This window comes from Eptesicus fuscus, chromosome 6 (assembly GCF_027574615.1).
Source record: "Eptesicus fuscus isolate TK198812 chromosome 6, DD_ASM_mEF_20220401, whole genome shotgun sequence".
NCBI classification, from domain to species: domain Eukaryota; kingdom Metazoa; phylum Chordata; class Mammalia; order Chiroptera; family Vespertilionidae; genus Eptesicus; species Eptesicus fuscus.
Genome location: NC_072478.1, coordinates 72,320,292 through 72,850,207, shown reverse-complemented (window position 1 = coordinate 72,850,207; position 529,916 = coordinate 72,320,292). Strand labels below are relative to the sequence as shown.

General features: G+C 40.8%; 5 protein-coding genes, 1 long non-coding RNA gene, 1 other non-coding gene and 2 pseudogenes across 11 annotated transcripts; 4 read left to right on the top strand and 5 right to left on the bottom strand.

Annotated features, from left to right (window-relative positions):
- Window positions 1-7,174: 7,174 nt before the first annotated feature.
- Window positions 7,175-57,880, top strand: MEIKIN (meiotic kinetochore factor). The gene is made up of 12 exons (XM_054716993.1): window positions 7,175-7,307; window positions 7,442-7,535; window positions 7,945-8,035; window positions 10,523-10,580; window positions 12,470-12,607; window positions 22,168-22,287; window positions 23,102-23,169; window positions 30,106-30,270; window positions 33,047-33,127; window positions 33,762-33,881; window positions 44,035-44,158; window positions 57,682-57,880. The coding sequence occupies exons 1-12, from the start codon at window positions 7,175-7,177 to the stop codon at window positions 57,711-57,713; spliced, it is 1,224 nt and encodes a 407-aa protein (XP_054572968.1). The 3' UTR covers window positions 57,714-57,880.
- LOC129149336 (ferritin light chain-like) lies at window positions 20,509-21,610 on the bottom strand (annotated as a pseudogene).
- Window positions 34,759-36,571, top strand: LOC103286981 (glutaminase liver isoform, mitochondrial-like; annotated as a pseudogene).
- A 9,109-nt stretch (window positions 57,881-66,989) lies between the features above and the next one.
- FNIP1 (folliculin interacting protein 1) lies at window positions 66,990-174,439 on the top strand. Of its 2 annotated transcripts, XM_008142635.3 has the most exons (18): window positions 66,990-67,150; window positions 102,489-102,615; window positions 109,001-109,135; window positions 112,747-112,847; window positions 113,109-113,183; window positions 120,925-121,016; window positions 124,713-124,796; window positions 125,967-126,038; window positions 130,638-130,773; window positions 137,004-137,205; window positions 143,789-143,874; window positions 148,669-148,815; window positions 150,810-150,979; window positions 155,078-156,491; window positions 157,145-157,313; window positions 165,385-165,582; window positions 168,349-168,464; window positions 171,668-174,439. In XM_008142635.3, the coding sequence occupies exons 1-18, from the start codon at window positions 67,059-67,061 to the stop codon at window positions 171,744-171,746; spliced, it is 3,495 nt and encodes a 1,164-aa protein (XP_008140857.1). In that variant the 5' UTR covers window positions 66,990-67,058; the 3' UTR covers window positions 171,747-174,439. The 2 variants fall into 2 exon arrangements, with proteins under 2 accessions (XP_008140857.1, XP_008140863.1); XM_008142641.3 differs by lacking the exon at window positions 124,713-124,796.
- LOC129149473 (uncharacterized) lies at window positions 150,814-178,115 on the bottom strand. Its single transcript, XR_008556376.1, has 3 exons — window positions 177,832-178,115; window positions 171,567-171,740; window positions 150,814-150,889 (listed from the first exon to the last, which is right to left on the bottom strand). It is a non-coding gene; the product is annotated as an uncharacterized LOC129149473 (long non-coding RNA).
- Window positions 178,116-178,494: 379 nt separating this feature from the next.
- On the top strand, window positions 178,495-360,120 carry RAPGEF6 (Rap guanine nucleotide exchange factor 6). Of its 2 annotated transcripts, XM_008142669.3 has the most exons (28): window positions 178,495-178,771; window positions 190,431-190,501; window positions 192,385-192,441; window positions 199,006-199,089; window positions 214,477-214,546; window positions 232,930-233,073; window positions 254,205-254,336; window positions 273,222-273,399; window positions 275,827-275,963; window positions 277,092-277,250; window positions 277,813-277,965; window positions 283,303-283,467; window positions 285,863-285,970; window positions 288,363-288,566; window positions 292,409-292,517; window positions 297,471-297,711; window positions 306,290-306,447; window positions 314,226-314,466; window positions 315,020-315,403; window positions 321,888-322,099; window positions 326,471-326,594; window positions 332,925-333,145; window positions 338,226-338,417; window positions 341,039-341,173; window positions 347,191-347,419; window positions 349,448-349,950; window positions 355,404-355,718; window positions 356,797-360,120. In XM_008142669.3, the coding sequence occupies exons 1-28, from the start codon at window positions 178,703-178,705 to the stop codon at window positions 356,820-356,822; spliced, it is 4,821 nt and encodes a 1,606-aa protein (XP_008140891.2). In that variant the 5' UTR covers window positions 178,495-178,702; the 3' UTR covers window positions 356,823-360,120. The 2 variants fall into 2 exon arrangements, with proteins under 2 accessions (XP_008140891.2, XP_028004819.1); XM_028149018.2 differs by lacking the exons at window positions 347,191-347,419; window positions 349,448-349,950; window positions 355,404-355,718; window positions 356,797-360,120 and adding an exon at window positions 344,196-344,755.
- A 12,442-nt stretch (window positions 360,121-372,562) lies between these two features.
- Window positions 372,563-372,665, bottom strand: LOC114233502 (U6 spliceosomal RNA). The gene has a single exon (XR_003619647.2). It is a non-coding gene; the product is annotated as a U6 spliceosomal RNA (small nuclear RNA).
- A 10,717-nt stretch (window positions 372,666-383,382) lies between these two features.
- CDC42SE2 (CDC42 small effector 2) lies at window positions 383,383-459,132 on the bottom strand. Of its 3 annotated transcripts, none has more exons than XM_054717799.1 (6): window positions 459,037-459,131; window positions 431,105-431,272; window positions 416,649-416,976; window positions 390,893-390,994; window positions 386,922-387,032; window positions 383,383-385,800 (listed from the first exon to the last, which is right to left on the bottom strand). In XM_054717799.1, the coding sequence occupies exons 3-5, from the start codon at window positions 416,700-416,702 to the stop codon at window positions 386,934-386,936; spliced, it is 255 nt and encodes an 84-aa protein (XP_054573774.1). In that variant the 5' UTR covers window positions 416,703-416,976; window positions 431,105-431,272; window positions 459,037-459,131; the 3' UTR covers window positions 383,383-385,800; window positions 386,922-386,933. The 3 variants fall into 3 exon arrangements, with proteins under 3 accessions (XP_054573774.1, XP_054573775.1, XP_054573773.1); XM_054717800.1 differs by lacking the exon at window positions 383,383-385,800 and adding an exon at window positions 385,868-385,885 and having other exon boundaries at window positions 459,037-459,132; XM_054717798.1 differs by lacking the exon at window positions 383,383-385,800 and having other exon boundaries at window positions 386,752-387,032.
- Window positions 459,133-504,917: 45,785 nt separating this feature from the next.
- LYRM7 (LYR motif containing 7) lies at window positions 504,918-529,397 on the bottom strand. The gene is made up of 5 exons (XM_008142711.3): window positions 529,332-529,397; window positions 520,464-520,536; window positions 517,990-518,060; window positions 512,892-512,973; window positions 504,918-506,837 (listed from the first exon to the last, which is right to left on the bottom strand). Exons 1-5 carry the CDS (start codon window positions 529,347-529,349, stop codon window positions 506,767-506,769), a joined length of 315 nt encoding a protein of 104 aa, XP_008140933.1. The 5' UTR covers window positions 529,350-529,397; the 3' UTR covers window positions 504,918-506,766.
- Between the last annotated feature and the right edge of the window lie 519 nt (window positions 529,398-529,916).

Here is a 529,916-nt window from a genome sequence, read left to right as displayed (position 1 = left end):
TTCTTAAAATTAATGTTATATTTATATAACATGTCACAAAAATCTTTAAATATTTTCTCATTTATAAGCTCATTAAAACATTCAGAAACAACCTAGAAAAAATGTAATGTATAACTACTTCAAGAATAGTATGTGTACATTTTTGGACTTCTTACAACATTCTAAAAGCTGTCTGTTGATGTTGACTCTACAATGAGTGGGCCTGTGGAGAAGACTTGGGAACAGAAACTCAGAATTATTTCTCAGGGTGGGCAGCAATTAATCTAACTATGTTCCTTGCTGGGTTCTTGCAGTCTTCCATGTTCAATATGTCCATGCTTGGCCTGGGAAACCCCAAATGACTAAAATTCTGAACAATTTCACTTTCTTTCAGTAAGACTATCAAGGCACGATGTCAGGAGGAAGGAATGTTATTTCCAAGCAAAGTAATTTTTCCATAACATAATTTTGAATAATCTCTTCAAAATACCCATGGAAAACTTTTTTAAGTCCATCATAGATAAATATCTTCTTGGGGCATAATTCCATTAATAAAATCTGAAATGCTTCTAAGCTCAACCACAAAAACCTCCTCTCTTGCATTATGTATTTAGACACTTCTTGCACCTGGGTGTCAACAATTTCACATAATTAAAGCCCTGCATGAGCAGCAATTAAAGTCGAAGCTACAGATGCTCCATCTGAGAGGGAAATGTCCCTAGGAAAGTGTTTTATTTTTTTATGCTTTATTTTATTTTGTTTATTTTAGAGAGGGGGAAAGGAAGAGAGAGAGAGAGAGCAAGAGTGAGAGAGAGAGAGAGAGAGAGAGAGAGAGAGAGAGAGATCAATTCGTTGTTCTACTTATTTATGCATTCATTGGTTCATTCTTATATGGGCCCTGACCAGAGCTTGAACCCACAACCTTGGTATAACGGGGTGACGCTCTAACCAGCTGAGTAACCCGGCCAGAATGAAAGTGTTTTCTTTAGAGACAGAACTCTGAAAACAGAGATGGGGCAGTGTTCACAATCCAGAAGCCCCTCTCCCCTGGAACAAATCTATACTGTAAGTTACACACTGTGTAATCACACAGGCCCTGTGCATCAGTGATTATACACGTCCAGTTCATTCTTGGCAAAAGTGGACCACGGCTTCATTGGATGTATTTGTCCAATTTTTATATATATTCCTTTGGCATATTTTCTTTGCATACCCACTACTTATACTTACAAATCTGACTTTTTGTAAATGAGCTAGTTCTATGCACATTAATTTTTAAAGGCATTTCTAAATAAACAAATACTAGAAAATGCCCAGGGCCACATCTACATAGCATTGTTGTTGTTGTTGTTTTTTTTTACATTTAATATATATTTGACTAATTAAAAGGGAAAATCATTACCTGTATTGAATATTCATACTATTTTAAAGGCAAATAGCTTCACATCTTGAAAAAAATGAAGCTGTTTCTCATTGTCCTTCCATTTAACATAACTACATAATTGGCTTTGTTCCCAAAAGAATTTTGACAATGTCATAGAAACGAAACAGTATGTATTAATGGAAAAATTCTTCTTGCTTCAGATTTCCCAACTTTATTTAGAGGAGAAAAGTTTGTATTTCTCTTTAACCAACATAGAAAAAGGCTATGTACTTAAGACATTCATCTTCACAGTGGATGTCAGACCAATTTAAGTCTAAAGGTATAACAGAGATCAATTCCTTAAGCATAAACATGTTCTTAAACACTTTTATCTGTTTCTCATTCAAATGTGTTAGTAATTCACACATTTTACAAATGAATCTTGTGTATATTTTAAAATAGAATATGCACCAATTTTTTTCCTTTTGCCATAAAAGACATCTCTATATTATACCATGATTCCCCCCAGGTGAGAGGAAACTGACCAGGTGTGGTGTGTAGGCCTAGCTCCAACAGTTAGGAACTCACAAACTCAGGAGTCCAAGGAATGAATGAATATATATATATATATATTCTCCCTCACATGAGCAAGTCAACCTTTCATTCCTAATTTAGGTAAAACGGCAAGCATGAGAAGAAAACAGAACTTTCCATTGCTATTTTTATAGTCGGGTGATATTTTAGCAACTTGAAGTTGGCACTTAACTTGATTGTATTACCCATCAGAGAACCAGTAATCTTAATTTTCTGCAGTAAAGAAAATGAATTATTCTTTATTTTCCAAATGTATAAAGCACAAATGTGATCTAGTTATTTAGAATACAAAATGCTACAAAATGAATGTAAAGAATGGAAAAATGTATTTTTGCATGAAAACAGACTACTTACAAACCTGCTTAATTATCTCAGGAAAAAAAATGAGTAATCATATAAAATTGATAAATTATATGTTGAGCTAAGTTGCTGCATTTTCTTGCCTGTTTTTATTTTAAAGGAGCGTATACATGAAAAGGCAAAATGATCCTGGTAGTCTGAATTTTCTCTCAAGTATGCTGCATAGTCCTTTCTGTGAATCTACAATCAACTGCAGTGAGAATGGGATTAGCCTCCAAGTGAGGACAAAGTCCCAAATGGGGAACTTCAGTTAGACTATAATATAGTCACTATATGCATGGTTATCACCCGGAGGCAATAGATAAATATCTGGCATACAAGCATTTCTAAACCTGGTCCCAAACTGAAAAGGTTTTCATGAGGTGACAGTTGCTTTTAAACATCCATTTGACTGGTTATTTTTAATTTTCCTTGTTAAGTCATTGCAACAAATGCATGAGGGGAAAAATGGATATTTTTTGAAGAATTGCTTATTCTACTTTCAATTTTTAAAAAGGAGATTAAAATATTACTTTTTAAATATGCATAAAAGTATCTTAACTATAGTTATATTTTAGTTGCTTTGTTATAATAGCATGCCTAACAAATATAAAATGCATTTATGAAAACTTTTGTAAAAAATAAAGATTTTTTTGTTTCTCAAAGTTGCTTATAATTATTATTTTAAGTCTGAAGGTATAACAGAGATCAATTCCTTAAGCATAAACATGTTCTTAAACACTTTTATCTGTTTCTCATTCAAATGTGTTAGTAATTCACACATTTTACAAATGAATCTTGTGTATATTTTAAAATAGAATATGCACCAATTTTTTTCCTTTTTGTATCATATAATGCCATGATGTTAGTATATTTGGTAATCATCAGTCGTAGTACTTATGGCAAACATAGTATCAAGCCGGTCACTGGTCTGCATCCTCCACATCCTCCAGGGTCCCCAAACTTCAAAGCCTTCTGGTTCCCCAAGAGGCTCTCTTGTTTTGTACATTTGCTGCTACCAAATGTATCCTGGATTTAAGTGTGTCCTGGATTTAAGTCACTTTTATAATTTTAAAAGAACAAATATGGTTCACTCCCAGGTTTGGGCACAAAAAAAAGAACGAAGAACTGTATTCAGATTTTACATCATGATGGACCATAAACAGTATTCCCACAATGTCTTTAACCCACATACAAGATAACAGGCACACTTTCTTAAAATGGTATGTTCTGCCATTCTAAATGATGCAGATTCTGCCTTCTCTAGATTTGCTGAGCCTCTACTCCTCTTTATTCCCACAGCTTTTAGTGTAATTGGCTCTATGCTCATCTCTTGTCTGGAATATTACAATGCTTTCTTAATTAGTCTTCGTTTCCATCCCATCTTCCTCAGATTTTGCCATCCATATTTCACAGTGACCTTTCTAAATTGAAAATCTGGTCATGCCACTCTCCTGCTTAATATTCCTTCAATGACTTCCCACAGTTTCCAGAATAAAGTTCAGACTCCCTGGTTCCGCACACAAGGCCCGGAACCTCTTTCATGCCCTTCCCCCACAGAGCCTTGGCTCCAATCATAGCAACTACTTTCTGTAGTGTCCTGAAAGCATCATGTCCTTCTGTGCCTCCTATAGTCCCCTTTTTGTAGAATGCCCTTCCCTTTAACCCCTCTAACTCCTACCATTTATCTCTTAAAACTCAGCTCAAGTCTTCTTTTCTCTGGGAAGCTGGCCACGTGGCTGACTGGTTGATTGTCCCTCTGCCCACTCCCACTCAGACTGTGAGTTGCTTGAGTTTGTAGCAGAAAGTCTGGGCCATAGTGGATGCTCAAGTCTATTGAATGAAGATACCCTTGTCCTTTTATTTTTCCCCCATTTGTTGCATAGCATTAAGAGTGTAATGCTTGAAGGTACATTTCATCTAACACCTTTTTTTTTCCCCATTCTTGACAAGTAAGTCTAAATAAACTGGTTTTCAGTTGGACCCTAAAGCCTGTGGATGGTACCACAATTGAAGCTGCTCAGTGGATCACTAAACACATACACACACACAAACATTATTCATAAAGATTTCCTCTGGGTTCCAGGGAATCCTAAACCCACAAACTGGCTGTTTTCCAAAAACCTTTCTTCAGAAATCTCTTCAAAATTTGGAACTTGTTTTCCCATGGAAGGTAGCATCTCCATGACTGTCCCAAACCTAATCAAATCCATTACATGACTGAAATGAAACACTGAGAGCAGAACCTGAGTCTAGTTATGGGAGCAGTACAACAGGAAAATAGCAGAGGTTCAGTTAACACTCATGACTGAATGCCTGTATTGGTGTTTGTGTATTTGGGGATGGAGTGAGAGGACATCTATAATAATAAAAGGGTAATATGCTAATTAGACCGGACATCATTCTGGACATCCTTCCGGACGAAGCCGGGCTGGAGGGAAGCCCAGGTCCGGGTGACAGAGGGAAGCCGGTGCAGGCAGCCGGGGGACGGAAGGCCTACTCTTACACAAATTTTGTGCATTGGGCCTCTAGTAGATAACTGAGGTGAGATGTCTCTGCCCTACCTCCCCCTTTTGTAGGGGCCACATTTCCTTCCCCTTTTATAAGCCAGCTCTAGGTGAAGTTTTAAGCAGACCAAGTCTGTCTGTAGTCCCGACCCCTTCCCTTGCTACGAAGGGCTTCAAGCTCCTTTCCTTGCTCCCCATCCCTTGCCCAGCCATGTGTTAGGAGGAATTGGAGCATGACAAGCCAAATGCAAGGAGATCCATGCCACCTATGCTAACCATCTTTCATAACGAGCCTCCCTAGGCTGTGGTTTCTTCAGCTGCATAATGAGGGGCAACTAGATCATCTCTAAGGACCCTTTTGGTTCAAGAAATCATACCAAAGGTTATTTCCAGTTTTGAAATCCTATCCATTAATTTCATTAAATCTTTACTTGATGGCACTTCAGTGAATGAGATTCAGAGTTCCAGGAATATAAGACAGAGTTCTAGGGAATCGGGCCACCAAAGGACAGATCAACCTTTGCTTTAAGATGTTTTCCTCTTTCAATGTTTCTTCCATTTCTAGGCCTTTCAATGTTTCTTCCAGTTCTAGGGCATCCAGGACCCAGACCTCTCAAATGTCATTTAAGAAAGGGGGAGAGGGGAGCCGGGAGACTTGGCTTATAACTAGAGACTGGCTGTCAGCATATTACGGATATGACTAAAGAAAGGATATTGAAATACAATCATCATTTTATACTGCAACAAAACTGTGAGATCTTGACTGAAGGGCCATTTCTAATTCACCTCTATCCCCAGGACCTACCACAGTGCCTAACACAGAGTAAGGTGCTGAGTAAGTGTTGATTCAGTGACTCAAAGCCCTGTATCTAATCTGGTAAGAAAGACTACCCTCTGTTCTTTACGAAGTTAAGTTTTAATGGATTAATTATATATTAAATCGATTGTCATAAATGACTTTCTATGAGCAGATTTGAAAGAAAAAATTCAGACTGATATAAAAATATAGTGGCTATATACACTGAGTGGCCAGATTAACTCCTGGTCAAGGGGACAATTTGCATATTAGTATTTTATTATATAGGATATACACTGAGTGGCCAAATTATTATGCGTTCAGAGGTCATAATAATCTGGCCACTCAGTGTATGTGTTTATAGTCACACAATATTGAAGCATCATAGAAAAGTCTTTATAACTTTTGTAGTTTCATCTCTTCAGATGTCATTTTAATATTGTGAAATGTCATTTTTTTTAAAAAGATGGTTTTTATTTTATTTTTTGTTTTTTAATTTATCTTTATTATTGAAAGTATTACAGATATCCCTCATTTTCCCCCATTGACCCCCTCTATCCTGTACCTGCATCCCCAGGCCTTCACCACACTATTGTCTGTGTCCATGGGTTATGCTATATGCATATAAATTCTTTAGTTAAAATAAATAAGTAAATAAAAGCCATAATTAATTCATGTTTGTTGTGATAACATCACAAGATCCACATAAATAAAAAGAAAGAAAATAGAAAAAAAGAATAAAGTGTTATTATATTTCTAAAAAAAAAAGGTGGTTATTATGTGCACAGTATGCTTATCAGATGCAGCCAGATGGTTCAATCTAGGTGTGTGGAGAGAGAGGGAGGTCATTCCTATGTCCCTCCAATTAAGCAGAGCAAAAGAGCTGAGCCCCAGGAACCAGGAGGGGTGTCCCCTGTGGAATTCCCCACCTTGACCCCAGGGGCTAAGGGATGCTGCTTGTCCTTGAAAAGAAACTTCTGGAACCCCACATTTTCAAATGCTTGGATACATTCCCAAGTACCGTGGCCCCCAGATGACTGAAGCTGACTGTTCAAGAGGACACTCCCTGTGGCTCTGATGTGCTTTCGCTCCCCTCTGACCCTCCTGCCCTGAGCCAGGCTGACCGCTAGGCTCCCTGGGCTCAGAGACCTAACCCTCCATTACTGCAGGTGGGTCAGGGGGCAGCGGGGCCGCGGGAGCACGGGCTGGCGCAAACTCCAGGGGAAAGAACACGTTCTGTCCCGTAAGCATCCTGTCGGAGGGAGCCTGCGTCAGGGCCCAGGAGCCGCCCCACCCCCCACCCCCGTCAACCACCTGGGCTCTCCCAGGAGGGCGGGCGCCCAGCGGCCTTCTCACTCCGTCTTCCCAGAAGCCTCAGCGCGCGGCGCGGCCGACAGAAAAAGGCGGGAGCGAGGCGGGCTGGCCGGGCTGGGCTGGCCGGGCTGGGTGTTGCGACCTTTTGCTCTTCTACCCCGCACTCCTCTCAGGCTGTGTTCTACCCCGGACGTGGACTCCCCCCGGCAGCGGCGCAGTTCCTCAGGAAGACGACACAGGCGTGGAGGGCCGAGGGGCCCCGAGGCCTGCGGGTGGATGGCAATGTGGCCGCTACGGGTCTACACCCGCAAGAAGAGGACCGGCCAGAGGCTCAACCTGACCCCGGCGCCAGACCTAGGCCCACCCGTGATGGCAGAGGCACTGCCAGGCCCGAGCCGACGGCTCGCTGCCCACTGTAAGCTCTGCCCGACCGGCCTGGAGGTGCGGGTCGGGGAGGGAGTTGGTAGCTGGGCCTCGCCCCCGGGGACCCCAGAAGCCAGAAGGCCGGCCTCCACGGCTTTTGCCCTGAAACGACCCGCTCTCCTTCAGGCCCGAGAGGAAATGGCAAAGCTCCCGGTTTGCGGAAGATCGCCGAGAAAGCCGAGCGCAGTGGGCAGGGCGGGAGCAGCTCTGGGCTGCCCAGGTGCGTGGAACAACCCTGTGCGTTCCGGCCTCCTTCTCAAACCTGCAATCCCCATTTCCTGACAGCGAATGGACTCTCATTCTAGGAGTCCACAAAGAAAATAAGTAAACGGAAACTCTGATTTCGTTCTTCTCAGAACATAGACCCAGAAACTTGACTTCAGAAAATAATAATTTTTTAAAAGAGAAAATTTTGCCAACTTACCTAAAAGCAAGTGAGATAAAACACCCAGGAAAGCATTCATGGCATCAGCTGGGTATGGGTGCAGTTCACCAACTCTGCTCCTTCCTTTTCCCTAACGATGTCCCCAAAAGAGCCTTTCAGATTCGGAACAGGGTGCCAACAGGGGAGAGAGACATGGAAAACCAAGTCCAGACGGTGCCAACTAATCGTGTTGTTTGTTTGTTAGCTCTCAATTAGGAGTTGCAGGAGAGAAAAGCCTGCGAGAAAGTAGCACTAGTGAAGAAGAGACTGAGGATGAGAGGATGGCTCCATTGAGCGTATGTATGTTTCTCCCATGACCCGTGGATACACTTAGCGGACAAACCAGCAGTACCTGATGTACCTCCAGATGAAAGGATGATGTGGTCTTTGTTCAATAGAGACTACATAGCTTTTTAATGTTTTTATGAACATTGATGCTTTGTCTTCAGACAGAGCCTTGAATTTCTGATTCTGGCAGATTCATAGCCATGCATTTTTGTTTTTTCTTTCCCTTGACAAAAATTTCAGAATAGTCTGTCACTGGCTAATTTTCTGCATGACAGATATAAAACCTTTCTAATGTTTCTTGTGTTTCTAACTCGCTTATGTTTGGTAACCCTTAAACATTTTAAAGCCATTTTCATGTTTTCCCATTAACAACTAGAAACAGGATTCATTACCTTTAGAATGTTATATAACTTTTTGATCTACTGCATTTAATATAGACTGTTCAGTATTTTATGTAGTAGCAGTAGTTTGGAGAGACTCAGATTTAAAAACTTATTTGTGACTCATCTGACATAAGCATTAAAGATGATAGTTATGTTCCAGTATATATATATTTCAGAGAGGAAGGGAGAAGAGAGAGATATAGAAACATCAATGATGAGAGAGAATCATTGATCGGCTGCCTCCTGCACGCCCCCTACTGGGGATGGAGCCCACAACCCGGGCATGTGCCCTTGACAGGAATTGAACCTGGGACCCTTCAGTCTGTAGGCCAACGCTCTATCCACTGAGCCAAACCAGCTAGGGCTCTTTGGTCCATTTTGAATTAATTTCTGTACATGGGGACAAACTGTATAATCCAGTTATATTCATTTGCATGTGGATTTCCAGTTTTCCCAGAACCATTTATTGAAGAGGCTATCTATTTCATTGTGTGTTTCTGGCTCCTTTGTTGTCCAGTATTTTCTCTATAGCATGTTGTTGTTGTTTTATTTTTATTGAAGGGCAGTTTCAGCAATTATAACTATTAAGTGTTCCTTGTAGATGATTCAAACTACTCAAAAAGTGTTTAAGCAGTTTCTTCTATTTTTTATACTATTCTGATTGTGTGCCTTTTTTCATTGTACAAATTATGTTACTGTATATTCCTTTAACATTAAATAGTCTTCAAAAATATGCTTTCTAACGCTGACTGGTGTGGCTCAGTTGATTGGGCATTGTCCCATACACTGGAAGGTTGCCAGTTGGATTCCTGGCAAATGCCTGGGTAGCAGGCTAGATCCCGGGTAGGGGGTATGCAGGAGGTAGCCAATCTATGTTCTGCTCTCATATCAATGTTTCTCTCTCTCCCTCACCCTTCTTCTCTCTCTCTCTAAAAAAAAAAAAAAAATCAATAAAAATATTTAATTTTTAGTGTCTTGCATAATGCTTTGTTTTATAGATAGATATATTATAATTTGAGTAATTGTTCTCTTGTAGTTGGAGGAAAATTGTTTCCAAGGTTTTGCTGTTATAGATATCAGTGGATATCTTACTGCAGAACTTTTTTGTGTTCCTCGATTGTTGTCCCAAGAAAAATACTTTCCAATGAGTCAAAGGTTGGATCATGCTTAAATTTTTTTATTCATGTTGATAAATCAGCACCATCTTACCTGAAACTTAAAATATATATATGTGTATATTTATATTTATATTTATATTTATATTTATATTTATAAGCCTAAGCAACCATTCGACCCTTCGACCATTAGCTATGATGCACACTAACCACCAGGAGGCAGATGCTCAATGCATAGGCATGGAAACCTGGAACAGACTGATGAATCTCAGAGGGAAGGGGGGAGGGAGGAGAGTAGGAAGAGATTAACCAAGGATCTTATATGCATACTAGAGGCCCGGTGCATGGATTCGTGCACCGGTGAGGTCCCTCAGCCTGGCCTGCGTGGATTGGGTCAAATTTGATAGTGAAAAGTGGAACATTGTTTCACTTTCCATTTCTTTGAATGCTAGTAAAGGTAAGACGTTTTTCTCTTATTTCGTTGGCCATTTGTGTTTCTTTTTTGTGAAATAGTTGTTCATTATATACTGAAGATAGTTATACTTTTACACACTCATATGTAACAAACATTTCCATATTTTTTTGGCCTTTAATTTTATTTCTGGTATTTTAGACTTATCTGTCAATCTTTTGATCTATTTTGTTTCATATGTAGAAGGAAAAAAGCCCTTCCTACTTAGGGGATCAGAAAGATATTCACCTTTATCTTCTGGTTGCTGGGCTATCCCGTAGTAGTTAATTGACAGTTATTTTGTTGACTCCCTATAGATATGTCTATAATATTGTATTTTAATATTTATTTTGAGATTTAATATTAAGTACCAAATTATATCTGTGATCAATAAGCTAAGAGAATCTATTATACATATGAAACTAATATACAAAGTTGACATTAGTTTTTCATTTTCACAATGACCAAATCAATGTGATACAATATTATAATATAAAAATACTCAATCTCATAATTTGTGTTATCTTTAATTCTTATTTCACATAGGATTCAGTGGCTGATGATCTCCAGGTTGACAGTTCATCAACTGGTGAACTAGTATCAGGTAAGACTGTCAGATGTGAATTCCCTCAGTTTTCTTTCTTATAAGCATATGCATCGGTTTGTATCTCTGTCATGTCATTTTCCCATCTCAGTGAAAGAGGTGTTTTTCTCCTAGTCTAAGATGACTCCTTCAGCCTGGGCTCTGGCCCTCATGTTCTAACAGACCAGTAAATTACAATTGTGATGAGTGGTACAAAAAAGGGATTGACTTTAGTGTAACTAATTCAGTTTTGGTTGGTAGATTAGGGTGGGCTTCCATGAGGGAATAGCAATTTAATTTATATCTGAAGAAGAGTAGAAATTACATATTCAAAGAGATGAATAGAAATTAACTGTGAAAAGAGTTCTATCACAATAATTTATTGGAAAATTCTTTATTCAAGTCCATTCTCACAAGAATGACTTTAAGACCTCTGAGTATGGGAAGTTCTGTGTTAAAATATTTTGCCCATTTTCTTACTGAGATCCCACCCCCCTTATTATTGAACTAGAGGCCCGGTGCACGAGATTCGTGCACTGGGGGGCGGGGGTGTCTCTCAGCCTGGCCTGTGCCCTCTTGCAGTCTGGGAGCCCTAAGGGGATGTCCACTGACAGCTTAGGCCCACTGGGGAGTCAGACATCCTTAGCGCTGCTGCGGAGGCGCTCGCCAGCCTTGAGCCAGCTTCTGGCTGAGTGGTGCTCCCCCTGTAGGAGCACACTGAACACCAGGGGGCAGCTCCTGCATTGAGCGTCTGCCCCCTGGTGATCAGTGCACATCATATCGACCAGTCATTCCACCATTCAATTTGCATATTACCCTTCTTTTATATAGGATTCTTTTACTGAACATTTATTTTTATTGATTTCAGGGAGAGGGAGAGAGAGATAGAAATATCAGTGATGACAGAGAATCATTGACTGGCTGCCTTCTGTACATACCCCACTGGGGATCAAGCCCAGCAACTGGGCATGTGCCCTGACCGGGAATCAAATCGTGAGCTACTGTTTCATGGGTTGACCCTCAACCATTGAGCCACACTGGCTGGGCCAGTTCTTTATATTCTGAATTCCATTGCATTTGCAAATGTTTTATCTTAATCTGTGACTTGTTTTTCATATTAACAGTCACTTTTGAAGAGAAAATTTTAAATTTGATGAAGTCTAATTTATCATTACTATTGTTTTTAATGACTCATCTTTTTATTGTTATATCAAAGAAATCTAAACCAGTATCATGAAGGTTTCCTTCTCTGTGTTTTTTTTGTTGTTGTTGAAGTTTTGTAGTTTTAGGATTTATATTTAGATCTAGGCTACATCAATAGTTAATTTGTTATATGATTGAACATATGAGTGCAAATTTTTTGTTTTGTTTTGCTTTTGCATTTGGGTATTCAGTTCTGGCATAATTTTTAAAAAAAGAATATTCTTTCTCCACTGAATTGCCTTTGCATCTTGGATAAAAATCAGTTGCTCATATATATGTGAGTCTATTTCTGGGCCCTCTCTTTGGTTCCTTTGACCTATTTGTCTACATTTAGGCACATTATTTTCTAAATGGAATTACTAGAATCGCCTTTCTTCTCTTCAGCTAGTTAGTGGGTAACTCACATATAAAATTTAGATTTTTGAGTCAAGAATTATAACTGAACCAAAGTAGGGAAGGAATAAGTTATAAAACTTTGAAAAACAGTGGAAAAGGGTTATAATGCATTTTCTCTACATCAAAAATAATTATTTTCTAAGATGAAATTAAAATGCTTTACTAATAGTATATTTTTTCAGTTGTATGTGGAAGCAATTTCACATTCTTAACATACAACTGCAAGTACATTTCTACAAATTTGAATTCTTAAGATTTTTAATTTGTTTACTATTTAAACATTTTGTCCTTTTTGATTGTTTATTCTACAGGACTAAGTTTGCAGCATGATATTTCTAGCTCTCTTCTAAGCTATTCAATCACAGATTCTTCTACAGAATGCAAGGGTTTTGAAGAGAATTTAAGTAGCTTTCCATCACCTGAACTCTTCAGAGGATCAGATTATTTAGGTAAGAAAATAATATCAATTTTAAGTTGCTCCACTATAGAAATTGTTCCTTTGTCCACAATCTTCCAATGAATAATGATCTTTTTGAGAATGCATACTTCCCTTCCTCACCAAAACCTCCTTTTCACACTTTGGCTTTGGAGTTGGCAATGTGACTTGCTTTGGCGATATGATATTAGTGAATAAAACATATGCAAACCTTTGAAATATGTTTAAATGGTCAGCTTGTCCTCTTACACGTTTGCCATTAAGAGAAGAATATATCCTAATTAGCTTCTGTGGGACCCCTGAATAACAGGCACAGAGCAGAATGGCCCACGCAGTCTGCAGAGTGCAGAAGGCTGCCCAGTTGATCAGCAGACCGTAATCTAAAGCAGAGCTGTCTGAGCCAACCAGTAGACACGGGAATAATAAATAAATGCTTTCATTTTATGCCACTGAAATTTTGGAGTTATTTACTAGTATTATACAGAAAAAGCCAATTTCTTCAGATAATGTATTGAACACAGAAGAGGGGGGATTTATTTTTTTTAATTTTTAAAATTTTGTTAAAATAAATCTTTATTGTTCAGATTATTACAGTTGTTCCTCTTTTTCCCCCCACAGCTCCCCTCCACCAGGTTTCCACCCCACCCTCTGCCCTTACCCCCCACCACACTGTCCTCATCCATAGGTGTACGACTTTTGTCCAGTCTCTTCCCGCACCCCCCACACCGTTTTTCCCCCAAGAATTGTCAGTCCACTCCCTTTCTATGCCCCTGATTCTATTATATTCACCAGTTTATTCTGTTCATCAGATTTTTTATTCACTTGATTTTTAGGGTCACCTGTTGATAGATATGTATTTGTTGTTCATAATATTTATCTTTACCTTTTTCTTCTTCTTCCTCTTCTTAAAGAATACCTTTCAGCATTTCATATAATACTGGTTTGGTGGTGATGAACTCCTTTACCTTTTTCTTATCTGTGAAGCTCTTTATCTGACCTTCAATTCTGAATGATAGCTTTGCTGGGTAGAGTAATCTTGGTTGTAGGTTCTTGCTATTCATCACTTTGAATATTTCATGCCACTCCCATCTGGCCTGCATAGTTTCTGTTGAGAAATCAGCTGACAATCATATGGGTACTCCCTTATAGGTAACTAACTGTTTTTCTCTTGCTGCTTTTAATATTCTCTCTTTGTCTTTTGCTCTTGGCATTTTAATTATGATGTGTCTTGGTGTGGTCCTCTTTGGATTCCTTTTGTTCAGGGTTCTGTGCACTTCCTGGACTTGTAAGTCTATTTCTTTCACCAGGTGGGGGAAGTTTTCTGTCATTATTTCTTCAAATATGTTTTCAGTATCTTGCTCTCTCTCTTCTTCTGGCACCCCCATAATTCAGATGTTGGTACGCTTGAAGTTGTCCCAGAGGCTCCTTACACTATCTTCATATTTTTTTATTCTTTTTTCTTTTTGCTTTTCTGTTTGGGTGTTTTTTGCTTCTTTGTATTTCAAATCTTTGACTTGATTCTTGCGATCCTCTAGTCTGCTGTTGGATCTCTATTTATTATTCTTTATTTCAGTCAGTGTATGCTTAATTTCTAGTTGGTCCTTTTTCATATCCTCAAGGGTCTCACTAAATTTATCGGCGGTTTCTAGAAGATTCTTGAAAAACCTTATAACCGTGGTTTTGAACTCTATATCCAGTAGTTTGCTTTCCTCCATTTCTGTCATTTGTGACCTGTTTCTTTGTCTCCACATTTTGGCTGCTTCCCTGTGTTGATAGCATGGCTTTGTGTGCTAGGTGTCCTATAGGGCCCAGTGGCTCAGCTTCCACAATTACCTGAGGTGGACACTCTTGGTGCACCCCTTTGTGGGCTGTGTGCCCAGTCTTGTTGTAGTTAAGCCTTGATTGTTGTTGGTATCCCTGGGAGGAATTGACGTGCAGGCCAATCAGCTGTGTCTACAATGGGAGAACTTCTGTGCAGGAGACACCCTTATGGGGCAAGACTTGCTTTAGGGGAGCTATGGTGCTCACTGAGTCTGCCCCTGAGTGTGTCCCTTATGGATCTGAGGAGTTGTAATCTGGATGGTCCCACTCTGATCCATGGGTACACTGGCTCTTGGATCTCCAAGGAGGTGCTAATTTAGCCTCTGCCTGAGGCCACCTAGCAGGAGCTGCGGAGATATCTGCAGATTCCTCTTCTTTGTTTGGGTTTGGAGATGCCCACATGAGGCCCAGCTGTGAAGCAATGCAAACTGCTGTGGGGCCTTGGGCCTTCTTTTGGAAGTTCTGGTGCTCTCTGACCCAGCTGCAGTTTGTTAGGTAATTTTAGATTGCAAAGGGCTAGGCCATTCATATGCAAAAGCCTCTGTGCACAGCTTGGGTGGGGCAGGGTCTCAGGGGATCAACAGGGCGGAGCAAACAGCTATGGGTGATCCTCAGCCCTGCCCTAAGAGGCCCCCAGGTCTCAGTGTCCCGGGGTAATCGCTGCAAGCACCTCTAAGAGAAAGCCGCCCTCCAGTTCCGCCCGCTGCCAGACAATCCAGTTTCTCCCCGTATGAGTCTTGGTCCCCAGAGTCTCGCCCGGAACTGGAGTTCAGAGCAGTCGGGAGCTTGTGTCTCCCTCCCGATTGAAAAAGACAACCTCGTCCTCAGTTGCCAGCCCTTTCTGCATGCGTGCCTCCGTACCTCTGCACTTTACTTCTGCAGCTCCTGTGAGTCTCAGTGTGCTTTTCTCTTTCCTTCTAGTTGTAGAATTTCCACTCAGCCAGCCTTCCTGTGGTTCTGGATAATGTCCATTTTGTCTTTTAGTTATAGTTTTGAAGTGGTTGTGCGAGGCAGCAATTTCAGGTGTTTACCTGTGCCTCCATCTTGGTTTCTCTGAAGAGGGGGGATTTAAATGAAACTATAGCTCTAACCAGTTTGGCTCAGTGGATAGAGCCTGGTTCGATTCCGGTCACGGGCACATGCCCAGGTTGAGGGCTTGATTTTCAGTAGGGGCCATGTAGGGGACAGCCGGTCAATGATTCTCTCTCATCATTGATGTTTCTATCTCTCTCCCTTTCCCTTCCTCTCTGAAATCAATAAAAACGTATTATAAAAGAGTAAATGAAACTATACATTCTAAATTGTGGAACCTGTTTATCAATGCCTATTCCCATCCCAACCCAACAGCTCGTTTCTCTGCTCAGTTTCCGAAATACTAGCACCCAGACTTGAACCTTCCAGACTGAAGAATGGAAGACACTTTCCTAAGAAATCTGAGCAACCCTAAAAAACATATTTAAAGATAGTGACTACAGTAGTCCTTTGATGAAGTTGACAAGAACACCCTACAGCAGGGGTCCTCAAACTTTTTAAACAGGGGGCCAGTTCACTGTCCCTCAGACCGTTGGAGGGCCGGACTATAGTTTTAAAAAAACTATGAACAAATTCCTATGCACACTGCACATATCTTATTTTGAAGTAAAAAAACAAAACGGCAAAAACATCCGCATGTGGCCCACGGGCCATAGTTTAAGGACGCCTGCCCTACAGTGAAGCCAACCTTGTGACAAGCCACAGTTAGGCCTCAGAGAATCCACTGAGGCTTTTAGGGCTCCCTCTTAAATATTAGCAGAGAGCCAGAGATCACCAGACTTCTGTGGAAAGTCTCTAGTATAAAACATAGAGATAAAAGCAAAGCAAAATACGGGAGTGACATCAGAAAGGTGTTGGAATAGGAAGCCATGCACCCTCCTACCCTCATGGACACACCAGTTCAACAGCAATACATAAATTAATCCCATTTGTGAGAAATACAAAAACTAGTTGAGGGGCTTCTTAACCCCAGAAAAGCATGAAACCAGCTACATCAAAGCCAGGAGGAAAATTCAAGACATCCACCCACCATAAACCCCACTTCCAGCATGGTGCCATATAATTGGCATGGAATCCCTAGCTCCAAGATTCTCCCTGCAAGTGAAGGAAAGGACTGAACCATGTATCAACCATTCTAAAATTTTTGGAGCTACCCAAAGGATTAGATACTGTCTTGCCTGTTCCAGAATACTGATGGGACCTGACATACTCTAGAAGCCTGATGAATGCTGAGAACAAAGACAGCAGCTTGGTCTAGCATGCAAATTTTCATCTCATTTACCTAACAGAGAATTCAAAATAATCATCATTAAAGATGTTCAATGAGCTTAGGAGAGCAATGCATGAAAGAAGTGAGAATTTCAAGGAAGGCATAGAAAACTTTTTAAGAATCAAACAGAAGTCTAAGAGCCAAGGAATATAATAAATGAAATGAAAAATCTAATAAAAGGATTCAACAGCCAACTAGATCAATCAGATGAAAGAATTAGTGAATTCAGAGTGAAGAGTAAAATCAAACAGATCAAAATATTTATTCCAGAGAGAGAGGCTTATTCACAGGAACAATGGCTAAAAAATCCCAAATATGGAAAAAGAAATGTGTATTCAATTCTAGGAAGCCCGAAGAACCTCAAATAAGATGACTCAGAGAAATTTACACTAGGACACATAATCAAATTGTCAAAGTCAAAGAGGATTTTAAAAGCAGCAATAGAAAAGTGGCTTGATATGTATATGGGAACCCCATGAGACCATAAATATATTTCTTAGCAGAAACCTTGCAGACCAGAAGGTAAGGAAATGATATAGTCAAAGTGGGGAAAGAAAAAACTGTCAGTCAAGAATACTATAGCTAGCAAAACTATCCTTAAAACCACAATGAAGTGATAAGGACCTTTCCAGACAAAAGCTGAAGGGGTTAATCATCATTTCTTGACATGCCTGATAAGAAATGCTGAAGGGAGTTCTTCAAATTGAAACAAGATTCTAAACAGCAACATAAAAGCATATGAAAGCATAAAACACTGGTAAGTATGTAGACAAATACAGAATAGTTAATACTATAATTGGTATGTAATTCACTTTTAATGCTAGTATAAAAGTTAAAAGATGGTATTTAAAATAATTACATCTATAAAAATATGTTAATGATACACAATGTAAAAAGATGTAAATTGTAACATCAATAACAGTGTGTGTGAGGGGAAAAGTAAAATGTAGAGTTTTTGTATATGATAGAAATTTTTATTAGTTTTATGTTAAAACTAAGTTTCATGGTAACCACAAAGAAAATACCTATAGAAGATACACAAAAGAAAAATAGAAAGATGTCAAAGCATGTCAGTATGTACATCAATAAAGCCCAAAGGATAATGGCAAGACAGGAAAAGGGGCAAAGGGACTGCAAAAACAAACAGAAAAACAATTAACAATATAGTAATAGTAAGTCCTTTCCTATCAATAATTGCTTTAAATGTAAGTGGATTAAACTCTCCAATCAAAAGACAGTGGCTGAGTAGATTTTAAAAGACTGACTCACTTTATACTTAAGGACACACATGTTGAAAGTGAAGGGATACAAAAAGACATTCTATGTAAATGGTGACCAAAATAGAGCAAGAATGGCTATACTTAGATAAAATAGACATTAAGTGAAGAAATATCTCAAAAGACAAAAAAGGACATTTTATAATGGCAAAAGGTTCAACTCACCAGGAACATATAACAATTTTAAATAAATATACACCCAACATCAGAGTATCTAACATATAAAGTATACACTGACATAACTAAAAGCAAAAACAGGCAATAACATAATAAAATAGTAGGAGAATTCAGATACCTCACTTTCAAATAATGGACAGAATGTCTAGATAGAAAATCAGAATTTCTTTATTTCAAAATATATTGCAAATTATATTTTACAGTAATCATATGGTACTGGTATAAAGAGACATAGACTAGCAGAACAGAATAGAGAGCCCAGACATAAATCCATGTGTATACATTCACCTAATTTTCAACAAGGATGCCAAAAATACACAATTAGGAAAGAATAGTCTAACAAATGATGTTGGGAAACTGGATATCCACATACAAAAGTGAAATTGGACCATTACCTTACATAATACACAAAACTCAACTAAAAATGGATTAAAAACTTAAACATAAGATCAAAATCTATAGGGTTTAATCTCCAACATTTACAGGGAACTCATACAACTTAACAAAAGGAAGATAAACAACCCAATCAAAAAATGGGCAACGGACCTAAATAGGTACTTTTGAAAACATGCTCAAAGTCACTAATCATCCGAGAGATGCAAATCAAAACGACAATGAGGTACCATCTCACACCTGTCAGAATGGCTATCATCAACAAATGACAAGTGCTGGCGAGGATGTGGAGAAAAAGGAACCTTTGTGCACTGCTGGTGGGAATGCAGACTGGTGCAGCCACTGTGGAGAACATGGAGTTTCCTAAAAAAACAAAACTAAAAATGGAACTCCCATTTGACCCAGAGATCCCACTTCTAGGAATACATACCAAAAAACTAGAAACACCAATCAGAAAGGATGTATACACCCCTATGTTCATAGCAGATATTGGATATGACACCATAAGCCCAGGTAATAAAAGCAAAAATAGACAACTGGAACTACATACAAACAAACAAAAAAAGCTTTTGCACAGCAAAAGCAATGAACAGAGTGTAAAGGCAACCTACAAAATTGGAAAACATATTTGCAAACCTCATATATGATAAGGGATTAGTATTCAAAAATATATTGCCCAGTCTCTGAAATCAATAAAAATATATTTAAAAAAATATATTAAGAAATTCCTACAACTCAGGGGGGAAAACACAAATAACATGATTAAAAATGGGTGAAGGACTTGAATAGGTTTTTTTCCTCCAAAGAAGACACAAGCAGACAACAGATATATAAAAAGACATTCAACATCACTAATCAGGGAAATGCAAATCAAGACCACAATGAGATATCACCATATCTGTTGGAATGGTTATTTTTAAAAAGATGTGTTGGCAGAGATGTGGAGAAATTGGAACCCTTATACCCTTTTGATGGGAATGTAAAATGATACAACTATTATGGAAAACAATATGGAAGTTCCTAAAAAAATGGAAAGTGGAACTACTATAGACACAGCAATCCCACTTTTGGATATTTATTCAAAACTAGAGGCCCAGTGCACGAAATTCATGCATTTGGAGGGGGGGGTCCTTCAGACCAGCCTGTGCCCTCTTGCAGTCTGAGAGCCCTCAGGGGATGTCCGACTGATGGCTCAGGCCCGCTGTCCATGGGAGCGGGCCTAAGCTGGCAGTTGGACATCCTTAGCACTGCTGCAGAGGTGGGAGAGGCTCCTGCCACTGCCGCTGCGCTCGCCATCCGTGAGCCTGGCTTCTCGCTGAGCACCGTTCCCACTGTGGGAGCACACTGACGTTGAGCGTCTGCCCCCTGGTGGTCAGTGCACGTCATAACGACTTGTCGATCAGTCCCTCAGTCATTCAGTCACTTAGGCGTTTATATATATAGATAGCGAAGTATGGAAATAACCTAAATGTCTATAGATAGATGAATGCATAAAGAAAATATAGTATATACATTTAATGGAATATCAGTCAGCCTTAATGCCTGGCCGGTGTGGCTCAGTGGTTGAGCATTTGGCCTATGAACCAGGAGATCTTTATTCTTGTGGTATACTCTCAGTATACCACAAGAATAAATAGCGTTTTTTTATGTAAACATTATCATGTCTACGTTGAATGTTCATCTAATTAAATATGTGATATAGTAATATGAGGACAATGGAAAGAGTGGGAAAGGTGGAAACGGATGTAAAAAATAATAGCCTCATTTTTCTTTCTCTTTTTTTTTTCTGCAAAAAACTTTATTGTTTCATTTGGTCCAATGCATGGGAGAGGGCTTCAGGGTGGTTAAAAGAATGGCTAGTAGTTTTGGGGAGAGGCTCAGGTAAAAGCCAGACACCAGGGTAATGCAGAGAGCCCCTCAAAAGCCTTGGGGATCCAAAGGCTCCTAGTTGTGCTTGAGGGTGAGCCTTTTGAAGAGATACTACTCAGCCTAGCCTGGGGACTGGCCAGCCTGCTGTTAGTCAGGTGGTTGCCCATTTTCTTGATGAGTTTCACCTCCTCATCCAGGAAGTGGTTCTCCAGGAAGTCACAGAGATGAGGGTCTGTGTCGGTAGAACCCACGGCAAGCAGCTGCAAAAGGGCCTGGTTCAGGTTCCTCTCCAAGGCCAGGGCAGCTTCCATGGCATCCTGAGTTTTGCCCACTTATCCTGGGGAGGCTACAGCACATCCTGGAAGAGAATGTGGCCACTGTGCTTGTTTTGCAACTTTAAGAAATGGAACTCCCATTTGACCCAGTAATCCCACTTCTAGGACTATATCCCAAGAAACCAGAAACACCAATATGAAAGGATATATGCACCCCTATGTCCATAGCAGCACAATTCACCATAGCTAAGATTTGGAAACAGCCTAAGTGCCCATCAGTAGATGGGTGGATTAAAAAACTGTGGTACATCTACACAATGGAATACTAAGCCGCGGTAAAAAAGAAGGAATTCTTACCATTTGCAACAGCATGGATGGAACTGGAGAGCATTATGCTAAGCGAAATAAGCCAGTCAGAGAAAGATAAATATCACATGATCTCACTCATTTATGGAATATAATGAACAACATAAACTGATGAACAAAAACAGATCCAGAGACAAATGGCAGGGGAGAGGGGGTTAGAGATCAACCAAAGGACTTGTATGCATGCATATTAGCATAACCAATGGACACAGACACTGGGGTGGTGGAGGCATGCCCTCAGGGGTGGGAGTGGCCGGAGGGTGGGTCAATGGGAAAAAAGGAGACATGTAATATTTTAAACAATATAAATAAATAAATAAATAAATAAATAAATAAATAGAAATGCTCCACGCCCCGGGATTCTTCTCCGCCAACTCGAAGAAGAAGTGGCCCACGCCCTCGAGAGCCACATTATCATGGTCAAAATAGAAGCCCAGAGAGAGGTAGGTGTAGGAGGCCCGCAGGTGCAGGTTGGCCAGGTGGTTGACCACAGTTTCCACCTCAGTGTAATAATTCTGCCAAATTTGGGAGCTCATGGTTGTTCAGCAATGAGGAGTTAAGGTAGAAAAAAAACACCCGGTGAGCTGGCTGGTCTTGGAGGTGGTTCTGAAGGTGGTGACTGGATAAGACATTGGAGAGTGGCCAGAGGCTGGAAGAAGGGGCGTCCCTGGGTCTGTTCTGTCCCAACACTGTTGAAGCAAGAAACAGATCCATGACTGCAGAGGGCACTGCCAATAGCCTCATTTTCCCATAGTGGGGAGTCAATGGAAAGTTTAAAACTGACATCAAGTAATAACACTGTTATTTAGTGATATGATAGTTAATGGGACATAGGTATACATAAAATATGACACGGAGCTCCCATGTGTGCTGTCTGTCCCTTAGATCAATAATCTTCTTGGGGCAAAAGTCTGAAAGAAAGTGGGTTAAAGCACGGGGATAGGCCAAGACTTGCCTTTTTTCTCTTTCTCATCCAAAATTTTAGTTATCAGAACTGCGCATGGGCTGGGCACCTAAGCTGAAGTAGGAAAGGTAACCTGCCATTCGCGTGCTATTGTTCAAAGTTTTGTGCCATTTCTCTCTGCTTCGTTAGATTGGGAGTATCCCAAGTTGGATGAATACATGCAATGCAAGAATTCTACTCTTCTGGATACCAGTAAAGCAGTAGCAATAGAGAAGGCACCACAGTTTTCAAACCTCTCTGCAATTTTAGGTGAGTTTTTATATATATATATTTTTTCATATCACAGGAGAAAACCTCAGTACTTGATTAAGGTGGTTTCTGTTGGTTTTCTCCATTATAAAGTTACTAGTTTTTCTTTGTAGTTAATAAATATTTAGAAAAAGATAGCTTGAAATTCTGAAAATCCTGTCTCCTCAAACTTTCATTCACTGATATTACCAGACATCAGAGGAAATTGACTGCAACAGTTATTTACATTTCAATAAGTAGAGAAAGTGTATGTGATTAAAATTCTTCATTAATTATCCTTCCATTTCCACTTTCCTGAGATTTTCAGGCTCTCTCTTTCTTTATTTCTTTAAAATATATTTTTATTGATTCCAGAGAGGAAGGGAGAGGAAGAGAGAGAGAGAGAAACATCATTGATGAGAGAGAATCATGGATCGGTGCCTCCTGCATGGCCCCTACAGGGGATCAAGCCCACAACCTAGGCATGTGCCCTTCACCGGAATCAAACCTGGGACCCTTCAGTCTCCAGGCCGATGCTCTATCTACTGAGTCAAACCAGCCAGGCCAGGCTCTCTCTTTCTACTGCAACTTTTCTGTCAGCATTTTATATAGAGTTTATTTACTCCTGTGAAACCTGGAACTCTTGAGATAAAGATATTTTAAAGAATACTTTATCCTACCATATCTGTCAGATTATTCAACATATATATTTTTTCTTCTAAAATCATTACAAAGTCAGTTATTAAATTAGTGTTTTTTCATATTTGAGTTTTTTGTACTTATAGTGAACAATAAGTTAAATAATTAAAATTCTAAAGTATGTTTTTATTTGTAGATAATGCGGCTTGTGAAGTACTTGCTGAGAAAACTTACCCTTTAACCCCTGAAAAAACAAAGAAAAAAGCAAGTATTAAAGCAGAATAACTATATAAACTGTAAATTTTATTAACATAGGACATACTTTTAACCAACACTTTTATAGGAATAATTTTTCAGCTATTTAAGTCAATAGTTCAAAACACTTTTTGAGTTCAGCAATTATATTACATTATTGTTACATGAGTATAGTATAACCTATATAAGTTTAATGGAAGATAATTAAAATTTATAATTTTTCCAACTTCATTTTGGATAATTGGATGTCTATTAATCATTAAGGAAAAAATAAGACATTTGCTATGTAGCCAGAGCAGTGCTTTAGGCTGAGGAATACGTGTGAATTACTACATTAGGCCTGGAATCTACAGGTCTTTGGACTTTATTTAGATAGCAGGAGCTACTGTCTACATGGCTACTCGATGCTAAGCATTATTGTAAGCACTTTTCATTAATTATATCTCTCTTTATGCATTCCTATCAGGTAAGCTCTTTGTTTGCTTGCTTTGTTTTTACCTTTTTATAGCTGAGAAAAATGAGGTTTACATGTTAACCAGTATGTTTAAGAAGCTGTGGCAGGTCTTTCCGGATCTAAAACCTGTGTTCTTTCCAATACACCATAATGTCATTGTATACATTGGGGAACAAATTGAAAGAGGGCAAGAGTGTCAGCAGGAAGATTCATTAGTATAAAGTTACAAAGATTTTTGGTGACTAGGATGTAGAGATGACAAGAAATATGCATGGACTTGATAATTTTGCCTATAAAGTTCAAGGATTGAATATAGAGGATGGAGTGAGAGGTGTCAACAAAGACTGTTAGATTTCTGTCTTAAGCAGCTTTGGTGGATAAAAGTGCTATTTAATGTGATAGGAAAGGCAGGAGGTCTGAGGGCACACGGAGATGAAAATGTTAGAAGAGCCATTGGCTATAAATGTGTAAGCCAGGAAAACAGAAGAGGAGTGTATAATATTATAGATACTATTAAGTTCATGGAAATGGATAAAATCACCTGAGGAAGAATATAGAGTTCAGAAGAGAAAGGGGTCCAGGATCAATCCTTGGAAAAATCTACATTCAGGTAGAAAAGGAAGAGTGAACAGAGAGAAGGAGGGAAATAAGCAGAATATGGTCTCACAGAAGCCAAGAAAAGAGTTTTTCCGGAAAGTGGGAGTGGTCAACAATGTTGAATGCTACTTGGAGGTCCAGTTTTATAAAGGATTTTGAAAACTTGGAAGACTTCCAATTTCCAGTCCAGTATGTAAAGAATTTAGAAGTCACCACTCTGTCATAATAACAAGTAAAAACCTGAACAAACTGAAAAATCAACAACTCATTTTTTGTTCCATCAAATAAGTAAAGTCACAGGACATACTGCTGCACCAAAACTTGGAAAGACAGACAGGTGGATACAGAGAATCACACTTTCTGGTGCAAAAACACATGAACAGAAGCCTCCTTAAGAACCAGTGCTGGGGTAGGAAAAACAAAAACATGATTGATAAATTACTGGAAGTTCAGTGTGGAAAACTCTGAAAAATAAAAATTTAACACATTGCGGACCAATAGTTTTATTGCTAGCTTTACCCAGTGGCCAGATAACTTTCTATTGAACGAGTACAAAAAACGTTTTACATAAACGTTAAAGGCACGCTTTAAAATTAAATACCCATTGCATTTTGAAGTTATTTATTACATATTCTTACAAGCTAATATCTTTTTAAAGTATGATACTTTGTAAAACACTGTGTAATATAAAGCGAGAATTCTCGTGATCCGTCCACAATGTGGGGCTGGGCCGATGTGGGTCAGTCATTGAGTGTCGACCTAGGACCCAAGAGGTCACGGTTCAATTCCCCGTCAGGGCACATGCCCAGGTTGCAGGCTTGATCCCCTGTAGGGAGCATGCAGGAGGCACCAATCAATGATGAATCAATGCTGTTTCTCTCTCATCAATGTTTCTATCTCTCTATCCCTCTCCCTTCTCTCTTTCAAATCAATAAAAACATATTTAAAAAAAACTTAAGGGGGAACCAGTCATCAGGTGCCCTTCACATTTTTGTGAATTTTGCCTCCTGGAGCTCAACAAGATCCTGACAGTGAATATCTGAGAAAAATCCCCGCACTAGGGAGAGTGGAAAAGGAACCATTTTGAAACACACCATAGTATTCTTTTTTTCTTAAAAAAAAATTATTTTTTTAAATTTCAGAGAGGAAGGAAGAAGGAGGGAGAGAGAGAAACATCAATGATGAAAAAGAATCATTGATTGGCTGTCTTCTGCATGACCCCCACTGTGGATCGAGCCCACAACCTGGATATGTGCCCTGACCAGGAATCTAACCATGATCTCCTGGTTCATAGGTCGACGCTCAACCACTGAGCCATGCAGTTGGGCTATTCTGTTTTTCTTAACAAAGCATGCCCTCAGGAGAAAGTATTTCACTAGAGCCTAAGTTGCTAGGGTATCATCCGAGCCTAACCCATCTAGGAGAAGGAAAACAACCTCCCAAGTGGGGGAAGGAAAATACTCAACTCTAGCTCCCTCTAGCCTTCCACATTGGGGAAATAGAAATATGTCACTTCAGTCTCCTCTAGCCATGCTGTCCCACCTAAGGGGAGAAAAAACTGATTCACACTGGTGAAGTTCACAGTTGAGGGGCACAAGCTAGATAAAAAACTAAGACCTAATTGCAAAACTATAGACTGCTTCCTGGCCCCGCCCCCACCTTACACTGCTAAAGGCCTGTTCACCACAGTTCCTATTACCCAGTACATCATGCCCACTTTTTAGCAAATAGTTACAAGGCATGCTAAAAGTAAAAAACAAACAAACATAAAACCCACACAGTTTGAAGAGACTGGATAACATCAGATCCAGAGTTATCAGTAGTGTTAGAATTATCAGAAAATAAATTTAAAATAAGTATGATTATTATACTAAGGGCATTGTAGAAAAAAGTAACCTACATCCAAGAACAGAGAGATGGATAGTATGAGCAGAGAGATGGAAATTCTAGGAAAGAATCAAAAAATATATTATAGAGATCAAAAACAAAAAAGAAGAAATTCTAGATATTAAAAACACTATAGCAGGAATGAAGAATGCCTTTGATGGACTCATTAGTGGATTAAACACACTGAGGAAAGAATATTTGAGTTTTAGGAAAGAGAAAAGGATAAGAAGGTAATTATAAAGAGAATGGGATAAAAAAGTACTTATGATGGATGGTGGTAGAAAAGGAAGGAATATGACAGGAGAAGGATCATGGATGATGATTATTGCATAATGAAGACATATTTAATGTTTTCTCTAAGACTTAGTTTTTTGGTTTTTTTTTTAATAAATCTTTATTGTTCAGATTATTACAGGTGTTCCTCTCCCCCCCACCTGATTCCCTCCACCTGATTCCCCACCCCACCCCATACCCTTACCCCTCTGCCACTGTCTTCATCCAAAGGTGTAAGGTTTTTGTCCAGTCTCTTTCTGCACTCCTCAGACCCCCTTACCCCGGAGAATTGTCTGTCGCCTCCCTTTCTATGTCCCTGATTCTATTATATTCACCAGTCCATTCTGTTCTTCATATTTTTTTATTCACTTGATTTTTAGATTCACTTGTTGGTAGGTATGTATTTGATGTCTTTTTGTTGTTCATAATTTTTATCTTTACCTTTTTTTTCTTCTTCCTCTTCTTAAAGAATACCCTTCAGCATTTTATGTAATCCTGGTTGGGTGGTGATGAACTCCTTTGGCTTTTTCTTGTCTGTGAAGCTCTTCGTCTGACCTTCAATTCTGAATGATAGCTTTGCTGGGTAGAGTAATCTTGGTTGTAGGTTCTTGCTATTCATCACTTTGAATATTTCTTGCCACTCCCGTCTGGCCTGCATAGTTTCTGTTGAGAAATCAGCTGACAGTCGTATGGGTGCTCCCTTGTAGGTAACTAACTATTTTTCTCTTGCTGCTTTCAAGATTCTCTCTTTGTCTTTTGCCCTTGGCATTTTAATTATGATGTGTCTTGGTGTGGTCCTCTTTGGATTCCTCTTGTTTGGGATTCTGTGCGCTTCCTGGACTTGTAAGTCTATTTCTTTCACCAGGTGGGGGAAGTTTTCTGTCATTATTTCTTCAAATAGGTTTTCAGTATCTTGCTCTCTCTCTTCTTCTGGCACCCCAAAAATTCAGATGTTGGTACGCTTAAAGCCATCCCAGAGACTCCTTACACTATCCTCACACTTTTGGATTCTTCTTACTTTCCGCCTCTCTGGTTGGGTGTCTTTTGCTTCCTCATGTTCCAGATCTTTGGTTTGACTCTTGTGGTACGGTGATCTACAGTTGAGTTTCTGTATATTCTTTATTTCAGACAGTGTATGCATAATTTCTGACTGGTCCTTTTCCATTTTTTTTTTTTTGTATTCTCATTAAGATCCTTGAAGGTCTTTTCAAGTTTATCAGCAGTTTTTAGAAGATTCTTGAGTAACCTTATAAATGTGGTTCTGAAAACTGTGTCGTCCATTAGATTACTTTCCTCCATCTCTTCTATTCGTGACCTGCTTCGGTGTCTCCGCATTTTGGCTGCCTCCCTGTGTTGATGGAGTGGCTTTGTGTGGTCAGTGACCTATAGGGGCCGGTAGCTCAGCTTCCCCAATCTCCCTAGGTGGTCGCTCTTGGTACCCCCCTTTGTGGGCTGAGTGCAAAGTCTTGGTGTTGTTAAGCCTTGATTACTGTTGGTACACTGGGAGGATTTGACCTCCAGGCCAATTGGCTGTGAGGATCAGCTGTGTCTACGCTGGGAGACAGCCTTATTCAACTAGACTTGCAAAATTGTAAAAGCCTCTGTGCTCAGCTTGGATGGGGCGGAGTTTCAGGGTGGAGCCTACAGCCTTGGCTTCCCATCAGCCCCGCCCTATGAGGTTCCTGGGTCTCAGTGTCCCTCTGTACTCCCTGCAAGCACCTCTGAGAGAAAGGCGCCCTGGAGTTTCGCCTGCTGCCAAACAGTCTAGTCTCTCCCCCAATGAATCTGGATTCCCAGATTCTCGCCCGGAACTGGGTTTCAGTGCAGTCGGAACTGGGGCTCAGCGCGGTCCGGAGCTTTTGTCTCCTTCCCGCTAAGGCAATTCAGCGGCACAGTCAACAGTCCGTCCTCTGCGCACATTCACGTGCGTGCCTCCGGAGCTCTGCCTTTCGCTGCTCCCCTGAGTTTCCGCCTTACAGCCCAGATTCCCCCAGTATGAGCCTGGGTCCCCAGGGTCTCGCCTGGAACTGGGGTTCAGTGCAATCGGAGCTGGGGTTCAGCGCAGTCCGGAGCTTTTGTCTCCTTCCTGCTAAGGCAATTCAGTGGTACAGTCAACAGTCTGTCCTCTGTGCACATTCACGTGCATGCCTCCGGAGCTCTGCCTTTCGCCGCTCCCCTGAGTTTCCGCCTTACAGCCCAGATTCCCCCAGTATGAGCCTGGCTTCCCAGGGTCTCGCCCGGATCTGGGGTTCAGTGCAGTCGGAGCTGGGGTTCAGTGCAATCTGGAGCTTTTATCTCCTTCCCGCTAGAGAACGCTGGCCAGGCACTCAGCCGCCCCATCCTCTCCGGCTCCGTCCTCCCCGCACGCGCGCGTGCTCATGTCTCCGCCCGTGTCTCCATACCTCAGGCTTTTACCGCTCCTCTGATTTTCCTAGTGGTTTTCTCTTTCCTTCTAGTTGTGGGCATTTCAGTCAGCCAGCTTTCCTGTGGTTCTGGATGATGTCCGTTTTGACTTTTAGTTGTATTTTTGAAATTGTTGTGTGAGGCTGCAGTTTAGGTGTTTACCTATGCCGCCATCTTGGTTTCTCCCTAAGACTTAGTTTTAAATATTGAGCAATAGATAGATATAATTATCATTTGTTTTCTTTTAACAGAACTCTTTTTGAGAGATGTTGCCTTAGATGTGGTAGGGAAATTTTTTGAGCTGAGTATATTGAAAACCATTTTGTCTTGCAACATATTTTTGTATAGAAAATCTTACTTAAAAAAAATTTTTTTTTATTTCAGAAAAGAAGGGAGAGGGAGAGAGAAATAGAAACATCAATGATGAGAGAGAATCATTGATCAGCTGCCTCCTGCACGCCCCTTACTGGGAATGGAGTCTGCAAACCAGGCATGTGCCCTGTCCGGGAATCGAACTGTGACTTCCTGATTCATAGGCCAATGCTCAACCACTAAATCACACCAGCCAGGCTAGAAAATCTTAGATTAAAAAAGCCCACGATTTTAAGTTTAAAACTTTTTTCAAATTGAGGGCATAGATAATAGGATAATATATATCTTAATTGTAACAATTATATACTAGAGGCCCAGTGAACAAAATTTGTAGAAAAGGAAGGAATATGACAGCCCGCCTGCATCCTCTCACAATCTGGGACCCCTCTGGGGATGTCTAACTGCCAGTTTAGGCCCAATCCCACAGCAGGATCAGGCCTAACCTGGCAGTCAGACATCCCTCTCACAATCCGGGACTGCTGGCTCCTAACCGCTCTCTGGCCTGCCTGCCTGATCACCCCTAACCACTCTGCCTGCCTGCCTGGTCACCCCTAACCCCTCTGCCTGCCTGCCTGATCACCCCTAACCACTCGTCTAACTGCCTGATCGCCCCTAACTGCCTCTGCCTGCCTTCCTGATCACCTCTAACCACTCTGCCTGCCTGCCTGATGCCTGTAACTGCTCGCCTGCCTGCTTGATCTCCTCTAACCACTCTGCCTGCCTGCCTGATCACCCCTAACCACTCTGTCTGCCTGATTGCCCCTAACTGCCTCTGCCTTGGCCCCCACCACCGCGGCTTTGTCCAGAAGGATGTCCAGAAGGTTGTTCGGCTGTCCAGCCTAATTAGTATATTATGCTTTTATTATTATAGATTACAACAACAAAAAAGGCATCTGAGAAGTGCTACAGATTTTTTTATAGCCTGTGGATGGTATTTCATGATTATGAATTTGTTTCAGCCTGGAAAAGATCCTGAACCTAGAGACACAAATTTTCAAACAAAGTTAAGCTCTCATCTAAAAATCAAGGTTCCATCATCTCAACAGAGTTCTGTTCTTGAAAGCAATGCAGGCGATAAATCAGTTACCAGAGTTCTGCTGCCTCAGCCCCTGGAACCTGCATTGGTAAGCACTGGTCTTTTACTATTTCCTGAAAAAAACTATGAAAAGAAAATGTACTTATTTGGATTTAGATATGCATAATTTCTTAACAAATCTAGGGGGAAATGCAGAGATACTATACTTAAAGCTGTATACAGGTAAATGTTTTGTAATTGGACTGATAGTTGACAGTTATGTCACTTGGTACAAAAATATTCAGACAGAATTAAGAGTTTACTAGTATATGGTGTATTGGAGCAGGTAATACATGAGAAATGAAAGCAGGGAGGAAGCAGGATTGGGCAGGAGTAGCCTCAGTCTGTCTCTTTTTTAATGCCAGATGGCAGAATTTTATGGTTTTATTAACCCAAATACAATGTGCACACAATCTGTCTATTCATTTTCTTTACTGCACAGCCTGGCATTAGATTGGTGACTCTGATGGCCAGCTGGGCTGCTCCCCACAGTGGCGTTGCTGTTCTTGAGGGAAGCTGTGAGCAGTCTCAGCACAGTGAGAGTTGTTGCTCATCAGCAGCACTTCAAGCTCCTTGATGTGGTGGACCAGGAAGCCACTTGGCAGCATGTGCTTTGTTTTCCTGTTGCTCCCATAACCAAGGGCATCAAGATCTGGCCCTTGAATCTTCTCTGCACCCTATTGTCAATGCATCTGGTTTTCCATCAGTTACACTTAATTTTGACATATCAGTATGACTGGTGCTGGATGAACTTCTTGGTCCTCTTTTTTATGATCTTGGGTTTCACAAGGTTCTAAGGGCAGCCATGGAGCTGAGTAGGAGATGTCTGCCACCTCGTAGGCAGTGCTGAGGAAAAGAGCCCCAGTCTTCACTGCAGATCTGACAGAAGCTCTTCCAGTGGGGAGGTCTGGAGCAAAGATTGCCCATTATAGGAATCTTACGTTGGGCTTTTGTGCTCAGACGTTGGCTGAGGTTTGCCTAAAAAGATAATGGCCTCAGCCGAAAGCTGAAGCAGATTCTAAATATGCTGCAGCAGGGGACTAAGAGCTAGCTGCACTCCTTGCAGTGGAACAGCAGGTTCTTTGTTCAAGGTCTGAGCAGAGCACCTGCATGGCTGCCACAGTAATAATAATAACAGCTATCATCAAGTATCTCCTACTCTCCAAGCACCAGAGGTTCTCTATAAATGTTTTATTTGTAACCTTTGCACAGTAGTCCCTAGGGGTAGAATACTAGTAATCCCTATTGTTCAGATGAAGAAATTAAAAGATTATATAGCTAATAAATTAGAGAGCTGTCATATTCAGTGTACCAGGTAAATATACTCATAACATTTTTGTTCTTATTATTTTTTAAACATTTATATATGTGTGTGTGTGTATATATATATATATACACATCGATTGGTTGCATCCTGCTCCCACCCTGACTGGGCCTGGGGATTAAATCTGCAACCCAGGTATATGCCCTTTACTGGGAATCAAACCCAAGACTTTCCAATGCATGGGCCAACACTCTAACCACTGAGCAATGCTGGCAGTTTCAGAGATTTTTAATCCTGAAAGAAAGAAAAGAGGAAATAAAGGAAAAAGAAACCTAATAAACTTTCTGTTCAAGTTTTATCTCTGAGTTTGCGTTTCAGACTTGGCAGCATATAATAGACACCTATTCAGAGATTTATCCGGGGGATACGGTTGTTTCATGGAATCTAAGAATTGAAAGGCAGTTGATGGCTAGAAAGGAAGCGTCCTATCTTCTCTCTTTTTGACTCTATCACTGTTTTTTTCTGCTTTGCCTCTCTACTTGTTTCTTTGTCTTTGCTCTCCCTGGTTTTGTCTCTCAGTCTCAAGCTCTGTCTCTCTTTTCTCCCAATCTCTGTTTTGATTTCTCTGTATCTGTCCTTTGTGTCTCTGATTCTTTCTTTTACTATCAATCTCAGTTTTTCTGCTCAGTCTCTGTTCTCTGTCTTACCTTTCTTCTCCCTTCCTCTCTCCTCTTAATCTTCCTTTATTTTTCTTTCTGTCTTTTATCTCCCCATCCTCCCTTTCTACCCTTCCCTCCTCCCCTCCTCTTAATCCCCCCTTCTTTCTTCCCTCCTTCCCCTCTCTTTTCTCTCCCTTTTTCTTTCCCTTCTCCCCTCTCTCTCTATCCTTCTCTCCGACAGTCCTTCCCTCTTTCTTAAACTCTTTAGCCTCTGATCCTGTTTCTTTCTCTTCTCTGTCTCTCACTCTTGATTTGTCTCTCTTTACCTCTGCATCTTCAAGAAATAGAAAATGAAAACAAAAAAAAGAACTAGAAAATTAGTCTGTATCCTACTTTGTACTTTCTTTAACTTTGATGTTCCATAAATGAAAGTATCTATATGCATTTAAATGTGTGTATTTTAAATCAAGTATCCTTGCTACATGTTTTAATAGCTTCAGAAATAACTTATAATCTCCTTCCATAAAAAGTACAGTATATACTAGGAATTAAACAAATGCTATAAGTAAAATATCTTTCTTAGCAGTTAACGAAGATAATCAAAGCACCATTTCATAATTGAAAACTTTAATTAGCCTTTCTTCATAAATTAGTAGTGATTTCAACCAAAGTATTCTCAAATAGTCGTTGCACCACATAAAGTTCTTTTGGGAGTTGTTTGACCTAGCTCAAGCCAGAAAATTCTTTAGTTACCTGTCTAATGGTTTAAAATGTAATTAGCAGATTAAATTTTTATTAGTATATTATGATTTAGTCTACTAATTTTATATTGTGTTTTTATGGTATTAAAGTAGTTTATTTCTTCCTGCTATTCAATTCCCTGTTTCACAAAACATTGATAGAACACAAATCCCACTATTCTTGATAAGAAAAGCAGAGGCCTGTTAACAAGTACTCCGACTTCGCAAACAGCTGGTTTAGAGGTAAGTATTAGTATTTGCACGTGTAGAATCTATTTTCTTGCTCCCCTTTATTCTGTTTCTGTCACATCAGGGGAATATTGCACACAGACAATAGTATTTTTATTTTTCTGTTGCACAAACATACTTTCACTGAAAGTATTCTATATATTGCTATACATAATATAAAAAACATTAGAATACTGTAGCACCAACCTGTCTTGATCTCTCTCTATATCTGTCCTTTCCTGTCTCTGACTCTGTTTCTTTGACTGTCTATCTCAGTCTTTTGGCTCACAGAAAGGGTAGATGGATTTCAGTTACTAATCCCCTTATAAATAGTAATTGGATGAAGAATAGGAAAAAAATTACATGATACTGAAGCTAATAAAAATACCTATTTAAATAATAACTTTAAAGCTAAAGAGTATTATAATCTTCTCTATAGATTGATTTCTCCCCAGTTGAGCATCCATCTTTCGGAGAACTATTTCCAAACTATCAGCAGTTATATTAACTCAGATAAAATTGTTCATATGTCAAATTCTATATCACAGTGCTTCTAATGAAATAGTATGTTTCAATTTTCCTTTAATTATTAAAAAAGCTGGTTTTGCAACATTTAACTTCTACAAAAGAGTAGTATATTCTTTTATAGATTGATCTGTCCTCAGTACAAAAATCATCTTTGGAGGAACTATTTCCAAATGTCAGCAGCTGTGTTAATTCAGATGAAATTGTTCCTGTGTCAAGTTCCCAAGAAAATTCTTCAAATGAGGTAATAGTTTCAATTTCCCCTTCAAATACCAAAAGAAATACTTACTATTATATTAGATACTTTGTATATGAGACTTCAAAAAAATCTGTAACTCAGTTAAGGTTAATATCAAGTACATGTGGAGTAAGTTTTCAGTTACAATTCCAAAGAAAGGATATTAGGCTGCCACAGCCAAAACATTTTGCGTCCTCAGGATCAAGGGGTATTAAATAACCAGAAGAAACAGTATTAATCTACTTTAATCCAAAACTCACTTTTTGTCTTTACATATAAATTGTGGTCACCAACTTCATTATGTTATTTGAAAGTACTATGCTTTGTTAATAAATACATTAAACTCATTATTCTAAGAGCCATGGGGGTGTGGGTGGGAGTAGAGAAAGGGGATGAATAGAAAAAGAGAGAACAGAAAGAGAGAGGTGGAAAGAGAAAGAGCCAGAGAGAAGAGGAAGGGATACAGAGAGAAAGACAGTAGGACGGAACAGAGGCAGAGACAAAAAGAAATAAAGAGGGAAAACTTTAGGGTTGTGTAGCCAGACCTCTCAGTCTCACTCTGGGGTGAGAGTGGGGATCCAGGTGATGAGGAGAAAACTAGAGATGAGTTTGTAAAGATAAACAAGGGCCAACAGAGTAATGGATCTTGTAATATATATTAAAATTTTTGGATTTTTTTCCTAAGGGGAGCTAATAAAGGATTATGAACAGGAAATGATATCAAATGTTCTTGTATAAAGTTTATTCTGGATTGAGAGGCAGAGAACAGATTGTAAAAAGCTGAGTCTAGAGGCAATTAGAGGGATAATAACAAAGAACAGAGCAGAAATAAATGAAATAGAGACACCCTGGGTGCTCTGTGGAATGGGTGATGTGCTGGGAGATGCACTCTATGAAGGCTCTGCAGAATGCACTGAGCAGGGCCAGCAGTCACTGCTGGAGGGGAGACTGGGATCACCTGAGCTGGACCCCCCTCCTTGGTGAGGGCATCTGGCACCATCTCAGAGAGGCCGCAGGACAGGGAGACAATGCATAGCCACCAGCTTCAGCACCAGGATCAGTAAGGCTTGCGGGACAGTGATTTGTCAGAGTGGCATGCTATCCAGGTTGGGTGATCTGCTCTTCTACACTGTTGCTGAGGGACAGGAATGAATCCTTATCCTCAAGTTCACTACTGCACTGAAGGCTACTGGACTGCAGACATCAGATCCCCCGCTCTGGGATTGCATGAGCCAGATGCACCACATGGTTCTAGAGTCCAGCAGTGGTGGCCTCTTGGACTGAGATCTCTTCCAAAAGTGTGTGAGCAGCAACATTGTGCTCCTGACCTAGGCATTCTGAAAGAAGATTGTCATTCCTGATTTTGAGGAGTTCACCAGCCATGAGGATTGCATCTTTGAGGATGCCAGAGAGTTCACTGGAGGCAAAGTGGCAACCTACATCCTTCAGCTGTCTAAGACAAATCCAGACCTGTGGGGCATCTCCCTGTGTACTGTGGATGGTCAGCGGCACTCCGTGGGCCACGCAAAGGTCCCCTTCTGCCTCCAGTCCTGTGTCAAGCCCCTCACCTGTGCCATCTAGGCACTGACTACCTGCTCAAGTTTGGGGGCAAGGAGCCCAGTGGCCTGCGCTACAACAAGCTCTCCCTCAATGAGGAAAGAATCCCCCATAACCTCGTGGTCAATACTGGAGCCATTGTCGTAAGCTCCCTGATCAAGATGGACTGTAACAAAGCAGAGAAGTGTGATTTTGTTTTGCAATATCTGCACAAAATGGCTGGAAATGAATACGTGGGTTTCAGCAATGCCACATTCCAGTCTGAGAAGGAAATGGGATCAGAATTATGCCATCGACTATTATCTAAAGGAAAAGAAGTGCTTTCCTAAGGGGGTGGACATGATAGCTGCCCTCGAACTCTACTTCCAGCTGTGCTTCGTGGAGGTGACCTGTGGTAACCTGTGAATCAGGCAGTGTCATGGCAGCCACCCTGGCCAATGGTGGGATCTGGCCCATCACAGGCGAGAGCATGCTGAACATTGAAGCAGTGTGCAACACCCTCAGCCTCCTGCACTCCTGTAGCATGTATGACTTCTTGGGCCAGTTTGCCTTCCACGTGAGCCTGCCAGCCAAGTCAGCTATGTCAAGAACCATCCTCCTGGTGGTACCCAATGTCATGGGAATGATGTGTCTCTCACCTCCACTGGACAAGCTGGGGAACAGCCATAGGGGCATCAGTTTCTGCCAGAAGTTGGTATCTCTTCAATTTCCACAACTATGACAACCTGAGGCACTGTGCTTGGAAGTTAGACCCACGGAGTGAAGGGGAGAAGTTAGGAACAAGACTGTGGTAAACCTGTTATTTGCTGCCTATAGTGGGGATGTCTCAGCTCTTTAAAGGTTTGCCTTGTCAGCCAAGGACATGGAACAGAAAGACTATGACTCCCGCACAGCCCTGCATGTTGCTGCAGCTGAAGGACACATTGAAGTTGTTAAATCTCTGATTGAGGCTTGAAAAAATGAATCCTTTTGTGAAGGACAGTTGGGGCAACATTCCCTTGGACGATGCTGTGCAGTTCAATCACCTGGAGGTAGAGAAACTGCTTCAAGATTACCAGGACTCCTACACACCATCTGAGAACCAGGCTGAAGTAGTAGCTGAGGCTCTGTCTAAAGAGAACTTAGAGAGCATAGTGTGAGCATGGAGCACGCATGGTCCCTGCTCAAGATAAAGCACAAACTAGCCACACATTTAACCCATAACCACCAAACACATGCTATGGAGAGCTGCACTGCTTCAGTGCAGACCAAGGCAGGCCAGTGCTTTCTGTGAGAGTCAAAATACCCCATTTACCTTGGCAGAGTAAAGAGAGAGACACACACACACTTTGGTGGCTCTAGGCACCATACACATATCTATATCCACAGAGCTGTGCCCCTGGTTTTAGTTGTCTGGAGAGATCTGCATCCCTTGGCCAGGAAACAGAAATTTTATAGACAGAGAAAGTATTTTGTGGTTAAATAAACTTTAATTATACAAATGAATAAATAAATGAATGAAATAAATGAAAAAATCAAAGGAAAAGATCAATGAAACTAAGAGCTACTTTTTGGAAGGTTAAACAAAAAGTACAAACCTTGAGCAATACTTAATAAGAAATAGAGGACTCAAATAAATAAATTTGGAAATGAAAAAGAAGACATTACAACGGATACCACAGAAACACAAAGGATTATAAGAGACTATGAACAATTACAATCCAAAACTGGACAACTTAGAAGGACTGGATAAATTCTTAGAAACATACAGCCTACCAAGACTGAATCATGAGGAAATAGAAAATCTGAACAGAACAATAATGAGTAAGGATATTTAATCAATAATCAAAAATCTCCCAAAAACAAAAGATAGCTTCACTGGTGAATCCTAACAAACATTTAAAAAAGAAAGAATACTCATTCTTCTCAAACTCTACCAAAAGCTAAAAGAGAACACTCCCCAAATCATTTTACAATGGCAGTGTTACCTTGACAACAAAACCAGACGTGGACCCCACAAGAAAAGAAAATTACAGACCAATAACCCTGTTGAACATAGGTGCAAAAATTCTAAACAAAATGTTAGGAAACCAATTTAAAAAATATATTAAAAGGTTCATACACCATGATCAATTTCGATTTATTCCAGGGATGCAAGGATGGTCCAATATTCACAAATCACAAGATGTGGTATATCTCATTAACAAAATGAAGGATAAAAATCATGTGATCATCTCAATAAATGCAGAAAAAGAAGCCCTAGCCAATTTGGCTCAATGGATAGAATGTTGGCCTGCAGACCAAAGGGTCTTAGGTTCAATTCTGGTCAAGGGCACGTACTTGGTTGCAGGCTCCTCCCCAGCCCAGGCCCTGGTTGGGGCTCATGCAGAAGGCAACCATTCAATGTGTTTCTCTCACATTAATATTTCTCTCTGTCTTTCCCTCTCTCTGCCTCTCTTTCTAAAAATCAATGGAAAAATATCTTCAGGTGAGGATTAAAAAAAAAATTAGGAGGACAGTTTAAGGGAGCTTTGGGACGACATGAAAGGTAACAACATATGTATCATAGGAGTACCAGAAGTAGAAGAAAGTGAGCAAGGGAAAGGGAACCCGCTTGAAAAAGTAATGACAGAAAATTTCCCTAACCCAGTGAAGGAAAGTCACACACATGTTCAGGAAGCACAGAGAGTCCCAATCAAGATGAACCCAAAGAGGCCCATACCAAGACACATCATAATTAAAATGCCAAAAATTGCCCTGGCTGATGTGGTTCAGTGATTAGAGTATTGGCCGGCACACTGAAGGGTTGTGGTTTTGGTTCCTAGTGAAGGGCACATACCTCGGTTTCAGGTTTGCCCCCTGCCCCCTGTTGGGGCACATGTGGGAAGTAAACAGTGGATGTGTCTCTCTCACATTGATGTTTCTCTCTTTCCCTCTCTCTCTTTCTCTCTCTGTCTCTCTCTCCCTCCCTTCTACTCTGTCTAAAAAAGCAATGGAAAAAATATTCTCAAATGAGGATTAAATAAATAAACATATAAATAAATAAATAAATGACATCCAGATTGGAAAGGAGGACCTAAAACTGTCATTATCCGCAGGTGATTTGATATTATATATAGAAAAGCCTAAAGAATCCACAAAAAAACTACTAGATTTAATAAATGAATTTGGCCCTAGACGGTTTGGCTCAGTGGATAGAGCATTGGCCTGTGGACCAAAGGGTTCCAGACTCAATTCTGATCCAGGGCATGTACCTCGGTTGTGGGCTCCTACCCCACCGGGCCAATAACCCGATGTGTTTCTCTCACAGTGATATTTCTCTCTGTTTTTCCCTCTCTTCCACTCTCTCTAAAAATCAATGGAAAAATGTCTTCGGGTGAGGATTAAAAACAAATAAATAAAAATAAATGAATTTGGTAAAGCAGCAGATTCAAAATTAATACCCAGAAATTGGTGGAATTTTTAAAATATATATTTTATTGATTTTTTACAGAGAGGAAGGGAGAGGAATAGAGAGTTAGAAATATTGATGAGAAAGAAACATCGATCAGCTGCCTCCTGCACACCCCCTACTGGAGATGTGCCTGCAACCAAGGTACATGCCCTTGACCGGAATCGAACCTGGGACCCTTCAGTCTGTAGGCTGACGCGCTATCCACTGAGCCAAACCAGTTAGGGCTGGTGAAATTTTTATGCACCAATATTGAACTCTCAGAAAGAGAAACCACGAAAAACAATTCCATTACCATTGCAGCAACAACAACAAAAAGATACCTAGGAATAAACTTAACCAAGGATGTAAAAGACCTATATTCAAAAACTTTAGGTCACTGAAAAAAAGAAATAGAGGAAGATACAAACAAGTGGAAGCATATACCATGTTCATGAGTTGGAAGAATTAATGTCATTAAAATGTCCATACTACCCAAAGCAATCTATAAATTCAACACAATCTCTATAAAATACCAATGCATATCTCACAGACCTAGAAAAAATACTCCAAAAATTTATATGGAACCAAAAAACCCCCCAGATAGCCTCAGCAATCTTGAGAAAGAAGAATAAAATTGCAGAGATCACAATACCAGATATCAAATTATACTACAGAGCCATTGTAACCAAAACAGCCTGGATGGCAGAAGAACATGCATATAAATCAATGGAACCAAACAGAATCCAGAAATCAGCCCAAGCCATTACACTCAATTAATATTTGACAAAGGAGGGAAGAGCATACACTGGAGTAAAGACAGACTTCAACAAATGATGTTGGGAAAATTGGATAGCAACATGCAAAAACAATAGCAACTAGACCATGACTTTATACACAAGAATAAACTCAAAATGGATAAAAGACTTAAATGTAAATTGTGAAACCATAAAAATCCAAGAAGAAAACATAGGCAGTAAAATCTCAAGACATCTCTCAGAGCAATATTTTTGCCAATATGTCCCCAGGGGGAAAGGAAAGAAACAAATGGGACTGCATTAGACTCAAAAACTTATGCACAGAAAAAAAAAATCATCAACAAAATGAAAAGGGAACCAACTGTATGGGAGAACATATTTGCCAATGATTCATCAGATAAGGAGTTAATCTCCAAAATATATAAAGAACTTATATAACTCAACACCAGCAAGACAAATCTATATATATAAAAGCCTAAGTGACCGAATGACTGAACCACCAGTTGACCGGTTGCTATGACACGCACTGACCATGGGGCAGATGCTTAATGCAGGAGTTGTCCTCTGGTGGTCAGTGCGCTCCCACAGCCAACCTCCTGTCCCTCCCCGCCACCCCCCACGGCCGACCAACCTCCCACACCCCTGCTGGCTGACTCCCATCAGCCCTGATTGCCAGCCAGGCCGAGGGACCCCACCTGTGCATGAATTTGTGCAATGGGCCTCTAGTAATCCTATAAAAAAGGGGGCAAAGAACCTGAATAGACACTTATCCAAAAAGGACCTGCAGATGGCCAATAGACATATGAAAAAATGCTCAAGGTCACTAATCATCAGAGATGCAAATAAAAACTACCATAAGGTTTCCACCTCACAATGGTCAGAATGGCAACTATCAATAAATAAAAAACAGGGAGAAAACAAGATGGTGACATAGATAAACACCTAAACTGCTGCCTCGCACAACAATTTCAAAACTACAACTAAAGCCGAAACCGGTTTGGCTCAGTGGATAGAGCGTCGGCCTGCGGACTGAAAGGTCCCAGGTTCGATTCCGGTCAAGGGCATGTACCTTGGTTGTGGGCACATCCCCGGTGGGGGGTGTGCAGGAGGCAGCTGGTCGATGTTTCTCTCTCATCGATGTTTCTAGCTCTCTGTCCCTCTCTCTTTCTCTCTGTGGAAAATCAATAAAATATATATAAAAAAAAACCAAAACTACAACTAAAAGACAAAACGGACATCATCCAGAACCACAGGAAGGCTGGCTGAGTGGAAATTTTACAACTAGAAGGAAAGAGAAAAGCACACTGAGACTCACAGGAGCTGTGGAAGGCAGAGGTACTGAGGCGCGCGTGTGGAGAGGGCGGGCAACTGAGTACAAGGCTGGTTTTCTCAAGTGGGAGGGAGACAAAAGCTCCCGACTACACTGAACTCCAGTTCCAGGCAAGACTCTGGGGACCCAGACTCATTCGGGGAGAAACTGGACTGTCTGGCAGCAGACAGAACTCGAGGGTGGCTTTCTCTCAGAGGAGCTTGCAGCGATTACCATGGGACACTGAGACACAGGGGCCTATTAGGGCAGGGGTGAGGGGAAACCAATGCTGTCTGCTCCGCCCTGAGACTCCACCCCATCCAAGCTGAGCACAGAGGCTTTTGCAAGTCTTGTCTCATAAGGGTGTCTCCAGCACAGAAGTTCTCCCAGCATAGACACAACTGATCCTCACAGCCAATTGGCCTGGAGGTCAATTCCTCCCAGGGATACCAACAACAATCAAGGCTTAACTACAACAAGACTGCACACAGCCCACAAAGGGGTGCACCAAGAGTGTCCACCTCAGGTAACTGGGGAGGCTGAGCCACTGGGCCCTATAGGACACCTCACACACAAAGCCACTCTATCAACTCAGGGAAGCAGCCAAAATGTGGAGACAAAAAAACAGGTCACAAATGAAAGAAATGGAGGAAAGCAAATGACTGGATATAGAGTTCAAAACCACGGTTATAAGGTTTTTCAAGAATTTTCTAGAAAAGGCTGATAAATTTATCAAGACCCTCAAGGATATGAAAAGGGCCAACTAAAAATTAAGCATACACTGACTGAAATAAAAAATATTATACAGAGATCTAACAGCAGACTAGAGGATCGCAAGAATCAAGTCAAAGATTTGAAATACAAAGAAGCAAAAAACACTCAACTAGAAAAGAAAAAAGAATCCAAAAATATGAAGATAGTGTAAGGAGCCTCTGGGACAACTTCAAGCAAACCAACATCCGAATTATGCTGGTGCCAGAAGAAGAGAGAGAGCAAGATACTGAAAACCTATTTGAAGAAATAATGACAGAAAACTTCCCCCACCTGGTGAAAGAAATAGACTTACAAGTCCAGGAAGTGCACAGAACCCCAAAAAAAGGAATCCAAAGAGGACAACACCAAGACACATCATAATTTAAATGCCAAGAGCAAAAGACAAAGAGAGAATATTAAAAGCAGCAAGAGAAAAACAGTTAGTTACCTACAAGGGAGCACCCATACGATTGTCAGCCGATTTCTCAACAGAAACTATGCAGGCCAGAAGGGAGTGGCAAGAAATATTCAAAGTGATAAATAGCAAGAACCTACAACAAAGATTACTCTACCCAGCAAAGCTATCATTCAGAATTGAAGGCCAGATAAAGAGCTTCACAAATAAGAAAAAGCTAAAGGAGTTCATCACCACCAAACCAGTATTATATGAAATGCTGAAAGGTATTCTTTAAAAGAGGAAGAAGAAGAAAAAAGGTAAAGATAAAAATTATGAACAACAAATACGTATCTATCAACAAGTGAATCTAAAAATCAAGTGAATAAAAAAATCTGATGAATAGAATAAATTGGTGAATATAATAGAATCAGGGGCATAGAAAGGGAGTGGACTGACAATTCTTGAGGGGAAAGGGGTGTTGGGGGTGCAGGTAGAGACTGGACAAAAATTGTACACCTGTGAATGAGGACAGTGGTGGGGTGGTAAGGGCAGAGGGTGGAGTGGGAACTGGGTGGAGGGGAGCTATCGGGGAAAAAAGAGGAACAATTGTAATAATCTGAACAATAAAGATTTATTAAATTAAAACAAAAATAAAAAACAAGTGCTGGAGATGATGTGGAGAAATGGGAGCCCTAGTGCACTGTTGGTGGGAATGCAGACTGGTGCAGTGACTATGCAAAGCAATATGGAGTTTCCTCAAAAAATTAAAAATTTTAAAAATGAGTTGGGTGTCAGTCTGGGACCACTTTAGTCCCCTTTAAAGATTTTGGCTTAGTGGTCTCTGTCATACTTTCAAGGAATCTCAGGTTCAGCATTTCTTTCTTTCTGCTGGCCCATTTATAGTGTCCTCGTCTAAGCCAGTCACTGTGTCCAAGGGCATGGAGTACATTGATTGGCTAGATTGGGTCTTATGGCCATCCTCAGGCTTAGAAGTATTATCAGCTCCACTTGATCCATACAGAAAGTATGGTATTCAGGCTGGTAGAATAAATAGGTTCTCCTAAGAGAACCAGAAGTTCCAGAAGAATGGAAAATGAATGTTGGGCAGGAAAATTTTAAATGTCCACCAGAGAGGATGATATGGAATTTTACAGTGAAAGAAATTTCTCTATAGGCTTTATTTTAAATGAGAGGAGCCCTTGATAACTATATGTCTATATTTTTGTGTTCGAAGAAACAGCTATATCACTTCTGAAAGATAAGATATTTCTTTATTCTAGAGATTGTCTACTTGATGGGAAATTGTCGAAATTACATGAGTTGGCAAATCAAGGACACTTAGTGTTTGACTCAGAATTAAATATAAACTGTGTTTTAATTCAGTAAATCATGTAACCACTCTCTCCAACTTTGGAATGCTTGAATCTCAACTCTATCATTATTTTCTCTCGGTCCTTAAATAAGTTATCCAACCTCTTGAAATCTAAGTTTTCTCATTTTACAAATGGGGATAATATAATGTGCCTTCCCTGGTTCTTGTGAATATTAAATAAGCAAATGTTTTAAAACCAATCAGTGTCCGCCGAAACCGGCTTGGCTCAGTGGATAGAGCGTCGGCCTGCGGACTCAAGGGTCCCAGGTTCGATTCCGGTCAAGGGCATGTACCTTGGTTGCGGGCACATCCCCAGTAGGGGGTGTGCAAGAGGCAGCTGATCGATGTTTCTCTCTCTCATCGATGTTTCTAACTCTCTATCCCTCTCTCTTCCTCTCTGTAAAAAATCAATAAAATATACTAAAAAAAAAATTAATAAGATTAAAAAAAAAAACACCAATCAGTGTCCAGAGTGGATAAGCATTTCATAAGTGCTTTTACTAATATTTATGAAATATGGATATTAAGACTATTTGCCTTTGAAATAAAATAACATAAATATAGTATCTGGAAGAATTATGCAACGTCTGTTCTTCTTTTTCAGGTTCCTTTAAATACATCAGCAATATGTTGTATTATTAGAGCATCACCGGGAACTAGACAAGTGAAAAGTAAAGGTGTTATTGTAAAGAAGAAGAAATATTCTCTTCCTAAAGATATTCCTCAAGGTACTGTAGTATGAATGCAGAAACTACTTTTAAAAAGCTATAAAACACATTTCATTGCAAATTCCTTATATACATGGGAAGTTCAGTTATAAATTGTATTCTGAGAGTTCTTGCACAAGTGGAAATAGTAAAATTTTAATAGTAAGTTTGGTCAGGTTTCAGAACCTCATTAAAATAATTTTTTGATAGTCAAATACTTCATCTCTTGAAAAATTAGCTAATGCCATTGAATTAAAATGTATTTAAGATGATTCCTCTTATAACTATTTGAAATTTAGTGTTGTTGGGTCTTATTTTTAGTAGCATTCTTTTTAAAGATATTGAGATATTTTTGCGTTTACTTAACAGTGGTTGAGCACGTTTTCTGTGACAGGCATTGAGCTAAGCCTTATTATATCTCGTTTATTTCTCACTATGACTTTATGATAGACAGGATGTGTACTGTTATCCTCACTTTATATATTAAGAATATGAGGCTTAAAGTAGTATGCAATTTGTCCAAGAACATATTCCTACCAAGTGGTAGAAAGGAGTTCAATCTTGCCATCTAAACTCCAAGTTTAGATTTTTCTGTACTTCCCTCACTCCATATCAGTCCCCATTGATCCTTGTCGAAGTTTCTTCCACAGAGCCTGTCCTGAGCACTCCCTAAATCCACAGAGATATTTTTCTTTTCTAAGTTCCTTGAATACTTAATTCAGTGCTACTCATTTTACACTTGATAATTTACTACTCTCTGACATAATTTTTATGCTAACTTTTTATATTCTTTAGGTTATGAAGTTTTCGCAGACAGAGACCACATAATAGACTTCTATTTCTATCTCTGATAACAGCATAGTGGTAGGGAATAGTAGATGTCATATCAGTCAGGGTTCTACCAAAGAAACAGAACTAATAAGATGTAAATACACACTTCAAGGATTTGACTTAGTGCAATTATAAGGTATGGTAAAAACTGTAGGGCAGGCTGGAAACTCTTGGGCAGGAGCTGATGTTGATGCAGTCCTCAGGAGGAATTTCTTCTTCCTCAGAGAAACCTCAATTTTGCTCTTAAGGCTTTTCAATTGTTTGGATGAGGCCCATACACATTATCAAGGATAATCTCCTTTATTTAAAGCCAGTTATTACAGATGTTAGCCACATATACAAAATACCTTTGCAGCAACACCAGCTCCTAAATTAGATTAGTATTTACTATAATTGGATAGATAGCCTAGCCAAGTTGATACTACAACTAACCATCTCAGTCCACCTGTGTCAACTACACATTCATACACATCTCCTTAAACCATATTTAATATCCAAATAAAAACAGTAACAAAGTCATACTTCTATGTTCTAACATAATGTGACTGTCCTACATACAACCAAAAATGTGTTCCTTCCCCAGAACAGGATTCAAAGTCCTTGGGTGATGTTTGTTCTTCTCCTTGATATTCTGTAACTCAAGTTCTGTATTATGAAGCTAACTATTATTAATACATCTTATATAGGATGATAGAGTATAAGAGAGGGAAGGAAACAAAGATATTTGCTTAATTAGTCATGTGGTCATAACTGGTATTTATAACTACCTTTCTCCACTACCCATTCCATATTCCCTCTGCCCTCAATAAGTACCTTAGCTGGTCATGATTCTTTAACTGGTGGGGTGACATAAACTCTTATTTTTGAAGGATCTAGTCCTGTTTGGATGGGTTATAGTTTTCCATTGACCTTAATCACAGGGCATGGTAATATTAAGGGATGCCCTAAGGCTGTGGTTGGCAAACGCATTAGTCAACAGAGCCAAATATCAACAGTACAAAGAAATTTCTTTTGAGAGCCAAATTTTTTAAACTTTTTCTAACGCCGCTTCTTCAAAATAGACTCTCCCAGGCCATGGTATTTTGTGGAAGAGCCACACTCAAGGGGCCAAAGAGCCGCGTGTGGCTCGCGAGCCGCAGTTTGGCGACCACGGCCCTAAGGGATCTTCTGTATTGCAGACATACTCTTCCATTGTGGAGTAGTAGTCCAATTTTCCCATGGTATTCAGGATCAGTCACCCCAACCAGAACAGGAACTTTCTTCTTTGCTTGTTGACCCAGAGGCATGAGGAGCCTAAAGTGGCCAGTGGCAGCCTTTACTCCCAGTTCAATGGAATTATTGTTGTATCTTCTGGTGAAAGCTTTCCTCCCTTTGGAATTAAGGCTTCTAGGCCAATAAAGCATAAAGTCATGGGCACAAGAAGCAAAAATTTTACTAGTTGGTCACCAGGGGTAATATTGAGTGGTCCCACTTCCATTTCCACCCCCTAAATTTTTGGACCTTTGAATTCTGGTTATGGGATAAACAGCACTGTATATTGGATGCTGATCCAGAGCAATACAACCGTTTACCTTATGGAGAACCTTGCCCCAGTCCTGCAAGGTATTGCTGCCTCGCTAGTGCTGTAACTGTCTTCAAAAGACCATCCCATTCTATTAAGCCAGCTGCTTCAGGATGGTGGGGAACATGGTAAGACCAGTGAATTCCATGAACACGGGCCTAATGCTGCACTTCTTTTGCTCTGAAATGTGCCTCTTGATCAGAAGCAATGCTATGTAGGATGCCATGATGGTAGATAAGGCATTCTGTAAGACCTTGGATGATTGTTTTGTCAGAAGTTTTGCCTACAGGGAAGGCAAATTACCATCCAGAGTAAGTATCTATTTCAGTAAGAATAATATGTTGCCCCTTCCGTGATGCAAGTGGTCCAGTGTAATCAACTGGCCACCAGGTAGCTGGTTGATCACTCCAAGTAATGGTGCCATATTGGGGATGGGGTGTTGGTCTCTGCTGCTGACAGATATAGGATACTCAGCAGTGGGTATAGTCAGGCTGACTTTGGTGAACAGAAGGTCATGTTGCTGAGCCCATACAAACTTCTATTGTGGTCATTGGGCAATCACTGGAGCAAAAGGCTAACTGGTATCCACAGAACAAGTCATTGGCTTGTTTATTAAAATTCTCCTCTGCTGAATTTACCCTCTGTTGAGCATTCACATAAGATACATATATTCATGTTTTTTTGCCCATTCAGAGAAGTTGATCCACATGACTCTTCCATAAATTTTGTTGTCATCAATTTTCTAGTCCTGTCCCTTCCAAGTCCCTGTCCATCCAGCCAAACTATTGGCCATAGTCCATGAATATAATTCTAACAAAGTGAAAAATGAGGTGCACTGTTCTAAGTTCCGTCCCACTGGGAGGATATCTCTTTGCCTGTTTCCTTCAGAGTTGCCCCAAGAAGGAGCTATAGGTACTATAGCAGTCTACTTTCAGGTGGTACTTGAATATCATGTAGAACCATATGTCAACCAAGCCTGACTTGTATTTTCCTCAGTCAGCTGATTGTAGAGAACTCCCCATAATGCCATAAGTGCAGGCTGAGAGAGAGGTTATGTAGCAGGAGTACGGGCCATGGATATTTGGGCCACTTCCTCATATAACTTATGTAAGCCTTCAGGGCCTGCTCAGCCCAATCTTGTATATACCATTTGCATTTGATAATGGAGTGTTGCTCTTCACAGCCAACTTTATGGTATGGTACACCAGACAACACTCAATTCATGATGGGCAACTCATCTCCTGTTGTAGCTTGGTGGCCCATAGTTAAATATTCAGTCTCTACTAATGCCCAATAACAGCCAAATACTTTTTCTCAAAAAAAGAGAGTAGTTATCCACAGAGAATGGCAGCGCTTTCCTTCAAAATCCTAAGGACCTGTGCTGTGATTCATCAACAGGCTCCAAACAGCATCTCTATCCACCACTGACACTTCAAATACAATTAATTGTGTTGGCTGCATCATATGGTTCACGTGGCAGAGCATCTTGCACAGTAGCCTGGACCTGTTGCAAAGCCTTCTCTTATTCTGAGATCCTCTCAAAACCAGCAGCTTTTCAGGTCACTTGGTAAATGGGCTGGAGAACTACACTGAAATGAGGAATATGTTGACTCCAAAACTAAAAAGGACCTTTAGGCATTGTGCCTCTTTTTTGATTGCCTAAAGGGCCAGATGCAACAACTTAGCCTTCACTTTTGAAGGCATATCTCTCATCTCATTGGACTTCAGGAAGTTTCACTGAGGTGGACCCAGCAATTCCATTTCCCTGGAACCTGGAGACCTAGTAATTCTACTTCTGGGACTATATCCAACTATAATATGTACATATGTTCATCAAAAGATCTATACTAGAATGTTCATAGAATCACTGTTAATAATAGCCCTAACCTAGAAATGAAATAATCCAGATGCCCACCAACAGTATAATGGATAAGTAAACTGTGGTACATTCATTCATTGAAGTGCTATATAGCACTGGGAATCAGCAATATACAATCACAGTGTACATGCAACAATATTGATGAATCTTACATAAAGAGCCAGGTGCAATAAAATATATTTAGTATTACTTATATTTAGTACAAAACTAGGCAAAGGTAAACTATCATGGAAATCACCATAGTGGATGCCTTTTGCGGACAGGGATAGCAACTGGAAAGGGTTTTGAGAGGGAATTCTAGGGTGCTGGTAGTGTTTTGTTTTATTGCCTGGATGCTAGCTATGTTGGTGTGTTGTTTATGAAAACCCATAAAGTTATACAGTATACATATGTGTACATTTCTGTGTGTATGCTATACTTCAATAAAAAGTTAAAAATAAAAATAGAGAAACTTCTCTTAATTTGATGTTTTTGGCCTGTCATATTAGTTTCTGACATCAGGTAATGTCACAATTCTGGATTTAAGTATGCAACAAATCAAAACAAAAATGTGTCTGGGAAGTTCTTTTGAGTGTTCAGACCAAAATTTTTAGTTTAATTCTCAGAGACCTATTGATGCATGTTGAACCAATTGTGCCACCTTCTGGCTTCTTCCTAGGCCCTCACCTCATTTAGCAGCCTCCTCGTTTAAGTAATTTCCTTTCAACCCCTGGCCACTTGTCTCTGCCTTGTCTTCAGTAAAAATAGCAAAGCCCCAAGCTAACTAGTGATCATGTTATTTTAAACATGCAGCAGCCTATTTTTAGTCCTGGCATTTAACGTTTTAGCTAGTTTGGCAGTAATCTAATCAGCACTACAGGATGAAGCTTACTTTTGATGGACGAGGACCCTTATTCTGTATGATGTTTGTTCATTGGCTGGCACTGTGCAGATTAAAGGAAAAATGTGGTGAAAGTGAACCAGTAGAGGAGTCCAAAAGAGATGTGATAGAGGAGGTAGTATGGGTAACTTGAGATCCAAGAATGGTGACAACCTGGATAGAAGAGGCCTTACAAAACATCTAGTCCAAGGTTTCTCTGACCTGTAAATTATACTCTCTAGAACAAGCATGTCAAACTCAAAGGCTAACATGGGCCAAAGAAACAAGGTTTAAATTTATGTGGGCTGCAAAAAAAACAAGTTTCAATTTTCATAGAAACGTAGGTTTATTTTGATAGAGACATGCTGAATACAAAGGGCTAAAATAAATGAGTAATTGTTAACATAAAAAATAGGACATTTTAATAAAAATTATTATTTTTTCTTGAACATTAACTTACCAGACACTGAATAACTGCACAAATTAATAAGTGTAATGCAAGTAAACCTATTTTTCTTGTTCTCTGAAAGCGAAATATTTCCTATTGCGCACACCAAACAAGTCAGTACAAGACTAATGACATGGCCTTAGCTGGTTTGGCTCAGTCGGCCTGCAGACTGAAAGGTCCCAGGTTCGATTCCAGTCAAGGGCACATGCCTGAGTTGTGCTCTGGATCCCCAGTAGGGGGCGTGCAGAAGACAGCCAATCAGTGATTTCTTCTCATCATTGATGTTTCTATCTCTCTCTCCCTCTCCCTTCCTCTCTAAAATCAATTAAAAAAATTTTTTTCTTAAAAGACTAATGACGCCCTAGCTGGTTTGGCTCAGTGGATAGAGCGTCAGCCTGCGGACTGAAGGGTCTCAGGTTCGATTACGGTAAAGGGCACATGCCCGGGGTTGCAGGCTTGATCCCCAGTAGGGGGCAAGCAGGAGGCAGCCGATCAATGATTCTCTCTCATCATTGATGTTTCTATCTCTCCCTCTCTCTTCCTCTCTGAAATCAATAAAAATACATATTTTTTAAAAAAGACTAATGACGTGGCAATTGGCTGCTAAAATATTCGCTGCTAGTATTAGTAGAGAGAAATGATGCGCCTGCGCATAAGACACATAAGGGAAATGAATGCAACATGATTATAGTAATCAATCATGAGCAAACATTGTAGTTCATTATTAACAATTATGTATAACAGGATATTGTAAAAATTAAGTTAAGTTTTTATTAAAACATTTCTTACATACTGTTATATTGGCTGGGCCACAAAAATATTCGTGTGGGCCATGGGCCACGAGTTTGACATGCTTGCTGTAGAATAAGGCACAGGAATCTGCAATCGGTAGGTTCTCAAAGTGATTCCAATAAGCACTAAAATTTGAGAACTATATAATTGATTCTCTTTTGCTCATTTTACATAACAAAAATAACATTGCCAGATCAATAAATGACTGTCCCAAGTTCCTACTGCTGGGGCTGACCAGCAGACCCTGAGCGACGGATGAACAGATTACTCTGACACAGGTTTCTGTGACAGACAGGGCTAAGGGACTCTTTTACTTCAGTAGTAAAAGCAGTTCCGTTCTCCTGCCTTGTTGGCTTTTTATTGTAACAACAGCTTGAACTCAAATTAATCTCTAGATACAATCAGCCGAGTAAGTATCCTTGAGAAAGTATATGCTTCTACAAGGTCAGGTCTTTAAAGACTAAACAGAGAGATTCTAGCAAAACACCCCCAGGGGATTGGACTTTTTTGGAAAAGTCAAGGTAGGGGCTGCCGCCTTCAGCAAGGTCCCCTCAAAGGCCCCAGACCTTTCAGAAAATCCTCCTTACAGACATTCCAACCAAGTCCCATGCTTCCCCACACAACTAATTACTGGCAGAATAAGCACTAGAACTTAGCTTTCCTGATTATCAATAGTTTGGATAGCTGAAATATAGGGGATGAGGGAGGTAGAGTACATAGGGCTCTGAGTTTCATAGTTCATCTAGACCAGTGGTCAGCAAACTGCAGCTCACGAGCCACATGTGGCTCTTTGGCCCCTTGAGTGTGGCTCTTCCACAAAATACCATGTGCAGGCGCGCATGTACAGTGTGATTGAAATTTCGTGGCCCATGTGCACAAGTCGGTTTTCGGCTCTCAAAAGAAATTTCAATAGTTGTACTGTTGATATTTGGCTCTGTTGACTAATGAGTTTGCTGACCACTGATCCAGACAAAGCAGTTTTACTTCTTTTTGCTTTATGCACTGGGCTTCTGTATTCTATTTAAACAGATATTTATTTATTTACTAGAGGCCTGGTACACAGATTTGTGCACTAGTGGGGTCCCTCAGCCTGGCCTACAGGGATTGGGCCAAAACTGGCTCTCCTACAACCCCCAAGAAGTCTCAGATTGCGAGAAGGCAGTTCTTGGGTGACACACCCTGGAATCAGGCTCCCTCCTCTCTGGTCCAGGTGTGTCACCAGAGAACCACAGTTGCCAAGTCATCGGAGCTCGGCAGCTCCTGCGTCAAGCATCTGCCCCCTGGTGGTCAGTGCGCATCATAGCTACTGACCGGTAGGCCTGTCGCTTAGACTTTTATATATATACTAGAGGCCTGGTGCACGAAATTCGTGCCGGGGGGGAGGTGTCCCTCAGCCCAGCCTGCACCCTCTCCAATCTGGGATCCCTCTCACAATCCAGGTCTGCTGGCTCCCAACTGTTCGCCTACATGCCTTCCTAATTTCCCCTAACCTCTTCTGCCTGCCAGCCTGATCACACCCTAACCACTCCTCTGCCAGCCTGATTGATGCCTAACTGCTCCTCTGCCAACCCAATTGCCCCTAACTACCCTCCCCTGCAGGCCTGGTCCCCCCAACTGCCCTTTCCTGCAGGCCCAGTCACCCCCAACTTCCCTCCTCTGCCGGCCTGGTCACCCCTAACTGCCCTCCCCTGCTGGCCTGATCACCCACAACTGCCCTCCCTTGTAGACCTGGTCCCTCCCAACTGCCCTCCCCTGCTAGCCATCTTGTGGCAGCCATCTTGTGTCCACATGGGGGCAGCCATCTTTGACCACATGGGGGCAGCCATCTTGTGTTGGAGTGATGGTCAATTTGCATATTACTCTTTTATTAGATAGGATAGATTGCCAATAGAGGTTTGAACAATCATTGCTTTGTCCTTCTTACAATTTTAGCAATGGACGGGTAAAATATTGGCACTTTAATTTGACCAATAAGCATGTATTAGGCACCATGGTATTATCTGGGATATGAGTTAGCCCTCCAGGGCTTACAGACTAGTAATAAGATGAACCTCACAGTCTTATCTGTCAGGTGATAAGCTAGAAGTGGAGCAAGGCACTGTCAAAGCATAGAACTTTGCTCTGAAGTGTCAGGGAAGACTTCCAGGCTAATAACTTTTGGAAAATCAAACAAAATCTGTGGCTATCCTTATTGTAAGATTTTAAGATTTCGGTTTTATTTTGATCTTCAAAAGAGATAATAAATCGTGTGTTATCAATTTTTATCTCAAGCTAGTAATATGAGAAGTTTGAGTTTTTAGATAATAATAGCAGGCAGAAGTATTAAATAGAAATGAGATGAAAAAAGATTTGAGTATCTGAGAGTGGTAGAAGAAGTCACTTAAGAGTAGGACATCACTAAGTTCAAATATAGCTGTCATATGAACAAATTCCTTAAATCCTCTGAATTTTACCCTCCTATCTGTAAAATTGGCATAATAGTAGCTCTTAACTTAAGGGGTTGTTGCAAGGATTAGAAATAACCTGTGAAAAGTGTCTGACATATAATAATCACTCGTTATGCAATGATTATTATTTGCTTCTACAGGTTAGGTTAATTACTCAAATCTAGCTCACTACACTTTCCTTTGAAAACTTTGATTTCTTTGTTTTCATTAAATTGCAAAAGCTTGAAATATATTGTGTGGTTATTGTATTTGATGATAAATTTGGTTATGCCATCTCATATAAAGTGTGTGGAGTCTTTGACACAGACCCATTGATCTGGTACAAATACAGAGATGAAGTATGCCAGTCACTTCCTTGGGGAAAAAGAAATCAAACAAGTTTGACATCATGAAGACCTTTTAAGACTTTTGATTTGGTGTCATGTAGCTATAAAATAAAAAGAGGAAGTTCTGTAGTTGATTGTTTCATTCATTCGGCAGACATTTATTGATCTGAATGTCTATGCTAGACACTGTTGCTGATAATTTTGAGATAAAGACGTAGTTGTCTTTATGAAGTTTGTAATCTCATAGAGGAAGTCAGATATATAAAACAAGTCCAATGGAGGTATATATGCTTTCATAGAGCTCCATGTAGGACCCTTTTGGGGTACATAGGGAAGGTGGGAAATGCACTGAAGGATGATCTGAAGCCCTCAGAGGCATCCTGAGCATAGGCCTCTAGGCAGAGACACCAGCATAAATAAAGGAACAGAGTTCTAAAGCAGCCTCAGGTACTTAAGGAACTGAAAGTAGTCATGTTCAGCTAGAATGGAGACTGGACTCTCTCTGAGAACTGAGTTGTGAGTAGTAATCAGGGTTCAGATCATGGAGAGCCTCCTCAGCCATACTGACTTTTGACTTTATCCTGGTCAAATTGCTTTTTATTTAGATCATTCTGGCTAGAAATTTGGAGGTGTCTTGAAAGAAGTGAACCTGGAAGCCGAAAGATCAGGTGGAAGTTTTACAAAAGTCATGATGAACCAAGTTGAGAAAATAAGGATCTGAGCTAGTGTATCTCAAAGTATGGTACTCAGACCACCTGGGGAATTTATAAATAATGCATATTCCTGGGTCATTGTTTCAGCAATCTGGTCAAGAGTTCTGGGATTTGAGAACCAGTTTAAACTGAAAATATTTATTGGTATAATTGCCAGGGCTTAGTGACTGATTAGGTACTGGTACAGGGTAGTGAGAGAAAAGGACAGTTAGAGGATGACTCCCAGGTTTCCAGTACTGTAAAGTTTTAGAAATGATACATTCTAGGAGATGTCAGGGGAAAACATAGGACATGGCTCTGGATGTATATATGAAGGCTGAGGAAGGGTAGGTGGGATGTGGTTGGGTGGGATGATTATCCACTTGGGAAGTTATTCAAAAGTTGGATGGAGAGGATGACTGTGGTCTAGTTTCCAAATTCTTTAATAAATGTGCAGATAGTGTATGAGGTCAGTAAAGAACAAAGTAAGGAGGAGAAGAAGGTAGAATACCCAGTGCTTCCCAAATTTAAATATACTTATGAACTACTTGAGGATCTTGTTAAAAATGGAGATTTTTATTCAGTAGGTCTGGAATGAAGACCAAGATTCTACATTTCTAATAAACTTCTAGGTGATGATGAAGTAACTGGTCCATGGAGCATTCTTTGAATGACAAAGGTATAAGGCTCTGGTGGTCAAACTTAGCTACACATCAGACTTTTCTGAATATTTGAGTCCCTTGTCCAGACACTCTGACTGAATTGTTATGGAGTATGACCTGGATATCAGGACATTCAAAAGCTCAGTGAATTCTAAGGTAAAACGCAGTTTGAGAACCATTAATGTAGATAGGCTGATTAGGTCAGGGGTGAGGTGACAATAGGAATAAGTAAATCTGGCTCCACTCTGGATCTCCTGGTACAAGATATTGGGGGAAAAGGGCCCAGAATCCTCTATTGGGAAAAATCTGGGCTCAGTTAAAACAAAGAGTAGGAGAATGCAAAGGAAGGGTGGACAGGAAAATGTGAGGGACTTGAACTTGGGTTGAAGTAGGACAGGGATGAGTTCCTCCAAGTTACAAGGCTGGGGTTAGAGGCCTTATGATGCCCACTGACCGCTGTCTTTGCTGGGCTTTCCACTGGAATGTTTTTGAGCAAGTCTCTTTGCATCTCCAAAGAGTGTCCTCAGCTTGTCCCGGATGGAGTAGGCCAGCTATTCCTTTTTATTATTATTATTATTTTCATTTTTAATAAATCTTTATTGTTCAGATTATTACAATTGTTCCTCTTTTTTCCCCCCATAGCTCCCCTCCACCCGGTTCCCACCCCACCTTCTGCCCTTACCCCTCCCCCCCACTGTCCTCATCCATAGGTGTATGATTTTTGTCCAGTCTCTTCCTGCACCCCCCACGCCCCTTTCCCCCCGAGAATTGTCAGTCCACTCCCTTTCTATGCCCCTGATTCTATTATATTCACCAGTTTATTCTGTTCATCAGATTTTTTATTCACTTGATTTTTAGATTCACTTGTTGATAGATATGTATTTGTTGTTCATAATTTTTATCTTTACCTTTTTCTTCTTCTTCCTCTTCTTAAAGAATACCTTTCAGCATTTCATATAATACTGGTTTGGCAGTGATGAACTCCTTTAGCTTTTTCTTATCTGTGAAGCTCTTTATCTGCCCTTCAATTCTGAATGATAGCTTTGCTGGGTAGAGTAATCTTGGTTGTAGGTTCTTGCTATTCATCACTTTGAATATTTCTTGCCACTCCCTTCTGGCCTGCATAGTTTCTGTTGAGAAATCAGCTGACAATCATATGGGTGCTCCCTTGTAGGTAACTAACTGTTTTTCTCTTGCTGTTTTTAATATTCTCTCTTTGTCTTTTGCTCTTGGCATTTTAATTATGATGTGTCTTGGTGTGGTCCTCTTTGGATTCCTTTTGTTTGGGGTTCTGTGCGCTTCCTGGAATTGTAAGTCTATTTCTTCAAATAGGTTTTCAATATCTTGCTCTCTCTCTTCTTCTGGCACCCCCATAATTCAGATGTTGGTACGTTTGAAGTTGTCCCAGAGGCTCCTTACACTATCTTCATATTTTTGGATTCTTTTCTCTTTTTGCTTTTCCAGTTGGGTGTTTTTTGCTTCTTTGTATTTCAAATCTTTGACTTGATTCTTGCAATCCTCTAGTCTGCTATTGGATCTTTGTATATTATTTTTTATTTCAGTCAGTGTATGCTTAATTTCTAGTTGGTCCTTTTTCATATCCTTGAGGGTCTCACTAAATTTATCAGCCTTTTCTAGAAAATTCTTGAAAAACCTTATAACCATGGTTTTGAACTCTATATCCAGTAGTTTGCTTTCCTCCATTTCTGTCATTTGTAACCTGTTTCTTTGTCTCCGCATTTTGGCTGCTTCCCTGAGTTGATAGAGTGGCTTTGTGTGTGAGGTGTCCTATAGGGCCCAGTGGCTCAGCCTCCCCAGTTACCTGAGGTGGACACTCTTGGTGCACCCCTTTGTGGGCTGTGTGCCCAGTCTTGTTGTAGTTAAGCCTTGATTGTTGTTGGTATCCCTGGGAGGAATTGACCTCCAGGCCAATTGGCTGTGAGGATCAGTTGTGTCTATGCTGGGAGAACTTCTGTGATGGAGACACCCTTATGAGACAAGACTTGCTTCAGTGGGGCTTTGGTGTTCACTTCATCTGCCCCCTGAGTGTGTCCCTTGTAGATCTGAGGAGTTGTAATCTGGATGGTCCCACTCTGATCCCTGGGTACTCTGGCTCTTGGATCTCCAATGAGGTGCTAATTTATCCTCTGCATGAGGCCACCCAGCAGGAGATACGGAGAGATCTGCAGATTTCTCTTCTTTGGGTTTTGGTGGTGCCCAGATGAGGCCCAGCTGTGAAGCAATGCAAGCTGCTGCGGGGCCTTGGGCCTTCTTTTGGATGTTCTGGGTCTCACTGACTCAGCTGCAGTTTCTTAGGTAAGTTTAGAATTCAAAGGACCAGGTCATTCATATGCAAAAGCCTCTGCGCTCAGCTTGGATGGGGTGGAGTCTCAGGGCAGAGCAAACAGCTATGTCTTCGTGGGGCGGGATCTCAGGGCAGAGCATACAGCAATGGCTTCCTGTCAGCCCTGCCCTAAAAGGCCCCGGGTCTCAGTGTCCCACAGTAATCGCTGCAAGCACCTCTGAGAGAAAGCCGTCCTTGAGTTTCGCCTGCTGCCAGACAGTCCAGTTTCTCCCCGTATGAGTCTAGGTCCCCAGAGTCTTGCCTGGAACTGGAATTCAGAGCAGTTGGGAGCTTGTGTCTCCCTTCCGATTGAGAAAGCCAGCCGCGTACTCAGTTGCCCGCCCTCTCTGCGTGTGTGCGCCTCAGTACCTCTGCCTTCCGCAGCTCCTGTGAGTCTCAGTGTGCTTTTCTCTTTCCTTTTAGTTGTAGAATTTCCACTCAGCCAGCCTTCCTGTGGTTCTGGATGATGTCCATTTTGTCCTTTAGTTGTAGTTTTGAAATTGTTGTGCGAGGCAGTAGTTTAGGTGTTTACCTATGCCGCCATCTTGGTCCCCCCCCCTTTTTTTTTAAATAGACTTTGGATTTGTGCAACTAGAGTGGCCTGAGCATCAAGAGCTCTCTTCCTAATGTCTAGTTATTAATAATTATTGGACACCTGCTTGTGATGTATATGAAGTAATTGATTTTTATATCTTTTCTCCAGATATTATAATAAAAACAAATGGCAGGATGTAGCAGCTGTGGCTGAATTTTCAGTATTTTGAAGACATGAATGTGAAGTCAAAGCCATAAAGCAGAATGTCTGCCTGAAATTATATGAAATTCAAAAATCAAAATTCTCTAATTATTTGTGATAATATCCTGGTGTTAAAATTCTACTGAGTTTCTTATAACTTACTATTAATCAGTTAAGAAAGAAATATTTTTCTGTATGCTTCTTAAATATATGTATTTGTATTGTAAAATAAGAAAAAATAACTTATATTAGAGGACTGTACACTAGATGATTTCAACTATTTATAAAGAGCTAACACCAGAGCTCTATGTAACTTCCTTTGATTGTTTTTTCCTTTGTATCAATTAAAATTAGTAAAGTTGTTAAAGCCCTAAAAGTGAAAATGCTTATATTACAAACTATTTTTAACAGAACTTAATTGAAACCATGTGAACAAGAGACCTAATTTCAGGTCTGACTGAAAGAAACTCTACACTCAAGATTTGCTAAAGCAAGGAATGTATATGTACAATAAATCATACACTAAATATTTTATATATTACCTCATCCCCACACAACCTTCTTTAGCTAATACTATATGTAGGATTTTTTTTTTATAATTAACTTGTCACATTTCAACAATGTCCTTCTTACAAAGTAGATATTCTGTTGTCAGTTAACAAAGTACAGTTGTATAACTGTTAGTGAAATTTTAACTCTGATGGTTTTACTGATGTTATTGTACATAAAATAAGAGTAAAACTTTCAAAGTTGCTTCCATAAGAATGAAAATTCTAATATCAATGGATTAATTTGAGGTTATGTAACCTATACAGTATTTTTATTTTTAAATGAGTCCCATAAAGATAGTCTTGTAAATGATTTGACAAGGCCTTAAGCTAATAACAAACTATAATTTTTGTTTTACATTTTCATCTGCAGGTGAAATATGAGAAAGTAGTTAGGAAATGAAAAGAGATCATTAAAGATGGTGGCTAGAACCAAATTTAGATCTGAATTCTAAATCGGTATTCAACTAAGTCATTAACTCTTGTGGTAATTTTAATAGCAAAAATGTGATAAGCAGCAGGGGAAGGAGAAACTAAGTAAAAGGCCTGTTTCCTGCCTTCAAGGAGTTTATAATCCAAGGGCAAGGGGAGAGAATGAGAACAGATTATTTGATAGTTTAATCAGGTGGTAGATTCTTACGAGAAAGTATGATACCTGATTCTTAGACTGAGCCTAATGAGGCCGGAGGATATAAACATTTGAGAGTCTCATGTTGCTGTTAAGGAAAATACAGCTCAGAGAAATAAATACTTGGCCCGGATCATGTAATTTAGAAAGTGACAGAGTCAGGATTTGAAAGCAGGACTATGTGAGTCCAATATTTTTTGTTTGTTTTTGTATTATCAGCTAGAGCACAGGAAAAGGTGTGAAGAAGGAAGGAATTACAATTGGTGTTTAAGGCTTAGGGGTGGAGGATGTAACTTTAATTATGATTAAACTGAAGGAAAGTAGAATAAGCCTGCTTACTGTTTGGCATATGTGAGAAGTCAAAGAGAATTCCTGCTGGCAAATCCTAGGAGAAGGTGTACTCTTACCTCATACCTATGGGTAGGTCTCAGAGGTCTTTCAGTGAGCCTCCTGGAAGAGCATCAGAAAAAGGAGTTCATCTCTTTCTGGATGTTCTCATCACATTTTCAAAGTGGTTTGTGATCATTAAAAGGTCAACATTGGGACTGGGCCTCTTTACTTCAGAATATAACTAATTAAATTTAATTTTTAAGCATTTAAAATTATCGTTTCAAATTATACTTCATGAAAAAATATCTCAGAACATAAGTACCCTGAAAATTCAATTAAAAAGGTGTAAAAGGCCAGGCATGATGTAATTTCCATTAAAATATTTTTAAAATAATTTTTTATTTTTAATTATAGTTGACATACAATATTATATTAGTTTCAGGTGAAGAGCATAGTGATTACACATTTACATAACCTAAAAAGTTGTCATCCTGATAAATCTAGCACCCATATGACACCATACATAGTTATTATATTACTAGAGGCCTGGTGCACAAAATTGGTGCACGGGGTGGGGGGGTATCCCTCAGCCCAGCCTGCACCCTCTCCAATCTGGGATCCTTCTCACAATCCAGGACTACTGGCTCCCAACCGCTCGCCTGCCTGCCTGCCTGATTGCCCCTAACCACTTCTGCCTGCCAGCCTGATCACCCCCTTAATCATTCCCCTGCCAGCCTGACTGATGCCTAACTGCTCCCCTGCTGGCCAGATTGCCCCTAACTGCCCTCCCTGGCCGGCCTGGTTGCCCCCAACTGCCCTCCCCTGCAGGCCTGGTCACCCCCAACTGCCCTCCCCCGCTGGTCTGGTCCCCCCCAACTGCCCTCCCCTGCAGTCCTGGTCATTCCTAACTGATCTCCCCTGCAGGCCTGGTCCCTCCCAACTGTCCTCCCCTGATGTCCTGGTTCCCCCCAACTGCCCTCCCCTGCAGGCCTGGTCCCCCCCCCCAACTGCCCTCCCCTGCAGGCCTGGATCCCCCACCCATCTGTCCTCCCTTGCAGGCCTGGTCCCTCCCCCGCTGGCCTGGGCACCCCCAACTGCCCTCCTCTGCTGGCCTGGTCACCACTAACTGCCCCCCCTGCTGATCTGATCACCCACAACTGCCCTCCCCTGCAGGCCATCTTGTGGTGGCCATCTTGTGTCCACATGGGGCAGCCATCTTTGACCACATGGGGGTGGCCATTTTGTGTGTCGGAGTGATGGTCAATTTGCATATTACTCTTTTATGAGATAGGATTGATTATATTCCCTATGCTATACTTTACATGCCTATGACTATTTTGTAATTACCAATTTGTACTTTTTAATTCCTTCCCTTTTTTTGTCTACCCTCCCATCACCTTCCCATTTGGAAACCATAAAAATGTTCTCTGTATCTATGAGTTTGTTTCTGTTTTTTTTGTTGTTCTTGTTGTTCATTTATTTTGTCAAGAAAAAGTTAAAGGAGTTCATCACCACCAAGCCAGTATTACAAAAAATGTTAAAGATAAAGATATGAATAGCCGAAACCAGTTTGGCTCAGTGGATAGAGCATCAGCCTGCGGACTGAAAGGTCCCGGGTTCGATTCCGGTCAAGGGCATGTACGTTGGTTGCGGGCAAATCCCCAGTGGGGGATGTGCAGGAGGCAGCTGGTCGATGTTTCTCTCTCGTCGATGTTTCTAGCTCTCTATCCCTCTCCCTTCCTCTCTGTAAGAAATCAGGGCTGAAACCAAGATGGCGGCATAGGTTAAACACCTAACCTGCAGCCGGGCACAACAATTTCAAAAATACAACTAGAGGTCAGAACGGACATCGTCCAGAACCACAGGAGAGCTGGCGGACTGAAATGCCCACAGCTGGGGGGAAGGAGAAGGCCACGGGGACAGTCGGGGTAGCCGTAAAAGCCTGAGGTATGGAGAAACGGGCGGAGACACGAGCACACGCGCCTGCGGGGAGGATGGAACCGGAGAGGAGGGGGCGGCTGATGACCTGGCCGGAGTTCACTGGCAGGAAGGAGATAAAGGCTCCGGAGTGCGCTGAGCACCGGCTCCGATTGCACTGAACCCCATTCCGGGCGAAACCCTGGGAAACTCACTCACTTTCGCAACTCCGCCGCCCCCGCAGGCCGCCCGGCCCGGGACGCTGGGGACGCCGCCGCAGCGGCGGCGCCCGGAGCCCGGCGGCCTCCCAGCACCCGTCCCCGCCGCGCAGCCCCCGCGCGCCTGGTCCCGCGGGCAGCGCGCCCCGCACACCGGACGGAGGCCCGGGCGCCCTCTCCGTGCACCTCCCGGCGGCGCTAGACTTCAGTAGAGTTGACTGAATTCAAGGGATTAAAAAGTATAAATTGGGGGGACGCCGCGGCGGCGACGTCCGGAACACGGTGATGGCGGTGCCTGGAGCTCGGCGGCCGCCCAGCGCCCGTCCCAGCCGCGCAGCCCTCGCGCGCCTGGTTCCGCGGGACGCGCGCACCGCGCACCGGACGGAGGCCCGGGCGCCCTTTCCGTGCACCTCCCGGCGGCGCTAGACTTCAGTAGAGTTGACTGAATTCAAGGGATTAAAAAGTATAAATTGGGGGGACGCCGCGGCGGCGACGTCCGGAACACAGTGATGGCGGTGCCTGGAGCTCGGCGGCCGCCCAGCGCCCGTCCCAGCCGCGCAGCCCTCGCGCGCCTGGTTCCGCGGGACGCGCGCACCGCGCACCGGACGGAGGCCCGGGCGCCCTTTCCCTGCACCTCCCGGCGGCGCTAGACTTCAGTAGAGTTGACTGAAATGAAGGGATTAAGAAGTACAAATTGAGAAGTTTGAAAAAGATGGCGGCGGAGGTTAAAGGCTGTTCTGTTGCCTCGCACCCAGCGAAATCGGAGGGGATGAGGTGTGGAGGTGCGTGGGTCTGGCTGGTGGCGGGGGAAAGGGGCTTTTGTTCCAAACCTAAGGGAGATTAGCTCTCCATCACCCTGAAACCCATCTTCTGGCGAACCCCGGGAGACCCAGATGCCTGCGGGGAGAGGCGGGACTCTTGCAGAGGTGCGCCCAGCAATCAGTGTTTGCTGCGCTGGAGTGCGGAACGAGGGGACTTAGATACATGGAAGGCAGAAGGACCAGACTCACAGCCATCGAGGCTCGCCGCACCATGGCCTGTTGGCGCCCTGAGACCCCGCCCCGCCCTGGGACCCGCCCCGCATGTTTTGAAGACCTGCCCCGCAAGTCTTGCAGGCACACCTGCGCCCCAAGCAACGGCTTATGCATGTGGGTGGCCTGCCCTCTGGCAGCGGACCAGATGATCTGCTGTTCTAGTCGGACTGCTCCAGGGCCACTCAGACAGGAGGAAGAAACTACAGTTTTTGCTGTAATCCTTGCTGAGTGCCTAAGGCAGTAGCTGATCTACACCCCATTGGAGACCCAGAAACGAGGGCATCTAGTGGTCTGTGGGAGATGACACCAGATTTCAACCACGTGCATAAGGGACACATTCAACAGGAATATTCAGTGAGCGTCAAAGCTTTGCTGCACCAAGACCCGGCCCATAAACGTGTCTCCTGCACAGCAACTCTTCCTTTATAGACAAAGAGAGCCCCCCCAGTGACACCAACAACAATCAAGACTTAACTATACAAAGGAGGACCAAGATGGAGGCATAGGGCGGAAGCCTGATTGTTGCCTACCACAACAACTTTGAGATTACGACAAGAGAGCAGAGCAGACACCATCCAAGACCACCATAGGGCTGGCTGAGTAGAAGCTCTACAACTAGAATAAAAGAGGGGTATGTGGGATGATGCTGATGCCGGTGACCCAAAGACCACACTTTAAGAACTACAGCTCAGGCGACACAAAAGAACTATGGCTCAGGCGATACAACAGCAGCCTGGAACGTGCTCGGCGCAGTTCCCCCGGCGGTCTCCGGCTGAGGGGACGGCTCCACTGGCAGCCAAGCACGGACAGACGAGCCCCTATGAGACATGGGGTGGGAGACTCCGCGCTTGCTGACCTCCGAGTCCGTCAAGAATCTCAACGCCCCGGAAGCGGCCAGGTGCGCATGCTCGGCGACCGGCCACCTATGCAGACCCAAGGGCCGACGCAGCGACGCCAGACCGGCCCACCGCCATGCACCGGGCGCACCGGAACTTCGCCGAGCCGCCGCCCGACGAGTTCTGCAGCAGCCATACTGGAGCTCTGGAAGGATGGCCAGGGGAATTGCTGAGGGGGGATTGACCGGCAGGAATTGGGATCGGGAAGACGGGGCCCCGCTGAGGCCCGGGTGCGGGCGGGGTTGCGCGCCTCTGGGCTAGGGTGTGGTCACACGCCTCTGGGTATAAGTGAGGCCTCACGTCCCTGGGTCTAGGTGAGGCCACATGCCCCTGGGTCCAGGTGAGGCCGGACTCCGGGTCCGGGTGAGGCCAAGTGCCCCTGGACCCGGATGACGCTGGATCCCATGCCCGGGCGAGGCCAAGCGCCCCTGGGTCTGGGAGAGCCCACACACCCCTGGGTCCAGGCGAGACCATGTGTCCCTGGATCCGGGTGAGGCTGCGTGCACCTAGGCCCGGGTGAGCCCAAGTGGCCCTGGGTCTGGGAGAGGCCAAGCGTCCCTGGGTGCGGGTGAGACCATGTGTCCCTGGATCCGGGTGAGGCCTCGTGCACCTAGGCCCGGGTGAGGCCACGTGCCCCTGGGTCTGGGAGAGGCCAAGCGTCCCTGGGTCCGGGCGAGACCATGCGTCCCTGGATCCGGATGAGGCCTCGTGCACCTAGGCCCGGGTGAGCCCAAGAGGCCCTGGGTCTGGGAGAGGCCAAGCGTCCCTGGGTCCGGGTGAGACCATGTGTCCCTGGATCCGGGTGATGCCTTGTGCACCTAGGCCCGGGTGAGCCCAAGTGGCCCTGGGTCTGGGAGAGGCCAAGCGTCCCTGGGTGCGGGTGAGACCATGTGTCCCTGGATCCGGGTGAGGCCTCGTGCACCTAGGCCCGGGTGAGCCCAAGTGGCCCTGGGTCTGGGAGAGGCCAAGCGTCCCTGGGTCCGGGTGAGACCATGTGTCCCTGGATCCGGGTGAGGCCTCGTGCACCTAGGCCCGGGTGAGCCCAAGAGGCCCTGGGTCTGGGAGAGGCCAAGCGTCCCTGGGTCCGGGTGAGACCATGCGTCCCTGGATCCGGATGAGGCCTCGTGCACCTAGGCCCGGGTGAGCCCAAGTGGCCCTGGGTCTGGGAGAGGCCAAGCGTCCCTGGGTCCGGGAGAGACCATGTGTCCCTGGATCCAGGTGAGGCCTTGTGCAACTAAGCCCGGGTGAGGCCACGTGCCCCTGGGTCTGGGAGAGGCCAAGTGTCCTTGGGTACGGGTGAAGCCAGATCCTGGGTCCGGGTGAGGCCGTGCGCCCCTGGATCCATCCGGGTGAGGCTGGGTCCCAAGCCCGGGTGAGACCACGCGCCCCTTGGGTATGGGTGAGGCCACGTGCCCCTTAGTCCAGGTGACGCCGTGCCCCTGGGATCGGCCGAGACCAAACCAGATGGAGTCAGACCTCCATTACCACCATTTGTCCACCATCCAGAGCTGAGGGGTCAGTGCTGACATGTACACATAAGGAACTACTAGACATCGAAATTGGGTCTCAAAAGAACTGTTGGTGCAGGGGGAAGCTCGCTACAGATTGATTCATTTGCCTGTCAGCATAAATATTATTGCTCGTCTCACATTCAGTTCTTATTAGTATATATCTAGTGACATTTGATCTCGTTCATCTAGAGGAAATGATGAACAACATAGACTGAGGAACAAGAACAGAACCAGAAGCAAGGAGGCATCGATCGGACTATCGGGCCTCAGAGGGAGGATACGGGAGGGTAGGGGGAGGGTGGGGGGGAGGGGGAGAGTCCAACCAAAGGACCTGTATGCATGCATATAAGCCTATCCAACGGTTAAGTTCAACAGGGGATTGGGGCATGCGTGGGGAGAGGGGTGGGATGGGAATGGGGGGATGAGGACAAATATGTGACACCTTAATCAATAAAGAAATTAAAAAAAAAAAGAAATCAATAAAAAATATTAAAAAAAGATATGAATAAAATAGCAATAACTACATACCTATCAACAATTACTTTAAATGTAAATGGATTAAATGCCCCAATAAAAAGACATAGAATGGATAAGAGAACAAGACACTTTCATTTGGTGCCAACAGGAGACTCACTTCAAAACAAACTTGAAAACAAAGGCCACAGGCCAGCCAGTGTGGCTCAGTGGTTGAGCGACTCATGAACCAGGAGGTCATGGTTGGAATTCCAGTCAGGGCATGCAAGAGGCAGCTGATCAATGATTCTCTCTCATCATTGATGTTTCTATCTCTCTCACTCTCCCTTCCTCTCTGAAATCACAATTTCAGTTTTATTGCCACCTTTTCCTATACCTGGCAACCAGAAGAGTCTGCCCAGTCTTTTATGCTATTGGAAGCAAGTGGACAGAGACCCATAGGCTCTTGGGGTTGTGGGGGAGGCTGAATCTTCTACTCCTGTGTAAAAGTGTGGGCCTTGGATACATGGAACAGACTGACAGCTGTCAGGAGGCGGGGAGGAGAGGACTGGATGAAAGAAGGTGAAGGGATTAGCCAAATAACATATGCATAACCCATAGACACAGACAACAGTGTGGTGAGGGCCCGAGCAAAGGGGTGGTGGGGCTAGGTGGAGTTGGGCAAAGGGGCAGGAGGAAATGGGAACATCTATAATGTCAACAAGAAAAATAAAAACAAATTATAAACTAAAAAAAAGTATAGGCCTTATGTCTAATCTTTCTAACTCAACAGTTCCACATTCATATAACATTAGTGAATAATAATTTTTTTTCCCTCACATTTTCTCCTACTTGACTCCCTAAACTTAAGAAGGCAACTTTAAGACACCTCCGCCTCTTGGGGGAGAGAGGTAGTGTTAAGTAAAAAGAAAAAATATACCCCATTATTAAACTTGAAAATATTTCCGATTTAATCTGCATAATTAAGTCTAGTTTTATGTCATGTTGGTGGCGGGTGTCATGGCAGGGTCCTCCATCAGACCCCATGAGCCAGCCCCGCGCTGTCAAGCTCTGAGTCCACCCTTCCCGCGACGGGCCTGAGGCCGCGGGGGCTCAAGGTCCACCTACGCCGGCCCCCGGGTAACGCTCGCGCGCTTTCTCTGCTCCGCGGGCCATGGACTCCGCCCGGCGCCCGGTGGAGGTGCGAAGCCACGGGGGCTGAGCTGAGGACGACGAGGGAGGGTTGACTGCCCCGGGTGCTCTAAGCATCTCTCTCGGTCCGAGGGTGAGGGGAGCCGAAAGCTTCTGCACTCCAAAGTCCCTGGCGTGCTCCCCGCGCCACCCGCCGGAGCCTCAGAGAGCCACTGACCGAATCACGGAGGAACAGGACCCGCGCGCAACCCCGCTCATCCCCGCTCGGCTTCCCCGGCCATCACTCCTCCCTGCCCTTCCCCTCCCCTCCGCTCCGCTCCGCTCCCCATCCCTCCCCGCCCCGCCCTTCCCCTCCTCCCCTCTAGCTTCCGCGCACGCCCCGCCCCGTGAGCTGCCACGTGAGGGAGCCTGCTCCCCAGCCTATGGGCGCCAGCTCCGCCCCCCGCCCCCACCTGGCCCCCTGCTCCGCGCGCCGCCACGTGACGCGGCGCACTGCCAGCCAATGAGTGCGGGCCTCGCCTCGCGCCCCGCCCCGCGCGCCGTGGCCGTTTGAAGTGACTAATTTCTGTCATATGACTGAGGCGCCCATGGGGGTGGTAGGGCGGCTCTAGAAGCGGGGGCCTAGCCAGGAGCGACCCCGGTCCGGCCGTGGCCAGCATGGCCCCTACGCTGTTCCAGAAGCTCTTCAGCAAGAGGAACGGATCGGGCGCGCCCGGTCGGGACGCGCGGGACCCGGATTGCGCGTTCAGGTAGGGCGCTGCGGGGCTGGGGGCGCGGAGCCGACGGCCCGGGGGCTCCGGGCTCCAAATGCGCTGGGCCAGTCGGTGTCCACGTCCACGCGGCCACGCGGTGTTGGGGAGTGGGACCCGGGTCGCGGTCGGAGGGGCCGGGCGGCTGCGGGCCTGCGCTGGAGGGTCCGAGCGAGGTCCTCTCTCCTCCCCACCCCCCACCCCGGGTCGCCCCTTCCCTCCCCTCCGGGTCGGTTTGTTTACGTCCTGCTCCGGAGCGACGCGCGCCTCTGCCCCTCCGGACCGAGCGCCGCGGCCTGAACGTAGGGTCCGCACGCTTTCCTGGCGGCGAGCAGAGTTGGGCGCGGGTTGGATTGGACCTCAGCCGCCGTCCTCCAGGCGGAGAAGTTCTCCCCTCCTCCCCGTGACCAGTCGCCCTCTGGGTGCTCCGTTCCAGCTTGGTTGGTGGTGTGGCGAGAGCTGCACGTTTTGGCCAACCGTCCGAGGGTAGGGAAGGCTGGAGGAGCGAGTGGGCAAGATGCCGTTTCTTGCAGGTTTCTTGGAAACTAAAATTGGAGGTGTGCGGTTACCGGACTGAGCGGCGTTAATGTTTTCGAAGGAAAAATGTGAAACCAAAGAGATACGGTTACTACTGAGCAGACTGAAGCAGGAGCGAATCAGATGAAGCATGGCGGTAGAAAGGAGCATAGAATCACCCCCTTAGAGCGGTTACTAAAAGGAATCTTTAAAAATGGAAAAGGGTAGCAAAATATTTTGTGATACTACAGGCTTTGTTAGTTTTTGGTTGCCAAACCTGTTGCTGGTAGAAAAACTTTTTAAAATTGTCGGACAGTGTAATAAAAACCTGACTGAGTTCAAGGTAGAATTTAGTCGCCAATCTGCATTTGAAGAAGAGATTAGGTCTTTCAAAACAGCCTTCATACTTGGGTGGTGTGGAAACTTGTATATATAGCTAGGCTAAATGTCAAATATCACTCATACCTGGTAGGATAGTGGAGAACCCAATTGTGCAGTGGTAGTAGGAAAAAATGAGAATCTGTTAAATTTTGCAACAGGCGAAAGTGTGAAATGACTACACTGGCTTAAAAGTTTTGACGTTAAAATTATTCACTCGTGCTAATGCAGGTTACATTAGTAAATATTCAGTAATACATGTGGAATTGAAGTAGTAGATGGAAAAATTTAACTGACTTTAGGGGAAGAAAAATTTCAGTTGTGAATATTTTGGAAAAGTGCTCAATATCAGTTTTCTAGCTTTTGGCCTTTTCTACTGGGAAACAGATGTATTACCGTAGTCATTTAATGACTTTAAAAAAAACATTTCTTTAGTGTTTTCTTTTTGAAAAATGAAAGTGCAGTCTAGATAATACTGCATTGAGTCGTCCAGTAAATCAAGAGTCAGTAGAAAGCAGAATTAGGAAGCATATTAAAAAAGTGACCATTGTATAGGCTTTCTATTTCTGGGCAAAGATTGACTTTGGGATATTCAAGTTTCCAAAGGTCTCAAGTCATTCATGTGAAAAAACATTTTCATGTCTGTTTTCTAAAAATGTGAAGTCTACTATAAAGTTGTGTAATACTACTTTAGAGTTGCCAAAGCACTTTCTCAGTGGTTATCTCGTGTGGGATTTCACAACAACCTTGTGAGATAGGACAAGTAGCAGTATAGGTAACTACAGGGTCCTTTTTCTAGTGGAAGTAAGAATTATGTGTAAGCCCAATAACTGCAGTATAATAAAGAAATGATTGCTTTACAAATAAAGTGTGTATGAGTGTACATGTGAGAAAATGAAAACTGGTTAATGTCACACAGCTAGTAACCTGCAGATCTAATTAACCCACATCTTTTTAAAAACAATTTCATTGAGCTATAATTTACAGACAATAAAACCGAGCCATTTCAAGTACATTATGACTTGTATACAGTCATGTACCCACCACCTGTGGAGTTTTGGAACACTGGCCTCACCCAAAGAGTTCCCTCTTGCCCCTTTGCAGTCAGTCCTTAACTCCTCACCTAGGGCAGTCACTGATCTGCTTTTTGTGTAATGACAGAAGTTTTGACTATTTTAGAATTTCATATGGATGTAATCATAGTGGTAATCAGGCTTGGACACAATTAACCATTAGCAACTAACTATACCCCCACCTCTAAGAAATCAGTTCCTAGAGGAAGTAATATAATACAAGGCCCATTGGTGATAAGCTGCAATAGGACTCTTGATAGGACAGACTTTTGATAAAGAAGCCTTGGTATCCTGTTAATATTGTCTTTCATGGTTATCCCATTGGAAAAGATGGTTAGGGATCATCCCATTCCCTTCAGTCTTCTTCACTCTTAAGATCCTTCCTGCTTGTTTTATCTAAGCTACTTTGAGTTGGAGGTGAGTGTGAAGGGTGTCACAGGGAGGATATTTCAGTCTTTTATAGAATTGAAACAATAGTTTGTTTTTATCCCTTAAAGAATTTTGGGTAGAAGGTGCATTTTAGAAGGCATTGCTTTATGTTTTCTCCATCAGGCTGCTTTCCAGTGGAAGTAAGAATTAAGTGTAAGCCCAGGAAGTACAGTACATATGAAATGATAGTTTTAAAAGTAAAATTCTTGAAAAAAAGTTTATTTTGCTGAAGAAAGTTGTTTCATAGTTAAATGCCTGGAGGACATAATTCATGTTTTGTTCAAACACAATTTCTATATTTTTGTTTTATTCCTAATGCATCAACATTTGCTCATATTGTCTGTAGCAGGAATTCTTAACCTGTTGCAACAACCTAATTGGTCTTTGCCATCACTTTTGCCTTTCTCCAAACTATTCTTAATACTTTACCCTTAAAAAAGTGCAAATTCTGATCATGATCAGCAGGCAAAATGGTATAGAAGTTAATACCTTCATTTCAGTTATTTTAAGAATTCAGAGAGATAAGTTACATTAACTACTTAATGCAGTGCTTGCCACAAGGCTTTCAGGAACCAGAAGTCGTCGTTAATATGATGATCTCATGCTTATGTAAAACCATTCAGTTTAGGTTCAAACTCCTTAAAGTGGTCCTGTATGGTGGTGCGTGGCTTTTCCCAAGTCTCTAGTCTTGACTTAAAAAAAAATTTCCATAAAGTAATTTTTTAAAAACATAGCCGTTATTCTATTATACTTAACAAATTTTAGATATCTATTCTTAGTCTACATTCCAATTTTCTCGATTGCCTCAAAATGTCTTTTTATAGTAGGTTTGTTTGAATCAGAATCTTAAGAGTGAATATTGCATTTGCATTTATGTTGCTTAAATAATTTTAATTCTCTAACATCCCCCTGTTCCCTTTAAATGTGATTTGTTGTTGAAAGTGGGTTATTTATCCTGTAATATTTCCCACACTGTCTTATTTGGTTGTTTGCTTCCTTATAGTTTCCTTTAATTCACTGGTTCCCAGCAAACTGTTTTAATAAGCCCCTTCCAGCTGATTCTGATGCTCAAGTATGAGAGCCATGTGAGAAAATAGCCATGTTATAACCTATTTTCTATTTCCTTCAGACTGGTAGTTAGAAACTTTGTTAGATTTAGATTCAACTTTTTTTTTAAATAAAAATATTCCTTAGATGATGTTGTACACTTCCTATCCATCAGAGTTACATAATGTCTGGTTGTCCCACTGTTAGTGATGCTAAGATTGATTAGTGATTTCAGCCTTATTCTTTACTATAAAATTCTCCTTTCACTAATGATTTTACCATCTTTTGTTGATTTTTGCCAGAATTCATATCTTGTTGGGGGTTGTGACATGGTGATATCCTGAATCTTTAATAAGAACTTTTCTCTTATTATCTACTTGGTTACTCTTTGCCACAGGAGAGACAGCATAAAAGTGTGATTGTTTTCCTTTATCATTTTTTTCAGAATAGTTTATAATGAGTTGTTTAGTGAAGGTTTTCATTTTAATAATCATTTTATTATCATCATGAGTTCCTAGATTTTAATGTATTAATCCATTATAGTCAAATTGTCCCATATTTGGCCATTGGAAGACTTCAATTTTATGTGCCCTTTTGATGTGATCTCATTAGCCTTTGATAATGTCTTGCTTCCTTTTGGCCTTAATTCATCCCTCTCCCTTTCCTCTGGTTTTATTACCTGGGACTTACTTTAGATTCTGGGATGTGCCATGCTGTGCTGTTTCCCTGCTCTTGTTATAGTCTTTGGTACCTTTTCACTTAGCTTTTTGTTGTGATGATCTGCATTTATCCTCCTTATCCTTCTTTCTCCAGGAAGCCTTTTCTGATTTCTCCCAGACTGAGTTAGGTTTCACTGTAATTTCTTCCATAGCTTATTTCCTTCTGTGACATTTATCACAGTTATCATTACTTGTTTGCATCTCTCTTCTTTGCTTGAGAGCTCCCTTCAACTTCAAGGTGTATTTTGGAATTAGAACCCTTTGGAACCACCTGATGGGTTGTTTGTGGGGAACAGATACATACGTTTCTATCTGGAATAGTTACGTGGACACGATTTTCTGAGGGAGAATATAATATTGTGGAAGTCTCTCTTGGAACACCCTATCAAAAGTAGCAGCCCTCTTTCCTATTTTCTATCAGAGCACACTATTTATATCCTTCATAGCCCTTTTTACAATTTATCTGTTTCCCCTGAGCGCATATTGTTGTGCCAGTATACACAATGCCTGAGTATATGCTTAGTAAATATCTGTAGAATGAATATATGAAATTATTTTGAGGGTAGGTGGAGAGAATCGAAAGTTCTATTTTGGACATATGGTCTAGTTTTACTTGCTAATGAAATGCCCACTTAGAGAGATCTACTTGACAGATAATAAAGTGAATAGGGAGTTCACAATAGAAGTTGGGACGGGATAGTAATTGGGACTTACTGTCAATATTAAAACTAAGGGAATGCATGAGATTATATAGGAAGAGGGTGTGGACAGAGAATTGGAAAGAACAGGACTTTGCTCTGAGAAATGAAAAATGTACAGATGTGGGAGAGGAACGTCCATGAAGAAGGAATGGAGGAGAGGGGGAGAGCCAGGGGTGTGTGGTATTAGGAAAGCTTAGAAAGGTAAGTGTTTCAAAAATGATGGAATGATGAAATGTTTTGTATGCTGATTGCTGATAGGTCTTGTGAGATGAGCAACAGAAAAGTATCCATTGGATTTGTCAAGTTGGAGATAATTGGTGATGTTAATGTCTTGTTTTGTGGTGGTTTTTTTTTTTTTTTAGGAGGCATATTTGGGGAGGGAGTGAGATAGATGTGGAATAAATGAGAGCTAAGGAAATGGCTTCAGTTTTAAAGCATTCTATTTCTGTAGGAGAAACAGTCAGTAGTGCTGAGTTATTTTTTTCTCTTTCAGTATTCTGATTTTATTTCACATTTTGAGCTTCTGAAGTTCTTAAAACTAACTTCTTTTTTAAAAAAATCTTTATTGTTGCAAGTATTACATGTCTCCTAAAAGCTAGCTTCTTAATATTGTCATTATCTGTAAGAATCATATTTCACAAGTTTTTTTAAATTCTCTATTGTTGAAAGTATTACATAAGTCTCTCTTTTCCCCCATTGACCTCTCCCCAGCTGCTCCCACCCTCTAGCACATGCCCTCACCTCCCCCCCCCCTCTGTGAAAAGTTTTGTATTTTCAATGTGATTTTTAAAAATATATATATTTTATTGATTTTTTACAGAGAGGAAGGGAGAGGGATAGAGAGCTAGAAACATCGATGAGAGAGAAAAATCAACCAGCTGCCTCCTGCACACCCCCTACGGGGGATGTGCCCGCAACCAATGTACATGCCCTTGACCGGAATCGAACCTGGGACCTTTCGGTCCGCAGGCCGACGCTCTATCCACTGAGCCAAACCGGTTTCGGCTCAATGTGATTTTTATAAAGACTTTCTGCATTCAAGGGTTTTTATTATTTTTTAAATACTACCCCTTCATAAATTACACCTTTTAATCTTATATTAGGAATAATGATTATAATATTCTTTAGAGAGAATCCTGTATCATATTAAAGTGGAAAATTGAGAATTATAAGTAAACACATGCCAATGATCTGTGGTACCAATATTTGTGTTTAATTTTGCAGTTAGAATTGCAAATACATTTTGTTTGATTTGCTTTTCTATAAGTAGTGCTGTTAAATTTTTTAGAATTATGTTTATTGAAAGAAAATAGGTTAGTGACAAATATAGCTTCAATAGTCAGTTTATAAAACTTGGACCTCATTTCATACTAATATAATAATTATTGTCTTAAATCTGATGAGTTTAAATTATCCTTTAGAAAATACTTGCCTTAAAAAAAGCCTTCCTGTATAAAAAGTAACAGAACTTCTTTATTTAAAGGAGCCCTAAACCATTCTCACATGGTCCTCTGTTCCTGTTCTTGGCACCAACGTGCTGTTAGTCTACCATGTTGAAAAATGATAGAATCATCTTTTACTCCTCTCTGATTGCCACATTTGGTCATTGTTAAATCCTGCTGATTGAAATTCTGCAATATCTTATGTCTTTTCCATTTTTCACTGTCATCATCTCATTTAGGCCTTTAATGCTTTTCATAAAAACTTGCCACAATTTCCCCACTTTTTCTGTGTTCCTTTCTACATCATTCTACTTGTTGGTTTTCCTAAACCATGATTCTGACCAAATCACCAGAAATTTCCATTGACACCGTATTGCTTAACTAGAGGCCCGGTGCACAAAATTTGTGCATGGGGGGGGGGGTGGTGTTCCTCAGCCCAGCCTGCACCCTCTTCAATCTGGGACCCCTCGAGGATATCTGACTGCCTATTTAGGCCCGATCCTGGTGGCTCCCAACCGCTTGCCTTCCTGATTGCCCCTAACCGCTTCTGCCTGCCTGCCTGCCTGCCTGATCACCCCCTAACCACTCCCCTGCCAGCCTAGTCGATGCCTAACTGCTCCCTTGCCAGCCTGATTGCCCCTAACTGTCCTCCCCTGCATGCCCGGTCGCCCCCAACTGCCGTCCCCTGCTGGCCCGGTCACCCCTAACTGCCCTCCCTTGCCAGCCTGGTGGTCCCCAACTGCCCTCCCCTGCTGGCCATCTTGTGTGTTGTTGTGATGGTCAATTTGCATGTTACCTCTTTATTATATAGGATAGGGGATTACTTTGTGCCAAGTACTATTTTAAGTGCCTTACACATATTCATTTAATTCTCACAATAGCTTAATAACGTAGGTCTGATTATGCTCCCTGTTTTATAAATGAGGTAGTGGAGGCACAGAGAAGTTAAGAACCTTGCTTCAGGTCACACAGTGATGAAATTAAGAGTTCCAAAAGCCTTTGTTTTTAACAAAGTCCAAACTCCTAAACCTGGCATGTCATTTTCTTCTGGAGTTATAGCTTTGTGTGATGGACCAGAGTTCAGATTCCTGCCCCGATAGTTTCTGTAAATATAACCTTGGGAAGCAGTATTGTGTTGTCATTAAAGTTTATATGTACATGTCAGTGAGGGAGTGGATGCTAGAGACAGTCCATCTTATCTTAGAGTTTTTGTGATTTTGAAATCCTCACAGAGGATATGTTTTCACTGATTTGAGAGAGAGAGAGAAAGAGAGAGAGAGAATGATAACGGTTGCCTCCTGTACAGAGAGAGAGAGAGAGAAGAGAGAGAGAGAGAGAGAGAGAGTGATAACGGTTGCCTCCTGTACTAGCCCTGACCAGGAATCGAACCTGTGACACTTTGGTGCAGGGGACGATGCTCCAGCTGAACCACACTGGCCCAGGCTAGATTTGTTTTGAGGATTAAATGGCATGGGAGGCACTCAGATGTTAGAATTCCTTCTCAAACTTCCTTCTCCCTCAGTTTATCCTTTCTGGTCTTCTAATTTTTCCTCTAGTTGTGGATTCTGAATCAGACTAACATTTCTTGAGAATAATCTGGTTCATGTATTTGCACACTACTTAGAATAATATGCTATGACACATCTTTTTAAAAATAATTTTTATCTCAATTGTTGAAAGTATTACACATGTTTCCCCCCCCCCCATCTTTCCCCCATTTATCCCTTCCACCACACAACACATCTTTCTTTAAAATCTCAATAGAATTCATGGTTTCTCTGTATTTCCCCATCATGGCAGTTATTTTCTTACGTTGTAGTTGCTTGTTTATGAATCTACTAGAGGCCCAGTGCATGGATTCATGTACTGGTGGGGTCCCTCAGCCTGGCCTGCAGGGATGGGGCCATAACAGACTCTCCGACATCCTCCGAGAGGCCCCAGATTGTGAGAGGGTGGTTCTCGGGTGACGCACCGCGGAATCAGGCTCCCTCCTCTCTGATTCCAGGAGCGTCACCCGAGGACTGCAGCTGCCAAGTCATTGCAGCTTGGCAGCTCCTGCATTGAGCATCTGCCCCCTGGTAGTCATTGTGCATCATAGCTATCAGTCGGACAGTCGAACAGTCAGATGGTCGCTTAGGCTTTTATATATATACTAGAGGCTTGGTGCACGAAATTCGTACACGGGGGGCGGGGGTAGGGTTGTTCCTCAGCCCAGCCTGCACCCTCTCCAATCTGGGACCCCTTGAGGGATGTCCGACTGCCTTTTTAGGCCCGATCCTAAACGAGCAATTGGTCATCCCTCTCACAATCCAGGACTGCTGGCTCCCAACTGCTCGCCTGCCTGCCTTCCTGATTGCCCCTAACCGCTTCTGCCTGCCAGCCTGATCACTCCCTAACCACTCCCCTGCCAGCCTGATTGATGCCTAACTGCTCCTCTGCCAGCCTGTTTGCCCCTAACTGCCCTCCCCTGCAGGCCTGGTCACCTCTAACTGCCCTCCCCTGCAGGCCTGGGTCCCCCCAACTGTCCTTCCCTGCAGGCCCAGTCGCCCCCAACTTCCCTCCTCTTCCGCCCTGGTCACCCCTAACTGCCCTCCCCTGCAGGCTTGATCGCCTCCAACTGCCCTCCCTTGCAGGCCTGGTCACCCCTAACTGCCCTCCCGTGCAGGCCTGGTCACCCCTAACTGCCCTCCCCTGCAGGCCTGGTCACCTCTAACTGCCCTCCCCTGCAGGCTTGATCACCCCCAATTGCCCTCCCCTTCAGGCCTGGGTTCCCCCCAACTGCCCTCCCCTGCTGGCCTGATCGCCCACAGCTGCCCTCCCTTGCAGGCCTGGTTCCTCCCAACTGCCCTCCCCTGCTGGCCATCTTGTGGTGGCCATCTTGTGTCCACATGGGGGCAGTCATCTTGTGTGTTGGAGTTACGGTCAATTTGCATATTACTCTTTTATTAGATAGGATAGAGGCCTGGTGCATGGGTGGGGGCTAGCTGGTTTGCCCTGAAGGGTGTCCTGGGTCAGGGAAGGGTGTCCTGGGTCAAGGAAGGGGGTTCCCTTGGGGCGTGGGGTGGCCTGGGCGATGGGCCTGTGGTGGTTTGCAGGCTGGCCACGCCCCCCGGCGACCCAAGCGGAGGCCCTTGTATCTGGGATTTATTTATCTTCTATAATTGAAACTTTGTAGCCTTGAGCGGAGCCAAGCCTCCTGCTTGCTCCGTGGCTGCAGCCATTTTTGTTGGGATTTATTTATTTTCTATAATTGAAACTTTGTAGCCTTGAGTGGAGGCCTGGGCCAGCCAGGAAGTTTGGCTTCCTCCATCGTCGGGGGCAACTCAAGCCTCCTGCTCTCTCCAGCTCCGTGGCTGCAGCCATTTTTGTTGGGGTTTATTTATCTTCTATAATTGAAACTTTGTAGCCTTGAGTGGAGGCCTGAGCCGGCCATGGCGTGCGAAAAGTTTGGCTTCCTCCATTGGCGGGGAAACCCAAGCCTCCTGCTTGCTCCATGGCCCCGGCCATCTTGGTTGGGGTTAATTTGCATACTCTCTCCTTATTGGTTGCTGGGCATGGCTTGTGGGTATAGTGGAGTGATGGTTAATTTGCATATTGCTCTTTTATTAGATAGGACTAGTAGACTAGAGGCCCAGTGCACGAAATTCATGCATGGGTAGGTTCCCTAGGCCTGGCCAGCGATCAGGGCCAATCAGGCCCTTCTGACTGCCCGCTGGGGCCTTCATTCCAGCTGCTGGCTGGGGCCTTCCTCCCAGCTGCCGGGTGGGGCCTACCTTCCCCGGCTGCCGGCCAGGGCTTTCCTTCATTTTGTGCTGCTCCCTGTTGGTCAGTGCACGTCATAGCAAGCGATCGAACTCCCGGTCTCCCAGTCCGAACTCCCGCAGGGCCAATTTGCATATTAGCCTTTTTATATATATATATATAGAATATATAGATACCCTTCACTAGATTATAAGTTCCATAAGAGCACAGTCTTTATCTCACTTGTTCAGTGCTATATTCCTGGTGCTTGGTTCACAGAAGGCACTCAATAAATATTTGATGAATGAATGAATGAATGAATGAATGAAAATAATCACTGAGCCCTGGCCAGGTGAGCATTGTCCCATGCACCAAAAGGTCACTGGTTTGATTCCCAGTCTGGGTACATGCCTGGGTTGCACGCATGATCCCCAGTAGGGGTTGTGCAGTAGGCAGCCAATTGATGGTTCTCTCTCATCAAAGTTTCTCTCTCTCTCTCCCTCTCTCTCTTTATAATCAATAAAACCATATTTTATTTTTATTTTATTTTATTTTTTTTATCCTCTGGAGCTTAACACAGTGGTTCTCAGCCTTCGCTAACCATCAGAATCATCTTTTTTTTTTTTTAATTTCTTTATTGATTAAGGTGTCACATATTTGTCCTCATCCCCCCGTTCCCATCCCACCCCTCTCCCCACGCATGCCCCAACCCCCTGTTGAACTTAACCGTTGGATAGGCTTATATGCATGCATACAGGTCCTTTGGTTGAATTCTCCCCCTCCCCCCACCCTCCCCACACCCTCCCCTATCCTCCCTCTGAGGCCCGATAGTCCGATCGATGCCTCCTTGCTTCTGGTTCTGTTCTTGTTCCTCAGTCTATGTTTTTCATCATTTCCCCTAGATGACCGAGATCATATGTCACTAGATATATACTTATAAGAACTGAATGTGAGACGAGCAATAATAGTTATGTTGACAGGCAAATGAATCAGTCTGTAGCGAGCTTCCCCCTGGACCAACAGTTCTTTTGAGACCCAATTTCAATGTCCAGCAGTTCCTTATGTGTACATGTCAGCACTGACCCCTCAGCTCTGGATGGTGGACAAATGGTGGTAACGGAGGTCCGACTCCCTCTGGTTTGGTCTCGGCCGGACCCAGGGGCACGGCGTCACCCGGACTAAGGGGCACGTGGCCTCACCCTTACCCAAGGGGCGCGTGGTCTCACCCGGGCCTGGGACCCAGCCTCACCCGGACGGATCCACGGCCTCACCCGGACCCAGGATCTGGCTTCACCCATACCCAGGGACGCTTGGCCTCTCCCAGACCCAGGGGCACGTGGCCTCACCCGGGCTTAGTTGCACAAGGCCTCACCTGGATCCAGGGACACATGGTCTCACCCGGACCCAGGGATGCTTGGCCTCTCCCAGACCCAGGGGCACGTGGCCTCACCCAGGCTTAGTTGCACAAGGCCTCACCTGGATCCAGGGACACATGGTCTCACCCGGACCCAGGGATGCTTGGCCTCTCCCAGACCCAGGGGCACGTGGCCTCACCCGGGCCTAGGTGCACGAGGTCTCACCCGGATCCGGGGACACATGGTCTCACCCGGATCCAGGGGCGCTTGGCCTCTCCCAGACCCAGGGGCACGTGGCCTCACCCGGGCCTAGGTGCATGAGGCCTCACCCGGATCCAGGGACACATGGTCTCGCCCGGACCCAATAAAACCATATTTTAAAGAAGTAAAAAGTGTCCTGAACGTTAGATAAAAAGTCACTAAATTGCAAACATTTTCATTCATTTAACAAAGGTGTGTTTCTGTTTTATTTGCCTAAAGCAGTGTTCGGCAAACTCATTAGTCAACAGAACCAAATATCAACAGTACAACAATTGAAATTTCTTTTGAGAGCCAAATTTTTTAAACTTAAACTTCTTCTAACACCACTTCTTCAAAATAGACTCGCCTAGGCCATGGTATTTTGTGGAAGAGCCACACTCAAGGGTTTTTCTGTGAAATTTTTTCATACATACTTAAATTTAATTACACAAATGTGTCTACATAAGTAAAAACAGGTAAACTAACTTGTCAGTTTTTTAACATGCATTAGGAAAAAAATTGGACTTTTGGCTTTAACGGACATCCCCTCGCCCCAATTAGTCCATTATATCAAGGTTTACTGTATTTATTTTTACATTTACACATAATATGAGTGTACTGTTTGTTAAGACATGTATTCATCTTAGGCATTATGTAGTAATATCCTGTATTGGTAAAGGTTTAGGTCTTAAACATATATACATGCACACACTCACACATACCCTTCCCCCTTCATTCTGCCAATATTACAATGTTTGGGTACCTTAAGTGATTAAGTTTAGCTATCCTTCCTGTGTAATAAAGAGCTAATATGCAAATGGTTGTCATACCCTTGCGCCGCGCCCCCTGCCTGGCGGGGCTTGATGGGTGACCTGAGGCTGCGACCCCCGCCCGGCGCCAGGCCAGGGGACCTGAAACTGCACCCCCACACTGTGGGGCTTGACAGGGATGGGGCCAGCTGGGTCTGGGTCTCGTGCGATTTCGAGGCGCGCGCGGGTGGGCAGAGACTTGACTCTGGGTCCTGCGGTGCGCCCCAGACTCTGTGACAGGAGGGAGATTTTCATATACATTTTACTAATTTTCTTTCATCTTTGACACTTCTATTGTAGAGAAAGGGCAAATAGCAATATCAAAATATTTCCTCTAATTAATTCCCTTTTAGTGTGCACAGATTTCATGCACTGGGCCACTAGTACTATTATATTGTAAATGTTCATTACTGAGCTAAGTATATTTTATGTTTTCTTGTAGTTAACTGCCTTTGAGAGGGTTCACCTTGGTTTCTTTTAAAACTTTAGCCAACTATTTCTACCAACACTTTCCCCCAAAATACCTCTCAAAACAACTTAACTCTTAGTTAAACCTATCTGATACTTGATTAGTTCACTTTTTCTTTCTTTTTTTTTTCTCTCCTGCATATGTCCTTGGAACCCTTTGCCTTTCTCCATCTCTGGCTTGGATTGCTTGCCCTGTATTTCTGCTCCAGAGCATTGTCATGAGGCTTTCTTTGCCTTCCTCCTGGGAATTCCTTTGACCTTTTTTTCGTTAGACTCTGTTGCCTGGCTTCCATGACTTTTTCCTCTTTGGATTATTCCCTTGTTTGGGGTGCATATTTCCTCTAGGAGTTTTCTGAGAATGAGTGCTTGGGAGGTAAATTTTTTGAGACTTTCTTTTTATGCTTGGTTGGTAGTCGGGTAGATTCTATGTTGAGAATACTTTTAACTCAGAAATTTGGAGGCTTTGCTCCATTGTTTTCTGGCTTTCAATATTGCTACTGAGAGGGCCAAAACCATAACTCTCAATCCCCAGGAAGCTTTTGTTTCTAAGTCATAGATCAGTTAAGTGGCTGTGGTAATGACTTAAGCAGAAAATGTGCAAACCAATGAATCCAGGATATACTCCTCATCTACCTCCTTTATTGTGCCTTTTACACTCCTGGGCAACTATCCCCTTGCTTTAATCATCCTAGGGCCAACTACCAGCCAAGGGGTTGTTCCTATACTGTGGAGACCACTGAAATTATTTCAAACTAGCCAATCCTAAACCTGCCTAACCTGCTTACCCTTACTCTGCCTTGCCCATCCTTTCCTGTGAAAACCACACTTCACTGATAGATTTTTCTCTCCTCTCCTAACTCCTGACCCACTCTGGTACTTCTTGTGACCTGGTGTATTGTGGCTTGCCTCCTGTTTCTATGGAACTGTGAATATACTAGTAAACTCCTTCCTTCATGACAATCATATCCGTGTCTGTCTTACCATATCCAGTTAATATAAACAATATAGTTTTGTGAGTCTTGACAAATGTATGCACCTGTATAATGACACTACAGTGAAGATACAGACTTTTTATCACCCCCAAAGTTCCCTTGTTTCCCTTTTGTAGTCAGTAACCAATGCCCATTTCCCTTGACCCCAGACAACTTCTGATCTGCTTTTGTCGTTATAGATTAATTTTGCCTATTCTAAAATTTAATGTAAACATCAGTAGAATGTTTTTGAGATTCATCCATGTTTCTGATTGTTTCAGTAGCTAATTGCTTTTTATGGAAGACCAGTATTCCATTATATTGATATACTAAAATTTGTTTATCCGTACACCAGTTGATAGATATTTGGATTATTTCTGGGGCGGGGGTGGGCGGGGAGACTATTACGTATACAGCTGCTATGAACATTCATGTATAAGTCCTTGTATCAAAATGTTTTCATTTCTGTTGTGTAAGATACTTAAGTGGAATTGCTGGGCTATAAGCAGGTGTATGTTTAACTTTATAAGAACCTGCCAAACTATTTTCCAAAGTGTATGTACCATTATACTTTCTCACTGGCAATGTATGATAATTCTAGTTATCACTAACACTTGGTATCAGCCTTTTTAATTTTAGCAATTCTAGTGGTGTATAGTGGCATTTCATTGTAGTTTAATTTGCCTTTCCCTCATGCCCAGTGATGTTGAGCATATTTTTGTGCTTATTGGTTATTCATGTATATTTTTTTGTAATGTGTCCAAATATTTTGCCATTTAAAATTTGGATTCTTATTGTGAGTTGCAAGACTTTATTTTATATATATATATATATATATATATATATATATATATATATATATAATCTAATAATAGACAAATATGCAAATTGACCGCACCTTCGCTACACCTAAGCCACGCCCACCAGCCAAGCCACGCCCACCAACCAATCAGGACGAGTATGCAAATTGCCCCAACAAAGATGGCGGCTGATTTGCATATCAAGACAGTGTCGAAAGAAGCCAAGAGCTGCAAAGGGGAGTAAAGCTTCGAAGAAGCAAGCAAGCCAGGGGGGCGGGGGGAGGAGAAGGGAGGAGCGAAGTCAGGGCCTTGGGCGAAGGGAAACGAAGGCGGGCTGGAGGAGAAGGCGGGGCCGGCGGCAAGGGCGGAGCGGAGGCGGGGCCGGGGCCGAAGGGAAACACGGGCGGTCTGGAGGAGAAGGCGGGGCCGGTGACAAGGGCAGGGCGGAGGCGGGGCCGGGGCCGAAGGGAAACACGGGCGGTCTGGAGGAGAAGGCGGGGCCGGTGACAAGGGCGGGGCGGAGGCGGGGCCGGGGGTGAAGGGAAATGCGGGCAGGCTGGAGAAGGCGGGGCCGGTGACAAGGGCGGGGCGGAGGCGGGGCCGGGGGTGAAGGGAAATGCGGGCGGGTTGGAGGAGAAGGTGAGGCGGGCGGCAAGGGCGGGGCAGGGCGGAGGCGGGCGATAATGGCGGAGCAAAGGGAAATGCAGGAGGGCCGGAGGAGAAGGTGAGGCGGGCGGCAAGGGCGGGGCAGGGCGGAGGCGGGCGATAATGGCGGAGCAAAGGGAAATGCGGGAGGGCCGGAGGAGAAGGCGAGGCGGGCGGCAAGGGAGGAACGGAGGCGGGGTAGAGTGCAGCAGGAAATCCCATTGCAGGAATTTTCCTGCAACGGGAAAGCTAGTATATATATATATATGTGTGTGTGTGTTTGTGTGTGTATATATATATACATATATATGTATATATATGTATATATATATGTGTATATATACATATATATACATATATGTATATGTATATACACACACACATATAATTTATTTTAGAGAGAGGAAGGGAGACAGGGAGGGAGGGGCAGAGGGAAGGGGCAGAGAGAGAGAGAGAGAGAGAGAGAGAGAGATATTAGTTAATTGCCTCCTTTAAGTGCCCAGAATGGGGATCAAACCCACAACCTGGGCATGTACCCTGACTGGGAAACAATCGGGACTGCTGGCTCCCAACCATTCACCTGCCTGCCTGCCTGATTGCCCCTAACCGCTTCTGCCTGCCAGCCTGATCACCCCCTAACCACTCTCCTGCCAGCCTGAGCGACACCTAACTGTTCCCCTGCTGATCCGATTGCCCTCCCCTGCCGGCCCGGTCGCCCCTAACTGCCCTCCCCTGCAGGCCCGGTCCCCACCAACTGCCCTCCCCTGCCGGCCATCTTGTGGCAGCCATCTTGTGACCACATGGGGGTGGCCAGCTTGTGTAAGGGCGTGACGGTCAATTTGCATATTACCTCTTTATTATATCGGATGGCAAATAGTGGTGAAGCAAGCCCTATTTTATGATTGTGTGAGTGTATATGGGTACTACTATTTGGGAGAGCATCAGTTGTGTAAAGGTAATATAAGCACATTCTGATAATTCATTGAAGCATTATTTGAAGTTGTTTCCAATTTAAGTTGTTACTGTATCCATAATTAGGAGATTGATTTAATAAATTATGGTACAGCAGGACCTTGAATAATGTCATTTCATTCTGTGTGGTTTCATTATACTGTTGATGAGATGCCTAGGAACTTAACTTATGTATATCAATTAGCCTGTGGCAGTGGTCGGCAAACTCATTAGTCAGCAGAGCCAAATATCAACAGTACAACGATTGAAATTTCTTTTGAGAGCCGAAAACCGACTTCTGCGCATGGGCCACGAAGTTTCAATTGCACTGTACGTGCGCGCCCGCACGTGGTATTTTGTGGAAGAGCCACACTCAAGGGGCCAAAGAGCTGCATGTGGGTTGCGAGCCGCAGTTTGCCACCACTGGCCTATGGTAAATTGGTTTTGTTACATTATTTCATTTAAAGGTGCAGACCTTTACATACATTGGAATACTGTGTAGCTATTAAATAGAATATGGTAACTCTATTCCCTGGTAGATATTTCCACATACATTAAGTTTAAAAAGTTGCAGGATAGCCCTGGCCAGTGTTCTCAGTGGTTAGAGTGTCGGCCCACACACCGAAGGGTCAAGGGTTCGATTCCTGATCAAGGGCATGTGCCTGGGTTGCAGGTTCCATCACCAGCCCTGGTCAGGCGTGAATGGGAGGCAACCAATTGATGTGTCACTTTCACATCAGTGTTTCTCTCTCCCTCTACCCTCCAGCCCCGCTCCCTTCCTTTTACTATCTAAAAAATAAATGGAAAAATTATCCTCAGCTGAGGATTAATAACAACAAAAAGTTGCAAGGTAGTATACAATATGATCATACTTTTATTAACATAGTCATGATAAGTATTAACCTGTTTATCTGTATATGTGTTGAGAGTGGAGAAAGATTGATAAGAGGGTTTTTCACATTTTATACTTGCTGTTTATATTCCCCTGGCAGTAAGTCTGTTGTTTCTATAACTTATAAAATATAAATAATTAAAAATATAACTTGCTCAAGATCCACACAATTGGTAAGTGGCAGAGCTAGGACTTAGAATTATCAGGCAACAAGGGTGAAATTTTGCAGAGGAATATTTATCAGTGAAAACTGATTTGCAGTGGAAAAACATTTAATTTTTTTATTTTTAAAATTTACATACAGTAAAATTCCCTTTTGTTCTGAGTTTCTTTAAAATAAGCTACTTATGGAAGAATAATGTACTTAAAAATATACACACATTTTAACTATTCAGTTGAACAGATTTACACACAGTGCCAAATAATTAGTACTCAGCTCAAGAAACAGAACTTTGCTTGTGCCCCTCTTGATCCCCACTATCCTGACTTTTAACTCTAGGGATTGATTTTGCCTGATTTCGAGCTTTATGTAAGTGGAATTATAGGTATGCATTCTTCTTTGTCTTTTTTTTGCTGAACATTTTGTTTTAATTTATCCATATAATCTGTGTGGTCTAGTTTATTCTCATTGCTGTAAGCCAGGATTTCTCAAACTTGGCCCTTTGACATTTTTGATGGCATAATTCTTTGTTATGGATGGCTCTCCTGTGCATTGAAGGATGTTTACCAGAATCCTGACCTTTACTCACTAGATGCCAGTAGTACCACGCCCCCCTCCCCCCCCCCCCCCCGAGTTGTTACAACCTTATCATATCCAGACATTGCCAAATGTCTCCTGGGGGGACAAAATCATCCCTGGTTGAGAACTGCTGCAGTACAGTATTCTATTGTGTGAGTAGGCCACAGTTTATTTACCCAGGCTGTTGTGTTAATGGATATTTGGATCATTTATAGTTTGAGCTTGTAATGAATAATGCTGTTATGAACATTTATGTACAAGTTTTTTTTTGCAAGATATATGTACCTTGGATTGAATTTGTAAATTAGATGGTATGTATATGTTTAACTTTATTATATTTTGCCACATTATTTTTTAAGTTGGTTATACCAGTTTTAATTCTACCAGTTATATATCAGAATTCCATTAGCTTCACAGGCTTTAATTTGAACTGTGAATTTTTGAAGTTTAGGGCCTGAGTTAATCTTTTTTGGTGTACTCTGGCACAGTAAATGACACACAGAAGATACCAGTTGCTGAGCAAATAAAGGCATGAGTTCTGGCCTTTAATGTCCTATGATCCTTGTGACATATGGCTTAACTCTGGCAATTGGCAAGCAGTTAGTTACCCATTAGGGCTTGTTCTTTTCTAAGTTGGTGACAGGGTCTTTCTCCCTGCCAACAATAGCAGTTTCTGGGCTTTGTAGATGAGGCCATGTTTTCATTTACTTGGTGAGTTTCATATCTTTTTTATCCTATATAATAAAAGCCTAATATGCTAAATGTCCAGTGGTCCATTCAACCAACCAAAGCATAATATGCTAATGATATGCTAAGGCCGCTCAACCACTCGCTATGACGTGAATTGACCACCAGGGGCAGATGCTCGATAGGTTAGCTTGCTGCTGGGGTCCGGCTGATTGGGACTGAGTGAGATGGGCCAGACACGCCCTGGAGCCTTCCCGTGGTTACTCCCCAGCTGGCCAACCTCCCGCATCCTTCTTCGGCCCCAATCATGCACCAATGGTGTCCCTTGGCCTGGCCTATGCCCTCTTGCAGTCTGGGCTGAGAGGTCCCCCCACACCCCGAATTTCGTGCACCGGGCCCCTAGTCTTACCTAATAATAGACAAACATAAATCGACCGTACATCCGCTACGCCCATAGCCAATCAGAGTGAGTATGCAAATCAACCCAACAAAGATGGCAGTTAATTTGCATACATAGGCACCCAGTGCCTGGGTCCCCGGAACATCCTGGTACCCAGGTCATTCTGAGGTAAGCCCCACGTGGGCCCTGAGCAGCCTGGGAAGGGCCTGAGCCAGGGGGCTCCTGGGCAGGGCCAAGCCTGCGATCAGAGCCGAGAGGGCAGGGGTGGAGCCAGCGATCGGAGGGAGCTGGGGGTCCCCTGCTTTAGGCCTGGGCAGGGGTGGAGCCGGCGATCAGAGGGAGCTGGGGGTCCCCTGCTTTAGGCCTGGGCAGGGGCGGAGCCTGGCGATCGGAGGGAGCTGGGGGTCCTCTGCCCAGGCCTAAAGCCTCGGCCAGTGGCTTTAGTCCTGGGCAGGGGCAGAGCTGGCGATCAGAGGGAGCTGGGGGTTCCCTGCTTTAGGGCTGGGCAGGGGTGGAGCCAGCGATCGGAGGGAGCTGGGGGGCCCCTGCCCAGGCCGAAAGCCTCAGCAGGCCTGGGCAGGGGCGGAGCCGGCGATCGGAGGGATCTGGGGGTCCCCTGTCCAGGCCCCGAGGCTTTAGGTCTGGGCAGGGGCAGAGCTGCCGATCGGAGGGAGCTGGGGGGCCCCTGCCCAGGCCTAAAGCTTCGGCCAGAGGTTTTAGGCCTGGGCAGGGCCCAGCCGGCGATTGGTGTGAACTACAGAGGAAACACCTTTTCTGACTGCTCATTGGCTAAGCTTCCTGTATGCCACTGGTAATACTCTTAGTAACTTGGGTAATAAGAATCCAAAATGGTGATCTAGGGTTTTTCCACCACACTTCTGGGGGAAAAAAACGAAGGTCCGCTGCTGGAGGGCTAAGAAATGTCATGTCCTGCCCTAGCCGGTTTGGCTCAGTGGATAATGCCTAGGCTTGCCGACTGCAGGGTCTGGGTTCAATTCTGATCAAGGGCATGTACCTAGGTTGCAGACTCCTCCCTGGCCGGGGCCCAGGTCAGGACTCATGCAGGAGGCAACCAATCAAAGTGTTCTCACTTTGATGTTTCTCTCTGTCTTTCCCTTTCTATTCCACATTCTCTAAAAGTCAATGGAAACATATCCTCAGGTGAGGATAAAAAAAAATAAAAGGAAGAAAGAAAGAAATGTCATATCCTATGAAAGACACATCTTGAAAATGCCTAAAGAAAGTTGTCATTTTTTCATGGTGAAGGGACTGGAATCCGTGTTGATGAAAACACCTTGGTGGCTGTGGTGACTGGCAGTGGCTGCAGCAGTGGGGTGATTGGGCTGGTGCCTTCCCCTAATCAGCCCGGTCGCCTCCCACAAAGGGGAGCGGGCCTAAGCCATCAGTAGGACATCCCTTGAGGGCTCCCAGTATGTGAGAGGGGGCAGATTGGGCTGAGGCACCCCCCACCCCCTAGTGCACGAATTTCGTGCACCAGGCTCTTAGAATATATATAATTTTATTGATTTTCAGAGAGGAAGGGAGAGGGAAAGAGAGATAGAAACATCAATGATGAGAGAAAATCATTGATCAGCTGCTTCCTGTACGCCCCCCTACTGGGGATCGAGCCCACAATCCAGGCATGTGCCCTTGACCGATATCAAACCTGGGACCCTTCAGTCTGCAAGCTGACGCTTTATCTACTGACCCAAACCAGCTAGGGCGAGAATTTCATATCTTGATAGAACTGTCAAAGACACATGTCAGTAACGGTGATTTCAAAGGTTTACTGAAATCAGTCGTTTTTAAGCTTTGTCATTCAAACAAGATTTGCCAGTCAAATGAGAATCTACTTTTCCTTTTATGCTGTGACTATATTTTTACAGAGGGATGTCTTTTGTGTGCCTATGAATATATTTAACGTTTGCAGGTATTGTGCATATTCCTTAAATGTTAAAGGCAGATGCTCTGCCCTTCCTAGTTTTTCAAAAGCGCATATCATTACAACTGTATCACCACTACCATCATTATTACCATGTTGCTTACATATGAAGTTTCATATATTGTATATAAGCATATATGTGTATACTTTGAGATAAAATTCATATGACATGAAATTAACTATTTTTAAGTGAATAAGTGGCATTTAGTACATTCATAGTGTTACACAACCACTACCTTTATCTATCTATTTATAACTAGTTCCACAACATTTCCATGACTTCAAAGTCCTCCTTTCCTTTCCTCTCTGTCCCTGGCAATCACCAATCTGTATTCTGTCTCTTTGGATTTATCTGTTTTAAATATTTCATGTAAATAGAATTATATAATATATGACCTTTAGTGTCTGGCTTCTTTTACTTGCATATTGTTTTCAAGGTTCATCCACGTTGTAGCATGTTTCTGTATTTCATTCCTTTTTATGGTTGAATAATATTTCATTGGATGTATATACCTCAGTTTGTTTATCCATCCACTTACTGATGGTCATCTGGGCTGTTTGCACCTTATGGCTATTGTAAAAGCTGCTAAGAACATGCATAAACATTTACTTATTTTCATTTCTAACACATAGCTAGATAATTACAGACACTGCCACCCTTACTGAACAATTCCAGTGCCCCAAAGAATTCCTTCATGCTATCCCTCTGCAATCAGACCCTTCTCCTCCCCCCTAACTACTGGCAACCACTATCTCTTCTCTGGCTTTATAGCAGTAAAAAATTTTAGTATCACAACTATGTCGTCTGGCTTTCCTTAAGAGGAGGGGTCCTCAAACTTTTTAAACAGGAGGCCAGTTCACTGTCCCTCAGACCGTGGGAGGGCCGGACTATAGTTTAAAAAAAAGTATGAACAAATTCCTGTGCATACTGCACATATCTTATTTTGAAGTAAAAAAACAAAACGGCAAAAACACCCGCATGTGGCCCGTGGGCCGTAGTTTGAGGACGCCTGCTTAAGAGTATGTAATGGAGTCCTCAGGAGTTAAATTTTTAGAATTAGAGATAATGTTTTAGGGACTAGAAATACTTTATATGCATTTACTAAATTCAGTTTTTCCAACTTGCTAGTTACAATAAGAACTAAATTAAAAATACTAGCGTACATGTTTACACTTATCTGGAGAGCAAGCTATCTTAAAATATTTTATAAATTCAATGTAAAATTACTAGATTAGATAGGTATTTAATTTTTTAGTCAACTAGTTTTTATCCCTCACTCTTTTGTTTTATTTGTGTATAAAAGATGCTTTGGGATTTTTCATTTTCTTCTAAAATCTTCAGTTAAATATGTATTAATGTGTTTACATATTAATTATAAAAGCTTAGAGCAAAGATTGTTCAGTGTTCTGAAAACATAGCATGCACAATAAAATAACTGTTTGCTAGGAGGGAAAAAAGCCCTGTTGTCTTCTAGTACCAGTTGGTATTACGTAGGTTTGTTTGGTGTCTCATATCTTATTTATAGTACTTTGGAACTGGAAACTAGATACTAAACAAACACTAATGTTCCACTGTAGCTTAACTATGCATTAGAATCTTTCTTTGTTCATAATTATTTTTACTTGGGTAATATACCTCTATGAAATTAGGAACTTCCGAGAAACTGGCAACTTGCTTGAGTCAAATTCATTTCTTTATTCCTTAATACAGAAGCCGTATGTAGCACATCTACCAGTACTCATTTGAGTACTCATTTGTTACAATAAGTAACATTTGAGTACTCATAAGTTACAAATTAATTGATGATATTTAATGATCCTCAGTAGTTAGAGCTTGAGGAAAATTATCAATATTGTCTGTCTTGCTGTAGAAGCTTCCCAGTCTCCTTTCAGGCAGAGAGCTTTTGTTGGAAGGAATCTCAAATCCAGTGACTGTGTTTCTTAAAATATTTCAGACATACTAAATGTTCTAGATCTCCAAAATTAAAGTCACATTTCTAGATAATTTTAATTGTGTGTATATTCTTTTCTTAATATTTAACCATTGTCTAACCTTGCTTATTACCTCCTTCAATATGCAGACCTATGAATCTAGGTGGCTTTGTTTTATACTGGGAATGACCTTTATTAGTTGGCCTGATTACTCCTTCATAATGACAGAGCCTTTATGAATGAATTCTCCAAAATCTTATAGGAAATAATAGAAATGGATGAAATAAAAAAAAATTAGGCATCAGGTTTATGGCTTTCAAAAATTGATCTTAAAGTTAGAGCTCTTATAAATCTACAACCGCCTTAGCTGGTTTGGCTCAGTGGATAGAACGTAGGCCTGAGGATTGAAGGGTCCTGGGTTCGATTCTGCTCAAGGGCACATGCCTGGGTTGCAGGCCCTATCCCCAGTAGGGGGTGTGTAGGAGGCAGCTGATCAATGATTTTCTCTTATCATTGATGTTTCTATCTCTCCTTCTCCCTTCCTCTCGGAAATCAATAAAAATATATTTTAAAAAATCTACAACCGAAGACTTCTTTAATGTGACTCTTTTAGAGGTAACATAAAAGGTGGTATTTGATATGCTGCCTTTACCTTATTTAGAAAATAAAGACTTTTGACTTTGTTTTAAAAATGCATAGGAGTTTTATTAGTTCTTTATATATTTTGGAAAGTAACCCCTTTATCTGATGTATCATTGACAAATATGTTCTCCCATACAATAGGTTTTCTTTGCATTTTGAGGATGCTTTCCTTTGCTGTGCAGAATCTTTTTTAGTTTGATGTAGTCCCATTTGTTTATTTTTTCCTTTCTCTTGTTCTAGAAGATGTATCTGTGAAAATTCTGCTGTGTGAGATATATAAGCTTTTGCTGCCTATGTTTTCTTCTAAGATTTTTATGGTTTCACTGCTTACAATTAAGTTTTTTATCCATTTTTAGTTTATTATTGTATGTGGTGTAAATTGGTAGCCTAGTTTTATTTTTTTGTAAGTACTTGTCCAATTTTCCCAACACCATTTATTGAAGAAACTGTCTTTACTCCATTGTATGCTTTTGCCTCCTTTGTCAAGTATTGATTGAGCATAATGGCTTTGGTTGATTTCTGGGTTCCCTTGTTCTGTTCCTTTGGTTATATGCCTGTTCTTATGCCAGTACCAAGCTATTTTTGATTACAGTAGCTTTATAGTATAACTAGAGGCTCGGTGCACGGGATTCGTGCACTGGTGGAGGGTGTGGCCTGTGGGGATCGGCCTGCTATGGGAGCGCCGCTCATCCCGGTCAGCCAAGCAGCTGTGGACCCGCCCTCTGAGCACTGCTCCCACTGTGGGAATGCACTGACCAGCAGGGGACAGCTCCTGCGTTGAGCGTCTGCCCCCTGGTGTTCAGTGCGCGTCATAGCAACTGGTCGACTGGTTGTTCTGGTCGTTCTGCCATTCGGTCGCTGGGCTTTTATATTATAGTATAATTTGGTATCTGGTATTGTGATTCCCTTCAACTTTGTTTTTCTTTCTTAAGATTGTTGTGGCTATTTGGGGTCTTTTTTGGTTCCATGTAAATTTTTGGAATATTTGTTTTAGATCTGTGAAATATGCCATTGGTATTTTATTTTATTACTAGAGGCTCAGTGCATGATTGAATCATGCATGTGTAGGGTCCCCTACACGCTTTCGCTTTTCGATCGCGGGGGAGCTGTGTGCCTGTCTGCTGGTGCCGGAGTGGACAGGCACCCAGCTCCCATGCTTTCGCTTTTCGATCGCGGGGGAGCTGGGTGCCTGTCCGCTGGTGCACCAGGCCTTTCGGAAGCCTCCAGCTCGGCGGAGGCTTCTGGAAGGCCTGGTGCCGGAGCAGACAGGCACCCAGCTCCCCTGCTTTTGATGGTCCGCGGCGGGACGTGAGCTCGCTGCCCCAAAGGCCCCTTCTGTTCCCCAGCACAGCCATGGCGTAGACGCTGAGCTCGCGCCGCCGCTGGCGACGTGAGCTCAGCTTCCTGCTGGCCCAATCGGCACCCCGGCCACCCCGAGTCCCCCCCCTGTGCCTGCCGCTGGCCCAATCGTGGGCGTAGCGGAGTGATGGTAATTTACATATTACCATTTTATTAGGTAGGAATTTAAAAAATATATATATTTTTATTAATTTCTGAGAGGAAGGGAGAGGAAGAGATAGGAACATCAGTGATGAGAGAGCATCATTGATTGACTGCCTCCTGCATGCCCCGTATTAGGGATTGAGCCTGCATCCTGGGCAAGTGCCCTGATCTGGAATCGAACCATGACCTCCTGGTTCATAGGTTGATGCTCAACCACTGTGCCAGGCAGGCCAGGCTTTTGTTTTTGTATTTTAAATAAATTCTCTGGAAGTTTAAAAATACTTTTTCAATATGTGTAACCAAGTTGAACAACTTGGATACTGGTTCTCTCAGTTCAATTCATTTTAACGTTCTTTCAGTGTTTCACTGAAGTTTCTTAAGCTCTTAGGTATACAAAAATAATGTCAGAAAGTTTAAAGCCACATAGGTCAGATACAGAATTCAATTCGGTGTATGTGTTACTGAAAAACACTAAATATGATAGCAGGTATGGTATATGATCTGTTATGTTCTCAGGGCATATAAATTTGTTCCTGCATAGGTTTCATTTCACCAGGAATTCATGTTACAGATTAATCCCCTTCTCTGAAATATTGTATGTAAAATTTCACTTTGTGCATATGATTTTATACATGCTAGATTATGAGATCAATATAAATGGATTTTGGGGATCTCTAATGAACACTGGTAATAACTTATCTTTTTATTTTATAGCATTTCACGTAAATTATCTAATTTGATTAAATGATAGTAATCCTACAGCCCAATAGCTAACTACGCTTGTCATTGAAATGTAAATGACAGTCATTAGGATTTTATTAATGTTCTGGGTATAATTGAATTTAGTATGACTAAAGATAAACAGACTAAAGATTATCTGGTGCTGATAACAGAGTTCTTTGGAACTGAGATTAACATAAATAATGGGATTATTTTTCTGTCAGGTTAGAGAATTATAATTCCTTAGTGAAATAATTACTGTACGTACATAGAGCCTATATATATAGGCTTCCAGGATTAAAGTGCTACCCCCTGAAATAGCCATTCATTCACTCACTTAACAAATTAATTGAAGTTCTGTTATATTCATTATCTCTTCCAGCTTCTTCCTGTAGTACTTAGGAAGATACTGAAGCATGAACAGGCAAAGTAAACTATGAACTAAAATTTGTGATTAATAAGTTGTCAATTTGGGAGGAATTTCCATTGTTTATAAAACCAGTTTGAGTTATATTGAAAAGCAAAATTGCTGCAATAACAGCACATTGTTAGTGACGATCCTGCCTGCTTAGCAAAATTTCTTTTAAACACTTGCTTTAATGTGTGACTTCTAGCAGAAATGCCATGAGAGATACTTTAAATAGTGATGTATATTTTTTCAATACTTTAAACACTTGCTACAATGCAATTTTTACATGTAGTTTATGGTTCCTCTACTTTTCTGTAAATGGTTTCTATAATTTTGTGTATATTTTGACCTAAGGTCTTTTGACCACTAAGTTGGGGAAAAGTTATTGAATTGGGTCCTTGCCTCGACAAAAAATTGAGTTTTTACTGTCTATAAACTGAGTAAATGATTGTCTGATGCAAATGTAGTTCTGTTTCTCATGCAGATATAGATGTTTTGATTAATTTCAGTCAATATCTGTTACTGGATATTAAATTTTTTATTAAAAGTATTTTTTTACTAGAAATGATTGGAAATTGTTGATATGTTCACAATTAATTGTTTTTTTTTAAATGCACAGTAAATAAAGGGAAAATAAGCTGTCTTATCTGACAATTGGGACTTCCAGATTAATGGAAAAAGTCCAGTGAAGTGAGAATTAAAAAAAGCACATGTAACATTTTTAGCTTAAAATACATAAAGATACATTCATTTGTCATCCTTTGCTGGTTATTATGTTTTACAGAGAGAATGGTGAATGTTGCGTTGTGGGGCAAAAAATTAAAATGTTATGTTAAAAGTCTTATAAGACATATACTTTACTTTCAGGAGACATATTTAACATTGGCTAGTTAACATCAGATTTCTCTAAAGCAAAATCCTTCTACAGGTTTTTTTAAAAAAAAAACTTGGATCACTTTCCCCAATGTAGAAATATTTTCCCCAAAATATTTCTCCAATTGAATATGATGCTTTGGGGTTCTGATGGTGACCAGTCCTTGGCATTTTGGTGTTATGTTGGGAAAGCTTTTTGCTTATCTCTTCCTCCCTCACTTATCTCTCCATCATCCTTCCCGTCCTACCTCAATAATTTATCCTTTACCCAACTTAGAATGTTTTCCAGTACTGGTGGCTCTTTCTCTAATTTTGTGTGCGTAGCTTTTGAAACTTGGCTGCCCTCTCTATTTACTGCAGGAGCTTTGGGTGTTAATAAGTTCTCAGAGTAGTCTATATCATCTCGCATGTATTCATTTAAGGGAGACAACAATGATGGATAAGGCTCAGGAAGGAAAACTAGCATAGTACCAGGTACATAGTAAGCACTATACAAATAGTTATTGAGTGAATGAACTTAAAAATCTTCAGTTGTGATGAGTGTACTGTATGAGTCAGAGGTTATTCCAGACTCCTTGATGCTAAGTAAAAGTGGAAATGTATGGCTAATCAATTGGGAATAGGAGTAGAGGAAGAGAAGAGACCAGTTGGTTGGTATTTATCTACAAGTGCATAAAATTCAATTTTAAGATGATTGATGAAACAGAAGAGTTGGTCAAATAGAATAAAAAGGTGAATTATTTAGGTGTTTTCTTTAAACATGACAGTTTTTAATGCACTGAGATGCAGACTAGCATTTAGCCTAGTGTTTCTCAACCTTTTTAAAAACATTATTATCCCCCTAATGATCTTTTCTTAGACCGTTTTTCTCTTAATGTTAACCCCCCCCCAGCCCCCTACCCCCAAAGTCCTAATACCACAGATACATTGTGTATTTGCTTATGTATTGTGGCCCTTTGGAGGCCACACTTATTGTAATATCTTAAAACATTTTTGTTTCTTTCCTCCCTCCCCAAGAACCAAATTTGGCTCATTGGAAGCCACCTTGTTTTCATTGAGAATGAATGATTTAGCCTTACTTTAACAGTTAGTAACATATGTTACAGGAATTCATATAGTCTTTTGAGTTGTTAGTGTGTAAAGGAGGTGTCTGTTCCAGCATGTTTACTTTCTGTTAGCATTCTTTAAGGTGTGAGATAAAAAATATGCAGAGCAAATAAGCTGACATAAAGTATAAATGTCTGTGTAGAGTTTTAAAATAGTTTGTGGTTCATCATTGAGTAGTTTTCTTACTAATGTTTAATATGCTGAACACAATGGCTTAATATTGAGGTAAGTTTTACTATAGTTTATAGATATTTTTTTGTGAAGGTGATGGTATACTTACCTCTGTTAATGATTTGGCTTAGTTATGTCTTCAGTTAAATTTTGATGAAAAGAGGCAACACGATGAAGTGGAAAGCATGGTGGATTAGATGTCAGAAGTGCTGATTAGAAGTGAATACCACTAGAAGATTAGAGTAGAAGATTAGAGTAGAGATGGGAGTGAAAGGAAGGGGAGAGACCAGCCAGCACTAACCAGAACAGTGACTTTAGTTAGGTCATTTTTGCTTCTCTTTCACTTGAAAAATGAATAAATCTAGGGTGACTATTAACCATTTAAAATGACTTGCCTAATAAAGGAGTCACTTTAGGGTTCTTGTTTGTTTTTATTTAATATCATACTCTCCTAGTGTATTTGAAATAGAATTAATTTGCCAGGCAACTTTTTTGGTAACAAATTTATTTATACTCAATTTCATAGGTCTATAAATTTCAGAATTTACACTTCTTTCCATTGTAATGTAAAGGGAATTAAGGCTTTAAAAAAACATCTCCATTTCAGGTACATACTTTGAAGATGTGGAGAATAACTTTGACCAGTTATTTTTTTTTTTTTTAATAAGGCTATGTCATTTCCATCTCTATTCTTATCTTATTCAGGCCTGTCCTAAGGTCTAAGCTCCTCTAGGTATTGAGCCTTCTTTTTTCCCCCCTGATAGATAAATAGAAAAAAATCTCAATATGTCTCTTCCCCCACCCCCTAAAGAAAATAACCTCTTGTAGCCTCAACTCCTCTTCTACCTGTCAGGGTGACCATAGATCTTGGTTGCCTAAGATAATCTCAATTTACTCCTGTGTGTTTAGGGCCCCACTTTACTTTCAAACCTTTGCGCTGCTATTATATGTCAGACTATTCTTATGTCTTCCCCTTTCACAGGGAAATCTTTCCCAATGGCATATAGTTACTATCCTTACTCTCTCAGCTCTTATCCTTCAATCCATTGCTATTGCTTTGTGACTGACCCCCCATCCCCACCCTACTTCTCCACAGAAATGGTTCTTGCAAGAGTACCAAAGACCACCACATTGATAAATTCTATGGACACTTGTAGTTTTTATACATTTTGGCCTTTCTGCTGCCTTTGGCATTGTGCACTATTCCTTTTTTCACCTTCCTTGATTTTTGAAATGACATTTTACCATGGGTTTTCTCTTTTGTCTCTTTTTTTTAATAGAATAGTTTGTTGATTTTGAGAGAGAGAGAGTTACATCAATGTGAGAGCGCAACATCGATAGGCTGCCTCCTGCACACCCACTTACCAGGGATTGAGCCAGCAACCCATGCATGTGCCCTTGACTGGGAATCAAACCAGCAACTTCCTGGTGCATGGAACCATGCCCAACCAACTGAACCACACTGGCCAGCACTCTTATGGTCTGTCATTACTGATGTTCCTTAGAAGCTTCTCTGCTTGTCTTCTCTCTGTCCTTAAAATATTGTTGTGCCCTAAAATTATAGTGTATTGGTCCTTCACTTTCCTTTTTCTTTTCAATTAATAAGTTCTCTCTTAAGTGACTTCATTAGCAACTATGGTGTCAGTAACTCCTGTGTCTAGAATTCTAGGCTCAGCCTTTATTCTGAGACCATTGTTTGTCATCAGTCTATTGGACATCTTTCTGCAGTTGTCTCAGGCCCCTTGAACTTAGCCTATTAACATCCTTATACCAAACTTTCTCTCTCCACCCTCACGTCTTGTATTCTCTACCTTTATTATTGATACCTGTTTAAATCAAATCTGAAAACTGAGAGCCATTCTCTTTCCTGATTTCACATATCCAATATCCATGGTATCATGGCTAACATGAAATAATCCTGGAAAGGCAGAGCAGGACCAGATTTTAAACATCTTTACATCTAAACAAAGGAATTTGGATTTTATTCTTCGGGTGTCTTGGGGTTTGGATGAATGAAATGAGGGTCTGCAAAACCCAATTTCTCTTTCTCTACAGAATTTTGTTCATATAGGCACTTAAAAAAAGTGACTATACCTCTTCCACTTCCATACCTATCATCTTACTATCACCTACCTCTATCATAGTCTATTGATTTCCTGTTTTGATTTATTTCATCTACCACTTATCTGAAATTACTGTGTTTATTTCTTTTTTTTAATTTTTAAAATTTTTATTGATATCAGAGAGAGGGAGGGAAAGATAAAAACATGCAAGAGAGAAACATCGATTGGCTGCCTCCTTCATGCCCCACCCCCTACTGGGGGTGGAGCCTGCAACCCAGGCCTGTGCCCTGATGGGGACTCCAACAGGCAGTCAAACCTGCAATCTTTTGGTGCATGGGACCATAACCAATCAACTGAGCCACACTGACCAGGGCTATTTATTTCTTTAGTTAGCTATTGGTGTCTCTTTGCTTCCAGAGCAGGCTCTTTCTTACCTCATCTTAACCAATGTTTGGCATATAGTAGGCACATGATCTATATTAAATGGATGAGTGAACTGTTCTATAAACTCTAGTATTCTACCCTGTGATAATAGTCTTCTATTTCTTATCTAGTTGCTGCTCCTGTATCTTTTCATGTTATTTAGCACTTTGACCACACTTCCTCCATTTTCTTCGAATCTGCTAGCCTCCAAACTTCACTGTCTTCCCTAACCAGCTTCGATTCCACTCTCCATCATTTCAGCTGTATTCTTGTCAGTCTTATGCTCTATCCCTATAACCCCCCTTTCCTTTTGTTCTGGCTACCTATCCAAATCCTTACCTGGGCTCAATCTGAACCAAATTCAAGCTGGCAAAAATGACCTGTGTAGTTTGTGACTGGTACATATTTATAGTTTTCAACCTCACGTAGGCTTTCAGCATTTCCCAGAAATTTTATATTTCCTACTTAACATATTTTCTTTCTCACTACCTTTGTTGACTCTCTGCTGTTCTCACATTGTACATTTTTTATTTCTTTCCTTTCTACTTTACAAAGGAAATAGGGCTCTTAGAGACATGAATTCATTAAACATTTCCATTCATAAGTACAAATCTTTCTGTACTCTTGTCCACCTTTACCTCCTTTTTCCCATCCTAGTGTAAGGGTTATTCTTCAGTGTGAGGCTTGCCCTTTTACTTGTATTCTGTATCCGTGTTCAGATGTGTCCTTTTAAATAACCAACAGCTGTCACTCTGCTTTATGATTCCTTTTCTTTCTCTTTCCTTAATAGTTTAAAATTTACTATTTCCTGTTCCCATTCACTCCTCAATCCACTGCAATTTGACCCCCCTGTACTCATTACTCCTAGAACGGCCCTTGCCATGATCACCAATGACTTTTTGTTTCTAAAGCTAGTGGGTGGTTCTTAGTGACTACCATTTTATTTCTTCCTCTAAAATGCTCATTAGTTTTCCATGAGGCCACTTTTCTGATTTGAGTTTCTTGTTTTAGTTTCTTTTGCATAACATTAAAAGGACAGTTTAGTAAAAGCAGTTCAATGGGATGCAAAATAGTGTAGTCTAGGGAAGAATCTCCGGTTTAGCTTCAGTGTCTATGAGGTTCTTTCATCAGTTTCTAACACACGGACATTTGCTAAGGATTAGACAGGAGAAAACTAAAATTGTATATACTGTCAAGAGTTTGGGATGAAGATGTTTTATGTTGCCAATTACAATTTGCTTGACATGTATTGATAGGGTTAAGGATCAGGTTTTCTTAAGGAAAGGAGGAATCCCAACCAAGAGCTCTGACTAATGGATTGTGAGAAATTGACCATTCAGCCTAATGTAACTAGTGACAAACAGCTTCTGGAATGGCAGTTCTCCTATTTCTTAGCAACTGTCCTATCAGTTGTTGTGTGTTCTGTTCACCAGACTAGTATTCACAGCTTTTTGTTTTCTCTCTTTCCCTATCCTCCCTATCTCTCTCTCATTACATTAATCGTTTAAATTGTGAAATAAATGCATTATAATCTATATATATATAAACAGCTAATATGCTAAGTGCCCGTCCTACCGTTGGACCGGTCGCTATGATGCGCGCTGACCACCAGGGGGCAAATGCTCAACACGGGAGCTGCTGAGCTGCAGTGACTTGGCAGCGGCAGTTCTCAGGTGACCACGCACCCCAAAACCAGAGAGGAGGGAGCCCGATTCCTCACAGGGCCACATGATTCCACCTTCGGCTGTGGGTTATGTTGTTGCTGGGGCACTGTCAGCCCTGAATCTGGTTTACTGCACACTTGCATTTGTGTTCCACACCCTGTATGACAGCAACTTTGCAGAGTGGCCTCTCGCACTTTAGGACTCCTCGGGGGATGTCGGAGAGCTGGTTTCGGCCCGATCCTCGCAGGCCAGTCCGAGGGACCCCACCTGCCAGAGGGACCCCGTTCACTCCGCAGACACCGGGGAGGGACCACGGGAGGTTGGCTCCAGGGCATGTCCGGCCCATCTCGCCCAGTCCCACCCTGCCAGCCACCATCTAATTAATTTCCTTTCAATGTGCACGAATTTGTGCACTGGGTCACTCGTAGTACATAAAACAAATGCAGTGGCTTTTTAAAAGTTTTACTGTAAAGTGAATAGTAGTTAAGTACTATCTAGTCCAAGCATGTCAGACATGCTTGATCTAGTCAAAGTATAGAAGATAGTGCCCCAACCCACATGCTATGTCCTTTTCTGATTACATTTCCATCCCACCCCTACCTTACTCCTAGAGGTAACCACTTTCCAAACTTTGAAGCCATCACTTCATTTTCCTTATAATTTAAAAACTATGCATCCCTAGATAAAACTTTACCTGACTTAAACCTTTATAAAAATGGAAAAATACAGTAGCTCTCTCTGTGTGTGTGAGTGTGCTTGTTTTTGCTTCTAGATGGTAATTATTGTGTATGTCATAGTCTGAATATACTGTAATACACCCATTCTCTTATTGATGAACATTTAAATTGTTTGCAGTTTTCAACTCTTCTTAAAAAGTGCTGCTGTGAACATTCGTGTGTAATGGTAAACTTTTCTGGAATGGAATTGCTGGGGTCAACTTCAGTTTTATTACATTTTGTCTGTTTTGTATATAATTTAAGACTGTTCTAAAGAGATTGTGGCAATGTTTACTCACATCAGCTATATATGAGACTTTGTGCCATATTTATGATTCATTCATCACTTTTTTTACTTGTTATCTATACTAATAAAAGCCTACTGGCCCTTGTGCCACGCCCTCACGTCATCACAAGATGGCTGCCCCCATGTTGTCACAGATGGCCGTCGTCATGTCATCACAAGAAGGCTGCCCCCACGTCATTACAAGATGGCTGGCAGGGGAGGGCAATTGGGAGCGATGGGGCCAGCAGGGGAGGGCAGTTGGGGGCAACCAGGCCTGCAGGGGAGGGCAGTTGGGGGCGACTAGGCCTGCAGGGGAGGGCAGTTGCGAGGCGACCTGGCCGGCAGGGGAGGACAGTTAGAGGTGACCGGGCTGGCAGGTGAGGGCAGTTGGTGGTGACCGGGGCAGTTGGGGGGGACCAGGTCTATAGGGGAGGGCAGTTGGGGGCAACCAGGCCTGCAGGGGAGGGCTGTTGTGGGGGACCGGGCCTGCAGGGGAGGGCAGTTGGGGGTGACCGGGCCGGCAGGGGAGGGCAGTTAGAGGTGACCGGGCCAGCAGGTGAGGGCAGTTGGGGGCAACCAGGCCTACAGGTGAGGGCAGTTGGGGGGGACCAGGCTGGCAGGGGAGGGCAGTTGGGGGGGACCAGGCCTGCAGGGGAGGGCAGTTGGGGGGGACCAGGCTGGCAGGGGAGGGCAGTGGGGGCCATCAGGCCTACAGGGGAGGGCAGTTGGGGGCGACTAGGCTGGCAGGGGAGGGCAGTGGGGGCCATCAGGCCTGCAGGGGAGGGCAGTTGGGGGGGAACCAGGGCCTAAACCGGCAGTCAGACAGCCCCCGAGGGGTCCCAGATTGGAGAGGGTGCAGGCTGGGCTGAGGGACACTCCTCCAGTGCACAAATTTTGTGCACCGGGCCTCTAGTTGTTTTATAAGTACTTAGCTGCTGTTATTTTAACTGAAAACTATTTTTGTTTTTGCATTTCCATATTAAAAAAACAGTAACAAAACTACTTAAAATTAATGGCTTGCTTTTATGCCATTAGGATCTATGTCATGAAATCAATATCTATTTTTGTTATATTAAATGTACTTATATATTTTAAAGTAAGCTGTATTTAGATGAATATGGGATGACAGTGATTTATATACATTGATTGATAACTTGCCACAACTTTTACTATTACTTTTTAATCTAAAATGTCATAGCCATATAAGGTTTTTCTTTCTTTCTTTTTTTTTGTTTGTTTTGTTTGTTAATCCTCACCTGAGGATATTTTCCCATTGGTTTTTAGAAAAAGTGGAAGGGAGGGAGGGAAAGCGAGAGAAACATTGATGTGAGAGACACACATCCATTGATTGCCTCCTGAATGAGCCCAACTGGATGAAGGGATCAAACCTGTAACCCAGTACGTGCTTTTGACTGGAAATCAAACCTGCGGCCCTTTGGTGCATGGGCTGACACTCTAACCATGGAGACACACTGGCCAGGGTGATAGCTGTTTAAGTTCTCAATCCTAAATAAATGGTTGTATTTTATAAAATGATCTATCTATTCTTTAGCAATAATACAATTTTGGGTTTTGTTATGTACATAGGGTTTTTTAAAATATATTTTTATTGATTTCCGAGAGAAAGGGAAAGGGAGAGAGAGAAACATCAGTGATGAGAGAGAATCATTGATTGGCTGCTTCCTGCATGCCCCCCACCGGGGATTGAGCCCACAACTTGGCATGTGCCCTTGACCAGAATTGAACTTGGGACCCTTCAGTTCGCAGCCCAATGCTCTAGCCACTGAGCCAAACTGGCTAGGGCTGTTATATAGGTTTTATTTCTAGAAACTTATGTGGAATATTTATTAAATAACTCTAATTGGTCTTTATTTTTCTTTAAAGTTGGCCTTTGCCAGAGTTTGATCCAAGCCAAATTCGACTGATTGTATATCAAGACTGTGAAAGACGAGGAAGAAATGTCTTGTTTGACTCCAGTGTTAAGAGAAAAAATGAGGACATATCAGTATCGGTGAGCATTGTTATTGATTTAATGTCAAATATTTTAATTGGAAAAAGTGAGTAAAATTTTAATTATGGTGCTTTTGTTTGTCAGTATGAAACATCTTGGCCATGCTTTTATAATTCAGAGCCCTTATTTTTAGATTTTTAAAGGAAAAAACACTGTCTTGTCATCAATCTAGTACCATAGAACATTTTAGTTTGACATTTATTTTCTTCCTTTTTAAAAAAATCTTTATTGTTGAAAGTATTACATATGTCCTCTTTTTCCTCCATTGCTCTCTCTCCTTTTTCCCCCCAGGCCTTCACCACCCTATTGTCTGTGTCATTGAGTTCATTGGTTGATCTCTCCCCTCCTCCCCCCTTTTCCCTCTGCATGCTTCTGTGTCTCTGGGTCTATTTTTGTTCATTTGTTTATTTGGGTCATTAGAATACGCATATGAGGGGAGAGTGATGTGATACTTATCATGTGATACTTATCTTTCTCTGACTAGCTTATATCGCTTAGCATAATTCTATCCAGTATAATTCTATCCATGCTGCTGCAAATGGTTACGAGTTCTTTCTTTTTTATTGCCACGTAGTATTCCATTGTGTAAATGTACCACGGTTTTTTTTTTTTTATCCACTCATCTGCTGATGGGCACTTACTCTGTTTCCAAATCTTAGCTATTGTAAATTGTGCTGCTATGAACATAGGGGTGCATATATTCTTTCTGATGAGTACTTTGGGTTTCTTAGGATATCTATATATATAAAAGCCTAAGCGACCATTTTAACTGAACAACCAGAACGAGCGGTCAACTAGTCGCTATGGTGCACACTGACCACTGGGGGCAGACGCTCAACACAGGAGCTGCTTCCTGGTGGTCAGTGTGCTCCCACAGCCCACCTCCTGTGGTCCCTCCCTCTGGCTGGCCCCCTGATCAGCCCTGATGGGGGGGCCAGCCGGCCAGCCTCCCACAGCCCTTCCTCCCTCCCCCGGCCGGTCAACCTCCCGTGGCCCCTCACCCAGGTCCCCAATCGGGAGGGGCAGCAGGCCAACCTTCCGCAGTCCCTACCCCTGCCAGCTGGCCCCCCTTATATGCCCCGATTGGGGGGGCCCACCGGCCAACCAACCTCCCAATAGGCCTTGATTGCCGGCCAGGCTGAGGGACCCCACCCGTGCACGAATTCATGCACCAGGCCTCTAGTATTCCTAGAGGTGGGATCACTGGGTAAAATGGGAGTTCCATTTTTAATTTTTTGAGGAAACTCCATACTGTTTTCCATAATGGCTGCACCAACCAGTCTGCATTTCCACCAGCAGTGTACTAGGGCTACCTTTTCTCCACAACCTCGCCAGCACTTGTCTTTTGTTGATTTGTTGATGGTAGCCATTCTGACAGGTGTGAGGTGATATTGCATTGTCATTTTTATTTGCATCTCTTGGATGATTAGTGACTTTGAGCATTTTTTCATGTCTCTTGGCTTTCTGTATGTCCACTTTGGAAAAGTGTCTGTTTAGGTCCTTTGCTCATTTTTTAATTAGATTGTTTGTCTTCCTTTATAAAATATGTTTTTATTGGTTTCAAAAAGAGGAAGGAAGAGGGAGAGATAGAAACATCACTAATGAGAAATATAGATCGGCTGCCTCCTCCCTGTCCCCCTACTGGGATGGAGCCTGCAACCTGCAACCCAGGCATTTGCCCTGACCGGGAATTGAACTGTTACCTCCTGATTCATGGGCCAACGCTTAAACACTGATCCACACCAGCCGGGCATTGTTTTGACTTTTGAACTATATAAATAAACACATTACTGCTATACAATTTAAAATTTTAAAAAGTTAACAGGACAAGAAAAAGAATGGAAAATTCATGCAAAATACTTTATAAACAGAAATACTATGTAAGTGTTGATTATTTATTTGAATTTCAGTTGTGACACTGAATCTGGAACATGGATTATGATTATGTGTCCAGGTTAAAAGTTCTGATTCCCCATGCCTACCTTTATCCCACCCTTCTCCTCTTCTAAATAATTTAGTCCTAAAACCATTAGGTAGGGCTGAACAATGATGTCAGGTGGTGGAGACATGTCGGAGCAGAGCTGAGCATCAGGGCCCTGGTAGGTTGAGGAGGGCATCTACATAAGGTGTTGGCTAATAGGTTATCAGAGCCCAAAGGGATAAGGAGGATATTCACCCTGGGTATCATTCATGCAGGTGAGGAGTGATAGGGGATATGAGATACTGGTTTTATACAAGAGAGTTGATAAAATGGAACTCTCCAGTTCCATCCATGCTGTTGCAAATGGTAAGAATTCCTTCTTTTTTAAAGCAGCGTAGTATTTCATTGTGTAGATGTACCAGTTTTCTAATACACTCATCCGCTGATGGGCACTTAGGCTGTTTCCAGATCTTAGCTATGGTGAATTGTGCTGCTATGAACATAGGGGTGCATATATCCTTTCTGATTAGTGTTTCTTGTTTTCTTGGGATACATTCCTAGAAGTGGGATTACTGGGTCAAATGGAAGTTCCATTTCTAATTTTTTGAGGGAACTCCATACTGTTTTCCACAGTGGCTGCACCAGTCTGCATTTCCACCAGCAGTGCACAAGGGTTCCTTTTTCTCCACATCCTCACCAGCACTTGTCATTGTCGATTTGTTGATGATATTTATTCTGACAGGTGTGAGATGGTACATTATTGTCGTTTTGATTTGCATCTCTAGGATGATTAGTGACTTTGAGCATGTTTTCATGTCTCTTGGCCTTCTGTATGTCCTCTTTCGAAAAGTGTCTAGGTTCTTTGTCCATTTTTTGATTGGATTGTTTATCTTCCTTTTGTTTAGTTGTATGAGTTCCCTATAAATGTTGGAGATTAAAACCTTATCGGAGATAACATTGGCAAATACGTTCTCCCATAGAGTGGGCTTTCTTGTTGTTTTGTTGATGGTTCTTTTGCTGTGCAGAAGCTTTTTATTTTGCTGTAGTCCCATTTGTTTATTTTCTCCTTAGTCTCCATTGCCCTAAGGAGCTGTGTCTGTAAAGATATTGCTACAACATATGTCTGTTATTTTGCTGCCTATGGATTCTTCTAAAATTTTTATGGTTTCCCATCTTATACTTAAGTCCTTTATCCATTTTGAGTCTATTTTTGTGTATGGTGTAAGTTGGTGGTCTAGTTTTACTTTTTTGCATGTGTTTTTCCAATTTTCCCAACACCATTTATTGAAGAGACTGTCTTGACTTTATTGTATGCTCTTGCTTCCTTTGTCAAATATTAATTGAGCATAATGGTTAGGGTCGATTTCTGGGTTCTCTGTTCTGTTCCATTGGTCTATATGTCTGTACTTGTGCCAGTACCAGGCAGTTTTGAGGACAGTGCCTTTGTAATATAGGTTGATATATCTGGTTTTGTTATCCCTCCAACTTTGTTGTTCTTACTCAAGATCGCTGCAGCTATTCGAGACCTTTTTTTATTTCCGATGAATTTTTGGAGAGTTTGTTCTAGGTCTTTGAAATATGCCATTGGTATTTTAAAAGGCGAAAGATTTATACGATCTGAAGAGAAACCAGAGTATTGCCGTTGGTATTTTAATATTATTACTTTTTAAAAACATATTTGAAATATATATTTCATCATATATATATTTGTCTAATTGTTAAAAGTCTCTTTTTCTTAGTTCTATGAGGAAAAGGACTGGGTCTGTTTTATTCATTTTTGTTCCCTAATGCTCAGTACATATGCTACTCAAATGCTTTTGTTAACAAATAAAATGGTAGTTTGTAATAGTGGATCTGTCAGGCCAACTGATTTTGACTGTTAAGTATATTACAGACTCACTAGCTCTTGTAATCTTGGTGAAGTGACTTAACGTAGACTTCAGGTTTCTCATCAGTAAAATTGGGTTGTAATATTTACCATACTGAGTATTATAAAAATATACTTAAGGTCTACCATTTTATGGGTGATCAATAAATAACAAAGTTCTTAAGTTGTGGCCAAGAATATCAGTACTGAAAATACCAGTGTTTTTAGTGAGTATTTAAATGAAATACTATAAATGAAAATATCTAGTGATGTTCCTGATTTCAGAGTAGGCATTTAGTTATGTTAGCCTTGACTTTAACTTTTTTCTAATAACATTTATAACTACAAATCAGTAAGCATATGCTAGTTCTAGACAATATATAGAGCACTTTATGTATTTATTTATGTATAAATATGTAATGAGAGACACACAAACACATACATACCCCTTAAAGTATTACAGATAACCTAGTCATTAGGTAGGGTTTTTCTCCCAATTAAAGAGATAAAGCTTAGAGAGGTCAAGTAACTTGTCCAAGGAATCAGGATTTAAATTAAGTCTATTTAGTTTTAAAGCCCTTGTTTTTGTTTTACTACGCTCGCTTTACATTTTTGGTTAGAGATTATTTGGAATTACCAGATGCTCTCTTTTACAATGCCGTTGGTCTTCCAAAAATTGTGATGTCAGTCAGATTACTTCTTCTGAAAACCTTTCTGAGGTCTGTTTTATGGAAGAGTGGACATGCTGGTAACTATGATAAAGCACTGGAATGCTTTTAGGAGTATCACAGACCTTGGTGAGGTGCAACTTTGATGGTTGTGAACAGTGAAAACTCAAGAACCTGTTGGAGAGGGAGAGGAGAAAATAAAAATAAAAATAGAAATACGTTCTTCTTCCATACTAGACTACACAACCTTTTGATCCTAAAGTTAGATTTTATTAAAAATTCAATTGTTCAATACATTTTTATTTCAAAGATTAAGTTTATATGTATGTACATATAGTGAAATATACAGCTGTCATTTACATGTTTCCTTCCATCCCTGCATCTCTTCCCAGAAGTATTTTTTTCATAAAATATGTTACTTATGTTCACCTTTAGTGGTTGTATTATGTTTGATTTAATAACTATTTTAAATTTTTTTGGGAAAATGTAGATATAGCTCACATAAACAAAAGACTTTTGCAGTCCTCAGTAATTTTTTAGGGCATAAAGGGGTTTTGAGACCAAACAATTTGAAAACTGTTATAGGATATTTGTTAAGTCACTAGTAATGAACATCGTCTAGTCCATAGTAATATAGAAAAATCCCCATCTATATATATAAAAGCCTAAGTGACCGAACGACCGGTCGACTGTTTGCTATGGTACGCACTGACCACCCTGGTGGTCATTGCTCCCAAAACCAGACCGCCACTCAGCTGACTGACCCGTCCCCACAGCTCACCAGCCAGGCGGCAGCCACTCACACCCTCAGTAATCCTGCAGGTCCAATCTCCAGAGAACGGGCCAGGCACCTCCTGGAAGTTGGCCTTGGGCACCATGGCTGCTTCCCCTCCCTAGATGCTCCACAAGGAACAAATGATATAAAAGTAGCCACCATGTGGCCTCTGACAACCAGTGTGAATGTCAGTGGGACAGATCTGGATCGCCAGCCAGCAAGGGCATCCCACCGCCCGCCCAGAGGGCCAATCGCATCCCAGCCCTCGGGACAGGCAACAGATGCAGGGCTCATGGCTGGAGAGTGCCGCTATGACAGCACAAGCCCACTACAGGCGCAGCAGTGCCAGGATGAACAGGAGCGGCAGGCGGCGTTGGACTGTGGATTTCAGCCCGATTCCCTGCAAGCCACCCTGAGGGACCCCACCCCTGCAGGAATTCATGCACCGGGCCTCTAGTCTATAATAATAAAAGCATAATATGCAAATCGACCAAATGACTGAACAGCAGGACGACCACGCTATGACACCCACTGGCGCCAGGCCAGCCAAGGCGGGTGCGATGTGATTGGTCGGGGGCCTGGCCATTGCCCCATGATCGCCCTGCAGAGGGAGGCTCAGGCCACCAGCCGGCAGGGTGATCAATCAATCGGGAGGGCTTCATGATTGCCCCAAAGAGGGAGGCCTAGGCCACCGACCGGCGAGCTGTGGACGCAAGCCATTGTGGAGCCACGGCTGGGTGGGCAGGGCCTACCTCTTTGGGGCGGTCCATTGAGGAGCCCCAGCTGGGTGGGCGGGGCCGACCTCTTTTGGGCGATTGATCGTGGGGCTCCCGGACAGTGAGAGGACACAGGCCGGGCGGAGGCATCCCCCCACCCCCCAGTGCATGAATTTCGTGCACCAGGCCTCTAGTGATTTAAAAATGTTGTTGAGAAAAGTAAGATACAAACTTCTCAAGTAATTATAGTTAATGAGATAAAGAATAGTAAACAGTATTGGAGAGAATACAGTAAAATGCAAATAGTCATTACATTAAGGTTATGGTATTTTGAATTATTTCTCTTTTGGATTTGCAAAGGTTTTTATGCTATAATTAGATTTATGTATGGTTAAAAATCAGTTAAAATATAAATGGGGATAATGTCTCTAATTTCAGAAACTCTGTAGTGATGCTCAAGTTAAAGTGTTTGGGAAATGCTGCCAACTGAAACCTGGAGGAGACAGTTCTTCCTCTTTGGATAGTTCTATTACTTCATCTTCTGATGTAAAAGAACAGTGTCCTAAGTACCAGGTAAGATCACTGATGTTATTTATTCGTTCATTCATTCATAAATATTTTTGAGTACCTACAATATGTTGTGCACTACTCTAGGGACTGGGGATATAACATGGACTACTTTTACCCTCCTGAAGCTTACCTTTTAGTTGGGGAGGCAGATAATTAAACAAGTAAGTTTACGTACTTAGCTAAATCTTAGGGTGGGGGAAGTACAGAAAACTATAGGCATAGGTAGCAGGGGTATTTTCTTTACCCTTTATTTCCCACTTCAGCTTTTTTTGGGCTACCAGAATAATTTCTTATTTTATATGCTTTTTAATTATTAAAATATGAAGTTAAATATAAAATAATTACACAGTTCAGCTGTAGTATGAAATTAAAGTATGATTTGAAGTATACACAATTGGAAATGTGCATTTTTTATTTTTCAAAAGTAATGTTACACTTAAAATACAGAATTAGCCCTAGCCGGTTTGGCTCAGTGAATAGAATGTCAGCCTGCAGACCAAAGCGTCCCAGGTTCAGTTCTGGTCAAGGGCACGTATTCTGGTTGCAGACTGCTCCCCGGCCTGGGTCCTGGTTGGGACTTGTGCAAGAGGCAACCGGTTAATGTGTTTCTATCACATAGATGTTTCTCTCTGTCTTCCCCTCTCTCTTCCACTCTCACTAAAAATCATTGGAAAAATATCCTCAAGCGAGGATTAACAAACAAACAGAATTAAACAAGTAACTACATAGGAACTTCTCCATAAACTTGCTATATTTTACATAATATCAGTATTTGTTATCATACTAAGCAAATATGAATTTATTTGTGTCAGCCAAGCTTGCATGAATGAGGGACAAGTATTTTATATTTAGGGGTACCAAAATGGAATACTGTGCTTTTTAGTTGTTTGTAATTAGATAATTATGTTTGTATGGAAACTGGCCCTTATACCAAATCAATGTGACAGTATTATATGAAGAACTCCAAAGTTATTAAGGTCAGATACTAGGAGGTACTATATAGTCCCTCCTGCCCTTCTTCATCTTTAGCAGGATACCTTAACAATTTCCTAATAGTGCTGTGCCATAAATACATCTTCATATGTATGCTAATTTGGACATTTTCTAATTTGACCAATTGTGCAAACTTGTCTTTTTGATATAATGCAGTTAAAAATTAATTTTAGCAAGTGGATTCAGATTTTAGAAACCCTAAAGTAGTGAGTGATTGTAACTCATTTTGCACCAAGATCCCTAGAGATTTTCTTTTAATGTATTTTTATTGATTTCAGAGAGGAAGGGAGAGGGAGAGAGAGAAACATCAATGATGACAATCATTGATTAACTGCCTCCTGCACATCCCACACTGGGGATTGAGCCTGCCACCTGGGCATATGCCCTGAACTGCCAACCAGGCATATGCCCCTGTCTATGTCTTCTGGTTCATAGGTTGACGCTCAACCACTTAGCCACACTGGCCGAGCAAAATTTTCTTTTTTAAGGTACAGATTCCCAGGTCATGCACCCAGATAGTCTGATAGTTTTAGTATGGTCCTGGAAATCTGCATTTTTACCAAGAAGGTATTGAATTATTATGGTATATAGTTCTACACTTGATAAAATGTGATTTCAGGCAAATAGAACATTATGTAGCAAAAATGAGCTTGTAAAAGAAGGCTTTCATTTCTGTCATTAGCCATAAGCAATTTAGGTTGACAATAAGATGTGGCATTGATCTGTAAAAACAACAACCAAACTACTTGATTATAAAAAAATTATTCTATCCTGCTTCTAAAATTTTGTTCCTAGTACCCAGAACTCTGTGTCTTGAAATAAAAGTTTTATCTTAGGCTAGGCAAATCAGAAGTGATTTTTAAAAAAATGAGCTTTGTGCTTTTATTAAAAAAAAGATTGACTACAGCACTGAGAAAGACAAGGAACAATATAGCTCTATCCAGTTTTGGCTCAGTGGATAGAACATCGGCCTGCAGACCGAAGGGCCCCGGGTTTTATTCTGGTAAAGGGCACGTATCTAGGTTGCAGGCTTGATTCCTGGGCCTGATCAGGTGACAGTCTGGCTAGTGTGGTTCAGTAGCTGAACATCAACCCATGAATAAGGAGGTCATGGTTCGATTTCTGGTCAGGGCACATGCCTGGGTTGGGGGCTTGGTCCTCAGTAGCGGGTGCCTAGGAGGCAGCCAATCGTTATCATGCATTATTGATGTTTCTATCTCTCTCTCCCTCTCCCTTCCTCTCTCTAAAATCAATAAAAACGTGTTGTTGTTTTTTTAAAAAAAAGAAAGCAAGGTAACAAAAATGCCAGTATATAGATTTTTAAATCCCAAATAGGTAGTAAGTGAGTAGTCACAATATAAAAAGAAAAATAATGTCCAGATATATTCCTTGGCCTCCACTTGTAAAGTGGGGGGCGGGAGAGAGGTCGTTATCACTTTATTATCATCAGAAGAATCTTTTAAGTATTTTTTTAAAACTTCAAATTATTGATTTTCCACAATAGAATGGTTTTAGTGAAATTTGTGAATAATCATCATTTATTGTATTATTTATGTCATCTTCCTCGTCGTGTTATTATATAAATCAGTTAGGAATTGTGTTGGGACACCCTCTATAACAGTGACTTAAGCAAATTAAGGATTATTTTTATCACATGACAAGAAGTATGGTATATATGGGTTTCATGGTAACCAAGACTCCCTTATCTTTCTGCCTATACAGAATTAATGTACCTGTTGCCTTGTGGTTCTAATATGGCATCTCCATTTCCAGTGACTTCCATTTGTATCTCATTGACCAGGCCTATAAGTAGATAGTTCTGAAAGCTGCTGCTCTAGCCATTAGTTTCACCCATTGAATATAGAAACCAACCTTAAATCTCCTATTTATAGAAGCAGCTCTGAAATGCGTGTGTTTTTTGTTTTTTGTTTTTTTCAGGGCACATTCCTGCCCTGAAACAAATAGCACTTCAAAATATAAGGAATAGATATTTGATAGGTAATTAGTGATATTTGCCACAGTATCTAAATAGTAACCAAATGGATGAATTCAATTTTTAGTTTTTTTCTGACTCCTATGAAGACAGTTAAAGAAAAATGGAAAGAAATAACTTTTTGATCAGTTCTTTGAATACAAGACATTCCAATGTTTCAAATAAGTCCTTTTTAAAAAATACAAAATAGACACAATTACCCCATTTATGAATGCCTATTTTGCACAGTAGGAGTGGTAAATGTTATTCTACAAGTTCTATGAATTACAGTTTTCTCCTGGAGAAATATTGCATATGCATAAGATGTGGTTATTAATGCTCATTTGAGCATTATTTGTAATAGCAAAAATCTAGCAGTTACCTAAGTACCCATCAGTAAAGGGAGCTGACTTGATAAACTTTGGTATTTTCATGCAGTAGAATGCTGTTAAAAGAAATCCATGTATAGTGATATGGTTAGATCTATAAGACATTGTAAAATGAAAATCAAGCTGTAGAACAGTGTAGAATCACTTAAAAAACCATTATGTACAACTATAGCAAAGGAATTTTTAATAAAAATCAATATTTTAAATAGTCATAAGGTTTTAAATCTTAAAAATTTATTAATGTTATGGTCATTGTTTAGGGTTCTCGGTGCTCTTCTGATGCCAATATGCTTGGAGAGATGATGTTTGGCTCAGTAGCAATGAGCTACAAAGGATCCACCTTGAAAATTCATCAGATCCGGTAAGGGATTTTCTGATTTTTTTCTTAATGAATCCATTTAGAATAGTTAATATTTTTAAAATAATTGAATTTTCATATAGTCTTCACTCAGATTGAGCATGTCAGATTACTCAATTTATAATTTTCTGTGGGTTTAGTGCTGCTTCATGGCTGTTGTGACTGCTGTGAAATCTGAGTTATATATTTTTCACTTATAATAAATTGAAAAGGTTCTTGTATTCTAGTTTTGATCTCTTTCTGTCCCTCTCTGTTTTTTCCTAGTTCCCCTCCACAGCTTATGCTTAGCAAAGTTTTTACTGCAAGGACTGGCAGCAGCATCTGTGGGAGTCTTAATACGTAAGTAGTTATGGATGCAGGGAGAAATGAGTCATTTAAGATGTGCAAAATATGAAACTAACAGACTGCTCCCTTAAGTTTAAAAGTTTATGGCAGTCAAATTTTCCCTCCAGCTTTATTGAGCTATGACAGACATAAAACATTGTGTAAATTTAAGGTATATACGGTGTTGATTTGATACATTTACATTGCAAAATGGTTACCATCATAGCACTAACACTAACACCTTCATCCTATCACATACTTGCATTTATTTTTTTGTGGTAAGGACATTTAAGATGTACTCTCCTAGCAACTTTTAAGTATATTATACAGTATTATTAGCTATAATCTGCATGCTCTACAGGGTGAGGCAAAAGTAGGTTTAATATAATTATTAGTATGGAAAATAATACACTAATTAATAATAATATAAGAATAACCTCTGTTTCCCATACTTACAACTATAAATCTACGTTTGCCATACCCTGTAAATGTGGGTTTTTTCTTGGCTCTCAATTCTGTTCCATTGTTCTATGTGTCTATTTTTATGCCAGTATCATACTGTTGATTACTGTAGCTTTGTAGTCTAGTTTGAAATTTGGAAGTGTGATGCTTGTAGCTTTGTTCCTCTCAACATTGCTTTAGGTATTCAGGGTCTTTTGTGGTTCTGTACAACTTTTTTAAAAAATATTTTTTTATTGATTTCAGGGAGAGAGGGATAGAAACAACAATGATGAAAGAGAATCATTGATTAGCTGCCTCCTACACTCCCCTCATTGGAGATGGAACCCCACAACCCGGGCATGTGCCCTGACTGGGAATTGAATTGTGACGAACTGGTTCATGGGTTGATGCTCAACCACTGAGCAACACAGGCCAGGCTCTATACAAATTTTAAGATTTTTAAAAATTGTATTTCTGTGAAAAATACCACTGAAATTTTGATAGGGATTGCACTGAATCTATAGATGACTTTGGATAATAGGGACATTTTAACAATATTCATTCTTCTGATTCATGAACATGGGGTATTTTTCCATTTGTTTGTGTCATCTTCAGTTTCTTTCAACAAAGGCTTGTAGTTTTCATTGTAGAGATCATTTACCTCCTTTCTTAAATTTCTTCCTATTTTATTGTTTTTGATGCTATTGTGTTGTTTTTGAAGCTGAGTGATTTTTTCAAAATGTTTATTTTATATTCTTTCTTCCATCACCCTTTGTCCCCTCTGTGACCTCTTCCACCTCCACCCCTGCAATCACACAATCACCATACTGTTGTCCATGTCCATGAGTTCTCTTTTTTTTCTTTTTTGCTCAATCCCTCCTCCTCCCAAGCTGTCTGCCTGCCATCTGAGTCTCTATTTTGCTTGGTAGTTCAGTTCGTTCATTAAATTCCACATATGAGTAAAACATTTATTTCTCTGACTGGCTTATTTCATTTAGTATAATGTTCTGCAGATCTATCCATGCTGTCACAAAGGGTAAAATTTTCTTCCTTTTTATGGCAGAGTGGTATTCCATTATGTAAATGTACTACAGTTTTTAAATCTACTCATCTTCTGATGGACACTTGGCTGCTTCCAAATCCTGGTTGTTATAAATAACACTGCAATGAAAATTGGGGTACATATGTTCCTTTGAATTAGTGTTTAGGGTTTCTTCAGATAAATTCCCAGAAGAGAAATCACAGTGAATTTTTTATTTCTTGTTCAGATATTTTGTTGTTAGCATATAGAAACAGAACTGTTTTCTGTATGTTGACTATATCCTGCAACTTTACTGAACTTTTTCATTAGTTCTAGCAGTTTTTTTTTTGTAACGTCTTTAGGATTTTCTATATATAAGATCATATCATCTGCAAAAAGTTTTACTTTTTTTCCTCTTTGGATGCCTTTTATTTTTTCTGCCTGATTATTCTGGCTAGTACTTCCAGTACTATCCTATATAATAAAGAGGTAATATGAAAATTTGACCACAAGATGGCCGCCCCCATGTGGTCAAAGATGGCCGCAACAAGATGGCCGGCAGGGGAGGGCAGTTATGGGCAATCAGGCCAGCAGGGGAGGGCAGTTGGGAGGGACCAGGCCTGCCAAAGGAGGGCAGTTGGGGGTGATCAGGCCTGCAGGGGAGGGCAGTTGGGGGCGACCAGGCCGGCAGGGGAAGGCAGTTAGGGGCAATCAGGCCGGCAGGGGAGCAGTTAGGTGTCGATCAGGCTGGCAGGAGAGTGGTTAGGGGGTGATCAAGCTGGCAGGCAGAAGCGGTTAGGGGCAATCAGGCAGGCAGGCAGGCAGGCAAGCAGTTGGAAGCCAGCAGTCCTGGATTGTGAGAAGGATGTCCGACTGCCCGTTTAGGCCCAATCCCACCTAAATGGGCAGTCGGACATCCCTTGAGGGGTCCCAGATTGGAGAGGGTGCAGGTTGGGCTGAGAGACACACACCCCGTGCACAAATTTCATGCACCTGGCCTCTAGTCCTATATAATAAAAGGCTAATACGCAAATTGACCAAAAGGCGGAATGACGGGTCGCTGTGACACACGCTGACCACCAGGGGGCAGAAGCTCAATGCAGGAGCTGCCCCCTGGTGGTCAGTGCTCTCCCACAGGGGGAGTGCCACTTAGCCAGAAGCCCTGAGCCGGGCTTATGGCTGGCGAGCGCAATGGCAGTGGCGGGAGCCTCCCCCTCCTCCGTGGCAGCACTAAGGATTTCCGAGCGGGCCTAAGCTGTCAGTCGGACATCCCCCGAGGGCTCCCTGACTATGAGAGGGCACAGGCCAGGCTGAGGAACCCCCTCTCTCCCTCCCCACCCTCCTCCCCTCCGAGCGCAAGAATTTCATGCACCGGGCCTCTAGTATTGAATAGGAGTGGTGATAGTAGGCATTCTTGCCTTCTTGTTCAAGATCTTAAGGAAAAGCCTTCAACCTTTCACCTTTGAGAATGATGTTGGCTTTAGGTTTGCCACATGCAGTCTTGATTATGTTGAAATACGCTTCTTCTATACTTCCTTTTTGAGGGTTTGCTTTTTTTTATGAAATGTTGTATTTTGTCAAATGCTTTTTCTGCCCCTAATGTGATTATCATATGGTTTTCACTTTTCATTCTATTAATATGGTGTATCCCATTTATTGCTTTGCATTTGTTGAACCTTTCTTATATCCCAGGGATAAATTCCATGTGATCATGTCGATTGATCCTTTAATGCACTGCTGAATTTGGTTTGCTAATATTTTGTTGAGAATTTTTGCCTCTATATTCATCAGGGATATTGGTCTTTACTTGAAGTAAAATGTTGACTGCATTTCCATGTTATGTTGACATGCTGATTTTCCATTTTGCAGTGCATGTGGAGGTTGTGCTCTTGAGTCTTTATCTGGCTTTGGTGTCAAGGTAATTTTGGCCTCATAAAATGAGTTTGGGAGTGTTCTCTCCTCTTCGGTTTTTGGAAGAGTTTGAGGATTTGGCATTGATTTATCTTCAAATGTTTGGTAGACTTTACCAGTGAAATCATCTGGTCCTGGGCTTTTCTGTTTTGGGAAGTTTGGATTACCAATTCATCTCCTTACTATTGGTCTATTCAGAGTTTCCATTTCTTTATGATCAAGTCTTAGTAGGTTGTATATTTCTAGGGCTTTATTAGTTTCTTCTAGGTTATCCAGTTTGTTGGCGTGTAATTGTTCGTAGTAGTCTCTCATGATCCTTTTTATTTCTGTGGTATTAATTGTAATGTCTTCTATTTCATTTCTGATTTTACTTATTTTAGACATGACTCTTTCTTTCCAAATTAGTCTAGTGAAAGACTTGTCAACTTTGTGTATCTTTAGAAAACCAGCTCTTAGTTTTATTGATATTTTCTATTATTTTTCTGGTCTCTACTTTATTTCCCCTCTGATTTTCGTTAATAGCAGGTGCTTGAATAATGCCATTTTGGTCAATGTTTTTTTACTATGGCTTTGATGAGATTCTGTAAGAACCAAACTCTTGTTTCTTTTTATTATACATCGTTTTGCTTAAAGTTGCAGAACTTACCGATGTTAAGTGGCTTCTTACTGTGTTTCCTTACTTTTTATAACTTTGGACTTAATTTGTTCTTTTCTAGTTCCTTGAGGTGTACAGTGAGATTATTTATTTGAGATCTTTCTGGCTTTTTAATGTAGTCATTTTTTTTGCTATAAACTTTCATCTTAGAACTGTTTCTGCAGCATCCCACGTTTTGATATGCTGTACTTTCATATTATTTGTTTCAAGATATTCCTCGATATTCTTTTTGATTTCTTCTGTGACACATTGGTTGTTCAGGAGCATTTTAAAAAATCTCCACATATTTGTGAATTTTCCAGCTTTTATTCTGTTTTTTATTTCCAGTTTTCATAAACTTATGGTCAGAAAAGATACTTGTTGTGATTCAGTCTTCTAAAATTTTCTGAGACTTGTTTTGTGATCTGTTCTGGAGAGTGTTTCATCTGTGCTTGAGAAGAATGTGTTTTTTACTGCTGTTGATTGGAATATTCTGTATACGTCTTTTAGTACCATTTAGTCTAAAGCATGGTTCAAGTCAATGTTTCTTGTTGGTTTTCTGTCTGGATGATCTATCCAATATTGAGAGTAAGGTATTGAAATCCTTTATTGTTGCATTGTCTATTTCTTCCTTTGGATCGGATTGTATTTGCTTAATATGTTTAGATACTCTGATGTTATGATTGCTATATCTTTTTGATGAATTGACCCCCTTTTTATATGACCATCTTTGTTTCTTTTTACCGTTTTTTGGCTTAAAGTCCTATTTTGTTTGACATATAGCTACCCCTGCTCTCTTTTGGTTTCCACTTGCATAGAATGTCTATTTCTACCCCATCACCTTGAGCCTGTGTGTATTCCTAAAGCTGAAGTGAATCTCTTGTAGGCAGCATATTGTTGGGTCTTGTTTTTTTTTTACCCATCCAGCCACTCCATGTATGGAGGCCAGATTGCTTCCTCATTTGAGTTTAGTTGAAGAGCAGGAAATGTGATTTCTCTTTCTCTAATTTGCTTGGAGCTATATCTGGAAGTAAAATGTTGACTGCATTTCCATGTTATGTTGACATGCTGATTTTTCATTTTGCAGTGCATGTGGAGGTTGTGCTCTTCAGTTTTTAGATCCCCCTGCAGATTAACCCAGCAATTAGGAGTGACCTAGGCCAGCCACATGGTAGGGCACAAGGATATTATAAATGACTAGAGGCCTGGAGCACGAAATTCATGTACTGGGAGGGAGGGGTTTCCCTCAGCCCAGCCTCCACCCTCTCACAATCCGTGATCCCTTGCTCCTTACTGCTTGATTTGCTGCTCTTTAGCACTGCCGTGGAGGAAGGAGAGGCTCCCACCACCACGGCTGCTCTTGCCAGCCGTGAGCCCAGCTTCTGGCTGAGAGGCGCTTCTTTTTTTTTTTTTTTTTAAATATATTTTATTGATTTTTCACAGAGAGGAAGGGAGAGGGATAGAGACCTAGAAACATCGATGAGAGAGAGACATCGACCAGCTGCCTCCCGCACACCCCGCACCAGGGGATGTGCCCGCAACCAATGCACATGCCCCCAACCGGAATCGAACCCGGGACCCTCCAGTCCGCAGACCGACACTCCATCCACTGAGCCAAACCGGTTTCGGCCTGAGTGGCGCTTCTCATGGGAGCGCACTGACCACCAGGGGGCAGCTCCTGCATTGAGCGTATTCCCCCTAGTGGTCAGTGCGCATCATAGCGACCAGTCATTCTGGTCGTTCTACATAACGGTTGCTTAGGCTTTTATTATATTGACTAGAGACTAGGTACACGAAATTTGTCAACGGGGGGTTTGAGGGAGGAAGTGTCTCTCAGCCCAGCCTGCACCCTCTCTAATCTGGGACCCCTTGAGGGATGTCCGACTGCCCTCTCACAATCTAGGACTGCTGGCTCCCAACCACTCACCTGTCTGATTGCCCCTAACCACTTCTGCCTGACAGCCTGATCATCCCCTAACCACTCCCCTGCCAGCCTGATCGACACCTAACTGCTCCCCTACCGGCCCGATTGCCCCTAACTGCCCTCCCCTGCAGGCCTGATCACCCCTAACTGTCCTCCCCTGCTAGCCTGGTCACCCCCAACTCCCCTCCCCTGCTGGCCCAGTCACCCCTAACTGCCCTCTTCTGCAGGCCTGGTCACCCCTAACTGCCCTCCTCTGCTGGCCTGGTCTCTCCCAACTGCCCTCCCCTGCAGGCCTGGTCCCTCCCAACTGCCCTCCCCTGCTGGCCTGATCGCCCACAACTGCCCTCCCCTGCCAGCCATTTTGTGGCGGCTATCTTGTGTCCACATGGGGGTGGCCATCTTGTGTGGTGGAGTGATGGGTCAATTTGCATATTACCTCTCTTATTATATTGGATTATTGCCAAGATTAGAATAATGAAGCTGATATCAGGATAATGGGCTACATGCCAGAACCTATTAATGAAGGACTGGGGCTAGCAAGAAGTGGTAGTGGACCCCAGGGAGGAATTCTGCAGGTTCCAGATCAGAAACCATTGGGGCACCCCAAGTCAAAAGCAGCAAGAGATAGCAAGAAGCCAACTCTGAATGAGGGAAATTCTTTAAAGCTTCTATTTATTGTCAATACTTTAAAAAGACTTAACTTTTAGGAATGAAAGGGAAAGATTATTTTTATACTATCGTGGATGCCAAAAGTACTAAATTTTAAGAGTTTAATACTAAACTAGAAATTAGAGATCCTACATAGTCATGTCTGACTTTAACTCTTATTCCCTCAGTTCCTTTATATTTTCTAAGTTCTAATTGGTATTTCTTAAAATACTAAAGAATAATACTTTGGATTAAATGCATAAAGTGATTTTATTTTTGTTATTTGAATAATTTACTAAAAAAAGTAATATAGGCCATTTATGATGTGTGGACTAGAGATACTTTTTGGATATTTGGTTGATTTTCTTTTTTCATTTCCTTTTTTATTCCTGACAGAAGTTTAGAAAATATTTTCAGGGTCAAAATATGAGAGGAAAGTTGGTAATTTAAATTTGGGTCAGCAATATCCTACCTAATAAAATAGTAATATGCAAATTGACTGCACCTTTGCTACGCCCAAGCCATGCCCACCAGACAAACCACGCCCACCAGCCAATCAGGACGAATATGCAAATTACCCAACAAAGGTGGCGGTTAATTTGCATACACTGAGGGAGGGCGGAGTGAAGACTGAAGACAACTTAGAAGGAAGAGGGAGGAAAAGCAGAAAGCAAGGTGGCTGCCAGAGGGAAAGCCCGGCGGGGCGGGGCGGAGCGGGGCAGAGAGGGGCAGGCGGCAGCGGCACGGGGGTGCAGGCGCAGCGGCCTCAAAGGCGGTGGCAGCGGCAGCGCACACGGCCGCAGCGGCCGCTTGCAGGATTCTTCCTGCAAATGGGCTACTAGTTTTTCTATAAAGGTGCAGATAGTAAATATTTTTGTTTTTGTGAGCCAGACAGTATGCTGTAATTTCTCAAGCTCTGCAATTGTAGCATTAAAACAGCCATATGCAATGCATAAATGAATGGATGTGGCTGTGTTCCATTAAAACTTTATTTACAAAATCAGGCAGTAGGCTGGATTTAGCCCTTAGGATGATTAAAATTATTAGTTTGTTTCTAGTACTAATAGGGAAATTTAAAAAACTGTTACACACTAATATTTCATTGGCATATTCAAATAAGGGCCATTAGGAGCATATAATGCATTTGGAATTTATATTATTTTCTTCTTCCCTTTAGGTTGCAAGATAGTCTTGAATTCATCAATCAGGACAACAGTACATTAAAGGCTGACAGTAACACAGTTATTAATGGACTACTTGGAAATATAGGTAAATAAGTGCTTCCTTTGGTTTTGTAAGTTTTAAAAATGTTAACAGTATAACAGGGATTTGTAGTTTTTTCTTGATAATGTAGATCTTTTATAAGACCAAAGAGTTTCAAATACTAGCAGTGGAAAAGGCTTTTAAATTGTAAGCCTTTAATAAGATATATATATCTTTATTATTTGGAAAATATAATTTTCATATATTAGAGCATAATGTTTATTTTGTATCTGAAAAGAGAGAATTGATAAAGATCTATCAAATTTGTTTTTAAGTTTGATGCATCTTTGAAAAGCCATCTGAGGAAGCCTGGTTTTAGTTATACTTTCTCCTTTCTCTCTTCCCTAACAATAAAAGTTAATTTTAAATGGTACTCATTTTGACATGTAATTCAAATGAGAAGATATTCAAAGTTGATGTTCTTTAAAAGATTTATTAGAGTAACAACTTATTTAGTAATTTGGTTAGTTGATTGTTGTAATTATTTAAGTTAAACATTGCAAAGTGACAAACTGTTTAACATTTGTAGTCATTTGCTTTATCCTAGAAAACAACTAAATTGCTGCTGACCATATTTCCAGTGAATAGAGAACTTCAGTATGTCAGAGTAGACAGCAGTTAGAGTAGAATGAATATTTCTCTCTTCCCTGTTTAGTGATAATTTTTATTTATAATTAATTTAAATAAATATGTATTACTTATATGAATTGGTAGAAAATAGTTTTTTCTTCCAACTTGAACAGTATAACATTCTATTATTTTTTATAACTCATTCTAATGGCCAACCATTTATTAAGCACCCACTGTGGGCTATAGTGTCAGACATGCGCTTCACAAAGTGTGTATATTTTATAGAAAAATAGAAGTTCTGCTTTTTCCTAACTTGATTATTTCATTGGCTTTAACAAAGTAAAGATGTGACAAGGAAATGACTGAATCTTTTTTCTTTATAATTGACACTTTTCAAAGCTCAAAGGGCTTATTAAAAGCTATATATTTTACTAATATAAATGCATTATTACTTATAAAGTAATTATAAGTAATTACTTATAAAGTAATTGTAAGTAATTATAAAGTAATTATAAGTAACTATAATTATACTATAGATGCTAGATATACTCATCTCAGTTATAGAATAGAAAATTTATTTAACAGAGTACAGACTTTAAATACTGAACAGCTTTTATTTGTACATTCTTACTGTGAATCAAGAATATTTGAGCACCATTTCTTATTTTATTTATATTTCCAATTAATTAACAAATACTTATCAAGTGCCTATTTTATGCCAAGCACTCTGCTAGGCCCTGAGGACATAGTAGTAAACCAGACACAGTTTCTACCTCAGTGGATTTATAGTTAGTGGGAGTCAGCATCAAATGCGCTGTAAGGTAATATAAGATAGTATGGATTGCATTAAGCAACAGGAAGGCTTTTGATGGCGTATGTGAAGTTTCAGAGTTGAGGAGAGACTCAGAAGTTAGTCTCTTTTCCAAGATGTAAGTAGTGGTTCTCAAATTTATGATCTTGGGATCCCTTTAAACACTTAGAAATTGTTGAGGACCACAGAGAGCTTTTGTTTATATTGGTCACATTTGTTGATATATATTATATTAGAAACTAAAGCAGAAATTTTCAAAATATTTATTTAGTAATTCGTTAAAAAATGACACTAATAACCCCTTTCATGTTAATGTAAATAACGTGTTTTTAAATAACTATTTTCCAAGACAAAAATAATTTAGTTAGAAGAGTGGCATTGTTTTACATTTTTGTAAATCTCCTAAATGTCTGACTTACTAGAAGACAGCTAGATTCTCATATCTACTTCTGTATTCAGTCTCCTGTGATATGTTGTTTTGGTTGAAGTGCATTAAGAAAATCCAGTCTCAAAAAAAAAAGGAAAGAAAGAAAATCCAGTCTCATACTGATATGTAGTTGGAATGGGAAGTAGTCACCAACCCTCTGAAAGTGTTCCAGGGACTTCCTGGGGGCCTTTGGACCACATTTTAAGAACTATGGAACTATAGGATTAGACATATGGTTAGAAGGTAGAAGAGTTTTGACTGTGTTTAAATGTTGGTGGAAAAGGAGGATGAGGTTAGAGGATGAGGTGATACTTGGCCAAATAAGATTTTTGAAGGTCCTGGCTGATTTAGAAAAGTTAATTTTGGAAGGGAGGTAAGGAAGGACCTCGTAGGATTTTTCACTGAATAAATCCCTAGCACATAGTAAGGTTTGAATAATGTTACCTATAATTACTGCTCAGGCATGAAAGGGGCAAGAATAGGTGAGAATTTGATTAAGTTTGGAGGTAGGTTGGTAGGAAAAGGTGAGTTCTCATCTGGTGAATTCTGTGTGTGCCTACATTCATATGCATCTGCATATGACTAGGAGACAGTTGTATGCTGAGACTAAGGAAGAGGCAGGCAGGGAAGGAGTTTAAAGAGTGCAGATACATTTTGAAGGGAGAACTGAAGAAAGCTGAACAATGAAACATCGAAGAACTGTTGCATATGTACTATAATTGTAGAAATTTTTGTTATAGAAAAATATGTTAGCAATTTGAAAGATACATTTGTCACTTTTTAGACAGAAAGTTCCCTATTCTATCCTAGGTAAACCTCCTGGGTGACAATTTAGGCCATCTTGATTAAAAGTAACAGGTACCCCATCCTACGAACCTGGAGGTCACAGTTTGATTCCCAGTCAGGGCACATGCCCGCGTTGCAGGATCGATCCCCAGTGTGGGGTGTGCAGGAGGCAGGATCAGTGATTCTCTCTCATCATTGATGTTTCTGTCTTTTTCTCCCTCTCCCTTCCTCTCTGAAGTTAATAAAAATACATATATATTTTTAAAAAGAGTAACAGTAACCTGGCTGCTTGCTTCCAGGCTGTAATGTTGCTCTTTTTGGGTCTTTTAGACTATAATTTTCTCTTGGTCGAGTCTGTAGTTGCTGAGTTTTTTGAACAGCCTGGAGTCTGGCCCTGACTGACAGGCTGTATTGGTGGCCTGCTTCCTTAGTGGCTGATTCCTAGTCTAGGAAGTTTGTTTTTTTCCATTATGTTGTAACTTATTACTAGGTTAGAAAAAAACTATTTTATACTTATTTGTCAATAGATTCCTTTTCTGTATTTGTTCTTTGTTGTATGTTGTGTTTTGTTTTCTAAGCCAAGCATTTAGGTGGTTTCTCCTTACTGCCATTGCAGGATAACACTGTCATTTTAAAACTGACTTTTAAAAAGATAAATTTATTTGGCAAGTGCCAACTTATACAGATAACATTACTGTGCTTTTTGGCTCTTTAAAAAGATTGTTTAGGTGGTGAACACAATGCAATATACAGATCATGTATCATAGAAATGTACACTTAAAACCTGTATGACCTTATTAACCAGTGTCACCCCAACAAATTAAAAAAAGATTGTTTTATATTAGAAAGCATTGAACATTTAAAATAATTTTTACCTTATATAGTAGAAGTTTATTTTTTTTATTTTATACAAATTTATTAGTAAATTGGCATGAAATTATGTTTGCCATGACCAGAGGGAAACCATCCTGTTTCAAAAAAGTTTACAAGTTTCTATTCATATATGTTGGTCTGCTTTTGTGCTGCTTTAGCTCACCTTTTATTCCTGATACACTACAGCTTCTCTAACAGCTCTCTTTCACATGTATTTTACATTTTTGCCATGTAGGTCTTTCACAGTTCTGCAGCCCCAGGCGGGCATTCTCTGAACAGGGTCCGCTCCGCCTGATCAGGAGCGCCTCTTTCTTTGCAGGTTTGCGATGTGCGGTGTGGGTAGACTAGTTGGTGTGATCCAGTGGCTAGAATCTGTAGTTAAGCTGTGGAAACAAGAGAGTAAATAAATATAGAGGTTTTGGTTAAGAAAACATTGCTTAGGAAGTGCAAGAACATAATTTATTTCTACTGAATATGTTCTTGAAATTTCCAGAAACTTTTATCAGTGGAATTGACATTGTTATGAATTTCAGTGTTTCTCACTTCTTATCTCATTATGTAATAATGACTTTAACTTTAGAATTCCAAACGAAAATTTAGTATAAATATTATAATCCAGTTAGAATTTCTAATGTGATACTATCTTGTTTCCATGGCTGAGTAGCTTTTGTACCATAGTTCACCAATTGCAGAAAATATCATATCTTATTATTATTGTAAAATTTCTGATCTACACTAATTCATAAGAATGATTTCTCTTGGAGCTAAGATTTAGATGAACAAGCATCATTATAATTGTTCTGTAGAAGGCATATATGAGCATATTTGTTTATATCATTGTAGAGTGAGTGTGTTCATGCTTCACTATTCAGGAAGTTGTATTCAGTTTCTTATTTTAATTAATATTTATTTTCCTTATAAATATGAGATACGAACAGAACATATTTGTTATAGAAAATTTGGGAAATGTGATAATAGGCAAAAAATGTTAACCATCTGTCAGTCAGGAATAACCTCCCCCCCCTCTTTTTTTTTTTTAAACAAAGATGGGATCATATTATTCAAATAGTTTTCTTAAAATTTTTATTATGCAGATTTTTAAACATAAATTGTTACAGGCAGAATAATAGCGTGAACTATCATATGCCCTGCAGTCACCATTCTTACTGTTCAGTAGCTTCCTTTTATAAAATTTAATACTATATTGTGAATATCTTGCTATGTCATTAAATATGCTTCTAAAATACTTATTTTAGTCACCCTTGCTTTATATTTTATAGATTATTTTCATATTATATGTCAGATCATTAGATAGATCTTAAAGCTTGTTCAGCTGAGTAATAGCTCTTGGTGTTGGGTTTGTGCCATGCTATTGAAAAAATAAAGGAATGCAATGAGATGAGCATGATTGAGTTTGCTATTTAAAAGGAACATCGTCAATTTGAATAGCATTATATTTTATAACTGACAGTCTTGTCTTGATTCACAGTTCACAGCAATCCAATGGACATGCCTGGAAGAGAGTTGAATGAGGACAGAGACAGTGGCATAGCACGCTCTGGTAATGCCAGGTTCATGTATTAATTCAGTTTTTTTATGAGATAATTGTTAGCTGACATTGATTTTCTTTTTTATCTTTGCCTTTATTCTTTAATTTTATGTATACAGCTTGTTATATTGATATTACAAGAGAATTTTAGAAACAGTAGAGAGAAATATATTAATTTAAAATATTTCACTTATATTATTAAATGTGCCTGGTGGAGCATGGCCTAGATCAGTGGTCGGCAAACTCATTAGTCAACAGAGCCAAATATCAACAGTACAATGATTGAAATTTCTTTTGAGAGTCAAATTTTTTAAACAAACTATATAGGTAGGTATATTGTTATTAACTTAACTAGGGTACTCCTAAGCTGGCCTTTGCTAAAAACTCAAGGGGCCAAAGAGTCGCATGTGGCTCGCAAGCTGCAGTTTGCCGACCACTGGCCTAGATCATGCATGTCAAACTCAAAGGCTAATAACACAGGCCAAATAAAGAAGGTTTAAGTTTATGTGGGCCGCAAAAAAAAACCAAAAGCTTCAGTTGTCACAGAAACATAGGTTTATTTCGATAGAGACATGCTGAATACAAAGGGCTGAAATAAATGAGTAATCGTTAATGTAAAATAATAGAACATTCTAATTAAAATTAATATTTTTTTCTTGAACATTAACTTACCTGACACTGAATAACTGCACAAATTAATAAGTGTAACGCAAATAAACCTATTTTTATTCTCCAAAAGCGAAATATTTCCTGTTGCGCACACCAAATAAGTCAGTACAAGACTAATGATGTGGCAATTGGATGCTAAAATATTCGCTGCTAGTATTAGTGGAGAGAAATAGTGTGCCTGCGTGTAAGGTGTGTAAGGGGAATGAATGCAACACGAATATAGTAATCAGTCATTAGAGAACGTTGTAGTTTGTTATTAGTAATTATGTATAACAGGATATTGTAAAAATTAAGAAATTTTTATTAAAACGTTTCTCACATACCGTTATATTGACTGGGCCCCAAAAATATTCGTTGTGGACCGTGAGTTTGACATGCTTGGCCTAGATGAATGTACATTAGCTTAGGCTTAGCCAGTACAAGAAAAAAACCATTGCTCAAGAGACTGCTTAGATAGTATAGTAGAAAAACACATTGCTTATATCTGCTTCTTCCTAACTAAAGTTTGAATGGTTAGACCAGTGATGGCGAACCTATGACACGCGTGTCAGCACTGACACGCGTAGCCATTTCTGAGGCGGCCGCATGCCGAGGATGAAACATTTGCGAAATAATGTTTTTTCCTCAAAGTGACACACAACCCGAGTTATGCTCAGTTTTTTGGCGAAGTTTGACACACCCAAGCTCAAAAGGTTGCCCATCACTGGGTTAGACTATCTCTTGCCCAGAATAACTTAAGCATTTTGAACTAATGTTACACTTTCTTTTTTTTTTTTTCAAATGTAGACTCTTCCAAATTTGTCTCACAAACTTTTGTTGAAACAAGGTGAGGCTTAAAAAGAAAAGCCCAGATTCTACCTTAAGGAGCAGAGTCTAATGAGAGAACAGTCAGTACAATTATCTGTAATGGTTCATTATGTGATGCATTCTGTGTTAGACCCAGATAAAGGAAACCTAACAGCCCGGGCAAGGGACAGAGGGATGATACTGGAGTTATGTCTTGAAAAATAATTAGCATTATCCAGGCAAAGGCATGGAAGAAAGATAGTCTGTTTAAAAGGAAACGTGTCTGTCAGGGCTCAGAGATCAGCATAAGTGAAAGGAGTAATCTTAGGCTTGAGTTATTGTTAGGTGTGAGAAAATTTATTCACTGTGGTAATCCATGTGTGTCATCACATATGTCCCTGCTATCCAAATTGATTGTCCATACTTAACCATATATTGCAATCCCTACATTTGCATTAGAAAAATGAAGTCTCAAAAAATTTTTTCAGATGCCTGAACACTTTGATTTAGCCTAGAAAAAGTGTTAGGCTTCCATATTTGAGAAACAAAACAACATGAAAAACTTCAACACCTATTTCTGATGGATAGCTAGAGCTGAGAAACACTAATCTAATATGAAAAGTCTACATCTTTCAAATAATCTCACCTTTCATTTCAAATTCTATATTTTTGTTCTTTGGAACTAATTGAGAGTATATTTCTCTTAATACCCTTGCTTCTATATTACATAGTTTTTTCTTCTGTGCCTGGAATTTAATTCTCATTATTTTATCCAGCATTTTAGAGGTGAGAATTTCATATCTCTATACTTCATTTTCTGCAGTTATAATTTGAAGGACCTAGCTAGATTGATCCGTAAGGCTTCTTCAAGCCATTAAATTCACATATGCCATTTACTTGTGTCTTTTCTTTTTTTCTAATCGGGTTATTTTTAATTTCAGAATTTAGTAAAACATAGCTTTTCAAAATTTAGACTAGCATTTGTTTTTTCACTAAACCCATACCTACCTACATTTGTTATACATACCCAGTCTTACCTTAGTTTACGAAGTTTTATGATACTAATTGATAAAATGTGATCTTTCAAGAAAGGAATTTAGAATTAATTCATTGGTGGATCAGATGTTTGCATGGTAGTTAAAGCTTCTCCCCTTATATCATTGAATTTGTCAGAGAATTCAAATGAACAAATCTTTATAAGGTCAGTCTCTTAGTTTTCAGTCCTGGTATCTAACATGATATATCATGTGGCATGTACCTTTTCATAGATGACAATAATAAATCCCTGTTTTAGATTACTTTATAAATTTTCAGTATGTGGTTATAATCATGAAGATGGAAATCTAAAAGTATTGCCAAATGAAAAGCAAGCCCTTAATGTCTTTTTCTCTGTGTATCAAGTGGGAAGGAGGAGATCATTCCTAGCCCAAGGAAAAATAGAGTTGTAGTTTATTAAACCTAGGCAAAAAATAGAACTTTTAGATTGCAGAGAAGGGTTTTAAGAAGAGAATAATTCCCAGTTATGGGATTAGCCTATCTAATAAAAGAGTAATATGCAAATTGACCATACCTTTGCTATGCCCACAAGCCACACCCACCAGCCCATCAGGAGTGAGTATGCAAATTAACCCAACCAAGATGGCTGTGGCCACAGAGCAAGCAGGAGGCTTGGGTTTCCCCGGCAATGGAGGAAGCCAAGCTTCCAGCACACCCTGGCCGGCCTAGGCCTCTGCTCAAGGCTACAAAGTTTCAATTATAGAAGATAAATAAATCCCAGATACCAGGGCCTCTGCTTGGGTTGCCAGGGGGTGTGGCCTGCAAACCACCACAGGCCTTCGCCCAAGCCGCCCCATGCCCCAAGGGAACCCCCACCCTGATCCAGGACACCCTTCAGGGCAAACCAGCTGGCCCCCACCCATGCACCAGGCCTCTATCCTATCTAGTAAAAGAGTAATATGCAAATTGACCATCACTCCAACACAAGATGGCTGTCCCCATGTGGATACAAGATGGCCACCACAAGATGGCCAGCAGGGGAGGGCAGTTGGGAGGGATCAGGCTAGCAGGGGAGGGCAGTTGTGGACGATCAGACCAGCAGGGGAGGGCAGTTGGGAAGGACCAGGCCTGCAATGGAGGGCAGTTGGGGGTGACCAGGCCTGCAGGGGAGGGCAGTTAGGGGTGACCAGGCCTGCAGGGGAGGGCAGTTAGGGATGACCAGGCCTGCAGGAGAGGGCAGTTAGAGGCAATCAGGCTGGCAGGGGAGCAGTTAGGCATCAATCAGGCTGGCAGGGGAATGGTTAGGGGGTGATCGGGCTGGCAGGCAGAAGCAGTTAGGGGCAATCAGGAAGGCAGGCAGGCGAGCAGTTGGGAGCCAGCAGTCCTGGATTGTGAGAGGGATGTCCGACTGCCTGTTTCGGCCCGATCCCAGTAGGATCGGGCCAAAACGGGCAGTCGGACATCCCTTGAGGAGTCCCAGGTTGGAGAGGGTGCAGCTGGGCTGAGGGACACCCTCCCTCCCCCTCACCCCCCCCCTCCAGTGCACGAATTTCGTGCACTGGGCCTCTAGTAGCAATTATAACCATGGTGGCCTCTATTGGAGTGTGTCTGTCAACCATTAGGATGCTTCAGAGAGCAGGTGATAGGAATTACCTCTTTTTTTTGTGTGTGGAACTGGGTAGGTATAGTCGAGACTCTTACTTGACTGTGTACAAGTTATGAGTACTTTTAAGTGACATCTTTAAGGTGACATTTAGACACTTATTTTTGTTCTTAAAATCCAACTACAGCATTAAAATTAAAACACATCATATTTCTTTTAATTTAAGGACTAAGGGTTAAGCTAAGCTAAAGGGTAGTCTCATGGCCAAAGAGATAAGAGATAATGCTTTGTTTCACAGTAGCATTTTCTTCTGGGGTGGTGCTGGGGATAAGCATGTCAAGAGGGATTGTCTCAGAGTCTCTTGCCAACACACTGTTAAAATATGATTTTTCTCTTCTGGGACCTTGTTCCAACAGTTATGTTATTAAATGGACATTTTAGAGACTCATGAAGCAAAATGGAAAATTTGAGTCACTGCTCTTAAATTTGTTAAAAAGAAATTGGTCTTTTTGCTTAGTTGTAATTGACTTATACTTGTTCTTATTCTGATTTGACAGCATCTCTCAGCAGCTTGCTTATTACGCCATTTCCCTCCCCAAATTCCTCACTTACCCGAAGTTGTGCCAGCAGCTACCAGAGACGTTGGCGACGCAGCCAAACAACAAGTTTGGAGAATGGGGTATTTCCTAGATGGTAAGTTGGAACCTTCAATTTATATAAATAAGATTGAATAGCTCTTTAAACATACTTTCGAATGGTTTTTAGAGATTGGACTCACATTTTATGTATTTTAAGTTTGGAACTTAAAACTTTTTAAAATGTATCTTTATTGTTGGGAGTATTACAGATGTTCCTTTCCCCCTTTTCTCCACTCATTGCCCACTCATTTGGCTCCTGCCCAACCCCAGGCCTTTACCACACTATTGTCAGTATCCATGGGCTATGCATATAAGTTCTTTGGTTAATCTCTTCCCGCCACCCCTTCTTTCCCTTCCCTCTGAGATTTGTAAGTCTGTTACACGCTTCCATGTTTCTGGATCTATTTTTGTTTGTCAGTTTATTTTGTTCATTAGATTCCCCATATAAGTGAGATCATGTGATATTTGTCTTTTTCTGCCTGGCTTATTTTACTTAGCATGATAATCTCCAGGTCCCTCCATGCTGGCTCAAAGGGTAAGAGATCCTTCTTTTTTACAGCTGCCTAGTATTCCATTGTGTAAATGTACAACATCTTTTTTTATCCACGCATGTACTGATGGGCACTTGGACTGCTTCCAGATCTTAGCTATTGTAAATAACACTGCTGTGAGCATAGGGATCTAGGTATTCTTTCTGATTGGTGTTTCTGTCTTTTTAGGATATATTCCTTGAAGTGGGATCACTGGGTCAAATGGCAGTTCCCTTTTTAATTTTTTGAGGAAGCTCCATACTGTTTTCCATAGTGGCTACACCAGTCTGCCTTCCCACCAGCGGAGTTCAAGGGTTCCTTTTTCTCCACATCCTTGCCAGCACTTATTGTTTGTATATTTATTGATGGTAGCCATTCTGGCAGGTATGAGGTGATACCTTTTTGTAGTTTTAATTGGCATCTCAGATGATGAGTGACGTTCAGTATTTTTTCATATGTTTCTAAGCCACCTGCATGTTCTTTTTGGAGAAATGTCTATTTAGGTCCTTTGCTCACTTTTTAATTGGATTGTTTGTCTTCCTTTTGTTGAGTTGTATGAGTTCTTTATTTTAGAGATTAATCCCTTATCAGATGTATCATTGCTGAGTCCCATATAGTGGACTCCCTTTTCATTTTGTTGGTTTCTTTTGCTATGCAGAAGCTTTTTAGATTTATGTAGTCCCATTTGCTTATTCTTTTCCTTTATTTCTCTTGCCCTACTAGATGTATTGGTGAAAATTCTGCTATGTGAGATGTCTGAGATTTTGCTGCCTATGTTTTTTCCTAGGATTTTTATGGTTTCATAACTTATATTTAAGTCTTTTATCCATTTTGAATTTGTTCTTGTCAGTGGTGTAAGTTGGTGGTCTAGTTTCATTTTTATTTTTATTTTTTTGCATGTTGCTAATTTTCCCAGCACCAATTACTGAAGAGACAGTCTTTACTCCAGTGTAGGCCTTTGTCTCCTTTGTCAAATATTTAATTGAGTGTAATGGCTTGAGTTGATTTCTGGGTTCTCTAGTCTGTTCCACTGATCTATATGCCTATTCTTGTGCCAGTACCAGGCTCCTTTGATTACACTGGCTTTGTAATGTATATCAGGTGTTGTGATTCCTCCAACTTTGTTCTTCTTTCTCAAGATTGCTGTGGCTATTTGGGGTCTTTTTTGATGCCATATAAATTTTTGGACTATTAGTTCTAGATCTATGTTAAATATGCCATTGGTATTTTAATAGGGATTGTGTTGAATCTATAGATGGCTTTGGGTAGTATGGACATTTTAATGATGTTAATTCTTCTAGCCCATGAACACAGTATATGCTTCTACTTGTTTATATCTTCCTCTATTTCTTTTTTTTCGGTGTCCTATCGGTTTTCTGAGTACATGTCTTTTACCTCCTTGGTTAAGTTTATTCCTAGGTATCTTAATTTTTTTGTTGCAATGGTAATGGGATTGCTTTTTTAGTTTCTCTTTCTGAGAGTTCACTATTAGTGTATAAAAATGCTGTAGATTTCTGGATGTTAATTTTGTATCCTGTTACTTTGCCGAATTCCTTTATTAATCTAGTAGTTTTTTGGTGGAGTCTTTAGGGTTTTCTATGTGCAATATCATGTCATCTATGAATAATGACAGCTTTACTTCCTCCTTTCCAATTTAGATGCCTTTTATTTCTTCTTCTTGTCTGATCTCTGTAGCTAAGATTTCCAACACTATGTTGAATAAGAGAGGTGAAAGCAGACATTCCTGTCTTATACCTGTTCTTAGGGGAAACATTTTTAGTTTTTGCCCATTGAGTATGATGTTAGATGCAGGTTTGTCATATATGGCCTTTATTATATTGATGTATGATCCTTTTATTCCCACTTTGGTGAAAGTATTTTTCAAAAATGGGTCCCAGGCCTGGCCAATGTGGCTCAATGGTTGAGTGTCAACCTATAAACCAGGAGGTCAGGGTTTGATTCCCGGTCAGGGTACATACCTGGGTTGTGGGCTCAATCCCCAGTCTGAGGCATGCAGGAGGCAGCCGATGAATAATTCTCATCATTGATGTTTGTCTCTTTCTCCCTCTCTCTTCCTCTCTGAAATCAATAAAAATATATTTTTTAAAATGGGTGCTGGATGTTGTCAAATGCTTTTTCTACTTCTGTTGATAATGATCATATGATTTTTATCTATCACATTTATTGATTTAAGAATGTTGTACCAACCTTTGCCAGGGCTGACCAACAGACCTTGAGCAATGGATGAATGATTACTCTGACACAGGTTTGCTGTGAAAGAGAGGGCTAAGGGACTGCCTGGCTAAAGGAACCAGACAGCCTTGATCGCCTGCCTCTTCAGGCTTTTATTGTAACAGCAGTTTGAGATAAAGTTTATCTTTTAGAGACAATCAGTAGGGTAAGTAATCTTGGGAGGATGATGTGTCTGCAATGTCCTTTAAGCAAGGACACCTAAAGATTAAGCATAAAGATTCCGGTAAATACCCAAGGGTCTGCACGTGCACAGACTTGTTTGGAAAGATCAAGGAACAATTAGGGGCAGCTGCCTTTGGCCAACTCCCCTAAGTCAGAATCGGATAAAGGGGCAGCCGCCTTCAGCCAACTTCCCTTTTTGGAATTTCGTCCTTACAGACTTTCTAACCAAGTCTCCTGTGCTCCCCAACACCAACCTTGCATCCCTGAAATAAATCCCACTTGGTCATGGTGTATGTTTTTTGTTTTGTTTTGTTTGGATATATTGCTGGATCTGATATGCTAATATTTTGTTAAGGATTTTAGCATCTATGTTCTTGAGGGATATTGGCCTGTAATTTTCTTTCTTTGTATTGTCTATCTGGTTTTGGAATTAGGATAATATTGGCCTAGTAAAATTAGCTTTGAAATCTTCCTTCTTCTTGAATTTTTTGGAATAGTTTGAGGAGGATATAGGTGTTCTTCATTGAATGTTTGATAAAATTCCCCAGTGAAGCGGTCTGGTCCAGGACTTTTGTTTGCTTGGACTTTTTTGACCACTGCTTCAATTTCTTTAGTTGTTATTGGTCTGTTCAGGTTTTCTGATTCTTTGTGATTGAATTTTTGAAGATTGTATGTTTCTAGGCATTTGTCCATTTCACCCATGTTTTTTTGTCATATAGTTGTTCATAGTATTTTCTTACAATCCTTTGTATTTCTGTGGTGTCAGTTGTTACTTCACATCTTTTATTTCCAATTTTATTTATTTGAGTCTTCTCTCTCTGCTTCTTGATGAGTCTGGCTAAAGGCTCATCAATCTTGTTTATCTTTTCAAAGTACCAGCTCTTGGTTTCATTGATCTTTTGTATTGTTTTTAAATCTATTGCATCATTTTTTTTATTGTGGTAAAGTATGCATAACATAAAATTTACCATTTTAACCATTATTAGATATATAGTTCAGTGGCATTAAGTATCTCTACATTGTTGTGCAACTATTCATGTCCAGAACTTATCTCTTCAAACTAAACTCTGTACCCATTAAACAATAATTAACCCCCATTCCTCCTTCCTCTTAGTCCCTGGAAATCACCACTCTATTTTTTGTCTGTATGAATTTGACTAGTCTAGATATTTCATATAATTGGAATCGTATAATATTTGTCCTTTTATGGCTGGCTTATTTTACTTAGCATGTCTTCAGGTTTCATCCTTGTTGTAGCGTAAATCAACATTTCATTTTCTTTTTTATCTGAATAATAGTCCATTATATGTATATACCACATTTTGTTCATTCATATTCATCTGTTGATAGATATTTGGGTTGTTTTCACTTTTTGGCTATTGTGAATAATGCTGATATGGACATGGCCATGTGTACAAATACCGGTTCCAGTCCCTGCTTTCATTTCTTTTTGGTCTATACCCAGACATAGAATTGCTGGATTGTATAGAATTTTGTGTTTAAGTTTTGAGGAATCACCAAAATATTTTCCACAATGGCTGCACCATTTTGCATTTCCACCAGAAAAGCACAAGAGTTTTAGTTTCTCTACATCAAGCATGTCAAACTCAAAGACTAAAATGGACCAAATAAAAAAGGTTTAAGTTTATGTGGGCCACAAAAAAAAAAAGCTTCAATACTCATAGAAACAGATTTATTTCAATATAGATATGCTGAATATAAAGGGCTGAAATAAATGAGTAATCGTTAACATAAAACAATAGAACATTTTAATAAAATTAATATTTTTTCTTGAAGATTAACTTACCTGACACTGAATAACTACACAAATTAATAAGCGTAACGCAAATAAACCTATTTTTCTTGTTCTCCAAAAGCAAATATTTCCTGTTGCACACACCAAACAAGGCAGTACAAGACTAATGACGTGGCAGTCGTCTGCTAAAATACTCACTGCTAGTATTAGTGGAGAGAAGTGGTGCACCTACGTGTAAGGAAGGGAAATGAATGCAACACGATTATAGTAATCAGTCATTAGTGAACGTTGTAGTTTGTTATTAATAATTATGTGTAACAGGTTACTGTAAAAATTAAGTTACGAAATTTTTATTAAAATGTTTCTCACATACCATTATATTGGGTGGGCCCCAGAAATATTCATTGTGGGCCGAGAGTTTGACATGCTTGCTCTACATCATTGCCAATTATTTTCCTTTTTTTTTTTTTTTAATCATCACAGCCATCCTAATAGGTGTGAAGTGTTATCTCATTATGGTTTTGATTTGAATTTCTGTAATGTCTAGTGGTGTTGAGCATGTTTTCATGTGCTTATTGGCCATGTGTATTTCTTCTTTGGAGAAATGTCTATTCAAGTGTTTAGCCCATTTTAAAATCAGGTTATTTTTTGTTGTTGAGTTGTAAGAATTATTTATATATTCTGGATATCAATTTCTTATCATACAAATGCTTTGTAAATATTTTCTCCCATTCCTTTTTATTCCTTTTAAAATTTTTTTAAATTTATTTTCTTAGAGAGAGGGAGGGAGAGAGAGAAACATTGATGTGAGAGAGAAACATCTATTCAGTTGCCCATACCCTGACCAAAAATCAAACTGGTGACCTTTTAGTGCATGGGATGACGCTCAACCAACAGTTTTTAATTTTTATGTAGTTCATCTCTTCTTTCTTTTGTTGCCTGTGCTTTTGGTGTCTTACCCAAGAAATGATTGTCAAGTCCTTCATAAAGCTTTTGACCCTCTGTTTTCTTATAAGAGGTTTATAGTCTTAACTCTTCTGTTAGGACTTTGATCCATGTGCTGCGTAATTTGATATTTCAGTTTTTCTTGTTTCTATTTTGGCAAGATAATTCATGCTTGAAAGGTGGTGTGATTTATTTTTTTTTTAGTTTATGTTAAGTACAACTATAGATAATGAAGCTTCTCCTTTATTTACCCCCTGTATACCTTCATCTTTGATTTTACTTTTTTAATCAAAAGAAGAAACAAGTAGATTCTAGAACAGTGAAGAGGTTGTATCAGACTCATCTATAAACCTTAAAATTCAGGCATATTTAGGTTAGTTATGAATTGGGATTATCTATATTTTAGTGACTTTTAGTTAAACCAAAGTCTTCCTACTCTGACTCTTAAAATTTCATATTAAAATTTGACCATGAAGGACTAGCCAGTAGATTTATGAATGAAATTTACAGTTGATAGGAATTTTTAGATTTACTTGATAAAACAGAAGGCCTTTAGTTTGCCTACATTTAATTAGCAGGGGATAGAATTGAAAGTTTAATTATTTTTATATTTTTTAAAATAAAATATTTGTTTTTAAGGTCTATAGAAGAAAGCTTTAATCTATCAGATGAAAGCTGTGGCCCTAACCCAGGAATTGTGAGAAAAAAGAAGATTGCAATTGGGGTAATCTTTTCATTATCCAAAGATGAAGATGAAAATAACAAATTTAATGAATTTTTTTTTTCACATTTTCCTCTCTTTGAAAGCCACATGAACAAATTAAAGAGTGCAATAGAACAGGTAAGCATAGTTATGTTGTTGGTTTGTTTATATCCTTTATTTTTCTTTGAATCTTATTCTTCTGTTAAACATTGTGTTTATATATTTGACACAAAAATTAACAGGTACTATGCATATACCCTACAGACTGTTCTGGGAGATGCAAAATAAACCTTAACTCTTTAAGGAGCTTACTGCCTAATAAAAGACCTAAAGGTATTCATCCATTCATTCAATAAATAAATATTTGAGGGCCTATAATGTGTCAGGCACTATTCTAGAAACTAAAGATAAGATGTGAAAAAAGTGACACTCCTGACCTCTTGGGACATCAACTGAACATATAAGCTACTAGATGGGATTAAGCGCTGTGGAGAAAAATTAAACAGAAAAAGATTTATAAGAAGTGATGGGTGGAAGGATTGGTAATTTTTAGAGGCTAGTCTGGAAGGCTCCTGATAAAATGACATATGGTCCAGAAATATGAAGGAGATGAGCTACAACTGTCTGAGAGGAGAATGTTCCAGGCAGAGGCAAAGGTCCTGTGTTAGGAGTAAGCCTGATGCTTGATCAACAGGAAGGAGGCCAAAGTGGCTGGGTTAGAAGACAAGATAATATAGGGCCTTATAGGGCTCCATTATAAGAGCATTGTCAATTACTCTTAAGAGAAATGGGAGACCATTGGGGGATTTGAGTGGATGAATGACATTATATGTGAGGATCACTCTAATGCTGGTGGAGAATAGATTTCTAGGAGCAAAGATATATGTTGTAGGACCAGTTAGGAGGTTATTGGCATAATCTGGGTAAGAGATAATGGATACTCAAACCAACTTAATGGTGAAATTGGTGAGACATGGTTGGATTCTGGACATATTTTGAAAAACAGAGCTAATGAGATTAGCTGATAGGCTGAATTGGGGTGTAAAGATAAAGAGCAATAGAGGTTGACTCAAGAATTTTATTTGAGCAGTAAGAAGGATGGACTTGCCAGTACTAAAATGGGGAAACTACAGGTAGAACATATTTGGCAGCAGAAGATTAGAGGTTTGTTTGAGATGCCTCCTGGACACCCAAATGGTTTTTTTTTGTTTGTTTTTTAAATATATTTTATTGATTTCCACAGGGAGGAAGAGAGAGGGACAGAGAGCCAGAAACGTCGATGAGAGAGAAACATCGACCAGCTGCCTCCTGCACACCCCCACTGGGGATGTGCCCGCAACCAAGGCAAATGCCCCTGACCGGAATCGAACCTGGGACCCTCCAGTCCGCAGGCCGACGCTCTATCCACTGAGCCAAACCGGTTTTGGCCCAAATGGTTTTTTTATACATCTAGAATTTAGGGAAAAGGTCCACGCTGGACAATCAGGAGAGAAGAGAGGAGCAGAGATCCTAGGCCTGATTTGTGGAGCATTTCAGCAGTTAACATTTGAGGAGAAGCGACTGAGGATTGGCCATTCAAGTAGGAGGAAAAAGGAGAGAGTACTTTTGGGGGATAGGGGCAGGGATCCAAGTGATGAAAGTGATTTAAGAAGGCACAAGTGATCAATTGCTGCTGATAGTATATAATAAATTTTCATAAAGTAGAAAATTGTAAATACAAGATAGACAATAAGGATACCTAAAAAGGAAGAACAAGCCAAACTTTTTTTAGGAGTTCATAGGAAAGAAGTGGCAGCCACTATTCTAGAAACTAAAGATAAGAATTGTGAAAAAAGTAACACTATTAGGATGTTGCTTCATTTGGGCTGCATCTTAAAGCAGCCGTCACCAACCTTTTGGACCTCACGGACCAGCAGTTGGTGACTGCTGTTCCAACTGTTTCCTTAAACCAGTGGTGGCCAACCTTTTGGAACTCATGGCCCACCAGTGGTCCTCTGACTTAAAGCATATGTAGGATTTTTTATTTTTATTTTTATTTTTTTATTGATTTTTTACAGAGAGGAAGAGAGAGGGATAGAGAGTTAGAAACATCGATGAGAGAGAAACATCAATCAGCTGCCTCTTGCACACCCCCTACTGGGGATGCCCGCAACCAAGGTACATGCCCTTGACCGGAATCGAACCTGGGACCCTTGAGTCCGCAGGCCGACGCTCTATCCACTGAGCCAAACCAGTTTCGGCATATGTAGGATTTTTTAAACAAAACTTCAAAAATTAGATATAGCAGAATAACAAGAAAAACTGATATCCTTGCCATCCAAAGATAATTCATTAATGTTTTGCTGGAAGTCTTGTCCAGGCTTTTTCTATGTATACTAGAGGCCCGGTGCACAAAATTTGTGCACGGGGGTGTGTTCCTCAGCCCAGCCTGCACCCTCTCCAACCTGGGACCCCTTGAGGGATGTCCGACTGCCCGTTTAGGCCCGGTAGGATCGGGCCTAAACGGGCAGTTGGATATCCCTCTCACAATCCAGGACTGCTGGCTCCCAACTGCAGGACTGCTGGCTCCCAACTGCTTGCCTGCCTGCCTCCCTGATTACCCCTAACTGCTTCTGCCTGCAGGCTGATCACTCCCTAACCACTCTCCTGCCAGCCTGATTGATGCCTAACTGCTCCCCTGCCAGCCTAATTGCCCCTAACTGCCCTCCCCTGCAGGCCTGGTCACTCCTGAAGACCTGGTCACCTCTAACTACCCTCCCCTGCAGGCCTGGTCACCCCTGAAGACCTGGTCACCTCTAACTGCCCTCCCCTGCAGGCCTGTTCCCCCCCCCAACTGCCCTCCCCTGCAGGCCTGGTCCCCCCCTACTGCCCTTCCCTGCAGGCCTGGTTGCCCCCAACTTCCCTCCTCTGCCAGCCTGGTCGCCCCCAACTTCCCTCCTCTGCCGGCCTGGTCACCCCTAACTGCCCTTCCCTGCTGGCCATCTTATGGTGGCCATCTTGTGTCCACATGGGGGCAGCCATCTTGTGTGTTGGCGTGATGGTCAGTTTGCATATTACTCTTACTAGATATGATAGAGGACTGGTGCATGGGTAGGGGCCAGCTGGTTTGCCCTGAAGGGTGTCCTAGATCAGGGTGGGGGTTCCCTTGGGGTGTGGCATGGCCTTGGCGAGGGACCTGTGGTGGTTTGCAGGCTGGCCACGACCCCCGGTGACCCAAGCGGAGGCACTGGTATCGGGGATTTATTTATCTTCTATAATTGAAACTTTGTAGCCTTGAGCAGAGGCCAGGGCTGGCCAGGAAGCTTGGCTTCCTCCATCGCCGGGGGCAACGCAAGCCTCCTGCTCGCTCCAGCTCCATGGCTGCCACCATTTTTGTTGGGATTTATTTATCTTCTATAATTGAAACTTTGTAGCCTTGAGTGGAGGTCAGGGCTGGCCCGGGTAAGCGGGAAGCTTGGCTTCCTCCATTGCCAGGGGCAACCCAAGCCTCCTGCTCACTCCAGCTCTGTGGCCGACACCATATTTGTTGTGTTAATTTGCATACTCACTCCTGATTGGCTGGTGGGCATGGCTTGCGGGTGTAGCGGAGGTACGGTCAATTTGCATGTTTCTCTTTTATTAGATAGGATTGTACTTTCACTTTATTCAGATTGTGCTTTGTCCATGTTGCTTTAATTACATGCCTATTTAAAAAAACTAATAATTGTAACACATGCCTTTCTCTTGTCATTATAAATTGTTCTTAAATATATTTTGGTCACTTTCCTTAGCATCAGTAACAAATTTTCTATTAGGCCATTTCTACTTTCTCACAATTATAGCTACAGTATAGTTAACATATTGGTGAATTTTCCAGATTATTTTTCAGGAGAAATTTCCAGAAGTTGAACCAGTGAATCAGTGGGTATAACTAAAGTTCTTAATCCCTGTGACAGTATGCAAAAAGGAGATGGCTGGAAGAGTTAATGAATACAGATCTCAAGGAATCTAGAATGCTTGAGAGAAGTTTTAACTTTATTTTTAAGGCTGTCTCCAAATTGTGCTTCAGGAAGATTAATTTGGCAGCATGTTTAAAAGAGACTAGAGTAAAAGGCTGGAGATGGGAAGACCAGTGAGAGTAGTCTAGAAAGCAGAGGGTGCATTTCAGGAACTTAGTAGTGAATAAGAATCATCTGCCTCTAGAGAGGACAATGATGTTAGTTTATTCACATTAAATCTGTCAAAAGACAAATAGGTCATTAGCAATGCTTTTTTTCTTTCTTTCACGGAACAAATGAATAAAGGCCATTTTCACTTTTTCAGAAGTTAGGCACTGGTGACATTTTCTTTAGTCAGCTTCTGTCTCTTTTTGTAGTCTGTTGTTGCCAAAGTCAATATACATAATATATTGAACTGACCTTTTAAGTTACTGGGAGATGTGTTTCAAGCTTTGTATAAAACTTGAAGTATTTAGGCACTATAGAACTCATTACGGATGACTTTTCAAATGGTTAAATGCTTTGACCATCTTTAACCTAAAGTCTGTCTACCCTATATAATAAAGAGGTAATATGCAAATTAACCCTTATGCCCTCACAAGATAGCTGCCTATGACCAGGCCGGCAGGAGGGATAGTGAGGGACGACCTAACGACAGAACAGCAGGCTGTGTGGGGCGACCAGGGCGGCGGGGGTGGGGGGGGGGGTGGGGCATAAGGGGTGACCAGGCCGGTAGGGGGGGCAGTTGGGGACGACCATGCCAGCAGGGGGGGGCAGTTGTGGGCAACTAGGCCAGCAGGGGGGGGCAGTTAGGAGCGACCTGGCTGGCAGAGGGGGCCAGTTGGGGGCGACCAGGTTGACGGGGGTGGGCAATTAGAGGCGACCAGGCCGGTGGTGGGGGGGTGCAGTTGGGGGCGATCAGGCCGGTAAGGGGGCAGTTGGGGGCGATTAGGCTGGCAGTGGGGGCAGTGAAGGGCAACTAGGCCGGCAAGGGGCAGTTGGGGGCAACCAGGCCGGCAGGGGCGGGCAGTTAGGGGTGACCAGGCCGGCAAGCAGAGGCAGTGAGGGGCAATCAGGCTGGCAGCAGGGGGCAGTTAGGGGCAACCAGGCCGGCAGGCAGGTGAGCAATTAGGAGCCAGCAGTCCAGGATTGTAAGAGGGATGTCCGACTGCCGGTTTAGGCCTGATCTCCGGGATCGGGCATAAACCGGCAGTCGGACATCCCCCAAGGGGTCCCAGATTGGAGAGGGTGCAGGCTGGGCTGAGGGGAACCCCCTCCCCGTGCATGAATTTCGTGCACCGGCCTCTATTATATATATATAAAAGCCTAAGCGGCCGAACGACTGGTCGACTGGTCTCTATGACACACACTGACCACCAGGGGGCAGATGCTCAATGCAGGAGCTGCCCCCAGTGGTCAGTACGCTCCCACAGCCAACCTCCTGTGGCTGGCCAACCTCCCATGGTCCCTCCCCCAAGCCAGCCAGCCCTGATTGGCCCTAATACGGCTGGCTGGCCAACCTCCCACGGTCCCTCCACCCAGCTGGCCAACCTCCCATGGCCTCGATCAGCCCTGATCACCGGCCAGGCCGAGGGACCTCACCCGCGCACTAATTCATGCACCGGGCTTCTGGTATACTTATAGTTGTTTGGATATTTATTCAAGTTTAACATCTCATTTCTTATTAAAGCTGAAAGATAATGCTATATGAATGCTTTTATATAAATTTATAGAACTTAATTTGGAAAGTTCTACAGTTGTTAATGGTAGAATATAATAAACACTAAACCATTAAAAAAATTTATCTTCTGGAGCCAGTTTAAACTGTCACTTTTTTTTTTTTTTTTAATGTAAAGCTGTGAATTTTGTTTCTGGCACCTTGGTTATTCTTTTGAAGTTTGTACTACCTTTTGAGATCTGTGATTTAATTAAACATTTCTATTGCTGGTAAAATTAAGGAAGAACACTTCTCAATTCTAGCTAAAAAAATTCACTTCTTTATAAATTGGTAGTCTATCGACAGTTTGTAAAAGCAAAGTAAGTTTCACTTTTACCTTATGAAGGTTTTTGATATACATGAGCATGATTTATGGCTGAAGTAGTATGATCTTCTCTTAGACATATGTTAAAATATTTAAAAATTAATTTATAGTTACTTAATGCACAATACATCCTCTTTTTAAAATCTACAAAATTACAGAGTTGTGGTTTTTTTTTAATACACACAGACTAATCCTGATCCCCTTTTTCTACTTAAAGCAAGGCTTTCAACCTTGGCTAAACATGTTTTAAAGAAAACAGATATTATTAACTTAAGACATCTTTCAGTAGAATATATTTCAGATCTTAAAAAGTAGTTTTTTTTAACACAACCATTTGTGAAATATTAGAGAAAACCATGAGCTATTGTTACTGAGTTATCATTGTGTCCTGTTCTACTTGAGGGAAAAAAATAGTTTTATGTAAGCCAGAAATTGTCAACATCAGTTTCTTTGTGTGTTGACATTCTGTGATTTGACAGTTACCATAAGAGATTTAACACTTGAAAATTTTGAATTTTGTTGTAGTCATTAATGACCTTAGTGTATAAAAGAAAGCCACTGTAAATATGTATGTCTTCCTTACATTTTTCTAGATAAAAATGGTGGTAGAGTATTGTGGAAATATATGACTTTGTCTTTCACTTTCTTCCCCATATTTTACCCATGATGAGTATAAGAATTAACTATTTGATTGCTTTCAAGGCTATGAAAATGAGCCGGAGATCAGCTGACACCAGTCAGAGGAGTTTGGCTTATAATCGAATAGTTGATGCCCTAAATGAATTCAGGTACATATTCTCCATGTTCTCATAATATAGAGTTGTTTTGCAGTGTACACAAAAAGATTTATTTGTATTCTTTAACTTATTTCTGATAAAATTTAATTTTTAAAATTATTTTCTTCCATTGTCAAAGGATAGTATAATTCTGTAACCTGTTGGCTCCTAAGTTATTAAATATTAAATGTGCTTGGGATTGAGGCACATTAGGGAGCCATCAGCAGTGTGATTTTTAGTATTGGACCATTCGACAAGCTAATATGACCAGAAGAGACCCTTATTCCAACAGAAATGTGCTTTGTCCTCTGTTGGGCTGTTAGATGTAGGGACTAGTTGTTATTTAACCAGTGATAGTAATCAGATGTTCTTGGATACATGGACTACAAGGATACATGGATATAGTGAATATGAATTTGATGTTGCAAGTAACTGTTGCTTGATCTTTTCTCTAGATAATGGCAAAGCAAATAGTTTTTCTTCTGCCGGTATTTTCTCACACGACAAAGTTTGTGCCTAAAGCTGCAACAACTGCTTGTAACTGCTCTCATTATGGCAAGCAAACATATTGCATACGAACTTATGTTAGGAATCACACAAAGTGACTGACGTGTGTCTCCCTTTGAAAAAATCATTTGAGGACTACTTCATCCTCTCATCCACTTAGTCTTTTCTCCTTTAGCCTGGAAAGATAGTATAGACTTTTTGCTTATTTGCCTAAGAATCCTGCAATATTGTTTCTGAGTTTTACATTTTGCAGCATTACAAGGTAACGAATCTTTGCCCTTGAACTTGGAGCTATTACTTACATTATTGGATTACAGTTCCTTTCTGCAGTCACAAGCTTTGTGGCAGAAGGCCAAGAGTCCCTATTTGAGCTCCGAGGTAACACTGTCATTAGAGACCCAGCTGAGGTTACCAGAATAGTAAATATTGTCATAAGACTCATTCCATTTAGAAGATTGATCTTGCTCTTAGGTTATAAACAGTATTTTTATTTAAAACAATTGAATTAAATACTTGCAAGTTAATTGCTTTGGTAATAAGGAAGTATGAATGGCCTAGCCTTATAATTTTAAGATTGCCTAGAATTTAAAACATGTATGAGTTATAAAATCATTGAAAATATATATCATGATTGAGTATCTTTCCTTTTATATTAGTGTGATTATTTTACTTTAGTCACTGTGGAAATCTGAAAGACGATGTAAGTTAACTAAGCATTCTTACAATATCTAAAAAACTTTATAAACTAATAATTTAAAAAAATATATTTTTATTGGTTTTAGAGAGGAAGGGAGAGGGAGAGAAAGATAGAAACATCAGTGATGAGAGAGTATAATTGATTGGCTGCCTCCTGCACACCCCACATTCGGGATTGAGCCTGCAAATCAAGCATATGTCCTGACCAGGAATCGAACTGAAGGCTATCTGTAGAAGTACTCTAATGTGTAGAGTTGATTCTCATTATTTATGGATTCTGTATTTGTGAATTCATTACTTGCTAAGATTCATAACCCCATAATACACTCACAATGCTTTTACGATCATTTGTGAACATGCACAGAGTACTGAAAAATTTGACTGGCCTTACACACACATTCCCAGATGATATTGAACAAGACAGTGCTCTGTGTTTTTATTTCAGCTCCTATTCTTTATATATATGTCCTTCTATATTTCCTTTTATATGTATGTCCTTTTAGACATATACACTGAGTGGCCAGATTATTATGATCTCTGAACGCATAATAATCTGGTCACTCAGTGTATATCCTATATAATAAAAGACTAATATGCAAATTGTCCCCTCAACCAGGAGTTTGACCAGTAGGCAGGCCGGCCAACCGCCTATGTTGCCTCCCCCTGGCCAGGCTGGCTGGACCCCACCCATGCACGAATTCATGCACCAGGCCTCTAATACACACACACACACACACACACACACACACACACACACACACACACACTGAGTGGTCAGATTATTATGCGTTCAGAGATCATAATAATCTGGCCACTCAGTGTATATAAATGTGTATATATAGTACCAGTTTGTTTTGCATTTTGTGCTTTTTGTTAGTGATTTTGCTCTTAAAAATGGCCCTCAAGTATTGTGCTAAAATGCTGACCAAAGTTTCTAAGTACAAGAAGGCTGTGATGTGCCTTACAGAGAAAAATACATGTGTTAGGTAAGCTTCATTCAGGCATGAGTCATTGTGCTGTTGGCTGTGAATTCAATGTTAATTAATCCATATAGAACAAGATTATGTATTTATGGGTTGGCAAAAATGTTGTGACCCAAAGGCTCACAAGAACTTTAACCCTATACTTCCCCTAGGAACAGTGACTCAGTGTTCACTAATTCAGTGTTCACATCATTACTGATGTGACTGTAGAATATTACTGCAAATAATGAGACTATCATGCTTAATTTTAAAACTAAGTGGTTATTAAAACTTACAATTAGATGATTTTTAAACTAGGTGATTATTTGAGACCAGAAAAATTAATGAATTTTGGGTAGTTGAGAAGAGGAAGGAAATGATTCACATGTATACAGAAGTCCTGAAACCTAGAGAAGCAGGAAGTACATTTTAGTTAGCATAGCTTCCTCTCAGAAAGGTGAGGTCCTTGGATTTTTATGTAGATTTAATGCATAACAACAAGCAAAACTAAATTATATGCACAGTTCCCTTACAACTAAAGGAGTCTTTCATTCTCTAAGGACAGATTAGGAAAAATGAAGAATTACATGACTGAAAATACTTGCCCTTCTTACCACTGAAGGGCAAGGCATAGTCATTAGTGGGGAAGAAAGCACCATTACTTTCTAGGTCATTGATGACAACATAGAATTGTATGTAGTGAGGAGCATTACTCATAATTTCTTTCCCTTCTTTGCACCTGATACACTTTGAGATCATAGTACATATCCTTAAACACCAAAACACTAAGGCATTAGTGTTTCTCAGTGGACCACTATACTAATGTTAGTGATCTGCCCCTGGCCCATGACACACAGGTTTTTAGTAGACACTAATACGCTGAAGAAATTAATAGCAAATGAATTGACCAGCTCATTGATTCATTTATACTGTGTTTCTTTTAATCAAAAAGTAAATTCACATGGTTAAGAAACAAAAAATATATATACTGAAAGGTCTAATAATGAAAAATAAGTGAATCCCATCCAACCTCTCTTATTCCCTTAACTATTTCTTTTGTTATTTGCCTCCATATTGTTAAGCAGTATCTGGACATTCTTAATATGCTTTAAAAATAAGCATTTTCACATATCCCTAGTTTATATTCTAGTCATATTTTTCTCTGTAAAATACCTTTAATTCTTTTCTATTTATTTATTTTTAAGTTTTCAGCAATGATTTTATGTCCTGTCAAGAACTCTTTATTAACCACCCTAGTCAGTTTGGCTCAGTAGATAAGAGTGTTGGCCTCCAGACTGAAGGGTCCAGGTTCGATTCCGGTCAAGGGCACATGCCTGGTTGCAGGCTGGATCCCCAGTAGGGGGCGTAAAGGGGGCAGCCGATCAGTGATTCTCTCATCATTGATATTTCTATCTCTCTCTCCCTCTCCCTTTCCCTTTCTCTCGGAAATCAATAAAGATATATTTTTAAAAAAATTCATTAACCTGTCTTTGTCACTTCTATCCATTGGAATATAGTGTGTTCATGTTGGGTCACAATTTAGTGAAACTTGTTCTTTTCCTTTTTTGGATTCTAGGTGCTAGAAAATTATGCTGAAGTGGGTGCTAGCTCTTGTGGAGTTATCAGAGAACTAGAGACCAATTAGATTCTTAAGGCCCAACTTTACAGGAGGTGTTTAGTCTGGTGAGAGTATAGGACTTTGCTGAGTAGATTCTAATGTAAAGGAAAAGAATTGACATTTTAAAGTTATCCTTGAAGCCTTCAAGAGAGAGTGTAAGTCACAAGACTAGATGTTGCTTAAATAACTGAAATAGGCAGAAGAACACTATCATAATTACTGAATCCTTTCTTGTGTTGATTTAAGGAAAACTTCAGAAGGTTGAGAGATAAAATATAGCATGCCATCTATAGTGTCCTCATCATCCTTCAGAACTTTACTAAAAAGTGTCAGCTTAGGCAACTAAATGGTGCAGATAAACTTTGGGTTTTTGTTTGTTCGTTTTTAATATATATATTTTTATTTCAGAGAGGAAGGGAGAGGGATAGAGATAGAAACATCAGTGATGAGAGAGAATCATTGATTGGCTACCTCCTGCACGCCCCCCAGTGGGGATTGAGCCCACAACCCAGGCATGTGCTCCTGGCCGGAATCGAACCTGGGACCCTTCAGTCTGCAGGCCGATGCTCTATCCATTTGAGCCAAACCAGCTAGGGCTAAATCGTTGTTTTAACTGGGTATATGGATAAGCTATTATCCCATATATAATGTCTTTTCTATGTTGCTCGTTATTTATATTCTATATAAATACAGCATATACCTTAGAAATGTAAAACTGGAAGGGGCTTTAGAAATTATCTAGTCCTATCCTTTTACAAGTGGAGGAAACTGATGCTTAACGTAGAGAAATAATTTACCTAAGGGCACACAGTCATTGGGGGCAGAGCCAGCAGCAGAACCAGCATATTATGAGTTTATGTACAGAACATTTTCCATGTACTGTGCTGATAACAAAAAAAAAAAGCAACTTGATTTATTGTCTCCTCTCAAAAGCTTTAATAATCTAGGTGTGAGGCCCAAGATGGTAAAGTAACTTTATTTTAAGGTGTGTAATTCTGTGAACTATGAATTTCTTCTTTTTAGGACAACAATTTGTAATCTTTACACAATGCCACGAATTGGAGAGCCTGTTTGGCTTACAATGATGTCGGGGATTCCAGAAAAGAACCAGCTTTGCCATCGATTCATGAAGGAGTTCACTTTTCTAATGGAAAATGCTTCAAAAAATCAGTATGTCTGTCTATTTATCTGAGCTATCTTAAATATCTTCGCTATTATTTACTATAACTAGATATAAAATTATAATCAAACTCAGTTATAAAAGTAAAATAATAAACCATTATCTTCGTAATTATTAGATAGTATTAATAAAATGAATTCTAAAAGATAATGAAAAAATAGGGTATGGGAAAAGGCCACAGAACTTTATGAATAAGAAACAGTAAAAATGTCTGTATGTGAAATTAAAAGTCCTGACATCTTACAGAACTCTCTGAAGCTTCCCATTTTTTTGTGAATTGTATTCACTCTTGCTGTTTCATTCCATAAAAAAGAAATTTAACTATATAAACAAGTGCCAGGATTTTAGTGACTCTTTTTTATTTTTTTATTTAAATATGTTTTTATTGATTTCAAAGGGAGGAAGGGAGAGAGAGAGAGAGAAACATCAATGAGAATCATTGATTGGCTGCTTCTTGCACGCCCCCTACTGGGGATTGAGCCCACAACCCAGAATAGCAATCGAACCGTGACCACCGTGGTTTCATGGGAGGACACTCAACCACAGAGCCATACTGGCTGGACCCTGTGATCCATTTTTAAAATGATATTTTATCATATTTTTCTCATCAAATTCCCAGAATTCACATGAGTAATTCAGATTTTCTTTTTAATTCTCTTTGATGGTAGATTGTTTAATACTTTCCTTCATTTTCCCATTCAGTACTTTGGAAATGTATAGAACTCCTGGTTTATCCTATATAATAAAAGGCTAATATGAAAATTGTCCCCTTGACCAGGAGTTCGACCAGCAGGCAGGCCGGCCAACTGTCCATGTCCCCTCCCCCTGGCCAGGCTGGCCGGACAAAACCCATGCATGAATTCATGCACCTGGCCTCTAATATACATATGTATATATATACACACACACACACTGAGTAGCCAGATTATTATGCGTTCAGAGATTGTAATAATCTGGCCACTCAGTGTATACTAGAGGCCCAGTGCATGAAATTTGTGCACAGATAGGGTCCCTAGGCTTGGCCTGCAATCTGGGCCAATCTTCCCCAGCTGCCAGCAGCTGGCCCTGCCCTCCTCCATGAACGCCGGTCAACCTCTGTGTGTGGGGCGACTGGAGGGGCAATCAGGGCCCCCCTCGCTCACACCCATCTTGGCCTCGCGCCGCCCGCATCCACTGCCACTCACCCCTGGTTCCCCATTCCCCATTGGGTGATGGGAGCCTACCGGCTGGGGGAGAGACCAAGAGGTTGGCCAACAGGCCCCAATTGGGCGATCGGGGCCTGCAGGCTGGGGACAGCTCCTGCATTGTGCGTCTGGCCCCTGGTGGTCAGTGCACGTCATAGTGACTGGTCGTTCCGCCATCCGGTCGATTTGCATACTATCTACACTAATAAAAGAGAAAGATGCAAATTGACCGTACCTTCATGACACCCACCAGCCCATCAGGAGTGAGTATGAAAATTAACCCAACAAAGATGGCGGCTTAATTTTCATATGCAGGCAGCCAGGGGCAGGATGCAGGTGTTCTGCACCGCCCCAGCTGCTCAGGTCCTCTGGGCAGCGTGGGAAGGCAGGAAGGCAGCTCCGGCCAGAGTGAAGGCGGTGCTGGCAGCCAGGGGAAGAAAGGCCCATTCTTGCACGAATCTTCGTGCATCGGGCCTCTAGTTTGTTAATAAATTGTGTAAATTGAACACTGAAAAGAATCCATAGTTTTTCATGTAAAACCACATATTTATAATTATGATCAGAAATAGTTCCTTGTGAATGCTGTCTTTATTTCAAGGATTTTCTTTGACTCACACACAACCAAAAAATTAATTAAATTTCATTTTTATCCCGGTGATATGCCTGTCCTTTCCCCTCTCTTTTTGTATGCTGTTTGGCCATATGCGAATATGTACTTTCTTTGCTTTATTCTGTCACTGTATTTACCTGAGGTTTCATGAAGGCAGATTGGAATCTGATAGGATGCATTTTGTTTCCAGATTCTTGCCAGCACTCATTACTGCAGTTCTGACCAATCATCTTGCCTGGGTTCCAACAGTCATGCCAAATGGACAACCACCTATAAAAATATTTTTAGAAAAACATTCCTCTCAGAGTGTGGACATGTTGGCAAAGACTCATCCGTATAACCCACTTTGGGCACAGCTGGGTATGTAGTCTGATAATCATCACATTATGCATTATACTTGGACTTTTGTGTAACTGTCTGGAGTTATTTTATAGCCAAAAAAGAAAAAAAGACAAGAAAGTAAATGTTAAAGTATCTGTTCATTACTTGTCATTTTATATCTGCTGAATTGTCTTATCCTCCCCCCCTCATCTTATGTTTAATACTAGTGGCCTGTTGCACAAATTTGTGCACATTGAAAGGAAATTAATTAGAAGTATTTTAATATTACTATTCGCCCTTTTTCTATAATAGAAGTATCAACCAAATTCACGATCGACAATGACAGATTGTAACACACACGTGCGATTGGCTCCAGCGAGCTTTATATGTATTGCGCATGCACGAGTCAACTTAGCCTTTTATGTATAGAATAAACTTGTTTTCTGATTTAACTAAACTTTTTCCAGCCCAGTGAAGCACCCCAACTTCTCTTTAAGGTAATTGTCAGCAACACAGCAGTAAATAGCAACACAAAATAGATCATTATTGTAGATCACACAGGGAGAACAAAGGGTAAAGTATTTAACTGCAGCAGTGTTTGACTATATTCTGCACAGTGAGAAAACCTGAAGTCATTTTCAAGGTCCACCATTTCTTACTTCTTTTCAGTCAGGTCAAGTTTCTAAACTTCCTAAATCTCCATTTTCCGGCTAACGAAAAGAAAATAGGATTGCACCGAGTCTCCTAGCTACCTACTCCAGGACTTCTGTGAGGCTCAAATGAGATGTGGCATGGGAAAACGCTTCACAGACATTTTGTTACAGTGTAAAATGTTTGTACCTGGCTATAAAGCAAGTTGTGTTCCTGGGCTGAAGAAACTCCAAGAATGCTAGTCGCTAGGGAGAGGAAGCTGGGCATTGCTACATGATGTCATTACCCGGTGCCCACAGCAACTGTTTCCAGGCTGGGCTGAGGGCCGCATTTTGCGCCATGGGGTCTCGGCAGCATTGGCTGCAATTTGGTGGGGTGTTGCTCCGGGGTGATGGTGGGGCCTGTGTCCCACTTCAGGGAAGCTGAATGTTGCTTTGTCGGTGCCAGGTTTGTGGTGCTGTTTCTCTGTAAATGGCCATGGCAGCTCCTGCTTTGAGTGTCTGCCCCCTAGTGTTCAGTGCGTGTCATAGCAATTGGTTGGATGGTTGGAGGGACACTTAGCATATTAGCCTTTTATATATAGTATATAGAGATCCCTTATAGTTAGAGAGCTGAAGTTGGAGCAGGGGAAGCAGGATGATGGTTGGTTCACTAGTAACTTCAGGATCTTCAGGGGGGTTTGTGTTAGATCCTTTGCCTAGAAAGAAAGTCAACAAAGTCACTCATGATAGTTCAATAAATCCAGTTAACTAAAAAGCAGTCAGAGGTTTGTATTGTTCCACTTTTGTTTGTTTGTTGAGTAATTTTGGAAAATGTTTCCCTTTGTGCTAGGCCTCAGTGAATAAATGGTTAACAGGAGAGAAGGGATAGTTGATGAGTAGAAGTCATTAGGAAGGCAGTGTAGCATGGTGCTTAAAAAGCACAGGCTGTGGAATCAGGCAGACCACATTTGGATCACATTTCCTTTATTTGCAAAGTGCGTATAATAATAGGTATTACATACTTCATAAAGTTATGAAAGTGCTTAGGACAGTGACTGGTAAATGTAGCTACCCTTACTCTATTGCTGTTAGGTAATCAGGGAGGAATATGATGAAAACATCTTGGTGACCTCATAGAAAGTTCCTTTAGGTTGTGTTGGTGAGTTAACTTGCCAGGCAGATTGTCATATGGCTTATTAATTCATGTAACCAACCTCCCTTCCCTTTCTCCTTCCTTGCTTCCTTCCTCCCTCTCACCCTCTCTCTTCCCTTCTTTTCTTCCTTCCTCCTCTGCTTTTTCCTACTGAATTACAGCGTCACTAATATACAGCAAACACATATGTAAAGTATATAATTTTGTAAGTTTTGATGTATATGTCAAAATATATGTCTCTGAAACCATCACTAAAATCATGATGGTGAATATATTCATCACTTCCGAAATTACCTCATGCCCTTCCTCCTGTTTTTCACCACTCTTCCTGTTCACTGTCCCATATACCCAAGTAGCCACTGTTCTGCTTTCTGTCATGATAGATTACTTTATATTTTCTAGCGTTTTAAAGAAATGGAATCAGAGTAGTATATGCTCTCGTTTAATTATTTTGAGATTCACCTATTTTTTTATGTATTAATAGTTCATTCTTTATATATATATATATATATATATATATATATATATATATATTATTGATTTTACAGAAAGGAAGAGGGATAGAGAGTTAGAAACATCTATGAGAGAGAAACATCAATCAGCTGCCTCCTGCACACCCCCTCCTGGGGATGTGCCCGCAACCAAGGTACATGCCCTTGACCAGAATCGAACCTGGGACCCTTGAGTCCGCAGGCCAACACTCTATCCACTGAGCCAAACTGGCTAGGGCATAGTTCATTCTTTTTTAATCCTGAGTAATATTCTTTTGTATGGTTAATAACTTTCCTTTTTTCAAATCACATGATTCAGTAGTATTTTGGGGGGAACCTTTCAAACCTATTTTCAATTCTATAGTTATATATTGAGTACATGATGTATCTAAGGCTCTGTGCAAAGAGCAAATAATATTAGAGGGTATAAAATTATATCTGGTCCCTACCCTCAAGAAGTTGACAGTATTATTATATAGATAATGAATATGAGAGCAATAATGATAATTCAAAGAGAAACTGTGAGCGAAATAAAAAATTCCATGGGAGTTCAATTGGGGATACTTTTGCCCAAGGGAAGATGATTGGGTTGGTAGCTTTGGACTGATAAAAATACAGAGGGAAGGGAACAAAAATAACGTGAGTAAAGGGGTGTAGGTGTTGAAAGTTCTGAGCATATTCAGTTTAAGTAGTCTACTTTAAGTGGGACTTTGGGTGCATAAGAAGGTAACCTGGAGAAGTAAAGGTGGAAATAGTCATGAAAGACTCAGTTGCCATGCCAAAGCAGTTCAATTTATTTAGTAATTAGTGGGAGTCTTGGGCATAGTTTTGAACAGTGGCATGATGGTATCAGGGCCAGTGTCTTAGCTTAAAAAAGAAAATTTAGCATAGTACTGTTTGTAGCATACCTTTATTTGAAACTTAACATGTCTTCGTTCCTTTAAAAAGTGTGAAGCTTTTATAAAATTTAAATAGAGGTTTTAAATATAATAACAACTTGCAAAATTCAATTAAATTTAAATTAATTACTTTGTATTGTCCATTTTAAAGTGTTTAAAACCTTTTTTTGGTTTAAGTTGAGGTATAGCATAAACATAGAAATGACATTGGTAACTCTTAGTTACTCCTGCCCCCTTTTATAATGCAATTATTGTTTATGTCTAGTATGGATACAAAAGTGAAAATGAACCACATGGTTAAATATGTTGCCCTTTGTTTTCCTCTTAGGATAGGTCTCACTCTTCTTGCCTTTTCTGGTCTGTCCTGAGGACCCAACCCTTGAGACAATAAAAGGGGAAAATGGGCTTTTGAAAACCATGGGTGCTTTAGGGTTCTGATTAGGGTAGCAAAAATTAATGTTTGGTGTTATGATTTAAATCAAAGAAGATGAAGTGTATGATGTGACCATTCTAGCTCTGTTCCATTCCACCACCACTCCTTTCCTCTCCTTGACCCCCAGAAGGTATTGTGCTTCCCTTTTCTGCATTGAATGCAGCTACAGAATATTTTTGTACATAGTATTTCAGGCAGTACTTCTCCACCTAGATGGAGGGCTCTGCTTCTCTACTTGGGGCCTGACACAGAATATTCTTATTAAATCCAACTTTTACAACTGACTTTTTGCTTGAGGTTTCAAAACCATAGCAACTTCTTAAGGAGGAAGATGGAAAATCCCTGCATTCATCTTTCTCTTTGATTTAGACCACTCATCTTATCCTATTCTTCTGAATAGTTACCTATTAAAAAACTAAGAATAAAACCTGAACCCTCATACAATAATAGTAGGTTTCCAGTCATTGAAAATAGCTTGCTTAGCTGCATGAGTAAAGGATGTGTCCATTAACTTATTTTTCCATTGCAGGGGACTTGTACGGTGCTATTGGCTCTCCTGTAAGGTTAGCAAGAACTGTGGTAGTTGGCAAACGACAAGACATGGTCCAGAGGCTGCTTTATTTTCTTACTTATTTCATAAGATGCTCTGAACTTCAAGAAACCCATCTTTTAGAAAACGGAGAAGATGAAGCCATTGTTATGCCAGGCACGGTGATTACAACCACGTTAGAGAAAGGTGAAATAGAAGAATCTGAATATGTGCTTATCACAATGCATAGAAACAAAAGCAGTTTGCTCTTTAAAGAGTCAGAAGAAACAAGGACTCCTAATTGTAACTGTAAATATTGTAGTCGTCCACTCCTTGGGCAAAATTCAGAGAATGTTTTGAGAAAAGAGAGGGAAGATATTCAAAACAGCTCTAAGGAGTTGCTAGGAATTGCCAATGAGTGCGGAATGATTTCTCCTCCTGATTGCCAAGAAGAAAATGCTGTTGATGTTGAACAGTGCAGAGATAAATTAAGAGCTTGCCTTGACACCAAGTTAGAGACAATTGTTTGCACAGCATCTGCTCCAGTTGACAAATGTGCATTGTTGAAATCAGGCTTAGAACCAGCAGAAGAAACATGGCAGAGTGAGGAATTGCTGGATTCTGGTAATCACACAGGCAAGGTGCTGAGATCCACAGGAATGGTTGTGGAAAAAAAACCTCCAGATAAGCTTGTGACTGCTGCATTTTCTTGTGAGGCAACCCAGACAAAGGTTACTTTCTTGATTGGGGATTCTATGTCACCTGACTCTGATACTGAACTCAGGAGTCAGGCTGTGGTGGATCAGATTACCAGGCATCACACCAAACCACTGAAAGAAGAAAGAGAGGCTATTGATCTGCATCAAGAAACTAAACAAACAACTAAGGACCAATCTAGAGAGTCCGATATACCAATGGTTTCTGGAGAGCCCTGTGAACTTCCCTGTTGGAATCATTCAGACCCAGAAAGCATGAGCTTATTTGATGAATATTTTAATGATGATTCCATTGAAACCAGAACTATTGATGATATCCCAGTTAAAACAAGTACAGACAGTAAAGAACACTGCTGCATGTTAGAGTTTTCAAAAAGATTATGTATAAAAAATAGCAAACAGAACAGTGAACTTTGTAAATGTATAGAAGTTCATCAAGATTCATGTAAAACCTGCTACCCTCAGCAGGACCAAAGAGGTACACTCTCCCTTCTTGTCCCCCATGGGGATAAAGAGAGTTCAGAGAAAAAAAATGCTGTAGGAATTGAATGGGACATTCCAAGAAATGAAAGTTCAGATAGTGCCCTTGGGGATAGTGAAAGTGAAGATACAGGTCAGGATATGACTAGACAAGTAAGCAGTTATTATGGAGGAGAGCAAGAAGATTGGGCAGAAGAAGATGAGATACCTTTTCCTGGGTAAGTAGGAAGTTTTGATCTGTAATAGGCCTTATGTAGATATGTACCATTGTTTTATTTAGTTTGTCTCTGAAGGTTGGTAGTAGCTAATATGAAAGACAGATCATTGTCCTGGATGGTTCTGTTATCATGTCCTATTACTCATAGGAAAGATTAAAGGCTAAGCCCCACAGGCACTCCAGGAAGGCTTTGTGGAGGCAGTAGAGAAAAGTAATGTTGGTGTGTAGGAGACTTCTTCTTAGGAGTTTTCAAGCCATTTAGGAGTGAATAATCATGCTCCAAAAAGGAACCTATGCTGAGTCTGGCAACTAGGGAGAGAGAATCGCTGAGAAGGTAATAAATGGCTGTTACAAATAAATTTGGCCAACACTAAGAGGAAAACAGGGAATGTATGTAATATTCTGGGTCCAATGTACAAGGAGAAGATTCATACTTGAGAAAAGTTAGAAACCAAACTTTGGGTTTGTGAGATATTTACTTTGTTTTGGATGATGGTTTTCATAATCTGATTATATTAAGAATCTGCTACATAAGGGACAGTATTCCTAAAGTCTATTATGAAAGATTTATGCTCACCTCATTACAAAGTTGTTCATCAGACCCTCTTCTCTGGATAGGAGTATTTTGTGGATCTGACTGGACCTTTTTTCTAGGTCAAAGTTAATTGAAGTGAGTGCTGTTCAGCCCAACATCGCCAATTTTGGAAGGTCCTTGTTAGGTGGCTACTGTTCGTCTTATGTGCCTGACTTTGTTCTTCAAGGAATTAGTAGTGATGAGAGGCTCCGTCAATGTCTGCTGTCAGATTTGTCCCACGCTGTGCAGGTGAGTGACCATCACTGCTTTTGAATTTATTTAGAATGAACTCTTAACCAGTGGAATCCAGAATCGCCTTATATTTTTGTTACACTTCACTATGTAATACAATCATTGTTCTCTGAATCAGTCACTTTCTCTAATAACTGCTTGTTTGTATCTGATACCATGAAAGTGAGTAGAGTTCCAATATCAAATTATCACTAGATTATATCAATAAAATCGCAAATGCTTAAATGTGCATGGAATTATTTTCTTAATTTTATTTTCAGTTTATTCTTTGCTAGATTATAGAAGTACAATTGATTTATGTATGTTCATCCTGAACTCTTTTATTAGTTTTTGTAGGTCCTTTGTAGATTCTTTAGGATTTTTCTACATACAAGCTCATGTCATCAATAAATAGACAGTTTGACATCTTTTTTAGCCTAGAACCTCCATACAATGTTGCCAGAAGTGCTGAGAGTAGACATCCTTGTCTTGCTCCTATTTTAGAGAGAAAACATTTAGTCTTTTATTAATAAGTATGATGTTAGCTATAGGCTTCTTACAGATGCCATTTATCAGGTGGAGAAAATTCCCTTCTCTTCCTAATTTTTCGAGTTTTTTTGGTCCCTCTCCCCTTTTAAATCATGAATAGGTGTGGGATTTTGTCAATTACTTTTTTGGTGTCTATTGAAACACGTGATTTTTCATTTCTTCTTTAAACTGTTAATCAAGATTACATAGATTGATTTTTAGATGAAAAACCAACTCTTTATATTTTGGCGGGAGAGGGGGGCGGAATTTCACTTGGTCATGGTATATATAGTACTTTTTATGTGTTGGCTGTTTTTGACTTATTAATATTTTATTGTGAATTTTGGAGTCTATATTCATAAGGGATATTCGTCTGTAGTTTTCTTGTGATGTTTTTGTCTAGCTTTAATATAAGAATAATACTATCAAATACTATCAATACCCTTATAGGGTGAGTAGGGGGAAAGTGTCCCCTTCTCTTTTCTTAAGATACTCTGGAAGGTTGTTGTTGCTTTTATTTGTTTCCTCTAAGCGTTTGATAGAATTTACCAGTAAAGCCATCTGGGTCTAGAAGCCATTTTTCCTTTTTTTTTTTAAAAATATATTTTATTGATTTTTTACAGAGAGGAAGAGAGAGGGATAGAGAGTTAGAAACATTGATGAGAGAGAAACATCAATCAGCTGCCTCTTGCACACCCCCTACTGGGGATGTGCCCGCAACCAAGGTACATACATGCCCTTGACCGGAATCGAACCTGGGATCTTTTAGTCTGCAGGCCGACGCTCTATCCACTGAGCCAAACCGGTTTCGGCCCATTTTTCCTTTTCAAATACAGGTGTTTAAAGCTAGGAAAAATTTTAATGAGAATATGTTACTTTATATTGGTTTATTTTTTATTGATTGATTTTTAGAGAGGGGGGAGGGAGGAGAGAGAAGGAGGGAGAGAAACAGAAACATCCATTTGTTGCTTCACTTATTTATACATTCACTAGAGGCCCGGTGCACGAAATTCATGCCCCGTGGGGGGGGGGTCCCTCAGCCCAGCCTGCACCCTCTCCAATCAGGGACCCCTTGGGGGATGTCCGACTAAACCAGCAGTCTGACATCCCTCTCACAATCTGGGACTGCTGGCTCCTAACTGCTTGCCTGCCTGATTGCCTCTAACTGCTTCTGCCTGCCAGCCTGATCACCACCTAACTGTTCCCCTGCCAGCCCGATCGCCCCCAACTGCCCTCCCCTGCCGGTCTGATGGCTCTCAGCTGCCCTCCCCTGCTGGCCTGGTTGCCCCCAACTGCCCTCCCTTGTTGGCCTGATCGCCACTAACTGCCTCTGCCTGTCTGATCACCCCCAACTGCCCTCCCCTGCCAGCCTGATCTTGCCCCTAACTGCCCTCCTCTGCCGGCCAATTTGGTTCTGATTGGTTGGTTTCTATGCCAGTCAGCATCAAAAGCTCCGCCTCCTAGACAGCCATTGGCTCCTCACAGTTCACCCGGAGTTGGTTCTGATTGGTTGGTTTCTATGCCAGTCAGCGTCAAAAGCTCCACCTCCTAGGCAGCCATTGCTTCCTCACAGTTGACGCAGATTTGGTTCTGATTGGTCAGTTTCTATGCCAGTCAGCGTCTCTGGGCCTATCACTGGGGCCTGATCAGAAAAGCAGGCTTGATCAGCAGCCCCGGTGGAGGCCTGGAGAGAAATGGAGGTGCAGCTACTGGCCAGGCCCAGAGAGAAAGAGAGGCAAGTGCTGATCAACAGCTGCCACAGAGGCTATGGATCAGACCCTGCTTCTCTCTTCAGGCCTCTCTCCGGGCCTGATTTGCAGCCCCCTCAGCAGTTATGAGAATATTTTAAATTGCTAATTCAATTCCTTATTATAGATCTATTCTGGTTCTCTTTTTCTCCCTGAGTCAATTTTGGTGATTTTTGTCTTTCTAGAAATTAGTTAGTTTCAATATATTGGAATAAAGTTGTTCATAGTATATACTTATAATCCTTTTCATTTCTATAAGGTCTCTGGTTATGGTTATGTCCCCTCTTTTATTTGTGATTTTTGTAATCTGTATTGTTCCATTTTTTCCTCCCTTAAAGGTAGGGGATTCTCCAAAGAAGAGTTCATTCATGCCTTGATTTCATTAGTAGATACTTTTGGCCCACATACATCAAACATCAGTAAGCAGTGGCCCATTGTACAAATACACTTGCTTTCTATAAATACAGTTTTATTGAAATGTGACCACACCCATTTATTTATATATTTTATAACTATTTTTCTGCCTCCACAGCAGAGTTGAGTCATTGAGACAGTGATCATACATCTCCTAAAGCCAAAAATATTCTCTATCTGGTTCTGTACAGGAAAGGTTTGCTGATTCTTATGGTTTATTTTGGGGCCATTATATTCTAATGGTCTATATGTCTGTCCTTATGCTAGTACCATACTGTTTTAAAAGCTTAGGGTTTGTTAGTTTTGTTGATATTTTAAGGAAACAACTTTGGTCTCAATTGATATTTTTCTGCAATCATTTTATATTTCATTCTTTTCTATCATAATTTTATTATTTCCTTCTAATTGCTTTGGGTTTAGTTTGCTCTAGCTTCTTAAGGTAAAAGCCTATGTTATTGATTTGAAACATTTTTTTTTTTCTTTTCAAATATGAGCGTTTAAAGATGGAAATTTTCCTTCTAAGCACTTTTTTAACTGAGTCTCATAAATTTGATGTTGTGTTTTCATTTGCATTCACTTCAAAGTATTTTCTAATTTGACCCATGGGTTATGTAGAAGCATGATGTTTACTTTCCAAATGTTTGTGAAATTTTTGAATTTTCTTTTATAGTTGCTCTCTAAATTAGTTTCATTGTGGTCAGACAAGATACTTTTAAACTTATTAAGACTTGTTTGATGGCCCAGCATGTGGTCTATGCTGGAGAATGGTCCATGTGCATTTATTTATTTTTTTAATATATATTTTTTATTGGTTTCAGAGAGGAAGGGAGAGGATGAGAGAGATAGAAACATCAATGATCAGAGGGAATCATTGATTGGCTGCCTCCTGCACTTTGGAGTGAGCCCACAGCCCAAGTATGTGCTCTTGACCGGAATCGAACCTGGGGCCCTTTGGTCCGCAGGCCGATGCTCTTATCTATTGAGCCAAACTGGCTAGGGTGGTCCATGTGCATTTAAAGAGTTGTTGGGTAGAGTGTTATAGATGTCAGGTCAAGTTGCTTGATAGCCTATGTCCTTGCTGATTTTCTGTCTAGTTGTTCCATCAGTTATTGAGGGTGAATATTGGAGTTTCCAAACTGTTGCTGAATTTTCTATTTCTCCCTTCAATTCCATCTTTCACTTTAATAAGTTTTTGTTTTAATAAAACTTTCCTTCTTCCCACCCAACCCCCCATAATAACCATTACAAAGGAAATGAAGAAAGCCATCTAGGACAGTGATGGGCAACTTTTTGAGCTTGGTGTGTCAAACTTCGCCAAAAAACTGAGCATAACTCGGGTAGTGTGTCACTTTGAGGAAAAAACATTATTTTGCAAATGTTTCATCCTCAGGAGCAGCAAATGTTTCATCCTCTGGCCGCGTGTCATCAGAAATGGCTACGCGTGTCAGTGCTGACACGCGTGTCTTAGGTTCGCCATCACTGATCTAGGAAAAAATGGGTGAGAAATAGGACTCAGTGAGCAAGCAGACACTTAATTGTTAGTCAAAAAGGTTTAAACCTGTGTCTGTAGAAAATTAAAGTTGTACATTTTAGTGCTTTATTATATAGTAGGGCAGTGGTCGGCAAACTCATTAGTCAACAGAGCCAAATATCAACAGCACAATGATTGAAATTTCTTTTGAGAGCCAAATTTTTTAAACTTAAACTTCTTCTAACGCCACTTCTTCAAAATAGACTCGCCCAGGCCGTGGTATTTTGTGGAAGAGCCATACTCAAGGGGCCAAAGAGCCGCATGTGGCTCGCGAGCCACAGTTTGCCGACCATGGTAGTAGGGGAATTATGGTAAATCCAGGAAAACTTAGTCACACTCACATTCTTTATATTTAAAAAGCTATATTGCTCAACCTTTTAATACCAATACTTACTGACTTTCTATGTTCTGAACATAGTGTTAACACTTCAAGGGATATATAGATGAAAAAGAAATAGTTTCTGAACCTCAAGTTATTTACTTAGTAATGGAGAAAATAAGGCAAGTAAATGAGTAAGTGAAGTACAACATATAAAAATAAATACTTGAAGAAGGTTCAGAAAGTTATTTAATGCTTCAGAAGAAACAATTTATATCAGTTGATGGTATTTGCTCTTCAGGGTGAAGGAACCATTTCTATATTTTCAATTCTGTCCTCCCAGTGCCTAATATAGTACTGAGTAAATACTTGATTAGGAAATCCTATGTGGGTCCTTGAAATGTTCTCTATGTTTTCTTATCTTTCCTTATGCCTGATCTTGGTCACTCAGTCTCTTTTCTTCCTCCATCTGTACCCATTACCACACATGGTGCTCTTTATTGTTCTCTCTGAAAGCCTGACAATGGATGGGGTTACTGTCTCCTATTGAAGACAAAGCATTTTGGTATTGAGTTGCTACCTGCTAATTACTAGGGAAGAAAAGTAATAGTAATAAGCATTTAGTATTTATTGTGTTCCTAGTGTGTATTAGACACTTAAATGTAATACCTCACTTAATCTTATAATAATCCCTTGTAGTACTTATTATTATTTTCACTCTTATATTTCAGGTATAGATAGGTAATGGCAGTCCTGATCTTAACCTTTTGCACTCAGATGCCGAGTGTGACTCGACACGGTTAGCATCGGTAGCAGCTCTTTTTATACTCTTTGAATATGTCAATAATTTGAAATATAAAAAAATCCAAATAAATAAGTTTGTATGAAAAGAAACTCCAGTTTTTTATTCTACTGCCGTGCTTTGTAAAATCTGGGGTATTTAAAAAATTAAATCCCGAGTAGAATAAAGGAATCGAGAAAAAAGCAGGCGAGTGCAAAGGGTTAATTAAGCCTGTTCTTATGCTATGCTTCTAAACTCGTGTGCCATACTGTCTCTAAAATAGATGAACAAAGGTTACTTCAAATGCAAAATTGGCATTACAAAGCTTGCAAGACTTTTACATTAGTAATCCCATTCTATTGCTCTTGGAGCCTTTTCACTATGGTTAAAAAAAAAAAAAAAAGAATGTTTTGTCTTCTGCCATCTGTTTCAGTAACTGGGTTTCTAGTGTTTCATATTTTTTATACACACACACACACGTATACATATATGTAATTTTTAAAATCTTTATTGTTGAAAGTATTACAGCTGTCCCCTTCCCCCTCTACTCGGCTCCTGCCCCCTCCTCAGGCCTTCACTGCACTATTGTCTGTCCATGGGTTATGCATATATGCACGTAAGTTCTTCAGTTAATCTCTTTCCACTCCCTCACCTCTGCCTTCCCTCTGAGATTTGTCAGTCTGTTCCAGGATTCTATGTCTCTGGATCTATTTTGTTCAAGAGTTTATTTTGTTCATTAGATTCCACATATGTGTGAGATCACGTGATACTTGTCTCTGACTGGTTTATTTCGTTTAGCATAATACTCCAGGTTCCTCCACGTTGTCTCAAAGCGTTATCCTTATGGGAATTATCCATATTTCTCTCGTGATTATCAACAGCAATCCTAGCCATACTTCAGTGTCATATCCCTATGTCCCTTCTGTGAAACTCCCAGTCACACAGAACTCCCTGTTGCCCTCTTATACTACCCCAGCACTTGGTTTCTATTTCATCTGTTACATGTCTTTTCATTTATTTAAAAAAAAAATTAAATATATTTTTATTGATTTTAGAGAGAAAGGGAAAGGGATAGAGAGATAGCAACATCAGTGATGAGAGAGAATCACTGATTGGCTGCCTCCTGCATGTCCCACACTAGGGATCGAGCCCGCAACCCAGGCATATGCCCTGACTGGGAATCAAACCCTGACCTCCTGGTTCATAGGTTGACGCTCAACCCAGGTCAATGGCTGAGCTATACTTGTCTTTTTATAGCCAGGTGTATTTCTATTTTTCTTTTTCATAAGATTGTGAGCTTCATTTTCTTTTTCCTTAGCATCAAACAAAAAGATTTATTCAAAGCGATTGTTCATTAACTGCGCAAAAGTATATCCTTTGAGAGCGCCAAATCTGGGTTTATCCAGGAGGAAACTTACATTCTTAACTATAAAATTGTAATAACATAAAATTTGAAAGGAAAAAGCTATTGGGTCCAAGAATTTCAAATTATTATGTCTCAGTCTTATTGCTGCTAATCTAGTATATGGCCAGTGTTGAAGAAATTCTTACCTTTCCAAAGACAGAATTATGTTGAAGTATTGAGCATTGTAGGGCTCATCATCTCTTTCTGATAGTGGTACTGTGACATAATTGCTTTTGGTATTTATGTGTAAACCATGGAAAGTCAAGAGCACAGCCATGTGCCTATGGTCCTATTATCAGTATATGTGAGTTAAAAATACTTTTTACTATGCATTAAATTTTCTAATTTTAAAAGTGTTATTTAGGTAAATGCTTGTGATAGAAATGCAAACAATATAAAGATATACAAAGCAAAAACAGAAGTTGTTCTTTAAAATCTTAACATTCCATACTTAGAGATCTTTATGATAAATAGTTTGATTTGAGTAATTTTTTCTATTAGCTATAGATCTGTATTTTAAAAAATGTAACTAGGGTATAATATCTGTGTGTGTGTGTGTGTGTAGAGAGAGACTTTTTTCCCATTTAGTCATATGAGTATCTGTTGACTTGTCTCCTTTTAACTTCTGTATCCATACTCTGGATATATATATTGGTAAAATAGAAACACCTAGTGCATATAGCCAGCAGGGTACTTCATGTGATCAAGGAATGGCCCCTGAGGTGTTCAAGCAAATTAATGCCTGACAGGTTGGGATAGTTATCACAGAACCTTAGCATTGACTTGTTCATGTCAATCCCCATCCTATATATTTTTTTATTTTATTTATTTTATTTTTTAAATATATTTTATTGATTTTTCACAGAAAGAAAGGGAGAGAGATAGAGAGCTAGAAACATTGATGAGAGAGATACATCGACCAGCTGCCTCCTGCACACCCCCCACCGGGGATGTGCCCGCAACCAATGTACATGCCCTTGACCGGAATCGAACCTGGGACCCTTCAGTCCGCAGACCGACGCTCTATCCACTGAGCCAAACCGGTTTCGGCCCCATCCTATATATTTTTAAAATAGTTAGCTCTTTCAAGGTAAAAAAACATTTTCTTCTAATTGCCTGGCACATGGTTGGTACTCAGTAAATTTGTTGAATGAATAAATGGTCAAAAGATCAGTGAAAGTCAAGTTCTGGATTAAAGACTACAAGATTCTGGTAATGCATCTTTCTACCTATACCTGTCATAACTTAATATTCTTTTATTCTGGTTGCATTTCATATCTCTTCCTTGTCTCATTCCATTAGCATTATCTTTGAAAATTTCATTTGCTCATTGTAAGATGAATTCTTCTTTTTTTCCCCCCAGCATCCAGTGTTGGATGAACCAATAGCAGAAGCTGTCTGTATTATAGCAGATATGGATAAATGGACTGTGCAAGTGGCCAGTAGCCAGAGACGAGTGACAGATAATAAATTGGGAAAAGAAGTATTGGTTTCCAGTCTTGTGTCCAATCTGCTTCATTCCACTCTTCAGCTTTATAAACATAACTTGTCTCCAAATTTTGTAAGTGTGTCTGAGGCTTGAATTTGAGCACTGTAATAGGTGACTAAACTATTTAGTATGTGCCTACATTGAACCACTACTGTTAGCTTCTTCATTGTTTTCCTGAAAGAAGGTGTTTGTTTTCCTGTAAAGTCCCATGTGTTGGATCCCTGACCTCCAATGTGATGATGGTATTTGGAGATGGGTCTTTTGGAGTTAATTAGGGTTAAGTAATGAATTAGATAATGAGGATGGGGCCCTCATGATGGGATTAGTGGCCTTAAAAAAAGTAGAAAAGAGAAATTGCATTCTCTCCACCATGTGAGGACACAGGGAAAAAGCAGTTGTCTGCCAGTCAGGAAGAGTTCTCACTAGAACCCGACCATACTGGCACCCTGATCTCAGACTTGCAGCCTCCACAGCTGTGAAAAGATAATTTTCTGTATAAACCACTGAGATTATGTTATTTTGTTATGGTAGCCCAAGATGACTAGAAAAAGAAGGGGATGTGTACATGTCTTATAGTATATTCTATGATTTCAGCAGCCATAATTTAGTACCTGACTAGTATCATGTAATGTAGGGACATGCAATGTCCCTAAGCTTTGTGCAGAATGCCAGTGCATTCTGGACCCTCATTGTCATGCCAGGGCTTTGATGATTCCTCTTCATAATACTGGTAACCTCTTATGGACGACACTATTTCCAACTTTCAAGATTTTTTTCTTCTTAGGAAAACTATAATATAGCATCATTAAAAACCCCACTGTAGATCAACATGATAATGACCATATTTGACAAACCCACAACTAACATTCTGTTCAATGGTGAAAGAATGAGGATTTATCCTTAAAATGAGGGACAAGATGTAGATGCCCACTTTCACCACTTCTATTCAATGTAAGTAAGTCCTAGCCAGAGCAGTTAGGAAAGAAAAAGAAACAAGAGGCATCCAAATTGGAAAGGAAGAAGTAAAAGGATCTCTTGTTTGCAGATGACATGATCTTGTATTTAGAAAATGTAGATTCCACAAAAAAACTAATAGACTTGATAAATGAATTCAGCAAAGTGTGAAGATATAAAATCAGCATGCAAAGATAGTTGCATTTCATTACACTAGCAGTGAACAATCTGAAAAGGAAATGAAGAAAGCATTTATAATATTATCAAACGAATAAAATACTTAGACATGAAGACATGAATTTAAGGAGACAAGAGACTTTTGTACACTGGAAACTACAGAATGTTGCTGAAAGAAATTAAAGACAAATAAATGGAAAGATATCTTCCATATTTCAAGGATTGGAAGACTTGGTATTATGAAAATGACTACATCCCCCAAAAGTGATCTATTGTTTCAATGAAATTCCTATCAAAAATTCCAATGACTTTTTTTTTTCAGAAATGGACCCAACCTAAAATGTGTATGGCATCTCAAGGGACCCTGAACAAACCAAAACAATCTTGATAAAGAACAAAGTAGGAAAACTCACATCTCCTGATTTTAAAACTTACTACAGAGTGACAGTAATCAAAACAGTATGGTACTAGCATAAGGACAGACATATAGACCATTAGAATATAATGGCCCCAAAATAAACCCTCACACATATGATGAACTGGTTTTTGACCGGGGAGCCTTTTCAAAAGACAAAGACAAAGGAATCTTTTCAAGAACTCATACTGAGAAAACAGGCTGTCCACATGCAAAAGAATAATGTTGAATCCTTACCTATACCTACAAAAATAAACTCAAACTTAAATCTAAAATTGAACAAACCTAACTGTAAGTGCTAAAACTATACAACTCTGAAGAAAAACATAGGGGATAATCTATGACATTGGATTCAGCAGTGATTTCTTGGATTTGACTCCAAAAGCACAGGCAACAAAAGTAAAAAATAGATAAATTGGACTTCATCAAATTAAAAACTCATTTTGTATCAAAGTGAGTTGATACAAACTATCAACAGTAAAAAGACAACCCACAGAATGGAAGAAAATATTTGCAAATCATATATCTGAAGAGAGATTGGTATCCAGAATATATAGGAAGCTCTAACAACTCAACAATAACAAAGGCACAACGAATAGATATTCCCCTAAAGAAGATACACAGATGGCCAACAGGCACATAAAAAGATGTTCAACATTATTACTCATTAGGAAAATGCAAATCAAAACCACAATGAGATACCACTTCATACCCATTAGAATATTTATAACAATAAAGTATTGGCCAGGATGTGGAGAAATTGGATCCCTTGTGGGAAAGACAAATACCATATGATCTCACTTATATGTGGAATATGATGGAAAAAAAATAAACTGACAAAAAAATATAGAAAACAGGCAGGGATACATGGAACAAACTAATAGCTGTCAGAGGGGAGGGGGAAGTGGGGACTGGATGAAATAAGTTGAAAGTATTAGCCAAAAAACATATGTAACACACAGACACAGACAACAGTGTGGTGATAGCCAAAGGGAAAGGGAGATGGGCAAAGGGGTGGGGGGGGGCGGAAATGGGAATGGAAAGATTTTGCTTGGGGCGATGGGTGCACAGTGCAGTGTGCTGATGATGTCTTACTGAGTTGTACACTTATAACTTGTATGTTTTGCAAACTGTTGTCACCCCAATAAATTCAGTTTTTTTAAAAAATGTTCTCCAAATTGTAGTTTATGTTGGAGTAACTAAATAGAATTGTCAAAAATGCTTTCAAAATTGCCATCACTTAGAATTGGACACCATTTTCTGACCTGGTTCTTCGTTTCCCCTAACTGCAGTGTGTAATGCATCTTGAAGACCGGTTACAGGAGCTGTACTTCAAAAGCAAAATGCTGTCTGAGTACCTGAGGGGCCAGATGCGTGTTCATGTCAAGGAGCTGGGAGTGGTTCTAGGGTATGTTTATGGTTTCTTTTCTGGCTTTCACATTGTGCTGTCTTTAAGCAAGAGCTATTCCTTAGAATTGCTTTCTTGTGTCTTTTCCTTTTAGAAGCTGGACACTATTATCATTTAGGTTGCTCTGTACCACATAAGACCATATCCCTGTCTTCTTCTGATCTAAAGTGCATTGTCCCCTGTGCCATTACAGTAAATTGAGGATATAGTTAGATAAAAATTAATTAAATCTAATTTTTTGTCTTGGAAAAATAAGTAGTATTTATTTTTATTTACATATATATTGAACACTCCTTCCCAGCCTCCTTTCCACCATCCAAATGAACTGATTGAAATAGCAGCACACTGGATGGTAGTACATTATCTACATATTACTACTCTTTCCCCATTGTCTATATGTCTGTCTACTCTGTAGTTATTCTTGGGAAGAAGACAGTTATCTAAAAGGCTAACTGAAGGAGGAACAGATAAATTATTGGGAGGCATAGTATAGCCTTTTTCATTATGTTCTGTGATCATTTTCCTTATTTTCTATGGCCATTTTGTGTGTGTGTGTGTGTGTGTGTGTGTTTGTGTGTGAATTATTCTTGAAATGTTAGTTGAGGAAATTAAAACAAGCCAGAACTTTTGTCTAATTCAGTTTTTATGAAGGAAGAAAGAGCCAATATCAACAAGTAGCTACTGTTTGTCAGAAACCAAATTAAATTCTTTCACTAATGTTACTCCTTACCATCCAGATTAGAAATAGATGCTTCTCTGTGCATAATGCCTGTATTTAAAAAAAAATTAGTTTTTAAAGTAATGTGCATTTAACCAAAATTTATAGTGCATTATGGCATAAAATGAAAAGTAATTCCTCATCTTCTTTTCCCCAACTTGCCAGCTTCACCCAAACACAGTTAATGGATTGTTTTTTCTGACAAATTTTTTATACAATAATAAATAGAAATTAATTTCTACTCTATTATATCACCGGGCAACTTGCCTTTTAATAAATCCTGAACGTTTGTTCATATAAGCACATACTGATCTATCTCATTATTTTTAACTAGAGGCGCAATGCACGAATTCGTGCATAGGTGGGTCCCTTGGCCAGACCAGCAATCAGGGCCGATTGGGGCCATGGGAGGTTGGCCGGCCAGGGGAAGGGGCCACGGGAGGTTGGCCGGCCAGGGGGAGGGGCCGCAGGAGGTTGGCTGTGGGAGCACACTGACCACCAGGGGGCAGCTCCTGCATTGAGCATCTGCCCGTGGTGGTCAGTGTGTGTCGTAGTGACCAGTCAACTGGTCGTTCAATCATTTGGTCTCTTAGGCTTTTATATATATAGATGGCTATATAACATTTCATTATATGGTGGGATTTATATAAACAGTAAGTTCTCACTTAACATCTTTAGTAGGTTCTGCAACTTTAAGTGAAATGACATAATGAAACCAGTTTTACCATGTGCTAATTGATATAAACAAGAATTAAGTTTCAGTGGCATCTCATCTACATAATAAAAGCTTAGTATGCAAATTGTCCCCTCGACTAAGAGTTTGTCCAGGAGTTTGACCAGGGGGCAGGGTTGGCCAGGGGAAGGAAGGAAGTATGCAGCCAGCAGCTGCTAGGGACCCTGCCAGTGCACAAATTTCGTGCACTGGGCCTCTAAGTTATAGTTATAATGAAACGATGTGGTTTAATGAAAAAACATTATTTGAGGGCTTGCTGTATTTTCTTTTGCTACTATAAACCAATGCTAGAATGAGTATAAATCTTTGAAGATTATAGGATAAATTATTTGAAGGAGAATTTTTGGTTAAAGGGCATGTGTATTAACTTTCTGATAGATATTGATAGTTATTTTGATATGTAATAGTAAATGCTATCCAGTAAGTACCAGAATAATTTATTACAAATAGCAGGAAGTACACACTTATAACTTGTATATTGGCTATTACCAACTTTTTAATCTTTGTCAGGCTACTTGCTGAGAAATGAAATCTGATTACAGTTTACTTATGTATATTTATTTATTCTCTAACATGAATCAGTCTACATGAGTGATGTTTCTATATTTATTGGCCATTTCTCTTTTCTTGTAAATTATTTGTGGTAAGATGTATTTTTAAGATACTTTTATTATTTCTTATATATTTTATAGAAACATTTGTGTTCAAAACAATATGGATGCACATTATTATCCTATTATTATACTACTAGAGGCTTGATGCAAGAAATTGGTGCATGGGTAGGGTCCCTAAGGCCTGGCCGGCAATCAGGGCCAATCTGTGGGGGCGACCGGTGAGGCGATTGGGGGCTTCCGCTGGCACCTGCCTTGGCTGGCCTGGCGCTGCCCGCTCGCCGGCCCTGTCCCCCACTGCTGCCACTGGTTGCCTCCCTCTTCGGGAGGTGACTGGCGGAGTGATCGGTGGTGCGGTGCTGGCCCACTCACCAGCTGGCCCCACTGCTGCCCGCTTGCTGGCTGGTCCTGCCCCTTGCTGCTGCCTATTGCCTCCCTCTGTGGGGCGACCGGCAGGGCAATCGGGGGACTCCCACTAGCACCCGCCTTGGCTGGCCTGGGGTCTGTGGGCTGGGGGCAGCTCCTGTGTTGAGCGTCTGTCCCCCTGGTGGTCAGTGCGCATCATAGTGACGAGGCGTTCCACCAGTCGTTCTGCCATTCAATCAGTTTGCATATTAGGCTTTTATTATATAGAATATTGTATTTCTTAGATTTCTTGCCCTGATGCATGGTCCATCAGCAGGTCAGTGAGATGCTTTCCTACACCCATGACTTCACCATTGGGTTTCAGATCCTTTTATTAATAAAATATTTTTATATGTTTTTATTGATTTCCGAGAGAGGAAGGGAGAGGGAGAAATAGAAATATCAGTGATGAGAGAGAATCATCCATGGGCTGCCTCCTGCACGCCTCCTAATGGGGATTGAGCCCGCAACCCGGGCATATGCCCTGACTGGGAATCGAACTGTGACTTCCTGGTTCATGGGTTGATGCTCAACCACTGAGCCACATAGGCTGGGTAGATGTTTTTTTTAAAACTTTGGTTCTGGTTTTTACTGATTGAAATATTTCCAACTGTCGTTATCTTCAGTTCTCTTACCTTTTTCTTTTGGCCAGCGTGACCTGGGTCCTTTACAGCTGAGGTATAGTGACTTGGGTACAGAAAGCCTGACTGAGATGTTTTTTTTCTCTTAATTTCAGGATTGAATCCAGTGATCTTCCTCTTCTGGCTGCTGTAGCAAGCACTCACTCTCCATATGTTGCTCAGATACTCCTTTAACATAAAGATTGTTTAGAATCTTAAATAGATAACAAGGAAGCAGACACAACATGCATTATGGCATTTTTTCCCCCATTAGATTCTGATCTGAATGAGTCAGTCACCTGTGTATCCTGCATTGCAGTGCATATTGTGTGTTCGTTGGAGGGATGGTTTTTTCTTTTTGACTGGACTTTTTGGGTGGAGGTAGATTTTTAACCCAGTGGAACTAAAGCAGCATATGTAATTCAGGGGAAAGCATTTGAAAAGGCCAAAGTATAACTTAGAAAATTATATAAAATGAATGACATTGAGGATTTTTATATGATCACTACAGTGTGTCCACAACTCATAAATAGCAACAGATGTCTCATGATTAAATGGTTCACAAATAGTCATTTCATTAGTTTTAATTCTTTATTTCTAAGGTACATAGGTTTATAAAACCTTGATTATTTCTTATATTGTCAATTCAAAATAGTTAATTTGGGGGTATTTTTCAAAGTATTTTAAGTAACCTGTGAATTATAAGAAACTTAGAAGAATGAGTGTAAATCTGTGTTATGTTACCCACCCAAGTGTACATATGTATCTAGTTTTTTAAAAAAGCAGAAGTAGAAATACAAGATTGGTAAACATGCTTTTTAAATATATATATATATGTATATGTAAATATATATACATATATATTCAACTAGTATTCATTGTATATAATGTTGAAATGTTCCTTTGTGGTGATTTTCCTGTTTCACACACCCTAAAATATAAGTAAAGCCTATCGCTTTTTTAAGGCTGAGGAATGTAAATTCCCAAAATAGTAGTACTTTATATTATTTGTTTTGTTTATAAGTATAAGCTAATTCTTATAAATGTTAATATTAACATATTTGTACCTAATTTAATAAATTAAAATTAGGATTAAAAATTGCACCAAAGTATTGGCAAAAATAATATTTTCTTCAAAAGTGCTCAGGTAGCCGAGGCTCTTGCTTTTGGCATTAGCCATCCTTGAACCCATGGGAAATATTTTCTTTGTTTCACTGCTTCATAATATTCTATTTACACTAAATAGAACTCATTAATCCTTAAAATTATTCTCTTTTCTTGAATTTCCCTTCTTCCAAAAGCTATTTTTTTCCCCAGGGATTTTCACTTTTTTCAATTATTGTTATTCTGTATATACTGTAGAGTGTTGCTTCTGAGAAAAGCTAACATGGAACCAAACTCTTGTAAATAATGTAAATAAAAATATGGGTAAGTAAAGTTTTCAATATGCTCTACTACCTCAGTTTACTTGAATACTACATTATATTCTTTAATTACCTGGTCTAAGATACTTTAATTCTAGAAGTGAAGTTGATTTCTGCTTTCATGCACTATTTTTATCATAATTGGTTAGCTTTAAAAAAGAAACTACTTGCTTATCCTATTAATAAATACATTTTCTATATAATACATTCATTCTTCCTGTTTAATTTTCAGTAATTAAGAAAGATTTTTGTGGTTTAAGCTTTGACTTTTAATTTATAGTGGTGGGTCACATTTTGCCTTGCTCTCTATGTATGCAAGAACTCTCCAACCTAGATTTAAGAAGAAATTATTGTTTCAATGGAATGTAAATCTGAAATTGGTATGCCTGCAATCATTTTGGCCTCTGTGTCCTCTCAGCTGGCCCCAGTTAGTGCTGGAGTCTCCCATGGATGACTTGCTGCCAAAGAATGTTTATGGATATATTTTCATTTGCTTAATATTCTTAGTCCATTCATTAATGAAATTCTTCACTATTTTATTGTTTGGAATTTTATGAATCAATCTCTTGGCAGAATTCAGAATATAGGAAAGTTCATATGTGGGTCATTGTACATAATGTTTTGTAGTTTAGAATGATATATATATAGCAGATAGATAATGTCTGTTTTGCATGTTTTTTTTTTAATTAATCATCAAGCTATTCACAGTCCTATCCATTTGAATCTAATAAATTATTTAGAAAATTTAGTCTTCAATAAGTGGATGTCTCATGCTACTGTTACTCTTAAAGCTTTGCTTGGAAGGAAAAGGCCTATAGTTTCTTATAGAATTATTAATCCTTATAGGATTCCTGAGCTTTATAATTCCCAGCCCTTCTGTAATTTCTATTACCTTCATCATAGTCATTTTTTCCTTACACAAAGACCATGGAGTAAGCTGCTGCTGCTTTTAAAGTATGGTCATTATGATGAATGTGAAAGAGTTTTGGACTGTTCGAAATACTTTTTCAACTTCTTATGGTACAGACAGATATGTGTTACATATTTTTAAAAACCTGTTTGTTGCAATAGAAAATAAAAAAGTGATCTTTTACATTACAGATTTAAAATAATTTTTCCTTTCATATAAACTAATTGGTTTGATTTTAAATATTACTGGCTTTTATTAATATGTCTTAATTTTGAGCTTGAAATTGTTAAGTGCAATAAACATACCAGCACCAATTTAATTTTGTTGCAATTGGCATACACTGGGAATTGATCACTTAAAAAAAGGGTTTTACACAATGTCTATTTCTGGTAGATGTCTTATGAGATCCTTTTGCTTTCTTTAAGTTATTTAGATGGTGGGATAAATGTACATACTGTTTCTTGTTCTGTATACGTTTCTCAAATGTGCACCTGTATTATAATAACCTCCCAGTCCTAGGGGAAATTTGTGCAATAAACACATGTCAATTTGAAGTATGATGTTGATTTTTCTTTCATGTGTCTGATGTCTGGATTCTTTTTTCAGATGTGACACTTCTAGGCATGTGACCTTGTTTATAATGTCCTTTTCTAATCGTAAATTTCTGTTTTGGTAATTTAGTACAATCTGAGGTTGTGAGGATCAAGTGAAATAATGAAATGTCAGGAACTTATCTTAATGCATGGCATACCCCAAGTACTCATTAATTTGTGGCTGCTACTGTTTCTAAGCAATCTGTCTAGCCTCCTCTCTATGGTCCCCACCTGTTGTGGGGAGAATTCAACATACAGTCTTCCAAATGAAAATGTAATATAAAAATACTGGTATATTACATTTGACCTAATCCTTACGATGACAAATTGAAAATTTCTTTAAATGCTTTTATTAAAAGAAACTGAAAATCATTTAAAACCTAGAAAAAGCCATTTAAATGTGTTAACGAACGTTGTATCCAATACAAATTACTATTGACTTTACAATTAAAAATTGGCCAGTTGTTTTGGGTTCTAATCCTGGTTTGTTCACTGATTTGCATGTGACTCAGCAAGTCTGTCCTCTTATCTACATTGTAGGGAAGTCTGCTCTTCCATCTGTCCTTAGTGCCTGCTCTGCATCAGTGATGCAGCCCTGAGTAGGCTGTTGGGAAGCTGCCTTAGTCAGGCTAGGTTGATTTGAGCAAGAGGCAGAATTAGACTGGGGGCTTTTTGTAGTGCCTGTTTTCATATCGTGTTACACTTATCACTCTTATATTTGACCAAAGAGAGTAAGTGCACTGTTTTAAAGCAGAGGAAATAGCAAATATTTGAGAAGCATCCATCAGTTATTTTAGAGATTTATAATTGGTACCTGTGTTTATATTTGCTGTTTTCTTACTTTTCTGAGAAACATAAAGGAATGATTTTGTTGATGAGAAACAGATACAGAAAATTTAATCTGAGGTTAATAGTGTTTCCTATCGGGTCCATTTTGTCTCTCAGACCATAATGGTTTCCAACTAGTATGTGGTGACAGATGTAAAAATATCCAGGATTTCTTTATGTGTCTTTGCCATTGTGGACGATAGGGGTAGAATAGTGGGACCAGACCAAACCTGACCTGAAGGTGCAGTGAGGGCTGGGGAATTGTAACTATGAATGAGAAGGACTTACTGGTATAATAAAGTAAAATAAGGTATGGTAAGGAGTTAAGCACTCTTCCTTTAAAAAAAAATTGTAATTTTTTAAATTGAATTTATTGGGGTGACATTGGTGACTAAAATTACAGGTTTCAAGTATATAATTCTATAATACATCATCTATATAGTGTATTTTTTTCCTTTTAAGATTCAACCAGTTTTTATTTTGCCAGAATTTAATAAATTACTTGAAATCAGAATCATTTTTTTCTTTGACGTTAATGCTGTGAATCCTGTTTTAGAGGTTGCCTTTTATCTGGAAATAACTATTAAAGCTTTTATGTCTCCTCACTTTTTTCCCAGCATATCAGAGCATAATATAAGATGGTAATATAATATTTAGGTATGTGTAGTTACCATGGGTATTAACAGTTTTTACTTGTTGGTGTTTTAAAATAAAGCTTAATAAAGTTATGTCTATATACTTAATTCATTTTCCCTTGTAAAGTATTATACAGAAAAGTAACTCGGAAGCCCCCTCCTCCATGTGTCCTATTCTCATTGAAGTCCTCCCCTTCTCATTTTTATAATTACCAATTTGACTTCTTGAACATCATTTCCTTGCTTTCTCTTTATAGATTTACCTCTGTGTATGCATCCCTAAGTGATATACTTTAATTTTGCTTGTGTTTGAACTTTATGTATATGTAATTATATTTTATATTTTGTGTTTTGCTTTTTTCTTTCAACATTATGCTGGAGAATCATCCATATGCTAGGTAGTTGGTATTCTGCTGATGAACATTTGGGTTATATCCTGTTTTTGGCTATTATGAACAAAAGGACATTTTTGTACTTTTCTGGTGTACATGGGTATTCTTTAGAATATATATCACGGAGTTGACTTGTCATACAGTATGTTAAGTTTCCACTTTGCTAGATACTTTTTTTCCCCAAAGTGGTTTCCCAATTTACAGATAACCAGTTTGTGAGAGTTCCTGTTGCTCCACATCTTCATGAATACTTAAATATATTTCCAAATAGTTAATGGAAAAATTGGCATTAAGAAAAAAACCTATTAAATTCTTCTGACTTGATTTCTGTTTTAGAGAAGTCACTTCCCAGAGGTAAAGTAATAGAATAGTTTTTGGATTGGGCAGGCAACATGTTAAGTGTTTCACAAGAATTTTCTCAATCTTAAGAGAATCCCAAAGCAATAGGTACTTTATTCCATTTTATTTTTTAATTTGATATTTTAGAGAAAGGGGAAAGGAGATAGAAACACTGATATGAGAAACATTGATTGGTTTCCTCCCGCATGGGTAACCTGGGTATGTGCCCTGACCCAAATAGAAATAGAAACCATGACCCTTTAGTGCTTGGGAGGATGCTCCAACCAACCGAGCCACACCGGCCAGCGCTACTATTTTAGAGGTAAACCGATGTTCAGCTATAACTTCACTGAAGTCTTTTACTAGAAATGACGTATTAAAGACACAGATTCTGGTGTTTGTCCCTGAAGTGTAAGCTAATGATCATCATGCTTTATTTCTTTTTCCCTCTTTCAAATATTGTTGTGGCTCTGGAAACTGATTCGTGAAGAATGGAAAGGGTAACCTTTATGATCTTAGGCAGACCTTTGAGAGGATATATTTACACACATACACACACACAAAATGTTGAAAATGGGTCTTCAATTCTTCAAATTAACTTGCTTTCCAGAATGTCTGAGCCACAACCACTCTTAAGATTTTTGTCCAATACTCAAAAAAGAAATGTGCTAATATTATGTTGTAAACTTAGTTTGAGCAAGCCTAACGACCAACGGAAAACAAAACCCTTATCAACATCAGCCATTATCGGGTCTTAGAAACGTAAATGTTGCAGCCTGAACTCTAATTCTGACCATCCCATTAAAAAATTACCGTGAATAACGTCATGATCATAAATTGAGCTGTGGTAATTGCTGTGAGCAATAGTAAGATGTACCTAGATGTGATACACAGCCCCCGGGGAGCTTAAAATTCAGTGGAAAAGACACTTTGGTGGCTCCAAAGTAAGCATTTAGTGGCCAGTGCGGCCCATCTGCATTAATGAGATAGGGGTGCAAAGGACTGGTCCAGAAGGATGGATTTGGAAATAACGTCAGTGATCTTATGGTGGAAACAGCCTTTGCAGGTGTCTGGCTGCCCCGATAGTGGTCTGTTTTTCTTATCAATGGATCAGTTTGTTGGGAAACTTGTATGCAAAATGTAGTACAAAAGCACTCACTTGAGTCCAGGCAACACGAAGCCCTGCTGCCTAATGAAGGTGTTGGACGGATGGAGGTCTGCCCTGGACCCTGGTTATGTGAACGCTGTCAGACTGGCTTTGCCAACCAGCAGTAAACTGCTGACAGCAGGCATGGCGGTTGTCCACCCGCGAAGCTGTGATTTCTCTGCCCTGATCTCAGGATATCGGTCTTAGAACAAGTACTTGTTGGTGGGGCTCTTCCACAAACTAGTCAGAAGAAACGTCGATACGAAGCAGCACGAAATTGTTTGCCAAAAGGTGGCTTCGACTTCCGTACCTTCTGCAAGGGCGGGGCGTGGGCCTTGGGCTTGGCCACGCCCTGAGCTTCCGGATCTGGGTACAAACACAACTCCACCTAAAACGCCATCCCCACGGTTCGGCCTGAACGTGCTATTTTTGCTCAGTCCCTCACAGCGGGTATCCGGGCCCTGCACCGGAAGTCGGAGCAGCCCAAGCCTCACCTCCGAGGCGGATCCCGTGAGAGGTTTAGGTGAGGTCTCGCGACGTGTGTTTAAATCTCAGGAAGAAGAGTTGCAAGAGGGTTAACTGTACCGCCCCAGTTCTTACGTCACCGCGGAGTCACGCCCTTGGGCCCTCGTTTGTGTGCGCGCGCGCGGCGCATGCGCACTTGCCCTCCCTCCTCCTCCGAGCTAGCTTCTCTGGCCAGTCGCGCGTGGGCTGAGACCCTGGGCGGGTGTTGCGAAGCCTTGTTTGTTTGAGCCGGGTACCCGCCGCGGTCCGGAGTTTCTTCCTCGCAGGTGACGGGGTTCAGACCCCCTGCCTAGGGTGAATGGGCTGTCGCGTGCGCTGCTAAGGGCTGGCTGGGGAGCTCGGGGCCGGGGCCGCGACCATGAACTCACCCGTGGACCCCGGCGCTAGGCAAGCTCTGAAGAAGAAGCCGCCGGAGCGGACCCCGGAGGTAAGGCCGGCGGACCCGGCGCGCATTCCGCTGCCCTGCGGGCGGCATACCTCTGTCAGATCTGAAACCTGCGGCGACTGTCCCCTTGGAGGCTCACACCTGCTGCCAGAGCAGAGTATCTGTTCTCTGCGTCCCCCGGCCCGGCCCTTCTCTCGGTCTCGGGCGGGTGACGACCACCTTTCCTGCTAGTCTTGCCGCCTTCCCCGCATACCCGTCCCTGCCGGTGACTTCCTAGTGTTTTCGATTAGAAAGCACCATTTACTAAATCCTTATTTTCTCAGGGTAAAACTGTAGGTTTCTGAGTAATATTACTCGTAGGTAGGTAGACTGAAAAAACGAGATAGGAATTGTAAGTAAAGTGTAACAGCCATGTTATTAAGAGATAACATCTCTGTAAGGGTGCCTGAAATACTGTACAAGTGTTTTAAAAACGATAGTTTTCAAAATCGGTTTCAAACGTTGCATCCAGTCAGGTGATGAATTCTGGTGGAGGATGATGCATATTTAAAGATCAGTTCTGAAGGTACTTTTTCACACTCATTGGGAAATTTTACAGTATTTTGTGCTTGGATTCAAACTTTCTGTATTGGGTTAGCTTAAATGATTTTAGTTTGACCTTAAGGCTAGTTTTCAAATACATAACTAAAACCTGTTAACCTTATAGAGTGCTTAGATTTTTTTTTTTTTTTTGGCAGGTTTTCCTTGATTTGGAGAAGTTTCTGTAATAAGTGGTATATTTCCTAAATCAGAAAGCAAAAACTAAAAACAATGTGAAGGATTGTTGGATTGTCTTTTGTATAGTTGCAATAAATGAAATGAAAGCTTTGGTTAATTCTTCCTAGATCACTTTTGAGTTTTTCAGATTTATAGCGTTTTTTATAGTGGGTCTCAATAACTTTGGGCTGATCTTTTGTAACATAACATTCTTCAAGCCATAATTGTAGTTAGGATGAGTAGAACTTCGTTGTTGGAGATCCCAATCTGCATAGAAACAGACAAAGTGTCACTTTCCAGAGTTCTTTTTTGAAATCTGCTTTTATAATCCAATGTGCTTTAATTTCCCTATGATGATTCTTAAAGTAATTGTGAGCTAATTGAAAGCATTCACCTTGAACAGGTGAATCTGCCATAATTTTTATATTATTAGAAAATGTCATGCAAGGCTTGCAATGTTTACTGTCAGTTTTTAAATATTACTTATGATACATTCACATTTTAATGGGAACATCTATTTTCTCTTTTAAAAATACGTTTTTATTCAGAGAGGAAGGGAGAGGGAGAAGGATAAAAACATCAGTAATGAGAGAGAATTATTGATCACCTGCCTCCTCCATGCCCTCTGCTGGGGAACGAGCCCGCAACCTGGGCATGTGCCCTGATCTGAATCAAACTGTGACCATTAAGCCACACCAGCCTGGCTCCTACTTCTCTTTAATAGCGGAATTACCTAATTTGAAATTGCCTGTTTTTGAGCCTTACGAAATTTTCTAAACTGTTCACAAAATTATGTTGGCCATTATGTGCCTTTGTTAAGTACTTTATCTTGTTTTACTGGAAAAGCAGCATGGTGTTTGCTCAGTCCCTCACAGCGGGTATCCAGGCCCTCCGGAAGTCGGAGCAGCCCAAGCCTCACCTCCGAGGCGGGTCCCGTGAGAAGATTTAGTATTTAAGGGAATACTAAACAACTGCCCACAATACACGGACTAAAGCCTTGACATCTAGCAGCATAGCTTGTTAACTACTTAATTTATTGGAAGTGCTTTTAAAGGAGTATAGAATTTGGGGTACAAAAGTATGAATAAAGAAGTGGTTACCTCCCAGCCCGTGTGGCTCAGTGGTTGAGCGTAGACCTATGAACCAGGAGCTCACAATTCAAACCAGGAGGTTACCACCCTGGCCGGTTTGGCTCAGTGGATAGAGTGTTGGCCTGCGGACTAAAGGGTCCTGGGTTCGATTCCGGTGAAGGGCACATGCCCAGGTTGTAGGCTCGGTCTCCAGTGGGGGGGCATGCAGGAAGCAGCCAATCAGTGATTCTCATCATTGATGTTTCTCTCTCTCTCTCTCTCTCTCTCTCTCTCCCCCTTTCTCCCCCTTCATCTCTGAAATAAAAAATATTTTAAAACACAAAACAAAACACACCTGCCCTAATAGTACCTACATTCTATTAGAAGGGGAAGGGTAGAAGGCAAATAAATATAAACTAGAGGCCCCGTGCTCGGATTCGTGCACCAGTGGGCTTGGCCTGTGAAGATCAGGCTGAAACTGGCTCGGTGCATGGATTCATCCAAGGCATGTCTGGCCAGTCTCGCCCAGTCCCGATGGGCCAGAGCATCTGCCCCCTGGTGGTCAGTGCGCATCATAGCGACTGGTCGAACGAACAGTTGGACACAGCATATTAGGCTTTTGTTATATAGGATACGTTACATATATGTTAGCTGATAATTGCTAATAAAGAACAGAATAAAGAGATTGGAAGCAAGGGGCAAAGGCTGGGTTGCAGTTTATTTTAATTTTTATTATTTTTTTAATTTTTAAATATATTTTTATTGATTTCAGAGAGGAAGGGAAAGGGGAAGAGAGAAACATCAATGATGAGGAAGAATCATTGATCGGCTGCCTCCTGCACCCCCCCCCCCCCCACACACACACACTGGGGATCAAACCCACAACCCGGGCATGTGCCCTTGACCGGAATCGAACCCAGGACCCTTTAGTCCACAGGCTGATGCTCTATCCACTGAGCCAAACTGGCTAGGGCTTGGTTGCAGTTTAAATAAGATGGTCAATATTGTGCTGGTACAGATAACTCTTAATTAAAGGCTTGATACACATGATGGAGTTAGCCATGGGGCTATCTGGGGTAAGAGCTTTCCAAGTAGACTAGTTATTGCAGAGGCCCTAAGATAAGAACATGTCTGGTGCATTCAAGGCATAGCAAGGAGCTCTGAGTATAAAGGAGTGAATAAGGGTGAGAGTAGTAAGAGATGAAGTCAGAGAGGTGATGGTGGTGGTATAGGATGAAACATATCATGTAGGACTTTCTAAATCATTGTAAATTCTTTGACTTTTATTTTGAGTGAAAGGGGACTGCCAAAAGTTTTGAAGCAGAAAAGTGACATTATCCTACTTTTTAAAAATTCCCCTGGCTACTTGCTGGTTTGAGTCTAGACTGTATGGGAGCAAGGGTAGAAAGAAGCAGGAGCATCAGGTAAGATGCTATCACATTGCAGGGAAGAGACGATCATAACTCAGATTTAAGTAATAATAATGCAGGTGGTGAGAAATAATCAATTATGGAAATATTTTGACAATGCGCTAACATAATTTGCTCATGGATTGGATATGTGATTTGAGGGAAAGTGAAGAATTGAGCATGGTTTCAGTGTTTTGGGCCTGAATAATGGAGTATTGGAATTACCATCAAAGAGAGTTGGAACTGCCATCAGATGGATGGGGAAAGCTGCAGAAGGAATAGGGGTTGGGGGTATTCAGAAATTCAGTTTTGAACATGCCATTTTTGAAATGTTTATTAGAATTGTTGAGGAAGGAGTTGCATATATAAATTTCTATTTCGAGAGAGAGTGCTTGACTGGAGATAGAAATATTATAGTAATTAACCTAAAGACATTAAAGTCATGAGGCTAACTGAAATTGCCAAGGTAGTGAGTGTACATAGAGAATAGAAGAGGACCAAAGGCAGTGCTGGGGCACTTGATCATTATCCTATACTAGAGGCCCGGTGCACGAAATTCATGCACGATGGGGGGAGGTCCCCTCAGCCCAGCCTGCACCCTCTCCAATTTGGATCCCCTTGGGGGACATCCTCTCACAATCCAGGACCACTGGCTCCTAACTGCTCACCTGCCTGCCTTCCTGATTGCCCCTAACTGCCCCCCCCTCCCCGCCAGCCTGATCACCCCTAACCACAACTGCCTGCCTGCCTAATCGCCCCTAACTGCCCGCCCCCGCTGGCCTGGTCACTGCCAACTGCCCCCCCCCTGCCGGCCTGGTCACCCCCAACTGCCCCCCCCACTCCCTGCTGGCCTGGTCGTCCCTCACTGTCCCCCCTGCTGGCCTGGTCACCCCCAACTGCCCCCCCCACCGGCCTGGTCACCCCCAACTGCCCCCCCCCGGCCTGGTCGCCCCCAACTGCCCCCACTGCCAGCCTGGTCGCCCCCAACTGCCCCTTTCTGACTGCATGGTCGCCCCACGCAGCCTGCTGTTCAGTCATTTGGTCGTCCCTCACTAACCCTCCTGCTGGCCTTGTCGCCCCATGCTCAACACAGGAACTGCCCGCAGGCCCCAGGCCAGCCAAGGCGGGTGCCAGCGGGGGCCCCCTGATTGCCCCGCAGAGGGAGGTGACCTGCAGTGGGGGGTGGGGCTGGCTGGTGGTGGCAGGGGTCAGGGCCGGCGAGTGGGTGGCGCCAGGCCGGCCAAGGTGGATGCCATCAGGGGCCCCCCGATTGCCCCGCCGATTGGCCCTGATCGCCAGCCAGGCCTAGGGACCCTACCCGTGCACGAATTTCATGCACCAGGCCTCTAGTAAAGGAGAAAAGAGCAGAAACCTACAAAGAACAACGGACGGAAGCCAACGGTGCAGTAGAAGAAAAACCAAGAGAGAGAGAGAGATAGTGTCCTTGGAAGCTAAGCAAATAAAGTGTGTAATAGATGGGCATACAGTTCCTTCATTTATCTTATTGTTCCTTGAATACTTATCAGGTGCAAAGAATTATGAAAAAAATATACAAGTAGATAAGAATCAGTGTTTTAAAATCTTGTAATTAGGTGTTTGTATCACATCATTAATGAGTAAAGAACTCTTCTTTTTTGTGGAGGGGACAAAATTAATGGTTCCTTTATTTTGAGCCATCTGTTGTCCTTATGTGAAACTATCAACTCAAGCATAATTCTAGTAAGCTAGATGCTGAGTGTAGAATCATCTTGTAAAGTATGCCATTTAGAGCTGTGCTCTAACTCAGTTTTTACTTTCCTGGTAAAAGTAAAAACTTTTACTTTTCTCCTACTTTGCAGCTTCAGCCTCCACAGCACATTGCCTTTCTTGAGCTAGCTCTGTGATTTCCTTTTCCACTTAGCAAAGTTTTTTGGTTTTTTTTAGTGGAAAAGTTTAGACTTAAATACTCTGTGGGAAGTTTAGGGCTCTAAAACAACAAAAACTGTTAAGGTATTCATTCAAAACTGAGACCTCGCCAAAACCGGTTTAGCTCAGTGGATAGAGCGTCGGCCTGCGAACTGAAAGGTCCCAGGTTCGATTCCGGTCAAGGGCGTGTATCTTGGTTGCGGCACATCCCCCATGGGGGGTGTGCAGGAGGCAGCTGATCGATGTTTCTCTCTCATCGATGTTTCTGGCTCTCTATCCCTCTCCCTTCCTCTCTGTAAAAAATCAATAAAATATATTTAAAAAAAACTGAGACCTCAACTCAATCAAAATTCAACACTGTTCTTTTTCTATACACCCTTTTTCCCCCAATCAGAGTGAGCTCCTTATCACTCTCTTGTGGTTTAGTTCCCTTTCTGAGTGCTTAATACCATGTTTTACACATATTAAATGATCAATAAATATGATAAACAAGCTCAGCCAGTATGTCTCAGTAGTTGAGCATCGACCCATGAGTTCCCTGGTTCAATTTCCAGTAAGGGCACATGCCCGGGTTGTGGGCTCGATCCCCAGTAGGGGGCCTGCAGGAGGTAGCTGATAGATATTTCTCTTTTCGATGTTTCTCTCCACCCCTCTCCCTCTCTCAAATCAATAAAAACATATTTTTTTAAATAAATATATTAAAACAAAATTTAGAACTAATTTTGTAAACTGCTTACGTTAAAAAGAGACTACTTTTTATTCATTAGGACTGCTGATCACCTATACTATATGCTGCATATGTTGACAGACTCCGCTATACTGCTAGCTGCCAAAGTGGATTCTGTGCAGTTCTTGCTCCTCGGAATCACAAGATTCAAAGTCTGGAATGGGTGTGTCTGATTGGCAGCACTTGCATCATTTGCCCAAGTCCTACTTTTACAAAAGTTGGAAAAATGAAAATCTGCTCTTTTTAGCTTCCTCTAAAACCCATAAGCTGAGTTATTCTCCAAAGAGGAGTTTATTTGTGGCTTGACTTTCTTGGTAGATATTTTTTTTTACCATATTGCACTAGGAGTTTAGTATGGCCTTGGGGCCACATTAGCCTACCAGCTATTATATATATATATTTTTTGGAATGCAGCCATACCCATTCATTTACCTTCTTTTTATTTATTTAGAAAAAAAAGTAATATTATTTAACAGTTTTCTGACAAATATTTTCACATAACAAAAGTTTTTATATCACCATATTACTTATATATATATATCCAAAAGTGAACAAGAACAAAAAAATCAAAAGATGCCCTTTCAAAAAAAATAAGAGTGAAATGTCTCTCTTTTTTTTTTTCTTTCAGGAACCTGAAACAAGTTCCTCTCTTAATATACAAAGTCCATACACTATTTATAATAAAACTGCCCTCTGAAATCAGAGAAGCAATGAGAGAACATAAAGGCAGTTATTTTTCAGGAAAACAAAAACAGCCCAGCTCTATGTTACAATGAAAAAGAGACCCATTTATTAATAAAATGAATGCAATACTGGTCTGAAGTGCTCACAGGGAGGTAAAAGTGCTAATGCTCTCTCTGTAATGGGAACGAGTGCTTATATTTCTAAAATATATTGTTCAGCTACATAGAGGCCCATATATATAAATATATGTACATATGCACTTTAATAGAGAACATATAAATAACTTGAGGGGAAATTCACATGAAGAGAAAACTTTCCATCTTCGTAATGCTTCAGGAAGGACACGACGCCCCCACACGTGTGGGCTTGGTATGGGACATGTTAAATGTGATATTTACCTACTTTTTAAATGGTTGTTTTCATGCTACAAAGGCAAAGTTAATAGTTGTTGCAAAAACCATATAGCCCCCTCCCCCAAAACCTAGAATATATACTATCTGGCCTTTATAGAAAACATTTGCCAACCTCTGATCGGAATAATGCTAATACTTCTATTCAAGCCCATGCAGTTACCACTTATAGATGCTGTTGGAGAATATTGTTCATATGGACAGATTATTCCTCTAAAGCAGGGGTCCTCAAACTTTTTAAACAGGGGGCCAGTTCACTGTCCCTCAGACAGTTGGAGGGCCGGACTATAGTTAAAAAAAACTATGAACAAATTCCTATGCACACTGCACATATCTTATTTTGAAGTAAAAAAACAAAACGGCAAAAACACCTGCATGTGGCCCGCGGGCCGTAGTTTGAGGACGCCTGCTCTAAAGTAAGGAGATTGAAGGCAAACAAAGGGGCAAACTTTCAGATATTTGAAGAAGGGCTTTTAGAATCTAACATTGATAAACTTGTCAGTCTCTCTTTAAGACAGAACTGAAGAACCACATATCTATTTTAAAACTTAAGAATTATATTCTCGCTTGGACTTTATAATTGAAATGTGAATTTATAATTCTTTGTCAGCTAATCATGGCATCATCAATGGTGTATCAAAGATGTCTTCTGACTTGAGAACAGAGTAAATAATCCTATATAATAAAAAACTAAGTGCCTGACCGTTCGTTCGACTGTTCGACCAGTCACTATGATGTGCACTGACCACCAGGGGGCAGACACTCTAGCTGATAGGTGAGCTTGCTGCTGGGGTTTGGCCAATCGGGACTGAGCGAGACGGGCCGGACACGCCCTGGAGCCCTCCCGTGGTCCCTCCCCAGCTGGCAAACCTCCCACTGCCCTCCCCGGCCCGGATTGTGCACCAGTGGGGTCCCTCCACCTGGCCTGAGCCCTTTTGCAATCTGGGCTGAGGGTCCTCCCCCCCCCCCATGCACGGATTTTGTGCACTGGGCCTCTAGTATATTATAAACCCCACAATTAAGTTATCTTTTAAATAGGAAAAAAAATCATATTTACCCATAATTACCATTTTCAGTTTTCTTCATTCCTTTGTGTAGATCCAGATTTCCATCTGGTATTGTTTTCCTCCTTTATGAAGTACTTTTAACTTTTTTTTAATATGGCAGGTCTGCTGGTGATGAATTCATTCAGCCTTTGTATATGTGAAAAAAATATATATTTTAAATGTATCATTGTTGAAAGTATTGCAGATGTCCCTCCTCCACCCCCCCTACACCCCCACTGACCCCTTCCACCCTGCTCCTGTCCCCTCTGCAGGCCTTCCCTGCATTATTGTCTGTCCATGGGCTATGCATATATACATGTAAGTTCATTGGTTAATCTCTTGCCACCCTCCCTCCCTTTCCTCTGAAATATGTCTGTTGCTTGCTTCAATGGCTCTGGATTTTTTTGTTCATCAGTTTATTTTGTTCATTAGATTTCACATATAAGTGAGATCGTGTATTAATTGTCTTTCTATGACGGGCTTATTTTGCTTAGCATAATACTCTCCAGGTCCCTCCATGCTGTCTCAAAGGCTAACATCCTTCTTTTTTCAGCTGCCTAGTATTCCATTGTGTAAATGTAGCACAGTTTTTTAATCCATTCATCTACTGATTGGGCTGTTTCCAGATCTTAGTTATTGCAGATAAGGCTGCTATGAACATAGCTGTGCATACTTTTTTTCTCATTGGTGTTTCTGGCTTCTTAGGATATAGTCAATCCAATTAAAAAATGGGCAGAGGGCCTCTGCTCAGCCCCAACCTGCAGGGCCGGGCCCCACCCCAAATGGCAATTACATTTTTAATTTTTTGCTGAAACTCCATACTGTTTTCCATAGTGTTTGTACCAGTCTGCATACCTTACAACAGTGTAGTAATTTTCCTTTTTCTCCACATCCTTGCCAGCACTTGTTGTTTGTTGATTTATTGATGATAGCCATTCTGGTATGTGTGAGGTGGTAACTCATTGTCACTTTAATTTGCATCTCTCTGATGATTGGTCACTCTGAGCATTTTTTCATATGTCTCTTGGTCATTTTTATGTCCTCTTTGGAGAAGTGTGTATTCAGGTCTTTTGCCCGTTATTTGTATTTATATATTTTATATATATATTTATATAATGGTACAAAATGGCTGGAGATGGCCATGGAGGGAGGGAAGAGGCTGGCCTGTGGAGTTTCTGTGATAGCCGATGGGAGAGAAGAAGGAGAGTGTCAGGCCCTTGCAGTCTGGCCCTCCCCATCTGGGCAGGCAACACTCAGTTTGAAGAGTTTGGGGTGGGGGTAGGGCTCAAGGGCACAGGCCCTAGCTGAGGCAGGGCAGGCAGAGTGTCTGGCTAGATGGCGGGCAGTGGCTCCTGGACACAGAGGCTTGGGTCCTGGGCCTGGGAGAGGTTGGGGAGGCAGGAGCCTGCAGCCAGCCCCAGAGGAAGCTCTGGGCCCGGCTGACAGTGGACTTGAGCACAGCACCAAACTGGGGGAGTCCCTTTGTATGACAGCTGCCGAGGTGGGGCCCAGCCCTGCAGGTTGGGGCTGAGCAGAGGCCCTCTGCCCATTTTTTAATTGGATTGTTTGTCTTCCTTTTGTTGAGTTGTATGAGTACTTCATATATTTTGGAAATTAACCCTTTTTCAGATATATCATTGGCAAGTATGTTTTCCCATACTGTGGGTTCCCTTTTCATTTTGATGCTGGTTTCTTTCTGATGGTTCTTTCCCTAATTTCAGATATTTTTTCACATGCATGAGATGATCAGTACTCAACTTAAGACTCAAAGGAGACCCTCTATAGGTTTACAGAACATACTTTGTCTCTATGTAGCTCGCTCTCTCTCTCTCTCTCTCTCTCTCTCTCTCTCTCTCTCTCTCTCTCTCTCTCTCTCCCTCTGTCTCTCCTGCTCTCCTGCTCTCTGAACTCAAGCCACCTTTTGCTCCCCAGACTGCCAGCTTCTGTCCTCAAGATACTATAAGACAAGTGGTACCACTGGTAAGGTGTGATAATCCTGTAAATTCACTCATTTGTTTCGCCTCAAACTGTCTTTTGTTTCCTGAGGTCTTATCTTTTGAAAAATGTTTCATATATTTGTTTTGATTTTTAGCTGTTTTAGGTGGAGGATAAATTCAATCCCTCTTATTACATCTTGACCTAAAGCTGAAGTCCCAAGTATTTTTCTTTTACTTTGGAGAGGATGTCCTAACCACTTCACCCCCTGAAAACATTAAAGGGATGGAGGATGGGGTGGGTGGGGCTGGAAGAGATTAACCAAAGAATTTCTATGCTTATATCCATAACCCATGGACAGACAATAAATATTGCAGTGAAGGCCTGGGGAGGGGGCGAGAGCAGGGTGGAGGGGATCAATGGGGGGAAAAAAGGGGATATCTGTAATACTTTCAACAATAAAGATAAGTTAAAAAAAATACAAAAGAACATTACAGTGGCAGGTCTTTTAGTCCTCATAGTTTATCTCCCACTTTCTGAATGTGTTACCAAGGACTCTTAAGGTATCAGCCACCTCTTGCCTATTCTCTTATTCATTTTATCCAGTCAGCAAGAGATCATCTATGTAATGAGTTAGGAGATCTGTATGTCTTCAGATTATTTTATAACTAAAGATAGTTAAAATAGCCCTAAGGCAAAATTAAAGTTAATATTGTTCCACGTGAGAAATTGTAAATTAATACTGCCCCACATGAATACAAACCGTTTCTGAACCTTTTTGTAATTGGAATGGAAAATATCTTCACCACATCAATACCTGAAGCTTAACTAATCAGTTGTAACAACAGTATTATATCTGGGACTGCAGCTATGACCAGGGCTAGGATTTGGTTAAATCTGTGGCAGTCTACAGTCATTTTGTAGGGTTCATCTGCTTTCTTCATCACCCTTGCTTAATTTAAGTCTTTACTGATGGCACTAGTTTGCTATCCTTTTCTTTACTGGAAACAATATTGTCTTTTTTCTTTAAATCCTCACCCAAGGATTTATGTCGTCTGATAATTCTCTTGTGTATCAAAGCAGGCAAAGCAGTGTTTGGGAGCAGTCTGCCCTGGTATTAAGGCATTATTCTTTATAAGAGAATAAGGAGGTACATTTTATGTATATAATTTAAACTGGATATAATCACTGTGCTAGAGGAAGGTTCCCCACCTCTTTAATAGAGTGAACAATAGGATTGTCTCACTGGATGTCTGATTTAGTAGTACATTAATATCACTTTGAGCACCTTTAGAAAAATATTTTTTAGAAAGTAATATTTTAAGAGGAATATTGACAAACTGGGTTATCTTCAGAGGTCAGCCAGGATGCTTAAATATTTGGAACCTGCAAGTACTGAGACTATATAATCTGGAGGGGGGAAAAACAAAAATAAGATTTTAAAAACTTTTCAAATATTTGGAGGTCACTGAAGAAGAAAGGTTACATCTGTTTAGAAATGAAATAGACTTTCATATGAAATAGTGGGATTTTAATTTCTGGCATTAATTGTGTATAGGCCATCAGCCATACTGCAGGGAGTTGAGGGAGTTTTTTTCAGATCTCTTATAATTCAAGAGATTTTATGATTCTCCTAGATCACCGTTCTAAGTGATTGTTTGCTTGTAATCATAATTGTTGGGGTATCATTATATTTTTAAAAGTATATTTGAAATAATTAATATTTTAAAAGTATATTAAAATAATTTCTATTCTTTAGGATTTAAACACTATTTATTCTTATCTTCATGGAATGGAAATATTATCAAACCTCAGAGAACATCAGCTTAGGTAAGTGTGATGCTGCGTTTAAGAGGCTGTGCTATGGAGTTATTCAAATGAGTTTAGGTAGATAATTGCAGGGCCCAATTCTTTTTAAGGACTTTTTATAGAATGAGCATAAGGAATTTGTATTTTTCATACCAGTTTTTCTTAGCCATGGGAATCCATATAACTTTTGACTCCCCCAAAATCTAACTACTAATAGCCTATTGTTGATCAGAAATCTTACTGATAACATAAGTAGTCGATTAACACATTTAAATATATTTTTAATTGATTTTTTTTTTTTAAGAGAGAGGGGAAGGCAGGGCTGGGGCAGAGAGAGAGAGAGAGAGAGAGAGAGAACAGAGAGAGAGAGAGAGACACGTCAACTGGTTGTCTCCCATACTTGGCCTTAACGGGATTGAACCCACAACCTAGGTATGTGCCCTGACCGAAAATCGTACCTGCAACCTTTCAGGTGCACAGGACCATGCTTCAACCAACTAAGCCACACTGGCCAGGGCTAACACATATTTTATATGTTATATGTGTTATAGACTGTATTTTTACAATGAAGTAAGCTAGAGAAAAAATGTTACTAATAAAATCATGAAGAAGAGAAATATATTTATAGTACTTACTGAAAAAAGTCGGCATATATGTGGACCTGCTCAATTCAAACTCATGTTCAAGGGTCAACTGTAACTATGTAAAGCAAAGCACAGCACTGTGCTAGCATGTGAAAATAAAACTTTTTTGTTTTGTTCTGTTTTTGTAGTTCATATTGATATTTACTATGTCAGATGCTTAAAATGGGCATGGCATGATGTAGAGTTGTATGTATTTAAGTGGAAGGAACAGGATTCTTGATTTGGTATAAGCTCTTGTGGACAAGATCCATAAACTTTCTAAACCTCGTTTTCCTATTGTAAAATGAGCTTTCTCTCCTTCTATCTAATGTCATTGAGATTACACAGGGTATGGCAAAAGTAGGTTTACAGTTGTGAATATGCAAAACAGTTTATTTTTATATTATTATTATTAAGTATTGTATTATTTTTCATACAAACAACTATAAACTACTTTTGCTCCACCCTGAATTTGTAAAAACAGTTTTGTGTGCTATTAACTGTTATTTTAACTTTGCATAACATTTTAATTGAAATGTGTTTGCCTTCCATGGCCAGGTTATCCATCTCTTTTTCTGGCTGTTGTGTTTTTTTTTTTAATGTTTTTATTGATTTAAGAAAGGGGAAGGGAGAGAGGGATAGAAACATCAATGATGAGAGAAAATCATTGATCTGCTGCCTCCTGCACGACCCCTACTGGGGATCAAGCCTGCAACCCCGGGCATGTGCCCTGACTGGGAATCGAACCGTGACCTCCTGGTTCGTAGGTTGACCGACACTCAACCACTGAGCCACACCGGTCTGGCTGTTTCTTAAGTTTTGGGTTATGAACCAGATTGCTAATTAATTCTTTGGAATTTATTATTTTCTGTTTCCTTTACAACAATTCAGGTGTTAGTATGTATCAAGTAAGAAAGAAGAAAACTGAAAATTAGAACATTTAGTAATACTAAGCATATTTTTTAAATGAATGTAAATTTATATAGTTACTCAACAGAATTTGTGTGTGGGTGTTTGCATCTGTCAGGAACTGTTCTTCACACAAGGATTCAGTGTGAATTGACAGGTTATAGGATGTACATAAAGAGTATTATACTTGTTGCCACTTAATATCTAATTGTTTTTTAAAATGTTGCATTTAATGTATATATTTCTAAACTATTATAGTTTAGTGAAAAATGTAGTGGTAGATCTGATCATTTTCTGTTGAGGTGATTATAACAGAATTTTTTAAACAAAATTTATGATAAAAATCTTAAAAATTTTTACTTTTCAAAATAGATTAATGTCTGCAAGAGCACGCTATGAGAGATACAGTGGCAATCAAATTCTTTTTTGGTAAGTACTTTCATAATTAGCTTAAATTAATTGCTTTAATGTTTAAATTTTTACTTTTAGCATTGAAATTCTGGAACAATTTCTGTAGAACAGATTGAAATATATTCACAAACTATGAAATATAACAGGTATCGAATGTACAAAAGGTGTACAGTGTGGCAATGGTTAATAATATAGACACCTGAATTGGGGGACATCTGTAATACTGTCAACAATAAAATAAAATACACACACACACACACACTTGTGTAATTCCTACCCATGTGAACATGCAAAATATGCCAGGGCTCAAGAAGGGTCTAGTAAGTTTTCTTGGAAAGGTAATCTAGTTCTAATTTCTATCGCTGTCTATTATTTTTGCTTCTTTTGAATTCATACAGATAAAATCTTTCATCAGGCTTTTTTTTTTATTTTAATTTCACAAATGTCTGTATTTCTTCCATGTTTTTGCACTCATTCTTTTTTTGTTGTAGTTAATCCTCACCCAAGGATATTTTTCCCCATTGATTTTTAGAGAGAGTGGAAGGGAAGTAGGGAAGGAGAGAGAGAGAGAGAAAAAAACATCGATGTGTCTCACATCAATTGGTTGCCTCCTGCACACACTCTGACCAGGGCTGAAGATCGAACCTGAAACCTAGGTTCGTGCCCTTGACTAGGAATCTAACCTGCGACCCTTTGTTGCTCAGGTTGATGCTCTAACCACTGAGTAGCACTGGCCAGGGCTGCACTCATTCTTTTTCACTGCTTTATGGTATCTTGTTGTGTAAAAATAACACAATCTGTTTATCCTGTTAATATATATTTAGGTTGTTCCCAGTTTTTTATTATCATGAATAATAGTTTCTTTGAACATTTTGTTCATATCTTTTTATGCCCTTATTTACTCATTCCTGTTGGTCATATTCTTAGGAATAGAATTTTTGGAACCTCACATGTTCAAATTTAGGAGATTCTAACAGAATCTAACATGCATTTCATTTTGTTATCTCATTGTGATTTTATTTTACATTTCCCTGCTTAATGATGATGAATAATTTTCATATTTTTATGGGCTGTTTGGATAGCTCTTTCTGAAATTCTGTTTCAAGTTTTACCATATTTTAATTGGGTTGTATGTCTTATTTCTATAGATTTTTAGAAATTCTTTCTGAATTCTCTATTTAAGTTCTTTGTTGGATACTTATGTTGCATATATCTTCTCCCACTCTGTGGCTTTCCTTTTCACTCTATTAATGGCATCTTGAAGAAGAGAAATTCCTAACTTCCTCAATTTTTCCCTTTGTCATGAGTACTTTCCATATCTGATTAAAAACAAAAGCTATTCCTTCCTCAAGATTATTAAGATATTCTTTTTTTTTTTTTGCTACAGTGACCTCTTTTATTATATAGACTAGTGGCCCAGTGCACAGATTCATGCACATTGAAAGGAAATTAATTAGAAGGTTGCTTAGCCTTTTATATGTAGAGATTCAACTGGTATATAGGAATGGTATTGATTTTCATATCTTATTATTTGCACATTACATTTATCATTTCTAAACTATTTGCATGATTCATATGGGTTTTGATAGCTACATTCATTTGTTGATCCATTCATTTATTATTAAATATTTGTCTGCTACACATTATGCTAATCCTAATATAGAATAGTGAGAAGACAAAGTATTTGTTCTTATTGTGTAACATGTAGTGGAAGAGAGAGAGTTAATTAGGATAGTTACATATATTTAAGTTCCGTCAAAGAAAAATATAGCTATATAAATCATTGGGACAGAATTGAGAGCCCAGAAATAAACTTATATTTATGAACAGTTTTGCTACACTTGCAAGGTAACAGTTTTGTTATTTAAAAATGGCCTGTAGCTAAGATCTGTACACAAAGTGCATATAATATGATTGAGGATTAAAAGGAATCTCCAATGAACCGTTTATTTTTGATGAAGGTGCTAAAGCATTTCAGTGGTAAAAACACAGATTTTTCAACAAATGGTTCTTGGTTAGTTGAGGTTTTTTTTATATGCAGAAGGTTAATTTAGACCCTTTCCTTATAACATATACAACAATTAATGAGTGTTACTTTATGCCAATTAGAATAGCTATAGTCAAAAAGGTACCCATTAAATAGTCAGAAAGGTACCTTATACTATATACAGTAATTAATGAGATATCACTCCATACGCATTATAATAGCTACAGTAAAAAAGATAAACAGTAATGAACGTTGGCAAGGATATGGTAACACTTGGAATTCTCATATATTCGTGGTGAGGATGAAGAATGCTATGAACTTTTTAGGAAACAGTTCGGTAGTTTTTTAAAAAGTTAAGCAATTTCTACCATATGAACTATTAATTCTACTTTTACATATTTACCCAGGAGAAGTGAAAACGAATGTACATACAGAGACTGTACACAAATGCTTAGCCTAAAACTGGAAACAATCAAAATATCCAATGAATGAATAAATAAAATTTCGTATAGCCGTATAGCGGGATACTATTTGGCAATAAAAAGGAATAAAGTACTTATATATACTACAACAAGGACAAACTTCAAAAACATTATGCTAAGAAGAAGAAGCAAGATAGAAACACCACATATTATAAGATTCCATTTATATGAACTGTCCGGATAAGAGAAATTTATCTGTGGAGACAGAGCAGATTATTGGTTACCTGGGGGAAAGAGATTGATTGTAAAAAAGGCATAAGAGATCTCTTTGTGATGCCAAAAATGTTTTAAAATTGGATTGTGTTGATATTTGCACATTTCTTTTAAAACAAAAGTGTTCAGAATTGGTTATTACAGCCAGGCCTGTGTGACTCAGTAGTTGCATATAGACCCTGAACTAGGAGGTCGCTGGTTCAATTCCTGGTCAGGGCACATGACCATGTTTGGGTTCCATCCCCAGTAGGGGGCGTGCAGGAGGCAGCCCATCAATAATGTTTCTCTCTTATTGATGTTTCTATCTCTCTAACCCTCTCCCTTCATCTCTTTCTAAAAAATCAATAAAAACATATTTTTAAAAAACCAATTGGTAGTTACAAAATAGGCATAGGTCTGTAAGGCAAAGCATAGAGAATTTACTTAACAGTATTGTAATAACTATGATGCCATGTGGTTGCTTAAATTATTGGAACACTTTGCAACTTACATGAATGTCTATCTACTGTGCAGTATACCTGAAACTAATACAGTAGGTCCTCGGGTTACGTCGGAGATCCATTCCTACGATGCAACGTAACACGATTACGATTTTCGCCGTAAGTCGGAACCGACCTACATAAGCACCTACGTCACTCACATGGAGCACATACACAGCAGTAATGAAGTGAAACAGAAAAAAAATTTTAAAGAAAGATAACAATTCCTGACCTTTACTTGTGGTAAATAAATAATAAAAAACATAAAGCACATATGTACATACATTGAAATGACGGAACTTTTTTTTTTAAATAAAGAAATGGGAGGTGGCAACATAACCATGAAACGAAGTATATCACGTCCGACATAACCCAAGGACTGCCTGTATAAAAAAAGTGTTGAATACAAACTATAATTGAAAAATAAAATAAGCCCTGGCCAGGTGGCTCATTTGGTTAGAGTGTTATCACGTACAACAAAAGGTTGTGGGTTTGATTCCTAGTCAGGGCACATACCTACATTTTGGGTTCAATCTGATCAAGGTGCATATGGGAGGCAATCAAATGATGTTTCTCTCTCACATTGATGTTTCTCTATCTCTCTCTCTCTGTCCCTCTTCCCCTCTCTCTCAAATCAATTTAAAAATATCCTCAGGAGAGGATTAAAAAAAAAAGAAAAGGAAAAAAAACATGGAAACTGGAAAAAGAAGAGGACACAGCAAGAGAGGAACTTGGAGTGGCAGGTTGAGGCCACCCCTAAGAATTTTTGGTCTTTATTTTAGGAGCAGTATGAATCCTTTGATGGAGTAAAATCTGACAAGATTAAGTATGCCTCCGTTCTCTGGGCTAGATTATTCTTAGATTCATTTGCTTGCAAAGAGAAAGGAGGTAATAGGGCCCCACTTAACAAGTTCCACTTTCCTTGTGTTTTCTTATCAGCTGTATTGTGAACCATGCTCTGAGAGTGGAATTCTTTGCAAAGATCTGAACTGTTGCTGATTGATAAATTGGCATGTCTTTCGTCCTGTATAATAAAACCCTTATATGCAAATTGACTGAATGGTGGAACAACTGGTTGCTATGATGCACATTGACCACCAGGGGGCAGATGCTCTACACAGGGGGTAGCTCCTGCATTGAGCGTCTGCTCCCCAAGAGGGAGGCGGTTGGGAGCTGGGCTGCCAGCCAAGGCGGGTGCCAGCAGGGGTCCCCCCGATCGCCCCACCCACTGGTCACCCCACAGATCGGCCCTGATCGCCAGCCAGGCCTAGGGATCCTACCGTATATATTGGGAACAGTCGCTTAGATTTAAAAATTAAAACCTGGCAAGGCTACTCTAACACTGAAAAAACAGGATGATGCAGCAATGACATACATGCATGGACTCTGGCTTGCACTTTTGTGGTCAGCCCTTATTCTGACACTTATAACTGTGTGACAAAGCCAGTTCTTTCTGCTTCAGTTTTTCTACCCATAAGTTGGGGAAAATGGTATTACTGCCTCAGAAGGATCATGTTATGTATTACTTTTTATAATCAGGGCAAAAAAATGTAGCTGCCCGTACAACAGCAAGATGCCTTTCACCTGTATGAAAAGTATGGTCACTGGTGCATGCAGCGTTCCAGATTGCGAGAGGAATATCCGACTGCCAGTTTAGGCCCGATCCCCTAAACCAGCAGTTGGTCCCCAAGGGTGCAGGCCAGGCTGAGGGACACCCCCCCCCGTGCACAAATTTCATGCACCAGGCCTCTAGTATATATATATTTTTCCCCCTCAGAAAAGTTTATTACTTGTTCAGTATTTTTTCTTTTAATCCTCACTTGAGGATATGTTTTTATTGATCTTTTTATTTTTAGAGAGGGGGTGGGGGGAGAGAGAAAGAGAGAGAAAAAGAAAGAGAAACATCGGTCGGTTGCTTCTCAAATGGGATGGAATTCAAAACCTAGGTATTGTTCCCTGACCAGGAATCTAACCCGAAATCTTGTTGGTGTATGGGGCAACATTCTAACCAGCATGACTCTCTCAATGGTAGGAGTGAACTTCAGGATTTTTTCTGTATTTGTACTGGAATTTGCTGACAACTTTGTGACTATTTCAGCCATGTAAGATAAAAATTGGATGTTTGTCGTGGCATCCAGTCATAACTCTTATGTCTTGATTTGGACAAATTTTCCTTCATTGATTTCATTCCATCTTGATTTTGTAAAAGTCATATTTCAGAAGAATAAGTAAGTGGAATTTCTAAATAAAGAACCTTAAGTGGGAATTTTACAGCCATTTGCATCTTCCTTCAGTAAAAAGAGAAAGGGACATAAAGAACTTTCAAGTACCCACTGGAAAGTTGACAATATGTTTTTCTTTTGATGATAAGCAATTAGAATTGACCCAGAAAGCTTACCCTAGGTCAGTGACGGCGAACCTATGACACGCGTGTCAGCACTGACACGCGTAGCCATTTCTGATGACACGCAGCTGCTGAAGCGGCCGCATGCTGAGGATGAAACATTTGCGAAATAATGTTTTTTCCTCAAAGTGACACACTACCCGAGTTTTGGCGAAGTTTGACACACCAGTGTTTTGGCGAAGTTTGACACACCAAGCTCAAAAGGTTGCCCATCACTGCCCTAGGTGGTGTGTAGAATGGTTTGGGGGCCTGGGTTTCCAGATGGAGGATGGTACTACATTCATTGAGGACATAGAAAAGATCCATGCTTGAAGAAAATGATGATGAGGTAGATTTTAAACATGTTGAGTTTGAATCGTCTGTTAGATATACAAGATGACATGTCAAGTAGAGAGCCAGATAGATATACAGTTCTTAGCTCAAAGTAGAGATTTTTTTATAGATACTAGAATCTTCTTCATATTAAAGTTGATTGAAGACTTTAGGTATGGTAAAAAAAAGATATTTGAGAGAAAGAGATTAGTTTAGATTATAAACTAGCATCTAACAAGATTCTGGGTTTTTACTGGAGATTTAACTGAACTAAAATGCTGATGGACTTAAGTTATCTGATACTCTTTTATTTTATTCCTCAAACATAAAATGAGAGATTGGGCAAACATTCTTATGTCTTTCAGAATAACATTGAAAAGAAGTAAATTATTATCCAAATTTTGTTGAAAGTGAAGATACAACATTGATAAATGTATGCATTCCAAATAATATTGTCTTCAATATACAGAAAAATTATTAGAAGTAGAATTTCTAATATGCAGATATAGTACAATATTTAAGTTAATCTCCAGCATATGTGATGATCTAGTACACAAAAATGATGAATGTGAACATAGTCTGTGTTACTTAATTTGTAACGATTTGCAATTCTAGAATATATTTCATGTTCTATTTGTATTGAATCCATATACATGTGAATGTGTGTATTTATTTACTCATTTATTTACTTATTTATTTAAATAGTTCAGAAACTATTGCCAGATGTTGGTACATCCTGCTTTCTGGATCTGTGCTTATGAAAGACTCCATGGTCTTGCCTCCTTGCAGGTAAGTTTACATTTGGTGTTTAGTTCATGTGGCAGGCAAAATTAACATTATATCTATTTATTTTATCTCTTATGTTAAACTACTTTATGTAGGATGTGTATTTTTCTCTCATTAGGTGATAACATTTTATAAATGTCTTTGCTTATTGATAATTTGCAGTACTTGGCAAAAATCAATGGATATTTCATATTCCTTTATTTTAAAAAAAATATTTTTTTATTGATTTCAGAAAGGAAGGGAGAGGGAGAGAGAGATAGAAATATTAATGATGAGAGAGAATCATTGATCAACTGCCTTCTGCACACCCCACACTGTGGACTGAGCCTGAAACCCGGGTATGTGCCCTGACTGTGAATTGAACCATGACCTTCTGGTTCATAAGTCAATGCTCTACCACTAAACCACGCTGGCCAGGCAATATTTTGTATTTCTGAGGAAACATATGTCTTTAAGTTTACACCATGACATATATCTTATTCCTGTTTGATCTTTAGTTTTTTATGTGAAATTTGATCTGATTTATCTAATGGTTTCTGGATACATTGCTCTTAATGGTTATATAGAGAGGCACTATATCTTAATAGTTAAGAAATTGGTTTTTAGAGAAAGGCAAACGAGATATAATAATCCTGATTTTATCACTTATTAGTGATCTGACTTTGGGCAAATTTTAGTTTCTTGACACTAAAATGAGGATAATAATAGTGCCTACTTAAGTGTCTTATGAGATTGGCAGGCTACTACTCAAAGGTCTCAACAGAAGTCTATAGACATTGATACTCTAGAGCCAGATTACCTGAGTTCATATCTGCACTTCACTACTCCTTGAGCAAATTACTTAATCCCTTTGTGCCTTACACATTTGTAAAATAAGGACAATAATAGAACCTATTTCATAGGCTAGTTTTGAGGAATAAATGAGTTACTATGTAGTAAAGCTCTTAGAACATTGCCTGGCTGTTAATAAGTAATTGGTAATTATCAAGATAGTTGTATTACCATTTGTTCTGACAGTAATTCTTAATATTGTGGGGCCTCAAATTATGGTTTGGTGACATAAAATTAATTTTTTTAGTGACTTTTTTCCAATAATGTTGAGAAGAGATTTTTTCTTTTCTTTTTTTCCCCTTTATTGATTAAGGTATTACATGCGTGTTCTTATCTCCCCATTGCTCTCCCACTCCCCCCCCCCCACTCATGCCCTCACCTCCCTGGTGTCTGTGTCCATTGGTTAGGCTTATATGCATGCATACAAGTCCTTTGGTTGATATTTCTCCCTTACCCCCACCCTCCCCTACCTTCCCTCTGAGGTTTGACGGTCTGATCGATGCTTCTCTGTCTCTGAATCTGTTTTTGTTCATCAGTTTATGTTGTTCATTACATTCCACAAATGAGTGAGATCATATGATATTTATCTTTCTCTAACTGCCTTATTTTGCTTAGCATAATGCTCTCCAGTTCCATCCATGCTGTTGCAAATTGTAAGAATTCCTTCTTTTTTACCTCAGCATAGTATTCCATTGTGTAGATATACCTCAGTTTTTTAATCCACTCATCTGCTGATGGGCACTTAGGCTGTTTCCAAATCTTAGCTATGGTAAATTGTGCCGCTGTGAACATAGGGGTGCATATATCCTTTCTGATTGGTATTTCTAGTTTCTTGGGATATATTCCTAGAAGTGGGATTGCTGGGTCAAATGGGAGTTCCATTTTTAGTTTTTTGAGGAAACTCCATACTGTTCTCCACAGTGGCTGCACCAGTCTGCATTCCCACCAGCAGTGCAGGAGGATTCCCTTTTAGAGAAGAGATTTTTGATCTTTTAAGAAAGTAAGACTTCTGATTACAACTAAATTAACTTAGTTGCAAACCTATTAAATTTAAGTATCAAGGTACAGTTTCCTCAATAGATGGTATGGGACATAATAGTTTTGATACCATTTTAAAGTCTTATCATGAGACCTAAAAGTCTCCATTATTGGCCTTTGGTTAAATGAAATCTGGGTTTCTTGAGTAGTAGAATAAAACATAGTTGACTGTTTTTACAAATAAAATAACATAGTTGGTCTTGGTTATTTAAGGAATAGTGCCATATCAGAGACTCAGTGTTGGTCTCTACTGTTGACAGATTAAGTACCCAGCAGCAGTGGGGTGGCTGGGGAAAGAGCTTGATTGACACCCAAAGAGCATGTCATTTTGTTAAACTGATTACTAAAAGCTGCCTCTACAGTGGATACCCTTTGGGCTTTCACATGGGGTGCAGAAAATCTTCAAAGCCCATTCTGAAAGAGATCCTTCTACCTATCTCTTCCCAGACTTCTTTGTTACCAGTCTTCTAATCCTGTTCTTTCCACGTCCCTGACCATTCAACCAAACCATTAGTAATTGCCCATGAGTCTATTTAGTTCTATAATTTTGACCATCTTTCAGTTCAGACAAAATGAACAGATGTATTGCTTGAAGTTCTGTTCCCTAGGAGGATTTTCCTTCACCATCTTCCTCCAGGGTTACCTCTGAGTGGGGCTATCCACTTTTGGGTGGTGTCACCTCTTTGTGCAGACTCATTTGTAAAACAGGCTCAAGTTTTTCCTTCTTCAGTCAACTGATCATAAGGAATTCCTCAGGTGGGCATAGATACAGATTGAGGGAGGAGGCAGTGCAGCAGGAGTTGGTGTTGAAGGAGTCTGAGCCACCTGATCATGCAAGATATCTTGGACCTGAGTAAACTCAGTCTCTTATATACCATATTTATTTGATAATAGATTGCTAGCTACTTCTCATGCCCAACCCTTATGGCTAGTTCGCAGTTCCTGATGGGAAGTTCAGGCTACATAGTCACCTGATACTCCATTCGTGATTAGACTTTCAGTCTCTCCCAAAACCCAGTAGCAAGCCAGAAGTGTGTTCCTGAAAAGCAGTAAGTACTCACTTAACATTGTAGAAATTTTTTGGAAACTGTTACTTTAAGTGAAATGACAAAACAAACCAGCTTTATCGTAGGCTAATTGATATATACAAGAATTAAGTTTTTCTGGCTTATTTCTGGCCACAGAAATATCACTAACCTTCTAAATAAAAACCCAAAACACTTCTAATATTAAATATTGAAACATACTGGTATGTATGCTATACATACATTTAAGAAAGAGTAACGAAAATAAATAAGGTTATTTTTTTTCTAACCTGCTTATATCAGTTCAGGGTCACAGATGGCCAGAACCTATCCTGGCAACTCAGGGTACTAGGTGGAAACTCACCCTTCCATCGCACACACTCACTCAGACTGGGACAGTGTAGACATGCTAATTAATCTAACATACACGCACATCTTTTGGACATGAAAGTAAACTGGAGTACCTGAGGAGAAGATGCAAACAGTGATTCCTGCCAGGAATCAGTAATTTCTTTTTTACCTCATTAGCATTATAATGAAATTATACTGAATAAAATGACATTATTTGAGGGCCTGCTATGGTTATTTTAGAAGAGGGCATTTGGTCTGCACTGTCATTGACATGCTAGTGCTTGTGAGAAGCTCCAGAGCGCATCCCTATTTACCATGAACACTAAAGTTATCATTGGATATGCTGGACCATAAAGCCCAGTGATACAGTGACTTATACTGATTCTGAACTACAGGAAGTTTTGTGGGCTACTTTGAAGATGGGGTGCTCAATATATATTAGTTCCTAAATAAAGAAATAACCAAGTATTGTGTCTCTTTTTTGGTGATGGTGCCTAATCAACTTGGAGGACATATCCTGTCATGCCCCAAATTACAGAACTCACAGAAATTTCACTGAGGGGGTCGGCCCTTGAATTTTTATGGTGTTTATCTCCTAAACACTAATTTGCCTGTATTTTAATAAAGCATCTATATACACTTATTTATTTTATAATGATTTTTTATGTAATTTAAACCAGTAAAATATATTTTACAATTTACTATAACCAAAGGACAAAAGTAATATAATAAATCCATACTAAATTTAAATAGCTTTTGAAATGAATTTAGTTTTTTCCAGATTTGAGTTCACTTTGTAGTTGTCAACAGTAAAATCTCAGTAAGCTCAAGAAAGCAAGGATTTCATTACATGTGATGTTTAAATAAAATTGAATGCATGTGTTTATTTATGCAGGACATACGCATTGATTGTCATCTCTATATAAGACACAGGCATTAAAACAAAAAAAGATTGACTTGCCTTGCATTCAGATAACCGCTTTGTTTGAAAAGGGCCAACATGTTGTGTGACATAGAAAGAAATTTTCTTGGGGAGGCAGTTTTGGAAATAGATTCTACAGATAAGCAGGAATAGGTAGGCAAAAAAGGGAGGGAACCAGCATTTCAGTTGAATTTCTCAAGCTCTGAGGCATTAATTTATTTAGAAAACATTTTTTGAGGTGCCTGCATGTGTCAGACATTCTGCTAGTTATTGGGGTTGGGAAAGGTTTTCACCTTTAAGTAGCATTGTCTATTTTCTAAAGACAGATTTTTTTTTGACAAAGTAATAAATTTGTACTATTCAAAAGTTAAAACAGGCCCTGGCCAGTTTGGCTCAGTGGATAGAGTGTCGGCCTATGGTCCTAGGTTTGTTTCCGGTCAAGGGCACATGCCCGGGTTGCGGGCTTGATCCCTAGTGGGTGGCGTGCAGGAGGCAGCCGATCGATGGTTCTCTCTCATCATTGATGTTTTTATCTCTCCCTCTCCCTACCTCTTTGAAATCAATAAAAATATATTTTTTTAAAAAGTAAAAGAATATAACAAGTATTTTAAGAAGTATTATTCCCACTATTATTGTCATCCACACCATTAAACTAATTTTCATAAATAACTAACCATTTTTATTAATATCTTTCGCATATCTTTCTAGTGTCTAATATATATTTGAACTAAAACCAGTATTTATACTTATTTTTCCTATTTCTGACCCAAAAAGAAATATTGCTTTGTGGTTTCAACTCGTTTATTTTGAAGTAGATGGGAAAAGTGAATGTTTATTAATTTCTGTGAGTTACTATAAATTGAACATTTGCCTAATCACTACCAAGATCAAGAAATTAATATTGTCAGCATTGTAGAAGCTGAGTTTTCTCAAATCAGCTCTTTGAGAAAGTATGTCTTTTCTCAGATCAGCTCTCCTCCTCCCCCAAAGATCATCCATCACTTTCCTAAGTTTTAATCAGTCTTGACTATCTGTCAAGTTTTAGCCTGAGGTCATGCAACCTAACATTGTAGTTTGGTTTTGTTATTTTCAATCTTAATATGAATGTAAACATGCAGTATTCTTTTATGTATGGCTTCTTTGGTCCAATACTGTGTTTCTCAGATTCATCTGTGTTGTTGTAGGTAGTTATAGTTCATTCTTTCTTATTGCTTAGCATTTTATTGTTTGTGTTGTTGAGGGCCATTATTAGTAAAGTAGCTGTGAACATTTTTGTGCATTTGATCCACATGTGCATACATTTCTGTACAATATACCTAGGGTTTGTCTATATTCAGATCTCATTGTTCATTTGCAAGTTGTGTTCAAAAGTGGATGTACCAATTTACACATCCACCAGCAGTGTATGAGAATTCCTGTTGTTTCACATTCTCACCAACATGTAGTAATGTCAGTCTTTTTATTTTTAATATTTTTGATGGATTAATGTTAGCTATTCTGTTGAGAATATCTGTATATATATCTCATACTTTTGATATGTATATTATTGATTGCTGATGAGTGAGTACATTTGCATAACCTCTTTTGTAAAGTGCTTTTTAAAATTTGCTCTCCATTTTTCTAATGCATTGTCTTTTGTTATTGAGAGGTAGTAATTCTTTGCATATGTTCTGAATAAGAGTCCTTGATTGGTTATGTATGCTGCAAATATCTTTTCCCCACTCTGTGCCTACATTATTCATTCTCATGAACACAGGTTCTTAACTCTAATATAGAGCTATTCAGTCTTTTCCTTTGTGTCTTTGCTTAAGAAATATTTCTGTACCTGAGGATATTTTCCTTTATTTTTTTCTAGAACTTCTCTTGTTTTCCTTTCACATCTACATCTATAGTCTACTTAAAATTAAATTTTGAGCATGATATAATGTTGCATGGTTTTCCATATGGATTCCTGTATGTCCTTTTCCAACTTTAATTCAATGCCACCATTTTTGTAAATCAAATATCCATATATTTGTGTGCCTGTTTCTGGGCTCCTACTAATCTATCCATTATATTTTGTCTATCCTTGAATCCTACACTGTAGCTTTATAATGTAAGGGAGAGAAAATTTCCTTCTACCCTTCTAGTTTCTTTGGCTGGTTTAATCAAAACAATGTAGGTTAACAGGAGAAAAACAAATATAATTATACACAAGGGCCCCACAAAGGACAGTTGAAGTGTATATGTTAATCTGAGTTAAGGAATGGGATAGGGGCCCATGTCTTCAAAGGAGAGAAAGGTAATTCACAGGATAATAAAAACAGGTGTTTAGTAATTAGATGTTTGTCCTAACATACAGATAGATTGTTCAGATAAAAAGTTACATCTAGTAATAGCTCTTTTTCTGGGGCAGGCACCCTATCTAAATTCTTTTAGGTAATTAAGAGGTGAGCCTGCTGAGTCTAGATTGCCTTCAGCTTAAAATAATTCACATGCCAAAGTGATGCATTTTGGAAATTCATTCTGAAGAGTTGAAATAATTTGGAAGTTTAATTTATCAGGTTTTTTTTTCTTTAATTTGCTGTGATTTTGTTGTTATATGTAAGAAATCTTTATTAACCTAAGGTCACACAGAATTTTTTTCTGTGATTCCTTCTGAAAGTGTTATAATGTCGATGTAAGAACATCCAAAATGTGTGTGTGTGTGGACACAATACAGCTCCAGGTGTTAGACCAATGGGGTCAGACCAGACCTGGGGTCAGCAACCTGAGCACTTGAGTTCTGGATAGAAAATAATTCAGAGACAAGAAAGACTTCAACTGTAAGAAAACAGCCTATCTAATAAAGAGGGAATATCCAAATTGACTGTCACACTAACAAAATGGCTGTGGAGGCATGGATTTCATAACACAAGATCACTGTGTCCACAGCAGAGGCAGGGATCAAGTAACACAAGATGGCTGTGCCCACAGCTGAGGCCGAGTTCCCTTAACGAGCAATCAGCAGGGACCTGAGGCTGCGCCCCCTGCCTGGTGGGGCTTGACAGGGGACCTCAAGCTGCACCCCCTGCCCCAACACCAGGCTGGGGGACCTCAGGCCGCGCCCCCACCCACCCAGCAGGACTTGACAGGGGACCTCAGGCCGCATCCCCCGCCCAGTGGAGCTTGAAGGGGGACTTCAGGTCACGCCCCCCCCCCACCCCAGCACCAGGCCAGGGAACCTCAGGCCATGCCCCCCGCCCAGTGGGGCTTGACAGGGGACCTCAAGGCGCACCCCTCACCCTGGCCCGGGCAGGGGGACCTGAGGCTGTGCTTCCCGCCCCAGCGCTGGACCGGGGGACCTGAGGCTGCGCTCCCCGCCCATAGGGCTTGACAGGGGACCTCAAGGTGCACTCCCCACCCTGGCCCTGGAAGGGGAACCTGAGGCCGTACCCCCTGCCCTGGTGCCGGGCTGGGGGACCTGAGGCCGTGTCCCCCACCCAGCAGGGCTTGACAGGTGGGGCCAGCCAGGTCTGGATCTAGCCCAATAGGGGTGGGGCCGGCAGGGTCTGGGTCTCGCGCAATTTTGAGGCTCATGTGGGTGGGCGGGGATTTTTTTGACTCTGGTTCCCATGGCGCACCCCAGACTCTGACAGGAGGAAGATTTCATACACATTTTACTAATTTTCTTTCATCTCTGACACTTCTATTATAGAGAAAGGGCAAATAGCAATATTAAAATATTTCTTCTAACTCCCTTTTAATGTGCATGAATTTTGTGCACCAGGTCACTAGTTTATTTATAAAATCACAGAGGTAGAAGAAGTACTTCATAGAAGAAATGGGCTTAGGAAACAAGTTATAAAAGCAAAGGCCCTTCTAGCTTAGAAATTAGGAAGGTCGAAGTGAAGTGCCTGGTGGTGGGGGAAGGTAAAGGTGCAGGCATGCTCTCAGGAGGGAGAGCTTGCTGGGTCCTCAGTCCTAAGGGTTTTAAGGGTGGAGATTTTAGGAGAGATCCCAGGGGATATCTCAGTAGTATATTCATCAGTTTTCCAGGTGTGTCCTTTCAGGTTAGGGGTCTCCACTGATTGATTATTTGGCCCCAGGGCAGGAGGTCATTATTCAATGTAGCTGGTCCTGAAGTGTGGCATTGTTTATCTGGTTTAGCTGCTTTTCTGGGCCTGGAGCTGAAATACAACTGAGGCCTAGATGTTATCTCTAGGGAGGAAAGGTCATGGTGTCCAAACTGCATGACCAGTGATATGCTAGGGGAGAAATGAGGTCCCATCCCTCAATTGTCCTTTGTTAGGCACTCAGAACTTTCTGTCCTGGTGACCTTCTGTACCTGGCCCAAGGTCCTTTCTCTGCTTATGTCTGTCTAACTGCCTACCACAAACCTACCACAAACCTTTTTATAGGCCTGGGGAATGACTACCTACCATGACCTGCCCAGTTAGGAATTTATGATCAAATCACCCTGTGAGGTTACTTTAACAGCGCCTTTTTGGTCCACACTATTATGTATTTTGAGCTATTTTTTTTTTTACATGGTATGATATATAGATAGAATTTTGTCTTTTTATCTATGCATATCAGTTGTTCCAACATCTGTTGGCCTAACTTTAATTGACCATATATTTGTGGGTCTATTTCCCAAATCTTTACTTATTTTCATTAATTTATTTTTCTATCTGGTTGCAGAACCACATTATCCTGATGACTGTAGTTTTATAATAAATCACAAACTAAGGTAGTATGGGTCCTCCAACTTTGCCAAATTGTTTTGGTTAGTATAGGTTCTTTGCGCTTACATATAAATTTTGGAATCAGTTTTTTTGGAATTAGTCTACCAAATTGTGGGAGTTTCCCTCTATTTCTTGTTTACTGATAGTTTTTATTATGAATGGATATTCTGCTTTGTCAAATGCTTCTTCTGCATCTATTGATATCCAATTTTTCTTTTTTAGTCTGTTGATGTGGTGGATTACATTTAATTGATTTTTGAATGTTGAACCAGCCTCACATACCTAGGAAAATCCCACTTGGTTGTGTTGTATAATTCTTTTTATACATCCCTGCCATATCTGAATCTGGTTCTTAAGCTTGCTCTGTCTTCCAACTGTGTATTTTGCCCTTTAGTATCCCTTTTAATTCTTTTCTTGATAGTTGGACATCAGGTACTAGGCAAAAGGAATTGCTGTAAATAGGCCTTTAGAAATGTGCTAGTAAGGTGTAGGGAGAGGGGAAGCATTTGATAGTCCTGTGATTAGGACTTAGTTGTTTAGTGAGCCTTTGCCTCTGGACTGTGAACTTCAGTTTGGGTTTGGGTTTCTGTGGGGGTTTTTGCCTTTACTAGTAGGTGAGACAGGATAGCTAGAATGAGCTGGCATTAGGTATTTTCCTCTCTCCATATGGAAGACTAGAGCCAACTTGAAATGGGTATTTTCCTTTTTGCAGATCTATTAGTCTCTAAGAGAATAGTTTCTCTTAATGGCAGACCTTGCTGTGGCATGTTTCAAAATAGCTCCTTTTCCCTTCCCCTTGCCAGGAACACAAGGGGCTTTTTCTCTCTTATTCACTGTGGGAACCTGGTAGAAATCCATAGGGTAAAACTCAAGTAAGTTTGAAGGCCCCTTCAATGACCTGCATCTCACTGGAGTTTTGTTTTTGTTTTTTTTAAAATACATTTTTATTGATTTCAGAGAGGGATATTGGGGGGGAGGTAGAAACATTAGTGATGAGAGAGAACCATTGATCAGCTGCCTCCTGCACACCCCTTACTGGGGATTGAGCCCACAATCCAAGTATGTACCGTGACCGGAAATCGAACCGTGACCTCCTAGTTCATAAATTGATGCTCAACCATTGACCCATGCCAGCCGAGTAGGACTTTTAACTCTCGGAGTTGTGTACTCTGAGTTTCCAGCAGTTCGTTAATTACAGTTTGATTTTCCCTATCTTGGCACTAGTTCTCTTGGAGATTATGCTCTAAATTGTGATTCTCTTTATTCATCTGTCATTTTCTCCAATTTGTAGACAGCATTTTTTGCCCTTATTACCTCACTTCTCTTACAGATCTACTAGGAAGAACGGTAATTGATTTTACAGTTTGTTCAGCTTTTTACTTATTATTAGCACAGAGTGCAATTTCCAATATTTTTACATGCCAGACAGGAAACTGGATGTCCAGAAATATTTAGAATCTACGGATTAATTTGGGGAAACTTGCAGTCTTAACAGTATTGCATCTTCCAATCTATGAACATGGATTGTTTCTATATATAGTTATATCTTCTTTAATTTCTCAGTAATATTTTTCATTTTTCAGTGTATACATCTTACATTTTTGTTAAATTATTCCAAAATATCGTTTTCTTTTTGATACCTTCTGAATGACATTGTTTTCTTAATTTTCTTTTAGGTATTGCTAATATAGAGAAATATAATTGTTTTTTATGTGTTGATCTTATATCCTATGACCTTGACATACTCTAAGTTCTAGTGGTTTAGTTTATAGGTCCTTAGAGTTTTCGATATATAGGATCACTTGTCTTTGGTAAAGACTGCTTTATGTCTTCCTTTCCATATGTATGCCTTTAATGTCTTTTCTTGCTTTATTACACTGGCTAGAATCTGCAGTTCAATGTTGGTTTGAAGTAGTGAGAGTAGACAGTCTTGCCTTATTCATGATGCATATGTTATCTCTAGAATAACTGTTAATGTAACAAAAATTCATATATTTTTTAAATATATATTTTTATTGACTTCAGAGAGGAAGGAAGAGGGAGAGAGAGTAAGAAACATCAATGAGAGAGAATCATTGATCGGCTGCCTCCTGCATGCCCCCTACTGGGGATGGAGCTGCAACCCAGGCATGTGACCTTGACTGGAATCAAACTCAGGACCCTTCAGCTCTATCCACTGAGCCAGCTAGGACCCAAAATTTATATTTAAAAATCATCAACAGAATTAAAATGGTACACTAAAAAATACATTTAATAGAAGTGATGGAAATAGTGAAGGAACAGAGGAACAAAAAAGATGAGGCATTCACAAAATAAATATGATAATGGCAAACATAATGCAACCACATCAATAATTTTATTATGAATACATGGTCTAGACAGTCCAGTCAAACAGTAGAGATAAGCTCGGCTGGTGTGACTCAGTGGTTGAGCATGGACCTATAAACCAGGAAGTCACAGTTCAATTCCTAGTCAGGGCACATGCCCAGGTTGGGGACTAACTCCCCAGTGTGGCGTGTGCAGGCGGCAGCCAATCAGTGATTCTCTCTCATCATTGATGTTTTTATTTCATCTCGAAAATCTTCCTTCCTCTCGAAAATCAATAAAAAATACATATTTTTTAAAAGTTAGAGATGATCAGGTTCTATGACAATCTAAGATTTAATTATGTGCTGTCTACAGGAAATCCTTTACTTTTCTAAGCATAAAGATGTTGAAAGTAAAAGGATGGAAGAGGATTTACTAGGTAAATTGTATTCATAAGAAAACTAGACTAACTGTTGAAACCTTCTGATGTTCTCTATTGCAGCTGTGTCATTCTTCATTTCCTCTTGATTTTTACTCATATTGGTGTATTTCTCATTCAAGCTCCTTATAATTCTTCCTGAGTTGCATGTAATTCCCATTCAGATGTTTGAGCATCCTTATAAGCATTACTCTGAATTCTTTCTCTGACAAATTACTTGCCTCCATTTCATTTAGCTCCTTTTCTGGTGATTCCTCCTTTTCTTTCATTTGGGGATTGTTTGTTTGTCTCCTCATTTTTGCTATTCCTTTGTATTTGTTTCTATGTATTAGATCAAACTGCTATGCCACCCAGATTTTTTGGGTTGGTCTTATGTAATAGATATTTTGTGAGACCCAGTGGTGCAGTCTCTCAGCTCTCCTGGGCTGGGTGTTTTAGGGAGGCCCCCTACTTGAGATATTTGTGTTCTCCTTTTGTAGTTGGGTCTTGAATGTTATTGTCCGGTTTGTGGATGGAGTCTCCTCTCAGGGTATCTGATTATGTGGCTTACTTCTTACCACATCATGCCAGCCGTTGTGGAGGTGCTGACCAAACAGCACAAAATACAATATAAGACAAGACATGACACAGAAGGAACAGAACATGAATGTACACAAGACCCCTATAGCCCCAACAAAAGTAACATCAGAAAGAATATATACACCCCTATATCCATAGCAGCGCAATTTATAATAGCTAAGATTTGGAAACAGCCTAAGTGCCCATCAGCAGGTAAGTGGATTAAAAAAACAAGATACATTTACACAATGGAATACTATACGGCAATAAAAAAGAAAGAACTCTTACCATTTGGGGGTCCTGGGTTCGATTCTTCTAGTACAGCATCGATGGACCTGGAGAGTATTATGCTAAGCAAAATAAGCCAGTTAGAGAAAGGTAAATATCACATGATCTCACTCATATGTGGAATCTAATGAACCAAATAAACTGATGAACAAAAATAGACCCAGAGACATAGAAGCATGAACAGACTGTTGAACCTCAGATGGAAGGCAGGGAGGAAGGAAGAGGGGGAGAGAGGTAGAAATATCAATGATGAGAGAAAATCATTGATTGGCTGCCTCCTGCATGCTCCCCACTTGGGCTCAAGCCCACAACCTGGGCATGTGCCCTTGACTGGACTCGAACCTGGGACCCTTGAGTCTGCAGGTCGACGCTCTATCCACTGAGCCAGACCAGCTAGGTCAAAATCCAGTAATATATTAAAAGTATTGGACACTGAACAAGTTGTGGTTATTATAGAAATGCAAGGAAGTTTAACATCATAAATCAATTTATATAATATATTCTTTTAGTAAAATAATGGACAAAAACCATATGATCTTTTTCAGTAAACAGAAAAAATTTTGACAAAATTTAAAACTTGTTCATAATAAAATACTTTAAACCTACTAAATTTACAGAAGGAAACTTCCTAACTATCATGTAGGGCACGTACAAAAATTTTATTGCTGTGAGAATTTTATAATTTGCATTTTTTATTTATGTCATTCATTTCTAATACTTTTATTTATGGTGTTATAGTAAGGTCTTTTTTTTTTTTCTGTTTTGCTATCTGTTTTTTTCATCACAATTTACAGAAAGTGCTATCTTTCCCCCCGTTGAATTGCCTTGATACTTTCATCAAAAATTAATTGAACATGTATGTGTGGGTCTGATTTTGTTCTATCCTTTTTCATTGCTCTATAAGTTGATTCGATGCTATACTATCTGAAGTATTCTAGATTTACATTATATCTTGAAATTTCATAATATAAATATTCCAGTTTTGTTCTTGTTTTTCCAAAATTGTTTTAGCTATTTTAGGTTTACATTTTTATGTAAATTTTGGAGTTTTGTCATTTCCCTAAGGCAACTTTTTTATTGCATTTAATATGTAGAACAACCCATAAACAGTATATATCTCATTTTATTTGGGTCATCTTTAATTTCTCTCTGCATGTTTGTAGTTTTTTAGGGGTCTTGTGCATCTATACTAATAAAAGCCTAGGTGGCCTTCGCGCCCTCGTGCGACGCCCTCACATCACAAGATAGCCACCCCCAGGTCGTCACAAGATGGCCACCACAAGATGGCCACTCCCATGTTGTCACAAGATGGCCGGCAGGGGAGGGCAGTTGGGGACCATTGGGCCAGCAGGGGAGGGCAGTTGGGGGTGATCAGGCTGGCAGGGGAGCAGTTAGGCATCAATCAGGCCAGCAGGGGAGTGGTTAGGGGGCGATCAGACTGGCAGGCAGAAGTGGTTAGGAGCAATCAGGCAGGCAGGCAGGCGATTGGTTAGGAGCCAGCAGTCCCAGATTGTGAGAGGGATGTCCCAGATTGGAGAGGGTGCAGGCTGGGCTGAGGGATACCCCTCTCCCCCCGTGCACAGATTTCGTGCACTGGGCCTCTAGTATTTTGATAAATTTATCTCTTAGATAGTGTATGTTTTTATTGTATTTTAAATGGAATTAAAAGATTTTTCCGTAATTTCATTGTTGCTAATCCTATATAATAAAAGGCTAATATGCAAATCAACCAAATGGCACAACGACCAGTCACTATGACGCACACTGACCACCAGGGGCAGACACTCAATACAGGAGCTTCCCCCGGTGGTCAGTGCACTCCCATGGGGAGTGCCTCTCAGCCAGAAGCCCTGAGCTGAGTTCACGGCTGGCGAGTGCAGCGGCGGTGGCAGGAGCCTCTCCCTCCTCCGTGGCAGCACTAAGGATGCGAGGGCTCCTGGACTGCAAGAGGGTGCAGGCCAGGCTGAGGGACACCCCCCCACCCCGAGTGCACGAATTTTGTTCACTGGGCCTCTAGTATACAATAAAACAATTGGTTTTTAGATATAGTTTTTTATAAATGACATATATTTCTTTATTTAGTATTTTATATTTTGTTTGCATTATTAATGGAGGTTTTTTAAAATATTTGGTTTTTAGAATAAATTATACGTATAGTATAATTGGCCATGGTACTTAATTTTTATATATATAATATTTTAGATTGCTTTTTGTAATTTTATAAGTGCACTCTGCATCATATATTCACCTTTTGTATCATATAATTATCAAGTATTTTTTCTATTCCCTACCTTTTAAAGTATTTAGTTTACTTTTTTAAATTAAAACATCAATTTATTTCTATATAAATGCTTTCTTTTTTTTATTTCATTAGAAATATCCTCCCAGATGAAGAATATAAAAATACAGTTTCTTTTAGAACTAATCCAATTTTAGTTTTTTCCAAAGAGCTAGTCAGTGGCTCCAACACTATTTTTAAATGAATCACCTCGGTTTCTTGCTACATTTCTTTATATAGTCTAATGTGAATATTTTTAAAGTTGTTTATAGCTTTTATTTAAAACTCCCAAAATAATAATTTACTTTTATATAATATTTCATAATTGTGGCTTTAGTCTGTATTAGGTGTGTTTTTACTTTTATTCACATATTGATAAATGTTTAAAATTTGAGATTAGGCAAGGAGGGGTCTTCTATAATCAGTTTTAGAGATTAGTTAAAGGCAGAAATTTTTAAAGAATTTTCACACTGAACTGTATTGATGTCAGTTATCTCTTGATTTTAAGAAAATCTTATTAATAAAAGTGATAGGATCAGAATTTCTTGGTTAACATGTGGAAGGGGGAGGTTTGATTGTTTGTTTTCCTATATTGATATATTTTATTTGTAACCTTTGCTAAAGAAATTGTTTTTCTGTTTTTATAGTTTTGGTAAGCAGTTTGGAGGAAAAAGAGGATGTGATTGTCTTGTATTAGAGCCTTCAGAAATGATTGTGGTAAGAACTTTAAAGAATGCTGACTTGTTTTTTGATGTGCTTCAGTTTCAACTTTAAATGTAGTAGGCTTTTAAATACTGAAGGAGGTTCCATTACTATGATTTTTTATATATTTTATTAAGTAGCATCAGAACCGTCTACCAAGTTTGATACATTTTTATCTACTTAATTTTTTTTTTTTTTTGATCCTTGAGAGAATTTGAAATATGATACAATTCTATATAACAGGTTCCAAATTTGGTCATTTCTTTACCACTTCTACTAGAAATTTTAAATAAAGGCTTTAAAAAGTGACCCTTAGGTTTCAAGTATTTTCTCTTTCCTCTTCAATGTACTTAATAATCTTTGAATATCTATGTTCTGTGCCCTCAACTTGCAGGAAAGAGAAAAAAATGAAAGACAATTCTATTTAAGTAAGAAATGGTTTAGATCTTAATATTTTTACTTTAAGAGTGTACTTAAGGAATAATTCTTTACTTTTTTCTAAGAAAGCTAGGTAGTTGATGTAACTTGAGAAAACACTGACTTTTTTTTCCCAAGCATTAGGAAAATCCAGAACACAGCTCTCTTTTACTTTGTTCTGAGATGACCTTACTAGAAAATAGCTTATACTGAATGGGCTCATTGTCCTATTTGCATCTCATGTAGATGATCATGTCATTTGATTTGATTTAAACTGTTGAGAAGTGAGGTTGAATTCTTAAGGAAGCATTTGAATGCCAGGGCACTAAAAAAACTAAACCATTTTTCCACTTTATAGGACTGTAGTCAGATTGACATCTTCAAGTAGTTTCTGTTTTCTCTTCCCCAAACTGCATCATCTACATTATCAAGAGTTCAGTGTTCTATATTTTATTTATTTATTTATTTATTGATCTCAGGATAGGAGAGATAGAAACATCAATGATGAGAGAGAATCATTGATTAGCTGCCTCCTGCACGCCCCACACCTGGGGATCAAGCCCGCAACCCGGGCATGTGCCCTGACCAGGAATTGAACCATGACCTCCTAGTTCATAGGTTGACACTCAACCACTGAGCCACGCTGGCCGGGCCAGTGTCCTATGTATAATAATAAAAGGGTAATATGCTAATTAGACCGGACAACTGAAAGACCTTCCGGACAAAGCTATGGCTGAAGGGCCGAGGCAAGCCGCTGTGGCTACCAGGGCCAAGCCCCTTGCACGAATTTCATACATTGGGCCTCTAGTATTTTATAAAAACAACAGGATTTTAAGCTCTTAAAAGGCAAAGATTATGTCTTATTTTGTGTAGTACTGCCTGCATAATAAGTATTCATTGAATTGTGCTTGAATTCAAGTTTGTTCAAGACTTGGATTATGTATTTTATGTTTATTTTCTTTAAGTGTTGTTATAGATGGCATATTTATTATAGCCTCAGAACTATCTTTTTAAAATAAATATATTGAGGAACATGGCAATAAAACTACCTCAGGCACTTCTGGTTTTCTCATTTATTTATCAGTTGAAGTACCACCCCCTACCCCCATATTTTATGGGGGAAAGAGTAGTGCTTTTACTGCAGTGTTTACATTGTTTTATTGTGGTACAATTAACATAAAATTTATCAAACTTAACCATTTTTAAGTGTACATTTCAGTGTAATTATTAAATTAGTTTTCTTTTGAAATTAAAGGGAAAACTTATATTTTCCCCATCCCAAACTTGGAGTTAGCCTTTTCTCTAAGGAGAGAAACTGAGATCTGACTGCCAGTTGTTTTCATTGCTCTATGTGACTAATTGCTATTAGGGCCTCTCAGGGAAGAGAGCTAGAAAATGTCTGAGTGTATGTATACACTACATATATATATATATATGTGTGTACACATGTCTATATTTGTTTTCTAATCTGTATATCTGTTTAAAACCCAGAGTTTATTTTGTTTTTTCCTTATTCATATCTTCTTTCTCTATCAGTGAGAAACTTGTTTTTCAATATATTTACTTACACATAAGGCAGTGTAAGAATAGCTTGTTCAGCCCTGGTTGGTGATTCAGTGGTTAGAGCATTGGCCCATGCACCAAAGGGTCGCTGGTTCAATTTCTGGTGAAGGGCACATAGCTGGGTTACAGGTTTGATCCCCGGCCACAGTTAGGACATGTGAGGAAGGCAACCAATAGATGTGTCTCTCTCACATCGACATTTCTCCCTCCCTCCACCCTCCCTTCTCCCTCCCTCCCTTCCTCCCTCCCACTCTCTCAATGGAAACAAATATCCTTGGGTGAGAATTTAAAAAAAAAGACTTGCTTGCCCACAACATAGTAGAAAGCACTATTAGCTATAGTCATAACATACACTTATTTATATATTTTAAATGTACACTTTGTTGAAATTTTAAAAATGCATATGCCTTATAACCTACCTCTATATCAAAATACCAAGTATTTTCATCACCCACCCTATAAAGTAAGGAACTATTCCAAAAATTAGAGGGGCCAGGCAAAAGGACAGAGCAGCCAGATTGAAGATTGAAGGGACTTACATTGACCAAATCTGGGACAATTTGGTGTAATGCAAATTAAAAAATCATAGTAATTGATAGTACCTCCATGTATAATACTGGAATTTATAAGTTCTACTGATAAGGAAAGAAAAGAAGGAAAGAGAGAGGGAGGGAGGGAGGGAGGGAGGGAGGGAGGGAGGAAGGAAGGAAGGAAGGAAGGAAGGAAGGAAGGAAGGAAGGAAGGAAGGAAGGAAGGAAGGAAGGAAGGAAGGAAAAGGGAAAGGTTTTCCTAATAGTCCAAAGCCAACTAATAAATATGGAACAAAAGATTAAATTAGAAAATCATTAATGAATGATTGTGGCTCATGTTTAATTAGAAACAGAACACTTACATAGTCTCAGAGTTATCTCTCCACAGACCACTTACAAAGGGAAAAATTAATAAGTTTCTGATGGGGAAATGAAAAGGATACCATTGTAACAAAAATCATCCCCACCACTATCAACATGGATACAAACTGATATCATACTACTCCGATATGATTTACTGAGAAGGACTAAAATCATATCTGATATATTCCTGCCAGAAATGCATACCTGAATCTAATTATTAGGAAATAAAAGACAAATCAAATTGAAGACATTCTACAAATTGACTGGTCTATACTCTTAAACTATCCCGATGTCAAGAAACAGATGAAGGAACAGTTCCAGATTAAAGGAGAAAAAGAGACACAATTAAATGCAACGCTTGATTTTATACTAAACATTGAAGGGAGGGCAGGGCAAAGGTGTAAGTATTGGTATAGTTGATCTTAGATTATTAAGTCATATTTCCTGATTTTGATAATTGTACTGGGGTTTTGTAAGACAAAATATTTGTTCTTTGGAAATATACGTTGAAATATTTGGGATCAAGAAGTACTCTATTCAATTTGTACTCAAATATTTTAGGGGAAAAAAATGCAGATATACACATAAAATTTTTAAAATCACCAAAAAATTACATTATGTATACTTGTATATATATTTATGGTTGGTGATTTTTAATTCCAAGACCACATTTTATTGATGATCAGTATGGTTTAAAATGCTTTATGCGTTACAGGAGAAAATAATTTCAAGATTTTTATTTGTGAGATTTCTGAAGGATTTAATTGTCATTTCATCATATTGATGAATCTTGTTGTTTTTCTTCAGTTATTCACTATTATAATATATTTTTAAAAATGTATTGAACATTTTGAACCAGAACAGATCTTTGGTACATCTGTGTACTTTTTAGATGAAATTATTTAGAACTCATAAAAATGCTTGGTCTGAGTGTAAATATGTTTATAAGTACATGTGTACTATTTTGATAAGGACTGTCATGATTTTATTATGTACTATATATTTATACAAATTTGAATAATTCCACAGGTATTTGGGAATACTGGTACCTGTTACAAACACCCTCCTGATTATCTGAAATGTTAGTCATCAATCTAGCACGTTATATGGAAATCTCCTTGTTTTAACTTATGCATATTCTCATATGCTTTATTGGGGACTTGTTTTTTTCTTATTACTTATATCTCTGGCCCATTTTTCTACTTGGATTATTTATTTGTTCATTACATTATAAGCTTTACATTAGTAAGTTAATGATTCTTTTTATTTATAAGAGGGTATAAATTTATCATTTGTTAATTTTATATCTAACATGAATTTTTGTCATTTATTTATTTATTTTGCTCTACTTTTTTTCCTTTTATGTTATGACTTTGGTTTGCAAGTCATGCTTATTAGAAAGACCTTCCCCGTGACAATATCATTGATCTTTTAACTGGCATTGCTTTATAGAAGTTTATTAGTTCATTATTTTAACTTTTAAATCTGACTTTACTAGGTAGTCAGAGAAAGTGGTAACAACTTAACTACCTGTCTTTCAATAGTTCCTCCTAAAATAATGCAGAACTCTGTAAGAAGGGTAAAAGAAATCTATACACACACAATGCTCGTAGCATAAATTGAAGACAGAGAATGCCCAAATTTGAAACTAATTGTAAATAAAAGAGAAACCACTAATTCCTAGCATGTGATCTCTCACACTCCCATCTCTACTCCTAACTCTCAGCAAGGCTCTGTGATGAGCAAAAGCTGACTAAGCAGAACTGCAGAAAACAGAAGATGGAAGCTAGCAAATGGATGTCAAGTTGACCTGCACTGCCAGAAAGACTATCTCATTAAGTTTAAAATTAAATGTATGTGTGCGTGAGTAGGGAAGTTATTTTGAATTATGAGTAATTTGCAGAAGTATTCTAAGTGCATAAACTCAGGGTTAAGACAAAAGATAAAAGGAAACAAGTTTTCTTTGGCATTGAAGTGCTGAAGAAGAAAAGTACATGGGGAAGTTTTAGGTTTCTACAAGACAAAGTGAACACAAAATCAAGGTCTTTGCCCCTCCCACCAGCAAAACAAAAGGAAAAATGTATCCTAAAATATCTGGACTTCAAAATATTTGACAAAGGAGGGAACCTATTAAACTAGGAATCTTATAAAAACATCCTAGTACCACAAAAAGGTAAAAAGAGAAAATTAATAAATCCATATATAGCTGTTACAAAAATATAAGAAAATGATATTAATTACATATCACCTGTGGGAAATTCCTCCCCACCCCAGAAAAATAACCACAAAGGTGAAAACTGTGATGACACTCCAGACAGAACAACATATATTCAATCAAGCATTTGAGGATATTAAAAAAACATGTAAAATCAGAAATTTTAAAACCAAGCATTTTTATGAGTTCTAAATAATTTCATCTAAAAAATACGCACAAAGAAAGTGGGCAAAAGAAAGTGGAGTGAAAAGAGTATGAACTTAATAAAGAAATGGAATACAAAGAAAAAATTATATTAGAAACAAATAAATTACAAGGTGCCCCAGGGAGAGTCTATTCAAATGAAAATTTACTAGTAATAAGGTACATTGAAAGAAAGGCAGGGAAAGAACCAAGTGAATAAAATTATACAAAGAATGAAGTAAAAAGTGTTAGATACACTGTATTATATTCTTGAGAGATACTGAGAGAGATCTTAAACATTCTCACCACAAAAATGAAATGGTGATTATGTGTCATGATTGAGGTGTTAGCTAAGTATATGATGGTAATTGTTTTGCATATATAAAAGTGTCAAATCACATCATCTTAAACTTATACAATATTATACGTAGTTATATTGCAAAGCTGGAAAACAAGTATTAGAGAAAATAGTGGAAATTCAAACTATTAGATTTCAAAGATAAAAAATCCTCATTGTTTCTAGGCCAAATGTTATATAACTTCCAAAGGCAAAAGAATTACACTGGCTTAGACATTTTTAAAATCCACTGACGTAACCAAAACTAGGCAACAATAGAGCAGCATTTAAAAAACAACAACAAAAACAAAATGTGACCCAATGATTTTGTATCCAGCCACAGCTTTTCAGATATCTAGGTTATGGAAAAGTAGCTTTCAGCATATAAGAACTTAGGGAATAATGCAGAGCTACTTTTAAGGAATCTACTAGAGGATGTTTTATCCCAACTAAGAAATAAATGGGAAAACCTCAGCAAAAAAAGTGATGATGAGCATTTAAAATATATAAACCTGCTACGACTAAAAATAAGATAGGGAGGGATGTGAAGGAAAGACTATTGTACATATGTTACATGTTGTGATAAAGTAGAAATAAGACAACTAAAAAAGGGAGGAAAAGGAAGAGTGAAATAGGAAAAAAGAATGTTCATTGATTATTTTGTGCATTGCATAATCAATAGGTGAAAGAGTTAAAACACCAGGAAAAGCTGCTAAATTAGAGAATATCAGGTCTGGGATTTGATTTTCCTGTATTTACAAGCTATCATTTCACTAGTGACCCGGTGCACAGATTCGTGCACATTGAAAGGAAATTAATTAGAAGGTGGCCAGTGGGGTGGGACTGGGTGAGATGGACTGGACATGCCCTGGAGCCAACCCTCCGTGGTCTCTCCCCAGCCTCTGCGGAGTGAGTGGGGTCCCTCCAGCAAGTGGGGTCCCTCAGCCTGGCCTGCAGGGATCCGGACAAAACCGGCTCTCCAACATCCCCCAAGGGGTCCCAGAGTGTGAGAGGGCACTCTGCAAAGTTGCTGTCGCACAGGGTGTGGAACGCAAACGCAAGTGTGCAGTAAACCAGATTCAGGGCGGACAGTGCCCCAGCAACAACATAACCCACAGCTGAAGGTGGAATCGTGTGGCCCCATGAGGAATCGGGCTCCCTCCTCTCTGGTTTCAGGGTACATCACCTGAGAACCGCCACTGCTAAGTCACTGCAGCTTGGCAGCTTCTGCGTTGAGTGTCTGCCCTCTGGTGGTCAGTGTGCATCATAGCAACTAGTCAAATGGTGGGAGGGACAGTTAGCATATTAGCCATTTATATATATACATAGATGGGTTTCTGGCTCAAGACACTTGGGCCAGAAACAAAAGACTTTATGACTCATGGTGTAACAAACAGAATAATGATTGGCATATTTCTATAGGTTCCCTTTGTTCCCCAAGTCTCATGGAGTTAATGCTGGATGGCCCACATGGATGCCAAACACATAGTAGGTTTGCATTGCAGCTAAGAAACACTGAGCTTGGGGAATGTACTGGTGTTATAGTAGGCAAGCCTGCTCTTAATCCAGCCAAAAACATTACCTTATCCTTCAGGATTGCTTGCTGCAACACAACTCTGAGAAATGGTTAAGTGAATAAGCAGTTAGGATTTAATATTTTTGGCACACCTAGCAAGATGTGTAGAAGCACAGGAAAGACTCTCTTTCCCAACAGATAGTAAAAGGGTAATAAGAAAACAGGCAGACAATAACAGGCATTGGCAATGGTATAGAGCAGTGATTTTCAACTGGTGTGCCACAAGAATTTGTAAAATATGCAGTACCTGACTATTTAGTCAAGGGCACTAACTTCTTTTCCCTTAGATTGTAAAAAAGAAAACAATTTACAAGAGCTAACACTTTGTATTGAACCATAAATATATAGGTTATATAATAGAGTTACATCTTATTGGTCATGTCATATAATAAGGTTGTGTCTGATTAGTTGTTAGTACCAGCAATTCTTATATACAAGTATAGGCACCTGCTGTTTTTAAAAAGTCACTTTGGAGCCAAAAGGCTAGGAGCAATCGTTGTTATTATTATCCTATATAATAAAAGGCTAATATGCAAATTGTCCCTTCGACTGGGAGTTCGACCAAGGGGCGGGGCTGTCAACCACCTGTGGCCCTTTCCCCAGCCGGCTGGACCCTACCAGTGCATGAATTTGTGCACCGGGCCACTAGTTATGTAAATAAAAATTAGACCTATTTTTTGTCAGATTGGCAAAAAATATATATTTTTCAATGTGCTACAGAATTTTAGTAATTAGTTTATGTGTGCCATGATATGAAAAAGGTTGAGAATCCGGTATAGAGAAATGTAAGGACTCATACATTGCTGGTGGAAATATAAAATGGTGAGACTACTTTGAAAAACAATTTGATAGTTCCTCAAACAGTTAAAAACAGAGTTGCCAGGTGACCCATCAGTTTCACTTGTTAAGTATATACTCAAGGGAATTGAAAACATAAAACATAAAGTCTTGTTCACTACTGTTCATAACATTATTCATAATAGCTAAAAGGTGGAAACAAACCAATGTCCATCAACTTGATAAATGAATAAACAAAATGTTATCCTCCTATACAATAAAAGGGTAATATGCAAATTGACCCTAACGGTGGAACAACAGGTTGCTATGATGGGAACTGACCACCAGAGGGCAGACACTCAAGGCAGGAGCTGCCCCCTGGTGGTCAGTGTGCTCCCACAGTGGGAGTTCCGCTCAGCCACAAGCTGGGCTGACAGCTGCAAGCTCAGCGGCAGTGACAGGAGTCTCTCCCGCTTCCTTGGCAGTGCTAAGGATATCTGAGGGCTCCCGGGCTGCCAGAGGGATGTCTGTCTGCCAGCTTAGGCCCGATCCCCTGGGGAGCGGGCCTAAGCCAGCAGGTGGACATCCCCCGAGGGATCCCAGACTGCAAGAGGGTGCAGGCCGAGCGAGCTGAGGGACCCCTCCACCCCGAGTGCACAAATTTTCGTGCACCGGGCCTCTAGTCCTATATAATAAAGAGCTAATATGCTAATTAGACCAGACGGCAGAACGACCTTCCAGAGCAGTCTTCCTTCCGAAAGGACCAGTGGTTGGGGCCGTGGGGCCTGAGGCAGCTGGGGCTGCGACTGCCAAGCTCCTTGCACTAATTTCATGCCTCAGGCCTCTAATATGTCCATATAATGGGAAATTGTTTTGCAATAAAAAGGAATCAAGTATTGATATATACTTCATCATGAACTTTGAAGACATTCTAAATAAGCCAGACACTAAAAGCCATATATAGTATGATCCCATTTTTATGAAATATCCGGAATAGGGAAATCCCTAGGGACAAAAAGTAAATGCTAATGGATATGAGTTTTTTTTGGTGGGGTATGGTGAAACTGTTCTGGAACTAGATAATGATACTAGTTGTACAGTTCTGTAAGTACATTAAAAAGCCACTGAATTGTATACTTTAAAAGGTTGAATTTTATGGTGTGTGAATTATATCTCAATAAAAAAAATTGCAAACCCTGGCTGGGTAGCTCAGTTGATTAGAGTGTTGGTCTGATATGCCAAGGTCCTGATAAGCTAAGGTTGTGGGTTTGATCTCTGGCCAGGGCACATACAAAAATCAAACAATGAATGCATAAATAAGTGGACCAACAAATCCATTTCTCTCTTTTCCCCCCTCCCTCTCCGTTTTCTTCTCCCCCTCTAAAATCAACCAATCGATAAAACAGAAAAAGGTTGAAGTATAAAAAAAATATGTAGGTCTTCCTAAGTACCAAAAAAAAACCCTTTTATTTTGAAAGCAAGAAACATACATTTCAGAGAGAAATAAATATAGCCCAATACACATAATTATAAAATGTTATAAATTTGAGATAAATATTTGTCATACCAGTAAATGTAAATGACTTCACCTACCTATTATAAGGAAAATGCGTTATTGTCATTAGGAGTCAACTTTTTTTCTAATATTAAAGAGTTAATACAAAATCAAATATATTAAGTAACAGTTCTAGTTCAAAATTTGAATAGGAAATGTCAGTATCAACATAAGACTTTAAAAAAATATATTTTCCAAGTTGTTTTACTTTATGAAAAAATGTTATCCCCTGGGCTTTTCATTTTAAAAGCATGGAAGGAGTGCCCACCAAGTAGTTTTAAATATTCCTAGAGGTTAAAGAACCCAGATTATGGTGAGTAAATACCATTCCTCCACTAAAAGGATATAACCCTTCATGAAATAATGGATAACATCACATGTGGAGTAGATAATTATTTGACTGAGATTTCTTGTGTCAGAAAGCAGAGAAGTACCAAAACTATTGGGATTCTGTCAAAAGTTCATAGAGTCCATCAAAAGGTATCTTGAGTGTCAAAAAATGTTGCTAAAAGTTTATCAGAAACTTTTACTGTATTTGTTACATTGATCTATGCCTCTTTCCTCCTTTGTCTCTTAATATAATTTATATTAACAGATTTTCTAATATTAACTACCCTTGCATTCCCAGTAAAAGCTTGACTTGAGCTATTTATCTTTTTTCCTGCATTTCTGGGCCCATTTGATAATTGAGTCTAGGATTCTTGCATTCATTATTTCTTATTGAGATGTTAGCCTATGCTTTTAATTTCTAGTTCTCTTTTGTTATAATTTTGTATGAGGATGCTATGATCCTTAATACTTGGGGACTGTTGCCCTTTTTTTTCTGCATTTTGGTGTAAGATTGGTTTTGTGTCGTTTTTTCAACCTGGAACGACTTCCATGTACCTTCATTGTGATAGTTGACAGGCTGGATTAACTTTACCACATTATGTGCTCGTGGTTTTTCTGGAAGGTTTTTTTCCTCTTATTTTTGTTTTCTTTTATAGTAAGTACCCATCCTGCCATTGTGTTTGGTCTTTTTTTTATGCTACTTCTAGCTCTTTTTATTCATTTTTTGTTTTGTTTTGTTTGTTTTTAAATATATTTTTATAGATTTCAGAAAGGAAGGGAGAGGGAGGGAGAGATAGAAACATCAATGATGAGAGAAAATCATTGATCGGCTGCGTCCCGCATGACGTCACTGGGGATAGAGCCCAAACCTGGGCATGTGCCCTGACCACAAATCAAATCATGACCTCCTGGTTCATAGGTCCATGCTCAACCATTGAGTGACACTGGCCGGGCTCGAGCTATTTTTATATGCCTACCTAAAAATAACCAAAGTTAATAAGTAGTGAACTTATAAATGTTTAATGCTGGTGACTGTATCCAAATGTAATTGCAATTTTCCAGTATTTTAGTTCTACTTATTTCTTCCATAATTTTTCCTTATTGTGTTGTTTTATGCAATCATTATTTGCATAAAATACTTATACAAATATTTGATAATGTACTTAGAATTTTTTCATTTTAAATATTCTCATCTCTGAGACATTACTTATGTGCACATGTGTTACGTCTGAGGTATCCCCTTTAAATTTTTCTTTATAAAGGTGTTTTGTTGGTAAACATCTCAGCTGGGTGTTTGTTTGTTTGTTTTTTGCCTGAAAATAGCTTTACTTTGCATCCTTCTTGAAGTTGGTTTTGCTATGAATGCAATTTTAGGAGAAGAATCTTTTTTTGTCTTCAGCACACTCAATATATTCTATTTACTGGTATCCATTGTTTTTTGAGATGCCAGTGATTATTCTAATTACCCTTCCTTTGCAGCTGATCTCTATTTTTCCTCTGGCCTCATTAAAAGTCTTGTGTTTATCTTTATTGTGTGAATTTATAGTTGTAATTTCTAACTATCCTGCTTTGGATTTGTTGGGCTACTTTGGGCTTTTTTTTTTTAATAGAAAAAGTCATTTTTTTCTTGATATGTTTCATTCCTCTTTCTGTTATCACCTTCTTGAAATTGGTTTAGATACATGTTTAATCTTTTCAGCTCAACCTCTATATCTCTCATGATTTCTTTCTTATATTCATCTCTTTCTGACTGTGCTGCAGACTGTGTTTTTTTGTTTCGGGCAGGATATTCTTGTCCCTCTTGTTACTCACTGCTGGTTAGCCTGGTAGTGAGGAGAGAGGACAGACACTTAGGGAAGAATTTTTTTTTTTTTTTTGGTCCTGGTCAGTTCTCAACTGCTTTGTTATTTATAACCTCTGGCTCATTTTCAAGTTTATCTTTGAAAGTGTTTTTCAAATTATAGCTTTATATTTTCTGATACTTCCAATACATTAAAATGCTTGCAAGTATGATTCTGCTGTATGTATGTATGTATGTGTGTGTGTGTGTGTGTGTGTGTGTGTGTGTATATATATATATAAAATATATATATATGTTATAGGGCCAGTGTATGAAATTCGTGCACTTGGGGGGGGGGGGGGTCCCCTCAGCTCAGCCTGTGCCCTCTCACAGTCCAGGAGCCCCGCAATCGATCGCCCCAAAGAGGTAGGCCCTGCCCACCTGGCCGGGCTCTGTGATGGATCGCCCACCCGCCGCAGCGGTGCTGCTGGGTGGCCTGGGCCTCCCTCTGCAGGGCGATCATGGGGCAATGGCCAGGCCCCCGACCAATCTCATCGCACCCGCCTTGGCTGACCTGGTGCCAGTGGATGTCAGCACGGTCGTCCGGACAGTCGTTTTGCTGTTCGGTCATTCAGTCGACTTGCATATTACACTTTTATTATTATAGATATATATATTTTTTAATTGCCTTCAGAGAGAGGGTACAGAAGACGGAAGGAGAGAGAGAAATATCAATGATGAAAATCATCCATTGGTTGCCTCCTGCACACCCTCTACTGGTGATCAAGCCTGCAACCTGGGCAGGTGTCCTGACCAGGAATTGAACTGTGACCTCCTGGTTTATAGATCAATGCTCAACCACTGAGCGACACTGGCTGGGCTGAGGTCCTTTTTCTATTATTGCTCATCATGTCTTGTTTGCTCATGTGTTTGAGTTTTATTATAGTTAGGGATTTTGGTTTTTTTGTATGTTTGTACATGAGTTTATATGTCTTGAACTGTAGGTGTGAGAATTTTTTGAGGTTTGGGTTACAGTTGCATTCTTGCAAAGAGGTTTTAGATTTGTTGTTGTCAGTTGCATATGTATATTGTTAATTTTGAACTTTTTAAAATTTACTTATGTGTTTAAGGTATTGTGAATTTGAACAACAGACCTGCATGAGGAATGGCTTATGTTTTGAATTCTCAGAGGAAATGTTTTTGTTTGGTTACTTTTACTCCCTCTTATCTCAGTACTAAGCAAGTTTTCTTTCTGTACCCTGCAGAAGGGACTTATACTGTGCTCAACCTTTACAATAAGGTTGTTGCTATTTGGGATGAGTTTTCTGAGTAAGTCTCTATTGGATTCCCCATCTTTGGTGGATTTTCTATTTTATTTCCTGTCTCTCTTGCTCCCTACAACTCTCAAAGTGGAAAGTGTAATCTCTAGAGTTGAGAAATTGTCTGGTAGATAGATCAGAGGCTTTGTTGGTAGCCTACCTTATGGTATTCTTGGTTTCACTTTATTCTTGGTCTTTGTTTTTTTTACTTTGTGCCATTTCAGAATGCATTTCCAAAGTTTTATTTTTTAAAAGTCTCACATTTGCTTTCATGTTAATTAATTAATTAATTAATTAACTTTTAACTTACTTTTTGTTAATCCTCACCCTAGAATATTTTTTCCATTGATTTTGAGAGGCAGGGATTGGAAAATGGGGGAGAGCGAGAAGCATTGCTATTAGAGAGACACATTGATTGGATGCCTCTCACACTCTCTCCGATCAGGGTGGGGATCCAACCTGCAACCCAGGTAGGTGCCCTTCACTAGGAATTGAACCTGACCTGTGGTGTGCAGGACGACATCCTAATCACGGAGCAATACTGGCCAAGGCACATTTTGCATGTATTTAGAAGGAACTTTGTTAAAGGCATTTAAACCTTTATACATTATTCAAATTTTCTTTTCATTTGATACTTTCCCCATAATTTGAGCTTAGAAACTTTTTTCCTAAGTTCAATTTACTACTATATTTAAAGATCTAAGAATCATATATTAGAATTTCACCTAAGATAGATAATCTAGTTCATCCTTTGGAATAGAGCAATATGAAGGAGATGAACTTTTTTGTCATACTTGGATTTTGAGACCTTACTCACTTGTGTGAGTTACTTGTTTTGTGAGACTCTGTAACATCTTTTAAAACTAGCTTGTACTAGAATGATTGTGAGCCTTAAATGATACAACATATAGTTCCTGGTACATGGCCTAGTGTAGTGGTTCAGGAAATACTTGTGGTTGTTCCATCAGTTTTTAGGAGAGGAAATTGAATTACAAGGAAGAAGCATATATTTGCTAACTACACAAAATTTTGTACTTGAGCTGGAAATCAATTCCCTGTCTCTTCTGGATTTACCTTTCAGAAGAGTAATGTTTGATAACTAATTCTGCCTGCCGGTATATTTCTTAAATACCTTATACATATTTCTAAGGACCTGACATATTTGGGAAGATATAATTTAATAGAATTTAATGTAATATCCATTATGGCACACCTTTTTTGAATGTTAAGTGAACAAACACCTATGTCCTATATAATAAAGCGGTAATATGCAAATTGACCCTCACACCATCACAAGATGGCCACCCCACATCATCACAAGATGGCCACCCTCATGTCATCACAAGATGGCCGTCCCCACGTTGTCACAAGATGGACGGCAGGGGAGGGCAGTTGGGGGCGATCGGGCTAGCAGGGGAGGGCAGTTGGGGGCGATCAGGCTGGCAGGGGAGGGTAGTTGGGGGCAATCAGGCTGGCAAGGGAGGGCAGTTGGGGGCAATTGGGCCGACAGGGGAGGGCAATTGGGGGTGATCGGGCTGGCAGGGGAGCAGTTAGGTGTCAATCAGACACCCCCTCCAGTGCATGAATTTCGTGCACTGGGCCTCTAGTCTATATATATATATAAAAGGCTAAGCGACCGTTCGACTGTCCAACCAGCCGGTAGGTATGATGTGCACTGACCACCAGGGGGCAGATACTCAATGCAGGAATTGCGAGCTGCAGTGACTTGGCAGCAGGGGTTCTTGGGTGATGCACCCTGGAACCAGAGAGGAGGGAGCCTGATTCCAGGGTATGTCACCCAACAACCGCCCTCAGGGGATGTTGGAGAGCCCCATCCTGCAGGCCAGGCCAAGGACCCCACCTGCTGGAGGGACCCCACTCATTCTGCAGACACCCTTCTAGTCACAATGCCGCCCGCCCCAGGTGCGGGTGACCGGGGAGGGACCGCGGGAGGTTGGCTCCTGGGCATGTCTGGCCCGTCTTGCCCAGTTCCGCCCCACAGGCCACCTACTAATTAATTTCGTTTCAATGTGCATGGATCCGTGCACCGGGGCACTAGTATATACTATAACGCAGTTCCTATCTTAGGGAGCTTGTTAGCCTGTGAGGTAGGCTTTGATAATTATGGTCAATATTCTTAGTGCTATAGAAGTAGCATCTTCCTGGGACAGAGGAGTTGTTGTCTGAACTGGGTCATGAAGTTTGTGTAGGATGCCAAGATACTGGCAAAGGAGGAATGGGTTTTTAAGCAGAAGTAACAGCAGCATATGCAAAGGTCTGACGGCTGTGGGGAGCATATTCTGTTTATGAGAAATCCTGGTTGTGTGCATTCAATAAACGAGTCATAGTCTGAGGAAAGGAATGTCTCTGGTGGTATGGATGATGTGTCTTAAATGATTGGTAGTGTTTCAGCATGTGAAAATAGAATGGGTAGGATAATACAAATTGATGAAATAAGTTACTTAGCAGAATATAAGTTACTTATCTATGAGGACCATGGATAGTCACATTGACTTGGCCACTTACTCTTGAACTCTCATGCTAAAACAGAGCAGCTTAGACATCAGTTCTTTCTGAGAAAACATCAGGAAATTTTAGATAAAAGCTCATTAGAGCTTTTCTGTGAGAGGTTTTGTTTTTTGTTTTTTGGGGGTTTTTTTTGGTGGGGAGGAGCTAAGAGAGTGTTTTTTTCCAGGCTTACACACATAAGATAGAGTGATAAAAACATTTTGGGGGTGGAGTGTATGTAACTTTGACTACCCAATATAATACATTTTATTTGGTGACCTTAGGGAGGTCCATTGTAGCATTTTGAATAGGAGACTTGACATAATGATTTATCTAGGGGATTTATCTGACGGTGCCAGATGGAATTAGAGAGGAACATGTCAGAAGCAGCAGGATCACCTATTACTATATTTCAAGACTAAAGTGATTAAGACTTGAATAAGTAGTAGTAATAATGTTGGCAGTGAAAATAGAGTCAGACTGGAGCTTGCTTCAGCAACCTCAATACTTGAGTTTTGGCTAAAAAATAATTCAGAGCCAAGACTCAAACTATGAGAGAAAGTTTATTTACAAAAACACAAGGTAGAATAAGTGAGCTGTAGAAGGAATGGGCTCAGGAAACAAGTTACAAAGGCAAAAGAAAGGGCCCTTGGAGTTTAGGAGACAGGACCTGGGAGGAAGTGGAGAGGACTGGAAAGGTGAGGGTGTGTCTCTGAGAGGGAAAGAATGCTGGGTCCTCAGCCCTCAGGGCTTTTAAGGATGGAGATTTTAGAGTAGGTCCCAAGGGATGATCCTACCTAATAAAATGGTAATATGTAAATTACCATCACTCCGCTACACCCACGATTGGGCCAGCGGGAGGTGCAGGGGGCGGGACTTGGGGTGGCCGGGGTAGCCGATTGGGCCAGCGGGATGCTGAGCTCGCGTTGCCAGCGGCGGCGGGAGCTCAACATCTGCGTGAGCTCAGCGTCTGCACCATGGCTGTGCTGCGGAACAGAAGGGGCCTCTGGGGCAGCGAGCTCACGTCCCGCCGCGGACCATCAAAAGCGGGGGAGCTGGGTGCCTGTCTGCTCTGGCACCAGGCCTTTCAGAAGCCTCCACCGAGCCGGAGGCTTCTGAAAGGCCTGGTGCACCAGCGGACAGGCACCCAGCTCCCCCGCGATCGAAAGCGAAAGCGTGTAGGGGACCCTACACGTGCATGATTCAATCATGCACTGGGCCTCTAGTCTTAATAGAATATTCATCAGCTTTTCAGGTGTGTCCTTTCAGGGTTGTGGTCTCTACTGATTGGTTGGTGACAGGGCAAGGGGTCATTAGTCAGTGCAATTGGTCCTGACTCAGCCATGGCATGGCTTGTCTTGTTTTGCTGCTTTTCTGAGCTTGGAGCTGAAACACAACTGAAGTCTAGAAGTTATGCCTAGGAGTCAGTGTTTTAAGGGAGTGGTCATGCAAGGGGCCACCTGGGAGTTCCAGGAGGCTACTCTTCGGCCCCTTGTTCCTTCTCTAAGAAGGAGGTTACCACATTACTAGCAACATTCCAGGGGATAGAAGGTCAGGGGGTTTAAACTGCATGACCAGCAATATGCTAGGGGAGGAAAAGTTATCCTGGGGGCAAGATCCTTGTTTTTTTAATTTTGTCCCTTGCTAGGCACCTGGGGCTTTTCACCCTGGTGACCTTCTATACCTGGCCCATTGTCCTTGGTTTGCTCATGTCTGTCTAACTGCCTACCATAGTAACTGTCCTTTTTTAAAATATATATATTTTATGGATTTTTTACAGAGAGGAAGGGAGAGGGATGAGAGAGAAACATCGATCAGCTGCTTCCTGCACACCCCCTACTGGGGATGTGCCTGCAACCAAGGTACGTTCCCTTGACCGGAATCGAACCTGGGACCCTTCATTCCACAGGCCGACGCTCTATTCACTGAGCCAAACCAGTTAGGGCAAGTCCTTCTTCCTTAAAAGAAAGCATATTGTGAGAGTGATTTATAAAAAGAATTGACAAGTTCTAAAAAGCAACTGAAGATAAGAGTTGGAAATGTTGATGAAATTTCATACTTGGGTGACTGGGACATTTTTTATATTAGCAAAAGATACATTTTAGGAAAAGTAGTTGGGGAGGTGGAAACAGAAATTGTTATTTATTGGATGCGAAGCTAATAGTAAAGTATGCTTTAGGACATATTATTTGTAAAAGTAAGTTTTGAAAAGTATGGTTTAGTCCGTGATTAGACAGGCAGTGTGGTCTTGTGTCCGTAGCATAAGTTATAGAGATAGGCCTATATTCCAACTCACTTTTAGTAAGTATTACTGTTCTGAGACTGGAAAGTCACTAATCTCTTTGGGTTTTACTTTGTTCATCTATAAATTAGAGATAGCAATACTTGCTTACAAGGCTGTTGTGTGAACTAAATAGTATAATGTATAGGCACACCAGCCCATTTTATGCCTTCAATACATACTAATTTTTCCTTCTTCCTTAAAAGATGCCAGCCTCACTCTTGGCTATTGTCATACATTAAGATGGACACCAAACACTAATACATTAGTGTTTATAAGTTCACTGAAATAAAATCCTTGATTGTTCCCTAAATAATATATGTATATGATCAGGCAGCTTGTAATTAGACTGGCAAAGAAGTTATAATTATTGAATGTGTAGGTGTAGTTAACAGTCTTCTTTTCTGGTAAATGACTTTACTTAGAGTATGTTTGTGTGAGCAAGAGAGACTATTTCCTGGAAGGAAACTGTGGTCTTCAGATATTTATAATGATGTCACCTTTAATCTTTTTTGAACTCATGAGCATTATACAGACCATTTTCTTGAGGCAGTTTCTTGCAAGAAGTGAATGAAGCCTCCTTATGAGTTTGTTAAGACTCCATAGACTGTCAGTAATATGGAAAAATTGGATATTTAATCAAGAATGTGAACATGTGTTTCAGGTAGAGAATTCCAAAGATAATGAAGATAATATACTCCAAAGAGAAATTCCGGCCAGGCAGTCTCGACGAAGGTTTCGGAAAATTAACTATAAAGGAGAGCGCCAAACCATTACTGATGATGTGGACATTAACAGTTATCTTTCTGTGAGTATATTTAAGGATATTTTGTGGCTCTTCCTTAATTTTCATATACAGTATCTTTAATTTACATATATTTTGGTAATATCAACACTTTGGGCTCTACAATTAAAAGTTTGGGGCTGGTGAATATATCTGTAATTTTTAAAAATACTTCTGCTCTGTTGAGTTGGGTAGAAATACTCTACCAGTGAGAGTTTTGTTTTTGCTTTAGTTTTTATTTTCCATTTAAATAATGTAAAAAATAATCTTACTATATATTTTTAGACATATTTGTGGATTTTCTTGTCTTTTTATTGCCTGAATGGAATATAGAGTAGAGTCCTGGAAACTCAGGCAATAGACTGAGTTTGCTATAAGGCATTCAAACGAAAAAAACAGTAAATTCTGCCCTGAGGTGTGAGACAGATATACTTAATGTGTGTTATTGCAGAAACATATGCAAGTGGTGTTAAAGGTATATTTCACATGCAAATATTGAAAAAGTAGATGAAATATTAATTTGTGTAACACCAGAAGGAACATAAGCTGTTTCTTCAGAAATCTTTAGTTTTTTGTAACTGTAGATAACTTCATTTTAGATGGAAAAGTAGTTGAATCAAGAAGTAAGGATAATTTAAAGAATAAATCCAGGTGTATTTTATCAGTTTTCAAAGGACTCATGATCCCCCAAAATATAAAAGCAGTCTAGAGATTGATCACAGCAAAATTCCTGAGGGTATGTTTAGTTCTTTTGGATATCAGAAACAGAAATTTACTTATTTAATGTTAGGAACAAAGGATTATTTATAGAGGAAGTTATTTGTACTGGAATAAGTGTTAACTTTAAGGCAGCTCTAAGGATTTAGTTGCATTTGCCTAATTTTACTGATCCAGTACATTCTACTTCTGACAACAAACAATAACATGATATAGTACCAAAATTTTTTTACTGCATTCAAACCATACAAAATTTATTTTCTACTCTTCTTATTTAATAATTTATTTTTTATAATAAATTTCCGCATCACTAATTAATTTAAGCTAACACTTTAAGTTTTGCCTTACTGCACAAGTAATATCTGTCAGTTTTAAATGTGCCTAAATTAAAACTTGATTAGTCTCATAATCCATTTATAAACCATTGTCTTAATAATGTCATGGTACTCCATTATAATAATTGCCATAATTTATTTATTCAGTTCCGATATTAGGTCATTTAAATTTCTCTAGTTTTTCTATATGTTTAGAAAAATAAGGTGCTAAATGTATGTGGTTATATTTGCCCATATCTTGGTTTCTTTAGAAAAAAATTTCAAGGACTAGGATTGCTAAATTGAAGTATCTCTTATTTATGCTATTTTGTTCTCCGTATATGAGTTAGAGTATATAATGGTGTTTTTTAATTGAATTTATTGGGGTGGCATCCTATATAATAAAAGGCTAATATGTAAATTGACCGAACAGCAGAATGACTGGTCACTATGATGCGCACTGACCACCAGGGGGCAAATGCTCAACGCAGGAGCTGCCCCTGGTGGTCAGTGCACTCCCACAGGGAGAGCGCCACTCAGCCAGAAGCCTGGCTCACAGCTGGCAAGTGCAGCGGTGGTGGCAGGAGCCTCTCCCGCCTCCGCAGCAGTGCTAAGGATGTCCGACTGATGACTTAGGCCCACTCCCCACGCGGAGCGGGCCTAAGCCGTCAGTTGGACATCCTCCAAGGGCTCCCGGACTGCAAGAGGGCGCAGGCCAGGCTGAGGGGACCTTCCCCCCCCCCCCCGGTGAATTTCGTGCACCGGGCCTCTGGTTGGTTAATAAAATTATACAGGCTTCAGGTATACAGTTCTATAATACATCATCTGTATATTGTATTATTTATCACCCCGAGTCGAGTCTCCATCACCATTTTTCCCTCCTGTACCTTCTACCTCTCCCAATACCCCCTTCCCTCTGGCAGTCATCATACTGTTGTCTTTGTCTATGTGTCCACTAGTCTTTCTTTTTTTTCTTTGTTTAATCCCTTTACCCTTCTCACCTAGCCCCCAACCCCTTCCTCTCTGAACATCATCAGTCTGTTCTCTGTATCCATGAGTCTGTCTCCACTTTGTTAGTTTATTTTTATTATATGAGTTGGACTGTATAGCTTTTGTGTGTTTTTAATTGCTTGCTTATTCTAGTCTCAACTTTAGTGTGTTCTCTTCCCAAGTTTTTTTGGTATCTGAAAGTTGTCCTCTTGTCTATGCTGGTTTCCTGAGTGGACCAGAAAGTCCAATAGCACACTGCTTGGAATTCTGTCCATTGATTACTTTAAAGAAAGAGTGGCATTTTTGCATGTGAAGGCTTATATAGCAAATTTTAGGTAGTCATCCTACAAAGTACCATCAGGAATTTGACATTTCATGGGAGGCGGGGGGAGAACTAAGTTGATTCAAATTTAGATAAAACATTAACTATGAGACTGGGTTAGAGAAGTATTTTTGGTCATGTTACTTGCATGTGGTATTTCTTGGAGTAATAGGTTTGTGTGTTTTTTTCTAAATGATATATTTCAGGTAAGGTAGAAAATGGCAATATTAAGTGATTTTCATTTGCTTATAATTAATTTAACCAATTATGTAAAACCTGTGCATCTGGCCAATTCCTACTTATTGGTAGTTGGTCTGAATAAAGATGTGGTGTAGCAAAAAATCTTATTTAATATTAATTAAACAATTGATAATTAACCTAGTAGAGAATAAATAAATCTAGTAGAGAATTGATTTTATGGCTACTTATGGACTTCTTTATTTTTTTTATTCTGTCAGCAGTTCAGAGAGAAAGATCAGGAATCGCCATTTCTTCTTTTAGACAGCAGTGGAAATTTTACAGTTTCTTTTCTCATTTGCAAACCTTCATCAACTTTTTCTTGCTAGAGTGTTGAAGGTCAAAATGCATAAAGATGTACAGAAGCTTTTGTTACTGTTGTGTTCTTTATCATAATTATTAGTATATAAACTATACATCAAAGGTTTTGTAAATATTAAGGATTTTGCATATATTTTCTAACTGAATGTTTAGAGTGATTGAAAATGATGATTTCTTCTAATCTTATAAAATATTTTCATAATTTTGTCATACATTGCTTTGTGTAAAGATGAGAACCATAATGTAATTTTTTAAATACATTTTTATTGATTTCAGAAAAGAAGGGAAAAGGAGAAAGATAGAAACATCAATGATGTGAGAAAATCATTGATTATCTGCCTATTGCATGCCTCCAACTGGGGGTCGAGCCCGCAACCCAGGCATGTGCCTTTGACGGGAATTGAACCCAGGACCCTTTAGTCCACAGGCCAACGCTCTATCCACTGAGCAAAACCAGCTAGAGCAGAACCATAATTTTAATGTGAATTTTTTTTAATGTTAAAAAGAGCACTTCTATTACAGTAATAACATTTTTTAAACTCCTTTGGGTATTGCTATCTGAGCTTGCAACAAATTTAAATGTCTCCAAATTTCTCAGTGATTTCAAAGCTTTGATCTTTGAGGAGAGTGTATTTGATATTTAGAAATAGTAAAAAGGTTATTGGAAGCGATAATCAATGACTAGGATGGGTAATTAAGGCAAGTGGAAATAGTCTAGTACAGTGATTTTCAACCTTTTTCATCTTACGACATACACAAACTAATTACTGAAATTCTGTGGCACACCAAAAAATATATTTTTAGCCCATCTGATAAAAAAAAAAAAGGTATGATTTTGATTGAGTTACAAAAAAATAGTAGTAGTAATTACTACCCTTTTTGCTCCATAGTGACTTTTTTTTAAAAAAAGCTGGTGCCTATACTTGTGTATAAGGATTTCTGGTACCAAAAATTAACCAATCAGGTGCAACCTTACTATGTAGTGTGACCAATAAGATGCAACTCTGTTATATGACCCATCCTATATAATATGCAAATTGACCTTAACAAGATGGCTGCCTACAACCAGGCTGGCAGGGGGCTTAGTGAGGGTTGACCAAACGACTGAACAGCAGGCTGCATGGGGCGACCAGTCCGGTGGGGGGAGGGGCAGTTAGGGGTGACCATGCCAGCAGCGGGGGCAGTTGGGAGCAACCAGGCCAGTGGTGGGAGTGCAGTTGGGTGCGACCAGGTTGGCGGGGAGGGCAGTTGGGGGTGACCAGGCCAGCAGAGGGGGATAGTTGGGGTCAACCAGGCCAGCAGAGGGAGCAATTAGGGGCAATCAGGCCGGCATGCAGAGGCAGTGAGGGGAGATCAGGTCGGCAGGGGGAGGCAGTTAGGGGCGACCAGGCAGGCAGGCAGGTGAGCGATTAGGAACCAGCAGTCCAAGATTGTGAGAGGGATGTCTAACTGCCGGTTTAGGCCCAACTCAGGGATTGGGCCTAAACCGGCAGTCGGACATCCCCCAAGGGGTCACAGATTGGAGAGGGTGCAGGCTGGTCTGAGGGGACCTCCCCCTCCCGTGCACAAATTTCATGCACTGGGCCTCTAGTATATATATGGTTCAAGAGGGCATTCACAGTGGATGGCTATTTTTGGGCTGTTGTAGTATTTTTATTTCTTCTCTATTTTTGAATAACAAATAGTATGGATACTTGATATTCTTGCTATCTTCTCTTAACTATATTCCAACTTTCTCAGTAGACTAAATCATAACTTTTTCTTGTTGTCTGTGGTAGTTTCTATATTCTCAGGCACAGGATGAGCTACTGGCCATCTTCCTTTCTTACTCCATCATAGCCCCTGACAACTCTTCCCAAAGGGACACCTAGAAAGAGGGATTTCCATGGCAGCATCATGAGTCATGGTTTTAAATTTAGAGGGCTCTTTTTGCTCACCCTTTTTTATATATTTTCTTTCCTTGAATTCAGTATTCTTTTCTTTTTTTCTTTTTTAAAAATATATTTCAGAGAGAAAGGTGGTGGGGGGAGAGAGAGAGAGACATCAATGATGAGAGAGAATCATTGATCGGCTGCCTCCTGCATGCCCCCTTCTGGGGATCAAGCCCCCAAACCTGGGCATGTGCAATTGACTGGAATCGAACCCAGACCCTTCAATCCTCAATCCTCAGGCCAACACTCCATCTACTGAGCCAAACCGGCTAGGGCTGGCTAATTCAGTGTTCTTAAGCAGGTGTGCTGCAAGAATTTTTAAAACATGCAATACCTGATCTTTTAGTTAGGGACCTGACCTCTTTTCCTTCAGATCGTCATTTTTAAAAAATGACAGCAGCTAACACAATAGCCTTTCAGTCTGAATGAATCAAAATTATATCCTTTTTTTGTTGTCAAATCAACAAAAATATTTTTTTGGTGTGCCACAGAATTTTAGTAATTCGTTTATGTGTGCCATGAGATCAGAAGGTTGAAAATTACTGCTCTAGTTTATTGTTCTGGGATAGTATGGCAGGTAGTGGGCATGGTATCACACTCTAGAATCTTCTGTTTCATTTTAGACTCACAAATTACTAATGCAGCAAGGAGCTCTTTCTCATTTGCTACTTCTGTGATTACACCTTATGTTCCCTGCTCTCCTGCAGTGCTCCATGTTTTGTTTGGATTCAGAGCATATTTAGAGATATTAAGACAGATTTGTCAATCTAGCTGAATTAAGAGTTGATTACTAGGACCAGATCATTTAACCACCTTTATGTTGGTACTCTGAATAATGAATAGATACTTCACTTGACCATGGATGTGACATCTTAATGTTTTTAGCAAAATGTGTTTGCTTTCATGGATTCTATGTGTCTTATTAATCAAGCCATTCCTTAATAAGAAATACAATCCTACCCCCCAACCTGCTCATGGGAAAATAGAGGCCTTTGCTTCAAACATGTGATTATTGAAATCTCCTCCTAAAGAATGTCTTAGTCTGTTCAGACCGCTATAACAAAATACCACAGATTCAAGAACTTGTAAACAACAGAAATTAATTTCTCACAGGTCTGGAGGCTGGAAATCCATTATCAGGATGCCAATATGGCTGAGTTCTGATAAAGGCCCTCTTTTGGATTGTAGACTGCTGACCTCTTCTTGTCTCCTCACATGGTGGAAAGGCCTAGGGAGCGAGCGCTATGGGTTTTCTTTTATAAGGGCACTAATCCCAGTTATGAAGGCTTCTTCCTCGTGACTAGATCACCTTCCAAAGACCCCCACCTCCTAATACCATCACCTTGGAAATTAGTTTTTCCACATGGGACTTCTCATGGAATATAAACCTTCAGATCATAGCAGTGTCCCAACATTTGTCTAAGGACAACTCATTTGGACTTCCAAAGAAACTAGTTGCAGATAAGTAAAACCCTTAATATGGGTAAGTTAATAAGAGCCAGAGCCTCAGTTTGAGGTGATAGAATAGACATTAAGCTAGAAATCAGATGATACAGGTTCTTTCTCAAGCACTAACTTGCTATTTTAAGGAATATGTAAGACCCTTAGTCCCTGCATCATGTGTGGGAATTAAACTAGATAGTAAGTTGGATTTTTGTTTCTTATATATAGACTGACAACTTCTTTTCTACATGGCAAAAGAGGGCTAGGGAGCTCTCTGGAGTCACTTTTATAAGGTCACTAATCCCAATCCCAGGGCCCTCATGACCTAATCACTTCCAAAGGCCCCACCGTCACTTTGGAGATTAGGATTTCAACATACGAATTTTGAATTCAGACCGTAGCAGAGCACCAGTGAACAAATAATTTAAACAGTTACTCAAGTCAGAATGAAGGAGGTACAGACACTCCTTTTTATATCTATTATCAGAATTTCCAATTTGGCATGTGTAAGTTATAGTCACTGGTTGATGAAGAAACTGTCAACATTGTGAACTTTATTTTGTATTTGTGAACTTAATGGATCTTGATTGTTTTCAGTTTTATTTAATGTTTGGTAAATATTGTAGAATGAAAGAATGAGTGAATAAACAATCTTCTATCACTTCTGAAGGAAGGAAGTTTAACTCGTATATAAGACAGTGAGTGCTGACTAGATAGACAGCTACTGAGAAATTTGGAGCCCAGCTCGGAGAGTCTGCCGCTTCCTCTCACTCTGCTAGTGTTTACAACCCAGAGTGCTTGGACAGGTGCGTTCATTATGGTGCTTCCAACAGAAGAGGTTTGCCGCTCTGTTGACAAATGAGTTTGCCGACCGCTGTCTTAGGAGAATTCTGCTTTTCATTTGTCTTCTGGGAAATACGTAGAATGTAGATAGGAGATTCTTGTATCTAATTCAAATGGACAGAGAATAAGCAAAGGGATGAGATTGTAATCAAACTAAGTAGAACAAATGCCTGCCTACAGCAGATTTTTTTTAAATTGTGAAGTAGAATGCTCATTGTAGAAATGTAAAAACATAGAAGAATATTAGGAAGGAAATAAATTTGCTGTAATCCTCAAAACCAGAGATAGCTAGCATTGCTAATGATTTTTTTAAACATATCGTGCTTAATTCAGATCTTTTACCTAATTTAGATAATGCTGAATATTTAGTTATATATCCTGACTTCCTGTTTCTCATACAATTAAAATTTTCCCTAAACATTATTTTTAATATTAGTATTATATTGTGTTAGTATAACAAGATATTCTCCTGCACCTTCCTACTTTTCTCCTATTACAAACAACTTGTAGGAATAAACCTGTATATGACTGACTTTTTTTTTCTCCCTTAGAATTGATTCATAGAAGTTAAGTTACTGTGTTAAGAATATGAAAATTATTTTTAAGATTCTACATAAGTATGGTTAACTTCTAGGTAGTCATTATTTAAAATTGTCTTATTTACTCTGTGTGAACTTCAGGAGTGTTAGGAGGAGAAGGGCAGGATGTGCCTCTATGGTTGTCTGGTCAGTCATCCCTTAAAGGTGACAGTGATTCATATGGATGTGCCCAGGGAACCAGAATTAGGAAGATTTTTATCATACTCGAAATACTTTACACAATAATTGCTAAAGAAAGCCCTTTTGAAGATTGTTTACAGCAACTCTGATACTAATGTGTACCAGGGGTCAAAGATAATGATTTGCAAGAGCATTCCAGTTGTAAGGGGAATAACCACTCAGACATAGCAAACAAATTAATGCTGATTGTTACTGCCTTTTAGTTTGATTCGTTATCTGTTTAATAAGCTATGTTCAGCATTTGGCTTCCATAGTTTTAGAAAATGCAGCATGTAAAATTAGAGAAGTGATGTAAAGGTAATCTCTAATATAATCCAGAATTTGCAAATGGAAACAGTGTTTTCAGTTGTTTAATTTTTAAAAATGAGATTTCTTTTCCCAGTCATATTTATGTATAGCTCTGTCTTAATTATTGGGCAGCTTTTATTTATTGAAGAAAATCATACACTATGTTAAAACTTTAGGTTTGCACATAGTATGTAGCATGACTGATTACTATATATGCATAGTGTATTCTTGTTTTTATGTGTGTATGTGAGTGAATGAAAAATGCTTGAAACAACCGCACAGTGTTGGGGAAAATAGAGCATGGTGGTGCTTTTTATTGTTCCTTCAGTTTCACTGATTCTAATTATAGAAGCTTACATCACCTTAGTTGATAATGAAGGCTTCCCTCTCCCTTTTTGCTTTTTCTTCCTCGATAACTCCCTAAGGATGGATCATATTTCATAGTGCATATGTGTCCTGCTGGTGGGTTTGCCAGGGTTTTCAACAGCATGGTGCTGATCATTTAGTGCACAGAGATGACAGTGTGCTGCAGCACTGTTCTTTACAGAAGAATAGGAGGGAGAGTGTTGGTACTCTGGCTTCCCTCCTTCAGAAAGGCCAAGGACTAGATAGGATGCAGTTTAAAAGCAGGATTCCTGAGGGGCACTCGTAATTAGCGTTAACCATATTGTGATAGCTACAAAGATTCATATGTTCAGGTTAACCAAGGGAGATGTGACGGAAGGGGTGGAAAAGCTTGCTGTAATTCTTTATAAGAGCTTGTATGTTACCTCTGACATTATTGTAAAGTTTCATTCATTTTCCAAAAGGATTAAAGTATTTTTATTACATAAATCAGTTCATTTAACAGCTTATACTTGAAAGACCAAATACAACTAAAATGCAGAAATGAATAGCCTGCTTATTTTATTTTGTAAAGGTACATATTGTTGTTGTTGTTGTTCCTCACCCTTTGGTTTGGTTTCTCTAAATTTGATTATATTTCACTGTGCTGGTGAATAAAACTGTGACTATGTCTGAGATTATGACAAACTTGGTTTTTATTATTGTTGGGTTTTGGTTTTCATAATGTCTAGAATATATATATTCTGATAACCTTTTCCATGATGATCTTTTTTTCCCTCTTCATTGTGGTTATTTATTGAAATAAAAGGAATATTTATTGTTTAGTAACTATCAGAACCCATTTTGGGCTTTCTATACAGTATGATATCAGATGTCTTGCTCTGTATTTTTATTTAGAAATAATTTATTCCGTTAACATTTTAATTATTAACTATACAGTGTTTATGTTTTTATAAAAGTATTTTGTAATGGTTTGAAACATTGCAAAGCCAATATACATTGATTGCTTTATTTTGTAGTAGTGTAAAAGACCTTTTAAAAGCTAAAGATTTTATCATTGTAGCTGTGCATCATGCATTTTATATGCAGGGGAAATATATTCTTTTGGGAAGGAAGAATATATTCTTAAATAGTTATCCTGTGGTGATGATTCCTGGACAGTGTGTAGATCAGGGAGGGCGTGCTCTGCAGTTACTTCATTTCAGTTGGTAAGATAATGAAATGAGATCAAGATAAAATTCTAAAAGTGATGAGTGAAAATCATTTATTCACCTAATCATATATTTTTAGTTGTTTCATAAATTACTGGCTGTTCTCTTATAAAGACATTTTATTTCTTCCTTCAGGAATTAAGAGGTTAAGTCATTGTTTCTGGAGAAACATTATGGTGGAGAGTGTATTATCATAGTGGTAGTGGATTCATATGCTGAACATAGAATTTAGCCTGTTATTTATTTCATGGTATTGTTGCATAGGGAGATTTTGCATGCTAGGTTCACCTTATAATTCCCTACAATGGCAGATAGGTAGACCAAGGAAAAGGATGATGTCATCCTCCTCACAGGCGAAACTAAAGAAAAGGAGTTGTTCCTTTATTGAGTTGGTGTTTACTCCTAGTTCTAACATATGGCATTAGTGGGTTGCATTTCACCAAGAGGCAGCAGTGTTTTGAAGCCGCTAAGAAAAGCTAGCTCAGCTTGAGGTCCTCCTTTGTGTGCTATCAACATGATTTATAAAAAGGGGCAAAGGTGCCCATTAGGATTTTGCTTTTTGATTTGGTTGTAATTTATCCTATTGGTACTATACATGAATATAATTACTGTCTGCCACTGAAACCGAAAATGTTTTTGAGTCGTATTACTAATGTTTATGTACAAAATGCTAGTCTTTTAGAAATTTATCTTTAGGAAATGTTTGGCTTCATTACATACAAAATGCCTACTTGCCATTTTTCTATTTTAAATAATGAGTTATCAAAATTAAATTTTAGTTAATTTATTTTTGAATGTTTAATATTTTGTTGACATTCTAACCCATTGTAGTTTATTTAAATTAGGTAAGTTGAAAATGTTCATTGGTGCTTGAAAATCAACCTGTACATATTTTCCATGTTTATTTTACTTTTAGAAAACCGGAGTCATGCTTATTTGTATTTATGAGATTTAGTTTTATGCATAAATGCAAATTTGGAGTGTTCTTTTTAAATTTTTGCAGAAAACAAGTAAGTCTTAAGTTTTATGGAAACCTAAATTAAAAATGATCACATATTTTTAAATTATGATTTATCTTTGTTCAGAGTAATACTTAGTTTTACCAAAGTAAATTCTAGTCTTGAAAGTAGCAGCCTAATTCACATTGTCATAGTGTTATTCGGAAAGTGACTCATACTTTGCGCGGGGTTATTGAAAAATTTTCTCCAATAAGATTTTTTTTTTCTATGGCAGTCAGTGGAGTCCTTTGTAATACTCAGGTAGTAATTTCTCCTCTTATATTGCAAACCTCTTCCCCCCAAAATAGTGTTAGGTGAATACAGCAAAATTGTTCTATTACTTTGACATGTTCATTGATTGTTATTCTCATAATTTTGCTACCTGGAGGTGTACTAACTGTATTGTACCATTGGAAACTATGTCTTCCTTTGACCATTGGGAGGCACCATTACAACCGTAAGTGCAAACTCTTTGTGGGAGTAGCCTTGTAGCAGAAGCATGAAGAATAAGGGTGGGTACTAGAGGAATTGTGTTTTCAGATTGGAGAGGGTGTGGCAAAATTAAAGGTTTTTTAATGTTATTTTTATAGAAAAAATGAGATTTCCTTCTAGCCCACGCTCAATTTAGAGGCAGGGTTTATCATTTTCTCCTCTGATTCCTTCTGAGTTGTAGTGGCTTCCCGTCTCTTTCTAGGAATTGAGCATCGGGCTGCAGGAAAGTACCATATTGCATAGATCATTCTTTCTCAGAGGATTTGGTGCATGCTGCAAGTGGACTGTAGTGCCTGTGATTTTTTTTTTTTTCAGCTTTCCTTTACAAAATGAAATTCTATTGTTTCCATGTAAAAGTACTGTTTACATACAAATCTTAGTCCCGGTTTTAGATATTTTTAATTTTAATTTAGAGTGGTCCTGAAGCTTTTGCCTTTCAGGCAGCTATTTGATAAATAGGAAGTTTTGCAAGCAGAAAGTCCTGAATTAGCAGTATTACAAATACATGTGTGACATCTGAGATCTAGGCTGCCTTATGTATTTGCATTGCAAGTATATCTTACCAGAACTAATTATTTTCCCTTGGGAAGATAATACTATGTTAAATTTGAATAATAATATTAGGGGATATGGCTTCTTAAATAAGCCATGTATCAATACACAGAATTAAAAACCAAAATGGATTTTTAAAACTGTGAAATAGAGAGGTGCTTAAACCGATTTTTTTTTTACTTATAGAATTTAGCTTGCTGACATGTCTAACGGAAGAGTGTGTGTGTGTTTTTTTAAAATAAATTGCTCTTTGGGCTGCATCTGCAGATACAGTAGCCAATTGATCTAATGCAGTTTCTGAAGGCTTTCTATACAGGTGATGTCATCCTTTTAGCTCTATTCTCCTCCCACTCTCTTTCCTTCTTATTAGATATTTCATCTTACTGCAGAGCATAGAATCAATAGGAGCTTCTCCTTAGGGAGCTGCTGTGAAACAGGCAAGGACAGTAGGAATTAAGACACTAACATACAGTCTTGCTTTAGCAAAAGATGTAGTGTTTTTGTACCATATTATATATAAATTTCAACCAGAAATCCAGACTTAGATCAACAATTCGGTCTTAGTGATGCATTAGAACAAGAAGCAGTACTGCAGAGCTGTGAATAGTGAATGTGAAAAGAGAAATTTGTAATTTTGAAGATTTTCAGGCATGCTACAGGACAAACCTGTTAGAGCATACGTCTTCTAACTACCATTTGCTCAACGGTTGATTTTTTTTTCTTTTTTAACCTCTGGTGGTAAGAATATAAAGAAGAAACTTTCATTTTAAGGATACAGTGTTCTGGTTGCTTCTGATGCAGAAGAATCACTGCAGTGCTTGCTCTACAGAATGAATTAAGTTGAAGAAAAGACAAAGCTGTATTATAGAGAGGAAAGGTTTCTCAGAATCCAGGACCCAGATTTGGTGCATGTTGCCTTATTTGCTTTCATTGTTACATTATTATCTGTTGTGTTACCACTGCATGTCTGTGCCAGGTGTCTGAGGTAGCATGTGTATGTCTGTGTGTTCTGAGCCAGAAATACAAACATCTTGATTTACTGTGATTTGCTTGTTTAAAGTGAACATTTTGATGAAAATTGTTGCAGTTTTTAGAACAATACTGTAAGCTACTGAAAGCTGATTTCAGTTTGAAAGGGATTTGGAGAAGCTGCCTTTATATATATAACACTACAAGTGGTGTATGATTTGTAAAAAGAAACTTAATAGAATTTTGTCAGCATACTCATCAGTGTGGCTCTGGTTTGCAAAGGAAACTACCCTTTCCAGCCCAGGAAATGGCTTTTCTTGTTCGCTGTTATGCCAATTGTCTTCAGCCATGGGCCTCCAAAGTAAGTAATTGTTATTTTCTTTTGAGATTGAACTAATCTAGTTATTAAATTTAAGTTCTGTTTTGAATTGTAAGTGAACTTTATTGTGCTGTTTTATTTTTTTAACTTTAAAAATAAGAACTACAAAGCAATCTAAAAAGCCCAATCGCATGCCCATTTTGCTTTTCAATTAAAGGAATCTTTATTTGCCTCTAAGAGGGTTTGAAAAATACCTTCATAATAATCTATAGACTTTAAATGCAATGCATTTGAAGTGTACTGTCTTAAGACTGAATCATCATTTGGTTATGGCTATTGCTGTACTTTTCTGAGATCATACCCTTAAATGTACTCTTGAATGTATTATTGTATTGCCTCATTTCCTTAAATAGTTGATATATTGAGCTATGTTTTTATTATGCATTTTCACTGGTATGGTGTTAGCAAATAAAATTATTAAATTGTATTATTTTATGAAAACTGAGTAATACTTCTTAAGCAGTAAAATAATATAGAGAAAATACTCATGAAGTAATTATATGAAAATATTTTAATACTGTTCTTAATTATTTTCAAAATAGTAGTAAGTGAACAATTGCTAGCTTGAAACCATTTAAGATCATATGTTATACTTGTCATTTAAAGCAAACATATTAACTCAGAAAAACGCATACTGCTATATATCAGGACATGCTAGGTTATAGGAAAACTACAGTATAATTTAATAAATTATATTGTTCTTAGTGGCTCTTTATGTAGATCTGAATTTTACGCTACTCAAGTTGTCTTTCCTGCTAGATACATTTCAAAAACAGGAAGACAGAGAAGAATGAATTTTTGGTTTGATTTCATGAAACTAAATGTTTTAGTAAGCACTGTAATTGTAACATAGACATATTAAGAGTTCTTTATAGTTCTGTTGACTAGGAACAGACACAATAGAGGCATTTCTTAGCATGATCTGAAATCATGTCTTTGTTAAAAGGTTGTCCTATTGATGGTGATGAAGGGAGAAATATTATGATAGCATTATGGTGTACTGTTTTATCTGAAAGGTAGCTCTTTGCATATCTTTCTTAAAAGCAGCTTCTAGAAGGACATTTAAATTGACTGTCCATTTGGCAAACACCTGATTGAAATGTAAAGAGATGGAAGGAAGCCTAGGTACACACTTCATTTGTGCTATTATCTGGTAAGACATGGATGGCCTCTTTAATACAAATGCCACCTGTAGGGCCCACACATTGCTGATGCTTGAGAGTGGCACTACTAAGGTTTAAAAATGACATGTAGATGAGAAATGGATGAGACCAGGTGAAAAATCCTTAAAAAAAATTAAGAATGAGATATAGGGGTTGTTTTTTTAGAATAGCAGCAAATAATAGCCTTTGGGGGTGCTGGTAACCAACTTTTGATTTAAGATTTTAAAAGTATAGAAAAGCCAAAAAGGATTTTAAAGATAAGATTCTAAGGTTTCATTAAATGCCAGCAAATATTATCTGGGCAGGACTCTCTGACTGGTACTTTACTGTGTAAATTAAGTATTTATAATAGAGAACATATCTTCTTCCCTCTCCTCCATCTCTCATGTTACTGTTGATGGAATTTTAACTCTGGATTGTGAGTAAACACATTAAACTTGTGATTAATTTTTTATATTAGCTACTTTTGATTTTCCAATACATTTTACTGGTTTTATTTATTAATTCCTGTATTTTTTCCATACTACTAGTTGGATTTCATTACTTCTGAACTCATTTATTTTATTGAGGAAATAAGTATTTCTAGCAGCAAGATTCTGGAACTTAAGTCCTTATATATTCAAAATGCTTTATTTTATATTAACTCTTAAAAATAATTGTTTATTTGTATATATAATAATCAGTCTAAAGTCTTTTTCCTTTAGCACTTTGAAAAAGTTTATGTATTGTCTTCTGGCATTCAGTATTGGGGATGAGAAGTCTGGGCTCCTTATGATTCTTGTTCCTTTATTAAGTATTGTGTTTTACTTTGTTTCTGTTTTGTTTTTGTTTTTGTTTTTTATTAATTCTCACCAGAGGATTAACAAATTTTTTTTCCATTGATTTTTTTTTTTTTTTTTTTGAGAGGGTGGAAGGGAGGGGGAGGAGACAGAGAGAGAAACATCAATGTGAGAGAGACAAGTTGATTGGTTGCCTCCCAAAGGCACCCTGACTGGGGCGGGGATGGCGCCTACAACCAAGGTATGTGCCTTTCACTGGAATCAAACCTGAGATCCTTCGGTTCTAGAGCCGACGCTCTAACCACTGAGAAAAACTGGCTAGGGCTGTTTCTGTTTTATCTTTTATCCTTGTTGATGCCATGAAGTTTTACATGGATTGTCTAAATTTTATTTTATTTTGTTTTCCTCTCTCGGCAATTGGAAATCTCTCAAGCTGAAAATTCCCATTTGTCTTCAGATGTGGGAAATTTGTTAGTTTGTTTTTATTTTTGAAAACTACAACTCTTAATGTGATTGCTCCAGATGTTGGAACTGTGCATCTGCCCATAATGTCTCCAAACATTTGTTTTATCCTTTGTTCCCACTCTGCATTTCCAGTTTGATCTTCTGGCTTATTAATTCATTCTTCATTTGTGACCAATTGCTATTTTGCTGCTTACCTTTAAATTTCCATAATTTAATCATCATATCCTTCATTTCTGAAATCTAAGTGATGCTTTTTCACAATTACCCTTGTTTAATAACTTGTTTTTATTTTATGGATACTATTCTTTTTCCTCATTGTCTTATTATCTCTTTCTTCAGTTTAAATTCTGAAGAAATTTGAACAAATTTCTTCTTTTTTTAAAGAAGAAATCTTTAAAAATTCACCTGTTGTGAATCGTAATGTAAATACGGTGTTTTCTGATGGTCTTAGGTGACCCTGCTAGCAGTTCTCAACCTGTGGGTCGTAACCCACAGGTTGAGAACCGCTGCTGTAGAGCCTAAGACCATCGGAAAACACAGATATTTACATGACGATTCATTTAACAGTAGCAAAATTACAGTTATGAAGTAGCAACGAAAATAATTTTACGGTTGGGGGTCACCACAACATGAGGAACTGTATTAAAGGGTCGCGGCATTAGGAAGGGTGAGAACCACTGTCCTAGACAGTGTTATCTTTGACTACCCTCCTCTGCTCGTTCACTCTGGTTTCCTTGCTTGTCCTCAGATTTGCCAGGCACTCTTCTTTTTTTCTCTTATTACATCTATCTTCACTTTTAATAAACTCATTGTTAGTGCACATATTAATTGAAAGCTGCTCTGTGGTTTAAAAAAAAATAAAGTGGGAGAAATATGTCTTCTAATACTTATTGAGTTATTTAACAATATCCCCCCAACCCCTCATTTTTTAATAAAAGTGTAATGAGTTATGAATACACGTTTCATCTTCGCATGCCTCAGGCACAGTGCTGGTGTATACCACGGCCACTTGGATTAGCTAGAGCTACTTTCTCTAGAGCTTTCGACTTCTCCATAAAATAGGCTCCAGGCTGCTTTGGTGGTTTTAGGATCTTCTCTCTCTCTTTTTCTCTCTCTCAGCTGACATTTTTATGATATGTCACTATCTAGTGGTAGAAGCTTCTGGTAGTTTCCTTTTGATTTCATAAAGCCTCCATCTTCCTGTGCCTTGACTAATGTTTCCGGTTTCCCATAAGTTTAATTTTCTACCATTTCATCTTCTATACTTCCAGAGTAATCTTTTTAAGAACCAAGTCTCTTCTACTCATTTTCTTGCTTAAAACTCTTCAGTAGCTTTTTTCTTGTTCAGGAAATCTAAGCACCCAAGAATGCTACATCTGGCCCTTCGTCTCCTGTATCTTCCTGTATAAACCTGTACCTGAGCTACAGTGGTTTGCTTACTGTTTACTTCTTATTCAATAGAAATAAAATGTGAACCACATATGTAATTTTGTAGCCACATTAAAAATATTTTAAGGTGAAATGTAATATATTTAGTAAGTTTTTAAAACATAATAAAAATGTAGTAGTGATTTAATTACTAAATCCAATTTGTATTTTACACTTACAGCATGTGTCAGTTTGATTAACCACACACTTCAAGGGCTTGGTAGCCATGTATGACTAGGGCTACCGTATTGGACACTCAGTTCTGGGTCTTTGTCAGTACATTTCAGTACAGTTAGTCTAAATTGGCATCCTTAGGACTCATCTTAAATATCATTCTTCCTGCTCTCTATCCCCAGTGAAAATGAGGTCTTTCTAAGCTGCATTTGTTATTTTAGTATTTTAATTGTCTTCTTTAATCTCTCAAACCTCATGATGTTTTATTATTGCTTTTATGACTAGTATTCTTGTTCAGTAAATGGGAAATTAGACCAGCAAGCTTAATAGAAATTTATTTATATTTATAGTAACTGAGTATAGAGTCCTGAAATGTCTTCCAATGAATAGCACACAAGAACTTAAAGACTTCGTAAAATGCACAAGAATCATCGTTATTTCTTGGTCTTTTAAATAAGGTTAATGGGTAGGTGATTTCTGGATAGACACGGTGCTTCTCTGTCAGGTAGCTATGTTTTAAAAAGCATATTCTAATAATGCAGCTTGGAATTTAACAATGGATCTTTGAGGAATGCTATTCTGTTGGGGAATTGTGCAATTTTAAACATTCTTTTTAGGATTATTATTAATATTCATACTTACAAAGCCCTTTGCATGCCCTTCTCTTAAATGAAATATATGGGTTGTAAGGGGCAAAAAGTTTCAGATAGTCAAGTTTCTTATTAAAGAGTACATTTCCCTATTAATTGTTCTTAGTTCTGGAAGGTTATTCTTTTTTTTTTTTTTTTTTTTTTTTTTAATATATTTTATTGATTTTTTACAGAGAGGAAGAGAGAGGGACAGAGAGCCAGAAACATCGATGAGAGAGAAACACCGACCAGCTGCCTCCTGCACACCCCCCACTGGGGATGTGCCCGCAACCAAGGTACATGCCCCTGACCGGAATCGAACCTGGGACCCTTGAGTCCGCAGGCCGACGCTCTATCCACTGAGCCAAACCGGTTTCGGCTGGAAGGTTATTCTTGAAGACTAAGTTTTTAAACATGAGGTGAAATCTTGAACGTTCATATAATAATGCTCTTGTGCTGTACACACCTGCATTTGTGACAATCTAGATTCAAGTAGGTCTCTGCCACCAGCCTGCAAAAATTAATTGCCCTATGAATATTTCTTAGATAGATGCACGGGCTTATCCCAAAGCATTATTTCTTACATTGGAAAGATGTTAATAAGAATATTGGGAAAAGTTTGGAGAATGCTGTGTGAAACAGGTATCTTGATTGTGGGACTGGACTTCTTAGACCCTCCATAAATATGCTTATGTTTGTTGTGAAGAACTAAGGAGCATATAGTATAACATTATTTTCTAAGTGATTCAGCTATTAAAACCTCACAACCTTTTAAAAAAATATATCCATGAGTATTATTCCAAAGTATACAGTTAAGGAAGTGCTGCCCTCACTAAAATACTGAATTTGCCTGTGATGAAACTTCATCTGTTCATATATTCGAGGAAATCTGAGCAGCAATGATAGTGTTCGGGAGGCAAATGTATTCATTTATTCTACAAATACTTAATGTATAGGTTCATGTGTAAGCACTATGCTAGACCTTCATTAGGTAGTAAAAGTAAGATACAAGTATATCATTGTAGAGTTGCCTGGACATCTGTGTGTGTGTGTGTGTGTGTGTGTGTGTGTGTGTGTGTGTGTGTGTGAGAGAGAGAGAGAGAGAGAGAGAGAGAGAGAGAGAGAGAGAGAGAGAGAGAGAGAGAGATTTAGATGCAGAGATAACATTATCTCTGTATAATTGGGATATAGACAGCATGAATGCTGCATTCAAAGAAATGGAGGGAAAAAACACAAGTATTTCACTTTCCATTGATTTCTCAGCTTCCCTCCCATACAAGTCCTTATGTTGGGAGTTTTTTGTTATCTAAAATATATCACTTTCTACTGTTTTCAGTGCTTATAAGATAAATGCTTATTCTCAGCTTTCCATTATATATCAAGTATATTAGTATTTATCACAAGGCATTCTTTGAATCTTGATTACATTTTTTTATCATAAAAAGTCCGGTTGTGTATTATGTGTATAGCAACTGTTAGTTGCTAAGGATTATAGAATTTCAACACATTCCATTGTCTGTGGCCATTTTTAAATAAGATAAAATTTCTCTCACATACATGTTTATGTATTTGTTTTCCATTTTGAAAAAAATTTCAAATTATTTATAGAAATGATAGAAGAATGCTTTCTCCATGTGAAAACAAAGCATTTCAGCTAGATATTGCAGATAAAGCTATAATTACTTTGGATCATCACTCCCGATCTTTCTTCTTCACTAGAAATGTATTTTTTACAGTTTACATATTTGGGACATGTAGTGAGCCCTCAGATGTTAGCTGTGCAATCACCATCATTATTATTTCCATTGGATAAAGAGGTTGAGGGGATTCCTAATGAAAATCTTAGTTTTTGAAGTTGAAAGCAATTGCTATATGCTTATAAAAATGTGTCCTCTCTCACTTTTACACTGAGCTCCTTAAAGGTAGGATCCATCCTTTTTCAGCATTATGTTACCAGCAGAGATCCTGGCACAAAATAATAGTTTATCAGAGAGTACTAGAATCAGATAGATCTGAGTTGAATTTCAACTCTACTACTAACTCGAGTATGAGATCTTGGGCAAGTTGCAAATCCGAGTGCCTCAGTTCCTCATCAGTAAAGTATGGAGGATAATAATGCCTGCCTTTTAGGATCCAGTGAGGATGAAGATTGCTCGGTACATTTTAAGTATCTTTTCTAAGCCAGTTTACAGATTTGCTCTTCTGGCTTTGGTTTATTGTGTTACTTTTATGAATGACTTTCTCCTTAGTCTTATCTCTGTAGGAATCATATCTCCCACACCACAACCAAACATCTGACATTTGGAAACAATTTTCAGTCTTTACCTTTCCATCTATTTCATACTTACATGACATTTTAAAAAATATTTTCATTGATTTTAGAGAGAGAGGAAGGGAGAGGGGGGAGGAAGAGAGAGAGAGAAACATCAATGTGAGAGAGAAGCATTGATTGGCTGCCTCCCGCATGCTCCCCTACTGGGAGTCAAGCCCACAAGGGTGGTGGAAGGGGAGGACAGGGAGCATATGCGGAGCAGGAATCAAACCCGTGACCTTTTGGTTAATGGGATGACACTCAACCAGCTGAGCCACTCTGGTCAGGGCGTGTTTTTTTCTTTGTATCTAAACAATAGAAGCAAAGTAGGAGGAAGATCTCTGAGTTGAGGACTATTCCCATCAATATATTTTTATTATAATTATTGTAAACAGTTTTACTTAGCTCATTGATTTTTCTGCTGCCTTTATAAATACACATATTAGAGCTATAAAATGGCCTCTTAGTATGGCTTTAGCTTATTCCATAGCTTTTGATATGTAACATTTTCATTTTTATTCTGTATAAATATTTTCTAACTTCCAAGTGTGACTTCACTGACCTATGGGCTATTTAGAGGTCTGTTTTATAATTTGCAAGTACATGATAATTTTCTAGTTGTCTTTTTTCACTTATTTCCACCTTATTTGCACTGTGATCATGGGATATTATAATTTAATTCAAGATATTACTGTTTTATTCTGCTATTAGCAATCCTTTTGTATTGGTGTGTGTGCCCATATGTGTATATAATACTATTCCCTCCCTTTATGGTGGAAACAGCTGATATTTGTGGTGAGGGAAAGTTTTTCCTCTGAAATACCATTACGAATAGTAATCTTTTTTGAAAACTGTTCAGTGGGTTTCCACTGTAGGCTTGCCTAATAGTGTCAGAGTATTAATTTGGTTATCATTTCCTGAGTGATTTCCTAAAAATGGAAAATTTGCGTAGAAGTGCAGTTGTACAGTAATGTACATCAAGCAAAAGTTTGTTGCAGAAGTTGCATTGTGTCAAAAACTCTCTTATAAAAGTGGTTTGATATTTAGAATATCTTAAATTATTTTTCTTCTTCAGCTTCCAGCTGATCTTACGAAGATGCATATCACAGACAACCCTCATCCACAGGTGACTCATGTGTCTTCCAGTCATTCTGGTTGTAGCATCGCTAGTGACTCTGGGAGCAGCAGTTTATCTGATATCTATCAGGTAATACTTTAGTGGTTTGTGTGTGATGTATATGGATTTTTTATTCTACCAAGTATCCCGTGCTTGTGCTTTAGCTGGTCACATGTCTTTTAAGTAAGGTTTGAAATTCAGGCATAAGGTTTTGGGGAAAATATGCTTTATTTACCGTTTCAGAGTTGGAAGTCTAATTAAAGAGGTGATCCATTTTTTGAGGGTGATTAAATATGATCCAGCAGTGTATGGACATAGTGTTCTTTTATCCAGATGAAACCATATGTTTGTCTTGGTAAAAATTAGTTATTGAGGCCTGGTTGGTGTGGCTCAATGGTTAAGTGTTGGCCCACACACCAAAGGGTCACAGGTTCAGTTCCTGGTCAAGGGCACATACCTACCTGGGTTGCAGGTTCAATCCCTGGTCCTGGTCAGGGTACGTGAGGGAAGCAACCAATTGATATGTCTCTCTCACATCAATGTTTCTCTCTCTTTCTCCCCCCCGCCCCCAGTTCCCCTCCCTTCCACTCTCTCTTTAAAAAATCAGTGGAAAAAATATCCTCCTGTGAGGATTAACGACAACAAAAAATAGTTATTAAAACAATTAAACTTATAATAAGGCTGATTTTTATTATTACTATGTAAATCTTCTATAAGTAAGATCATGAAGAAAATTAGAGTTGCTTTTGGATTTTAAAGGCTTTATTAAATTTTCTAGTAGCCACATTAAAAAAATAAAAGGAAACAGGTAAAATTAATTTTAATAATATATTTTATTTAGCACAATATATCCAAATATTATCACTTTAACATTTAACTAGTATTTAAAAACTATGAATGCGTTACTTAAATTTTTTATACTGTTTTCAATAGCCAGAATTTATTATAAACTTACAGCGGTAATGTCAATTTAGACTAGCCACATTTCAGGTACCCAACAGCTACATGTGGATTGTGGCTACCATATAGTACCACTCTGTGGAAATAGAATCATTATTGTCTGAGGAAAACATTTTAGACTCTGATTCTACTGAGTTACCCAGATTCAGATGTTTTAGGAATATCACCATCTCTATGTTAAGGGAAGTTTGTAGGCAGAAGCAGGTTGGAAAAAGCCTCCATGTTTGCTTTGTCCACAAAAGTCATTGCTCTGGCCAACAAAATCTTCCTTTTTGACATTTTATAATAGAGCAAGCAATTCTCCCTGTTCACCATTTTATAGTAGACAGAAAAGGAAAAAAATGTTTAAAGTTAATGGCTCTTGGGGCCTTATTATGTGTTTGTTTAGTTGTTGGACTCCATGCATTCTGCCCCTCACCAAAAGTATCTTATGGAAGAAATAACAGTTGTTGCACACCTCACCATCAAAGTAGAGTAGTTTCTTCTCTGGACTCTGTTTTTTCTAGAGAAGAATCCCAAGGAAGATTGACCCTGGATTAATGAAGTTTAGGGATATAGGTGTAGATTTCTCCCAGGGTAAGTGAGAATATCTGGACCTTGCTAGAAGAGTCTATACAACTAATATATGGTGTTGACAGACAATAGATAACCTAGTATCACTAGTATATCCTTTCTAAACCAGATGTGACCACCTTTTCGGAGCAAGGAACAGAGCCCTAGATGAATGTGAGAAAAGAGATAAGAGGATAGCATACAGATTGACATTCAAGGTCACTTGAGAAGGCCAATGCTTTATTATGAACTAAAAGATGGGCTACACACAGTAGGGTTCTGTATCTTTGGCAAGATCCTGGAGGATATTTTGAAGCATTGCACGTATATTAGCATCTATAGGATGTTCACCTACTGGATTGCACACCTGAGGCAGGCCTTGTAAGTGCCTGCTCTAGCCTTTCATATGTTTTCCTTCTTCAGTAGCACTCTCACCTCACTCTGCTTTTAAGGGTTTCATTTTGTAGGGAGGTGAAGGCCTGGCAGGGCGGGAACTGGATGGTGGGGGGCAGTAGGGAAAAACGGGGGGAGGGGGGACATCTGTAATACTCTCAACAATAAAAGATAGATAGATAGATAGATAGATAGATAGATAGATAGATAGATAGATAGATAGATGATAGAAAGAAAGAAAATGAGAAAGTAGAAAAAAGTTTCATTTTGGATAAACTATGGACAGGTACCCTTGCCATTGTCCTGCATGTCAAAGGAGTGCCTCCATTAGAAAGTGAAGAAGACTCCATTTTATACCCCAGAAACCTGGAAGTTAGCATTGGCTCTCCTTCCTTGATCATCATATTCAGCACCAAATCATATCAATTCTGTATGCTGCAACACGAATTGTTGTGTATTTATGTACATGTGTTTCGTGTTAATTGAGATGTAATCTATAATAATAAAAGGGTAATATGCTAATTAGACTGGACGTCTTCTGGATGTCCTTCCTGATGAAGCCGGGGCCAGCAGGAAGCCAGCCCTGGTCCCGGGTGCCTGCGGGCGGCCCGAGGGAAGCCAGCCCGGGTCCTGGGTGCCTGCAGGCAGCTGGAGGTAAGCCAGCCCGGGTCACAGTGCCAGAGCGAAGCCGGTGCCGGCAGCCCAGGTCCCAGGTGCCAGAGGGAAGCTGCTGCTGGCAGCCACGGGAAAGAAGGCCTGCCTACTCTTGCATGAATTTTCGTGCACCAGGCCTCTAGTTTACATACAATAAAATTCATCTTCTTTAGTGTAGCCTACATAAAGACATAGAACATTTCCATCACCTCAACAAGTACTTTATGCCCTTCTGTAGATAGTCCCTTCTCCTGATCCCCAGCTCCTGGCAATGTCCAATCTGCTTTCTACCCTTACAGTTTTGTATTTTCCAGAAGGTCATCTAAGTGAAATCATATAGTTAAGTGATGACACAGTGAAATTTGCAAAGTAACCAATGAAATAAAAGTAAGCTTTAATGAATTTAGGGAGAGTAGACAGATAAAAGGATTTTTAAAATGAAATTCTAGAACCAAAACATAAATTCAGAAATTTAAAGTGGAAAATTATCATAATACCAGAGTCAAATATGCAAAAATGTAAGATAATATATTTAAGAGTAGCCAAAACAGGTAAAAATTTTCAAACTGGGACTTTAGTTAAGTTTAGAACAATAGGCAAAGGAACGAAACAGTATAAAGATTAAAACAAGCAAAACTACAGAGATAAAAGCAAAAGGAAAATAAATCAGAATCTTTAAATAAATATATAGGGTATCCCAAATAATGTATACACACATTTTGAATAATTATAAAGGCAGTGTTTATTAAAATACATTTCATTTCCAGAATTAAGCTATCAGCTGTTGAAGTTTGTATACATTTTTTGGGGACACCCTGTATGTGCATGCATATATACACTGAGTAGCCAGATTATTATGATCTCTGAAGGCATAGTAATCTGGCCACTCATTGTATATCCTATATAATAAAAGGCTACTATGCAAATTGTCCCCTCAACCAGGAATTTGACCAGCAGGCAGGCCGGCCAACCTCCCATGTCCCCTCCCCCTGGCCAGGCTGGCCGGACCCCACCCTTGCATGAATTCATGCACCCATGCACGAATTCATGCACTGTGGCCAGATCATTATATATTCAGAGATCATAATAATCTGGCCACTCAGTGTATATTTGTATTTGTATACATTGAATGCAAATCTGAATTCAAGAGGACCAAATGGTAATGTTTTTCTACTGGTGGTTGGTTTGTGGGTACTTTTATTGTGTTTCTTAAGCTTTTATTATGTTTTTTCTCAATGAACATTATTATTTATTTAACAAATTTTAAAAAGGAGGTAAATATGGTGTATAATTAAAAATAAAAGTTGAATAAAATTGTGGGAAAAGATTAAAGGAATAATTAGTAGAGGATAAAAGGTTTAAGAGCAAAAATAATCCTATATAATAATAGGGTAATATGCAAATCGACCAAACAGCGGAACGACCAGTCACTATGACACACACTGACCACCAGGGGGGCAGACGCTCAACACAGGAGCTGCCCCTGGGTGGTCAGTGCGCTCCCACAGGGGGAGCACCGCTCAGCCACAAGCCGGGCTGATGGCTGGCGAGCACAGTGGTTGTGGCCTGCTCCCAAGCCACAGTCGGACATCCCCTGAGGGCTCCCAGACTGCTAAAGGGCACAGGCCGGGCTGAGGGACACCCACCTCCCCGAGTGCATGAATGTTGTGCACCGGGCCTCTAGTCCTATATAATAAAAGCATAGTATGGAAATTGTCCCCTCGACTGGGAGTCCGACCAGGGGGCGGGGCCAGCGGGGGGAAGGGAGGGAGGCCCTGGCCAGCAGCAGGCAGCCAGGGGAAGGGAGCGAGTACCAGGCCGGCCCACGTCAGCTAGGTACCCTACCAGTGCACATATGTAGTGCACTGGGCCTCTAGTAGATCAATAAAATATATCCCCTAAAATGCAAACTATCTAGATTACAATTTTAAAATATGGATAAGCAAAATAACATCAACTAAAGTGTATATATGCAATCAGATCCTCGGGACCAAAAGGGAAGAAAAGAGGGCTTCATGTCAATGCTCTACCCTTAGTCTTTTCTTGACCTTAGGCCTCCTTTGTGGTACTTATTAAAGCTGTGAATATACCCTTTAGTACAGGTGTACATTCCCATTGTATATACCTTGGCTAGCAACAGTTAAAGTTGTTTGTCTGGTTATCTGAATTTCTCAGCACTTGGGAGATTTTAAAAAGTGGACACCTAACCCAGTCATGTCTTACAAAGTAATGCAAGTATTTTTAATTTGGAGAGTTGTGGTAAAAAGAGAGATAGTCATTCTAACAGCAATTCCTAACAAGAAAATGGTTTGCACCAGTGGTCGGCAAACTCATTAGTCAACAGAGCCAAATATCAACAGTACGATTGAAATTTCTTTTGAGAGCCGAAAACCGACTTTTGCGCATGGGCCATGAAGTTTCAATCGCACTGTATGTGCGCGCCCGCACGTGGTATTTTTTGGAAGAGCCACACTCAAGGGGCCGAAGAGCCGCACGTGGCTCGCGAGCCGCAGTTTGCCGACCACTGGTTTACACCATTGTATATGGCCAAATGTGTGGCTGTGCTCCTATGCATTTCCTTCTTTAGAGGTTTTCATGTCTTCTGCTTTAAAAATAAAAGCCTCTAGTTCTCAAAGAAACTTCCGAATAAAGCATTTACCACAGTCTGGAATAAAAGGCAAGCAATGGTTTCAGTGTGAATGTGTTTTTAATCAAATTAGCTTAAAATTTAGCTAAAGGTATGCATTTAGATGTTAGAATATTCTTGGGTAACATTTTATGTATTCTCAATACTTGAGAAATAGGAGTGCTTCTCTCTTGGTTCCTTTTCCTATTTATTTCAATCTTGTCCAAGAGCTGAGACTGTGAAATCTTGAACTTACAGCACTTGTCTCTTCATTAACTTATGTGCCACATAACAGCATGTTGATTAACAATGGTGGTCCCATAAGATTTTAATAGATTATAAGCAAAAAGTTTGTGATGTTCAAAGAAAAAGCTAGACCCAGCCGAAACCGGTTTGGCTCAGTGGATAGAGCGTCAGTCTGCGGACTGGAAGGTCCCAGGTTCGATTCCGGTCAAGGGCATGTACATTGGTTGCGGGCACATTCCCTGGTGGGGGGTGTGCAGGAGGCAGCTGGTAGATGTCTCTCTCTCTCATCGATGTTTCTAGCTCTCTATCCCTCTCCCTTCCTCTCTGTGAAAAATCAATAAATATATTTTAAAAAGAAAAAGCTAGACCCAGCTAAGATGTTGAATTTAGTGCTAGCTCTGGGTGGTTTAAATTAAGGAGGAGGCTCAGCATGCTCTCCACCTGCCCTGTGCCCAACCAAAGTTGGCAAGGGAGCTAGAGGAGAGAGCTGAGGAACAGGGGAGCCCTGGAGCCCACCCCTGCACATGGGCACATGCACACACACTCCTGCACACAAACTTACTTCTCTTCCCTCCATTTCTCTTTATCTTTACTCCCAGTCCAATTTCTGCCTCTCCCCTCATCCCCCCTTCCTCCTCCCAAAAACTTCTATTATTTCTCCTCTCCAGTTTTATCTCCTAGATCTCTGTCTCTGCTCTCCCTCTCCTCTCTTCCTTCCCTCCCTCCCTGCCTTCCTTCTTCTCTCACTCCTCCTGATGACTACTTTTCCTACAATGATGCTTTCTCCCATAGCCTTACTCCGAACCCTCCACCCCCCCACCGAGTATATGCACATACACATACACTTTCTTTTATACTGTACTAGGGGCCCAGTGCACGAAATTCGTGCACTGGGGGTGGGGGGTCCCCTCAGCCCAACCTGCCCCCTCTCACATACTGGGAGCCCTCAGGGGATGTCCTACTAATGGCTGAGGACATCCTACTAACGGGGAGCGGGCCTAAGCCACAGTCTGGCCTCCCTTTGTGGGAGGCAGCCGGGCTGATCAGGGGATGGCACCAGCCCCATCACCCCGCTGCTGCAGCCACTGCCAGTCACCACAGCCACCAAGGTGTTTTCATCAACATGGACTCCAGTCCCTTCACCAAGAAAAAAATGACAATTTTCTTTAGGCATTTTCAAGATGTGTCTTTCATAGGATATGACATTTCTTTCTTTCTTTTTTTTTTTTTTTTATCCTCACCTGAGGATATGTTTCCATTGACTTTTAGAGAATGTGGAAGAAGAGAAAGGGAAAGACAGAGAGAAACATCAAAGTGAGAGGAACACTTTGATTGGTTGCCTCCTGCATAAGCCCTGACCTGGGCCCCAGCCAGGAAGGAGCCTGCAACCTAGGTACATGCCCTTGATCAGAATCGAACCCAGACCCTGCTGTCGGCAGGCCGAGACATTATCCACTGAGCCAAACCGGCTAGGGCAGGATATGACATTTCTTAGCCCTCCAGCAGCGGACTTTCGTTTTTTTCTCCAGAAGTGTGGTGGAAAAACCCTAGATCACCTTTTTGGATTCTTATTACCCAAGTTACTAAGAGTATTACCAGTGGCATATAGGAAGCTTAGCCAATGTGCTGTCAGAAAAGGTGTTTCCTCTATAGTTCACACTAATCGAGGGCTGGGCCCTGCTCAGGCCTAAAGCCTCTGACAGAGGCTTTCGGCCTTGGGCAGGAGCGGACCCCCAGCTCCCTGCAATCCATCGCAGGCTCCGCTCCCTGCGATGGATCACAGGAGCGGACCCCCAGCTCCCTGCGATGGATCACAGGAGCGGACCCCCAGCTCCCTGTGATGGATCACAGGAGCGGACCCCCAGCTCCCTGCGATGGATCGCTGGAGCGGACCCCCAGCTCCCTGCGATTGATTGCAGGCTTTGCTCCTGCCCCCTCGTTCTGATTACAGGCTTGGCCCTGCCCAGGAGCCCCCTGGCTCAGGCCCTTCCCAGGCTGCTCTGGACCCATGTGGCCTTACTTCACAGTGACCTGGGTGCCAGGATGTTCCTGGGAAACAAGCACTGGGTGCCTGTGTATGCAAATTAACCGTCATCTTTTTTGGGTTTATTTGCATACTCACTCTGATTGGCTATGGGTGTAGCAAAGGTACGATCAATTTACATGTTTCTCTATTATTAGGTAAGATTACTATTGTACCTTTTCTATTTTTAGATGTGTTTGGATATACAAATATTTAGCATCATCTTATCATTGCCTACAGTATTCAGTACTGTGACATGCTGTACAGGCTTGAAACCTAGGAGCAATAGGCTATACCATATAGACCCACTGTGTATTGGGTCTATAAAAGTGTACTCTGTGACCACATAAGAACAAAATCACCTAACTCCTCAGAGCATATCCCTGTCTTTTAGTGACACATGACTGTACTTTTATCTAATTTTAGATAAAATGAGGGGTACATTTAATCCCCACCTATATTTTTTAGCTTCTATGTAGGACGTAAACTTGTTCCTAAAAATCCTGATGCTTTAGTTATTATCTTACACCTTGATTTCTTAATTCAGAGCTGTACTGCCCAGTCTCTTGAGGTCCCTGGTGTCACATTTCCACTGGGATGTTCTTTTGACACCTAGCTTTGTCTACTACATGTTTTCTTCCACTTTAATATTTTTAAGAATATTATCTGTGCCCTAGTCAATATCTGTTATCTTTGTTTTCTTTTTTAAAATTTTTACTTGAAATAAATTGCAAAAAAACCAGTTACAACTTTATATAAAAAGCTTCAATGCTTCACCTAATTTACACTCTTCACTTCATTTCAAATTTATATCCAAGCCTTTTTCTCCTAACCACAATTTGCAAATTTGGTTTTATATTCTAGTATTCTCCACTTGCACATTGTAGATCTGGTCCATGACTAACATAATGGCTACTCCCTGACCATGTGCCTTTTCCCAGTTCAGTGTGTGGTAATGCTGCTGTGCCAGCAGCTCCACCTGCATGACATTTCACATTGTCTCACATGTCTTGGAACCTCAGCAGTTTTTCTGTATCATGCCTCTTTCTCTTCTCTTGTTTAGTGTAGATATGTTATGTGTACACTTGACTTTTTTTATCATAGTACATTTGTGGGAGTAGAGTTTTTTCTTATTTGTATATCCCATGCTGAGTTAAGCACAATTTTGGCACTTAGGAAGTAACCTAGAAATTTTTTCAGTTGAATTACACTTATAGGTAGAAACCAGTATTGTTTCCAAGACTAAAGTGTGATTATCTGGGGCATCGGAGGCTTTACTTTGCCTGCCTGCCCTGTTGTAGAGATTATGGAATGGGCCAGCCTGGACCGCACGATTTGAAGAATTGATTTCACAGGATTCTCACCCTGACCAGAAAGACACAGAAGAAACATAACGGCTAAGTGGTCCATGATAAAGGTTGAGAGGAATACTGAAAAAAGGAATGCAGAATATAGAAGCACTGAAGACCTAAGGTTTTGGCCTAATACTTGCTCTAAATTTGAAAATGTGATTTTTGTAAATTTGTGTAACTTTTCATTCTAACCTGTAGTTCCCCTTATTGTAGCTTCATGTTTATCTGGATGCAAACAGGAAAAGGAAATCCTCTGGTGGTTTATTTGGGGAAGGCCAAGTCATCAGAAAATCACCTCAGACTGTCTGCCTCACCAAATTATATTTACACATATACATAGAGACACTCATACTGCGAAAGGAAAAACACAAGAAGTTTAATATTTGTCTTATCAGCCCTTCCACCGATATACTTTTTTTATTTGGACTTAATTCATTTAGTAAAATCTTCTTGATGGTCTGCTATTCTAAGGGCTAGGATAAAGTGGTTGAAAGGCCAGGACTCTGATCTTTTGTGTACCCTACCTTCATGAATATGACATATCTTTGTACCTACCTTTTTTATAACAGCTTTTGATATCTCTGAGGCCCTGTTGAATTTTATTTTTGGCTTTTGCCCTCTCTTTGCTTTAGTTTGGGTATTTTTTATTGTCCTTCTTCAAGTTCACTCTTCTTAAAGTTTGGGTTTCTATTATTGAGATCTCCCATTTTCTCCCTAATTATGTTTGTATTTTCTTTTAAATCTTTCAACTTCTTGATAATAAATATCTATAGATCATATCTTCTAATTCCATCATCTCTGTCATTCCTGGACCTCTTTATATTGATAGATTTTTCTCCTGGTACAGAACACATCTCTGGTTCTTCACCTACCTAATAAGTTTTTGTTATATATTGGACATTGAGGATACATTTTAAAAATTCTTATCGAGTTACTATAGGATTAAATTTTCTGCTAAGGAATTGCATCCTCAGAAGCATCATTCAGTGACTTCCAGTCCTGGTGGTGGTCATCATATCTAACTTTACCTAAAGACATGGCTTGCCTTTGTTTTAGTCAAGGAATTAGACTTTGGACTCCATCTATGTAGCTCACTTTATTTTACTTATTTTTAAATTACCAAAACTTTTAATTTCCTAGTATGTTTTTGGCCACTTTTTCTTATTCTTATTCATAATTCTTATTTTGGCACCATATTTCTCTTGTATACACTTAACATTTTAGCAGTTTGATATGTTCTCATAACTAATTTTATTCATCCTTTTGTATCCTACTTTGAAAAAAAGACAGGCAGGAGAAGACAATTGTAAGGATAGATTAAATTCTTTTATTTGCACATGGCCTTAAAGTTTCCTAAAAGAGTTCTTTAGTAGTCTTCTCCCCATTCCTACCCATGACTTCCATTCTCTCTAAGGAGCTATTTTCTTAAATGTCTTCACTCCTCAGGCAGATGACAATACCCCTTCCCTATTGTCCATATAATTGAACTGCATCTTGCTTTTTTGTTATGAGCCATCCATCTTTTTATCAGATATAACCTAAAAGTTGAAATAATCTGGGTCAAGGTATGAAAACCTGATGAAGACAAGGGTGGTTTAAGAACTCAAATTTATAAGGTAGATTGTCCTTGAGAATTGATAAAGTGGAAAAAGGCTATTCTTGGGATGAGCTTCTTCTATATTCTGAAAAATTAAATGAACTTGTGTGCAAAATACTGCTTTGTTTTTTAACCCTACCAGATCGCTGTACCAATTTTTCGGTAATTTCCAAATCTGCCGCTATACTGCTGTACCTAATTTTCGGTACTTTGCCTAGTACGTGAAAAAAATGCATCACAAACTAAAAATAATCAACCAATCGTGGTCAGACCTCATGGTTAGCCATTGCAAATGTCTGCCCCCATGTGTTTGAATTGACTTTGTGTGGTTTGACGTGAAAAATTCTGAAAATTCACAAAGAAACGAGCTGCTGATGAACCAAGCACTTCAACAGGAAAGCGAAGTAGGTCTAGGCTTATCACAGTCCAACAGGTGATCGATACTTTAGTTGATTCAGACTCAGAGGAGTTAGAATTTCTGTGAAGGTGAGACTGGCTACAATTTGAATGCAGAAATCTACACTGGTGCTGCACCAATGCCTATAAAAGACTTGGGCGCAGTAGGAAATACAGTCGTTCGTCTCCTGACCTCATGTGCAATGGAAAATAAATCTCATGTGCTTGTCATGGACCGGTTCTACAACTCCGTAACCCTTGCTAAATATGCACTGTCAGAATTACACACAGGAATTGTGGGAACCCTGCAGCAAAACAGGAAGCAGTTTCCTAAGTCGCTGAAAAGTGTAAAAAAACTTGCTAGGGGTAACAGTCGCTATCTATGTCAAGAAAGTGTAACATGTTTAGTTTGGCAGGATAGAAAGCCCATCACATTTATTTCAAACTACCATGATCCAGCCCAAAATGTAGTAACAAAGAGAAGAAATAAAGATGGCAGTGTTCAAGAAATACAGATGCCACAGCTGGTGAAGGACTATACTAAATATATGGGTGGCTGTGACAAAAATGACCAGATGACCCGCCTTCACCGGTCTCGTCATCATTACCGCTGGCCCCGGCGGCTTTTCATAAATTTTTTTATGTGGGCCAGTTATAATTCTTATATCTTGTATGCTTCAAAGCATCAAGCGGCTTCAAAAAAGCCAGTTTATTTCACCAGATATATTCAGAAACTGTGCCTGCAACTTATTGGTGGATACAGGGCAGCAGCCCACCGCCACCCACAAAAGGAACCCTGCCTTCAACGGATGACCCCAGGCAATCATTTTCCAGAGATTCCCCCTGGGACATCGTCTAATCATATCTGTGTTATGTGCATGGAAAAGCACTCCAGGTACAACAAGCACAATCCTGGAGTGTCTTACAAAGACAATCCATGCAAGAAGGTGAAGAGCAACATCTGGTGCTCACTTTGCAAGAAGTACCTCTGTGTGAAACAAGGCTCATCCTGCTGGGTGGATTGGCACACAAAGGTGGAATATTGGCGCTAGATGAAAGGTAGACCTATTTTCTACAATGTCACCAAGTTCCATCTTATTCTAACCACTTGTTTGCATGTAACTAACATTTTTCTATATCATGTTGATTTTTTCTCTTTAACCTCTTGCACTCGGGTGTCGAGTGTGACTCGACACGGTTAGCATTGGTAGCAGCTCTTTTTATACTCTTTGAATGTATCAATAATTTGAAATATAAAAAAATTCAAATAAATAAGTTTGTATGAAAAGAAACTCCGGTTTTTTATTCTACTGCCGTGCTTTGTAAAATCTGGGGTATTTAAAAAATTAAATCCCAAGTAGAATAAAGGAATTGAAAAAAAAGCAAGCGAGTGCAAAGGGTTAATGCTCAGGAGCCCAGGTATAGGGACAGTTAGGTTCAGGGCCTCAGGTATGGTAGGGTTAATACTACTTTCTTGTATTAAAATCAGTGTATGTAAATAAACTTGTGAAAAAATCATTTTAGCATGTACAGATGTTTAAAACTACTGTCTTTGAAAAGGGATTGTAATCTGCTAGCAAGTTTGTGGTTCTGAAGGTATATTATTCAGAAACTAGTAACCCTGCACACGAATCCATGCGCCAGTAGTTCTCTGCGGGGCCCGGCAACTCCCACTGCCTAAAGGCCTATCCACGGCCAGGTGCGAAACGCTTGCCTTGTCTCCACGGCAACGAAGCAAGCATTCCACCAGGCCACTCACGCTGCCCACTCTCAGCAGCCACTCCCCCGGGACTGGGGGACTCCAGCAGGGCTGAGAGGACTGGGCGCTGCCATCTTTGTGACAGAGTGATGGCTAATTTGCATATTACCCTTTTATTAGATGGGATGTACTCCACTAAAACCTTAAAGGTCCATAGCCAGAAAATAACCCAGGAGAGCATACTAGTCATAAGGTAGGATTGCTCTTATATTATCCTTAACAGCTTGTCTAATCTATAGATCTCAAGTTGAATATTTAATCTGGTTTAAACTAGTTGTTTCTTAAAGCTGCGCAGAAATCCAAAGGAACTATAAAACAGAATCTTAGAAAACAAATTCAGTTGCGGTTATCAGTTTTAACTTTGAATTACCAATAGCCAAAAAGGGTAATTTATTGACCCACAGAGAAAGCAGAGACAGTTCCAGCCTCAGGGAACCTGGATGCTTGCCAGGTGTGTCTGCCCATCTCTCTCTTGTCCTTTGGTGCCTGGTAGCTTGCTTGCTCTTCCTCCCTCTCTCCTGTGGTACTTTCTGTCAGATGCTCTTTGTGCCATGCCCTATCCTGCATGCTCTATTTCTATTGCTTTGTTGCTCTGTGTCTTCCTATGTCTGCCTCTCTTGTTCAGTGTATTTCCAATTCCCCTGTCTCTTTCTCTGCCTTTTAGTTACATTTTCTCCCATGCTGCTCTGCATCACATTCTTCTGATTCAGGAACCAGAGAAAAAAGGACACACTGCCCTCCAGTTCCAATTACAAAAATCCAGACAAGAGGTCTTTCTGTCTTAGCTTACATAGCCAGGGACTGGGCACTGTTCCCCACTGTAATCTCTGGGTTAAGTTGGAAGAGAACAGCAATTCCCTGAAAGAAGGAAGATCCTCTTCTGTGCAGAGTAAACAGTAAGTGTTTGATAGGAAATGGGACTTAAATATTTGAAGATTATGTTCAACTCATTTTTTCTGTAACTGCTTCAGTATTCATGCTTTTTTTATTAATACGTATCAAGAGAGTGCAATATTTAGAAATTTTGCCAGCGAATCCACTTCAGGACAATTTTATTTTCTAAAAGATATCTTCGGGCGCCGCGAGGGAAAGGCGGAGACTGGAGGACGCTGGCTCGGCGTGGGCGCGGCGCGGCCGGGGCCCCGGAGGATGCTGAGCCCCTGCCCGGACCGGTCCCGAGCACATGATGGCGATACGGGAGCTCAAAGTGTGCCTTCTCGGGAATGCTATTGAAAATATAGGCCATGATTCAACATATACATCGGAGACTCCAAGGGATGGAAAACTCGGGAGAGCTAAAAAGAAGAAACAAATCAGCAATATTACAGATGAAATCTGCTCGGTCAACTTAGAGTCCAAAGTGAAGATAATGAGAAGCAGTGCAGCCAGCCTGTGATGGACCTGTGAGTGAGAAGTAAACTGCTGATGTTGACAATGAAAGACAAGCAAATCATGCAAATTGATCATATAACTCCAGGAACTAAAAAGAGAAAAATGGAGATGACACCAGATTTCAACCACGTGCATAAGGGACACATTCAACGGGAATATTCAGTGAGCGCCAAAGCTTTGCTGCAACAAGACCCGGCCCATAAACGTGTCTCCTGCACAGCAACTCTTCCTTTATAGACAAAGAGACCCCCCCCCAGTGACACCAACAACAATCAAGACTTAACTATACAAAGGAGGACCAAGATGGAGGCATAGGGCGGAAGCCTGATTGTTGCCTACCACAACAACTTTGAGACTACGACAAGAGAGCAGAGCAGACACCATCCAAGACCACCATAGGGCTGGCTGAGTAGATGCTCTACAACTAGAATAAAAGAGGGGTATGTGGGATGATGCGGATGCCGGTGACCCAAAGACCACACTTTAAGAACTACGGCTCAGGCGACACAAAACAACTATGGCTCAGGCGATACAACAGCGGCCTGGAACGTGCTCGGCGCAGTTCCCCCGGCGGTCTCCGGCTGAGGGGACGGCTCCACTGGCAGCCAAGCACGGACAGACGAGCCCCTATGAGACATGGGGTGGGAGACTCCGCGCTTGCTGACCTCTGAGTCCGTCAAGAATCTCAACGCCCCGGAAGCGGCCAGGTGCGCATGCTCGGCGACCGGCCACCGATGCAGACCCAAGGGCCGACGCAGCGACGCCAGACTGGCCCACCACCATGCACCGGGTGCACCGGAGCTTCGCCGAGCCGCCGCCCGACGAGTTCTGCAGCAGCCATACTGGAGCTCTGGAAGGATGGCCAGGGGAATTGCTGAGGGGGGATTGACTGGCAGGAATTGGGATCGGGAAGACGGGGCCCCGCTGAGACCCGGGTGCGGGCGGGGTTGCGCGCCTCTGGGCTCGGGTATGGTCACACGCCTCTGGGTATAAGTGAGGCCTCAAGTCCCTGGGTCTAGGTGAGGCCACATGCCCCTGGGTCCAGGTGAGGCCGGACTCCGGGTCCGGGTGAGGCCAAGTGCCCCTGGACCCGGATGACACTGGATCCCGTGCCCGGGCGAGGCCAAGCGCCCCTGGGTCTGGGAGAGCCCACACACCCCTGGGTCCAGGCGAGACCATGTGTCCCTGGATCCGGGTGAGGCCGCGTGCACCTAGGCCCGGGTGAGCCCAAGTGGCCCTGGGTCTGGGAGAGGCCAAGCGTCCCTGGGTCCGGGTGAGACCATGTATCCCTGGATCCGGGTGAGGCCTTGTGCACCTAGGCCCGGGTGAGGCCACGTACCCCTGGGTCTGGGAGAGGCCAAGCGTCCCTGGGTCCGGGTGAGACCATGTGTCCCTGGATCCGGGTGAGGCCTCGTGCACCTAGGCCCGGGTGAGCCCAAGTGGCCCTGGGTCGGGGAGAGGCCAAGCGTCCCTGGGTCCAGGTGAGACCATGTGTCCCAGGATCCGGGTGAGGCCTCGTGCACCTAGGCCCGGGTGAGCCCAAGTGGCCCTGGGTCTGGGGGAGGCCAAGCGCCCCTGGGTCCGGGTGAGACCATGCGTCCCTGGATCCGGATGAGGCCTCGTGCACCTAGGCCCGGGTGAGGCCATGTGCCCCTGGGTCTGGGAGAGGCTAAGCGTCCCTGGGTCCGGGTGAGACCATGTGTCCCTGGATCTGGGTGAGGCCTCGTGCACCTAGGCCCGGGTGAGCCCAAGTGGCCCTGGGTCTGGGAGTGGCCAAACGTTCCTGGGTCTGGGTGAGACCGTGTGTCCCTGGATCCGGGTGAGGCCTCGTGCACCTAGGCCCGGGTGAGCCCAAGTGGCCCTGGGTCTGGGAGAGGCCAAGCGTCCCTGGGTCCGGGTGAGACCATGCGTCCCTGGATCCGGGTGAGGCCTCGTGCACCTAGGCCCGGGTGAGCCCAAGTGGCCCTGGGTCTGGGAGAGGCCAAGCATCCCTGGGTCCGGGTGAGACCATGTGTCCCAGGATCCGGGTGAGGCCTCGTGCACCTAGGCCCGGGTGAGCCCAAGTGGCCCTGGGTCTGGGAGAGGCCAAGCGTCCCTGGGTCCGGGTGAGACCATGTGTCCCTGGATCTGGGTGAGGCCTCGTGCACCTAGGCCCGGGTGAGCCCAAGTGGCCCTGGGTCTGGGAGTGGCCAAACGTTCCTGGGTCTGGGTGAGACCGTGTGTCCCTGGATCCGGGTGAGGCCTCGTGCACCTAGGCCCGGGTGAGCCCAAGTGGCCCTGGGTCGGGGAGAGGCCAAGCGTCCCTGGGTCCGGGTGAGACCATGCGTCCCTGGATCCGGGTGAGGCCTCGTGCACCTAGGCCCGGGTGAGCCCAAGTGGCCCTGGGTCTGGGAGAGGCCAAGCATCCCTGGGTCCGGGTGAGACCATGCGTCCCAGGATCCGGGTGAGGCCTCGTGCACCTAGGCCCGGGTGAGCCCAAGTGGCCCTGGGTCTGGGAGAGGCCAAGCGTCCCTGGGTCCGGGTGAGACCATGCGTCCCTGGATCCGGATGAGACCTCGTGCACCTAGGCCCGGGTGAGCCCAAGTGGCCCTGGGTCTGGGAGAGGCCAAGCGTCCCTGGGTCCGGGTGAGACCATGTGTCCCTGGATCCGGATGAGGCCTCGTGCACCTAGGCCCGGGTGAGGCCATGTGCCCCTGGGTCTGGGAGAGGCTAAGCGTCCCTGGGTCCGGGTGAGACCATGTGTCCCTGGATCTGGGTGAGGCCTCGTGCACCTAGGCCCGGGTGAGCCCAAGTGGCCCTGGGTCTGGGAGTGGCCAAACGTTCCTGGGTCTGGGTGAGACCGTGTGTCCCTGGATCCGGGTGAGGCCTCGTGCACCTAGGCCCGGGTGAGCCCAAGTGGCCCTGGGTCGGGGAGAGGCCAAGCGTCCCTGGGTCCGGGTGAGACCATGCGTCCCTGGATCCGGGTGAGGCCTCGTGCACCTAGGCCCGGGTGAGCCCAAGTGGCCCTGGGTCTGGGAGAGGCCAAGCATCCCTGGGTCCGGGTGAGACCATGCGTCCCAGGATCCGGGTGAGGCCTCGTGCACCTAGGCCCGGGTGAGCCCAAGTGGCCCTGGGTCTGGGAGAGGCCAAGCGTCCCTGGGTCCGGGTGAGACCATGCGTCCCTGGATCCGGATGAGGCCTCGTGCACCTAGGCCCGGGTGAGCCCAAGTGGCCCTGGGTCTGGGAGAGGCCAAGCGTCCCTGGGTCCGGGTGAGACCATGCGTCCCTGGATCTGGGTGAGGCCTCGTGCACCTAGGCCCGGGTGAGCCCAAGTGGCCCTGGGTCTGGGAGTGGCCAAACGTTCCTGGGTCTGGGTGAGACCGTGTGTCCCTGGATCCGGGTGAGGCCTCGTGCACCTAGGCCCGGGTGAGCCCAAGTGGCCCTGGGTCTGGGAGAGGCCAAGCGTCCCTGGGTCTGGGAGAGACCATGTGTCCCTGGATCCAGGTGAGGCCTTGTGCAACTAAGCCCGGGTCAGGCCACGTGCCCCTGGGTCTGGGAGAGGCCAAGCGTCCCTGGGTACGGGTGAAGCCAGATCCTGGGTCCGGGTGAGGCCGTGCGCCCCTGGATCCATCCGGGTGAGGCTGGGTCCCAGGCCCGGGTGAGACCACGCGCCCCTTGGGTATGGGTGAGGCCACGTGCCCCTTAGTCCAGGTGACGCCGTGCCCCTGGGTTCGGCCGCGACCAAACCAGAGGGAGTCGGACCTCCGTTACCACCATTTGTCCACCATCCAGAGCTGAGGGGTCAGTGCTGACATGTACACATAAGGAACTACTGGACATCGAAATTGGGTCTCAAAAGAACTGTTGGTCCAGGGGGAAGCTCGCTACAGATTGATTCATTTGTCTGTCAGCATAAATATTATTGCTCGTCTCACATTCAGTTCTTATTAGTATATATCTAGTGACATATGATCTCGTTCATCTAGAGGAAATGAGGAACAACATAGACTGAGGAACAAGAACAGAACCAGAAGCAAGGAGGCATCGATCGGACTATCGGGCCTCAGAGGGAGGATAGAAGAGGGTAGGGGGAGGGTGGGGGGAGGGGGGGAGTTCAACCCAAGGACCTGTATGCATGCATATAAGCCTATCCAACGGTTAAGTTCAACAGGGGATTGGGGCATGCGGGGGGAGAGGGGTGGGATGGGAATGGGGGGATGAGGACAAATATGTGACACCTTAATCAATAAAGAAATTTAAAAAAAAAATAAATAAAATAAAATAAAAGATATCTTCATTATTTTCTATAACTGATATTTAAGCTTACAGGTTTTTTTTTAATCTGCTAGTTCCTTTACAAGTATCTGAGACTAATGTTTCCAGAGTTGAGGTTATAAATATAAGCTTATATTAAAGATGGGTTAAAATAATTTCTGTTCTTCTTGATTGACACAATATTGGATTCAAGTAAGACATTGGGAAGTCATGAATATTTGTTGAGCCCTTCACAGTTGGTCTATTTTAGCAATTTTCAGTACTACTCTTTAGCTCTTTTATACTTCTGTTCTTAATTTACATGATTGCTTACCCTACTAGACTTAAACCTTAGTGGTGAAAGAATGGTATTTTTATATACACACACAGTATACTAGTAAACTCATAAGTACTTATAAAATGATTGTTGGCAAACTGTCTTTATTTCTTGCATTTCATGCTTTAGGAAATGTATTTTTTAGAAATGGAAGTATTTGTAGGAAGACAGGTATTAAAACAGTTAGTGATGTTTGAGTCTCCTAACCATTTTCTATTTACCAAGTCAGATATATCACTTAGGTGATATATCTGACTTGGTAAATAGAAAATTTACCATGGAATGATGAGATTATTTTGGGCAGAGAGAAAACTTTTTATAAATAAGTCTCATTTTGTTTTTGATACAACATAAAATATTGCCTAATTCTTTATAACATTTGGTATTGAGGGATAGTTTTGATTAATTTAGACTGTGACATATAATTTTTATAACATGAAGGTTTCTTTCTGCAGGCTACGGAAAGTGAAGTAGGAGATGTAGATTTAACACGTCTTCCAGAAGGACCTGTTGATTCTGAAGATGAAGAGGAGGAAGATGAAGAGATTGATCGAACAGATCCACTGCAGGGGCGAGATCTTGTTCGAGAATGTCTTGAAAAAGAACCTGCAGACAAAACTGATGATGACATTGGTAAGAAAAACATCTGTTCACAATAAGAATTTTATAGTTTAATTTAGATATAGGTACCTATTGCTGCATAACAAATTACTCCCAAACTTAGTGACTTAAAACAACACACCTTGGGAGGCAACGTGGGAGAATACATAGGGGACATTTGTCATAGAGTCAATAATTAAAAAGCAATACAAGAAAACCCCACACATTTTCTCATACATTTTCTGGGTCAGGAATGCAGGAGCAGCTTAGCTGAGTGGTTCTGGCTCGTGTCATGAGGTTGTAATACGAAGGTTGAAGTCATCTGAGGCTTTGCTGGACTGAGCTAGAGGACCTATTTCTAAGGTGGCTACTGACATGGCTTTTGGCACAAGACCTCAAGTCCCCACCATGTGGGTCTCTCCAGAGGCTGCTTAAATGTCCTCGCAGCATGGCAGTCGGCTTTTCCCCAAAGCAAGTAATTCAAGGGAATAAGGCAGGTGCCACAATGTCTTTTATGATCTGGCTTCAGGAATGATATGACATTATTTCTTCAAAGTTCTATTTGTCACACAGAGCAACCCTCATATAATATGGGAGGGGAATGCATGAAGACATAAATATCAAGAGGGAGGTGTCATTTAGGGCCATCTTTGAGGCTGGTTGCCCCAATATGAGAGCTTGTTTAGAGGGTCTAATGGGAGCACAGATACTTGTATGTCCTTGATTGAAGAACAGTCCTCCTCTATTGGGGATGGTCATCCTTTTCAAGCATGCAGCCTTGGCATGGATGCTCATGGAACTGGGAGGGAGGAAGGGGTCACCAGCCTAGCCTACCAGATTAACTGAATCAACCCTGAAAGTCAAACAGATGTCACAGCCAGACCACTATCACTCACATCCTGGCTGCCCAAATTTATAAAACAAAAGCTGTGATTCCATTAAAGTGATTTTCCCATTTGTGCTTATAAGACATTTAAAACATAGTACATCGGTGTCCAATGTCTGTGAATTAGCTTTTTAAAAAAAATTTCTGTTATAAAAAATGTTTTTACTTCTCTAGCTTGAAGAAATAAATATGTATATAATTTCTGGTTAAAACTGAATTTTCTTTTATGTAATTTCTTACAGAAGTAGTAACTTCCCGAGGTTAACTAATGCTAAAGAAAGAAGAAAAAAAAAATGCTAGAGATGCTAATGTTATCTTTTAAAGACAAAGATTACTTAGTTTCATTATATATTGTTATGATTCAATTAAGATTTTATCCTAGATTTTTCTGTTATAATGGTTATACTGCTGCTGTTCAAATCAGAAGATGCTGGTATTAATAGTAATCATAATGTGTGTGAGTATAAGTCAATACATTTGAACATTCCTTGCCACTCTAATGACATATAGTTAAGTAACCTGCAGTTTAGTTTCATTTGTGAATATTATCTGGACAAAAAAAAAGTGCGTTTTTTATGATGAAGAATTATATACTACTAGAAGCCCGTTGCACGAAGATTTGTGCAATACACCTTCCTTCATCTGGCTGCCGGCACCAGTTTTCCTCTGGCACCTGGGACCCAGGCCTTGGCGCTGGCCACCCGCCGATCGGAACGCCTCCCACCGGCGCGATCGGCCACCCCGAGTCCCACCGCCCGTGCCTTCCGCTGGCCCCATCGGTCCCCACTCAGCGGCCACCCCGAGTCCCGCCCCCCCGCGCCTCCTGCCGGCCCAATCGTGGGTGTAGCCGAGTGATGGTTAATTTCATATTACCCTTTTATTATGTAGGATGCTATTTTCACAAAGCTTTTTAAAAATTGAAATATAACGAACTCCCAATTATCTGTTGGTGGTTAGCACCTTATAGTTATTTCTGTGTCAGCCCTTAGCGGACTGCTTATATATGTTTCTTCCTTATATTTGTCTTTATTATTCATGTATTTATACCAGGGAATAGCCTAAGGCAGGCACTCATAAACATTTGTTGGTTAAAGAATTACCTTGTGTTACTTTGAAAAATCTAGAATTTACATTTGTTATTTCTAATTAATTATTGACATTTATTAATAACATTTTTCTATTAAACTCTAGCCCAGTAAGAACTAGATGAAATGCTTTTTCACTAATCTATTAGATCAAAGGACATCACTATACTAACCACTATATAGTGGCATCTCAGACTAGGAAAATTAAATAACTCTAGCCTCATCCAAATCTGTAGTTTCCTAGTTCTATCTGGAGTTTGTGAGTTCTGGTATCTTCCAATGTGCCTATATTTTCATGTGAGTCTGAATACATCTATTAACCAAATAACTGATTTTTTTTAACCAGCATTTATCTTGTGCCTTGATTTCTCTACTTTAGCAGCATATATTCATAAGTTGATTGGGAAATTGGGCATTGAATTCTAGATTTTATTATATGTTTAAAGTGTCCTTGATGGTCTCTGTACTACAATTTCTGTTTTTTAATAGAACAATTACTGGAGTTTATGCACCAGCTCCCCGCTTTTGCAAACATGACCATGAGTGTAAGGAGAGAACTCTGCTCAGTGATGATTTTTGAAGTGGTAGAGCAGGCTGGAGCTATTATTCTTGAAGATGGACAAGAGGTAGGTTAGCAAATAAATGTTACACATTTTATAGTATGGGAGGTAATTTTCAGAATAATATAATTTCCATAAACGTGTGTGAATCTTGACTTAAAATTTATACACTTTGTTTTAAATGAATGCCGAGTTTGCAGTAGTTACAATTTCTTAAGAGATAAGTTTTTACTTTTGTTTTTGTATTTTGTCTTAGTTTTTATTTCCTAGCATAGAATAAATGTTTAATAGTTAATATTTATTGAACCACATTTGTTTTTACTTCTCAAATTAAGTCATAAGATTTTTTAAAAATTCATAATTATTATTCTATTCATCTATTTATTTCATTTTTAAAAATGTTTATTAGGTATTTACTCAACTGTTCTTATCCCTTTTGTATATTAATGTTTTTTTAAGAAAGAATGAGGGAGGCATTGATACAGATGCCTCCCAATGGACTGTTATCAGTTGAGGCCTTTATGTAGCAATTCTAATGTTCAGAAATGCTCCATGGCAATCGTGGATAGGTGAGGGAAGAATGCAGAGAAATTAAAAGGTATTATTGCTGTTAGAAAGTACTTCACTATTTTTCTTATCAAACTGATAAAAAATGAGATAGTAGTCAGTGAACATTATGTATTGCCAGTATTTTTTCTGGAAAGTCATTTAGAAATTTTTAACATGGGCCACAAAGTATTAATAGTTTCTAACCTATTATTCCCCTTATGAGTGTCTTTCCTTGGGACATTATATAAAACTCAAAGATTTATGCCAAAAGGTGATCATTGCAGCATATTTATAATAGTGAAAATTGGAAATGACCAAAATTAATACAATTATAAGAAGGGGTTAACTGAATTATTATAAACCATGGGGTGTAATATTATGTAGATATTCAAGTCATTTTAAAGTTTGATGGACATTCCTTGAGAACTCATTTGGTGACTAAAAGAAGAAAGCAAAATAAGCTTCGATGGTTTACATAGACAGGCATCAGGTACTACTGACAGTATTTAGTAATATAATCAGACCTTCCCTTTACTTTTTTAAATTATACAAGTTCTATTTATTGATTATTTTTCCAAGTTAACATATAATTATCTTTTTTTTTTTAAAAAAAAAGAATCTTAAAACCTGTCTTTTTCTCTATAGCTTGACTCATGGTATGTTATTTTAAATGGCACTGTAGAAATCAGCCATTCAGATGGAAAAGTTGAAAATCTCTTTATGGGAAATAGTTTTGGAATTACTCCCACTCTGGATAAGCAGTGCATGCATGGAGTTGTTAGGACTAAAGTAGATGATTGCCAGGTAAGCTTATGTCTTTGGTCATGCGCTCTCGTTTGTTGACTTAAAATGGCTGAGTCTGTTTTTTCTTCCTTAAAATAAAATAGCTTTATTTGAAAATTATCAGTTTTGAAAGTTCACAGTTAATAAAGGAAATTAGATTTTATATCTCACGTTTGTGAGATTGAACAAATTGTAAAATTTTTAAAGAGGGTATACCAAATATTGGTTTGTTAAATTTCTACTGATATTAACCAGTTCATTCTTTTTTCTTTTCTTGTTTTAAATGAAGGAAAGAAATAGGAACTTCTGAGTTGTTTCTAATTCCCGCTTCATGTTTTCTTTGCATAGTATCAATTTTGAGAGTAGTTCACTTCTCCTTTTAGAGCAGAATTCAAAATCAAAAACTCCTTGGTCTCTGTGCATGAATTCTTTATTTTATCTTGATTTTTGTTAAGAATTAAAGGGATTGAATCAAAAAGAACTGATGCCACTTGATTTCCTACCTTTGTGCTCTGCCTTGGTGCGTAGTGATATATTTATGTACTACAGATTTGTTAATTGTCCCCATGTTATTCTCGGACAGTTTGTCTGCATAGCCCAGCAGGATTACTGGAGAATTTTAAATCATGTGGAAAAAAATACCCACAAAGTTGAAGAAGAGGGAGAAATTGTTATGGTGCATGAGCACCGTGAACTAGATCGGAGTGGAACTAGGAAAGGACACATTGTAATCAAGGTGAGTGTTTTTACTTATTATTTTAGTCACTGATAGAATAAAGCTTTAATCTTGACTAGAAGGCTTTGAACCACTTTTTGAATAGTGCAAGATAATTGATTAACTTTGAAATCTAATTTGAATAACTGTATTGGTTCTTTTTGCTTTTTTTAAAGTTGATTTTTACACATTTTATTGATGAAAGGTGACATTGCTATTTAACATCAGTATGGATAGGATGTTATTTTAGGATATACTGGTCAAAGTTTTTCTCCTTAAATTCATTTTGTGATCCATTGTTAATAGGAGTTAATTTCATCAAAGACAACAATATTTAGAAACAACAGAAAATGAAAGGACCAATCATAAAGCATAAGGAATCTTAGATGAAAATGCAGTGCTTAGTGGATCTCTATGACGTTGAAATAGGCATTAACTTCTCTGAACCTTAGTTGTCTTGTCTGCAAATGCAGATGATAGGAAAGGCTTTATTAGGGCTAAATGAGGTAAAAAAAAAAAAAAAAAAGATTGCACATTGTAGAATCTGAGTATTGATTCCCATGATGTTTTCCCTTCTCTAATTCCCTCTCTTTTCTATTCCATACCCTTTTGTCCTCTGATCACCCCCTCACTCTCCTATCTATATAACGCCCTCTAGATATAAAAATAGAGCAATCCTAGTTGTAAGAGAAGAAATAATCACATGACTGTTTCTCTTTTAAAGTTAATCTTGGTTGAAAAATAAGTAAGTGTTACAAATGTAACCACTTATTTAATAAGAGGGACTGATGTCAAATAGGAGTCAGGCTGTTCCTCAGTCTTTTTTTTTTTTTTTTCTTCCTATGATAAGTGTAAGTTTTGTATGTAGAAAATTGAGCATATGGATCGATTGCCTGTGTGGGGCTTATGGTTTTTAATACTTTATTTTTAAATGACTTTTTCAAATTTACAGAGAGCTCCCTGACTCAGATTCCTCAAGTGTTAACATTTCACTGCATTTCTCCATTATCAGCAGTCTCTTTCTGAACCACTGAGAGCAATCTGCAAATGTGATGCCTTATCACTCCTAAATATTCCGTTATGTATTTCCTTAAAACAAAAACACTCTACTATGTAAATAGCATAGAACCCTTCAAGCTAGGAAATGAACATTGATAAAGTAAAACCATGTAGCCCACAGACCCTATTTAAATTTTTAGCAACTATCCCAGCAATAGATCTTTTTCCTTTCTGGTCCAGGATCTTATCTGGGAACACAGTTGCATTTAGGTCTACTCCAAGAACAATCTTTTCCTATTCATATTTTCAGTAGTTATAAAGAATTACAGACCTTATATTTTGTAGTATGACCCTCAGCCTGCATCTATCTATTCAGTGTTTCCTGATGACTAGACTCAAGTCATGCATTCCTGGCAGGAATTCTACATAAATGGTGTGCTCTTTTCATTGCCTCATATCAAGGAGCACATGTCAACCTGTCCCACCACCTTAATCACCTGGTCAGGTGCATGTCTTTTTGTAACTTTTTTCACTGAAAAGTTACCATTTACCCTTTGTAATTGATAAGTATTTGGAGGAGAGATGTTCTGGGATAATAGCAATATGTTCTACAAGTCTCTATCCACCAGTCCTACTTCTATTGACTATTCCTGCCTAAAATGGTGATTTTTCTATTTCCATTATTTTTTTGACATTTATTGTCATTCTATAAAGATGAGCATTCTCTTATCATCAGTGTTGTTTCAATGGTCAAATTTTCCCAGAGTTGGCCAGTGAGACTCTCTTAAGACTGATTCTTGTATCCTTTTTTTAAAAAATAAAATAAAATACTTTTTATTGATTTTTAGAGAAAGAGAAGGAGGGAGGGAAAGGGATAGAAAGATAGAAACATCGATGAGAGAGAAATTTCGTCAATCAGCTGCCTCCTGCACAGGCCTTACTGACCAGGAATCGAACCGGTGACTTCTTGGTTCATGGGTCAACAATGCTCAACCACTGACCCACGTTGGCTAGGCTCCTGTATCCTTTTGACATGTCGCCATCATTTTTTGAGAGTTTCCTTATTATCTGGCAAAGCAAGGTGTTCCAGGTTCACCTTATATTTACAGCTTTGGAATCATTAATTTCTCTAGAGTTTCCTGGATTATTCTAGTGGAGAATAGCATTTGAAAACCAATATCTGGCATTTACTCATTGCCACTGAAGTATCATTGCTTCGCAAGCTGGTCAAGTGGGCTGCGAGTTTGACGTGCTTGTTCTATCTAGAGCCTCTCGGGCAGAGCTAAGAAATCTATAATAATAAAAGCGTAATATGCTAATTAGATCGGACTACCTTCCAGATGACCTTCCGGACAAAGCCAGGGCTGTGAGGGAAGCCTGGGTCCCGGGTGCCTGTCGGCGGCGGTGGGAGGGAAGCCCAGGTCCCAGGTGCCAGAGGGAAGCCAGTGCTGGCTACCAGGGGAAGGAAGGCCTACTCTTGCACAAATTTCGTGTGGGCCTCTAGTATATGTATGTTTTAACTATAAATACATACACATCTATAACGTTTGTGTATCTATCCATTTATCTGTAACAATCTTGAGTTCATACCAATACTTCCAATAATTACTATACAATAGTTTTTTTGTTTTGTTTTGTTTGTTTATATATTTTTATTGATTTCAGAGAGAGAGGAAGGAAGAGGGAGAGATAAAAACATCAATGATGAGAGAGAATCATCAATTGGTTGCCTCCTGCATGCCCCCTACTGGGGATCAAGTCCGCAACCCAGGCTTGTGCCCTGAGCAGAAATCGAACCCTGACCTCCTGGTTCATAGGTCATCACTCGACCACTGAGCCACACAAGCTGGGCTACAACAGTTTTTTCTAGTTTTTCCTTTCTGTATTTGTAAATAATTTCCCCAGCAGTGGCTCTTTTTACGCTTTGTGTAGTTACTTATTTGCTCATCATAACCAATCTTTACAGCCAGAATCTCCTTCACCAGGCAGTTCTATACTCACTGTCTCCCAGTGTCCAGCTTATTGGATGCTACTGAGCACTTCAATGACATGCTTTTGCATGACTCTATATAAAGTTTTAAATATATGACCTAGTCTCCACAGCTCTCCTGTCTCAATGACTTAGCCTAGTCCCCACAAGTATCATGCCTCAATGATTTAGCCCAACGATTTTCAACCTTTTTCATCTCATGGCACACATAAACTAATTATTAAAATTTCTGTGACACACCAAAAAATGTATTTTTTGCCGACCTGACAACAAAAATAGGTATAGTTTTAATTCATTCACACCGTCCACCTATTGTTGTGTTGATTGTTGTCATATTTTTATTTGACAATGTGAGGGAAAAGAGTTCAGTGCCCCTGACTAGATAGTCAGATATTGCATATTTTAAAAATTATTAGTGCACACAAGTTGAAAATCACTGATTTAGCTAATCAGAATAATGGCCTTTAACATGTTGATCATTTCCACCCATGACTTACATACATGATCTAAGAACCAGATTTAAGTGACTTCAAATCATGATTAGCCTAATAATAAACCCAGTGATGTGCTTGTGGAATGTTTTGGAGGGTGGGAGAAGATTGGGAATGACCTGTGTTGCCTTTTTCCTTAATTAGGTTAAATGAAGAGCCTTATTTCAGACTTCCTATTAGAAAAATTATTTACATAATTGGTAGTAATGGGTACTTAAAAATAAAATCTTAGATATGAACATTGTTGGGATTAGTGTATGTTTTCTATGTAGTTATTTTGACCCATGAATTGTTTGGATGAATCAAACAAATTCAAATTTGAGGTTATGGACAGCAGTCATGTTTTTATATTTGGCTTAGCATCTGGTTTATTTCTGTATTTGTTCTGTGTACCTACTTTTGAAAAGGCTGCAAAAGTAATTTTAACATTGACTTAGAAGCTCAAAGATGAGCAGTAGATAAATGTTATTTATATTCCTTTTTATAAATTTGGAGACAGGCAAGTAGTTAATACTCTGAGTTATGTAAAAATTCTAGAACTTCTGGTTCCTCTCAAGATGGTGAACTAGCATGGAGAAACTAAAGAAGAGGAAACTTCTATTCTGGGAAGTAGCAACAATAAAACAAGCTATCCTGAACTGGTGTGTTGTTCCTGTAGCCTGAGGCAGAAGATAATTTGCAATATGATTAATTAATTTGGAGGAAAGTTGTTAGTGTTTTTTTGTTGTTTGGTTTCAATGGGATTTTTAAATATATATACATATATAGATATATTTTATTTTATCTTTTATTTATTTATTTATTTTTGGTTAATCCTCATCCGAGGATAGGTTTCCTTTTTTTTTTTTTTTCTTTTAGGGAGAATAGAAGAGAGAGGGAAAGACAGAGAAATATCTATATGAGAGAAACACATGAATGGTTGCCTCCTGCACGGGCCAGGCAGGGAAGAAGCCTACAACCAAGGTGTGCCATTGACCTAAATCGAACCCGGGACCCTGTGGTCCGCAGGCTGACGCTCTATCCACTGAGCCAAACCGGCTAGGGCTAAAAACATATTTTTATTGACTTAAGAGAGGAAGGGACAGGGGAAGTGAGATAGAAACATCAATGATGAGAGAGAATTATTGATCAGCTGCCTCCTGCATGCCGCCTACTGGGGATTGAGCCTGAAACCAGGCATGTACCCAGAATCAGACTCGAGACCATTCAGTCCACAGGCCAATGCTCTAGCCACTGAGCCAAACCGGCTAGGGTAGGATTTTTTTTGTTTAAAGTTTTAACTCTCAACTCTTCCTTCTGTTGCCTTGGGAGAATCATCATTACATCCCTCCTTTGCAATATAATTGGCAGTAACAGTCCACACCAGGGGTAAATCAGTGAAATTTAAATGCCCTGCTAACAATGAAATGCCAATAAAAAACAGCTACAGCTGAGTAAATTTTTAATCTTCTTCCTTTTTTCTCTCTAAACCCGGGGTGGGGGGGCCTTTTTTCTGCCAAGGACCATTTGGATATTTATAACATCATTCATTTACTGTAATTCACTTACTATAAATTTATGTTGCTATGGAAAAAAACTCCTAGATTTACTGAATTTCAAGTGCCGCCTGCGGTTGCCTTAGCAGGGCCAGACCAAATGATTTCACAGGCCTTACACAGCCCTCAGACTGGATGTTCCCTGCCCCTGCTCTAAATCTGGGTGCTGATGGATTACAGCCTATAGAGACTACCTAATCCCTGTGCTAAGTGTTTTAAGGGAGAAACTCTTCTTTGAGGACTTGTCTAATGGAGTGGCTACAAGGGGAAGTGATTAATAGCAGTTCTTTGGTATTTGAGCTATTTGTTTATTTTCTAATCTTTTCTATCTTTGGATTTTTAGGCAACACCTGAGCGTCTCATCATGCATTTAATAGAAGAGCATTCCATTGTGGACCCAACTTATATAGAAGATTTTCTATTAACTTATAGGACGTTTCTTGAAAGTCCTTTGGATGTTGGGATCAAACTATTGGAATGGTTTAGAATTGACAGCTTAAGAGATAAGGTTTGTATTATAAATGTAAAGGACGTGGAAGTGATTTTAACCTTTAAATTTTATTCATAAAACCTTTTGCAGTTGATAAATTAAATGTTTATTTTATTTTTATAAAATTCAATTCACCTAAAAAAAATAGTGAGCTAGTATTGATGTATCTCTGTATAGTTACTTTTATGACAAAACTAGAGACCTGGTGCGTGAAATATGTGCATGGGCAGGGGTGCCCCTCAGCCCAACTTGCACCTTCTCCAATCTGGGACTGCTGGCTCCTAACCACTCGCCTGCCTGCCTGCCTGATTGCCCCTAACCACTCTGCCTGCCAGCCTGATAGCCCCCTAACCACTTCCCTGCCAGTCTGATTGATGCCTAACTGCTCCCCTGCTGGCATGATCGCCCCCAACTGCCTTCCCCTGCAGGGCTGAGGGGTCTGGGGGACTGAGGCTGGATGAAGCTGGATGCTGCAGGGACTGGGTGAGGAGGGGCTGAGGAGACTGGGGGACTCCAGCTGGATGAGGTGAACCTGAGGGGACTGAGGTTGGATGAGGTGGGGCTGAGGGGACTGGGGGACTCTGGCTGGATGAGGCGGGCCTGAGGGGACTGGGTGCTGCCATCTTGTGGCTGTGGGCGCCACCATTTTTAAGGGCATGATGGTCAATTAGCATATTCCCTCTTTATTAGATAGGATAGTGTGTTAAAAGTGGATATGAGCCTTATAAGACAAAAACGAAAATAAGGCTGTGGTGTAGCTGCAAATTCAGAAAACACAATAACCACATGAGAGTATTGCTGAACTTTCTCAAAATATTTCATTGTTTCTGAAGGATATTTAAAAGTTGATTAATAGTTTAGAAAGAATATTTACCAAGTAAATTTTTTTTTCAAGAGGGCTTAGATTATTTGTAAGCTGCAAAATGGAATATGTTGATTTTTCTTATAGAATCATTTGAAAACAGTTGGTCTTCTTTACCTTAGTTTATATCTGCTGTGCCTTATTTAAATCTACCTTTGAATATTTTTTGCATTAAATAGTTTTCTATTTTAAATAGATTATCTTAACCTCATTTCATGGGGTGTTCATATATATAATGGAAAGACTGGTAATGCCTTGCAAATTGGTGGAATTCTGTTATTTTAAAAAACATTAAAGTAGGGCCATAATTGCTTAGTATGTCTGAGTTATATTTTAAAGGAAATAAGTTAGAATTAGCTGGACTGTATTATTCTATTGTTTAAAAAACTAAAATGTCCAAAACTACAGGCTTACCCCTCCCTTTCCCCCCAGGATTATAAAGAGTTACTTTGATTGGTGGGGAAATAAAGGGTGCTAAGAGTGAACAAAAATTATGTAGAGACAACTAGATATCCACGTGCAAAAGAATTAACTCAAAGTGGATCAGAGACCTAAAATAAGAGCTAAAACTATAAAACTCTTAGAAGAAAAAAAGGGGTACAAAAATCATAAACCTTGGATTTGGCAATGTTTTCTTAGATATGATACCCAAAGCACAAGCAACAAAGGAAAAAATAGATAAATTGAGTTGTATCAAAATTTAAAATGTGGTATAGCCATATAAGAAATTATTATTTAACCATAAAAAGGAATGAAACACAGGTATGGTCCTTGAAAACAATATGCTAAGTGGAAAACCAGACACAAAAGTTCACATATTGTATGAAATATCCAAAATAAGCAAATACAGATAGAAAAGCAAATTAGTGGCTGCAGAGAAGCCAGAATGGGAGATAACTGCTTAATTGGAATGGGGCAGTGAAAGTGTTGTGGAACTAGGTAGTGGTGATCGTTGCACACCACTGTGAATGAGCTAAATGCCAACATTTAAAGTGGTCAAATAGTGGTTTTATGTGTATTCTATCACAATTTTTTAAATATATGACATAGCTAGGCACATTATTCAACTCAACTTCCATTTGCTAGCTTTTAATTTTTCTGTTAATTTGTGACACAAAGTAAAAGCAATGCATAACTTTGAAAACTCGCAGTATTTATAAATGAAGTAAGTTTCAGATTTGTTTTTGTTATAATTTTGGTTAAATGGTCTTGGCTATGGCAACACTTTTTATATGTTTGTCCTCAGAAGCTTGCATTTTAGGATACTGTCTGAAATAATATATCTCATGTTCTTACATGTTAACATCCAGGTTTGTGTATTCACACTGAGGACAGTCTTGGCTCTATATTACTTGTATTCCCAAGCTCAACTAAACCATGTCTCTCTGTTAGAATGAACCTTTTGAGTACAGGAAAGGGAAGAGGGTGTTAGCTGTGTGTAGGAAAGGGAGTGGGGGAGGGTTAGCTGTAAAACTTAGTTTTGGACATGTTTTTGGAATCTTTTGCAAAAGAATCTCACAACATCACACTGCCTTCTTCATGTTTCCACAGGTAACACGGATTGTTTTATTATGGGTGAATAATCATTTTAATGATTTTGAAGGTGATCCTGCTATGACTCGATTTCTGGAGGAATTTGAAAAAAATCTGGAAGATACAGTAAGGCTCAAAAGAATTTATCTTGTTTTTTTGTTTTTTTTTTTAGAGTTTAGGGCTTCCTCCCCCATTCTCCCCAGGAACAGCAATTCAGAACAGCTTTCAACTTGTGTGTCTTGAATGTCTGTTCTGAGAACTTCCATATTCATATTCTGTTCTTCTATTCATCTTCTGCCACTCCAACCCAGAAAAACATCATGCTTCCTCCTGACTCTTCTGTTTCTGCTATGAGACTAATGATAATATTTTCTCCTAGTCATCCAGGCTTATAAACTCTTGTGCATATGTGGTCTCCCTCTCTGTCTTGATTTCTCTGGTCAAGATGTACAGAGTTGCTCACGTGACCTGGGTCACTATACACATATTTCCCATGGTCTGTCTCAGCCACTTCTTCTTCTTTCTTCTTTCTTCTTTCCTTTTTCTTCTTTCTTCTTCTTCTTCCATTGATTTTTAGAGAGAGGGGAAGGAAGGGGGCAGGGGAGAGAGAGGAGAGAGGAGAGAAAAAGAAACATGGATGTGAGAGAGACACACCGATCAGTTGCCTCCTGCATGCACCCTGATCAGGGGCAGAGATCAAATCTGCAACTGACCCTTGACCGGGAATTGAACCTACAACCCTTCAGTGTGCAGACCCACGCTCTACCCACTGAGCACACTGGCCAGGGCTCAGCCACTTCCTCTTCTCCCCCAGTTTAGGCCCTCATTTTCTTATGTCTGATCTGTTATAAAAGCCTAATTGTAGTTGTAGTCTCTCTTCCTTCTAATCCATTTTTTTGTGGTCAAAAGATTGTTTTTAAACCACAAGTGAGGTGACTATTACTCTGTCAATAAACCAAAGTGTTTCCTACCAAAATAATTCCTCACCTGTATATTCAGGTCCCTCATCTACATTTCTAGCCTTTTTCCTATGAACCCTTGATTATAGCCAACCAGGTTACTTTATATTCTTTTCTGAAGTTCTCTCAAGCCGTAATTCTCTTCTTCAAGTCTTCCAGATGTGCTTCAAGGCCTGTCTTAGATATATCATTTCTACATTTGATTTTCTAAGTCATCCTTCTGCATGTGATTTCACGTGTTCTAAATATTTATCACCTAAGATAATCATCTCAAGGTGCTCACAGTAGCTATTTATAAATCCATTTTATTCTCCCAGCTAGATATAAAATTTTGAACTGCAACTGGGTTGTCTTTGCTTCAAGCAACTGAAATTTCAGGAAGTAAATAATAATATAGCTGAGGAGTCATTGACTAAATTAACACCCAAAACCCATCACTTGCTATATGTGAACTTGGAATGTTGCCTAAACTTTTGTGCCTCAGTTTTCTTATTTTATAGATAGTCGTCCCTAGTTTGGAATGTTATGAGGATTATAATGAGCTAATGAGTGTAACAATCTAAGAACAAAATGGGCACATAGCAAATGCTCAAGAATTATTGTTATTAGTCATAGAGTATAAGTAGATTGAGTTGCATAAAGAGGGGGAAATTGGCAGACTTTTGTCCTTTTTTCTACTCCTTGGTTCCTCTAGCCTTTTGGGCATCAGGTCTGCTGTATGCAAAATGGGAGATTGAATGGAACTTGGGAACTTAACTAAGAGGTCTTAGAGGCCTCCATCATTTGGGTCTTCCAGTGCTGGCTTGAATAGATATTCAAGGGGCTAATGAAAGATAGAAGGGACCTTACAATCATGGGATTTTTTCCCCCCCAGTAATCAGCTAGTCATCAATTATTTATGGAATTCTACTTTATACTTTAAGGTGTTATATAGAATCAGAACAGGTGTAAGACTTGGTCCTTACCCTGAAAAAACTTTAGCTTCTTGTTATGGACATGAGATTTATACATATTACACTATTTGAGAGTAGTTGGATATTAAACTGGTATTAGAACATAGAAGTTAGAATATTACTAAGTTTAAAGAATATCTAAAATAATATGGGAATAACATTCTTGGGAGAGGTGGAGACATGACTGTGTCTTTGAATATTAGTATTTTGAAAGGTGGTCCTATAAGGTTTTAAATAAATGTTTTAAAATAATTTGGGTTGTATATAACAGCCAGGAGATAAGCAAGATAGTACAGTAAGTATTAGGCGAGGTTTAGCAAATGAGGAGTAATTTTCTTGTCATCCCCCTCTAAATGAGACATCACTTTGAAATCTTTTGGGCATCAGGTCAATTACAAATTCTAATTTGTAATTATCTAGAAGTTTTCATATTAAGAGATTCTTAAGAGTGCTCTGGGGTGGAAGTTCTCTCTCCTTCACTTTTATTTATCCCAACTTAAATGTTCTTTACTCTGCTTTAATTCTAATAATTTTAGGTGATTTTTTTAAAGCCTATCGGAGTAGATACATACATTTGTATACATTTTTCCTTTTTCTACTTTCTAGAAAATGAATGGTCATCTGCGGTTATTGAATATTGCATGTGCTGCAAAGGCTAAGTGGAGACAAGTTGTGCTGCAAAAGGCCTCCCGGGAGTCCCCTCTGCATTTCAGCCTTAATGGAGGAAGTGAGAAGGGATTTGGTATTTTTGTCGAAGGAGTAGAACCAAGTAGCAAAGCTGCTGATGCAGGACTGAAACGTGGTGATCAGGTAAGTCAGCAATTTTCAACCTTTTTCATCTTGTGGCACACAAACTAATTACTAGAATTCTGTGGCACATCAGAAAATATTTTTTTTTTTTTTGCCGATCTGACAGAAAAATAGGTATACTTTTATTCATTCACACTGGCCAGTTGTTGTTGTGTTGGCTCTTGTCATTTTTTTATTTGCTGATCTAAGGGAAAAGAGGTAATGCCCCTGACTAAATAGTGAGGTGTTTGTGTTTTAAAAATTGCTGAGGTAAGTGATAACCAACCACTTAAAGCCTGTTTGCCCTGGATGTTGTAACTCAGTTGGTTGGGCGTCTTCCTGTGCACCAAAAGGTTGCTGGTTTGATTCTCCGGCAGGAGGCAGCTGATTGATGATTTGTTCTCACATTGATGTTTCTTTTTCTACCTCTCTCTCTAAAAATTAAAAAAAAAAAAAAATTAAACTTAAAACCTTTTTTTTAATCCTTACCCCAGGATATGACTGCCATATGCACCCTGCAAACCCGCAACCTAAGTATGTGCCCTGACTGAGAATTAAGTTGCCACCTTTTGGTGTACGGGACAATGGTCCAAGCAACTGAGTCACCCAGCCAGGGCTAAATTAAAGCCTAGTTATAAGTGGTATGTCTGCTACTTCTTTTGTCACCTGTTATTTCTTCAAATAAACGTGATCAATTTAAGGAAGTATTGTTTGTGTTTTTTGAGATGTAGTATTTTAAAATGGCTTATGTTAAAATGTATTTGTCATATATGTATAACTTTTAATGGGAAATTTGATATAGTATTGCCAGAAACAGCATGGTTGTCTGGGCACTATCAGCATGACCTTTTTGAATGGTCCTGCCCATCCTCTAAGGATTAGGAAGCTGTATATCTGGCAACTTCAAAGTATTTCAAAAAGCTCAATATGTGAGTTAGCACCCTTGGAAGGTTGGAAGGAGCAAGCACTTCCATTCATAACACTCTAAAATGTAAGTGGCTTGAGATGACCATAAATGATGGTTTCAGATTAAATAATGTTCATATGATAATAGACTACAATTCAAAGCAGTGAGCCGGGTAAAAGACTAGGGGAAAGGAGATACTGGAAGAAAGTTAGTAGGGATTTATTCTCTCCTTATAGTCATTAAGTAACTATAGAGCAGCATATTTCAAAATCTGATTACTGACAACCTTATTACTAAAATATTCTATTCCTAGACTCACATCAGTCCATTAATCACATTCTCCAGATATGAAGTCTGTGAATCTGTATTTTTAACAAAGCTCTCTAGATGATTCTCATGTACAGCAAAGAGTGGTTTCCCAAATCTAGCTGAATCACTTGGGAAGCTTACTTTTTCCCATTTTAAAATTTTGGTTAGTTCATCCATTAATTGAGAATGTAGCTTTTTTACTTTTAACTGAACCATACTATTTTTTTATTTTTTATAATTTTTAGGCATTCACATTAGAAAAGTTGTTCTGTATTTCAGAACAGGAATTCTCAACCAGGGGTGACTTTGCCCGCGAGGACAAATTTGGCAAAGTCTGGAGATATTTTTGTCATGACTTGGGAATACTACTGGCATCTGGTGGATAGAGGCCAGGATGCTGCTATACCGACTATAACACCTCACAATAGAACAGCCCCTACAACAAAGAGTTATCCTACCCAGATGTCAATAATGCAAACGGTTAAGAAACTCTGATATAAAGTTGTAATGATCCCCTTCTTTCCTTAAGAGGGCTTTTAAAAAAATAGAGATTTCTCAGCCTTACCTGGGATTGCTTATTAAGAATATCTAGTAGTTAGGATACTGGAGTCAGTATATTTATTATTCCAGTAATTTATTGTGAACACATTTAAGAACCTTATTCTTCACAGAAAAAAATACTGAAATCCAATTATTTCATTTCTGAGAGAAGAAAAAAATAATCATGCTTTTACTTCTTCCTTCAATCCTCCCAAGTACATTGAAATTATCTAAGATTTTATATCTAGACTAGAGGCCCGGTGCACGAAAAGTCATGCACTCGGGGGGTCCCTCAGCCTGGCCTGTGCCCTCTCGCAGCCTGGGAGCCCTTGGGAGATGTCCCACTGCAGCTTGGGCCCGCTCCCCTGTGACCGCCTCTGCGGAAGGCATGGCACCGGGACGGGGACTGGGACCTGCGCTGTCGCCTCTCCCACCACCTCTGCAGAAGGGGGGGCGCCAGGTTCGCCATGGCTGGCGTGGTGGCGCAGGCTCACTGGCCGCGCCCCCCACCCACTGGTCATTCCAGCAGGTTGTTCCGGAAGGTTGTTCCACCGTCTGGTCTAATTAGCATTTTAACTCTTTATTATATAGGATTATTAAGTCTTTTTTTTTTATTATTCTTTTTTAAGCCCTAGCCGGTTTGGCTCAGTGGATAGAGTGTCGGCCTGTGGACTGAAGGGTCTCTGGTTCGATTCTGGTCAAGGGCATGTACCTTGGTTGCAAGCACATCCCTGGTAGGAGGTGTGCAGGAGGCAGCTGATTGTGTTCCTCTCTCATCGATATTTCTAACTCTCTATTCCTCTCCCTTCCTCTCTGTAAAAAATCAACAAAATATACTTTTTAAAAAAATTCTTTCTTAAGAATGCTTTTGACATATGCATTAAGTTTTATAATTTTATTACTTAAAATTATTTAGACATTTACACCTACATTACTAATTTCATTGATCACCTTCATTTCATCTGTGCCATATGTCCCCATTCATTGGATTCATCTCATTGTCTTCTAGTACTTTTTTGAAAAAGGGCAAATAGATACTATAGTTTTATGTGTCATTGCATGTCTGATAATGCTTTAATTCAGTGGAGTATAAAGTTCTTTGGTCACGGTGATTTTTCCCTCACAATTTTTTAGTCACGGATAAGTATCATATCATTTTAGTGCTTGTTGCTCGAGAGAAGTCCAAACCAACTTTTATATTTATTTTTTAGGTAGCTTTGGTCCCTACTTCCACCCCTATAGTAATGCTTATAGCTTCTTGTTTTCTGTCCTTGGAATTCAAAATTTTCATGAGATATGTTTTAAAATCTTTTTTTATTTTTTTATTTTTATTTTTATAATACTAGAAGATCCAATTCAGTATATAGAGTAGATATTTTCAACTCTGGGAATTTTACCTCTGTGATTTTTTAATTTCTTTTCCTACTACTTGGTTTCTCACTCTTTTTGTATCCTTTGGGAATCTTTGTGTCAGTTCCTGAGATCTCTCCTCTGTGCTTTCTTTTTTGTTCAATATGTTTATTTCTTTATTCTTTTCCCTTGGAATTAGTGTTCTTTAAATACACTTCCTGTGTGATTCTGAGGCACAGCAAGTTTGAGAAGCCCTTCTGTTTGAAGTACCAGCAGTGTCACATGGAAGAACCAAATTACAGTTTGTGCTGCTTGCTTTTGGACTGCCTGGTTCAACAGTGGCAGGAAATGTTACTAGATGTATTCAGAGTACCACTTTTATCTCTTTTAAATGCAATAAATTTTCATTTAGAATGTTTCATAAAATTTGTATGTACACACAGGCAGTACTTTTTATGGACTGATGGCATGATTAAAAATTTTTCCTTCATAAAAACCAACCTATATTATTTTTTAAATTTCTCTAATATGATTCCAGAGAAAATGAACTTTTAAAAAATGTTTATAGCAGAGATTTGGGGAAATATAACAATATTGAGAAAAACATTAGTAATCCCACTTCTCAGAGATAACCATTGTTCACTTACAGGCATATTTTGTTTCATTTCATTTATTTTTTTACCATTAAACTTAAGGTTTCAGATGTAACTGATACTGTTTCTGTCTTAATTTATATTTTTCAAATACTTTTCTGAAGATAATGGAAGTAAATGGACAAAACTTTGAGAATATTACATTTGTGAAGGCCCTTGAAATTTTGAGGAATAATACTCATCTTGCACTTACTGTAAAGACCAACATTTTTGGTGAGTTTTGTTTTAAAAACTGTCTGAGCTTTTTTTGTAATAGAAAAAGAATCATTATAATGTAAAGGAGAATAGTAAAATATAAACATGTTTCTAGCTATTTGAACATTTTTAGGATCTTTGGTGTTGGGATATGTAGTATTTTATTTATATTTTTAGAGAGACTGAAAGGGAGGGAGGGGGGAGAGAGTCAGAGAGAGAGACATCTATTGGTTGCCTCCCACACATGCCCCAACTGGGACAGGGAGCAAACCGCAACTCAAGTATATGCCCTTGACTGGACTCGAACCCACAACCTTTCCATGCAAGGGTGGAAGCTGTAACCACTGAGCGCACCAGCCAGGGCTAGAAAGTACATTTTAAAATGTGTACAGCCCTGACTGGTTTGGCTCAGTGGATAGAGCATTGGCCTGCGGACTGAAGGGTTCCAGGTTCGATTCCGGTCAAGAGCATGTACCTTGGTTGCGGACACATCCCCAGTGGGGAGTGTGCAAGAGGCAGCTGATTGATGTTTCTCTCTCATCGATGTTTCTAACTCTCTATCCCTCTCCCTTCCTTTCTGTAAAAAATCAATAAAATATATTTTAAAATTAAAAATGAAATAAAATAAAACGTGTACAACTATATTCAGTCAGTCATTTATAAAATGTCTACTGAGAATCTTTACTTTGTAGGACTTAGAATGACCCAATGAAATTTAGAAATCAGAATTAGGTTTCCCCACCCTCCACCCCCTGCTAATGTGCAAATCATTCTACTTCTAATGTTTTAGCTAGGTTTTTGAAATAATAATACGAATGCCAGATTAGATGTTTCATGGAAGTAATTTGAGTAAAACATTGAATTAAGCAGTAAATTATAAATTTATAATAACATCATACTCTACTTTTATGTAAAAACGTTGATTATTGTGCCTGAAGTGTGTTTTGATCCTGTTTATATTTGATTGAACCAAGGACTAAGCCTGTACTTTTAACTTAATCTATTTGTTGTTGTTTTTTTAGACATTTAGGAATGACTTTTTTTAGTTTGGTTTTATTAAATGCCATTGAGTTTTCCCTGAAATTCTGAGAGGGGAAACGGTATAACAATTGGAAACTATCAAAGAAAATTTGAGTCTTTACAAAGTAGGAAAAAGTTTCTCCTAGGTCCTTTAGGTTGCAGTTTGAGAAATAAGAGTTGAATTTAAAAGCTATGCGTATGGAAAAGGAAGTGTGTCTGTTTTTTCCTCTTTGGCTCCTCTTTGTACTGCACTTAGTCATAATGAAAAATGAAACATGTTGTTTTTCCTCATTTCACTTGAGTTCCTTTTACTGAATTACCTCATGTGAAGTCATGGTAAGTAACTATCTATTTGCAATTCCTGATATTGTATTCATTAAGCAACAAATAAGTAAGCCTTGACAGATTTTGGATTTCCTGGAGTTTGGAACTAGTATCTAGAAACATCAACTTTTGGATTAAACCGAAAGGATTCTGATTTTGAAAAATAGGAAAGCAGAGCTTGCTCTATTGCCAAGACCAAATTATTTAGTCTCTTCAAGCTTCAGTTTCTCCAACTCTGTATTTTATAGGGTTCTTATACTTTTAACTTTTTGTACCTGGCACATAATAATTACTAACTGATATCAAATATTATGTATAAAGATACAAAAATAGTATAACATACTGGTTAACAACATGGACCTTGGGAGACAGTAAAATAGATCTAAAGGCTGCAATACTACTAATAGAGATGTCCCGGGGAAAAAAGTGACACTGCTTTTAGACTTCTCTCTATTCCAGTTTTTATGCCAGTACTTACAGCCATCCGAAATCCTCCTTCCTCTAGTAGACTCCCTCTGCCTGATCCACATTTCATGTTTAGACTCAGCAAATGTCCCCAGAGAAGAAAACAGCTGGTATTCTCAGCTGACATTCTTCCTGCTCTGGAATTTTAGTTCATCTGTTCCTTTTGGCTTTCAAAACTTTCTAACATCTTTTAAAATCCCACTACTCAGATAATTTATTAGCATTTAAATTTTTTTTCAATTTATTTTTATTGATTTCAGAGAAGAAGGGAGAGGGAGAAAGAGATAGAAACATCAATGATGAGAGAGAATCATTGATCGGCTACTTCCTACACACCCCACATTGGGGATCGAGCCCGAAACCGGGCATGTGCCCTGACCAGGAGTCGAACCACAGCCTCCTGGTTCATAGGTCTATGTTCAACCACTAAGCCACACCGGCTGGGAAGCATTTAAATTTTTTAATAAAAGTAATACACGGATATGTTTTGAAAATTAAAACACTAAAGAAAGATGCATCATGGAACTATACTGTGAACAGTATTCTTTACCTTTCTACATCAGTTCATACAGATTTACTCTTGTATAATTGTTAATGGCATAGAATTCCACTGCATTATCATTGCAATCTATTGAGTTGATGTCAACTCAAATATATGTTTTAGGTTATTACCAGTTTTTGCTATTTACAATTATGTAATAAAAATTCTTTGTACTTATCTTTTATACTTATATGACACACCTATCAATTTCTCAAAGTGGAATCAGTTTCCAAAAGTTTACCCCAGTCTGCATATTACACTTTATTCATCAGTGTATAAGCATGCCTCGGCAGTGGGCATAATCAACTTTAGTTATTGTTGTATTCTTTAATAATGAGAGTGGTTGAGCACTTTTTCATGTGTGTTATAAAGTCTTTTAAATTTTTATTGATTTTTAGAAAGAGAGAGGAAAGGGGGAGAGAGAGAAACATCAATGTGAAAACAACACATTACCGACTGCCTCATGTTACCTGACCTGTAATTGAACTAGCAAAAAAAACAATATACATATGGGCACGCGCGCGCATGCACACACGATGCCCAACAAACTGAACCACATCGGCCAGAGCTATAAAAAGTATTTTATTTGTCAATTTTTATGCTGAGTTACTCATCTTTTGATATGTTTGAATGTGCTATCATTTTGTCTTAAGGGTTGTAAATATTTTCCCCAATTAGAAATTACTTTGTACACTGTTGAGTCGCCTTACATACACACTACAGCCAGGAATATCCGCTGCCCATTCAGAGATTTACTGTTGCTCTTAACATTTCCTTTACCACAGGGACTTTGAACTAGAGGTTTCCTCTACCTAGAGTTATTCCTCCTTCCTCTCCCGTTGCCTATTTAAAAATCTACTCACTTTATTGACCTCTTCATACACAGTGACTTATTTAAGGAAAATTTTCCCTTTCTTGCTATCCCTATTAGTTCCTCTCGTTATGTTCTCTCTGCCCCTTATGTCCTCTCTGTATTGTAGACTGTATGTTCCCCAATAGGAGGGCTCTGCAGACATCTAGTATAGTGCCTGACATATATTTACAGGTTGGCAAATATTTTTGAATGGATGAATATCTTCATTTTAGCTCAAAAAAAGCATTTTTACCTTTACCACGTGGCTTAAAATAAAGTGAATATAAAAATAGAAACTGAAAGGCAGTTATTGTATCTTAATCAAGCAGAGAGAGTATATTTGAAAGGTGACTCCTAAATATTTCCATTGTTTTGAAGGCAGAAATGTGCTTTTCATAAGTTTACAATATACTTTGGTAATGTGAAATCATTCTGGTTGAAACTTTCAAAATGGTCCAGTGTTACAACTAAAAACCAAATTATTTATGGTGGTAAGGTGTTAGTTCTTAAGGCTTTGTCCATTTGAATCTTACTTATTAGTCCTTGATGTTGTGGAAAACTGATTTATCCCCCAAAATAATTGAAAGTATCACAGTTCTCTGTGGTTGGGGTTTCAGTGGGCACATTTATACAGTTTACAGCTTGTCTTCTATGGAGGTACAGAGTAGTATTGCTTAAAGCTATAACTGTTAACCTTAATTCCACATCTCGTGGGGCTGAAGACCCGAATATTTAAAAATATGCAGCCACCATCTCATTCAGACACCCCCCACCCCCAGGCACCACAAGTTTTTAGGAAAGTTTACTTCTACTTTAGCATTTATCTTTTTAGTGTGTGTTTTTTTCTTCTAGCAGTTGATCTGTCTTATTTAAGAACACACATTTTAAACAACCACCACCACCAAAACTTTTTTCATGATATTACTTAATGAAAAAAAGGTGATAGATTTTTCTAACTGGAAAATGAGTCACTTAATAGCTTCTAGATATATAGCCTCTTACAGATATTTCTTTCTTTTGCCTGATCCCGGGGAGATAAAAGTGAAAAAGTGAATCTTGGCAAAGAGATTGCTAGACAGGCAAGTGCCCCAATGCATTTGTATTCTCCTTAAGGATGAAGTAACACACCAGACTTAGGGTCGATAGAAAGTTATTTAAGGACAATTGATTGTTTTTTCACTTCATACCACTGTAGTGAATGTTTATTAGTTGCTTTATTTTATTGAGTTACATAAGTCTCATGAGTGTAACATTGAGGAAGTTGTCATATGTTACCAAATGTAGTACTATTTATTTCTGGTAAAAACAGGTCAAGCAAAGCTCTTCCCATTTTTTTAATGGCTAACTTTTGCAAAACTGAGCCTAATATAGTACTTATATCTCATCTCATCTTATCATTAGAAGTAACATAAATAATAGAATCTAAATATCTGTTTTAATAAAATCTGAGTTGATGAGCAATTATATAGCTTATTTCCTAAATAGGAACCCCTGAACTTCTCAAACATGCTGGCTGGCTGTCTACCTCCTTTCCATTTTCCTCACTTTTTATTTTTAATCACTCTTAGACAACATTAGCAGTATAGTCAGGTATAAAAACTGCAACGAGAAGTGGATATAACTGATAAGGGAAGGATATAAATTTCATGAATAAATAAGGCTGTTAAAGGTCAAGTGATAAAAAGAAGTGTTTATTCTCAAAATTTGCTATTGATATAAAAGTTTTCTAACATGAAGAAATGACAAGTTTATTTATTTATTCCCACAGTGTTCAAAGAGTTACTTAGTAGGACTGAACAAGAGAAATCTGGTGTTCCTCACATTCCCAAAATTGCTGAAAAAAAAAGTAATCGCCATTCAATCCAGGATGTACCAGGAGATATTGAGCAGGCACCACAGGAGAAAGGAAATAAGAAAGTAAAAGCAAATACTGTTTCAGGTGGAAGAAACAAAATCAGGAAAATTTTGGATAAAACACGATTTAGTATCTTGCCTCCCAAACTATTTAGGTATGTAATGCCATTCTCAGTCATGTGGGCATTTTCTTGTTGACTATAAATTTTTTATTTGGGGGAAGTGAAATTTGGGTCAGTTTTGTTTTTTATACAACTAATGCATCATAAAATCTATAAGCGATCCATAAATAAAAAAGAATAAATTCTGAATGTCTCCCCATCTTTTCATTGAGGTTACCAGTTTTAGATTATATAGTCTTCTATTAGCCTTCTTTTGAATTTTAGAAACAACTGCCATTTTGTAAAATCTTTTGGGGGGGGCGGGGAAGGGAGTATATTTTTGGTATATATTCAGTCCTTTTACCTACAAATTTGGACACCTTAAATCTTGGGACACATTCACTAATTGTAGTTTTTGTTTTTTAAATTAACTTTCTCTTATTGCACTATTTATTCCCTCTTTAATTCTAAAGTTGACCTTATTAATCAAATTTATTTCTATTTCCAAAATGAGATGTCACTAAAACTGAGTAAAAGTTTAAGATTTTCTATGTAAATTAAGGTCTATAAAATACTGATGAAATCAATCCACTGAAGTGTCATGACTGGAAATGAGTCTGGTATATATTATGTCATGTATATTCTACATTATCTATTTCTTTAAGCAATCACAAAAGTTCTAATCAAATACAGTATTTAAGCAGAGTAGGCCGGCACAGTCAGGGAAAAAAAGAAAGAATATTCAAACAAAACATGCTCAAAGAAAATACTTATTTGGCTTCTGGTTCCTGGCAATAAGACAAATGATAATTATCAAGCTGAACATTCTCTAAGGAATTCATATCAGAAACCCTTTCACACATTTATTATACATTAGACACAATGTCCAAAGATAGAAATACGGAATGATAAGTAGAACAAGTTTCTTGTCCTTCAAGAGTTGATTATCTAAAAGAGAAAGCAGGCCAATGGTGCATTAGAGGATGGTAAGTGCTTTGATAATGTACAAAAGCGGGAACAAGCCTGGTAGGTTTGAATAGATTGTGTGTGTGTGTGTGTGTGCGTGCACACACACACACACACACACACACACACACCCCTAAAGGTAAAGCAGAAGAGATCAGTAAGTGCTAGGTTATGAAGGATTTTTAATATTATGCCACAGATAAGGACTTTATTATGTCATACTAGGGAACCAGATAATAGGGAGCCAGAGAAGACATATGATGTTATAAGATTTGTGCTTTTAGGAACTTCTCTGTTAGCGTGTTTGTAGTTTGGGGTTGAAGGTGCAGCAAAATTAGCAGTAATAGCGAGGAGACTAATTAGGAGGCAACTTTGAAATAGGTAAATGTCAACTCTCATCTTTTACGTCAAGATCTCAAAAGATTTCCTGATTGGGAAATGTTCTTGAAATGTTATTTCTAGTCTGGGAAACAAATTTGCTCTTCATTTAATTTGGGGCTCACGGAGGATTGAAACATCCTGAGCTCTGTTCTTGATGTCACTCATGTCTAGAACGTTTATTACTCATTCCTTTCGGAATAACTGCTCTCCTTGAGGCGGGTGGTCTATAAAAGTCATAACTTTAAAATAGCAAAGTTCTTATAATATGAGCATACTGTAGCAGCACAGCAAATACTGTAAGAAAAGTCTTGTTCTAACAAATGAGCATTGAGTAAGGAGAATGTAAGAGGGCCAGCTCACACTGAAGAGATTGGGGACTATTTGGCATGAGCAGAAGTCACTGTATGAAGGCACTGAGGGAAAGGAAAAGGGATGGAGGACTAGAGGCAGAAAAGAGTTTACGAGGGGAGTTCCTCAGGAGGTAATGCCCTGAGTTCCATCTCCAGAAACCCTGGTGGGTTGGGTCTGGAAAACGTATCTTCCTTAAGTGATTCCCATTTTCAACAGTGGCACAGTTGTGATATGTGTCATCAAAAACTAGAGTACACTGATTGTTACTGACTTTAGCTTGTTAACTTCACATTCCAACCAGCTATATTCCGGTTTCAGATAGCTAAATCAACATCTCCACAGTGTCTCCTTCAGGAGGAGGAATTGGTTACTCCACTTGGATTCCTTGTCAGACAGTTGGTCCTGTCCAGAAATGTCCAAGCTTAGAAAAGGTCCCTGAGTTCAAATAACCTACAAGAGTTATTTTTACTTTTGGTTTACAGGACAAGTATATAAGAAATGCTATTGTGTTTTATTGGTCTAATTGTGTTGTGACTGTATTTCCAATAATAACCCTTCCTCCCTCATTAGCCTAGGTGTGTTGGGATTCAGATTAGGATCATTTGGTATGGACCAAATATGCTCAAGGACGTTTTGACAGGACCAGATTTCAAGACCTTTTGGACCTAATGTCTCTATGGATGTTTTGGACAGGACCAAATGTGTGCCAATCTTTGACTTCTATCTTTGGTTACAGCAGAGACATGGAAATGTCCAAGGAGCAATTAATTAAATATTTTCAAGCATTATTTCTTTATATTGGTACAAAAAAAAAGATCTAGTAGAAGTTTTACTTAAACTCAGAAGGGATTTTTTTTTTTTCATTTATTAACAAATATTTATTGAGTCTCTTGCTTTGTGCCAGTAGGAGGCTGCTGGTTATGAATACAAACATGAATAAAGTGCTGCCCTTCAAGAGTTCATTTTAAACTGGCTGTCTCTTCTAAACATGTTTTGGTTAAGTAAAATGCTATTTCAGCCATATAAATACCAAGAAATAGATTATTTTAATAGAAATTATAAATGTTTTCTATTGGAATCCATTTTGCAGAGAGAACTGATTTGTTATTTTACTTTCCAGAGTGGCCATTTTTCATTTTTGAGAATATATGTCATATTTCTTGATACTTGATCATTAAAAATGAATTTAGACAACGCTTTTTGTTATACAAGCAAAAGAATCACTAGATAGAAAACTTCTATAGAAAAGTAGAGTACATGAAACAGATGTTCTGCATCAATAATAATCAAGGACATAAAATTTAAACAGGAAACTGTTTAATTAAAGATTGACAAAAAATAGTTAAGGACAGAATTGGTAACATCCTATATAATAAAGAGGTGATTTGCCAATTGACCCTCACGCCATCACAAGATTGTGGCATGCATAGTGGAGGCTAGATTCCCATAACACAAGATGACTGTGCCCACAGTGGAGGCAGGGTTCCTGTAACGAGCTGTAACAAGCAATCAGCAGGGACCTGAGGCTGCGTGGTGCCGGGCTGGGGCGGGGGACCTGAGGCTGCGCCCACCCACCCACAGGGCTTGATGGATGACCTCAAGGCACCCCCCCACCCAGTGGGGCTTAACAGGGGTGGGGCTGGCCGGGTCTGGATCTTGCCCAGTGGGGGTGCATCCAGCCAGGTCTGGGTCTCGCATGATTTCAAGGCACACGCGGGTGGACGGGAACTTGACTCTATGTCCTGTGGTGCGCCCCAAACTCTGACAGGAGGAAGATTTTCATATATATTTTACTAATTTTCTTTCATCTCTGACACTTTTATTATAGAGAAAGGGCAAATAGCAATAATAAAATATTTCCTCTAATTAATTCCCTTTTAATGTGCACGAATTTCGTGCACCAGGCCACTAGTCCTATATAATAAAAGCCTAATATGCAAATCAACCAAACGGTGAAATGACTGGTTTCTGTGATGCACACTGACCACCAGGGGCAGATGCTTAACGCAGGAGCTGCCTGCAGGCCCCAGGCCAGCCAAGGTGGGTACCAGCGGGGACCCTCCAATCTCTCTGTCGGTTGCCCCACAGAGGGAGGCAACCGGCAGCGGGGGTCAGGGCTGGTGAGCAGGCGGCGCCAGGCTGGCCAAGACAGGTGCCAGTGGGGCCCCCCAATTGCCCCGCCGGTTGCCCCACAGATCGACCCTGATTGCTGGCCAGGCCTAGGGACCCTACCCATTCATTAATTTTGTGCATCAGGCCTCTAGTAAAGTAGATAATAAGCTTAGACTGCTGTGGAAATATAAAATGATGCAACCTTTCTATAAAGCATTTGGGCAGGTATTTTATGAAGAACTTTTAAGAAGGTTCATACCTTTGATTCAATAATTCCATTTCTAGTAATTAGATTCAGGTTAATTTATGGATGTTCTCAGGAATATTATCTACTAGAGTCCTGTTGCACGAAGAGATTTGTGCAATAAGCCTTCCTTCCCCCGGCTGCCAGCACCAGTTTTCCTCTGGCACCTGGGACCCAGACCTTCCCTCTGGCTACTGCCTTCAGTCTTCGCTTCGGGCGGAGCACTGCTCCTGTAGCTCCCTCCGTCCTCTGCCCCTGGCCCTCCCCCTCATAGCAGGCATCCCGCTCCGCCCGGCCACTCCGTGCCTACATGCGTGCTGCACAGAGGCCCGGAGCAGCAGGGGGGGTGGGGCTGCCGCCATCTTTGTTGGGTTAATTTGCATACTCCTGATTGGCTGGTGGGTGTAGCGAAGTGATGGTCAATTTGCATGTTTCTCTTTTATTAGTGTAGATAATAAAGCAATCTACCTAATAAAAGAGTAACATGCTAATTGACTGTACCTTCGTGCCACCCACCCACCAATCAGGAGTGAGTATACAAATTAACACAACAAAGATGGCGGGTTAATTTGCATACACAGGTGCCAAGCGTTCCACACTACCCCAGCTGCTCTCGGCCTCTGGGCAGTGTGGGAAGGCAGAAAGGCGGCTCTGGGCCGGAGCGAAGGCAGTACCGGCAGCCAGGGGAAGGCCCATTCTTGCACGAATCTTCGTGCATCAGGCCTCTAGTTGTTTAAATAATTGTGCTATATACACTGAGCGGCCAGATTATTATGATCTCTGAACGCATAATAATATGGCCACTCAGTGTATATCCTATGTAATAAAATACTAATATGCAAATTGTCCCCTCGACCAGGAGTTAAACCAGCAGGCAGGCTGGCCAACCGCCCATGTCCCCTCCCCCTGGCCAGGCTGGCTGGACCCCACCCATGCACAAATTCATCCACCGGGCCTCTAATATATATACACTGAGTGGCCAGATTATTATGCGTTCAGAGATCATAATAATCTGGCCACTCACTGTATACTGCAAAACTGACTAGAAGACATGTTAATTATGGTTTTTACTAAGGTGCAGTTTTTATTAGTAATTTTTTCTTCCTTGCTTGTTTTCTGTATTTTTTAAGTTTTCTACTTTGAATATTTTTTTTAATGAAAAATAATGAGTTTAACTCCCCAATTTCTGAACATCTATGTTCCAGGACTCTGGAAGGGGCACTTGGTCTCTGCCTTTTGCAGCATACTTCTCTAAGAGTAGAGAATAAGTTGTCATAGAGATACTCTGAGAAAGAATGTCTACATCTGTGAGATGAGCAAAAGAAAGTGAATGCGAGGAAGGAACAAATAAGAACAGATAATTCTCAAAATCCCTAGCCATGACATAATTTTAAAATGCAAGAATGCTCCTGAAAATTAGAAGTTAAAAAAAAGTTACTGATTTTGAATAACATCTGTAAATTAAGACATAGCAATGTGATTTTTATTGACCTGAGATTATTTCACAATTCAGGAACTCTGATCTCCTATGTTTTTAATCACTCAGCTTTTGTTTTCTTTAATCACAGATTGTCTAAGTAACATCTTTATATTATTCATTGTAACAGTCCAAGAAATCGACTGCCTTATTTTCTTATCAGAAATAATTGTTCCTCCTCATTTCTTATCAGCATGTTTTTTTTCTTTTAATATTGGGATTATTTTTTATTTCCATATTGATATTTACACTGCCTTTTTAGTTTCATAATATAAAACTAAAATATACTTTAAATAAATTTAGTGTCAGGGAATTATTAAGGAATTTTTCAAAACTGTCTTGTTTCTGTTACTGCATCACCTCAGGAGACTGTTTTGGTAAGAAATGGCATAATTACTTGCAAATAGGCTTTATTCAGCTTCCAAACAAGCATGGATATTTTGCCAACTAGATACTATTTCATTCATGTCATAGCATGAGTTGTACTTAACATGACTATAGTTTTCATTTATACATGCTCACACCTTAATTAACATGGATTTGTAACCAGCTTTAAATTAATTATAACTACAGTGTTAAATCTATTGCTTAATTAAAAACAGAAGTAATGTTAAATAAGATCAGTAAGAGAGTTAAGAACTTGGAATATTTTGTACATTTATCTTAGTCTCTAAATTTCAACATATTGCAGCTAATACAACCTATTTTAATAGGAAATAGTAACATTTTAACATTGTTAAAGTTGTTTTTAACAACTTTTAAGAGATTAGTAGGACCAGCTAATCTCTTTTAACAGTTTGCTTCCTTGGATTCAGTTATCTGACCCTCTGTGTCCAAAAATTGGCAGGTTTGTTTTCAGAAGTTTATAAAAGACCATCATATTTTTTAAAAGTCTCTTATTTACTACATAATTTAAATTTTTGCCAAATTACTTATTAAGCTGTAGATACAATATCTGTGAAAGGCCCCTGCCTCCTTTTTATCTCTTAATCTTAAAACATTTAGTTCTGATCTTCAGGAAAATACACCTAATTATAAGGAGCCACTTTAGCACAAGCTCAAATTACTTATTAAATAAGATATTTCCTTTGCCTTTTCTGTTAAATTAGACTGCCTTCTTTATTCAGGGAAACATTTTCTATTTCTGTAGTGCCTTTACCTGTCATACCCACCCTGACCCCTACTATATTTCAGTGTGAATTGCTTAAAATCCTTTCTTATTTCTACTGTTCGATTTTAATTTTGGTAAAAATACTTCACCATCTTCTTAAAAATAGGAACCCTATTTTTCTCTGTGCCAGATGTTCACCTACATTGCCTAATTTAATCCTTAAACTAATCCTGGGAGATAGTGCTATTCCCATTTTTAGATGAAGAAATCAAGGACTAGAAACAGAAAAGTCCCTGAGGTCACACAGCTCATAACCTAGCTTGCTCTTGAAATGCTTACCTTGGCTGTCTTCTATGTCTTGATGCTTTTTCCTGACTTCTCTGCTCGCTCTCTTGTCCTGGCTCTTTCTTCTTTGTCTGGCTATTAACACTCCTTTAGTTGTTTAACAGTCCTCTACATTTCATCTTGCATAGTTTCCTAATCTGCCTAAATTCATTTTTTTACTCCTAATATATTCTAGATGAATCCCATATTACTCATTTTTCATTAATTCACCCCATGCTAATAGGTAAGTATTCTGTGATACCTGTGTTTGTATGTGTAGCAAGGTCTAGGTAGAATGCTACATTTAATAAAATTTAGATGAAAATTAATATTAACCTAAAGCATTGGTTTTAACATAAGCATAACCCTAGAAATAAGTGGTATATTGATCATTGATGCAGATGGAAACTTTTTCTTTTTATGGTCATTCTATGTTTGGATAGGACTGTTTTACTTTTCCTGTGTTTTATAGGACTTTCGCGGTTATCTAAAAGTTAAGTGACAGTTATATTTCTTTGTTTTTATTTTTCTCTTAGAGTTGTTATGTGACACTTTAAATATTTTAAATGAAAAGTATTTTCTTTGCTTAAATATGGCCATTTAGTTGATACTTGTTTTTTAAACCTTTAAAGAGAATTAAGTTTCGATGACTTGCTTTCTATTCTGGTTTTGATGTTCTCATTTAGGAAACAGACAAATAATTAGTCTTGAGAGATCACCAAAGAAATAATGTGCCCTTCGAATAAACATTAAAGACTATAAAGTTCTTTTCTTCCATTTTTGTCTCTGGTCCTCCTTGTCCTTCTTCTTTCTGTTTGTCACATATTTTCATTGTTGTTCGTTGCTCTTCTCTGTGCCATCTTCCTATTATCTTTTCTCTGTTGATGATTTGGACAGTGAGATTGTTCATATGTCTAAAGACCTTTCTTGTTTTGTCACTTGAACCTGGCCCCACATTGTTTTTTACAACTTCCCCTTTCTTTGGTTTGGGTTTAGACCCAACTCCATCCTTTGCCTAGGTTTCGAAGCTTTTCTGTTAAGGGAGAGAACCTTGCTGTCGTGTTGGCTGTGCATTGTTGGGTACATATATTGGTATCCATTGAAACAGGCAAATCTCAAAGGCTTCTTAAACACTCAGGTTCAATTTCTCTCCCCAAACCATTTGAAACTAACATGACTATTTCTATGAGGTGGTAGAATTACTTAGATGTGTAAGTTAAGTTTTATTTGAGTGTCATTGCTAAAAAGCGTTTTATTGCCATTTTCATTATTACAGTTGCCCTTTTTATTTTTTTTATTTTTTTTAACATATATTTTTATTGATTTCAGGGAGGAAGGGAGAGGGAGAGAGAGATAGAAACATCAATGATGACAGAGAATCATTGATTGGTTGCCTCCTGCACGCCCCCTACTGGGGACCGAGCCCGCAATCCAGGCATGTGCCCTTGGCCAGAATCGAATCTGGGACTCCTCAGTCCGCAGGCCGACGCTCTTTCCACTGAGCCAAACTGGCTAGGGCTACAGTTGCCCTTTTTTAAAAAAAATAATCTAATTGTTAAATTCACCACTTTGAATTGGTTCTATATGCCTTAGTGCACGGAGAACAGTAATGTTTACTATTGGAACCCTCAAATACTTTAAAGTGATATATGACATTCTTTTGAAGTGACGGAGGCCTGAGCCAATCACAAGACGACAGCATTGTGGGAACGAGACACTGTAGACACAGTCTGGCTATAATGCCCATTCCTGGAACACTGTCATCCAGCAGCCCGGATCTCCTTCAGCCTACTACCAGCATGTTGGATTTTTCCAATCCTTCAGGTGATTTTTTTTGTGTGATTTTTTTACAGCAATATTGTACCAAATGGACAAATAGATGGTTAGGCCTTGTGCAACAAATGCTAGGTTTACTTGCAGACTTATTTTCCTACCTCTAGATTATGACTTAATTAAAAAAGCTAAAAGGAAGATTTTGTCTTTTTGTCTAAGCTGAAGTGATATTTCCTTCAATATGGGTATCTTTTGATAACCCCAATCCAAACAGTGGAGTGAGAGCAGAGATACTTCTGAGCCAAAAACAAACATGTTATCCAGGGTGTGGATATGGTCACTTTAATCTAAGTGGCATGACTTAGATTATATCATTCTCTTTGATATATAGAAATGGGTTCATAATGTTCTACAAACACTGATTTTCCCCCATCCTCTGAAGCTAAGTTTTTGTCATGTATTGTAAAAGTACTATAGCATCTTTTTTATTGGTGCTCAAACTTTCAGTGTCTGGCATCAAGTTAATGGTTCTGCGTGTGTTGATACACAAAGGCAAAAACTGTCATTTAACTATATAATTTAAAATTTCATTATGAGGAAGAAACACTTTGACTTTGAAAAATTATTCTTATATTCATCACTTGCAAAAATTTGAGATGGCTTTCAATAAAAGACGCATACAGGTAAGAACTGAAATATATAACTGGGTCCAAGAAGAGGAGGGAAAAACATACCACTAAAAAGATCAGCATTGTGTGATTCAGCTTCAGTTTCAGTACTGAAATTCCTAGCAGCTAGTGTACAGAGGGAGGAAACTCAAATCACATAAGTCTCAGTATTAGAAAGGAGGAAATACAAGAGTAATAGTAAAGCTTATACTTTATAGTAACTTAAATAAAAACTGTAGGACATAACATAAAAATGCAGTTAGTGAAACTCATTCTACACACTGTTTCTTCCTTTTTATTTTACTTGCCTCTTTACCACCAGAGAGGTTACTAAACTCACTAATCTGTCTTTGGCACATCCTGCTCTCTACGTGACTACCACTGTGTTTTCTCTAGAACAAAGATTTTATAATGAGTTGTTACTTACCTTACATATTTCTAGTGACTTCTGTATTAAGATCCAGTCATGAGATAGAAACCACTTGAGATATTTGATCAAAGTTAATATAAGGAGTTGTTACCATGGTATAAAGTAAACTATTTATCTGAAAAGGTAAGCAAGCCTGTCAGGGTCCAGTTTTCACAGCATGATTATAAACCCTTTTCTTAGCTTCCTGTGCCTCCATTCTGTCCACTGACACCGCATCCATCTTTCCTGAGTACGACATGTACCTTCAGAACTCGCTTTGCTCATGCTGTTCACAATGTGTGGTGTTCTCTCCCTGCATATCCTGCGAACTTTTTCTTCTTCCTCAATACTCATCAGGGAAGCCCAGGTCCCTTTGCAATAGTTAGTCCCTCCTTTTCCAGAAATCTCTAGCATGAAAATTTTTGTTGACTCTCAATTGCTTGTCATAAGAATTTATTTCCATATCTGTGTGTTTGTGTGTTCCAGAGTAGTACTTCTTATTCTGCATTCACAAGTAAAATATTCTCACATTATCAAAACACAAATACAGTATTCATCCATGCATACCTCAGAGATATTGCAAGTTTGATTTCAGACCACCATAATAAAGCAAACATCATAGTAAAGGGAGTCATAATCTTTTTGCTATTGGAGGATCTTGCCTTCAGTTTGTAAAAACCCATAATCTGTGAAGGTCAGTAAAGTGAAGTGCAATAAAATGAGGTCTGCCTGTATTTTCATAAGACAAGTTTTTAAGGACATATGATTTATAGATTGAATGATTCTATGGCTGTATTTTTGCCACCGGAATATGTTGAAGTGGGATTAAGATGGTGAAGGGTGGGTTGTAGGGAAAGGAGAGAGAAGAGAGGGACGTTGGGGATTTGGCTGGGTGAAAAAGGGTGGAAGAGATTGGAGTTTTAAAATTTAAAAACTGTAAGCCTCATGGTGCTAAAATTCAGAATTCCTAAAAGGAGTTGCTACTAAATTTTATTTCAGATTAATTGCATACTTTTCTCATTGAAAACATAGTGAAAGGATTGAAGATGCTTTTTTAAAATCCATTTAGGAAAGATCTGTCTGCAAAGCTTAGTCCGCAGCAATATAAATGACCACATATAAAATAGGTATTTAACTTATAAATTATATTTTTAAACTCCAAAATGTGCATCTTTATGAAAGGCTTTTTATGGTGCTATTTATATTTATGTTGAATAAAATGTTCATTATCAATTAATTTTAAATTCAGCTTGAATTATATACGACAGCACTGAATTTTATATATTGCAGTACATATATGACATCAGCCAAGTTTAATTAATTTGATCTATCTTTATCTAAGCCATGTTTATGCTCCATGTTTAAGTTACTAGAAAGTGGGTAAAAAGCTACAGAACTGTTGAATAGTTTGCTTTTGATTGCTGATCTTTTTGTGGTTTTGCTTTGTTTTTGCTGCCTACAGCTGTTGGTTTTTACTGTAAGTATTTTGGAGATTCTATGCTTTCTATTGCTTATGTTTATATGTAGTATTTTATTTTTTAAAAAAATCAAATGAAAAAGAACTGAATGAAGCAGAAAGAAGAACTTTTCCATCCACTTATAAGATTGCCACTGTAAACTGGCATGTATTCTTTTTATATTTTATTTATTTCCTTTTTTTGCACGTGAATTCCATTGTTTTTTTTTATTTCAAGAGAAGTGATTTTAACCTTTTGCACTCGGATGTCGAGTGTGACTCGACACGGTTAGCATTAGAATAAATCAAGAAAAAAGCAAGCGAGTGCAAAAGGTTAAATATAATGTTACATGCAATAAACCTTAATATTTCAAGAAAAACTATCTTAAGTATAATAATATTACATGCAATAAACACCAATTACTCAAGAAAAATTATCTTACATATAATATTACATGCAATAAACATTAATACTTCGATAATAAAAGGATTTTAAGTATAACAATATTACCAAAACTACTAATATAGTATAATATCACAAAAGTTGTAGGAAATATTAAAATCTGCAACTAACAGGATTACTCCTATTATATTCTAGAATATTTTTCCCCCTCTGGCTCTATTTTTGTTCATCAGTTTATGTTGTTCATTATATTCCACAAATGAGTGATATTGTATGATATTTCTCCTTCTCCGACTTGCTTATTTCACTTAGCATGATGCTTTTAAAGTCTATTTTGTCGGATATGAGTATTGCTACTCCAGTTTTATTTTGTTTTTTTCTTTTCTATTTGCATGGAAAATTTTTTTCCATCCCTTCACTTTCATCCTGTGTGTGTCTTTTGTTTTGAGGTGGGTTTCTTGTAGCCAGCATATGGTTGGGTCATGTGTTTTTATCCATTCAGCTATCCTACACCTCTTGATTGAAGCATTTAATCCGTTTACATTTAGGGTTATTATTGAGAGGTACTTACTTATAGCCATTTTAATTCTGTATGGCTAGGTTTCTCTCTCTGTTTCTTCTTCTCAGCAATCCCTAACAGCAATCTTTTTTAGAGCATTTCTTATAATGCTGGCTTGGTGGTGATGAACTCCTTTAGCCTTTTTTTTTTAATCTGGGAAGCTCTTTATTTGACTGTCTATTTTGAATGATAACCTTGCTGGATATAGTAATCTTGGTCTCAGATCCTTGCTTTCCATTACCTTAAGTACTTCATGCTTCTGGCCTGTAGAGTTTCTGATGAGAAATCAGGTGTCAGCCTTGTGGGAACTCCTTTATAGGTACCAGTTTTCTTTTGCTGCCTTTAAGATTCTCTCTTTGTCTTTAATTGTTGGGATTTTAATTATGATGTGTCTGGGTGTGGGCCTGTTTGGGGTTCTCTGTGCCTCCTGAACTTGTGTGAGTTTTTCCTTTACCAGGTTAGGGAAGTTTTCTACCATTATTTCCTCAAACACCTTCTCTATTCCTTTCTCCCTTTCTGCCTCTTCTGGCAGATCTACTATCCTAATATTGATACATTTCACATTGTCCCACAGCTCCCTTAAGCTGTTCTCCTGATTTTTAATTGTTTTTTTCTTTTTGGTTCTCTAATTGAGTGATGTTTTCAACTCTATCTTCTAATTCACTGATTCTATCCTTAGCTTCCCCTAATCTGCTGTGTATTCCTTCCAATGTGTTCTTTATTTGTGTTATCTCATTCTTTATCTCAGACTGTTCTTTTTTCATAGCTACTATATCTTTTTTCATACTGTTGAGCATTTTTAACATCATTACTCTGAACTCTGTTTCAGATAAATTTCTTATCTCTGCTTCATTTATCTCTTCTTCTGGAGAATTCACTAGTTCTTTCATTTGGGGGTTGTTTCTTTGTTTCCTCATTTTGGATGTCTGGATTTGTGACTGTTTTAGGTAGATCCTCTATACCTCTCAAAGGTATGGCTAATTGGATCAGGCAAAGACTCAAAGCCTACAGAGACTGCCTCTGTCTACAGACTAATAGGATTCCAAGTTGAATTGCACCCATGCAATCATCCTCAGGTGTGGCTAGACTTTTTTCAACAGGGTGGGGCAGTTGCTTCTGCCTGGAGGCTAATTGTTACTTTTAATCTTTGAAGTGGCCTCAGGGCAAGATGTTTTCCAATAGGGTGTGTCGACTGTTTCCCCGAAGGCAAGACTGATGTCTATGTGGGAAAGATGTCCTCTGCTGTGTGAGGGAATGACTCAGCCCAGGAAACTTGGGGTGTCTGCCTTCTGAGTTCTATCCCCTGAGTCCCCAGTCCTGGGTTCTGCTCTCACAGCTCCAGTCCACTTCACTCTCCCTCTGCCAGAGCACAAGGTGAATGGCTCCATAGGGAATTTCTGTGCATTGGCCCTTTAAGAGAGTGCCTGAACTTTCTGCTGCCACTTCCTGGCAGACAAGCACTCCACTGCTTTTCACAGCCAGATGTTATGTGGGTACCCTCCTCAGTTTGGTGCTCTCTGCTGGGGACCCCAGCTTCGGGATTAGATTCCAGAGTTCTCAGTGGCATCCTCCACCCCCACCCCCCACCCCCCCAGCTGAGATATCTCTCCAGGACTTCAGTTGCCGTCTATGGGTGCCCAGCCAGCCCTTTCGAGCCTCCACCTCTCCTACTAGTCTCTGTGTGGTCTCCACCTTCAGGCCTTGGGTATCAGGTTTCTCTCCTGTGAGTTTTCCATTGATTTTCAGAAAGCCTTTCCCTATTTCAGTTGTAATTTCAGTTTGTGTCTGGGAGCATGTCTGTGCAGCATCCTCCTACTCTGCCGCCATTTTTAATTTCTCCCAGCAGTTTTGAGGAATGCTGGTCCTGCACTTTGAAGAATGTCCTGGTGAGGACACGTGGTGGCCCCTCAGGCACCAGTGCCTTTAGAATGATTGAGCTGTGTCACCACATCAGGAATCTTCCTCATCTCCTCAATTCTAGGGCATAGCCATAGTTCCACATGGAAAAGAAGAGCTAGGTTGCAGGTTCGATCCGGGGCCCGGGGCACCTACAAGAGGCAACCAATTGCTGTTTCTTTCTCACATTGATGTTTTTCTTTCTCTTTCTCCCTGCCCCCACTCTGGCATGTATTCTTTTAGTCACTTTCTCTGACCACATATGTTTTTATATTCATAGCATTAGAGTATACATGCTATTCTGAACCATGAAGTGTTTTTTTGGGGGGATTTTTGACCTAATACAAGAAGAGGCCTAAAATAATTCAGAGTGTGGCTAAAAGGATTTTGAAACTTAGGAATTTTTTTTCTGAGTTTGTATATGGAACTTCTGCTTTTTTTTTCATTTAATAGCACAGACCTTTTTTAAAAACTTCTTTAATATTTAGTAAACTTCAAAATCCATTCTACATCGCAAATCTGTTATTTTAACGGGTTTGTTGTTATAAATGAACATATAATTAGTTTTTTAAAAATCAAACTGTAGAGAAAGGATGCATATAAACGTCTTCACTCCCCAGAATTAGCAGTTCTTCATTTAGTTGCATATCCTTCCCGAGATTTCAGTGCATGTAAAATGGTGTATCATTTCCTTCACCCCAAATGATATGCTGCACTATTCCTCCACTTAGCCCATTTCACTTAACAATATAACTTGAATACCTTTCTGTGTCAGAATGCAGAAAACAGCTAATAGTATTCCATTTAACCAGTCTTTTAGTGGACATTTAATTTAGAGTGTCGCCTAAACTTCAGTGTTGATATATCTTTACATGTTTTACATTTGCATTATTACTATATTTTGAATTTTGTTTAAAAACTCTTGTGGAGATTTGTTTTGTTTCTTGGCTTGCAAACTTAGTATTTACTGTCTGGCTCTTTTATACAAGTTTGCCACTCCTTAATCATTGATACCTTTTACCACTGCTTTGTGTTTTCTTTGTGACACTTTTCACTATATGGTGAGTCTTATTTACTTAATTGTCTTGAACCACCACTTACTCTCTTGAATACAAGCAAATCCCTGAGAGAAGAGGCTTTGTCCTTCTCATTTATTACTGTGTCTTTATCACCTGAACATTCTTGGCACATCCTAGGAACTCCATAAATATTAATTCAGCAATTACCATTTAAAGCAGAAAGAAGATTAAGTCTTTTTCTTTTTCTTTTTATGATCATCTTAAATATGGAAAAAGTTCTCTGGTTTTCATGTCACCTCGGTGTCAATGTATGCATTCTTCATTTATCTCATTTTCTTTTATTTTACTTAGGCAAGATTATAGTTAGCACTCTACAAATTTTGCCTTGGGGTTAAAAGTATAGATATCTGAGAATCCTTTTCTAACATTTATTTACCTATCAGAATTTTATGAATGAAGTGGGAATTATAAGACTAATAAATGTTGTACTTCTCAATGATTCTTTTAAAATGTCTATTTTGCCCTTACAGGATTATATTTTTAAGTGTAGTCTAGCTCCAAACCTAAAATTTGAACTGATTAACTCATTTTTGGTTGATTCAACTTGATTCTAGCCTCATATTTACCGTCCATATAATCAGTTAATATTTGAAGGTCTGCCACATTCCAAGTATTATGTTTGGCATGTATGATTTTCTCCCAGTAATAAACATGCTTGTAAAGAATATATATGTATTACACATGTAGCAGTTCTAAAATAGAAAGAGATTTACACTGACACTGATATTAGTGCAGAGAATTCTTTTCTCTGTCTCTGAAATGTTTTCCAAGTTGGTATTTTCATTGGTAAATTCATCAGGGTTTGTCTTAATCCTTTGAATAATCCCATTTGCGGGGTCTATTCTGGAGGTGCCCATTTATGATGCCCCAATCCCTCATACATGACTATACAACAGTTTGTTGCATTGGGGGTGGGGGGGAGGTGGCTTTAACAGAGTATGATTTTTTTTACACTGTTTAGCAGATACACAACTCTCTGTTCCTTCCCAGATGTGGTTATAGTATGTTCACAAGAGAAGAGAAAATGAAATGTGTGCCTATCATTAGGGGTTTGGATAAAATTAAAATATAAAAAAGGCATCAAGATGTTTATAAATAAATAAAAAGAATTGTGGCTCCCAAGTTGTATGTATAGTATAACCCTAATTTTTATCTTTTTGTTTTTCTGTGAACATGTATTAGTATTTTGTCACCTGAAAAGATAGATATGTTTATTAATCAAATGCAGCAGTGATTTCTGTTTATCTGAAATAGAAATGTATATTTCACTGTTGAGAAGGATCATTGTGTTCCAGATTGCTTTTTGAACAGGTAAAAGTAATATCCTGAAAATAACGGCACATTTTTTAATTTATATAGATATTCCTGATCAAGTTATAAGAGTTTTCAAAGCAGATCAACAAAGTTGCTACATTATCATCAGTAAAGACTCTACAGCTAAAGAAGTTGTTTGTCATGCTGTTCATGAATTTGGTTTGACTGGTGCATCCGACACATATTCTCTTTGTGAAGTTTCTGTTACTCCTGAGGGTGTCATAAAACAGAGAAGACTTCCGGACCAATTTTCCAAATTAGCTGATAGAATTCAGCTCAATGGAAGGTGAATGTGCTTATTACTAGTGAATGTACTTATTTCTAGATGTGTTTTTGAAGATTCCATGTCAAAACCGATATTTTAAATAGAAACATCATGTCTTAGGGCCACTGAGTTCTCCCTAAAATTGAAGTAGGATTTCTTACTTTTGGCCCCAGCTTTTCTTATCTCCATAATTTTAGAAATGTACTCGAAATGGCTATCCAAACGTGGGAAAAGTAAAGGGAAGACAGGTTGTTAAATATTTTAGCTCTCTTTCTAAAATAAAGTTTTAGAATCACTGATATAGTTCAGTCTCTGTTTTTATACAGAGAAGAAACTAAATGATACATATCTTTACATGTATCTGATTGTATTAATTTATAAATTTGTTTTTAATGTGACCATATGTACTTTGGGCAAAAGAAGCCATAATTTTCGCAATTTATTTTCTAAGTAGTTACCCTATTATGAATATGTGGGAATTTAGAAATTTTTTTTAATGTTTTGACAATAATAAAGAAGGAAAGTACTCTTACAGGTATAAAATCACTTACAAAAAACAATTTTTTCCTTTTAGGTATTATTTAAAAAATAACATGGAAACAGAGACCTTATGTTCAGATGAAGATGCTCAAGAACTAGTTAAGGAAAGCCAACTATCCATGCTGCAGCTCAGTACCATTGAGCTGGCCACTCAGCTGTCAATGAGGGACTTCGATTTGTTTCGTAATATTGAGCCTACTGAATACATTGATGACCTTTTTAAGTTAGATTCCAAAACAGGAAATACTCACTTGAAAGAGTTTGAGGACATTGTAAACCAAGAGACATTCTGGGTTGCCTCAGAAGTTTTAACCGAATCGAATCAGCTTAAACGAATGAAGATTATTAAACATTTTATTAAAATCGCACTTCATTGTCGAGAATGTAAGAACTTCAATTCCATGTTTGCAATAATAAGGTAAGTTTGTACAGATATATGTACAATTTTGTCATGATATTAGGCGTGAAGCTGGTTTTCTGCTTCAGTATTAATGGCTAGGAGAGAAAAAGTTAATAGGTTTTTACTTGTAAAAACTAATATGTGTCTTCCATTTTTGTGATTCTGGCTTTTTGTCTTTGTTCCATCTTTCTGTTACTTAAACATTTTTGGGGGGGGGGTTGTGTGGGTGATTGTTTCCCATATTTCCTCCTTTCTTTCCCTTTGCATAGTGCTGCCCAATAGTTGGTCTTTATTTATCATCAGACTTCTATACTCTGCATCTTGCAGTACCTCATCTTATGGTACACATAAACTAATTGCTAAAATTCTGTAGCACACCAGAAATAATTTTTTTTTCCTGATCTGACAAAAAAATAGGTATGATTTTGATACATTCGCATGGATGGCTATTGTTATGTTTGCTGTTGTCATTTTTTAATTTGATAATATAAGGGAAAAGAAGTCTCTGCCTCTGACTAAACAGTCAGGTATTGCATGTTTTAAAAATTGTGGCACACCAATTGAAAATCGCTGGTCTAGCTAAACATTTGTCAGTTTTGTCATTTCAAAAAAAACAATTCTTAGTTTCATTGATCTTTTTTATTGTTTTTCTGGTCTGTGTTTTATTTTTTTCTGTTCAGTATTTATTTCCTTCTTTATCCTAACTTTGGGCTAAGTTTCTTCTTTTTACAGTTCTTTGATACATAAAGTTAGGTAGTTTATTTGAGATCTTTGTTTTTTGTAATATGGATATTTATCACTATAAACTTCCATTTTGGAACTGTTTTTGCAGCATCCCATAGCTTTTGTTATGTTGTAAATCCATTTTCCTTTGTTTAGAGATTTTTTAAATTTCCCTTTTGTTTTCTTCTTCGACACATTGGTGGTTCAGGGGTGTGTTGTTCAATTTCCACTTATTTGTAGATTTTCAAGTTCTCCTCTTGTTAATTCCTAGTTTCACACCATTGTGGTTGGAAAAGATACTAAGTATGATTTCAATCTTAACTTGACTAAGCTTTGTTTTGTGGCTTATCTTAAGATCTATCCTGGAGAATGTTCTGTGCATGCTTGAGAAGAATATGTATTCTACTGATGTTGGATGGAATGTAATGGATATAAGGTCAATGTTTCCTTACTAGTTTTCTGTCTGTATGATCTATTCATTGCTGAAAGTGGGATATTAAAGTCCCCCACTATTGTTGTATTGTTGTCTATTTCTTCTTTCAGATCTGTTAGTGTTTGTTGAATATATTTTGGCACTCCAGTTTTGGGTGCTCATATATTTACGATTATTATGTCTTCATGAGGAGTTGACCCTTTTATCATTATGTAATGTAAATGACCTTTTGTCTCATGTTAATGTTTTTGGCTTAAAGTCTATTTTGTCTGACATAAATATAGCTAGCCCAGCTCTCTTTTGGTTTCTATTTATCTGGAATCTATTTTTCCATCCCCTTCACTTTGAGCCTCTGTGTGTCCTTTAAGTTGAAGTGACTCTTTTGTAAGCAACATATAGTTGGATCTTGTTTTTTTATCTATCCAACCATTCTGTACCTTTTGATTAGAAAATTCAGTCCATTTACATTTAGTGTAATTATTGATATATAAGGACTTACTACTTCCATTTTATATCTCATTTATTTATTTTGTGGCTGTTTTGTAATTCTTTTGTTCCTTCCTCACTCTTTTGCTGTGTTTTGTTGTAAATTGGTGATTTTTCATTGTGGTGTTCTTGGGACACATCATAGAAGGCAGGGTTCTTTTTTTTTTTTTTAATATGTTTTTATTGATTTTAGAGAAAGAGGAAGGGGGGAGAGAGAGAGAGAACCATCGATGTGAGAGAGAAACATCTATCAGTTGCTTTCCGAACATACCCCGGCTGGGGATTATACTGGTGACCTTTTGGTGCACAGGGCAATGCTCAACCAACTGTGCCACACCAGCCAGGGGCCCGAAGGCAGGGTTTTTTGGTAAAGACAATAATGCTGGTAAAACTAGAAAGCAGCAGGAAAAGAAGACAACCAAATATGAGATGGATTGACTCCATAAAAGAAGCCAGAGGCATGAGAGTACATACAGGAGTTGAACAGGGCTGTTGAGGACAGGATATTGTGGACATCACTCATTCATAGATTTCCACAGGAGTTAGAGTGGACTTAATGGCACATAACATACACATGCTCTGATTCCCTTTTCTTTATCTTTTGTGAGTCTACTATCGGTTTTTGCTTTGTGGTTGCCATGAAACTTACATAAAACAATTTATAACAGTCTATTTGATGCTAATAGCTTCAATCACGTATAAAACTCTACCCTTTAACTTCCCCCATTTTATGTTTTTAATGTCACATTTACCTTTTTATATTGTGTATTATATAGTAGCTATAGTTATTTTTGATACTCTTGTCCTTTAACCTTTATACTCTAGTTGAGTGGTTTACACACGTCAAATTACAGTACTGAGATTTTGCAGAATTTTATTACCTTTGTCAAAGTGTTGTATAGTTTCATGTGGTTTCACGTTACTACTAGTTACCATTTCATTTTAATTTGAAGAACCCTTTTCAGCATTTCTTGTAAGGCAATTCTAGTGCTGATAAATTCTCTCAGCTTTTGTTTTTCTGGAAAGTGCTTTATTTCTCTAGTATAGTTTTGCCAGATTATTCTTGGTTGGTAGTTTTTTTGTGTTTTTTTTTTACAGCACTTTGAATGTATCATTCCATTCTCTCCTGGCCTATATGATCTCTGCTAAGAATTCTGCCATTCTTTTTTCTCTTACTGCCTTTAGAATTATCTCTCTTTCTTTGATTTTTGGCAGTTTTATTATAATGTGTTTTGAAGAAAGTTGTTTTGGATTGAAATAATAGAGTGATCTCACTTTCTGAACTTGGATATTCAGGTCTCTTCTCTGGTTTGGGTACGTGCCCTTTACTGGAATTGAACTGGGGCCCTTTGGTCCTCAGGCCAACACTCTATACACTGAGCCAAACTGGCTAGGGCCGTGGTCGGCAAACTGCGGTTCGCGAGCCACATGCGGCTCTTTGGCCCCTTGAGTGTGGCTCTTCCACAAAATACCACGGCCTGGGCGAGTATTTTGAAGAAGTGGCATTAGAAGTTTAAGTTTAAAAAATTTGGCTGTCAAAAGAAATTTCAATCGTTGTACTGTTGATATTTGGCTCTGTTGACTAATGAGTTTGCCGACCACTGGGTTAGGACAACCTTCCTATAGATTTTGAGGCTTTACCAGGTGTTGTATGGACACACCTGCTCTATGCTTCTTGCTTTCTCTTGTGGCAGAATTATGAAGCTTGTGTGTCTTCTCTCAATCCTATAACACATCATGTCAGTTGCTGGTAGCTTCTCTTTTGTTTTCTTGAAGGTGGCCGTTTGTGGTTTCTCCTTTGCCTGCAGACACTGCGTATGCTGCCTCTACCAGAGCTTGGTCTCAGGACCTTACACAGGGAGCCAGCAGCAGACCAGGGGGAGGTATGGGTTTGGTACAGGGTGCACTGCAGGTACCCATGGGAGGGATCTGTGGGTGAGGTGTTCCCTTTGTCTCCTGGTTGGGCTTCCTATTGTAGTCCAGAAGCAGTCAGCAGGAACTGCATCCCTTTAACACCCTCCAGGAATTTCATATTCCACACACCTGATCTGTACCTTCCCCTCAGCCATGGAGCTTTCACTTTAATGCTCTCGATTCTGTGAGAGAGAAATGAGTGTCCTTGGCAGTGTCCCACACAGCTAATGAAACCAAGCATCCACTCATTGGCTTTCCCTTTACCCCATGGGAGAAGAAACCATGGGCCATCTAGTTTAGCCCTGATAGTGCAGGGTGGAATGATGCCAGTAAAGTCAAATTATTCTTTTTACCTACTTTAGTGCATCCAAACTTTTTGTTTTGTTTTGTTTTGTTTTACTCCAACCAAATGTTGGAAATTCTCCTCTGAAACCTGGACTTCCACAAGGCTCTCTTGTCTGTGGGTGACTGCCCAAGTCTGTGTTTTGCAGGTGTTCTCAGGCCACAGCTGAGAGGGGCTAGAACACTCCCAATCTCCTGTAGAACACTCCCAAACCTGTGCCAAAGTTTAGCTACCTATTATCCGATACACCTGTGAGTGAGGCTCCTCCTCCCAGATCCCTTTGAGTATGGTGCTGGGTCCCTCAACTCCATCAGAGGCACTTTTGTTCATGGATATATGCCACATTTTTGTTGTTGGGGTGGGAGAATAAAATGAGGGACATCTTATGCTGCCATGATGCTGACATCACTCTATCCAGTCATCTCTTGGTTGAAGTTTGTGGGAATTATATTTTCTGAAGCACCTTTCTGTTGCCTTTGAACTTCAGTTTTCAGTTTGTCAGGCTTTAAAATTCTTTTCTCACATGTTATTTCTTGGAAACTTCATAGACATTGGCTCTACAACTAGCATTTTACTATATAGCTGTTTAAGTTTCTGAGATTACTTCCCAAATTCTTTCTGTATCTCTTAAGTCATTTACCTTTTCATCTTTTTACTTCTGTACTAGGTTCTCTGGAACTGTGGTGTCTCTTCAATCTGTAGATTCAGTTCTTTTGTTTCTGGAATGTTTCTTCAAATTGTACCTTTGAATATTTTATTTTCAGTTCCATTATTTTTGTTTCCTTCTTCAAGGATACCACTTACAGAGATTTTAGAGCTCCTTTGTCTTCCATATCTATTGTCTTTCATCCTTTTCAACTATACATTTCAATTTATTGCTTTTATTAATTCTTTTTTTCATGTCACTTGCATGTTTTTTAGCAGTGTCATTTTTTGTTTATATAGGTTCCAATGTGGCCTTCATTTCTCTGTTTATTTTTTCTTCCATTTTTTTCTGAACTTCATGTTTTTTATCAACTTCTCTGACCATCTTTTTTCTAAGCTCTTATATCACTGCATTAAGCTCTTTACTTACTTTATTAATTCATTTGAAATCATGGCTAGGTTGTTAATTACTTCCAAATTTTTATTTAATTGTTGGCAACATTGTTCTGCTTTGTTTTTTAAAATATTTGTTTTCCTTGTGGCAGCTTATTATAGATCCTGTGTTCATTACTTCTTTGTAAATAACATGAGTTTTCTTATACCAACTATTTGCAGGAGGTTCATGTGGGAGAGGAGCCAGCGTAGTATTACAGGCTAGCAGGAATTGAACTTGCATGTGAAGAGTTTTACCTTTTACTTCTTTTCAGCAAATGAAGATTGGCACCTTTGGGCTGCTTACAACTCAGAGTTTCTCCCTTCTATTCTATCTCACTGTTAAATTGCTTCTCACCACGATGTCCTATTGCTGTGTCTACTGTTATCATCTTACTTTCCCTGACACTCCCTCGTGGTAAAGAACAGAGTCTAGCCTCTGCCTAATTCTGTCAGCCTATGGTCTGTGTTGTGTTGTATCAAATAAGAGATTGCTGTTTTTGCCTTCAGGGTGATTACATGCTTTGGAGAACTGTGCTTTAACAGCTTTCATTGAGATCTTCAGCTGTGGACATCATTTTTTCAGTATTCCACATACTTCTGATTTGACCTTGACTATTCTTTGTCATCCTTTCTAATGGGTTTCGGAGTTACAGATAACTATTTGTTTCAGTGGAGATGAAATTTGCATTGTTATTCATTTTTTGTAGTTGTTTGGAATGATTTCTGAGAAGCAAAGGGAATAAAGATATCATCACACCTTAAAATAACACAAGAAAATATTTTGAATAAAAGGGTGTGATTAAAGTCAGGTGGCTTAGAATAAAAGTGGGATTACTATTGAGAAGATTGAGACACTATTTATGTGCTATTCATGTGACAGCCTACCAATGGGATATTAGTATAGAAGTAAAATGATAGGGAAGAGTTGAAGCCTAATGGGCATGAATTATTTTTCAAGTTAGGGCTGAGTGTGTTTAAAATCCTGTAGAACGGAGACATTGAATATATGGAAGCCCGGGGGGAAAGGATTAGAACCTAGGGATATGGAAATAATGCAGTCAGGGATATTAGTGTACAAAATCACAGAGAAGGAAGATTGCCTCAGCCCCAGAATTACCTCACTTATATAACAGTTCTGCTCAGCATTACTTAAATCACTCACAAATAGATAATATCTCCATAAAGTTATTTCTAAGTAAAACAAACAATAATATTGTGATACTTGGTTTATTTTAAAGTTAAATGTGTGTTTTATGGAATTATTATTTGTCTGTTAGCATGTAAACTATAAAGACTATAGGTAAGTAATGTAATTTCTCTGAAAGAGCCATTTCCTTGTTTTATGATCAAGTAATCCTTTTTATTTATTTATTTTATAGTTCTCTCTATTTATTTCAACACATTGAAATATGGCCCTGCTTGTTTTAGATTTATTAGAGAAACTTGCTCTATGCACTTTACCTACCTGAGTCCTCTCTCTTACCCAAATCTCTTTTTAATGTTTTTATTCTCATCCTTGGCAGTGGCTTGAACCTGGCATCTGTAGCACGACTCAAAGGTACTTGGGAAAAGTTACCAAGCAAGTATGAGAAACACCTGCAAGATCTGCAAGACCTTTTTGATCCATCTAGAAACATGGCCAAGTATAGAAATATTCTTAGTAGTCAAAGCATGCAGCCTCCAATTATTCCACTCTTCCCCGTTGTCAAGAAAGATATGACATTTCTACATGAAGGTATTTGAAAGTTATTTGAAAATTAGAATGTTTAACTTCAGCTAATTCTAGAGAATTGTGATTTATTATATTGAACTAGAGGCCCGGTGCATGAAATTCATGCACGGGGGTGCAGGGGGTGGGTCCCTCAGCCTCCAAGACAGGGCAAAGACGCCAGCATCCCTCACCTGCAAAGACGCCAGCATCCCTCACCCCGGCCTCTAGCTAGAGGTTCCTCCCCTCCTTCTGCACAGCCTCTGGGAAGATGCTTGTCCTGGGGCCTCCTCAAGGCCCTGGCCCACGACGCCCTGCAGTTCAGGTACTCGGGGGCTTGGGCTTTCAGGTCTGGCTTCCTCACCTGGCATGGTGAGCATCAGCTGCCATGGGAGCCTTGCCTTAGGAGTCACCCCCTTGGACCATACTACTTGCGAGTGTGTGTGTGGGAGGGGATGGCCTTGGTGGCAGTGATTTGATGTCTGTAGCATGCCCGCTGACACCCACCACCGCAGCGCTACACTGGTCCCGTCTGGACTGCTGGCAGGGGGCTTCCAGTCTGCGACTGGGGCTGATGGGCTGCGACTGAGGGCTGCAGGTGGAGGACCCTGGCACCCATAGGGCTGTCAGCATCAGGAACTGGAAAGATTCATTTTTCTGGTTCCTCCCCTGCCGCGCGGATGCTGAGCTCCGGGCCCCACAAGCCCGTTCACTCCCGCTGCACGGCCGGCTGGGGTGGGGACATGGGCTCGCTGCCCCAGAGGCCCCTTCTGTGCCACAGCACAGCCATGCACAGATGCTGAGCTCGCAACGCGAGCTCAGCATACCACCGGCCCCACTGGCGACACGAGCTCAGCGTCTGGCCAGCCCCATTCGGCCACCGCTCAGCGGCACGGGAGCCTATCGCCTCCAGCCAGCCCCATTTGGCCCCCGCGCTGCTATTACTCCATCCCTGCCACCCACCCTTTGCCTCCGGCCGGCCCCATTCGGCCCCCGCACCGCTGTTACTCTGTCCCCGCCGCCCACCCTTTGCCTGCGCCGCTTAGCGGCACGGGGGCTGATTGCAACCGGCCGGAGGCAAAGGGCGGGCGGCGGGGACACTCCGTCCCTGCCGCCCACCCTTTGTCTCCCACCGGCCCAATCGGCCACCCCGGCCACCCCAAGTCCTGCCCCCCATGCCTCCCACCGGCCCAATCGGCCACCCCGAGTCCCACTCCCCGCGCCTCCCACCGGCCCAATCGGCCACCCCGAGTCCTGCCCCCCGCGCCTCCCACCAGCCCAATCGGCCACCCCGGCCACCCCGAGTCCAGCCCCCCGCGCCTCCCGCTGGCCCAATCATGGGCGTAGTGGAGTGATGGTAATTTGCATATTACCCTTTTATTATGTAGTATACTAGTGGCCCAGTGCACGAATTCGTGCACCTTGAAAGGAACTGTGGGCCGTGAGGCTGCAGTAGGCACAGGAGTGGGTCTCAGCCCATCCTCCATGCTCCCACCTGGCCCCTCCTACCACAGCCTTGGTCCCCTGTCTGCTGGCAGCTCCGCTCCAGCCACCGCCATCACACGAGCTGATCAGCGGGGCCAGCCTTGCTCGCATCATGCTTTATTCTGGATATTTTCTTCCAACCTGTTGTCCAATTAATTAATTCTCTTTTTAGCTATGTCTAATTTACTATTAAATTTATCAGTGAGTTTCTAATTCCAATTCCAATTACTCTGTGTGTTTTTCCAGTTTTCCAGTTTACATTTGTTTATTTTTTCATCTTCTTGATCTCTGCCAGAGTTCTCAGTGTTGTTGTTTTTATATCTTTGCACATATTCAATATAGTTATTTTTAAGTCTATCACTATTAACTCCATAATCTGGATCCTTTGTGGGTCCTTTTCTGTGTTTTTTTTTTTTTTCTTTGCATTTTAATTATGTTGTTTTTCTCCTGATGGCCCTGGTTATTTTTGACCAAATAAATGTTGTGTATTAAAAAAGGACAGAAATAATCTGGTTTCAGATGATGTTTCATTCCTCCAGAGAGAATTGATACCTTGCTTCTGCCAAGCAGCTAGGGGGTCTAGCATTCCAAAATTACTTCATTTTCACATTTTGAGGTAGTTTAACATTGAACTTTTACTTCAGTCTACATTCAGTTCATTCTTAGTCCCCAGCATTTAGCCCTTCAGGATCTCAACCCAAAGCATTGGAGGCTTACCTGGACTTGTTATTTCCTCCAACTTCAAAAGACAGAGTGGCACTCCTCAGTTTTGCAGCTCAGCATCCACCTTTTCTGAAATCAGCAGATGTCCCTAGAGTCTAGTACTGGGAATGCTAAACCTGCCCCAGATCTTCATTCTTTCAGATCTTCACTGCCTGGATATCTTTTTTTTTTTTTTTTAAATATATTTTATTGATTTTTTACAGAGAGGAAGGGAGAGGAATAGAGAGTTAGAAACATTGATGAGAGAGAAACAACGATGAGCTGCCTCCTGCACACTCCCTACTGGGATGTGCCTGCAACCAAGGTACATGCCCTTGACCGGAATCGAACCTGGGACCCTTGAGTCTGCAGGCCGACACTCTATCCACTGAGCCAAACCGATTAGGGCCTGGATATCTTTTGATGCCTTAAAACACTTATTTATTTTCAGCTTTTGTCCAAATTTTCTATTATTTCTCAGCAAAAGTTGTTCAGATTACCTAATTTTACTGCCCCCCCCCCTTCATTATCACTCCTTTTTCATAAGATCTTTTTTATTTTTTAAATATATTTTATTGATTTTTTACAGAGAGGAAGAGAGAGGGATAGAGAGTTAGAAACATCAGTCAGCTGCCTCTTGCACACCCCCTACTGGGGATGTGCCTGCAACCAAGGTACATGCCCTTGACTGGAATCTAACCTGGGACCCTTAAGTCCGCAGGCCGACGCTCTACCCACTGAGCCAAACCGGTTTCAGCTTCATAAGATCTTTTGATGCTTTGACATGCTCCCTCAAAATATGTTTAGGTGACTTGAAAGCACTTTTGGAGATTATTTTGTTTCCAACTCATGTTGAAACCCTGAATAATGCGTATGTCCAATGTATAGCTTCTGTTTACTATGAGACAGGGGGCCACCATGTGTTCTAGACCTATATGGTTCTCAAACTTGTCTTCTCGGACTTGGAGTTCCACAATGGCACCTCAAGGGCTGCCATGGGAGATAAGTGGGATTATGCTGACTGTTAAAGACAGGTGTGGGCCCTAGCCAGTTTGGCTCAGTAGATAGAGCGTTGGCTTGCAGACTAAAGGGTCCCAGGTTCGATTCCGGTCAAGGGCACATGCCCGGGTTGCAGACTCAATCCCCAGTGTGGAGGGAAGGGGGTGCAGGAGGCAGCCGATCGATGGTTCTCTCTCATTGATATTTCTATCTCTCTCTTCCTCTTCTTTCCTCTCTGAAATCAATAAAAATATATGTAAAAATAAGAAAAGACAGGTGTGGAAAAAAATAACAACACTGCTATAGACAGATTGCTCTTTGAACATACTTTTTGCCTTGTGGTTTGAACTGGGCAGGCCAACAAGTGAGCTTTTAGTCTGGTCTTCTACCTACTCTCTTCAAAGAAAAGTAAACCATTTTGAAAGTTATGTGAATTATTCTCAACTAACTACTTAACAGTACAGAAACAAAAATTATGAAGCTTATGAATGAGCAAATTTGTATTAAATGATTAAAGTCAATGATTGTAAATTCAAGTTCTGGGAGAGGCAAAATGAATGCAGACTAAAAAGTGTTTATCCTTGTGAGTCAGCCACCTCTGAATTTTAACTAATTATTGCCATATGGGAAAACAGACCTACTATTATTTAATCTCTCATCTAACACTTGCCCTTTTTATCTTCAAGAGAAGTCAGAAATTCTTGTTTTCATGGGATATCTTCTACTTCTTAAATGTTAGCAACTCATTTAACAATTTGTCAAGTATTGTAAACCAGAGAAAACTCACTGGGTTAATTAAGCCCAAAACTCATTCTTTGTGACCTCTGGTTAAAAAGTTTTCATTGCCCAAAAGAGAAAATGCAGGTACCTGCCTGAGCGTGGGCTGAGTAACTGGAGAGTTAGATTTGAGTAGCTGCTTATTTTACTGGTTTGCCTATAACATAATAAAATTGGTTTTAGAAGCTATGCTGTTTGTCACTTTCCAATATTCATAATTGTTACCCTCCCTAAAAATACAATTCCTCCCTATAGCTCATTCCCTGGGAGCAGGGTTGAACCATCTATGGTTTATCAATTTTTAAAAATACTGGTAAGAGTGACCGTTTGAGAAAGGAAGTTATTTATACCCCCAAGAATAATAAATTGGCTTCTGCTACCTTTATATAGATATCTTAATTTTGAAAATTAAAAACTTTTACTTTTATTCCATAGGAAATGACTCCAAAGTAGATGGGTTAGTAAATTTTGAGAAGCTAAGAATGATTGCCAAGGAAATCCGTCAAGTTGTTAGGATGACTTCTGTTAACATGGACCCAGCTATGATGTTCCGACAGAGGTATGGTAGTGACGTGTGTAAAGTGTTACAGAGTGGCATCAGGAGTGATATATTTAAAATAATAATAATTGTCATTTTTTTACCATTTACCATTGTTATATGCTGTACAAAGTGCTTTACACAATCTCAAAGTAATCATTTATCACAGTAACCTTTAAAGGTAGGTAATATTGACCTTCCTTTTACATATGAAGAAACTGAAGTTAAGAGAGTTAGGTAATAATGCCCAGGATTACATAAGTTTTTGAGATTTGAACCCTAGTTCTGCATTACTTTTTTAAAGCACATGGAAATTCTGTATTGTTATTGTTACTTAAAATATTAGCTAACTTAATTATAAGTTGCTGATCTTTACTGAAGTTACCGCAGAGGACAAATGCTTTCATCTGATTTCTAACCTAATTTGTAAAATATTAATGTGCATATGTCTTTTTATTTTTACTGAATATTTTTTAGTTCTAGTTCCATCTAAGTCATACTTTATTCTTCTAAAATACATTCTTTTTCTCAAGTCATGGTACTCCTGTTTATTTATGTGTAAGTTCTTTAAACAATTTAGAAAGTGCAGACTTAAAATGTTCCTTTAATAAAAATGGAAAATATTACTTTATTAGTAGTAGTCTGTATTAAACTGATCTTCTAAAAATGCCTTGTAAAACTGATTTTTAATGTAACAACAAAGACTTCCTCAATTTCTATGGAACTTAAACATAAAGTATGTTGTTAAGCTGTTCGCAGTAATTTTTATAATTTTCAGAATAAATGGTAGAGCTTTAATTTTTGGCCTGATTTTCCCCTGGGCCTATGTGTATAGCTTCAATACATAAAGAGCTTTAGAAAGGAAATATTTACAGAGGCAGACACAATTCCTTTGACTTAATAAATACAGTTTAATAAGAAAACAAAAGTATTTGGTTCTTTAAAAATCAGAAATGGAATTTTTATAACCAAACAGAATTAGTGTGTGTCAGGATTGGTTTTTTGTTTTTATTTTATTTAAATTACTGTTCAGGGGCCTATGTTTTTGTAAGTAGATGCTCTGATGGTTGGTTGCTTCTAGTTAAGAGATTCTCAAGCTATGGAGGAAGGGTGTCAGATCTCCCCTGCCAATCACTACCTGTAATGAGAGATGTGATTGCTCAGCAGTGTATAAGCGGAAAACAGTAAGAACCAGGGACCAAAGCAAATCTAGAGGAGGGTTTGTTTATTTCATTGTTTGTTTTTTTAAGTTTTGTTGTTGTTGTAGCATGTCCCTGTACAGTGGCCCCTCCACTGCATGTTGTCTTACGTGGCCCTTCATTTATTCTCATACATGTTAGCACTCTGGCTCCTGAAGACATAATGAATCTGCAACTCTGCCAGACCAGTTAATAATATACTAAGTACAGCTATGCTTCAGAAATGAACAAAGAATGAAAAATATGAAGAAATTAATAAAGTCAGCTATTTTCTTGGGAATAGCCTGAGCTAAGAAGAATATAGTATAGAAGAAAGTAAAACATTTATAATTAGATTGCACTGAACTTTTCCCGAGTCAGTTTTGTCATCCAATACTAAAATGTACTATTTTTCTTAAGCAAATAATTGTCCATTTTGGTGGTGCATATTACGTAATGTGGACAAAGTAACCCCTTTATTTTAACAGAAATCAATTTACTGGCTGAAAAACAATCTTGGACTGCCCACACTAGAACTCACTCAGTGCACTAAGGCCAGTGGGGGATTGAGAGGGTACAAAAATATGAATAAATAAATAAGAATAAAAATTTAAAAACCGCCTTTATTCAATCCAATTGTATTATAAGGGTATACAAAATATGATAAAAATTTTGATATATTTTTACTTTTTAGGTTGAATTTCCTGGTTCAAATTTCTTATAAAATTTGAATGTTGTTCAACTTGTCAGAGAAATTTCTGCACTTAAAAGTGAAATTATATTTACAAGTTCTATTCCACAATTTAAGGTTTTCTCCCCTAAATACCTAGATTTTACAATTTTAGTAAATAAATGTTTTTCCTTAAGCTTCTTATTAACATAAGCCTCTAGATCAGTGGTTCTCAACCTTTCTAATGCCGCGACCCTTTAATACAGTTCCTCATGTTGTGGTGACCCCCAACCATAAAATTATTTTCGTTGCTACTTCAGAACTGTAATTTTGCTACTGTTATGAATCGTGACCCACAGGTTGAGAACCGCTGCTGTAGAGCCTAAGACCATCGGAAAACACAGATATTTACATTACGATTCATAACAGTAGCAAAATTACAGTTCGAAAATAATTTTATGGTTGGGGGTCACCACAACATGAGGAACTGTATTAAAGGGTCCGGCATTAGAAAGGTTGAGAACCACTGCTCTAGATGAATTAGGTTAAAAATATAATTGTTCTAAAAGCATATTTTTAAAATATTGTAGGGGTTTTTGGCTTTCAATACCTATCATAATTCATTTTATTCCTCTGCATTCCATTGAAGACATTGACTGTTAAGCTACCATTTTTCCTAGTAAAATTTTTCTGTCCTATTCTGTCTTCAGAGTTTTTCTGGTCTCAACTGTTGTCTTTTTTCTGTGCTTCCTATTCACACACATGCTTCAATGTTTGTGGCTCTTGCTTACAGGAAGAAGAGGTGGCGGAGTCTGGGGTAAGTGTAGAGATGAATGCAACTGGAATGAAGGTTGTGCGACTCTTACCATATACTGCATCCTCTTCATTAATGCACGCACATAAAGTAGCATGCGTTCTATTAACCCTGTCAACCTACATTCCTGACAAATGCCTTTTGCTAACTAGGTGAAAGTAGTGATAGAGCTAGCTTTTATTTTCTTTACTTTTTTATTATTGACGTTCCAAAAGTCCCTTTCTTTTGTTAATGATGATGATGATGATGATAGGAAATATTTGTTGTGTGCTTACTATGTGCCATACATTGTTCTAAGCACGTTATATGAATTATTTAATTATTCAGACCACACTATGAGATGAATACTGTTATTCCCATGGTACAGACAGAGAAGTTAAAGTTGTCCAAATCCTTAAAACTCACTAGTGGTGGATCCAAACCTAGGTAATCTGGTTCCAGAGTCCACACCATTTTCTTTTTTTCAAATGTCATGTTTTATTTTTTTTTTTATTTTTTTTTTTTTAAATATATTTTATTGATTTTTTACAGAGAGGAAGAGAGAGGGATAGAGAGTTAGAAACATCGATGAGAGAGAAACATCGATCAGCTGCCTCCTGCACACCCCTTATTGGGGATGTGCCCGCAACCAAGGTACATGCCCTTGACCGGAATCGAACCTGGGACCCTTGAGTCCGAAGGCCGACGCTCTATCCACTGAGCCAAACCGGTTTCGGCATCAAATGTCATGTTTTATAAAAATAAATATGTAAGTATAAAAATGGATAAGAGATTTTGTTATAAAGGTTAAGTTTTGACATCAATTTTCCAAAAAGAGACAGTCCTTATCCTAACTATACTATAAAATTGAGTTAGTAAATAATTGAAATCGAAGATGACTTTAATTCTTCAGATCTTCTAGTACCATGAAACTTACAGCATTGATTGAATTTTACTTTAAATTTCTCCTACTTTTAAAGATTCCCTTATCTCTCTTAAAACTGCAATAGAATCAGAAACTGCCACCTTTTGTTCAAGTAAGTTCAGATCTCTGCTTATACGTAGCTAGATACCTATTTAGAATGGAATTTTTAGGACCTAATAAAACATCTATGTAGTCCTTTCATTTTTTGATGAAGAAAGAGATGGTGACCCTAACTAGTTTGACTCAGCTGATAGAGCGTCTGCCTGCGGACTGAAGGGTCCCAGGTTCAATTCCGGTCAAGGGTACATGCCTGGGTTGCGGGCTCGATCCCCAGTAGGGGACATGCAGGAGGCAGCCAATCAATGATTTTCTCTCGTCATTGATGCTTTTATCTCTCTTTCCCTCTCTCTTCCTCTCTGAAATCAATAAAGATATATATTTTTTTTAAAAAAAAGAAAGAGAGATGGTGTTTGTGGATGAAAGGATTGCATAAGAAAAATTTAATTACCTTTAGATTATAATGAATCATGAAGTTAGATGTTTTTAGTACATGTTAGAAGGATTTTTGATGAGCCACTTACTACTTAAGTCCTGTCTTGTTTATGGTCTTGTTTTCTGTTAAGTTTTGTAAACTTTAATTTTCTTCTGCCTTTTCCTCCCTTCTTTGTGTGTTGCTCATGTGTTTTCTTCTGTATTATACATTTATGCATTGGTCTTTTCTGGTTCTTCTCACTGATAATAGATATTGAATTCTGGCATTACTATTATGAAGAGGAGGAGTTGGTCAGTATATCATAGTGGGAATTTGGGGTGTTTGAATGCTTTATGCACCACATTCACTGATGATTCAGCTTTACTATATGATGCTAGCAGACACTAGGTATTTACACCTTTGCATCAGAACATTTTCTGTTTTGGAAGTAGAAGACATTTTGTTGTCAATTTATCACATTGTTTTCATTTATTAGAAATGTTGTATATATGTTTGATTTCTTTTGTGTGTGTGTATATCAATGTCAACTAAGATAAAAGTATTAAATATTTATGTTAAAATGTGCTTCTAAATTATGGGGCTTGATTTAACTGCATTTCTTTGAATCTAAGACATTAGTTGTTGGACACGTAATTATTTTAGGTACCACTAAACTTATACTTGATAAAAGAGCTCTTATATAAACTTAAGTATGGTATGTATTTTTATCACATAACAGTCTTTTATATTCATGAAAAGGAAAATATAAGCAAATTAAATTGGTTAGGTCTTTCTAAAACTTCTTCATATTAAGAATATGCATCTTCTAAATCACTTTTAGAGTTATTAGTTTCTGGATTTTTTCCCCCAAACAATATTGCCATCAAATGTGTTGGTAATGCAACATTTTTTTAAACAAGTCATAAAAGAGGTAAAAGCTTCTGGCGCTGTGCTCTTAAGCTGGCTTTGCAAATACTTACAGCTAGCCTCCTTTTAATGCCTGCTTTGGGAATGTTGTTGAACTTGTCAGATTCACCACCTCCTTAAAATCATTTGGTTCCTGGGTTAATAGAGTAATTCACTAATGTCATTGTATTTTCTTCCAAACCATTCTGCAAGTTTTTAAGTTTTCTGCAAGTGTAATTGGTCACAACTATGTCACAGTTTCTGCCTGACCAATAGCAATTGAAAGTTGTCATCAAAATGTCAGACACACCCTATTTCAAAGATCTTAAAATTGTGAAAGAAAATATATATATAACACTTTTACAACTTTGATTCACTTAATTTACAATGAAAACACTAGTATTTTAGTATCTGTTTTAAACTTGTTATATGAATGCTGAAGAACAAATTATTGTAAGCTTGTGGTCTATGTATTCAGAATTCTTTTGTGTAAATGTTAGGCTAATTTAGAAAACCCATAGATACCTTTGTTATTTTGGAATGGCAACTGCCTTTAAATTCAAATTCATCATAAAACCTCAGGTTGGCTTGCCTTGTTAGGACAAATAGCATTGTGTTTCAAGTTTTCCTCTGGTTTTAGATATAGTCATTGTACAAGGGCATTGGTTGAAGAGAGTAGAATTGGGTGGAACTAAAGCTAGTTTGAATTGTGATTATTTCTGCCCAGCTTGCAGTTCTATCACATCAGACCCCCAGTCCTAGACCCACATATTGCATAGCCATATCATATGTGAGTGGAAGTATTGAGTAGCTTTTACTTGCATTTCTGACTATATTGAATTGAGTATAAATCCTATTATTTTTCTTACTGGTTATCTCTGAATTTTGGCCAAAATCTGGGTACTTGTAAAATTGGTCAGCATGCTGAGAGTGGGCCTGCTGCAGACTGGTACAGTGATAGCCATAACATGTCAAAGCAGCACGGGCAAGCAAAGCTGCTCTAGAACTTGCATGCTGAAGAACCCTGGTGCAGAGATCTGGCTGAGGATGGACTTGTCCTGACTCTAGCTCTTACCATAATTCAGAGTAGGGGTGAGCACCAGGATCAGAGGATGCTTTTACTCTTCACAGTTGTGCCATGCGTTACATAGGCACAAACACAAATCTGATTAAATTCATTGCTAAGGGAAGAATTATTCTTTTGAATTCTGCACTTTGCCAAATCTTAAAACTTAAAAGATTGCCCTATATGCCATATTACTTCACATTAATGTTCTTCATCTTTTAACTCATTTACATCAGCATGCAATAAATAGTATTAACAGAACAAAATTATTTTCATCTTCAGCCTGCCATGTTTAATTCTCATCTTTACAGCCCCTTGTTGTGGTCTCCATATACTTACAGGTCATTGAGTCAAGGCAGCACAAACTCAAACATGCTAGATGTTCAGGGGGGTGCTCACAAAAAAAGAGCACGCCGTAGCTCTCTGCTTAATGCTAAGAAGCTATACGAGGACGCCCAGATGGCAAGGAAGGTGAAGCAGTATCTTTCCAGTCTGGATGTGGAGACAGATGAGGAGAAGTTCCAAATGATGTCATTGCAGTTGGAGCCTGCATATGGTACCTGTGAGTACAAGTTTTCTCTTATGTGGCACTAAATAGCACAATAAAATAAAAATTTACTTCTCTAGAGTTGTGCTGAAGTACCAAGAAAATTAACTTTCACTCACAAAAGATTACTGGCATAAGCCAAGCATCATGTTATCCTGTTAATCAGAATTTCATCCATTCATGATTACCTTATGGAAGAGATAGAGGGGTAAGTAGTTCATCTTTTAAAAGAATTATAAAGTATTCTTGTAAAAACTGGAACATTATACTGAAGCCCTCTGTTTTAGAACATTGTTACCTTCATCCCTAAATTCAGAGTAAAAATAAATGAAATGTTTACCTTTTTAAAAATGTCATGGATAGTATTTACCAAATAGAAGATGCAATAAATTTAATTAAAACACTGTTAGAGATCATAGGTATATCATAGGTGTGAGTAAGTAAGGTAAAACAAGAAAAATCAGACACGTTCTGATGTTGTTAATATATAAAATATATAATGGGCAAAAGAGAGCCTATTCTCAAAATAGAGCATTTTTTTTCAAGTACAAAACAAAATGCATGTGTGTGTGGGTCAAGGAAATCATGAGTTGTAAAAACAGAAATCAGAGATGATACAATATATTGTATTTGTTGTAAACAAAATAAAGATAATGTTAAATTATAAGTGAACTAGAGGCCTGGTGCACGAAATCATGTGTGGGTACAGCCCTGCCCCCCGCCGCCACCCACCCCAGTTCCTCTACAGCAGCAGTTCTCAACCTGTGGGTCACGACCCACAGGTTGAGAACCGCTAGCAGGGTCGCCTAAGAGCATCAGAAAACACAGATATTTACATTACGATTCATAACAGTAGCAAAATTACAGTTATGAAGTAACAACGAAAATAATTTTATGGTTGGGGGTCACCACAACATGAGGAACTATATTAAAGGATCGTGGCATTAGAAAGGTTGAGAACCACTGATCTATACTAATAAAAGGGTAATATGCTAATTAGACTGGGAGACCTTCCAGATGTCCATCCAGATAAAGCCATGGTGGCAGGGCTGAGGCAGAGGCAGTTAGGGGCAATCAGGCCAGGAGGGGAGGGCAGTTAGGGGTGATCAGGCCAGTGGGGGGACAGTTGGGGGTGAGCAAGCTGGCAGGGGGGGCCAGTTTTGGGTGAGCAGGCCGGTGGGGGGGGGCAGTTGGGGGCGAGCAGGCTGGCATGGGGGGGCAGTTGGGGCGAGAAGGCTGGAGGGGGGGGCAGTTGGGGGTGAGCAGGCCAGCAGGCAGAGTGGTTAGGGGTGATCAGGCAGGCAGGTAGGTGAACGGTTAGGAGCCAGCAGTCCCAGATTGCAAGAGGGATGTCTGACTGCCAGCAGTCAGACATTCCCTGAGGGGTTCCAGATTGGAAAGGGTGCAGGCTGGGCTGAGGGACACCATACCCCCCCCCCCCCCGTGCACAAATTTCATGCACCAGGCCACTAGTAGAACATGATAAATGTTGACAGAATATTGGAGGCAGAACGTTCAGATTTCTATTTCTGTGTTTCTAATTGAGGGAAATAGAAACCATCATAGGTTGACCCTAAGATTGATAAATGGCATGGTATTTGCATAGTAATAGAAAAAATGTATCAACAGGAAAAAAGAGAAAGTGAAAATACAACCAAATATTGATTTAAAAATTTCAGATATAACAATGACTTTTAAGACATAGGGTAACAATTCAGTAAATGTTCTAAAATTAGTATCTTGAACACTTTTAATAGGAAAAGGAAAGGAGTATAATGGAAAGATCACCTATGAAGGATGAAGACATAGTTTGGATCTCATTTATTACCATTTGAGCAAGGTGTTCTTCATTAAGCAAGGGTTTGGAGTATGTTTTATCGCTGTGATTCTTTCTACATCAAACCTATTAAAACCCTGCTGGTGTGACTCAGTGGTTGAGCATCAGCCCATGAACCAGGAAGTCATGGTTCAATTCCCAGTCAGGGCTCATGCCCAGGATGCAGGCTCAATTTCCAATGGGGTTGTGCAGGAGGCAGCCAGTCAGTGATTCTCTCTCATCATTGGTGTTTCTATCCCTCTCTCGCTCTCCTTTCTTTTCTCTGAAATCAATAAAAAACAAAAACTATTAAATTAGGAGAAAGAAATAATAAAAGCTAACAATTAATGAGAACTTTCTATATGCCAGCAACCATGCTAAGCACTTTATAAACAATGTCATTTACTCCTCACAGCAATCTGTGAAGTGTCTGGTATTGGAATTGTATTTCAATGAGATAATTCGCACGCACACACACACACACAACTGCTTATACAAAGATGTTTTAATATGTTACAGTGAAAAAGAAATCACACAGATATTAAAATGGTGGGAAATACTTAAAAGTACACTGTTTCCTTATCAGTATGAGGAATGGTATATTGCCATTAAAATAGAGAGACTTGGAAGGTATGTGGAAAAATTTCTTACCACACATGGGCTATCAAGAAGAGTGTCTGCCATGGAAAATGGTACATGTACAAAGTAAAGACCAAAACGGTATATAAAATCTTTAAAGTTATTCATGTTTTAATGGTGTTTTTCGCTTCATATTTAATATTTATTTAAAATGAGAAAACCTGTGGGACTTCCTTAAACTGAGTTTTGTGAAAATTTAACTCTGCATATTTCTTTAAATTGGTCCGAGAGTTTTTATTTGATTTATATTGCAAAATTGATCTTTAAATGCTTAAATAATGACCACCCCAAACACAAATAATACTTGATTGCTGAGCATTGTAGAATTTGGTTCTTCATGATAAGGCAGTATATGTGGGCTTTGGCACTCATCTATTAACTCTTTTTATATTTAAGATAGTCTCTTGATATTTTTTTTGTACTGTAGCAATTAGTAAAGTGTCAGTAGAGAATTGATTAGTACTGAGAGGAGAGGGGGAAATGTGTTTTATGGCTCTAACCAAAAGATTACATTTTGGATTCAATTAGTTGATGAGACACTACATATCACCCAGAAGTCGGTGTGTTTTGACTTTCTTACCACTCAGATATTCCCTAGGTTCTCAAAATAAAAGCGTAGCAGCTAACTATTATAGCTGTGCTGGGACAGGGTAAATTTGCTAATTTTGCTTTTATCTTGGTGTTTAAAGCAAATATTCATGGAGTACTGAAGTGGGACCTGTGTTGAAACCACCCTGAAGAATTAAAAGTGCTGCCTGAAGGAAGAGCTTTTTCCTTTGGACCACAGTATTGATTTTGTACAAACGAAGCAATTTTTTGTTTCTTACTATGAGAGTTCTGTTTTTAATCCAGGCATTCATATGCAAATATTCTAACCCGTGGTCAGCAAACTGCCGCTCGAGAGCCACATGCGGCTCTTTGGCCCCTTGAGTGTGGCTCTTCCACAAAATACCACGGCCTGGGCGAGTCTCTTTTGAAGAAGTGGCATTAGAAGAAGTTTAAGTTTAAAAAATTTGGCTCTCAAAAGAAATTTCAATCATTGTACTGTTGATATTTGGCTCTGTTGACTAATTAGTTTGCCAACCACTGTTCTAACCATATCTGGTATTCCTGTATATAACTGTTGCAATAATTTCACTTACTCATTCAAGAAATACCTATTAAGCATCTGTTGTCTATAGGTCACTGGACACATAGGGAGTTAGTAGTGAATAAGACATTATGATCCTTACTCTCACGTTAGTTACAGTCTTGGGCAGGGGAAGACGCATGAATTGATGATCATCACACAGATTCAGGGGTTGGCAACAGTAGATTTACAGTTTTGAGTACACGAAACACAGTTTATTCTTGTATTTATTAATCATTGTATTTTCCATATGAACAACTGTAAACCTACTTTTGCCCCCCCTGCAATTATCAGTGCTATGAAAGAAAGTCACAGGATGCCTTGAGAATATAAAACTTTAGCATCTAATCTAGTCTATGCAGAATGGCGGGATATTATTAGGGAAACTAATAGTGGGTTGATGACAGATCATACAGGCCTGTCAGGCCTTGTTTGGGGGATTTGGATCTTGATCCTGATAGTAGTGGCAAGTCATCTGAAGGTTTGTGTTGGGCATTTGGAGAAGGAAAGTGATATGATCAGATTTTCACGTTGAAAAAGTCAGCCTGCTTTTCTATGGGGAATGGCTTGATGGCAACTGGAACTGATGCAGTGAGGGGATATTCAGTAATATAGATGAGAGGATGTAAGCTCTTCCAGTCCCAGGAGCTTTGAGAGCTGCAGGCTTTGGTGCAGACCCGGCCAAGTCCAAGAAACACACCACCCATAAGTAGTCCCCAAAATGGCACAGAAATGGCATCAAGAAACCCTAACCACAAAGATATGACTGTCTTAAGAGTATGTACCCCAAGTTCCTGAGGAACATGTGCTTTGCCAAGAAGCACAACAAGTAAGGCCTGAAGAAGATGCAGGCTGGCAACACCAAGGCCAAGAGTGCACATGCCGTAGCTATCAGGGCCCTCGTAAAGCCTAAGGAGGTCAAGCTCAAGATCCCAAAGGGCAGCTGCGAGTTCAGTTGACTTGCCCACATCACTTACCCCAAGTTTGGGCAATGTGCTCGTGCTCACATCTACAAGGGTCTTGGGCTCTGATGGCTAAAGTCCAAGGCCAAGGCTCAAACCAAGGCCCAGGCTATAGCTGCAGCTTGGTGTGGCCCCTGGGCTGCTGTCTGCATGGGCTTGGTGTCCTCCTGTGCTATTTGTTCAAAGAAACCTGAGACAGGATCTGTCCCACAAAATAAAATATATATATATATATATATATATATATATATATATATATATTATAGATAAGAAGATTTTAAATTGGCCTTCACTGTGATGGTAGAGGTGGAGCTAATGAAGTTAATGGATTCAAAAAATATTTAGGAAGCAAACTTAACTATAATTCTACAAAATTAGAATAATTATATTATTATTTTAGAAATAATAATATAATTATGTGAAGTTGTTTTTAGGAAAATTAATCTATTTTTTTGTTGAAAAGGTGATTTTAAAGTAGCCATTTATTGTCAGTGGTAATAACCTTGCCTAAAAGTGCAGAATTATGTGTTTCTTACTCTCTTCTTTTAGTGACCAAGAATTTAACTGAAAAAAGATTAGCCAAATCATCAGAAATGTCTCCAGTGCCTATGAGGTCAGCTGGCCAAACAGCTAAAGCCCATTTGCATCAGCCCCACAGAGTAAGCCAGGTTCTTCAAGTACCAGCTGTTAATTTGCACCCCACCAGGAAGAAGGGGCAATCAAGAGAACCTGTCACAATGAGTGAGTATTCACAATTAATATCACATTCATTTAATTGAAATTCCCAGGGGAGTTGGAATGAAAAATAATTAATGTAAGTGCTCAGGAAATCAGCTATTATATTTTGTGGAATATAATCATCACTCATGAATTTTAAAATGTTTCATTTTGCCTGTAGGTATTTGATGACACCATACATATTTTAAATGCTAACATTGAGATTCCTATAATCATATCAACCGAAAACCTAACAGCAATACACTTGGGTACTACAGTCAAAGGTGCAGTTAATCAATTACATAATGCAAATAAATGCAACCTGTAAGAATGAAGTTGCTTATTCTAAAAGTGACTGTATATTGGTTTTTCATTAAAGACTACTTCTGAAAACCCTAGTTAGAAGACAAGAACAGCATGTAAAGTACATAAAGTATAAGCTATACTTTTTTCCCCTCTTTTAAGCCAGGTAGACATTATCAAAATTACTTTTATTTGTGGTTTTGACAATATCACTATTTTAGCTTTTAGATGGGAAGCCCTAGTTCCTAGTATTATTACTTAGTCTATGCATTATATACAGGACGTATTTAGTAGAACTCGTGAAATGTGAATGTAATTTGATTTTGTTTTGCGACCCAAAGTTGTAAAGAAATGTCTCTACCTTTGCCAGTTGGTAACATTGACACACAAACAGATAATTAATAGAACGAGTTTGCTCTTATGCCAGGGGTCTGTACAGAACCTATAAAACAACAGAAGAGGGAGAGCTTTTAGGGCAGGCAGCGGTAAGGTAGAGTTTCAAAGAAGGCTTTTTGGAGATAATACCTAAGCAGAACCTTAAAAGATAGATCAGGAAAGAGGTAATTAGGCAAAGATTCCAGAGAAGTTGCTCAGGCAGAGGAAAACCTTGGTATCTCCAAGGAGCTAAGGCAGCTGCCTCTGGGTACTAAGCTGTAGGAAGAGTGTTGAGACAGTAATAATTAAAGCTGACACTTACAGAGCATTTACTGAGGGTCAGACACAGTTCTAAGCACTTTGCTAACTTTATATATTATATTCATTTAATCTTTATAAGAACCTTGTGATAGGAACTACTCTCACTCAGCAGGGGAAGCCATAGAGGGTCTAAGTAACTTGCACATTACCAAGAAGTGTTGGAGCTGAGAGTTGAGCTGAGGCTAACTGGTACAGAGTCTTTGCTTTTTAACCACTGTGCCAAACAGCCACCAAGGATGAAGAGAAGTGAAGTCATAAGCATGCTGAAATTGTAAATGGCATGCTAAAGGGAAGTTGCCAGTGGGCAGCTATCGAAGAGATTTGAGCAAGGGAAGGTCCAGTTCATGTTGGAGAACAAGAGTAGGGGGTGCAGTGAGACTAGAGATTGAGGCCTGAATGGAAAACTAGTATAATAATTAACTGGAAGTTGCGCAGGGCCTGAACTAGTTTGGAGGATGTGAAAATGAAGAGAGAATTGGATGCAAAATTGAAGTTGATAGATTTGTTTGTAGGAGTAAGAAATGGGATAGGTCTGGTTCTGGCTCCTTACTTGGATGTCATCACCCGAGATGCATTATTACATGTACCAGGTACTCCCCTTCCCTCTTGTTGTAATATGGCTGTTATCTACATAATAAATGCATTTATATTAAAACTAGAGGCCTGGTACACAAATTCATGCACGGGTGGGGCCCGCCCCAATCAGGGCCGATCAGGCCGGCTGCGGGGAGGGGCCGCGGGCAGTTGGCAGGCTGGCCCTGACCCCTGTCGAACTCCTGATCAAGGGGACAGTTTGCATATTAGCCTTTTATTAAATAGGATGGCATTATTAAGTAAAAGCAGTGTGAGTTTGCTGTAATTTGAATTGTTTCAGTGTTATAGGACTGCTTGTTACTGCGGAATCCTTGTCAAAGTTGGGCTTTCTTTACTGTTGAGTACAGTGTCAGTAGCTCTTTGACATTTCTTAGAGATGAATGTAAAAATGTGAATATAAGGAAACCATTGCTAAGTTTGATCTATACTAAACAGGACCAGCTGCTGGACAAGAATAATGATAGAACTTTGCAGGAATGTTTCCAGTGGGCTCCATACTATTCTTCTATAAATTCATGATTCTTTCTGTTGTCTACTTCTCTCCTGTAGTGTGAATTTAGTGCTCTTGAAAAGGGCTGGACTGGCAGCCCTGCAGCCTCTTCTGTATTCCCACAGCACAGATGCACCACAGGTAGTCACAGTGCCAACATCCTACACTGCTCCTGTCACATGCCTCGCCCTGACTTGGAGAGGCCACCTCTAGAGGGGAGGGAAGAGTTTGAATCCATGCCTTGTCTTATTAAGACTTCCAACAAGTGTGTCATTTGTGGGGGTTGGGACTTAGACTGTGAAATCAATTTCCCTTATGTCACAAAACAAACAAAAAAGAACTATTATAATCTGGTCTGTGCTGACTGGCTGAATTTGAACAAATAACTAGAGGTGAGAATCTCTGTATTCCATTACCCAGTCATTTAGTCCCCGTTTGTCATTTACACATTTCAATTGAATACACTAGCCATTGTGTATCATGGCTTTAGTTGTGTAGTAATTTAGGCAACTACTGACATTTAACTGTGAAATGATGCTTATTTTGGGGGCTTTATTTTTAGGTACAAGTTCACCTCAGAAAGTTTTAGGAACAACTGAAGAAATGAGTGGTAAGAAACATTCAGAAGACACTGTTTCCATGACATCGTCCTTACATTCCAGTCCTCCTGGATCTCCTCAAGGTTCCCCACGCAAAGGTAAGACGGCAGAACAGTTCAAGCTAGTTCTTACTTTACCAAACAATACTTTGTAATATATTTTGTTTTTCAATCTGTCTTAATAACAAAATGTGAAGAAAAACATAACTTCTGATTCTTTTTGAACTTTCATGTTTTGGATTGAATTGTTCATATACTTTCCAGGTATTAGGTAGGACTCCTGTAAGAATTCACAGTTGCTTTGTTCTGTGCATATTCTTGATGTTGCTATTCAAATTTCCCATTATTTAAAATTTCTGTGGAGTATTTTAAAATAAGAATTTCTACAAGAAATTGTTTTTAACCAACAACATTTATGAAAAGAAACTGCCGGGGCTGACCAGCAGACCCTGAATGACAGATGAATGATTACACTGACACATGTTTCTGTCAAAGAGAGGACTAAGGGGCTGTTTTGCTTTATGAGCAAATAGCCCTGTTCTCTTGCCTCCTTAGGCTTTTATTGTAACAACAGCTTGAACTAAAATTAACCTCTAGATATAATCAGCAGGGTAAGCATCCTTGAGAAAATACCTGCATCTGTAGTGTCTTTCAAACAAGGATGTTTTGAAGACTAAACATAAAGATTCTAGTAAAACACCCAGGGGCTCAGACTTGTTTGGAAAAGTCAAGCAGTGTCCCCAGAGGCCTCTGGCCTTTCAGAGAATCCTCCTTACAGACTTTCCAACCAAGTCCCATGTTTCCCCACAAGAAACAAATATTTAGGTTAAAGCATTCCTTTCTTTAGTAATGGAATATTAACTTTTTATTAATAATGATTTAAAATAACCAATACCCTATGGATTTTTACATTTATATTTATATAGGACCTCTTGAGGTAAAAAATCTGAAATCACTCTTGTTCATTTGCATGTTTTCGTAATTCAGACTAAGCTGCTCTTGAGTAGCCTGGGCAGTGCCTGGAGATGTCATTATGTTAGCATGTAGCATTCTAAATGATGTGTGTAGATTTTACATTGGCCCACCCACACTCTGGCTATACCCTGTGGGAAAAGGCTCCTTAGTCCTGGCATTGTCTTCACTGATGTAAAAGAATTGCATCTTGAAGTAATCACAGTACAGGGTAGTACATGACCAGGGAAGACAAGCTTATGAATTCTAGCAGGAAGAAAAGTTTCCAGAGCTTTCTTCAGCTCCTGTGTCCTAAGATTCATCTCACTTTTAGAGGCCTTTTCTTATTTTCACTCCCTCTGTGGCAGCAGTGTGGTACAGTGATATCAGACCTGATTTGGATCCTGACTCTGTCCCCTCCTATTGCAGAGTCACTACAAGCAACTGATGTATAAGGTCAGGTTTCCTATCTAAAATGGGGGGGAAACCACCTATTTTAGGGAACTTATATGAGAATTGAATGAAATAACATATATAAAGGCTGATGCATGGTAAGTGTTCAGAAAATTGAATGTCTCCTCTTTCCCTGTTTCTACCCCAGGGCAACATAGCTCCATAGCTGACCTGCCCTTTCCCCGTTCACATAGCTGAGACTGGCCAGAATTTTCATTCGGATTTTACTAAGAAAAGCTTTGTAAAAATCAAATAAGACAGAGTATATATAAAAGGTATATTAATAAAACACAAGTTTCTGATCCTGTTGTGTGTAACTCATACATGATTTTGTGAAGCTCACAGGTCTGCTTCATCGCTTTTCTGCCTCAGTGGTCCTTTCAGGTTGGAGGAATGAAACTGGGAGCAGTGCCAGTCACACAGATGGGCCGATGGACAGTGCCCGTACGCCTCAGTACTCTCTGAGGAACATTGTTACAGCCGCCACCGCGTCGGTGTTCAGAAGTCCCACTATAGACAGTTCTCTAGCCAGTGTGACTTGTGGGAGAGGTATTAGGAACAGGAATTCCCCTACTGCTCTTACTCCCAACTGAAAATTCACTCTCACTACTGGAGGAGGGAAGTCTTTCCTCCATGTGTCCTCCCATGCGTGACCACCAAGCAGTCCTGATGTTTATTGTGAGCCTGTCATAGTCATGTTGAGAATCCTTAGGAACCTGAAGAAATTTTTTTCTTAAACAATTTCCAATTGTTCTTACATGTATTCCTTTAAAACACCCACGGAATATTTCTGTATATTTCCATAGACAGATTTTTGCCTGTAATCTTGACTTGAACAAAAATGCTATCAAACTAAACATACATTATTAGGATCAGTTCCTAGTTTTTGCTAAACTTTGGAATTAGTTCTTTGTTTTCTAACAATTAAGAAAATAAGCCTATCTTCATATTTTTTACAAGGAGATTACACAAGTAAGAACTTTTTTCTTTTTTTATATTTTATTTAAGTATAGTTGGTATACAAAATTATACTAGTTTCAGGTGTACAGTACAGTGATTCGATATTTGCATACCTTTCAATGTGATCAGCCCCCGAATTTTAGTAATCATCTGTTGCCAGGCAAACTTATCACAATATTATTGACTATATTCCCTTTCACCTTTTTCACCTATCCGCCCACCATAAACAAGTGAGAAGTCAAGAGTCCTTAACCTTTATCTTCCCCAGTGTTTAAAGAAGGCAACCTTTCCACCTTGGAGTATAATAGGATCAGAAATTGTGCTTTATAACATTTATTGTATATACTATTTGTATGTCCTATCTGATTTTGCTAAACTTTTTCTTAGTAGAATGACTGAACATTCTAGAGATAGTTACTTTTAAGAAATATTTTTTAAAATATTTTTGCTTATGATTTTACCAGCTTCGCTTATTTCCATTACCAGCTTATTCTGATCAAGGTAGTCCTTATCCTGTGTTCTGTCTTGTGATGACTGCTCTGTAATGCTATATAGTAGGCTCTCCATGCACTAACTTATATGTGGCTAGATTTCAATTTTTCAGATATTTTCAAAATGTTAGGTTTTTTTCTTTTCTTAGGTGGTGGGGTGGGATGTTAGAATTTTTAATAGTGAACTGTTATATAAACCAGGCTAATTGTGATTAATTGGAAAGAATTAATTGACCATGACAGGGTTTTTGCATCTCTCCCTCCAGTTGGCAGTATCATATCTGACCACAGCATCCTGCTGCACCTCTCAGGGTCTACCTCATCCCCTCCCAGTGAGTCCAGCACCGAGATCAGTGGCCGCAGCTACCCCGGCATAGGTGGGGTTTACTTGCAAAAGAAAATCCTTCAAATTACCAGGAGCACAGCCAAAAGAACAGACAGGACCAAGAAGGCCACTGAGGAGAATAGAGACAGGACAAGTTGTGAGAACACAGCCAGAAAAAGAATGACATCCCCGTTTAGAAGATTTAGGGAAAGAACTCTTTCAAGGGAGAGACTAGCCAACAGCAAAAAAGAGGACGCAGATCACAATCAAGCTACAGAAAGCCCTGAGAAAGTGAAGGATGTTGGAAGCAACATCAAAGATGAGAAAGGGAGTGACATCTTCAATTCCAATAGCCGAGGCAACAGTAACGCTTTAAACTGCTTCTATACGCGATGCAAGTCTAAAAGGAGGAAGACACTCTGAAGTTCTTTACTTAATTTTAGTGTTAAATTTGTTTTATTTATTAATGTAAATGGAGTTTAAATTAAGTTATTTGTTAAAACTTAGGCAAATAATTTAGTAAAATACTATTTATAAGTATTTTATGATTAGTGTTACAGATCTTCAAGCAACAAAGTCCTATTGAATTAAAGTGCCTTATTTTCACATGTTATTTTATTAATGTTAGTAAACTTGATATTCTTATATTCTGTAGTTGGCTTTATTTCCTACCAGAAGCAGCTGGGTCTGTGAGTAAAATAAGTAGAGGAGGCTTTTTAGGAACCAGTATTTACTTTCACATCAAAACCCCAATAGTCTGGCCAATGTAGCTCAATGATTGAGCATTGACCCATGAACCAAGAGGTCACAGGTTCGATTCCTGGTCAGGGCACATGCTCAGGTTTCAGGCTTGATCCCCAGTAGGGGGCATGGAGGAAGCAGCCTATCAGTGAAGTTCTCTCAACGATGTCTCTATCTCTCTATATCTCTCCTTTTCTCTCTCTAAAAATCAATAAAAACATATTTTTTAAAAAAGAATAAAACTCCCAATAATGATCTGATCAGACAGAACCTTTACCTCAGAGAATTTTATTGCTATCTTCTTCCTGCAACTACTCACAAGCTAAAGGAAAAGGAAGTGTTTGGGAGGCAACAAACTATCTTGTCCACATACACTTCTTTTGTCATCCACTTTTCATATATCTGATTAGAGGAGGAGGAAGAGATGGTCTAACATAGCAGGTCATCTGGGAAACCTGTAAGACAATATAGTTACTCTGTTCCACCACAGACCTCATAAATGTGAATTGCTAGAAATGGGCCCAAGAATGTGTGGTTTAATAAGCTTTCCAGGATTGTTAAAATTGATTATATTTACAAAATACTGAATTAATTAACATGGCAATGTTATCCCTTAGGCTAAAAGAAATTATTGTTTTTATCTTTTGAGAATTTTTAATTTAAGTTTATTTTTTATTACAGTTTACATTCAATATTATTTTGTGTTAGTTTCAGGTGTACAGCATAGTGGTTAGACAATCATATACTTTACAATGTGCTTTCCCCTCCCCCCAATATTTCCTGTACCCACCTGGCACCGTACATAATTATTATAATATTAGTGACTATATTCCCTATGCTGTGACTATTTTGTGACTACCAATTTGTACCTATTAATATCTTCACCTTTTTCACCCAACCCTTCCCCCCATCCCCTTTCCATCTGGCAATCATCAGTCTGTTCTCGGTACCTATGAATCTCATTTAATTTTGTTTAAATTTAATTTATTTACCACATCTTGAAACTTGACCAGTTAATTCCTGATGGGCACTGATAAATAGTAGTGACCCCAGATCAGAGAACTGGGGTAGGAATCGAGACTGGCTTGTGCCTGGCCCCATAAGCTAAATATAAATCACACATTTTCTGGGTCTTAATTTTTCTCTTTGAAATAGTTAATGAAACTGCTTAATGTGGTTATTGTTCAACACATATTTAATGACTTGAGTTATATGTATGTGATTATAAAGCCTATAATTCTTGAGATTCCCAGGGATTGAACCAAAGGTTATACACCTATTGAACCACATTCTCTCAGTGAACAAGAAGATAATTGTTTGCTTCTTTGAGGCCTGCTCCTTGCTGGGATTACTATAGCATTTTCTTTTATTTCTAGGCAAAAGAAGTTTGGTTACTTTTCTAACACTTAGGAAAACCAACTCTTACGTACATTTAACTATCAGGCTGCAGATTTGTTTTGGGATCCTTCCACCTCACTCCATCTCCAGCCCTTTATTCCAAAGAATGCAAAAGAAAGCCTCTCTAGCTATATCTGCTGTGCAGTAAGTCGTAAAACAATTTAAAACAGGTACATGCTGTGTTTTTTCATAACACATTCTTATGTCAGTTAGCTGTTCAATAATAACATTCTGCAAAGTTGATGAAAAAAAGAAAACTAGGTATAAGATTAAATCCAAATCTAAAACCATTTTTTAAAAAAAATACTAAAACAATGGCTTTCAACTTGGGGCAAGACTACTTAGGTGACATAAGCAGAATATCTGGGTAAGTATATGTAGTTTGAAAAAGCAAAAATATTCTTTCCCTTGAGTCCTGACTCCCCTCTCTCACCTCTACCTCAAGGTGGTATATAGACACTCAGGTCAGGCCATGAAATATTTGTTAATCAAAGGAAGGGACATAGAGTTAAAAAGAAGTTGAGAAACTCTGGCTGTCTACTTTGTAATGCTTTCTAATATACTTAAAGCCTCTTGTTTTATTAGATGCTTGTAACTCTGTGAGAACCTGGGGCAGAAAGTTGGACTAGTTTCTCTGTAATAATGGACTTTTATTTTTTTATTTCTTGAATTTGGGGTTGAATTGAAATGGTGTGGGTAGGCAAGTGAATGAACGTGTAAGGGAATGTCCTTTCCCAACCATATTCCCCCACCTGTGTTTTAGCTTTGTAGTTTGATCACTTGTCTTTTCTCTTCAGGTTACACACTTACACCATCAGCTAAATTGGACAACTTGTCTGACTCCAGCCATAGTGAGATTTCTTCACGGTCCAGCATTGTGAGCAATTGTTCTGTTGACTCCATGTCTGCAGCTCTGCAGGACGAACGGTGTTCCTCCCAGGTTGCAGCGGCCCCTGAATCCACTGGGCTGTTGGAAAGGACAGAGCACTCCTCAGGGACAGGAGACCATCATCAGCTTGGCCCCGGGTAAACATCCTCGCCTATATTTATATCATAAAACCTAAGCCAAGTGGCCACTGCACAGTTCTCCAGCACTACCCCGTGGAGTGTTTGCAAGAGGATCCTTAAAAGAATATGAAGGCCAAGCCTGTATTCTCTATACTGAATATGCAAATAAGTACTATTTTGAAATATATATGGGTGCTCATTTCTTAAGTGTTACTGAATTCACATTAACTTTCTATCACATGCATCTTTTCAATCATTAAGAACGAAAAGTGAAGTTGTTTTGATATGGGGACCTGGCTCTCAGGTTAGAGACGGTTCAAAAAGATTGTGTAGTGGGAGGTACCCGGTGTGGTGCACACTGTAGACAGGTAGGGGGAGTAGGGCGTCCTTGATCCTTCGTCTCTGAAAGTGGGATTGAAGGAGTAAGAATTACCAGCTAGCAAAAGTGTTTAACTCTAATAAATTTCTCATTAGAGCCAAGCAAAATGGAAATTTTTGAGAAAGTTGATTTTAAATTGGTAAATATTGTTAGATCTGGTATACTTTAATATGAAAAATGTAAGCTGTAGTAAAATATTATCATCATATTTGTAAAGGCTTCTAAACTATGATTTTCTAGGCCAGAGGTCAGTCTTTCTATTAGTAAATATTTTAGGTTTTGCAGGCCATAAAGGCTGTTGCAACTGCTCAACCTTGTTTGCCAGAATAGCCTTAAACAATATGTAAACAAATGGGCACGTTGTGTCCCAATAAAAGTTTATTTACAGAAAACGGGCAGAGGACTGGATTTAGCCATGGGTCCTAGTTTGCTGGCCCCTGCTTTATACTATAAATCGGGGGTTCACAAACTTTTTTTTTTAAAGGGCTAGATAGTAAATATGTTAGGCTTTGCAGGCTGAATATTGTCCTTATCTCAAATTCTTTAGAGTATTTTGTTTTATTTAAACCCTTTAAAATGTAAAAACCATGCTTTGTTCCAGACCATACACAATGAGGCTGTTGGCTGGATTTGGCCCGTGAGCCTTAATTTGGGGGTCCCCTGCTGTAAATAATAGAATTCATTTAGTAGTAGGTAGTTGGGAAAGTTGCTCTTTATTTAGTGTTGTACTCAGCTGACCTTAGAGGTACACTGAAAAATAAGCTAACCTCAAAGGTGCATTCCTGTAGCTGGGAACTCTTAATTCTGCATGCATAAAGAATATCTAGCATTATTTTGACCAAAAATGAAAATGTATTCTTAATTTTATTCATTTTTCATTCTCGTTTAAATTCAAGAAAAATTCTGAGGAAGCCTTGCTAAGTGTTTGTGTTTCTTCAGTGTATGTTTCTAAGCTAAGTATTAACATTAATGCCAATAGAAATTTAGTGATGATTGATGATAGGTCATTTTTTTCCACAAGGTTATTTTGGCATGAACTCTTATGATACACTAGAGGCCCTGTGCACAAATTCGTGCACCAGTGGGGTCCCTCGGCCTGGCCTGCAGGATCGGGCCAAAACCGGCTCTCCGACATCCCCTGAGGGGTCCCAGATTGTGAGAGAGCGCAGGCCAGGCCAAGGGACCCCCACCAGTGCATGATCGGGTCCAGGGAGGGACGCGGGAGGTTGGCCAGCCGGGGAGGGACCATGGGAGGGCTCCAGGGTGTGTCCGGCCCCTCTCACTCAGTCTCGATCGACCGGACCCCAGCAGCAAGCTAACCTACCAGTTGGGAGCATCTGTCCCCTGGTGGTCAGTGCACATCATAGCAACTGGTTGACCAGTCAACTGTCTTCCCCCTGGTGGTCAGTGCATGTCATAGCGACTGGTCGACTATCTGCCCCCTGGTGGTCAGTGCACATCATAGCGAGCGGTTGAGTGGCCTTAGCACATCATTAGCATATTACACTTTGACTGGTTGAACAGACAACCGGACACTTACTATATTAGGCTTTTATTATATAGGATGTTCTGTAGTCTATTGGATGTATTTAATACTTGAAATGGACAGAAGAAAGGTTTTCCAGTAAGCCAGTAAATTACTTTTAATCTTGTATCTTCAATTTTAGGTGGACACTCTCAAAGCCATCTCCAATCAAGAGTTTAGCTGTCTCATCTTCTATGAGCAATGAAGAGATTTCTCATGAGCACATCGTTATAGAAGCAGGCGATAGTGGTCGTGGAAGTTGGACTTCCTGCTCAAGCAGTTCCCATGACAACTTCCAAAGCCTTCCAAACCCAAAAGGCTGGGATTTTTTGAACTCCTATCGACATACCCATTTGGATGGCCCCATTGCTGAAGTTGAACCCACTGACTATGAGTCCTATTCCTGTCCTAAAGGCTGCTCCAGAACTTGTGGTCAGTGTAAAGGAAGCCTAGAGACTAATCAGATGAGACAGAGTTGGGCCTCCTCCAGTTCTCTTTCTGACACGTACGAACCAAACTATGGGACAGTTAAGCGGAGAGTGTTGGAGAGCACCGCAGCTGAGTCATCTGAAGGCTTGGACCCCAAGGATGGCGCTGACCCCGTTTATAAAACTATTACTTCAAGTACAGAAAAGGGCTTGATTGGTAAGTTCTGTGTTCTCTGGTGCATCTGTGGCATTTAGAGATTAAGGGGTAAAAATGGCATTGGGACATCTTGGTTTAGAATTTTATTGTTGAAAAAATCCCATCTCTCCAACTCCTCTTCCCTCTTCAAATAAATTATTTTTTTTAAAGTTCATGATTTCTCAGGAACTTTGGAACAGGTATTAAAGCCTATTAAAATGAAAAGGCTGGTATGAAGGTATTTAATTAAGCGGTATAAAGGTATTTAATTGTTTAGAGTTGTTTTGTTCATTGTGGAAACACTGCATTACTATGCAATAGTAATAAAGGGATTATACTCTTTGTCACCCCATAAATTGTTTGGACCACAATTGCTATGCATACATGGTAGAAACTTTCAGTCTGATATTACTTTTAGGTAATGCAAGTGAGAAGAAATGTGATAAGGAAATCCAAAGCATTTTTTCAGAATACTCTCCTGAAACACATCATGGGTGCACAAACTCCTGTTTGTGGATTCTGTTCTAATTACACACAGCTTGCTTGGTCTGTTATTTTAATATTCAAGCCATCAGCTACATTTTTTCCATTCTTCCTTATATTATGTAAATATAAATATAACAGCTCCGGTTTTTCTATTTATGTGGAATGACTGACTATACTTTGAATCAATTTTATCATAATCAACTCAATTCTATAGCTTATGATGTCACTTGAAATTCTTAAATTTCAATTTAATATTTATTAAATATTAATATTAAATTTAATTATTTTTATAGCACATCTATAGCACATTTGTTTTATATTGGTCAAATTACATTAGTTTTTATTAAACTACAATTTTTGGGTGACATTGGTTAATAGGATCACATAGGTTTCCGGTGTGGGTTTCTGTTACAAGATTCTATTTATTGCACTGTGTGCCCACCACCCAAAGTCAAATCATCTTCTGTCACCTTATACTAGGCCCCTTTCATCCCTAACCCCCCAACCCTTCCCTCTGGCAACCACCACACTGCTCTTTGTGTTCACAAATTCAGTTTTATTTCCCACATATGAGTGATATCATATGGTTCTTAGCTTTTTTTGCCTGACTTACTTCACTAAGCATAATATTCTCAAGGTCCATCCATGTTGTCGCAAATCGGGGTATTTCGTGTTTTCTTATGTCTGAGTAGTATTCTATTGTATATATGTACCACATCTTTTTTTATTTTTATTTTTTTTATTGATTTGAGAAAGAGAGGAAGGCCGAGGGAAAGAGAGATATAAATACCAATGAGTGAGATACATCAATCGGCTGCCTCCTGCCCGCCCCCCACCGGGGATCAAGGCCACAACTCAGGCATGTGCCCTGACTAGGAATCGAACCAATGACCTCTTGATGCATGAGTCAGTGCTCAACCACTGAGCCACACCAGGACCACATCTTTATCCAGTCCTCTATCGAAGGACACTTTGGTTGTCTCCATGTCTGGGCCACTGTAATGAACATAGGGATGCATATAACTTTGCGAATATATGTTTTTTAGTTTTTCAGGTATTTTTACCTAAGAAAGGGATAGCTGGGTCGTATGGTAGCACTATTCTTAATTTTTTGAGGAGTCACCAGACTGTTTTCCATTCCAATGTAAAGTGTACCAGTCTGCATTCCCACTAGCAGTGAATGAGGATTCCCTTTTCTCCACAACCTCTCCAACACTTGTTATTATTTGTCTTGTTGGTATAACCATTCTAACAGTTGTGAATGAGGTGGTATCTCATAGCTTTGATTTGCATTTCCCTAATTGCTAGTGAGGTTGAACTTCTTTTCATATATCTGTTGGCTGTTTATGTATCTTCTTGGGAGAGGTGTCTGTTCAGGTCCTCTACCCATTTTTTGATTGGGTTGTTTGTTTGATGTTGGTTTTTATGAGTTCTTTATATATTTTGGTTAGTAAATCTGTTTTGGAGCTATCGCTTGCAAATATCATCCCCTATTTGGTCTTCTGACTCTTTGTTTTGTTGTAGGTTTCTTTTGCTGTACAGAAGCATTTTAGTTTGATATAGTTCCATTCATCCCTTGACTTTGGGGTCAAGTGCATAAAATGTTCTCTACAACCAAAGTCCATAAGTTTACTACCTGTGTTTTCTTCTATGTAATTTATTATTTCAGATCTTATATTTAGGTCTTTGATCCATTTTGAATTAATTTTTGTACATGGGACAAACTATAATCCAGTTTCATTCTTTTGCATGTGGCTTTTCAATTTTCCCAGCACCATTTATTGAAGAGGCTTTCTTGACTCTATTGTATGTTTCTGGTTCCTTTGTCAACAATTATCTGTCCATATACATGTGGGTTTATATCTGGGCTCTCAATTATGTTCCATTGATCTGTGTGTCTGTTTTTCTGCCAATACCATGCTGTTTTGATTATTATAGCTCTGTGATATAAGTCAGATTGCATTATTGAGTGGGTTTTTAGTTAATTCATTTTTTGCCAAGGGTTTTTTTTTTTATTAAAGTTTTATAGATAACCATAGGCTGGATATATAAACTTGAGTGTGAACGGATATGATATCCTTCTTGTCCATTTGGGATAATAGATTTTTAAAAATATTTTATTCTTTCATTTCTAGATAACTGGTCAAATTACTTATATTTTTCACTCTTTTCTTTCTTTTTTTTAAAAAATATGTTTTTACTAGAGGCCCTTTGCACAAAATTTGTGCACTTGTGAGGGGGCGGTCCTCAGCCTGGCCTGTGCCCTCTCACAGTCTGGGAGCCCTCAGGGGATGTCCTACTGATGGCTTAGGCCCGCTCCCTGTGGGTCTAAGCCGTCAGTAGGCCTCCCTCTGCAGAAGGCAACCTGGCTGATCAGGGGAAGGCGCCGCCCCCATCATCCCACTGCTGCTGCCAGTGCTGGCCACCGCAGCCGCCAAGGTGTTTTCATCAACACGGACTCCCGTCCCTTCCCCACGAAAAAATGACAACTTTCTTTAGGCATTTTCAAGATGTCTCTTTCATAGGATATGACATTTCTTTATTTCTTTTTTTTTTATCCTCACCTGAGATTAGAGAGCGTGGAAGAGAGAGGGAAAGACAGAGAGAAACACCAATGTGAGAGGGACACTTTGATTGGTTGCCTCCTGCATGAGCCCTGACCTGGGCCCCGGCCAGGGAAGAGCCTGCAGGCTAAAGTAAAACAGCTAAATTGGATACAATCTGGCTAATGTCCTATAGGACAGTGGTCGGCAAACTCATTAGTCAACAGAGCCAAATATCAACAGTACAATGATTGAAATTTCTTTTGAGAGCCAAATTTTTTAAACTTAAACTTCTTCTAATGCCACTTCTTTAAAATAGACTCGCCCAGGCCATGGTATTTTGTGGAAGAGCCACACTCAAGGGGCCAAAGAGCCGCATGTGGCTCATGAGCCACAGTTTGCCAACCACTGCTATAGGACAATAAAACCATCACTTTTTGAATTGGTGTGTCTTCTAGACAGAAATTAGTTATATCTTTAAAAGCCTAAAAATTCTTTTCATCTTCTCACTTTGCTGATCATTATATATAATTTTCCAGGGCTGTAAAATGTCAAAATATATGGAACTTATTTAATTGTAAATAGTGTGTCAGAGTTATGTGTTTCATAGAAAAGGAAGTGATCTTTCTGTGGGCCTCTAATGCCCCAATTATACTGAAAGGACTTGCTGTCAACGTCTTACTCTGGGCCTGTGCTGGGCCACGGCCTGTGCTCCCAGGCTGCTTGCGGGGCTGCCATGGCCTCTTGGGGCCGGCGATGGTCCCGGGAGCCTGCAGGCATGGCTTGGCGCCCGTCCTGGGGACCCAGGTCACTTGGCGCCGCCCTGCCGCTTGGCGCTTGCATATGCAAATTAACCTGCCTTCTTTGTTGGGTTAATTTGCATACTCATTCCTGATTGGCTGGTGGGTGTCACGGAGGTACGGTCAATTTGCATCTTTCTATTTTATTAGTGTAGATTGATTTCAGAGAGGAAGATGAAGAGAGAGATAGAAATATCAATGATGAGAGAGAGTCATCTATTGGCTGCCTCCTGCACGCCCCTTAATTGGGGATCAGGCCCACAACCCAGGCATGTGCCCTGACTGGGAATCGAAGCGTGACCTCCTTGGTTCCTAGGTCAGTGCTCAACCACTGAGCCATACCGGCCAAGCTTGTCTTTCTTCTTTTGACATCATCTTCATCTCCTCCTCGTTCCATCCTCCACAGATGGGAATGAAAATCCTTTCTGACCTTGATACTACATGCAAATTTTACAGTTCTAGAAATTTAGTTATGGACAAACTTGATCCTCTAAAGGGAGAATTAATATTAGAATTGTTTAATGTTTTTTTTTTAATTTGTTCTGCTTATATGTAGTTATTGTTTGTGTTTTAAAAGTCACTTTTAAGATCAAGGAATTCAGAGCCTTTTGTTCTGTGGGTTCTGTAGGCTGGTCTTAATTTCATTTAAGGAACTTCCACTCTGAGTAACCTATTTCTGATACTTTTGAAGCTTTACCTTAGTCCCAGGGTTTATAAACTTAGGGAAAAGAATTTTAAGTCACCATTATTTTTTTTTTTAAACATGTTTTAAATATATTTTTTATTGATTTTTTACAGAGAGGAAGGGAGAGGGATAGAGAGCTAGAAACATCGATGAGAGAGAATCATCGACCAGCTGCCTCCTGCACACCCCCTACCAGGGATGTGCCCGCAGCCAATGTACATGCCCTTGACCGGAATCGAACCTGGGACCTTTCAGTCCGCAGACCGACGCTCTATCCATTGAGCCAAACCGGTTTTGGCAAGTCACCATTATTTTTAACATCCACTGAAAATCAGAGAAACTTGATTTAAGATGGATTTCCTAAAATTATGTGTGTTTTTTCTTGTTCACTTAATCACAGAGCAAAAGTTAGAATAAGGCCCTTAAAGGAATTAGCTCCTCTATACCAGGAAAGTTAAAGTTGTTTATATGCCAGAACTGACAACTTAGTCTAGCCAGGAGTACCATAAAACAGAGGGAAAGGGAGAGCATCCTTAAAAAGAGGGCCAAAAGTGATTTCTGTGAAAAATCCATCTAGATATTTAGGGTGGACTCTTAAAATGTTTGTGACTCAGTCATCTTTGGGGTTACTATTCCTTGAGGAGTTTGTCACACGCTTCTGTGATTTGAGGGCTGAACTGCTGAAGGAATCTGTTATCTGTCATCTCTAGTTACTAGAACAAATCCAGACTCATTCTATTTAATGTTTATAAAACCTAATGTAATACACATATTTTAAAAACAAGTTTAAATATTACGTTTATTAAGCTTTTTTAAAATGTTTTTAGTCTGCTATCACTGTATTCAAATATACATATTCATTGTGTCTGTTTTTAAGTTGTTTTGTCATTGTAATAAGTTTCAGTATTTTAATGTCTTATATTTCTCATTAACATGTCCATTGCTTATTTTTCATGCCAGTGTACTGTGTCACCTCACCCAAGAAGGAAGATAGATATAGGGAGCCGCCTCCTACCCCTCCAGGATACATGGGGATTTCTTTAGCAGACCTAAAGGAAGGACCCCACCTACACCTAAAGCCTCCAGATTACAGTGTGGCAGTGCAGAGGTCAAAGATGATGCATAACAGCCTGTCTAGACTGCCATCAGCATCTCTCAGTAGCAACCTCATGACCTGTGTTCCATCGAAGATTGTAACTCAGCCTCAGAGGCATAGTTTGCAGCCATCCCATCCTAAACTAGCAGATGTGGCTGATGCAGATAGCGAAACAGACGGTATGTTGACAAACTCCCTTAACGGCTCTTAAATGAATTGCTGAACACATTAAATGGCCTTTATACTGGTATTTTAGATCATCAGAAATATTTTCTTAAATGCCTCAGAAATCTTTGTTAAAAAAAAAAAGAAATCACTAAATATGATGGTGTGTTTTTTGTTTGGTTTGGTTTTTTTATTGATTTCAGAGAGGAAGGGAGAGGAGGAGAGAAATAGAAACATCAATGATGAGAGAGACTCATTGATTGGCTGCCTCCTGCACACTCCATGCTGGGGATCGAACCCACAACCCAGGCATGTGCCCTGACTGGGAATCGAACCTTGACCTCCTGGTTCATAGGTCGACATTCAACCACTGAGCCACACCGACTGGGATGATGGCCTGTTTTTATTTTTTTTATTTTTATTGATTTCAGAGAGGAATGGAGAGGGAGAGAGAGAGAAACATCAATGATGAGAGAGAATCATTGATGGGCGTGCCCCGAACCTGGGACCTTTCAGTCCGCAGGCCGACGCTCTATTCACTGAGCCAAACCGGCTAGGGCGATGGCATGTTTTTTAAATGAAAGAGGTCAAACCGCTTGATTGTGTGCCCAGTCCCCTTCTTCCAACTTAAATGGAGTATTCTTATATATATGATTGATAGCAGCTCAGTCTAATTTTGAGAGGAGGGACTTGACATTATTGGAGTCATGGTTTACATGAATGTATGGAAACTTGAAACTGGAAGTGTCAAAATGCAAAATTATTTGAAATCATGCTATTGGTATAGCTCCTTTTACGAGCAAAATCCTTCATTGACTGACTTGGCAGCTGTGGTTTGCTTTATTAAAAATAAATGACATTTTATCCTCTTAAACAATAGAGTAATAAAGTAATTAAAAAGAAGTTATGAAATTCTAGTTTACTGTCAGCTTTCAGTGTGATCAGAACTCATAAATGTCATTACAAGAAAATCTGGACCTGGATAGGATCATTGAGAGGATTTCTTTGTTGAAATTGACTCATTTTATAACATATCTAGGTTATTCATAAATATGCTGATCTATCACTTAATTGTATTTTTATTATTTTCAGAAAATGAACAGGTGTCAGCAGTCTAGCCTTTGGATGGCCCATTTGACGTCTGAAAAGTCCTGGAGGAAGGAGTGGGCAGAGCCAGCTCATGGTTCCACAGGCCAGCAAACAGCACCCGGCTGCTGCTGCTCCCAGAGGTTCCATTCCGTCCTCTGAATCCTGCCTCCTTCATTAACCCCTGCAGATGCGCAGTCTCCTCGGCTATGGATGTCGTGCCTGGATACGTCTTCACTTTGCACACCAGACCTGCCTTGGGACCAAGTTACTATAACAAATCCAGACTCAGAGTCCTCCTCCTCTATAATATTATATCACTATAGGTTTTCCTTTAACAAGTTATTTTTAAAATAGTAGTGGTAGTATTTTCAAGCCATCGCTTGGGCTAATGGACAAATTCAAAATGTCTGCCAATATTGAGAATATTCTGGTGTATTTGAAAAGTAACTTATTATTTGAAGTTTTGTGGTTTTTGTATTTGGAAGCTCTCATTCGCGGATGTTTGTTTGAGACCATAAAACTGTCTCTGGTCTGACCAAACAGAAGTCGCCTTTGTAGGGTGATATGCTTGATCTGTATAGAACTTCAAGGATCTAGCACCAATGCGTGTCAGGTCTCAGTCTGAGTGGAATTGGATGCCCGTTGCACTTGAGGTGTAGGAAGAAAAATACTCATGTGCTGGTCTCGATTTGGAAGGCCAAATGAACTGCCACGGGGTTTCTTACCAGTCCTTTGGGGAAGGGAGGAGCAATCCTAATTTCCAAAGAATGAACTGTTTATGTTAAATAATGTATACTAAGGCTTTTTGAACTTAAATTCATGCTGCATCTAACTAAAAGTATAAATCCAATAAATAGAGAATGGGTTCTAGAGCATTCTACTCCATAGAAACCCAAAACTAAAAGTTTCTCAACTCAAATATGGAGTTCTTCTTTAAAGGATGTGTCATCCTTGCTGGTGGGACTCTGAGGATGAATTTAGCTCTGGGCAGTGCTCTGCTGCACCCTCCCCATCTTGGGGCCTCCACAGCTTGGGGCCCGCTGATCTCCCAGCTGCTGCAGGAAAGCTCATTAGCTCATGAAGGTATATAATTGGTTGAAATTTCTGTGGGGGAAACAGGCGATAGAATTGTGGAAATGAATTATCTCTGGGTTCCCAGTCTAGCCTAAGACAGAAAGGAAATATATATTTTTAATAGCCTGTTGGGCATGGCACTCTTAGGTATTTATTTTAAGTTTTAGTGATTGTTTAGTGGACAAGCTAGACTTTCCACATTTTTACAAATAAAATATAATGTGTTCTCTATCTTACATTTACATTTTTAAATTTGTTTTTTTAGTGTAAAGGCAAGTGAGAGCTTAATAAACTTCTGTGGCTACCAAAAAAAAAAAAAAAAAAAAAAGCCAAAGCTATTGACATGCACTACCCAGATCAGCTTGGAGCCAAATGTGTTTACCTCTGCGTGCTGGTCCACACGTAAATGTATAGGGTTCAGTGTTCATGACTTCCTGTTAAGTGTGTGCTCGTTTTCCCCAGCCGTGTCGTCCCTGTCTCTGTCCCGATGTTCTGCCTGTCCCCTTCGGTTTAAAATCATAAGTCAGTTCCAAGTGGTAAATGGCAGTGGTTCATCTTTTCCATCTAAGCGATGTTTCTTCATTTTAGGAAAAACAGCATATCTGAAAAATTCCCCTGGGCAAAATAATGTTAATCTGAAACATAAGCCTTAGAGATAAATCCCAGGTATGTTAGAATGAGGCTAATTGGCTCCATAGCTTTCTGGGTCCAGTGAAATGGAAAGTAGCCCAGACCAAAATCCTGGTTTGAAAGTCACACTGTTGTGATTTGACCTGTAACAGACGTTCTCTGATCACATATATTTCCTTCACTGATTTGCTTCATTGTTTTCATGTCCAAAGTGAAATATATTTTTGCTATAACCATCTTTTCATCAAGGTTGGGTATTCTCACATTTTACATTCATTACCCTGGAAAAATGTGCTCTTTGCACAATGTCTGTTTATTTAGCGGGTCTTTCAATCCAGTGGGAGCTTTACACACCTTTGTCCTTAGTGGTGTCAGTAACATCTTGCACAGAGTTGGAGGCTTGTGGTTTTGTTCTTGCACCTTGTAGCTACCTTTGTTTCATCGAAGCTTAAACTGTATTTGGATCAGCTGATCACATTGATCAGGAACTAAAGCCAAATGCTTTGTAGTGTGATATTAATGTATCCCTTAAAATCATGGAGTTTTGATTTTTATATTTTATTTAGGGTACATTCCTGCCTTCTCGTCACATGACAAGAACAAGAGAAGCCTTAACCTGTATTTGATCCAATTCTAAATCCCCATTTGCTTTTGTTTTTATTATATAAATTTATAACTTTAATAAGACTCATGCCTTCATCCCACCACAATTCTGAATTTACCAGGACTACTAACTAAAGCAGTAAATCCGTGGTGCAAACTTTTGCCAAATTAGTTTTAGCATAGGCTCTTCATGATGAAAGATTTGCAGAATTAGTAAATCCAGTACATACTTCCATAAAAGTTTATTGTAATTAATAGATTTTTGCTCCCTCCAAATGATTACTTTCGGTATGATTTTGGGGAGGAAAAGCCTTAAGCGGTTTTTCATGAGGGTGATAAGTCATAATGTCACATCTGCATAGCCTCCTGGAGGACCTCCCGGCTGGACTGTGGCAGTGATCCAGGGGGTTAAGCCCAAACGAACCTAATTTTTATAAAGTGTTTCCTTCCCTGCAGAAGAACAGGAGAGTGTCCTTGTGTATTTAAAACAAGGATTGTTACTCTGACATGTTTTAAATTTCTAAAAATTAGATACTCAAGTAGATGTGTCGTTTTAGAATTACCTTAAAAGCTAGAACAAATGGAGAAATAAATCTTCAGAAAAGTGTCATAGGACATTTTCAAATTTAAACTTGGACCCCAGTTCATATTTAGCTTTTGTTGTACTTTTTAAAGGCTTTTTTATTTTTTATACACAGAATGCAGTTGTACTTGATCTTTCAAAGTGAAACATGAACTTCAGCAAGAGACAAAAACAAAACTGCACAGTCATAAAAGTTTAATAGCAATTATACTGCACAATTCAGTGATTGTCAAGTTTCCTGTAACAAGCAATGTTTGTCTCCTATTTTGATACCTCTTAAACTTATGTCTTTTAGAAAGACGGTGCCTCTGTATGCTTTTTGTATTTTTACTGAGTGTAAATATTTGTTATATTTTTGGTTAAGAGAATGTAAAAGTACCATTTATTATTATCATATCTACTAATACATTGGTGAAATCAATAAAGAATCTACATTAGCCTTCTCTGCACTTTATTGCAAATGTTACGGCAGCAGTTAAAATAATTACACTGGCACTCAGAGGGCCAGTCTAGGACCCACATTGGTGTGAAGGCCTTATTTTTTAAGTCTTCAGGGAAATTTGAATGGTCCAACTATGTTATAGTATCTGTAAAGCACGGAGATAATTAGTTTTTAAAACAATATTTAGTTTATTTGATTACAAACCCAATAACAATGGCTTAAACCCCGTTGGGCTTGTTCTTCTCTGATACAATGACTCCACAGTGACTCAGGGTCCTGACCTTTGCACCTTGGGCATCACTAGTGTTTCATGAAGGAAGGGCTGAAGGGGAAAGGTGCAAATGAGTCTCTATTAGCAAAACAGTTTTTCTGCTGCTCCACTTGCATATTTATGCTTACATTTCACTAAAACTGTGTAGCGTGCCTGCTAGCTGCAAGGAATCCTGGGAAATGAACAAATTGGGATGAGCAATTGATGGCCTCAAATAAAAGTGGGATTCTTGAGATGCGGCAGCCAGCCACGCTGTGTGTGAATCGCATCCGCCTGGTCCTCACTCCACCAGGCACCACCGCGCCTGCCGCACCACCGAGCCTCGGACCACAGCCAGGCCGCCCGGCTCTCCTGCACCCTTGCTTGGCACTACCTGCTCCTCCAATGGCTCCTTCTCTGGAAACCCCGTTCCTCATCCGTCAAACCCAACAACTCTTCTGAACTCCCCGGCCTCTGACATCCCTGCCTATCAAGGTGCGGGTCTGTTGTCCCCTCTGACCCAGGCCTGACTCATCTTGGTCACCCTCACCCAGCATGCGGGCGGCACACAGGAAGCCTCAGGAAATATGTAAGGAATGGGTGGGTGAGTGTGAGGGGTTATATGAGGAAGTCAGTGAGAGAGAATTAGTGAAGGTAGTGTTAGGGTCGCGGAAGGAGGAACGCACGAGGCCAAAAGGAGTAAAGAATTATAAATTTATTACATCTGCTAGCAGAAGGGCTGAGACCAAAATGGCATCCGCTGGGTAGAGTAGGGGGAGCGGGACATTTACGGATGAAGGTCAGAGTAACTGGTCAGACCAGGTGCAGGTGGGGCCAGGTGTAGGCGGTCTACTGGAGCTGGGAGAGGTGGTTTACTGGAAACTGGAGGCCGTTAGTTATGAAAATAACAGAAAAATCACCGGGAGGATCAAGAGCCCCCAGCGGGCATAATGCAGCGCATTATGTGCCCAACGGGTAGGAAGGACTGAAGGGACCGGTGGGCAGGGCAGCCGGGCACAGACAAGAATCAGATTTAGGGTGTGAGGAATGGGATGGACGGATGGCTATCTGACACTGAGCATCCCGATTCAGTTTCTCCAACTAAGCGAAATGGGCGGTGGCCCACCTCAACTCCCCGCTCCGCTTCAAGCCTCACCAAGCCCACCGTTTCCCGCCAGAGATACTCGTAAGTCCAGAACCCCAACACGGACCGGGCCAGAAAGGGCTTAGCGGCCGGACCCACGGAGCCTGCGTCCTCACCACCCGGATTCCCACGCCCCCAGGTGCTCCACCTATTGGCAGACTGGCGGGACGGGTGGAGACTGGCATCTTTGAGAGCCTCTCTCTCTCCGATATAGGCCGTGGGCCCCGCCTACTAAGGAACGAGCCTTGAGTGGCCCAGGCTAGTAGGAGGCGGAGTGTCTATTGGCTGGATAACAGTGACTGACGTCATGAGTAGCTTATCACAGCTAGACTCCGGAGGCGGGCTCCGGTGTCAGACCCGCCTCTGGGGAAAACAGAACGCTGTGGAGGTAGTTGAGGGGGAGTTCAACTGCCGAGGAGGAGTCAGTGGGGTTTCTGGCTGCACGAACCTGGGCTGTTTGCTGCGGGACCTGGGTCCTAAGGAGGGATGGAGACTTGAGAGTCCTGGCTCCTTGGTCCTGAGGAGGCTGGAGGCCCAAGAGAGGAGGGGACTGAGGACCCGTAGGAGGAGTAACTAGGGGCCTAGACTCCTGGGTCTGAGGGAGGAGGGGAAGGCTGAGAGCCTAGACTGAGGGATTTTGAGAGAGGAGGAAACTGGGAACCTGAAAGGTTGGGAGTCAGGGGTGGGGACTCCTTGGTCCCCAGAGTCAGTGGCCTGTCCACAGACGACAGATTTGAAGTTCAGTATTTTATGCGGCTATTTATGGGATCGGAGCCAGGCCTTGTCCACAGGCAGAATTCTGGATTCTGAGGTGGGGCTTGACTGGAGAGGACGAGGAAGAAGCTCAGGAGAAGCTCTGGCCTCCATATGCCCTTTCCTCATCCCTACGAGGGAAGCCAGGGGCAAGGTGCCATGGGCAAAAGGAGCCCACGGAGTGGGAGGAGGCTTGAAACTCACCTGGAGACAAAGAGAAAAGCACAGATACCAATGGAGACATTAAAGTATTGAACTTTTTCTTTAAAAGTGGGATTCTTTTCAGAGAAGGGAAAGAATGGATACTGAGTGGGCACACGGCATGCCTGCTGCTCACTCCTTTAGGAAGCATGTGTAAACGCAGCAGTTTCTCTTATGGGATCAGATCTCGGGACCTGGCAAAGAAGGACGGAGTTCGGCTTTAGTGTCCCTTTCCAAAACCTTCCCGATCTCCCTTCTGTACCCAGAGAATGGTAAGGCTTCTGCCTCCTCCTACTTCACCCCTTCCCAACACAGCAGGTTTTCCCAGGCCATTCTGTCCCTTGACCATATCTCTCCACAGTGTCATTAGTTCATTCCGTTATTTGGAAAACATTAAACTCAAGCGTAGTAGGTTGAATAATGGCTACCCCAAAATACAAAGCCCTCCTCCCTGGAACTTGTAAATGTTACCCTGTTTGAGGAAAGGGTCTTTGCAGATGTCGTTAAGCATTCTGAGACGAGGAGATTCCTTTGGGTTAGGTGGGTGGGCCCTAAATCTTTCACCAGCGTGCTTAAAAGAAACAAAGGAAAAGAGCAGACGTAGAGGAGAAGGTCATGTGAAGACAAGGGAGGGATGTAGCCACAAGTGAAAGGATGCTGACGGCCACCGGGAACTAGAGGAGACGAGATCCTTCCTTAGAGCCTCCAGAGTGCCGCCCGGCTGACACCTCAGTTTTGAACTTCTGGCCTGTTCCGGTAAGCCACCCAATGTTGGGTAATTTGTTACAGCAGCCCTAGGAAACTAATACACATTACTGTATTTGTCTGACATTTGAGGACCCAGAGCCTGGATTAAAGGATGTGGTGGTCCCTAGGTATACCTCATGAACCACCCCCCCAACCCCCGCCCCCCCCCCCACCCCCTCCGACTAGAAATTGGCAACAGGAATTGCAAAATTTGGCCCTAGCTGGTTTGGCTCCATGGAAAGAGTGTCGGCCTGCAGACTGAAGGGTTCCAGGCTCCATTCCGGTCAAGGACATGTACCTGGGTTGCAGGTTCAATCCCTGGCCCTGGTGGGGGGCGGTGTGCAGAGGCAACCAATTGATGTGTGTCTCTCACATCCATGTTTCTCTCTGTCCCTTTCACTCTCTAAATATCAATGGAAAAATATCCTCAGATGAGGATCAACAACAACAAAATTACACCATTTGGAAGTTAAGAAATGTACATCCCAATAACCCAGTGGAAAGTAGAAATTATTTTGAACTGAATGAAAATGTGAATATCAAAATATTTTGGGTGTGCTTAAAGCCATACTTAAAGGGAAGTTTATAGCCTTAAGTGCATATCTTAGTAGAAAGGCTAGCCCGGCAGGTTGAGCTGGGCCTGTGAGCCAGGAGGTCACGCTTGGACTCCCGGTCCGGGCACAGGCCGGGGTTGCAGGCTGGGTCCCTGGTGTGGGGCCTGCAGGAGGCTGGCCATCAGTGTGTGAGTCTCCTATTGCTCCCCCCCCCCCCCCCCACACACACACCTTCTACTCTAAAAACAAACGACACTTCGGGTCTAGGGGCACCTGCGGAGGCGGAGGGCAGGGTCCCGGGCAGCCCTTTCTTCCATCGCCATCGCCCCCGCTGTTGTGAGGCCGACTTGGGGTCTTGGCCCCGCCGGTAGCGGGCGGGGCGCGTGGCTGGGGACTCCCGGCGGCTCCTGGCTGGCAGGGTGTGGGCCGCTTGCCCAGTTTGTCGGTGGGGTTTGGGTCCCTCGTTTTCTAGCTACCGGCACGCCGTCGCTTCTCAGGGTCCCGCAGGCCGTTGGCTCGGTGTCTGTGTGAGGGATCGGAAGGACTTAAAGACGGAAGAGAAGAGCTCAGCGCGGAAGACAGCCCGATGTAGCGCCAGCTCATCTGTTCCATGGCCCGGTTTCAGTGTGGCCGAACCTGAGACCGGGGCGCCCGGAGAAGGCAGAAATCAGCCTGGCTGGGACCGGCAAAGCTGGGCTGGCTGTGTCCCAACTTCCTTGTCTGCAGTTCTGAAAGCCGTGACGTCGGGGTGTTGTTACCTGGTTCTCCAGCCGAGTAGCGAAGACCCGGTTACCCCCTTTTCTGTGGGTATTTGTGTGTTGTGCCGGGTTGCGCTAAATGTCAGTCCTCTTACCTCGTTCCCACATAGGAATTTCAGTTTAGAGCTTTTCACATATGATGTAATAGCTTTGTCTTCCTTTCCCTGTGTTCTGTAAAGATCTCTTAAAGCAAAAATTGGTTTGGAATTGTTTGGAATTCACAGTATTTTCGAGAAGAAAAGACAAGTATTAATAGAGAATCAGTATTCAGGACTGTGGTTCCCCATTCCAGCTAAGCCGGTCTGCACACTGGACAAAAGGGGCCACATGCTAACCTGACTGACTCAGGGAAGGCCTGCGTGGGGCCTTGAAAACTCGGTATCTAAAGGAACCACCAAGGAGGGTCTGAAATTAAAGCCTTTAATTAAAAGGCAGGTCATAGTGGGTAGTCATGTCCCTGCATCTTCTCTGACAAAGATCAACTTCAATTTTTAAAAAAATATATTTTATTGATTTTTTACCAGAGAGGAAGGGAGAGGGATAGAGAGTTAGAAACATCGATCAGCCGCCTCCTGCACACCTCCCACTGGGGATGTGCCCGCAACCAAGGTACATGCCCTTGACCAGAATCGAACCTGGGACCTTTCAGTCCGAAGGCCGATGCTCTATCCACTGAGCCAAACCGGTTAGGGCTCAACTTCAATTTTTACTGAGCCTATTGTCTTTTTCCTCTAACATATCTGTGGAATGTCAGGGTAACTTCCCTTTTTCTGGACCCCTCAGGGCACAACAGATGGTGCCAGGGCAGACTACAAAATGCCTCATTGTTATTGTTATCATGTTGATCTTTGCCTGTTAACTGTCTTGTACGCACCTATGTAAAAGATGCAGGTGTTGGATGTGAGGGCTATCTGGCTGCGACATCTGTCACAGGAAACTGATGGCCAGGGTTGATTCAGCTGATCTGGCTGGCTAGGCAGGTGCCCCCCTCCTCCCTCACCGATCCCTCACCAGTCCTTCCCGGACCAGTCTTCTGTCAAGGGTAGATGAGTAGCTGCTCCCCTGCTAGAACCTCCAAACAAGCTCTCAAGAAGCATGTGTCTTTCATTTTACTTTTTACCCAATCCCAGATATCCCTCCCCACCCCTCCTGTACTTTCTCCCACCTCCCTAATCTGTCACCTGTAGATTTCATGTAACCCACTTATGTCTCCACCTTTGATGGTAATTTATAAAAATAGGTGAAAGCCCGCCCTTCTTCGGAGCATTATCCCAATATGTTGAGATCTGCTTCCCGGCAATTGTCGACAGTTTGGCTCAAACTCACAAAAATTCTTTACAGGTTTGTGCCGGTGGTCTTGAGCCAGCATCTAGAAGGGTTCAGGAATCTGGAGAAGTGCTGTGTGTAAATTAATCAAGAGTCCAGAGACAAAACATAATTTGGAAGGCATTATGGGGAGTCAGAGAAGACTTAGCTAAAGGAACTAAGTTCTCCTCATCTCAGGACCCCTTGCTACTTATTAACACAAATTGTCCTAAGGCAAGGTAGATATACACATCAAAGGGTAGGGTTAGTAAACAGAATCCATTGTCAAATTGGAAGAATTGCCCACAGCTGTTCAGGTGTTTGGCCAGCAGGAGGCAATAACATGTAGATTGAAATGCCCTTAGCTGTCTGGCAGCCACCAATCATTTTACGCATCCTTTCAGGTTTGGGGAAATGCCCTCAGCCATCTCCAGATGATTCAGCCCTGCTGACTTGCTGGAACTGGTTTCCGGCAGGTTTGAATGTTTTCTTACATTAACAAGACTTTAGTATTAAAAATTTCCAAGTGATCAATTTCCTTTGGAGTACAAGGGAGGATGTTCAACATCACAGTAGCACTACATAAAAATTGAAAGATAATGTATTAAGTGGCACCAAAAATAGATTAAATTAGAATCGCCAAATTTGAAAGTTTCAGAATCATTGGTTTTCTTTTGCTTCATACAGATTCCCACTACTAAACTGCTTTCAGGCAACAAGGTTCCTTAGCAACTGACTGAAAAGATGAGCTAAAGATGATAGGGCCCTGCCTTGTGGCTAAAAGGTTGGGCGTGGACCCATGGACTTGCTGGCAGATGATCATGGGCTGAGCACTTTTTCCACTGGAAGAAGCAAGAATTTAGACTAAAAGAGGTGGTGATATTACACTGGAGCCACTAGGCGGCGCCATGCTACAGTGTAACTCTTTAAGAAGGTGCGAGCAAGGTCATTTCTTAGACACTTTTCCAGATAAGTCCGCAGCCCACGGTGAAATATTTTAGGAGACTCCTTCACAGAGGTAAGGAAACCAAAGCACTTCCAACCAGAAAATATAGAATTACAGGTTCTCTTTGGATAATATTTGGACATTAATGAATGGTCAGTGTGGATGGAGCTATTTCCAAATACAGTGTCTGTACATCTGGACCTAGGATTTGGGGTAGTGTTGGTTTATTCCAGGGCTCCTGAGGGCCATGGTCCAGGAAGTATGAATGGCCCAATGCCGAACAGCAATGAGAAGCAGGTGATATCTGTGTAAGAGCCATTGCCTTTAGGATTAGGGTTAGTATTTCAACATAGGAAATTGGGGTGGTGGGGACAAAAACATCAGTATGTGGCAGGGAACAGCTGTACAACATGACTTGCTATACGTGTCCATGGTGAAATGGTTAGCACAAGTAAGCTAATTAACATATTCATTACCCCACATGTTACAATGTGTGTGTGGTGAGAACACTTAGTATCAACTCTTAGCAAGTTTAAAGTGCACAGTAGACATTCTTAACTGCAGTCACCGTGGCCTACAGTACCACCCTAGAACTTACTCCTCCCACATAACCAATCTCTGCACCTTCCCACCAGCATCTCCCCATTTACAGCCCCCACCCCACCCCTGGAGCCAGCGGATCCCACAGACAGTGACACCGTGCAGTGTGGGTCTTTTTGTGACTGACTGACTCCACTGAGCAGAGATGTCCTCCAGGTTCATCCATGTTGTCAAGTGGCAGCGTTTCCTTCCTTCTTTTAAGGCTGAATCACAGCCTCCGTGCGTGTGCACCGCATTTTCTTTATCCGTTCCCTGGGACAGACACTTAGGTTGCTGCCAAATCTTGGCGGCTGTGAATACTGCTGCCGTGAACGCGCAGAGGCTCCAGCAGTCAGCACGAAGCGGAGCCTCAGCTCTCAGTTCTCAGTTCTGGGAGGAAATGCATCCTGCCCGCACCTGAGCGGCTTCCTCTGCGGTGAAGCCCCCGAGAAGCCGGGCCCAGCCCACGCCTGGTTACCGCCGGGAGCCCGGCTCCTCCCCCACAGGCTGTGCTATTTTCAGCTGGAGTTTGTGTTCATTTACAGCAATAGATAGCTAATGTCCTTGATTAACCGTACGGCCTGAAGGAAGTTGTGTATGTTCCCTGGGCCTTCGTCCTCTCCTCCTCCACGCAGGTGGACAACAGCCCCCTGCCTTGTTGACAGCTGCTGAGGGCGAAGTGGTTGGTGCACGTGTCATCCGTGGGCAGAGGCCGGGCCTCCTGAAAGCGCTGGTCCCTGTGCCTGTGTCATCACTGCTCGTGGTGATGTGCTTTTTCTTTCGCACTCTCCCTCCCTCTTTTCCCTCTTCACCTCCCGGTGGTTTTCTACCTTAATTCTTCCGTAGCCTCTCCTTTTCTAGAATTTCATTTCCTTGCCCCGTATAGTCTTGGCTGGCCAAAACCTTTATCTAGTGGTCATTTATCTGACAACCTCAACTATTTGAAATATAGCCGAGATGCTCCAAAACCCAAAATGATTCCATATAGAAAATGCACTGAAGTTACATTCTGGACGGGCTGAGGCGACGCCGAGCTTTCTTGTCTTCTGAGTGAAACCGCCCGGGACGTTACCGGTTAAGCTGCGAGTGGAAGCTGGGAGGAAGCGCACCCGCAGCGGCGGCCGGCGATGGAGACGACGGGGAGGGAAGCTCCCGGAGACGATCACAGGCAGCAACAGCCCACAGAGCGGTGAGGAGAGGCCGCTGCCCCGGCCCCGCCGGCCGCACGGGCAGGGGAGTGTCTGGCTGGACAGGCACATCCTCTCGCTTCGGTCCCCAGGTGTGTGTGCCCGACAGTGTGGCCACCAAGGCCTCCCAGGCCATCCCACTCTGAGTAGGAGCAGAGAGGACCTCGAAGTACATGTATATGATGGAGGGTTACAAATACGTATTTCAAAAATATCTATGCACATTATAAAATAAAAGCTCTCTCGTCCACAACAACAAAACCACAGCTTTAAAATGGCCAACGGACTTGAATAAACGTGTCTCCAGAGAAGACATGCGAACGGCCCATAAGCACATGAAAGGAGCCCCACACCACCCCCCCGAGGGAAATGCCGGTCGAAACCACTGCGATGGCCGCTGTCAGAAAGTGCCGGCGAGGATGCAGAGGAATCGGAATCCCGTGCAGCCGGTGGGACCTGCGTGGTAAGTACGGCTCCCAGTACGGCTCCCACACGGCCCAGCAGCCCTGCTGCGCGGGGACCCCCAAGAGAACCGAGAGCAGAGGCCCAGGACCGTTTGTGCCCACAGCCCAGAGGCGGCAGCAGATGCCTAGCAAGCACCGTGTCTGACAGGAGGGAACACTTCGGCCTTAACACGGGAGGGAGCGGACACCTGCCGCATGGCTGAGCCTTGAGAACAGACGTGCCTAGTGAAGTAAGCCGTAGCAGCGAGACAAGCTCTGTGCTGTCGCTATGAGGAACCTAGAGGAGTCCTCTTCAGACACAGGAAGGAACAGAAATGGCGGGGGCGGGTGGGGCTTGGGGAGTTGCTCAGTGAGTATTAGAGTTTCAGTTGTGCAAGATGAAAAGGTTGTGGAGATTCGCCGCACAACAATGCAAACGTACACTTAAAAACGGCTAAGATGGCCCGGCCAGGTGCTCAGTGGTTGAGTGTTGACCCATGAACCAGGAGGTCATGGTTCGATTCCCTGTCAGGGCACTTGCCCAGGTCGTGGGTTCAATCCTCAGTGGGAGGCGTGCAGGAGGCAGCTGATCAGGGATTCTCTCTCAACATGGATGTTTCTATCTCTCCCTCTCCTTTCCTCTCTGAAATCAATAAAAATGTATTTTTAGAAATAAAAAATAAACAGTGGGTACTCAATAAACTGAAGTAGGAAAGCTAAATAAAAAATTTTTTAATTAAAAAATGGATAATGCCGAAACCGGTTTGGCTCAGTGGATAGAGCATCGGCCTGCGGACTCAAGGGTCCCAGGTTCGATTCCGGTCAAGGGCATGTACCTTGGTTGCGGGCACATCCCCAGTAGGGAGTGTGCAAGAGGCAACTGATCGGTGTTTCTCTCTCATCGATGTTTCTAACTCTCTATCCCTCTCTCTTCCTCTCTGTAAAAAATCAATAAAATATATTTTAAAAAATAAAAAATTAATTAAAAAATGGATAAGATGATAAATTTTATGTTTGTGTATTTTTACCACAATTTTTCTAATGCCCAAACCACTCCAAGAAAGATGAAGAAACGAAATATCTGTGGTGAGCTGCCACTGGAGGGGGGAGGGGCACCCACAGCACTGGGAGGGTCCGGCCCTGAGTCCGGAGCACATGCAGGGCGTGCACACACTTCGTGAGACCCAGCCTCCAGGCCTGTGTCTCCCCACGAAGAGCCGGGCACCAGCGGCCACACTGCGAGTCAGCACTGAGGCTGCACAGGCTCAGCTTCCCAGGGTCACTTGGCCTCGGGTTCAACTCCAGCTTGTCCCGCCCTTCGTTTCACTATAACCCTGGGCTTCATCTTGCTAAGGTGATAACAAGCTTAGGAAGAGTTAGTTTTCTATCATCACCACGTCCTGTGTGAGCTCATGGTTTCCTTTGAGAGGCAGAGTGACAGGTGACATGGGCCACAGAGCTTCTCTCCCAGGAGGTGCACGCAGGCGCAGGCCCCGGGCCCCGGGCTGGAGCGGCAGGTGCTCGGGTCGGCAGCACCTCCGGGACCCTGCACGACTCACCGCCTGGAGCAGAACACGGCTTCTGACCCCAACGCCAGCCGGCCGCGGCCTGGCCTCAATACTGCTGCCAGGCTGTTCCAGGCATTCTGGGTTACTGTTTATTTTCTTTTCAATATTTTTTATTTCCCAATTAAAACCACATTTTGCATTGGCTCTCATTCTACGCTGTTGGTTTAGACTAGAGCCTCCTCCCAGGCCTCTGGGCTGGGAACAGTGTTGGGTCTGGGCTTTGAGCGGCTTGAGGCTTCAGAGCCGGGAGTGCCCTGCATCCCGGTGATGGAGAGCCACGGCGGCAGAGGGCTTAGCATCCTGCTCTCCGCTCTGCCTGTTGTCTTCTCGTCTGCAGAGCTTGTCTCCTTTGAGATCAGCTCTGGGAGGCAGCTGACCAACCGTGTTCTTAACCCCAGATCTGCATCCTGCCCTACAAGCCTTCCCGCCTTTCCTCCCCTTATAACTCCCCCACTCCTTTTTTTATTTTTAATCCTCACCTGAGGCTATTTTTTCCATTGATTTTTTTTCTCTTTTTTTAAAATATATTTTTATTGATTTCAGAGAGGAAGGGAGAGGGAGAGAGATAGAAACATCCATGAAGAGAGAGAACCATGGATCGGCTGCCTCCTGCAAGTCCCCCACTGGGGATGGAGCCCACAACCCAGGCATGTGCCCTTGACCAAAATCGAACCTGGGACCTTTCAGTTCGAAGGCCAACACTCTATCCACTGAGTCAAACTGGTTAGGGTTTCTTTGTTTGTTTTGCCAACTTAAAAAAAAAATATTGTTGAGAGTATTACAGATGTTCCCCTCTTTCCCCCCATTGTCCCCCTCCACCCAATTCCTGCCCCATCCCAGGCCTTCCCCACCCTACTGTCTGTGTCCATAGGTAAGATCCCTGGTTAATATCTTCCTGCCCCTACCACTCCTTCCCTCTGAGATTGGTCATGTCTTTTCCATGCTCCATGCCTCTGATTCTGTGTTATTCACCAGTTTATTTTGTTCATTAGATTTCTTGTTCATTTATTTTTATTTTTAGGTTCAATTGTTGATAGATATGTATTTGTTGCCATTTTATTGTTCATATTTTTTTATTTCTTCTTCTTCTTCAGTAATACCCTTCAACATATCCTATCTAATAAAAGAGTAATATGCAAATTGACCATCACTCCAACACACAAGATGGCTGCCACAAGATGGCCAGCAGGGGAGGGCAGTTGGGAGGGACCAGGCCTGCAAGGGAGGGCAGTTGGAGGCGATCAAGCCTGCAGGGGAGGGCAGTTAGGGGTGACCAGGCCAGCAGAGGAGGGAAGTTGGGAGCAACTGGGCCTGCAGGGAAGGGCAGTTGGGGGGACCCAGGCCTGCAGGGGAGAGCAGTTGGGGGGGACCAGGCCTGCAGGGGAGCAGTTAAGCATCAATCAGGCTGGCAGGGGAGTGGTTAGTGGGTGATCAGGCTGGCAGGCAGAAGTGGTTAGGGGCAATCAGGAAGGCAGGCAGGCAGTTGGGAGCCAGCAGTCCTGGATTGTGAGAGGGCTGTCCCAGATTGGAGAGGGTGCAGGCTGGGCTGAGGGACACACCCCCGTGCATGAATTTGTGCACTGGGCCTCTAGTCATATAATATTGGTCTTGTGGTGATGAGACTCCTTTAGTTTTTTTCTTATTCGTGACTAGCTTTGTTGGGTAATCTTGGTTGTAGCTCCTTACTATTCCTCACTTTGAATATTTGTTGCCACTCCCTTCTGGCCTGCAAAGTTTCTGTTGAGATATCAGCTGGGAGTCATATGGACATTCCCTTGTAGGTAACTAACTGCTTTTCTCTTAAGATTCTCTCTTTGTCTTTTGCTCTTGGCATTTTAATTATGTGTCTTGGTGTGGGCCTCTTTGGGTTCCTCTTGTTTGGGGTTCTCTGCACTTCCTGGACTTGTAAGTCAATTTCTTTCACCAGGTGGGGGAAGTTTTCTGTCATTATTTCTTCAAACAGCTTTTCTCTTTCTTTCTTTCTTTCTTTCTTCCTTTCTCCAAAAATATGGAACGCTTCACGAATTTGGGTGTCATCCTTGCGCAGGGGCCATGCTAATCTCTGTATGTTCCAATTTTAGTATATGTGCTGCCCAAGCGAGCACTTCAACTAGGTTTTCAGTATCTTGCTCTCTCTTCCCCTTCTGGCACCCCATAATGCCAATGTTGGCACGCTTGAAGTTGTCCAAGAGGCTCCTTACACTTCCTTCATATTTTGGGAATTCTTTTCCTTTTGCTCTTCTGATTGGGTGTTTTTTGCTTCCTCATGTTCCACATCATTAATTTGATTCTCAGAATCTTCTACTCTACTGTTGAGTCTCTGTAAATTGTTCTTTATTTCAGTCAGTGTATGCTTACTTTCTGACTGGTCCTTTTTCATGTCTTTGACTTTCTCACTAAGATCCTTGAAAGCTCACTAAGTCCCTTGGAGTTTTCTAGAAGATTCTTGAGTAAACTTATAACTGTGGTTTTGAACTCTGTATCCAGCAGTTTGCTTGCTTCCATTCATTTGTGACATATTTCCTTGTCTCTGCATTTTGGCTGCTTCCCTGTGTTTGTTTCTATGCATTGGGTAGAGCTACTGTGTCTCCTGGAATTGGTAGGGTGGCCTTGTGTATCTGGTGTCCTATGGGGCCCAGTGGCTCAGCCTCCCCAGTCTCCTGAGCTGGGTGCTCTAGGGGCTCCCCTGTGTGGGCCGTGTGCACAGTCTTGTAGTTGAGCCTTGATTGCTGTTGGCGTCCCGGGAGGAGTTGACCTCCAGGCCAATCGGCTGTGAGGACCAGCTGCGATGGCAGTGGGAGAGCCGCTGTGCAGGAGATGAGGCCCAGCCGTGAAGCAAAACCTCGTGCTGGAGCCGGGTCTTCGCCTTTTATTGGTAGGTTTGGGGCTGGCTGTCACCAGCTGCAGCTTGTTTGGAGCTGCAAATTGGATGGGGCGGGGTCTCAGGAATCCCCAGGGCAGAGCAAACAGTGTGGGCCACGCTGATCTATCTGGAGTCGGCCCTGGGCCAGGGGCGGTCCCAGCACAGAAACAGTGACCTCTGCGGGCACCCTAGTCTGGGAGAAAGCCATCCCCGAGTTCCTGCCCGATGCCAGGCAGTCCCGTTCCTTCCTGTGTCTGGGCCCCCGGAGCCGCCCGTCCTGGGGCCCGGAAGAAGCAGGGTGAGTCCGTGGGCTGGCCCTGTGGGTCTCCAGCAGCCTCCGTGTCCCTCAGCCCCGACCCCGCTGGTTTTACGGCCCAAAGTTACAGGGACTTCTCTTCCCAGCTCTGGAACCCCGGGCTGGGGGGCTGGTGTGGGGAGGGACCCCTTGCTCCTCACGGAGCGGGGCTTCCACAGAGACGATTTCCCTTCCAATTACAGACCGGCAGGCACACGGTGTCAGACCAGCCAACGGCACCCCCGCCCGCATGCCGGTCTCGGTGTGCTTCTGCTTTACTTCTCTAGTTACAGGACTTCCTTTCAGGCGGTTCTGAATTATGTGTTTTCGTTGTAATTGTGATGTGGTTGTGAGAGGCAGCGAGTACAGGCGTTTACCTATGCCACCATCTTGGTTCTCTGGTTTTGCCAACTCTCCATTGACATGTTTTAGATAGAGTGGAAGAGAGGGAGGAAGGGGTGGGGTCGGGGGAAGAGACGTGGATTGGTTGTCTCCTGAACGCACCCCAAGGGGGCCGGGGACTGAACATGCAACCCAGGTATGTGTCCTCAATCGGAATCAAACCCAAGACCCTTTGGAGCGCAGGCCGGTGGTCTAACCACTGAGAAACACCAGCCAGGGCTCCCCCACTCCTTTTTTAAGGCAACTATTCCTTCCCCAATCTATCAGGTTCTGGTGGGACTGTGAGTCATAGCCTCTCACACACACACACGTGTACATGACAGCAGGTGAGCCCGTGTCAGGCCTTCCCTGGAATTCCTAGCATCTCAGTCAGGGTTAGTTCCTGTTTGACGCCGGAACAATATACCCATTTACCAGCCATCTGACCTTGAGCAAGTCATCTGCCCTCCAACCACCTGTTCCTCGTCTGTGAAACTGGGAGAGGAACGAAGCTCTTCACTAGCAAGGCTGTGAGGAGGAGCCAAGCCCAGGCCTGGACGTGACCGGTGTTTACCAACGTGTCCGCATCCCCTCCTCCGTGTCCCGTCCCCTCGTGTGACCCCAGCCAGGCCTGCCTCTGCGCTGCCTGCCTTCCCCGGCCGGCCATGTCTGTCACGTGCCTTGGCAAGCTGGAAAGTCTAGCGAATTAGCCGGTCAGTGGCCCTGTCCTGGAAGCCCTACCTGCTGTGGAGCTCAGAATTAATTTTGTCTTTGCCGTCCTTTTCACCCGAAGCCTGTGCTGCCGGTTTTCTCACTGCTCCTTGCAGCCCTTCCTTCTACCCCGATGGACGGGCCCACAGGCAGCCGTGGCTGGACCGGAAGCCCTGCCTGTCCTCTGGCTGGTGGTTGTAGCTGAGAGCTGCGCGGGAGACTGAGGCAGGAGAAGCTCTACTTGCCTTTTCGGCTTGGGTTTTCTGATAGCAGCCACCTCGATGGATGTGAGATGATATTCCGTTATGGCCTTGATTTGCGTTTCACTAACTTCCAAGCAGACAATGGAGGGAGCCAATAGCGGGGAAGAAAAAGAGCTGCTGCCTCCAAGATCCAAGTGAAAAAGATCATGAAGTTGCCCAGTCTCGGTAGAAGCCATCACTGGCCAGGCACTGGCTTCCTGGGACGACTGGCTGCTGCCCTGGGGTTTGCCCTTCCTCGGTGCGGCCGGCTTTTCACCTGGAACGCCATGTCAAGACTGTCTGACCGTGTGCGATGTCTCAGGCTTCATCTGAAACCTCACAGGGGTTTCCCAGGGCCCGTCCTCATGCGTTTGCCCCCAAGTCGCTGCCACACGCAGGCAGTGAGGAGGCTCGTGTGAAGCATCAGGTGTCATCGTACTGGTGCCTGGCAGGGGCGTGCGCGATGGTTTTTACGGCCTGTGCGGATCCCTGCACCTGAGCCCGAGATGCCGGGCCGTTGTTGAATAACCTGAGCTTCTGGCCTGGCCTCTTCGGGGGCCTCTGGTTCTTGTGGCCGGCGTGTTCCCATGTCTTTTTACAAGATCTCAGTCCTGAAGGCATCGTTTCTGCTGCAGAGTGTTGGGCGCAGGTGGTCTCCACGCGAGTTTCTCCCAAAACCCATTTTGATGGGAGGCATTCCAGAGGCAAGGGCCGCGACGGGGCGGGCGTTGGCATTGCTCAGCTGCAGGTCCAAGTGCAGCCTGAGGCAGTGTACCCTGGTTAGACTGTCATACTCCCCTGGTTCCTTCTCTGTTTTCCCACTCTGCCGTTGCCTTCGAAGGCGTTGAACTGACCCGTCCTTTGGCTTTCTGCCTCTGTGAATGTGACTGCTTTAGATACATCGTCTCAGCAGGAGCGCACATTTGTCTTTTGTGGCTGGCTTGTCTCACTCAGCAGGATGTCTGTCCTCAAGGCTCATCTGTGCTGAAGCATGTGTCAGAACTTCCTTCTTTTGTGAGGCTAATACTCTATTTTGTAGAACATTTATTTTTTCACTCAGTTGTTGATGGACTCTTGGGTTGCTTATACCTCTTGGCTATTGTGAATAATGCTGCTGTAAACATGGGTGCAGGAATGTCTTTGAGAGACTGCTCTCAATTCTTTTGGAGATATACCCAGAAGTGGGATTGCTGGGTCATATGGTAGTACTAGTTTTAATTTTTGTTTGCTTTAAAAAAATTTATTTTATTATTGACAGTATTACAGATGTCCCCCAATTCCCCACCCCCCTTCTTCCCCTCCTCCCAACCCCTGCCCCACCCCAGGCCTTCACCATACTACTGTATGTCTCGGTTATGCATCTATGCATATGAGTTCTTTGGTTAATCTCTTCCCGTCCCTCGCCTCCATTTTTAATTCTTGAGGAACCTCCATATTGTTACACCATTTTAAAATTCCCACCAGTAGTGCAGAGTTCCAATTTCTCCATGTCCTCACCAACACTTGTTTTTTCTGTTTGGGTTTTCTGATAGTAGCCATCTTAATGGATGTGAGGTGATATTTCATTATGGTTTTGATTTGCATTTCCCTCATTGTTAGTGATGTTGAGCATATTTTCATGTACTTATTGGCCATATGTATGTCTTCTTTGTTGAAATGTCTATTCCAGTCCTTTGCCCATTTTTTAATTGGGTTTTTTGGTTGTTGGGTTGTAGAATTTTTTTTTTCTCTCATTTAAAAAAATGTTTTTATTGATTTGAGAGAAAAGGAGGGAGAGATAGAAACATCGATGAGGGAGAAATAGCAATCAACTGCCTCCTGCATGTCCCCTACTGGGAATCGAGCCCACAACCCGGCATGTGCCCTAAATGGGAATGACCCAGCCACCTCCTGGTGCATGAGACGACCCTCAATCCGCTGGGCCACACCAGCTGGGCTGTAGGAACTCTGTATACTGGACAAAACCCCTTATCAGCTATATAATTTACAAATATATTCTCCCGTTCTCCAGGCTGCCTGTACAGACTGTTCTGTGATGTAGTTTTTCATTCTGATGTAGTCCATTCTCTGTTTCTACTTCTGTTGCTAGTGCTTTTGATGACACGTCTAGAAAATCATTGCCAAATCCGTCGGCATGAAGCTTTTCCCCAGTGTTTTCTTCTAAGTGTTTTATACTGTTGGGTCTTATGTTTCATCTGGTTCATGTTCATGTTTGTGTCCGTTGTGAGAGAAAGGTCTGCTATGGTCTCAATGTTTGTGTCCCCCCCGCCCCAAACTGGTCCATGGAAATCAGCCCTAAGTGATGGTTTTAGTAGGTGGGCCTTTGGGAAGTGCTTAGGTGGTGAGGACAGAGCCCTCATGCAGGGAATTGCTGCTCTGACAAGAGGCTTCAGAGACGCCTTGCCTCCTCCACGAGGGCAGCTGATGGGCAGGAAGAGGCTCTTCCAGGAGCAGCCGTGTGGCACCTTGTTCTTGGACTTCCCAGGCTCCAGACCTGAGAGGAGTCTCTGCTGTTTCTAAGCTACCCAGCCTGTGACCCTGTTACAGCACCTCACAGGCCACGACGCGGCCTGTCTTATTCTTCTCATGTGGACGGCTCATGTCCCAGCGCTGTTTGTTGAAAAGACTGGCCTCACCCCATTAAGTGACCTTCACCACAGAGTTTGTCTGGATGCTCCATTCTATTCCATTGGTCTATATTCCCGTTTTTATGCCAGTATCACACTGTTTAATTACTGTAGATTTATAAGTTTTGAAATCAAGTACAGTATCTCCAACTTTGTCTTTCAAGATTATTTTGGCTCTTCAGGGTTCCTTGATATTCTCTATCAGTGGTTCTCAACCTTTCTAATGCCGCGACCCTTTAATACAGTTCATGTTGTGGTGACGCCCAACCATAAAATTATTATTTTTTTTAAATTTCTTTATTAAGGTGTCACATATTTGTCCTCATCCCCCCATTCCCATCCCCCACCCCACCCCCCTGTTGTCCTTAACCATTGGTTAGGCTCGTATGCATGCACACAAGTCCTTTGGTTGATCTCTCCCCCCGACCCCCACCCTCTCCTACCCTCCCTCTGAGGTCCGACAGTCCGATCGATGCCTCCTTGTTTCTGGGTCTGTTCTTGTTCATCAGTCTATGTTGTTCATCATTTCCCCTAGATGAGTGAGATCATGTGTCACTAGAAATATACTTATAAGAACCGAATGTGAGACGAGCAATAATAGTTATGCTGACAGGCAAATGAATCAGTCTGTAGTGAGTTTCTTTCTGGACCAACAGTTCTTTTGAGACCCAATTTCAATGTCCACCAGTTCCTTATGTGTACATGTCGGCACTGACTTTTCAGCTCTGGGTGGTGGACAAATGGTGGTAATGCAGGTCCGACTCCCTCTGGTTTGGTCTCACCTGGATCCAGGGGCGCGGCTTCACCCGGACTTAGGGGCACATGGCCTCACCCGGACTCGGGACCCAGCCTCACCTGGATCCAGGGGCGCACGGCCTCACCTGGACCCAGGGGCATGCGGCCTCACCCGGACCCGGGACCCAGCCTCATCCGGACCCAGGGGCGCATGGCCTCACCCGGACCCGGGATCCAGCTACACCCGGACCCGGGATCCAGCTACACCCGGACCCGGGATCCAGCTACACCCGGACCCAGGGGCGTGTGGCCTCACCTGGCATAAAATTATTTTCGTTGCTACTTCGTAACTGTAATTTTGCTACTGTTATGAATCGTAATGTAAATATCTGTGTTTTCCGATGGTCTTAGGCTCTACAGCAGTGGTTCTCAACGTATCTGCTATGGTCTCAATACGCCTAAGACCATGGTTGCTCCTGGCAAGAGCCTCTTCCTGTCCATACAGTTCCTCATGTTGTGGTGACCCCCAACCAGGGTCGCCTAAGACCATCGGAAAACACAGATATTTACATTACGATTCATTAACAGTAGCAAAATTACAGTTATGAAGTAGCAACAAAAATAATTTTATGGTTGGGGGTCACCACAACATGAGGAACTGTATTAAAGGGTCACGGCATTAGGAAGGTTGAGAACCACTGTTCTAAATGAATGGGGGAAAACGCCATTGGGATTTGGATAGAGATTGAATTAAATCTGTGGATCACCTTGGACTGTCCTGACACCTTAACATTAGGTCTTGGGATGTGAAAGAATACACAATGTCTTTCCATTTATTTGTATCTTCTTTAATTTCTTTCACTGATATTTTGTAGTTTTCAGTTGGACTAGTCTTTTGCCTCCTTAAATTTATTCCTAAGTATTGTATTTAGATGCAATTGTAAGTGGAAATTTTTAACTTTTTTTTCAGATTGTTAGTGGATAGAAACACCTGATTTTTATGTGTTGATTTTGTACCTTGCAACTTTGCTGAATTCATTTGTTAGCTCTGTGTGTGGGTGAGTTAAGTCTTTAAGGCTTTCACATATCAGATACGTTGTCTGTGAACAGAGATAATTTTACTTTTTTCATTTTGGATGCCTTTTCTTTTTCTTGACTAACTGCTCTAGCTAGGACTTCCAGTATTTTGTTTTATAATTTCTATCCCTGTTGATATTCTCATTTTTTGAAAATCTTTTTGTTGATGTTGTTTAGTCTGTCCGTTTCTCATTTACTCACTGAGCACATTGGAGACAGTTTTTGGTTGAGATTTAGGTATTTGAAACAAGTCCCCTCTCGGTCTTTACTGAGTGGCCTCACGCCGCAAGGGGAGACCTTCACTAATGAGTCCAGCTTAAAGGCGCATGGTCCTCTCAGCCTTTCTGGGTGTGCATGGCCCCTGGGACTGCATGTGCGCTTCCACCCACTTCCCATAAACCCAGCTGCTTCTAAAGCCTCTATTTACGCAAGCGTCTCATTCCTGCTTGTGCGCAGAAGCCTTGCGTCTGTTGTATTCCTCTGCCTGTGTACTCTCCCACCCGGCACCACGGGCCTGCAGACCACCTGCAACTCTAACATGCGGCTGCACCCGCGTGTTCCCAGCAGCCCCGGGCCTGGCGTCCGGAGCAGCCAGCATCCCCACCCCTGACCAGGCCAGGCAAACCACTCCACCAGCCACCTCACGGTGGCTTTTTCTTGTTTATGCATTGCTTGGTTCTTGCAGCTTCTTAACTAGTTTCTAGATTTCTGACAAAGCTTTATTGGTCCACATATTGTTGTTTATTGGTGTTTCTGTGGGGGAAACAAGGGCCTAGTCAGCTGTCTGGATGATGTCACCTAATACTGTTTAAAATGTTATTTGGCCCTCGCCGGTCTGGCTCCGTGGACAGAGACACTGCCGAGCCGGCTGCACCAGCGGGTAAAGCGCTCCACGCGCCCCGGCAGACGGGCCCTGGGGAGCTCGGGCACAGACGAGGGGCTGAGGTGAAGGACTCATCCAAGCATTTGAAAGGCACGATGTGCAAAGGCTCAACTGTTTAGACCAGTGGTCGGCAAACCGCGGCTCGCGAGCCACATGCGGCTCTTTGGCCCCTTGAGTGTTCTAACGCCGCTTCTTCAAAATAGACTCGCCCAGGCCGTGGTATTTTGTGGAAGAGCCACACTCAAGGGGCCAAAGAGCCACATGTGGCTCACGAGCTGCGGTTTGCCGACCACAGGTTTAGATGGATGGAACGAAGAACATTAAGGGTGAAGATTTTAAAGGAGTACCTCATTTGCTATTCCCTTCGAGGAGCAAAAATAAAACCTTGTGATGCCGACCTGTCTGGCTCAGTGGATAGAGCAGGCGTCCTCAAACTACGGCCTGCGGGCCACATGCGGGTGTTTTTGCCGTTTTGTTTTTTTACTTCAAAATAAGATATGTGCAGTGTGCATAGGAATTTGTTCATAGCTTTTTTTTAAACTATAGTCCGGCCCTCCAACGGTCTGAGGGACAGTGAACTCACCCCGTTTAAAAAGTTTGAGGACCCCTGGGATAGAGCGTCGGCCTGCGGACTGAAGGGTCCCAGGTTCGATTCCGGTCAAGGGCATGTACCTTGGTTGCAGGCACATCCCCAGTAGGAGGTGTGCAGGAGGCAGCTGATCGATGTTTCTCTCTCATCGATGTTTTTAACTCTCTATCTCTCTCCCTTCCTCTCTGTAAAAAACCAATAAAATGTATTTTAATAAAACCCTGTGCCTGGGAATCCCTTCGGGGCCCCAAGGCCGCCTGTCCGTGCATTCACCTGTCCAAGGCCACTGGACACATGAGATCTGCAAACGGCGAACGCTCTGGCGGACTCAGGAGCTCGGATTTACGAGGGGAAACGGGGGCTTAGAATCAGGCGTTCTCTTGACTGTCCTGTCCTCACCTTCCAATGAGGGAAATTATCCTCCTTTCAGTACCCATGTCCCCACCCTCAGCACCTGCTGGGAGCTCCCAGGCCAAACATCTGGATCTTCTTATTCAGGAAGTAACTTTTTTCTGTGCACCTGGTTTTTTTCTTCTAGGCGTCAGAGGCGGGCCAGATAGAAACCCTTTAAGATGAGGAGATTAAAAGGAAACGGGGAGAGATCAGAAGGAGCCCCGAGGCCGCATGTGTCTGGTCGAAAGGACTGAAAACACAAAACTGGAGTCTGGGGACACCATAAAAGGTAAATGTTAAGGTGCTAAAACAGAGTAAGATTAACCTGAGCCATTCAATGGTCTAAGCCAGTGGTCGGCAAACCGCGGCTCGCGAGCCACATGCGGCTCTTTGGCCCCTTGAGTGTGGGTCTTCCACAGAATACCACGTGCGGGCACGCACGTACAGTGCGATTGAAACTTGGTGGCCCATGCGCAGAAGTCGGTTTTGGAACTGGGCGAGTCTATTTTGAAGAAGTGGCGCTAGAACACTCAAGGGGCCAAAGAGCCGCGTGTGGCTCGCGAGCCGCGGTCTGCCGACCACTGGTCTGAGTTCTCTTGGTGAATCATTCTGGATGGAGACGATAAACTGAAGGTAAAACTTCAGCCCTTTTCTTTGCAGTCTGCTGAAAGCCTGTAGTAACAAGAGGATAGAATTTCTTTCCTGTCTATGTAAATTTTGTAGGTTTTTGCATTTTCACAAATTTTGGCCAATTCCAGGTGCTGTCTCTGACACTTTTTATAGATTGGTCCTATTTTTTGTGCGTGTCTGATGCTCCCTTCCTCCCACGTTTTGTGCGTCCTTGACAAAGTGCCCAGGAGAGTGATGTACAGACACGGGCTTCTCCGGTCCTTCCTTTCCTCCTCAACGGGTGACTTACTGGACTGTCAGTGATCTATCTTAAAAGAGCATCATCTTAACCCAATTTCCTTGGAGTCTTTGGCCACAAAATGAGAACTACAATTATCAAAGGTTTTTGAAATACTCTTTTCTAATATTTTTCTCATCCATTTTTATATTTTAGAACATTGTGTGGCAATTCTCATAACATAGACCTACTGAGCTGGTCTCAGTGTCTGACCAACTAACCAGATGTACGTGGCGCGCACAGACCTCCGCTCTAGATCCGGGGTTTCTTGGCTGTGGCTGCCCTGGCACCCAGGGCTGGACAGACCCTTGTTGTGGGGGTTGGCCTGTGCGCCATGGGCACTGAGCAGCCTCCCTGGTTTCTGCCCCCACCAGGCGGCAGCACCCCTTCCTCAAGTTGTGACGACCAAAAACATTCCAGACGCTGCCCAACGCTCCCTGGGGGCAAACTGCTCATAATGGCAGCTGAGAGTCCGGCTAAGAAAGAAAACTCTTATTTAAATCCTGCGTAACTGAGGACACAATGCTTCAGCATGGCAAACTGAATAGGCATCTGACTCCTTTTTGTAATTTTTTTTTTTTTTTTGAGAGAGGAAAGGAGAGGGAGACAGACAGAAACATCGATGAGAGAAAATCATTGATCGGCTGCCTCCTGGCACAGCCCCTACTGGGGATTGAGCCCACAACCCGGGGCATGTGCCCTTGACTGGAATTGAACCTGGGACCCTTCAGTCCGCAGACCAATGCTCTATCCACTGAGCCAAACCAGCCAGGGCTTGCCTCCTTTGTTAAAAGCCATTGTGATGTTCCCAGGCAATGGAAATTTGGAGAAAAGGGATATTTCAATAACAAGTCCTAAGTCCTATTTCCAAACGTTTACGCTCATTTTGACTAGGTGTTTGTTAAATTATAAGGTGAAGTTAAAGAGAATGATAAATTATTCCTGCATGAGAATAGTCTTAACTGAAAATATAAGAATGCTACGAAGGTGCTCTAAGTCAGCAGTCGCCAACCTTTCAGACCTCACGGACCACCGGTTGGCGACCGCTGCTCTAAGTGAATTCTGATAAATAATTCCTTGAAAGAAAAAAACTAAACTGAAAGGAAAATCCAACCAGGATTGAAAGAAAACATTTATTGAATCAATACTTTCTTTTTAATATCTACAAGCCAACACTGAACTCACTTTATTCAAGAATGAACACAATGTACAAGAAAAAGTGTGCTTATATTATAAAAATATGTCAATTTTATCTTTTGGGTGCTGAGCAGAAGTCATTTTAAACAAAATCAAGGCAAACTTGTTCTCTATAATGAAACTGCTATAATTTAACAACAAAATAAAAGCTAGTATACGCTCAGTATTTCTAAAGGCCAGGGATGCTGCTGCATTGGAAATGCTGAATCTGACCACCAGAGCTAACACTCCACTCTAAGCTTATTGGCACCGTTTCATGCCTACATCACGAGAAAGCACCTGATTTACAGAATGCAGGTCACTGATAACAGAATCCATGTCATTAAACCTTCATTCATTTTCCCTTGCTTAACAGTTATTAGCATGTATTTCAACAAAGTACTAACAGTCTATCCTATTTAATTAGCTTCAATTTCAAAATGAGATACGTTGCTATGGGGATGAAATGACCTCCAAAATTTACAACCCCACCTATGAATGTGGGGACGCTGCTCCCTCCACACTCTCAAGTATCTTCAGGCCTTCCTAAAAGATGTGTTCAAGGCTCCTCGCTTAGAATTTTTGGTAATTTTCTCCTCGATTCACTGGCACCTTCCTTAGCATGTGCCCTTGCACACAGTGTGGCCACTGTGATGCCCGTGGCCTGCACAGTGCAGCCTGCGGCCCACCATGCAGACACGCTCCAGGGCACATGGAGTATTTTGGTCCTTGGAGAAGCAGAAAAAAATAGCAATTGGAAAAGCAAAGCAAATCATGAGTTAGGGCAGAGGGACCATGGCTCCCTGTACTGTTGTTCCAGGCATTCTATGACAAGTATAAAAATTGTACTAAAATTTTCTAAAGTCCAGGTAGAAGTAGACTAAATGGCACCAGTGGGGCAATGTCAGGAAAATCCAGTCGGTCTTAAAAAGCGGCACACAGCCGTGTCGCTGGCAGGACACAGAGGCTCTGGCATTTTGCAGAATGCAGTATCCACTGTGAATTAGTGAGACCAGATGAAGTATAGTTTAGAAGTTATTAAACTGCAAAATACGTATTTTTGTTACTAAGCATAAATGTTTTTCCTTGACAGATCCTCTCTGCTGGAGACTGGCACTGTGAAGGCGGAAAGCCACAGGAGCACAAGGACTGAGTATCTGGCGCCCCCTGTGGTGGGAAAGTGGGGGGGGGGGGGGATGCTTTCATGTTTTGCTTCATAAACCTAATATTTATTCAGTTACATTTCACAAGGAGTTGGGACTAAGGGGAAGGAAATAAGATAAAAAAAAAGACAGAAGATAATCACTTTCAATTACCTAATTCCTTAGGGCTAAGTTTTCAATGAACCCCCATTTGCTGCAAGAAATGTTAATCTGACCACATGTAGTTAGAGCTGAACCAGACACAGGATTTACATGTTAACAGACACAAACCACCAACTGGCTAACTGCTATGCCCTAGTGGGGAAGAAGAAGCATTTACAGATTCATCTGAAATACAGTTTGTGGAAGAATAAACATATTCCGCAACCAAAGCGAAGGTTTTCTCACCAATTCCATCAAGTCACCAGACAGGTTGTTTTCAGTGGCAACTTCCAGGAGAGGCCAGGAGTTCAACACACTCTACTGGACGACATGACATTAAAACAAGGACCAGCGGAGTGAGCGGAGGGAAGTGAGCGGCTGCTGCCCAGAGCCGGATGGAGGCGTCACCACAACACGGGACGCGCAGCCATCCTGCTCCCGCCAGGTCCTCGCTCCCAATGAATGTGAACATTCACAGCAGAATGAAGGCCTGACAAACGCAAACCTGCCTTGTGCTAGAATGCTCACTGAACAGACCAAAAGTCGTATTTCTAATAAGCTACGAGTTACCATCTGTGTGACACGGGGTGACTTGGCACCACAGCTAACCTCTCTCATAGCAGCAGTATCGCCAGCCCGGGGGCTCCCACACGCAGCAGCTTCGAGCACGCAGACATCCATTCTGCTGAAGTTTCAAGTGACTAACAATGATCATTGTGCTTGAGGGTCTCATACCTTCCAAAATATACATAAATGGTGACAAGTTAACAAATAGCAGGTCCTTACTTACTAATAAAATCATAAGGCAGGCGGAAAAAGAAATGTTAAACTGGGAAAAAATGCAAAACAGTGCTAGCATTCACAGAAAAGATCATGCTACGGTCAGATCCATGTTGATAAAAAATAAAATTTAAGCCACAATCTAAGAAACTCTGTCCAGGCGTCAAAGGCATGCGGCCGGCTGAAGGAAACGCAGGATTCATCCGACAGGAGCTTCTTCGGCGGAACAGTACGTCTCACTGGAGGGTCACAACAGGATGGACAAGACGCCATCGCACTTCATTTTGTCATTGAAAAGAAAAGCAATCACACACAAAAATTAAAGAATAGTAGGAGGAGAAAACAAAGAAATTCACAATGACCTACAAAACCAAAAGAAACATCCACGTTATTTTTACACTTTTGGGATGCATCCTTTTAAAAAGTTGATAATGAAAGATTTATCAACAGCACAGTTGATAAATTTTAAATATAAAATTACTTCACATGGAATTCTGTGCAGTATCAATGCTCAAAATAATAACTTCACTCTTGTTTAAAGGACACCTGAGTTTCGTCTTGCCACCAGACTCTTCAAGCCTCCCCAACCAGATGTCTTAATGTACTTCAAGTTCTTCACAAGGAAAAGAGGAACCTAAAATTAATATTCAAACTGCAGCAGTCCTATTACCATCACTTAACACATTGCGGACCAGTAGTTTTATTGCTAGCTTTACCCAGTGGCCAGGTAAGTTTCTATTGAACAGGTACAAAACGTTTTACATAAATGTTAAAGGCACACTTTAAAATTAAATATCCATTGCATTATGAAGTTATTTATTCCATTTTTTTACAAGCTAATATCTTTTTAAAGTATGATACTTTGTAAAACACTATGTAATATGAAGAGAGAATTAGAATTCTCATGATCCATCCACAATGTGTTAACATTTAGGCAAGTAAAATATTTTTGCCTTTTGTTCACAATTTTTTAAAAAAGAGGGAAAACAAAATACAGCTAACCCTTGAAGAACGTAGGGATTGGGGCAGTTCCCCGACTCATCCCCCAGCACCGGTGAAAATCTGTGTATAACTTTGACTTCTCCCAAAACTTAAATACTAATAATAGCCTACTGTTATAGCCTACAATTATAATTGACCAGAAGCCTTACCAATACGGTGACTGACACATAGTTTGTATATGTATTATTATATAGTGTATTCTTACAACAAAGTTAGCTAGAGAAAATACATTTACAGTATTTATTGGGGAAAAAAACACACCCATGTACAAGTGGAACCGCACAGTTCAAACCCATGTTGTTCAAGGGTCAACTGTATGCAACTTTTAACCCCGACCTAATGAAGGCTGTCTATTCGCCAGCTGGGGTCGGCCATGTCTGAGCCTGGAGTACTCACGGGAAGGGCGGGCTATCCTGCCTTCGTGTCCACGAGCTGCATCTGCACCCCGGCAGACATGCCACCCCCGTAGCCTCCCTTGGACTGCATTTGGTTCTGAATGGAGCTAACCTACAACAAGACAAAAGAGGATACAAGTCAGGAACTAAGGAAGTGCAACTAAGTGATTCTTGTCTCAACATTTTGGTTACTTTTTTTAGAAGGGTACTTTTTTATATTAAAAAAGCTATAACAGGTTTTTAAAGACATAAAATCTCTATATATAAAAGCCTAAGCGACCCTCACGAATGGACAACCAGCAGGTAGCTATGACGTGCAATGACCACCAGAGGGCAGATGCTCAATGCAGGAGCTGCCCCCTGTTGGTCAATATACTCCCACAGCCAACCTCCCTCGATTCCCCACTCCCCGCCTGGCTGCCCCGATCAAGACTGGGCAAGTCGGCCCTGATCGCCAGCCAGGCCAAGGGACCCCACTGGGACTCTAGTTTTAGAATAAAATAAAGAATTTTTAAAGACTTAACTTTTTTAAAAAAATATATTTCATTGATTTTTTACAGAGAGGAAGAGAGAGGGATAGAGAGCCAGAAACATCGATGAGAGAGAAACATCGATCAGCCGCCTCTTGCACACCCCCCACTGGGAATGTGCCCGCAACCAAGGTACATGCCCTTGACCGGAATCGAACCTGGGACCCTTGAGTCCGCAGGCCGATGCTCTATCCACTGAGCCAAACCGGTTTCGGCAAGACTTAACATTTTTCTGATTACGAGGGCAGATAGTGAGGCTAGTAACTGAAACATTTTTTTGTTACAACTCCCTCTCCCCCTACCTTCTATACTTCGCTAATACAAAAAATCATTTTTGTAATTCATGAGGCACTTGGTAACATTCCAAAATAAGTCAAAAGGATACAAATCAGCCTTGGCCAGTGTGGCTCAGTTGGATGGGCACAAATCCATGTTTTGGGTTCAATCCCCAGTTGGGGTGCATATGGGAGGCAAACAATTGATGCTTCCCTCTTTCCCTCTCCCTTTCTCTAAAAAAAAAAAATTTTTTAAGTATACAAATTAGCCCAGCCAGTGTGGCTCAGTGGTTGAGGGTTGACCTATGACTCAAACTAGGAAGTCACGGTTCCATTCCTGGTCAGGGCACATGCCCAGGTTGTAGGCTCAATCCCCAGTAGGGGGGTGTGCAGAAGGCAGCCTACCAATGATTCTCCCTCATCACTGATATTTCTCTCTGAAATCAATAAAAATATATATATATTTTAAAAGTATACAAATCAGCTTTCATTTCCTCCACCTTAAATAACTTAATTTACATGCATCTCACATATATGATTATCTCAATTACTTATACTAGAATCTGAAACAAAAAGAAAACAGAAATAGGACCAACTCAAGATAATTGTAAAAGTCCATGTGGTAAAATTTACATACCTGATACAGTCTTAAAATAGTCTGATAAACTAAAAAGTCTAAGAATCCAAAGATTTGGACACAGTCCAGATTTATTTATTCCTATTGGAACTCTGGTGTACTGTATCTTCTCAGAATATCAGGCTTCTTACCGGTAAAACGGTTAACATGATAATCTCTCCTAACTACTAGTACTTTATTGGGCTACTTTCTGATAGACTGGGATATATAAATATTGGGATATTTTCTTTCTTTGCTGAAAAAAAGCAGAGTTATTTGCACATTGTGAAGTACTCTTAGTGTGTCATTATCATTCCAATTTTACATCAACTAGAAGCAGTTTGGAAGCAAAGAATCAGAGAGTCCAGCCAGACTGCTAGCAAATGGAGCAACGAGGTGGTGATGACCGACAGTGAAGCGCCAGCACACCTGCTACAAGTGCGCTTTTTATTTGTACATTAGAAGCCCGGTGCACGAAATTCGTGCACTCGGGGGCGGGGTCCTCAGCCCGGCCTGTGCCCTCTCGCAGTCTGGGAGCCCTCGGTGGATGTCCGACTGATGGCTTAGGCCCGCTCCCCACCGGAGAGGCTCCTGCCACCACCTCTGCACTTGCCAGCAGTGAGCCCAGCTCAGGGCTTCCGGCTGAGCGGCATTTCCCCTGTGGGAACGCACTGACCACCAGGGGCAGCTCCTGCGTTGAGTGTCTACCCCCTGGTGGTCAGTGCGTGCCATAGCAACCAGTCGTTCTGCTGCTTGGTTGATTTGCATATTAGCCTTTTATTATATAGGATGATTCCAGGTAGATTCCTTTTCCTCCAAAAATGCATTCTTCAATTTCAAACTAAAGAATGTGAACTGGATATTAAGGTGATGTGGACATATAGTATCTTAACACAATAGAGCTACATTATAGAAAGTCACAGAACCCTTTTCTATCAAGAAGTTAGTATGAAAGGCAGTCTTGGGATGAACAGTGTGTTTAGGAGAAAAAACTACAAGTCACTGACCATCCAATAATCCAGTGTGACTGCTCCACACACACCAAGCCTAGGCCCTAATTCCAGCTGCTCAGGTTTTGGGATGGACAAACCTGAAAGGAAACACTTCCTTGGATAAACAGCATGTCTATAGTTTTGCCTTATCTGCACTATTATTGCCCAGGAGAACGGAACTTTCTCATGGACTCAGGCTTCTACAAGTTAGAACTGTCGCTGATAGTTCAGGAAACGGATTTCACAATACTCGGCCTGCAGTGAGAACGGAGCTGGGGGGGAGTGCTGGGGGGCGGCCTATGGCTTTAAAGACAGCAGCAAGCTAGTATGAGCAATGGCTACAAGAGGCTTATCTAGTTCTAAAGAGCTAAAATACTTCATGAAAAACCCACTTCAGTAAGCAGAGAAGGCTGCCCGGAGACTGCGGGGCAGAGCCTCCCTGAGGCCGCTGACCCTGCGCCTCAGCTGAAGAGGCGGACCGGGAAGCTCCGCACGGACAGTCCCCAGCTCTGCCCGCGACAGGGCAAGCGAAAGGGCGATAGGGACAAGCTCTTCGCGGAGACCAAATGCAGATGGGAGTCCTGAAGGAAGTGCTGAACTGTGCATAAACAAGATTCAAAAGTAAATACCACAAACTAAACATTTAATGTGTCTTATGTAGAGTGTAAAAACCTGAAGTGGTGAAGACGTTTGTAGATAAGAAATTAAAATTCATCACATATAATACGTTTCAAACCATGCGTTCTATTAACAAGTCAGAGGTTCCCCTTTAGTGTCTTCACACACGATGACCTGAGAAACAAAGCCGCTGATGACACGTGGGCGGCAGCTGAGTGACAGAGCCCTTTCCTACCCGCCTGCACCAGACAAGCTGCTTCCTTTCACAGAAGACACACATCATCCCTTTGCTTACCTAGTAACTGACCCGCCAGGCTTGTGTGCTGTATCCAGGACACTCACCTACCAATTTTAAAACTCTGTTCTCTCGTTAAGCCTTTTGTTAACACTGTCCAGGGAGTGAGTGTATACACATAATTCTGTGTTTATAAAAGCCTACTGACTTTCCGGGTCTAAATGCTTTAAAGATCATTTAGACATCTGTTGACCCTCGATAGTGGCTTGTCTCAGGGCAAAAGTGAGGCAGAGCCCTGATTTAAAAACTCCCTCATTTGGTGGCGCATCTATTATCCTGCACTGTTTTTCTCGCAGATAAAATTAAGGAATAAGAGAGTTCAGCTGATTAAATTGAAATTCTATTCTGAAATTCACTGAAATCTCTAGAAAAGACAGCCAAAAGATCTTTTATTTTTACTTCTGATTCTTCCTAGCTTGTTGCCAAATCCTTTAAAGTTCATATTCAGTTATGAAGAATTTAGTACTGGAAACAGAATGAAGTATGTGGCAAATTAGGTGAGATTAATTTTTGATTGGTCACTTTATTCTCTTCTATGCTGACATTATGTGTTCATATTCGATGTCTACAACGGCATCTAGTGTAACATGGAAAACATACACCTGTGTCTCAAGGCCTCATCTGCATGTTCCACCAACGTACTTACTGAATTCATTCCACTGAACAGGTCTCCTGATCCTACGTGAGCTGTGTGTACAAAGTTTGTTGGTTCTCCAATCATACTTCGGTCAATCCGACGACGCCTTTTCTAAAATATGAGAACAAAGAAAATGATCTTATTACCAAAACACTTATTCTGATGGATATACATACTATGGATGAATGGCTCTGTTTAATAATACAATAAATTTGCCCAGGAGCCCTGGCTGGTGTGGCTCAGTTGGTTGGAGCATCATCCCATACAGGAAAGGTTGTGGGTTCAATTCCTGGTCGAGGTGCATAAGGGAAGCAACTGATCAATGGTTCTCTCTCTCCCTCCCTGTCCCTTCCCCTCTCTCTCTCAAATCAATTTTAAAAATGTCCTCGGGTGAGGATTAAAAAAAAAAAAAAAATTGCCCAGGACACAAAAATACCTGAATCTTGGACTACCACAACTACTTAAAATGATTAGTGAAGCAAAATAATAGGTTATTATTTAGAACTTTAAAAAGATGACTTGGTCTAGCTTTGGCCATCGACACATTAATATAATAAACATTTAAGTTTTATTCTATTTTTTAAAAAGTGAGACACAAAAAATTATCATCACTAACCATTGATAGCAAATACATTGCAGTTTGAATACAACATTCTGTATTGTACTCATTCTGAGTACAACTTTTCAGTGATGTTGGAACAGTCCCAGGTTTTCCATGACTAGAGACACTGTGACCTAACTGGGAGGGGCCACTGGCATTGCTGGCTCGGTGTCCTAACACCAGCTCGGCTCATCCCTTTCAACAGTATCCTCCTGAAATTGCAGTTTGCCTCAAAACTAAGACAAGTTATGCATGAACTTGTTGGATTGGGTTGCCTTTGAACATATTTATGTCTGTATCCACTGAAATGCTGGTAGGATCTGACAGATCCTAAATACGTATCGCAACAGACCCAGGTGACAGCTTCTCAGGATTCACATGTGAGTTTCACAAAACCACAAAAGCAGAAAGTTCACGCATTAATTTTAGAAGCCAGTATGCACTGTTTACTGTCCTCTCGCTTTTGCTGCTGCAGATCAGATTCCCAAGATGGTGTCTGCTGACTGCACGTTTCCCAAAGCCTTCCTGATGTGCGCGGGCCGCCCGGCTCAGCCCGAGGCCTTTCGCAAAGAGTAAGCCCTACTCCGGGCCACTGGGGTTCTGACCATCCCTTGCTCTGTGAACACACAGCAGCAGCGTTTCCTGCGGAAGGGTGTCTGGAGCTTAGCCCACATCTCCATGGTCAGGGCTTTTTCTAAACGTTGAGTCACTGCAGGAAGATGCTGGGAGAGAAGTCACCCTGGTGCGCTCACGCCACCACCCATCTCACCCTGAAATGTTTCTTCAAAGAATTAATGAGTGGATACGATTGTGAACTGACACGCTTGTGAAAGAGCAGTATTAAAATAACACTCTATTGGGTCACAGGCTAAGTCTCTCCAAATTCAAGAAGATTGAAATCATATCAAGCATCTTCTCAGACCACAATGACATAATATTAGAAATAAACTACAATAAAACAATCAAAAAAATTCAAACACTTGGGAGCTGAATAACATGCTGTTAAACAATGACTGGGGTACCAAAGAGATCAAAGAAGAAATTAAAATAACATTCTCAATACTGAGGATGTTCAAAAGCAGATGACTAAACACTGATTCAGACTACTCTCATACTGAAAGGCAAAGGCCAGATTTCAACTTGTACCATAATGATTACGTTAGGTAATTAATTTATGAACCTGAAATAGTATTTTTAAACTTGACCTTTACTGAGTTGAGAGTGAGACCTTTCCTTCAGTGTTGGAGGTTGTTCATGCTTTCTAATCACATCGGTTTTAAGGTATAAAAATGGGAGCTTCCAGTCCTTCCTTCCCAAAGGCTAGAAGGAGCACAGCTCTTAAAGCAAGGCAATGATTAAAATGGTTTTAAAAGGCTCACCCAGCCGGTGTGGCTCAGCTGGCTGAGCGTCATCCCATATACCAGGAGGTGCCGGGTTTGACTCCTGGTCAGGGCACATGCCAGGTTCGGGCTTGATCCCTAACAGGAGGCAGCCAATTGATGCTCTCTCATCAATGTTTCTATCTCTCCCTCTTCCTTCCTCTCTCGGAAATCAATAAAAACGTATTTCTTTTTTTAGAAGGCTGCTCCATGAGTTACAGGTGGGCAGCAGGTTGGAGGGGCCAAAAGAAATTATAATGTTGGTGAAAAAGATTAGATTCAACTAATAGCAGAGATGGAAAGAGGTGGATAGAGTCAAGAGGTGTTCAGTAGATAAAATTGACAGCACTTGGCTGTTGCTGGACTTGGGACCGGAAGGAAGGGTAGGGCAGGGAGCCACAGTCTCAGATCTGAGGAGCACATGCAGCTCCCGGTTAGGTCATCCTGGAAGGGGACCAGGCTCTAAGAAGATGAGAGGCTCAGTCTCAGACACACAGAGTTTCAGGGATCAGTGAGGCACCCAGAGGGCCAGTGGATATATGGACACACAATTCTGCAAAAGGCAAACCTGGAGGTGAGGCACCGAGAGTCACAGCGTCCTAAAGCTGCAGTGAATGACTGCCGAGGACACGCACCGAGGCGCCCAGGCAAGGCTGGACAGAGGGAAATAAAGCATCACAGAGGCCAAAAGCAACATCCCGACGTGAGGAGGAAAGCCAGGTGCGTCTTCTGGAAGTGTCATGAGGGAGAAGGCAACCTCAGTGCGTGTAAGAGGAGCAGAGACAGCAGAGGGGCCGGGAGTGTCCAGGAGGTGGGGAGACGCAGAGATCAGACACCGGAGAGAAGTCTGACGTCTGGACGGGGAGAAGCAAGACGGTGGGAGCTGAAGGAAGAAGAGGAAATGAGGTCAGATTGAAAGTTTTCCTTGAAGATGAGAAAGACTTGATTATGCTTAATTTCTGATGAGGTAGATCCAATAAGAGAGGAGACTGAAGGTAAAGAAAACGAAAGGGTGAGCAGCATTATAATGTGACAGAGAAGGCTGAGAGGATGGGACCCAGGCGGGCCAAGGTGTTCCCCTAGGGCAAACTGCGGCTCGCAAGCCACATGCGGCTCTTTGGCCCCTTGAGTGTGGCTCTTCCACAAAATACCACGGCCTGGGCGAGTCTATTTTGAAGAAGTGGCGTTAGAAGTTTAAGTTTAAAAAATTTGGTTCTCGGGGAGAGGAACCAAGATGGCGGCAAAGTTAAACAACTAAACTGCCGCCTTGCACAATTTCAAAAATACAACTAAAAAACAAAATGTCTACCACCCAGAACCACGGGAAAGCTGGCTGAGTGGTATATTTACAACTAAGAAGAGAAGGGAGTGCAAACGCTGGAGAGCTGAGGTACAGAGGCGTGCGAATCGGGCTGGCGGCGGGCGACTGGGCGCGCGGCTTTTCTTCAAACCGAAGGGAGACAAGCTCCCGATCACTCTGAACTCCAGCTTCTGGGGACACGCGGGGGACCCAGACGCCTACGGGGAGAAGCTGGACTCTCGGCCATCGGTCGGAGAGTGAGAGTGACTTTTCCGCAGAGGTGCACCCAGCAATCAGGGTTTGCTGCGCTGGAGCGCGGGACAAGGGGACTTGGAAATGCAGAAGGCAACCATGGCCGTTGGCCTCGCCCCAGCCTAGTGATGCCCTGAGACCCAGCCCCGCCCTGAGACCTGGCCACGCCCTGAGACCCCGCCCCACACATTCTACAAACCCGCCCAGGCTCCACACAGCGGCTTTTACATATAAATGGCCTGTTCTGTGGCAGCTCAACCAAATAAACTGCAGCTCCAGTCAGACTGCTCCAAAACCGCCCAAGAAAAGAGGAGAAAACTGTAGCTCTTGCTGTAGCTCCTGCTGGGAGGCCTCAGACCTGCACCCCATTGGAGATCCAGACACTAGGGTATCTATTGGTCGGTGTGGACGACACCAGATTTCAACCACTCTCATAAGGGACACATTCAAGAGGCAGACTCAGTGAGCACCAAAGCCCTACTGTGTCTCCAGCACAGCAATTCTTCCGTTATAGACACAGCAGCTCCTCACAGCCAATTGGCCTGGAGGTCAATTCCTCCCAGTGTACCAACAGCAGTCAAGGCTTTTAACTACACCAAGACTTTCCACTCAGCCCACAAAGGGGTGTACCAAGAGAGACCACCTAGAGTGATTGGGAAGCTGAGCTACCGGCCCCTATAGGTCACTGACCACACAAAGCCACTCCATCAACACAGGGAGGCAGCCAAAATGCAGAGACATCGAAGTATGTCATGAGTAGGAGAGATAGAGGAAAGCAAACTAATGGACGACACAGTGTTCAGAACCATATTTATAAGGTTACTCAAGAATCTTCTAAAAACGGCTGAGAAACCTGAAGAGACCTTCAAGGACCTTAATGAGAATACCAAAAAAATGGAAAAGGACCAGTCAGAAATTATGCATACACTGTCTGAAATAAAGAATATACAGACACTCAACTATAGACCACCATACCACAAGAGTCAAACCAAAGATCTGGAATATGAGGAAGAAAAAAACACCCAACCAGAGAGGCGGAAAGAAAGAAGAATCCAAAAGTGTGAGGATAGCGTAAGGAGCCTCTGGGATGGCTTTAAGCGTACCAATATCCGAATTTTTGGGGTGCCAGAAGAGAGAGAACAAGATACTGAAAACCTATTTGAAGAAATAATGACAGAAAACTTCCCCCACCTGGTGAAAGAAATAGACTTACAAGTTCAGGAAGTGCACAGAACCCCAAACAAGAGGAATCCAAAGAGGACCACACCAAGACACATCATAATTAAAATGCCAAGGGCAAAAGACAAAGAGAGAATCTTACAAGCAGCAAGAGAAAAACAGTTAGTTACCTACAAGGGAGCACCCATACGACTGTCAGCTGATTTCTCAACAGAAACTATGCAGGCCAGACGGGAATGGCAAGAAATATTCAAAGTGATGAATAGCAAGAACCTACAACCAAGACTACTCTACCCAGAAAAGTTATCATTCAGAATTGAAGGGCAGATAAAGAGCTTCACAGATAAGAAAAAGCTAAAGGAGTTCACCACCACCAAACCAGTATTATATGAAATGCTGAAAGGTATTCTTTAAAAAGAGGAAAAAGAAGAAAAAAGTAAAGATAAAAATTATGAACAACAAATACATATCTATCAACAAGTGATCCTAAAAATCAAGTGAATTAAAAATCTGAGGAACAGAATAAACTGGTGAACATAATAGAATCAGAGGCATAGAATGGGAGTGGATTGATAATTCTCAGGGGTAAAGGGGTGTCTGTGTGGGGGTGTATAGGAAGAGACTGGACAAAAATCATACACCTATGGATAAGGACAACGGGAGGCAGGTAAGGGCAGAGGGGGGGTGGGAACTGGGTGGTGGGGAGATATGGGGGGGAAAAAAGGAGAAACAATTGTAATAATCAGAATAAAGATAAAAAAAATTGGCTCTCAAAAGAAATTCAATCGTTGTACTGTTGATATTTGGCTCTGTTGACTAATGAGTTTGCCGACCACTGCCCTAGAACATTCCCAATGAATCAAAAGTCTAGGTATTTTAAATGAAATATTTTAACATACAAATACTATTTTCCAGGCACATGTAGACATTTAGAGAATGGCACACTTTTCTCGGTGTGGTGTGTTAAGAAGACAAGAGAGAGACAAGATTTAAATCATGGGCACACGAGGGGAATTCCAGAGTCGGCCTCTGCAGAGAAAAACAGGAAGTGGCGCGCTCCGCTGTCATCTGTGCTAACGGCCGTCAGGAGCAGCGCCGATTTTCCTGGAAACATACTTTATTCTTTATAGGGAACTTTATTAAGAATGTCAACTAATTCTTGCCATCCTTAAAATGTTAACTCTTATTCTGCATCAGGTCAAGAACTAGAGGTACACAAATATGAGCAGTTGTGTTAGGGTGGAGGGGGTTAGGGAAAATGCCCCTTCCTGTGACATTTCTACATAATTACTTGCCATCACAGTGAAATCATTATTGAAGATAATGACCTAATAACTTGGGGTAGATGCAGGAGAGGGATTAAAAGGTAAGTGCCCCTATGTGGACATGTCTGCATCCTCATGCAAACAGACCAACCATAAAAGCACACTATGGGACAATGGGGAAATTAAAAAACTGATTGGATATTAGATAATTATAAGGAACTGTTTTTTAAAATATGTTTTTATTGATTTCAGAGAGGAAGGAAAGGGAGACAGAAACATCAATGATGAGAGAGAATCACTGCTCAGCCACCTCCTGCATGTCCTCCCTCGGGGATCAAACCCACAACCCAGACATGTGCCCTTGACCAAAACTGAACCCGGGACCCTTCAGTCTGCAGGCCAACGCTCTATCCACTGAGCGAAACCAGCTAGGGCAATAAGGAACTATTTTAAATTTACTTTGGGGTATGGTAATAATACCATAGTATATCTTCAGCGATAAAAATAAATGACTATTGATATATATATATCAATACAGCATGGATGAATCTCAACATAATTATGCTGAGTGAAATGGCACAAAGGTACATTTAAAGGAAATGTAAACTAGTATATGTTGACAGAAAGCACATCAGTGGCTGCATGGGGACGAGGAAGAGACGGATTACAAAGATACCTGGAAACTTTGAGGTGGATGGAGGTGGTGGCTTTAAGGACTCATCTGCCAACTTACCAAACTGTACACTTTAAATATGTGCCACTTAATGTATGTCAGTCATGCCTCATTAAAGCTGTTTACATCTTAGAGATACATACTGAAATGTTTTTAATGTGTTTTAAATTCCCTGATTTTGGGGGGAGGGGGAGGGCAGTAATAGGTGAAACAAGATGGCCCCATCGATTACTGTTGAAGCTCGTGCTACATACATTTGGGTGGGAGAGGGGGCGCTTCTCATCCCTCTGTGTTTGGGTGTATTTGCTAATTTTCCTAAAAGAAGTTTCTTAACAGACCTGTTAACTCATTTAGTTTACTCCTACTCTTACAATTTCATGTCCTAGTTCCATCATAACTTAATCATTTTCTCCTCATTCTTTCTAATGCTTTACAATTCTAAAATTATTCCCTACCCTTTTCCTGCTCTCCTCCCAAAATGATTAGAAGGTATACTTTAAGTTTTAAAAAATATACTGCAGAGCAACCAATAATCATACAGCTAGCTACAATATCAATTTGGCTTATGTATTCATTCACGCACTCACATTACAAGTTCCTTCTTTGAAAATGAAACACACACCCCTGCCCCCCAAAATGGCTTAAATAATACAGTCCAGTGGCCAGGGGTTCAGTGCCTTCAGAGGTCCCACTCCCTTTTCCCCTCAGCTCTGCCCTCGCCCTCCTTGTGTGAACTTCGGTCTCCGGCTGGCAGCAGCATTGCTGCCCCAAGTACAGGCCTTCACCTCTGTGTAATGAAACACAGAAGCATCCCTTTACCGAACACAAGGCAGAGTTCCCCTGCGGTCTCCACAGAACTCGCTCTGGCATCTGAGTCCTATGCCCAGTCTTTAACCAGCCCCTCTCCCACAGGATGTCTTACTTGGGCCAAGCTCTTGAGCCCCATCACTGCACACGGAGAGGAGACTCCCAGTGCCGGCACAGAGCCTAATCAGGGATCGCCACGAGCACAGGGATGCTCTGCTCAAACCTTGTGGCTCCTATGCAATGGGAAGGAGGCGGGGGTAGTGCAGAATGGATGCTGTGGTTATAATAATGTCTATCAAGGCAACTATGTTAACATTTAAAAATTACCAGGCAACTATTTTTAAAACTTGGAATGTAAAATTCAGAGAGAGGATTATTCTGTGGCTATTATTCTAAAAGCTTCTTCTCTGGTTCCCTATTAATTTATCTGCTTTTTTTGTTTTTATATTGTACTAGAGGCCCAGTGCACGAAATTCATGCGGGGGGGGGGGGGGGGCGGTGGTCCCTCAGCCTGGCCTGCACCCTCTCACAATCCAGGACCCCTCAGGGGATGTCTGACCGCTGGTTGCATGGGATCAGGCCTAAACCGGCAGTCGGACATCCCTCTCACAAGCTGGGACTGCTGGCTCCCAACCACTTGCCTGCCTGCCTGCCTGATCACCCCTAACTGCTCACCTGCCTGCCTGATCACCCCTAACCACCTCTGCCTTGGCCCCCCGTGGCTTCGTCTGGAAGGATATTCGGCTGTCTGGCCTAATTAGCATATTACACTTTTATTATTATAGATTCTCCAGCATATCCTAGGTCCCTTTTCTTCCCTCTTCCATGTGTTCACTTTATCAACTATATGCTGATGATTAGTAAATCTCTTTTCTCTTTCCTGGGTTTAGACTACATATTCAACTGCTTACCATACACCACCATATGACTAGAGGATACTCAAACTTCCTATGTCCAAAGCTGAACGCAGAACCTTACTTCTGTAACCCCTTACCTCCTCTTCATTCCCTGTTTTGGTAAACACTTCTCCCAGTACTTCAAGCCATGTTTGAAGACTATCCCTCTTCCTCCTCCCTCCGACTAGCACATCAAACCAGCATCTGTGGATGCTAACCTTTACCGCCCCATCGCTGCCACAGCCTTAGTCAAGTCCCTATCACTGCAGCTGTCCCCTAACTTGGCTGCTTTCACTTTTAGAACCTTCTGCCTCCTCCCAATATTCTTCACCATTACCTAAATGTACCTTTCTAAAGTACAAAACTGATCATATGTCACTGACCCATTTAAAAACACTCAGTGGCCCTAACTGGTTTGGCTCAGTGGATAAAGCATCGGCCTGCGGACTGAAAGGTCCCAGGTTCGATTCCAGTCAAGGGCATGTACCTTGGTTGCAGGCATATCCCCAGTAGGAGGTGTGCAGAAGGCAGCTGATCAATGTTTCTCTCTCATCAATGTTTCTAACTCTCTATCCCTCTCTCCCTCCCTCCATGTAAAATATCAATAAAATATATTTTAAAAAATTAAAATAAAAACACTCTGTGGCTTTCAAAAACGTTGAGGGTAAGTTCAAAACGCCACACAGCCTACGAAGTCCTGTTAATCGCTCCTACCTCATCTTTTACTACTTCCTTCCCTGCACTCCGGGCTTTCATCTGCTACTTGCAGTTCCCTAAACATGCTCTCACTTCTCTGCCTGGAGGGTTCTTTCCTGCTCCTTAACCTGACTCAGCCTTCCTTCTCTACACCCTCTAGTCGGGGCTCAGATGCTCTTCTCTGAGCTCCCAGAGCACCTGCAGTCACCACTACCAAAGTAAAAGTTAACCTTTCACCGAATTCCCACCGTCCACTGGATGGAGGCATGCTCCTACACAGACTCACAAATGTGAACCCACCAGGGCCAGCACCACACATGGCCACAGCAATTCATCAACATACTTTTTCTGAATGAATCAACTTACGAATGTATAAATGTTACATTCACATCGTTTTTAGGACTTAATTTTTCAAAAACTTTTCTGTAGCAATATAAATAGTCCACCTCCCTCACATTTTTAGAATAATGATCAAGTACAGCTTCTAGAAAAACAGTGATTGCCTAATCACAAGTTAAAACTTCCTCTAAAGTTATTCTCTGGGCAGCTTAGTGTGCAAACACATGCCACTGGGGAGCAAATTAAGGCCAGGACCCCAGGGTAATGGGATAGTACATCCTGAAGTAGTCCCAGAAACTGAGAGTGAAGGAAGAAAGTGCCTTCCACCTAGGGGAGGGACAAAAAGCTGGGACTTCCAGGCCACAAGACTTCAGAAAATAATGAGCCTTCCAGGATACCCACTCACACTGTATCTTCCACTCTGGGAACAATAACGATCCTTCTCCGCTGGCTTCCAGAGCCCTGTGCACTCACTGGAATGCCAGCAGGGTCCTCAAATAAAAGGGCTTCTATAAGGAGCCATTTCTATAAACGATGAGAACCACATCTTAGATCACCACAGAGGAATCAAAACACCCAGCTAGAGTTACAAGCAGTTAATTATCTAAGTCAAAGTTGATGAAGACAAGATAGTTCTTGCTGGAAATATTTAAAAATAGGTGGGTTGCTGATAATGCATTTAAAACTCAATTCTAGAGATCAACCAAAGGACTTGTATGCATCCATATAAGCCTAACCAATGGACATAGACAACAGAGGGGTGAGGGCATGAGTGGGGGGCGGGGGGGGGCAATGGGGCGATGAGGACACATATGTTAATACCTTAATCAATAAAGAAAAAAATGCAAAACCAAAAAACTAACTCAATTCTAAGTGCAGTGCTTTAAGAATTTAGTAGGTTAACTAACCTCTCCCCAGGTAGTATAAATTTTGAAGCTGGTGACAGATGAGAAGTTTGCAGGAGGCCCCCAATTTGTTTTTAAAAGAAATAGCTAAGCAAGTTTATAGTGACCTTTCCAAGGGCAAAATTGCTAAAAAGCAAAACAGAAGGAACTAGCTGTTCTCATCTCAGTGAGAAACCTAAGCAACACAGGGAGTTATTTTTCTCCTTCTATTTCAAGTTAGTATCTGGTTTAAGTCACGTATTACAAGTATGAAAACTGAAGTACAAAATAAGTTTTAAAAAAACTCACCTGAAATAGCTTAAAGAACTAATGACACAGATTTCAGTGCTTCTGAGTGTGAAAGCCTCTACGACCCGGAGGTTTCTGCGGCCACGGTTCCACCGGGGTGGTTTCTGTGCAGGGCACGCGCGTGCGTGTACAACAGCTAGCTTGTAAGGGGCTGGTCAAACACTGGCATATTGCACAAGGAAAACCTCATGTAATCCGATGGCCTGCATTTATGTTAGTACCGGGAGACCTGTACTGGCCTCCGACCTCTTGCACTGTAAGATGATACATTTGTGTTGTTTTAAAGCCACTAACTAAGCTTGTGATCATCTGTTTCAGCAGCAACAGAAAACCAATGTACCTGAAAAGATCACACTACTTGCCAAGGTCCCCAGTGACTATAACAGGTCTGAGTCTTCCTTGTCCACTGTTCTTTCCTTCACACCACTGCACTGACAGTTACTCTAAAATAAAAAACATCTTTGTGTATAAAAAAGTCATATAATTCCCCCAAAACATTTACTATGTAAAACAGAGAAAGATCAAATTGTTCCTAATTAAGCCAAGCAGTGGTTAAATAGTTTATTAGTTCATAGTCTGAATTTTCACTAATGTTCTGGGTAAATTTTTTTTTCATCCAACAGAGACCTTTAACCAAGAAACTCTTGTGTTGTCCCTGTATTGTTACTTTGATAATTTATTCTCCTTAAATGTCTCTGTTCTCGCCTTTGTGGAATTCTAATTGGGCAGATTTTGAACTCCTGGATCCATCACCTATTTTTTTTTAACTTTTCCCTTGTACTTTCTATATCTCGATTTGTTTCACTTTCTGGAAGATTTCTTTACTTTCCAGCCCTTCTGCTGGACTTCTTCATTTTTTTGAACACTGTCCTCCTGATTTGTTCTTTCTCTTTCCTTTACATGCACGTTGTTTTTGTTTAATGAGTCCAATATCTCAATCATCGGAGGAATATTTATGGTGTTTTATTCTAGTTCTCTTCCAACTCATTAGCATGTACTTCCTCCAGGTTCCTTTACTCAGTTCATTATGTTAGCTTCCTTCATATCCGGCTTTAACAGGGAAATTCGCAGTCTCTGGATCCATCTTGTTCAAGCTTGTGTGGTCCCATGGCCTTCAGGCTAACAGCGCCTGCTTTGTCTCGCATGCAGACACGTTAATCATTAGAGGAATTCCAAAAACAGCCCCTCCCATTTCCCCTTCCCTTGACATAAAAGAAGCCTGAACTCGGTCTTAAGATGGATCTGAGGTACCACTAGGCTCCCATCTTCTCAGCTGGGATCTCATTGGTCAATAAACTTTTCCTTACTTCAAACTCTGACGTTTGAGTTTTGGACTTTTGAAGCATCTGGCACACAGACTTTGGACGGTAACATGGTGATGATGGACTGTCCAAATGAGGCTTCCATGTGTGCATCCAGCATGCTAACTGGTGGGTTCAATGAAAGGCAATAAGATGGCAAGCTGACTTTTGCCTTGGGGAACCAACAACTGCAGATATTACCAGGTCTTTTATGTAGAACCTAGAGAAGTAATTGCCTGAAGGCCAATCTTAGGAATTCGAGCCTGGTTGAAAGCACTCTAAGAGTAAGGTGGTTTAAAAATGCTGGCTTGCTTCTAGTCAGTATCCCCTGTTCAGGCAATTAGGTTGATGATGCATTTAGTAAATTTTCTATCATCCATTTTTTTTTTTATTGAGGTATTATATGTGTACATATCTTACCATTACCCCCCCACCCCACACCCATACATGCTCTCACCCCCCAGAGTTTTGCGTCCATTGTTTATGCTTATATCATCCATTTTAAAAAGTATCTCTCATCCAGGGTTTTATCTCCTCTCTCCATTCTCTTTTTCTTTGTGGGCTTTATCTTTTTAGACATTTTTTTTGGTTTATTTACAAGTTTTACTCTTTTATTTTACATGCAATAAACTGAAATATCTCAAGAAAAACAATTTTAAATATGATGTTACATGCAATAGACACCAATTATTCAAGAAAAAATCATCTTACATATATTACATGCAATAAACATTAATACTTCAAAAATAAAGTTATGTTACCAAAACTCTACTAACATAGAATATCATAAAAGTTGTAGGAAATATTAAAAATCTGCAAATAACAGGATTACTTCTATTATATTCTAGTATATATTTTCCCCCTCTGGCTCTATTTCTGTTCATCAGTTTATGTTGTTCATTATATTCCACAAATAAGTGAGATCATATGATATTTATCTTTCTCCGACTGGGTTATTTCACTTAATATGATGCTCTTAAAGTCTATTTTGTTGGATGTGAGTAATGCTACTCCAGCTTTTTTTCTTTTTCTTTTCCATTTGCATGGAAAATTTTTCCCCATCCCTTCACTTTCATCCTGTGTGTGTCTTTTGTTTTGAGGTGGGTCTCTTGTAGACAGCATATAATTGGGTCATGCTTTTGTATCCATTCAGCTACCCTACACCTTTTGATTGGAGCATTCAATCCATTTACATTTTGAGTTATTATTGAGAGGTACTTAATGCTGGCTTGGTGGTGATGAATTCCTTTATCCTTTTTTTGTCTGGGAAGCTCTTTATTTGACCATCTATTTTGAATGATAGCCTTGCTGGATATAGTAATCTTGGTCTCAGATCCTTGCTTTCCATTACCTTGAGTACTTCATGCCATTCCCTTCTGGCCTGTAGAGTTTCTGATGAGAAATCAGGTGTCAGCCTTATGGGAACTCCTTTGTTGGTACCAGTTTTCTTTTCTCTTACTGCCTTCAAGATTCTCTCTTTGTCTTCAATTGTTGGGATTTTAATTATGATGTGTCTGGGCGTGGGCCTGTTTGGGTTCTTCTTGTTTGGGATTCTCTGTGCCTCCTGAACTTGTGTGAGTTTTTCCTTTACCAGGTTAGGGAAGTTTTCTACCATTATTTCTTCAAACACATTCTCTATTCCTTTCTCCATTTCTGCCTCTTCTGGCATACCTACTATCCTAATATTGATACATTTCACATTGTCCCACAGCTCCCTTAAGCTGTTCTCCTGATTTTTAATTGATTTTTCTTTTTGGTTCTCTAATTGAGTGATGTTTTCAACTCTGTCTTCTAATTCACTGATTCGATCCTTAGCTTCCCCTAATCTGCTGTGTATTCCTTCCATTGTGTTAGTTATTTGTGTTAGGTAATTCTTTATCTCAGACTATTCTTTTTTCATAGTTACTATATCTTTTTTCATACTGTTGAGCATTTTTAACATCATTACTCTTAACTCTTGTTTCAGATAAATTTCTTATCTCTGCTTCATTTCTCTCTTCTTCTGGAGAATTCACTAGTTCTTTCATTTGGGGGTTATTTCTTTGTTTCCTCATTTTGGTTGTCTGGGTTTGTGACTGTGTTTTAGGTAGATCCTCTATACCTCTCAATCTCTAGTGCAGGACCGTGTTAAAGGCTGTTTCTGACTAATTAGATCAGGCAAAGACTCAAAAGCCTCCAGAGACTGCCTCAGTCTACAGACTAATAGGATTCCAACTTGAATTGCCCCCAGGCAATCGTCCTCAGGTGTGACAAGACTTTTTTCAACAGGGTGGGGCAGTTGCTTCTGCCTGGAGGCTAATTATTACTTTTAATCTTTTAAATGGCCTCAGGGCAAGATGTTTCCCAATAGGGTGTGTCAACTATTTCCCCCCAGGCAAGGCAGATGTCTGTGGGAAAGATGTCCTCTGCTGTGTGAGGGAATGACTCAGCCCAGGAAACTTGGGGTGTCTGCCTTCTGTGCCCTATCCCCCGAGTGCCCAGTCCTGGGTTCTGCTCTCACAGCTCCAGTCCACTTCACTCTCCCTCTGCCAGAGCACAAGGTGGGTGGCTCCAAAGGGAATTTTTGTGCATTGGCCCTATAAGAGGGTGCCCAAACTTTCAGCTGCCACTCCCTGGCAGACAGTGCCCCACCACTTTTCACAGCTAGATGTTATGTGGGTACCCTCCTCAGTTTGGTGCTCTTTGCTGGGGAGCCCAGCTTTGGGATTAGACCCCAGAGTTCTCAGTGGCACCCCTCCAGAGCTGAGATATCTCTCTGGGACTTCAGTTGCCGTATGTGGGTGCCCGGCTAGCCCTTTTGCACCTCTGCCCTCCTACCAGTCTCTATGCCATCTCCATCTTCGGTCCTTGGGTATCAAGGTCCTCTCCTGTGAGTTTTCCATTGATTATTCAGGAAGCCTTTCCTTATTTCAGTTGTAATTCCAGCTTGTACCTGGGAGCATGTCTATGCCTTTTGTTTTGTTTTTCATTCAGCAGAGGCCTTTTTTTTTTTAAGCAAATTCTTTAAAAAAAAAATCATTTATTAAAATAGATTTTAGAGAGAGGAAGAGAAACATTGATCTGCTGCCTCCCATATGAACTCTGACCAGGGATCAAACCCGAAACCTGGGTATGTGCCCTGAATGGGAATCTAACCACCGACCTTTCAGTGTATGGGACGATGCTCATTCACTGAGCCACACCAGCCAGAGCTACATTTTTTTAAAAAAATTCCTTTAATGTCATGTAAAGTGGGGTTTCAGAGAGAGAGGTTGTGTGTGTCCTCTCTTATATTGGACAATTGGATCTGTCTTCCTGGTAACTGAAAACAAAACAAAACCACCTCTGTTCATTTCAAATAAAATGTACTTGAAAATAACTGAGATAAAAACCAAATAAAGCCAAAACCCACATTATTTAAAAAGAGAGGAAACAATTTATCAATTCAACATCCATAATAGAACTTACTATATGGCAGGGACTAACCGAGCACTTTACATAAATTATCTTAAATACTTAATCTAATATCTACTTTAATATACTGAATTCTATGAAACAAAATTATTACTTCTATTTTTCTTATCATTATTACTATTTGCAAAGATTTAATTAATCTACTCAAGGTCAAACAGTAAATAAGTATTGGCACTAAAATTCAAACCCATACCTCAATATCCCTAAAGCCCATAGAAAACCAGATCTCATATGAAAAGGAGAAAAAAGAGCGAAAAACTTTAGTTTTTCATAATTACACTTCACTTTGGAGCTCCTAAAAATGAGATAAATTTCCTATAGCTAAACACCACTGAAAGAACATTTGTCTTATGTTTCTTACTAATTTTACCTGTTCTTAAGATAAGCAAGAAAATGGAATCTAGTAATTGCTTTTCTAAGAGGAGGTTCGGTTTACTTATTCTATGAGCCAGACTCACAGACAGTTAACACTGTTTCTAGTATCTTAATGAATTGTTAGTATATGCATATGTACGTAATAGAGACATGCAAAAGAAGTATTTGTGTATGTTAAGATGTCAGGTAGATACAGCAAGAACAAATAAAATAAAACCAAAATCCAAACCATACAAAACAGAGAGATAGGGAGAGGGGGGAAAGTGAATTAAGATGATAGGTATGCATATCATTAAGTTAATGTATATGAAAGTATTGGACTAAGAAGGTCTATAAATGTCAGCTAAGCCTAGCCAGCATGGTTCTGGCGTGGCTCAGTGGTTGAGCATTGACCTATGAACCAGGAGATCACTGTTTGATTCCCAGTCAGGGCACAAGCCCAGGTCGCAGGCTCAATCTCCAATCGGGGACGTGCAGGAGGCAGCTGATCAACAATTCTCTCTCATCATTGATGTTTCTATATCTCTCTCTCTCCCTCTCTGAAATCAATAAAAAAAAATTTTTAAGTCAGATTAATAATTAACATTTGGTGGCAAGGAGAGTCTTTTAAAATGTTAAAACTAACTAAACTAAACAAAAATGTTAAAACTGCTGGTTTCACCTCATCAAAACTAGTGTTGTATATTACCATAGTCTTATAATTCAATTTCATATCCAATAGGTAAATTTGGAAAATTTACCAAAACACAAAGTAGGAAAAAAACACCAGTCTTTAACTTGTTTTGATTCATTAGTCTTAAGTTACTTGCTAACTTTCTAATATAGTTTCCAAATCTGCATGTGTGTATGTACATGCATTTGACTACACAGATGTTTGCTTAGATGCCTTTAAGAGCTAAAATTTTATGACTGTATGAAAAATTTCAGTTCACAATGAAAACAGAAAATAAATCACAAATGAAAACAAAATAATGTCCCAACTACTAAAATGGAGAAATAAGAAATTGCTTTTCAAGGAAATAAAAGTTCAATTTACAAAAATAAATGGAACATAAGCAAAAGAAATAGCTTATCTAAAAAAAATCAGAAGAATATTTGTTATGTACAAAGATGATAAGAAACCAGGCAAATCTTTAGAGTACATGGTACTTAAGGAGACATAGCTGAGATCATAGAATTTGTCTTACATATGAGAGGGCCACTAATAAAATGGATCCGTAATATTATCTACCCATTCTACGAGTTTAAGGCAGATAAAAATTCTGAAAACAGAATTTTTTTACCATATATTTACATCACTGATAAACAGATTCTTAAAAAGTGTTTCTGAAAGTGTTCAATATATCATAGACATCATAAAAATCAGGCCCAGATAATTAAAATATCACTATACCATCAGTGCCAAGAAATTATTTAAATTCTAATTCTCTTCAGTCACAGATTATGTAAAATTTGCATAACCATTTTATTTTCCTACAATGACTAGTTTATTACCTAAACTTTACCTGCCTAGTATTGATTTTTTTTCCTCTGATTTCAAAAATAATACAGTTTGAGTTCCCTAAGAGTATTACTTTCTTTCCTATTTGTATGTACTACACCACGTGAGATAAGAACCCAATCCACGTCTACGGCCATACCAGCCTGAACGCGCCCGATCTCGTCTGATCTCGGAAGCTAAGCAGGGTCGGGCCTGGTTAGTACTTGTATGGGCGAACCCAATCCACACTAACTCTAAATAATGGCCTACTCCCCTTCATTCTTGCTGTTTCTAGGTTTATAAAACCCAAGTCAGTAAAACAAAGCTTAATGCTACTGGTGTATGAGAGAAGCAACTTTATTTTAGGCATTTTGAAAATTCCCCGCCTTATTAGAAGATGCAGACTTTCACATCATTTACAGGAATGACAGAACTTGTCACTGAAGACTGTGTTTTCTAAACATAACAATCTCCCAGATGAGTCAGATGACTTGCAAACAATAGACCTTTTAAGAAATGTTTCAACATTCATAGAAGTGGCCAGTTAATAGGAGCACACACTGACTACTTAACATGACCTCCTAGATGAGGAAGATTGTCTTTATAAACACGAGGACAGACAGTATTTTCTAATGATCATATAGGAAAAAAATTTCATTGGGGCTTATTTGCCACATATGTGTATTTTTTAGTTACTTGATCACATGAGTTTTCTTCCAGTTAAAAAAAAAAAAAGCACCTCCCCCTTGGGTTTCTTTTATTTTCCTGTTAGTGGTAATTATTTGTATCACAATTAAAAATCATATTATTTTTGGACTCCAGAGCTCCGTGCTCTAACTTGTTCTGTAGTCAATTGTCTGTCATGTGAGATATGCTCTCCCAAGAGGTCATGGGTTGTGAAAGGAAAATACTAGAACTTCTGTTTTTATTTTTCATAGTTCTTTTTTCAATTAAGCTCTACTATATTTAGTATATAGGTGACATAAATACCTAGTGGCTATTGACTGCATTTATTTCTTCAGTAGTTCCTAGAAACAGTAAATAGTAGATAAATGCTTAAGCGTACTTAAAACTAACTACAAAAATGAAAGCTGCTACAGTATAATGTCCTAACTTAATCTGTTTCAATTTATCTAAATGTGTCTTTTGTACTCTGAAAGAAATGACCTCATGGTAGTATATAAATGGAAATGCTGATGAACAAAAGTGTAGCAGAGCTGAATTGGGGAATTTTATTTCAAGAAATCTCTGAGTTATTGAGACAACCTAATAGTCCAAAAAGTCATGTTACGCCCTAACTGATTTAGCTCAGTGGCTAGAGCCTAAACGGGCAGTCGGACATCCCTCAAGGGGTCCCAGACTGGAGAGGGTGCAGGTTGGGCTGAAGGACACACCCCCGTGCACGAATTTCATGCACCGGGCCTCTAGTTGATATATAAAAGCCTAAGCAAACAGATGACCAGCTGGTAGCTATGAAATGCATTGACCACCAGGGGGCAGACGCTCAACGCAGGAGCTGCTCCCTGGTGGTCAGTGCACTCCCGCTCTGCTGACAGGTGCCCGATGCCAGGCTCATGGCTGGCAAGCACAGCTGCAGCAGTGAGAGCCTCTCCCACAGACACACCCCCTGCACGCCCAAATGTCAGCAGCAGGTGCAGCCGGGCCGGGATGAGTGGGAGCAGCATGGCATCCAGCCTGGGTTAGGGTTCAACGCGGACAGCAGGCTGGAGCCTGACGAGCTGGCGGGTAAGGCTGGGCTGTGGTGGCACAGAGGTCCACTGATCCCCACAGGCCAGGCCGAGGGACCCCATGGAACATGAATCCATGCACCGGGCCTGAATGCATATAAGATCTTTGCTCTTTCCTCCCTTCCTCTCCCCTCTTCCTTCTGAGATTCGTCAGTCTGTGCCACATTTCCATGCCTCTGATTCTATTTTATTCATCAGCTTATTTTTTTCCTTAGATTTCTTGTTCATTTTTTTATTTTTAGATACAATTGTTGGTAGATATTTATTGCCATTTTATTGTTCATATTTTTAATTTTTTCTTCTTCCTCTTCTTAAAAAATACCCTTCAACATTTCATGTAATACTGGTTTGGTGGTGATGAACACTCGCTGGCTGAGTGCAGGAAGGGGGGAAGGTAACTCAATAGTATAGAGTGAACAGTACGGTCCGTCGGAGCAAACTCTGTCTGAGTTTCAGTACCATTCAAACCACTGGAGAAAGAATATGTTCTTCCACTTGGATTTTTGCTCAAAACCAGTCAATGAGTTTCCATTTCACAAAGAATAAAATCCAAAGTCGTTTCATGGCCTGGAAGGCCATACACAATCTGGCTCTTAGCTACCTCTATGACTCTTTCCCCTTGACTCACAGCCACTCTGCCTTGAGGTTCCTCTTAACACATTAAGCGCCATGTCAGTCACTGGTGACTGACACTATGCTTTCTGTTTGAACCTCGTCAGTCTCAGGCCGCCAGTATATCAGTGAAATCGGATATCGCGAGCTAAACAGAAAGGAAGACAAAACAGGCTTGGCACTTCACGTGTTAACATGCAACCTCAGTACTTCCAGAGCCCTTGCACACTCTAGTCCCTCTGACTAAAATGTTCTTTCCCTAGGTATATGTGTGCCTTTTTCTTAATCCCTTACTTAAATATCACTTCACACGGCCAGGGTGGCTCAGGGGATGAGTGTTGACCTATGAACCAGGAGGTCACAGTTCCATTCCCAGTCAGGGCACATGCCCAGGTTGTGGGCTCAATCCCCAGTAGGGGGTGTGCAGGAGGCAGTCGATTAATGATTCTCTCTTATCATTAATGTTTCTCTCTCTCTCTCTCTCCCCCCCCCCACTCTCCCTTTCTCTCTGAAATAAAAATATATATATTTTTTAAAATCACTTTATCAGAGAGGCCTGCCCTATACACCCTTCATACCACCATTTCTCCTTCTCTGTATTATTTTCCTGTTTTCTTTTTCCAAAGAGCAGTTATCATCACCTGATATAATATACAATTATTTATTTATTACATATTTCTGCCACTGGAGTGAAAGCCATGATGGCAGAGACAATGTCTATTTTGTTCACTGTTATTTTGTCAGTACCTGGCCCATTGTAGAAATAGCAGTGTTATTGTATGCACTAATAATGGTGACTGTACATGTCTAATTAAAATAACACATTTCAGAGACAAACAGCACATAAATTATCAATACCATTGGCAAAAACATTAAGTGGGGAAGGCATGTAACATGAATAGATGAATAGAAGGGGTGGGGTAAATCAATATTCATTGTTTTTTTGAGGATACCTTAGAAGTTTATGTCCTTGATTGTGGTGGTCATAACAGGACTGTGTGTGTGTATATATATATGCCCAAACTCACCAGATTGTATACATTAATTATGGGCAGTTTTTTGTATACCAATTATTCCTCAATAAGCTAGGGGCAAAGAAGCCCACCTGTACTCCAATGCACAACAATAAGTAGGTCAAGAATTCACTACAGTCCTGTAAACAGCTTATGAACCTTTCCATTTAAAAAAAAAAATTGTGTTGTAAGGCACCATCCAATTTTAAATGTTCAGCCTTAGCTATATCTAGCAACAGCAACTATAGCATTTATACTACCATTAATTAGAGGTTTGGATTACTACCGCTAAAAAAAAAAAATGGGACTGTATTATACTCTCCTAAAATGAAGGAGTCAGAAGAAAAAGTATGATTCTTATGCAACTACACAGAAAAATAAAGTCTACGTTCTTCCCAATGTTGGGTTATTCCTTTTTCACACATGGAATGTGCAAGAGCAGGGGTGGCAGGGAACGAGTGGGAGAGATGGCATGCGGCACTTAATTTCAGTAAATACTTCAGAAAACTTTAGAGATGACTAAGCAGCTTTCAAATAAGGCACTCTTGATGCTGCCTAATGGAATGGCAAGGATATGTTTTTGTAGACTGTAAACATACGTATAATTGTCAGTGAAGACATTAAGTGCCAACAAACAAGCTATTCTTCCACTCAGTAACCACAATGCCCTGTTCAGTTTTGTGTCATATTTCTCAGCAAGTCCAAAAGACTAAGAAATCAGATGCCCATGGAATTCATGTGGAACACAAATATGTATTATTAAACAATAACACAATACTGACATGTTATATGTGTGCAAAAAAACTCACGCTGCATATCCTTTGTACGGCAAAAAATGTATTTCTAATGCTTCATTTATAATTCCAAGGCTGTATGCTCCTGATATTTAAATTTCTAACCTATGCCTTGCTATTTTATTTTATTATTATTTTAAAATATATTTTATTGATTTTTTACAGAGAGGAAGGGAGAGGGATAGAGAGTTAGAAATATCAGTGAGAGAGAAACATTGATCAGCTGCCTCCTGCACACCCCCCAATGGGGATGTGCCTGCAACCAGGGTATATGCCCCTGACTGGAACCGAACCTGGGACCCTTCAGTCTGCAGGCCAATGCTCCATCCACTGAGCCAAACCGGTTAGGGCTGCCTTGCTATTTTAGCTATTTATGAGTACCTAGCTGGAACAGGATTCACTTTGTTATATACATTATGAATACCAGCAATAAAGTAATCAATCTTAAAAATCACAAGTTACCATGAGGAAAAACCTCTGGGGTATCCAGGACCAGCGTATAACCCGTAACTGACGAACTGCTGGAGGATCAGCCTAGACTAGTTTGAGAGTAAAAAACTCCACGGGTCCAGTCTTAGGGGGACCACACACTTCTGTGAGTTTCGCCTCCAGGAACTCTACCATGTTCTTCAAGTGCAGATCAGAGAAAAATCTCCAGTGTTTTTCAGCAATGAGTGGGGAATAGGAGCCATTTTTACATAACCCAGAGCATTCTGTTCTTAACAAAGCCTATTCTGAAGAGAAACTACTTTACCAGAGCCTAATCAACGGGTTTTACCAGAAACTAACCAGCCCTGGGGAAGAGAATTATCCAACTCTAGCCCACACTAGCCTTCCATATAGGGAAAAAGAAATACCCAACTCCAGTGCCCTCTAGCCTTTTTGCATGAACTAAGTAAAAACCAAACCAAACCAAAACTGAGAAGTACTTGTGTTCATCACAGCCCAGGGCAGACTCACTAAGACTGAAATCTAAGCACAGCAGTACGTACAGTTTCCCCTTCCCCACCACCTCACCATCATCTGTAACATGGCTCCTATAGAATAGGGAAATATTTAAGAAGTCTCTAGGGAAACTCAAAACACATACAAGGACACTGAAGGAAATTTTACCCTCACCTATAGCTATAGCAAACAGTATGGCCTAACCCCTATCCAAATAAATATAAAACCTCATAATAAAGGCCTATTTACCTCACTTCCTTTTACCCAGTATTATCATGTCTAATTTCCAACAAAAAATTACAAGGAATATTAAAAGCAAAATGGCAACAGGATTCAAGTATTTCATAATCTTTAAAAAATGTTAAAAATGTAATCCTTGAAATTATCAGAGATAAATTATATACAATAACTTAAACATATATGTAACCATATAGTCACTAAAGTACACATTCATTTTATATTTAAGTAAATTACAACCAATCCCTTTAAAGTCAGAAGAAGCAAGGATGCTCAACCCTCAATGACACTACTCAACATCATAATACTGGAGGTCTTGGTCAATGCTGTAAGATACCAACAACACCAAACGTTTATGTATCAGAAAAAGGTTTAAAAATGTCACTATGTCGACATATTTAGAAAATATAAAGTGTTCAGTAAGGTGTCTGCATAAAAAATTGGTACATAAAATTATTGGTTTCCTATACATTAGTACAATCCAATTAGGAAATATAAAAGACAAACAGAATTTCATGCAGAATAGTAATATAAAATCTATAAAATATCTAAAAACAAATTTAACAAGAAATGTGCAAAAATTACATGAAAAGGTCTATACAAATGAAGACACATGCCATGTTTCTCAATGAGATTACTCAATTTTAAAGATGTCAATTCTCACCTCTTACTCTAAATTTAATGCAATCCTAAATTAAACACCTATAAAAATATGCATTATGAACTATCTCATACAAATAAAAACATGAAGAAAATAATAAGGGCTCAAATAATAATCCAGCTTAAAAAATAAGACATTACCAATACAGTTGAAAAAGATCTATGAAGCAGCAAAATACACTAACAGCAGCAATTAAAACAATATGGTAGTATATGTGTAAACACATGTACCAAAAGAAAAAAATATTTCAGAAGTGGACTCTTAAATATATGAAAGCATCTTATATAATAAAAGGCTAATATGCAAATAGACAGAACAGCAGAACAACCGGTCACTATGACACTGACTGACCACCAGGAGGCAGACGCTCAATGCAGGAGTTGCCTCCTGGTGGTCAGTATGCTCCCACAGGGGGGGCGCTGCTCAGCCAGAAGCCAGGGTCATGGCTGGCGAGCGCAGCGGTGGTGGCGGGAGCCTCTCCCACCTCCACGACAGCACCAACGATGTCCGACATCCCCCGAGGGCTCCCGGACTGCGAGAGGGCACAGGCTGGACCCCGAGTGCACGAATTTTGTGCACCAGGCCTCTAGTAGTATATAATAAAGATGACATTTCAAATTACTAATAAAAAGACTGGCTATTTAATGACTGTCTTTAGATAGCTGATTAGCATGAAAGAATAGTTAAACCCCCACCTCACACCACACAAATCAACCAAACTTCCACACTTCACAGATCAAAGCACTAAATATAAAAACCAAAATTATAAAAGCAGTGGACAGGAAGATAGTGGACAAGTAGCACCAGGAATCTGCATCGCCACCCAACAACCGCAGGGCAGGATCAGCCTGATGGAGTCTGTTCAAGGCTTACAACCACCGGCGGAAGGCTTGGAAGGTAAACCAGTTAATTTCTGTCAATGTCCGCCCTTAGCACAGTAGCATTACCGATCAGCCAACTCTTGCTGTGTTCCTAGAGCAGCTCACACACAGCTATGGTAGCCAGAGGAGGCAAAAAGGACCCGGTCCTCCAAATATCTCCACTTCTGATCACAGAGAAGAAAGAGATAGGCAGCCAGTGTCGGAACACCTCCCCACACTGTTTGTTGCAAGCCACTTCTTGTCTGGCTGCAGTGACTTCCAGGGGATTTAAAAAGCTAGCACCTGCCTGGCGGGTGTGGCTCAGTGCTTGAGCATCAACCCATGATGAACCAGGGAACCAGGAGGTCAGGGTTTGATTCCCAGTCAGGGCACATGCCCGGGTTGCAGGCTCGATTCCCAGTAGTGCAGGAGGCAATTGATCAGTGATTCTCTCTCATCACTAATGTTTCTCTCTCTCCCTTCCTCACTCTGAAATCAGTAAAAAAATATATATTTATTTTTAAAAAGTCAACAACCCATTCTCCTCCTCCCCCCATCCTTCATTTTTCATATTTTACCCTTTGGGGAGCTAAACATAACAGACTAAGACATTCAAAAACAACTGCATATATGAGGAAAATTAGAAATTGACTGTGAATACCCAGGGAAAGGCTTAGAAAAGATCTTAAGATTATACCTCATTTGTCCTTTTAGGCTATCACAAACAAACAATAAAACATAAACTCACTTATTCAGCCAGCCAGCCAGCCAGCATGTAATAGATTCTCCAAGGTATTAGATTTGATCCTTTAGATACAAAGTAAATATGGTCAGGGCCCCTATAGAATTAAAAATGTGGTGGGAGAGACTAGAGAACAATTATTACTATGTAAGAAGTTCCATGCCATAATAGAAAAATGAAGTAAAGAGCTGGTGGGAATGCAGATAAATATTTGCTAAGTCAGGAGATAGCTGGGGAAGATTTTGTAGAGGTGACTTTTGATCTAGATGAACAGAAAATGGGAGGTTGGAGGGCAGGATTATGGTAGATGTAACAATATGTGCATAGTTTAGAAGACACAAAAACATGGGGCATGTGCCAAAAAGAAGTCAGCCAAGATCACTTATTACCTAATATGACTTTGAGCAAAAAACTGGTTCTATTTCAACTGGAAAATAAGGATAATGGTATCTTCCTCCAGGTAGGCGTCAATCAGGCTAGCAGGGGAGTCGTTAGGTGTGATCAGGCTGGCAGGCAGAAGCGGTTACGGGCAATCAGGCAGGCGAGCGGTTGGGAGCCAGCAGTCCTGGATTGTGAGAGGAAATGTCCAACTGCCTGTTTAGGCCAGTTGGATCAGGCCTAAGCAGGGAGTCAGACATCCCTTAAGGGGTCCCTGATTGGAGAGGGTGCAGGCTGCGCCGAGGGACAGCCCCCTCCAGTGCACTAATTTCATGCACCGGGCCTCTAGTCTATATAATAAAAGCCTAAGCAACCTTTGTTAAAGCTCAAGCAGCAGGCCATGCAGCAGCAGAAGGCCATCCAGCCACAGGCTGGCAGTCAGACATCCCCCGAGGGGTCCTGGACTGTGAGAGAGCGCTGGCTGGCTGAGAGACCACCCCCCGTTCCAGTACACGATTTTGTGCACTGGGCCTCTAGAGTTTCATAAGCGCCCACCCAATCTATACGTATATTACTTCATACTTACAGGTTGAGGCTGTTCTGCAATACAGCAGTTGAAACACAACCAGAATTCACTCATGCTTATAGTCCAAAGTATAAATGAGCACCAAGGAGTTTCCAAATCTCTACTCGGGAAGCTTCACAAAGCACACTCCTCAGTATGATGGATGTCCAATGATGTCAAAATAATAATTTTAATACTTCTCTGTGTTTTTGTTCCTGGAAGTCAAGTATCTTATGTAGTCAAATTAATTAAGAAAAAGACAGAATGTTTCCTTTCTTTGCTTGTGGTTCTACAAAGTCTCGTTTCTGAACCACCAGGAAGGTATAAATGTTGTCTTGGCTCAGGTAGTCTAGAAAAAAAAAAAAAAGTAAAGAAAATAAGTTACTTTACTTATTTATAGAAGCTTTTATTTCTTTCATTTTTTTATTGTTGGCAGTATTACAGATGTCTCCCATCCCCCCCCTTTAATCCCTTCTGTCCAGCCCCTACCACCACCCTATTGTCCGCGTCCATGAGTTATGCATATCCTATATAATAAAGAGGCAATATGCAAACTGGCCCTCGCACAAGATGACCGCCTCCATGTGGACAAAGATGGCCGGCAGGGGAGGGTAGTTGTGAGTGATCAGGACAGCAGGCCAGGGCAGTTGGGGGCGACCAGGCCAGCAGGGGAGGGCAGGCGGGGGCAACTGGGCCTGCAGGGGAGAGAGGGTAGTTGGGGGGGGGGGGGGGGGCCAGGCCTACAGGGGAGGGCAGTTAGGGGCAACCAGGATGGCAGGGGAGGGCAGTTGGGGGAGACCAGGCCTGCAGGGGAGGCAGTTAGGGGCAACGGGCCTGCAGGGAGGGCAGTTGGGGGTGACAGGGTCTGCAGGGGAGGGCAGTTGGGGGCAATCAGGCCAGCAGGGGAGCAGTTAGGCATCGATCAGGCCAGCAGGGAAGTGGTTAGGGGGTGATCAGGCTTGCAGGCAGGCGAGCGGTTGGGAGCTAGCAGTCCCAGATTGTAAGAGGGATGTCCCAGATTGGAGAGGGTGCAGGCTGCGCTGAGGGACACCGCCCTCTCCAGTGCATGAATTCGTGCACCAGGCCTCTAATAAGTATATAAGTTCTTTGGTTTCTCTCTCCTCGTCACCCCACCACCACTTTTATTTCTTAAATCTGTGACAAAATTAAGAATAAATATTTCCCCAAAAAGTAAACACTGAAAAAAATTCAAGATTTTAATAAACTGATATTCATTCAACAAATCTTTTCAAGCCTTTTTTGAGTATCAGGTTACTAGGGATATAGTAGTAAAAGAAGACAGAAATCCTTGCCTTCCCAGAGCACTCTATTTTATGACTATAAAAGTATAAATCATTTTAATAAGTTTTTAAAAATCACTAATTCAAACACCATATAATAGTTTCTAATTCCAAAAAGAAATACCCATCATTTTCCTATAGGTTTCTTCAATTGAGTCCTTTGTTCTCAAAGATAACCCAGATAGTAAGTAGCATAGCAATCAACTTTTTTAGATATTCAAGCAGCTATAACTCATCAATAATTATAAAAAAAATTATCACCTTCTCCATTGAAATTAGAATTGTACATGAGATGATCAAGGGTTAGGTTAGACTGCATTTTGAATCAAGACATTAGGATCCTGTTCCCACCATCATCAGAATGAGTGTCAGTCAAACCAGTTTACTAGGTGTACCAGTTAATAATGCAGATTTTTATCAATAGATGGTATGTTGATATATATGTGATTTGATATATATGCTATTTTGTTGTATTGAGGGCAAGCTTCAAAACTTCATATGTCAAATTTGCTGAAAGTGTTAACATCATAGATATTTTTACACTTAAAAATGTTGAATTTCATGCCAAAAAAAAAAGAGCATTTGCGGGAAGTTTTAATTCATTACTTTATTTTGAAGAAAAAGTTATAGTATACTTTGGGAAGCTTATGGTGAACACGCTCCATCTCAAGATACTTGTGAACGCTGGTTTAAACGCTTTAAAAGTGATGATTTCGATGTGAAAAACAAAGAAAGTCCAGGTCAACCTAAAAAGTTTGAAGACCAACAATTACAAGCATTATTGGGTGAAGATGTTTGCAGAAAGATTCAACGTTGCTCAGCAAACAATTTCCGATTGTTTACAAGCAATGGGAAGATTTTAAAGGAAGGAAAATGGGTGCCACATCAACTGAACGAAAGACAAATGGAAAACCAAAAAGTCATCAGTAAAATGTTGCTTCAACAGCAAGAAAGAAAGTCATTTTTTGCATTGAATTGTGACTGGTGATGAAAAGTGGATTTATTTTGAGAATCCCAAATGCACAAAATCATGGGTTGATCCATGTCCACCATCAACATCGACTGCAAGGCCAAATCGCTTCGGAAAGAAGACAATGTTCTGCATTTGGTGGGATCAGGAAGGTGTGGTGTATGATGCACTTCTAAAACCAGGTGAAACCATTAATACTGATCACTACTGACAACAAATAATCAATTTGAACCACATTTTGATCATAAAACGACCAGAATGGGCCAGAAGACACGGAAAAGTAGTTTTGCTTCACGATAACGCACCATCACACACTTCAAAAGATCTCGCCTGGGAAGTATTAACCCACCCACCGTATTCACCAGACCTTGCTCCTTCAGATTACCACTTGTTCCGATCGATGGCACACGCACTTTTTGAGCAGCCTGAAAACAAGAAAAATTCTATTGGGACAGTATCCACAAATTACCTGAAAGATGGGGGAAATGTGTAGCTAGCGATGGACATTACTGTGAATAAAGCACTTCTGATGTTTCTCTTGAAATGATAGTGTTTTCTTGATTACAAAATCCGCATTATTAACCAGTACACCTAGTACATCCTGAGGTAGCCAACCAAACTGCATCTATCAGAATCCATGTCCGGCTCTCTTCTGTCTGGAGTTGGACGGAGCAAGCCTATCTTTTCTTTGTAACTGACAATCTGTAGACTTGAAGGTTGACCTTAGCCAACCATGTTCCAAATTTCATGCAGAAGATGATTCTGAGATTATAATGCAGCAACAAAAGAAAGGAGGAAGTCTATTTCCAGTCATCTCTAAGACCAGTCTGACCTGTACACCTGATGTTAATATTGTAAAGCAACAGTTTTCCCTCTAAAGCCTGAAGCGGGTTTATGTCACCTGCAGGCTAGTACAACCAGCAAGTGAAGATGTCCGGTACACATGGACATACAGCTCTGTAGCCAAGCAGCAGCTCTGGAATCACCAGCAATTATAACTGAAGCAATGAATGCCAAGTTCTAGGGAAAGCTCTATCATGTGAAGCCAAGAGACTCTAAGAAACAGCAGCATTTAAAGGATGATTCGAGAAAGGGAAGTTTAAACGGAGGACTGGGTTATCAGAAAGAAAGAGGATGAAAACTAGCTAATGTCGTCTCACTGGAGCATGTTTAAGAAGGAAGTGAGGCCTGGCCGGTGTACTAAGTGGTTAGAGCGCCGACCCTCACACCAAAGGGTTGCAGGTTTGCCCCCCACCCCTGGTCAGGTCACGTACAGGAGGCAACCAGTTGATGTGTCTCTCACATCAATGTTTCTGTTTCTTTCCCTCCCTTCCATTTCTCTGAAAAATAATGGGAAAACTATCCTCTGGTAAAGTCTAACAAAAAAACCAACCAACCAAACAAACAAACAAAAGGAAGTGGCTACCAGTATTAACTGCCTCAGTGACAACGAAGACTGAGAAACGTGATGCAGACACTGGTGGCCTGGCGGCAGCGGTTTAGTGAAGTAGTATGGGCAGAAATCAAATTAGAGTGGTTTGAGAAGTGAGTGAAGGGAGAAAAGCAGAGTTCAAGTATAGAAAATGTTTGCAAGAATACTGGATCTTAACTTTTAAAATACAGGGTAGGAGGTAGAGGAAGGAAAAAAAAAGCCATCCTTGAAATGAAAAGATCAAAGATGTATTAATTTGATTATTCAAAGTAAACATTTTTGCCCCAAGTGGTAAACGATCAATCACATATTTATAAATGTTTGAAAGAGCTGCCATTCATTTATAAGCTATGCCAACTCTATGTCAATAATGGGTATATCACAGGATCACAAAACCCTGAGCATTAAGTGAAACAAAATTTATGTTCACACAAAAATGACATGTTAAGTTTTAAGCATATGTTCAAGGAGGAAAATCAGAAGGAAGAAAATTTATAATCTTGCCATAGTTAAAATTTATTTTCAAGCAGGGATGAACATTCCTCATCTCACCTAAACTCCAAACTAGGAAGTGGCAGTCTTGAAATTGGCTTTGTCCACTGAATTAGGAAAATACTGTGAAGTTTACAAGCTTAAAAGAACAGTATGTTTCATATATTTCCTTCCTAGAAAGAATGTAAGAGCAAAAGGCTAAATTCACAATATCACAAACATCATTTCAGTGTTGCTATTTGACAAGTTTAATTCCAACCTGAATCAAAGACCTTGGCCATTAAGAATTCATTGTGAAATAAAATCTCCTTTAACCAATTCTATGAGAACAAACATGCCTTTGTTTAAACTGAAAATTCTTTATACTCATCATTGTTGTAGCACAGTCAGATATGGAGCTACTCTGAGGTTTCCAAATCTACTATATTTGAAATATGACGTTTTAGAGAGATATGGAGCTACTCTGATGTATTATCTGATTATTCCCATCATATTTTCTCATCTACATATAAAGCTAGACAATTTCCTTTTTATGTATAAATTATCTTTGCCAGAAATCACCTTTAAAATTAATTTTACCATTGGAAGGTATATTTTCTTTTATTTCTTCTGTTTAATACTTAAAATAAATGGCTTCCTAATTTATAATCCATACGTAATCCTTTGTCACCCCACATTTTCCCAAATTCAAATTTCCTTCCCAATTAGAGTGAAGCTATCCCTTATTTTGAGAATTTTAAATAAAAGTTTTTCCCTACTCCATGTACTATGAAAATGACATTCACAGTATTCCCTCTTTCTTAATGGTTAATGTAAGAATGACTGTTTAAAGTACAATAATTTGTGCTTCTATTTTCATAGATGAGACAGAAAGGATATACAGCTTTAGTTAAGCATTTCCACCTAGAAAATAGATCTGCGGAAATGTACATTCAAACACCAAGGGGATGTTAGTAACTCCACCTGTTTTTATTAAGTAAATATATAAACCTTAAGATGTTTCAGACATGCCTCGGACTGTCAAACAATACATTTTCCATCTTATTGCTCTTCTAAAAAACTTCCTTTTTAGAATTTTTTTTCACAAGTGTAACTACTTAAAAACATTTATATATAAACACCTTTAGAGAAGTATTGAATTCAGAACAAAGTATTTCAACACTGCCACTAATATACTTCTTCGACTGAAAGTTGATTAAAATATATCCATATTGAAAACTTGACACTTTTTAAAATCTTAAGATAACTAGAGCAGTGTTTCTTTGCAACATCAACATCTGAACTTGGCTTTAACATAGCTCAGCACATTCCACACATAAATAAGGACTCAGACTGGTCTACTGCACCAGAGAGTATTTCACAAACGCATAGATTTTAGACATAAGATTTGAGCAAAGCTTGAAGAGAGTTATCAAGCCACTTAATGACTGGCAGAGCATCCTTGACAGGCATGAGTGAAAGAGTGTAGTAGTACCTTGTGTCAAAAATAAAATACTCGCCACCATCAGCTTCCTTCCCTCCTCACCTTCTGCACCTAAATCAAATGTTGCAGGTATTTATACTTGTATGAACAGTTGTGTTACTAATAATTTAAAGAATTTATGTTCCAACATCCTACCCACAATTTAATAAAACCGTTTTTTAGGCCAACGTCTAAAGAAACAATAATAAAGCCTTGATTTGAAAAGCAGGACAATGATGTCATACCTTTAGCCAGTCTGAGCCCTTATTTATGTGCGGAATGTGACACTGACAGTGTAGCATTATCTATATAAAATAAAACCCCAATATGCAAATAAACCGTGTGGCGGAACAACCGGTCGCTATGATGTGTGCTGACCACCAGGGGGTGCGTGCGGAACATGGCGGGCGTTGGCTGCAGCGGGATGGTGGAGCAGGTGAGCAGGGGTGCTAGACCAAGGAGGGGCACCAGTCACTGTCATCGGGGTGAGCCTCTGGTGGTTACTGAAAATTCTTTGGTCCCGTGCAGCGCTCGCACCTGCTGCTGGCACCGGCCCCGCTCACACCTGCTGCCGGCCCTGATCACTCGGCACCATCAGCGGGTGCCAGTAGCGGCTTCCGGCGCCTATCATCCCTCAGGGCTTCTCCACCTCCCCCTGTTCTTGAGGCCGGGCAGGGGCGCAGAGGATGGGCCAAGAACCACCCCTATGCCCACCACAGCCTCGCAGCCCACAGTTCCTTTCAAGGTGCACGAATTCGTGCACTGGGCCCCTAGTATTTTATAACTGGTGAGAGAGCTTGTCACTTGCCCAAGCTAAATTTCTAAAAATTAAAGAAGTACTAACAACTGCCACAGAACTTTTATTTTAAAGTATACTAGTAAATTGTAAACTTTTTATTGTTTCACACAAATTAAGCATGCTTAATACCTCGAGTTGACATATTTCAGGTTTTAAAATTATGTATTTGGCTATGCTGCCACTAAGAACAGTTTGTATTTGCTAGTCCTCAGATAATCACAAGGTAAAGTTCACAAATTAAAGTCTAAGTTTTAATTTAATTCCTTGTCTTAGATTCTCATACCACATGGATAGTACACATTTATATTACACAATGGCATGTAGGTGCAAGCTTGCAAAGATGCTATGGTTTAGAAATGTAGACTGAACTAGTCAGCCTAAGTTTGGATCCTTGATTCCTCCACTCACTAGCTATATGATCTTGAGCAAATTACTCAACCTCTGCGTGTCTCACTTTGCTGTTCTATAAAATGGAGTTTGTAATTATATCTACTTCAAAAGTTTATGTGAGGATTAAGTGAGCAAAGTTAAATTGCTTAGAATAGTGCTTGGCACACAAGTTTAAAGAAACGTTAATACTTTGTTACTCTGACCATCATCATTCTTGTCATATTTTTGTGCTTCACCCAGAGAACTGAGCAGAGACAAGCTTCCTTGATGCTTACCTGAGCAAATGGACAAAAATTGCTATGGTCAACTTCCTTTTCTTAGATGGAGCAGCACACATACAAAAATACATAAGTCTATTTATTATAATTTAGGTAAAAGGAAAAATGAAATAAGAGAAGTATTAAGGTATAGTCAAGAAAATAAAACTTACTTAAGCCAATTAAACTAATCCCCTTGATTTTCCTCAAAAGCAAATTTAAATGTATTTATAATTTGTATGTTAATGCATACAGTAAAATTAGCAATATGATGATTTTCAGTGGATAGCTAAATAAGTAATTCTAACTTAGTTCAGCTATTAGTTATTAATTTTAAAAAATTCATATCTTCATATCATACATTGTTTAGTCAGGTTTTCTCAGACTAGAAGGCCTTGGACATCAAAGGATTAAGTTTTCAGAAGGGAATGTTAGCTCAATACCTAATTACTGCCTGAACTGGCTGCCAAGTGTGTTTTGCAAAATAAAGGATGAGGAGAGGTAATTAAAAGGCCTAAAGAATGAGAAGTATGTGTAATTTGTGCTTCTTGGTCAGGACTGGAATCCCCTATCAATCTCTAGGGGACATGAAAGTCAACTGAATACAAACTACAGTCACTTATCTGGATGTGGAGCCAGGTAAAGTGGATAGCAGTCTTTGATACTGTGTTTCAGTTGCATCCCAAGAGAGGAAAAATATCATTGTGATTTACATTTGATTCCTAGCTGCTTTGTGACAAATGCTTTAGAACTTTTTGTTAACTTGATATTTGCTCCAAATAAACTAGGTATTTTCAGCTGCCACTCCTTTTTTGGCTGGGAGAAACTAATACACAATTAATTTGCTGACAACTATGTCAATATTATCTAAAAAGCTCTTCACTCACCCCAACATGGCCACAAAAATTGTATCACCAAAGTGTCTAATATCATACCTGGCAGAAGGTTAGAGATACTTATGTTATTAGGTTATCAAGTTTTCTCTCAAGTCAAACATCAAACAATAGATAGTCTCTAGCACCTGATACAAAATGTGCTCTAATTTTAAAATGGTTCAAAGATCTTCTTGCGAAAGAAACTAATATCTAGAGAAAAAACTTTTAGCTCTAAGAATTACATATATAAACAGTGTCTTTTAAGTTCCAGGCGCAAATGATGAGCATAAACAAAAAAGCTTATATTTTACTTATATATTTCATTAGTAAGTTAAAGATAAACAATGACCAAACCTGTGACAAAGGCATGTCCACTGCTAAAGATTAACCAGACTGTACAATTAATGTAAGCTATGGAGCTCAGTTACACACACAAATTGTTTTGTCAACGGTTGCTTAGGTCTTCATATGGATGACTCTAAAGCTACATAGGTATTCTATTCTTAGGGTGTACAGTGGAGAGAAAAAAACAAATGTAGAAAAAAGCCTAATATAGTTATACTAGAGGCCCAGTGCATGGACTCATGCATGGGTGGGGTCCCTTGGCCTGGCCTGCGCCCTCGCACAATCCGGGACCCCTTGAGGGATGTCAGACTGCCGGTTTCGGCCCGATCCCTGCAGGACAGGCCAAGGGTCTCTAGTATGTATATAAGATCTTTGGTTAATATTCTTCTTGCCCTCCCCCCTCCCATCTTCCCTCTGAGATTCATCAGTCTGTTCCATATTTCCATGCCTGTGTGCTGAGCGTCTGCACCCTGGTGGTCAGTACGCGTCATAGCTACCGGTCGAACAGTCGGCCGGTTGCTTAGGTTTTTATATATATAGATGGCCTGTCACTAGGGAAAGGAAGCTGGGCGTTGCTACGTGACGTCATTACCCGGTACCGACAGCCACCGTTTCTGGGCTGGGCTGTGGGTGCATTTTGTGCTATGGGGTCTCGGCAGCATTGGCTGCGATTTGGTGGGCTGTTGCTCCAGGGTGGTGGCAAAGCCTGTGTCCCACTTGGGGGAAGCCAAGTGTTGCTTTGTGGGCACCAGATCCGCAGTGTCATTTCTTTGTGTGCATCTCAGCAGCTCCTGCATTGAGCGTCTGCCCCCTGGTGGTCAGTGCATGTCATAGCGACCGGTCGGAAGGTGGGAAGGATACTTAACATGTTAGCCTTTTATATAGATAGACTAGAGGCCTGGTGCATGAAATTCGTGCTTGGAGGGGGGTTGTCCCTCAGCCCAGCCTGTACCCTCTCCAATATGGGACCCCTCAAGGGATGTCCGACTGCCCGTTTAGGCCCGATCCCACCGGGCAGTTGGACATCCCTCTCACAATCCAGGACTGCTGGCTCCCAACTGCTTGCCTGCCTGCCTTCCTGATTGCCCCTAACCGCTTCTGCCTGCCAGCCCAATCACCCCCTAACCACTCTGCTGCCAGCCTGTTTGCCCCCAACTTCCCTCCTCTGCAGGTCTGGTCACCCCTAACTGCCCTCCCTTGCAAGGCCTGGTCCCTCTCAACTGCCCTCCCTTGTAGGCCTGGTCCTTCTCAACTGCCCTCCCTTGCAGGCTGGGTACCTCCCAACTGCCCTCTCCTGCTGGCCATCTTGTGGTGGCCATCTTGTGTTCACATGGGGGCAGGATCTTTGACCACATGGGGGCAGCTATATTGTGTGTTGCAGTGATGATCAATCTGTATATTACTCTTTTATTAGATAGGATAGAGGCCTGGTACAGGGGTGGGGGCCAGCTGGTTTGCCCTGAAGGGTGTCCCTGATCAGGTGGGGGTTCCCTTGGGGTGGGGGACTGCCTGAGCAAGGGGCCTGTGGTGGTTTGCAGGCCGGCCATGCCCCCTGGCAACCCAAGCGGAGGCCCTGGTATCTGGAATTTATTTTCCTTCTACAATTGAAACTTTGTAGCCTGGAGCGGAGCCAAGCCTGGGGCTCCCTCCAGGCCGGCAGCCGTTTCTGTTGGGGTTATAATTGAAACTTTGTTGCCTTAAGCGGGTGGGCCCAGCCAGGGTGTGCAGAAAGCTTTGCTTCCCCTGTTGCCGGGGACAACCCTGGCCTGCTCTCTCAAGCTCCATTCTGCCGCCATTTCTGTTTGAATTTGTTTACCTTCTATAATCGAAACTTTGTAGCTTGAGTGAAGGCTTAGGCCTGGCAAGGGCAGGCGGAAAGCTTGGCTTCCTCTGTTACCTAGGAAACCGTGCTCTCTGTGGCTGTAGCCATCTTGGTTTGGGTTAATCTGCATGCTCGCTCTGATTGGATGGTGGGTGTGGCTTGTGGGCGTGTCGGGGGTATGGTCAATTTGCATATTTGTCTATTATTAGGTAGGATAGTACTAGAAGTCCTAGCTAGCCATAGCAATCAGACAAGAAGAAAAAATAAAAGGCATACGAATTGCAAAGGAGAAAGTAAAACTGTCATTATTCGCAGATGACATGAAACTATACACAGAAAACCCTCAAGACTCCACCAAAAAAACTGCTAGATTTAACAAATGTAGCAGGATACAACATCCAGTAATTGATGGCCTTTTTATACACCAATAATGAACGCTCAGAAAGAGAAACTAAAAAACAATCTCATTGCTCTGGCTGGTGTGCTCAGTGGTTAGTGTTGAATGGTTGGTATAAGGACGTATCTGTTAGGATGTTTTCATATACACGTGAGATAAAATTCAAAGCCAGCTGGATTAAATAAGGAACTGGGGGAAGACTTGATCTAGCAGCCCAATTGAGCCGACTAGGGTATGCTTTTCCTCTGCACTCCTCCTCCTGTGTTGGCTTCTTAGTCAACTAACTTTTCTTTTATAATCAGAAGATAGCTTCCAGGAATTTAATAACTGTACATTTTCAGGCTAAAATACAGCATAAGAAAATAAGTGCCTTTATCCCAGCATTTCTAGCGAAAGTCCCAACATCTCATTCTGATTGATCTGGCTTAGATCACATGCTTGCCATGATGGCCTTAGGTTAAGACACATGTTCCATTCCTATAATCTCTTCATAACATTCATTAAAGACAACACATTAAAGCTAATCTTAGTGATGTAAACCTTTGATATTACTAAATAATGGTATTACCTAATTAAAACTGATGGGTCAAGCACATCATATAACTTTCTCCATCTTCATAAAGTTATTCCCCCAGATTTTAAGCATAACCCATCAAGACAAAAAAAAAAAAAAAAAAAAGTAAATCCTTCCCTGAATGTGAATCACTTTTTGAAGGATTCAGAAAGTGCTACCAGCTTACAATGCAGTTTTATAGTTCTTAACAGAACTGAAAGCAACACCATAGATTTTTCAGGAAGAAAAAGGCTATTATACCACTTTTCCAAGATTATAATAACAGAATTTAAAGGAAACAGAAAAGAATATAGATGTCTTGAGTTAGGCAAAATAAATAAATAAATGTATGTTTTGTTTCATAGAGCTCTGAAATACAACCAACTAAACAACCCATCCTGTACTTCAAGACTCCTCTCACCATATACTAGACCATCACCAAACCGGCCCTGTCCCCAAGTCTCCCACTTCCTGTCACCCCGCCTCCACACACACACTCTCACAATTAGGTCCTAAGAACAAACAAGATGCACACTTTAGGGAGTTTTTTGCAAATGCACATTCCAAAGCCAAACAAACAAATTAATCCTGATCATACTTCTTACAAGCTGTGTCCTTCATTCCTATAATTAGCACAGAAAATAGAAGGCAAATTATTCTTTTTTTACAACAGAGAAGAATGCAAAATTTATTAGACTGAAAGCCAATACTCAAATATATAGGACAGGAGCTGATTTTCATGGTAAAATTGAACAAACACAAAAGGCTAAATTCAAGCAACATTTTTAGAGTAGAACTAATCACTTGAAAATGTGTTACACACCAGTCATCTTAAATCAAAAGCCGAACTTCACTCATAATCCTAGAAGGAAGCGGTGTGGTTAAAGATAAGACTGTGAATTAGAAGAAAATCTCTATAATAATTTAATTCCGTGGACTGGTTTTTCAAATACTATTCAAATAATCCAATTCAATAAACAGGCACTGGTGGCTTTATTAGGAAGAACGTACTAGTGTTAGACGCAGTAAGGATATAAACATAGCCCTTGACTTCACAAAGTGTATAATGTGCTACAAAGGCAATATACACAAGCATAAATTACCAGAAAGCACAGGACATAATCAAGTAGAAATGCATGAGGCACAAAAAGATTGTAGGTAATCAAAAAGGGGAGAAATCAAATACATCAGGATGATTTCCACAGCAAGTAACAGAGCATCGAAGGGCAAAATTACTTACACAATAAGGAAATGTGTTGTCTCACATAACAAGGAACCCACAATTAGGGAGGTTCTATTAAATGGGGTTTCAGTTCTAGTCTGTGGAATTGTCTTGCCTCTGTCCTCCTTTACAGAAGGGCATCACCTTCAGGCTAGTAGCCAAGATGAATACAGCAGTTACAGATGTTACAACCTGATAAAACAAGCTGTAGGGAGAAGAGGGACCATCTCTTTCTCTCACTTCCTTCTCAAAAGTAAAAAAAAAAAAATTCCTTCCCAGAAGTCTCTTGCAGACTTCCCTTTTATTTTCAATTGGCTAAATCTTGGTCTCATGCCCATTCCTAAAATAATCACATCCAAAGGCAATGAGACCTACCATAACCAAGTTCAGAATGGATGCTGGTAACTATCATGACCGTCACTTCATTTTCTGTTGTTGATGTTGTCTACAGGGCGCAATGGCCATAATAAGGATAAGTCCTCCAAGCATAATGAGTTTGTTCACAGAGTATTTTGCTGCAGAACACAGTTGCTGGCCTAGTGCATATGTTATGTGAACCATTCTTTCTAGATTTTGTAGAAATCTTCCTCTGTATTCTGAGGTAGTATAGCAGAGGCAGCTACAGAAGGAGAAGGCCTAGTTTCATCTGTTACCACACTTGGGTAGAAGGCACGCTTTGGTGGGGTTGCTTGTATATATGCATTGATCGTAAGTACATACAAGAAACATCTCTCTGGATTTTGTCAACCTTGGTCCCTAGTAGTGTCATCTTGGCATCAAGAAGCTTCAACCGCTTGCCCATGTTTGCATGTAGATCATTCATCTTCCTCCCCGATCGCTCTACTACTGAGATAGACTTGTTGTGGATGGCATGTTTCCCATCACTTGATGGGCTGTCAGACGGTTCATTATTTCTTTTCCTCATTGTTCATGCAACACGTAGAGTCATTTCTTCTGTGGTAACTTCTTCAACTATTGGTTGTCAAAAGTCCAAGGAAGGAGTCTGGTGATCGGTCTAGGATTCTTCCTCCATGATCAATACAAGATGTGCATGGTACGATAGACCTGTTGGTGGGTTGGCAGGTGACAGGGATAGTTGTTGGGGCCTTGGGGACCATTAGGTGGGACCGTGTGTATTTTTTGTTGTTGTTTTTTGTGTGTGTGGGCTCAGCCATCCTGCATCTTTAAAGATGATTTGGGGTTTTTTTTAGTCACCTGCTATTTGCCAAGTTGGTGACCTGCTGCATGGTCTTTTGTGTGCCTTCAATGATGCAGCTACTATATCCAGTGTAATGCCACATGAGTTAAGAATTGAGGAAATTCAGAGTTGAGAAATGAGGAATTAAAAGTAGTTCCAATAAATAAAGCAGAAGTTTCTAACATAAAACTTTTGGTGGATTGATTGACACCAATTTTTTTTGAAGAGGATGCAAAGATTTATGGGAAACATTCTTGTTTCAATCCTCAGATTGATCAAGCAAGGTAAAGGGAAAATGTAGTGCTATAAGTCATCTGCAAACCATGCAGTAAAAAGATGGCAGGGTGCCCTGGCTGGTTTGGTACATTGGTTAGAGCACTGGCCCATGGACCGAGGAGTCATGGGTTCGATTCCTGGTCAAAGGCTTGGTTGCAGGTTCCATCCCCAGTCCCAGTCGGGGCTGGTGCAGAAGGCAACCAATCCATGTGTCTCTCTCATGTCGATGTCTGTCTGTCTGTCTCTCCCCACACCTCCCTTTCTCTACCCCCCCCCTCCCATATCCTCGAGTGAGGATTAAATATACATATATGGCAGGGCTTGGTCTATTTAACCCATTTCATCTTCGAAACGCACGAAACAGAGAACCCTTAAATGGGACCAACACCCAACATATTATTTCAAGGAAGACAGGCCTTGGAGGATGGCATCATTTGGACTGGTGGAAGAAATAAAAAAGAAAAACACAGAGGCGAAGGAAGAGATGTACCTAATTGAAGAAGAAAGTGAAACTGCAATCATAAACACACTGTTAGAAGCAAAGAATTCTCTTAAACTGGACTGCTGTCATTACCATACAAAAGTTAACTTACTATTTAACAGTCAGTAAACGGTAAGAATGTAGGATGAGGAATCCTCTTTTTAAGGAAAAGATTTAAGTTATCAGCCGGGATATTCAGACTCACCACTCTTTGTCAACAGAGTCATCCACGTCGCTCTCTCTGGGTCGAAAACATTCCATGTTATGCATAGAAATGACTGCAGACTCACTGTCAGTAGTTGTTCCTTGAAGGTTTCTTCTCACTTGGGTTGAAGTTTCACTCAGAAATCCACAGACTCACAACAGGACCTATCTGCAAATGAAAGCGAACAATTAGGAGGAAAATGTTGCAGGGATGCCCAGCCAGTGTGGCTCAGTGGTTGAGTGTTGACCTATGAACTAGGAGGTCCTGGTTAGATTCCCGGTCAGGGCTCATGCTGGGGTGCAGAAGGCAGCCAATTGGTGGGTCTCTCTCATCAATGATGTTTCTCTCTCTCCCCCTCTCCCTTTCTCTCTGAAATCAATAAAAATATATATATATATTAAAATGTTGCAGAGAGCAATTCTCCCCTCCCCTACCTATGATTAACTGATTCATATGAAAATTGAAGTTAAACACCAGATTCACTAAGCAACATGTTCAAACTAAGCAACCTTTATTTCAAAGGTTGTAATGTACTTATTACAGTTACCACCCTTTCCCATCATATAAACTGATCATAATATCCACAGTATACCAGGTGTTCTTTTTTAAAAATATATTTTTATTGATTTTAAAGAGGAAGAGAGAGAAACATTGATGTGAGAGAAAAACAGTGATTGGTTGCCTCCCACACTCACCCCAACTGGGGATCAACCCCGCAAACTGGACATGTGTTTTGACCTGGAATTGCACCAGCAACGTCTTGGTGCAGTGCACAATGCTCGACTGACTGAGCCACATCCACCAGGCCCACTGGGCAGAACCCAACACACGTCTGTTTAGTGGACCCACACAAGGCTGGCCTACACAGTGTGAAAAAAGGCAGCTGTCTACATTTGTATATCAAAAGACAACATAAAAAATCTTGATTTCTGAAGTCTCTTGAAAACAAACAAAAAACAGCAGTCCAGACAATATGAGGCCCACATTTGCACATGGTAACAATTCGTTGATGATTAGCAGCTAATCTTCAGATAGGGCATGGTTTTGCAGAGCTCCACAGGGGTCATCACTCTCTCACACATACCCAGCTCAGTTATCTTTCTGGCCCTGTTGAACTTGCAAACACTGATACTTATCTGTACTAATAAAAGGGTAATATGCTAATTAGACCGGGTGACCGGACGTGGCCATCTTCCAGACGTCTGACTTCCTTCCAGACAAAGCCACAGTGGTGGGGGCAGAGGCGGTTAGGGGCGATCAGGCCGGCAGGGGAGGGCAGTTGGGGGCCATGAGGCTGGCAGGGCAGGGCAGTGGGGGCATCAGGCGGGCAGGGCAGTTGGGGGCCATCAGGCCAGCAGGGCAGGGCAGTTGGGGGCCATCAGGCAGGCAAAGGAGGGCAGATGGGGGCCATCCAGGCTGGCAAAGGAGGGCAGATGGGGGCCATCCAGGCCGGCAGGGAAGGGCAGTTGGGGGCCATCAGGCTGGCAGGGGAGCAGTTAGGTGGCAATCATGCCGGCAGAGGCGGTTAGGGGTGATCAGACAGGCAGGCAGGCAGTGGTTAGGAGCCAGCGGTCCTGGATTGCGAGAGGGATGTCAGACTGCCAGTTTAGGCCCAATCCCGCAGGGACATCCACCGAGGGGTCCCAGATTGGAGAGGGTGCAGACCGGGCTGAGGAACACCACCTCGTGCATTAATTTCGTGCACCGGGCCTCTAGTTTATAATAGCTCACAGGCAGTATTTATTACTATCAAAGCAAAGCATATTTTTGCCTAGAGGATACAACATAGAACGAGGATAACCACAATGGCTTTGGAGTCAGAGGACCCTAGATTTGAGCTCTATTTCTACATACAATTAACTGTGTGACCTCAGGCCTGTTTTTAACCTTTCAAAAATGTATTTCTTCATTTACAAGCCTCCAAATAAACTATAACCACTTAACACAACAAACAGGTCTAAAAATCTAAGCCCAAGCTGAATTGGTAATCCCAACTATTTAAGTTATGGTAGCTTGAAATTTCAAGGCTCCATATTATGAGGAATATTAGTATTTCATTAAAGAAAAATGAAGACAAAATGGTGGGGATGCTACACATCACTCCTGGTAAGGCTGGTACCTTCTTGACCAATAAACCTTTCCTCACTCCAAATTCACATGTTTCAAAAGTCAGGCACACAAACTTGGGACTGGTAATAGAAACCCAAACAAACTCACTAAAAAGAGAGAGCAATGAAAACATGTCCACACAAAGAAAATTGGCTAGAGGAGGCAGTACATGATAGCAATTAAGAAACAGGCTCAGGAGCCAAACTGTCAAAGTTTAAACTCTGGTTCTGCCACTTACTAGATGTGCTGACTTTAGTCATTACTCACCATGCCTCACTTCCCTAAACTGTAAAATGGAAATAATCCATAAGGCTATTGTAAGGTTTAAAATAGGTTAATACATGTAAAAGGCCTACAACATGGTCTGGCACAAAACAAGCCTATAGAAGTATGGCTATGGCACCTTGGCTGGTGTGGTTCAGTGGTTGGGAGCATCAGCCCACTCACCAAGGAGTCTTAGATCAAGGGCACCTACATGTGCTGCAGGTTTGATCCCTGCCCCAGTTGGGGCATATGCAGGAGGGTCAACCAATCTATGGGTCCATCCCACATCAATGTTTCTCTCTCTCCCTACCCACCGTCCACTCTCTCTAAAAGTCAATGGGGGAAAAAATATCCTCAGGCGAAGAGTAACAAAACAAATAAAAGTAGTATGGCTATCTAAAGGGGAATTGGGTTTAACATATGATGCAATATTATAATAATCCTATATAATAAAAAGGTAATATGCAAATAGACCAAACGGTGAAACAACCAAACAACTGATTGCTATGATGTGCACTGACCAGCAGGGGGTGTGCACGGAACATGACGGGCATCGGCCATGGCAGAATGGTGGAGCAGGGAGCGGGGCCACCAGAGCAAGATGGGACACCAGCTGCTGTCATTGGGGTGAGCCTCTGGTGACTACTGAAAACTCTTTGCTCCCGCACGCCGTGGTCCCGCCCAGCACTCGCACCTGCTGCTGGCGCCGGCCCCACTTACACCCACAGCCAGCGCCAGAGCCGCTGCTCACACCCACAGCCAGCGCCAGAGCCGCTGCTCACACCTGCAGCCAGTGCTGGAGCCACCACTTGCACCCACTGCCAGCACCCGGCACCGGTCCCAATCGCTTGGCACCATCAGCAGGTGGGAGTGGTGGCTGCTAGCCCCAATTGCCCCTGAGGGCTTCTCTACCTCCCCATGCTCCTGAGGGGTGATCGGGGCGGCAGCCGCCGCTTGTACCCACTGACAGCATCGGCCCCACTTGCACCCGCGGCTGGCACCAACCCCAATCGCTCCACACCATCAGTGGGTGCGAGCGGGGCTGGCGCTGTCAGAGCGTGGGAGTAGCGGCAGCGGGAGCAGGGCTGCTGGCAGAGAGGGGAGCAGAGCTGCCGGCAGAGGAGACCAGGAGCTGTGGCAGGAAGGGCCAGGCAGGGGCACAGAGGATGGACTGAGACCCACACCTGTGCCCACTCAGCCTCATGACTCACAGTTCCTTTCAAGGTGCACAAATTCATGCACTGGGCCCCGAGTTTTCTTAATAATATTCAGAGAACATTTTTAAATACATACACACACCCACAGCAACCGCAGTACAATGTAGTGTTTAAGAATTTACTTGGATTTTGTTTATGAACAGTATTAGGCTATTTCATTCTTTCTGGTTCTGAGTGCCATGGAGAATTGCAGGAAAGACATTTTTACCTTCCTGAGATTTGGATTCTTTCAACAAAGATAAATGAAGACAATGCTACTTACCTCACAGGATTACTGTGAGAATGTAATAGGATGAGTGAAGTATTTACTTAGTACAATGCTTGGTACATGGTAACTAAAAACTAATACTATATTACTACACTACTAGTGGAACAAGTACATTGTAACTAGAGTGACCACTGGTCCTTATTTGCTTGTGCTAGTCCCAGTGTATGCTGGTTTTCACAATGTAATTACTAATCACAGCCATTTCCCTTTCTATGTCAATATGTCCAGGTTTAGATGATAAATTATACTGTTACCCTTTAGTTAGCTCTTCATCCTCTTAAATGGTCTCTTATTCGCATTTTAGTGACTTACCTCTTTGCTTTCCCAACTCACATCCCCATTTTATACACACACACACACACACACACACACACACACACACACAGCTCCCCTTATCTCCTTATCTAGGTGCTTAGTGACCTGGATGATGCAATTTCAAGTTCCTCTGTGGTCCCATACTCCTCAGCAACGTCAGGTTTCCCAAACATATTCTTTCTCAAATTCCTATCTGTCCCTTTAATCTGTATTCCAGAATAAAACCTAGTGACCTAAAAATACCAGCACCACCACCAACAATGGATTAAAAATGTAGCTCTCTTTAGGAGTATCTATATTTTAACAGATAACCCCTAGAAAGACAATGCCTTAACTCAAAGTAGACAGTCTCTAATAACACGATTGTCAGACACAGTGACAGCTGATTAGGAAAGATCACTCCTCAAATCAAACAATTTAGGTTGGTTTCTACTAAATGAATGTATCAGAACAGCCTTGACTTCCTCCTTTTTACTGGTTCCCAATAATCCAGTCAAAACAAAGGCTCTTCAAAAACACAGATTTTTATCTCTTTAGTTTGCTGAACCCCTAGTACCTAAGTGCCTGACACATAGCTAATGCTCAGTACTTACTGAATAATGGAATGTCTTTACTTGATCCTACAAAAGAAAAACATGTGATGACTGACCAGTAATTTGTCCTCTTTGTCTTGTATTAATGCTCTATATTGTATCAAGTAAGATTATTGCATTTTATTATTTTTAAAATATATTTTTATTAATTTCCAAGAGGAGCCCTGACCAGGAATCAAACTGTGACCTCCTGGTTCATAGGACGATGCTCAATCACTGAGCCACTTTGGCCAGGCAAGATTGTTCCATTTTAGTGTGATTCAGATTTGATAGTCTGTGATATACCCAGTAGTGGCTAACTTAATCCAGCCTCTCTGACAAAAGATAATGTTTCATGGTCTTTGGAATATTAACCCAAATAGTGGGTACTTAATTGAGTCTCTGAACCCTTGTATGTAGTGGCCTTCTTGAATTGACAATATCATTAACATGCAATTTCTTCTACCAGCTGTGCACCTTCATTCAGCACAAGAGTGACTCGGTGTGGTATTATTTCTGGTTAAAAAAAAGAAAAATCAATGAAACAAATATCCTCAAATGAGGATTAAAAAAACACACCACCACACCAGGGCACCAAATGGATAACTAGGAGAGATGAGGAAGTCTCCTGGGAGCAAAGTAAGAAATACTAAACAAACTCCTGGCAAGACTCCTTGCATAATCACTCAGTCAATCAATCTTTCTTAGATTTAAAATTTGGAAGTGAAATTGTGCAGTGGGTTGTACATTAGAGGTGTTGCCATGTTTACTAGAATTAAAAAGACCATTTCTGACAAGAAAACATACCCAATTTGGCTAGTGTGACAATGAGGACTAAAATGTTTTATAGCAATATTTCCCATTAAGGTGAATAAGCAGAACACACAGGGTCAAGAGTTTTGGCAATATCTATACTAATAAAAGGGTAATATGAAAATTGGTCGGGACGCCTTCACAGTAATGACCTAACAGCAGGCTGTGTGGGGTGACCAGGCCGGCAGGGGGGGTTAGTGAGGAACGACCAAACGCCTGAACAGTAGGCTGCATGGGGCAACCAGGCTGGCAGGGGGATTAGTGAGGAACGGACAAACGACTAAACAGGCTCTGTGGGCAATCAGGCCAGTGGGGGGAGGGGGGGAGGGGAGAGGGACAGTGAAGGGCGACCAGGCCGGCAGAGGGGGGCAGTGAGGGGCCAGCAGGCAGGGCAGTTGGCAGCAATCAGGCTGGCAGAGGGGACAGTTAGGGGTGACCAGACCGGCAGAGGGGGGCTGTGAGGGGCAACCAGGCCAGCAGGCAGGGTAGTTGGCGGCAATCAGGCCAGCAGAGGGGGCAGTTAGGGTGACCAGGCCAGCAGAGGGGGGCAGTTGGGGGCAATCAGGCCAGCGGGGGGGCAGTTAGGGGCGACCAGGCCAGTGGGGGAGTGGGGGGGCAGTTAGGGGCAATCAGGCCGGCAGGCAGAGGCGATTAGGAGTGATCAGGTAGGCAGGCAGGTGAGCAGTTAGTTAGAAGCCAGTGGTCCTGGATTGTGAGAGAGATGTCCGACTGCCGGTTTAGGAAGTCAGACATCCCCAGAGGGGTCCTGAACTGGAGAGGGTGCAGGCTGCGCTGAGGGGACCCCCCCCATGCACGAATTTCATGCACCGGGCATCTAGTATTCTTTAAAAGTATACACAACATATAATACTCCAGAAATTACATTTTATGCAACTTTTTAAAATTAAGATGAAAAATTTTAGGTGTCAGTTCTAAAATACCTAAGGAAGTATAAAGTCCCTCAAAAAAATTTTAGATGCACAAAAATGGTTAAAGATTATATTAACTTGCTGACACGAAATAGCAGTGCTCTATAACTAACTAGAATAGCAACAGAGTATCATCAAGTCTTTAAAAAGAATCAATTTGGAGTAGCTAGAGGAAAAAATAGAGACCAACCCTTCAATTTCAGTGCAAAAAAAAAAGCTTATATCAACAACTAATTCCTTGCTCCAAGTAGTCAACAGGTATCTCTAAAGCAGAGTTAAATTTCCAGGTCAACCTAACACTCTGTCTTGCGAACAACAGTTGCCAACTGACCCTATATCCCCAACTTACTCTCAAAAGCTTTCTAGTGAAGAGTCCAAGTTACAGTATTTGGAAGCTTTTTAGCATAGGCTTTTTTTTTTTTTTTTTTAATACTCACCTGAGGCTATGTTTTCATTGATTTTTAGAGAGAGGAGGGAAGGGGGGGAAAGAGAGAGAAATATCGTTCAGCTGACTCCCATACACACCCTGAAAGGGGATCAAACCCACAACCTCAGTATGTGTCCTGACTGGGAATTGAACCTGCAACCTTTTGGTGTAGGGGAGGACACTCCAACCAGCTGAGCCACCCAGCCAGGCTACTTAATAAGGTGTTTACCATACTGAAGCTACTCAACAGTCTGACACGAAATATGGGAGGTATAGATATTTTCTGACAGAGAAGTATACTAACTTGTAGTAGTCTCAAAATTTTATAAGGAAATAAAATTTTTAGAAAGCTGAATATCAAAAAGCATACATTTTTTCATTCTAGATTATAAGGAGAAAGCTATAATTACTAGCTTATACATCCTTTTTAAAGATTACCACAGTTTCTCCTAGGTTGACAAAATAACAAACTGAGGTAGCATATTTGAATTAAAAAAAAACACACACTTAAATTAATTCAATTCTATAAAAACCCAGCAATTAGGGGAAACAGTAAGATGATTTTACAATTACAGTGGAACCTCTTTTCTTGAACTAAATTCGCTCTGGAAGGCTACTGGAAAACCAAATCATTTTTTCCCATTAGAAATGTTAATTGATGATTCCGTTTTAATATTTTTTATATACAGTACATGTCTACTATACTGTCTAATCTATAAATAAACACTTTAAAATGAAAAAGGACATGAAATGTAAATGAAAATGGAAAGGAAATATACAGTAAAAAATGAAAATTTAACAATAACTATAAGCAGCAACAAAAGCAAAAAAAAAACAACAAAACTATTCATAGCACAATATCCTGAGATTTTAACAGTGGTAAACTGACTCATATTCGTGCATCCTCTCTTTTGTTTGTCACTTGAGAGATGCGTGACAGATATCAGCAGCATGAAAGGTTGAGAAGCAAATTGTTTGAGATGGGAGAGGTTCGAGAAACAAGGTTCCACTGTACATCCTTTGGCAATATTTCACCTATTCAACCCGAAGAGAAACACTGTAAAAGAAGTTTCTACAAACATTAGAGTTTATTTCCAATTGAAAATATTAGAACTGATATGCTGCTTTATGAAAGTAACAGAAGAGTAATAGAATATAACAGAATTGTAAAACAGTAGAAAATATTAGAATTGGCATGCTGCTTTATGATAATGACAGAAAAGTAATTGCTTACATTAAAAGAAAATAAAAATTTCTTAACAAATCAAATCTAACTTGGGTTTTAATCTTACCACCTTCAAAATATACTGCACATAAAGCTTTATCACCTAATAAACCAAAGGCTTCTGCTGAATGTTAGAGATGTTAGATTAGTCAAGTAGCATTTGGCATTCATTCTTTCCCACCACTCCCTATACATGCCTTCCTGTACTTCAGGGGCAGGAAAGCTAAAACAAAACAAAATAAATAAATAAAAAAGCACATTTCCCAGATTTTTCCTTATAGTTAGCATTTGGAATGTAAAGCAGGTTCTGCCAGTAAAAGGCCTCCATGAGATCTGGAAAGCAAAAGCTGGAAGCTCTTTCTACTGCTGATTTAAGTGGTAATCAATGACACAAAGAAATGAATGATTAGAAGCTGCTATAGTAGCCAAACTCTAGTCACCAGATTTAAGGGTACTTAGAAACAGGGCACCAGATTCAGTATTAAAAAGACTGGTTCCCAATTTCAGCTTCCTGCACTCTCGGCTATGATCTTAATGTTCTTAAATATATTAGTCCAGTCATGGTCCTCTGACTCGGACTCTTCTAGACCATCCAATCCTATCTAATAAAAGATTAATATGCAAATTGACCATACCTCCACTACCCCCACAAGCCACGCCCACCAGCCAATCAGGAGCAACGATACAAATTAACCCAACCAAGATGGCTATGGCCACGGAGAGAGCAGGAGGCTTGGGTTTCCCCAGCAATGGAGGAAGCCAAGCTTTCTCCCTGCCCTGGCTGGCCCAGGCCTCCGCTCAAGGCTACAAAGTTTCATTTATAGAAGATAAATAAATCCCAACAAAAATGGCTGCGGCCATGGAGCGAGCAGGAGGCTTGGCTCCTCTCAAGGCTATAAAGTTTCAATTATAGAAGATAAATAAATCCCAGATACCAGGGCCTCCTCTTGGGTCACCAGGGGGCGTGGCCGGCCTGCAAACCACCACAGGCCCCTCACCCAGGCCGCCCCACCCCCCAAGGGAACCTCCACCCTGATCCGGGACACCCTTCAGGGCAAACCAGCTGGCCCCCACCCATGCACCAGGCCTCTATCCTATTTAATCCTATCTACCTATCTAATAAAAGAATAATATGCAAATTGACCATCACTCCAACACACAAGATGGCTGCCCCCATGTGGACACAAGATGGCCAGCAGGGGAGGGCAGTTGGGAGGGACCAGGTCCGTAAGGAAGGGCAGTTGTGGGCGATCAGGCCAGCAAGGGAGGGCAGTTGGGGGCGATCAAGTCTGCAGGGGAGGGCAGTTAGGGGTGACCAGGCCGGCAGAGGAGGAAAGTTGGGGGCAACTGGGCCTGCAGGGAAGGGCAATTGGGGGGGACCCAGGCCTGCAGGGGAGAGCAGTTAGGGGTGAACAGGCCTGCAGGGGAGGGCAGTTAGGGGCAAACAGGCTGGCAGGGGAGCAGTTAGGAATCAATCAAGCTGGCAGGGAGTGGTTAGGGGGTGATCAGGCTGGCAGGCAGAAGCAGTTAGGGGCAATCAGGAAGGCAGGCAGGCGAGCAGTTGGGAGCCAGCAGTCCTGGATTGTGAGAGGGATGTCCGACTGCCCGTTTAGGCCCGATCCTGCAATCAGGAAGGCAGGCAGGCGAGCAGTTGGGAGCCAGCAGTCCTGGATTGAGAGGGCAGTCGGACATCCCTCAAGGGGTTCCAGATTGGAGAGGGTGCAGGCTGGGCTGAGGGACACCCCCGCCCCATGCACGAATTTTGTGCACCGGGCCTCTAGTGATTTTTATAAATGTTTCATCAAGTAAATGATATCTAAATGGGAAGGGGTTGTTATTTTTAAGCCCACGGGTACCCTCGCAGGTAGCAGGTGCTGATTAGAGGAGGAGGGCATGATTGCTTCCTGAGACTGTAGCTATGGAAGCTTTGCAGAGGGTTCCGCAGGCCTCGGAGGGGCGGGCTCTGGCCAGCAGCCCTGTAGTGGTAGGTGGTCGTCCCTGGAGGCGCTGGCTGGGAGGGTGCTAGGGGGCAAGGGTGAGTAAATGTCAAACCTCCCCCACTTGGTGCCATTCATTAAATTGTACGTGGCCCTTTCGCAGCTGTACGTGCTCAGGGCAGGGCTCCAATCTCCTGGAGTGGGGCAGGGGCCGGGAAGGTGGAGGGGCGAGTGGGGCCGGGCTAGGGCAGGGCTAGGCAGGCTAGGAAGGCGGGTTTAGCCATGGCCCCCAGTGAGGTTCAGCACACTTACGCTGTGGAGACGGCGCCACTACTGTTGGGGGGATGGGACTGACCCTGGGGGGCCGCTCGGACCTGCCTCCACCGGGTCTGGAGTTGTAGGGAGGAGAGGCATCCCCAGCCCCAGCAGAGGGGGCCCAGCAGCAGCGGGCCTCAGGCCCTGGGTTCCTCAGGGGCACAGACGGGTCGTCACAGGCGTGCTATTGTTGTGGGCGCCCCTGGCGGGGGTGGCGGGGGAAGAGATTGGGAGTCGGAGGTGTGGGCTGCGGCTACCCTCGAGGCTGGGTCTTCTTCCTGTCTGGTCAGCCTCCCCGTTCCTCCGGGGGTGCAGGGGCTGGGGGAGGGTGTCCATCTGTCCCCCCGGGGGTGCGGGAGCTGAGGTAGGGTGTCTGTGCAGGGGGATTGGAAGAGCTCCCCATGGCTGCTTCCTCTTCCTTCTTTGCAGTCCGGGCTCCTGTCAGGCGCTCTCCTCAGACGCCCAGGAACTTGGCTCCAGCCACCCCGCCCCACCATGGCTCCCTGCCGCCCCCACCCCACTTGGCTCTCCCCGGCCGCCCACCTGTCAGGAGGTTGCTGGGGCACCCTGCTGCAGACAGCATGGTCCTGGGGCAGGGGGTGGAGGTGTAGGGAGCAGCTCCAGTAAAGTTTAGTAAACCCCGGGTCTGCGTCAGGATTCGGCTGTGGGGCCATGGGGGAGACTGCCTGGGCGGGACGAAATCGCGCGAGACCCAGAGTCCCATCCCGTGGCCCTGCAGCCCCACTCACCCTGCTGAATGGTCGTTATGTGATGGCGTCCCAGCTAATTTGCATATTCCTCTATTAGTAGCATAGATTACAGATTATTAGATCAACATAAAATAGTACTATTCCTAACACTGAATGACCTTGCTTTTCTTGGCTTAATAAATTTATGTCAGTAATATATAAAACTATAGCTATGGTCATTTAAAAATTATTTTAAACTCTGATTATAAAAGAAATAAATGCTTGCTGTGAAAAGTATGGAAAAATATAAAAATGTTTTTAAAATTTTATACTCACCATCCCCCATTACTACATACACTGAATAACGACTGTATACATACTACTTTGTACCCTACTTTAACACTCTGACAATCTTTCCCCTGGAAACATTCCATAACAAATTACTAATGGGTGGTACATAATGAAGCACCTAATTTAACCATTACTCTTTACTAAAAAAGTAAGTAATTTTCTATTGTTCTTTAATACTAACAATCCTCACTGAATGTTTTTTGGGTAGAAAACTTTTTAAAGAATAAACAAAACATGGTGTATTCACACAAATATTATTTAGCTATAAAAAGGTATGAGAGTACTGGTACATGCCACGACCCTGGAAAACATGCTAAGTGAAAAAAGCTAGTTAAAAAAGGCCACATATTTCCGGTACTGCTGATGGTAATGTAAAATGGTACAGTAGCCACTTTAAAAGGCAGTATAGCAGTTCTACTTATAGGTATATAGCTAAGATAATTAAAACATGCATTCATACTAAGCTGTACATAAACATTCATAACAGTACTATTCTTATTAGCCAAAATGTGAAAACAAAATATTAATTAACTGATAAATAGGTAAATAAAATGTGGTATATTCATACAATTGAATAACATTCAGCCACAACAGAGAATGAAGTGCTAATACATGCTACAGCAAAGATGAACCTCGAAACATTATGCTAAGTGAAAAATGCCACTCACAAAAAGCCACGTATTATATGACCCCATTTATATAAAATGTCCAAAAGAGGTAAAATCAGACAGAAAATAGATTAGTGGTTGCCAAAGGCTGGGATTGGAGGATGTGGAATGACTGCAAATTTATTTTTGGGGTGACGAAAATTTTCTAAAATTAGATAATTGCAATTGTTGCACAACTGACTTATATACAGTAGTACCTCAGTTTTCAGACTTAATTTGTTCCAGAAGGCTGTTCAAGAAGCGATTTATTCGAAAACCAAATCATTTTTCACCCATTAGAAACAATGCAAATTTAATTCATTCCAGACCCCCCAAATGATTCCATTTTAACCTTTATTATATACAGTACATGCCTAATGTACTGTTTAATAAACAAACACTTCTTTTCTTAAATTTATCAAACTACCCCCTACTAGCCTTAAATCACTTTCAGCACTAGTTCCAGAGGTGTCTTTCAGAAAGTCAGTATGCAGCATTTTCCACTTTTCCACATACCCTGAGATAAACTGACTAGCATCCTCTCCTTTGTGGTCTGGGAGACGTTCAAGAAGCAAGGTTCCATTGTACTTTAAAAAGGTGAATTATGATATGTGATTTACAATTTTGACACTAATTCCAATGTGTGGGACACACCAAGCCATTCTCTGACACCTGCTGGGTGTCCTAAAATTCATCTCATTTCTGACACTATCCACTTAAAGATAGCATCAGATCCCACCCAGGTTAAGGGCTCAGTCCTACAAGACTACCTCTCCTCCCCTTCAGAAGTCAATCATAAATGCAGGTTGTTACCTGTGCTTCTTGAGTTCCCATTAGCCCCTCTTCTCAGATTGGATTAATTTGCTAGAGCAGGTAAGAAAACTCTAAGAAACATTTTACTTACCAGTTTATTACAAAATGATGTAACTCAGGGACAGCTAAATAGAAGAAATGCATAGGATAAGAAATGGGGAAAGAGACATGGAGCTTCCATATTTTCCCGGCATTTCCGTGAATTCACCAACCCGGAAGCTCTCCAACCCTGTCCTTTTGGGTTTTTATGGAGGCTTCATTTACAAAGACATGATTGATTAAAGCAGCGGTCGCCAACTGGTGGTCTGAGGACCACGGATGGTCCATGAGGTTCGAAAGGTGGGCGACCCTGGATTAAAGTACTGATCACAGGCAAGTCAATTCCAACCCTTCTCTCCTCTAAGGTCAGAGGGGTGAGACTCAAAGTAGCAATCCTCTTTGATCACAGGTTGGTTCCAGGGCAATCAACCCCCACCCACAGGTGCTTCCCAAATGTTGCCTCATTAACATAACAAAAACATAAAATTTAAAAATACCCTCTCATCACTCAGGAAATCCCAATGGTTTTAAGGACCACTGTGCCAGAAACAGGGATGAAGACCAAATAGTATTTCTTTTTTTTTTCTTTTTTTTTAAATATATTTTATTGATTTTTTACAGAGAGGAAGGGGGAGGGACAGAGAGTCAGAAACATCAATGAGATAGAAACATCGACCAGCCGCCTCCTGCACACCCCCCACCCGGGGATGTGCCCGCAACCAAGGTACATGCCCCCGACCGGAATCGAACCTGGGACCCTTGAGTCCGCAGGCCGACGCTCTATCCACTGAGCCAAACCGGTTTCGGCCCAAATAGTATTTCTTACTGTAAGTCACAATATCACATGAATTACCTTATAAAGCTGTCATTACATAAGGAAATAACCTCCTCCCTCAAAAAAAAGGGGGAGGAAATTCATTATTTCCTCAGGGTACAGGTATTCTTTGAAAGGCAAAAACACTACTCACTACTCTTCAAACTACTTTTCAAAAGGGTTCTACAGAACCCTTATACTCCTTCCAGCAATTTATTTAGTACCTGTGTCATGGTACTCAGGTGAATTAGCACCATTTATTAAATCTTAAATCTGAAAAGAGAAACTTATTATTATTAAATTGAACACTTCCCCCCCATATTTTAGTCATACTCAGATTTCTTTACAGAGAGGAAGGGAGAGGGATTGATAGTAACATCAATGAGAGAGAAACATCGATCAGCTGCCTCCTGCACCTTCTACTGGGGATGTGCCTGCAACCAAGGTACATGCCCTTGACCGGAATCGAACTTGGGACCCTTCAGTCTGCAGGCTGACGCTCTAGCCACTGAGCCAAACCAGTTAGAGCAAAAACTGCTATTTTAATATCCAACTACTTGACAAGATTGGAACTGATTTCCAAAGAATGCAATACACCTATATATATTTGCAATTCTTCCACAAGAATTTTCACATTCATGAAACAAAAAATCAACTCGAACATGTATACAAGAATTCTTATGCTGAAATCCTCACTCCTCATTCTGACATATAAAAAGGGTAGCAGCATCTAATAAAAGTGTCATAATTTGAGATGAAGGCCTTCAATAAAACATTTTTCTTCTAAAATTATTTTAATATTAAGGTGTCAGTAGGACCTGGGGTAGACCAAAAAATGCAAACTTATCTACAACCCCATATTTTACCCTGGAGCTATTATTAAGATTATTCTACTGTACATAGAATCATGCACTGTTTTCCTTAGCTGGTATACTACAATCAGGCTATTGTGCAATGGTAAGAAGGCTCTTAAGAAAAAATTACTGCTGAAGTAATTCTTGTCTCGAGGTGACTTACCACATTCTACTCTCCATAAACACCACTGTTTTTAATCACAACTTTACTTACAGCTTTACCCTCAGTCAAAAAATATTTTCACTTTTCAATAAGATCCTTTCAAACTGAAGTGATAAAAAGTAATGCTCTTATGATCACCATATTTGTTAAAGAAGAAATTATAGAGCAGTATGTGTACTAAGACCTTATTTTTGTGAAAAAACATTTATTCATTGATTTGCCTGGAAGGACATTCATCAAAACATTACCAGTGGTTATCTTAGGGTGGTGGGATTATGGATTTTTTTTTCTTTGGTATATATGTATTATCTGATTTTTTGCATTAAACACAAGCTGAGACAGAACAATTTAAGTTACAGTATAAGTAATCTAGGTGTAGCCCTAACCAGTTTGGCTCAGTGGATAGAGCGTTGGCCTGCGGACTGAAGGGTCCCGGGTTCGATTCCAGTCAAGGGCATGTACCCTGGTTGCGGGCACATCCTCAGTAAGGGGTGTGCAAGAGGCAGCTGATTGATGTTTCTCTCTCATTGATATTTCTAACTCTCTATCCCTCTCGCTTACTCTCTATAAAAAATCAATAAAATATATTTTTTAAAAGAAATCTAGATGTAATATCATCAATTCAAATCCACTTACTCAGAGTTAACAAATGCAAACGTTGCTCAAAAAATGTTAGTGAAATCGCCTGAGCCAACAAAGTTCAATTTTTAAACAATTTCCTCAGATAAAGTTGAGAAACAAGACAAAATCATTTTGCTGACTTAGAGACACCGACTAATAGAAGATATCACAGAGTAGCATAAAGAAAATGATCAGAGAGCATATGTAAACACTTTAGAGAATAATGATAGGCCAAAGAAGAAAAGAAAAAAAACCCATACCCCCAAAAACTGAACTCAGGTGTATTTATGGAAAACATTCTGAAAAGAATATTTAAAAAATTATCTATTAGTATATGACTCAAATTGAACCAGCTCTGCTTTCTACACTAGAAAAGAACACCTTTCAATGGGCTTAGCACTCAATAGCAAAATCAAGAACACCTTTGCCCTCCCGTATGGCTCAGTTGGCTGGAGCACTATCCTGTACACGACAAAGTTGCAGGTTCAATTCCTGGTCAGGGGTTCGATCCCCATTTGGGGTGCGTATGGGAGGCAATAGATTGATGTTTCGCTCTGAAATCAATAAAAACATATCCTCAAGTGAGGATTAAAAAAAAAAAGAACACCCTTAGAGTCATCTCAAGGTCTTCTGTGCCTGCTGTGGAATGAACAAGTTAAACAATTAAGTATACAGTTAAGTAATTAATACAAACACATAAACAGCCAATTTTTACATATTAAATATATCTAGAAGTAATCATGAGATGTGAAGTGAATGCAACTTTGAAAAAACAAACAAGGTAAGGAGATCACTGAGATAATTTCACCAACTTCCATGAGGAAATTATCATTAAATGAAAATAAGCAACTCTACTAGGTTAAACCATGAGAAACTGCCAATATTTCAAGACTTTTTTTTGCCCATCCTATCTAATAAAAGAGTAATATGCAAATTGACTGTACCTCTGCTACACCCACCAGCCACACCCATTAGCCAATCAGGAGCGAGTATGCAAATTAACCCAACCAAGATGGCTGTGGCCACAGAGAGAGCAGGAGGCTTGGGTTTCCCTGGCAATGGAGGAAGCCAAGCAAGCTTTTCGCCTGCCCTGGCGGGCCCAGGCCTCTGCTCAAGGCTACAAAGTTTCAATTATAGAAGATAAATAAATTCCAACAAAAATGGCGGCAGCCACAGAGCTGGAGAGGGCAGGAGGCTTGGGTTGCCCCCAGCGATGGAGGAAGCCAAGCTTTCCGCCTGCCCTGGGAGGCCCAGACCTCTGCTCAAGGCTACAAAGTTTCAATTATAGAAGATAAATAAATCCCAGATACAGGGCCTCCTCTTGGGTCGCCAGGGGCGTGGCTGGCCTGCAAACCACCACAGGCCCCTCGCCCAGGCCACCCCATGCCCCAAGGGAACCCCCACCCTGATCCGGGACATCCTTCAGGGCAAACCAGCCGGCCCCCACCCGTGCACCAGGCCTCTATCCTATCTAATCCTATCTAATAAAAGGATAATATGCAAATTGACCATCACTCCAACACACAGGATGGCTGCCCCCATGTGGTCAAAGATGACTGCCCCCATGTGGACACAAGATGGCCACCAGAAGATGGCCACCACAAGATGGCCAGCAGGGGAGGGCAGTTGGGAGGGACCAGGTCTGCAAGGGAGGGCAGTTGTGGGCGATCAGGCCAGCAGGGGAGGGCAGTTAGGGGCGACCAGGCCGGCAGAGGAGGGAAGTTGTGGGCGACCAGGCCTGCAGGGAAGGGCAGTTGGGGGGGACCCAGGCCTGCAGGGGAGGGCAGTTAGGGGTGACCAGGCCTGCAGGGGAGGGCAGTTAGGGGTGACCAGGCCTAAAGGGGAGGGCAGTTAGGGGTGACCAGGCCTGCAGGGGAGGGCAGTTAGGGGTGACCAGGCCTAAAGGGGAGGGCAGTTAGGGGCAAACAGGCTGGAGCAGTTAGGTGCAATCAGGAAGGCAGGCAGGCAAGCAGTTGGGAGCCAGCAGTCCTGGATTGTGAGAGGAATGTCTGAATGCCCGTTTAGGCCCGATCCTCCCTCAAGGGGTCCCAGATTGGAGAGGGTGCAGGCTGGGCTGAGAGACACACATCCTCCCCTTGTGCACAAATTTCGTGCACCAGGCCTCTAGTAAAAACAATAATTTCATATGATCACAGGGATCGGCTAATCAATATTTAACAGCCACCTCTCTGGAATAAAGGCCCTCATTTGTAGCTTTTGCTGATTCTCCTGCTGTAAAGAGTCTCACCATAGCCAGGTGCAAGGAACAAGATAAAGGAGCTCCCAGATCTCATAAAGCTTATAATCTATTTGGGCACACAATAAAAAATTTAAAATACACAATTTCAAGGACTGACAAATGCTATGAAGGTGATGGGGGTGGGGGGAGCAGCTATCATAAACTGAGTGGTTAAGAAATTAGGTAATATTTAAGCTGAGATCTTAAAGATAAGCCAACCTTTCAAAGATCTGGGGGAACGGAAACAACTTGTGTAAAAGCCCTAGTGCAAGAACAAGCATGGCATATTTGAGAAACTGAACAGCTAAATGGTGAGCAAAGGTGAGATACTCCTAGAAGTTTGTAAATTTGTATTTTCTGGATGACTATAGTTTGTATTTTATTCTAAGTGGATTGGGAAGAGTACCTTGATAAATGTGTTGAATGAATGCATACTTTAAAAAAAAATCCTCATCCAAAAATATGTTTATTGATTTGAGAGTGAGGGGGAGAGAGAGGGAGAGAGGGAGAGAGGGAGAGAGGGAGAGAGAGGGAGAGAGGGGGAGGGGGGAGGGGGGAGAAGGGAAGAGAGAGGGAGGGGGAGATGGGGAGAGGGGGAGGGGGGAAGGGGGGAAGAGGGAGAAAAACATCAACCAATTGCAGTTGCCTCCTATTTGCACCCTGACTGGGGATCAAACCTGCAACGCAGGTATACTAACTAGTATGCCCTAACTAGGCATCGAACCTGAAACCATTTGGTGTGCAGGACGATGCCCCAATCAACTGAGCCACCTGGCCTGGGCTGAATGTATACTTTAATGCATTATTTTAATGACCTCTTATGAGACTTAGGTCACAGCTATGAACTGAAATCACTTTTCTCAATATGATCATTTTGGTTGCCTCACAATCTATCTAGAACATTATGAAGTTAAAGCAGCATGGTATGGTAGACCTCACACAATGGATATAGCTAAAATAAACTTAGTGGTAGGACTGCACATCAGCTCAGAAATAAGGATCTTATTAGTCCAAGATGGGTGTTTTAAATGTGAAATGCTAATATGAATTCAGGTAGATCAATGACAAATTCCAATGAAGAAAAAAAATTCCAATTAATTTGACCCAATTAGTCTACAAAATAGATTAATTCAAAATCATAGGCAAACACTTGTAGTGTTGTCATCCAAAATAACTTCACATGGTATGTAAACTTTTTACAAATTATCACTGTGTTTTAATATGAAAATTTTATATTTTAATTTCATATTTTAAAGTGAAAAAATATAATAATAAATCTGATTTATAAATATTATTGCTTAAGAAGTGAAAATAAAATAGCAAGCGTATGCAACTTTAAATTATATTTGCATACCAATAAACTGTAAAGATATATATAAACACATATATGTCCACACCTCTGACGGCCCTGAAAACTAGGTCCACATTATGGTCACATGAAAGTCCTTCAGACAAGTCAACCTAGACATAAATTACTACATATTGCACGAAAATAGGGAAATGTTTAAACTGGTTCATAGAGAATAATTTATGCTTACACAAATTACCTATTCATTCAGAAACTTCTACTAAGCCACCTATTTCAATAATTTATTTAAAAGATTTTTTTAATTAACCTACAAGAAATGAGACCTATAGCTCAGAAAAAAAGTTTAAAAAATCTTGTCTCAGCAGAATGAAATACTGAAAGTTTGCATATCATTAATTTCCCTTACACTCTGATTTCCCACCTAAAAAACACTTTGCAGTTTTTAAAAAGCACTTAAATATATTCAAGCATTTTCCACTTAAGAACACAGTATTTACATCCATATGATACTCCCCATAGACTTGTGTACATTAATGTAGCTAGCTGCTAGCTTACCACAGAAGTACAATAAATGCCCCCATTTTCTGAGGGGCAGTAGATAAACAGCCTCTCTTTGGATCCCATAACCTGACAAAAGGAAAGTATAATATGGTCCAACGTGAGTGTCTAAGTCCATGTAAATCACCGACACTCAGAATGCAAAAAACATAGCCTAAAAGAAATCTGGGCAAGTCAAAAACAGTTTGTGTGTTTTTTAAATGTTGTTACCCTACTTACCAATCAGGCTTTTTTTCTTCTTCTCTATTTCATTTATCTTACTTGCCTCTGTGTTCCTTTTCTACAACCCTTACCATTTTCCTGTGTATTTTCACTTTCCATATACAAAATTTGATTTGAAACTTACCTTATCCTCTAAATATGTTTTTACTTAATTCTTATGGGACTATATGGTTTTAGGTGAAATACTTTTAGTTACAGAGACATACATATAAGCTGTTACCAAAGACATGAATAACAAGATAAGCGGCCATTCATTTAGCAGATATGAATGCCCACCATGTGCCAGTCCCTCATGAATCCTGGGGATTCTGCAGTGAATAAAACAAAGTTCTTCCCTAAGGACATGAATACAAGACTGTGTTTGGTAGGTTCAAGAAACTTCAAGGAGACCTATGTGCCTGGTGTGGAGTAAGCCAGCGCGGAATCAGTAGGACATGTGACAGAGGAAGGAGAGACACAGATCTCTGTACGCACTGTTGTATTCTAGCTTTTACTCTAAATGATATGGAAAGTCACTGAAGGGTTTTGAACATAAAAATAAAATAATTAGGCCAGCGTGGCTCAGCGGTTGAGCATCTACCTATGAACCAGGAGTCACGGTTGAATTCCCGGTGAGGGCACATGCCCAGGTTGCGAGCTCAATCCCCAGTGTGTGGCATGCAGGGGGCAGCTGATCAATCATTCTGTCTTATCACTGATATTTCTCTATCTCCCCTCCCCTCTCCTTTCCTCTCTGAAATCAATAAAAAATATATTTTTAAAAAATAAATAATTAAGCTTTCATTTCAAAAGGATGGTCCTGGCTGCTGTGTGGAGAACAGAAAAGAGCGAAGCAGCAGGGAGACCAGAAAGGCGACTACAAAAATAGCACAGGCAATAGAGGACAGGTGCTCAGAGAGGGGGGCAGCAGTTGAAGATAGCAAGTTGTGGGTACATTTATTCTCAAGGTAGACTTTAAGGTAGATACAGGACATACTTTCATGCTACATTATTTTGAATTAGATATGGAGTATGAAAGAGAGGAGTCAATAATATCTATGAGGCCCTAACTGGTTTGGATCAGTGGATAGAGCGTCGACCTGCGGACTGAAGGGTCCCAGGTTCGATTCCGGTCAAGGGCATGTAACATGGTTGCTGGCACATCCCCAATAGGAGGTGTGCAGGAGGCAGCTGATCAATGTTTCTCTCCCATCAATGTTTCTGACTCTCTATCCCTCTCCCTTCCTCTCTGTAAAAAATCAATAAAATATATTTTAAAAAAAGAAAAGAAAAAAAAATCTATGAGGCCTGGCCAGCGTGGCTCAGTGGTTGAGCGTCGACCTATGAACCAGGAGGTTATGGTTGGATTCCCAGTCAGAGCACATGCCCGGGTTGCGGGCTCGATCCCCAGTGTGGGGGCGTGCAGGAGGCAGCAGCCAATCCATGATTCTCTCTCATCATTATTTTTTTTTCTCTCTCTCTCTCTCTCTCCCCCCTCCTCTCTGAAAGCAATAAAACTATATTTTTTTAAAAAGAATATCTATGAGGTTTCAGCCAGAGAAAGTGAAAGATGCAGCTGACATTTAATAAGATGAGGAAGAGTGGAAAAGGAACAATCATTGGGATGAGGGAGGAAGAAAGGATAGTTCAGTTTTGACAGGTTAAATTTGGGATGTCTAACTGGAAATGTTGATTAGGTAGTTGGGTATACAAGTCTGGAGGTAGGAAAGAGATCCAGACTAAAAATAACATTTTTAATTTGAAATAAGATAATTCCAGCTAGAAGACAGACGGATGAGTTCACAAGAGACTACATATAAGTAGAGAGGAGCTCTAAACATGGAGCTTTGGAACACAGCCTCGTGTTTTAGAAGTTGGGGCAACGAAAAGGAACCAGCAAAATAAACTGAAAATAAGCATAGTGTCTCAGAAGCAAAGTAAAGGTTTCAAAGAAGATAAATTATCAACCACGTCAAAGACTGCTGTTGCTAATTCCAGTGAGATAAGGACTGAGAACTGACTAGGGAATTTATCACCAAGGAGGTCACTAGTATCTCAACAAGAGCAGTTATAGTAGAGTAGAAAAGAAAAAACGGGATTGTAGGAGACCCAAAGAGATTGGGAGTACTCGTGACCACAAACAACACCTTTGGAGAGCAGTAGCTGAAGAAAGATGCGGTGTTGGGGAGGTTTTTGTCATTGTTTTTAAAGATGGGCAATATTTCACCATAAGAATATGCTGATAGGAATAATCCAGTAGCAATGGTAAACACTGATGATTCAGTGCATTGGCAGGCAGGCAAATGGGGTACACACTGAAGCAATGCAAAGTCCTTGACAAGAGAAGGGGTAAAAGCAGATTGCGGCAATGGTCACAGCAAAACAGGAAATGCAAAGCATGGGCACAGATGCAAGGAGACACGCACAGGTTTTCTTTTGATTGCTTTCATTTTTAATACACAGGAAACAAGGTCATCAGTTGAAAATGAAGAGGAGAAAATCTGTGCAGGAGGCCTGAGGAGGTGTAAAGCAGTCATTCCGGGGCGTGGGAGAGACTGTGGGAAGCAGGAAGGGCCCTGCTGAAGCCAGTGTCGTGAATTAAATGAGGACCAGGTCAGCATGGGTGTGTTTTTCTCAAGACACACTCCACTGCCAGGTACAGGGACAGGCCAGACTAGATGGTGAACTGGAGTTTGCTAGGTGAGTACAGTGAAAGGAGAAGTGCTACCAGGGACCTGAGGGTGTGTAAATGGGGGAAATCATAATAGTGGACACGGAACAGTAAAAAGGTGGTAGCAGCAATGGAGTGTAGGTCCCAGACATGAAAGTACCATTCAGTAGGATACTTTACAGAATGAGCTGGAAAACTGGATGAGGAGGTCCTGGTGAAATGCTTGAAACTGCATTGGATGAAATAACCTTAATAAAGTACAGGCAGGTCTGGTTAAAATGCTATAGAGCTAGCCTGGCTGGCATGGCCCAGAGGTTTGAGCGCCGACCTATGAACCAGGAGATTATGGTTTGATCCCCAGTGAGGGGCATGCAGGAGGCAGCCAATCAATGATTGATGTTTCTCTCATCATTGATGTTTCTCTCTATCCCTCTCCCTTCCTCTCTGAAATCAATATATATATATAAATAAATATATATATAAATATATATATATAAATCAATATATATAAAAAATTTATATATATATAAAATGCTATAGAGCTACAAGACTAAAGCAAAACCTCTTCCTGAGCAAAGTGAGCCTGAAGAAGAGGGAAACTGGAAGGCTAAGGGACTACAGCAGAATGAGATCATAGGAATTGCAGCTGGAGGTTTCCAGACATAGAGTCCCCATGAAAACCATTTCCGGCACTCCTGGAGAAAGAGTCAGCTTTGAGCAACCTGACCAACTGAAGGCACCCATACCAGATCATGACAGCATGAGCCACATCCCCAACCTCCTTTCCCCATGAGCTGAACCCTGGACAGCTGAGGATGGCATACTGAAGAGGAGCTGGCAAATAAAAAGAGGTATGACTAAAATAAGACTACTAATGACTAAAATAAGACCACTACTGGCAAGTGAGCAGAACACTTTTTATTACTTAAAAATAACTAGAAAAGCTATCTAATTTTCCTAAGAACCTGAGAGACAGGCAAAGACTTTAATCTACAGGGAGGGTTCCAAGGTATGGTGAGAGAAAGTCAGTCATTTTCTGCTTAAACTTGTATCAAGTTCCACCCATTGAACATACCAGTTCCACGAATATCCACGGATTCCCACTACATATCAGGTGCAAAATATACACAATTCATTTTTGCTTTGAAAAACAAAAACTGAAAATAAAGTCAAATGAAACAAAATGATTTTGTTTTAGTAGAAGATGCTTACAAATATTCAATAATAAAGATTTAATAAGAAACCTTAGCATGAATTTCTAAGAGGGTAAGCTACAACATAGAAATATCAGTGCTCATCATTTAGTCGTGTTCAAAGACACCTAAATTTAATACGGAGTTATCTAACGCTTTCTAGGAAAAAGAGGGAGCTGGGTTTGGTTTTGTTTTTACCACAATCCATTCTGACTAAAATACACTTACAAGTATTTTAAAGTGTCAGGATAAAGACAATTTATTACATCTTTGGCTCTCAGTTCAGAAACTCCCTTTGGATGGGGCCCCAGAGCAGTTTCAGCTAACCCCTGCTCAGTTCATTTTTTACTAGTATTGCTGAAAGGTTCAAGTGTACTTAAGCTTTGAACTGAGGAAGCAGGATAAAGTTAATTATTAATAAGCTAAATTCCAAGTTTTCTCAGGTAGTATGAAAAAAAACAAATCAGAATAAATGTCCTCACCTCACTAGTAAGTATTAAGGATAAGCACGTTTCACTCAGTTCCTCTCAAGAACGCAGAGGGAACCCATACTGTGAGACAGATCCGACATTTAACATTCAATATAATATTGAAATATTTCTTTTGTGAGAACTGAGATTAAGAACATTGTAACAGATCAAAATCAACATGCATTTGCATTTGTGAGAAAAAATTTTATAAAGCCTTAACAAAGTATCTCAGACTCATCCTAAAGCAAATGAGAAACCTAAACATTTTCATGATAAAAATTTTTTTAAAAAAAACAACCAAAAAAAAAACACAAGTGGGACCTAAAAGCACAATAGCAACCTATCCTGTAGAATAAATGTGAGAAATCAGTTATAAAGCACTCTGGAACTGTTTTATACCAATGTTCATTGATGTTCTCTCTCAATCTATACAACCAAATTGGACACAGCTGCAACGTACCATTTTCAGCATCATTCGTAATCACTTTATTATACCTGACTAAATAAATACTTTCTAGGTTCTTCTAGAGGGTCAATGATTCTCTCATCATTGATGTTTCTCTCTCGCGCTCCCTCTCCCTTCCTCTCTGAAATCAATAAAAAAACAAGATAAAACAAAAACACATTTCTTATAGAAAAGGAATCCACTGTTTCTCCTTGGAGATTTTAAACCAAACAAAACACACAAAAAACAAAAACCTCTCCCCCAAATACTCACACATACACTGATGAACATTTCAGATGTTCAAACAATTATAAAATAGGAGGATCCTGGAACTTATTTAGCCTCAGGACATTATGAACTACTCCAAGGTAGGAATACTTTAAAAAGACTTTTGGTACTTTTTAAGGTACAAAAAAATTAGTCACCATGGGTTCTAATTTCTTGGAAAAGATATTCTAACATGTGCCAATGCTGTTGATTGTCAAGAATTCTGATGAAGTTCTTATCCAAATAAAACATGCCAAGCATTTTTTATTCAACATATCACAGCATGCTTACATTGTTCTTCACCATCACTATTCTCATTTACTGTTAGATTTCTCAACACCAGACTATCAGGAGTATACTGTCAAATAACTCTATAAAAAGTGTACATTTCAAGAAAAACTATTACTAAAATGTGAGGGATTACTTCCTCTACTATCATTCCTAGAAACAACCATACAAAGCTAACAGCCAGTAAATCTAAAGATCTGACAGTATATTTGCATGTACACATTACCTTATAAACACTGTTAAGTCAAAAGGGTTCACTCTAAATTCAAAAGCTATTTGTAAAAAAATTATTAATCTACATTATTTTATCATGATCAGGATTGACTTTAAAGCACATTAATCTAACTTCTGAAGAAGCCAAATAAAAGTTTTTTAAATCATCTATGTTCAGAATTAATAAATACTACAATCCCATTCTCTTTTTATCTCATTTGTAATACTAGAGGGAAAAATCCAAATATGGAACCACAAATTAGTATTAAGTTCTTCCCTTTTCAGCATTATCAAGTCAATACTATATTATTTGTACATGGTGAATAAAAAGGTCAAAATAAAATTTCTGAAAAGATGCTTTATTTTAAATATTTAAAAACATTTCTGCCTAGCCCGTGTGGATCAGTGGTTAAGCGTTAACCTATGAACCAGGAGGTCGCGGGTTCGATTCCCAGTCAGGGTATATGCCAGGGTTGCAGCCTCCATCCCCAGTGTGGGGTGTGCAGGAGGCATCCAATCAATGCTTTTCTCTCATCATTGATGTTTCTCTCTCTCTCCTTCTCCCTTCCTCTCTGAAATCAATAAAAAACAAGACAAAACAAAAACACATTTCTTATAGAAAAAAAATCCACTGTTTCTCCTTGGAGATTTTAAAAAATAGAAAATGGCCAAAACCGGTTTGGCTCAGTGGATAGAGCGTCAGCCTGCGGACTCAAGGGTCCCAGGTTCGATTCTGGTCAAGGGCATGTACCTTGGTTGCAGGCACATCCCCAGTGGGGAGTGTGCAGAGGCAGCTGATCGATGTTTCTCTCTCATCGATGTTTCTAACTCTCTATCCCTCTCTCTTCCTCTCTGTAAAAAATCAATAAAATATATTTAAAAAAAAGAAAAAAAAGAAAGTGTTCCATAGCAAAGATTATTTACAGAAAACAGAACCAGAAGTGCATTACTCTCTCAATCAATACACCGTACCAAAATCATCTAACATGGGAGAGAGACGGAATAAAAATACTAGTTTGCTAAAACTCTTCCACCCTTCATTTTAAATTGCAGAGATTTACATTATTAAACCGATAACATGAAAGTTAACCAAATAATCTTAGCCCTATAAAGTTACCTTCCAACAGACTGTTATGGATCTACACTTCCATGGAGCTTCACCTGTCATCTTTCCCAACTTTCAGTAGGAACTAGGGGTAAGACAGCCCCCACTTGCAGCATCGATAATGAGGAAAGAACTTCACACTCAAGTTTAAAAAAAGAATAATTGTGGGTTTTGTTTGCCCCTAGAAACCCAGCATCCAACACAGGTGTCAGTACATAATAGGCGCTTAATGAGTATCTGTTGAGTAAACAGAGATTTAATTATATTAGTGCAACATCAGTATTTTTTTTTTCGTCCCTTAAGTTTAGAGTTCTCCCTTGCTCAAAAAGCAACTCGAGATCATACCAAGGTCCTCTAAAAGCACATGAACTTCTTTATTCATAATGAAATTGAAAGCTGGGTCTCAAAAGAATAACAAAATATCCAAGCACCTCTGATGGTCTACATTCTTTAAAAAAAAAAAGAAAGAAGAAAGAAAGAAGGCTTATTTTTAAGAAACAGAAAACGACTACCAACTTTCCTCAAGATGAAAAATCCTACATTTCAAACATCTCCCACGCCTGCAATATTGGTAATAATAACTGATCACTCACTCAACAGTATGTATATGTCTTGTGTATGTAAAAACAAAAAAACAAGCATATAAAAACAAACTACATGTTGTTTGCGAATGGTTTTTTTCCCTTAGTCAAGAGGGTATGTGTCTCAATTTTACTGGATGAGAGATCAGCTTTGTCTGATGTTTCAAGATTCATTCATTCATTTACGTATTTTCCTGAGCATCTACTATATACCAGGCCCTTTAAACAAAACGCCTAAATTCTGCACACTTTCTGTACACTGGCCGTCATCACCAAGTTCCCCTACAGAAGCTTATCATTGGAAACAACTGCGGCTGAAGAGGAATGCCAACGCTGTTTCTTGCAGGCAAGAAGTCAGCCCACCGGGGCTTTTCAGCTTTCAGTGCGGCATCCAGCGAGCCGCTCCCTACCACACGCGTTACCCCAAACCGCAGCCAACGCAGCCGGCGCCGGTACAACAACCTGTAAGAGTGGCACGAGCTCCTCCGGGGAGGTGGTCGGGTTCTCTCCGGGCCGACCCGGAGCCGCGGCGACACCCGCGGGCGGAGCACGCCGGACGCCCCAGGCGAGCGTCCCGGATCCGGGGCAGGGGTCCCCGCCCCTCCCCAGCCCTCACCTGCAGCGCCCGGCCCTCTCCGCCCTCCGCCGGCTCCACCCTCCCGACTCCCAGACCCGCAAAGTTGGGGGGAGGGGTCTTCATTTCCATGTTGCACCGGCTGGCGGGGGGCTCCCTCAGCCGCCCGCCGGCCGGGAATTCCGAACTGAGCAGCCACTTCTCGGAGGTGGAGGAGGAGAACCCCACGGCAGAGGGGCTGCAGGAGGACCTCACCCAGACCTGAAAATGGAGCCGCAGGCTCAGCCCGCAGCCCGCAGCGCGCGGCGGGCAGGACCGGGCCGCGCTCGCCCCCGAGCCCTCGGCGGCAGGGCTTCGGGGCTTCGGACCCCCGCCCAGCAGGCCGCCACCGCGAGGCGTGGGGGCCGGTGCGCCACCGGCGCCGCGCGGCACTCACCGTCGTCTTTGTCTCGGCCGCCCGCTCCGGCCGCAGCCGCTCTCAGCGCCGGCTCCGCGGCTGCTACCACCCCCACGCCCGCAGCTGCGCTCCCCGGCGCACTCGCCGCTTCCTGGCCCCGCCCTCCCCGCCCGGGCTCCCGCGAAGGCAGGGCGAGGGGCGGGGCGAGGGGCGAGGGGCGGGCGCGCTCTTAGAGCCGCCGGAGGGCCGCGCCGCTGCGCAGCTGCCGCCGCGCCGGCCCCGCCCCCTGCCCGCCGGCCCCGCCCCCGCCGGCCGGGGCGTGGCCTTTGTCCGCACCCGGCGCCGCGCCGCTGCCTGGAGCGCCGCGGACTAGGAATCCCCTCCGAGGCGAGGGGAACCGAGGCCGGGAGCTGGGGCTGGAGCACGCGCGGGCGGGGACGCGCCAGAAGATGGCGACCGGGGCGGGTGGGGGAGCGCGGGAGCCCCTCCCCACCCGCGGCGGCGGCCCGCGCCCCCTCCCAGAACCGCGCGGAGGGGCGGTGCCTGCGCTCCGAGCGGAGCCGTGGACTCCCCCAGGCGAGCGAGGCTGGTGCTGAGTCTTCCGACCAGTTAGTGGTCTGTCAGTTGGAGGCAGCTGAGAGATGCCCTGATATCATCGGACCACTGCCTTCCCCATCCCCCTTCTTTTTTTAAAGCGGATATCAGAGTCCTTGAATCCGTCATCAGCTGGCTTAGGGCCGAGACCATCCACCTGGCTTTTGAAATGGATGAAATTAGTTGTCTACTGGATCGCTGAGACTCCTTTAGTTGTACATGTTACATATCTCCCAAATCAGAAACACACGAGTGCCCCCATCTAGCAGCCAAACACTTTGCTAAAATGCCTATAAGTTTTCAAGCCTACAATACTTGGAATATAGGCATGTACATCTTCACCATCTCCACTGACTATATCAGTGCTACATTCCTTTTCTCTTCCCCTATGTTTAGAGTTCTCCCTTGCACAAAAAGCAACTCAAGACCATGCCACAGTCCTTCTAGTTAGTTGCTCAGGCCAAAAACTGCAGTCATCCCTGGCTCCTCTCATTCTCTCATCTTCACCTCCAATCTGTTAAGCAAGCCTGTTGGTGGTTGCAACTTCAAAATAAATCAGAATCAGACCACTTGTTACCCGCATTACTTCCATCTCTGGCCTTCACTAGCCTCTGGTCTCCCTGCCTACCATTAACTCAGTCTATTGTCAAAACAACAATGAGCACATCCTCTTACAAGAAGTCAGCTCCCATCTCATCCAGTCAAAACCCTCCAATGGCTCCCTACTCATTTCTTGCTAAAGGCAGGGTCTTTACAGTGTCCTACAAAGCCCTTGGGTTTGCCTTTCCCTATCCGTCTCTGACTGCAGCTCCAACAGCTCATTGTCCGTGAAATATTCCAGACAGACTCATATTTAGGGCCTTTGCCAGAGCCATTCCCTCTGCCGGGAACATTCTTCCCCACTGACCACCTTCACTCCTTTTACCTCCTTGCACATATCTCACCTTAATAATAATGCTTAGTCTGACCACGCTATCTAAAATTGCAACTGTCCAAACCCCAACTCTTAATTCTTGCTTTTTCTTTTCTTCCCATGACTCTTTGAACCTTGTAACAATCTTTTCTTTATTTTGTCTGTTTACCTTTTAGTGTCTGTCTTCCCAATTAGAAAATGGATTTTTTTGTGTTTTGTTCAACTGATGTATCCCAAGTGCCTACAGTAAATGGAAAAAATTTTAAGTCCCTCGAGATAATAAAAAGTTCAAAACAAACAAACAATAATTTTTTATTTTAAACTTCCTCTTGGTTCCAATTTCTATGTTTACCATAAGAGCCTTATCTATATCATAAGCATTTGTCTTCCTAGTTGTCCTGAGTACAGTGATAACTTGACATTTAATGAAATTTTTCTAACCAATGATATCCTGGTATTCTATTTCACTGAGTGGTAATAATGTGATAAACTAGAGGAAACTCAAAGATATATTAATTCTAGAAATTTCCTAGGACATACAAAACAGAAAATTCTGAATGTGATATATGTATTTGTAATCTTTCCTTTGAATTACAAACGTACTCATCATGTGTGAATGCTTTAAGTTCCTATTATTTATTCATAAAGGTTAATATTCATTAAGTAAATATTTATTTTAATATTTTTCATATTTTGTGTATAACATATCATATGTGATTGAATACCTTGATAATATCTCATTTCAGTTGCTATTCATACACCCCTCCTGTCAGTAGAAAAAAAGAAAAATCAATTCAGAAGACAATTTTATTTAATAGCAGGATACCTTTTATATAAAAGTCTGTATTATAATAATTTGCTCAGTATTATATTTATAGCATAGTCTCTCTATATATTTAATTTATCCTTTATGATTTAAAACAATTTAAGGCTACAGATTATCCCTTACAATTTGGATTATCCTATCTAATAAAGAGGTGATATGCAAATTGATCATCACTCCAACACACATGATGGCCACCCCCATGTGGTAAAAGATGGCTGCCCCCATGTGGACACAAGATGGCCACCACAAGATGGCTGGCAGGGGAGGGCAGTTGTGGGAGATCAGGCCAGCAGGGGAGAACAGTTGGGGGGGACCCAGACCTGCAGCGGAGGGCAGTTGTGGGGGGACCGAGGCCTGCAGGGGAGGGCAGTTGGGGGTGACCGGGCCTGCAGGGGAGGACAGTTAGGGACAACCAGGCCTGCAGGGGAGGGCAGTTAGGGGCAACCGGGCCAGCAGGGGAGCAGTTAGGCGTCGATCAGGCTGGCATGGGAGTAGTTAGGGGGTGATCAGGCTGGCAGGCAGAAGTGGTTAGGGGCAATCAGGCAGGCTGGAAGGCAGGCGAGAGAGAGGTTGGGAGCCAGCGGTCCTGGATTGTGAGAGGGATCCCAGATTGGAGAGGGTGCAGGCTGGGCTGAGGGACACACACACACACACACACACACACACACACCCGTGCACAAATTTCATGCACCGGGCCTTTAGTTTTTTATAAAATTAAATAGACTACTTTTGTTTAAAAAAAAAAAAACCACATTGACAATGTGTTTCATCAATGTCAAAATATGAATTATAATAATATAAGATAATAATTTTTCAGAGTCAAAATTATGTGTCTGGGCTGTCCTTAAAATTGTTACCACATAAAATCTTATTACAAAAGGACAGGGTAGAAAACAGACACTATTCACAAAGTATACATTGAAAATGCTACTAAAAGTACATGGCAACTATGATAGTACAAAAGAAACTGTTTTGCACACTTACTAGTTCATAAACAAAAAAATGACCTCAACAAAAATAACACGGTACATCTGTATTGTAACAAATAATGGAAACATTAACACTGAGGACAATAGCAAGCAATGTGTTGGTCTAACCAACTGCTATCACTACTCTAGAGTTCATGTAGCTGCCACCCTGGCCTGATTTTCTCATCTTTTACTTAAATAAATTTTCCTTCAAAAAATCATTTAAGCAAATGTATTTTTTTCTTAAATGTATGCTATTAATATTTTATTAAAACTTCTTTCTAAAATTTGATACCAGGTACTTTTCACATACAAGAGAGATGGTAAATGGAGTCAGAGGCTAGAGTTCAAACTCTACTGGATAATTATCTGGGTGACCCTGAGCAAGGTTCTTAATGTTTCTAAACCTGTCTTTTCTTCTCATTTAATGAGTCCATAATAATACTTACCTCCAAGAATTGTTGGAAGAAATCAGTGAGACAACTCAAGCAAAGTTCTTAGTCCTGGGGCTGGCACATGTTAAGTGCTGGTAAATACTAGCATTATCATTTCACAAGCATATAATTAAGCTCATTGCCCTATATTTGCAATACTGAGAAAATAGCTCATAATAGGCCACAAATGGGATGGTTTGAGTTCTACACCAAGATAGTATAATATGCAATTAACTGAATATTTTTTAAGTGGCACTAACATTTTTTCTACTGTCACTATGTGCCAGGCACAATTGTAGGCAGCAAAGGAAGCTAAGTGAAATAGGTCCAGACCAAGGATAGCTTTACAGTTGAATGACAAGAGACATATAGTTAGTAAATAATTATTTTTAAAGTAGTATGACCATACTTCCTGATTTGTCAGGGATGCCTCTTATCCTGGATTAATGGTTATTTGTGCCCCTTTTTATTCTCAATGTGTCCAGGTTTGGATGACAAATTATGTGGTCACCTCTAGACAGAAGTATGTGTACAGTGATTGAGGTACAGAGAAAGAACTATCAGTTCTGTGTAATGCTATTGAGACTTAAATTGCTCCTTGAAAGGAACATTTAAATTTGCCAAGTGCCACTCTACCAAGACTGGGAGACATAGCAGCTCTACCTAATACACAGAAACAAACACGGGGTGGGGGGGGGAGAGCCAAAATGAGGAGACAAACACATAATAAATGAAAGAACATAATAAAACTCCAGAAAAAGAACTAAACAAAATGGAGACAAGCAATCTATCAATGCAGAGTTCAAAACACTGGTTTTAAGGATGTTCAATGAACTTAGTGGAAGAGTAGATGAACTTAGTGAGAACTTTACCAAATAAATAGGAAACACAAAAATAGAGATAGAAAAATAAAAAAAGGATGGTCAAAAATGAAAGTATAACAACTGAAATAAAGAATACCTTAGAGGGAATCAACAGTAGATTATATGAAGCAGAGGACAGAATCAACAATTTGGAAGACAAGGTAGTAGAAACACCCAGTCAGAACAGCAAAAAGAAAAAAGTAATTTAAAAATGTGAGAATAGGGTTAAAGGACCTCTGAGATAATATCAAAAGCACCAACATTTGCATCAGAGGGGTACCAGAAGTAGAAGAGAGAGAGAGCAAGGAATTGAGAAACTATTTGAAGAAATAATGATGGAAAACTTCCCTAACCTGATGAAGGAAATAGACCTACAAGTCCAGGAAGTGCAGAGAGTCCCAAACAAGATGAACCCAAAGAGGCCCACACTAAGACACATCATCAGTAAAATGAAAAACGTTAAAGACAAAGAGTATCTTAAAAGAAGCAAGAGAAAAGTAGTTAGTTACCTACAATGGAGTTTCCATAAGGCTGTCTGCTAATTTCTCAACAGAAATTTTGCAAGCCAGAAGGAATTGGTATGAAATATTAAAAGTGATTAAAAACAGGGACCTACAACCAAGATTACTCTATCCAGCAAGACTATCATTTAGAATCAAAGGACCGATAAAAAGCTTCCAGGACAGGAAAAAGCTAAAGGAGTTCATCACCAGCAAATCAGTATTACCAGAAATGTTAAAGGGACAAGAAGAAGAAAGAGGAAGAAGAGACTTAAAATATGAATAATAAAATGACAATAATTATATACCTTTCAATAATTACTTTACATTTAAATAGATTAAATGCTCTAATCAAAAGACAGAGACTGCCTGAGAGGATAAGAAATGGACAAGACCCATGCATATGCTGCCTACAAAAGACCAAAAGACACACACAGACTGAAAGTAAAAGTATGGAAAAAGATACTTCATGCAAATGGAAATAGAAAAAAAGCAACAAGCTGAGGTAGTAATACTTATACTAGACAAAATAGACTTTAAAACAAAGGCTACACCAAAAGATCACAAAGGACCCAAAATTCTACTTCTGGGTATTTTTCTGAAGAAACCCAAAACACTAATTTGAAAACACATGTGCATCCCTATGTTCGTTGCAGCATTATTTCTAACTAGAGGCCCAGTGCACGAAATTCATGCATGGGAGGTGGGGTGTTCCTCAGCCCGGCCTGCACCCTCTCCAATCTGGGACCCCTCGGGGGATTAATCGGGCCTAAACCGGCAGTCAAACATCCCTCTTACAATCCGGGACCACTGGCTCCTAACTGCTCGCCTGCCTGCCTGCCTGCCTGCCTGATCGCTCCTTAACCTCTCCCCTGCTGGCCTGATCGATGCCTAACTGCTCCCCCCCACCAGCCTGATCGCCCCCAACTGCCCCTCCCTACCATGACCCGCCTCCTCCGCCGGATCCGCCTCCTCCATACAAGGCAGCGGAGACGCTGGGACCGGCCTTCTCCATGCTGTGCGGAGCCACGGGACCCCCAGGCCTCATCGTGTGGAGCGGCTGCCGGGCCCCACCTCCGCTGTGCACGCAGCCATCTTGTGACGGCCATCTTGTGAAGGCCATCTTGTGATGACATGAGGGCATGATGATCACCTAGGCTATTTTTAGTATAGATAGCCAAGATACTGAAGCAACCTAAATGTCCATCAATAGATGATTGGATAAGGAAGGTATGGTACAATGGAATATTGTTCAGCTGTAAGAAGAGTGAAATCTTGTCGTCAGGACAACATGATAACCTAAAGTTATTATGCTAAGTGAAATAAGTCAGAAAGAGGAATAGGTGGGGTCTAAAAACCAAATTAATAAACAAAACAAACTCATAGACACAGAGAACAAACTGATGGTTGCCCGATTAGAGGGGGTTGAGAGATGGGTAAAAAGGGGAAGGAATTAATATGTGCAAATTGCCAGTTATAAAAATAGTCATAGGGATGTAAAATACAGCATAGTGAATGTAGTTAATATTATTGAAATAACTATGTATGGTGTCAGAAGGGTACTAGACTTATTGGAGTGATCATTTCACAAGTTATATAAATGTCCAATCACTAAGCTATACATCTGAAACTAATATAATATCGCATGTCAACTGTAATTGAAAAATTAAGAATAATATTTTAAAATACAAATAAATAAATAAATTGGCCAAGCAGACCAGAAGAAAGAAGAAAGGCAGAATATTTCATTTTTATTATTCTGAATCAAAACCAAAGCTTTTCTATACTTAACAAACTAAGTAAATCCCCTTGATCAATGTTATATAAATAGTTTAGGGATTTCATACTTTTTCCTGATGATGTAACAGGGGCACTCCAAGACACAAATAATACAGCATGTATTCATTTATTTATACAGCAAATATCTATTGAACCTCTATTATGCATACATGGTCTGTTTTCAGTGTGACAGAATATACCAAAAAAAAATGTGTAAGACACAGTGAAGCGCCGTAACATCCAGTGGCAAACACCAAGTATCTTAGCTAATTATTCAACCAGATAATGAGACACATAGCACTTGAAGTACCAGTATGATTTGGACGAGTGGTTGACCAACTCAGAGAACTGTAGTCCATGGCCCTTTCTGTGACTGAAGCAGCCAAAGGTAGGAGAGGGAACCTAAGCCAAACTTGATCCTTTTACCCAGAGCTGACCCTTGCTGCTCATCAAACCACAAATATTCATTGAATGTCTGCTGTTTGCCAGGTAGCATACCAAGTGCTGTGGGAAAACTTCACATAAAGCATGGCCTTTGTCCTTAATGAAATGTCACACAGCAACACTTGAATAATTAGACACCATAGCCTTGCGAATGCAGTGGAGGGGGTCTGTACTGGTCAGAAAAGTGTCTTGGAGAGAAATTGGAAGTGAGTTTCTGGGAAGAAGGGAGTCAGATCAGTATTTTCTAAACTATGGATTTGCACACTTCTTGTGGTGAGAGAGATGGTTTTAGGTAACAGGTAATGCTACACTTCAGAGGAGCTGAGGTGGGGCAAGGACGGAGAGAGGTAGTTTGGGGTACATGCAGCTTGCCTAGCTTCAACACATTGCCTGTGATACAATTGCACTGTAGCCCCTCAGCTAAAAAACAAACAACAAAACAAAGCAGGAAAAGAGTTAGGATTCATAATAAAAAATGCCTCTGGGCACAACCAGGAGCCTTTTCTTTTTTAAAATATATTTTATTGATTTTTTACAGAGAGGAAGGGAGAGGGATAGAGAGTTAGAAACATCGATGAGAGAGAAACATCATTCAGCTGCCTCCTGCACACCTCCTACTGGGGATGTGCCTGCAACCAAGGTACATGCCCTTGACCAGAATCGAACCTGGGACCTTTCAGTCTGCAGGCTGACGCTCTATCCACTGAGCCAAACCGGTTAGGGCCCAGGAGCCTTTTTGAGGATCATTCTGCTATGTCAGGTTACAGACCACAGTGATTAAGAATTTCATTTTCTAAACAGTTATGTGTCAGGTAATTCATATTTAAAGTTAAAGTTAAAAATATGAGTCTGCTAAAACAAACCTCTCAAGTAAACCGTAGTGGCAATAAAGAGAGAAGGGATGTGGCACTTTAGGGAACACAAAGCTTGGCGAGCAAAGCTTCAGTAACTGGCACATAAAAGGTGAGTTCCCAGGGGTAGCAAGAGCCTCAGTGGATGTTGAGCTGAGTACTGGCAGATGGCTTAGAGAAGGGAAAGAAAAGAGTCCAAGAGGCAGGTAAACATGAGGAGTGGAGTCGGCACTGGGCCACAGGCAAGGGGAAGGTGCTCCGCCCTGCACCTTGAGGAAGCTCCCTGGCCCAGAGGAACCAGCAGAGAAGGCCCGAGTGTCCTGTTAGGAAGCCATGTAGCAGGCGTCAGCAGGACTTCCATCTCCATGATTTACAAGGGATCCAGTAAGAGAAAACATGGAGGCTCCAACGTACCTCCAGAGGCCTGGACATTGAGCCCTTAAAACAGGCAGGACAGCCCAGTCGGCATGGCTCAGTGGCTGAGCATCGACCTATGAACCAGGAGGTCACAGTTCGATTCTGGGTCGGGGCATATGCTCAGTTTGCCAGCTCCATCTCCTGTGTGGGGTTGTGCAGGAGGCAGCCAATCAATTATTTTCTCTCATTGATTTGTTTATCTCTCTCCCCCTTCCTCTCTGAAATAAAAATATATATAAACAGGCAGCACAGAAACTTTACACTTCCTCCTAGCATAGAGATCTATGTGTTGTTTTCACAAAGAACGCATATGATGAGTAAAATTCAGAGGGAAAGTTGGAAGAGAGGGAAGATGGCAAACCAGGGTTCTCCCCATCCCATCTTCCACTCCTCCCCCTAGTTGGTGTTTTATTTATTTAAATATATTTTATTGACGTTTTACAGAGAGGAAGGCAGAGAGAGAGGGATAGAGAGTTAGAAACATCAATCAGAGAGAAACATCGATTCAGCTGCCTCCTGCACACTCCCTACTGGGGATGTGCCTGCAACCAAGGTACATGCCCTTGACCGGAATCGAACCTGGGACCCTTCAGTCTGCAGGCCGACACTCTATCCACTGAGCCAAACCGGTTAGGGCAACCCTAGTTGGTGTTGTAGTGCCTGATGGTGACTCAGCTCCTGCTTTTGTCCCCACAACTAGCTAAGCTAAGCAGCTGGAGGATTCTGATACTTTGCCCCTACCACTGCCACTGTGGTGGTACATGCCCTCTGTATCCCTAGCACTGTAGTGAGCAGATTGCTGAAACGCACCACCCACTCCCTCCAATATCCCATGCCCTCACCCCTGGAATCTGCGAAAAGGATGACATATCATCCCCATGGTTATGTTACCTTATATGTCATAGTTGACCTTAAAATAAGTTATCTGGGGGTGGGTCTGATCTCATTACATGGGCCCTTAAAAGGACAGTTTTCTATTGCTGTAGAGACAACCTATTGATAGTCTACTGTGCTGCAGGCTGTTGGCAGAAGTAGAAGTCAGACATTTAAAGCATGAAAAGGATTTGATGTGCCGTTGCTGGCTTGTAGATGGGGCATGGGGCACATGACTAGGACTGCAGCTGGCCTCTGAAAGCAGAGAGTGGCCCCTGGCAGACAGCCAGCAAGGAAACAGGGGCCTAAGTCCTGTGCCCACAAGGAACTGAATTCTGCCAACAGCAAAACTGCACTTGGAAGCAGATTTTTCTCCCAGTTTCCAGATGAGAACTCAGACTTCCAGGCACCTAGACGTCAGCCATGTGATACTGTGAGCACTGAATTCAGCAACACCATGCTGGACTTCTGACCTACAGATAATATAAGCTAATAAATGGGTGTTGTTTTAAGCCACTAATAGTCACTTGTTACACGGCAATAGGAAACTTACACAAACACTGACACTGAATTAACCCTTCTCTAGACAGGCGGTGAGGTGGCCCTATAGCCTCCAGTGTAGCTGAGCATCCGTTCTTCTCAATCCACAAAGACAAATGGATCAATTCCCAAGCATTCGTAAACAAGCCTGGGTCGTTTGTGATTCTGTGGGGAGGGGAACCATGAGAAAAGACCGGAATTTCTGATATGTGAGGGACGTACATTTTCTTTTGGAAAATAGTTTGAAGTAACAGATGGGTGAGACCTCACAACTGTGGGTGGTAGAATTTCTGGTAGCATATGGTGCCAGTCTCTGAAAAGGAAAGACAGTGTTCTCTAGTGAAAAGAGGATGATCTCTAGGATAAGGTGGATATGAGTGTGCTCTGCAGATTGCTGGCTGTCTGATCATGGGCTTGTAGGAAATTTCTTTTTACTTGTTTGTTAATCCTCACCCAAGCATATTTTTCCATTGATTTTTTTATTTTTATTTTTTAGAAAGAGTGGAAGAAAGAGGGAGAGACAGAGAGATAGAAACATCAATGTGATAGAGACACATCGATTGGTTGCCTCCTGCACCTGCCCCAACCAGGGCCAGGGATTGAGCCTGCAACTGCGGTATGCGCCCTTGACAGAAATCAAACCCAGAACTGTTCAGTCCTCAGGCGGATGCTCTATCCACTGAACCAAACTGGATAGGGCTGTGGGAAATTTCTTAACCTCCTTTGAGCCCCAGACTACTTATTCTAAAATAGCGCAGAATTGTTTTCACAGCTTCCTTGCAATGTTTTTAAAGCAAAAGTAACTAAATATACTGGAACAGAGCTATCCTATAGCAATATAATGCATGCCACACATGTAATTAAAAGTTTTCTAGGAGCCACATAAAAAAAGTAAAAATAAACACAGGAAACAAATTTTAATAATATATTTTACATGACCCAATATATCAAAATATTGTCATCTCAACATGCAATCAATATCAAATAATATTGATATATTTTGCTTTTTATAATTAAGCCTTCAAAACTGTTTGTATTTTTTATACTCATAGCACATCTCAGTCTATATAGTCATGTTTCAAGAGCTCAAGAGCAACATGTAGTTAGTGGCTCTGGCATTGGACAGTTCATTTCTAGACCTCTAAATAAATATTTCGATACATTCTCCTTTACTCTTTGTTAATTATAAAACAAGTATGATTAGGTGATAAATAGATAATTATGGATATATGAGAACACACATTCAAACACACCACTCTCTGGCACATACCAAACCCAAATGGTTTTCTTTTGTTTTGCTTTGTTTACCATCTTTTAGTTACGGTGAGTCACACTTCAGTCAGGGAATCAGGGTATAAGTGGTACATGGGTTTCCAATTTCAAATTCCACAACATACCACAAATCAGAGCTACATAGCCAAAGTAAAGTAATACTAGGAACCATGATAGCTAGGTTAAACAAAAACCTATCTTGCACAAAAGAATACGCATTAGTTTTTAAAGTAACTTTAGTAGAGGATTATATATTTATTTCCTTTGCTTTTCCTTTGAAGACATTGGACTAGATTTGTGGAGTCTACATAAGCTTGTTTTTCCTTTCTAAGACAACATCTCCATTATGTGAGAATTAGGACTAAAGCAAACCATAACTTGCGGGAAATAGGAGCAATGCACAGCAGCCACATAAAGACTCACACAAAAGCTGTGATACTTCTACTGGGATCTTCAAAGATGGTTCAGGCAGTGACCTTGGCCCTAGGGTAAATATGCTCAGGTAGAAAAAATAGGACACATCCAAAAACGTGTAACACAAGGTGGAATATTGAAAGAGATACCAAAAAGTATACAATGAATATCTGTAAGAACAGAATCCTTTTAGTGGGGATGAGGGAATGTTGCCTAGAAAAGTGTCCTTTGTGAGAGGTTCTAAAGAATGGTCTTTAAAGTATGGTTCATAGGGCTCAATTCAACTCAACAAATATATGCTGCTTACCTACCGAGTGGCAGACCCCAACGCAGGCAGGGGAGATTTACAACATAGGCACCTAAGCTGTTGGGGTGGGGATGGAGAATGGTAAAAAGAATGGTAAACCAGCAAGACAAGGCTGTAGGATTTCAGCAGCTCTTTGCACCTCTGACATCCCTCTGCCTCTGAAGTCTTTCCAGGTTCTGCCTCTTTTACCCACAACATCTTGCTTCTTCTCTGTTTCTGACCCCCATTTAGAATACAAATCTTGGTCTTACCTTGTTCTCAGGCCAGCCTGGCCTTGGGATGCATGTTTCATTCTCTGGCCTCTACCATGCAGCCACAAGACTCAGCCCAGCCCCTGCTCTGGCTCTAGGGCTAGTCAGGAAGCTGCTGAATCAAGATGCTGCCACCACAGCTTCCGGCTCCAGCATTACTCTAGTGTGAAGAGGAAGTTGGGCACAGTTTGCTGAGTATTATCATAGAGATAGTTCTAGGGCAGGGTATTTAACTCAGCCTGTGGAGATCCAAAAAGGATTCCTAAAAGAGCAGGTACTTGAGAGAAATTATCCAAAAATAAAAGGAAGGATGAGATTTTTTTGGCATTAAAGAACATGTAAGAAATCACGGAGAGATGGGAGTGCCCTTAGGGAACTGGAGGATGAGTACAGGGTTGGAGAAGGGTACACATGGGCATGGAGAGGAAATGATGCTGGACCTGCAGAAAGAGACTGGGTCATACTAAGGAGTACGGCTTTATTTAGAAGATGACAATAATAGGCAGAAAGACAAAATGTACTAATGATGTTGATTTAAGAATAAAGCTTATATGGACATATCATTAATGCATCATATATAACCTTTGAACTTAAAAATATTCTTGCTTCAATTACTTCCTTGAGAAGTTCCAGGTGGCATCCTACCTAATAATAGACAAATATGCAAATTGACCATACCTCCGACATACCCACAAGCCATGCCCACAAGCCATGCCCACCATCCAATCAGAGCGAGTATGCAAATTAACCCAAACCAAGATGGCTACAGCCACAGAGAGCAAGGTTTCCTAGGTAACAGAGGAAGCCAAGCTTTCTGCCTGCCCTTGCCAGGCCTAAGCCTTCACTCAAGCTACAAAGTTTCGATTATAGAAGGTAAACAAATTCAAACAGAAATGGCGGCAGAATGGAGCTTGAGAGAGCAGGCCAGGGTTGTCCCCGGCAACAGGGGAAGCAAAGCTTTCTGCACACCCTGGCCGGGCTCACCCGCTTAAGGCTACAAAGTTTCAATTATAACCCCAACACAAATGGCTGCCGGCCACAGAGGGAGCCCCAGGCTTGGCTCTGCTCCAGGCTATGAAGTTTCAATTGTAGAAGGAGAATAAATTCCAGATACCAGGGCCTCCGCTTGGGTTGCCAGGGGGCATGGCCGGTCTGCAAACCACCACAGGCCCCTCGCTCAGGCCACCCCACGCCCCAAGGGAACCCCACCCTGATCAGGGACACCCTTCAGGGCAAACCATCTGGCCCCCACCCCTGTACCAGGCCTCTATCCTATCTAATAAAAGAGTAATATGCAGATTGATCATCACTGCAACACACAATATAGCTGCCCCCATGTGGTCAAAGATCCTGCCTCCATGTGGACACAAGATGGCCACCACAAGATGGCCAGCAGGAGAGGGCAGTTGGGAGGCACCCAGCCTGCAAGGGAGGGCAGTTGAGAAGGACCAGGCCTGCAAGGGAGGGCAGTTGAGAGGGACAGGCTTGCAAGGGAGGGCAGTTGGGGGTGACCAGGCGGCAGAGGAGGGAAGTTGGGGGCAAACAGGCTGGCAGCGGAGTGGTTAGGGGGTGATTAGGCTGGCAGGCAGAAGCGGTTAGGGGCAATCAGGAAGGCAGGCAGGCAAGCAGTTGGGAGCCAGCAGTCCTGGATTGTGAGAGGGATGTCCGACTGCCCGTTTAGGCCCGATCCCGATGGACATCCTTCGAGGGATCCCAGATTGGAGAGGGTATAGGCTGGGCTGAGGGACAACCCCCCTCCGTGCATGAATTTCGTGCACCGGGCCTCTAGTTCATTCATAAAGGGCAGTATATGAAAAAATTAAAATGGAATATAGTACCTACATGATTATTTCATGTTCATCTCTTTACTTTTAAGAAATCATCAGTATTATAGAGGTTAATTTCTTCCTAGTTAATTTTTCATTGATCTGAGCAGTTTTTTATTAACTAGAATTATCTTTTTATAAACAATTAGAGGCCCGGTGCATAAAAATTCATGCACTGGAGCGGGGGGTCCCTCAGCCTGGCCTGCCCCCTCTCACAGTCCAGGAGCCCTCAGAGGCGGGAGGCGACCTGGCAATCAGGGGAAGGCGACGCCCCATCACACCTCTGCTGCTGTCACTGCCGGCAGTGCAAGCCTTGGCTGGCCCTGGTTACCTGAGCCTCAGGGGGCCCTGGGTGGCTGGGCAGCCGCCATCTGAGGTTTGCCTGCGCCTCGGGCTGGCCCTGGGTGGCTGGGGGGCTGAAGGGACTGGGGGACTCCAGAGGCAGGTGCATGCCTGCCATCCTGGCGGGGCTGAGGGGACTGGGCGCCACCATCTTGTGGCTGTTGGCGCTGCCATCTTTGCGATGGCGTGAGGGTCAATTAGCATATTCCCTCTTTATTAGATAGGATAATGGCACACATATGAAATTCAATGAGCAATATCAATTCCATTCCATGACTTATTCTGCTATTCATTTATTGTTTCCTAGACATTTTTTTTTCCTCTTTGCTCTTGTTCTCACACATAGAACTGCATATTCTACTCTAGGTTAAATCTAAAGAGAAAAATTATGAGAAATTCTTCGAAGAGGCAAATGTCTTAAGAGAGAAAGAAAATTAACTTATTTGGGGGGAGGGGAAGTTAACATTTTGATCATTTGACAAGTTAATGGGAATTTCTTAAATGGGGAAAAGATGAACGTTTGCCTTGTTGTGTGTGGTTTTTTAAAAATAATTACCTTTAGTATAAAGAATGATCTCTACAGCAATGTATTGGTTTAGAAAGGTGAAAAGGACTAAAGAGGCTAATTACAGTTTCTTGCTCCAGCAAGACCTTCCCAACATATTCTTTTGCCCACCAAGAAACAATTTCAATTCTAATTTTGTATTCCATTAACTGATAAATTGTGAATCAATAATACAGATATACAAAATATTAAAATAAGTCATGTATTTGTTAAGAATTCTGATAAATAGTTATAGTGTTATTCCCTGTTCATATGAAATATACTACAATAATCCTATATAATAAAGAGGTAATATGCAAATTGACCATCACTCCTACACACAAGATGGCCGCCCCCATGTGGTCAAAGATGACCGCCTCCATGTGGACACAAGATGGCCGCCACAAGATGGCCGGCAGGGGAGGGCAGTTGTGGGCCATCAGGCCAGCAGGGGAGGGCAGTTGGGAGGGACCAGGCCTGCAAGGGAGGGCAGTTGGGGGCGACCAGGACTGCAGGGGAGGGCAGTTAGGGGTAACCCAGGCTGGCAAGGGAGGGAAGTTAGGGGTGACCAGGCCAGCAGGGGAGGGCGTTTGGGGGTGAACAGGCCTGCAGGGGAGGATAGTTAGTGGCAACCAGGCTGTCAGGGGAGGTCAGTTAGGGGCAATCGGGCTGGCAGGGGAGCAGTTAGGCATCGATCAGGCTGGCAGGGGAGTGGTTAGGGGGTGATCAGACTGGCAGGCAGAAGTAGTTAGGGGCAATCAGGCAGGCAGGCAGGTGAGCAGTTGAGAGCCAGTAGTCCTGGATTGTGAAAGGGATGTCCAACTGCCCGTTTAGGCCTGATCCCCAGGGGACATCCCCTGAGGGGTCCCAGATTGGAGAGGGTGCAGGCTGGGCTGAGGGACACACACACCCCCATGCACAAATTTCATGCACCAGGCCTCTAGTTAACAAATAATAATACAAGAACAAACTCTGTGTTTCACATATTCACAACTATATACCTACTTTTATCCACCCCTGCATCTTCACTTATTTTTACATAGTTTTATTACATCTATATGCATTTTTAAAGTACATTTTTAAATTTAATGTACTTTTTTTTAGTAGTTTTGGGTTTACAAAAAAATTGAGTGGCAGATACAGAGAATTACCATGTAGCCCTCATCCCTCACCCCAAAGTTCCCCTATTATTAACATCTCACATTAGTGTGGTATATTTGTTATAATTCATATTTTTAACAAAGTTTTAAACTTTCTTTTAAAGAAGTCTTGAATATCTTATGTTAGATTATTCCTAAGGGCTTGATATTCTCTAATATTACTGTAAATAGTTTCTTCTGTTTAATTATGTTTTCTAGTTGTTTAGTGTTAGTATAGGAATGCAACTGACTTTGTCTTACATTGGATATTTTGTTACTTGGTAGATTACTTTGGGTTTTTTTTTTGTAAACAATATCTACCACAAATAATGACCATTTATTTTCTTCTCACCAAACCTTATGCCTATACACTGGTTAGGACCTCTAATGTAAGATTTAATAGAAAAAATGATAGAGGAATCTTTGTCTCATTCCTGTTTTTAAAGAGAATGCTTCTAATATTTTCCCCCTTAAAATGATTTTTGTTGGCCCTGTCTGGGTAACTCAGTTGATTACAGCATCATCCTGATATGCCATGGCTGTGGGTTTGATCCCTGGTCAGGGCACGTACATATAAGAATCAACCAACATATGCATAAATATGTGGAACAACAAACTGATGTTTCTCTCTATCCATTCCTCTCCCAAAAATCAATAAATTTTTTAAAATGATGTTTGTTTTAGATTATCTACAGATAACTCTCAATCACATTAAGGAAGATGAGAAAGTAGATCCAAAATATAAATAGTGTCCTCAAACATATGAACCCTTCCCTCAGAAAGGATCAACTTACATATTTAAAGACATAAATCAAGAAAACTTTTTCTCCATATAAAAGGTAACTTGACTCTACTATGAACTAACCAACATGAAACATATCCTAGCAAGAAACTTATTGAGCATCAAAGATAAAGAAAGAAAACTCTGATTTGCCAGGCAAAAGATTGTCAAAGTTTGTGTTTCATATTTCTTCATAGCCCTAATTAGAAGTCAGTAGAATAATGTCCTCAAAGAATTCTAAGTCCTCAAGGATAGAACGTGTGACTCAAGAATTTTATACTCAGTAAATTGCTTCTCAGGTATAAGAGCAATATAAATACAATTCTGAATATGGAAGAATTCAGGGAATATAATTCCCATGAGTTCTTCACTTTCAATCAACTGAGAGATAAATGAGGAAACTATAGAAAAAGGACAAAGTATGCAATATTAAATTCTTTTAACTTGGAGAATAGAACAAAATTAAATCAGGTTTGTGGTTAAATGTAAATGTCGTAAGTTCTGCTGTTAAAGAAATTTTACTGTTAACAAAAGCTGGTGCAGGAAGAAAAAAACTAAAGGCTCATATAATATATATATGAAAATTCATTTGGTATTGCGAGTTTAAAAAAATCCCTCCAGGTGATTCTAATATACAGCAAAATTTAGGAACCACTGCAGTATGAGACTAATGACAGTTACTCTCCTGTTTAAGCCTCAGTTGTCCATAGTAAGTATACCAAACACTGTTGACTTCTACCGATGTCAAGCCTGTTGAACAAGGAAACAGCAGTGGACAAGAATCTATATGTTAAATCCTGTATGAGAAAACCAAGTGTTTTTCTTCTTGTTGGTATAACACATTGTTTCAACGTACAATCTTGGGAAGAACAGGTTATTCTTGACCACAAATTTGGCTAACGGTTATAGAAGTCACCCACAAGGGTACAATGAATAAATGCAATCAGCATGCCCTCCTCCTGGAGCATCCATATCAATCATGGAGACTGATGAAAGAACTGTAAGCACAGTACAGACCAAACACAAATACATTAGAAAATAAACATACACACACACACACACACACACACACACACACACACACAAAATCAAACAAACAACAACAACAAAAAAAAAAACAACAACCCTCAAATAGAAATAACTACTATAAGCTCTGGTATCCAGCAAATTTGAGCATTTTTGGGGTCTCTTTGGTAGAAGAGGAGTTGGGAACTGACATAAACCTTGTCCTTTCTTTCCTGTTCCCATAATTTTCGTATTCCATTCTGGGTTTTTCCCATCAGCCTATTTGCTTGTTTGTAGTTTTTTGCTCCACAGAAGCAGTGAGATACATTCCAGGCTTCGTATCAGCCTATCAGGCTGGTTGCAATTCTGAGCCATTGGTATAGCCAATATCTTGGCTTTTCTTTGACATTTTCTCTGTACACTATAGGAACAGCTCCTGCTGTCCCTTATTATGGTCCCTGCCCACCCCACCCCACCCACCTCATATTTTTGGATCCCTAGCTTTAGCCATAAAGAATACACATTCACTTTGATTGTTTTTCTGGTGGGGAAACTACCTGAAGTTTCCTTTTCCCAATGAATCCACTGTTCTGCAGAGTGACCTGCTTGTTTTAGGTTTTGAGGACCAGTAGATCTTGCGGCTGTGACCTAACCTCTCCAGGCTGGGAGCAGATTCCTCAGGAGCCTCTCTTGATCTTGGGATCATGGAAACCTGTGGCCACCCCACTCACTTCTGGGTTAGCAGACACCTTGGCCTTACCCCTCTGGGGCTTTAGACACCTTTTCAATTTTTTAAAATGTTATTTGTGTGCTTGCAATGAATGTTTTCTGCAGGTGTGAATACAGTTTTCACCATATGTCCTTTAAGTCAAGCTTGCTAATCACATTGTTTAGATCTTCTTTACTTTTTTCATTTTTTTAGTTTGTTTATTATATCAATATTGAAAGAGGTGTCTTCTTATCACCCACTCTGGTTATAATTTTGTCTAATTCTACTTGTACTTATGTTAATTTTTGAATTTTATTTATTTATTTCTTAAATATGTTTTTTTAATTGACTTTAGAGAGAAAGAGGAAGGAAGAAGGAGAGAGGAACATTGATGAAAGAAAATCATTGATTGGTTGCCTCCTGCATGTCCCCTACTGGGGATCAAGCCTGAAACCTAGGCATGTGCCCTGCCTGGAAATCACCAGGGACCTCTTGGTTCATAGGATGACTCTCAACCAACTGAGCCACACTGGCCAGGGAGTCAATTTTTGCCTTTTAAATGTGGGCACCATGTTAAGTCCATACAAATTTGAAATTTATATCTCAGAAATTGGAACAGGACCTTTTATCATTATGAAATTTTCTCTATCTCTAGTAGTATTAGAGCCTGATATTATGTGACTCGACATGGTTAGCATTAGAATAAAGGATCGAGAAAAAAGCAAGCGAGTGCAAAGGATTAAAGTACATCAGCTTCCTTTTTGTTAGTATTTGTATGATATAATTTTTTCCATTCTTTTGCTTTCAATTTCAAGATATCCACTCAAAACAATAAGAGTTTGTTGAATTCTAATGTGAAAGCCATTTTAGTCGGCACATTGAATAACTCCATTGTTTTCTGGCTTCTATTGTTGTTGCTGGATGTGTGGCTCCTTTAAAGGCATACACTTGCAGATATGAGCCTGGGCAGCAGGAACTCCAGCTCAGACAATATAGAACAACTGTTCCTAGATCAAAGTCCTCTTTCTCAGGGACTGAGATTATGAGCCTCCTGGGCTAACCCAAAACACAAACTTAATTTCTGAGGAGCTTTAACTTTTTATTGACATCAGAACCTCTTCATTTCACCAAGAATCTTTGCTTTAGAAATGACCAAGTTCTAGGATCAGGATTAACCACATAATTTGTGCTGCCCTGTGCAAATTGAAAATGTGGAGCTTCTTGTTTTGAAAATATTAAGAATATCAAGACAATAATAGCTGAACAGTAAGCCAAGTTCAGGGTCCTTCTGAGTGTTGGACCTTGCACAACGACAGAGGTTGCTCACCCATGAAACTGGCCCTGCATGAGGTAGACTCTGCTTTGCTGACCTGATCTATTATTTTTCTGCACAATAGATCCATTTGTTCCATTAGTACTGCAGTGAAACTCAAAGAAGAAAGCTAAGAAATGAGTCATAAAACTTTAGAAATTGATAACCTTCTTGTAAAAATATATAGACTCTTTCAAGAAAGAATATATGAACAATGAATTTACAATTCTCAGCTATTAATTTCAGAAGACAACTTACCCTAATTATATAATAAGCAAGAAGAAGTGTAAAGAGACTCATTTTGGCTTATGTACCACAACTATTATCACTTCGAAGAAGGTAGTATTGAGGCAGAAGGGAAAAAAATCCAGAATTCAATTCTATTTTCTTTTTGTTTTTGTTTTGTTTGTTTGTTTGTTTGTTTAATCCTCACCCGAGGATATTTTTCCATTGATTTTTAGAGAGACAGGGAAAGAAAGATAGAAATATCGATGTGAGAGAAACACATTGATTGGTTGTCTCCTGCACACACCCTGACCAGGGCCTGGGCTGGGGCAGAGCCTGCAACTGAAGTACATGTCCTTGACCAGAGTCGAACCCAGAACCCTTCAGTCTGCAGGCCAATGCTCTATCCACTGAGCCAAATCAGCTAGGGCCAATTCTGTTTACTGAACATTTTTTCATAGCCACGACCCACCCTTTAGATTTCACTATGGAAACAAAAACTTAAATAAAATAAATGCATGCCAGGAAGTAAAAAATAGTTGTGTGATGTCTAAATGGGAGGATTTCAAGCTAAATCAAACTTGGATATCTAATAAGATATTATGCTTACATTACATTGGAAAAATGAAAAGCAATAATGTTATTCATTCAACAAATGTTTATGGAGTGCCTACTATATGTCAAGTAGAGAGATAGTAAGAAACATGATTGTATATCTATGCATATATATCAAAGATTAATGCTAAAGAGAAAAAAGCAATAGGAATAGAAAGGAGAGAGGGGTCAACATTTTAAAGGGGTGGTGGTCAAGGTGGATTTTACTGAGAAGATGACATTGGAGGAAATTCTTGAAGAAGATTCAGGTATTGTGAGAGCTTTTAGATCAGGTCAGCAAAGCAGATATGAAAAGACTGAAAATAAAGAAGATACAAATGATGAGATGGTCTGGGAGGTGATAAGAGGGTAGATCAAGGGACATGGGCAAAGTGGCCCTGTAAAGGGAAAAGACAATATGCTTTCTGAGATCAGAGAAAATGACTTAAAAATGAATTCAGAGTACCCTAACCTGTTTGGCTCAGTGGATAGAGCGTCAGCCCATGGACTGAAGGAACCTGGGTTCAATTCAGGTCAAGGGCATGTACCACATCTCCAGCCAGAGCTGTGTGGGGGAGGCAACCAATTGATGTGTCTCTCTCACATTGATGTTTCTCTCTCTGTCTCTCCACCTCCCTTTCACTCTCTTTAAAAATCAATGGGAAAATATCCTTGGGGGAGGAATAACAAAAAAACCCCCCAAAAATTAATTCAGAATAAAAGGGCACTACAAATTGTTGACTTTTCTGCAAAGTGAAAATGATATTAGCAATCTTAGATCATGTGTGGCATATGACAAAATCTAAAGAAATAGTTGTGATTAGTAGAGAAAAGAAAGTGCATAGTATAGAAAGCTAAGAATATATAAATTGAGAGCTGAAGTATGAAATATGGAAACACAAACTTATTTAGGATAAAATATAAGTTTATATATTATAAAATATATAATATTAACAATGTTTAATGAATTATTAATATCACAACTTATAAACAAAGTGCCATACAAAATTAGATCATAATTTTATAATCTTGAAAAAATGTAAAATAAATGAAGGAAATTTGGGGGGAGGGGGCGGGCCGTGTAGAAATTATCTAGCATGCACCAGAAATTTTTTATTGTCACTGGTTTATATTTTATAAAACACTGGTTTAGAATTTATGTTCCCTGGCAATAAAGGCAAAAATGAATTACATTATGGCATATATTGTTCATTTCTGACATGAAAATGCATACAAAATCATTGATATGGGCATTAACTTTTCCAGAACTAACTTTAGGACAAATTTACCATAAGCCCTTTGATGTTTAAGGGAAATCAGATAACATAATAGACAATATTTTTTACCATGATTTTGTTAAAACAGGAATTGCTGCTATTCAAAATTTTATAAACCAGAGGGCATAACATGAGATCACAGGTAAACAAGGGTATGATCTCACAATACAGGGATGTTTATCTTAAAGAATCTCACTTAAGTTCTGAGTAAGATTTGCCTAGAGTTAAGAGTTATCTACAGAAGGTTGTTATGCTTGATTGCATCTCACTATATATATATATATATATATATATATATATATATATATATACACACACACACACACACATACTTTCCTGATAGCTTTTACAAAGTCCTAAAATAAATGGTCAGTAAACATTAGATTTACAGTTTGAGAAGTAACCAGGAAAAATAAACATACAAAGGAACGTTAGGAGTAGAGAAACCTGATACTGCTATGTTTATGAATAAAAGAATTGAATGGAAAAGTAATTTAGATTCTGAGCTAAGACAGAACATAATAAAAATTCATAACATTAAGTTTGAAATTCAGAAAAATGTTGCATAAAACATAAAGAAATATATAAAATCTGCAACTAAGTCTATAAGAGAGAAAAATTCCCCAGGTGCCAGAAATGAAAGTTAAGTCCATTCTAAAGTGGGAATGGTAAACAAGAATCTAGGTTACTTGTTTTGTGATTTCAACTGATACTAAGGCTGATTACTGAATACAAATGTTGAGACCGGGGTTTAATAATCATAGGAGAACATAACCTACAGTCTTTAACCTTTCAAAGCAGAGATATGGAACTGATACTAGTACTTCCCATAAAAAGCAATGGTCTGTGCAAGGGTTTCTCCTCTGAGTAGAAAAACTCTGTCAAATCACAGAGGAGTTGAGGAAGCTTGCACTGAGCAGGACTCTGGCATGGAGATCCCCGTTCCCCCACTGAGTAACAAAACCTAAAGTTAAGCCTCTCTCAGATGTGGAATTTGAATTTATTCTACCCCTATGGTGAGGGAATGCCCAGCTGAGACATTAATATTAAACTGGTGCTGGACCCCAATGAAAAACACCCAGGGTGCCTGGCAGTAGCTAATCCAACACTGCTCTATAGGGATGCTACTTCAACAATGGACTCAAAATTCCACACTCAAGGTTCACAGTAAAAAAATGACACTCACTCAAAGATACACAGTAAACATGACAAAATATAGGAGATTAGATTACAGTCCACAAAAACCCAATAAAGAGGAGGATAAGCAACCTCAAAAAGTTAGTTATAAAAAATATTTCTGCAAACTAATTATCTTTCAAGTTATTTTAAAAGTTAAAGTAAATTAATTTTAAAAGAATAATAACCCGATCAGTGGGACTCAGTTGGTTGAGCCTTGTCCTATGCACCAGGAGGTTGCAGGTTCTATTCCCAGTCAGGGCACATGCCCAGATTGCAGGCTTGATCCCCAGTAGGGGCATGCAGGAGGCAGAGGATTAATGTTTCCTTCTCATTGAATTGGCTCAAGTCTGGAAATTGTTCCAGGGGTCAACACTCTCTATTGTGATTCAAGTCATACTTCTGCTCCTCTGAACTAGAGTTTCAGGCTTATTCAAATTATACTAAATGTAAATGACACTAAATTACTATACTAAATAAGCAAGACTTTGGTAGACTGCCTATCCAATTCAGACCTAGGGACACCATGCGCATTAGCCAACACCAAAGATCTCCATGGATCGACTTGTTCTGAGTTATTACTTTGGCTCTGCTGTCCATTACCTTAACCACACCCACCTTGTCTTTGGCAATTAAGTACTGCCACAGTCCTGGACACCTCTGGAACTTTTGGTCCTAGGTGTCAGTGAACAACCAAGTAAGTGTGGATAGAAAATAAGAGAGGGCCCAGGACTGAGCCTGGGGTCCTTCAACATAGGAGGCTGGAGGGAGGAGACCAAGTCAGCCAGAGACAGGAGGTGGGAGGAAAACCCAAAGAGTACAGTATACTGGAAGCCCAGGGAAGAAAGTGCACCAAGGAGGAGAGAGTGATCAATACCATAAAATGTTGCTGGTCAGGTAAGAGGAGGTCTAAACACTGACCATTGTCATGATCAATATGAGGTCACTTGATGGTCTTTTTTTTTTTTTTTTTTTTTAAATTTCTTTATTGATTAAGGTGTCACATATTTGTCCTCATCCCCCCATTCCCATCCCACCCCTCTCCCCACGCAGGCCCCAATCCCCTGTTGAACTTAACCGTTGGATAGGCTTATATGCATGCATGCAGGTCCTTTGGTTGAACTCTCCCCCTCCCCCCCACCCTCCCCCTACCCTCCCCTATCCTCCCTCTGAGGCCCGATAGTCCGATTGATGCCTCCTTACTTCTGGTTCTGTTCTTGTTCCTCAGTCTATGTTGTTCATCATTTCCTCTAGATGAACAAGATCAAATGTCACTAGATATATACTAATAAGAACTGAATGTGAGACGAGCAATAATAGTTATGCTGACAGGCAAATGAATCAATCTGTAGCGAGCTTCCCCCTGGACCAACAGTTCTTTTGAGACCCAATTTCGATGACCAGTAGTTCCTTATGTGTACATGTCAGCACTGACCCCTCAGCTCTGGATGGTGGACAAATGGTGGTAATGGAGGTCCGACTCCCTCTGGTTTGGTCTCGGCCGAACCCAGGGGCACGGCGTCACCCGGACTAAGGGTCACGTGGCCTCACCCATACCCAAGGGGCGCGTGGTCTCACCCGGGCCTGGGACCCAGCCTCACCCGGATGGATCCAGGGGCGCAAGGCCTCACCCGGACCCAGGATCTGGCTTCACCCGTACCCAGGGACGCTTGGCCTCTCCCAGACCCAGGGGCACGTGGCCTCACCTGGGCCTAGGTTCACGAGGCCTCACCCGGATCCAGGGACACATGGTCTCACCCATACCCAGGAACGTTTGGCCTCTCCCAGACCCAGGGCCACTTGGGCTCACCCGGGCCTAGGTGCACGAGGCCTCATCCGGATCCAGGGACACATGGTCTCACCCGGACCCAGGGATGCTTGGCCTCTCCCAGACCCAGGGCCACTTGGGCTCACCCGGGCCTAGGTGCACGAGGCCTCACCCGGATCCAGGGACGCATGGACTCACCCGGACCCAGGGACGCTTGGCCTCTCCCAGACCCAGGGCCACTTGGGCTCACCCGGGCCTAGGAGCACGAGGCCTCACCCGGATCCAGGGACACATGGTCTCACCCGGACCCAGGGATGCTTGGCCTCTCCCAGACCCAGGGCCACTTGGGCTCACCCGGGCCTAGGTGCACGAGGCCTCACCCGGATCCAGGGACACATGGTCTCACCCGGACCCAGGGACGCTTGGCCTCTCCCCGACCCAGGGCCACTTGGGCTCACCCGGGCCTAGGTGCACGAGGCCTCTCCCGGATCCAGGGACACATGGTCTCACCCAGACCCAGGAACGTTTGGCCACTCCCAGACCCAGGGCAACTTGGGCTCACCCGGGCCTAGGTGCACGAGGCCTCACCCGGATCCAGGGACGCATGGTCTCACCCGGACCCAGGGACGCTTGGCCTCTCCCAGACCCAGGGCCACTTGGGCTCACCCGGGCCTAGGTGCACGAGGCCTCACCCGGATCCAGGGACACATGGTCTCACCCGGACCCAGGGACGCTTGGCCTCTCCCAGACCCAGGGCCACTTGGGCTCACCCGGGCCTAGGTGCACGAGGCCTCACCCGGATCCAGGGACACATGGTCTCACCCGGACCCAGGGACGCTTGGCCTCTCCCCGACCCAGGGCCACTTGGGCTCACCCGGGCCTAGGTGCACGAGGCCTCACCCGGATCCAGGGACGCATGGTCTCACCCGGACCCAGGGACGCTTGGCCTCTCCCAGACCCAGGGCCACCAGGGCTCACCCAGGCCTAGGTGCACGAGGCCTTACCCGGATCCAGGGACACATGGTCTCACCCGAACCCAGGGACGCTTGGCCTCTCCCCGACCCAGGGCCACTTGGGCTCACCCGGGCCTAGGTGCACGAGGCCTCACCCAGATCCTGGGATGCATGGTCTCACCCGGACCCAGGGACGCTTGGCCTCTCCCAGACCCAGGGCCACTTGGGCTCACCCGGGCCTAGGTGCACGAGGCCTCATCTGGATCCAGGGACGCATGGTCTCACCCGGACCCAGGGACACTTGGCCTCTCCCAGACCCAGGGCCACTTGGGCTCACCCGGGCCTAGGTGCACGAGGCCTCATCCGGATCCAGGGACGCATGGTCTCACCCGGACCCAGGGACGCTTGGCCTCTCCCAGACCCAGGGCCACTTGGGCTCACCCGGGCCTAGGTGCACGAGGCCTCACCCGGATCCAGGGACTCATGGTCTCACCCGGACCCAGGGACGCTTGGCCACTCCCAGACCCAGGGCCACTTGGGCTCACCCGGGCCTAGGTACACGAGGCCTCACCCGGATCCAGGGACACATGGTCTCGCCCGGACCCAGGGGCGCTTGGCCTCTCCCCGACCCAGGGCCACTTGGGCTCACCCGGGCCTAGGTGCACGAGGCCTCTCCCGGATCCAGGGACACATGGTCTCACCCAGACCCAGGAACGTTTGGCCACTCCCAGACCCAGGGCCACTTGGGCTCACCCAGGCCTAGGTGCACGAGGCCTCACCCGGATCCAGGGACGCATGGTCTCACCCGGACCCAGGGACGCTTGGCCTCTCCCAGACCCAGGGCCACTTGGGCTCACCCGGGCCTAGGTGCACGTGGCCTCACCCGGATCCAGGGACACATGGTCTCACCCGGACCCAGGGACGCTTGGCCTCTCCCAGACCCAGGGCCACTTGGGCTCACCCGGGCCTAGGTGCACGAGGCCTCACCCGGATCCAGGGACACATGGTCTCACCCGGACCCAGGGATGCTTGGCCTCTCCCAGACCCAGGGCCACTTGGGCTCACCCGGGCCTAGGTGCACGAGGCCTCACCCGGATCCAGGGACACATGGTCTCACCCGGACCCAGGGACGCTTGGCCTCTCCCCGACCCAGGGCCACTTGGGCTCACCCGGGCCTAGGAGCACGAGGCCTCACCCGGATCCAGGGACACATGGTCTCACCCGGACCCAGGGACGCTTGGCCTCTCCCAGACCCAGGGCCACCAGGGCTCACCCGGGCCTAGGTGCACGAGGCCTTACCCGGATCCAGGGACACATGGTCTCACCCGGACCCAGGGACGCTTGGCCTCTCCCCGACCCAGGGCCACTTGGGCTCACCCGGGCCTAGGTGCACGAGGCCTCACCCAGATCCTGGGATGCATGGTCTCACCCGGACCCAGGGACGCTTGGCCTCTCCCAGACCCAGGGCCACTTGGGCTCACCCGGGCCTAGGTGCACGAGGCCTCATCTGGATCCAGGGACGCATGGTCTCACCCGGACCCAGGGACACTTGGCCTCTCCCAGAACCAGGGCCACTTGGGCTCACCCGGGCCTAGGTGCACGAGGCCTCATCCAGATCCAGGGATGCATGGTCTCACCCGGACCCAGGGACGCTTGGCCTCTCCCAGACCCAGGGCCACTTGGGCTCACCCGGGCCTAGGTGCACGAGGCCTCACCCGGATCCAGGGACTCATGGTCTCACCCGGACCCAGGGACGCTTGGCCACTCCCAGACCCAGGGCCACTTGGGCTCACCCGGGCCTAGGTGCACGAGGCCTCATCCGGATCCAGGGACGCATGGTCTCGCCCGGACCCAGGGACGCTTGGCCTCTCCCAGACCCAGGGGCACGTGGCCTCACCCGGGCCTAGGTGCACGAGGCCTCACCCGGATCCAAGGACACATGGTCTCACCCGGACCCAGGGACGCTTGGCCTCTCCCAGACCCAGGGCCACTTGGGCTCACCCGGGCCTAGGTGCACGCGGCCTCACCCGGATCCAGGGACACATGGTCTCGCCTGGACCCAGGGGTGTGTGGGCTCTCCCAGACCCAGGGGCGCTTGGCCTCGCCCGGGCACGGGATCCAGCGTCATCCGGGTCCAGGGCACTTGGCCTCACCCGGACCCGGAGTCCGGCCTCACCTGGACCCAGGGGCATGTGGCCTCACCTAGACCCAGGGACGTGAGGCCTCACTTATACCCAGAGGCGTGTGACCACACCCGAGCCCAGAGGCGCGCAACCCCGCCCGCACCCGGGTCTCAGCGGGGCCCCGTCTTCCCGATCCCAATTCCTGCCGGTCAATCCCCCCTCAGCAATTCCCCTGGCCATCCTTCCAGAGCTCCAGTATGGCTGCTGCAGAACTCGTCGGGCGGCGGCTCGGCGAAGCTCCGGTGCACCCGGTGCATGGCGGTGGGCCAGTCTGGCGTCGCTGCGTCGGCCCTTGGGTCTGCATCGGTGGCCGGTCGCCGAGCATGCGCACCTGGCCGCTTCCGGGGCGTTGAGATTCTTGACGGACTCAGAGGTCAGCAAGCACGGAGTCTCCCACCCCATGTCTCATAGGGGCTCGTCTGTCCGTGCTTGGCTGCCAGTGGAGCCGTCCCCTCAGCCGGAGACCGCCGGGGGAACTGCGCCGAGCACGTTCCAGGCTGCTGTTGTATCGCCTGAGCCATAGTTCTTTTGTGTCGCCTGAGCTGTAGTTCTTAAAGTGTGGTCTTTGGGTCACCGGCATCAGCATCATCCCACATACCCCTCTTTTATTCTCGTTGTAGAGCATCTACTCAGCCAGCCCTATGTCTGCTCTGCTCTCTTGTCGTAGTCTCAAAGTTGTTGTGGTAGGCAACAATCAGGCTTCCGCCCTATGCCTCCATCTTGGTCCTCCTTTGTATAGTTAAGTCTTGATTGTTGTTGGTGTCACTGGGGGGGCTCTCTTTGTCTATAAAGGAAGAGTTGCTGTGCAGGAGACACGTTTATGGGCCGGGTCTTGGTGCAGCAAAGCTTTGGCGCTCACTGAATATTCCCATTGAATGTGTCCCTTATGCACGTGGTTGAAATCTGGTGTCATCTCCCACAGACCACTAGATGCCCTCGTTTCTGGGTCTCCAATGGGGTGTAGATCAGCTACTGCCTTAGGCACTCAGCAAGGATTACAGCAAAAACTGTAGTTTCTTCCTCCTGTCTGAGTGGCCCTGGAGCAGTCCGACTAGAACAGCAGATCATCTGGTCCGCTGCCAGAGGGCAGTCCACCCACATGCATAAGCCGTTGCTTGGGGCGCAGGTGTGCCTGCAAGACTTGCGGGGCAGGTCTTCAAAACGTGCGGGGCGGGTCCCAGGGTGGGGCGGGGTCTCAGGGCGCCAACAGGCCATGGTGCGGCGAGCCGCGATGGCTGTGAGTCTGGTCCTTCTGCCTTCCACGTATCTAAGTCCCTTCGTTCCGCACTCCAGCGCAGCAAACACTGATTGCTGGGCGCACCTCTGTAAGAGTCCCGCCTCTCCCCGCAGGCATCTGGGTCTCCCGGGGTTCACCAGAAGATGGGTTTCAGGGTGATGGAGAGCTAATCTCCCTTAGGTTTGGAACAAAAGCCCCTTTCCCCCGCCACCAGCCAGACCCACGCACCTCCACACCTCATCCCCTCCGATTTCGCTGGGTGCGAGGCAACAGAACAGCCTTTAACCTCCGCCGCCATCTTTTTCAAACTTCCCGATTTGTACTTCTTAATCCCTTCATTTCAGTCAACTCTACTGAAGTCTAGCGCCGCCGGGAGGTGCACAGAAAGGGCGCCCGGGCCTCCGTCCGGTGCGCGGTGCGCGCGTCCCGCGGAACCAGGCGCACGAGGGCCGCGCGGCTGGGACGGGCGCTGGGCGGCCGCCGAGCTCCAGGCACCGCCATCGCTGTGTTCCGGACGTCGCCGCCGCGGCGTCCCTCCAATTTATACTTCTTAATCCCTTGAATTCAGTCAACTCTACTGAAGTCTAGCGCCGCCGGGAGGTGCACGGAGAGGGCGCCCGGGCCTCCGTCCGGTGTGCGGGGCGCGCGACCCGCGGCACCAGGCGAGCGGGGGCTGCGCGGCGGGGACGGGTGCTGGGAGGCTGCCGGGCTCCGGGCGCCGCCGCTGCGGCGGCGTCCCCAGCGTCCCGGGCCGGGCGGCCTGCGGGGGCGGCGGAGTTGCGAAAGTTAGTGAGTTTCCCAGGGTTTCGCCCGGAATGGGGTTCAGTGCAATCGGAGCCGGTGCTCAGCGCACTCCGGAGCCTTTATCTCCTTCCTGCCAGTGAACTCCGGCCAGGTCATCAGCCGCCCCCTCCTCTCCGGTTCCATCCTCCCCGCAGCGCATGTGCTCGTGTCTCCGCCCGTTTCTCCATACCTCAGGCTTTTACGGCTTCCCCGACTGTCCCCGTGGCCTTCTCCTTCTCCCCAGCTGTGGGCATTTCAGTCCACCAACTTTCCTGTGGTTCTGGACGATGTCCGTTCTGACCTCTAGTTGTATTTTTGAAATTGTTGTGCCCGGCTGCAGGTTAGGTGTTTAACCTATGCCGCCATCTTGGTTTCTCCACTTGATGGTCTTGACAAGCACAATTTTGGTGGAATGGTGTGGGCAAAAGCCTTATTGGAATAGGTTCGGGAGAGAGTTAGAAGGGAAAAATTGGAGACAGAATTTATGATGGCTTTTAAGGAGTTTAATTGTAAAGATATTGTGCAGTAGATGGAGAGGAGAGCATGTCAAAAGGAGTTTTTTGTTCATTTTATTAAAGACAGTAGAAATAATAGCGTGCTTAGTAGGCTGATGGAGAGTGAAAAATTAATACCATGGGCTAGAGAGCAGGAACAATTGGAGCAACTTTACTGTCTAATGATTCAAATGCTAATCTCTTCTGGTGATGCCCTCATAGCCACATCCGGGAATAATGTTTAACTAGCGATCTGGGCATCCTTTAGCCAGTTAAATTGACACATATAAATTCACCATCACGCCCAGGCAAGTCAATATGCATTTTCATTCTCCACTATGCCAAGCACAGCACTACAAATGCAAAATACAAAAGAAACGAGAACTGGGACCCCACTGTGTATATTCTCTTGTGTGAGCACACTAGCAGGATAGAGAAGCTTCATGCCTAACAGAATATCCTCTGACTTTTACAAACAATTTCTAAAATAGAGAGGAAAATGTTTCTACTTACTTGTAAAAATGAGTTCTTCATTTTTCTCTATTTGCAGCCCTCTTTATATCCTACTTCCCATCAGTTGGGGTGGGAGGAGATGGAAACAGTGTGGGTAGCTCAGTTGGTTGGAGCGTCATCTGATGCACTGAGGTTGCGGGTTTGATCCTGGTCAGAGCACATACAAGAATCAATCAGGAAATGCATGGATAAGTAGAACAACAGACTGATGTTTCTCTCTCTCTTCCTCTTACCCACCCATCACTAAAATCAATAAATTGACAAAGAGGAATGTAGGTGAATTGTGTGAATATAATATTTTATTAAGTATTAGTATTGAAAAGAACATGGCAAGTCACCCTTGACTTGAATGCATACACAAAGTCAGAAATCATTTAAATAACCAAACTCTCCCTGAAGAATATTTACAATAAATGTTGTGTAAGGTTATAACTTTAGTGATAAGATAATTAGCAATATTAGCAGTGTATCACTCCCAACCCTTTCAAACAGCTCTGACTCATCATCACATAATGCTCACATGCATGACTTCTACCAGAAATTGTTTAAATTCGTAAGAAAGAGTAGCTAAGTTTTTCTATTTAGTACATCTGTGTAGATAAGAAATTCTCAATTAATCAAATTTCAGTATTGGTACAGAATCTTATAATGCAAAAATAAAACAAACTTTTCACACACACACATAAAATCGGTAAGGAGTTCAGTTCTTAGCAACCCAAAAGTCCCTAGTCCCGAGATGGAGGATCTAGAGTTAGGTGAGAACACAGGCTTTGGCGTCTGTAAGCCTAGGTTGTATGCAGGGTCAGGTTATCTAGCCTCTCGGCTTCAGTTTCTTCATCTGTAAAGGAACAATAATTGTCCCTACTTGAAACTGACACATTTTAACTATTTAACAACAGTGTCTGCGCATTATAAGTTATTAATATGCTAGTTATTATTTGCATTATTTGATAATGACCTGAATCAAAGAAACCAGAGATATTGATAAATGAAATTTAAAACAAACGAAATGAATGGAGGTGAGGACTCACACATCACTGCACTTGCCTTTACATTTCTGGTGCGTGCCTATTGCAGATGAGTACCCCCACAATCCTGTTTTGGCCTCAGATGACACACTATCTTCTCCTTGTCCAGTTGTTTTATCTCAGCAGATTTCAGTGTGACGTGTGCACGGGCATGGACACAGGACCCCGAACTTCTCAATACCATGTCCGGCGATCCCCTCAGAAAGGCAGATAGAGATGACAACATCCCTTTTTACCTTCATCCCACCTCTTATCCAGTCTTTGATTCTTTGCTTGTTGCCAAGCTTCCAGATTTGTCCTAGATTCAAGTCTTCAGGCCTCTTCCCCTAAAAGGTATAATAAGCACTGACTCGTTTTTTCGATTACGGAATTAAATAATTGTCATCCCACCCATTTTTTTAAAATAGTAGATTATTTTCTCCGAAACCGGTTTGGCTCAGTGGATAGAGCGTCAGCCTTTGGACTCAGGGTCCCAGGTTCGATTCCGGTCAAGGGCATGTACCTTTTGCGGGCACATCCCCAGTAGGGGGTTGCAAGAGGCAGCTGATCGATGTTTCTCTCTCATCGAGTTTCTAACTCTCTATCCCTCTCTCTTCCTCTCTGTAAAAAATCAATAAAATATATTTAAAAAAAAATAGTAGATTATTTTCTCTCCTTCCTAGCATAATTTCTTAGCTAATCTAATTGACTCATCATTACCTTATCCATTTACTTAAAATAGGAAACTGTTTCTTTCTTCTTTCTTTCTAGTTCTAAATCGAACCTAATTGACAGTAACATATGATTCTTTCTTTCCTCTGTTCTCATCTAATTTGGAGCATCTTCAATTGAATGTCAACAACCATCAGAAAGGTTGCTCCCTTCTCTGCCTTCCCTAAATGTACCTGGGATTGGGCATGTGTATGCAGGATGAGTAATAAGGGAGGACTTCTGGAGGGGGGCACAGATGCCAACTAGGAAAGCTGACTTTCATTGATCTGACAAACACTCTGCTTTCTTATCAATAATGTAAATAAAATAAAAATGCAAATTTCTACATAAAACAAAAACTTCCTCAAAATGGACTATTATCATAGATGATTATTCGTGTTCATCTATCTCCCTTACCAATGGGCATCATCTAATCCACCGAGGGCCTGAATACAACAAAAAGGTGGAAGAACGGTCAGTTTGCCTTCGGTTTGAGTTGAGACATCCATCTTTGTCCTCAGACATTGGTGCTTTCAGCCCTGGGGCTTTCAGACGCAGAGCAGGACTGACACCACCAAGCTCCCTAACCCACACTCTCACTCGCGGGCCTTCAGACTGGGGCTGAATTACACCGCAGGCTTTCCTGGTTCTCCAGCTTGGAGATGGCAGATTGTGGAACTTCTTGGTCTCCATAAACAGCACGAGCCAATTCCTATAATAAATGTAAATATTCTATTTGTTCTGTTTCCCTGGAGAACCCTAACTAACACACTGAGTGACAGAACGGACAAGCAGAAAATTTAGTCTCAGGCGAGATACTCCTGAAAACATTCTGGCCTTGGAGACACACAAACAAGTGTGTGCAGCTTGGGAGATGAGAGTCAAATACACACAGGCCCTGATAATGCAGAACTGTGCTCCGCAGAAGCACAGAGGAAAGTGCTGAGGCCACCACAATCCTTTCATGAGAATACCACTTCGTGAATGCCTCATCCTGAGGACAATTCCAGTAATAGTTCTACCTTGATTTGCTTTGTGATCTTAAATAATTTATTATCTTCTGTCATTCTACTTCATTTTCTACATCTATAATAGGATATTCTACCAAGGTGCCATAGAGTCACATTTTTAGCTAAATATGCTGTTGCTGATGAAAATAAGTGTTAATGTGCTGCTTGCTTGGAAATATATTTTCTGAGAAAGAACTCAAAAGTATTTTTTAAGACAGGATTATTCCTAAAACAAATGACAATTAAATGCAAGTGCATGAGCAGAGCATAAAGTGCTGACAGCTCACATTTATAGAAATTCAATACTTCTAAGTAATTCCTGTATCAACCATTACTCAGCCACACTGATATAAAATTTAGAGGAATTAGAGTGATCAAAAGCAGAAATAATCAAAACCTTATTCCAATAGATACCTACATTACAGTTGCTGTGGCAACCCACAACTTTTCTTTTCTGCATTGTGTGTATATAAAAGCCACAAAGTGATGTTTTTGCAAATGACGTTATAGCAGCCTCAGTTCTGAGTACAATAGTTAATAACCCATCTCATTGAATTGTATTTTCAGTCTTATGTGTTCACTCTTGTGGAGGGAAATAATAAAGTGCTACAGTTCCTGAAAAAAATGGCCAGACTTTATTTTTAGTATACAGAATCAGAATTTTGCCATGGCTGGCGTTGCTTAGTGGTTAGAGTGTCGGCCTGTGCACCAGAAGGTCTCGGGTTCGTTTCCTGGTCAAGGGCACATGCCTGGGTTGCAGGTTCAATCCCTGCCTCAGTCGGGGCACATGTGGGAGGCAACCAATCTCTCTCTCTCTCTCTCTCTCTCTCTCTCTCTCTCTCTTTCCCCTTTTTCTCTCCCCTTCCACTATCTCTAAAAAATCAATGGGAAAAATATCCTCACTCCTTGGGTGAGGATTAAAAAAAAAAATCAGAATTTATTCTTCTGGATGCCTTGCCATACTAGCAATCAGCAGATATGCGTCACTGCAGATTGCCCAGGACCAAACCAGAGAGGATCGGACCTGCAATACCACCATTTGTCCACCATCCAGAACTGAAATATCATTGCTGTTATGAACACATTAATAACTGCTGGACATAGAAACCGGGACTCAAAAGAACTGTTGGCCCAGAAGGAAACTCACTACAGACTGATTCATTTGCCTCTCAGCATAACCATTATTGCTTGTCTCATTTTCAGTCCCTATAAGTGTATTCCTAGTATCACATGAGCTCACTCATCTAGGGGAAATGATGAACAACATAGACTGAAGAACAAGAACAGCAATGATCAGACTGTCAGACCTCAGAGGGAAAGTAGGGGAGGGTGGGGACAAGGGAGATAGATCAACCAAAGGACTTGTGTGCTTGCATATGAGCCTAACCAATGATCACGGACAACAGGGGGTGGGGGGCTTGCGTGTGGGGGGGATTGGGAAGGGAACGGGGGGAGGGGGTTGATGACAAATATGTGATACCTTAATCAATAAAGTAATTTAAAAAAAAAAGAATTTATTCTTCTGAAAAAGATACTGAAGTACATTCAGAATAAGCAACAAATGTGGATTTAAATAAAAGCTATTATCAAGAAGCTTCCTAATACCAAACTTAATTAAATGGTAATTAGTGATTTTTAAATATTAAAATACTAGAGGCCCGGTGCACGAATTCATGCACCAGTGGGGTCCCTCGGCCTGGCCTGCGGGATTGGGCCAAAACTGGTTCTCCAACATCCCCCAAGGGGTCCCAGATTGCAAGAGGGCACAGGCTAGGCTGAGGGACCCCACCGGTGCACTATTGGGGCTGGGGAGGGATGTGGGAGGTTGGCCAGCCAGGAAGGGACTGCTCCAGGGTGTGTCTGGCCCACCCAGGGTGTGTCCTGATTGGCTGGACCCCAGCAGCAAGCTAACCTACTGGTCGGAGCATCTACCCCCTGGTGGTCAATGCACACCATAGCAACTGGTTGACTGTTTGCCCCCTGGTGGTCAGTGCACATCATAGCAAGCAGTTGAGTAGCTTTAGCATATCATTAGCACATTATGCTTTGATTGGTTGAACGGCTGACCAGACCATTAGCATAGCATATAGTCAATCATGCACTGGGCCTCTAGTTCAGCCATAAAAAAAGAAAATTTTGGCATATTAGGTTTTTATTATATAGGATAACAGTATTGTGGGCTTACTACTTACTGATGTAATTTTTGTTCAAGTCACTATGCCAAGATCACAGCAGCTAACAATGGAATATAAATTGCACTTTTTAAAAAATATATATTTTTTTATTGATTTCAGAGAGGGAGATGGAGAGAGAGAGAGAAAAACATCAATGATGAGAGAGAATCACTGATTGGCTGCCTCCTGCATGCTCCCCACTGGGGATCAAGCCCGCAACCTGGGCATGTGCCCTTGACCAGAATCGAACCTGGGACCTTTCAGTTCGCAGGCTGACGCTCTATCCACTAAGCCAAACTGGCCAGGGCTAAATTGCACTTTTTAAAAAATAAAATGTTTTATTGTAGCACAATCTATAATAATAAAAGCGTAATATGCTTATTAGACCAGACAGCCAAACGACCTTCTGGACATCCTTCCGGATGACCTTCTGGACGAAGCCGCAGCTGTGAGGGCCAAGCCCCTTGCACGAATTCTGTGCATCGGGCCTCTAGTATACATATAAAGAGAAAGGCATACAAATCACAAGTGTGTAAGCTCAATATAGCTTTATAAAGTTAACACTGTGCAATCCCCCTTGGATCAAAATAGAAAACATTACTAATACCTTTGTAGATTGTTTTCAGTTTGGCTAATATAAATATTAATGCTGTCACTATAATGCTGTCACCGTTTTTGTACATGTCTTTTGGTAAACATAGTTCCATACCTTCAGAGTACAAATGCTGGGTGATAGGATATGCATGTGTCCAGGTATTGTCTGTTATTTACATTTTAGCCATTCTAGTGGGCATCATATTGCCTTGCACTTTTACTAGTATTTCCCATTTCCATGATAAATAATATAGTTGAACACCTTTTTCACAGGTTTATTAGATATTCCCCTTTGGAGATGTCTAATCAAGTCTTATCTCCATTTTTCTAATGTAAATCTTTGTGTATTGATTTGGAGGAATTTTTTTTTTACATATTCTGGATATAAATCAGATACATGTATTGAAAATACCTTCTTTCATTTTGTAATTTCTGATCATTTTCTTTTTAAAAAATATATATTTTATTGATTTTTTATAGAGAGGAAGGGAGAGGGTTAGAGAGCTGGAAACATCGATGAGAGAGAAACATAGATCAGCTGTCTCCTGCACACCTCCTACTGGGGATGTGCCCGCAACCAAGGTACATGCCCTTGACCAAATCGAACCTGGGACCTTTCAGTCCGCAGGCCAACGCTCTATCCACTGAGACAAACCAGCTAGGGCCATTTTCTTTTTTAAAAAAAAATTTTTTTTTATTGATTTCAGAGAGGAAGGGAGAGGGAGAGAGAGATAGAAACATCAATGATGACAGAGAAGCATTGATCAGCTGCCTCCTGCATGCCCCACACTGGGGATCGAGCCTGCAACCCAGGCATGTGCCCTGACTAGGAATCCAACCAGGACCTCCTGATTCATAGGTCGACGCTCAAACACACTGAGCCACACTAACCAGGCTCCCTTTCTCTGAGTATCTTCATGAATTCAAGGGTTATTTTATTTTTTCTTTAATGTGTTAGTTATCATTTTTGATGCATAGGTTGTCGCAAATTTGACCAGTAAGAGCCCCCTCAATCTGACTCCTGTTTCCTTATTACCCCAATAAAATTTCAGCACTTCTTTGTATTCTGGCTTATACTACATGGCTGAGCTCACAAGAAAAGAAAGCAAATTCCCAGATGCCAGAATGAAAAGAGATCTGAAAGCCAAAGTAAAATGTAACCGTAGGCTGACACTGAGATAGTTCTGGAGGCTGTGAGGAACCTGAAAATAGACTGTTAATAGCTAAGGACTTAGGATTTAACTCTCACATATCAACAGGTGATGAGTCCTGGACTTGGGTGTAGCAGGAAGTAGAACTGATATCTGTTCTTTTACTACAAGTTCAGGTTTTTTGTTTTTTTTTTAGATTCCACATATGAGATCATCCAGTACTTGTCTCTCTCTGTCTTACTTATTTCACTTAGAATAATGCCCTTAAGGTCCACCCATGTTGTTGCAAATGGCAAAATTTTCTTTTTTTATGGCTGAACTAGAGGCCCAGTGCATGATTGAATCATGCACGTGTAGGGGGGGAGCTGGGTGCCTGTCTGCTGGTGCACCAGGCCTTTCAGAAGCCTCCACCGCGCTGGAGGCTTCTGAAAGGCCTGGTGCACCAGCGGACAGGCACCCAGCTCCCCTGCTTTTGATGGTCTGCGATGGGACCAGAGCTCGCTGCCCCAGAGGCCCCTTCTGTGCCGCAGCACAGCCATGGCGCAGACGCTGAGCTCGAGCCGCCGCTGGCGACGTGAGCTCAGCCCAGCCGGCCCAATCAGCCACCCCGGCCACCCAGAGTCCCGCCCCCCCGTGCCTCCTGGCCAATTGCGGGCATAGGAAGGTACGGTCAATTTGCATATTTGTCTATTATTAGGTAGGATAATATTCCAGTGTGTGTGTGTGTGTGTGTGTGTGTGTGTGTGTGTGTGTGTGTGATCACATTTTCTTTATCCATTCATCTACTGATGGACACTTAGGTTGCTTCCATATCTTGGCTATTGTAAACAATGCTGCAGTGAACACAGGGGGTACATATATCTTTTCCAATTAGTGTTTTCATTACCTTCGGATAAATATCCAGAAGTGGAATCATAAGGTACTTTTATTTCTAATTTTTTTTGAGGAATCTCCACACTGTTTTCCATGGTGGCTGAACCAATTTACATTACCACCAATAGTGCACAGGGTTCCCTTTTTTCCATATCTTCTCTAATACTTGTCATTTATCTTTTTGATAACAGACATACTAACAGGTGAGAGGTGATATCTCATTGTGGTTTTGATTTGCATTTCCATGATGTTTACTGATGTTGAGCATCTTTGCATGTCTGTTGGCCATCTGTATGTATTCTTTGGAAAAATGTCTATTCAGATTCTCTGCCCATTTTAAAAGTAGATTGCTTGTTGTTGTTGTTTTATTGCCATTGAGTCACATGAATTCTTTATGTATTTTTGGTTATAACTCCTTATCAGATACATAATTTGCAAATATTTCCTCCCAGTCTATAGGTTGCCTTTTCATTTTGTTGATAGTTTCTTTTGCTGTGCAATATAAGTAAGTCTTTGTATGGATAAAAGCTTTCATTTCTCTTAGGTAAATATCTAAGAGTGGAAAGTCTGGTATACGTGGAGTATATGTTTAACTTTTTAAGATACTGCTGAACCATTTCCCAAAGTTGTTCTGCCATTTTACATCCTTGCCAACACTTGGTATGGTCAGTCACTCTAATTTTAGGTATACAGTAGCATCTCATACCTTTTAATTTCCAGTGACTAATAAGTGCTTATTTTCCATTTGTATGTCTCTTTTAATAATGTGCTCAAATATTTATCTATTTTAAAAATTGGGTTATTTGTCTTATTATTAAAAGTTCTTTATATAATCTAGATAAAAGTTTTTTTGCAGTTTGTGATTTGTAAATACTTTCTCCAAGTCTATAGCTTGTCTTTTCATTACTTTTCACAGAGCAAGGGTTTTTTCATTTTGATAAATCCTAGTTTATTAATTTTTTTAATGTATTATACTTTTGGTTCCTTATCTAAGAAATCTTTGCCTAACCCAAAGTCACAAAGATTTTTTCCTGTTACTTCAAGAAATTTTATAGTTTTAGGTTTTACATTTAGGTCTATGATCAATATTGAGTTAATTTTTGTATATGGTGTGAGGTATGAGTCAAAGCTCCATTTTTTAAAATGAGACAATCAATTTTACTCTTTCATGATAGCTGATACAGCTACTTATGGACCTTTATTATCCTCACACATTTGAGTGAGTTATATTAGTTCTTTTTACAAATCCTACTACAATTTTAACTGTAATTACAATGAATTTAGAGATCAATTTGGGTAGAATCGACATGAGCATATGTTTCTCCAATATTTCACTGAAATTTTTTTTTAAGTAACTTTATTGATTTCAGAGAGGAAGGGAGAGAGAGAGAGACAGATAGAAACATCAATGATGAGAGAGAATAATTGATCAGCTGCCTCCTGCATGCCCTGCATTGGGGATTGAGCCTGCAACCTGGGCATGTGCCCTTGACCGGAATTGAACCTGGGTCTCTTCAGTCCACAGGCCAACGCTCTATCCACTGAGCCAAACCAGCGAGGGCATTCACTGAAACTCTTGACAAAACCTCCATTTTTCTAAGCCTACTGGAATTTCAACCGCAATTGCAATATAATCTCTGCCTCTTAAGTGAAACACTTTTTTTGACTTGGCTTCCAGGACTCTACATACCAGGGGTCACAAACATTTTCTGTAAGGGAGCCAGATAGCAATTTTAGGCTTTGTGGAATAGTTTCTGATGTAATTACTCAACTATGCCATGGTACTGTGAAAGCAGCCATAGACAATATATAAATGAATTAAGTGTGATAATATTCCTATATAAATTTATTTACAGAAAAAGGCAATGAGCTCTAGCCAGTTTGGCTCAGTGGATAGAGACTCGGCCTGTGGATCAAAGGTTCTGGGGTTGGGTTCGATTTGGGTCAAGGGCATGGACCTTGGTTCGATTCAGGGAAGGGCTTGTGCAGGAGGCAACCAATCGATGTGTTTCTCTCACATCGATATTTCTCTCTGTCTTTCCTTCTCTCTTCCACTCTCTCTAAAAATCAATGGAAAGCAATCCTTGGGTGAGGCTTTAAAAAAAAAAAAAAGAAAGAAGAAAAAAGGAAAAGAAAAAGGTAATGGGTCAGATCTGACCAGTGTGAGCCATAATTTACCAATATCTGCTCTACATTCTCCTTATTTTCATCCTACCTTAGTGAAAACTTCTGACTTTTGTTCTTATTGTTCATTGTCTCCTTAATCGCTTAACACTGGTGTGTCCCAGAACGCAAATCATTTTTCTTCTTCATATATAACTAGTTTCTTGGTGATTTCATCCAATGTCATGATTTTATATACTTTATGTCTATTGTTTAAAAAAGTTTTTTTTATTAGTTGTAGGACTTCCATTCAGCCAGCTTTCAGGTGTTTCTGAATAATGGTTGTTTTATATTTTAGCTGAAATTTTGATGTGGTTGTGGGAGGTGGCAAGTACCAGCGTTTATCTACGCCACCATCTTGATTCCCTAATTTACTTTTAAATTATGCTGTCTCTCACTTGTAGAAAGTAAGTTCCCCCAGGGCAGTGAATTAGTGAGAGTCCCAACAGGAAATACATGATACATTTAAAGTATGATAGTTTGAGAAAGATCCTATATAATAAAGAGCTAATATGCTAATTAGACCTAACAGCTGAATGACCTTCCGGACGTCCTTCCGGATGAAGCCAGGGCTGCAAGGGCCAGCCGAGGCAACCAGGGCTGTGAGGGCTGAGACCCTTGCACGAATTTCGTGCATCGGGCCTCTAGTGTATTTATCAAGGGATTCTATTTACAAAACTGTGGGTATAGGGGAATCCACATGGATAGTAGCAGATGAGTTATTGCTACCCCAGACCTAAGGAGGGGAGGGCAGCTCCTCCCCAAAGTGGAAATAAAGAACTGTGCAGAGGTCATTGTGAGATAAACTTTGAGGCAACCTTTCAGGATAGGGCCAGTAAAAGTTTCTCTGTATTTTGAAGAGTATTCACTCTCCTCCTCCCTTTTTTATTTTTCTAAGCTTTCAATGTTTACTTATAACCCTTTTTCTTAATCTTTTGAGAATTTCTCTTATTCTTAAAAAATTACCTGAAGATCACCATTATTTTAGGTTTAGTTCAGGTTTATTTTTCTGTTATTTTCAAGGAAAAGACCTCACTAAGGTTAAGAAACGCTCAGAGAAATTAGGTTTTATTGTTTTTACCTCCGTATATTAATTTTAGGACAAAGTGGACTCCCTTCCGGCTCTGAAAGATGAGCTTTGTCTTCCCCTTCCTGCTTTTACCTTCAATTTTCATTGATTTTAGTGTGAGTGTGTCTTAAGGTTATAATCTTGGTGACTATTACATCATTATAATTACCCTGGTTGTATCATCTTTTTGTTATGGCATTTCTTTAAGTGAGTTTTTCACACTCCATTTTCTCAGAGAGGATGCTATAGTCCAAGAAATTTCATGCTAGAGAATGTCTTTTTGTTGCCTTTATCTTTGAAAAGACAGCTTGGCAGGTTATAATATTCTCAACACATACTTTTCTCTAAACATCCTCTAGACTTACTTTTTTCTGGCATTCATCTATATTTATAAAAGGCTAATGTGCAAAGTGTCCCCACAGGAGTTTGACTGGGAGACCTGGAGTTCTAGCGCTTGCTATGATGTGCACTGACCACCAGGGGGAGGCGCAGAACAAAGAAAGGCTCGGCTGGCAGCCCACAGATGGGGAAGGGAGGCCCCGGCCGGCAGCTGGAGGAAGGCCCCGATCGGCCCGGATCACTGGCCAGGCCTAGGGACCCTACATGTACACGAATTTCGTGCACCGGGCCTCTATTTGTTATATAAGAAATAAGGCCAGATGTGGCCCCCAACCTGGCCCCATGTTGGTAGGTGACAATTCCTGTCTGAAGAATTCTCTTTTCCTCAGTTTCAATAAATTAACTATCAGCAAGTGTTAATATTCATCATTCTGTATTGGATTCTCCTGATCACAGGAGGGTGTTTGCATTTTCAGGTAGATTTTTATACCCGGGGAAGTGTTATTTTAAGTAGTCCACTGAGTTATTTTCTGTCTCTGTTAGGCTTTCTATTCTAGAAACATGATTATCTTTTTGCTGGATAGTCTCTGTCTTCCATATGTTACCTTCTAATTACTTTAGTCATCTTGATCTCTTTCTGTTGCTTTTTCTGTATCTCAAATTTTTCCTTTGTGCTAATAATTCCCTTTTTGTTGTGTCTATTATGATCCTTGTATATTTTGTTTCCTGCCCTTTCACCTCATTCTTGGTTTATCTATTCTTTGAGCTTCTTCTATAAACTGGCTGCATATATTTTGAAATTTCTCTTCAGTATGCAAAACACCTTTCCCCCCTTATTCTATTGTATATTCTGTTATCAAGGACTTGCATTTCTTTCCAGATAGTTCGAGATATAGGAGTTGCTTTTCTGCCCACTTTTTTTCTGTACCCTGAAGGGCATGGGGCCGGAAGACTTCCTGCTGGGCCGAGGAAGACTGCTGATGACCTAGGCTCTGATCTCTTCTGAGAGCTTTTAATGTTTTATGTTGGAGCCCAGTCAGGGCATCCCACTCCTGGGGATTTCTGCGGAGGTCCAGTGGTGCCATGAAGAGGCCCCATTCTGCTGTTTTGTTCCTTTGACATGTCTCCCTGGGGCGTGTAATAACTCCTCTGTATGCTTCTGAGTTGGTGGGGGGAGGGGAGAGGTAGTGAGGATTTACAAGTTGTGTCAACCTGCTTCAATTTCCTTAGCACTGTGGTTGGCAAACTGCGGCTCCCGAGCCACATGCGGCTCTTTGGCCCCTTGAGTGTGGCTCTTCCACAAAATACCACGGCCTGGGCGAGTCTATTTTGAAGAAATGGCGTTAGAAGAAGTTTAAGTTTAAAAAATTTGGCTCTCAAAAGAAATTCCAATCGTTGTACTGCTGATATTTGGCTCTGTTGACTAATGAGTTTGCCTACCACTGCCTTAGCAGTTTCTGTGCTCCAAGGCCAGGAAAGAAATTATGTTCCACAAGTTTTAGTTCCTTGTTACATGTTTTGAAGTTTATGGCTTAAGAACATATCCTCCTTCCTTTTGATCTCCGGCCAGGTCCCCCATTGGTACTGGAACTGGTTCACACAGGCCAGTCTTTCCAGGGAAGGCTAAGAACAGGGTCAAGAAGGACTGAGAGTGGGTCTAAAATGATTAACAGAAGATAAGGTAGACATTTTTTTTAAAAAATATATTTTATTGATTTTTTACAGAGAGGAAGAGAGAGGGATAGAAAGTTAGAAACATCGATGAAAGAGAAACATCGATCAGCTGCCTCTTGCACACCCCCTACTGGGGATGTGCCTGCAACCAAGGTACATGCCCTTGACCGGAATCGAACCTGGGACCCTTGAGTCCGCAGGCCGACGCTCTATCCACTGAGCTAAACCGGTTTCAGCAAGGTAGACATTTTTGTTACTTTGATTCATAGCTGTTATCCTACTTGTGTAGGTTTACAATAAATTGGTGTCTATGTCTCCATTAAAAGAAGGAACAATCACTTATGCCAAGTGCTACTGAGAGGATGAATAAAATAAGGACTGAGAACTGACCTCTGCACTTAACAAGTGGAGGTCACTAGTAACTGGGACAAGGATTTCAGAGAAGTGACTGGGATTAAATCTTTTTTTTTCTTTAAACAGTTCACATTTATTATTGATAACAATAAAAAAAATCATGTAAAGACTATCAGTATTGTATTGCCAAGAGTGAGGTAACTGGTTTACAAAACATTCACAGAATTTGATATGCAAATAATGTTTAGGGAGGAAAGTGAATTAAGACATCAGCGTTAGCCAAAACCGGTTTGGCTCAGTGGATAGAGCGTCGGCCTGCGGAATGAAGGGTCCCAGGTTCGATTCCGGTCAAGGGCATGTACCTTGGTTGCGGGCACATCCCCAGTAGGGGGTGTGCAGGAGGCAGCTGATCGATGATTCTCTCTCATCGATGTTTCTAACTCTCTATCCCTCTCTCTTCCTCTCTGTAAAAATCAATAAAATATATATTAAAAAAAAAAAAAAAGACATCAGCGTTAGAGGGAAACCAAGAGTTAGTGCTGGGAAAGGCAGAGGGACAGCTGCGTGGGGAGTGCAGGTCACCAGGGAGACTGGGACGCCTTGTCACAGGAGGCACAGGCCGCAGCCCCCACACAAGGAAAGCGCGCGCGCAGTCCTGTGCCCTGGCGTGAACCAGTGCTGCTTCCCAATCAGCTTAAAAAGAACACATCCTCAGATTGAGGGGGGTGCGGGAATGGCTGTGAGTCAAATAGTTCTACAATCATCCCTGGGCTGATGTGGACTGTCGAGTGGAGTATTTTCTTGATAGATGTCAGCATGGGATTAAATCTCGATTGGGATCTGTACAAGAGAAAATGGGGAGATACGTGGAGGCCTCCCAGAACAAAACAGAGCCGATAAATGGTGCTGAAGCTTGAGGGCAGGAGGGGTTTCAAGGAAGTTATTTTTAAAGATGGGAAATATTTCAGAATGTTGAATACTGTTGCAAAGATAATCTAGTGGAGAGAGGGGGAAAATATTTGGTAGTAAAGAATATTATAGGAGTAAAGTCCTTGACTAGCTAAGAGGGTTAGAGTTATCCCAACATACAGTTGACCGTGTGCCGAACCCTTGTGCAATAAAAAACCCATGCAGCTTTAGTCGCCTCAAAAACTCAAGTTGTCCCTTGGTATATGCAGGGGATTGGTTATAGGTCCGCCCTTCCCGAACAGATAACAAAATCCATACATGCTTAAGTCGCCTATATGAAATGGTGCAGATCAATGCATACAGTCAGCTCTCCACAACCACAAATTCCTGACCATGAATCAAAAACTCTATAGGTATTTATTGAAAAAAATCACTTATAAGTGGGCCTCTGCCATTTGAACCCATGCTGTTCAAGGGTCAACTAACTGTATAGTGACTTGGGATATGATAAAGATTGCTTTATATGTAATCAGAAAAAGGATGATCTATTCAATAAACGATGCTGAGGCCAATTGTTTTGTCATAAAAAGATATAGATTCTTCCTTCATATCATAAACAAAAATAAATTCTAGATGGCATAAAGGCTGGAATATAAAAAGCAAAACTTAAACATTCAGAGGAAAATGTATTACAACATGTTTATGACTTTGCAGTAGAGAAGAATTTCTTAAAAAGATACAAAAGCAAAATTAATAAAGGAAAATATTTTAAAAAATGGATACACTAAAATATACTCCTATACTTCAGGTTTATAATAAACAGAGTTAAGAGATGAGTCACATATTGGAAGAAGACATTTACATCACAGATAACCAACACAGGATTAGTATCCAGAACACACATATATTTAATTTTTATGTAGGTATGATTTCCATATATACAATAATACACGTGGGAAGTAGCAAACCTTTTGACATGTATAATCCATTCCATAGACTACTAATTTCCTAAAAAATACTAGGAAGCATTAAGGGTAGTCTCTGGTTTAAGTGTTCTACATGTAAATAATTTTGATAATGTTCTGATCTCCTAAAATTATTTTTAATTATTAATTTTTTTTTTTTAGTTTAATGATTTTCAGAGGGAGAGGAAGGGGGAGAGTGGGAATAGAGGGAGAGAGGGAGAGAGGGAGAGAGAGAGAAACATCAATTTGAGAACACAACATCCATCAGCTGCCTCCTACACACACCTACCGGGATCAAGCCTGCAACCTGGGCATGTGCCCTTGACTGGGAATCAAACCAGCAACCTTCTGGTGCACAGGATGACACCCAACCAACTGAGCCACACCGGCCAGGGCTTAATTATAAAATTTTATATCCCATGTTGATATACCAATATGTTTTGCCAACAAAGCATTGAGAATCTTGTAAAATCCTGTGTTATCATTGAATGGGAGAATCAATCAGTGAATGGGAGAAAACACACTGCTCATTGAGTAAAACAAAATGGTAAAGATACTCATAAAAGAGAAACAAAAATAATATTAAATACAATTTATAGTTACCACCATTAAATGGTAGAATGCTAGACTATTTTATAATACTGCCAATCTCTTCAGGGATGAGAAATGTAGAAGAAAAGCCATTTAAGTTTTAATGATTAAAAATGAAGAGGATGCAGTCATATATTACATTTTTACAATAAAGCTTCACTGTGGTCTAATTAAATGCTAATTCTACGAAGGCTATAGTTTGACTAAGGGCCACTATTTATTTAAAAAATTAGGATTTTTTATTCTACATAGGTGATACTAGGTGATTTTGATATTTTATCATCTATTTTCAGAAGACTGATTAAAAATTGTCTTTTTAGGAACACAGAGATATTCCCTATCTGTAAAAAGAAACTGTATTACTTGTTAGCTACAGAAACCATTTCAGTGCTTCTGGAAACAAGGGCCACTTTCTGTGAGAGTTGGCACACACTGTGATTGTCAAAAAACTTTTTATTGATTTTACAGAGAGAAAGGAAAGGAGAGAGAGAGAGAGAGAGAGAGAAACATCAATTTGTTGTTCCACTTATATTTACATTCACTGGTTGATTATTATATGTGCCTTGTGCAGGCATCAAACCTGCAACCTTAGAGTATCAAGACAATGCTGTAACCAACTGAACTACCTGGCTAGGGCCACACACTGTGATATTTTGACCAATGTAGTATGTTTGGGACTAAATGCCAATTTAATCTAATGGTTTCATTTCACATGGGAGGAAAACCCATCAACTTGCCAAAACACAGCATTCTCAAATAGTTATAATAAGAGCAAAATATTCATCAAGGTCAAAGAAAAATAAATATGATATATTTCCCTAAGCATTTATATCACTTGGTAAAGTTTTTTTTTCAATGAAAATGAAATATCTTCTTATCTAATGTTCTTTAGAAATACTTAGCTATGGCCTGAAGTTTTCAGCAATGTCTTTTAAATGGGAAATTTAATTATAAAACTATACTCTGACTAATTTTCACCATGCCAATTCAGAGAAAAATATCTGCATTTCTAGGACTTATGTTGCAGTTATATATTTTAAAATTAAAAATTATAAAGACTTGATTTTATCCTAGAAATTCAGTGCTTCTGAGTTGGTGTATCACAATATGGCACATTTTCTAAAAGAAGGTCTTTCCTAGGAACCAATTCTGAAAAACAAAACAAGAAAGGAATAATTAACATCATTAAAATTAAAAAAATTAAATGCTAATATGCTTATTCCCCCTAAAATTTATAACAAGAATATATGGAGTTTTAAGGAAAATCTTCCAGGAATATTTTATTTCAGTTAACTTCAAAGGTGGAGTCCTTGATTTTAAATGGAGACAGTAGGATTCTCATTTCAAATTATTATAAAAACATGTCTGACCAACTTTATCCATTATCACTTATTTATTAAATATAACTAATTAAATAACTGACCAGAATTCAGCTAAAGCACATTATCAGCCATTTGATTATAGATTATTAATAATTAAGACCATCAACTGGAAAATGTTTTTATATGACTTACTATAGAAAAGGCAAGACGGCTTTCATAATTTAAAGATTCTAAATTTTACATAACAGTGGTTTTCAACTGGGGGCGTTTTGGGTGGTCATACCAACTGAAGAATGCTACTGGAATTTAGTGGGCAGGAGCCAGGGATGTATGGAACAGTATGGTACAGCAAAGAACTATCCTGGTCAAAATGTTAGGAAACAAACAACTCTTTACAAGTCAAGAAGATTGAAATCATATCAAGCATCTTATCAGATCACAAGAGCATGAAACTAAAAATCAACTACAATATAAAAACCTCAAAACATTCAAACACATGGAGGCTATTTAGTACTTTATTAAACAACTAGAGGCCCTATGCAGGAAGATTTGTGCAAGAATGGGCCTTCCTTCCCCTGGCTGCTGGCACCGCCTTCACTCTGGCCGGAGCTGCCTTTTTGCTCAGGTCTGGATCCACCTTTCTGCCTTTCCATGCTGCCCAGAGGCCCTGAGCGGCTGGGGCAGTGTGGAATGCCTGCGTCATTGCCATGGTAATAGTGCAAGCATCCCACCCCACCCCGCCCCGCCCCCTTGGCGCCTGCATATGCAAATTAACCCGCATTCCTTGGTGGGTTAATTTGCATGCTCACTCCTGATTGGCTGGTGGGCATCGCGAAGGTACTGTCAATTTGCATCTTACTCTTTTATTAGTGTAGATGAATGGGTTTCTGATAAGATCAAGACAGAAATAAAAAACTTCCTGTAAACTAATAAAAATGAACACACAACAACACAAAATCTATGGGACACAGCAAAAGCAGTCCTGAGAGGGAAGTTCATAGCATTACAGGCCTATACCTCAAGAAATAAGAAAAAGCTCAAATACTAGTAAACGTTCTAACCCTACAACTAAAAGAATTAAAAGAGAATAAGAAGAAAAGTCCAGAGTAAGTAGAAGGAAGTAAATAATAAAGATCAGAGTGGAAATAAATGACATAGAGACTAAAAAAAAACCACACAAAATATTAATAGAACCAAAAACTGGTTTTGAAAAGATAAACAAGATTGATGAACCTTTAGCCAGACTCATAAAGAAATAGTAGAAAGGACCCAAATAAATAAAATCAGAAATGAAAGAGGCAATGTAACAACTGATACCACAAAAATACAAAGGATTGTAAGAAGTTGCTGTGAACATCTATATGCCAACAAACTGGACAACCTGGGCCAAATGGATGAATTTCTGGAAACATATAATTTTCCAAAACTCAATTGGGAGTAATCAGAAAACCTAAATAGGCTGATAACAAGTAATGAAATTGAAGCAGTAATGAAAAAAACTCCCACCAAACAAAAGTCCTGGACCAGATGGATTTACAGGCGAGTTTTACCAAACATTCAAAGAAGAACTAACACCTATTCTCCTCAAACTATTCAAAAAAAATTCAAGAGGAAAGACTTCCAAGCTGTTCACCCTTTTCAGCTACACACATGAACATATGCCCTTCTTCCCATATGTAGAAATATCAGTTTACTATCTGACCCCTAAGATTTCATCCTGATTCAAATCAGGGATTTCTGTCTGATGTCCATTAGGTCGACATGGCATATACCTGTTAGACCATAGTAAAGAATAAACAGGATACAGCAATAAAAACCTGAAATGGGAAACACATGTCAGTCTACTCCACAGAAAATCCTAAATCCTGGTGGACAGGAAGAGCAAGGACTAGCTTTTGACAAAGCAATAAATTCTCTAGTCAACCCATCTGGCAGTACTTAATCCTGTTTTCTGGGAGACCCAAAGAAACTCTCTTGTTCACTGTCCTTCAAGGCTTCTTGTTCATCCTCTTGGGTATCCTACTTATCTAGAGGTAGGAATATTAGGGAATAGGCCCTTATTTGAGGCTCTGAAGCTTTCATATACAGAGGTTTTTTTAAGAAAAAATGGCAGCAGAGTAGGAGGATGCTGCATGGACATGCTGCCAGGAACAAGCTGGAATTACAACTGAAATAAGAAAAGGCTTCCTGAAAAATCAATGGAAAACTCACAGGAGAGAACCCTGATACCCAAAGACCGAAGGTGGAGATGGCATAGAGACTGGTAGGAGGGGCGGAGGCGCAAAAGAGCTGGCTGGGCACCCACAGACGGCAACTGAAGTCCCAGAGAGATATCTCAGCTCTGGAGGGGTGCCACTGAGAACTCTGGGGTCTAATCCCGAAGCTGGGCTCCCCAGCAGAAGCATCAAACATGAACAGTACTAACTGGTGAATATAATAGAATTAGGGGCATAGAAAGGGAGTGGACTGACAATTCTCGGGGGAAAAGGGGAGTGGGGGGTGCGGGAAGAGACTGAACAAAAAGCGTAAACCTATGGAGGAAGACACTGGGGGGGTAAGGGCAGAGGGTGGGGTAGGAACCGGGTGTAGGAGAACTATGGGGGGGAAAAAGAGGAACAATTGTAGTAATCTGAACAATAAAGATTTATTAAAAAACAAAACAAAAAAAAACAACAAAATTAAAATCACTATAAATAAGTACCTCTCAATAATAACCCTAGATGTAAATGGATTAAATGCTCCAATCAAAAGGTGTAGGGTAGCTGAATGGATACAAAAACATGGACCCAACTATATGCTGTCTACAAGAGACACACCTCAAAACAAAAGTCACACACAGGATGAAAGTGAAGGGATGGGGAAAAAAATAGACTTTAAAAGCATCATGCTAAGCAAGATAAGCAAGTTGGAGAAAGATAAACATCATATGATTTCACTGATTTGTGGAATATAATGAACAACATAAACTGATGAACAAAAATAGAGCCGGGGGGGGGGGATATAATAATAGAAGTAATCCTGTTATTTATAGATTTTTAATATTTCCTACAACTTTTATGATATCATACTATGTTAGTATAGTTTTGGTAATATTATTATACTTAAAATCCTCTTACTCTTGAAATCCTAAAGTTTATTGCATGTAATATTATTATATGTAAGATCATTTTTCTTAAATAATTGGTGTTTATTGCATGTAACATTATCATATTTAAAATAGTTTTTCTTGAGATATTAATGTTTATTGCATGTAACATTATTATATTTAAAATTGTTTTCCTTGAAATAAAAAAAGAAACTGAAAAAAAAAAAGTAGAGCCATCATGGTAATATAATAGTTAAGAGGTCTGAGTATTTTAAGTATCTCTGTTGCCAATAACTATATTTAAGTAAATCAACCTGAAATTTTGTGTCCTTGTCTATAAAATAAAAAAAAAAATTAAAAAAAAAAAAGAATTCTTTCAGCCCAGCCAGCATGGCACAGTGGTTGAGCATTGACCTATGAACTAGGAGGTCACAGTTTGATTCCCAGCCAGGGCACATGCCTGGGTTTTGGGCTCAGTCCCCAGTGTTGGGCATGCAGGAGGCAGCTGATCAATGATTATCTGTCATCATTGAAGTTTCTCTCTCTCTCTCCCTCTCCCTTCCTCTCTGAAATTAATAAAAATATATTTTAAAAAAGATTACTTTCAAATCAATAGTAAAAAGGCAGATAATTGCCAAGAAAATGGGCAAGAGACTTAAACAGCCATTTCATAAATAACAGGCCATTAAACAACTGAAAAGGTGCTGATACTTCATTAGTTATCAGAGAAATGCAAATTAAATTCACAATGTAATACCATTACACAACTACCAGAAAGACTAAAATTAAAGAGCTACACAGTACCAAGTATTGTTGAGGATATAAAGCAACTGGAGCTCTAAGATGCTGCTGTTGGAAGTGTAAATTAATCTAACCACTTGGAAAACTGGTTAGCAGTATCTACTTAAACCTAAATTCTATATAATAAAACCCTAATATGCAAATCGACCGAATGGTAGAACAACCGGTTGCTATGATGCGCACTGACCACTAGGGGGCAGACACTCAATGCAGGAGCTGCCCCCTGGTGGTCAGTGTGCTCCCATAGGGGAAGCACTGTTCAGCAAGAAGCCGGGCTCGCTGCTCCTTAGTGCTGCCTCGGAGGCGGGAGAGGCTCCCGCCACTACACTTGCTACGGCTGGCGGGCTCACAGCTGGTGAGCGCAGTGGTGGTGGTGGTAGCCTCTCCCACCTCTGCGGCAGCTCTAAGGACCCCTCGGGGGATGTCCACCTGCTGGCTTAGGCCCACTACCCCGGGGTCCCAGATTGTGAGATGGCGCAGTCTGGTCTGAGACCACAGTGCACAAATGTCGTGCACTGGGCCTATAGTAAACACATAATCCTTTTGACCTGGAAAATTCACTGATATCTCCAAGAAATGCATTATATTAGTGTATGTACATGTCTATGTACATACATATTTTTTAAACCACAAGGCATACATAGAATATTCACAGAATTATTATTTATTACAGTCCAAAATTAGAAATGACCCAAACAAACAATAGTAGAATGAATAAAGTGTAGTATATTCAAACAATATTTATAGAAATGTTGTTGTACACAATTATATAGATGATTCTCACAAAAATAATGTTGAGAGAAAGAAGCCAGATAAAATAGTAATGCTGTATGATGTAATTTATATAAAGTAAAAATATTTATTAAGTTAAAAATTGATAGTGTTAAAAGTCAGGACAACGGTCATGCTTGTGGGGTGGGGATGACCGGGAGAGACATAAGGTCATGTGGGGTCTTTTGAGGTACAGGTAGTATTATATAGCTTGGTATGTATGCTGGTTACATGAGTATTTCACTTCGTGAAAATTCAGTGGGCTATACAGTTATAAATTGGGCACTTTTCTGTTTGCATGTTATACTTTAAAGAAAAAAGCCTTTCAAACACTGCTAATGTCATCTTCTTTGTTGTTATTGTTGTCCCCAAATAAACTTTGGGGAATAAAAACAAATCCTATTCCGATTGCTCGCCTGGTTGCCTCGTGCAGAGGGAGGCCATGGGTGGCAGCAGTGGCGGGGCGATTCGGGGAGGGGCCGGCCACTCGCCATCCCCAGATTGGCCCACCAGGGTTGCCTCCCACAGAGGGAGGCCACCGGTGACCGCAGTGGGGTGATTCGGGGTGGGGCCGGCCGCTCGCTGTCCCCAGTTCGGCCCTCTGGTCACCTCCTGCAGAGGGAGGCCAGACTGCGGCTTAAGCCTGCTCCCTGCATGTTGGACATCCACTGAGGGCTCCTAGACTATGAGAGGGCACAGGCCGGACTGAGGGACCCCTCCAAGTGCACGAGTTTTCATGCACCGGGCCTCTAGTATAATATAAAATGAGATTCTGCCGAAGCCCCACCAGGAGTCTTGAGGTATAATGAAGGATCCTCTACTCTATTTTTATTTCTTATAATCCCAATTGTTCTGAATTAAAATAACTCTAATCATAGAATAAAAGGTAGAGAAACAGACTTAGTCTAGGTATGTGTTAAATGGTACTAGAAATATTAAGAACCCCAAATAAATGATAAAAATAGTCATACTGTCTTTGTAACTATAGTTTTATAATACAATCAGTAGGTAAGGTTTTTTAAAAAATTTAAAAATAAAAAATCTGATAAAACAAAGTTTCCTACTTCGGTATTTTTAAATGGTAGCCTTATAAATATGTGAAATATATACCACATTGTCTGGCAAAATCAAGTTCTTTTACCAATCAGCATTAAAAGCACTGTAATTGCTCAATATTTTAAAACACATTGCAATCAGAAAACATTTTTCTTTCATTTTACTTACTCAGTGTATTGTGGTCTGTGTGAATACCTTGTATAACAGATGTTCTGAGCAACAATTCCACATCGGAACCTATTTTTATTAGCTGTTAAGAAAACCAAACACAGAATAAATCCTTCAGGTTTTTTTCAGTGGTTCATACAAATGTACTGTTTTTGAAAAGTATAGGTTTACTACAAACTTTTTATATAATAATCTGCCTTTAACTTTTTATAACCATTCCAAGTGTGCAGAAAGCTCATACAGGCATATACTTTTAACTTTTATCCACCTGTTCATATTTTGACCCCAAACAGGTTTAGAGTATTTTTGTTGTTGTACATATATATTTTACAATGTGTTTAAAACACATAGTTTTTTTGGGGTGGTGGTGGTGAATCTTTCTTTTATAGACTTGGATGTTCTGAACACTAGAAAGAGTACTTGGATTCCAACTCTGGTTCTGTCATTAAGTGTATGGCCTTGGTTTAATAACCTACTCCGAGTTTCAGACCTCATTATTTGCAAAATGAAGAAATGGACTAGAACAGCAATTCTCAACGCTATGGACCCCTTGAGCCACCTTAGACCCTTTCAGGCGACCCATGATGTCAAATTTATTTTCATAATACTAGAGCCTAGACCCTTCTACACTGAGTTGTGAGAAGTAGAGTTTTCTCTATGAAATACCATTTGTACTTGAATGAACCACTGACAGGCAGACAAACTATGATTATTCAGATTTGGGTATTTGCTAGATTTTTTTTCTTGAAAATGAGTGAAGTGAGGAGGGAAGTTAACTTTTCAAGAAAAAAAATCTAGCAAATATAAGACCATGGGATGAGGAGTCATGGAGGTTGTGAGCAGAAGGACAGAATATGCCTTTTTTTAAAAAAAGGTTCACTGCCTTTAAAAGTATTGAGAACAGGCTATAGGAATTTAGTGCAAAAGAAGGAAGATCCAGTAGGAAGCTGTTGTAACAATTCAGTGAGAAATGATGGTAACTTGAACCAGGAGATAATGATGAGGAGGATGAGAAGTGGTTGAATTCTAGGCATATTTTGGAGGTTAAACCAATAGGATTTGCTGCCAGATTAAAGTGTGAGAGAAGGAAAGCAGTAAGACAGCACAAAGGATATTGGTCTGAGCATCAAGAGGAGGGAGCTGCCATTAATTGACATGAAAGCCTGTGGGAGATCAAAATCTCACATGCTGACAGACTTGAGAAGCTGCTTAGCAGGGTAGAGAAAGGGGAAAAAAGGGTCTCCTCATTGGAGGTGCATAAGCTGATTGGAGTCCTAGTTCTAAGGTTGGGAACAAGGTTAGATGAGGAGCAAGGGATTAGAGGAGACCAGTAGGTGGTGTGTATGAATTATAGAGCTGAAAAAAAATTTAAAAAAATATATAATTTCCATTGGACTAATAGGAACAGAGTTCCACATTGAAACTAACCTTTAAGGAATTTATCACTTGGTGATGTATAGTTTCAAAGAATATTCACTATTTTTGGAAAAGGCTATTATATACTCCTTTATCTTTCCAACTACTTATTTGTGTGAGACTAAATTTTCTTCATAGACTTCAACCTAAAAAACACGTTGAATGATAAAATATAGCTGACTTCTATTAAGCCAGACATGAAAGAGATTTGAAAAATGTAAAGCATGCCATTCTTCTCACTAAATTATTTTGAAAATGTAGTTATTTTTCATAAATAATGTATTTGTTAACATGTAATGGGTCTATTGTTTTCAAATGATTCAATCAATATCTATATTAAATTTCTCAGTTTTAAATTCTAATATGGTAAATACTGATAAGTATAACACATAAACATCACTTTTTAGGGTACTCAATTTTTAAGAAGGTAAAGGGGTCTTGAGACCAAAAAGTTTGAGAACTGCTGGTATAGAGGATGCTTAAGTTTCCTTTTGTTGCCAAGTATAACAAACCATCTAATTCTAATACATGACAACATAATTATCCAAAAGCTACTAAATATTTAACATATGAAGAGTTGTAGAAAGTACCATATGTATTTATAACAAATATCTAATTTCTAGATTGCTTAATGTTAAATTAGTACTCTAAAAGTAAAATGAATTTGATTATTTTCTTTATTTTTTATTTAATAAATCTTTATTGTTTAGATTATTATAATTGTTCCTCTTTTTTCCCCCCATAGCTCCCCTCCACCTGGTTCTCACCCCACCCTCTGCCGTTACCCCCACTCCACTGTCCTCATCCATAGGTGTATGATTTTTGTCCAGTCTCTTCCCGCACCCCCACACCCTTTTCCCCCCGAGAATTGTCAGTCCACTCCCTTTCTATGCCCCTGATTCTATTATATTCACCAGTTTGCTCTGTTTATCAGATTTTTTATTCACTTGATTTTTAGATTCATTTGTTAATAGATATGTATTTGTTGTTCATAATTTTTATCTTTACCTTTTTCTTCTTCTTCTTCCTCTTCTTAAAGAATACCTTTCAGCATTTCATATAATACTGGTTTGGTGGTGGTGAACTCCTTTAGCTTTTTCTTATCTGTGAAGCTCTTTATCTGACCTATAATTCTGAATGATAGCTTTGCTGGGTAGAGTAATCTTGGTTGTAGGTTCTTGCTATTCATCACTTTGAATATTTCTTGCCACTTCCGTCTGGCCTGCATAGTTTCTGTTGAGAAATCAGCTGACAATTGTATGGGTGATCCCTTGTAGGTAACTAACTGCTTTTCTCTTGCTGCTTGTAATATTCTCTCTTTGTCTTTTGCTCTTGGAATTTTAATTATGATGTGTCTTGGTGTGGTCCTCTTGGGATTCCTTTTGTTTGGGGTTCTCTGTGCTTCCTGGACTTGTAAGTCTATTTCTTTCACCAGGTGGGGGAAGTTTTTGGTCATTATTTCTTCAAATAGGTTTTCAGTATCTTGCTCTCTCTCTTCTTCTGGCATCCCCATAATTTGGATGTTGGTACGCTTGAAGTTGTCCCAGAGGCTCCTTACACTATCTTCAAATTTTTGGATTCTTTTTTTTTCTGGTTGGGTGTTTTTTGCTTTTTTATTTTCTGGTTGGGTGTTTTTTGTTTTTGTATTTCAAATCTTTGACTTGATTCTTGCAATCCTCTAATCTGCTGTTGGATCTCTGTATATTATTTTTTATTTCAGTCAAGTGAATGTTTAATTTCTAGTTGGTCCTTTTTCATATCCTCGAGGGTCTCGCTATATTTATTGGCCTTTTCTAGAAAATTCTTGAAAAACCTTATAACTGTGGTTTTGAACTCTATATCCAGTCATTTGCTTTCCTCCATTTCTTTCATTTGTGACCTGTTTCTTTGTCTCCGCATTTTGGCTGCTTCCCTCAGTTGATAGAGTGGCTTTGTGTGCTAGGTGTCCTATAGGGCCCAGTGGTTCAGCCTCCCCAGTCACCTGAGGTGGACACTCTTGGTGCACCCCTTTGTGGGCTGTGTGCACAGTCTTGTTGTAGGTAAGCCTTGATTGTTGTTGGTATCACTGGGAGGAATTGATCTCCAGGCCAATTGGCTGTGATGATCAGCTGTGTCTACACTGGGAGAATTTCTGTGCTGGAGACACCCTTATGAGACAAGACTTGCAAAAGCCTCTGTGCTCAGCTTGGATGAAGTGGAGTCTCAGGGCAGAGAAGACAGTATGAGTCTAGGTCCCCAGAGACTCGCCCGGAACTGGAGTTCAGAGCAGTCAGGAGCTTTTGTCTCCCTCCCGATTGAGAAAGTCAGCTGTGTACTCAGTTGCCAGTCCTCTCCATGCACACATCTCCGTACCTCTGCCTTCTGCAGCTCCTCTGAGTCTCAGTGTGCTTTTCTCTTTCCTTCTAGTTATAGAATTTCCACTCAGCCAGCCTTCCTGTGGTTCTGGATGATGTCTGTTTTGTCTTTTAGTTGTAGTTTTGCAATTGTTGTGCGAGGCAGCAGTTTAGGTGTTTATCTATGCCGCCATCTTGGTTTTCCCCTGTAGTTCATTTTCTCAGTTTAGTTGATATAAACAATTTAAAATGTAAAAAAATCTTAAAAGTTTAAATCATGATTTAAAAATTTAGAAATTGCCAAATTGTTATCAGTCTACTGAATAGCAAATAGGACAAACCTCCATTATGTACCTTTTAACTTCTATTCAATTCATGAATTGAGTCTAATGTCATCTTAACTGCTACATGAATAAAAATTTCATAGTCCCTGTTTGCCCTATCATATACTTAAGGGAAATCTTTCTCCTTTTTATTACAGGGATAGAAATTCTTAAGCTATTTCATTGTCTCACTGGCTTATTATAGATATTTACTATTTCAAAAATACATTTTTCAAAATATAAATGATTTTCATAAAATTTTAACATTCAGAAATTCTGTTAAACACAGAAGAATTTCTCTAACTTATACTTTCCTTTTTATCAAACCAATTCTTGGAATCACCACTACCCCTGCAAATAGTTTTCCATTTTTCATTTTCTTCCTATGGTCCTTTCCCTATATTTATCCAAGGTTAGAAACAGTAATACTTAGGAAGCTCAAAACTGAGACAGTGTATATACGCAGCATGATTTTATACAGGAAACAAATCATTGTGAATTTTTTCAATGAATATGCATTGGGAGTACTAGGGAGCTCACAGACTGATTTCAGTAGACTGTCTTAAACTAAAATAAGTGACTAAAATGCAAATATTAAAGGCAAACCAAGAGTGTTCATGAACTGTGGCTGGTTCACTTCCATTGCCAAGACAGGAATTAAAGAAAAAAAAAAAATCTGTCTAGTTGAGCTAAATGAGTAGGTGTTTCCTCTATAGTTCTGAGTTACCATAGCACTCATTCTTTTCAGTTTCAATGAGAAGATAGCACTTCTGTGGGTGACTGGGTTGATTCAGCTGCTCTTGTTTTAACCAGGGTTACCATCCTTGTTCTTTTTACCAGGCAACTTGTTTTCTTATGGTTGTAGGCAGATGACCCAGAGGAGGTGAGCCATACCAAACAAGTGAAGATTATTTTTAACTATTGGGTTTTTATTTCACATAACCCCTCTATTTTCATCATTTCCTCTAGTTGCTAATACAATTTACAAGCATTTTATTATAAAATTGAAAAATTCAATTACTGTACCTCTTCTATTTTCTTAGAAGAAGTTTCATTTTTATTACTTTTGAATTCTTCATTTATTTTTATTCTGGCTGCTACAGAAAGAAAAATACATATAGTTACTTGCTTTTCTAATTTATTATTCCTGCCACAATAATTTACATGTTATTCATTATGAATGACTACTTCTCTAGTAAAGGAAACAGTTTTGCCCCATGTAAAACAAAGTATAAAAATCAGAAATTTATTAAAGAAGTCTCTTGGAGAGCTTATGACAGGCTGGCAAGTTTGTAACTAAACCTAATATAAACCTTCAGCACTCTAATACTTTTGTTTCCTGCTTTTCACTTTCAATTTCATTTGTGTATTTATTAGATTCAATAAATCAATGTAATTCTTTGTTTCTATAAATCTAAGAATTTAAATTAAAATGTTTTTAAGATGGCAAAACTCAATACTTAAAGCACATTAAACCAGACACACATACACACATTAACATAAAGATATAGCAGCTCTGAGCACTTTGGCTGACATGTAAAGTAAATGATAAATAAAATTTTTGTTCACGTACACCACTGAGACTTCACCATCATTACAGTAGCATAATTCAGTTTAACCTGACAAACTGCCTTATTGTATTGCTGTAAGCATTTAATGGAATGATCTATATAAAGTGCTTAGTAAACATACAATGTTACCTGTTCTTATAATTACTTCACTTAAAAACATTTAAAGCAACAAAAATATACTATTTTGATGTGAGACTAGTCATAAAATCTTTCTTCTATGCTTCAGAATTTCAATATGCAAGGTGGTTAGAGTTTAGGCTTTGGAGCCAGACTGCTTAGGCTGAATCCTAGCTCTACTTCTTACTAAGTATAATGTGGGGCAAATCCTTACACATTTTTTAGTTTCTTATCTGAACAGAAATCATACATTAAAATCATGATATAATGGACTAATTCGGGTGAGGCAGGGTGTCTGTTAAAACTGACAGTCCATTTTATAATAAAACTAGAGGCCTGGTGAACAAAATTCGTGCACAGGTAGGGTCCCTAGGCCTGGCCGGTGATCAGAGATGATCGGGACTTCTGGCTGCTGGCTGGGGCCTTCCTTCGTTCTGCAGTGCCCCCTGGTGGTCAGTGCACAACACAGCGAGTGATCAAACTCCTGGTCTCCCGGTTGAACTCCCAAGGGGACACTTTGCATATTAGTCTTTTTTATATATATATAAAAGATAGACAGGTTTTCCAAATGTAAGTTAAAAAATTGACAAATATAGATACATTTTTGTAATTAAAATTAAGTATGTATGAAAGTTTAATTTCACAGAAAACTTTTCTATATGTATGACTGTAATTTTAAATTTATACTAAATAGGTCTAGTAAATGTGTGCATTCACAGTCACTGTGAATAAACAATGCACACTTCTGGGCTTGGCTTAGCTCACGTTGGAAGATGGGTGGCACGTGTTAAAACTGCTGCAGAAAGTCACGCCATGCAACAACAGAACCAATTACCCCGTGGGATGTTCCAAAGGAAAAACAATAAAAACTTAACCTCTAATGCTCTGGTATCTGTGACCAAATGCTAATCATTTGCTGAACATTGTTTACGAGAGGTGACTCTTGGATTTAAATATGCAGACTATGGTTGTAGATATGTAACATTTATTTATGTTGGTGAAATTACTAGTATTTTTCAAACATATGGCCTACTCACTAAAATTTGTTAAAAATAATAAATTTGTTAATAACAAATAACAAATTAACAAAATAACAAATTTATAGATTTAATTATAAGCAAATCTTGGTTTAAAGCATTTTAAAATTAATAGGGTGTTAAATTAACTTCACATATGACATACAGGCTAGAAATTTTTCCATTAAATCCTAATCTGTTAAATCAATCTCTGCAAAATTGAGGGTTTACTGTAATAGCAACTACATCACAGTGTTATAATAATTAAATGAGGAATTTGTGTAAAGTACAATATAAGGCATATATTTTAATATTCAAGAAATTATTTTTGGTGAATTACAAAAACTAGAATTTCCTGGGTCAGTGGAGACACTTTACTTAGGTTAAAGAGGTTTAGAAATGTATGAGGATTGGAACTGAACATGACCAACACAGAACCAAGTAAGACAGAAATCACTTAAAACTGTGAAATACTAAATGTGGAATTGCTTGGAATAGATTCTCTTTCTTAGCTGCTGTCACTTCTAGAATGACACAAGGCATTAACGATACGGTAGTATCTAGTCCTAGAGTGTGTGAAATTGTGATTATAAAATAGAGAAAGGACTTTAATTTTCTTTAAGTGTATACTCCTCAAAAAGTGTAATGTAAACTAATCTTTATAACACATAACAGCATTAGGGAAGAGGTAGTGAAGGTCATTCCCTAAGATGAGGCTTGGCTCTATAGGGTCTCTTGGATATATGAGCAGCATCTGAAGAATGGACTTGTTCCAACGGAAAATTAATAAACTTACCTTCTAATGCTCTGGTATCATTTTTAAAAACTTGTTGTCTGGTCCTGTGCAATGTTTTAAAGAGCTGTAAAACCTATCAAGAAAATCAGAACTTAGACCGCAAAAGAAAAAAATCACATTTTACATAATTAAGTAGTTGATGAAAACCAGGGTTTGTGGAAATACCTTTACATTGATTATTTATCTTTAAATTAAAAACTTTATTTACAAAAGTAATACAAAGTTCTTTGAAACAAAACAATATAAAGGTAGTTAAAAAGTTAGTAATTCCCCTGCAAAACCAGTCTGCCAAGGTAAACAACTTTACCAGTCTGGTATGTATTATCATTTTTCTTAAGATATGGAGGCCTTCTTTTGTTCTTTTTAAAAAAAAACACATATTTTATTGATTTTTTACAGAGAGGAAGGGAGAGGGAGAGTGTGTTAGAAACATCAATGAGAGAGAAACATTCATCAGCTGCCTCCTGCACACCCCCTACTGGGGATGTGCCTGCAACCAAGGTACATGCCCTTAATCAGAATCGAACCTGGGACCTTTCAGTCCACAGGCCTACGCTCTATCCACTGAGCCAAACCGGTTAGGGCCTTCTTTTGTTCTTAAAGTGAGGCACATACTAGTATACACAAACTCATGAACTTATTAAATCTTAACAGAGCTCATAAGGAAGATGTTTTGGGTAATTCAGGCAAGCTCAATTGTGATTTCTCAAAAAATAAGTAGAATGCTGACACTTTTGATTATTACAAGAGTATGTTAAAAAATGCAGAGAAAAGAGACTGGCACTTTGGTAGGAGTCAGATTGTAAGGAGGATTTAGCGATAGACTGAGGCCACCTCACACTTCTTTAAAAAACAAAACAAAAAAGTTTCGAAAGGCGGAGACTAGCCATAAAGAACCCAGCCCCAAACAGCCAACCCTGTCTGGAGGGCGGAAACTCGCTCCAAAGAGCCCAGCCTAGCCCGGAAGAACCGAGCCCAGCCCCTAAGCAACACCTATTCTTCCAGCAGGCCCAAGGAACCCAGACTGTGCATCAGAGTGATTTCCACAGGCACCTCTCCTTGTGAGTCAGCAGCCCTTTCAACCTCTGGCTCCTAGGCCAGAATGCTCCCTTAGCGTCCTTTCCTAGAAGGCAGTCTTGTGGAGACCGGGGCTTCCCCAGGGCCCGGATCAATATGATGTTAATGGACCTGCCCCGGAATAGCCCAGCCAAGGCCTAAGAGGCGAATCTAGTTCCAAAGGGCTGACACTAGTTCCGAAGTGCCGAGCCTAGACTCTAAGACCCAACCTAGTCCCTAATAGCCGAAGTCAGTGCTGAAGGGCGGAGCCTAGCCAAAAGCCACCTCATACTTTTTCTCGTCTTCTCAATTTCAGTGATGGAAGACACAGACTTTCGTAAGCCAGAAATTTTAAACTCATCTCTAAAGCCTCCTTACTCTTCATGTGGAAACTTTAGCATGTCTAATTTTTGTATATCCACCATAGCCCCAAACTATTTAAGTTCAGATGCTCCCCATCTGTTTCTTAAGAGTACTTAAAAAGATTTGTCACTCTGCCACCCTACCCTCCTTTTCTCCAGTCCATTCATCAGAAAACATCTAACATTTACTGAGTATATCCTGTGTGCAAGGTACTGTTTTAAATATTTTATATATTTTAGAAAACGTATAACTTCAAAGGCATACACCAAAACAGAAACAGGAAACAAGGAGCAGAAAACATAAAGACAACTATACTTAAATCCCAAGTTATTGCAAACATGCAATAAAAACACAAAGAAAATATTTAAAAGGAGGCTTTAGGCTCTGGCTGGGTGGCTTAGTTGGTTAAAGCATCAGAAAGCTTGAGGTTCTATTTCCAGTTGGGGCAGATGCTTGGGTTTTGGGTTTGATCCCTGGTCAGGGAGAGTGTGGGAGGCAGCCCAATTGATGTCTATCTTTCACAGTGATGTTTCTCTCTTTCTCTCCCCCCTCTCTAAAAAATCAATAAACATATCCTCGGATGAGGAATTTTTTAAAAAAGGAATGTTCAGAAACTCCCAATAGCTTATGGATATCAAATGAGTAAGAGCAGAGGTTAAGTTGACAAATAAAAATTGAGAAAAGATAAGAAAATTAAGAGAGTGACCTAGATGGCTCCAACAAGAGAGAACAGAGAAAACAGAAATTAAAAGGGAGAATAAATTAAGGAAATTTCACCAACTAAGATGCTTGAGTTAGTATATTGAAAGGGCTCCACCAAGTGCCCAACACAAGACCCATACAATGGCTCATGATGTAAGTTCAGCACAATGCTAATAAAAAGAAAAATCTGAGAGAAAAAACCAGTTCACATACACTGGGTATGTGATCAGAATGGTACCTGACTTCTCTTTATCACTGTGAGAAGACAATAGTATATTGTATTCAAGTTTTGAAAAAAAATCCAGCTTAGAACATTAGACACAGTCAAATTATCACTTAAAACAAGGGCAAACACAATTTTTAGAAATGCAAAGTGTCATATGCCATACACCTTTTCTTGGAACACTACATGTGTTCCACCAAAACAATGGATGAACCACTAAAGAAAAAAGCATGGGAATCACCTGTCCAACAAAGGAGAGGCAGAGATAACAGTAAAGGACAAATATAGGTCAGCATTTGTGCAACCAGCTGAGAAAGCAACTAGTCTAGACTACAGAAAAGGCTGAACTGATTCAGAAAAGATGTTACTAGAGAAAAAATAAAACTGGTAGACGTTAGTTTGGCTTAGAGTTTGGGAACAGATATGCAGGAAACTAACCAATGATAAATACAAGGCAGTTATTAATTTCAAGAAAATATAAGGATTATTAATTAAAGACAATGTAATCATACTATCTAAGAAAAGGGTAATATGCAAATTAACCACCACTCTGTCACAAAGATGGTGGTGCCCATTGCCACAAGATGGTGGTGCTCAGTCCTCTCAACCCTGCCAGAGTCCCCCAGTCCCAAGGGGGCGACTGCTGAGAGCAGGCAACGTGAGCGGCCTGGCGGAATGCTTGCTTGTTGAGGCAAGCATTCCACCCTGGCAGCGGAGGGCCTCTGGGCAGCGGGCATGGAGCGGCCGGGAGGAGGAGGAGGGGGGAACGCTTGCGTCGTTGCCCCGGCGATGAGACAAGTGTTCCACACCTGGCTGCAGATGGGCCTCTGGGCCGTGGAGAGCCTCTGGGCAGTGGGTGTGGAGCGGCCAGGCCCCGCAGAGAGCTACTGGCACACGGATTCGTGCACAGGGCTACTAGTATAGTTATATTAGCGATCTCAGCTGTGGATAATTTTTATATAGTCAAATAATATCAGAGACAAAAACTGATTCACCAAAATGTGTATATTGTGAAGAATAGGGTGTAAGGGGAAGCTTAGTCCTCAACCTCCAATGTTAAAAGTCAACAAATAATATCTCCAAAGAGAAAATAAATAGTAGTTTAAGCATGTTTAGAAACATGGAAGTAAATATCAGAAGGAATAGCTAAAATGATTAAAAGCTCTTATCTCTGGAGAGCAGGAATTAGGAGTATGTAGAAGGAAGTAGATACCTACTGGCATTTGTGTAACATTATTTCTTTCTTTTTAATTCATTTGCATTTGTCACAACCTTTTTAAAGCAGAATGTGACTTGAGCACTACATTTCTATCCACAAAACTTGCTCTGAGTTACCTTCAAATGGCTTTACAACATGCCTAGGTGAACTTATAATTTTGCTACTCTAAATAATACTTTTCTTTAGAAAACAAGCTCTATGGATAGTTACCCCCATCAGATTGGTTCAGCTTAGTATACTAATTTCTAGAGGCCATACGTGCAGTTGATAAATACAGAGGATAGAAGGTTTAAGAAGTAGATCCTAGGGCAGTGACACACCTTTTGAGCTTGGTGTGTCAAACTTCACCAAAAAACTGAGCATAACTCGGGTAGTGTGTCACTTTGAGGAAAAAACATTATTTCGCAAATGTTTTATCCTCAGGAGCAGCAAATGTTTCATCCTTGGCATGCGGCTGCTTCAGCAGCCGCGTGTCATCAGAAATGGCTACGCGTGTCAGTGCTGACACGTGTGTCATAGGTTCGCCATCACTGCCCTAGGGGATGGAAGTTGTTTTAACCATGTTTATCTCAAAACATTTCAGTGACAAAAGATTTGGTCTACTAAGGAACTCACTTGAAAGCTAAACACTTTAGAGTTAGACCATAATGTTAACAAACATTAGGTTACACACATCTCACAACAAACATAACCTCATTCTGTTAAAATAAGCCGACATGAAACTAGAAGAGAAAAACTAGTTCTGCTTAGAACCAACATCTTTGATTTCAGGTTTGTCACTGGACTAATTTTCTTCTTTTTTAAAATATATTTTTATTTATTTTAGAGAGGAAGGGAGAGGGAGAGATAGAAACATCAACAATGAGAGAGAACCACCTATCGGTCACCTCCTGCATGCCCCCGCTGCGGGTTTCAAGCCCATAACCGCAACCGGGGGTCTGTGCCCTGATGGGGAATTGAACTATGACCTCCTGGTCCATAGGTCGAGGCTCAACCACTGAGCAACACCGGCTGGGCTCTTCTTTTTTTTTTTTAAATCTTCCTCTTTCTCTTCCTTTTCTTCAGCCTCATCATCACTGACTTCTTCACCACGTTCTTCTCCCCCAAAAAGTAAGGGAGTAGCTAATAAATTGAGAGTGTTTTTTCACAATCTCCTTTGTCTTTCTCTCCTCCAGATACTTGGTCTGGTCTTCTTTCAGATTCAGGATGACCTCTGTTTACTGTGTCAGTCCTAACTGTGAGCAATCTTACTGGGGAAGGCTCCCAGGCATACTGCTCATCATTCTTATATTTGGTAATTACGGGCACTTTTTCAGCAACCAAATAGGCTAATTACAACCTGACACCATAATGGCCAATCCCAGAGATATCCGCACCAGCCTGCAAAGCTTCCATGAATGCTTTGGTCCCAGACTTGGCAATAGTACCAAGATTATTGATCAAATCAGCCTTGGCCATTCAATTCCAGTATCCATGATAGTGAGAGTTTGGTCATATTTGTTTGGAATGCGGATAATGTGCAGCTCTTTCCCAGAGTCCAGTTTACTGGGATCTGACAAGCTTTCACAGCTGATATTGTCCAGTGGATCTGATGAATCTGAAATAAATTCCCTCAGAAATATATCTTTATTCAAGTAGAAAATATTGATGATCAGTGACATCAACTGGGCAATTTCTATCTGAAAGGCAAACGTCTCAACCTCTTCCCCCTCCATCGGTTGGTTGTGAGTCTGGGTTTCCGCAGGCATCTCAGCTAAGGGGCCACTTGGGCTCCAAAATAATGCAGCACCAGGACGCAGAACAACTAGCCAACTATTTCTTAATCTTTACTACACATTTATCACCTTTATAAAAACTGAAAATTGTATTTTAAGTGAGAAAGGGAAAGTATACTATCAAAAAAGAGAAAAGACATCTCACAGAATGGGAAAAAATATTTGCAAATCTTATATCTGATAAAGGGCCAGTTATCTAGAACATATAAAGAACAACTCAATAATAAAACATTTTTTAAATAGGCAAAGGATTTGAATAGACATTTCTCCAAAGAAGACAAACAAATGGCTATTAAGGCCAAAGAAAGATGTTCAACATTTGCCATTTGGGAAATACAAATTTAAATCTCAGTGATACTACTTCACTCCAGTAGAAGGGCTACAGTAAAAAAGATAGTAAAAAACAAATGTTGACAAGAATGTGGAAATATTGGGACGTATACATTGTTGGTGGGAATGTAAAATGGTGCAGCCACTTTGGAAATGTTTGGCAGTTGCTCAAAAATTAAACAGTTATAATATGACCTGCCTGGGTATATACCAAAGAAAAAGAAAAATGTGTATTCACACAAAACTTATACATGAACATCCATAGTATCTATTCATAATAGTGTCAAAAAGTAACCACCCAAATGTTCATCAACTCATAAATGGGTAAGTAAAATGTGGTCTATCCCCAAGACATATTGAAGTCCTAATCCCTAGCACCTACAAATGTGACCTTATTTGGAAACTAGAGGCTTGGTGCACGAAATTCATGCACTCAGGGGTGGGGGCAGCGTCCCTCAGCCCGGCCTGCACCCTCTCGGCCTGCACCCTCTCCCAGTCTGGGAGCCCTTGGAGGATGTCTGACTGCTACAGAGGCAGGAGAGGCTCCTTCCACTGCTGCTGCACTCACCAGCCATGAGCCTGGCTTCTAGCTGAGCGGTGCTCCCTCTGTGGGAGCCCACTGACCACCAGGGGGCAGCTCCTGCGTTGAGCGTCTACCCCCTGGTCATCAGTGCATGTCATAGTGACCAGTCGTTCTGCTGTTTGGTTGATTTGCATATTAGCCTTTTTATTATATAGGATGGGGTCTTTGTAGATATAACTAAGTTGAGGTCATCATTATTGCCTTGGGGCTATCAGAGCTACTATCACGTTGGAGTTAATTAACTTTTATTAAAAAGTAGAAAGCTCCTTGGCTCTGTCGCACAATGGATAGCTCATTGGACTTCTAAAAAGCAGAAAGCTAAGTCACATATTGTCTTCTCTTTCCCATTTACTTATTCTGATTGGACAAATTTAGGCAGTGTATATAGAAATGTATTTTTCACAGATCAGTTTGAAGCTGACATTGCCATTTATTGTAAGCTTGGACAAGTTACTTAGACTTTTTGCCTCAGTTTTGTTGTTTCTTTAATAATCAAGTAATTTTTAAGAGTGTATGGTATAATTTCCATACTAGGTTTTACTGTAGTCATTATTTATCTACTAGAGGCCCGGTGCACAAAATTCATGCATTGGGGGAGGGGGGTCCCCTCAGCCCAGCCTGCACCCTCTCCAATCCAGGAACCCTCGGGGATGTCCAACTGCCGGTTTAGGCCCAATCCTGGTGATCGGGCCTAAACCGGCAGTTGGTCATCCCTCTCACAATCCAGGACTACTGGCTCCTAACTGCTCACCTGCCTGCCTGCCTGATTGCCTCTAACTGCCCCCCGCCCCCCCCCCCCGCTGGCCTGGTCACCCCCAACTGCCCCCTGCCCCCGCCAGCCTGGTTGCCCCTCACTGCCCCCCTCTGCTGGTTTGGTCACCCCTCACTGCCTCCCCACCCCCACCGGCCTGGTTGCCCCACGCAGCCTGCTGTTTGGTTGTTTGGTAGCCCCTCACTAACCCTCCTGCCGGCCTGGTCACCCCACGCAGCCTGCTGCTCAGTCGTTTGTTCGCCCCTCACTAACCCCCCTGCTGGCCTGGTCACCCCACTCAGCCTGTTGCTCAGTCGCTTGGTTGCCCCTCACTAACCCCCCGCCAGCCTGGTCGCCCCACTCAGCCTGTTTGGTTGTCCGTTCAGTTGCGATGGTCGCTTAGGCTTTTATAGATATAGATGCCTTCTAAGTCTGGGTTATATGCCCTCCTGAGTACATCCCAGCATTGGGCACTTACTACACTGTATGTTAATGGCTCACTTGTACCATATTTCTTCCAAGGCTTCTTGGTTACCTTTGTATCCTCCACACTTGGCATGGGTGTCTTCCATACATTACAGGCCTGGCTGAAAGTGTTTTTGGAATGAATCCTTTCATTTGTATTCAAGTTTTCCAAGCAATTTTCCATTTCAAGAACTTTCCATATGCTACTTCCTCTTTCTGGAATGGTCTTTTTCTCTCTTCTCCTACCTAGTTCTAATTAAACTTCACATCTCAACCTAACTTAAACTTCTATGAAATATTGTTTAGCATCCCTCCAGATTAAGTTAAATCCCAATTATATGCACACAAAATACACTATTGTAGCTCAAAGCACTTAATACAATTCTAATTAAGTAATTGTTAAAAGTCTCTGACCTGCTAGACTTCTGTATGAAGGTAAAGGTGGTCTGTTTATTGTTGCACCCACCATGCCTTAATAGTATAGGCTAAATGTTGGATCTTAGGAGTTACTAATAGCTATTCTGTAAACTCAATAAAAGTTTAAAATGAATAACCCTTTACAATTGTTTCTACTGGTGCTGGGATATATATTAAACCTTACTGAGAACGCCAAGTTCAGTAGTAGATGAGGCATTGCTTGGCGGCTACCTATTATTGACCATAGCATTGCTTTTCCTCACTATATTGTAGCAGGCCATTTCCCCCTTCCAATGCCTGTGTTTCAGCCAATGACAGGGACAGGCCTCAACCGGCCATGCTGATGTTGAAGGTTAGGGAAGGCCAGTCCATGAAATTGTGCACCGGCCAGGAACGTGTCACAGTGGCGAGAAATGGACCTGAGACCATGTGACCCCGGCAGGACCACTGCTTCCCAAGCTCATTCAGAGAACTCGGGTCTCTGCTCTGTGTCGCGGAGTGTTACCTTTGGTAAGTGAATGTGCTGATGTCCTTGGTTCCTAGACCTCTGTGTACCTTCCAATTACATGACTAGACTACACCTTTCACCGCATCGGGTGCTTGGGGCGCAGGGCTGCCCTTAGCGTCCCCTGCACTTCCCCAGGATGGGAAACGGGTCCCTCAGACGAATGCTCGGTGGGGAGATGAAACGCGGGCAGAGCTCAAGTCTCGCATTACTGAACACACTCGGTACCCAAGCCGATTAAGAACTAGGAACCACTGGTGCCCCCCAGCCCTCTTCCACACCTGCACAACCCGTCAACCAGCCATTAGGGTTGGTCACCGACTCCTCAGGGGCGAAGGCCACATCCTCCGTGGAGGGCCCGAACCCCAGTTACAGGACTCCATACAACTTTCGTCAGGCTGCGCTCTTAACACCCCCCGCCCCCAGTCCCCGCTCTCCCCTGTCGGCATCGCACCCAACACCTCCCCAGGCCCTGTCACCTTGGCCGCCTGACCCATGTTTCTCCCACAGCGGCAGCTACCTCTTCAGCAGTCTAGTCGCCCCGCCTCTCGGCAATCAATCACGGCCGGGCGTGCGCAGGCCAACTTCCTAACGCGCTGCAACCAATCACCGAGCAGCACCTCTCCGTAGCCCCGCCTTGCAAGGAGAGCAGGGAGAGAGTAGTTTGCTGAACCAGTGACGTCTGGTAAAACCGCGAGAAGCCGCGGTGGCCAATTACTGTAACCGTAGAGAGGAGAACGGAAATCACCTGGACGCCATGTTAGTTAGGGGCAGAGTCACTTCCGGCTACTTCTTGCTGCAACCCTCTGGTGGCGGAGAGTGGATTGACATTTAATAGATGGCTTAGGTACCAACTTACCATACTGTTCGCTACCTCCGGTTTCGGCCCTGAGTTCATTTATTAAAGAACTAACTCTCTCTCTCTCTCTCTTTTTTTTTTTTTACGTTTTCTAGTTGCGTCTGTTCTTGCAAAAGTAAATAAATAAGAGCCAAGACATTTTTTTTACGTTTTCCAGTTGCGTCTGTTCTTGCAAAAGTGCATAAATAAGAGCCAAGACATAACA

Excerpts from the sequence above, each read along its gene's own strand:
- MEIKIN (XM_054716993.1), top strand. The coding sequence starts at position 7,175 with ATGTGGCCGCTACGGGTCTACACCCGCAAGAAGAGGACCGGCCAGAGG. Across the intron at positions 30,271-33,046 it reads AGCCCCTGGAACCTGCATTG|AACACAAATCCCACTATTCT; the intron begins GTAAGCACTGGT and ends AAACATTGATAG. Across the intron at positions 44,159-57,681 it reads TCCTAAAGATATTCCTCAAG|ATATTATAATAAAAACAAAT; the intron begins GTACTGTAGTAT and ends TCTTTTCTCCAG.
- FNIP1 (XM_008142635.3), top strand. The coding sequence starts at position 67,059 with ATGGCCCCTACGCTGTTCCAGAAGCTCTTCAGCAAGAGGAACGGATCG. Across the intron at positions 121,017-124,712 it reads TGGACTACTTGGAAATATAG|GTCTTTCACAGTTCTGCAGC; the intron begins GTAAATAAGTGC and ends TTTGCCATGTAG. Across the intron at positions 157,314-165,384 it reads ATTTGTCCCACGCTGTGCAG|CATCCAGTGTTGGATGAACC; the intron begins GTGAGTGACCAT and ends TTTTCCCCCCAG.
- RAPGEF6 (XM_008142669.3), top strand. The coding sequence starts at position 178,703 with ATGAACTCACCCGTGGACCCCGGCGCTAGGCAAGCTCTGAAGAAGAAG. Across the intron at positions 273,400-275,826 it reads CAAAACTGATGATGACATTG|AACAATTACTGGAGTTTATG; the intron begins GTAAGAAAAACA and ends GTTTTTTAATAG. Across the intron at positions 355,719-356,796 it reads TGCAGATAGCGAAACAGACG|AAAATGAACAGGTGTCAGCA; the intron begins GTATGTTGACAA and ends TATTATTTTCAG.
- CDC42SE2 (XM_054717800.1), bottom strand. The coding sequence starts at position 416,702 with ATGAGTGAATTCTGGTTGTGTTTCAACTGCTGTATTGCAGAACAGCCT. Across the intron at positions 390,995-416,648 it reads TTGCAGAACAGCCTCAACCT|AAAAGGCGTCGTCGGATTGA; the intron begins GTAAGTATGAAG and ends CTCATATTTTAG. Across the intron at positions 387,033-390,892 it reads TGTTCAGTGGAATGAATTCA|GTTAGCTCCATTCAGAACCA; the intron begins GTAAGTACGTTG and ends GTCTTGTTGTAG.
- LYRM7 (XM_008142711.3), bottom strand. Across the intron at positions 518,061-520,463 it reads TGATACCAGAGCATTAGAAG|CAGCCAGAATAAAAATAAAT; the intron begins GTAAGTTTATTA and ends TTCTTTCTGTAG. Across the intron at positions 506,838-512,891 it reads CACAGACCACAATACACTGA|AATTGGTTCCTAGGAAAGAC; the intron begins GTAAGTAAAATG and ends TTTGTTTTTCAG.